General features: G+C 41.0%; 3 protein-coding genes, 2 long non-coding RNA genes, 1 other non-coding gene and 1 pseudogene across 13 annotated transcripts; 3 read left to right on the top strand and 4 right to left on the bottom strand.

Annotated features, from left to right (window-relative positions):
• Positions 1 to 26,626: 26,626 nt before the first annotated feature.
• LOC119244143 (ubiquitin-conjugating enzyme E2 C-like) lies at positions 26,627 to 40,456 on the bottom strand (annotated as a pseudogene).
• Positions 40,457 to 61,339: 20,883 nt separating this feature from the next.
• Positions 61,340 to 403,298, top strand: SLC35F3 (solute carrier family 35 member F3). Of its 2 annotated transcripts, XM_054694987.1 has the most exons (8): positions 61,340 to 61,527; positions 61,927 to 62,156; positions 313,379 to 313,703; positions 389,149 to 389,368; positions 395,695 to 395,820; positions 397,745 to 397,937; positions 398,772 to 398,861; positions 401,793 to 403,298. In XM_054694987.1, exons 1-8 carry the CDS (start codon positions 61,475 to 61,477, stop codon positions 402,026 to 402,028), a joined length of 1,473 nt encoding a protein of 490 aa, XP_054550962.1. In that variant the 5' UTR covers positions 61,340 to 61,474; the 3' UTR covers positions 402,029 to 403,298. The 2 variants fall into 2 exon arrangements, with proteins under 2 accessions (XP_054550962.1, XP_037366301.1); XM_037510404.1 differs by lacking the exons at positions 61,340 to 61,527; positions 61,927 to 62,156 and adding an exon at positions 300,465 to 300,818.
• Positions 274,752 to 291,797, top strand: LOC129145758 (uncharacterized). The gene is made up of 3 exons (XR_008551775.1): positions 274,752 to 274,862; positions 283,872 to 283,922; positions 291,738 to 291,797. It is a non-coding gene; the product is annotated as an uncharacterized LOC129145758 (long non-coding RNA).
• On the bottom strand, positions 363,085 to 363,187 carry LOC119245458 (U6 spliceosomal RNA). The gene has a single exon (XR_005125374.1). It is a non-coding gene; the product is annotated as a U6 spliceosomal RNA (small nuclear RNA).
• Positions 390,674 to 447,102, bottom strand: LOC119244595 (uncharacterized). 3 transcript variants are annotated; one of them, XR_008551774.1, is made up of 6 exons: positions 446,546 to 447,102; positions 430,015 to 430,111; positions 429,737 to 429,924; positions 397,627 to 398,030; positions 396,403 to 396,485; positions 390,674 to 391,437 (listed from the first exon to the last, which is right to left on the bottom strand). It is a non-coding gene; the product is annotated as an uncharacterized LOC119244595 (long non-coding RNA). The 3 variants fall into 3 exon arrangements; XR_008551773.1 differs by lacking the exon at positions 390,674 to 391,437 and adding an exon at positions 394,747 to 395,134; XR_005125086.1 differs by lacking the exon at positions 390,674 to 391,437 and adding an exon at positions 395,424 to 395,894.
• LOC119244594 (cytochrome c oxidase assembly factor 6 homolog) lies at positions 447,008 to 454,033 on the top strand. 4 transcript variants are annotated; one of them, XM_037510409.2, is made up of 3 exons: positions 447,008 to 447,146; positions 447,928 to 448,087; positions 453,673 to 454,033. In XM_037510409.2, exons 2-3 carry the CDS (start codon positions 447,944 to 447,946, stop codon positions 453,766 to 453,768), a joined length of 240 nt encoding a protein of 79 aa, XP_037366306.1. In that variant the 5' UTR covers positions 447,008 to 447,146; positions 447,928 to 447,943; the 3' UTR covers positions 453,769 to 454,033. The 4 variants fall into 4 exon arrangements, with proteins under 4 accessions (XP_037366306.1, XP_037366304.1, XP_037366303.1 ...); XM_037510407.2 differs by lacking the exon at positions 447,008 to 447,146 and adding an exon at positions 447,171 to 447,204; XM_037510406.2 differs by lacking the exon at positions 447,008 to 447,146 and adding an exon at positions 447,227 to 447,412.
• TARBP1 (TAR (HIV-1) RNA binding protein 1) lies at positions 453,995 to 520,986 on the bottom strand. 2 transcript variants are annotated; one of them, XM_037510403.2, is made up of 30 exons: positions 520,051 to 520,986; positions 517,780 to 517,877; positions 515,693 to 515,762; positions 513,430 to 513,578; positions 512,385 to 512,437; positions 510,671 to 510,768; positions 507,913 to 508,048; positions 507,243 to 507,339; positions 505,753 to 505,842; positions 501,522 to 501,663; positions 496,001 to 496,100; positions 494,881 to 495,053; positions 490,226 to 490,323; positions 486,100 to 486,261; positions 483,046 to 483,233; positions 482,342 to 482,603; positions 482,048 to 482,236; positions 481,556 to 481,746; positions 481,307 to 481,378; positions 479,866 to 479,986; positions 474,917 to 475,027; positions 474,101 to 474,250; positions 470,541 to 470,627; positions 466,689 to 466,885; positions 463,915 to 463,996; positions 461,798 to 461,969; positions 458,107 to 458,298; positions 457,798 to 457,922; positions 456,919 to 457,055; positions 453,995 to 456,570 (listed from the first exon to the last, which is right to left on the bottom strand). In XM_037510403.2, the coding sequence occupies exons 1-30, from the start codon at positions 520,979 to 520,981 to the stop codon at positions 456,402 to 456,404; spliced, it is 4,842 nt and encodes a 1,613-aa protein (XP_037366300.1). In that variant the 5' UTR covers positions 520,982 to 520,986; the 3' UTR covers positions 453,995 to 456,401. The 2 variants fall into 2 exon arrangements, 1 of the variants encoding a protein (XP_037366300.1); XR_005125085.1 differs by lacking the exons at positions 453,995 to 456,570; positions 456,919 to 457,055; positions 457,798 to 457,922; positions 458,107 to 458,298 and adding an exon at positions 463,571 to 463,668 and having other exon boundaries at positions 461,934 to 461,969.
• Positions 520,987 to 545,522: the final 24,536 nt, after the last annotated feature.

Raw genomic sequence — 545,522 nt, 5'->3', positions numbered from 1 at the left:
TTCTATGAAAATTTTCATAAGCTGAAATGAAATGGAATGAAGAAGACATTAACATTAATTTTTATGGAAAATTTTTTGAGTGTTGCCAGATCCCAAAAAATAACTATCAAATCATAGTGAATGGCAGAAAACCTAAAATAACACTAACATCTAGTAAAAGCAGAAATGACATAAATACAGACCCTGTATAAAGTAGTTCTGGGCCAAGGAACATGTCTGGACCTCTGGCTGCTCATGGTATCACCATGTCTAGAATGGCTGCTCAAAACAGACACTGAAAGCTGTGCTCACTTTTGCCTTTTGTCATAAAAGCAAAAATTCTCTTGGATTCCTTCCCATTTGCGAAAAAGGGTGCTCATTTAGGTATTTCATGAGAGCAAATTGGTGCAATTAGAAATTTCAGAAAGTAGAGGCCACCTGTGTTCATAATCACCTATAAGCAGTGTTTCATAAAGAAACTGGGCGATGGCTCTAGAGGAAGGCTTCTCCCCTTCTATGAAGTAGGAAGGTTCTATAGAATTGTGCCTGCCCAGAATCTTGGCCAATACTAATTTCCAGACTAAATTTGTGAAGCATTTTCTTCGTCTTTTCCAAAAAGAAAGTGATAGTCTCCATGCACTTTGGTTTGCCTTGATTCCCCTGTGATATATTCAGAGACTCATCACGCTTTCTCCAAAAAAACTGTAATTCTGAACTCAGTTTCCTCTACTCCTTTTCTACGTTGAGGGGGCTTCCAAGGACTAATAAGGATTGCACTTTTCACCCCACTGCGCTCACACCACCCAATTCCAGTGCCTTGGTAGCTGTGGTGAAATTATTAGTGGTGAAATTATTATCTTGTTGCAGTTCTAGGTTGGGATTTAAACAGAGGTATGCAGTATATCAGCCCATATTTTCAGCAAACAAACAGGTCCTTTTGCCTCTACTTTGAAGGGAGCCTCAGCACACCACAGATCCCCAAGAGACAAAATCCAACAACAGAAAAATATTACAAAACAAAATGTAGGACTTTTCTGGGAGTTTCTTAGGGATGTGTAGAAAACATGGAGGTAAAGTGGACGTTTACATCATAGCACACTTGGAGAAATTACAGAAAACCTACCTTAGATATCCCCTACCCCCAAAGCATCACCAGCTACCCCCACTCCTACTCCCTCCTGCTTACAGGGGCTACCAAGTCACTCCACTATTCTCACTTTCCTTTTAATTTGCTTAAACATTTTTCAATCTTTGAAAAATGGTATTCAAGTTGGTATTATTTGCTCTAGCAACCTGTTTATTATTTTTTAATTTTATTTTATATATTTCTTACATCATTTTTCATTTTTGTACAATGTATGCATTTTCATCTTATATTCCCCATACAATTTCACCCTCCCCTTATTTTGACCTCAATCCCTCCTCTCCCTGTCCCCGCCCCACACCCCAGTAGTGTGTCTCTGGTTTGTAGTTGCTTGTTGATTTTGATTTTTTCTTTTTTATAGTTATTCTTTTTCCTGGTCCCTTATTTAGGTTTTCTAGATTCCTGCTATGAGTGAGACCATCCGGTATTTTTCTTTTTCTTTCTGGCTTATTTCACTGAGCATGATCCCTTCCAGCTCCATTCATGTTGCTGCAAATTGCATGAGTTTATCTTTTTTGATTGCTGAGTGATATTCCATGGTGTATATGTACCACATCTTCTTGATCCAGTCATCTGTTTTTGGGCAGTTGGGTTGTTTCCAAAGCTTAGCTATTGTAAATAGTAACAACCTGTTTTTTAATTGAGATGTGATTGCAGACAACTTTGTATTAGTTTCTGACATTCAACATAGTGATTTGCTATTTGTGTATATCCAGGAATCTGTCTTGACGGATTGGGCAGGCCAACTCAGCATATCTTACTTTTTCCAAGCCCGTATCTCCACCTCTAATGCTAATCAGGGAGAACAAGTCCTAGTGGATGAGCAGGGCAAAGTGGAATCTCCTTCCCCTAGTTGAGGACTTATAAAAATGCACTCAAGTTTTTCTTTTCTATTCTCTCTTTCTCTGTCTAGTTGATGAAAAAAATAACATTTTTTTTTCTTCACTGATAAAAGAAAGCTGCCCAAGTGGTGGCCCTCTTAGCAGGTCTTTCTGTCTCACACATATCCTGCAGGTGAAGAATGTAATCAAAGTTTTGTAGTTGAGAGATGGACTCTCAAAACACCTTCATTTCTATTTTCCATGGGAATGTAAACAAATATGGTGGCTGCAGAAACTGTTTCTTGAGAAGTGGAATTGATAACAGCACAAGAGAGTTGAAAACAATGTTTACAATCATCAGGCCAGAGTTAGGGTAAGAAATTGTGAGGATGTGGAGGGTTGAATGTGTCAGGCTGAAGGCAGCCATGATGCTGGAGGGACCTCTTTAATGAGGGCTCCTTGGGGTTCATCAGGGACCTCTTCATGGAAGTGTGTTTGATCAGTATTTCAAAGAAAGCAACATTGTGTTTTTAAAGAAAGTGTAGAAAATAAGTTTCAGGGAGATGTCAGACCCTACAGAAAAACTTCAGAAGAATAAGAAAAACAATGCCTAGTGAATGAGAAGGGCAAAAATCTCCTCACCTCATAGAATGACTGACATGTAGCAGGTGCAGGGAGATGATCGTTAAGGGAAAGGGCTGATTGGAGATGACACTTGGTGCCTGAGGGTCCAAATCTGCTCTGGAAGCTGTGGAGTCATCTGAGGGAAAGAGAACCACCAGGGACAGATGAAGGGACAGGGACAGATGAAGAGGTGTTTGAGGAGGAACATTTGATGACTGTTACTGTGTCAAGGAAGCTTCTAACATAAACATATCACCTGTTTACTTCATCTCAGAAAGATACGGACACTTTCTTACTCTACTATGTAACCACTGAAGTCTTAATTTTCTAGACTTTGAGACACTAATTATTTTTATATTTTATTTTATATTTTTACATCATTTTTCCTTTTTGCACAATGTATGCATTTTCATCTTGGTTATAGTCCCCATACAATTCCCACCCCCCCTTTATTTTGTCCCTAATCTCTCCCCCCCCCCCGTGTGTCTCTGGTTTATAGTTGCTTGTTGATTTTGATTTTTTGATTTTTACTTTATTATAATTAGTCTTTTTCCTGGTCCCTTATTTAGGTTTTTTTAAATTCCTGCTATGAATGAGACAATCTGGTATTTTTTGGTTTTCTTTCTGGCTTATTTCGCTGAGCATGATCCCTTCCAGCTCTATCCATGTTGCTGCAAATTGCATGGGTTTATCATTTTTGATTGCTGGGTAATATTCCATTGTGAGACAACAATTTTTAAAAGGTATAATGCTTATGATATAAACAACAAAGATGGAAACGAGTGAAAAATTTCTGAGAGCTAGACTGGGGAGTGGAGTATGGTGGGAAGTTAGATGGGGAAGACCATATTGTCCATTTAGAAACTGGATACTCAACAAGCTGCTTATAGTTATCTCCTAGATTCCTCTAGAATTTCAGTGTTAGTGTCATATGAATACAACTACAAGCACCCTCTGCTTTTCAGAAGTTTCTGTTATGCCGCTTCACTTTTTATTTAAGACCAACATTAGTAGCTGTTTTCATTAAATGAAATAAATTCAAATAAGATTTTTACATTTGTGACGAAAGTGAAAATAATGCTCGTTTTGCAGCAACTTGTTCTGGATGCAGAGCATACTAATCAGTGAGAGAGGGACCACCAAACTCCTTCCCTGGGAACGACTTCATAAAGCTGTATATTTATTCTTGTTTTCACTATGCGCTAGTGTTGTTTTAGGTTTGATGTGTTATTTGGTATTATTTGGTAGGTGAATTTTGGAGTCTGAAAATGTTCAAAAATTTCCCCATAGAAATGAATAGCAATGGATTTTTTTGCTTTATGCCTTTTAGCTTCGGAAAGTTTTCATAGGAATGTTTTATTTTCAGAGAGCGGGGGAAGCCTATATTACTTTTAAAGGAGACATATATTGAGTCAGGTCACTATTGTCAGATTTTTTTTTTTATTATGATATCCAGAATGCTTCAAGTTCTGATAGGTAAATGATAATATTTCTGTTTCTTTGGCATATAATATTTTACATGACATTCTAAAGAATTATGGGATTGCCTATGACTAAGGAAGAAGAAAAGTAGAAGATGTATTGCTAAATGTTAAAATAGAATCTGTGTGTGTGTGTGTGTGTGTGTGTGTGTGTGTAGGAGTATTGTAAATGCACACACAAGTCTGATGGTTGATGTATGGTCAACTTTCAAGGAGAAATGTATTGCTATAGTTACACTTGGCAGTTACTGAGTTTCCTTTACTTTCTACTTTCTTATTCACTTATTGTCCAACAGGGATAATACTCTTTGCTCTCAATATGCTATCCACCCCACTTCATCCTTTATACCAAATATATACCTATATCTGTGCCTGTACCTATATCTACAACATACCTATACTTATACTATACCTATGCCCATAAATATACTATACCTCTACTCAGGCTTATACTATACCTATACTCACACCCATACCTATACTCTACCTATAGCAATACCTGTATCTGTACTATACCTACACTTATACCCATACATATTCAAAACCTGTAGCTAACCTATACTATACCTATACCATTCCCATACCTATAGCCATTCCTATACTATGTGCCACCTATACCATACCTGTATGGTATGCCTATATTTTACCTATACCTATACACTACTGATACATACACTAGACCTATACCAATCCTTGCAACTATCTTCACAATAAAAACTTCTCTTCAAAGAGAATGCTACTTTAGTCTTCTCACAGTTCTAAAAAATTTATCCAAAATCAATGATCTTGCCCTCCCCCATCCTCTTTAAACATATTTAGGTTTTTATTATTTATTCTTAAGAGCATGTCCAGAAAAGACTAAGAAGGCAAACTCTGGAGCAAAGGGTGGCTACAAGTTAAACTTGATGGATCGGAATGGCATTATGATAGTAAATGAAGATCCACCAAATGAAAAGAGAAAGGTTGTTATTCAGAGCTTTCTACAGCAAGCAGCCAGCCACCATCACTTATGTTTTGGTAGAGATGCGGACACAAGCAGAACAGTGAAAGCTTTGTAGTGGAAAAAATATATAGATGGCTCCAGGTGTGCCTTTAATTGAGTGTATTGGCTAGGGAAGGTAAGAGGCAGCTAACTAGAACTGGGAGATCCTGTGTGATTGATTAGAGGCGCATATTTGGTTTTAGCTGGTTGGAAGCAGGAGCAAAATTAAAGAATCTATCCATTATTAATTAAGTCCTGGGCATTGGAGACTGATTGTTACAAGGATTATTGTCTGGCTCCCTGGCTTTTCACTACAGACAGCAGTGCGACTTCTTACAGGTCTGACTTACAGCAGGCTGGCTTCCTGGGCGTTTATTATGTAGAGGGTTGGTCTTCTAGACTGTTTGCTACAGGTTATTGGTCAGAGTTTTCTTTTTTAAGCATAGTCTTGCCATTGTTCATTGCCCATTCAGTTTCCAGCAGTGTGGGGAGAAGTTGGAGGTTAGCTTAGCTCTAAAGCCCTCAGGAGGCAGAACTGAAATTTCTGAAGGCACAGAAACCCAGACTGAATTATTGCCCAATTGACGTCATTTCATCTTTCAACAACTGAAGTGGCTTTGAGGCTTGAGTGTTGGGATCAAGTCCTGCTGCTAACTCCCCTGTCCCAGGCAAATGCTAGTGGTGTTGGGGAGGAGAAGGGCTCTCTCTGAGCCCCCTCTTCCATCCTGTGATCCAAGTAGCTTCTGAGTCACTGTGGTGATCATCAAGTAGAAAGAACATTCCTTCCCTTGGGTCATAATCAGTCTGTAATTTATTTATGAAGAGGGAACTCTGTACTTACAATGGCAGGCAGAAGCATTTGGAAATATCTGCAGACCATGAACATGATGGACATGGCTCCCTTCCTTTCCATCTGGATGAGGCTGATCTGATAGTCTAAGTCCCTGAAAATGAGACAGCAAGTTGGGGAAGTGGTTTTGCTTTCTAATTTCTTAATATGATCTGGCTGCATCTTCTCTCTTCTATGTCAGATGCTGAGAGTTTAAGGTTTTGAATGATGAGGAAAAAAAAAGAAAAGATCCTCTTGGTACTGGACATTGAATATCTGATCAGATGACTAATTAAAAAGCAATTAGAAAGTGACTTATTTAAAGAGTTCTCTAATAAATGACTGAAAAAAAGTGAGTAAAAGATCAAGGTAAAAAACCCACCTTATATTTCACTGCCTCCAAAAAATTTGCCATACAACCTGGTCTACCTTTAGAATTGTTTTCCAACACTTTACTCTGAGCCTATGTTTGTCTTTGGAGCTTAGGTGCAGTTCCTGGAGACAGCAGAAAGTTGAATACTGTTTTCTAATCTAACCAGCAGTCTGTGCTATTTAATTGGTAAATTCAGCCATTCACATTTAGGGTGTTTATTGATATAGAAAGTCTGCTATGCCATTTTGTCTGGAATTTTGTGGTTCTATTTATTTCCTTGTTCATTTTTTTGTGGATTTTCTTCTCTTCAATTTGGATATGAGAATTTCTTTTGACATTTATTTTTATTTTATTTTATTTTATTTATTTATTCATAAAAGCACTGGGAACAGTCAGAAGCGCAGGAGGGTGAGAGAATTCACCAGAGCCAGAGCAGGGAACAGAACAGGCAGACTGATGAAATACACTGCTGAGGGGAACAGAGGGCGGCAGGAGAGGTCTGTGCGCCATGTGGGACCCTTGCCAGTGGCCAGAGTTCGAACCAGTGCTGCAGAGGTTGCGCCACCGGGGAGGCCCTCTTTTAACATTTCTTGGAAAGGGTGTCTAATATTTGCAAACTCCTTTAGCTTCTGTTTGTCTGGCAAGGCTTTTACTTCTCTCTTGCTTTCAGACCCATGTCTTTGCACTCTGGACGTGCCTTTTAGAGTAGCCCCACTGTACCTTCCTTATCCTCCCTGTCTTGTATCCATCTGCTCTGGGGAAATGGGGAAGGAATTGTGCCTTTTTGAGCTTTTCCTTATCACTGGGGGCCTTGTCTGCCTGCCAGCATTCTCCTCCCTGTCTCTTATGGCTAGATCCACAGTGGTCAGCTTGGCCCTCCCTGAATGTACTTATGAACCTTGGTTTTCACCCAGTGGTCACCTCTTTGATGCTTAAATTTTTTAGCGACTTGAACTTCATATTAAGGAGTTTGCTTTTTTCTAACAAGCAAATGAGTACACCTTAAATATTTTTAAAGCAGAAAGTAATAAAATTAGGCTTGATAATGTTGGGGGCCTTTATATTTCCCTGATGTTGTATATGTACTTTAATGTTGCCCACATTACATCTTAAATCACTTGGCAGCAGGAGGTGATTTACCCAGGACTTAGAGAGCAGTGTCAAGCACTAATGTGTGCTTTATTAATATTCTTTGATGATTACTTCTGGAACTGCTTGATTTTGAAAGTTCCTTCAGTTCTGAAATTCTCCAAGTCTAAGAGATCAACTGTTTCTACTCTATTAGTCAGGGCTCTCCAGGAAACAAACAAACATAGGTAGGTAGATAATCTATAGATTTACATCAATATCTATATCAAGACATTCATTTTAAGAAATTGGTTCATGGGATTAGAGAGGCTAGCATGTTCAAAATATGAAGGGTGGGAGGCAGTCTGGAGACTCAAAGAATTCCCGAAACTGGAATTCAAATCCGATGCCATCTGCTAGAAGAATTCCTTCTTACTTGGGGATGTTTACCTTTTCTTCAATTCAAACCTCCAACTGAATAGATGATGCTCACTAGCATTATGGAGAGAAATCTTGTTTTTGTTTTTTTCAGACTACTGATCTAAATATTAATCTCATCCAAAAATACTCTCACAGGTGTATTGGTGGTGGGATTTTCATGGGGACTATAACCAAGATGAGAAAGCCTACATTGTAAAAAAATGAACAATGATGTAAAAAAAATATAAAATTAAAAAAATTAAAAAACAAACAAACAAAAATACCCTCACAGAAACACTCTGTTTGACCAAATACCCAGGTACTGTGATGCAGCCAAGTTGACACATGAAACCAACTGAGATGATTTTCTTGCAAAGAACAGTAATACTATGTTGATTTCATTTTATGGCAAAATAAATATATTTTGAGATTTAACTTAAGATTTTGGTAGTAATTGTTCCTATCTATTTCGTATTGTAAAGAATGAGCTACATAGTTGAGGCTATTTTCAATGATACGGAATGTCGCTATGGAATAAAATCTTGTATTTCTTTTGTGTTGGCTTCTTCTGCCATGCAGTTCTTCCTGTGCTAATGTACCTAAAATCAGGGGTCTGAAGGGAGCAGGAGTCCAGGGAAAGGCAGTGGACTTAGTTCACAGCTGGGAAAACAGAGTTTTGTGGCTAAGTGCACAAAGAGCTGGAGGTGGGGGTTCCCAAAAGACTCCCTGTCTACCTCTACTTCCTCCCCCCTGCCCATTTCCTAAGGCACCATTGCTTGTTAGGCTGCTTGCCACACATGCAGTGAGAGGGAAACGCATCACAGTAGGTGAGGGTCCTCATGCCACACAAGAGTCCTGGCTCACATTCTGCCCCTCTGAAAACAGTGTGGATCTGTGACAGGTGAGGAAATTGCATCCTTTTACAAGGGAGAGGATAGCATATAGACAAACATCTCCTTCCAATTACTTTTTCCTATTGAAGAACCACTGGTTTACAATACTATAAGATTCAGGTATGCAAATGTATAAACCTCAGCACACCAACCACTAATTTTTTTTTTTTATGATTTATTTATTTATGCAAGAGCTGGGGTATAGGACAGAGGTGTGGGACGGTGAGAGGATTCACCAGAGACAAAGTGGGGAGCAGAACAGGCAGACAAACTGAAAGTATTGCTGAGGGGAGCAGCGGGTGAGACAGGGGAGGTCTGCCACACCATGTGGCATCTCCCTGGCTGACTGGGAATCGAACCCACGCTGCAGAGCCTATGGACAGCTTCACAGTGCTGTGCTCAATCCGCTGCGCCACCAGGGAGGCCTACCAACCACTAATTGTTAATTACCATCCACTACCATCTTATTGAATGCCATAACCCATTCTTCCCACTCCCCTAACCATTTCCTCTCTGGTAACCACCTTTGTCAGAATTTAATAGTTTCTTTGTTTCATTTTGTTTTGTTCTTTATACTCTGCGTTTTATACTTCATACTCCAATCTTATAGTATTTCTTTGTCTCTGTATGCCTTATTTCTCTTAGCATATCCACTCAAGTTCTATCCATGCTGTCATAAATAACATGCTTTCATCTTTTCATTTTTTATAACTGAGTAATATTCCATTGTGCATATATCCCACTTCCATGTTGTAGCTCTTGTGAATAGAGCTGCAATGAACAAAGGGGTACATGTATCTTTTCAAATTAGTGTTTTCATATTCTTTGAATAGATATCTAGAAATGGAATTAATGGATCATATGGTAATTCTGTTTTTAATTTTTTGAGGTTCCGCCATGCTGTTTTCCTTAGTGGCTGCACTAATTTACAATCCCACAAACAGTGAAAGAGGGCTCCTTTATTCTAAGCAAATCTTGAATAATCCCTGCAACCACTTAGAGAGCATTACAACTAAATTAAGGAACGAGACCAATGGCAGAGATGGAGTCAAGTCTGTATACAGTCCCAGTGGACATCTGTTGCATTTATAGGAGAGACCCAGAAGCACCATCACTTCATTAACAAGGCTTGATTTTGTACAAATGCACACATAGAGAGTCCCTGACTGGAAACCATGGTAAAGTCTGGCACTCAACAGCCTTAATGTGTTTGAAGCTCTAATGTCCATAAAAGTGGGTAATCCCAACTGGAAGTACCAGCCTGCCATAGAGAAATGAGGCATGGGGGAGGTGGATAAAGACCTAATAGAGGTCCAAGACTGTCTGCTATTCATAGGCCTTCACTGCTTGGAACCCTCTGAGGCTTACGATCTTTTTCCATGGTGACTGTCGTGTCCTCATGTTATCCAGCAACAAGATCACAGAACAAAGTGCTATTTAAACACTGGGAGAGATTTTCCCAGAAAATATTCAGGGCACTTGAAGGCACATGAACTCATCCCAGAAGGCTTTTTGTAATTGTCTATTTACCTGTAGCTACAGGCCCATGTGGGAATCAGAAAAGGCTCCTGCTGGAAGACCATGTAATGTCGTTGTAAAAATGATCAGATTTTGGAGTCCGTCTACCTAGGTTTGAATCTCAGTTCTGCTATTGATTAGTTGCGTGACCTTCATACATTACTTCATTTCCCTCTGCCCACTGATTTTCTTTTTTCTTCAGAAAGGGTATGATAATAATAATCATAGCTTCATAGAGTTCTTATAAGGACTGAGTGTTGACTCTATGTCTCTTCTTAAGAACACTCTGTGTTTAGGACTATGCCTGGCACATGTGAAAACAGCAAATGTTAGCTATCTTATTAAGGGTCTAAGTTGCTGTAAATATTTCAGAAATTAAAAGAAGGGGTTGAATTAGGCAGTGTACTAACTTTACAACATTCATACAAGATTATAGGGGTAAGAATCTGTGTATTGCCCACTCCTCCCTGGACCCTTAAAAATAGCTCTAGGTCATATACACTGTGGGTCCAGGAAACCCAAAATTGCAGTCTTGGCCGCAGCTATGCCTTGTGTCCTCATTGTACCCTTTCTGTCTGCTGAGTCCATCCTAGACTTGGCTTTGCAATCTACCTGCTAATACTCTCAATCTTTCTGGACATGCCTCTCTGAATTACTGGTCTTTTCTTCTTCTGAGTTGACTTATGGGCTTAAGTTGCCCCATACATTATGGTGTCAGGTAAGAGAAGCTTGGGCCCTGTGGAACAGAGTACAATCAGCCTCTCTCTAATAGGAAGGACTTAGTCAGATAGAGACATTTTTCACTTTTTGAAGAAACTAAAAGCCAACTTCCTATGGTCTTCCATTTTTAAGACATTGAAAAGCAACCAATAAATATTAATAATAGAGAGGATGTATTAAACATTTTTATAAAGATTACTCTAGGGAAGGTAGATGCAGTATTTAAAAACCTACAAGTTGGAAAGTATGCATGATTATTTCAAATCTTCCATTTTCTCATTCACATTTTGAACTAGCATGGTCAAAGACTACTAATGGTACTTTTTAAAAGCTTTCTTTAAACTTTTTACAAACTGGGACCAAACTACAATGCAAGCTTTTATACTGCTCAAAGGTAAGACTAACCCAGCACTCAGAACCTCCGAAGTATTTGAAATGTCATAAATCAAGCAAACTGAATGTCATATATGTTTTATGCTTCTAGATTGAAAAATGCATCTTTCTAATGACTTAAAAGGCCAAGTAGAACTCAAATAGAGCATCACACTGGAACATGGCCATATCGAAGTCTCTGTCCCCCGTTCCTTTCCAACTGTGACCCCATCCTGTACCATAAAGAACCCACAAGTACACAGGCCTATGGATACCCACTCCACATGTCTAAATGTCATTCACAACTCCCCAAAGCTGTTCCCTTTGGCCCCACCTCAGTCCTGAGGTGTACATGCTGAAAGATCGGGCTTATTCTCAGACTTGGGGAGAGGCCTATATAGATTCTGAAAATATGCGTCGAGTTAGTTGAACAGGGAGTTCCTAGACAACAAGTATCTAGAGTGGGTCTGCCCTGTGTTCCAGGTAGACTTGCTTCCTTGGTCTCGTCATCTCTTTACTCCAAAAGTGGGAAGGAGGACATGGGTGGTCCGGGAAGCAGAAAGCAAGGGCAGGTCTGCTTAGGGGAAGGTGCTGGGGCAAGAAGCCCTCTAGCACAGATCTAAAAGAGTACTAGTGTGGGATGTTAAAAATTCTACATGGTTCTCTTCCCAATTGGGCCTTGCTTTCTAAAAAAAAAAAAAGTTACTTTCCAGATGGTAGATAATTTGGATCAATGTCAATATCTTGGTGTGATAATGTGCTACAGTTCTGCAAGATGTTACCTTTAGGGGAAGCTGAATAAAGTATACGGGAAAGCTGTATATTATTTTTATAACTGCATGTGAATCTACAATTATTTCAAAATGAAAAGTTAAATTTAAAAAATGATCTGGTCCAACAAAACCTAGTCCAAATTTCATAGATCCTGAAAATTCACCTTAAAATAGTAGCATGAGTTTGGGAGGAGAGGAGAAAAAGATAATGATTTTGATGACTTTTTAAAGATGTTTAAATGTCAAATGCCTTAACCAATACAGATACCCTGGCCCAAGTTCTGTGTTAGATAACTATGCTTGAAAGTTTGAAATGAAAATGAACCCAACCATTCCTGAAAGACATTAAATGATCCTTAGGATGTGAATTTTTTAAATCTTCTATTCACCTTTCTATCACATTATGGTCATTTCTAAAGACCACCAGAGGCAATGTTCTCATCTAGCACATTGAACATTTTACTACCTACACTTGACCCTGTATTGACCCAAATGATTTGGTTCTTCTTTTCCTCCAGTTCAAGACCCTATTAAAATTGCTTATGCTTACCAAAAGCCCATAATGGCAGAGAAATTGTATCAAGAATCTAAACACTGGCCAAAAGTGATCTTTTCTACCAACCAAAATTCTGTATCTTCAGTTACAATGGCTGTTTTCAGATGTCTGTGTTATTATTTAGTGTTTACTTTGTGTTTATTAAACGCCATCATAAAGAGATTAATTAGTGCAACTCAGGAAGGAATGACATCTGGGTCTTATCTCTTTGTTACTTTTTAGAAAGCTACTGAAAAAAAAAACATTAAAGTACTGGAAAGTTATACATGTGGCAGAAAAGAATGTTTGTTCCCTAAGGTCATGAAGGTTTTTTTTGTAGGTGGTTTTTCAAGTTCTGCCTTAAACTCAGAACAAGAAAGACTCTGAAAAAACACATAGCATATCACCAACTTAATAAATACCAAAACACCCCTAGATCCATTCCTTTATCCTCATAGGTTTAATGCTCTTTTTTCATGATTGATAGATAAGGCTGTGATCATAAAGCAGAGGCAGTTTTAGAGCTAGTATTCTCTTTGTTTCAGTGATCAATTACAAATAAGGATATAGTAAATGTGTAATTGGCATCTCAGATATTTCAGAAGTTTCCCCAAATTTTTAGTGATCAATAGGACTTTGGACAGACATGTATGTGTCTACACACAAGTGTGTACTTGTGTAGTATTGAATGAAGCTTGCCATGTAATTCTGGTTCCCAAACACTCTCACTGAAAACTACTATGATTGAAGGTATAACCAAAGAAATTCGAATGTGTGACCTGGGAAGATACTTGAATATTAAATATCAGTGACATATGTTCTAAAGTCCCTCAGAAAATGGTTATTGACTAAATTTCCAAATAAAATGTAGCAACATAGAAAATAATTTTGATGTTTCTAAAACATCATTTTTTATAGGTCTTCCCACCAAGAGTTCCCATGATGTGCATCACAAAATTGACACGTTGGTAATTCTGTGACGGAAGGGACCAAGCCTCTTTATTTAACAATATACATTCAGAGCTGAGCCCTATGTCTGTCATATAGTGGGCACTTGGCAAACATTTGTAGGAAATTAATAAGGTGAGTGTCTAGGCACGATTCCCAGGTTTCTGGTTTGGGAGTCTAACTAGATGTTGATGACATTAATTAATGGAAATTACAGAGGAGGAACAGAAAGAGTGAGAAAAAGATAATGAATTTGAGACAGTTATGGGAATTTAAAGATGGGAGTCGTTCACATTGTTAAATGTTGCAGAGAGAGCAAATATAAAAGGGTTAAAACATCACTGGGGACCAGAAGATTGTTGGTTACCATGAAAAGAACAATTTCAGAGGACTGAGAGAGAAAAGAATCTAGTACCACATCTTCCCCCTAAATCCTGATACAGTGTATACAGCTTACCAAGATATATTTCGCCCTGTCACTTGCCATCTCCTAGAATGCTCTATGCCTTCTTATTTATTTTATGTACTTCTTAACCCACTATGGAGTCCAGTGGAAGTGTCTCTATAGCTAGCTGTATAAGCTAGTTCTGGGTTGCCTGGCAACCAGCCAGCTGGGACAGGAACTACTCATTCCCCCAGTTAGAAGGCCTGCAATTCCCCAGGGGACAAGTGGTCTTGAAGTGCAGAACAGCTGACATTTTCTAGGCTTCTTCTAAAGAGCTGATATTTAAACACAGACTGTGTGGTGCCTGAACTACAGATGTTTAATCTCCCATGCAAGGTTACTCTTATTTCTGGTTAATAAAAAGGAGCCCAACAAGAGCCAGGATATCTCTGCTGGAACATAGTTCCTTAGCTAATCATCTGTGCTAAAGATGGCAAATGAAGCTGCCTTTTGTCCTTCTGTTTGCCAGTTCCAGATGACACTATGTGATGGCTGTACTCACTGTATGACAGGGAGGATGCTGAGGTAGGGCAGAAGCCATTGTCACCCAAGAGCCTGGCAGAAAACATACAAGGCCATCTCAAGATGGAAGACATCATACTGGCTATGAGGGGAGGTCACTAGCAAGACCTGTTATTGGAGGGGGATCTTATTCTCCATGTCTATAGACTTTCCAGACTAAGCACAGTGGCTTGGTTTCCATGGGTCACTAGATCCTGGGGGTGAAGAGGTCACATAATGAACAGGATCCATGGTTACCTGACCTCAGAGGGCTGCTGATGAGGTAAAGCACCCACTCGGCCAAGGGCCACTGAAGCCCCAGAGTTAGGGAGCTGGTGACCAGGTTCATAGTCCACAGAAGTCCAAAAGCAGCTGGATTCCTCAGATGTGTCAGAGCAGCAGATTCTCCATGGAAAAGGAACTTGCACTAGTGAGAAGAATGAGCGATGATGAGATACAGATCCATCTAGCTTATTTTTGATTTGGGTGCTGGGGAATTTGAACTCACCATGAATAAGGGGAGACATTTGCACAATCATAACATAAGAGGTAAAGCCCCATAAGAAGCCCACATCCAGTTGATGCTCCTGGAGTTCCTTCTGGACATGTGGTAAGACACTCAATGAGAATGTCAGCTCCCTGACAGCAGTGTGGGCTTTGTCTTGGCTTCCTGCTATGTCTTCAGTGCCTACAACATCTCCTGGCACATGGTCATTGCTCAGAGAATATTTCTTGAGTGAAATGAATGAATGTGTTTTTGAGTTGAGAAACAAATGAAAATTAAAAGGGAGAAAATACAGACATGAAGTTCCTATACCAGAAGAGCAACACAATTTCTTTTGACCACAGTTCTATTCTTGGTTTCTTGAGTTGTAAGTCTCTACAGTGTGTGTTTATCATTCAACAATGTTACTTTGTGGCTCCATCTTAGACTTCACTTTCTCCTCCTTTCATTACCCTCCCTTGAAGAATTGGGTTGATTATTGCCCTTACTCATGCTAGTCCCTGCTTCCCTCTTTACACTTGTTCAGCTTTCATTCTCTCCCCTGCTCCGCTGTATTGCACACGTGTCCTCACCATGCACATTCTAGGTGTGTGTTGGTGTGGGTATCAGGCCTCACACGCAGGTGGCACACACAGGCACAGAGTCTCAGAAAGAGCGAATTCTGATGTGTTGCTGCCTGGACCACATCTGTTTAAACTATTTTAAATAATGCCCCTGTGTATAGTCTTGAAGAGTACATAATTTAAATGCATTTAAATGCATATTTAATTTACTACATGATAATAATATTGGAAAATATATATATTTGCTTCTCATTTTGTTCTCCCCCCACAAACCATTCATGTTGCTTTCATTTTTTCTGCCTGGTAAAAATGTTCCATTACATGCATACATTTTATAATTCACTCCTCTAAGTGCAGATACAAAAGTTATACCTGCTCTATGCTGGCACTGACACCACCAAAGTAATTAGGAATGTCCAACTCTATCTTTCTTTATGGAGTTTTGTGCTCATTTTCCTAAGGTATGTACTGAGATGGGAGTTTGTGGATAGAATGTCTAATTTCATTATGCACTAATAATTCTCCTCTACTAAGGCCATATCTATACTCTCCAGCAACATGTAAGTGTCCCTATGTCCTCTAATCATCTCTAGGACTTGGTACTATCTACCTTTTAAGAGTTGATGATGGTAGTAATGCCTTGTTGTTATAATTTCCACGTCTCTAATTTCTAGTGAACATGTGCCTGTCTTTAAATACTCATTAGTTATTCAGCCTTTCAGTTCTATGAATTGCTTATTCATTTCCTTTTCCAATACTCTACAGGGTTTCCTGATTTTTCCTATTTATTTTCATGAGTTTCTTAAATGTGCCAGACATGAATCCCTTGTAAGTTTTCAGAGACTGGAACATTTTTTTCCCCATCTGCTAATATTGCTTTCTCGATGTTTCTGCAAAATGGGATCAACTTTATGTCTTGGTATTTGTAAAAATGCATATCCAAGATCTACGCTGGTATCTGAAACCTCTACCATTCTGGGTCCCATCTAAGGGAACTCTAAGAGCACCAGTTCATTGAGCATTCAGCGTATACTAGATACCAGGGTTTCCACTTTTGATCAGCTAATAGTATAAGGGGAAAGATACAAAACAAAGAAAGAATCACCCAGACATATGAAAATGTATAGAAAATAACAAAAGCAAAGTAACATGACACACCTCCCTCCGCAACGGGTCTGGTAGGTCTCTGCCTCCAGCTGCATCATTCCCAGCAGCTTCCCTTCAAAAGTGCCTGCTGATATGCTGGTTTAGGAAGAATTCCTATGTGTTACATTGCTTTCCAGAGCAGCTCGGAGATGGGGTGCCCAACCAGGTCCTCAGGCTTTCAAATAGCAGGGTGAAAATCACCCCTTTAGGATCCTTAACCCTACCAAAACAAGGGCATTGTTTTCTGGAAACTAGTTCTACAGTGCTATGACTTGTTCCACACCATTCTCAGTTCTCATGAAAGGAAGCCCAAGGAAACTCAGGGCTATGTTGGTTCAGGCACTGCCTGCTCACACCCAAGCAGCTGCCTGGCTTGAAATTACCACCAATGACACTCAATTTGTTGTTTCTTTCATCAGGCTTGTTCTAAGCAGGTACTCACAGAGGTTTATCTTGCTTTAACTCCCAGCCTGACATGTAGTCAGAGTCCCCTAGGCTGAAATGAGGACTGAAACATTCTCACTTGCACATATTGTTGACATCCTGCCAATTCCTTTATACACATCCACACTTTCTATTAAGTATTTTAAGTGAAATTTGCGACTCAGATTTTCTGTTCCACCTCTGTATTTCCTTCTTAAACTGTCTTCTATTTTCTTTTCTCACTTGTCCTTCCTGTAGGCAGCAGTCAACTCTAATTTTTAGGGAAATAAACATGAAAGATGTGAGTTATCCACATCTCTTGCTTTATCACCCCTTCTATCTGCTGACTAGCCCACTGATGGGCATGAATACACCTGAGGATAAAGTGCAAGATGGAAAGAGTAAAAATGGGTTCACTTTATGACTGTTTTGTATCTTTGGTTTACAAACAAATGGAGGAAGGACTAGTTGAAGCTACTGATAAATAACATTTGAAGTTATGTGTGAATTACAAATAAGCATGGGCTCTACCATTTTATAAGTCAGATGGTTCATTTTTCACTCTCTTGTTTCTTCTTAGAGACGTATCTTTCTAGACCCTTTTAGTGGGCCTTTCCTGGGGATTCCATGCTGGAGCTGACTGAGAGAACAATGCATGAATGTAGGTGGACAAGTTACTCTGCCTGAGGCTACAACTAGCCAGAGCCCAAATGGATTTCTTTTTGAGCTTCTTAGCTCTTGACAAAGCTGAACTGTATCTGAATTCTTCATAATACTATCAAGACTCCAAAGACATTTTGAATTACCAACACTGCCAAACATAGGGGACTCATGTGCTTTCTTAGTCTAGTCATTGTCATGGCATGATGGATTAGCAAGAAAAATAAGAATCTTCAACAACCCAATTCACTTTAGGCTGACACACTCTTAGGAGAATCAGTCTTTGGTTGTGGAGTAAGAAGAATAGAATGAACCAAATCCTGTAGGGGAAAAATCACAAGTTATTTTTTAATTGAGATGACATTGATTAACAACACTGTATGTATTGCAGAGGTATAGGATCCCACCTTGTCAGATGTATATTACCATAAAACTTCTTATTAATCTGCTTACTAAAGAAAACAAAAGGGATATTGAAATGATTTTTGCCTTCACTCAGTTAATCAGAATATAGTAGAATTAGCATGTTCTCCGGATTTCTTCCAGCTAGGGTTATCAGATAAAATACAGAACACCCAGCTAAATCTGAAGTTTAAATACACCATGAATAACTTTTAAATACTGCAAAGGGACATACTTATACTAAAAAATATCTATTTTTTATTGCAAATTTAAATTTAACTGGGTATCTTTTTTTTATTTATTGCTTTTAGATACCCAACCCCAGCCCTTTGTTTGTAAGCTTCACACTACACCTAGTTCAATTTTCATTAAAAATTAAAGCTAGTTTATTCTAGTTGATGAAGTGCGAGTGCTCCCCTGAATGAGAAAGGCAGTCTGGTGAGGTAGAAGGCATAGGACTTGGAGGGTAGCTGGTCCTTCTCATCTGAGTCTTTCACTGGTTCTTGAACAGGACAAATCAACTCCCGCAGTCATATTTCCTCATCTACAGATTAGGGCATCACACTGTCTTCCATCTACTCTTTGGGGTCTTAGGTTTTCAAACATAGTCTCCAGAGCCCCTAGAGAGAGGAATGTGAGCAAGAGCTGAGTTCCAGAACCTTCCATTGCTTCATCCTGAGAAGCTACATATTGGGCTCCTAGGTCAGCGTTAGATGTACTTACATATAGTGTTCCAGGGCTTACATTTAAAAACAAAAGATCAGAAGTCATCAGTATAGATATTACCACGGATTCTCCTGGTTCTAAATATTACAAGAATCCTTAAGGGACACTATAGAGAAAAAAGAAAAATGAGACTCAGTGGTCTAAGAAATACTCAGAAAATGAAGCCTGTGTTGACTTTGAACATTAAATTCTGCCCCAAAATGCTGTTTGTTCTTTTTTCTCCCCCATGAACTTTATTTTCCTCTTGTGGGTATAATAGAATATGTTTCCTTCCCACACAGAGAAAAATTCTTCCAAATGAAAGTGCTCTGGGAATGCTAATGATGTTATGTGGATAGCAGCCTTGAGGGAGGGAGCTGGGCAGAGAGGAATTTACATGCATCCCAGGTTACAGCTTACCTAGAGACTGAGAAGTATTTCTAAATAGCATTTCTGTCTCCAGGTGACTAAAGACTTTGCTACCCCAAAATATGAATGATCACCATCAAAATTTTCTTTCTCCTTTTATTCGTTCAATCCGTTACCAGGACCACTGTTTCTCAACCCTGGGTCCACGTTACAATTTCTTGGAAACTTTTAAATAATACTGATGCCAAGTCCTCATTCTTAGGGATTGTGATTTGATTGGTATCAAGTGAGGTCCAGGCATTCGGCATTTTTTTAAGTTTCCATTTTCTCCTAATGTGCAGCCACAGCTGGGAACCCCTTAGCATGTGTGCAGAGCCAACCTGGGTGCTGAGCAGGAACCACCAGTCCATTGCATGTGCCTCATGTGTACCATAAACCCACCTTCCCTCTGATGAGGCTTCTGCTCAGCTCTGGGGCTCTGGTGGGCTCCATCCCTTCCCTATTTTGCTGTCAAGTTATCCCCTCCCTCTCTTAAATCATTATATTTCCTCTCCTGTCTGTTACTTAAGATACGTTGATAATGGACGCCAGCTTTCCAATAATCACTCTTGACCCCCATGTCTAGTGTCAACCACAGGGTCTATGTTGTCTCTTAGGTCAAAATTTCAAGAATTCTCTGCACTTGAAGTTCACATGTTTTCCCTTCCCTATCTCCATTCTCATTTCTGTCATGACATATTTTATACTGATAAAAGAACAGATACAACAGGTTGTAATTTATGAAGCCTTCTGATAAAACATAAGCTGTGACTCTGATATAAATTTAAGATGGTAATGATACTATTTCGTGGTTGTTTCCCATTCATTCTTTCTTATCTTTTAATAATTTTAAAAGGAGTTGAATAGATACAAAATATTGTATATAATGTTTGTGCCAGGCAAATGAACATGAAGAATAATAAGAAAGTGAACATTTCCATCTACTGTGTAAATAGTACAACACTCCCAGTGTGTTCATTCCACAATCTGACAAACTTCTCCCTACCCCAGACAAATACTGCACTGATTTTGTATTCAGAATTCCCTTGCTTTCCATAATAATCTTACGACAGGTGTGCCCTTCAGCAATCTTAAACTTGGCATGTTTTTGCAAGTTATCTAAGCTTTTCTATATCTTGTTCAAATCAGGCTTTTTTCTAATTACCAACCTGCCAAATCCAGAACTAGCCCTGGGGTCTCAAACTATCACCTTCCAAGCAATAGTGGGCACCCTGGATTTCATGCTCCCTGAAAACACAGGCTGTGAAATCTCATGGTCTCCCACCCACCTAACACATGCTCCTTCTCAGTTCTCTTTGTGGGGTGCTTCTTCTCTTCCTATATTTGACATATTGAAATATCTGGAACTCACTCCTCAGCTCTCTTCTCCAGCTAAACTCATTTCCTGGGTGACCTAGATCAGTCCAACCCTTTTAAGAGCCATCTACTTGCTGATTACCCTAAATGTACTCTCTTCTAAACCCCACTTTGCCAATCAGACAGCCTCCTTGACATCTCTACTTGAATATCTAATTAAACATCAGCATGTGAAAAATATCACACTTTGTTTTCCTTACCAAACCGTTTCCCTCCAAGTCTTTCCTGTCTCAGTAAATGACAAATGCTCTCAGCCAGTTACTTGGGCCAAAATTCTTGGAGTCATTCTCGAATCCTCTTTTTCTCTCAAATATCACATCTAGTCCATAACACATCCTGTGAGCTCTATCTTTGGAACCCATCCTGTTCCTCCCACTTCTCACTTCCTTTCCCACTATCATCTTAGTGAGAGTACCTTTTATGTCTTGCCTGGATCCTGCAAGAACAGCCGAGCTGGGCTCTTCTCTTCCACCTTGCTTGACCTCTGCCCACTTCCACTCCAGCTAAATTTCCAGATAAAATACTCAGTGAAGAGCTTAGTCAGATAATAGCCCTGTCCTTCCCCATGCCCTTCAGGGGCTTCCCATTACACTAAAATTCAAATGAAAGACCCTCCATGATGTGACACCTGCTCCCTCTCCAGCCCCACTCCTACCTTGCTTTCCCTTGTCCACTCCACCCAGCCACTGCAGTGTCTAGTCCTCAGATGCCAAACACATTCCCATTTCAGTCTTCGCCTTTATTATTAATTTTTCTGTAATATTAGTGTTTATTCCCTAACCTCTATCAGATTTCTGTTCAAATATCTCCTCAGAGAGAACTTCCCTTAACATCTTGTAGATCTTATCTCTACTAGCACTTCCTAATAAAAGCATTTTAGAAATTTTATTTACTAGTGGGTTCTAGGCTCCTACACCAGTATTTGGTACATAATAGGTGCTTAATAAATACTGGTGGAATGAATAAATGTCTGAAAGTGATATCTTCTCTGCTGTCAAGATCTTATAATGAACTTGGGGAGATGGGTCATGTACGCATTCTACTACTAGGGATTTTTTTTTTTCCCCTAAGAAGTCAGGTATGTTTGCCTGACCTTTTATTTTTATTTTATTTTTTATGTATATGCAGTACATTTAATATTTTCCCTCTGTACATTTCATTTCTTTTATTTTTTATATATATTTATTACATCATTCTTCATAGTTGTATAATGTGTGATTTCCCCCTGAAATTCCCACCACCATTTCACCTGGGCACCATCACTGCGGTCCCTTGTGCTCTTCCCACCCCACCCCGATCCTTTTTACTAGGGATTTATTTTCAGAGCAACACAAATTAGAGCCAGCTTACAGAGAAAATGGGACTTAATCACAGATGTTGGACTATATCCTTGAAGCTACTGGTAAAAATGTAAATGGGTCTCCCAGGGAGAGAGACTGAGTCTAGGAACTGGAGATCTATCTGCTCTCCATCTCTCATCTCTGGCTTCCTCTCAGACACTGCTGACTGATGCCTCCCATTCGTAGCTTCATGATAGGGGAATGTCGAGCCTATCATTTCCAAGCAAGTCCAATCACCTGCAGAGACACTGACTCCTCTATCAAAGTCTTTTTGGTTGAAACCCTCGGTTGGCCAGTTGGCGTTAGCTGCCCCACTGTGGTCAGGAAAACAGCACCATTTATATCAGAAAGCTGCCCTGGGATCCAGCACTGCCAGTGGGGAGACTATCAGTTTGCTGGGGGCTAGATATACTTGTTAAAATATGCCAGTGACTTATCATCCTATGGCTTGGGGCACATTTTCTTCTTTCCCCTGTGTTAGGCAGTCCAATGTTTGCTGTTTTTAGACTCTAGAATCAAGAACTCAACGTGTAAAGGAGATTTTCTCACTGCTCATGCTGGTAGTTACCTCTGTGAAATCTTTCCTTTCACTGGGGCTAAAGCAGAAAGCCTGAATTGTAAGAATGGTTGAGAAGCAGCCACTTTTCTTTCCTTTTCATAAAAATGCTTCACAACAGCACATTTTAAACAGCATCATGTTTTTAGAAATAATGCATTAGAGCAACTATTGAAGTGATCTGTCCTTTGAATGCTATTTGGTGGCTTTCTCTCTCGTCTTTAATCTTATTTTCAGCTCTTTCTGACTTGTTCCTTTTAATATAGTGAGCTTTGCTCACTTTTCCTGGGAGCTTATATGATGATAGAAGCCAGGAATTTGGTCAGAAGAGCTGAATGCTATCCCAGAGCGAGGGGAAGAGGAGCTACTAGAGCGAAGTAGGCAAAAAGGAAGGAGATGGAGTTGATCTTGTTGACCTGGACCAGAAATGGTAAGGTCTGACCTGAGAGAAATCTCAAAGCTGTGTTATTAAGGATAATTTTCTTTTGCCTTTCATATTTGTGGCAAGAATCGTTCTAATTTGTAGCAAACCTCTCAATATTGTTTGTGATGCTTCTTCAATGATTCCTAATATTTCTTGGGCACTTCCTCTATAATATGTGCTAGTAAAAGCACCTTCCATATGTCATATATTATATCTCATGTTTTAGCTTCCACAGGCTCCAGCATATGGGGAAATTATTTTTACTATCACACACAAGTGGTTAAGAAATATGCCTAGAATCACACAACAGACGGTAGAAACAGGATTCCAACAGAGGGAATTTGATTCTACTCCTTAATGCCACCTTCTGCTTTCCACTGTGGTGAATCTGTCTTGCTACACTCATGCTACCAACCAAAGAAAATTAGTCTGTATGGAAATTAATCACTATAGATGTGACAATTACTTTTTCTCTGACTTCACCTTTTAATTCGTGTCTGCAAATTCACCAAAAGAAATTTAAAACTCTTCTGGTCTAATCGGTCAATGTATCCCTTGAAAGCTTCAGATCCTTTTGTTCTGCTCTCATTACTGTATTGCACAATTAGCTAAGGCCTCTCCTGTTGGTTTCATATGCTGCCCTTTCTTGTTCTTCCTTAGCCCCATTTCCGTGTCTTTAGTTGCCAGAGTTTTTTTTTTTTTAAGGTTGATTTATTTATTTATACAAAAATGGGGTACAGGCCAGATGTGCGGGAGGGTGAGAGGATTCACCAGAGACAGAGTGAGGAACAGAACAGGCAGACTGACGAAATACACTGCTGAGGGGAGCAGCAGGCGAGACAGGAGAGGTCTGCCCCACCATGTGGGTATCTCCACCGCTGGCAGGGATCAAACCGGCACTGCAGATGCTGTGGACAGCTTCACAGTGCTGCGCTCAACCGCCTGTGCCACCAGGGGAGGCCCTAGTTGCCAGAGTTTTAGTCCATGAAGCCTTCGCTTACTCTCATTTCCCAACGAGGATTACGTTTCCTCTTTCTGGAAGTGAACCCTAGTTTACGTACCCTGTTCCCACACCCTCACCCTAATAGACTCCCCCCCGACTACACCCTTCTCTTCCATGTAACAACTGCCTGACTCTATGTGAGGTCTGACACTCTGTAGACTTAGGCTTTGTTTAGGGTAAGCTCCTTGCTTACCATCATTAATTCCATTGTGTTACTAGTCAATTTAAATTTTATGCTACTTCTAAATACAATTTTAAAAAGTCATTACACTTTATTCTAGGGCAATTTTAAGTTTATAGAAAAATTGAGTAGAATGTAAAGAAGGTTCCCATACACTTGTTCAGCTCTCTTCTCTTAGTTTCCTGGTTTTAACATCTTCGGTTCTGGGGTCAACATCGACACATTGTTAGCTACTGAAGCCCCTAGTTCACATTAAACTTCACTCCTAGTGTTTTACATTCTGTGCCTCTTGAAAAACGTGACATGTATCCACTATTACAGTATCATGCAGAATGATTTCACTGCCCCCCAAAATGTGCTCTGCCTACCTATTCAATCCCGCCTCTTCTCACCAAAAATCCTGGCAATCAATGACCTTTTTACCTGTCTCCACATTTTTACCTTGTCCATAATATTTGACAGATGGTTTGAATTTCAAATTGACTTTTTCAGTTTGCATTTAAGATCCTCCATCTCTTTTCATGACTTGATAATTAATTTCTTTTTTAGTACTGAATAATATTTCATTGTCTGGATGTCCGCTGCTTGTGTATCCTTCCACCAACTGAAAGACATCGTGGTTGTTACTACATTTTGGCGAATATGAACAAAATTGCTATAAACACACATTGGCATGTTTTTGTGAGGACCAGAGTTTCTGATTTTTTGAATACGAAGAGGGCATAATTGCTTGATCATATGGTAAGAGTATATTTAGTCTTTAAGAAACTGCAAAATTCTCTTCCAAAGTGACTGAACCCTTTGCATTCCCACCAGCAATGCTGAAAATCCTTGTTTCAATCTTCACCAGCATTTGGTGTTATTGCATGTTAAAATATAGTCATTTGGATAGGTGTATACAAGTGTCTCATTGTTCTTTCAATTTATAATGTCTTAATGACATATGAAGCATCTTCTCATATGCTTATTTGCCATCTGTGTATTTTCCTGGGTGAGGTTTCTGTTCAGATCTTTTGCCCACTTTTTAATATGTATATCTTTGTACATGTGTGTTTATCTCTAAGCTGATGGTTGTGGTATTAAGACGTGTTAATTGATAGTGCTGCAATATACATAGGAGATAGGTAAGATATGGAAACAACCCAAATGCCTAAAAATAGATGACTGGATAAAAAAGATATAGTGTATATACATATGGAATACTATTCAGCAATCAAAAAAGATAAACTCATGCCATTCGCAGCAACATGGATGAGCTAGAAGGAATTTTGCTCAGTGAAATAAGTCAGAAGGAAAAAGAAATTTATGGGATGGTCTCACTTATAGGAACCAAATAAGACATTGGGGAAAAAATAATAACAAAAACAAGCAAACAAGCAAACCCCCAAAATTAACAGGCAACTATAAATCAGAGACATTCTGCAGGGGAGGGATAGGGATCAAAACAGGGGAGGGAAGAGCACAAGGGACTATGGTGATGGGGCACGGGTGAATTAGTGGTGGGAATTTTACAGGGACTACACCTGAGAGTGGAAAGCATGCATTGTACCAAAATGAACAATAATGTAAAATATATATACATAAATAAATTATATTGAAAAGAAATAATTGCCTACATACATTTAAATTTGATACTCAAAAACTGTTTAACTAATGACTTTCTAAAGTAAATATATATTCTCTGATGAAGAAAAATTCAAATGACTACATCTTCATCCAATGCAATGTGTGGATACCTGAAGAAAAAAAAGTATTATTAATGATGTTTGTGCTAAAGAATTTCATTACATTTGTGAAATATAACCTGCATTTATAATTAAAGGGATTGTTATAATAAAAAGACTTGTTAATTGAAATATATCCTTACTTATAATTAGACTTTAGACTTTTATAATTAGACTTTAATCAGTATCTAATACAGGTATATTTTTAAACCCTGTTACAATTGTGAATTTGCTAATTTTCTTTGTATTCCTATTCATTGTACTGTTAAGTGATCAAAGATCATTACTGTCAAATCTTTTTCATTGAATAAAATATCTCTCAAATGAAGTTAGTTCTTAGTTCTTTTAATGCATTCTCTTTTAATTATGTTGTTTATCATTAACCATATTTTAAAAAAATAATTATCATGGCATAGCTTCTTTTCCCCATTCCTGTTTGAACAATTACATTCTAAAAGATTTTTTGATGTTTGTCTTGAAATAGTTCTTACAAATGAAATACACCTGGAATTTTTGTTTTATTTCTAACCCAATTTTTAAAATAAAGTGTAATTTCTTCATGTATATTTTATTGCTGATTTGCTTACTTATTCCTGTCATTTTTTTAACTTTCTTTTTTTTTTGGATTTATTTAATATATTTTTCACAAGGGCTCCATGAGAGACTTAATTTTAAAAACAAACAAAACAAAAATAACACTATAACTTGAGATAGAGAGTCCTGTACAGAAACAGATCACCTAAGAAGATGGAGACAACACTCTGAGAGGCTGACCAGCTCCCGTCAGAGCTCTTGACTAGAGGCTTGCTTTGAGTAGGTTTCTTCCAGGTACTTCTTAAAAACTGTGGGGTTTTTCTAGAGCTTGGCAGCAAGCGTGTTCAAAGGGCTGTTGATTGGGGTTCTCCCAGTAGGCACTGGATGGAAAGCAGGATGGCCCTGATGTTGTACAGGGCACACCACTTGTCCTGCAAATAGCATGAGTCCAGGTAGATGTCACTCTGGGTGTCCACTCTGGGGTGGGAACAGGCCTGAGAATCTTCACTGTGGCTGCATTTTGTGGGTAGCCACCGGGGGACTCCAGGGGGAGCTTACCCCACAGGTCTTGCTATACTGTGCCAGTTGCTTCATGAATGGCCCCCACCCATATGAAAGGTTGTCTAATTGAGGGCAGACAGACATTCTTTTGTCACCAGACATCATGAGGGTCCTGCTATAGCCTCTTTGCCAGGGGACCCCCAGAGCTGGGTTCCCAGTGGCTTGGCTCCTTTATGAGGCTGCCGTGATTCTGGTGACTGGGCTGTGGTTGGGTGACCCTTGCAGGGAGACAGAAACCAGGAGAACATGACTGCAACTGCCTATTTTTTAAATTTTTAAAATCTATTATCTTTGTTTTTAATAATAAATTTTATTTTTATATTCCCCATACGATTGCAATCCCCTTATTTGACCCCAATCCCTCCCCTCCCGCCCCCCACCCCCCATAGAGTGTCTCTGGTTCATAGTTTTTTGTTGATTTTGATTTTCACTTTCTTATAGTTATTCATTTTCCTGGTCCCTTATTTAAGTTTTCTAGATTCCTGCTATGAGTGAGACCATCCGGTATTTTCTTTTTCTTTCTGGCTTATTTTGCTGAGCATGATCCCTTCCAGCGCCATCCATGTTGCTGCAAATTGCATGTGTTTATCTTTTTTGAATGCTGAGTAATATTCCATGGTATATATGGACCACATCTTCTTGATCCAGTCATCTATTTTTGGGCATTTGGGTTATTTCCAAAGCTTAGCTATTGTAAACAGTGCTGCTATAAACATAGGGGTGCAGGTGCTCTTTGGAATTGATGTTTCTGTGTCCTTTGGGTAAATACCTAGGAGTGGAATTGCTGGATCATATGGAAGCTCTATGTTTAGTAGGTCCAGAAATCTCCACACAGCTCTTCATAGTGGTTGGACCAGTTTGCACTCCCACCAACAGTGAAGAAGAGTTCCTTTTTCTTCACACCCTCGCCAACATTTGTTGTTGCTAGTTTTTTTAATATGTGCCATTCTCACTGGTGTAAGATGGTATCTCATGGTAGTTTTGATTTGCATTTCCCTGATTACAAGTGATGTTGAACATTTTTTCATATGCTTGTTGTCCATTTGCATTTCCTCTTCAGAGAAGTTTCTTTTTAGCTCTTCTGCCATTTTTTTTTAAGTTTTTATTTTTTTATTTTTTTTATCTTAAAACCACTCACATATATAGAAATTTTAATTTTTATTTCTTGACATTTATTGTCAGGAAAAATGTGCACAGAAATTAAAAATCACCCATTCCCATTTTATTTTATGTATTTATTTTTTGCTTTTTTCTTTTTTTTTAATAATAAATTTTATTTTTATATTCCCCATACAATTTCATCCCCCACATTCTGACCCCAATCCCTCCCCTCCTGCCCCCCACTCCCCAAAAAGTGTCTCTGGTTCATAGTTTTTTGTTGATTTTGATTTTCACTTTCTTATAGTTATTCATTTTCCTGGTCCCTTATTTAAGTTTTCTAGATTCCTGCTATGAGTGAGACCATCCGGTATTTTTCTTTTTCTTTTTGGCTTATTTCACTGAGCATGATCCCTTCCAGCACCATCCATGTTGCTGCAAATTGCATGTGTTTATCTTTTTTGAATGCTGAGTAATATTCCATGGTATATATGGACCACATCTTCTTGATCCAGTCATCTATTTTTGGGCATTTGGGCTGTTTCCAAAGCTTAGCTATTGTGAATAGTGCTGCTATAAACATAGGGGTGCAGGTGTTCTTTGGAATTGATGTTTCTGTGTCCTTTGGGTAAATACCTAGGAGTGGAATTGCTGGATCATATGGAAGCTCTATGTTTAGTAGGTCCAGAAATCTCCACACAGCTCTCCATAGTGGTTGGACCAGTCTGCACTCCCACCAGCAGTGCAGAAGAGTTCCTTTTTCTCCACACCCTCGCCAACATTTGTTGTTGCTAGTTTTTCTAATATGTGCCATTCTCACTGGTGTAAGATGGTATCTCATGGTAGTTTTGATTTGCATTTCCCTGATTGCAAGTGATGTTGAACATTTTTTCATATGCCTGTTGGCCATTTGCATTTCCTCTTCAGAGAAGTTTCTTTTTAGCTCTTCTGCCCATTTTCTGACTGGGTTATTTTCTTTGTTGTTGTTGAGTCTCATCAGCTCTTTGCAGATTTTTGTGATAAGTCCTTTATCATTAGTGTTGTGTGCAAAAATGTTCTCCCAGTTGGTGGGGTTTCTCTTTGGTTTTGTTATTGTCTCTTTTGCTGTGCAGAAGCTCTTTAATTTGATGTAGTCCCAGCTGTTGATCTTTGCCTTCACTATCACTGCTTTGGGTGATGTGTCTGTAAAGATGTCTTTGATGTGCAAATCAAGTAGTGTTTCGCCTATATTTCCTTCTATGTATTTTATGGTTTCAGGTCTTATGTCTAGTTCTTTAATCCATTTAGAGTTGATTTTTTTTTCTTTTGTGATTTTAATTGATTCATTGGTATTCTCTTTTTTTTTTTAACTTTCTTGTAAGCATTTTGAGTTGATTTTTGTGTATGGTGTGAGGTAGTGGTCAAGCTTCATTCTTTTGCATGCAGCGACCCAGTTTTCCCAGCACCATTTATTGAACAAACTTTCTTTGCTCCAATGCATAGTCTTTGCTCCTTTGTCAAAGATTAGTTGTCCATAAATCTGTGGGTTTATTTCTGGATTTTCTATTCGATTCCATTGGTCTGTATGTCTGTTCTTGTTCCAATACCATGCAGTTTTGATGATTATGGCTTTGTAGTAGAGTTTGAAGTCTGGGAGTGTGATGCCTCCATTCCCTTCTTTTTTTTTCAGTAGAGCTTTGGCTATTCGGGGTTTTTGGTGATTCCATATGAATTTCATCAATAATTGTTCTATTTCTTTGAAGAATGACATTGAAATTTTGATTGGAATATCATTGAATCTGTATATTGCTTTTGGTAGGATGGCCATTTTAATAATGTTTATTCTCCCAATCCATGAGCAGGGGATGCTTTTCCATTTCTTTGTGTCTTTTTCTATTTCTTTTAACAGTGTTTTATAGTTTTCTTTGTATAGGTCCTTTACCTCTTTTGTTAGATTTATTACCTAATATTTGATTTTTTTTTGTTTCAGTAATAAAAGGGGTGTTTTTTTTTTTGATTTCTCCTTCTTCAGATTTATTGTTTGTGTATAGGAAGGCTACTGACTTTTGCGTGTTGATTTTGTATCCTGCCACTTTACTGAACTGAATGATGAGTTGAATTAGTTTTTCTGTGGAGTTTTTGGGGTTCTCTATGTATATTATCATATCATCTGCAAATAGTGATAGTTTGACTTCTTCTTTTCCTATTTGGATTCCTTGGATGTCTTTCTTTTGTCTTATTGCTCTGGCTAGGACTTCCAGTATTATATTGAAAAGCAGTGGTGAAAGTGGACATCCTTGTCTTGTTCCAGATCTTAATGGAATTGCTTTCAGCTTTTCACCATTGAGAATGATACTGGCTGTTGTCTTGTCATAGATGGCCTTTATGATGTTGAGGTATGTTCCTTGTATCCCAAGAATTTCAAGGGCTTTTATCATGAATGGGTGTTGCACTTTGTCGAAAGCTTTCTCAGCATCTATTGATATTATCATATGGTTTTTATATTTCTTTTTGTTGATGTGTTGGATAACATTGATTGATTTTCGGATGTCAAACCATCCTTGTGTCCCTGGAATGAATCCTACTTGGTCGTGGTGAATTATCTTATGGATACATTGTTGGATTCTAATAGCTAAAATTTTATTGAGGATTTTTGCATCAGTGTTCATTAGGGAGATTGGCCTGTAGTTTTCCTTTTTTGTGTTGTCCTTGTTTGGTTTTGGTATTAGTGTAATGTTTGGTATTAGTGTAATGCTTCATAGAACGTGTTTGGTATTATCCCTTCCTTCTCAATTTTTTGGAAGAGTTTGTGAAGGATAGGCACTAATTCATCTCTGAATGTTTGGTAGAATTCATTTGTAAATCCATCAGGTCCTGGGCTTTTGTTTTTGGGGAGGTTTTTGATTACCATTTCAATGTCACTGCATGTAATTGGTCTGTTTAGGTGTTCTATTTCTTCTTTATCTAGCTTTGGGTGATTGCAGAGTTGTAGGAATTTGTCCATCTCCTCTAGATTGTTGAACTTGTTTCCATATAACTGTTCATAGTAGTTACTGATTATACTTTTGATTTCTGCTGTGTCCGTTGTGATTTCTCCTCTTTCATTTGTGATCCTGTGTATTTGTGCTTTCTCCCTTTTTTCCTTTGTGAGCCTTGTTAGAGGTTTGTCTATTTTACTGATTTTTTTGAAGAACCAGCTCTTGGTTTCATTGATCTTTTGGATTGTTTTTTTAGTTTCAGTTTCATTTGTTTCTGCTTTGGTTTTTATTATTTCTTTTCTTCTACTGATTTGGGGTTTTTTGTTGTTCTTTTTCTAGATCTTTGAGCTTTGAGATTAGGTTGTTTCTTTGAGTTCTTTCTTGTTTCTTGATGTGAGCTTCTATTGCTATATATTTTCCTCTTATTACTGCTTTTGCTGCATCCCATACATTTAGGATATTGGTGTCCTCCTTGTCATTCAATTCAAATAATTTTTAATTTCTTCTTTGATCTCCTCATTAGTCCAGTGGTCTTCCAGTAGTGTGGTTTTTAATCTCCATGAGGTAGGATAGTTCCTTGCCTTCTTTTTGCGGTTTATTTCTAGTTTGATGCCTTCATGGTCAGAAAAGATGGTTGGTATGATTTCAATCTTGGTGTATCTGTTGATGTTTGTCTTGTGCCCCAGTATATGATCGATCCTGGAGAATGATCCATGTGCACTTGAGAAAAATGTGTACTCCGTTTTTTTTTTGGGTTTAGTGTTCTATAGATGTCTGTTAAGCCCAAATGCTCTAGGTCGTTATTTAGAGCTTTAGTTTGTTTACTTATTTTTTGTCTTGTTGATCTATCCATTGTTGATAGTGGTGTGTTGAAGTCTCCCACTACGTATGTGTTTTCTCTGATGTCTGTTATCAGAGATGACAACAGTTGTCTGATATATTTTGGTGCTTCTTCGTTTGGTGAGTATATGTTAATGAGTGTTATTTCTTCTTGAAGTATTGTCCCCTTGATCATAAAGTAGTGACCATTGGGGTCTCTTTTTATCTTTTTGAGTTTGAAATCTGTTTTATCTGAAATAAGTATAGCTGTTCCTGCTTTATTTTTTGGTCCATTTGCTTGTAGGATTGTTTTCCATCCTTTAACTTTGAGCCTATTTTTATCTTTTGTAGCTAAATGTGTTTCCTGGAGACAGCAAAAGGTTGGGTTTTGTTCCTTAATCCAGGCTGCAACTCTGTGTCTTTTTATTGAAGAGTTTAGTCCATTTACATTTAGAGTTAATATTGATATGTTAGCATCTGTATTTGCCATTGTGTTTGTGTTTCCTTTGATTTTATTTATTTATTCTTTTAATAACTTTTTTTTTGGCCTTCTTTCGTTGTTATTTGTCCCTCTGAGGTTCTGGCTTTAGTATTCCTTGTAGTATTTTTTTGAAGTGGGGTTTAGTCGTAATGAAATTCCAGAGTTTTTGTTTGTCTGGGAAGGTCCTTATTCTTTCTTCATAGAGGAAGGAGAGCTTTGCGGGATAGAGTATTCTTGGTTGGCATCTGTTTTCTTAGAGTCTGTTGACTATGTCCCTCCACACTCTCCTTGCCCGTAGTGTTTCTTCAGAGAAGTCTGATGTCAGCCTGATTGGTTTTCCTTTGAATGTTATCTGTTTCTTCCCTCTTGCCAGCTTCATTGTTTTTTCCTTGTTCTGGATTCTTGGGAGCTTTGCTATTATGTGTCTTGCTGTATTTTTCCTTTCGTCGTGGAAGTTTGGTGTTCTTCTTGCTTCTTGTATATCAATTTTCAGCTCCTTCTTCACATTTGGGAAGTTCTCTTCAATTATCTCTTTGAATATTTTCTCTGTTCCTACATCTCTCTCCTCTCCTTCTGGTATTCCTATAACTCTTATATTTCCTTTCCTCATGGAGTCAGATAGTTCCCAAAGTCTTTCTTCAGTCTTTTTCCTTTGTACTTCTCTTTTCTTTTCTGTTTTGGTTCTTTTTATTTCTGTGTCTTCAAGAGTACTTATTCATTCTTCTATTTCATCTATTCTGCTTTCATTGCTTTTCCCAGAGTTCTTTAGTTCTTCCATTAATTCTTTGATCTCCTGCGTTTCTTTTGCTTCCCCCTTTAGGGACTCAATTTCATTCTTCTGATCGTTGATTAATTTTCTCATATCATTGTTTTCCTTTATGAGTTCTGTCACTTTTTTAATCATGGCAATTTTAAATTCTCTTTCTGGAAGGCTCAGAAATTCTTCCAATTTACTGTCATTGCAATCTGGGGGGTTGTTTTCTTTTTGTGGTGTGCTTTTTTCCTGAGGAGTTGCTGGGTTGCATGTGGTTCTTCTACTCCCTACTGTCTGTTTTCTAATTTGTCATATGCATTGGTACACTGTGTTGCTGGGACTGGCCGGCATCTTGGGTGAAGTTCTCCACTCCCCTCTGGCTCCTCTGGGAGCCATCTGTCGGTTTCAAGCAGTCTTTACTAAGAAAGGTCCCTGTTCTAAAATGCCGATATGTGGACACACTCTCCTGTGTGCCTGGTCTGCCCCGGCGTTGGGTTCCCGCTCCCCCTCTGGGCTTGGACTGCAGGCCAGAAGGGGCCTGGCGTGGGCAAACTTCCCTGCTCACCTCTGGCTCCTGAGGGAGCTTTCTGCTGGTTTCAGGCAGTCTTTACTGAAGAAATGCCCCTGTTCTAAAACCGCGATGCGGGACACACTCCCTGCGCGTCCGGTCTCAGGCACACTCTTCTGCACGCCCGGTCTGCCCTGGCCGTGGGTGCCTGCTCCCCCTGTGGGCTCAGACTGCTGATCAGAAGGGGCCTGGCGTGGGCTAACTTCCCAGCTTGCCACTGGCTCCTCTGGGAGCCTTCTGCCGTTTTCAAGCAGTCTTTTTTGAAGAAAGGTCCCTGTTTTATGGGGTGTTAGTGACTTTTTTTCTGGTCACTAGGTGGCGCCAGAGATATCTCCTAATGTCCTTGGGGAGCTGTTTTTTTCACTCCGTGGGACAGGGAACAGAGCGGGAATGGTAGGGTAAACCTCAACAGCTTTGGGGTGCTGTGTCTGCCTTGTGCCCCACCATCGTGGAGAACCCACGCCTGGAATTTCGTGCCCCAGGTTTTAGTTCCAAAGCCCTCAGGTCCAGGAAGCAGGCTGTAGCCCAGTTCAATGACCGCAGAAATGGCGCCTTTTGCACCCTGCTCCCATGCCTGGGCACCTGGTTCCTGATTACTCAGTGAGGGACTTTCACCTCAGTGAGGGCCCCTGCACGTCTCCCTGCAAGCCTAGGTCGCAGGCGTGGGGACCTGGGCAGCCGCGATCCGCGTTTGCTTTTCAAGCGCGCAGCTTTTCCGCGCAAGCTTACTGGCTGGCCCGGGCTGTGTGTAGGTCTCCGGGAGTCTCTGTTGTTCTCTAATGGTGCCTGGAGCCATTCGCTCACCTCCGCGGCAAATCCTGCAGGGTTCTCCACAGCTCCAGTTCATGGGGTGTGGTGGCTGAAATAGTTCCTTTCCACTCACAGTCCCGCTTGATGCGTAGTTTGTTCTTGTTGGTCCTTTTAGTTTGTTTTTTTCCTCCTTTCTGTTAGTCGGAGAGTGCCGACTCTGTGGGTGGGGGAGGGTAGCAGGGTTCTGCGCTTTCCTCCCTTCTAGTCCTCTTTTATGGCAACTTTCTTCTTCGGGCAGTTTGCTGGAGTTGTCCATTTATCTTCCGTGTCCCAGTTCTCACTGGGACCTGCCACTTTTCCTCCCTATTAACTTTTTTTTTAATGGGAGATCTTACTCGCAGCGTCTCCTCGCCGCCATGTTGATCCGCCGGGCTCTCTATTATCTTTGTTTTAATTCCTTTCCTATCTTTATTTTTTCCATTTAATTGTTGTTTTATTGCTTTATTCCTTCTCCACCCTTGCCAAATAGTTTGGAATTCTAGTTTTCAATTTCCAATGTTACTTTTTAAGCACATACATTTAGGTGGAATTTTTTTCAATAGCTAAAGCAATCATTGTCATATCCTGCCCTGCCTATCCATATGAAAAGTATTGTAGCGTTATTTAACTTAACTCATCCCTCTTTTCTTTGCTACTTCTTCTTTAATATTTTCTGTGATTTTAATGTGGATTTTGGTTGATATTTTACCTAATGATTGATGCTTATGTTAACTCAATACTGGCTGTTCATTGCTATTTAAAATATTCATTTGACTAGTGTATGCTTTCCAATAACTTTTCAAAGAGAATAGGTGGTTGGAAGACCTTTTTCTTTCCACAAGCAATATATAATCTTTAGTTCAACCTTGTCTTTGTTTAATTATTTAACAGGTTATAGTCTTTTTCCTCATATTTCTGAATTGATCTCTACTGTTACACAGCAGTGCCAGTGAGGTCTGGCGCTCCTCTGATTATCATCCTTCTACAGACGTGATATACCCCATTAACTGACTATTCCATTCATTCTACTCTCCCTTCTTCACATTACCCAGATTTTCTCTTGTGTATCCACCTTTCTCCAGCATACTCTATGTACTTAGGAGAAAGCAGAATATCGCCCACCACCTCCCCCAGTCTTTTTTTATAAAATATTTATTTATTTATGCATATAAGAACTGGGGTACAGGCCAGAGGTGTGGGAAGTGAGAGGATTCACCAGAGTGGGGAACAGAACAGGCAGATTGACTGAGATACACTGTTGAGGGGAGCAGTAGGCAAGTCAGGAGAGGTCTGCTGCGCCATGTGGGTAGCTCCCTGGTGGGGGATCAAACTCGTGCTGCAGTGGCTGAGGATAGCTTCATAGGCTGCATCTTAACCCCTTGCACCACCAGGGAGGCCCACCTGCTCCCCTAGTCTTACCCACCACCACAGCTTGCGGGTCCTAAGTTGGCTTACACTAATGAGCATTCTTGTTTCATTTAGTACAAAAAAGCAATCATTTACTCTCCTATTATTATAGCTCCAACTGAGACCAGGAGTCAGTATATAAGGCAATCTTTAAAAAAAACCAAAAAACAACTAATTCTTTGTATATAGCAGAACAGAGATAGAGAGAGGAAATGGCCCCTTGGTGACATCATTGAGCTATGAAATCACCCAGTCCTTCAAAATTGTCCCAATACTGGACTTTTCTCATCGATGTGAATGCATCCCCTTTATTCCTTAAGCCTGTTTGAGTTGCGGTCTGTATTATTCTTCAGTAGATAAAATAAACAACATGTTCCAAGAAAGTAACTTGCTTTCTTCTCCTTGAAAGTTTTAGAAATATCTCTTTATCTTTAGTGTGATGAAATACCTTCACATAATGATTACATCCCTTTTTCCATCTAGCTAGAACCTTGTGAGACTTTTTATTTTCATGATTCATTCATTCCTTTAGTCATTAAACAAGTTTTATTTAACATTATGTGCCAGGTAGTTTTATAATGCACTAGGATTACAGCAGTTAATATGGAAAAGCTCCCATTCTCATGGAGAGACAATACACAAATAAGTACATAATACAGTATAATACTACTTGTATATATTTACACACATATATGTATATATACATACATGTGTATATGTGTGTATATATATATATATAATATATATATATATATATATATATATATATAAAACTTCAGGTGTTCAAGTGCTGTGAATCGAAATAAAGCAAGATAGGAAAATAGGAATGTGGTTGGAGATGGCATTTCTACTTGGGTGGTCAGAGAGAACCTCTCCTAAGAGGTGACATTTGAGCAAAGACCTGAATGACAAGAAAATGGGTACTTTCAGATGTCTGAAAAGAAAGGTCTTAGAAACTGGAATCAATTTTGCATGTTCAAGGTAGAAAAAGAGAGCTACTAGGATCAGAGCAAAGGGGTTGGGAGAATACAGTAGGAGTTTGGACAGGAGGTCCAAAACCTTAAGGTCCTATTCTTAAGAACTTAGAAGTTATAGTGAAGCATGTAGATTCTAACAGGAGCATAACTGAGTCATTGAGGACAGATGGGAGCAAGTAAATAGGCAAGTGATATATAATCTAATTATCTTAGAAGCCATGTAGTCATCTATTTGGAGAGCTGACTGTATTTGGTACTACTGAATGGTAAAGAGTAGAAGTGTGAAATAGGAGGCTACTGCAGGTGGGAAGTGATGATGGTTTGGATTTGCATGGCAATGGTGGAAACTAAAGTGAACAGAATCTGAATACATTTGAAGCAAGCTCTCAGGATTTGCTGTGGTTAATAAACTTTGTATGAGACTTGAATATAGGAAATATGAAAGGAAGATAGGGGACAGGATGACCTTAGGGCGTTGGGACTGAGTGAAGGGAAAGAAGCAATTCCTGCTTCCTGAGATGGGGGAGGTGTGAGTCAGAGGTGCTAGGAAGACAGATTTCGAGCTTGTTACATCTGAGATGACTGTTGGACCTCTGTGTGGATATATGAGCCTCACTTTCAGAGAGGTTCAGACTGGAGATATAATTTTGGGAGAGTCAGCATATAGGTGTTTTTTTTTTTTCATACTTTATTTTTTATTTTTATTTATATATATTTTACATCATTGTTCATTTTTTAATAGTGTTTGCTTTCTTTTTTTTTAGTTTTTTTTATTTTTATTTTATTTATACAAGCACTGGGTACAGTCAGAAGTGCGGGAGGATGAGAGAATTCACCAGAGCCAGAGCGGGGAGCAGAACAGGCAGACTGACGAAGTACACTGCTGAGGGGAGCAGTGGGCGCCATGTGGGACCCTCGCCAGTGGCCGGGAATCGAACTGGTGCTTTAGAGGCTGCGGGCAGCTTTGCAACCCAGCGCTCAACCTCTGCGCCACCGGGGAGGCCCAACAATGTTTGCTTTCTTTTCTCAGGTGTAGCCCCCATAGAATTTCCACCACCAATTCACCTGTGCACCATCACCATAGTCCCCTGTGCTCGTCCCTCCCTTCTTCTGATCCCTCTTCCTCTCCCTCCCTTGCACAATGTCTCCGGTTTAAAGTTGTCTGTTTATTTTTTGCTTTGTTTTGTTGTGGTTTTAATTGTCATTATTTTTTTCCCCAAAACTTGGAAACAACCCAAAAGCCCAAAAATAGACTATTGAATCAAGAAGATGTGTTATAGATACACAATGGAATATTATTCAGCAATCAAAAAAGATAAACTCATGCCATTCACAGCAACATGGATGGAGCTAGAAGGAATTATGCTTAGTGAAAAAAGTTAGAAGGGAAAAGAAAAATTATAGGAGGAGTATAGGGGAACTATATAGGTGGTGTTTAGAGACATGTGACTGAATAATATTATTGAAAGAGTAACTGAATCCAAAAAAGAAGAGCCAGAGCTGAAGCCGGGAGTCCTGCAACTGAAACTCAGGAAAGGAAACGAGCAAAATGCAAAGGTGAATGAGCAGAAGAAATGTGGGGGGATACCAGGTGGGTGTGGAGTTCTGTAAGCACACTGAACAACTTGTTTCCAGAGAGAGGAATAACCATCTGTGTCAAAGCTGCTGGAGTTCTGGTCAGGTGAGGGTGGACTACGGGCCTTGGGATTTGACAAGACTGGTGCTGATGGTGGGTCCGGTTGCTCTCAGGAGTTAACCTTACTCTGTGTGCACCCATTGCTACAGAACTTGGAAGAACATCTAGAGCCATTCTATACTGTTGACCTCAAACAGAAGTAATCAATTATTCTGAAATTAAACAGGATTTATTTGGAAACGAAACAATAGAAGAGAGTGCATTTCCAGGACTCCAAGACTAACAACTCCCCACATAACCTTTGGAGAACCTTTCCCTCAGTTTCCACAGGAGGGAAAATGTGGAGATGGTGGGTATGCTGGGTGCTATTGTTTGCTGAGTCGTGTGTGCGGGCACTTTCTGGTCTCCTGATGTCATTAGAGTTCTAAATATTAATGTTCACAACACAGCAGAAGTTTTTTTGTTTGGACTTCAGTTTCACTGGATATTTCTTCATCAGTCTTATCTGCCTTCTATCTCTCAAAATGTGCTCAATAGTTCTCTTTGTGCTTTTTTTTTTTTTAATCAAGCCTCTTAATGGTTCTGTTTTCTTTTTAAAAAATATCTCTTTTGTCATTTAAAAACAAAAGAAAAGAAGGAATTTACTAATCCTCATTTGAGGAGAGAGATCAAGCTGAAATCATTTCATTATCTTTCTTCCTCAGGCAGTCAGCAGTAAGATGTTTGCTTAATTACTATCTCAGAGTTAACATTACAAGAATGAGAGTTCCATCAGATGAATCACTGGAACGATAAATTTCCAGTAAATGTGTTTCAACTCAGTGAGGTGGTCTGATGCTATATATGTATGTAGTAAGTTTGGCTGGTTAGAAATCTATGTAGTAATGTTGATCTTTGTTTTGTCATTCAAACCTCATTTTATTTTTTAAAAATAATTTATTTATATATATTTTACATTATTCTTTTTTTTTTCTTTTACAATGTTTGCTTTCTTTTCTCAGGTGTAGTATTTCCACCACCAATTCACCCGTGCACTATCACCATAGTCCCTTGTGTTCTTTCCACCCTAGTTTTGATCCCTCCACATACTACTCCCCTTCCATTTATTTTTGTCTTGTTTTTTAGTGTGTTTTATTGTTATTATTTTTCCCTGATGCCTTATTTGGTTCCCCTGTATTTCTCCTTCAAGTGAAACCATCCCATATTTTTCTTTTTCCTTCTGACTTATTTCACTAAACATAATCCTTTCTAGCTCCATCCATGTTGCTGCAAATGGCATGAGTCAAACCTCATTATAAAGGCATGGAGGTTTGGACGTGGACAGCAGCATTCCCTCTGCTGGACCCATGTGCTCCTAAACCAAGCCCACAGCATGACTGCCCTGGGAGTCCCCCTGAGTGCCCACTCCACCCTGTGCCTCTGCTTACAGCAGGATATTTCTGCTCTCAAATGCTTTTCAATATACTATAAAATTAAAGAGATTTAACTCCACATCTGTGCACCAATCTTAAATGCAGTCATCACATATATAAAATGCTTGTGCTGTCCTGCTCACACTGCTGTTATTGTAGTGCTAGACAAAGGGACATGATAGTTTTCTCTTCCATAAATTGTCTGGCAGGATGTGCTCAATGGTCGATTGTGATGTTCGTGATGCTACCTTTTCGTCTGGGGTGATGAGGATGGGAGGAGTGAAAAGATATGTTCTGCTTTTTCATCTGAATGCAGCCTTGGAAAGGAGACACCAGTTTTTGTTTACTATTGTGTCAGAGAGGGACTAGATACACGAAGCATAGAGAAATCACGAAGAAGCATTTCTGCGGGTGCCTGAAGCCATATCAAGAAATTGTTTCCAACCAAATCCCTTTTTAATTACTTTTTCACTTAAATGCATAGGATGCCCGGCAGCGTTCACTCATGGCTGAGGCTTGACTTGAGATAAAGCAGACAAGATGCTGCAGGCCCAGGAGCAGCTCTGGGCATTAGAAGGACACCACAAATATTTATTAAGTGCTTACCTTGTGCTGGGCATGATGTGAAACATCAGGGATATATCACCGAACATGCAGCAAAAACCCCTGCTCTTATAGAACTTACATTACAGTAGCTAACAATGTGAATAAGAAGTCTTTGTAGCAGGAGGAAGCTGCAATTTTCAAAGAGCAGCAAAGATGCTGGTGTAACTTGGGATCAGTGAGCCGTGGCTAAATTATGAGATAGAATAAGTAAGGCATTTGGGACTGTTGTAGGGTCTCAGGTTTTTCACTCTGACTGAGGCAAAAAAAAAAAAAAAAAAAAAGAAAGAAAAGAAAAAGAAAGGAAAATTCTAAGCAGGGAAGAAACATCATCTGACTTGTATTATAACAGATAATTCTAAATGCTGGGTTGGGAATAGACTCTATGAAGGAGAGGGCAGGGTAAAATGAGGGAGAGTAATTAATAGATTATTGCAATAATCCAAAAAAGTGACGTGGCCTGCAGTGGTTTTGAGGGATGGTAATAAAAATTGTAGGACAGGAGAGCTAATATATCTTGTTGATGGTTTGGATGTGCAGTGTGAGGGAAAAGGGGGAGTTAAGAGTGATTTCAAGGATTTGGGCCTGAGCCATTGGATGGATGAAGTGGCTTTTAACTGAGAGGCAAAGATTCTAGGAAGCATAGTTTTATGGTGGGAGAGAAAGATTGGGAATTTGGGTTGGTAATTTTTTTTTTATGCCAAGTTTGAGATAGCCACTAGTCACTTGAATTGAGAAGGTCTTAGGAGAAGTTTGGGCAGAAGACACATACGTTGACATGTCAGATGGTTGGGAAAGTTACCTCTACTCCATGCCCACTCCTTTTAGAAGGGAAATTACAGTTTCCCTGTTCTTAAATTCTTACATTTATACTCCCCCCCTCCCCCCGCTGCCCAACGCTCCCTGCTCCCCTGTGGGTTGCACCCTGGTCTCAGATTCAGTTTTCCTTTGATTAAGAAGAATTAACATTTTTATATTATGATATGGTTTTTGTTCATCCTAAGTATGTGTGTTTTCTGTTTCTTGCACCCAGGATGATCATCCTGGTGTGTAACATGTATGGGTCCCTATAAAATTATTTTATTTGCATCAGCAATTAGTCCACACAAACAAATTTTGCTTTGTGACTTGAGAAGCAGAAAAGAAAGGACCTTAGTGAAGGATAATAGTGAGACATATGGCAACATTTGATTGTAAACTCTGCTGATGGAAACATTGACTTTGCAGCCTAGGAAATAATCCACTTCACAGTGACTTTATGAGAGCTGAATGAGACAATGTACAGGAGCGTGTCTTGTCAAATGGGAAGGTCACCATGCATTTAAGATTCAATACCTGCCAAAGGCTGGTAGGCTTCGGAATTCTCCCCTATTTGAGAGAGGATTAGTCATTTGTTCTACATAGGCCTTCAACTTATTGGGTGAAACCTACCCACATTATGGACGGCAATCCGTCCATAAATTCTTATTCTAAGAAATAAAAGGACTGGATCAAGGTCTCAAAATTATTTAGTTGCAGTGAAAGTCCAGAGTCAGCCTCTCCTGACGTTCAGTTAATGTTCCTTCTCCAACTTCAAATGGAAAATTTCAGCATGACAACAAGTACTTGTGCTTTCATTTAGGGTAAGCTTGAGTGCGTGTTGCTTCACGTCAGGGTACAAATGAGTAACTGTTAATCAGAACAAGAAATTCACATCAAATTTTGAATAAAGTGAAGTCAATTTGCCAAGTAGACAGCTGGCATATTATAATAAGTATATTAAGTAAAAAAAATGTCAAATGAATGTTTTTCATGCCACATGAGTTTTGAAGACATTTGGAAAGATGTTATGATGACATAGTGCTGCTTGAAGTAACCATGTATTCTCACTGTTACATTGAAACAAACATCAAAATGTTGATTGTTTCCTTGAATTTTAACAATGATTCCCAAAACAATAAAAATATATAAAGATATAGACCTGTTCTATAGGGAAACATTCATGATAATAGAAAGTACACTAGGATGCAGTTGTGAGAAGACTACTGTCACATTTGCTTCCAGAACTAGGTTCTCAGTTCAAAAACCTGAGTGACTTGCAGCTTCTCTAGTACCACCTACAAAATACTGAGTTGTAGAAGGTGATTCTATAACCTTGAATGGGAAACTATACCTGTAGAAATTGTGCTCCCACTTTGGGTAATGGTGAGCAAATGTAAAGACAGGATGCTATGATGGTTAATTTTATATGTCAACCGGACATGGGATGCTCAGATATTTTGTCAATCATTATTCTGGGTGGGTGTTTCTGTGTGGGTGTTTTGGGATGAGATTAACATTTACATCAGTAAAACGGATTGCCGTCCATAATGTAGGTAGGTTTCACCCAATAAGTTGAAGGCCTATGTAGAACAAAAGACTGATCCTCCCCCAAATAGGGGAGAATTCTGATGCCTACCAGCCTTTGAACTCAAACTGGGACCAACTCTGCAGATTTTGAAGTAACCAGCATCCATACTTACATGAGCCAATTCCTTATAATAAGTGTCTTTCATAAACTCTTGAAGAATTGCCCAGAGATAAAGCTGAAAAGTTTTGGTTTATTTTATGGTCTTGAGTATGTTCTGGAAGCTAAAATTAAATTATCAATAGAAAAACAACTGAGATTCCAGAAAATATATGTGCCAAAATTGTTAAATGACATAATGCAATGTTTATGCAGATTTTACCCTCTACCATAAAATAGTCTGGGGATCTTATTGTGTAAAAATTGAAGCATCTGAGAGGTACTGTGCAAAGGAAAAAGACTGTGCCAGCGTCTACTGATTTGCTTCTGTTTCTTGACAATTCTCCAAATGAATGAATATTTGAGACAAAAAACTTAAATTGATTTTATTCAGCTTAATCAACCACATTTTAGCCAGAGTTTGCTCCAAATGACTTTTGACTATTTTCCAAACCCAAAGCCAAACTCTATGAATAAATGATTGTCACCACAGAAGATATTGCAAAGTTTGTGCTGTAGATTCTAAAAGCTATTTTAAAAGCAGAGAGCTGAAAATCTTTTTGAGCAACAGAAGTTGAGTGAATTGAGGAAATAACTCCAGGCTGATACTGAGGAAAACAATAAACTGACTAAAATGTAGTTGATTAGGCTGAAATAAAATCAATTTAGATGGGTTTTATTTTTCACCAAATATTCACTTATTTGGAGAATTGTCAGGAAACAGAAGCAAATCAGATGCCTATGGCATGATCATATATAGATATAGATATATAGATATAGATATATGTGACATTTATGCTACAGTTTCCATACATGTTTATATATCGATGTTTATACATCAGTGTACATGAACATATTGCCGCTCTGTTCAGATAGCCTTAAGTCACATGTGCTTTCATTGTGAATGGCTGTTTTTTTAGTGAAATCAGATTTGAGACTCTTGATTTTGGGTAGAAGCAGTGGCAATGGGTTGTTTGCACGGCCTTTATGTTGTGAGCATAAAACAATAAAACCTCATAGTATGTAAAACTTAGTTTCAATGCCCCGGGTCCTTGTGATGAGACACTTATTCTTGTAACGAGAATGGAAATAACTTCAACATAATTGAGAAATGTTTTCAGGTGCCATCCATGTTATCTGCCCTTCTGTTTCCATTAGCTGCCATGGACTTACAGGTTGCTTCCTAGAGAGAGAAGGAAGAAAGCCATTTTGCAGCAAACTGGGCCAGATAATAGAAACAGAAATAGATGAGGATCAAGAAATACAATTAACAGCCAGAGTCTGAGTACTAGACAGTTTAAACTTGTTCTGTAATTAGTTTATGGGCAAGGATCCTTGAGTAACCAGATGGAGATGGGCTGGTGGGGATTAACATGAAGTCTGGACTGGAGTGGGGTCCAAAAAAGGATTCTGGAATCAGAGGACAAAGAGAAGGTGTGGGTGAGATCAGTCCCTTGGACACTCTTGGCTGAGGGTTTTATCATGACACGTGACACAGAGTTCTAGCTTAGTTTAATTTGTTGGACAGGTATACATATATATTGATGTATATTTATAGCCCTAAATTAACTGTTATGTTATGTTCTCAATTTGTCATCTTTTCCTTGACTTTCAAGGATCTAGAGTCAAGACCTCTTCTGCTGCTATTACATCCAGGTGGCCCAAGTGGCAATAGCTGGAGGACTGACTGAGCAGTGCCCCTTGTGGTGAAGTACCTAAGCGCAGGCAGAGGGCCACATGCTGCTCTTCAGGGGGCTCACAGTTCATCCAGCTGGGAACTCAGGGCTTCAGAGATAATATAGTTACTAGAGCCAGTGGGATCCAAATCTGAGGATCCAAATCAAACTCTTCTTTATTTATTCCTTTTTCAGATGTCAGAGTCAACAGTTACAGAGCTTCTGTGGCCTTGAATAAGGTGCTACCTATTTGGGGGATATTTCCAATTATGAAGCGACCTTATGAAAATTCTCTGGAATGTTCTCATTGTCAGTCCTTCTCAAGATTATCTTCCTTTTGAGCACCTGATTCTCTCTTCCCCTGTCCTTATTTGTACTCTAAGAATCTCATATGAAGAGCTTTCTCTACAACGGCTTGGCAGGACATATCTTTACATTGCCAGTTCTGTGTAATGCCAAGCAACTCAACCAATTTGACCTTTTATTAATTCTGAGAATGAGATCTTCTCACAGTGTTAGCTCTAGGCTGAAGAGTCACCCCCAAATCCATGGCGTTATTAGGGAAAGCTACTCTGATTAAGACCATGGAGCAGTGGTTCCACAGAGCTGAGGGGCTGCATGAGTGAAGGTAAAATCAAACCCAGCACTCAGCTTGCCTGTGTTTTGACAGGTGCCAATTCATCATTCACATCAGTGGATCTTTGATCCTCAGTCCTTCCATCCATAGTATGAACATAAACACCCATTATGTAAAATTAGCTAATGATTGTAAAGATATTTAATGAGATTAAAGATGAACTCAAAGTCTGTGAATTCTACCTCTACTTGTATGGTTGAGGTGTGATTTCCCCAGCCAAGTTTTTCAGTCTTTGAAATGAGTACTTTTCTCTGTAAGGATAATGGGTTGTTCTATTTATCAAATGATCTTAATTATTTAGAAGCTAATTATTCTGCCTCTACAATGTCTTGGTTATTCTTCCTCTTGGCTGTGGCAGTCTTTCTCTGATGTTTAGGAGAGTAGTTCACAAATTTTCCACTCTTGTCTCAGTTGTGGAAAGAAAACTGTCTTTTGTAATTATTTCCCCTCCTCCTCACCAGGTAGTGGAAAAACTTACCCTTGTCCATTAAGAATGTGTCTGTCTTGGGCCTCCCCTGGTGCCTCAGTGGTTGAGCACTGGGTGCGGGGCTGCCTGCAGCCTCTGCAGCGCCAGTTCGATCCCCGGCTGCCGGCGAGGGTCCCACATGGCGCGCAGACCTCTCTTGCTGCCCACTGCTCCCCTCAGCAATGTATTTCGTCACTCTGCCTGTTCTGTTCCCCGCACTGGCTCTGGTGAATTCTCTCACCCTCCCGTGCTTCTGACTGTGCCCAGTGCTTGTATAAATAAATAAAGAAATATTTAAAAAAAAAAAAAGAATGTGTCTGTCTTTTCCAGTTTAAATAGTCTCCTTTGTGTTGAAATAATTGCTTTCAGAGTTCTGTCCTTTCCCACTTCCTCTAAGGAAATGTCTTAGACAGCTGACAGCACCCCTGATGAAGGCAGGGTTTTCTCAATACCTTCTGGCCTCTGGGTGGGACTAGCATCTTCTGAGGAACAACTGACTCCCTCTAGCCTTTTGGAGTATGATGGCATTCACTGCCACTGCCAGTGAGCTTACCTTGCTCCTAGTCATTGAGAGTCCCATTTGCCGTGGCCTCACCTGCAGACCTCTGCCAGCTCTGTGGTCTTCTCAGCACTGGGCCTTGTGACCAGCATTGGGCAGGAAGAGCTAATCCTCTAATATTCTCTCCCTCTGTCTCTTTCTCTCTGTCTGTCTGTCTGTCTGTCTGTCTGTCTCCTTCTGGCACACATTCCTTTATCTACAGTTAGCTTCATCATAACTTCTCATCACTTACATTCACCTACTTTCATCACTACATTCTCATTGCCTGTCAGAAGTACCAAGGGATGTCATAACCTTTATTGGAAATCCACAGGCTTTCTCATGCCAGGGAAACATGCCATGAGCTCTGATGTTCTTGGTGTCCCCTATACATATCAGGAAATATCTATAGCACCTTGATGCCACCCTTGGTGACATAACCTCAAATCTGGAGAGAAATGGAAATTTGACCTTCAACTTCTTTGCTTTATTTTTGTCTTTCTCCCTAGCCTTCCAAAATCTGGACTGGACCATCTCTCTTCTTTCTATTTAGACAAAACTTCCCTGACACTATATTTCCCTCCTACCTTTGTCCCTCCCCCAGAGCTCTAGCAGAATGGCTGCCAGAGAATAGTCGTTTACAGAGGAGAAGAATGCAAAACACATTGGTTAAAATTATCAAAGGCTAAGCTTTGCTACATCAAAAATCTACTAGGTGGATATGGGAAGAGGAAAAGAGATAAAAGTCAATTCATTCAATTTGGTTATTTACCAGCAGTTCTGTTGAATGGCTGGATGAGATATTAATTTTGTGGAACACAGAGAGACAAAACAAAGGAACAGATAAAACTAAACCAAAACAAACTCTGGAAATCAGACTAGAATTTAGGCTACAATGGGGGAGGTTACAGGTGGAGGGAGACCAATGGGCTGGGTGGAAGATTATGAAAACTCTGGTGGTGGGTGTGGTGTGTGGTGCGGTGACATATATGAGGAGAAGTGTGATCCTACACCTCTGAATCATATACCGTGTTGTAAACCAACATCACCTCAAAACATAATAATTCAATAATAAATAAAATTTCATTTAAATAAAGTTTTAAATATTTGTAGAATCCTATTGTATATACATTATCTCTCTGCTCTCCTCTAGAAACCATTAGTAAAATAAATTCTTGGGGAACCTTCCTGATGGCTCAGGGGTTAACGTTTCAGTGCTATCAAGCTATTGCCAGCTACTGCAGCATGAGTTCAATTCCTGGCCAGGGAGCTGACCCACATGGCATAGCAGACGTCTCCTGTCTCACCCGCTGCTCCCTTCAGCAGTGTATATCTGTCAGTCTGCCTGTTCTTCTCCCCACTCTGTCTCTGGTGAGTCCTCTCACCCCCAGCACCTCTGGCCTACATTCCAGTTCTTGTATGCATAAGTAAATAAAATAAATCCTTGGGAGTCAGGTATTGAAGACAAATTATCAACAATGGCATCAGCGGGTGGAAGTAGGTTTGGAGAAAGAGCAGATCCATCCCTGGCTCAACATGCACTCAGCCCACTGAGAACAGGCTTCTGCGACAGGGAAACCCTGTCTTGACTACACTCATTTCTGTTACTTGCCCGGATACCCTCCTGCTTTTCTGTTGAAACCCAATGACATTTGAATCTCTGATTCAGACGGTGGTGCTGCATTCTCACGTCTGAAAACAGTTTCGGTTCCCTGCACCAGAAGCTCCGTTTTGACCCTCTACTCCCACACTCAGGCCATTTTCTCTCTGTTCTCCCACTCCTCTGCTCTCACACACCTAAAGCTGAAGGAGAGAGTCAGAGTCTCTTCCCCGTGTCGGATCAGCCTGCCTTGCCTTCTCATAATTCAGAGTGGAAAATATTGAAGAGTCAAGTGCCCATCCATCCCTGCAGTGATAGACTCTCTCCAGTAAAATGCACTTTGAACACGCTTTACAGATACCTAACTATCTCGAACTCTGGAATAAGCAAGTAGAAAACAAATACTAAATTCAAATAACTTTGCAGAGATTCATAAAAAGAAAGTCAGAATAGATCTTACAATTTCCTATCACAGCACTTTTTTTTGTTTATAAGGACACTGAGGCCTTGGAAGTTAATCACTACCTAAGAGTATATAGCTATTTGTCACCCACAGTTCCAAGCCTTCCATGTTTAAGTTGCATTAAGTTCATAATGTGTAGGGTGGCAAGGATGTGATGGTAAAGACTGAATGCAATAGAATTGCCATTGAGGGAGGTGGTCATTCTTTCATAGCAATTGCAACTGACTTTTGTCATTGTAACCCCCCTCATCTCACTAGTAGCACTTTTTTCCAATCACTACACATAAGAGATTGCTCTATATGTATCCCTTTCCCTCTGTCTGTGTGTCCTTGTGGGTCAGACCTGTGCTCCATTGATGTCTGACTGTGACTAATGCTGGGATTCACCAGAGTCAGTGTTCGATAAATTCTTGGTAATTTGAATTGAATGAAAGGAGTCAGTCATTTGTTCTGCTGTAAGGCTCAGACTCTTAACTTGAGGTTCACAGGATATTCTCAGAAGTCTGTGTATTTATTGCAATGATACACAAAACTACATGTGTGTCTGTGCACGTATACACATCTCCTCTTGCCCCTGAGCTAGATATTTCAGTTTGGGGTAGCAGAATCTCAGGAGGTTAAAAGACCAGTATAACAGGAAAAACTGCTGTGTGAGTGCATTTACCATCGATTCCCCTTGAAGTCTTGACCTCCCAGGTCTGGAGGGACTCGTAGGCTGCAGCCGATAGGAACTGGGAATGCTCCCAACAGAAGCTTTGGCATCACTGAAGAGAATGAAATGGTTCCGAGTGATCATGATGGAATGCATGTAACTCTCCAAGACATATTGGGTAAGAAATGAACATAAATCACCAACAAGCCCAAGAGAAGGAGATTCCAGGATTGGGGCCTTTTGCTTGAACAGAAGTGCTGTGCCAAGTAACTCAATAGCTGTAACTTCTCTGTTTGCTTTATTTTTTTTTTCCTGTGTAGTGATTTGTCTTACTACAACACCCCAGAGCATTCCTTCCTCAATAAATCAGTGAAGAATTACTAGAAAAAACAAAACAAGAAGAGTTGAATAGAGTTCAAGATAGAAGTTATTTGCTTAAATTGATCAAAGTAGAGCTAGATTTTGAGTTGTCCATTGACAGAAAAGTCTTTGGAAGGCATTAGATCCTGGATAGTTGGGGGTATTTAAGGAAAGACTAGATTTCTGTCTCTCAGAAATAGAAGGGGAGAGATTTCTCAGTGAAAAGACAGAGGAATGCCCAAATGTTCAAGAAAAATTGAATTTATTTCATTGTTAAGAACCTTATCTGTGGGGATACAAGGTCACAAAGTATATAATACTTACAGAACTTATATTTGTTTGTGTGCTTTGTTTTTGAAATCTGTTTTCTGCACCCACTGATGTCTGTTTTGGTTAGGACTGGAACTGGTTTAAAAACCGAAGACCATATACACTGATAGGTGTTGACAATTCTGGTATAGACTGGGTGGCAAACAGGATCAGCTTAGAATTTAATATCTTAGAGTGGATATTTCACAAAACAGATATCATACTTTCCCAGGGGAGATAATCTATTATGATTATTTATGGAGGGAGGGGCATATTCATATATTTTTTTAAATTAGGGCTGTGGATTTGTTTACATATGGGTTTGTTTATATTTGTTAACATGAGTTTGAATATAGGAAATAATTACTTCCTCCTCCAAATTTTTACAAAATTTTGTTTGTGTCTAACTTAAGAATCCTGTACTTTAGTCTTATCTTAAGTCCTTTGTGTTTTTGTCTTGACTCCTCCTGTTTTACAGTCCTTTGAAGGCACTGCTTTCAACTTTATATCATTTGGAGTGCTTGAAAATCTTGAAAATACACAAGTTAATAATAGCTCTCTGAAACTGACTTTTTCTTTCTTTTTTTTCCTCTTTCGTAGTTAAACAATGCCAGATGCAAAAATTCTATGGTTAAGAGGACATACAAAGTCAAGTAAAAGGTGAGAGACCAACCATCAAAAATGCATGCAAGAACACTGTTTTAGTCAAGGTAAGCAAATCAAGACAATGCTTTTATGCTGCAGTAACAAAAACACTGAAGTATCAGTGGTTTGTCTCACATAAAATCTTCATTTTTATTTTTAATATAATGAAAGTTTTGCTTTTTGCTCATGAAATGTCCTAAGGAGATGTTCCTAGTTGGGTGACTCTCCAAAGCAGCTCTCCTCCATGTGGAGACTCAGGGACACAGGATCCCTCTGCATAGTTGTATCATTATTCCCTAGCACCAAAGCAAATGGAGCACATGTGAAGTATTTCTTAAAAAGTTTTAGATGTCCAGCCTGGAAGAAGCACAAATAACTTCTCTGTTCATTGCATTCACAAGAATGCATCAGTTGGCTTCACTTTTAAGGGCAACTATGGTATGTGGTCTTTCTATAAACTCAGATTAGGGCATATAGTAGAGGTGAAATAGGTTTGGCAAACACAAAGCACTGCCTCTGCTCCAGTGATCAAATAGCCATTTTATCATTATATGAGCATATAGAACATGCTCACCCCTTCCCTTTAGAAAACTGCTGAAAGTCCCATCAAGCCATGGTGTCCAGCTCAAAGGACAGGACCTTCCAGTGATGTGTAAATTATTCAATTCTCCTCTTCCTAAATTCAAATCTGACTGCATAAACCAATCTCTGACAAAAGAGAAGTATTTTGGTTCCCTGTCCACACTCAATATATGATAGTAGAAAAGGGGCAGATGACAGCAACCCATAATTCTGGGAGAAAGGAAAAGCCTAAGTGTTATACAAGAGTCATTGGTCCAGAGCAATGATGAAATCCTATGAGGCAGGCCATGGGATAGCTCCTATAGGGGTAGGAAAATTCTTTGTGTAAATTCTATTCTTTAAAGGGAGATCATTGTCTTTTGTTTACATGGCCCTTGGCTTAACTCTTGGTGAGTTCTTTTTTTTTCAAAAATCCTCCTTGGCTACCATTGAAATCAGTGTTGAGGAGGATGTGCTCCCTGAGGTCTGTAAGCTTTTCCAGCTTGCTTCCTGTTCTGGTGTCTGGACCCAGAGTTTGTAAGAAGTATCTAAAAGTAAAAGGCATTTTAATTTGGGACTTAAGCTTTCCTTGAGTATGTGTTTTTCTTAACAATTACTCTGTTGGCACTTCACAGAATTATTAACTATGCCTGAAATTCTTTCCTAAACGTAGTCTTTTTTTAAAAAATATTTTAGTTTATGTAATTTTTACATCATTTTTCATTTTTGCACAATGTATGCATTTTCATTTTGGTTATATTCCCCATACAGTTGCACCCCCCTTATTTTGACCTTAATCCTTCTTTTCTCTGCCCCCACCCCATAGTGTGTCTTTGGTTTATAGTTGCTTGTTGATTTTGATTTTTTCTTTATTATAGTCAGTCTTTTTCCTGGTCCCTTATTTAAGTTTTTTAAATTCCTGCTATGAATGAGACCATGCGGTATTTTTCTTTTTCTTTCTGGTTTATTTTGCTGAGCATGAGCCCTTCCAGCTCCATCCCTAAATGTAGTCTTTATGTCACCCTTGCTTCTTTGCTTCCTCATCATATCCTGCTTTCTGTCAAAGTAAGAGCAACTGCCCTGAGACTATTAGGGTTGAGAATATCAATCTTAATATGAGAAGATTCTCTTGATATACCCTTTTCAGAGTGTTTAAAGTCCCTTTGTTTACTCTTTAGGATCTAGAAGCAGTTTGATTCCTCAATTCTGCAAAGCTCCAAATTTCTAGACTGTTTTCCTTTTACAAATCAACATTCTCTCCTCAGTTCATCTCCCTTTTACAGCGCCCTGCCAAACACAGATGGTCGTAGCTACCACAGCAAACTATATTGAATCATACAGCATTATCTTTGCTACAGTCAAGATGTCATAGTCCTGCTGAGGATATTGGTTTTACCTGACCTAATCAAATATCTACCTGCTCTAACCAGCTAAGACCTCCTTCACTACTGCATGTTATACAATGTTAGAAATCTGCTTCTCTCTCTTTCTGTTTTTGGTTAACCCAACAACAGCATTATCTTTAGTCAGTAGACACTAAAAGAGTTGAAAAGAAAGGAAGACATGGCTCCTAAATTAAAGGAGGTTACCATTTATTAGGGTAAGATAAAGCAAATGCATCAAGTGTGGGTATGTGTCTGTTTATTTATTTTTGTATCTATCTGTTCATCTATCTAACAATCAAAGTGACCCATACATTTTCTATAATAAAGGTAGAGGCATATATCATGGTGGCTAAACTTTCTGAGCTGAAAATTAGGGAAATAGGAACACATTTTTTGATAACAATCGGATAGGATATTTAAAAATCAAGACTCAGAAAATTCAGGACATATTATTGCTACACATACTATGTGGTTTGAGAAATAAGGATTATAGTAAGGCTGAAAGAGATAGGAATAGAAGAGAGAGATTAGGGAAATTAGTAGTAAAAATCACTCTCCTGGTAATCTTTTAATCTAGTCTTTACCCAGAAATGTGAACCTAGAGGAATAAAAAGTAAAAATAGATTTTGTAAGTTGAATACAATATATTCCTCATATTTCTTTCTTTCTTTTCTTTTTTTTTTTTTTAAAGATTGGATTTATTTTTTCATAGAAGAACCGGGGTGTATGCCAGAGGCACAGGGGTAGGGGGCTGAGAGGATTCACCAGAGACAGAGTGGGGAGCAGAACAGGTATATTTACTGAAATATACTGCTGAGGGGAGCAGTGAGTGAGACAGGAGAGGTCTGCTGTGCCAAATGTGGGTTGGCTCCTGGGCCAGGTATCAAACTTAGGCGATAGTGGTGAAAGTGCTGAGACTTAATCCCTAAGCCACCAGGGAAGCCCTCACATTTCCTACTGTCCAATTATAGCCTTGGTCCTTGGTTGTTTTCATTTTATCATTCAGTTAACAAATCCTTTTTGTTGTTGTTGATCCTACCCTGGTGTTATGTTGGATAAGAGACTCAATGACCACAAAATAATCTCTGCCTAATATGCTTTTTTTTTTTTTTTTAAGATTTATTTATTTATTTATTTGTTTATACATGCACTGGGTACAGTCAGAAGCACAGGAGGGTGAGAGAATTCACCAGAGCCAGAGCGGGGAGCAGAGCAGGCAGAAGGACCGAAGTACACTGCTGAGGGGAGCAGCGGGCGGCAGGAGAGGTCTGCGCCCCATGTGGGACCCTCCTCCAGCGACCGGGGAGCAGCCGGGGATTGAACCGGCCCTGCAGAGGCTGCGGGCAGCTTCGCAACCCAGCGCTCAACCGCTGCGCCACTGGGGAGGCCCCTAATATGCTTTTAACCTAGTGGATGAGACAGGTTTTAACCAAACAATCACATAAATTAATATGCACTAGAGCTCTGACAAGGGTTATTAAGGCAATTATAGTATTAGAGGGTTGTATAGGAAGAATCCAATGGGAAGAGTCAGAAAAGTCTTCTTGGAGGGAGAAGGTCTGAGCAGCCGATGTGTGGTGGTTGAAGGAATGAACAAGGTAATGAGATAGCAGGTGAATAAGGTCGTCTAGGCAGAGAGGGTGACTTGTATAATATCCTGGAGAGCAAGTAAAACACATTCCAGGAGCTCTAAGAGGCTGGTATGAATGAAGAACAGATACAGACTGCACGGCCAGGGACAAGGCACTAATTCAAAGGGAGGTTTGCTTTCCTGTGTTCACTGCATCCCTCTTTACAATAGCCGAGTTATGGAAACAGATAAGTACCCAAGGAAAGATGAGTGAATTAACAAGATACGGTACATGTACACAATGGAGTACTACTAAAAAGGATGAAAACTTGCATTTTCAACAACAGAACCGGAGAGGATGATGCTAAGTTTTTATAGTTCAGAAGAAGAAAGACAAATACTGGATGACTTCACTCATACGTGGAATGAAAAAGAAACAAGACAAAGAGAAAGACAAAACTAGACTAAAATAAACCCTAGAAATTTGGCTGTAAAACAGAGTGAAAAGTTAGGAAGTGGGGAGGCAAGTGGAGAGGGGACCCAATGGACTTTTGTGGAGGACTGTGGGTGCTTTCGTGATGATGGGCATGATATGGAAACATACATCTGAAGAGATGTGAACCCATATCCTTAAATCAAATACAGTGTTGTAAACCAATGTTACTGCAATAGAAAATACTACTATTAAAAAAAAAGAAGCGGGCCTCCCCGGTGGCGCAGTGGTTGAGCGCTGGGTTGCGAAGCTGCCCACAGCCTCTGCAGTGCCGGTTCGATCCCCGGCTGCTCCCCGGCCACCAGAGGAGGGTCCCACATGGCGCGCAGACCTTTCCTGCCGCCCCCTGCTCCCCTCAGCAGTGTACTTCGGTCCTTCTGCCTGCTCTGCTCCCCTCTCGGGTGAATACTCTCACCCTCCCGCGCTTCTGACTGTACCCGGTACTTGTATAAATAAATAAATAAATGAATGAATTAATGAATGAATAAATAAATCTAAAAAAAAAGCAATTCAGGTGGGGCAAAGCAAGTGAGATACTACTGAAAGTGTTTTACACAGGAGAGGAGCATGATCTACTCACCCTTTGAAAGGGTTACTCTGGCAGAGGAGATAGAAGGGAATGCATGTGGAGATTTCAACCAGGATGTTGCTTTGGTGTTTCAGGCTTTGATAGAAGTGGCTCTGTTGGCAAACCCTAACTGTCCACTATTACTTGTTAGCACTTCCCCATGTAGAAATATTTGCAGAAAATATCTGTCTTATTTGTATTAAAAGCCTTCATTACAGAACCTAGCACATGGTATACACTAAATATGTGTTTACTTACCTAATTGTACAATAGACATTCATATAAAATTTTTAAGGTACTTGTATCTTTTGTTATTATTGATATTATTCTCATGTTGAAAGGTATCAGAGTTTTCCCATGTTGTGAAGGTATCAGAGACGTGGCAGAAACAGTGACTAGATGAATTTTATCCCAGAGAAGCAGAATTGTTCTCAGGTGAGCTAATGATCATCAACTATTTTACCCCCTTTGGTGACAACTACACATCTGATCTCTTTCTTTGAGTTTATTTTAGATTTCACATATAAGTGAGACTACACAGTAGCTGTTTTTTATCTGTCTGACTGATTTCACTTAGTATAAAGCCCTCAAGTTCCATCCATGTTGTATAATTTTATTATGCAATTAATTACATGTAATTATATGTGGTATTACATATACCATATTTTCTTTATTCATTTGTTGATTGACACTTAAGTTGTTCCCATGTCTTGGCTTTTATAAATAATGCTGCAATGAATATGGGGTGCAGATGTATCTTCAACATAGTGATTTTGTTTCTCAGTATAAATACCCAGAATTGCTGGGTCACATGGTAATTCCATTTTTAATTTTTGAGAAAACTTCATCCATACTGTTTTCATAGTAGACTATGCCAACTTACATTCCTACCAACAGGGCACAAATATTCCTTTTTTCTCCATTACCTCACCAATATTTTTAAAGATAGTCATTCTAAGGTGTGTGAGGTGCTATCTTGTGGTTTTAGTTTGTATTTTCCTCAAGACTAGTGATATTGAACAACTTTTTAGGTATTTGTTGACTACTTGAATACCTTCTTTGGAAAACTGTCTACTCAAGTCTTTTGTCCATTTTAAAATTGGATTATTTGGATTTTTGTTGAGTTGCATGAATTCTTTATATGTCTTGATTATTAACTCTTTATCAGGTATATGACCTACAAATATTTTCTTCCCTTTCATATGTTGTCTTTTCATTTTTGTTGATGCTTATTTTTTTCTCTGCAGAGGATTTAGTATGATATAGTTGCACTTTTTTTTTCTTTTGTTGCTTATGCTTTAATGTGTTGTATGCAAAAAATTATTTGCCAAGACCCATGCTAAGATGGATTTCCTCTATGTTTCCTTCTAGGAGTTTTATAGTTTCAGATCTTATAGTTAAGTCTTTAATCCATTAATATCTGAAGGGGTTCTGAAGAATTATAAAGTTTAAGAACCACCAGTATAGAGGATTTTTAAACAGAAATATTTCTACTATTGCTTTTCTTGTGAATCTGTGTGTTCTGAAATATTCCAGACAAAACTTATATTAGGATCTCAAATATTTAGGGTTGTCAAGGTTTCTAAATACATGGCTTTGTAAATGATGTATTGCAAACTGATCTAAGCTAATATGTTCATACAGATTTTAGGTTGTTTGGGTGGATAGCATTAGCCAGCAAAAATTGTCAGATAAGTAAGTGGAAAAGTGGTAACCCATAACCTAACTATCAAGTTATAATAAAGGCAGCTTTTTTTTTTTTTTTTTTTTTTTATAGAGGCATGCTTTATTTATTTGTTTGCTGGTTTCTTTGTTTTGTTTATACATGCACTGGGTACAGTCAGAAGCGCGGGAGGGCGAGAGAATTCACCAGAGCCAGAGCGGGGAGCAGAGCAGGCAGAAGGACCGAAGTACACTGCTGAGGGGAGCAGCGGGCGGCAGGAGAGGTCTGCGCGCCATGTGGGACCCTCCTCCGGTGGCCGGGGAACAGCTGGGGATTGAACCGGCGCTGCAGAGGCCGCGCGCAGCTTCGCAACCCAGCGCTCAACCGCTGCGCCACCGGGGAGGCCCTATAATAAAGGCAGCTTTAATGTGATTTAGACAGCTGAACAAGATTTAAAGAGGTCAGAGTTGCTTGTACAGGTGAGAGTTGCAAACACTAGGTGAGGTGAAGTGAGGGCAGTGATTGCAATGAGTGACAATATCATCACCCAAAACCAATCTGAAAATTACAGCAATGTTTCCACCTGACAAAAGGAAACATAGGCATGACAAAAATTGTTATGGCTAATATTTATCAAGCACTGATCTCAAGCTCTGTGGCATGCTAAATTCTTAATATACTTGAATTTGTTTAATCTTTATAATAATAATTTGAGGTTGATGTCCAAAAATTAGACTTGGAGGAATTAACTTTCTCAAAGTTAACAAACTGGTGAGTAGATAAACCAGTATTTAAGTCTTTTTACGTGACTCCAAATCCCATGTGTTCATTAAAAGGAAGAGAGAGAAGAGAGTGATATGGCTTAGCAACTGCACATGTCAAAATTATGTAGGGATTTTGTGCAACATGAACCTAGGCATGAGTCAACAGATTGATACAGCTGTCCAAAAATTGAATTCAACCTAAAAATGATCTAATAATAGTAGCTCATGTCTATTAAGTATTGGCCCAAGCCATATGTGAGACTCTTTTCTAAGCACTTCACATGTATCAACTCCTTTTGTCTTCACGACAATCTTGCTAGGTCATTCCCTTTGTTTAGAAGAAAGAACTTAGACTCAGAAGGGTTAAAAACCCTGTCCAAGTTTAGAGCAGCCAGAATGTGGTGATTAAATGGGAGGAGGCTTCTCTGTCCTCTTCTGACTGTGCCTACGCCTTCCCTGGCTTCAGTAAATGTGTCTGTAGCAGTAGGTGGAGGATTCTGAGTTCATGCCTTTCTAGTCATTATCTACACGAGTGATTTTTTCATATAGTACAGGAAGTTTGCCTGGGGAATTGGTAAAATGGAGAGCTCCCATCCCCATACTTGGAGGTGATGATTCAGAATCAGCATTTTACACAATTGCCATCCTTTGAGGATGCTCTAGAAATACCAGTTTGAGTGTTCTTCATGGCAGTCCAAGAGTGGCCCAAGATGAGATATTTCAGGTACAGGGAAAAAGAATATGGAATTAAGAAGTTAAGAGGAGGCTTAAAATTCCATGACATTATGTAAGGAGGGGTATTAATTTTTATTTATACACCTTGATATTCATTGTTATTTTTTTACAATAGCTTTGTTGCTTTTATGATCATAACAGTCATAAAAATCATAAAACATCCAGTAAAAATAATAACTTTGTGAGTATATTGTGATGCTGGAAATCTGCACAGTAATTTTTTCAATTACATTTTTTCCCACATCATTATCACAACAAAGTCCATAGTTTATATTATGTTTCACTCTTGCTGTTGCATAATCCATGGATTTTAAAAATTGTATAATATCAACCATTGTATTAGCCCACTGACTAGTTTCACTGCCCTAAAAATCCACTGAGCTCACCCATTCATTCTGCCTTTCCTACCACTCATACCTCCCCCAACCATCTGGAACCCCTGACAACACTTTTACTGGCTCCATAGCTTTGCCTTTTCTGCTATGTCACCTAGTTGGATTAATACAATATGTAGTATATAGCCTTTCAGATAGACTTTTTTGGTAAAAGACTTTTACTATGTGTTGTTTTGTAACTTGATAGCTCATTACTTTATATCACTGAATAGCAGACAATTGTATATCTCTACTACAATTTGTTTATCATTCACCTATTGAAGGACATCTTGGGTGCTTCCATGTTTTGGCAATTATGGTAAAGGTGCTATACATATTTGTGTGCAGGGTTTTTTTTTTTTTTGTATAGGCATATTTTAAAATTCAATTTAGGTAAATACCAAGGTATGTTCGCTGAATCATTTATAAGAGTGTTTGGTTTCACTAAAATCTACAAAACTATCTTCCAAAGTGGCTGTACCATTTTGCATTTCTACCGACAATGAATGAGAATTCTTGTTGTTCCACATACTGGTCAGCATTTAGTGTTTTGGATTTTATTCATTCAAGTAGGTGTGTAATGGTATCTCACTCATTGTTTTGATTTGTAACTCCTTAGTCATGTGTGATGCTGGGCATAATTTCCTATGCTTATTGGCAATTTGCATATCATCTTTGGCGTCTTGTCTGTACAGCTATTTTACTAGTTTTAAAAATTGGGTTGTTCATTTTCTTCTGTTAAGTTTTAAGCGTTCTTATTTTAGAGAATAGTCCTTTACCAGATATATCTTTTGCACATTATTTTTTGTCAGTCTGTGGCTTGTCATCTCATTCCCTTGACAATGTCTTTTGCAGAGTAGAAGTTTTTAATTTTAATGAAGTCCAACTTGTTAATTTTTTTTCTTTCATGGATCATGCCTTTGGTGTTTTATCTAAAAATTCATCAACAAACCCAAGTTCTCTAGAATTTCTCCTGTGTTATTTTCTGAAGATTTTGAAGTTTGGCATTTTATATTTAAGACTGTGATCAGTTTTTGGCTTGTGGATGCTGAGATACTGCAGCATCATTTGTTGAAAATACTCTCCTCTGAATTGACTTTGCTCTTTGGGCAAAGATCTCTTGACTATACTTGTAGAGGGTCTTTTTCTGGGCTACTTTGTGCCATCAATCTACTTGTCTATTCTTTCTTCAATCCCACACTGCATTTTTCTAAGTCTTGAAGTTGATTAATGTTCGTCCTCCAACTTTGCTCTTCTTCAAGATTTTGTTGACTGTTCAAGATCTTTCTGCTGTGTGTAAAGTTTAAAATCAGTTTATTGATTACTTGCTGAGATTTTGACTGGGACTACATTGAATCTATATATCAAGTTGGAAAGAACTGACATCATAAAAATATTGAGTCTCCCTATTCATGAACATGGAATATCTCTCCATTTATTTAGTTCTTTGATATCTTTTATCAGAGTTTTGTAAATTTCTTTATATATGCCTTGTACATATTTTGTTGCATTTATACTTAAATATTTCATTTTTGTGCATGTAAGTGATATTATATTTTAAATTACAAATTTCAATCATTCATTGTCTATATATAGGACAACGGTTGGCTTTGGTACATTAATCTTGTATTCTGTAAATGTGCTACAATTTATATTTGTTCCAAGTTGAAAGCTGCTCAATTCTTTGAAGTTTTCTGGGTAGAGATTTTGTCATCTGTGAACAGAGACAGTTTATTCCTTCCTTCCCAATAGGTATACTTTCAATTTCCTTTTCTTAACTAATTACATTTGCTAGTACTTGCAGTACAGTACTGAAAAGGGGTGGTGAGGAGACATGCTTGTCTTGCTCTTTATCTTAGCAGGGGAATTTCTAGTATTTTACTATTTTGTGTGATGGAAGCTGTAGGTTTTTGTAGATATCCTTTATTAATTTGAAGACATTCCTCTTTATTTCTAGTTTGCCCATACATGATGGAATTTAAATATAAAAAGAACACAAAGTAGTGTGTATAATTTGATTCGGATTTTGGGAGCAACAACAACAAAAAGCTTTGCATTCAAAAAGTGGAAGAGAATACACTTAGACTTCAAAGTAGAAATTTTGGACTGGATAATGGGTGTTTCCTTCTTTACATCGTTCTGTATTTTCTAAATTTGCCCTATGAAAAATAACACTATGAAAAGTGATTAGGTGTTCTGGAGTGAAAGTCTTGTAAAGTGCCATTAGAGGCTGAATTAAATGGAGATGCAAGAGAGAACAGATTTAGTAATTGGGTCATCCAGGAGAATGTAAGCTCTCTGAGGACCAGACCTAACTAAACCATTCCCACAGCGTAGTAAATCAATTCACCTTGTGCCTCTGCTTTGTGTATGTAATGCCATTTATTTGCTTTGGCATTCTGGGCATGATTTATGTGGCTACGGAAACCAGGTTTCTGTCTTCCCAAGTAGTTTTACTTATTTTAGAACAGGCAGAGAGATTGACTAAGAGATTGAAACTGAATTGCACTACTGAACCAGGAGCAATACGACCTGGAAAGTCTTAAGAGAGGGGAGCAGGAGCGCGCCCAAGCCTCTAGGTTTGCCCGACCCAGCGCGGGTTTCCGGGCCAGCTCTGTTTGGAGAGCATCCCGGGCGGCGCAAAGAGGGCAGCAGCGCCCCCAGCTGGCTCCTGCGCTCCAGGCTGGGCCCATCCCGCTCGCCCAGGTGCCTCGAGAGCGCACCCCGCACGCAGTGTTCAGCCGGATTCCAGGATCCCGCGCCCGCGGAGTGTTGGGGACCGCGGCGGCGCGGACAGCGACCAGCAAGAGGCGCGGCGCCCGCACTGCCCCTGCCGCCCGCTCGCTGCAGCGAGCGCCACGGACCGGCTGGAGCCGGGCTCGGCTGCCGCGCCCGTGTTGCGCCGCTCGCCGCGGAGCCGCTCGGGGGCGACCCACGCGGGCGCGCACAGGCGGCACCGAGCGGCCGGTGCCTAGCGGACCCTCGGCGGGCTGCGCGCCCACCTTTCCCCGCGTCGCGACTGCAGGCTGCCCGGGCCCGTGGCCCCTCCGCCTCAAGTCTGGGAGCTCCCGGCCCCACTCTGCCGTTGCCTATGGGGATCCGAGAGTTTCCCGGCGGCGCACCCAGGGGCAAAAGCATCACCATGTGAGTAGCTCCCCGGGCGTGGGTGCGCAAGCGGGCTGGAGGGCGGAACGCCGGGGTGGCCCTTTGCAGCCGGACACCGGCAGACTGGGGCTCGGAAGGGACAGCGCGCGCGGTGGGCTGCTCTGGAAGTTTAATGCATCCTCTGCCTTGCCACTCGCTCCAACCTGCACTGCCCAAGGCACCCAGGATCGGGCGCCGGAGACGGGACCCGACGCCCGGGCTGCCAGGGGAGCTGCGTGGGTGGCGGGCGGCGGCAGGGAAGAAACACCGACCCCGCAGTAGCACCTGCCCTTGGAGAGTCTGGGCCGCGCCCCTGCTCGTCAGGGGATCTGCTGCTCACCAAATCCCTCCGTTCTCTGTCCTCGCTCCCCTTCCCCGGCCACTTGCCCGCGGACTTAGTGCCATGAGGAGGTCACCGGACGTCAGCCCCCGGAGACTATCAGACATCAGCCCCCAGCTCCGGCAGCTAAAGTACTTGGTGGTGGATGAGGCGATTAAGGAGGATCTGAAATGGTCACGCTCCGTGGAGGACCTCACCAGCGGGCCCGTGGGGCTCACGTCCATCGAGGAGCGGATCTTGCGCATCACGGGCTACTACGGCTACCAGCCCTGGGCAGCGAGCTACAAAAGTAAGACCCCTCATCTCATTTCCCTCCTCCACCAGTCAGCCTCCCTTGTGGTTGTCACAGCAACCTTGGGCCACGCACCCAGGGAAGCATGTATCCCCTTATTCTGCCCGCAGATACAGACCTGGGTACATGGGGAAGGAGGCCCTGTGACAGAGTTCTTCCGGACCTTTGGGAATTTCTGGTTCATTCCCTTACAGCCCCTGTCCCTCCCACACACCTCTCTGGGGTATCCCCTTGCTCCTGAGCTGTGTCACTATGTAAGAGACAGTCTGGAAAGTCAAGGGATCCTGCTGTGTTGCTTCCTTGCGGATCTGAAAGTGTTACTCGGCTCACATCAGGGCTCAGCTGGCTCAGTTAGAGACTGCAGACTTAGCCAGCATGGATTTTAACTCTTACTGTGTCTCCTAGGCCTGGATGGTGAAGGGCAATTCTTGGGGCCAGCATTTTTAGATCCCATTCTCCTTGCCCTAGGTCTTTATCTGTCCACAGGGTAGGGGCTTTCTTCAGTTCATTCTAGATATTGCCATTTGGTCCCTGAGAGATGGTTGGTGCCAGTTGGAGCAGCTGAAACTTTGCTTTGCCAGTAGGCCCCAGTTGATGGCTTTGGCAATGCTGTTATCAGGTATACACACATTACCTGTGTGGACACATCTATTTGGTGGACATGTCTTTCTCTCACTTTGGAAGGGAGAAGCTGGCCATGACACCCTGGATACCTATAATTGTAACTGTAATTAGGACGTTCCATCACTATCTTTTGACATGGGGAAGAGGTTGCCATTTACAACCTCAGCCAGTGTAAGAAATGGGTATTGCCTTTATTCCATTGTAATAAAGTCTAACAGTTTAATGGTTTTGAGATATGTGTTTACCTTTCATTGCTTGAAATTGGAACATGCTTTATTGGTCTTTAGGGGGAAAGTCAGGTTTTTGTAATTTAATCATATTGGGCTCTAAAAATATGTTTCTCTTTAGTTTTTTTCTAAAACCCTTGATACCAAGCGAAAGGTCAGTGGTATATTTGCAGTTAGCTGGTTACTTTGAGTTATTTGCAGGAAGAAACATAGGATTTTCATGTTTTGTTTTCATACCTTTACTTGTTTCTAAAGAACTGTGGTGATTGCATTTCACTCTCTGTAAACCCTTAAAAGGTTGTGTCTTCTCCAATCTTCTGCTTCTGCTGCTAAAATGTAGCTGATAAATAGTCTTTGGATCACAGACAAGGGACCAAGTTCTAGACTTTCCAGATGGAAAATACTAGTCATGGAATAACAAGAATGAAAACCTATTAGAAACCATTTCTCTTATGGATAAGGATAGGCCACTCCATATCTGCTTTCTGTTGAAATTTGCAATTTTTTTCTAATCCTCTGCTGTTGATAACTAAAGACAGTGGTACAAATTAGTCGTCACGGAGTACTCTGTTTAGCCCCTGAAGTCATCACAAAGTGTGTCTTTGGTCTTTGTATTTCTTTTTGTGATTGACCCTGTGTGCTTTGCAGAGATTATCACCAAGGTTTGTGACGTTAGAGCTGGTGGCATGCTTTAACAGAGTTGAGGGTGTTTGGTACAAGCATACTGTATCATTAAAGTGGGGGAACAGCCATATGGAAAATGAGTCCCTTTGCCACCAATGGTATTCTTAGAACCCTCTCTCTGGGGCTTCATTGAAGGAATAAATATTAACAGACAGGCAGCAGTGGCCATTGTGATGTGAATAAAATCAGCACATTCCACTGTCCTTATTGTTGATACTTTACTCCAGGATCCTACCATTTTTTACTAAAATGCTTTAGGAGATAACTGACATTTTGATGAATTAATTGGATTTTAAGTTCAAATTTAGAGAAGCTAATGTTTTATGAATAAAGTCAGAGACATTTTAGGGCAGTGATGTGATGGCTTGCCATTTCTATGGAAGTAGAAAAAATTAATAACGAGGCTTATTTGTTAAAGGTATCAGATATTTTATTTTTTGGTTAATAATCACACTCAACAAACTGGGAGAGATGAGAACAAAATATTCTCATCATCCCCAGGGCAAGTTATGGGATGCTCCAAGCTTCATCCTTGACATTATCAAGTCACATTTCAGTCACCTCCCAAGTAGCTTATCTATGTCCCCACTGAAGAAGTAGCCCATGAGAGTTTCTAAATGATTTGAGGGTAAAAGTTAGCTGCCTTTGTAGCAGCAGGACTTACTTGAATGACCAAGTATTCACTTTTACTCTCTTGGTTTTGGATCATTGATATGAAGGAGGTCACTGTGAACTTCTATGCTTCTACAGGGTAGAAGTGACCTTTGCTCAATATTCTCAATCCAATCATTGATATTAAAAAGTTTCACCCTAGACAAGAGATAAGCAATTGTTTTTAAAAAATCTAAAAGGCTCCTGGGTCTTGGAGGGATGCTTTATGTGAAACACCTAACTGAGTACTAAACTATAAACAAATAGGTAGAAACGTTGGTTCCTCTTTTCGGGGGCTGAAGTCCACCTAGCTCCACAGTCCATGTTTCTGGACTGCTGGGCAGTATTCCTGGAGATTTCTGGGATTCCTGGCTGGGAGTATATTTACAGAGCCCAGAAAGCATGTATCGATAGTAGTTGCTCAGTAAGTATTTGTTGAATGAGTAATTGGATGCAGCTTAAAACATTGACCTTTGGGAGGGAAAGAGAAAATTTAAGCATATGTTTCTGTAATGATTTGTACCATTTAATTCTATGCTGGCTTTCTGTTAGTTTGGAATTGCTTCACTTCTTCCTTGTTCTTTCATCATTAATGGCATCCTTGGCTTTGAGAATCATAGACGAGACCAGAATTCTTGATAGCAAGCTTTGGTTTGGTCCAGGGTTTCTCAACCTCAGCACTATTGACATTTTGTACTAAATAACTCTTTATTGTGGGGCAATGCTATGATTGTAGGATATTTAGCAGCACCCATAGCTTCTACTGCTATCTAACATGCCACCTCCTCACCCTGCCTCCTTTGGGTTGTGACATTCAAACATGTTTCCAGACAACGCCAAATGTCCCCAGGAAGTGTACCCCAGGATGAGAATCCTTCATTTACCCTAGTCCTAAATTTATGCTTCAAGTGAACTCTTTTCTGTAGCGCTAACCTATAGGACCTGCCTCCAGAATTCCTGACCATCTCCCTTTGTCTTTCCTGGAGTACTTTTTTTTTTTTAATAGAGGCATGTTTTATTTATTTATTTATTTGTTTGTTTGTTTGTTTGTTTTGTTTATACATGCACTGGGTACAGTCAGAAGCGCGGGAGGGTGAGAGAATTCACCAGAGCCAGAGCGGGGAGCAGAGCAGGCAGAAGGACCGAAGTACACTGCTGAGGGGAGCAACAGGCGGCAGGAGAGGTCTGTGCGCCATGGGGGACCCTCCTCCGGTGGCCAGGGAGCAGCCGGGGATCGAACCGGCGCTGCAGAGGCCGCGGGCAGCTTCACAACCCAGCGTCAACCGCTGCGCCACCGGGGAGGCCCCCTGGAGTACTTTTTACACTTTTATAACAATCTGGGTTAGAATAAACAGCCCTCTGAAAGAACCTGTTGCATATGTGACTAATATGATTCCCCACCCACTCACCATAAATTGATGCCTTGGAGAAAGTGCTTCAGAATTCAGAACAAATTGGATAGTTTCCCTTAATGACTTTCTTTTCCCTCCCACCTTTTACCACAGCAGAAGAGAAATGACCCACTGGAACCTCTTCTGCTTCTGCTTCCTCTTTTCTTTTTCATTTCTCTGGTGTAGACACCAGTTGGGGAGGAGCCGGCTGCAGAAGGGAAGAGAAGTGGTGAAGTACAGGAATGTGACATCCAGGGTTAGGCCCTGACCTGGGCATCATGTAAGGAGAGTATCTGGGAGATCCTAGACGGAGGCTGTTATGAGGGATGAAGGAGGATTTATAGATTTTCTTTATTTCCTTTGATTCATTTAGCAAAATATATTGGGGCATTTACTGTGCACCAGAATATAGAGCTAAGTGATAGCAGATGTGGCGCACTGTACAGCTGTGCCTTTATCAAGAAATAAAGTTCAGCAAATGCCTGCATCTAGGAAATGAAATGTGTTTACATTTAGCAAGGATGGTTCACTTTGCAAAGGTTTCCCTGAAGGGTGTTGTCAAATAGTGAGTGCTCAAACATATTTCTAAGTAAAGATACTTTTTAGCAATAGTGCTGGCTTGGGGGCCGGGGGAGGAAGCGCATTGCTTAAAATGAGGTACAACTGTCTTTTGAGTAGAATTATTACTACTTTGTGGTGCTGATACTGAACATATTCAGATAAAAATGATTTTTTAAAATGCTGATGAGTTTACTTTTAAAAGATTTGTAGAGTGGAGGGTGGGCTAGTTTAGTCCCCAAACAACTAGCCTTATCTAGCCCACTCCAGCCTGCCATTGGCAACTTGAACCTAGGCGAGGGTCAGGCAAAAATCAGTTTATCTGATGGAGGTTTTATAGTTCAAGCTGAGAAAACGTAGGGCACTCAATGACTGACTTGGTTACTAGGAAATCATATTTCAAGATCCTTCAGGTTTCAAATGTCAGAAAGGGGTTGCATGGAATGGTTGTCTGAAGGGAAGGGACCTAAGAGCTATCGTCCTACTCTCCTTGTGCTTTCAATTGGCAAAGAGTATAGGCTGCTGACGTCATCACCAGTGCTAACTGGAGCAGCGGCTCATAGTATAATTGAATTCATGGTGAGCCATTTTTGTTTGAACCTCCCAAAATAGTAAAGGTCAGGTCAGCAATTCAAAAATGACCCAGTTGTAATAGATTTATAATTTGGTTGTAAAAATGAATTTTGGAATGGAGCTTGGCATATGACATATTAGATTGAAAATATTTTTTTTTTTAAGTTAGACAGTGGCGAGGGGGGGGGGTGGCACAAACATCAAGTTTAACATTTCCTAGTTTCATATTCCTGAATAGGAATACATGCTAACAATCTAGCAAAAAGTTTTCTGAGAGTTGAAAGAATTGAAATGCAGAAGTATTCTATTTTAAGGCAACACAGTGCCTGCAATACACTCAGATCACAGAGGGATTATAAACTCTTTGCGTCTAGTTGTGAAGGGCACATGTTCTCACCTTCAGGGAAGCAGAATCTTCCAGGCTTTAAAGGAGACCACGACAAGGAGATTTCTCACTGTTCTTCAGAAGTCTGCCCTGGGTGTCTTTACAGAGTGCCTGGCCTATCACTAATTCAGTGAGCCTTTGTCCCTTCCTTTATAGCTGGACAAATTCAGGCTAGCTGCATTAAGAAACTAATTCCTATATGTATGAACTGTTGAACTCTGTAAGCATTTTTCAGAATGTTGGCAAGGTACCCTGAAGGAAGGAGGTGACAGCTTCCATTTCTACAATGTTGTCGAGAAGCAGAGAAAATGGAATTGGGGGGATTGCATTCACACCCCAATTTCATCCCTTCATAGCAATGTCACCACTGGCTAGGTACTCAACTCTGTTCTCTTATGTATAAAATGGAGCTAATTCAACTGCTTTTCAGGATTTTCATCAGGATTAAATGGAAGAATGTATGTGTATAGGCATCTGTCCCTTTGCCTGGCATCTGTAGATGCTCCTTTGTGATCATTTACTCATTTAGCAAACTTTTTGAGCCTTTACTGTGTGCCAGAATATAGAGCTACATGATGGAAGACACAGTCCTTGCCTTCAAATCTCATAAACTAGAGGGAGAGAAAGTGAAATTGTCTGAAGCTGTAATATAGTGTGATAAAGATGAACTTGGAGTGCTTCGAGAGCTTTTTCTCATCATGTGAGTTCAGTTCAGCAGCTAGATGAGTAATAAGCCACAGAAGGTGGGTAGAGGGGAGGTTTGTATTCCAGGCAAAGGAACAGAATATGCATGGACATGTGCGCAAGCCTTACTAGGAGGAACTCGACTGGAGCACAGTGACACAGGAAGATAAAAAATGAGTTGGACTGTGAGCAGAAACTAATTTCAGTATGTTAGGCTCTAGTCATCTGACTTGTCATTGGGAGGGCCACTGACACATGTCACCTTACTCATCCAGACCCCATGTTACCTTATTCACCCAGGCCTCAGTGTCACTTCTCCCTGACCATGTTACCTCTGGTGAAGTCATTGCCAGGGGCTCCTGTTGAGTTGTTACTTTTCTAACATATTGTCATACCTAGTTTAAGTGTGGGGCTGAGACTTTCTGATGGGAAAGCTGTGTAAAGGCAGGGTTCATTATTGTATCTCCAGCCTGCAGTGTGGCTCTTGGCACATAGAACTGTGATGATTTGACCCCCAGATTACAGAGTATCTCTGGCACTTAAGTCAGTAACATTTGTTAAATTTGATGAAAAGCCATTTACACACACACACACACACACACACACACAAATGGCTCTTATGCATTGACATTTCAGAATTATTCTGCATTTCTCAGTCTCCTGGGTGTTTCCAAAAACTCAGCTAAAAACACCCACAAGGAGTCACACTCCTGAAGTTTATGATATCAGTTTTTTGTCTCATTTTGATAATCTCACTTTAGATAGGAAAAAATGAACAGGGCCCAGGCAAGAAGAGAAAATGGATCAATAGGAATTGAAAACGTGCGCTACAGGCAAGAATAAACTTATTGGCGAACAAGCCTCAGACATGTCTGTGAGAACAGTGGGATCTGACACCTTTGGGACTGTCTTCCCAGGACTCCAGGATCCCTATTGTCCTGCACACATCCTCACTAAATTAACTCAACCAGTACCTCCCTCTTCAAATTTGAGATTAAATCCAGGAGTTTGTGGTCTAGTCTAGGGTGATCTTTTGAGTAGAGGGGTGAGGTGAAGGAGGTCTCCTGGTTTCTGTGTGGATAGAGAAGTAGAGAAAACTGGCCTCTAAAAAGAGAAGAATCAGGCAGGTGGGTAAAGCAACTCAGAGCCTTGGCAGTTACCCCAGGCTCCAGGAGACAGCGCTGCTACATAAGCAGATGCTGGGCTTTGTTCCTGCATTGCAGATTCTTGTTGGAATAAGATATCTGAGCCATTTCTACTCAGGCCCATGTAATACAAAACAAGGATGTATATACCAAAGAATTTTCCACAGGAAGTAAGAAATCACTTGCTGATAGCTAAGCTAAAGAAGGTCCTAGAACCTCCGTCTCCAGAGGACTTCTGAAAGAGGGGAACGCCCGATGGCCCCAGGTGAGTAAAGTGTTTACTTATCCCATGGCAGGGGCTGACTCACTTATTCCCACATGCTGTCTTTTGGTTCAATTCAATGGTGAGTGTGTGTGGATCAGCAGAGGAATAGACTGATTTGTTTCCTTATCTTATAGCAGATCCTAGGAAGGAAGTTGTATAATTAGGCACCTGGTAAATTCTTTTGGTTAACCATGGTGACAAGCCCTTGAGCAATTGCCTCGGACATAGGCACACATTTCTCTCATGTAGCTTGAGGCAGCCTTAATTTATGACAGTATTTGCGATTGTAGGGAATAAATTGCTCCTCTCATGTGACTCGCTGTATAGAAAGCCAGAGGCTGTTTTGGAATCCTGAGGCATAGAGAGAGTCAGTGTAACTTCTCAGAATAGTTTCTAGTTTTGACAAATGTTTTCTGTGACATTTAAATTTTCTCCTTGTCAATCTGCCATGGATCATCTACAGGACTTGACTAGATAAGAATCTATTAGAAGATTATTTTTATTCCTCTTCACCATCTACTTTGTGACAATGTAGTGTTAATAAAAATTTGGGCACGTCCCCAGAGCTTTATTCAAAGGGTTGGAAGAAAGTTATGTCTTAATGAATGTTGACTTTGCTTCCCTATTTTTCTTATTAGAAATTGAGTCTGCTCATTGTCAATAAATGTAAGTTAAAATGTTCTTTTCTTTTGAAAAATGAATATAATTATGACTGCAGGTATGACACAGTGGGGTTTCCTGCTGCCTCTTTCTCATGCCATTCATGTGTGGGAGTTTAAGAAACAGTTTTCAAATGTCAAATAAATAAATGAATAAAAGAAAAGAAAGGAAAAACAAAGCAGTTTTCATGGAGAAGCACATCATGCTGGTGTGTGATATCCTGGAAGAACTTGATGCCCCTACTCTTTACATTTTTAAAAAGAATTGGCCTTTGAAATAGTTTGAAGACCATTTAAATACGAAAACCTAGAACAATAGATTTCAAGGGTTTATCCAGACTTTTTTCTCTTTTTCTTTTTATCGAGGTAACAGTAGTTCACAACACCGTGTAGGTTTCAAGTGTAGTTTCTCACTTCAGCAACTGTATATATCATACCTAAACTTTTAAATATTAAGTCAGGTCCTCCCCAGTGGCGCAGTGGTTGAGCGCTGGGCTGCGAAGCTGCCTGTAGCCTCTGCAGTGCCAGTTTGATCCCCAGCTGCCAAGTGAGGGTCCCACATGGCGCGCAGACCTCTCCTGCCGCCCGCTGCTCCCCTCGGCAGTGTGCTTCGTCAGTCTGCCTGTTCTGTTCCCTGCTCTGGCTCTGGTGAATTCTCTCACCCTTCCGTGCTTCTGACTGTACCCAGTGCTTGTATAAACAAACAAATAAATAAATAAATCTTTTAAAAAAATATTAAGTCAGCATTTGGTTTTATTAAATATTCAGCATAAAAATCTTTCATAGGCTTATCATCTTTATGCAGTGCGTGTGTTTTCAGTTCATGTAAATAAAATTTATATACTTTGACTTTATCCTCAAACCCTAGGAAAACTTGGAACTTGTGTATATGTAATTGTGTTTTGCTATGTGTAACCTATATAGTATCTTGTGATTCTCTCAGAATACTCTGAGGAGTGTCAATATGGTAGCTGGAAGGGGGAGTAAGAACCCTTTCCATCTAGATCCCACTGCCACCATCTCCCACTTAAAAAGCACATGGGCCAGACAGGGCTTCAGAAAACCACTGCATGAAATTTCATACACTACTTACAAAGGGGTTCATTTGACAAATCAATAATGAGTCAAAGAACAGAATCTACTATGAAAGCTTATGCACATGTTCCTCCATATATCCATTAGTCTACTCATTCATTCATTCATTCATTCATTCAGATATCAAATGGCATTTACTTGTCCCCTGGCAGGGGGATGAAATAGGGCAGTAAATATCTTCATTTTCAAGAGACATGTATTTTCTATGGTATAATTACTCTTTCCTAGACTATTACCTAGTGGGGAGACAAGAAGATCCCTATCGATATTTGTCCTGGGGTCATCGCACAGGTATCCTCCATGTTTGGTTTTTTTTTTTTTTTTTTGTGCTTTCTTAACTAAATGTCTGTGAATATTTTAGATCAACATTGACCAGCCTTACACTAAACTCTACATGGTATTGGATAATATTTTAATCATAGGGCATCGTGAACAACCGATTAGCAGCAGGATAGAATATTAAGCCTCAGGGAACTTCTTTTTCTTCTCCTATGGAACCTTGAATGCTGCTGCTAAACTCAGTTCTAATTTGTTGATTTGATATATCTCGCTTTTCCTTCTTTCATGAAATGGTGTAACAACAAAGATTTTTAACTGGGTTGATGAGATTAAGCAACTAACCCAGCACATTTCTTCCCTGATGTTTTATGCTGCAGGCATTCTGCTTCTCTCTGCTCTAAAGAAAGCTGGCATGAGATGTTTTTCTTCCTTTAACTAAAGGCCTTGTGGAAATAGCAATGGGCTGGAACTCAGAGGAGTTGGGGCTTTCCTTCCAAGTCTACCTATTCTTTCCTACACTGCTGTACATTCTGTTTGTGAAATTTCTCCAATTCATTTAAGACACAATTCCCATGTCTGTAGAGATGCTCTTTTGAAGATGTTCTCTTGGCTGTTCATCTTCAGAGTCAGGGAACCTTCTAGTTCATATTGATGTGAAGAGAATGCTGCCTTAAGGGACATCTCTATCTTTTATTTATTAGTAAAAATCAAAATGTCCTCATTAATATGACCATTACTTTGCATAATGTTGAGAATGGTAAGAAATGGACTTCCATCCAGCCATTGCCTTCCATCGTTGTTCCTGGAGACACTTTGATGTGGATGCACCTAAGACTCAGGGATGAGGCTGAGCTAAAATATAGGATAGGATTGTGTTTGGGGGGACAATCTCACTCCTTTCTTCCTCTCTTGCTTGCCTCTTTCCTCAACCCCCACCTTTTCTTTGTGCTGTGCTTGAAAGTCTGGGCATCTTTGGATGGATGTTTCCCTAACAGTCAGCAAATGGCTTAGGGTCACTTAAATCAACCCCTAGGAGCCTGATTTCTCTGCTGTTCTCTGGTTGATTTGATTCCTTTAGGGAAGGAAGGTGGTTTAGGCCTCAGGCACCCTTGGCCACTTAATGCCTGCTTAGAAGCTAGGAAGTGATAACAGTTATCTTCTAGTGGCTTAGAGCTCCAGGTCCCAAGGCCTCATTTTCAGGGAAAGGTGTGAGAGAGGCACATAGTGTAAAGAAAAATTGCACCTTCCTTTCTTTTTTTAATGTTGCACACAATATTCTTTGTGTAGTATTTCACTGTTGACATGTGTAGGGGCTGAAAGAGTGGTGTTTTATTTCACATTAAACAATTCTGTGACACTGTCTATAACATTACACTTTGCCTCAATTCTGACATTCTCTACCTGGAGATTGCATCAGATCCGGTAGGCAAGGGCTTCATCCAATGAGCCCACCATCACTTCACACGCCAGTCCTAAGTCAGAAATCCAGGTGTCAGCTGTGCTTCTGCCCAAGTGGCTATAAATGGAAGATTCCTACAGTTTTCTTGGGCCTGATTAATTTGCTAAAGTGGCTCACAGAACTCAGGAAAATGGTTGATTACTAGATTATCAGTTTATTATAAAAGGACATAGCTTAAAAACAGTTCAATGGAAAAATGCATAGGACAAGTGATGCTGGAAGGCTTATGTAGCTTTCATACCCTCTCTGGGTACACCAGCCACCCCTTTCTCTGTGTGTCTCTTAAGCTGTCCCTCTCAGTAGGGGGTCCTCTTGGGTTTTATGGAGACTTCATTACATTGGCTTGCCTGATGTGTAAACCATTGGCCATTGGCTACTGATTGGACCTCTGCCCCTCCCAGGAGAGGGGCCTGGAACTGAAAGGTCTAACCCTTTTAATCACAGTTGGTTTCCTTGGCAACCACCCCATCCTTATGGTCTTTGCAAAAGTCTCCTCATTCACATAAACGCAAGTGCGGTTGAAAGAGGTTTCTCATGAATAACAAAAGATACCATTTTCCATTATTGCTCTTATTTATCACTTAGTAAATTCCACGCTTTTTAGAAACTATGCTAGAAATCGAGAAAGAAACAAAATTTGTATTTCTTATAATGAATCACAAAATCACACATGGGTGTAAAGACATTTTAGAGGCAATTGGAAAAATTTGAACTGCTGCTTATCATTTAATGGACCATTGTTATTTTTCTTGGGCCTGGTGATAGTATGATTATGTAGGAGAATATCTTTACTCTTAAGAGATACTGAATTATTTAGGGATAAAGTGTCAGGTCTGTAATATACTTTCAAATAGTTCAACAAAAATAAATACAGCTAATAGATAAAAAATGGGATGCAATTTTAATTTGGGGAATCTAAATGATAGATATATGTGTGTTTATTGAACTGTTTTCTCAATCTTTTTATAAAGTGGAATATTGTTTTATTGAGGTAATGTTGGTTTACATTGTTGTTTGTATTTTGGGAGAAGAGGGCCTCCTCCCCCCAAGTATTATCACCATAGTGCACCTACCACCCCAGCACCCATATTCCACCACCTTAGTGCATTGTGCTGCCTCCCACCTTGCTCTTCTTCCCCACCTTCTCCCTCCCCGCCTCTGCAGTCCTCATCTCTGTAGTCAATTTTCAAGAGTTAGTTCTTAAATTTGGCTTTATCTGTTCCTTTATTTAGTTTCTCTATATTCCACTTATAAGCGACACCATTGGCATTTGTCTTTCTCCTTCTAACTTACCTCATTTGTCATAATCCACATAAAGGGGAATATTTTCAAATAAAAATGTCTTTATTCCAGCCAATGACAAAACATAGCCCATATCTGAAAGGGAACTACTCTATATTTGGTTTAGGGTTATTTGTCAACCTAGATAGCTAAATCAAGACAACCATGAAGGGCCATAGATGGAGTTTGTTTGAAGGCAGAGGTGGAGCTGCATTCAGGAACCAGTGCTGTAGACACAGGAGGCTCCCTGAAGGCTTTGGGAAGGTTGTATTTATGGACAAAAAGTTCAAAGAGTTGAACTTTTCCGGCCAGTGTCCACACAGGACATTCATCAGTCAAGGATGGAGAGAGGTTCTTGGTGGGTGTTCCTTGCTCAGGAGATAAGGTTCTGTATTCTGTAAATCAGGTAAGTGCTGGAGATCAGTCTCTTGAGTTTGTCTTAGGAAGCAGGCATGAGATTATCTATTTTATATATCCTCTGGTTCTTTCTTTTTTTTTTTTAGATTTATTTATTTACTTATACAAGCACTGGGTACAGTCAGAAGCGCGGGAGGGTGAGAGAATTCACCAGAGTCAGAGCGGAGAGCAGAGCAGGCAGACTGACGAAGTACACTGCTGAGGGGAGCAGCGGGTGCGGCAGGAGAGGTCTGTGCGCCATGTGGGACCCTCGCCGGCCGCCGGGGTTCGAACCGGCGCTGCAGAGGCTGCGGGCAGCTTTGCAACCCAGAGCTCAACTGCTGCGCCACCGGGAAGGCCCTCTCTGGTTCTATTTTACATTGAAATCTTGCACACATGGCGTCAGAATTTAGTCAAAAAGTAGAGAGAACTGTGTGAACTCTGACAAGTGGCCTCAGGGAAAGTGGAGGCTCCTGTCTTAAAGGCAGCACTGATAACAGCTCCCGGGGCCCTTGAATTCTGCATTGTCTCCCAGGTAGGACATGCTAGTAGGGTATGATCTGGATGTTTCTGTCCCTTCCAAATTCATGTGTTGAAATTCTAAACCTCAATGTGATGGCCTAAGGGGTTCTTTGGGGCCTGAATGGGTCATGAGGTGGAGCTGTCATGAATGGGATTTGTGCCCTTGTAAAAGGAGGCTGGAGAGCTGGCTCACTTTTTATGCCAAATGAGGGCACAGGGAGAGCCTGACTGATCTCATCATCCTGCAGAGGGTTCTCACCAGAACCCAACCCTGCTGGCACCCTGATGCCAGACTCCCAGCCTCCAGAAGTAGAGAAATAACTGTCGTGCTCCGTGTATGTGCTCTGTTGAAGCAGTTCAGGCTGACTCAGACACAAAGGCAGTATCTGTTTCAGTTTCCCTTGGCCACCTCTGGCCATACCACATCCCTCCAACATGCTCAACACCTGTGCATTTTTTAGGACCTAGATTGTGATGAAAGTGTCATGGGTGTACACTTAACTTCTGAGCTCATCCAGCTGTGTACAGTAAACATGTACACCTTGCTGTTGCTGTATGTCGGTCGTCCTGCTGGGGTCCAACATCCATTTCTAAAATAAGTAAGTGCTGGGAATGTAATGTACAGCCTGGCGTTTACCATCTATAATGCTTTTTTTTTTTTGAGATTTGAAGGTTGCTGGAGAGTAGACCTTAAAATTCCCATCACAAGGAAAAAGTTGTGACTGTGGTGATGCACGTTAGCTAGACTGACGGGGATGATGGGTATACACAGAGGTCAAATCATTGTGCATATACCTGAAACTAACATGTTGATTATATTTCAATGCTAAGCAACCCATCGTCCATTATATTGTTTTACAATTTTTAAATAAAATTAATAAAGGAACTTGCTCTTTGCCCTGTGGGACTTGTCTCACGTTCCAGGATTCTTTTGATGAACGAAACCTAATTTTTTTAAAGAGATTTAGAGTTATAGCCTTCTTCTCTACCTCGTTTAACTTGGAACCCCATAAAATAAAACCTGCTTGAATTTGGAGACTACTCGCCTTCCCTGAGAAGTGAGAGGTAGCAGAGCATTAATCTCAGCCATGCTGCAGGTTGCGTTTCCAGGGCGGTGTCTCTGGAATGCTGCCTCTCATCTCCTGTTGTATTTTACATCTCTCCTCACTTTTCATTTATACTTGTGCACTCTGTCTTTCCTCCTGGCTCTCCAGGATCAGGCTGCGGCCATAGAGGGAAGAACCTCCCTTTTGAGGGCTGCTTCCAAAGAAACTGCTACCTGGAGAAGGTTGCTCTGCTGGCAAAGGAGGAAGAAGCAAAGTGAAGCCAAGTTTCCTTCCTTGCTCTGGGACTCAGGGACTAGGAAGAATCCTGTTTGCCTTTAGCAACTCAGAACATTCACGTGCCGATCCCAAGGAAGGCCTCATCATCGCTGTTTGTAACTGCAGGAACTCACAGAGTAATAAAGAGATTACGCAGGGATAATGGTACTTTTACCTCAAGGAGAATACTGAGAATTGGAGGCAACATTTTGTTATGGGTGTTCCCGTGTTAAACAGGGAAGAACTACTTTTTCAGAATAAGAAAAAGGGAGACACTGCTGTTGGGATCAGCCTTGGAATGTAGAAAGCAGAGTGCCGCAGTATATTAAAGAGCAAGTAGTCTTTGACGTGGGAGCAGGAAGAATTGATTGGTTTTGGAATAAACTATGCACAAGGTCAGAGACAGAGTACTGGGTGGAAGGCTAGAGTGGGGTTTGAATTTCAAGCACTCTTCAGGGGAAGCAGTGTGCACGAAGGTGCTAAAACCAAGGGAGGAGAGATAGCAGCTGCTTTGTAAATCTGCTGTGAGCATTCTTGCAGTTGTCGTAGATGAATATTAGCTCTCATTTCTCTTGGACATACATTCAGGAGTGGAATTTCAGGATTGTAGAGTTGTGGCTGCCTAATTCCAAGGTGATCTCCAGAAATCCCCATTTCTGATATTCAGCACTTGAATCAGCCACTCTCCTTGAGGGTGGGTGGGGCCTGTGAGTTGCTTCTGGCCAATAGAATGTACCAGAGATGGCCTGTCACTTCAGTGACGATGTGCTACATGTGATTCCATCATGCCAGCAAACTTGTTTTATATCCTCTCTCTCTTGCCAGCCTGGATGAAACAGTGTCTATGTTGGGGGACCTGCATAGCCTTTAATTGTTGAGGTGGCCTCGGCCAATAGCCTGCAAAAACCTGAAACTCTCAGTTCTACAACCATAGGGAACCGATTGTTGCTGATAGCCATGCAAGTAGAAAGGCAAACCCTTCCCTACTTGGACCTCTAGATGAGAGCAAGACCTGGCTGACGTCTTGATTTCAGCTTTGTGTCAAGAAAGGAGTGAAGAATAGGCTGATGATGCAATCCTCCGCAAGGGTAAGGAAACAGAATCAAGCATTCAGCTGCTCCCAAATTCTAGTCCTGGTTCTTCCACTTACTAAGTGGGTTTTATTGACTCTTAACCAGCCTGGCCATCCCTTATGTTCTATAGTCAGTGAAAGGATTTGATAAGATTATATCCTCAGTCCCTACCACCATAAGATTTTAATGGATGTAAGGTTTATCTAGAACATGAGGAAACATTGATTCTCTAAATGAAATAAAATTTAGAGGTAAAGCAAAGAAAACAAAAAGGCCAAGAAAACCTGCATGCTCTCTGGATGATGATCCCAATGTATGTGCCCTCAGCAGTTTACAGTGGGCGAAGCCCGTGACTTGACTTCTTGATACTAAGTCACTGGGAGGGAAAATCCTTGCTTTTTTCTTATTCTTTGTTGGTACATTGGCCAAAAAATATATTGACCAACTCTTCTTTTTTTTTTTTTTAAAGATTTATTTATTTTTATACAAGAATTGGGGTATAGGCCAGAGATGCATGGGAGGGTGAGAGGATTCACCAGAGACAGAGTAGGGAACAGAACAGGCAGATGGACCGAAGTACACTGCTGAGGGGAGCAGCGGGCGAGACAGGAGAGGTCTGTCCCGCCATGTGGGTTTCTCTCTGGCCAGCCGGGAATCGAACTTGTGCTGCAGTGGCTGCGTATTGCTTCATAGGTTGCGTCTTAACCCCTGTGCCACCAGGGAGGCCCGACCAACTCTTCTTTAATTATGTTAAAATGCCAAAACATGGTAGATTCAATATTTACATGTCAAAGCCTTGAAAATAACAATTTAAGGTTCTAACGCAACCCTTAAGGAAAATGAGGATCTCTATGAAGTCACAGGACATATGATCCTGGGGTTACACTTTTTAGGGGGCAGTAAGGACAATGGCAGACTTAATATTGATTTTCCCTGGATTATTTCTGTAAAGCAACTATAGGATTTTGAATACCATATGATTTTGCTCACAGGTGATTCATGAAGAACTAACACAAATGAATGGCCACAATAAAGCCAAAATAGCCAAAATAAACTTTCAGACTCTAAAACTAAATGAATGGTTACCATAAGGGAAAGGGAGAGGAGTGGCTAAGTTGGGTCAAAGGGTCACATGTGTGTGAAGGATTGGACTTTTGGAAGAATTAGACCTAGAGTGATAAACTTATGTTGATTTATAATGATGCAGCCCAGAAGCTTATCATGTTATAATGCAATGTTACATTAATAAAAAAATTTAGAAAGCTTCTTGAAAAAGAAATCACACCACTGTAGTGGCCACCAGGAAACTGAGTGGGTCTTTGTGGTGAGCAGCTCTATAGAGATGGTGCTGGCAGAAGCTCTTCTTGGAGATGAGAGAGATAATAGAAAACTTGAAAGGGCTGGAGGACAGAGTATGGGCATTGTCCCTTTGAGAACTATGGGTAAGGGAAGCCCCACCATGGCCCACCCCCAGACATAGAGCAATATGCTTTATCATTGGCGGATGCTTATAACCAGAGTTGTCCCTGAAGCAGCTTATCAAGGCAAGCAGCTTATCAGAGCGAGAAGCACTTGGTTGTTCTTGGTGTTCATTGCTGCAGGTGTTTCCTTTGATACCTTGTGGGGAAGATAGTTATGGTGTGCCCTTTGATTATCTCTCGCACTGCTGTGAGGTCTTATCATTTCCTACTTGGAAAACTGTGGCTGTTAATAGGCTGAGGTGAGGAGTATTGAATAATTCATTCATAGAGCCCTTGTATTTTTATGTGGTTCTCAGAGTCCTGTTGATGTTTGTAAACCTTGCAAAAAAGAGAATTACCCCCAATATACCATGTGACAGATATAGATATAGATATATGATTTCATCTATATCAATCTGAAAAACTGGCAACACTCATCTGATGACAATGTCAGAAAGTGGCTACACTTAGGTGCATGGACTGGGAAGGGCTTGAGGAAAATATTCTGTGTGGGTATCTAGGTAGCAGCATAGATGTATGTAAAAAAAAGGTATCTGTGCACATAAAAATCTGTCAAGTGTTTTACTATATGGGTTATACCTCAATTAAAAATTCTCTTTTAAAAAAGGAGGTCGTTGAAGGGAAGAGGACTCTCCTTATAGAGACATCACTCCCTGGATGGATCAGGTTTTTTTCTGAAGGAGAGTGGCCACCTAGGAGCTACTCAGAACAGAAAACGAGGACTCAGGTTCCTTTATTGCCATTGTCACTGTTGCTCCATTGAAGTGCTGAGCAGCAGGACAGCTCTCAAAAGTTGTCCCATTTGTTTTGGACATGTAAATGTTTGTAAAGAGGAGCACATCTCATTTCTGCTCTCCCTTTTTTTTTTCCTTTAAAGAAATGCTGCCTTTCTTCTGTTTTTGCAACTTAAACTTCAATTTAGGTACATGATTTAGTGCACATGGAGTTTTGAAGAAGTGTATGTTTAAAGAAAACCCCACGTTCTAGCCATTTACTTAATGACAAGACACAGAGACCAACATAAACATAACTGGGACTTAGTGTATTACCCTCTGTGTCATTCCTTGTCATCATGTCATTTGACTACTAGTCCTCCCCCAAAGTTGACAAAGGAAGCAGAAGAATGGTGAAGCACAAATTGGTTCCCTTGAACATTTTATCCATGGTAATTGTAAAATTTTATAAAAGAAAAAAATACAATTGATGCTTGCATGCTTCCCTTTATTTAAATTTCTATGCTTCAATTAATTCCAAATAGCCCAACTAACTTACTGTCAACAGTAATTTTGGATACTGTCCTCCGTGTGAATGGCCTTCAGAAAATTATAGGTGCAGAGTGGAAGCTCATTTGAAAAAAATATATTCTATCAGCCTATAATCTTAAAAAAAAATGAATGTAGGGCCTCCCTGGTGGCACAAAGGGCTAAACACAGCACTATGAAGCTATCTGTGGCCACTGCAACACGAGTTTGAGCCCTGGCCGGCCAGAGAGCTACCCACATGGCACAGCAGACCTCTCCTTTCTCACCCACTGCTGCCCTCAACAGTGTATTTCAGTAGATCTGCCTGTTCTGTTCCCCACTCTGTCTCTGATGAATCTTCTTACCCCCTGCACCTCTGACCTGTACCCCAGTTCTTATATACATTAATAAATAAATCTTAAAAAAATGAATGCAAAGTAAACAATATTAGAACCATATTTTTAATAGAATGGGTAGAAAAAAAGGATTTACTTTTTGATGCTACAGATTGTGAGAGTCTGATCTGAGGACTCCAGAAAGGGAGAAGGGGAGCCTATCAGGGGTTGGAGGACAGAATGAGGGACTGTGGAAGGTCAGGACCAGAATGAAGAGGATGGTATCCCAGGTCGGGTGGGGGGGTCTGACCTCATGTCCAAAACACATAGATCAGCTATGGTTCAGATACTAATAACTCCTTTTATTCCCCTCCTACTCTGTTAGCACCAATAGCCTCGAACTTAAGTATGAGGGGCTTTATTCCATTTGGAACACTGTTGTATAAATTGTAGGGATTGTATTGTTTACCATGCTTTACTAGCTGCTAAGCAGGGTGCACAGAGTGTCGATGATTCATGTGAGTTCAGAGCGTGTCTCTGCATGCGTGCATGTCCAGGCTATAAAATAGGTGCATAATTTATCCTGCACATTAAAAGTGATCTCCATCTCTGTGAACTCTGTGAACTTAAGTGAGGTTACAGCATGTCTTTATATCCACTCCTCGTGTTCCCAGACCCTGTTGCTGCTTGTGTTTCCATTACACTCGCTACCAGGTCTTTTATGTGCACTTGAATTCCTTATTCTTAAATGTTCACAAATCCACTGTGTAATCCAAATAATTTACCTGATAATGACTAGGCAGCTATTGAGTTGTATAACCCATATGGCTTTAACTATTTTTTTAAGTGAAATGAATTACCATTAGACCAAAAGACATTCTGGTTAGAAATATTTTAATGAGCTGTTTCAAAAAAAATTTCTCTGAAATAAAATGTCCATAATGAAATGAATATAAATTATACATGTACAGCTTGATGAAAGTTAAAAAAAAAGATATTTACCCTTGCAATATGAATATACTTAAAGATAAATTATTTTTACAATATTAACATGCTTAATCCACATCAAGAAACAGAACATTAGGGCATGTAAGCTATTTATTTTTGGTGCAGACATAAGAGCTCTCCCTGCTTCACTATGATGTGATAGTAGCTTCCTACAGATGGGGGATATTTCAGTGAAAATCTAGCTGGATCCCGACCTTTATAAGGAAGCTGTGTCTGGCACCGGTATGTTGCTGTAGTGATTAAGGTGTCTTTCATATGTTGTAATGCGGACATCATGTGAAAAATAGAATCTCATCATGTTTCTTGAATGCTTTAGGTTTATGTAATCATTTTAATATCCCTTTGATGGACTAGTGTTCCAGGCAGATCTCTATGCTGCATTTCCCGTCTGTTTATGCATGTTTGTCCACCCGCTTCACTAGATGCCTTAACATTTTAATCACAGCTTTTTTAAAGCTCCTGTCTGATAGAACCAACCTCTGGTAGTCTCTGTGTTGTATTGATTGCTTTATTTCTGGATTGATTTTTCCCTAGCTGTTTTGTTTATCTTATAATGTTTGATTGAATGCTGGATATTTTTTGTACAAGAATGGACGAGATTGGGTTATATGTTATTAGTGACCAGAAATGGACACAGACATCTTCTTGTGTCAGGCCATTGGAGTGGTGGATTGAGTCAGTCAGGTTGAGAATTGGGTTTGGGGATTTCTTTGTTTTTCATTTTAACCTTCTTGTAGCAGTAAATTCTTTGCCTATATTCTGGGAGTGGGGAATTTCCAGCTTCATCCCAGAGTGGGCTGATTTTTCTCCTTCCTTCCCCAGAAGCAGATTATTTTCCCCTTTGCATTAGAGTAAGAGAGTTTGCTGCCCAATGCCTTAGAGTTTTGCTTTGTATGAGAGCAGGGATGGATGCGTGGATAGGTGTCATGCCCGTCTCCCAGGAACCCTTGATCATCTCCTAGTAACTTGTGCTACTCTGAAAGTCTCCTTCTGTCTCTTGCCCTGGCCTAGTGCTTCTAGTGAGCTACTTGGTGGAAGCTCAGGAGAGAAAGCTTGTGCATACCCTCCTGTAGTCTCAGCTCCCCTGTTCTTCCAATTATATATATGCTAGTTTCCACCTGGCCTTTAAGAAATCATTCAAAATTTAACTGATTTCTTCTTACCCAGTGGTATGGAAGCCTCCTCTTTGTGCTAGGTTCTGCTAAAGATAAAAAATATTTGTGTTTCATCTCAACTTGGAGGCACTTGTCACTCTTTGAAGTTTCGTTTGCTTATTTCTTATGACTTCTGCTCTCTGTTGAGCTCAATAAATGTAATTTTATAGATTACCTTTGCTGTTTGAGTAATGTTCTCTTGGTTCTATGTCCCAAGGAGAAGTAGCAATTGGTTCTTAGTTTTAAAAATGAATATTAATTATGTAGTCTTTTTGGTCTTGGTGAATATTACCAATTCACCCAGAGGTAAGAGGTGGTAAGTATTATTTCTTAGTGAAATCCTTCTCTCTGAGTAGCTATGGCCTTGCTCCCCATCCAGGTTAGTCTCAGGAAGGCAGTGGCACCTGTCTTAGGAAATATTGACCTTATGATAATTTTTTGTCAAAGGGGAGCAGAAGTGACAATACAGTTCAGAGTAAATTTTCACAGGTTAAGTAAGTTTGTATAGGTTACTGTCCTGTCTGTGTCGTAATATCTTTGCAAAATGTCTTACAGTTCACATCTCCCTGTTAGAGTACCTTAGTCTCAGAACAAGATAGAAGTATTTTGGGAGTATTTGGCGCTTCCCTCCTCGAGTCCCATTTAGTGCTGCCATCTTCATATAGACAGGCATGATGTGATAACTGTACCTGCCACTTAGCGTCTAACAATCTCTACCGTTACTTCCATCTACTCCTAGGAATCCAGTAGTTCATGACAGCTGGCACCAAAATCCCTTCCCCACATCCAAATGAGACACTCCCCCAAGTTTCACAGGAAAGGGGAACAAGAAAGAACCCCACCTTAATGTAACAGGAAGCAGAAAAATGCCTTGGGGTAGATTAGAATGCCACTCCTGTGAGGACCTACCTTTAAAAGCTCAATGAAGGGCATTTAGAAAGTTATATCTTTGATAACAACTTTAGTCAGAATGCAAAAACCAAAGAATGAACCAAACCAAAAGAATAAAGAGGGTTTAGGACCTATACTTTGCTAAAACATCAAGAAGTGCAACTATAAGCCAGAGACACACTACAGGGGGGAGGGGGGAGGAGGAATTACGGTCAAAATAAGGAGGGTGGGAATTGTATGGGGAATATAACCAAGATGAAAAAGCATATATTGTGCAAAAGTAAAAAATGATGTAAAAAATATATAAAGTGTGTGTGTATATATATATATATATATATATATATAAATCAAGATATGATATAGACCTGCTTGATTAAAAAAAAAAAGGTAAAGAGAAAAATTGTCCAAGGCTGGATATTGGTAGATCCCTGTTCTGGCAGGTGGATAGTAAAGGTACTTTCAAACCATCTGATTAGTTGTCTATTCTAACCGCGCATTGTGAAAATTAAGACTTTTCCTATGAATTAGAAGACATCGATTATCTAAATTAGCACTAAAATTCTGTAGGAGCCGCTATTGTTTTGAAAGAGCAAGTTTGAGATTCTTTCATGAAGGCAAAGAAGCACATTAAAGTGTTTGGAAAGGAAAGAGATAGGATCACATTTTCATTTTGTAGCTTTTTTAAAAAATTTTTATTTATTTATTTATTTTAAAAGATTTATTTATTTATTTATACAAGCACTGGGTACAGTCAGAAGCGCGGGAGGGTGGGAGAATTCACCAGAGCCAGAGCGGGGAGCAGAGCAGGCAGAAGGACCGAAGTACACTGCTGAGGGGAGCAGCGGGCGGCAGGAGAGGTCTGCGCGCCATGTGGGACCCTCCTCCGGTGGCCGGGGAGCAGCCTGGGAGCAGCCCGGGAGCAGAGGGAGATAGAACCGGCTCTGCAGAGGCTGCCAGCAGCTTCACAACCCAGTGCTCAACTGCTGAGCCACCGGGGAGGCCCCACATTTTCATTTTGGAAAACCCACTTTGCAGCTGAATGGAGAATGAGCTGAACTATTTCCTGGTGAGGAAACTAAATGCTGTATCTTAGTTATCAGAAAATAAAGACTACAACTAAGGCGGGGTCACCGAGAATTCTAAAAGTGGGGTAAAACGGGTGAGGAGAGACATTTGAATTTCTGACTTGGATGTCTGGGAAGTAGTTTGCAGAATTCAGGAGAGAGGTTTGGGTTGACTACACTTCTCAAAACTATAGGTGAGAAGCGATAAATGGAGCCATGGATCAATACTCTTTCTCCTGTTGATTAGTTGAGGGTCTTGTTCAAGCAACAAATATCTCATCTGTTAACTATAAGCAAAAAAGTTGATTTCTAAAAGACCACTGAAGACTCACTCAAACTATGGAAGACCACATGGCCAGGTCTGAACAGTAGACATGATGCTGGCCTCCAGACACTAGGAAGCAGTGACCACAGCAAAATTCATCCCTCAGAAGACCTACAACTGGTAAAATCTGATCTCCGCTTGGATTTGATCTCACTCTGTCTTTGCTTCACTTGCTGGAGATTTGCTGGAGGTTTCTGATGGCTGGATCTGGGTTATGTGATTTTCTTGGACTCTACCAGGTATTGAGTCTTATGCCCGCAGCTTAGGTTGTTGGAAACTGCAGTAAGAAGCAAGCTCAGAATATCACCTTTGGTTTTGAAATGGATAGGGAATTTCCCCCCAAATGGATTTTTGGGATATTAATAATCAGAGGGGATAGAGGCTAGAAAACAATAAAAGGATTGTTACATCTAAGGAAGTTGTGGTCAGTGAAGGAAAAAAGGCTGAAAGATGAGTGGATGGACACACAGGCGGATGAGCATAGGAATGTACCAGAACTAGCAGTAGAGTCAGAAAGACAAAAGGAGAACAAAAAAGAAACAGGGTCACAGAAGCAAGGAGCCGAAAAAGTGCTAAGAATGCGGGACTAGTTAACATCAAGTTTAACACAGCAGTTATGGAAGATGAGGAATAAAAATCACCCATTTGGTTTATTTGTGGACTGTTGGACTGCAAGCACCCACTCTCCATTAGCCACTGTAGAATTTGCAATGGCAAACATGTCCATTCTTTCCAATCTTTTTCCTGATGCTTTAATTTCTTTCAAGGTACCAGGATCTAAGAGTGGTAGCTAGTAATTAGAACATCAAGCTAAATAAGTAAATGTTAATATTACTTCATGTCTAATTGGCTTATACACTGCTATAGTTAAGTGTTACTGGGAACTTTGTGAAATCCCTATTGCAGAGAAGAGGTAAAATCTCAGCTTGTGTTAAAAATGTCTTCTTAACATGGAATAAGGAAGAGTGTGTGACACAGAGGGGAGCAGAGCCGCTGCCACAGCTGAGAGATGTCAGAGTGACTTAATCACAGTCATTGCTCAGTTCCTGCTCCTGATACTTATGGGTTCACTTGAGGGAGAACCACTTACAGAAGTCAGCATGAATCCTATTTAGAAGAATGGTTCACTTAAGTTCTTTTGGTGCCTGAACATTTTCTGAAGCAAGGCAGAGCGTGATAAACTCAGAGAGAGAGTGGGGTGAGGGGAGAGAGTGAGCGAGAGAGAAAGGGGGAGAGAGAGAGAGAGAGAGAGAGAGAGAGAGAACACACAAGTGCACACAAGTAGAGAAACCATCAACAGCTCAGAGGTCAGACATCATGGTATCCTTTCCCCCTCTCTTTTAAAATATCATTTCCATTGTCAAAGTATTATATTAAATTTAAGCAATGCACACAAGGGATAACATAAAATAACTACCGCGGCCCAACTTTCTCTCCTGGCAAGAGATAACAAAATCTGTTTATGTATTGGCGTGAGATTAATTTTATTAGAGTCACCTTCACTCAGCTACATACAGTCACACTTGTATTTCTTGCTAGAGTAGGATAATTTGCATATTGTTCTGCACCTTGCTTGCTTTCACTTAGTCATGCGCACATATGTAGCATTGATGTATCTTTCAGTGCCAGTACCTATCAGTCATGCAGGGGAATAACAGTACATTAATACTGAACTTATTTCCATTGAACTGTTTGGATTTGAGAGAAGATACCAAAAAAGGCAGAGAGACACAGGGACACATATGCAGAGAACTGGTATCAAACCTAACTTGAGGTTCTGTTGAGCCTGCTTGCTGGCTACTCCATCCCCCCTGCACTTAGTAGGCCCAGTCCCAGAATAGGCCAGTGTGTGCTTTTGCCTCTTGGAGTGTGAATTTCCTGTATTCAAAGATGGATTTCTAAGCAGGATTCCTAAGCATATATCAGCCTCTTCCTCTGATACTCACTAGAGGAAACAGCCATCAAATATAATTTTGACTAAATCAGACCTGCTTGTTGCCATTTGTCACCTGTTTGCATTGCACTGGCTTTTATTCAAACCTCTCCCTGTTGAGGGAAAATTAATCCAGTTTTTAACTATTATTAATATTTCTGCAGTAATCATTCTTGCACCTTTATCTCGTGGATTTGTTTTTGTTTTTCTGTGAGACAGACACTTAAAAATACACATTAATATTTTTAAGATCCCATCCCTACAAAATGCCTTTCAATAAGTTATAGATTTCTAACACTCATACCAACTGCATAGGAGGATATCTAGTTCTTCATGTACTGGATAGGCCATAAACTTATTTTTCATTATTTTGCTCCTGTTGCCCCCACTGAGAATTCTTTGACTGGCTGCCGTATTGTGCTTGCATTCAGCGTAGGCAGTTGGAACAGTTAGAGAAACGAACTGTTCTCTTTCCACACACCTTATATGGTTGTAGCTAAGGTGCCGAGCCCCTGTGAGCATGCCTCTCTCTCATTTTGTAACTATGGTATTTCTGCCCCTCAGTGATTTGACTGATATTTCAGTTATTCTTGACAGCACATTAGGGCCTTTTTCGAGAAACTCATTTTACCTGAGTTGCTGTGATCTTACATCGTACAGATTTAAAATCTCATAACTAAATTTGCTGGGAAGAGATAAGAGATATGTTTTTAAAGCTATGATGTATCAACTGTGGCTGAGTATTTGTTTAATACAAATTCTTTCCATGAAATCAACCCCATTTGAGGAAAGAAGGGGTTATCATGCTGCATATTGCTGCACCCCAGCATCTGGAACACCATCTGACCCAGGGTCTGTGGTCACAATGTATGTGTGGAATCATTGTATCAATTAAAATTGTGTGGGTTTTCACAGGAAATTATCCCCTCAACTTGTCATTCAAATCCTCGTCATAGCTACAGAGTGGAGAGACCCATTCCTAATTACACCCGTGCTGCCATTGCTCAGACTCTCTTTACACCCCTCTAAGAGAATGTCCTTTATAAATGGCATCAAAAGAATACTTTCCTTTGATCATCCTCAGGGTGGCAAATCATTAACCTTTGAGACTAGAATTTTTTTGACAGTTTTATTGAACTGCCTATATTTCTGGTATTCAATTTGAGCACATAGGCATATGCCCATGAAACCCTCACCACAGTCAAAGCACTGGACATATCCATCACTCTGGAAGGTTCTCTCATGCATCCTGTCTGTGGTAAGAACACTGAACATGAGACCTACTCTCTTAGCAAACATTTAGGTGCCTAACATCTTATTGTTCACTAGAGCTTCATGTTAGACGGCAGGTCTCTAGAGCTTAGTCACTGTGTGTAATTGAAACTTTATACTCATCAAGCAACAATGCCTCATTTTTCTCTCCCACCTCCAGCTCCTGAAATCACCATTCTATGCTCTGCATCTATAGGTTAGATTAATTTTGATACCTCATTTAATAGAATGATGCAGTATTTGTCCTTCTGTGATTGGCTTACTTTATTTAGAAACAACGTCTTCTAGATTCATCCATGTTGTAAGGGTTTCCTATTATTCACAATAGCCAAGGTATGGAAAAAATTGAAATGTCCATTGATGGATAAATGGGGGCTAGATATTTTGTTTTTGAAAATAGCTAAATATTATTCTGAGGTAATTCTGGTGATGAAAATGGGAGGCCATGATAATGCTCTTGTGACATGGGAAACCAACCTTGCTTTTATAAAGCAAGACAACTGTTTATCTCATTTGGCTCCTCAGAAGCTGATTGAAAGAGTAGCCTTTGATCTCCATCAGTTATTAGTAACGAAAGGGAATCTGTTAGTTTTCTGAGGAAAAGTGGTTGGTGAAATAATGTTCATGGATTTTTTTTTCCAGGTTGTAAAGTAAGCTTCCATGATTTTCCCACACTCTCATTATATTATTATTTTGTTCTTTGAAGTTCAGTCAGCCAACATACAAATGACATTTATTAACAAAATGCAAGTAGATTGGGCTAATATTTTTGTCATTTTTCAGTAATTATTTCCACTGAGTTTGCATTTGTCATTGTTTCTATAGATATAGATCCCTCATATAAAAAAAAAGAATAAGGGCATATATATCTGTTAATATGATAATCTCGCACAAGAAAATGGAAGTGTTACAGGGCAACCCCGATGTGAAATGGGTTGCCTGACTGTGGGTCCTCATCCATGTGCTTAGAAGGGACTTAGAATAAGACTCAACTGCAGGCACACACAGAAAGGTTAATAAAGGGTTTATTTACAAAAGAAGGGGGAAATGAAGAAATGAATAACTCAGGGAGAAAGACAGGGAGATAAACTAGTGAATGCCTCCTACCAGTTCCACTGAGCTGGAAACCCAATGGCACACTGAAAGCCAGCGAATAACCAAGAGACCCCCAAGACCCACACATCTGGTTAGATATCAGATCTAACTGCTCAACTCCACCCTCAGTTCCCAGCAATCCTCCCTTCGGTGATGATGACATTATGAGATGTGTAGTCCTTGGTGTCTTGGGTCTCTTTGGTCTGGGGTGGGGGTGGGTCTATAAAACCTATTTGTTTAGGTTGTTCAGGACATCCTTTCTCTCCACACTAGGAAAAGTAGTAAAAGATGAATTTTAAAGAATAGCTAAATATTGTCCCTCTTGGTACAAGTATGTTGTGATAAATTTTACAAGTATTGAGATTTATTTTATTTTTTATTTTTTATTTTTTTTTTTTTTAAAGAGGCATGTATTTTTATTTATTTATTTATTTGTTTGTTTGTTTAGACATGCACTGGGTACAGTCAGAAGTGCAGGAGGGTGAGAGAATTCACCAGAGCCAGAGCAGGGAGCAGAGCAGGCAGAAGAACCGAAGTACACTGCTGAGGGGAGCAGCGGGCGGCAGGAGAGGTCTGCGCGCCATGTGGGACCCTCCTCTGGTGGCCGGGGAGCAGCCGGGGATCGAACAGGGGCCGCAGAGGCTGCGGGCAGCTTCGCAACCCAGCACTCAACCGCTGCACCACCGGGGAGGCCCATTGAGATTTATTTTAAATTCAACTTCAATTTTCACTTTTACCTTTATTATTTGGAAGGTTTCCTCCATAAGTTTTTTTTTTTTTTTTTTTTTTTAGAAAAAGATTTCTAATTACTCACTTCCTTTTTTTCTAACTATTCTGTGCTAAAGTGTGTACATAGGCTATATCAGTCTAATTCCCTTCCTTGTTTTGAAAGAAGGTGCTTATAGTGGTATTCAGTTCTAAACATTTCCAAATTTCCCTTGTGGTTTCCAGTTTTCCTTTACTTTCTGAGTCAAAGTCTCCTCATCTACTGGAGATGTGATCACTTGAGTTTATACCCCCAGAAGTGTAGCTTACTTAGGGCTTCCACTCCAGTCATGCTCATTTGCTTTCACCAATGATCTGGGACAGGAATCCAGAGTCTGTTGTTGCTCAATTTCAGACAAAGTGCATAGACTTCTGGTAAACCAACCATGTCCAGAGAAGCAATGGACAGATTTTCAAGGATGAGAGGATTGAATTTTGTTGCAGTGGCAGGGAAGAGACCACAGCTGTGGAAACATCATTTGTGCCCTTATCATTGCAAAACAGGTTCACATTGTACCATTGCTGGGAAGTGTGTGAAACCAGCTGCAAAGTTAATGATAAATTATGCTTTTATGATTATAGTGGGGACAGAAGGAACTATGGCAGAATTCCTTAGTTAAAGAACATTGTTGGAACTTGCATGTTATCAGTAGCCTATTATTAGAACAACCATAATCAGTTGTGCATCCTCAGGAGTATTTTGCTTTGACTGCAATGAAATCACCGATGTGCAGCATATAAATTAGTAAGTATACCCAAACATGTACACTCATGCCCCCTTATTCATGGGAGAAATGTTCAAAGATCCCCAGGTGGATGACTGAAATTACAGATAGTACCAAACCCTATACTTACATACTGACAAGAAAGCTTAATTTATAAATTAGGCCCAGTAAGTGATTAACAACAATAATAAAATTTTAAAAATTATACTGTTATAAAGATATGCAAATATGGTCTTTCTCTCCAAACATCTTACTGAACGAATAATTTCAGACCATGGTTGACTGTGAGTAGCTGAAACTGGAGAGCAACACCACAGATAAAATGGGGGATTGCCATATAGGTTTGGTACTGGGTTTATTATTCTGGGCATAATCGAAAATCCCTACATGTGGAAGAGTTTCCATTTGATTAATGACTATGTCGTAACCTCTGATGCAGACTAGAAAAGTTGATTCATCGCCAATAATGATGGATCACCAGGGGAATGTGCAATGTTAATTGACTAAAAGCCTCCCCCTCCCTAAGTACTCAGCCAGAGTGTATGCAGCCATGACCCATGTTCATAGAGCAGGATGTTGGTCCATGCTTTCCTACAACATGAAAGAAACAGCGAAAATTACTAATATAGTTGCATTGTAGATACTACACATACTTCTTCTCAGAGGATGTTTAAGAAGAAATAGGCATCAAATACAAAACATCCACAGTGATGTCTCTGGCTGAAAGATGTTTTGTTTCCTTTTTCATTTTTTGGCACAATTCTTAATCCCTTTGCCCAGCTTTATTGAGATGTAACTGACATGTAACATTGTATAGACTCAAGGTGTACAAGGTGATGGCTTGATACATGTACAATACAGATTGTGAAATGAATACCAAGTAGGGTAAGTTGGTACTTGGTACATCCATCATCTCATATAATTAAAACTTGTGTATGTGTTAAGAAGATTTAAGGTCTACTCTTAGCAACTTTCAAGCATGTAATACAGTATTATTGACTATAACGATCATCCTGAATATTAGCTCCCTAGAAATTATTCATGTTATAACTGGAAAGTTGTACTTTTAGCTAATGTCTCTCATCCCCCATCCATGAAGGCCCTAGCAACCCCTGCTCTACTCTTGTTTCTATGAATTTGGCTTTTGAAATGGGGATGAGGTAAAATGCTTCTTCAGGACACGAGAAATGCCTGAGAAAAAAGTTCCTATGATTTCAGGCAGATTGCTTGGGTGATGTATCTCCTGGGTATAGTCAACATTTTGAATAACCTGCATCTGGGGCCAACATTTGATAGTTTTTAATGTTGAAAATAGGTTTTCAAAGTTTCTTAAGGAGACCAAACTTTGATTGCTAAATGTTTGGCTCTTTTCTAGTGGTCACTGGTTTATTAGTTGCAGTAAGAAATTTATGACTATACAGAAAGAAAAAGAAAAATACCGGATGGTCTCGCTCATAGGAGGAATTTAGAAAACCTAAATAAGGGACCAGGAAAAAGACTAATTAATACAAAGTAAAAATCAAAATCAATGAAACAACTATAAACCAGAGACACACTATGGAGTAGGGGGTAGGGGCAGGGAGAGGAAGGACTGGGGTCAAAATAAAGGGGGGTGCAATTGTATGGGGACTATAACCAAAATGAAAATGCATACATTGTGCAAAAATGAAAAATGGTGTAAGAATTATATAAAATAAAATATTAATTAAATTGAAAATTAAAAAAAAATAAAAATCAGGATGTTAAAAAAATAAATTTATGACTATACACATAATGCACCAAAGAAACTACCCAGCAGAAGGACTTTGTTCCAGTGCAGCAAAGAATACACTAGGAGTCTGTGTACCACAGCTCCCAAATGCTGCTTGGCTCTGGAGGGACACTGCCCGCTTGTTGATGTAGTGTCTCCAAGCAAAGGTTTTTCAGTGAGACATCTTCCCATAAAATTCAAGATCCATCTTTTTCCTTCTAACTTATTTCACTTAGCATTATCCTCTTAAGTTCCATCCATGTTGTCCCAAATAGCAAGAGTTAATCATCTTTTTTTTTTTTTAAATTAGCTGAGTGTATTCCATCACATGTATATACCATATTTTTCCAAGCACTCCTCTGTCCTTAAGTTGTTTCCATAACTTGGATATGTAGAGTATAGAGAACCAAATAAATAACAAACACTTTAAATCTGTTTTCAGGATTCAGGATACCAGAGGGGTTTGTGAAGGGGGCCCAAAGGACTATGGTGGAAGACTATAGGCAACTTTGTAGTGTTGGGCATGGTGTGGTAACATGTATCTGAAGTGCTGCGATCCTGTATCTCTGAAACATGTGTAGTGATGTAAACCAGTGCTACTTAAAAAAAAATATATATCAACATCCATCTTCTGTTTGAATAGCCAGAACTATCTCACAAAGCCAGCCTCTTGTTGCTGACATTCACAATAGCCTATAATTTTGTTTGGACTTTCTAATAAAATACAAATAAAAATTAAGAAAAGATACCAAATAAATATGGTTCAAGCTGTCTGTCTTAGAGCCAGATATATATTTTTTTTAAGATTATTTATTTATACAAGTACTGGGTATAATCAGAAGCGCGGGAGGGCGAGAGAATTCACCAGAGCCAGAGCGGGGAACAGAATAGGCAGACTGACAAAATACACTACCGAGGGGAGCAGCGAATCGGCAGGAGAGGTCTGCGTGCTATGTGGGACCCTCGCCTGTGGCCGGGGATTGAACCGGCGCTGCAGAGGCTGCAGGCAGCTTAGCAGCCCAGCGCTCAACCCTTGTGCCACCAGGGGAGGCCCTAGAGCCAGATATGTTAATGAACTGTTGTAAATAGTATTTCTCTCATTAATGTGAAAGAGTTATTGTTGTTATTTAAAATAATTTCTTATATAAAATTTTTGAATCACTCAAAACTACCTCAGATCAGTGAAACATGCCAACACCTATTAGTGGCAAATGGACATCAAGAATTTGGAAAGCACTGTTCTGAGGCCCTTCATAGAGAAGATTGCTAAAAGTGTATTGGACAGTGGTAAGCACTGAACTGTGTGTGCCCAAAATGATAGCTAGACTGGGCAGTGCACTAGCAAGTGCAAGTGGAAATAGTGGAGATGATTGGTAAGCTAGAGCAATACTCGGTCCTGTGGCTTAGAATATGTCCCTATTTCCTCTAGGTTTAATTTTACCAGCCCTGAAATGGGTGAGTTGGATTATATTTTGGGCAGAATATTCAAATATAATTGAGAGAGACATGTAAAATAACTAAGTTGGATCACCTGTAAGAATAAGTTTCATTTCTATGAAGAATTACTTTTCTTCTTATTTTATTGAATCTGGTGTCTTTCTGTTCATTTTTGTTAGTTATTTTGATGTGTTCATGGATTCTATAAATCAAACTTTGCCCTTAACCCTCTAAGTAGATACTGATAAATAGACACTGATACACAGAAACTGAAATTTGGCCTGAGTTTTGCTAAGAGGACCACAGTAAGGCATGGTGGGGCTGGAGTAACCTGGAGAGTGCATGCCTGTCTAACAGGGCAACCACTACTTGCTTTTGTCATCAGTTACCATGATTAACCTTGGGATTTTTCAAGAGAAGCTTGAAATCAGGATTTCTTGGTAATGACTTTTAAATTTTAATAGTTAGACTTGAAGTTTTCAAAAAATACTTCTCAAAACCGTGATCCAAAAAGAACACTTCTGTGAGCTGGGTACTGCTTGAAATGTACCAGCTTCTGAGTTTTGATAAGTATTCTTAAAAGTCTACTACAACACAAACATATTGCATCTATGAAAAATTATGTTATTAGTCTCATGTGGGGCTGCAATGATCTGAATTTTAATAGCTATTCTACAGGGCAGAGTGCATACTCCTTGGAGTTGGTAAAATGATCAGAGTATAAACGTCTGCCACTTGAAAACAAGTGCAAATGGGGAGCACAACTGTTTATTCTCAGGACTGAGAGGTGAACAAAGAGAAATCTTGGTGGGTCATTATCCAGTCTGATCTTCCTCCCTTCAAAATCATCTTCAATTCTGTTTCCCTTCCTCCCCCACGCTAGGGCAGGACAGGGGAACGGGAGGCCACCATGTTCATGTCTGTATTTTGATGAGTTTCTTATGAAGTCACGCTCATATGAACATCGCAAAAGTAATTCATAAAGACTAGAAACTTAAGGCAAATTGTTGTAGGCGAGGCTAGGAAGGGGGACGCTGGCCGAGGTACTTCCATGATGGGCTCCCTGTGCGAATACAAATGCAGCCCCAGCCTAAGCATTTTCTAAAATGGGAAATTGTTCTCCCCTCGTGGGGGACTATAAGAAGCCACTGAAGAGGCCTGAGCACACAAGACTGGTGACAGAACCAGTGCCCTCAGCCTTCCACTACAGAGCCTCTTCCATTGGCTCTTAACACCAGTTCTTGTACCTGAGTTCTCCATTGCACATTCTGTCAGATGCACTGACTGCCAAGCTCATTTTCCCATTATCCCCTGTTCAGCATTTGGAGGGCAGATGTCTACCTTCCTTTAAATTCCTTACATTTTCCTTCAGGGCCTCATTTTCCTTGCCTTTTCTCACATTTGTATTTCTCCCTAGAGTTTCAGACTCCACATTCACCTTTATTATATTATATTCCTGATATAACTACATTATATGCCTGAGCACATGCAGCAACTGAGCAAAGAAGGCGGCACCAATTGCCATACTCCCTTGTCGGGAGCTTGTGGCTGATGATGTGGATGGCAGGTCATTTGAAATATTGATGTTCATTGGACAGCACTCTCTCAATGAAGGCATCAGGGGCGGAGCAAGACCAAAGAAGAATGCTGTGTTTGCTCAAGTTGCCAGGGCAGGGGGGTTGCAAATGTGAAGGAGACCCTAATTACTCAAAGACTGAGGATGTTTGGAGGAAAATGGTTCTGCTTTTGACTCTGCTATCACCTTGCCTGGTGGATCGATGAAGTGGCTGGTGAGAATTCCCCTGGACCAGGCTGCCTGCTGAGCACTTGAGAAGAGCACCTTAACATGAAATGGGTCAAACCTCAGGGATGAGGGATGACCTGATTGGTGAGTCCTCGCCTGTGTGCTTGAGAATGCAGGACATACATCATCTGAGGCAGAAGCAAAAACTGTTTAATGGAAAAGAGAGAAATGGGAAAAGAGCATAGGAAAAGAAAATTTATTGTCTGGCATGTGGCCAGATGCCATTTGTCCTACCCCAGATAGGGGCTGGGGTCCGGGCAGGAGAAGTGGAGAAGCAAGAGCTAGCAGAAAAAACCTGACTCAGCTTGCCTGAGTTCTGTCTTTTGAAGTCCACAAGTAAGGCCTGATCCACCCCTTGTCCCAGCAACCCCTCATTCAAAGGGTCAGGGGGTGGAACTGCAAGCCCCACTGCTCTCTGTCAGAGAGAAGCCAGCAGAGAAAATGTCCCCCAGAGCTCACTGGGGCTCCTCACATTGGGATCCTGGGGGTGGTTGAGACCAGTGTCACCAGCAGCCAGAGTGGGGCACTGAGAAGGATGTTGGAAGTTTACACCACCCGTTATGTCACTGAATTAGACGAGTTCTGAGAAGTGACATCAGGGAACCCCAGCTGCTCTTGTTGCTGCCCCAGAGCCCATGTTGGCAAGAAACCACTGGGAGAGACCCAAAGGGCACACAGCAATCCTGGGCAGAGATGCTCTGGGCCCTGGAGCTGGCAAAAATTTTCATAAGCAGCGTCTGGTCAGGCCTGGAGGGCAGCCATCTGTTAGTCCCCGTCTTTCTCACATGCCTCTGCACATGAGGTGAGAAAACCCATGAGCGGCAGCATTTGGGGTCACAGGGACATCCATCCATCCCATAACATCCGTCAGTTCTCAGAGGGATCACTCCTTGGAGGAAGAGAAGATGATGAAGTAGGAGGCAGGCATCAGTCAAGAAATGCTTCCCTGGGCCTCCCTGGTGGCGCAAGGGGTTAAGCACTGCACTATGAAGCAATCCATAGCATCTGCAGCATGAGTTTGATCCCCAGCTGGCCAGGGAGTTTGATCCCCACATGGCGCAGCAGACCTCTCCTGTCTCGCCTGCTGCTCCCCTCAGCAGTGTATTTCAGTCAGTCTGCCTGTTCTGCTCCCCACTCTGTCTCTGGTGAATCCTCTCACCCACCTCCCGCACAACTGGCCTGTACCCCAGTTCTTGTATGCATAAATAAACCTTAAAAAAAAAGAAAAAAAAAGAAATGCTTCCCTCTCCCCCTATCCATTCCTCTTCCCTCCTGTCTTTCCTTCCTCACCTTAATCCAAAACCAGCTGAGAAAACACAATGCCTTTCCTTGGGGATCTGCCCCTTTACCTTGAGTTTACTTTTCCTCACTATTTTTGTTTGTTTATCTGTCTTTCCTCACTTGACTGGAAGCTTTGGCTGGCTGGCTGCAGCATCTCTATCTCGACCTTAAGGGCGGACTGAACAAAGCTGACTTTGAGAGTAGCCAGCTCTGAGGACAGTAACCCAAAATAAGAATGTGCACTTCTAATCATCACAGTTCTCCCTGGATAGTTAGGGGTGGGGGGAGGAAGGGGGTGTTGGGGCAGAGTTCTCAGAGAGAAGCTTTTCATGAATATCTCTGTCTCCTGCAGCACGCCATAACATGTCTCCTAGGTCAAGTGTACCTAGCTCTAGTCAACCAGGGTTTGGAAGGATCACAGCTCGAAAGGACAATGCTCCTGTCAGTTTGAGGCATGAAGGGTAAAGTGCTTCAGGCTCAGGGGCCGGGTGTCCCAGCAGACACGACCCAGGGGCTTTCCAAGTACAGTTCTTCTCAGGAGAGGCTCTTTTGTGAAGACTCAAGCTTCCCAAACTCCATCCAAATAGTAAACTCTCAAGAGTATAGGAAAATAGGGCTTGTTAAGTTCATCATTTTCAGTTGAGTTGGTAATCAAAGAGGAAAAAAGCTGAATCACATCAGAAAAATTGGCCTTGCGTCAATCTTCTACCTCCCACAGTTTTCTTGGAAGAGAGGGCAATAGGACACTGTGAGAGTATGAGGTGATGAGGCGGGCAGGGGCTTGGACACTCCCCTGGGCTGGCTGTCAGGAGACCATTCGGGTCCTGCCTGTGCTGGTTCAGTGTCTCGCCTGGAGCCAGTCACCTGGCTTCACTGCCCCCCAGCCCTCTCTCTCTCTCGTGTACACAGTTCATTCGAGGTGTATCAGTTTCCTGTGGCTTCCCTAACAGATTACCACTGACTTGTCCTGTTCTCACACTTCTGGAGGCCAGAGCTCAATCTTCTTTGTTTCCTGGGGCTGGGATAGAAGAGGGCAGAGCTGCGTTCCCTCTGGAGGCTCCAGAAAGAAATTTGTTCCTTCCTTCTTCCAGCTTCCAATGGCTGCTGGCAAGCCTTGCATGAGGCTTCGTCACTCCCCATGCTGCCTCTGTGGGCTCACTGCTTTCTCCTCTGTCCACTATCTTTTCCCCTCTCTTATAAGTACACATGTGATGACATTTAGGGCCCACGCACATACTGGGAGAATGACTTTATCTCAAAATTCTTTTTTTTTTTTTAAGATTTATTTATTTATATAAGCACTGGGTACAGTCAGAAGTGCGGGAGGGTGAGAGAATTCGCCAGAGCCAAAGCGGGGACCAGAACAGGCAGACTGACTAAATACACTGCTGAGGGGAGCAGCGGGCGGCAGGAGAGGTCTGCGCGCCATGTGGGACCCTTGCCCTGTGGCTGGGGATCAAACCGGCACTGCAGAGGCTGTGGGCAGCTTCGCAGCCCAGTGCTCAACCACTGTGCCACCAGGGGAGGCCCCATCTCAAAATTCTTAAAGAAACCTGCCAAAAATTTATATGGGAAACAATTGCATGCTCTAGGGGTTAACACATGGTCTTTGGTTGGAGGTGACAGGTGGCAGCCTACCACTCTAGGATCACCCCAGTCTCAAACTAGCAGCTTTGGTGATGTTTGGCAACAGGCAAAGCACTGTGCTAGGCTCTGTGGAGAAACAAGGTTCTGGAGAAGTCCTACCTGCAAGGAAGTTACTGGCTTGTTGGGGGATCAAAGGCACATGTGAGTGAAGAAGTTATTAACAAGAAAGAGATATGGTACATATACATCATGGAATATTACTCAGCCTTCAAAAAAGATAAACACATGCAATTTGCAGCAACATGGATGGCCCTGGAAGGGATCATGCTCAGCGAAATAAGCCAGAAAGAAAAAGAAAAATACCGGATGGTCTCACTCATAGCAGGAATCTAGAAAACTTAAATAAGGGACCAGGAAAATGAATAACTATAAGATAGTGAAAATCAAAACAAACAACTATGAACCAGAGACACTCTACGAGGGGTGGGGGGGGCGGGGAGGGGAGGGATTGGGGTCAAAATAAGGGGGTTGCAATTGTATGGGGAATATAAAAATAAAATTTATAATAAAAAAATTTGCAAGAAAAAAATAATAGTGGTAAGTGTGAGGATCGAGAGAGATACTACTACTTTAAAGATTTATTTATTTATTTATTTATACAAGCACTGGGCACAGTCAGAAGGGCAGGAGGGTGAGAGAATTCACCAGAGACAGAGCAGGGAACAGAACAGGCAGACTGATGAAATACACTGCTGAGGGGAGCAGCGGGTGTGGCAGGAGAGGTCTGCACACCATGTGGGACCCTCGCCAGCAGCCAGGGATCAAGCAGGCACTGCAGAGGCTGTGGGCAGCTTTGCAGCCCAGCACTCAACCGCTGCACCACCAGGGGAGGCCCTCAAGGGTCATTTAGTTGCACTGGAAGGCTGAGTAAATTCAGGTACACAAAGATGAGGGAAGTTGAGGTCATCAGAGGATGCAAAGAAGCTTAGAGTTTGTATCACAGGTAAGTTAAGAGGATAGTGACGAGACCATTCTGATGAGAACAGGTATAGTATAAAGGAAAATTGAAGGAGATAATTATGGGCACATTCTTAAATAAGCACACACAGGAATTCACATTCACATATAAACATCCATATATGATTATCTCCTTGTTCATTTTTATAGCTGTAATACATTCTACTGCAAGGCACAACCTTATCTATTTAACCAACTCTCACTGTTGAGCAATTGTACTGATTCCATTTTTTTTACCATCACAAATAATATGGACAGAATAGCTAGCACATACTCTTTCCATGTTTGCAAGTATAAGATGTAGTCCTAGAAATGAAATTTCTGGTCATAGACTATCTATTGGTGATATTGACAGATATTGCCAAGTTGTCCTCAATAAAAATTTTATTATTGGCAAGCCCACAGACATGAACAAGAGCCCCTTTACCCCCATATTATTGCCACAATAGTGATAACTATCTGATCTTGACCAATTTAATTGGTGAAGGGTGGAAACTTTGGTGGATTTTTAATCTGCTTTTCTCCTTTATGAATGAGTTTAAGTAACTTTTCAGATATTTAAGAGCTATGTGAAGTTCCTTTTTTATGAACTCTTTCTTTGTATTCAGTTGATAACTTTTAAAAAATTGATTGACAAGCTGATTATATATATATATAATACATATATATGTATATGTTTGTATGTATATATGTATGTGTGTATATACATATGTGTAGTGTGGGATTGAATATGTGTAGCTGGAATTGAAAATACCCCCAAACTCTCTATACCTCTTCCCATCAAGATGTGGAGTCTGTTTCTTCTGGTCTTGGAATGGGGCTAATCTTGTGATTTGCTTTGACTAGTAGTAGTCTGGAGGAACTGGTAAGGTGTGACTTCCGAGCAAGGTCTCAGAAGGACTTATAGCTTTCTCTCTAACCCTCTTGCTGCCTTGAGTGTCCATGTAAAGAAATGAGGTCAGCCTCTTAATGACAAGATACCATCGCTATTGGACACATGCTTGAGGTCATCTTGGACTATCCAGTGGTTTCAGCCACCCGCTGAAATGGGGTGAGAGCTCCTGGAGAAGACCAGCAGAAGAACTGCTTAGCTGAGCCCAGCCTGCATTGCCAACACAAGAGACACAACCAATTAAATGGTTGTTGTTTAAATCCATCATTGGCGACACCCCCTGCTTCTGTCCTCCAAAACAGATAAGCAAAACAGAAAGGAAATTATTGGTTTGTAATAAAAATTCGGAATAACTTTCTCTCAGTCATTTGTATTTTGACTATATTTTGGTGCTTTGACCATGGAGAAGACTTTTTAGTAGTCAAATTTATCCATCTTTATATTTGTGTTTTGGCTTCTGGGTTTTGTGTCCTAATTAGAAAGACTCGTTCACTCAACGTTTAAAAAAACATGCACTTATGCTTTTTTTTTAGTTATTTACTTATTTTTTACCTTTAACTCTTCGCATGTTTTCTTCTTGTGTTGCACATGAGGTGTGGATTTAGCTTAATGTGCATATTCTACCTCATCATGGTCTATGACATTTGTAATCTTTCCATTTCGTGAACTCCCGTGTCTGTCTTAGTTGTACTCTTATGGTTAAATAAATTTGAGGTTTCCTGCAAGTCATCATGCCAGTTGTTTCATCATTCATTGTTCACAGTTTGTCCCTTAGAATTTGATGATGGGGACATAGGGAATATGGGCGCATAACCTAACAGTTCAGTTAGGGTGTCCTTTCTTTCTTTATGGATTGTATAGTTGTGGTTCCACTGTATTTCAGTGTTCAGTGTTGCTATGGAGAAGTCTGACACCAGCCTGAGTTTTGTTTCTTTGTGGTTGTAATTTTTTTACCTGATTGTACAAAATATTTCCCCTCTGTCTGAATACAGTATTTTCACTAGGATGTCCGAGTTGACTCATCTCTGTCACGTTCTCTTGGGACATACTGTAACCTTTCAGCATGTAGATTCAGCCTTCTTTTATATCAAACATACCTTTAAATATTTACTCTGCCCATTATTTTAATTTTTTAATCCTTAGGGATTTCAATTATCTCTTTATATTGCCTTTGCTTTGTCTATCTTTCACACTTACTGTTTCCTCTCTAATTCCACTCTTCCTGTATTTTCTTTCCATTGGCTTGATTTTTCATTCCTGACCTGTTATTTGTTCTTTCAGCAGTAGTTCCTCTTCCTGATGGTTTTTACCATTTTACACAGATTTCTGTGATGACTTTATTGCCTTCTTCTTTCCTAATCACAGATGTGATTTCTTCAGAGATGATCTTACCTCATTATGTCCTTTAAATGCATGGGAAAATAGCCACATTTTCCATCTACCACACAGAAATACTTTTCTGTAACTTTTCTTTATCTGCCACTTGCTTTTACTAAGCCTTTCCTCCTTTTTAATTATTTATCATTGAGGCTGGTAGCTTTCTCCTGTATGTGGGAAGCTGGGGGTGAGGTGGCTATGGGCTTGCCCCAGAAGAGCTGGAAGCCCTCATGACCAGTAATGGGGTTGAATTCACTTGTGTTTTATTCCCCTTCCCAGTGGGGCTCAGCTGTTTCTTTTTTCTTTTTTATTTTTAAAGATTTTTATTTTTTATTTATACAAGAGCCAGAGTATGGGCCAGATGTGCGGGAGGGTGAGAGGATTCACTAGAGACAGAGCGGAGAACAGAACAGGCAGACTGATGAAATACACTGCTGAGGGGAGCAGCGGGCATGACAGGAGAGGTCTGCTCGCCATGTGGGTTGCTCCGAGGCTGGTGGGGATCGAACCGGCACTGCAGAGGCTGCAGACAGCTTCACAGCACTGCGCTCAACCCCTTGCGCCACCAGGGAGGCCCTGTTTCTTTTTTTTTCCCATGGAAAAAAAATCCTCTCCTCCCCACCACTGTCATCTAAGTAGTCAGCTTCCTGCGAGCAGACTCCAATCTGTGTGGACTCCACTGGTCCTGCCTCCTTCTGGCCGTTACGCTCCGCCCAGGGCCTGTTGACCCCCCCACACACACCTCTGCCATGGCACACAGAACATGTGGGGTTTGCATCTCAGGAAATGCCTCTCAACTTTGAGGAATGTGCTGTCAGCAAGTTCTCAGCCTCCGAATCCTCTTTCCTGTTCCTCCCACATGGACCCCTGTCAAGTTGTCATTGATTTGAGGACACTTTGCACCAGTTTTTGAAATTGGTGATTTAAAATCTAAGTTTCACTAAATATGGAGTTTTATCTTCATTCTTTTGGAGGACTTCCAAGAAGATATGGTGAAAATATTGACTTTATGCTACCTTTAAAGAGTGAGCCTCTCAAATGAACGACTTTGACCTCTAGCCTGTGAGGGATAAAAAGCCATTACAGGGCCTCCCCGGTGGCGCAGCGGTTGAACACTGGGTTGCGAAGCTGCCCGTGGCCTCTGCGGCGCCGGTTCGATCCCCGGCTACTCCCCGGCCACAGGAGGAGGGTCCCACATGGCGCGCAGACCTCTCCTGCCGCCCGCTGCTCCCCTCAGCAGTGTACTTCGGTCCTTCTGCCTGCTCTGGCTCTGGTGAATTCTCTCACCTCCCGCGCTTCTGACTGTACCCAGTGCATGTATAAACAAAAACAAACAAATAAATTAAAAAAAAATGCCTCTATTAAAAAAAAAAGCCATTACAAAACTTGGAATAGTGAAACAAAATGAAGAAAATGTTTGAGGATTAATATTGTGGTTGTGTTGTGATGGATCCATTCAAAATAAGAAACCCCTAGAACCTGGCAGGTAAACCTAAAACCTAAGGTATCATTCCAGGGTGAAACGGGAGGCCTGAAGTGAGCTAATGATGACAGAATTGCAAGGGAGAGAAAGAGTACTAGCATATCAATAATATTTGAAGGTGTATTTGGTGGAAGACCAGGAGTTAAGAATGATTTAAAGTTTGAAGCTAAGTAGGGTTCTAAATCCTAAATGAGACACTAGTATTTTCCCAAGTCATAATACTTTCTGATAAAGGAGATAGACCTGCAATTACCCTCTGAGAGTGAACTTAAAAGTCAATAAAAATGTGATTGTAGTGGTGCTTTACTGTTGCCTTGAAGTGAGAAAGTGGAGAGATGCAGTGTAAGGTGTTGCAAATGTTCGTCAGCTCCCTTTCCAGAGGAGTGGAGCCTGGCTGACCTTCCATCTGAGCTCTGCAGGTACAGCCGCCCACTGTGGCAGTGGCAGATGCCTTGCACTGCATTGGCTGATAGTGTCTAGCAGGCAGGTGTCTCAGCAGGAATGAGATTTAGGAGAGGTGGCACCTGCACAAAAACAGGTGACAGGTGCCCCATAAAGTGTCACAGGCTAGAATGAGATTGAAAATCAGGGATGAAAGGTGAAGCTTGTAGAAGTAATGATATTATAGAATATCAGGAGGAAGAAGACCCAGATCAGAACCAAGTCAGAGGGGCAGGAACAATATTGAAAGTTGCCAACACCCAAGAGGAAAAACACATGCAAACTGTGTGAGCCCACAGGAAGACATGGATGCTGAGAAAAGCAGACCCAAGCTGTGTTACTGAAAATAGTACTTCCAGACAGTCGTGATGGGCCCATCATACTTCTTCAGTTTAGGGTCCATCAGAACCCAGCTTTAAAACTAGCACCTTTTTAAAAGAAAGAGGCTGAGATTTGAAGTGCCAGAAATGGCAGGGGCAGGGACCAGATGGTAAGCCATGCCTACATCATAGAGATGGTAGCCAGGAAAAGAGAGTACCCAGGAGCTTATAGGAACCTCAGCAAATTGAAGGGACTTTGTGACTGTCCTGCCTCCCTTCCCCCATATGGAGCCTTGTGGACAGAAACTCAGTCTCTTAGCAGCCTTTTCTGGTAGGGGTGGCCACACCCCATGTTGTGGGTATTGAAATATGTGTAAGAGTCCCTGAAAGGGAGTCTCTTACTGAGTAGAAAGGGGAAGCTTTTCTAAGAAAAAGTACTGCCTCCTTTGCTCTTTGCATATCCCTGTAGAGATTTGAACACCATGCAGTAGTCCCCTTAAACCATGAAGGATGGCAGAGTGGGAAGCTAGACACACAGTGTGGCAATTTGCTGACATCCATACCTGGGACCAGTTATCTCCAGGCTTCTTTTTTTTAATATTTTGTTTTATATAAATCTTACATCATTTTTCATTTTTGCACAATGTATGCATTTTCATTTTGGTTATATTCCCTATACAATTGCACCCCCCCTTATTTTGACCCTAATCCTTCCTCTCCCCTCCCCCCGTAGTGTGTCTCTGGTTTATAGTTGCTTATTGAAATGTCCAAAAATAGATGACTGGATCAAGAAGATGTGGTACATATACACAATGGAATGTTACTCAGCAATCAAAAAAGATAAACTCATGCAATTTGCAGCAATATGGATGGAGCTAGAAGGAATCATGCTCAGCAAAATAAGTCAAAAAGAAAAAGAAAAATACCGGATGGTCTCACTCATAGCAGGAATTTAGAAAACCTAAATAAGGGACCAAGAAAAAGACTATCTCCAGACTTCTTAACACATGAGAAAAACCAACTGTATTTGTTTCCAGCAGTGCTGCTTGGCTTCCTGTTATTTGCAGTTGAATTCATTTGTTTAAAAAGATTTATTTATTTATTTGTTTGTTTGTTTGTTTGTTCTATTTATTTATTTATTTATTTATTTATTTATTTATTTATTTATTTATACAAGCACTGGGTATAGTCAGAAGCGCGGGAGGTTGAGAGAATTCACCAGAGCCGGAGCAGGGAGCAGAATAGCCAGACTGACAAAATACACTGCTGAAGGAAGCAGCGGGCGCAGCAGGGGAGGTCTGCATGCCATGTGGGATCCTGCTGGCCGGCGATCAAACCAGCACTGCAGAGGTTGAGGGCAGCTTTGCAGCCCGGTGCTCAACTGCTACACCACTGGGGAGGCCCACAGTTGAATTCGTTTTTAACTGAGATAGCTATGCTGTGCTGAGCTTCAGGAAGAAGGATTTAAATCCAACCAAAAAGGCCCTCCTATTGATTGGAGTAGTTCAGCAATGGAATGGTCTTTTAGCTTTTTCTTCAAAACAGCTCTTCCTCCTGCATCTCCACCTTAGTCCCCCTTGATGAGTGTCCCCACCAGCTATTTATCAGGTCACCCAGACCAGTAACTAGTATCAAGCTTGATTCTTCCTCTACCACCTGCACCTCTAATTAATGCACAACTTAGCTGGGTCCCATCTTTTGTAAACATGTGGAGTTCTGATGAAAAACACACAAATGATGACGACAAATGTAAATGTGTGAGATTATTTTCATGTCACTCCTTCTTCCCTGGCACAGGCTCTTACCATCTCTTACATGTCTATGAAAGGGCATTTCTAACTCATCTCACTGCCTGCACGTTAGTATTCAGTAATGCCTCCAAAGTGCACTCGGTTCTTGCTACTTCTCTAGTTAAAAATCCATAAGTGCCTCTCCACCACCCAAATAATAGTTTGTTTAAGTTAAAAGTGGGATATGACTTTTCATGTTGGGAGCAGAGTCTATATAGTTTTTTAATTAATTAATTTTCTTACATCGTTCATTTTGTGCAGTATTTGGTTTCTCCTCTCAGGTGTAGTCCCATAGTTCTCCCACCACCAGAGCACCCATGACTCATCACCACTGTCCCTTGTGCTCTTTCCTCCACCTTCCCTGCTCTGTGCCTCAGATCTAAGGTCAGCTTGCAAGTTTTGTCTTTTTTTTTTAACCTTTTGTTCGGTTTCTCTACAATCCGCATATAAGTGAAACCATCTGAATTTAATATTTTTCTTTCATTCCTGTGGAGGCCTATTCCAGTGGGGATGTAAGGCCATTCATAAGGATTTTTGTAAAACACATCCCTGCAGGTTCAGCCAGGTGACATTTGAGTTCCTTTCTAACTCAAATGTTTTATGAATTTTGGTCAAGAGGAGGGAGAGTTTCATGGTTAAGAGTGAGATAATGTATGAAGTTTTTTTTTTAGAAGATTTATTTATGCATACAAGAAAGGGGTACAGGCCAGAGGTACGGGGTGTGAGAAGATTCACCAGAGACAGAGTGGGGAGCAGAACAGGTGGATCTACTGAAATACACTGCTGAGGGGAGCAGCGGGCAAGGCAGGAGAGGTCTACTGCGCCATGTGGGTAGCTCCCTGACCGACTGGGGATCGAACTCGTGCTGCAGAGGCTGCATCGGACAGCGTCACAGTGCTGTGCTTAACCCCTTGCACCACCAGGGAGGCCCCATGAAGTTTTTTTTTTATTTAACCATAAAATATAAAATAAAAATATCTTTAATCTGTCAATTTCAAAATATCAATTGAGAACTACACCAAAGGACTTAAATCCAAGGTTATTCCCAAAGTTTTGGATGGGAAAGGGTTAAAGATGAGTTCAGAATTTACAGAGTATAAAATAAGAAAAATGCAAGCAAGTTCTCTCAGTCTTGCTTAAGTTCTCTTTGACCTTTGAATACTAAACAAACATATGAGCTGCTGCCCTAAGCCTTACCCTTTTTCCATGGTAGAAAATAGAAAAACAGTCTAACAACTGTTTGTTTTGTTTTTGAACTCTGGGTATGATCAAATACCTCTGAAATGAACAAAAATAATGTAAAAAACCTCTTGCTTCCTGAGGGAGAACAGTTTACATTCCATTTGCCAGTCATCCCTAGAGGCTGTTATAAAAATAATACATGATTAAATAGCTGATGGAAGAGTTTCAATGACCTTCACGTGTGTCACTAATGCTGAAGTGTATTCTTATGTTCTCACCACCTCATTTGTTTCCAGATATAAAGTAGTATACAGTAGTCAGGCATGAATATTACTTATCACTGATAAGGTATTTTCTTAAAGAAGGCAGCTGAGTCTTATCTACAGTTCCAGCCCTGAGTAGTTTGACAGCCAGATATTTCAAAAATACGTCAAGACATTTTGCCCTTAACTGTAGCTGCTGCGAGCAAAGGAGGGGTTGGGAAGCAATAAGTAGACATAATGGAAATCTCTCCCCATCGGCCTTTTCATTTCCTGCGGGACCAGGGGAAAGCCTTTCACTAGGGAGCAGGAATAGGGAGGGTTAGCAACAAATAATATTAAAGGAGGGAAAAGATACCCTTTTTTCCCCCAGTAACAGGTCGTGCCAGGAAACTAATGGATTTGGGTGGTTTGATGCCTGTGAATAATGTGGACGTCAGTCACGTTTTAAGACTAAATGGGTGGAAATAACTACAAACTTTAAAGTTTTATAGAGCAATTGACTTTTATTGCTGGTAAAGACTTTAGAGATGGCTCTTGCTCATGTTCTAAATTTCTGTTGATTCCCGAGGTTGCGTGGTTTGATCAGAATTGCAGGGCTGATTCTAGATCCATGCTTTTTAACCTTGCCTGCAAAATTAAGTTGCCTGAGTATTTCAAAAATACTATGACTGGATCCAAATAAGGGATCAGGAAAAAAGTAATTATAATAAAGTAAAAATCAAAATCAACAGGCAACTATAAACCAGAGACATTCTGCAGGGGGGAGAGGAGGGAGTAGGATCAAAACAGGGGAGGGAAAAGTATAAGGGACTATGGGGATGGGACATGGGTGAGTTGGTGGTGGGAATTTCACGTGGACTATAAGCAAGATGAGAAAGCATACATTGTACAAAAATGAAGAATGATGTAAAATAAATGAATGAATGAATTAAAACATACTATGACTGGGTCTACCCCAGATACTCTGGTTTAATCGGTCAGGGGTGACTTAGACATGGAGGACCTGGTCCCAGGCATCACCTGTGCTGTGCAGTGTGGTGTTGGTGGCAGGATAGAGACATGCTTGGCGCAGTGTGTTTCCTTGCCTGTGCACACACGCTTTCATGTTCTGTGTTTCTTGCCATCTGCAAACTCATTTCTGAGCCTAGGGTCTGAATCATGTTGTTAGACTGTAAATCATAGCTGGTCATTCTGAGAGTGGTCCCATGCTCTTTGTATAGCCTGTCTGCCAGATATTTTAATGGCATGTGGAGATTTTCTATTAACATGCTCTCCGGTTCTCCTTCCTTAGCTTAAATGAAAATCTTACCTTCATCATTGCCTTCCTCCGTGAGCGAGTGACCTTGCTTCCTCTTCCTGTGACCTTGCTGGGAGATGACAAACTAAGACAGTTCCTTCTTGGCTTTCATATCAGGCAATGAAACACCTGTCTCTTTTTCTTTTGTCCTCCAATACAAGGCCCACTTTTCTCTCCAAACTCAGAATTTAGAGTTGGGAAGGATTTTAGAAATCACCTGACTCATGTCTCGCTGGGCAGAGATCCTCTCCTGCTTCTTTGGCAGATGGCTCTCCAGCTCGGACTTGAATACCTGCAGTGCAGGGAGTGGCTTCTTCCCACCCAGCCATTTGGTTGTCGGATGGTGCTAGTAATTAGCATTCCTTTTCAGGTTAGATCATTTCTCACCAGACCCTAGCAGATTGCCACGGCAATAAATTCCACCACTAGGTCCTAGTTCACTCTATGTTGCATCAGGAAAGACAGGTCTAGAAGAATGCCAGCTTGGGGCCCACTGCTAGCATCCCCTGGAAGGATGGAATATGGGGCATGTCTAAAATGGGCTGCTTGGCAAACTCTCAGTCTTTGAATCTTGACCTTTGAGTAGCTAATTTTCCCCTCTGCCTGGGAGCAACCAACTCTTGCTTCCTGTGCAGGTGCAGGGTTATTAGGGCGTTATTAGATTATCCGAGTGAGCTTGTGTGTCCCAGCAGCTCCAAACACCTGCACCTTCTCCCCACAGTCCTAGCCCAGACCAGAACCACCTATGCAAGTGTGCTTACTTCCCAAAGGACCCCAGGTCCTGCAGGTGGAACAGTTCCCAAGACTGCCTGCCAGTCCTTGAGTACCCCAGGAGCTGTCTGCAAGTGAAGGATGTTGGAAGTTTAATACTTGTGAATGTGGAGTATAAAAATTATGCTTAAATGCTTTTTATTTGAACCAGATTAGCTTGTGAAAATATTAAAATGGATCTAGAAAGATTACTTTTAATATTTTTTATCCCAATATGGAATCTTTCTTTTAAAAAGCAGCAGAATGACTACCTTAGTGTCTGTTTTTGCCTCACCGGTGTATAAAACTCCAGCGAGCCCTTTTGGGGTTATCTGTTAAATGCTGCGACAGGGGTGGATCTGAGAATGACTAAGTGAAATAGAATTTAACCTCAAAACCTTGTCTTTCCCTTTTTCTACCTGTGGCTGACACTATCATACTTCTTGCCCAATCATTCCAGGGAGGACATAACATGGGGTGTGTCTAAAATGGACTTCATGTCATACTGACGCCATGTGCAAGCTTCACTGAGCTCATTCTGTGCCCATTTGGGGTGGGTAGACTGGAAGCCTGGGCATCACCTGTGAGTGTGTTAGAAAGGCAGCATTTTGTGCCCTGTGCAGGCCTAACAAACTGCAACATCCTGAGTTAGGGTCCCCATCTCAGTATTTTTTTAGGCGTCTGCTTCTGTCTCTTAACAGCTCTCTTGCTTGTTATTCTAATGTGTTGCTTTCTGTGAAGACTAAATTCTAACTGGAATGGACTTAGTGTCTCAACCCAGAGTGATGATGCTAGCATTAGTGTGACAGGAGAGAGGGCAGCTTTGGGTATAGAACTTTTTGTCATGTTCCTGACAAAATGCATGCACATGAGGCCACAGAGGGAGATCATCCATGAAATACATGGTACCATTTTTTCACCCACTCATGGCACCCACCCATCCACCCATCATCCATCCATCCATCCATCCATCCATCCATCCATCCATCCGTCTGTCCATCCATCCATTCATCCACTGATCACAAGAGTAATCATGATCATTGTAAATACAGAAGTATACATGCTAGGAAATAAAAATCATCTATGACTGTACCACAGAGAACAAATCGTTGTTAACATTTTACTTTGGTGCATATCCTTACAGATATTTTTCTATGAAAAGCTGATAACATATAATATGGGTTTGTGTATCTAATTTTTACATATTATTCAGAGCAGTCTCTATGTGTCCTCAACTGTTTTCATCAAAAGTGTGATTTTAGAAGATTGCATTATGTACATATGTTGAAATAGCTTATCCACATACTTATTGCTGGAAACTTGGTGATTTTTCATTTCTAATTAATTGCCTGTGTAAGTAGCATTGTGTTAAACACTCATGTCCATTTGTCTTTGGTCATGCACATGACATTTATTGATTTTCTCATGAACCTAATGCTGCGAGTCAGTCAAAATTAAGCCAAATGGCATCTTGGTCTTCATCAGGTTCATAATCAGAGTTCACAGTAAAATGAATTGTCCTCTTTGATAGTTTCCATGGAAAGTTGCAGTTGGCATGTTTGTATTTTACGCTGTGTACTTCTCAGATACTTTCTACCTTGACATGTTGCTTCTTTTCACATTTCATAGGTGACATAGTTCTTGATTACTAATGTGGGCAACATTGATAATTCATTTTGGAGCACACAATGGCTGACATCTCAGACAGAATCTCAACATTGCATTTTCAGGATGTTATCAACTTCTACAGTGCATTCCTTTTCATACTCGAGCCTGTGACTAAGAAACGGTGGAATAGGAATATTGGATTTTTTGGCACAGCAGTGATGAATTAATCCCCCCACTCTGTGCACAGGCCTCATAACAAAGAAAGCTGTGACTTGCATAATAAAATGGCTTAGAGTTTTGGAAGTGCTACAGTGAATTATGTGCATAGCTGCACTCTCTTTCAACAGTGATGAGATGTCCTAAATCTCACCCCTGGAACCCTCCTAGAGCACAGAAGCAGATGACTAGCCAGATGGCTCTTTCTTGCATTCTGCAGCCTTCTCTACTCAGGCTCTTGCACACTTGTGAGGGTAGCATGGGACTTCTCTTTCTCCATTTTAAGTGATATGGTCACTCAGAATGGGGCATTCCCATTTCACATACCTGAATAATTGCATTGTCTCTGTCTCTCCTCATTGTGGAGAAAGCCTTTTGCCAGCCTCCAAGGCAAATTTAGTGTAGGTGAGCTCCTGTAAGGAGAGGTTGGCAGAATGAGGGCACAATTTCATAGGCTAACACAGGTGCCTACAAGCTATTTGACCTTGCAGATTTGGGAGGTGTGAAGGTCACATTTTGTATCATACTGGTGACTAATCTAGAACTGTGTCAGAGCATCTTACAGCAAAGCTGCTGGTCATTTACTGTAATTCAGTTACAAACTACAACTGCCCTTAACGTTTGCTCTCCAGGTCAGCTCAGTACACTCTGGGTTTGGAGACTTGTTTCTTCTGGTATCAGGTTGGCCAATACTCATGAGGACATCTGGACATCTGAGGGCTTTTCCCATTTTGAGCAGGTTGCAGGAATTTCTGCCTTTTTTAGAGAGTTTCACATAAGCCAAAGCATTTCTCTCTAAAAATAGGGCAGTTCAAACTCTTCTAAGTGCCTCTGGACATCTCTGTGAAGCTGAACATCCTCACATCTAATGCCCCTTCTTCATCCAAGTAAGCAGAGGCTCCAGCCCAGGGAGCTAATTTACCTTGGCCCACACTTGGACAACTCTGGATTCCTTCATGGTTGAAGGAATGGCTGAAAATCATGTTTCTAGTCTCCCCAAAGAGACCACTGGTCAGAAGGCTGATATGGGAGGTGACTTAACACAGGCATATCAACATTTAAAAGCTGCTGCCTGCAGTTCTTTCTGAGATTACTCAGAGCTGAGGGGAGGCTTTGGTCCGGTTATTCATCCCAAAATACTCACCTAGAGCTTCCTAAGTGCCAGACATGTTTATGGCATTGAAGACCAGACCACAGCTGAAGCAGATGTGTTCACAGAAGGAGGAGCCCAATGACAGACAACACAATAAATAAAGGGAGAATGTTGCTTTAAGGATCAAGATAATCACTGAGAAGGAAGCTAGTCAGGGTGATGAGACTTACTAGAAACACATGTGTGTGTCTAGGGACGCCAAGTCTAGACCTGCAAGACCAGAGAAGCCAACCCTGCAGAAGGATAGAGGATGAGTTCCAGACAGAGGAATGGATAAGTGGAAACAGCCACGCAGGAGAGAGTGTGGTGTTTAGCCCTGACGTAGCGCCCTGTGCTGTTCCGATGAGTTCCTCCCAGGGCTTCCCCATCCCAGGTAGCACTACTGCCTCCTTTGCCTTTTCTCTAACCACAGAGTAAACCACTCAAGGAAAGTGCAGTTGAGGTTTCAGAGGACCACACCAGCATTTGAGCAAAACAGAGTACACTTACCACTTACAGAGTGAAAGGAAATTGATCTTCCACCAATATTTTTATCAATAAAGCTACCCCCAAACCCCAACCTTCACTGGTATCATATGGTTGTCATTGCTATTGATGCTGAATGCCAGGGGCCTGAAGAAGTACAGTACTGGGATGGAAGTTGGTTTTAATAAAAAGTTTGTCTATATCCTGGTTTCTTTGTAACTCCTATTTCAGGCTCTGGACCTATGGTCCTTCTTAAACTATACAGCTAAAGCATTTCTCTGAGAATGGATAATTATAGAAGGACAGTAAATGGTTCTTTAGCAATTTGATTCAAAGAATGAAGACACCGGAGCGCACAAATATTCTTTAGTAGTGTTACCTGTACTTAGACTCTGTAGTAAAGTGTTTAAGTAGCTATCAAGACTCACAGCTTGAGGGCTGAGCTACTTATCCTTTTCTCCTGATGCTCATCCCTTTGCCAAGTCCCTTTCCTGTGAGTGTAAGTGAGAGCTGTGACTTGCTTCCAGCCAATGGAATGTGACAATCATGATGGACTCCATAGTGATAGGAGACTTCATTATATTATATGAGACTCTGTTTCATTAGCAGATACTAGAGAGATTCTACTTCCTAACTTGATGGAGTAGGTGACCATGTTAGGGAATCCCACTAAAGGTTACTAAAGGTGACTTCTAGGGGCCAGGGGAAATCCTCAGCCTGCAAGAAGCTAGGGACTTCATTCTTACAACCTCAAGGAAATTAATTCTGCCAATAACCTGAGTGAGCTTGGGAGTGGATTCTTCCCCATTCAGCCTCCACATGAGAACACAGCCCTGGAAAACACCTTGATTCCAGAAGAAGACTCTATTTTAGCTGCATCAAGGTTCCTGACCTCCAGAAACTACAATAGATATGCTGTGGTAAATTTGTGGAAAGTTGTTATACAACAGCAGGAAAAGACGAGAAAGTTTTCAATAAGAAGAAATGGATCTGGACTATGTCAGACCTAATCTAGACTACTCACATTCTTACTTCTTGGCCAGCTAAATGGCATCAAGAACGCCCAGTCCAAGAATTTCTAAGGATTCTTTAAATATATATAAAAAAGTAGGATACTATTTGTATTACTAGAAGAAAACTAGAATTCATCAATTTGAAAAACAACTTTAAAAGTTTCCTAAGTAATAGAAAGTCTTCCTTCTCTCACAAGTTAATTTTGCACAAGGTCAAATAGAAATTTCTGGGGTGGTTCTAGGAATTTGCTGTAAAAGCAAAGGAAATTGATGATTGTGCTTTAGCTTTTTTTTTTTTTTTTTTCCTGGAGAGAAAACATCAGTGCTGGCCCTGAATGAAGAAGTCATCTACATCTTTTATATTGTTAACTGTTATTTCCTTTACCTGAGTTAAAAGCTCCCTTGCACCAGTGAAACAGATTATGGTCTTGACTCAGCTTCCTAGCTACACATTTAGAGTAGGGTTGGTAGATTTAGGGAAAAACAGAAGAAAAAAAAACCAGGACATTCAGTTATATTTAAATTTCAGATCAACATTGAAAAATGCTTAGTACAATTATACCTATTCTAAGAAAAATACCTATTCTAAGAAAAATTCATTGTTGATCTAAAATTCAAATTTTATTGAGCATCCTATTTTTTTCTGGCAATCCTGCTGTAGAAACATTCCAGTTGATAAATAAGGCCTCTGCCCCAGACATGCATTTTAAGAACACTTTTTCTGACATGTTTTCATTTCAAGGACTTTTCAAAAGAAACTAGGACATTTGGTAAGGAATTCTATACCTCCATCTGTAATTTTAATAATTAGATAATAATTAATCTTTAGATGGATTATCTGACAAATGGAATATCATGAATGTAAATAGTTGTTGGTCTTATTATCCCTGTTCTTCAATCTGTGTGTTTACCTAGGAAGGAAATGTAAAATTTGAGTAGAACTTCAGTATGTGCATTGCCACTTTCTATTCAATATAGTATCTTTATTTTAATGATTAACTAAGCAGATAATATAGTGGCAGTTTGTGAATTGAGACCAATATGGAACCCGATCAGAAGACTCTTATGCCAAAAGTAGGAGGGGCATTGGGGCATTGGCTAGGGTGATTTGCTGGAGGGTGAGTGGAATGTGTGCACCTATGGTGAAGCAAAATTATTTCCCCATAATTTGTAATAGGAAATAATAAATTATTAAATAAATCTTAGGCCAGAAACTATGTGTAGGGTGACTTTTCATTTAAAGACTCTTTTAAAAGCAGATTTAATTTAGACTGAAATAACAGCAGCCTGTGCTTCAATAAATTTTCCACTCTGGAGTATTGAAAGGCATTTATTTATTCTGAAGCCCGAGATCAGTTTAATTGCTATTGAAAGAACCAAGTTCTTTAATGTTTTCATTTTAAATTGTGTTTTTTGAATTTAAATGGGGAAAAAATAGGAAACCTAGCCTCCAAACTGAAACTACAATTTTACCACTGAATGGAAAATTTTAGGAATATAGAGTATAATGTTTTCTTAAGACTGTGGTAACAAAGCACAACAAACCAGAGGGCTTAAATAAACAGAAATGTATTGTTTTATACATCTGGAAGCGAGTTGCTGAAACCAAGGTGTTGACAAGGTTGGTTGCTTTCAGTGGCTCTGAGGTTGAATCTAGATCTCTCTCCTAGTTTTCAGTGCTTGCCTGCCATTGTTGGTGTTCCTTGGCTTGTGGAGTGTGTCATCCCAGTTTTGTCTTCTTCTTCATGTGGCATTTTTCCTGCGTGTCTGTCTCCACGTGATTGTCTTCTTATAAGGACACCAGTCACATTGGACTAGGGACTCCGGCTACTCTAGTAGGACTTCATCCTAACCAATTCTATTGTCTATGACTATTTCAAAATAAGTTTATGTACCTAGGTAACAGGGGTTAGGACCTCATCATATATTTCTTGGGGATACAGTTCAACCCATAACATAAAGTGTACCTATTGCAGTCAAATAAAACTAACAAAATGTCCCATTTTCCCTCCTTTCTGCAATTCTCACCTTAGTTTTTTTTTTTTTTCAGTTTGTATTATATTTTTTTAAATTAAATTTTATTTTTATATTCCCCATACAAATACAACCCCCTTATTTTTACCCCAAGCCCTCCTTTCCCCGCCCCCCACCCCCCATAGAGTGTCTCTTGTTTATAGTTGTTGATTTTGATATTTTCTTTCTTATAGTTATTCTTTTTCCTGGTCCCTTATTTAAGTTTTCTAGATTCCTGCTATGAGTAAATGGCTGTGGCTGTGGCTTCCCCAGGCCTGGTTCAATAGATTTCTCTTTTTTTTTTTTAATTTTTTTTAAAAATTTATTTATACAAGAACCGGGGTACAGGCCAGATGCGTGGGAGGATTCACCAGAGACAGAGCGGGGAACAAAACAGGCAGACTGACTGAAATACACTGCTGAGGGGAGCAGCGGTTTAGACAGGAGAGGTCTGCCGCACCATGTGGGTATCTCCACAGCTGACTGGGATGGAACCCGAGCTGCAGAGGCTGCGCACAGCTTCACAGTGTGGCACTCAACCGCCTGTGCCACCAGGGAGGTCCTGGTTTGATTGATTTCTACTGAATGTTCACCCTTCTGTGAGCACTATTCAAGCCAGAGGCGCCATCAGGAGGGCTGGCGTTCAGCAGGCCACTCTCTCCTACTCTAGAGAAGGGAGCTCCATGTAGCAGCCACTTGTGTGTCAGTAACTGGCACTGTCCGTGCAAAGCTGATGTGCCCTCAGGAGGCATGGCTCGAGGGGCCCGCACACCTGGTGCCTCCTAACCTTTGCATTGCTCTCTGGCTTATCTTTCCTCCTTCCTTTTATTCTCCCTAGTGCCCTTCCTGCCTTTTTGTGGCCCCCTCCTGCCCTCTTTCCTGCTGGGGCCCACATCCCGTTTGACAGTTGGAGGAAGATTCACTGTGTGAGGTTTCTCTGTGCAGCTCCCCTGCCTCTTCAAAGTAAAATTGTCACATAAAAGTCACAATTAATTAAGTGCTGAGTGTAGACTGTGGCACAGGGCCTTGGGTCTAGTGTCACAAGACATGGCTCTCTTTAACAGCTCTGGTGACAGGCCTGAAACAGTCACTTAAGAAGGACAGGCATCTACTCTTCTCTCACTTAAAATGAGTTCCAGAAATGCGCTGCTCAGGGCTGCTAGGCTGGTGCCTTGATGCCATTAGAACCTCAGGCTTGTCCTGTCTTTCTGCTTCTCTGTCACTGCTGCTGCCACTGTTATACAAGCAGCAAATCCATACTCCAGGCAGAAGGGATGGACGCAGCAGGGTGAAGGGCACTGTCCTTGCTGAGGGAGACTCCCTCACAAAGCCCTCCTGGACTTCTTGCTTGGTTTCTGCCTCCATCTCATCAGACCACCCCCTGCCACACCCCCAGGAAGGTTTGGGAGACTTATTTTTAGTGGGACAGTTTGCTACCTCGCAACAGCACAAAGGTGTTGTTAGGAAGAGAGAAGAGCACTTGGTGGAGAGACACTGTCGTTCCAGCCTTGCAGTGATGTTGGGGACCGGCTGGTGGACCACAGAGTCTCTTTCTCCTCCTGTCTGCTGAGCAGACATGATAGTAGCACCAGCCATTCTCCAGGCATGCTGGGAAAAGAATAGTGGTGGTGGAGATACACAGTGATGGGGTTAGTCAATATGTTCCTTTGAAGAAGGTTCTCACTTCAGGGACTTGCCACCTAGGGAAAGATAAGACATCTGGCCTCAGAATGAACCTTACTTCCTGTCTCACCCATAACTGACTGAGTTGTGATTTGGATAAGATTTTGGCCTTAGAGTTGAGCTGCATTGGGCTAACACTTTGGAGGCTTCTGGGATAGGGTTGAATGTATTTTATATGAGAGAGAGAGACATCAATGTTTGGGAGAGGGGCCGCAGTATTATGTCCTGAGTAGTATTCATCGAGTTTCATGTGTTGAAGTCTTAACCCCAGTACCTTAGAATGTGACTGTATTTGGAAATGGGGATCTTTAAAGAGGTAATGAAGTTAAAATGCAGTCAAGAGGGTGGCTGCTAATACAATATGACTGGTGTCCTTATAAGAAAACGAGATTTGAACACAGAAGCATACAGAAAGACATGACCGTCTACCAGAAGGAACTGCCCCTGCTGAGACCTTGGTCTCAGACTTCCAGCCTCCAAAACTGTGAGAAAATAAATGTATGTTGTATAAGCCCCCATGGTGTTACATTATAGCAGCCTTCACAAACAAGTAACAGCTTTTGGCCTAGATTAGATTCTTAGACTTGTATGATGAGCTTTAACTGGACTTGTTCTGTCACAATATATAAGCAGAGTTCTTTTCTTATTATCTTTATGTATGTGACTCCCCTTCTTACTCATAACTTGATCTGGTTTGGAGGCAGAATATATAAATTCAGGGCATGTTTCAAGCTCAGCTTCTTGTTACCAGGCACTAGGTACTAATATATAGAATGTGACTGCCAAGAACACACAAATACCACTGATACCCATCGTACCTTCTCCTCCATTTACAGACTCCTCAGTCATGTGAAGGAGAGCTGAATACCCAGAGAGAAGAGTCATCTCTTTCCCATACCTACCATGTCACAGTTCTCTCTGTTTAAAATTGAACCTCCTTACAAAAGGAAAGAACCATCTCTGAATGCTGTTGGCAAGCAAAACCCTAATGTGACATCTGGTAGCAGCAATTTGATAGAGGAGGAAAAATCATTACTCAGGTCAAATCTTAATGATAGTAAGTACAGTTGTCAAAAGATATCCAGGACTCTTCTGCTGGATTCCTTATTGTAAACAAGGAGGTCACAATCATCTTGGAGCAGGCTCCATGAATTGGAGTACTCTCTGGTGAGATGACACCCAGGGACAACCTGGAAAGGACTGCTTGCACCTCGATATCCCAGGCCTGTCCTCCAGAGAACAGGGAACATATCCCACTGCTCCAGCAGCCTGGCTGGAGTCAGTGGACCACATGGTATCACCCCAGGTCAGTAACATGCCTACAGCAGTAACCCTGAGAGTGAGGGCACTCCAGCAGCTGACAGCTACTTTCCCAGGCCTGGCTCCCCTGACAACCGTATTTGAAGCAGAATAAAAAAGCTGTTTGACCATTAACAGCCAGCATGCTGCCTCCAGCTGTGTGCCTGAATGCTTGAATTAGAGGCCGTGAGTGGGGGACCCACGCCCATGAGCTTTGGCATGAGGCAGCGTCACAGCCTACCTCAGTTTCCCCAGGATTAAAAGGTAATATTAGGGCCTCCCTGGTGGTGCAACGGGTTGAGTGCCGTTCTGTGAAGCTGTCCACAGCCTCTGGAGCGTGGGTTTGATCCCAGCCAGCTGGCGAGAATCCCACATGGCGCAGCAGACCTCTCCTGTCTTGCCCGCAGCTCCCCTCCGCGGTGTATTTCAGTCAGTCTGCCTGTTCTGCTCCCCACTCTGTCTCTGGTGAATCCTCTCACCATCCCGTACATCTGCCCTGTACCCTGGTTCTTGTATAAAAATAAATAAATCTTTTTTAAAAAAGGTTATATCAACGTCAAGTGACTTTTCTGAGTATTAAACTGCCTATGTCAAAAGCATTTTATAGAATGCTTGACACATAAAAAATACCCAATGAGAGCTCTTTATTTTTTTATTTTTATTTTTTTAAATATTTTTTTTTATTTTTTTAAATAAATTTTATTTTTATATTCCCAATACAATTGCAACCCCCTTATTTTGACCCCAATCCCTCCCCTCCCCGCCCCCCACTCCCCATAGAGTGTCTCTGGTTCATAGTTATTTGTTGATTTTGATATTTTCTTTCTTATAGTTTTTCTTTTTCCTGGTCCCTTATTTAAGTTTTCTAGATTCCTGCTATGAGTGAGACCATCCAGTATTTTTCTTTCTCTTTCTGGCTTATTTCGCTGAGCATGATCCCTTCCAGCACCATCCATGTTGCTGCAAATTGCATGTGTTTATCTTTTTTGAATGCTGAGTAATATTCCATGGTGTATATGTGCCACATCTTCTTGATACAGTCATCTATTTTTGGGCATTTGGGCTGTTTCCAAAGCTTAGCTATGGTAAATAGTGCTGCTATAAACATAGGGGTGCAGGTGCTCTTTGGAATTGATGTTTCTGTGTCCTTTGGGTAAATACCTAGGAGTGGAATTGCTGGATCATATGGAAGCTCTATGTTTAGTAGGTCAAGAAATCTCCACACAGCTCTCCATAGTGGTTGGACCAAACTGCATGGTATTGGAACAAGAACAGACACACAGACTAATGGAATCGAATAGAAAATCCAGAAATAAACCCACAGATTTATGGTCAACTAATCTTTGACAAAGGAGCAAAGAATATGCATTGGAGCAAAGAAAGTTTGTTCAATAAATGGTGCTGGGAAAACTGGGTCACTACATGCAAAAGAATGAAGCTTGACCACTACCTCACACCATATTTTTTTTAAATGTCTGACTCTTTCTAAGGTGGATGTAAAGAGTAGAGTAGTGATTAAGGGCATGGTCAGGTGTGGCTTCTATCTTCGCCGCCTGTGGCTATGTGACCCTCTCTGCACATGTTTCCTCATGTTAACAAGGTGGGTAATGTTATTAGCTACATCATGTAGTTGTTTAGAGGAGTAAATGGACCAAGTATACACATCATGGCGAGCTCAGTCAATAGCACTCATCATCATCATCATTATCATCATCATCATCATCTTTGTCAACAATTAACAAAGAGGATAATGCAGTTTTTATGTGTCTCTGCTCAAATGCATTAATTGGATAGGCTAGATTATTGAACAAGTGAACTACTTTTAAGGTAGCATTTCTCAAAAGGCAGTTTATGGAACACATGTCAGAGGTCATAGAGGTGTTTGTTAAAGTGCACATTCATAATATCTGAGGAATGCAGATTGTAATATCTGAGGATAATTATCTCAATGACTCACATCTATGATGTAGTTTCTCACTAAACTCTTACGTTAGCGGTTGCTACCCTGTTTCAGAGATCAGAGATATAAGTCAGACAGTGAAGCCATTTAGTCTTGCCACAAAGTGGCAAAGCTGAAATCAACCACAGAGCCCCTGACCAGTGCTCCCTGTGCTGCCCCTGCCATCTCGGTCACCACCATGACTGAGAGCAAGCATGGGCTCATCAACCCACCATGCTTCGTGTCACTGGCAATGAATATGCCTTGGGGTCTAAAGACATTGTCGCCTTGGGTCAGGATGCAGTTATTTGACTCATGGGTTATCAGCTCATTGGTTATCACAGACATCTAACTCCCATGTTATCCATACAGCCTGGAATAATACATTTTGGTACTGAAGTTGATGGTCTGCCAGAGTTCCAGGTTGGAAGCAGAGGTATGGGACTAGAGGTCATATTATGGTTCCTCAGACTAAAGGAAGGTGCTGAAGAGAACCACAAAATAACCAGGAGAAGTGACAGATGCTCACAGTCTCCCTAGATGGGATGAGGGGAGGGGTTCTCACTTGTAAGTGGCCCAGTGGACTGTGTGCAGGTCTGTGAACGTGAGGCAGGTGACCAGTCTGGCCAACTTGGCCCCTGGGGGGTCAAGTCTGATGCTGCAGAACAGGGCCTGTCGGCGTTGACTGCAAAGACACAAACCTTTAGAATTACCCAGACGTTTCTAATTCCATTATATCGTAGGCTCTTGGGGAGAATTGAAGATGCAACACTGGGTAATGTGTGGTTCTTGTCAAGAAGCTTCAGAGTTAACAGGAACTCTGAAAACTAATGAGACGATTGTAATGTAGACAGGAAAGCTTAGAGGACTGAAGCATGGGTCTCTGTGTCCATGTGGATGGGGGACACAGGGTGGGTTCATGTAGGCACACTAGCCTGGTGGTAGAACTATGGAAGTTAAAAAAAAAAAAAAAACAGTGCAGACTGTCCTTTTTTAACATGTTGGGTGCAGAATTTTTCACAAGTCTGATTACAGACTTGGCTAGACAATTGACTCTGAAAAAACAATTTTAATCTCTCTGACACCTTCATACTGATTTAAAATTTTTTCCAAGTCTCTGGCTAAAGTTAAATCCTTGCTTATGACTCAGTGTGTTTGCTCATTATAGAAACTTTCTCTGATGGCAGTGCTCTCTGAAAAAGTTAGTTTTATAGGAAAAAGCTAAAAGCCCATTCTTGAGCAGGAGAGTATAACTTTGCAGAATATGGGACCACATTGTTTCTAATAAAATTGATTTGAGGAGAAATTCTGAATATCTTCCCCTACCCCAGATCAAGTTTCCTTTTTGTGTCCCAGTTTGCATTCTTTTCATTGTAATTTACCTCTACTTTCATAGGTACTCATTTCTCTCTAATCACCATGTATGCTTCTCAGCAGCAATTGCTATTTCTTATTTCTTTGCTTCTACTGATACATTTCCATAATTTTTGAGCAGTGACATTATGCTCTCCACAAACATATCAGTGACTTTAATCTACTGAACATGCAAAAGAATCATCTGAGTGTCCTCAGAAGTCATGGTTTAACTCATTCTGTGTCTGAAGTGAACTGGATAGCATGAATTTGGGTATTTACTATGCATGAGAGACTACACATCTTTTGGAGAGCGTAATATCTGAGGAGATAGGCCATATGAAGTAGTTTTATGGAAGTATATGTTATCAGGTCCTAATCTTTGTGCTACAACGTATAAACACTAGGGAATTCAGAGAGAAGAAATGCCCAGGTCTGGTGTAATTGTGCAGTGACCAGAGAGTAGTGGAAGGGAGACTGCAGAGCAGAGGTTTTGAACAAAGAAAGAACACCATGTATAGAGCCTCCCCGGTGGCACAGCAGTTGAGCGCTAGCTTGCGAAGCTGCCCGCAGCCTCTGTGGCGCCGGTTCGATCCCCGACTGCTCCCCGGCCACCGGAGGAGGGTCCCACATGGCGCGCAGACCTCTCCTGCTGCCTGCTGCTCCCTCAGCAGTGTACTTCGGTCCTTCTGCCTGCTCTGCTCCCCGCTCTGGCTCTGGTGAATTCTCACACGCTTCTGACTGTACCCTGTGCTTGTATAAATAAATAAATAAATCTTTAAAAAAAAAAAAAAAGAAAGAACACCATGTATAGAAGCCTGAAATGCTGACATCCAGGTGCTGTTCTCAGAGACTCAGAAAGTCAGGGCCAGAGCCTAGGAATGTGCATTTTTTTAATTAATAATAAATTTTATTTTTATATTCCCCATACAATTTCAACCCCCCCATTCTAACCCCAGTCCTTCCCCTCCTGCCCCCCACCCCCCAAAAAGTGTCTCTGGTTCATAGATTTTTGTTGATTTTGATTTTCACTTTCTTACAGTTATTCATTTTCCTGCTCCCTTGTTTAAGTTTTCTAGATTCCTGCTATAAGTGAGACCATCTGGTATTTTTATTTTTCTTTCTGGCTTATTTCGCTGAGCATGGTCCCTTCCAGCGCCATCCATGTTGCTGCAAATTGCATGTGTTTATCTTTTTGAATGCTGAGTAATATTCCATGGTATATATGTACCACATCTTCTTGATCCAGTCATTTATTTTTGGGCATTTGGGTTGTTTCCAAAGCTTAGCTATTGTAAACAGTGCTGCTATAAACATAGGGGTGCAGGTGCTCTTTGGAATTGATGTTTCTGTGTCCTTTGGGTAAATACCTAGGAGTGGAATTGCTGGATCATATGGAAGCTCTATGTTTAGTAGGTCCAGAAATCTCCACACAGCTCTCATAGTGGTTGGACCAGTTTGCACTCCCACCAACAGTTCAGGAGAGTTCCTTTTTCTCCACACCCTCACCAGCATTTGTTGTTGCTAGTTTTTTTAATATGTGCCATTCTCACTGGTGTGAGATGGTATCTCATGGTAGGTTTGATTTGCATTTCCCTGATGACAAGTGATGTTGAACATTTTTTCATATGCCTGTTGGCCATTTGCATTTCCTCTTCAGAGAAGTTTCTTTTTAGCTCTTCTGCCCATTTTTTTGACTGGATTATTTTCTTTGTTGTTGTTGAGTCTCATCAGCTCTTTGCAGATTTTTGTGATCAGTCCTTTATCATTAGTGTTGTGTGCAAAAATGTTCTCCCAGTTGGTGGGGTTTCTCTTTGTTTTTGTTATCATCTCTTTTGCTGTGCAGAAGCTCTTTAATTTGATGTAGTCCCAGCTGTTTATCTTTGCCTTCACTATCACTGCTTTGGGTGATGTGTCTGTAAAGATGTCTTTGATGTGCAAATCACGTAGTGTTTCGCCTATATTTTCTTCTATGTATTTTATGGTTTCAGGTCTTATGTCTAGTTCTTTAATCCATTTTGAGTTGATTTTTGTGTATGGTGTGAGGTAGTGGTCAAGCTTCATTCTTTTGCATGTAGCGACCCAGTTTTCCCAGCACCATTTATTGAACAAACTTTCTTTGCTCCAATGCATATTCTTTGCTCCTTTGTCAAAGATTAGTTGATCATAAATCTGTGGGTTTATTTCTGGATTTTCTATTTGATTCCATTGGTCTGTGTGTCTGTTCTTGTTCCAATACCACGCAGTTTTGATGATTATGGCTTTGTAGTAGAGTTTGAAGTCTGGGAGTGTGATTCCTCCATTTCCTTCTTTTTGTTTCAGGAGAGCTTTGGCTATTCGGGGTTTTTTGTGATTCCATATGAATTTCATCAATAATTGTTCTATTTCTTTGAAGAATGACATTGAATTTTTGATTGGAATAGCATTGAATCTGTATATTGCTTTTGGTAGGATGGCCATTTTAATAATGTTTATTCTTCCAATCCATGAGCAGGGGATGTCTTTCCATTTATTTGTGTCTTCTTCTATTTCTTTTAACAGTGTTTTATAGTTTTCTTTGTATAGGTCCTTTACCTCTTTTGTTAGATTTATGCCCAAATATTTGATTTTTTTTGTTTCGATAATAAAAGGGATTTTTTTTTTATTTCTTCTTCTTCAGATTTATGGTTTGTGTATAGGAAGGCTACTGACTTTTGCGTGTTGATTTTGTATCGTGCCACTTTACTGAACTGATTGATGAGTTGAATTAGTTTTTCTGTGGAGTTTTTGGGGTTCTCTATGTATATTATCATATCATCTGCAAATAGTGATAGTTTGACTTCTTCTTTTCCTATTTGGAATGTGCATTTTAACGAACACCTCTATGACCTCTGACATAGGTGCACCATAAACTGTCTTGAGAAGTGCTATCTTGAAGGTAGTTCAAGGGTTTCTGGCAATGAAGACAACAAAACAGCTATGTTAAAAGCAAAGCACTTGCTCAGTAATCGCAGTAATGGTGTCTCATAGTAGAAGGTGCTTGCTGATAGAATTCTCTAGGTCATGTAAGCTGGGATCTTGTCAAAATAGTTTTATTATGTAACATCTGTAGAATACCTCTTTCTAAGAAACTAAAATAACCTTTGCCAATCAGTCCCATGAGTCAGGAGGATTATGTGTTGAGAGTTAATGTAGGCAAATTGCTCCCTCATTGCCCCTTTGCCGGGTGACAAAATGGTTGCCAGAGGGGCCATCACTGCTGTCTGGTTTGCAAGAGGCATGCTATCTATCCATAGTGGGACTCAGAAAGAGTCTGTCAGAGAAGAACCCCTGGCATTTCCTCCTGAGCTGCTGTGGCCAGGTTGGTGGTTGAAAGTTCCCCTTGAAGCAACTAGTACTTAATAGAGGAAGCATAGTCACCTGTACTTAGGGACATCTGGATGACAATGGACCACACGTATGATGGTGGCCCCATAGGCTCTTCCATCTAGCCTAGGTGGCTCTTAGCTCTACCATCTGGGTTTGTGTGATTATACTCTGATTTTTGCTCAATTTCACTATGAAATTGCCCAATGATGCATTTTTTTTTAAAGATTTATTTACTTATGCATACAAGAGCTGGGGTACAGGCCAGAGATGAAGGGGGTGAGATGATCCACCAGAGACAGAGTGGGGAGCAAGAACAGGCAGACTGATTGAAATACACTGCTGAGGGGAGCAGCAGTCGAGACAGGAGAGGTTTGCCTCACCATGTGGGTTTCTCCCTGGCCAGCCAGGGATGGAACTCATGCTGCAGAGGCTGTGGATTGCTTCACAGTGTGGTGCTTAACCCTTGTGCCACCGGGGAGGCCTCCAGTGATGCATTTTTCATTGCAGGGCTATAGTCAGGTGCTGCTGCAGCTTCGGGTAACATGCAAACCCTAAACCAGAGCAGATACAGGAAGGGGTAGGAAGTTCTCACTGAGCTCCAGGTTCAATTTGGAGGGACAGGTTGCTATCGGGGAGGGGGGCTGTGGAAACTCCTTATACTTGGGTACGGCAGCTTCTTTCTTGTGCATGGTAGTCCCATCTCTTTCCCAAAAGGACTTGTGGTGTGCATGAGCACATGGCCTGGGTAAGTGTATGTATATTGTGAGTGCTTATATGTGTGTGAGATCAAGGTGTGAGATCAAAGCTCTGAGAAAGAGCACGAGAAAGGGATCCATAATCATGAGAACTAATATCATGACCCTAAGTGAGCCTGGGCAAAAGAGGAGATGTCTAGGGTTGTATAGTTTTTCTTACAAAAGGAAAGGAAAAGAAAAGAAAATTGAGAAGGCAGAGGTAGAGGGCGTAAGGAAGAAAAAGAAGAGGAAGAAGAAAATAAAGCAATTCTTCAAGAAGATCCAAATGTTTATGTGTATATTAAACACAGTGACCATTTTATTATATATTTTTTTCATTTTTTTCTTTTAAACTTATTTTGGAAAATTTCAGATTCCTACAGAAGTAAGGAGTAGAGAAGTGATTTCTTGTGACTCTGACATGAAGCAATTACCGGTGTTCTTCTGTGCTTTTCTGACTATGTGTAAGATATACTTCTTGTTTTCTCAGTGTCCCATTGGGAGTTTATTTTTACTTCCTTGTTATTGAAAATTATTTTTTAAACATAATAAGAAACATTGTGCTTTATTTCCTGGCATGGTTGTCCTTAAATGTTAGAGAAGTTTTCATCCTGATGTGATGCTCTTGAACATTTTGTCAGTTCTCCTGACTGGGTTGACAGCAATGCAGGAGCCAGCTTCCTGAGACCTTTCTTGGGGCGTCCTTGTTAATGGCAAAGGGATAACATTCAAGTGTTCATTTGTGAAAGGTGCCTGGCACATAACCTGTGGTGAGCCCAGGGAGACCCAGTTCACCTATCTGTAGGCCTTAGAACTGAGTTTCCACCCCCACCCCGTCCTCTGCTTCTCTTGGGTTATATATATATATATATATATATATATATATATATATATATATATATATATAAAATTTATTTATTTATTTGTACAAGCACTGGGTACAGTCAGAAGCGTGGGAGGGTGAGAGAATTCACCAGAGCCAGAGCGGGGAGCAGAGCAGGCTGACTGGCGAAGTACACTGCTGAGGGGAGCAGCAGGCTCGGCAGGAGAGGTCTGTGCGCCATGTGGGACCCTCACCTGCGGCCGGGTATTGAACTGGTGCTGCAGAGGCTGCGGGTAGCTTTGCAGCCCAGTGCTCAACCACTGCGCCACCGGGGAGGCCCTCTTGGGGTTCATATTTTGGAAGTAGGTGCCTTGCCAGGATTTTTCTTTTTCTTCCCCCAAGAGCTACTTCTTGCAAGTAATTTTATTGAAAGGTGGAGCAAATCATTCACATCCATAAACCTATGGGGATTCTAGAATGACAAGTTTGAGTCTTAGAGGAGGAAATTCTCTGTGAATGCTGACCTTTCTAGTCACAGCTCTCGGATGGAAGAAACGCCAGCTCCTTTGACTCTCTCACCTCTGACATACCAGAACACCTGCTTCTCCATCCCCTGGTGCGGGGAGGAGAGAGCCGCATTTTACAGTAGGATTCTGTGCTTCTGCTGTGGTAATGAAGTACCTCGATTCATAATATTTATTGAAGGCTGCCTATACTGTGATCTCAGGCACAGTTTCTATGAACTGATCATTGACACTTATAGCATCATTCATGAAGTGTTTGTGGCCTATTGCTTGTATGAATGACGGCACCAGCCTGTCCTGCACTTTGAGCCCTGAGTGACAATTTGCTTCATCAATTACTAAATACCCCCACATCACAGGCACTGTTCTAAGTTCTAAGAAGATACAAGTCTTATAAAACTAGGCAAAGCATTGAACGCTTTGTTTGATACTGACCATGAGAGAATTCCTTTGACCTCAGTGGGTGGCAAGTGGGAACAGGCTGCTTGTCTGCTGAGCTCAGGTTCAGAGACAGGAGGTGAGAGAAACCTTACATTCCCTTCTCAGCTGTCAATTAGGTGTTTCTCAGGATGTCTGTGCATCCATGAAGTGACTCTGTGGGTGGCTGGGGTGTCTCACGCGCTAGATGCCGGGAAGGTGAGCACAGTGTCCAGTGGCCAGCAGGTGGCTGCATCTCAACCAGACATACCTCAGAGGAAGATAAGAGGTGGAGAAGGAAGGAAGCCAGAACAGAGCAGAGAAAATGGGTGCATGGGGACTGGTGTGTCCAGCACATGTCCTTCCTAGTTGGCCACTTCCAATCCACATGACCCCTTTCACATTGAGGTCAGAGGTGGCTTATGCATTCATCAGTGCGGACACTGCAGCCTCCTTCTTTTGTCAAGCTTTCCTAAAAAACATATACTGATGGGGGCTTTAATGGTTCTCTTCCGGACAGGTTGTGTAGAGACTGCATTAGCCTTCCAAAGGACTGGGGTATTATCTAAAGCCACCCCTGAGTACACAGCAATGAAACGGGTCAGGACTGTGTAAACAGCTAGTCTTTGTAGACTAAACATCAATGACACTGCGACTCCAGCTGCACTGCAGTTCTAGTGGGGGATTAAGTGCTCCTAAAGGTGAGTTTGTGAGTGATTTTACATCACCAGCCATGCTCCACAGGGCTTGTTCTGTCCGTGACTCGCTGAGGCACCCATGGTATTATAGAATGTGACCTTGGTTTTTTCATCCAGGAAACAGGGGAAGCGGGCCAATCCATTTCATGTGGATATTCAGAAATAAATTAAATGAATGGGTGTCATTCAGGGCAAAGCCTGTGGCCTGGGTGGGGAGACTTCTGGTGCAAATCCTAACGCACCCTGCTCCACTCGTCATCACAGGAAGACAATGCATCCCTCAGCCTTGGGTCTCTCATCTGTGAAATGAAGGAAGTGATTCCACAGGGACTTTGCCTCCCTTCTACTCGGGGGATGTTTAACTCCCCCTAAATGATTAGAATAGTGATTTGACTATAAAAGCCCACAGGAAAAAGAAAAGCAAGCTGAATTATTCAGGCCACTCAGAACCCAAGCCTGTCAGGCAGCTGAAGGGACATTTTGTCCTGTTATCTGGCAGCTTCTCTTTTTTCTCTCCCTTCTCCAAATGACAGCAGCAGGTTCATTGGTCTTAGGGAGACATTCCCAGGGCGGACAGATGTTTACTAGCTTGTGCTCGGTTAGACACAGTGTCTTGTCATGGATAAGCCCTGGCAGGATGGTAACAGGCGCTGCTTGGCTCAGTGAGAGGACTGTGGTGATGATGACCCGGAGTAACTCCTGAGCTGCCTCAAGTGTGTGAGCTGTTGGTGGCTGCTGTCTGCTGGTGGGTTACTGTACCTGCAGCCCTGCCTGGAGATGGGCGCCATGCGTTCTGCAGTGGGCTGCGTCCTCTGTCATGGAAGACGAATGGGAAAACTGAAGGACTTTCATGGACAGCATCTTGTTCTGTGGTTTAGTGGATGAGGAAACTGGTGGCAGCCGTGTTGTCACCATCAACTTCACCATGAGAGTAAACTGGACAGTCCCCTCCCCACTGAGTCCCCACCAGTTCTACTCCTTGATGATATAGCTGGCCCTGCTGACAGAGAGGGGAGGGGAGTGCTTGAGCTCCTGCTCTGTGCCAGCTGTGCCCTGGCTTATGTTCCCGAGGTCCTCCCAGGCAGCCCCACCAGGAGTGAGTCACCCTGAGGGTGGGTAGGACTTGGCTCATGGGAAGGAGCATGGAATGTGGTGCAGAATCTCAGTCTGAAGAGCCTTGACTTTGCACTTACTGCACAGCAGACCCTTGTTAGGTGTAGGAGTTCAAGATTGATAGCCTGACCCTCAGCAGGCTGAGTGGACTGTGGTGATGATGACCCGGAGTAACTCTGAAGCTTCCTTAAGAGGCAGACCCAACCAGTGGCCAACTTCAACTTGGCCTTAACCTCTTTTCTCCACATCTTGCTGCAAGGTCTGTGGCTCCCACACCCACACCCCTAGCAGATGCTTTCTGACTGCTCTTTGTCCAGTGTGTTGAAGAACAGTGCTTTCTGGAAGCCTAACCTGTCAGAACTGGATCTCCTTGTGCCCCCCTCCAGCTCCTCATCAAGACAAGGGATATGACTAAAGTCTGAGATGAGGCAATGGGTTCTCAGTTTCTTTAGCTTAGAATTTCCAAATGGAGTGAAATTATATTTTCATCATTTTCCCATATTAAAATGAATTTTTTAAACATGGGAGTGCAGGTTTTCTTTCAAATTAGTGCCATGAATTTTTCAGGTAGATGCCTAGGGGTGGAGTTACTGATCATATGGCAGATCCATTTTTAATGTTTTGAGACACCTCCACACTGCTTCCCATAGGGCTGGACCACTCTGCAGTCCCACCATCTGTGAAGGAACACAGAGAAACCAAGCTAAGGGTCAGATAAAGACAACCTTAAAAACTAACCCTTGAAACCTGATTTTAGAACTGAAGCATCCAGAGGAGGAGCAGGGGTAGTAAGAACAAAGAGGGAAGGAATCGCAAGGATTGTGGTGGTGGACTATAGTTGATTTGGTGCACTATGTTGGTGATACCTGATGAGGGTAGCATAATATTACCTCAATTAAAATATATATTAATTAATAATAAATAAGAAACTGATTTTTTAAGTGGCTATCATTTTAGGAGATCTGCTGAAGCAAATGGGGACTTTGGACTCCATTCATATTGTATTATCAATGGTGATGATAACCACTGACATGCGGTGGGCACCTAGATTGTGCCAAGCGTTGTCTTAGCAATTTTTTTAATGCACAAATTTAATCTTCATGATAAATTTACTGGGTAATATTATTTCCCCCATTTTAAAAGTGAAGAAACCAAAGTGTTCTTTTTTTTCTTCCTTAACTTACATGCTGGAAAGCGGCAGAGAGATTTGAACACAGGCAGTCTGCCAGAAAAACCTATATGTTTAACCATTTGCTGTTCTCTCTCCTTTTAGATCTGCCTGAGGATAAATTTAAGAATTTATTTAACTCACTCTAATTATTTAAACTGACAAAAGTCAGTAAAGAAAAGTAGTAATGGGCAAAGGAATACTCTAAAATAGAAGTCTACTTGGTATGCACTTAAAATTTTAAAAAACATGTCTTTTGAAAAAATGTGAAATTGCTAAATTACCTTTTTGAAGAAGGGTTGATTTTGTCCTTTTGACATCTTTGGAGTTACTATATGTATATTTTCTTTGTGGATATGTAGTCATTATAGATAGTAGTGGGCTTTTTTGAAGACTTACTTGGGCAAAAGATGTGATGAAGAATGCATGTTGCTACCTAACATTTTGGGAGAAATTTGGTCTGGGAAACCCAAGCCATGGCCTCCAGCAGCAGGGCTAGGAGTGGTATACCAAAAAACTCAATAATCAAAATAAATAATGCCGTCCATTCTCATTATGCACAGTAGTAATGTTCTACATAGTCATTGTGAATACTGAATTAGTGAATATTGAACTGTTGCTTCCAGGTGAAATACAGGCCTAGGCTCCTGAGAGCGGCTGGCCACATTTTCATCAGTCCCTCAGTGTGTGTGTTTCTGTTTAAAGATGCCTTATTTAATATATATTGCTGATCCATTTACATTCACAGCCAACAGCTCCATAACTCATGACTGAACAAAGCTTATCAAACACCCATATTTTCATATCAGGCATATCATATAGCCTCTTGCACTTAGAAACACTAGATAGCATTTCAGCACTACACTTGTGTGCAATTTAAACAGAAAAATCACAAAAATGTGGCACTAAGTAGATCACTATGAAGACACTGGAAAGCTGAAAAGGGAGGACAGAACATTCCCTTGTTCACTCTCAGCTAGAACTTGAGTATAGGTTGTTCACGTGTTTTGTTTTGTTTAAGATTTATTTATTTATTTATACAAGCACTGGGTACAGTCAGAAGCATGGGAGGGTGAGGGAATTCACCGGAGCCAGAGTGGATACACTGCTGAGGGGAGTAGCGGGTGGCAGGAGAGGTCTGTCGTGCCATGTGGGAACCTCGCCAGTGGCCAGGGATCGAACCGGCGCTGCAGAGGCTGCAGGCAGCTTCGCAGCCCAGTGCTCAACCGCTGCACCACCAGGGGAGGCCCTGTTCACGTGTTTTTATAAGTGTGACATAACACTGGTTTACAACATTGTGTGGATTGGGGGTATACACCATTACAAGTCCTCATCTGTATATGCTTCATTATCCTCACCACCAAAAGTCTACTTTTCATTCTTCTCCATACAGTTGATCTTGTTTACTTGATTTACACACCTCCTGTGCCCTTCTCTCTGGTAACCACCATTTTGTTCTTATAATCTAAGAATTTGATTTTGTTTTGTCTTGTTTGCTCATAGTTTTATTTCTTTAGGTCCCACATGTGAGTGAAATCATACAGCATGATTTACTTCATTTAACATAACAGCTTCTAGATCCATCCATGTTGTTGCAAATGACAGAATTTTGTCTCTTTTTTCTATAGCTGAGTAGTATTCCACTGTGTGGACACACCACATCTTCTTTAGCCATTCATCTGTCAGTAGGAGCCTAGGTTGTTTCCAACTCTTGGCCACGTGGGTGCATCTCTTCAAATTGGTGTACATCAAATTTAATTTTTATGTAAGTGCTTGGAAGAAGGGTACCTGGATTGCATGAAATTTCTATTTTTAATTTTTTGAGGCCAATCTGTGTATGCCCACAAATGACTATGAAATTTGTAGCTGTTGATGTTGAGATGCCTTTACAGATACATAATCTGCGTATGAGGATTGACTATATTTAAATGTAATATTTTTAGAAGTCAAAATTAATGCCCCAAATCCATGATAAACAAAACAGAAAATTTTAAGTAGAGAAAGGGCTAGTATTACTGAGTTTTCCTCTTGCCCCAGACTCCAGTGTGTCTTGTGCAGGCTTCTGCTTGCTTTACCCTGACCATCTCTCCAAGCCCTGCCAGGGCCTGTTTCTGAGGGTGTTACCCTGCAGGTAGAAGGCTAACAAAGCAGATAGCATTATCAGGAAAACCAAAGCAACTAAAAGATTAGTTATAAATTCTGGCTCAAACTGGTTAAACCTTAGAGCAATGTGTTCCGACAGGATCTTGGTAACTTAAAGATACCTTAGGTTCATTAACATCCACTTGCCTAATAAAATCCCCTCCATATATATATTTATATATTTTTTCTTATGTTCACTACAACCCTATTTACCATAGCTAGGTCAAGGAAACAGCCTAAGTGCCCAAGGACAGAGGATGAATCATAAAAGTTAGGTGTACACATACACACACACAGACACACACACAATGGAATACTACTTGGTTATTAAAAAGATGGTGAACTGTTGCCATTTGTGACAACATGGATGGAACTGGAGAGAGTAATGCTAAGTGAAATAAGTCAGAAGGAGAAAGACAAATACCAGATGGTCTCATTTATATGTGGAATATAGAGAAATAAACCTAAACCAATAATTAAACCTTGTCATCTGACTGCAAAACAGAGGCAACCAGAGGGGAAGAGTGGCGAGATGGGAGAGGAGGGGTGGAGGGGACCCAGTGGCCCAAGGTAGAGGGTTCTTTGAGCACTGGTGGTGGGCGTGGTGTGAAAGGGGTTTGAACCTATAACCCTCAAAGCAGATACAATGAAACAACTTTACATCAATAACCATAATTGGAATTAAATATTCTATTAAAAAAGGGAATAAAATTCTCTCTGGGAGAATTTTCTGAACGTGTGATCCATGCAGAAGCATGATCTGGTCATGGAGCCACACTGTGCCTGCACAGCCAAGATTCTGAACAGTCTAGGTGGTCCCCACCCTGTCCAAATACCAAGGGTACTGTTAAAGCCCTAACTCCCTTTAGGAAGGAGAGACAAGATAACTTAGGGAGTGAACCCTCTATCTCTTCACTTGATTCAAGTCATAAAACTCTCTTTGCTATGAATTTCGACTAGGTTTATTCAATTGACACACTCCAAATGATGGACTTCTTGAGTTTGGTGACAGGGTCTTGATATGCCCCCACCATCATCCTGCTTTAAAGTTTATTTACACCCAGGAAACCATGATGATGTCACATTGAAGGACATCTATATAATATATCATGCTATTTAGGTGTGTTAGTGTGAAAGATCTTGCTAAAAATTATTACAGATGTTAGTTGATCTTCCCTGACATAAATGGAAATGCAAATGAGGTGTGAGGTCACCCTACCTACCCCTAAGCCCTTGGATTCCCTCCACTTCTGGTAACTGGTGCCAGTGCTGGTCTAATCCAAGCTCAGCTCAGCATTCCCTCAGGAACACAATTATTCTCATGATAAAGCCTGTATCTTCATCCCCACCCTTCACCTTGCCAATGGTTTGCTTGATCTCAGTTCTCCAAACCCTATTTTTGGGCACCCTTTCATGCAATTTCCAGCTGCTCACCAAATACTCTGCTTTCTCTCTGAGCCCCCAGCTTCTCTTCCCACCTTCATTATGCTTAGCAAAATTAAAATGACTTTTTATTTTCAAATAATTTGATATGCACAGGAAGATGCAGAGGTCTCCCAGAGAGAGCCTGGCATCCTATCCCAAATTCCTGATAATACCATGCCTGTCTATAGAACAGTATTAAAACCAGGAGATGAAGATGTGCCCAATCCATGGACCTTATTCAGATTTCACCATGTTTACATGCATTCTTGTGCGTGCCTGTAGACTGCTGTAACTACCATCACAATCAAGATACAGCACTGGTCTCCCACCACCAAGGTCTCCACTCATGCCATCGCTCCATCATTATAGTCACTCCTACCACCCTCTGCCTCTGTCCCCCGGCAGTCTCTGCTCTCTTCTCCATCTCTAATTTTCCCATACAAATTGGATCACATAGTACAGAACCCTTTGAGATCAGCTTCTTTCACTCAGTAGAATGCCCTGGAGACACGCCCAGGTTGTGGTGTTGTGTGTTGCCTGCTCATTTCTTTTTCTTCCTGCATAGGATGGCATGGTCTTGTTACAGGGCAGCCCTATATGAGATATGTTGCCTGACTGTGGGTCCTCACCCGTGTGCTTAACGGGACTTATAAGACTCAGCTGCAGGCACACACAAAAAGGTTAATAAGGGCTTATTTTCAAAAGAAGGGGAAATGAAGAAATGAGTAACTCAGGGAGACAGAGAGAGATAAATTGATGAATGCATCCTACCAGTTCCCCTGACCTGGAATCCCAATGGCATGCTGAGAGCCAGCGCAAAAGCCAAGAGTCAAGCCAAGAGCCAAGAGGCTAAGAGCCAAGTGACCAGGAGCACCCCAAGGCCCACGTGTCTGGTTTTATGCCAAAGCTGCTTAACTCCACCCTCAGGTCCCAGCAACCCTCCCTTTGGTGATGATGGGATTTGTAGTTCACAGTGTCTTAATGGCTTTGGTCTGGAGTGGGGGGGTGGGTGGAGTCCACAAAACCTGTGTGGAGTTTGTTCAGACTGCTAACAGTCTGGCTGTATAGCAGTCACTTGACTATTCACCCATTCCAGAACAAGAGTTCTTCCAGAGCTTTTTCAAGGCTTGCTTTCAAGGTGGGACTGTTCTGAATAAAACTGCTATGAACATTCATGTATAGAACCTTCTGTTCTGTGCAACAAAAGCTCAGAAATGCAGTTGCTGGGTTAGATGGCAAATGTATATTTAATTGTTGAAGAGACTGCCAGACTGTTTTCCAGACCAGTGGTATCACTTTACATTCCCAACACAACATGTGGGTGATCCAGTTTCTTGACATCATTGTCGGCATTTGGTATTGTCCCAATTTTTTAAAAAAAGATGTTCTGATAGATTTGTAGTAATATTTCATCTTGGTTTCACTTTGCATTTTCTTAATGGCAACATGATGATTGATCATCTTCCTATGCTTATTTTGATGGTCTTATGTCCTTGTTGATGAAGTGTGTGTACATTTCTTTTGTCCATTTTCTGACTGGATTGTTTGTTTTTGCTTTGTGTGTGTGTGTGTGTGTGTTTGCTATTCAATTTGGGAGTTCTTTATAAAGAAAGTATACTTTCTAGATATGAATCCTATTTATATCTTTATTATCTTATCTACATCTATATTCCTATTTTCTCTATTCTGTATCTTTATGTATTCTAGATGTGATACCCACATTAATTTTTACTGAGTACTATGTGCAAGGCTCTGACCAAGGATCTGGGCATTTTTCATTGTACCTGCCCATGCAAAACTAGTATTCTCATTGGAAGGGAGACATTGGTAACTGTTTATTTGGTTAGAGAAGTTTAACCGTGATCATGAGGTCCATGAAGGAGAGCCGTGCTCCAATGAGAACAGGTTGGTGACACAGACTTCACCTGACCTGAGAGCAGGGACTCACAGAATTGAACCAAGATCTGAAGAAGCAGGATGTGGTCAGCAGCTGGTGTGTGGGGAGATCGGGATGGGGGTTCCTGCAGTCCTCCAGAGGCTTCACTTCTTTCCCTGTTCCTGCTGGGTGCTGGTATTTAGTCCCCAATGGGAAATGCACAATGATCAATTATGAAACTATAGAAACCTGTATCATGTCACCTTTCAAATCAATCCCCACCCACTTCTCTAGCTCTCAACAATCAGAAAGTACATTTTAGACTTTTGCCAGCATGAAACTTGTTATAATAAAATTGAGAAATTGACAGAAGTATGATCAAGCAAAAAGAAGTACTGTTTATTCCTTTTATTACCTGATCCTTGATTGGACTTGGCAATGAGTGCCACATTAGAGGGGTGAGGTGATAATGTCATTTAAAACAGAATTGGATTCATAAATAATATCCCTCATACAAATTTAATGTTTAAAAGTGAAGTAATTAAAAAAAAAACAAGCTCTTTGTTCAATACTTCTATAGAAGTATGAAGTATATACTTCAAGACTATAAAATTTGAAAAACTCTGACTTCAATGTACTCTTTCTTCACTTTTTTAAAAAGATTTATTTATTTTATGCATACAAGAACTAGGGTACAGGCCAGAGGTGTGAGGGTAAGAGCATTCACCAGAGACAGAGTGGGGAGCAGAACAGGCAGATTGACTGAAATACACTGCTGAGGGGAACAGCGGGCAAGACAGGAGAGGTCTGGTGTGACATGTGGGTCACCTCCCTGGCTGGGGATAGAACTCATGCTGCAGTGGCTGCGGGTAGCTTCATAGTGCTGTGTCTCAACCCTTTACACCACCAGGGAGGCCCCTTTATTTCTTTACTTTTTTTTTTTTAATTAATAAATTTTATTTTTATATTCCCCATACAATTGCAATCCCCCCATTCTGACCCCAATCCCTCCCCTCCCGCCCCCCACCCCCAAAAAGTGTCTCTGGTTCATAGTTTTTGTTGATTTTGATTTTCACTTTCTTATAGTTATTCATTTTCCTGGTCCCTTATTTAAGTATTCTAGATTCCTGCTATGAGTGAGACCATCCGGTATTTTTCTTTTTTTTTGGCTTATTTCACTGAGCATGATCCCTTCCAGCGCCATCCATGTTGCTGCAAATTGCATGTGTTTATCTTTTTTGAATGCTGAGTAATATTCCATGGTATATATGTACCACATCTTCTTGATCCAGTCATCTATTTTTGGGCATTTGGGCTGTTTCCAAAGCTTAGCTATTGTAAATAGTGCTGCTATAAACATAGGGGTGCAGGTGTTCTTTGGAATTGATGTTTCTGTGTTCTTTGGGTAAATACCTAGGAGTGGAATTGCTGGATCCTGTGGAAGCTCTATGTTTAGTAGGTCCAGAAATCTCCACACAGCTCTCCATAGTGGTTGGACCAGTTTGCACTCCCACCAACAGTGCAGAAGAGTTCCTTTTTCTCCACAACCTCGCCAACATTTGTTGTTGCTAGTTTTTTTATGTGCCATTCTCACTGGTGTAAGATGGTACCAAAGCAGTGATAGTGAAGGCAAAGATCAACAGCTGGGACTACATCAAATTAAAGAGCTTCTGCACAGCAAAAGAGACAATAACAAAAACAAAGAGAAACCCCACCAACTGGGAGAAAATTTTTGCACACAACACTAATGATAAAGGACTGATCACAAAAATCTGCAAAGAGCTGATGAGACTCAACAACAACAAAGAAAATAATCCAGTCAAGAAATGGACAGAGGAGCTAAAAAGAAACTTCTCTGAAGAGGAAATGCTAATGGCCAACAGGCATATGAAAAATTGTTCAACATCACTTGCAATCAGGGAAATGCAAATCAAAACTACCATGAGATATTTCTTTACTTTTATCCCATATTTTATAGAGTTACTCCCCATATGCCCTCTCTTCTCTGCCTCTTAATTTCCACACAACATACAAGGCTGTTGACTTCATACTTCCCTTGCTAACCCCCATAACCAGCCACTCCTTTCAGAAACCACTTCTTCAACAGATTTTAAGAGAATCAGTATCCAATATATAGATTCAAATTAAAAAACTGCCCTGTTTCCTCACTGGAATGAGCAATACATAGGGCCCATTTCACTCAGTCAAAATTTATTAATTTATTTTTATTAATGTGTCATCATTTTACATACTGTACAGGATGTCCCCCCTCAGGTGTAGTCACCAGAGCGTGCCCACCAACCAGACACCCATAGGCCTGCACGATAGTCCATTATTTTCCCCCCTCCTCCTCTCTTGGATGCCTCAGATCTCTGGTCAGTTTTCAAGGGTTGGTTTTAAAGTTTGTTTTTGTCTAACTCTTTGTTTGGTTTCTCTCTATTCCACATATAAGTGAAGTGACACTTTCCACTATTTATCTTTCTGTTACTGTCTTATTTGCTTAAACTTATCCCTTCCAGTTCCATCTATGTTGCACAGATAACATGAGTTTATCTTTTTTAATCGCTGAGTAGTATTCCATTGTGTATATATACCACATCTTCTAGATCCATTCATCTGTTTTGGACACTAGGTTGATTACATCTCTTGGCTTTTGTAAATTATGCTGCTATGAACATAGGAGCGAAGGTTTCCTTTTAAATTAGTGTTTGTGAGTTTTTTGGGTAGATGCCTAGAAGTAGAATTGCTGGGTCATGTAGCAAATTCATGTTTTTAGAAGCAAATGAAAAAGTCCCTGATGAGGTGGCTTATCTTAGCATGCATGGGTTTCCTTTAGGTTTGGAAATGCTGCTGCCTAAACTGAAGTGAGATCATGTGATCTGACCCAGGATGCAATAGAATCATGTCTATGACAGAAAGTTCAGAAAGTAGGGTGGTGAAGGCATTGACTTGCTCCTGTTGCTGACTTGGTGCTCCCGCATTGTCCCTCTGCCTTTGCTTGGGCTGTTTACCCCTCTCTGTTGTCACAAGAGGAAGATCAGCCTCAGGTCTGAAGGTACTGGGGCAGGGATATGCTGTTCCTTTCCCTGAACTACACAACTCTTCTCTCTTCTGCTCCTGAGCGTAATACACGGTGGACATTCCTGTCTGTGTCACTGCCACCTCTCTGTAGATTTGGGTCAAATACCCAGGAAGAGCAACATTTATTTTGAAAAGTGTAAAATGACATATGAAAGACTGTTAATGATGCCAGTGTCCCTGGTGTGAGGTCCTTTCAATGGCACATTAAACACAAGAGAAATTCACTGTGAATGCATCTAAGTTTCTTTCCTAGGAAATCAATAAGACCCCTCAATGACATATGACATCATGTCTCCTGATTCCAGATGAGCTTCCTCCTTTCAGAAATAATAGCATTTACCGAATAGCACACCCTATGGTTTACAGAGAAAAATCGACCAGAGAGGACTTTGCATGCAGTTTCTGTTTCTGTTCCTTGGGGATTCTTTTTTTTGTAATATGAGTTAAATATTGCATGAATCATGTAATCATTTTCCCTTTTATCTGGTCTGCCTATAATGATTGAATCCATATTGGAAAATTCCATCAAGCTGCTTCCAAACTTAAAAGTATGGAAGATTGATTTAAGTGTTTATTTTCTTAATATTTCATGTAGATATGCGGTAATTTTGTGACCATAAATTTTAAAATTCTACTTTGACTTTTGGACCCTATTGAGACCCAGTTGGTTTTCCCTCCTCCTAGTTCTTATTATGATGAATGATATAGTGTGTCCGATAGTGATGGTACATTTTCAGCCAACCCTGTAGCAATCTACCTTTATTTTCTGACATCACAGGAATGCTAGATAACTGGATCAAGAAGAGGTGGTGCATATACCCAATGGAATATTACTCAGCAATCAAAAAAGATAAACTCATGCAATTTACAGCAACATGGATGGCGCCGGAAGGGATCATGCTCAGCAAAATAAGCCAGAAAGAAAAAGAAAAATACCGGATGGTCTCATTCATAACAAAAATTTATTGAGACTCTTAAATAACCATGTTGCTTAATTCTCTAAGCAAAATCATACATAAACATATGTATAGGGCAGAGCATATGGAAGGACAGTTGCCCCATGATCTGTGTGTAGACACAGACCTAGAATTTTTGTCTGAGAAAACTCTTCATACTGCCTGGAAACTCACTGCAGAAATGGGTAGACTTTTCATCAGATAAATGTTCTTGGTATACCTTTGAAACATCTTCCTTTTCAGTTTAGCAGAGTGGTTAAGCATGCAGGTTCTGCAGCCAAACTGTGTAGGTGAAAATTTTGTTTGTCCTGCTTCCTAACTGTGCACCCTTGGGTAAGTTACCTCAGCTTGCGAAGTCCCCAATATCACAGTAAAAGATGGGTAGCAGAATAAAAGTGCTTCTCTCAAAGGGTTGTTGGTGATAGAAAGTGAGTTAATATGTGTAGTGTTGAACACAATAGGCATGCAGTGTGTATTAGCTATTATTCTTTCATCCAGCCCTTCAAATATTCATTTTAATTTTTATTTCAATCAAAAGAATATATATACCTTTAAAAAAATTCCAGTAGTTCTCTGAGCTTATTTTTTACCCAGTCTCTCTCTTCCCGTTTCCCACTTAGGAAAGGCTTCTACTTTCAACTCCCTTTTTTTTTTTTTTTTTTTTTTGGTTAATTACTCCTTTCAGAATACTTTCCCCAGTTTATAAATCACCATTTAGATTCTATAGATACAAAATAAGAATTTAGCCCCTATACCTTCCACATCTGCTAGATATTAAGTCAAATGTAGACTTTTATATTCTCTTGGTTACATATGTATGTATCTCCAAGCCATCTTGTGTTCTATGGGTGTATTTCCCTTTTCCCCTTCAAGTTTATAATTGTAGAATGTTAACATTTGCTTATTTTTTTATTTACATATTTACTGACTGAGCCCACACTCTCCAGGAGACTTAAAACTCTCCCCTTGCTGGGTTTGACCACCTCGCTCATTGATGTTTCACTTTCCCTCTTGGAGTTGTCCCTGGAACCATCTTCTCTGCTGGAATCTGGACCTATTATTCTCTGTGGGATCTTCCTTTTCATCATCATCATCCCGAGAATCCCCTGCACCTCCCCTCTCTGTTGGATGCCCTGTTTCCTAGTCTTATTTTATTCCTTCTTCATTCTTCCTTATTATGTAAAACAACATCCTTCAGTAGCTTCTTGAGACATGTAAGGTTGATCCCATTTTTGTGAATATTTACCTTTGAAAATGCCTCCCTATGAACACTTTCTTTTTTTAATGATTTATTTATGCATACAAGAACTGGGGTACAGGCCAGAGGTGTAGGGGGTGAGAGGATTCACCAGAGACAGAGTGGGGAACAGAACAGGTAGACCGACGAAATACACTACTGAGGGGAGCAGCGGGCAAGACAGGAGAGGTCTGCTGCGCCATGTGGGTATCTCCCTGGTCGGAGATCGAACTCATGCTGCAGTGGCTGCGGATAGCTTCATAGTGCTGACGCTTAACCCCTTGTGCTATCAGGGAGGCCCCTACGACCCCTTTCTTGAAGAAAAGATTAGCTAAGTACACAATTGTAAGTGGGAAACCATTTTCTTCCAAAATTTTCCAGGCACTTCTCCATTATATTCTAGTTGGATTAATGTTGCTATTTACTTTTTAGGATGTTAGTTTTGTCTCTGCTATTTTGGTAATTTACAGTTATATGATTTGGTTGTGGAACTTTTAAAGTTATTTCTGCTGGCTACTTGCTGGAATCTTTCAATCATAATCTTTCACATTTGGGAAATATCTTAATAGTATTTCTTGAATAATTTCTTTCTCCTCAATTTTCCCTCTTTATTCTCTTTTGGCCACTTATTACTCAGATTTTGGACTTCCTAGATTAATCTCATAATCTTTTATCTCTTGCTAACCAAATGCTTATCTTTTAGGGAAATTGCTCCAAATTTATCTTTAACTCTTCTATTAAGTTCTTTCCTTTGATGTCATATTTTAATATTAAAAAACCTCTTATATCATTGTACTTTCTTCTCTCTTTTCAAGTCTTGAAGGTTATTAACTATACAACTAGTGTTTAGGTTTTCTCCTACTTCCTGCCTTGATCCCGTTTCTTCCAAAATCCTTTCTTTGATTTGGTTTCTTATGTTAGAATTTTTCTTCTAACCTCTGGTGATTTTCTTTTTGATGTCCATTCATATATAAGACAGGCATCAAAAGGACATGCACAAGCTCCAACTATTTATCCAGGTGAATTTGGCTTTAGGGTCACTGGCTAGGGATCTGGTGGCTTCATCGAAGAATTCCAGATTGTGAGTGACTGGATATCTTTTCTTGCGTTTGAGCCAGTTTCTCCATAAAGCAATCATTTAGTCTTTGCCTCAAAAATATGGATCTGGTTGCTACTTTTTAAGAAAATGGGAGGGGAAGGAGACTGAGCAGGGCCTTACCATTGGGCCTTATGTGGACTTGAACTTAATTCCTTACATATAGTTGAGCAGCTTGTACTTGGTATTCCAGGGATCTTGCACCCTCGCCTTCAGAATTACCCAGTGGCATGAATGTCTGATTTCTTCAGGGTCCCTGTCACTCAGATGAATTTGCTTCCTTACTTGCCTCCCTACACACTCTTTTTCCTCTCTCCAGCATGGAGTTTAGCTTTTTTTGGTTGCCTACATCATTGCCATTTATCGGACTGCTTTTCTGTTTCTAAAATTATATGATCATCTCTTGACCGGTAAGGGTTTCTTTCCTATTTTCCCTGTTCTCATAGGATTTTACCTTTGTTATCCTTTACTCTGGCTGAAGTGAGATTTCCAGGGAAATTGAAGTAGAACATAGGTTTGCTTTGCCATTCCTACCAGAGTTTCACCTTAATTATCAAGCAAGAAGTTCAGTTCTGCTCTTTGCCTGCTTGATCATCAAAGCAGGGCAGTAGAGGGCCTCCCTGGTGGTGCAAGGGGCTAAGCACTGCATTATGAAGCACCACAGCCTCTGCAGCATGAATTCGATCCCTGGACGGCCAGGGAGAAACCCACATGGCGCAGCAGACCTCTCCTGACTCGCCTGCTGCTCCCCTCAGCAGTGTATTTCAGTCACTTTCATGTGCTGGGAATTTCAAGAACATTGTGGAAAGCTTGGGTATCTGGAGTAGAGTTGGGAGCCAGGGAGAGAAACAGGAGGGAATGTGCTTTGTCCCTGTAGAAACACCTGAGCCCAACTTCCCACAAATACTTGCCCTAGGTACTATAGAAGCTCTCACTGATCATTGTCATTCAAATGCACTTGACATCACTGTGTCTTGTCTAATGTCATTTGCTTTTCACAAGGGAAGTTCTTAGCTCATCAAAGCCCTCCAACTGACTTCAAATGAAAGAGCATTCAGTGGTTACAACTAATCATATCACCCAACTCGCCAAATGTGTATATGTAACTGGACCAGTGGGCCTTTTCATCCTTGGAAAAAGAACTAAATGTGTTGAACTGGAAAATTTTCCTTCTTAAACTTTACTAGAAACTTGCTTTGAAGCCCCTACCACTAGCTAAAAGTCAGGAGGTTGTTTATAATAGATTGAAAATCTCTTAAATCTGAAAGGTCTCTTATAACGAATTTTCTCCATGTCATTAGTCATTCTTACCTAATCATTGGAGACTTAGGGCTGTCCTTTGAGAGGTTCTCTATTTTAATACATGGGAGGAAATGAACAGCCAACCTATCAGATAACTTGACCAAGATATTATGGCTGGTTGGGGACCGAACTGAGGCTGGAGTGAATCTTTTGAAGTCTAGTCTAGTGTTTATTCTCAACAGCACCCCATCTCCTGCAAAGCTCTACTCCTGGGCCCCTGAGTCATCGTGGAATTCATTTGTACTGGGGATTCTATGTCTGTTCTCAGCTTAGCCTAATACCTGGGGCATGATTAGTGGTTCTGCAGAAAACTGTGGTCCTAATTGTACCTCTCAGGAAGTACAGATGACTCAGCTACCCAACCTGCTGCCTGCTGAAATGAATCAGAGTGAAGCATTTGGAGCATTTTCATTGTGTGAAAAGACTGTCAGTTGCTTGGTTACCAGAGTGACAGATATAAAGTATTACGCTTCTATATAGCCACGAGGAAAGGGTATTTAATTGTCACCCTGAAGTCTGAGAAGTGGAGTCAAAGGCCACATCCCTGACAGATGTGAAACACTTGTTACTTTCAGTGGGTTTGTCTTGCCACCCTTTCAGCACTGTCTACAGAACTAGGCAGAGACTGGCCAGCAGAGAATGAGTGGTCATGAAACGTTCACTTGTGTGGCCCTTATTGTGAACCACGCAGGCTAAGTTCAGGATCTATGAAATGTTTTTTAAAAACATCTTGAGCAATGACTTGTATTAGCCCCATTCTATTGATGAGAAAACTAAGGATGAAGAGCAAGGCTTCCCAAAGTGGCAGAACTTGTGTGAGGCAGAGTGGGCATTTCCATTCAGGTTGATTACCTCGAGAGTACCTTGTGGTCAGGTTAGTTCCCAACCACAGGGCTACCCAGCCTCTCTGAATCCAGCAGAATGTGGCATGTACAGTGACTACTGCAGGAGTCCATTTTCTGAAACCACTGGATACTGGTGAAGTTGTGAGCAGGATGGAAGCAATCTGCCTCACTCCTTGAGTTTCCTTTGAAGATCCTCTTCAGCCAAGGGGAATTCAGCAGGCCTCTTTATCCTTCTTTCTCCTCATCCCTATGATGCAATGAAGTTTTATGTCTGCAGAAGCTTCTGGCATCAATTAAATAGTACTTTATGGGAGGTAAGGGATTAGGTGGAAGCCCTGTCTCAACCACCAACCCCCATGTGACTCTGCAAAAGGGAGTCCCCCAACTCTCCATTCCCTTATCTCTAACATGGGACATTTTCTAAAGCTGATTTCTAAGTTTCTTCTAGCTCTTAAAAGAATATGAGAGAGCTGGAGATAGCTCACTCTGGTGTGTGTCACCCACCTTCACTTTGTGTGTTCTTGTGCAACCTCCTTAATCTCCACAGACCACAGAGGTAATTAACCTTTGTAAAAGCAGACAGGGCTATCCCGTGGAGTCATTTCCATACAAACTAGTTTGTGTCAAGTGCCAGCCACAGGCAACAAACGCTGCTGCCACCACCATCAACATTAATGGGTGACATGATGTAGGGTAGGTAAAAGGTATCAGGCTTTTCTGCCCTCCCGCCATTAGGATAGATGAGGGAACCCTGTGGTCCTGAATGCATGCCTGATGGCGGGCACCTGAAGTGGGTGCACCTGGGCTGAGAGACTGGCCTTTTAAGGGCGGCATCACGGGGATGCCAGCAGCAGCAGAAACTGAGAGAGATAGAGAGAAGGCCGGAGAGCCCAGATAGAGTGAGGATTTGCTGGGAGCTGGGAGGCCTGCCAGCCTCCCGGCCCCTCAGTACCCCTGCCTGCTGTGTACCTGGTAAACCCCAATAAAAGCCTGCAAAAAGCCACCAAGGGCTCTGACTCCTCCTTTACCCTGGATCATAGAAAACCTGCATTGTGGCCATTCCTTCCCCTACACTTGGGGTAAAAGATACTACTGAGAATATATCTACAACATAGAAATATACACAGCTTCCCCCACCCCAGGGCAGAGACAGGTGTAGCGATGTAAAGATCCACAGAGTAAGCATTTGCAGCCAGTGTTTCTCAGTGGCAATAATTTGGTGAGAAGATGGAGGGCAAGTCAGATGGCGAGTGACATGTGGTGGAAAGTTGTGGAAACAGGATGGGAACTTCGGGGAGCGGGCTAAGCCTGCTCCTGGTGAGCATCAGCCTGTACCTCATGGGTGTTCCATTTATTTTAAATCAAGTGCCTGCCGTCCCTGGACACTCTCCTTGTGCCGAGACTGACTGCTGATCTTTGGTGAAGAAACTGCATTGATGAAGTCAGCCAGGCAGTGAGTGCATGTTTTAAAATACTTTCTGATGCCCTGAGAATGGAGGCTTTTCTTTGACAAAGACAACAGAAGAGAAGGGGAACATGAGAGTTCCCAGCTTATCCCCAGTATATAGCACATGTCTGATGCCCAGCAGCTGGCATCCCTTGCTCTGAAGTCCATGAGCCACAGGTCCATAGCGGTGGGCAGGTCGATGTCTGCAATGGCTGAGGCGGGGCTGGCTTGAGGTGGAGGCTGTGGCCTGGGCAGATGGGGCCAGCGCCTCTGTTAATTCCAACATCTGCTGCCTCCTCATAACTGCCCCCCCACCTCCACTGTTGCACATTATTCTAGTATTTCTTTCTGGGCGCTTTAGGAATAGCAGAGCCTTAGAGAAGGCAGCAAATGAGGTTTTCCTTCTCTGTACTCGATTTAAGGCATAGCATTTTCACCTGACTTATATTGAATTGTCTTCACCTGTGGGCATTTCATTGTCATCTTTGAGCAGATGGAGCATTTTATCAACACACACATGTTCCTGTATGCAGTCTATCAAGTGTGAATTTGCAAATATAATCAATTCAGCCGAGAAAAGGTGAACTAGCAAAGATCTTCAGGGGGAAGATGAGGCAAATTTGTGGGCTCCCTGGCACACTCCCACCACTTGTCAAGATGTATCCTTTCTGGAATGTAGCACCAGAAGGCATTGATTTGCCCTTGAATTGCCTTCACCCACACCTAGGGCTTGTCTGAGGCCCTACCACTCTGCTGTGATTGCTAAGGACTCACTGCCCTTGGCGGTTAATGAGGTTCCTGCTCTGCCCTGCTGGCACTTATTTGCCTTCTCTCATGGTAATCTCATCCCATTTTAATCAGGTGAGGAAACTGAGCTCAATTCGGTTAAGAAAGTCAAATATCAGATAGCGGGGAACTGGCAGCCTGGCCAACTGCGGTGGGGACCCTGAGCCTGGGCTCATATGTCAAAGCTGTGCTGTCCTCAGGGCTGGTGGGTTCCTGGTCCTGTTCCTTATGGTCATGATTGTTCCCTAAACTTTTGGGCCTTCAGAGCTTCTATTTTATTTCTAGGAAAACTAAAAGCTGTATGTAGTGCCAGCAAGGCACGGGGCAGGTTTCTCTATGAATCTGGGCAGACGGGTAAAGGAGGGTTCTGGAGCCCTCCGTGGGTTTTTCAGGCTTTTAATGATCTTTCTACACCATTTGTAGTGAGGCAACCAAGTGCAGGGCAGGCAGGGAGGCCTGGGGGCCGGGAGGCTGGCAGGCCTCCTAGACTCCTGTGAATTTTTATTCTTCCTGAGCTCTCTGGGGTTCTCCTGTGCTCTCTTCTCTGGTCTCTACTGCTCTCTGCCACACAGTCCTCTGCCACTTCCCTGTCCTCTGCTCCCCTGCCCTTATATGCTGTAAAGACAGGAAGGCCACTGTGCAGGTTTTCTGATCCAGCAGACCAGGTGAAGGAGTTAGTGTCCTGGAGCGCTCAGTGGCTTTTGCAGGCTTTTATTGGGGTTTACCAGGTACACAGCAGGTAGGGGGGCTGGGAGGCTGGCAGCAAGTCTTTACTCTATCTGGGCTCATCCGGCATTACTCTGCTTCTCTCTCGGCTTCTGCTGCTTCTTTCTCGGCTTCTCTTTCGGCTTCTACTGGCGTCCCCATGACACTGCCCTTAAAAAAAAAAAAAGCACAGTATCAGCCCAGGTGAATCCCATCTACCTATGCCCACACCCTACTCCAGGTGCCCGCCATCAGGCATGCATTCAGGACCGCAAGGATCCGTCATCTATCCTGATGGCGGGAGGGCAGAAAAGCCTGACATTTTTCCTTACCCTACAGTCCACCCCCTCAGGGTTTTCTGCCATACAATCTACATATATACAATTTTCTTAGCAAACAAACAATGCAGCCATGGCCCACAAAAGCAATACATCACAATATAACAACAAAATACAACAGAACACAAGTAAGTCCAGGCAGGGCCCCAACCTAGTGGCAAAAGGCAATTATTGGTACCAGCAGATGAGCCACCAAATCTGCTGCTGAAGCCACTGCTCAAACGAGGGAGGGAAATCTCTCACGGCATCTACTGTCACACACCAGGAGCCGTCAGGCTTCCTGGCCTTCTCTGGCTGTAGTCTTGGCTACAAGCCACACACCGCATCCACCCCCAGGATGCACTAGCTCTGGGATTGGCGATTCTATTCTGTTGGGGGTAATCACCAACCCTCAGGGTTTCTGTCTGCAGTCGCTCCACACTCGGCCTTCATAGCCACCAATGCGACTCGCAGACCCCTGCACTCAGGCCAACCCACTGCACAAGCACATGGGTCGGGGATCCAAACTTTACATTCGGCTTGGGCTCCACCCCAAGTCACGTTCCCCACCCATCCCCCAAGGACGGGTTCCTCAGCTCCTCACCCTCACTCAAGAATGAGCAGGGCATCACCCACAGGTGATTTTACGAGACTCACTGGCCTTCCTCAGCTTACTTAGTGCTTAGCAGCCACTCAGGGCTTCCCCAACTTAGCATCAGTACCAGCTTTTGCCTTCTCGGTTGGCTTTTTTCCTCCACCTGGCTGCTGGGCATACACAGGCTGCTTTGGCCACTGAGACCCACTGACCACCCGTGGATTCCCATCTCCTGGGGTGTACAAACAATAGCATTCTCCCCCAGGGTCCCAAAAACTTAACTTGCCAAAGTTCCTCCACCTTCTGGCGGGAATGTCAGTCCAAGTCCATCAGTCCAAGTCCGTTGGTCTCTCCATGCATCAGCACTGGTGAGCTCCAAATCTTGGTCCTCTTTTCCCTGACGATTCTTGCTGCCTCAGGGGTCATTGGCTGGTGCTCTCAGGCGTCTCCTCCATGCGAGGTCTCGTCCTGCAGCTCCCGGACCTTGTCCATCTCCTGTGCTGCCATGACGCCTCCAGCGTCGTCACAGGCAAACAGTCCACCACTTCTCAGTCCCTCCAGGTCTTCGGAGGGCTCCATACCCATCTGCATGGATCATCTTGCCGACTTACGCCATTTGTCAGGTCAGGAACAGACACTGAGCAGGTTTTCTGATCCAGCAGACTGGGTAAAGGAGGAGTCAGAGTCCTGGAGCCCTCAGTGGCTTTTTGCAGGCTTTTATTGGGATTTACCCAGTACACAGCAGGCAGGGGTACTGGGGGACCGGGAGACTGGCAGGCCTCCCAGCCCCCAGCAAGTCTTCACTCTATCTGGGCTCTCCAGCCTTCTCTGCTTCTCTCTTGGCTTCTGCTGCTTCTTTCTTGGCTTCTCTTTCGGCTTCTCCTGGCATCCCTGTGACGCCACCCTTAAAAGCCCGGTCTTAGCCCTGGTGAATCCCATCTACCTCTGCCCACACCCTACTCCAGGTGCCCGCCATCAGGCATGCATTCAGGACCGCAAGGATCCATCATCTATCCTGATGGCAGGAGGACAGAAAAGCCTGACATTTTTCCTTACCCTACATATGCCCAGTGCTCTGATATGCCCACTCACACATGTCCATACCACACTCCAGGTGCCGCATCAGGCAGGCATGTAAGACCACAGGTGTGGATCATTGATGCTAATGGTGGGAGGGTGGAAAAAACCTGATCGCTTCCATTTACCCTATACTGTACTTTTAAACATGTCAACCTACAAAACACTGTATGAATAGTAGCATCCTCAGATTAAGACCAACACTGAGGTTCAATTGCTTTGCTTCTCAGAGACTTTGCATTCCTCAGGAAGTCCAGGGGTTTATAGGAAGAGCCAGGTTATGGTATTTATAATTCTGTGGTAACTACTGAGGAAGGACATGATTCCATTCTATATAAAACATTCTGTTTACAACAACGCCCTGTTAACCATTTGCTATGAACAGGGTGCCGAATGCAGCACACTGCCTCTGAAGTTGAATAAGATACCAGCAGAACAGGATAAATTGCTCCCAGGGTAAATGAGTGTGTGGGTGTTGTCTCTTCTGACTGCTGCACAGGGATGAATTTTGCCAAGAATAAATGTCCTTGCAATGCCTCCTTTGACTGGCATCTGGTACCCACGTCCCCTCTTCCCCTGGAATAAGAGATGGCACTGCCCTCAAGAAACTCAGTTAATGGGAAGACAGAGGCCACCAAATTGGCAACTGTATAAAAAGTATTGTTTAAAAGCTACGATATCAGTCTGGTCCAATCGGGGTACAGAAGTCACACAGTGATTTAAACAGGGAGCTTCAATATAAATAATTATTAAGCTATTGTAAAGGCAGGACTGGCCACAGTACAGGTTCTCTGATCCCATGCAGACCGGGTAAAGGAGGAGTCAGAGTCCTCAGTGATTTTGCAGGTTTTTATTGGGGTTCAGCGGGTACGTGGCAGGCAGGGGTGCTGGCTGGGGGGCTGGGAGGCTGGCAGCAAGTCTTCACTCTATCTGAGCTCTCTGGAGTTCGTTCTGCTACTGCTTCGGGCTTCTTCTCTTTCGGCTTCTACTTCGGCTTCTACTGCTACTACTGGCGTCCCCGTGACGCCGCCCTTAAACAACACAGTCTTAGCTCAGCTGAATCCCATCTACCTATGCTCACACCCTATTCCAGGTGCCCACCATCAGGCATGCATTCAGGACAAGGATCCATCATCTATCCTGATGGCGGAAGGGCAGAAAAGCCTGACATTTTCTTTACCCTACAGCTATGATGAAAGAGTGTTACTACAAGATGTAAAAGAACACCACAGGGTCTCCTCAGGCCAAGGAAGAGTCCCAAGGAAGGACAAACTTGGATGGAGGTCAAACATGATGGAGACCCTTACACAGGGCTCCAGGACGTATCTCATTGGAAACGGTTTGTCTGCAGGCCCCTGGGTGCAGAGAAGTTTGCTAGTTTGATCAGATTAGACGTGGTCTGCAGTCTGTGGGCAAGCAGAAAGCAGCTTTCCAGGGCACAGGCCAGCTGGAGTTTGCACGGATGCACAGAGAAGTGAGGTCAAGGGTAGGTAGGAGACTTGGGGCACCTACTGTCTGTGCTAGGAGGACCACAGATGTCCTCCTAGATGGGGACAGGTGCATACAGAGAATCAAGGGGCTGGTTCAGGTGGGACCCACTTGGTCTCCAGAGATTGCTAGGCTGGGTCACAGCCACAAGACTGTAGAGGGACCCAGTGGCCTGGGTACACCTGGGACAGACAGGCACCTCATCCCTCCACGTCCTAACAGCTACACTGCCCTCTCATAGCCTAAAATACATCACTAGTTCCCCATTGACCATTAACCAGATGTTTAGGGAAGCACTTAAGGTAACTGGTGATCTAGAAGCTGATCCCCTCAGTGCTTTTTCCACACCTACCTCTCTGCTCTGCTTCTGGCCAGATGGAATTGCTTTGATATCCTAAACACCAGGCTGCTTCCTGCTTCTAATATTTGTTCTTGGTGCTTGTTCCCGCCTGGCTTGTGTCTCCTGATTCATCTCTGGTGTCACTACCACTTTTAGCCTTTCTCTATCTTCTACCTAACATTGAATCTCCCTCCCTTCCGTGTGGGCGCCATTCCTTCCTCCACCGTAGGGTGGATTTTTTTTTTTTTTCCTTTTTTCCTATGTGCCTTCATGTCCTCTTTCATTTTGAGAAATATATCCATCTGAGTTGGGATTAACTGTTAACACGTGCGTGTTTGTTTCTAATTTGCTTCCAGTTGTTCTCAATTTAAAAGTAAAACATGATGGCTGGATGCATGCATTCATAACAACCATTTATCATTGTTCATTGTCTTTAAGTTTTAATGTATCACAGTATAAACATTGTTTTGTAATTTAATTTTTCCCTCAATATTTTGATTTTGCGGGCCTCCCCTGGTGGCACAGCGGTTGAGCGCTGGGCTGCGAGGTTGCCCGCAGCCTCTGCAGTGCTGGTTCATTCCCCAGCTGCCGGTGAGGGGCCCACAAAAAAAATATATTTTGATTTTGCAATTGATCATATTGATATAGGATCAGCCGCTTAAATAGCTCCTATAGTAGTTTCTGTGAATCGTAACTACTAATGGTCATTCTACTTCCCATGCCTCCCATATTGTGGATATCTATGTTTTGTCATGTGTTGCAAATATGACAGCATCTAATTATAATTGATTAATTTCTGATTCCTCCTCAAGGTGCAAAGTCCTTCAGGGAAAAATTCATGTTTGACTTTGTATCATGTCCCTCACAAATAACGAGTATTGCACCTGCTATAGAAAAAACAGGAAACCATCTTTTGTTGAACTAATGTGATATAACCAGGGTTGAATATGGAGGGATCTTCAAAGGAGAGGGTACGCTGACTGTGGTGGTGACTTTCAATATAGAAAAGTATTTCTGCAGGAAATCACACAAGGTTATAAATGATGCTGTGATAGAGAACTTTCTGCAGTAACAAAAATGTTCTCTTTTTGCAGTGTCCAACTTGGCAGCCACATGTGAGTGCTTAAATGTGGGAAAAGTTATTGGGAACTGAATTTTAAATTTTAATTAATTGTAATTAATGTAAATATAAATAGCCACATATGGCCAGTGGCTACTGTATCAAACAGTTTTACAAGCAGGATTTAAAGAAATGTCTAACCACACTAAGCCAGGCACTATATGACGTCACTTACATGTGGAATCTAAAAAAGTTGAACTCATAATAGCAAAGTAGGATGGTTGTTGCCAGGGGGTGAGGGTGAGGGAAATGAGGGCATGTTGGTCAAAGGGTAGAACATTTCAATTATGCAGGAGAAATAAGTTCTAGAAATCTGATGTACACAGCATAGTAACTGCAGTTAATAATACTGGATTGTATACTTGTTCTCACCACACACACACGCACACACATACTCACTAATTATATGAAGTGATAAAACTGTTAATTAACTTGGTTGTAGTAATTATTTCACAAAATATGCATTTAGGAAAACATCACATTCTACATCTTAAATATGTATCATTTTTATTTGTTGATATCTCTCAATAAGGCTGGGGAAAATCAAGTTAAGAAAATTGAACATCTATTGTCTATTGATAGCAGAAAAATACAGTTTTTGTTGTTGTGTCCTTAAATGACCATTTGTGTTACTCAAGAATGATGAGTAATTTAGCACATATTTAGCAAGCATAGCCTACTGGCTGCCAGTTTCTTCATCTATGGGATGGGGCCTGTGATACTAGATTTGTAAAACTGTTGATAGAGTTAAATAAGATAATCATGCAAAGTCTATTAGCTTAATGTTCATTAAAGATGGCAGCTGTTAGTTTTCTAGTGATTTCTTTAGTATTGCACTGCATTAGACATCTGGGTATGACTTATACTCCTAGCCTCAAGTTTGAAGAGAGAAGACAGGACAGGTGCAGTCCATGGCATCCCACTGATGAGCTGTACTCCTAGACAGGTTGGAGTAATCCTACTGTTTTCATTGAGTCCCATTTACCACTGACTTAGAATATGAACCCCAGAATATCTTAGCACCAATCCTGAGTGCTCACTCATGTCAGAGATTCTGAACACTCTACTCTTCCTGCCCTTCTTTTTCAAGGATTTCAGGATTTGTTGCCCTGTGTCCATCTCTTACCAACTGTGTCCATCCACTCAGCATATTTCATAGCAGTTTTCTCAGAACAGCTGTGATCATGTCCCTTGACCACTCTGTGCCTTCCAGAAGCTCCTTAATTCTTAGAGGTGGCAGAACCTACATTCCTTATGTTGGCTCCTGGTATCATGCCAGGCATGTCTCTGCTACTACGTATGTGGAGTTTGCTCTCTAGCTAAGCTGGTCTGTTAACTGTCGTTGCGGCATGCCAACAGCATTCCTATAGCCTGTTTCTGCTTGTTCAACCTTTTTTTTTAAATTTATTTATTTAAGGATTTATTTATTTATGCCTGGGGTACAGGCCAGAGGTGCAGGGGGGGTGAGAGGATTCACCAGAGAGAGAGTGGGGGCAGAACAGGCAGATCTATTGAAATACACTGCTGAGAGGAGCAGTGGGCGAGACAGGAGAGGTCTGCTATACCATGTGGGTAGCTTCCTGGCTGAGGATCAAACTTGTGCTGTGGTGGCTGCAGATAGCTTCATAGTGCTATTGACTTAACCCCTTGCACCACCAGAGATGTCCCCTGCTTGTTCAACTTTTTGTGTCCAATGCCTGTCTTACTCTGGCTGTTTCATCTGCCTTGACTGCCTACTGAGACTGTGTCTCCCAGTTCCCAGCTGAGAGGCAGCTTCTGCCCTGCAGGATAGAATCCATCTCTGCTTCTGCAGTCCTTGTCCATTCCCCAGCTTGTGTGTGCGCACTGCGAAATGGCATTTTTATCTGCATGAATTTCCTTTTTAGATTTTAAAATGCATGGACAGGATAGTGTCCTTGTCTCTCTGTGTCCCATGCAGCTTCATTGTATCAAACATGGCAAGTGTTAAAGATTAGTTCACATATGTGAATAAATTCATGGAGATATTTCAACATTTAGGGTTGCATACCCTTTTCAAGTAGAGTCCTTTTACATTCACTCCCCATGTGACCATTTTCCTAGCAAATCCCTTTGTTTATAATAAAATCACTAAATACATCCTTTCAATCATAAAAATTCTAATCTCTCCACAGCAAATCTACTTAAAGATTTTTTAAGTGCTTATGGTGAATGACAAAGGTTCTAAGTAACGAATTCAAGGATACAAATAGCAGAAAACATGGGCTGCTTTTCATTTGTTGGTGAAAAACAGTTTCCTATTCCTGGTTTAATGTGAGGATATGTAGTTAATTAGGATTGCAGTCCAACTCTGAAGCCAAGGTGGAATTTAAGCCTTTGCCTTTCACTTTGATTTTGTTGCAGATTAAGTTTGGTATTGTCATTAATATGAAAAGACTCCATCCTTTCTCCCAGTTTTAGACAATGGTAGGGAACTTAATGTTGATTAGCAAGACTGCCTGAAATTGGAAATGTATTTATTGACATCTTGATGTGCTTGACCCCAGGACTAGATGCCACAGAGAATTATTAAGGAAGACTGGGAACCCCTACTATGTCAAACAGAAGATGGTTTTACAAGCCATTGCTATGTGTAAGGAATGCTATTGATTTCTGGATTAGTCTACAAAAGCAACTGTTGAGTGCCCCTCTGTGACCAAAAATGGTAATGGAACAGAAGCTAAGAAAGGTTTGAATTCTTTACAAATGGAAATTTTAAAATCCAGCTGTTTCTGATTTTTATAGTGGAAAAGTGAATTAGCACATTATCGAGCTTAAAAATGAAGCTTTGCAGTGAGACCTTTGTCAGAGCCTGTGGGGGACAAGCTGGAATGGGTGAGGAGTTGTTGGGGAAGCTAATTTCTTTATTCACGGTGAGCTGGGCTTCCTCGAGCTGTGGTTGCTGTAATTGGCTTCAAGGGAGGATTGGTGTTGACAATGATGTTCCCCTCCAGGGCTAATACTTTTATTTAGGATGAGACAAAGAGAAGGAATAGGTGTTAAACTAGGAGGCTGGAGTACAGAGAACCTGATCCTTGCTGAGGAAGCTTCTTGAAATTAAAGTCCAGACTGGGAACTTGGGCCCATGTAACAGAGCCCTGGGATTAAACCATTTGCTTTTGTAGGGGATGTGTGTTTTGGTTGGCCTCTGGACCAAAATGAGCAGTAAGGCAGAAATCTGCTAGCCTCAAAGTATTTGTACATTCAGGACTTGATTTTTTTAATTATTTTTTAATGAAGTATCATTGTTTTACATTGACACTGACAGCATAAGATTTCTCCTCTCAGATATTGTCACCTTAGCTTTCCCATCACCAAAATACCCATAAACTACCATTGTCCATTGTGTTTCCTCCCTACCCCCACCCCAAAATTCTTGCCTTTCCTCTGTCACTCCCTTCCTGGATGCCTCAGATCTAGCATCAATTTTCAAGAATTGGTTTTAAAGTTTATCTTTGATTCTTTGTTTGGTTTCTGTATTCCACATATACATGACACCATCCATTATTTATCGTTCTCCTGGCTTATTTTGCTTAGCATAATCCCTTTTTAGCCCCATCCATGTTGCTGCAAATGGCATGAATATCCTTTTTGATGGTTAAGTAATATTCCATTATATATATATATATATATATATATATATATATATATATATATATATATATATACCACATCTTCTTGAACCATTCATCTGTTCGGGGGCGTTAGGTTGTTGCCATGTCTTTGCTCCTGTAAATAGTGCTGCAATAAGCATAGGAGTGCAGATTTCCTTTTGAATTAGTGTTTTTGGGTTCTTTGGGTTGATTCCTAGAAGTGGAATTATTGGGTTATATGGCAGATCCACTTTTAGTCTTTTGAGGAGGCTCCACACTTCATTTGGTAGGGAATGGACCAATACATTCTTATCAACAGTATACGAGAGTTCCTTTTTCTCACAACCTTGCTAGCACAAGTTCAGGATTTAATCACACATTGTGCTACATTAAGTCCCTTAATTAGCTTGTGAACATAATAATCCTATATTTCTGAAAATTTGGTAAGAGCAGTAGAAGGGTGGAAAACAGTTTAATGAAGAGTGTTTATTCCAAGCACTGGGAATCACACATGGACTCATCCTGTGGGAGGACCAGCTGCTGCCCCGCACAGGTCAAGTTCCTGATGGTAGGTTTGCAACATGTCTGTCAGTGATGTAACTGCATATAGAGAGAGTCTCGCATCTCTCCATTTTTCTTAAGTGGGATTTTTATTTCAGAATACTTTTAAATTTATGGAAAATTTATAAAAATGCTATAGAGAGGGCCCATAATACCCACATTCAGTTCCCTTGTTATTAATGTCATACATTAGTGCATTAGTCATAGTTGATGAAACAACATAGGCTTTATTATTACTTTAAGTCCATGCTTTATTCATGTTTCCTTAGTTCTTAGTTCTTCCCTAAGGTCTTTTTTCTGTTCCATACAATCCAGGAGACATTGCTTTCAATCTTCATGTCTCCTTAGACTCCTCTTGGCTATGACAGTTGCTCAGACTTTTCTTGTTTTGGATGACCTGGCATTTTGAGATCAGGTATTTTGTAGGCTTCCCACAATTTTGGATCTGTCTGATGTTTTTCTCATGATTATAATGGGGTAATGGGATTTGGAGAGGAAGACCTGAGAGGCCATTGTCATCGCCACATGTCAGGAGGACATGCTGCCAACATGGCATATCACTGTCGGCCGTTGGCCTTGATCACCTGGTTAAAATAGTGTTTGTCAGGTGACTCCTCTGTTTCCACACTGTCCTCTTTGGAAGGACATCTCCATGCACAGTCCACATTTAAGGAGCAGGAAGTTCTTCCACTTCCTTGCAGGGGGAGTACGTAAATGAATCATTTGGATTTCTTCTAAAGGAGAGAAATGTCATTTGTGTGTTTATTCAGTCATTTGTTTATGTCCATATAGATTCATTTTAATTTTAGGCTTTGGCTTATAATCCAGTATTATTTGATCAAATTGTTCTGACCTTGTTCATTGAGAGTTCTTTCAGTTAGTGTTACTGTGACTTACCTCCGTCATTGTGTGTAGGATTTTTGTTGTTATTGTTTGTTTTGAGCCTTTCTTACTTCCTGGCACTATGGGTGATTTACAGTGAGATTTATTTTTCAAGAAGAAAAGTGACTGCCATGTTAATGGTAAAAGTAAAACAATTTTGAAAGGAAAGAAAACATTTTATGAAATTAATTTTCTATCTGAACAGTTTGTAAGTTTCCTTCCTTATAACCTGTCATTTCTCCCAGGAGCCCTAGTTCCTTTTATTGGAAAATAGTATTAGAAATCAAGGTGTGTCTCCAATTTAACAATATAATATCTATGGGGAATGAAAAGTAAAGCCTATGACGTATTATCACATTTGCCTTCATAATCTGTTTAAGCTTTGAGGGATCATAGAGAATGTTTAATCCAGTCCAATTGCTCACATTAGAACCCGAAGCCAGGAAGGGTTACAGTATATATGATTGATGGCTTCTACAACAGTTGGCTAAGAACAGATGATTCAATAAATGGATTTTTCCAATGGATGAGCGTAGGAAATATAATAAAATTAGAGTTCATCCACAATCAATGTACATATTCCATTTAAAGAACCAGACTTAACAAAAGAATCTTTAAATTTATCAGACAAAAATGTGGAAGAATCTCTGCCACAACCTTGAATTAGGAAGAGCCTCTTAAGCAAAATAGACAGGGTCAAAATTCATAAAGGGCAAATATTGCTAACTGTAGCTATATCAGCATTTGAAACTTTTTATCACACAGCACATAATAGAAGACTGTATTAAAGAATGTCAGCCCACGAATAACAAAAAGATAAACCAAGAAATGGAAAAAGGAGAAATGTAAGTGTTCACTTCACAAAAGGAGAAACTTGGACTAGTCAATAAATGAAAAGACGGTTAGCCTTACTCACAAGAAGTGGTATGCAAATTAAAACACTAATAAAGTATGATTTCATATCCATCACATCTACAAAGTATTTAGCAGTGTGAGAATATGAAGAGCTGGTGAGGTTAGGGAAAGCAATTCTCCTGCACTACAAGAACAAATGGATTTAGCTATTGAGGAGGGTGATTTGATAGATCTTAATAAGATCTAGAAATTTGGCTTCTATGTATCCTAGAGAAATGCAAACATAGCCACATCAATATGTAGAATCAGAATTTCTCTAATTATCATACCAGCAAAACTTAGAAACAACCTAATATCCATTAGTAAAAGGATGAATAAATAAATGTAGATGTTTATAATGAGAAACCCAACAGTGTTCAAAGGAATGACTATTTTCTATCTGCATTTCAAAATGGATATGTCTCAAATATTTCTCATTTGAAAAACCAAGTTGCAGGATGAAATACAATGGTAACAACAAATGTAATAAGACTCACAGAAAAATGCTGTGTAATTTCAACGTGCATGTTCCTGAAAGCATTTTTAAGAGGTGGTAATAACACTCAAAAATATTATCTTTGTTATCTCAGGGGATGATGAGGGGAGGTGGAATTGGGGATATGAACAAAATATATAGTGAGATTTAATTTTCAACAAGGAAAATGGATGGCCATGTTAATGGTAAGATTAAAACAATTTTAAAAGGAAAGAAAAACATTTAAGAAAAAAATCATATTTTAATTCTAAACTTTGCCAAATTTCCCATTTATTTCTGCAATTATTGCCAAAGAAAAATAGAGCTTTCTTGGTTAGGAGGCAGGTAATTTTCTGATAAATGCCTCTGTTTGTATATGAGTCACATTCACTTTTGTTTCTCCCTTATCTCTCTCTCTCTTTTTTCTTTCTTTCATTCTTTTTTTTTTTTTTTACAAATTTCTCTCTTTCAGAGAAATATTTCAGGTTTCAGAGTGCTAAGAGCATAGGCAATGTGGGCTCTGTGGTCACTTTTTTTAAAAAAGATTTTTATTTTATTTTATTTATACAAGAACTGGGGTACAGGCCAGAGGTGCAGGAAGGTGAGAGGATTCACCAGCGACAGAGTGGGGAACAGAACAGGCAGACTGACTGAAACACACTGCTGAGGGGAGCAGCGGGCGAGACAGGAGAGGTCTGCTGCACCATATGGACATCTCCCAGCTGAGATTGAGCCCGCACTGCAGAGGCTGCAGACAGTTTCACAGCGCTGCGCTCAACCTGCTGTGCCACTGGGGAGGAACCTGTGGTCACTTTTGAACTGGAAAACATTCAGTACTTGGTGCCTGGGGATGTCCTTTCTTATTTTCTTCCTTGTCCTTTCTCACTCACCTACTCAGTTACCCCCAAAAGGCAGGTTTCAATCTCCAGGGCACTATCCTGGTGGTTGTTCAGCAAATGCCTGTAGGAAACAGTGTGATTCCAAGTGTTCAAGTCCCATCCAGATGTGCGAGGAGTGAGGAACCCAATGCTCTGAAGCCAAGATACTGTTTCAAACTCATGTTCATCATGTACCCCCAGTTGCGTTTCCCCTGAAGACAGTCCCCTGTTTTTGGACAGTATGCTTGGAGAAGCGGAGCTGCACCTTCTCTGGCCCGGGATGTGAATCAAGTCTCCTTTTCTCTGGGCTTACCTTTCCTAGCTCTGTGTGGAAGTGCTTTCCTCATTTCTGCTATTGTCTTCCAGTGCTGGCCTTACTGACACTTCTACCTTACTCTTAATTAAATGGAGACGTTTGCTTAGGAAGACTTTCTGAGCACAGCGTGCCCTGGAGCAGTAGCTGGCAGCACCACCCTTTCACTCTGGCTTTTGTTGGCTGCGATGCACTGGCTTCTGAACCGCTGCTGGCTGCCACCCCATGCCCTGGAAGTCCCCTGTCACTTCCGTTGTCAGGCGTCCTCAAACCCAGGACTTCTAGAATGCTTCTTGTTGGAGCTCTCCTCAGTACAGACAGACAGGGAGGGATGAGATGGTAGCAAAACCTTCTCCTAGTTCTTACACTGATTTCTATTGATCTCTTTTCCCATTTTATGGAGGTAAAGTTCATTTTTTAAAAATATCGTATCACTTGCCTACACAGCTGACCTAAATTAAATATTCTAAAAAGTATTTTGTTTTCACTTCATTATTATTATTATTGTTTTTGGTGTCAAAAATCACTGAAACATGAATCTGTTTCTATATTACCTCCCAAATTCCTGAACAATAGCAGGCCCGAACTATTCAATTTATTTTTTAAGGAAAGAGAGGCATTTGAGTAGGAAATGGAGACCAGCTCTCTCCCCTCTACATTTTAGCTGTGTTTTGAAAAACTCTCTAGTCTTCCATGCCACGGGCAACTCTGTGTTTACAGACTAGTGGAATTTAATTTTCCTGCCTCCTTGTTATCAATTTCTTTCTTTCATGTTCAAGTTGATTCAAGGGCAGTGCTTATAATTCTATTACCTTTGTAACTGTTCTCACATTGGCTGGAAGGATGACATGCAATGATCCTTAGCCTCCTTTAGACCAGAATTTTATTTAAATTTGCCTATCCCAGCCTATAGACCTGCAGGCAGGTATTTTTTCCTGCCTTTTTGATGAATAGATAAGGACGAATAGATCAACTCTTACTGCCTGGTCCTGCCTTGGGGGGATTTAATGTACATCCCAACTACCTTCTTCAACTTTGCTGCAAAATTGAATCCAACTGAACACCACTTTCGTAGTTTACTGTATAGTCTTCCCATTTAGAAGTTCAGATACTCAAAAAGCTCTTGTTCCTCTGTGAAATTTATACCAATTTTTGTAGCAGTACACAGAAACAGCTGTCCTTGCAAAAATGTCGATCTTCATTGTGAGATGCTGATAAGAACATGGAGTAACCACAGTGAGCTGAGACCATTGTGGAGACAGTTATTTGTTAAAGGGTTTGTTTGCAGAAATTGTCAACCCTGGGAATTATATGTATCTTCAACGGTGGTTTCTCACACCCCAGCCTGGAAAGAAGGACTTAGCAACCTTTGGACTCTTCCTACTGTACAACTGGTGCTATTCCAGAAATCCATCTGAGATCATAATGTTAACGATGCAAAAAATCCCAACTTGCTCACACCTGAATCTGTTCTATTTTTTCATACCCCATGGTTTGAGTTAAGTGCCAGAGGACTGAAAATGTGCTAGATTATGGATTCCATACCCTGATGGACTAGTTAAAATTAAAAAAAAAAAAAAGATTTCTAAGCCATGAAACCTCTTTCTCTCTCTCTCTCTCTTTCTCTCTCCTCTCTCTCTCTCTCTCTCTCTCTCTCTCTCTCACACACACACACACACTGCCCCTAAGTCAGCTTCCTCATTCAGGCTGGTATAAGGATCCTTAACCCTGACAATTATGGATGGAGAAAGAATTCACAGGAAAGGGGACATGCATGGGGAAGCAAGAAATGGAGGACAGTGTCTATGCTGCCAACTTGTAACTGAAATTCGGCATTTCTTTATTTTGGATGTTTGCAAATACTATAGCGTTATGCTCAGAAACTGTGACTTTATCACTGTAAAAATAACATTTTCACATCTCATTACAGCAGTTAAAGATACTGTTTACCATAATCAAGTTTCAAAATTACCATATTTATTAGGATCTCTGCAAGCTCTTATTATTGAATGCATTAGTAAGTAAGTACATATATTGTGCCGTAGACGCTTTGGTCATTTGCTGTTTTTTTTTTTCTTTTAATACAATTGATTTGTTTAGTTTCCTAGGTGCTTTATTTTGAGATTAAAAACATTCTAGGAGGGAGTTCATGTACTTTTCAAGTCTGCCAGAGGAGTCTGTGGCACAGAGTTGAGAAGCCCCAGACTAGTGTCCACAGCTCCTCACCAGACTTTGTCCCCCACTCCATGTCCCCCATAACCCACCCAGAGAGGCACAGAAGGTGGGCACTAAGTGGTCTAGCCCCGAGGGCACACAGGTAGGCTCTGGAGTCAGACTGCCTAGGTTTGAATCATGGTCCCAATAATACCCTTGGAGAAAAGTCACTAACCCCACTAAAAATCATTAGCTTAGCTCACAGTCTTGGTAATGAAAGTCCATACCTTATAAGTTATCAATGGGGGTGAGGTAAGATGATAAGCATAAAGCACAGGCAGTTCTCACTACTTGCTGAAGTTATGCCCCATGGTCCCTATGGACAGAACTGGTGAACACTGAATGTTACCCTGTTGGCCTCCAGCACCAGAGCCAGGATTGGCAAAAACAAATAAACAAAACCTCAGTAATCTAAAAAACATAACAATCCACTCAGTTCTCTTTGTTTTAATATTTTTGCTCTATGAAGTCACTGTATACACTGACTTAGGGAACATGAAAGCAGCACACCTAAGGGAAACACACAGTGAGATTCGGGTCAGCTATTATATTTTCATCAACTGATCAATAAATAACCTAGCTTTATGTATCTGTTTACAGACACCTTTTAAAATTCATAGTTTCATATTTTATCTTTAACAATACCCAGAAACCCAGTGAACTTCACCACAGGCTATTTTCAAAGTCTCCATTTAAAAAGGCAATGCCATGTGGATAAAAGCAAGACCTCTATTTTTTATTTTTTATTTTCTTACACTGTTGTTCATTTTTGCACAATGTTTAATTTCTCCCCTCAGGTATTGTCGCCATAATTTTCCTACCTCCACAGCACCCATGACCATCACTGTAGTCCCTTGTGCTCTTCCCTCCTCTGTTTTTGTTTTTTCAGATAATTGATTTTTGTAATATTTTATTTTATGTAATTCTTACATCATTTTTCATCTTTGCACAATGTGTGCATTTTCATTATGGTTATATTCCCCATACAATTGCACCCCCCCTTATCTTGACTCTAGTCCTTCTTCTTCCTGCCCCTTCCTCCCCCCCACAGTGTGTCTGTGGTTTATAGTTGCTTGTTGATTTTTATTTTTACTTTGCATTGATTAGTCTTTTCCCTGGTCTCTTATTTAGGTATTCTAGATTCCTGCTATGAGTGAGACCATCCGGTATTTTTCTTTTTCTTTCCATGGTGTATATGTACCACATCTTCTTGATCCAGTCATCTATTTTTGGGCATTTGGGTTGTTTCCATAGCTTAGCTATTGTAAACAGTGCTGCTATAAACATAGGCATGCAGGTGCCCTTTGGAATTAATGTTGCTGTGTCATTTGGGTAAATACCTAGGAGTGGAATATGAAAAATGTTTAACATCACTTGTCATCAGGGAAATGCAAATCAAAACTACCATGTGATACCATCTTACACCAGTGAGAATGGCACATATTAAAAAAACTAGCAACAACAAATGTTGGCGAGGATGAGGATGTGGAGAAAAAGGAACTCTCCTGCACTGTTGGTGGGAGTGCAAACTAGTCCAACCACTATGGAGATCTCTGTGGAGATTTCTTGACCTACTAAACACAGAGCTTCCATATGATCCAGCAATTCCCTCCACTGTTTTAACCCCTCTTTCTCCCTCTTCTCTCCTGTAAGCCTCAGATCTATGGTTTGCCTGCAAGTTTTGCCTTTTTTCCTGACCCTTTGTTCAGTTTCTCTATATTGCACCTATAAGTGAAACCACCTGATGTTTTTCTTTTTCATTCTGACTTATTTCACCCAGCAAAATCTCTTCCAGTTCCATCCATGTTGCTGCAAATGGCACAAGTTTATCTTTTTTGATCACTGAGTAGTATTTCATTATGAATATGTAACCCATCTTGGATCTACTCATCAGTTTTGGGGCATTTAGGTTGTTTCTACATCTTAGCTATTGTAAATAGTGCTTCAATAAACATAGGGGTGCAGGTTTCTTTTCAAATTAGTGTGTTTGTACCCTTTGGGTAGATTCCCAGGAGTGGAATCGCTGTATTATATGGTAGGTTCATTTTTAGTGATTTAAGGATCCTCCTTACAGCTTTCCATAGTGGCTGGACAAGCTTGTAGTCCCATCAGCAGTGTAAGAAGGTTCCTTTCTCTCCACATCCTTGCCAACATTTGTTGTTGCCATTTTTTAAAAAAACTATGGACCATTCTCACTAGTGTGAGGTGCAAATCCTCTACCTTTAATTCATGGGAGAGGATACTACCCGAAGAATAACATTTTTTTCAATCAACTGTAGTTCTATTCTGTCAGCCTAAAGAGAAACATATCCCCAGCCAATACTTGTTTTATAAAAAAAGGTTTACTTCGGCAAACGGGAAAAATTCTGTATGTAAATATTTTGTCAAATGATTTATGTAAATATTTTGTCAAGTGATTCACCAACACTAAGCCCGTAGCTAACAACAGTGTAACTCGTTCCTATTCGGAGCTTTTTGAATGCTTGTGTTTGCTCCATAAGGCACATCACAGCGTTCTTGCACTGAGGAACACTTAAACTGCATTTGGTGCTATCCTTGGGAGTCTTTTTTTTATTTTACATTTTTGGCTCTTTCATTCATAAAAACATTACTTAATGTTTTTTTTTAACATGAGGTGGGTGTTGAATTTTGAAGAACTGGGGTGTAAGCCAGAGTTACATTGGGTGAGAAGATTCACCAAAGATGGAGTGGAGAGTTGAACAGGTGGATTTGCTGAAATACACTGCTAAGGGGAGCAGCTGGAAAGACAGCGAGGTCTGCTGCACCATATGTGGGTTGGTTCCCTGGTGGGGATTGAACTCAAGCTGTTGAGGTGATAGTGCTGAGACTTAACTCCTAAGCCACCAGGGGAGGCCCTGAAAATAAATTTTAGCAAGTAGGTAAACTTGCAAATGTGGAATTTATGAATAATGAGATTTGATTGTATCTGATAAAATACTTTCTAGAAAATGTTTACTGTTATCATCACTCTCATTATCTTAAATGGCCGGAGAAAGACAGTGAAGAGCCAGGGCATAACCCTGCCCACCTCTCCATTCAGCTGCCTGAGGAATGTGTAGTAGTCAGATATACAGGAGAACATCCTCAGATTTCTCTTTGCTGACTGCACCCCATCTCTCTACCCATAGATTCGCCCTCTTCTCCTTTCTTCTTTCTTTCCATCCACACTTCTTGCTGTGTGCAGAGGTCAACTTAGGATAATAGTGAAGGCAAAGACAAATATTTATTTTGCTTGCTTGTTTAATGGATATAATATTGCATTATTACAGTATATAAATCCAGGTGTACTTCATTAGAAATCAACAGTTGTATATAGTATTTTAAGTTCATCATGAAAAACCCAGTTCTATTTTCACCACACAGTTTTATCCAACTTACTACCTCCCTTCCCTCTTCCTTTCTGGTAACCACTAAATTGGTCTTCTAGTGTAAAAGTTCATTTTTGCTTTATTTAGCTCATTTGTTTGGTCAATCCCTGTATAGACCACATATGACTAAAATCATATGTTGTTTGTATTTCTCCATCTGACTTATTTTACTAAGCATAATGCCCTCTAGGTTTATTTATGTTGTTGCATATGGCAGGATTTCACTTTTTATAACTGAGTAGTATTCCACCAGGTATATGTCATATCTTCTTTATCCACTCAGCTCTCAGTGGACACTGAGATTGTTTCCAGTTCTTCACTCTTGTAAATAATGCTGCAGTGACCCCCACCCCAGGGTGCTTATATCTCTTCAAATTGTTGTTTTGGAAGGTTTTTTTTTTTTTTTTGTAAATACCCAGAAGTAGGATAACTGGGTTATATGGATTTCCTTTTTTAAATATTTTTGAGGTATCTCCATCCTGCTTTCCAATATGTCTACACCAACTTACATTCCCACCAAGAGTGTACAAGGGATCCCTTCTCTCTACATCCTCTCCTACCTTTTTTTGTTTCTTGTCTTTTTTTATTATAACCCTTTTCACAGATGTGAAGTGATACCTGATTGTTTGGATTTGCGTTTTTCCCTAATAATAAGAGATGATAAACATCTTTCCACATGCTTATAGTTCATCTGTATATCTTCTTTAGACAAGTTAGACCAAAATTTATAAAATTCCAGGAGCCAAAAAGTAGTCAGAGACCTCTAGATACATCCTACTAACCTGCCATTCTGTGCTTGTTAATAGGTCAGTCATAAGAAACAGTGACTCAAGCATTTCTGCCAAAATTTATTTCGAATTATATTTTTTGACACAGACTTTATCTTGGCAATATGGTTCAGTGTGTCATTTGGAAAATTCTTTATTTTCCTATAAATTTCTCTGGGCTTCTGTTATCCTACACTGTAATATAATTTCCTTATTGGCTGCACCGATTACATGCTGTCGTTCTGGAAAGGAATCAGTTGCATCACTTGCACTGAATATTCATGTAATAGCAGCTAAAAAAATGTAGATGAAAGAAAATCAAAATCAACTTCCATTTGGCACATGTTCCAACCTGACCAGATAGAAGTGGGCTTCAGTTTGGCCTGGAGTTTCTGCCTTGCATATGTCTGTCAGAAACAGGATTGAGGCCAAAATGACAGAGGCATGCATTTCAGGTAAGTTTAGAGGGAAACTTACTGAAGCTCCTGCTGTCTTTGCAAGGTGATGGCATCGTCTTGACAAAGGTCAAGATGGTGACATTAAGTGACCAGTCTCCTAGACTGTTTAGTAACAGTGTTGAAGGGGTGAGATCTGGAGTCACATTTTGTGTAAATTAGGGTTCTCCAAAAAAAAAAACAAACAGGAAATGTATTATGAGGATGGATAGGTGGATGGACAGATGGACAGGCAGACAGACAGATTGAGTGATTTTAAGGTATTGACTCATGAGATTGTGGGGGAACTAGCAAGTCTGAATTCTGCAGGGTGGATGACTGGTCAAAAGGCAGGTTGCTGCTGGCAGAATTTCCTGTTTAGTGAGGTCAGTTCTTTTTTTTTTTTTTTTCCTATTAAAGTCTTCAACTGATTGTTGAGATATTATAGAGGACATTCTGATTTACTCAAAATCTACAGATTTAAATGTGAATCACATATTTTTTTAAAAAAAACATTTATTTATTTATTTATACAAGCACTGGGTACAGTCAGAAGCACTGGAGGGTGAGAGAATTCACCAGAGCCAGAGCGGGGAGCAGAGCAGGCAGAAGGACCGAAGTACACTGCTGAGGGGAGAAACGGGCGGCTGGAGAGGTCTGCGCGCCATGTGGGACCCTCCTCCAGTGGCCGGGGAGCAGCCGGGATCGAACCAGCGCTGCAGAGGCTGCGGGGCAGCCTCGCAACCCAGCGCTCAACCGCTGCGCTACCGGGGAGGCCCACGAGTCACATCTTAAAAACACTTTACAGCAACATCTAGTCTGGTGTTTCACTAAGCAACTGGCCTTCATACCTCCATACACTAATCAAGTGGATACATAACCATCATACTTCATCCCTCACTGGGTGTCTTCAAACCCAACAGTCATAGTTCAGCATATGTGATTAAAATTGAAGCCTCAGAGGGGAAAACAAAAACCCAACATTTCTATTGTTTCCTGCTGGGTTGACTGGTTAAAACTACAAATGTGAAATCTGTAAATTCCAAAGGTGAGAGGGTTAATCAGTTGACACTTCGGTCCATTCAATGCCAAGTTTAGTTGCAATGTGGCTTGCTAACTATTGCTTCCAGAAACTCATGAACAAGAATTTACATGTTTAGCATTGTGACATGACTTAGGTAGCAGAGTTGAGAATGAGATTCAGTGTTGCTGGGGCAACACTGAGGTCATGTGGGTAAGTTCTTGCACGCCATTCCATCTCATGCAAAAAAAAAAAAACATTGAAATCCCAATTTTGAGAGTATTTGCTTTGTTGTCATCTTGGGGATTCATTGTGTTGCAGGTTTAGTCATTCTGACCTAATTTTTGATGTTTTAGTTCCTATTCATTATTTATTGTCTTTTAAAGATTTCATGTTCCTCTGTAGTTATTTATTTACCCTTGGATGAATTCTCGAGTATGATATATTTCCATTTCCATCACAACAATGTTCTCTTTGTACTTAGAACTCAAGATAAAAGCATGGGAAGAGGCAGACTAATAAAAAATCTTTGTGTTTCCTAAAGTTAAAAATCCAAAATTTAAGCAATAAATTATCTTTTTATTTCCTCCCTCCCACCATTAACTCTTCCCTCTCCACTTTCCTTAACTTCAGCCTTCTTTCCTCTTCCCTTTTAGAAATTTTGCTATTCTTGTTTTCTAAACTGGTAGTAAGAAGATTTTTTTCTTTTTTTTAATATTTTATTTTTATAATTCTTACATCATTTTCATCTTTGCACAATGTATGCATTTTCATTTTGGTTATATTCCCCATACAATTGCACCACCCCCCTTATTTTGACTCTAGTCCTTCCTCCTCCTACCCCTCCATCCCCCCTTGAAGATTTTCTTGCTAAAATTTATTTGAATTCTGACTACCTTTAAAAGTTCATTCCTCTTTTCCTGAAACTTCTAGGAACATTAGGCTTTAGAAGATTCTAATTAGCAGCAATTCTTTCAATGTTACAAGATTTTTTTTTATCATGAATCATTTTTTTTTTTCCTTCTGAATAGAATAAAAGCCCAAGATTGTAGGTTGGGAAATAGCTTCAAAAGTTGAGTGCAGGTATCCAATATCTACTCCTCCTCCAATGCTGAAAGCTCACTATACTGTTCCTAGGTTTGCCCTTATGCTGAAAAAAGGGATTTCATAGTTCACTCTTTAATGGTACCATTTTGCAAATAGCCCTGGAGCATCCAGTTGCTGCTGCAGGATTCTGTATATGCAAGATTGATACAGTAAATGGCAATCAAAAATGCTCATAAAGGTATAACTGTGGACATTTAGTTTGGAAAGAATTTCTGTCCAGCCTTTCCTTTTGTGGTGAGGAAGTTGAAACTCAGAGAGAACCCAGGATGTATCAGGTCACCTGGTCTGTAAAACAGACTAGGTCTTGTACATAGGTCAATCACAGTGCCTTTGAACATTAATGTCACCACTGACGCTAGAAAAATGAGACGCTGTGAGACGCTGGAAAGATGTGCTCTTGGTACTGGGCAGTCATGGAAGAAAGAAGGCATCAGGGGCAAAGAATTTTACTGTTGGTTCTAGAATAGACTTGTCATCCTCTGGACATGTTAACACACCATCAATAATACTTACCTCCTAAGCCCACATATCATCCCTTCTTTGAAATGAGAGAAAACCTGGAACATCACCAAGGGCACTACACTGAAATGTGTGTTTTTTCTTTTTCTTTTTTGTTGTTATTTATTTACTTATTTAATTTTATTTTTATATTCCCCATACAATTGCACCCCCCTTATTTTGACTCCAATCCCTCCTTTCCCCACCCCCCACTCCCCATAGAGTGTCTCTGGTTCATAGTTGTTTGTTGATTTTGATATTTTCTTTCTTATAGTTATTCTTTTCCTGGTCCCTTATATAAGTTTTCTAAATTCCTGCTATGAGTGAGACCATCCAGTATTTTTCTTGTTCTTTCTGGCTTATTTCACTGAGCATGATCCCTTCCATCTCCATCCATGTTGCTGCAAATTGCATGTGTTTATCTTTTTTGATTGCTGAGTAATATTCCATGGTGTATATGTACCACATCTTCTTGATCCAGTCATCTATTTTGGGGCATTTGGGTTGTTTCCAAAGCTTAGCTATTGTAAATAGCTGCACTGAAATGTTTTATTCACCAATTGAGTTTATTCAGTTTTGTCTCATTGTTCATTCATCAAAGTAACACATAACTGTGTATGAATATTAACCTGTATGATAACTAGATCCACCACCCACAGTCATATAACCCAGCTAGACACAGACACTCAGTGTCATAATTAGGCTAGAATATCTCTCAGACTATTGATACTATGGGAGAGAACTTATGAATCTGATGCTGTCTTTGGGAATCTGTTTTCTGGAAACTCTCACCACCACTGTCTTTTCCCTTCACACACACTGTTCTGGTGTTTATTCTTTGTTAAGTTTCTCCCATCTTCAGGCCATTTGTAATGTTCATTTTCTCAACCTTCTTTCTACCAAAAAGTCAATTCGAATGGTGTTACTAATAATATATAATGAGACTAGCCTTAAATTTATACTGACCAAAGAGTGTATTTTATGCCCAACTTCCCACCCATAAGACAGCATCTCAGTAGATACAGGCCTTGATCTATATATTGAATATATCTATCATGCCTTGCCCAAAGGTGGTCCAGTAGAGGAGTCAAACTTGAACACTTTCATACAATACAGTGCAATAAAGGGCTGTGAGACCACCGAGCAGGCCTGAATACTTGGCCTTAGAAGGAAGTCAAAGAACATTTCCTGGAAAAGGAGAGCCTATACTGGGTTTTGAAGACAATGAGAACTTTTTGGGCAAAGAAGAGGCATGCAGGAAGAAAGGGAGATTTGAAAGAGCTAGTCCATGGAGGAAGCACAGAAGTAAAAGATCTCAAACACAGCTGGCACCCAAGTCTTTTTCTACCATCCTTCTCCAATAAGAGGAACCAGAGCTCCTGGCAGACAGGCTCCCTTTAGGGTTAGGGCAGAAATATGCAGATGAGCCTGAAATGGGTTGGCATGCCAGAAAGTTAGGAAAAACTCCAAAAAAAAAAAATTTGATGGGGATATATCATAGAAACACAATAGCTTAAAGCCCTCCAGTGGACAAAGTTGGAACAATTTGAACAACAAAATAAAGTAGTATTTGATTTTATCACAGTGGATAATGTCAATATGCTTCAGTCCAGACTGATATAAATAAATAATTGAATACATTAATAAATGGGGGAGAAGAGACAAATTTTCCTTGCAGGAAAATTGTAAATAGTTTGTGTAGATATCTGCACTAGAGGATCTGGAATATAGCTCCCTCTCCTTAGTAAGATGTGACAGCATTCTGAAGAATTGAGTTTAGAAGGGAGAGAAGACTGGAATAGGAACTGTATGGTAGAGAAACCTAACAAACACTGTTGGCCACGTGGTCAGTGTTAACATCACAGCAAGCAGTCACCTCAGTACCATGTACCCTGAATACTATGTGTTGAGAAGGACACTTTAACTCCATGGTCTTCCTCCAAAACCTATACCCACAGCAGACTCATGGGAAAATCATCAGACAGCTCCCAACTGAGTGACATCCTACAAAATACCTGAACGAAACTTTTTTTTTTAATTTTATTTATTATTATTTTTTAATTTTATATATTTTTTCATCATTTTTCATTTTTGCACAATGTATGCATTTTCATCTTGGTTACAGTCCCCATATAATTCCCACCCCCCACCCTTGTTTTGATCCTACTCCCTTCTCCCCTCCCCCCCCCATAGTGTGTCTCTGGTTTATAGTTGCTTGTTGATTTTGATTTTTACTTTATTATAATTAGTCTTTTTCCTGGTCCCTTATGTAGGTTTTCTAAATTCCTGCTATGAGTGAGACTATCCGGTATTTTTCTTTTTCTTTCTGGCTTATTTCACTGAGCACGATCCCTTCCAGCTCCATCCATGTTGCTGCAAATTGCATGAATTTATCTTTTTTGATTACTGAGTAATATTCCATGGTGTATATGTACCACATCTTCTTGATCCAGTCATCTATTTTTGGGTTGTTTCCATAACTTAGCTATTGTAAATAGTGCTGCTATAAACATAGGGTGCAGGTGCCCTTTTGAATTAATGATTCTGTGTCCTTTAGGTAAATATCTAGGAGTGGAATTGCTGGATCATATGGCCTGACCAAAATATGAGAAAACATCACAGCCAAGAGAAGTCTAACATGAACTAACTAAATGTTATGTGATATCCTCAATAAGATCCTGGAATAGAAAAAGGATATTATGTGGCACTAAAGAAATTTGAATAATGTATGGATGTTAGTTAATAATAACAGTATCTCACCTCTACTTCATAAATTACATCAAAGTAATGTAAAATACTAACAACTGGGAAAAACTAGATGAAGGATATATGGGAACCCTCTGTACCATATTTTCAACTTTTCTGAAAATTCTATAACTAAAACAACACTAAAAGTAAAAATATATATATTAAAAAAAAAGCTAGAGCATTAGGGGAACTTCTGGTAGTTTTATAAGCCAAGGAGAAATAGGTGGGAAATGACAAAGGAGGATGTTGGGGGACAAGAGTGCAGGGGACCTGTGCGCAGGTCACAGGGGACTTTATGTTCCAAGATCAGACTTCACCAAGGACAGACAATGGGTAGCCCTGAGAGGTTCTCAGCAGGGCAGTGACATGATTACTTCCATGTTCAGTCCATCTGAGAGTGATATGAAGAATGAAGGACATTAGACTCGCACTAGGTAGACAAGAAGTCTGTTTTCTAGCAAGAACAAAATGAGAATCTCAATGAAAATGGTCACATGTGATAGAAAAGAATAGATGTGGTAGATATTAAAGAAATAAAATGGTTAAATCTTGGTGACCTGTTGTTTGGAGAAATAGAAGAAAATTTGTTTATTCACTTATTTAACAAAAATTCACTGGAAACCTACTGTGTTTTAGCAAGGGTATTTAGCAATAAAGAAAAATAGTATTGTCCCCACACTCAGAGCTTGCATTCTAATAAGGGAAGACATGTAATAAATAATAAGCTAATATTTCCTAGAGGGGAAGGGAATGTTGGGGTATGAACAAAGGAGGGAGGGGGTGCGTGCTCTGGAGCAAGGGTGCTTGGAGGGTGGGAGTGGGGTGGTGACACACCCCACTGAGGAGGTGTGACCCTATTCCCCTAAATCATGTACAATGTTGTAGACTGATGTTACCTCAATAAAGGGTAGCATCTCGTAGAAAACAAACAAACAAAAAAGAATAAGCCAATATAAAAACAAGGTAATTTCAAATGGCAATAGCAAGTGTGTTGGTAAGCAGTATTGATCAAAGGGTAAATTCACAAAGTGAACAAGTCATGTAGAAGTAGAGGAAAGTATCAACATTTGGCTGGAAGGAAGAATTAAGTCAAAAAAATCAGAAAACTGTACAGGCAAACTAGTTCTTATGGAAGAAGACATGAGGGGAGAAGGCAGGCAGAGCTGTGGCCTGGAGTGCATGCTGCTGAACATGGAAAGTGAGGACGAGGAAGAACATGGTAGGGATGAAGTGGCCGTGAGGTGGGGGGAGGGGCAAAGGAGGGAGGTCTCAGTCAGGACTCCAGTGCCATCCTGCACCTCTGCTTGCTTGCACTGGCCATGGCCCTCCCTCAACCCCAAGGAGTGACAGAGGGAGTGCAGGTTTTCCCCGCTATCTGAAAGTGTGCCTGACAGGGGCAATTGAGTGGAACCTTTGTAGCAAAGACACATGTGTCTCTGCCCTGACACATGGGGCATCTGACTTCTAGGCTTTTCTTTGTGGCTTTAGCAGTGGCAAATCCACCTGTCCTGGGTGGGACTGTGAACCTGATAACAGCAGTTCTGGCTCCATCCTACCACAGGGTAGGATGTCATCCTTCTGTTTTCTGCTGCTTCCTGGGGTTGGGGTAGAAGGTTGTTGGTGACTAGGAGGATCTGAGGAGGCTCAGACACCTAGGAAGATTCTAGGAAATGAATTCTGTTCTGGGATCCATCCGATAAAAGATTTGAGTGAAGTAGTGTCTGGGCCTGTGATGCAGGCAGTCAGAAGTTATGAATTCAAACAGACTTGGCAACTGTGAGCAGACAAGTACTGCTATTGATTGTTTGGAGTGTGCCCCAGGAGAGTTGACTGAACGTAAGAACTTTGAAGGTATGAATAACCTTTAATAGGCAGAAACATAGGAGCTTAGCTAATAGATATATATCGATCTTTAACTTTCATCTTAGCAGCTCAGTAAGACAGACTCTCCCTCTTTGCCCATGACCTCATCAACATCATTAGCTGAGCAGTGAGTCTTCCATACTTTATAAATGGGGTGTGGGATAAGTACCTGTATTACTGTACTAAATAAATAAATGCACTGCCAACTTTAAGTTATTTTAGGCTGAATAATCAATGGCTTAATATAGTAAATGTTTGTTTTTTACTCCCATTCCTGTCTGATGTCAGTTCAATGGCTCTATTGGGTCTTACTAGTATATGATTCTGAGGGATCCATGTTTCCTCCCTCTTGAATTGTAGTCACTTTGGGCATGTGCTGCTGTCATCTACCTGGATGGGAAGGAGGAGGGATTTTCCTCTAAGCCTGAAAGTGCTATGCAGCACTTTCTCCCAGCTCCACTGGCCAAAGTCCAGTTACATGTTCCCAGCCTTACCGCAGAGGATATCAAAGTGTGCAATGAAACCTTGTTTGTCCAGGAAAAGAAAATGCAATTTGAGAATGTGTCCCGCTATCCATCTTGTTTGTCACCTATCTACCTGTCACACACACACGCGCGCGCGCACACACACACACACCCCCAACATACTCCACAGTTCTAAATGACAATAGCAAAACTGTAGCATGTTTTGTTATTATAAATGCTCTTCTGGCCCCTTCCCCATTGTATAACAGAAGTTCTGTTTGCAAGGCAAAGCAGCATCACAGCTTATTTGAAGGTGAATGAGATAACAGTATATTCTATTACATGTACTGATTCTTGTGAAGTCTCAGTTTCCATTTTATTTTTTTAAGAAGGTCCCACTTTTTTTTTTTTTTTTTTTTTTTTTGCACAGAAGAGGTAGGCCAGATGTGCAGGTGGTGGGAGGATTATTAGAGACAGAGTGGGGAGCGGAACAGGAAGATCTACTGAAATACACCGCTAAGGGGAGAAGCAGGAGAGACAGGAGAGGTCTGCTGTGCCATGTGTGGGTTAGCTCTCTGGCCAGGGATCAAACTCAGGAGCACAGGGGACTGTAATGATAGTGCATGGGTGAATTGGTGGAGGAAATTCTATGGGGACTACATCTGAGGAAAAAATTTAAAAAGGCAAATGTTGTTTAAACAATTGCTTAAAAATGAAGAATGATATAATATATATATGTATATAGATAAATACATTTTAAAAAATAAAGAATATGTACAATTAAAAAAAACTCAGGCTGTAGTGGTGAAAGCACTGAGACTTAACATCTCGGCCACCTGGGAGGCCCTCAGTTTCCATTTGAAATGCATTGTACCCAGCACAGTGCAAGAATATATAGTTGTTTAATAATCACATTGATAAATAAATCCTTGGATGGCTGGATGAGGGATGGACAAAACACATCAGAAATTATTTTTCTTGTTTTGGAAGAAGAATCTGATTTCCGCTGTGGGCAGTGCTATTAATATGAAGTTCTCTTCAATGGTCCATCTCTAATCAGTTTCCCTTTATTCGCAGCAGGAACTAGATGGAGTGAGCATGAGCTTTTAATGTAGCACATCCTCAGGTAATGTCATTTAATTCAGCATCATTTTGTTATAATGTTGATGAGCAGAAAATAATCCCTTTCAACATTGAATAAATGACATTATTTGAGGACCTGAATTCATTATAAGCCATTTCATCTGAAGTGACAATTTCCAAGTACCTATTAATGATGTTAAGTAAGGACTCACTGTATTTCGTTTTACTGTCTAGGGTGGATTGAATAGTGTATCCCTAGGGGATCCATGTCCACCTGGAATCTCAGAATGTGACCTTGTTTGGAAGACGATCCTTGCAGACATAGTTCATTGAGGATGTCAAGATGACATCATTCTGGGTTTAGGGTAGATGGAGTATCCAGTAACTAGTGGCCTCGTGAGAGGAGGACAAAACCAGAGAATGTAGTCATATGAGGAAGGAGGCAGAGATCGAAATGGTGAAGCTGCAAGCCAAGGAACCCCAAGGGTCACCAGCAACAGCAGCAGCTAAGGAGAGGTGTGTGGAATAGAATGTCCCTCAGAGCCTCAGAAAGAACCAACCCTGCTGACACCTCACCTCCTGCGCTATGAGAGAATACATTTCTGTTGTGTTAAGCTGCCTGGTTTATGATCATTTGGCTTTTTATTTTTGTTTTTTAATATATATATATATATATATATAAATAAAACATCATTGTCCATATTTGTACAATGTTTGCTTTCTCCTCTTTGATGTAGTCCCTGTAAAATTCCCATCACCAATTCACCCTTGCACCATCACCACAGTCCCTTGTTCTCTTACCTCCCCTATTCTTATCCTTTTCCCCCCACCCCCGCAGAATATCTCTGATTTATAGTTGCCTGCTATTTTTTTAAAAAAAGATTTATTTATGCATACAAGAATTGGGGTACAGGCCAGAGGTGCGGGGGGCTGAGGGGATTCACCAGAGACGGAGTGGGGAACAGAACAGGCAGACTGACTGAAATACACTGCTGAGAGGAGCAGCAGGCGAGTCAGGAGAGGTCTGCTGTGCCATGTGGGTAGCTCCCTGGCTGGGGATCGAACTCGTGCTGCAGTGGCTGCAGTGGCTGCAGATAGCTCCATAGTGCTGTGTCTTAACCACTTGTACCACCAGGGAGGCCCCAACTGCTAATTTTGTTTTAATTTGTTGTTATTATTATTTTTTCCTGATCCCTTATTTGGTTCCCCTATATTCTTCCTATAAGTGAAATCCTCTGATAGTTTTCTTTTTCCTTCTGGCTTATTTCACTGAGCATAATCCCTTCCAGCTCCATCCATGTTGCTGTGAATGGCTTATCTTTTTTTGATTGTTGAATAGTATTCCATGGTGAGTATACAGCACAATGAGATACCACCTTACACCAGTGAGAATGGTCCATATTTTTAAAACAGGCAACAACAAATGTTGGTGAGGATGAGGAGAAAAAGGAACTCTTCTGCACTGCTGGTAGGAATGCAAACTAGGCCAACCACCATGGAAAGCTGTCTGGAGGCTCCTCTGTCTACTAAAAATGGAGCTACCATATGACCTGGCTATTCCACTCCTAGTGATCTTCCCAAAGAACACAAAAACATTAAATGAAAAGGATACCTGCACCCCTATGTTTATTATGGCATTATTTACAATAGGTAAGATATAGAAACAACCCAAATGCCCAAAAATAGACAGAAGATGTGGTCATTGTTTTGACAATCATAGTAAACCAATGTACCTCATGATCACCCACTGAAATGTTCCTTTTTTTCCTTGAAAATTCTTTACTTCTGATTCCATATGTGGAAATTATTATTATTTTTTTCAATCTAACCTGGCCACCACTAGGGAGTATTGCCTAAATAAAACCTTCATGTTCACTTCCATAAAACTTCCTTCCCTCTGTTTATATTGTACCAGGTATTTGTTCTTTAGATGCTCTACATTACAAACAGCAAAATAGAAATCTTCTGGACCTTTCCTTGGTCTCTATGCTTTTATGACATAGGGCAGGGGTCCTGGTCAGTGCCTTCTGCATGCTGTCATCTTTATTCACATGTGCATCTACTTTTACTGATTTGGTTAGATCCAAGAAGATAGAGCTTGGCCAGCTGTGCAGTAAACCCCTTTCTTCTTACTGACCCTAGGGATTCTGCTTTCATCCCATAACAGCTGTCACTGACAGAGTCAGAGGAAATGCTGTATAATTAAGGGTCCAATAAATGGTCCACTGAGACCTCTACTGTGGATCATTATCCAGTCCTTTATATCAAAATTAATATAACAATGTTGTAAGAGAACACTGAAAGACATGGTGGCATGATTATCATGCTCTGATGATATGGTGCCAATTTTGCATTATTCCATGAAGTTAATTGTATCTCTAAAGAGAGACTACTATGATTACAAGATTAAAAAAAGGAATCTATCCATGATCATAGTTTTTAAGGTATGAAAGGTTGGCAACTATTGATGTAAAAAGAATCAAAAGAATACAAAGAATCCAAATGACAGCTACAATCAGTTTCTTTCCCTGTAGAAACAAAAATCATTATATGTCTTTTTTGATATATTACTAATTTTAAAAGTAATCATATATTGTATAAGGAACACAACTGCATTACAGAAAAAAATGGCAATGAAAGAGAACATCCATAATCCCAACATATTATTACAATTCTTATTTAATTTTGCTTCATTTCCATCCAGATTTTATTCTCATCTGTGTGTTTTGCATAGTTCACCCATTCTTTTTCCTTTTTTATTTGCTTTTTTTGAAGTTCTGTTTTTAGGACAATGTAGTGGGTGTACATAGTGAAAATTAAATGGTACAAAGAACTTGCTATGAAGTGTAGTCATCTTCAACCCCCACTCACCCACCCCTAGTCTCACACCAGATGGAAACTTTACTGTTTTGATCATTAGTATTTCTGGCAATTACTTCTATCAGTCTAAATAATGTGGTTTGGGCATGATTTGTTTTTATTGTGAACTATTCAATACTCCAAAAGGTATAAAAATAGAACCACCATTCAGCTTTCTTGAAGTCTATTTTGCTGCAACTGACTTTAGCTTTTTAAGACAAAAAAAAAATGTGCTTACATGTGAATCCCTACTGTCCTTGCCCCAGATCCCACCCTTTTTTCTCTCCCTCCCCTCCCTCAAACTTGATTTTCCTCTTCCTCACCTGTGCTCTTGTATTAGCTGTTCTCAGACCTGTCAAGCTCAAGATTCTTCTGAGTTCTTAAAATATACTGAGGACCCCAAAATAATTTTATTATATGGATTATAGCTATTAATATTTACAATGCTTAAAGCAAAAACTGAGAAATTTTAGAAATATTTATTAATTTGTTTAAAATTATAATAGACTCATACATTGATATAATGACATAATTTTTAAGAAAAGTAACCATTATTTCCAAAGCAAAAGAAGAGTTGCATTGTTTGCTATTTTGTAATTTTTTAAAAATATCCGGCTTAATGAAAGGCACTGGATTCTCATAGCTGCTTCTACAATTAATTATTCTGCTGTCACATGATATGTGTCCATGAAAACTCTGTTGTATAGTCATGATGGAATAAGAGTGAACTTTTGCAGTTTTTGAACCTATACACCTCTCACTCTCCCATAACCCTGAGATTTCCACTTGAAGCAGCTTGGGCCATGCTTGTGGATGATGAGAAATCTCATATAGAAAATGACCTTGCCAATAGCCAGTGATGACTGTCACACATGTGACATCCAGCCCCACTGAGATGTCAGGTGAATGCAGCTACCTGCATCACCCCAGGTAAAGCCATTCAAAGGGCTAATTTGCATAGTCATCATGAGCAAACATGGTTGTAGTTTTAAGATGCCATATTTGTGTGTTGTTTTTTCATGCAGAAATAGTTAACTGATACAGGTAACCTCTGCCATTTACCTGCAAATAAAGTAGCTGGGTTTTAGTCTACCACCTTGGAAATACCAGTTTGACTGCCAGAGGTCAAGTCATGAGCTTTAACTAAGTGACGTTTACTCACATCATTAAAACCTCAAGGCTGTTCTAGGAATGTATGAGCATTTTAAAGATAATTAACCACTCATCATGAGGTTGGAAGGGAGAGACATGAGCTTATTAAAAGGTTAGGAGTCTTTCCCAACTGAAATTCAATCAGAAATGAAAATTTGAAGCATCTCTAACTATGGAAAGGAAGCCAATGAAGCATGGGATATAATGTGGAAAATTTTGTGCACACTACACTCTCTGAAACAGTGAATGTTTGCCCCCCTGCCACCCCCCACAAACTTGTGTATTATGAAAACTGTAATTGCTGAGGGTCAGATGCAGCCAGAGGTGCAGTGAAGATGCCAGGTGAGAAATTTAGTCCTGTCCCTGTAAGGAAAGACTTGCCTGTTAACAACTAAAGCTGCTATTAGCTATAATAGAAGCCATAATAGTGCTTCCAGAAATAGAAGTAGGCACAAATAGGAACTGGAATAGGAATAGGAACAGAGAGTCTGAGAAACATGGAAGACCCAGCTTCCCTAGAAAAGTCAATGAAATGTTCCAGGTCCTCATTTTCTGCCTTCTTCCCTGGCATCCTCAGTAACACAGCCAGTCTTGATCAATTGCAGTTTTCCTCATAGCCAATCAGCCTCACAATGCTGGTTGGAGACTTGATCCTTGAAGGTCCAAGACCTGTAGAGGATCATACACTATCAAACTCCTGGCTGCAAAATAGACTAACTTTAGAGATTCCCCCCGCCCCCACTGCCCATCACCAAAATGATGGATGTGTCATTTCAAAATCTACCTGGTGACAAGGGTCTATGTAACTCCCCAGGGGTCTAGTGAGCCAAGACAACATTTAGTAGTTCTACTCCTATGTATGTGTCAATGAGCAACTTTCAGTCCCCCCAAGACTAGTGTTAAATACAATTTACAGAGAAAATTCTTGGCTCAGGGTCCCATCTGTATTGCCATTGTGTCTCACCACCCCAGCCTCCACCCAGCACCTACTTGACCAACTTATAGAACCTGTTGGAGCTTGATAGCAAATTAAGTTTGATGAACAATCTCCTAGAATCCTTCTAGAAGAACCCTTTAGGCTAAAGGTCCTTTAATGCCTGATTTATATGATTCTGTTTCTTTTCTTCTCCTGTGGTTCACCATGCTTCCAGATGCTTTTTAAAGATTTATTTATTTATTTATACAAGCACTGGGTACAGTCAGAAGCGCGGGAGGGTGAGAGAACTCACCAAAGCCAAAGCAGGGAGCAGAACAGGCAGACCGATGAAGTACACTGCTGAGGGAAGCAGCAGGCATGGCAGGAGAGGTCTGCGCGCCATGTGGGACCCTCGCTGGCCGCCGGGGATCGAACCAGCGTTGCAGAGGCTGCGGGCAGCTTCGCAACCCAGCACTCAACTGCTGCGCCACCAGGGAGGCCCCCCAGATGCTTTTTAGCCCAAGATTGAAGATTAGAAAATTATTCCCTATTAAAAGCTCTCAATCCGATGGAATTGTCATTTTGTTTTGGTCATTAGCAAGGGGCTAGAAGTCCACCAGCTTTCTTTCCTAGAATCTTAATAAACATTAATTAAATAGCTCATGATTTTTAAACTAATTTTATATCAAGCATAATCAAAATTGATTGTCTCTCCAATAGTAAATGTTGGTGATACCCATTTCGTCAATTTAAAAAACAGTCTCTATGATGATCTGAATTCATTCACTTTCCTGGAAAAACTTTCATTCATTCACAAGTATATTTGAGCTCATGAATGTAAGACATGCTGGGCATTGATCTACATGTCAGAGAGAGATCAGCAAATGAAATGGACCAAAATGCATGTCTGCCAGATTAATGATTAGTGGTGGGCTGGAGGGAAGACAGGCACAATAGGACAGGGATCCTGAATTCAGAGCATGCCTCCTGCATTCGAGGCTTACTGTGGAGGTCACTGTGGTTGGAGCAGGTGGAAGATAGGGGAACACAATAGGAGTCAGAAGTGTGAATGCCCATGCACCCATGCCATGCCTGTGTGTGCTGGGAGGGCTGAGAGTGTATGTGGGCACACTTTGACGTATGTGGGCACACTTTGACGTATGAAATGGAGAAGCACTGAGGTATCTTTCAAGCAGAGGAATGACAGGACCTGATGTGCATGTCTTTTCACGGCTATGCCACATTCTGCATTCTTCTAAAATTTCCCCCAAATTTTACTTTAAAAAAAATTTCTTCCTTTTCTCTACGTATATCTTTTTATCCAATTGAGGCAATACTGGTTTACAACATTTTGTATAATTTAGGGGATAAATTCACACCTCCTCAGATGTATGTCAACACACACACCCACCACCAAAGCATCCATAGGTCTTTACCCTACACCATTCACTGAGCATAATCCCCTTCAGTTCCATCCACATTGTCACAAATGGCAAGAGTTCTTCTTCTTTTGTCTTATTGAGTGGTATCCTACTGTGTATATATACCACATCTTCTTTCTTTTTCTTTTTTTTTTTAAAAGATATATTTATTTATTTATACAAGCACTGGGTACAGTCAGAAGAGTGGGAGGGTGGGAGAATTCACCAGAGCCAGAGCGGGGAGCAGAGCAGGCAGAAGGACCGAAGTACACTGCTGAGGGGAGCAGCGGGCGGCAGGAGAGGTCTGCACGCCATGTGGGACCCTCCTCTGGTGGCCAGGGAGTAGCTGGGGATCGAACCAGCGCTGCAGAGGCTGTGGGCAACTTCGCAACCTAGCGCTTAACTGCTTCGCCACCGGGGAGGCCCAACCACATCTTCTTTCTTAATCTGCTTCTCTCTCATTTGACACTTAGGTTGTTTCCCTAACTTGGCTATTGTAAATAGCACTGCAATGAAAACTAGGAGTGGATCTAAATCTTTGAATTTGTGTTTTTGCATTCTTTAGGTAGGTATTCAGGACAGGAATTGCTGAGTCACATGTATATCTATTGTTAATATTCTCAGGAACCTCCATACTGTTTTCTATAGAGATTGAACTAATCTACATTTCTACCAAAAGTGATTGTTTTTTCTCTACACCTTTCTTATTCATCCCTCTGTTTGTTCTGGCTTTAGGACTCCTTGTAGTATTTTTTGGAGTGGGGGTTTAGTCGCAATGAAATTCCGGAGTTTCTGTTTGTCTGGGAAGGTCCTTATTCTTTCTTCATAGAGGAAGGAAAGCTTTGCGGGATAGAGGATTCTTGGTTGGCATTTGTTGTCTTGGAGTCTGCTGACTATGTCCCTCCATTCTCTCCTTGTGGGTAGTATTTCTTCGGAGAAGTCTGATGTCAGCCTGATTGGTTTTCCTTTGAATGTTATCTGTTTCTTCCCTCTTGTCAGCTTCATTATTTTTTCCTTGTCTTGGATTCTTGGGAGCTTCACTATTATGTGTCTCGCTGTATTTTTCCTTTCATCATGGAAGTTTGGTGTTCTTCTTGCTTCCTGTATATCTATTTTCAGCTCCTTCTTCGTGTTTGGGAAGTTCTCTTCAATTATCTCCTGGAATATTTTCTCTGTTCCTACATCTCTCTCCTCTCCTTCTGGGATTCCTATAACTCTTATATTTGCTTTCCTCATGGAGTCAGATAGTTCTGAAGCCTTTCTTCAGTCTTTTTCATTTGTACTTCTCTTCCCTTTTTTGTTTTGGTTCTTTTTATTTCTGTGTCTTCGAGAGTACTTATTTGTTCTTCCATTTCATCTATTCTATCACTGCTTTTCCCAGAGTTCTTTAGCTCCTCCGTTAATCCTTTGATCTCCTGCATTCCTTTCACTTCCCTCTTTAGGTACTCAATTTCATTCTTCTGATCGTTAATTATTTTTCCCATATCGTTTTCAATTTCTTTCAGTTTTTTAATCATGGCAATTTTAAATTCTCTTTCTGAAAGGCTCAGAAGTTCTTCCAAGTCACTGTTGTTGCACTCTGGTGGGTGATTTTCTCTTTGTGGTGAGTCTTTTCCCTGAGGACTTGCTTGGTTGCTTATAGTTTTTCTTTGCCCTGCTGCTTGTTTTCTAATTTGTTCTCTGCGTTGGGACACTGTGCCACTGGTAGTGGCCAGCATCTTTTTGGTGTGCTCTTTCTGGAATATCAGAAACTGGTGGTGCAATCGAGTCAAAAACTGTTATGCCAGAATTCCAGTAGGGCAGTGGTACTATGAATATGTTAGTGGTCACTGTCACAGAGAATCTCCTCTTTCTGTATTTGTTTAATTCCGAGATGAGTCTTGTGGTCCCACAGACTGCCCTGCAGTGGCAGGTTCACCCACTTGGCTCCAAATCGCTGGATCCCCCTCTGGGCTCTGACTGGTGGCCAGATGGGGCCTGGCTTGTGGGGGCTTTTCAGCTCACATCTGGCTGTGGGGGCAGCCCTTTCTCAGCTCGACGCAGTCTAGGTGGGTTCCTCTGGACACAATATGTCCCTGATCTAAAATGGCAAGTCGGGAGGGCGCTCTTTTCTCTACACCTTTGCCAGCATTTCATGTTTCTCCTGTTTTTTGTTTGTTTGTTTGTTTGTGCTTGTTTTTGTTATAGATTATTCTCACAGCAGTGAGCAGGATCTCATTATGGTTTTATTTGCATTTCTCTGATGAAAAGTGATGTTGAACATTTTTTCATATGCCTGGTTGTTATCTGTATGTCTTCTTTGGAGCTCTTTTGCCCAATTTTTGATTTGGTTATTTGTTTTCTTTTTTTTTTTTTTTTTTTGAGTTGTGTGAGTTATTGGTAGATGTTGAATATTAGCCCTTTATCAGATGTCTGATGTTAAAATCTCCCACTTAATGGTAGTTTCTTTCACCGTAGCGCAGTCAGAGCACATGAACTGATTTCTGGTTTAGAAAATATGGTCAGCATAACCATATTATTGCTGTCTTCCATGAACAAATATAACAGAATGTTGGGTGTGTCCCCAGTTTCTTTTTAATTAACATTATAAATCATTTCCATGTGTATTTTTTCCTAATTATGTCCATAGGATTAGTCTCATGATTCAAGTTAGTTAACATCTTTTGGTGTTTTTCCATATGTAAAGAACTTGTTTGTTTTCTGAAGTTCCTTTTTGCAAATGTTCTTATTGACATCTTTTTTATGTTATTGCATGACTAGTCAGTTCATTGTAGTAATTTCACGTGATGGCCTCTTAAAAAGAAGCACTAATGTTCCTTTCAACCTTCTAGAATTGCACGTAGAGCTCCTGTTGGAGGATGCTGTGCTGGGGAGGAAGTGAGAGCTTACATTAGGTCTGTTTTGGAAAATGGAGACAGAGATGCAGAGAGCTTACCTGTCTCACCTCATGTTCTGCTGACCATTCCTGACTCTTTCAGAGAGTATTTTTTTCCCTTTTTAATTTTTATTTTAATTTTTTGTAAGTTACATTTTTTCTTTTCCATATGTACACATGTTCCACTTACCCTCCACCAAACCACTTATGCCAATACCCCATCTGCCTCTCTTCCCCATCACCCTATCCTTCCCCGATGTTTCCTCTGGTAACCATTATATTCTTTCACTGAGTTCAAGACTTATTTCTACTGTATTTTGCCTGTGGGGTTTTTTTTTTGTTTTTGTTGTTGTTGTTATTTATATTCCACAGATGAGTGAAACCACCCCATATCTGTCTTTCAATTTTTGACTTATTTCACTCAACAAAATCACCCCAAGTTCCGTCCATTTTGTCCCAAATGTCACTATTTCTTTTTTCACAGCTTTGCAATATTCATTTGAGTGTATAATCCATAATTTATTTATCAGTTTGTCTATTGAAGGGCACTTAGGTTGTTTCCATGACTTGGTAATTGTGGACAGTGCTGCTATGTATATAGGCATATATAATTTTTTTATATTAGAGTTTTCATATTATTTGGATAAATACCTAATAGAAGTATTGATGGATCATAGGCAATTTCCATTTTTATTTTCTTAATATCCATACCGTTTCCACAGAGGCTATACCAGGTTGCATTCCTACCAACAGTGGATGAGAGTTACTTTTTCATTGAAACCTCACCAGCATTTGTTGATTCTGCTGTTTTTTATATGAGCCAGTCATACATGGGGAGGTGATACTTCAGTGTGCTTTTGTTTGAATTTCCCTTATAATAAGTGATGTTGAACAGTTTTTCATGTCTGTAGACCATCTGAATGTCTTCTTTAGAAAAGTGTCTAGGTCTTTTGCACATTTTTTGATTGGGTTGTTTGTTTCTTTATTGTTGGATTGTACTTCATGAATTTTGGAGATTAACCCTTTGTCAGATATGTGATGTGCAAATATTTCCCCTATTCTGTAGGTTGCCTTTTTGTGGATGTGATAGTTTCTTTTCAGGTGCAATTTTTTTTTTTAAGTTTGATATATTCCACTTGTTTATTTTTGCTTTTGATTCCCTTGACATTGTCGTTTAGTCCCTGAGTACATCTTTGTAGTAGACTTCCTGTAGTGTGTCCCCTATGTTTTCTTTCAACTACCTTATGATTTCTGTTCTTATGTCCAGGTCTTTAATCCATTTTGAATTAATTTTTGTGTATGGAGCTGTGGTTCTTGTTTCACTTTTATTTTTTGCAAGTGGCTATCCATGTTTCTCAACATCATTTATTAAAGATGTTATCTTTTCCCCATGTGTGGCCTTAGCTCCTTTGTCAAATATTAACTGTCCATATTTTTGTGGGTTTATTTCTGGACTTTCTATTCTAATCCATTGATCTGAGTGACTGTTTTTGTTCAAATTCCATGCTGTTTTGTTACTGTTGCTCTATTATGTAGTTTGAAGCCAGAAAGTGTCATACTTCCATTTTTCTCTCAGAATTGTTTTAACTATTTGAGGGCTTTTGTGGTTCCACATAAATTTTATATTTATTAATTCTATTTCCTTGAAAGAGGGCATGGTATTTTGAAAGGTATGATTTGAATCTATAAATTGCTTTTGGTAATAAGGCCATTTTAATGATATTAATTCTTCTAACCCATGGTGTCAAGATATGTTTCCATTTCTTTTTTCTTACTTCCTTTAGCAGAGTTTTATAATTTTCGATATATAGGTCCTTTACCTCCTTTGTTAAATTTACTTCTTTTGCTTCTGCAGGGCTGCAATATGTGCAGATCATTTGTTTACTTTCCAAGGGATTCATTAGTTATCCCAGTTTTATAATTTTCGATATATAGGTCCTTTACCTCCTTTGTTAAATTTACTTCTTTTGCTTCTGCAGGGCTGCAATATGTGCAGATCATTTGTTTACTTTCCAAGGGATTCATTAGTTATCCCACAAGTCCTTCTATCTGCTATTGAGATTTTTATTGAGTCTGATCTGACTTAGCCTGGCTTCTCTGATCTCTTCCAGGAGAGAGAAGGGGAAATAGCTTTCAGTGCTCACATGGACAATGGAGTTCCCAGTGGCTGGGTCTCCGACGTCTGCGCCAAGTTGCCACTGCCCTGTGTTGGGTCAACATGTGCTCATGTGTCAGCAGAGTTCCTCCAAGGAATTTCAAAATACTGAATGTCCTGGATTCCTTCCATCATGGATTGGGTGGACAACTGCTGCTGACTGGGGTATCTGTTCACCTACTCTCACTCCCCTTCTGCTTCTTCCCCTCTGTGGCCACCAACCTTAGTTACAGATCTCCATGGAAAAGTCCTGGCATTATCAACAGATGGAGCAGCTAGATCTTCCTATAGCAAATATTATTTTTTTATAGTTGCTTTTAATGGAGAGTATGATTCCCAACCTCTCTATTCCACCATGTTGTGATAAAGTGTGTCTTGCTTTACACATACATAGTAAATGTACTTTGGGACTTCCTTTGAAAGAGGCTGCCCTGCCTCTGCCCTGTGTGGGGGTCACCAGAGAGTAACAGCAGGGCAGGTTGGGTATTTGTCCAGAGAGCAGCCACAGATGAGCACTCCCCAAGTGCCAGTGCTCTTCAAATGCTCTCTACTCATTCAACATGTAGTTACTGAGAACCCATGTGTCAGGCACAGTTAAAGGTGCTTGGGACTGTGAAACAAAACTACTGTTTTAGGATTATTTACACAAAGGTTGTCCCCATCAGAGCTTCAGAAGTGCAGAGAGCGCCTCATCTTATTCTCTGCAGCATGCTTCATGCTTGCCAGAGTGTCTGTGAGTGAACCAATTTGGTGAAATTGGTTTAACTAACTGGAGGAATTCATTTAGTAAAATTGTCAAATTCCCATGTTTCCAAACCTTTGCCATTTCTCCTCTAGTAAGAACAGAGAGTGAATAGGACAAATGGAAATGATCAGTGTAATAGATCTGCATCCACGACTCTTCCTTTAATGGCTGTAATAAAATGACATTTTGGAGAAATATTTAATAAACTGCATATTATGCAGAATCATGAGTGTGCCATATTTCCTTGACTAGGGAAAGCTTTGAGAGAGAAAAAGCTGCATGCTTCAAAAGGTTTACAGTTTCTGAGTCAAGTATGTTAGTAAAAACAAAAGAAATTCTGAACCTGGTTTCCTCCCAAATTCTTTATCTCCTACTAATAATTTTCATGAAAATATAATTAATAGCATTGACCACTCTTTCTACTATTAAAATTATAGTCTTATTGGGTCAATTGTGGAAATTTAAAGATTCTGCTATTTCTAGTCAAGGAAGTTTCATTATATTCTGAGGGCAAAATGTATGTATGGCCCTGGACAGAAAAATGAATCAAGAAAATAAGAAGAGGACAGATGCTCACCTTTTGAATGGGACAACTTATGACAGTGTGCCTGAGTGGAAATAATTGTCCTTAGAGTCAGATTTATGTAAGGTACCCTACTGAAATTCATACCACCACAGTGGATGTCAGAGGCAGCTTGGTTGTTACATGTGCTATTGTTAACTCTGGGGACTTTTGGACTAATAAGACAATCTTAATAGTACTAGTTTATTTTGTATTTGTTTCCTGTCTTGTCTTATGGCTGGGCTCTGAGTTTGCATTTATTTATCTCTAGTGAAGGAGACACTTAATAAAAGGAGCTGGCTGGGACCATATGTTTCCTTCTGTCTTTTTTTTTTTTTTTCAGATACAAAGAATTTCAGTTAGTGACAATTGCCTATGCCAGTCATGTGGGCCCTTAATTCATTCAACAGATATTTTCTGAGTCACCCATCAGACAATTACTGCAGGGAGAGAACTTACACTAATATATCACTAAATATATAATGTTAGGTGGATTCAATATGATGGAGAAAAATTGTTAAGTCAAGAGGCATAGGACGATTGAGGAATTGGGAGGCGAACTTATCATTTTTTATCAGGAGGTTAGGGAAATACACTTGATAGGTTGATAACTGAGCAGAAATCTGGAGAAAGGGCTGTGGGGCTGTAAACATTGGGAAGAAAAGTTTTCTAGACAGAGGGGAAAGCCAGTGCACCCCAGATGAGGCTGTGCTTGAAGTGTCTGAGGAACAGGAGGAAGCCAGGATGGCTGAGGTGCATCAATCAGTAATAGTGGCAGGACTCACCAGATGTGAGGGAGCAAGGGGCAGAAGATAAGTGAGGCCTTGGAGGGCACTTTAAGGACCTTGCACTTGGTAGGGAGAGATGGGAAGAGCCTGACATGCTCTAGGTAGAAGAGTGACATGAACTGAAATTTAGAAGTATCACTTTGGTTGTGATATAGAAAAACAGGTGGACAAGAGTGGGCATGGGCACCTGGCGGGTCTGCTGTGATAACCCAGGAGAGGCCATGTTGGTGGCACTGAAGATACGAAATGCCTCCGTTTACTTACCTGTTTCTTTTGCCTGTGTTTATACTTTTCCCTTCAGAATTAAAATGCCAGAAGGACGGGTGTTCTTCTATTTCTGAGTCCTTCCCCGAAGTCCCTGGCATAGATGGATAATAAAATGAACACAACTGCCATGATGGAAGGGGAGGTGCTCAGAGCTGCTTGAGGCTGAACAAACCACCTAGGGCATGATACCTTCACCTAACTCCTGCTTCCTTTAAAAAAAAAAACAATGGAATATTACTCAGCAATCAAAAAAGATAAACTCATGCAATTTGCAGCAACATGGATGGAGCTGGAAGGGATCATGCTCAGCAAAATAAGCCAGAAAGAAAAAGAAAAATACCGGATGGTCTCACTCATAGCAGGAGTTTAGAAAACTTAAATAAGGGACCAGGAAAAAGAATAACTATAATAAAGAAAAAAATCAAAATCAATAAGCAACTATAAACCAAAGAAACACTATGGAGGGGGAGGGCAGAGAGGAGGGTTTGGGGTCAAAATAAAGGGAGTGCAATTGTATGGGGAATATAACCAAGATGAAAATGCATACATTGTGCAAAAATGAGAAATGATGTAAGAAATATATTAAAAATAATAAATAAATAAATAAATAAAAATACTGGGAACTTACTCTGAATTCTCTGAACTAGATCAATTTAAACCACTTCTTTTCAACTGATAAATCTACATTACACACTACTTTTATTTCAGGTGGTGAAAGTAAGGACAACGAAAATCTAGGAAACTGAAAAATCAATGGTCTTACTTTGTTCTTTCCCTTCTGCTCCATGCGTGGCTCAGAAAACAATTTCATCTATGACTTTTCTTGCTGTAGTTTCTTTTTTTAAAAAAGCATTATGTTTAATAATGGTAAAATACACACAACATGAAATTGGTCACATTAACCATTTTTTTAGTGTGTGGTTCAGTAGTGTTAAGTGTGGTCACAGTGTTGTGCAAACTTTAGCTTCACTTTCTGTTAAATCTAGTAGACCTGGAAGCCCTACTGAGTTCTTGGTTAGCGAAACTCTCCATCTAGCCTTCTTCTGTCTCCCATTTAATATGCCTGGTGCTGTTTTAAGAGACTCCCTTCTCAGCAACATCGGCTCTGGATACCTCTCTCCATTCTCTCCGTTCTAAAGTGGTCTCTTCCACTGCCTCTTGCCTTTCACCAAATAATCCAGCACCTCACCGCTAAATTTATTTTTCTACATTTTTCCCCAAAATTCTTAAACCCTACATGAACCCATGCCTCTCCCAAAATATTCCAGGCTGTGGCCAATTTACAAATAGTGTGCTGGCCTGTCTTCCCACATGGACTTCAGGACACATTTCAACCAGAGAAACCATGTTACTGGTAGAAAGGTTAAATTCCCAGGCATCTCCTGGAAGCATTTTAATCATCAGATAACTGAAAGTTAGTTCTAATAGTACTAGAAAAGGAAAGCATCAAAAAATGGTGTTTTCATCAAAACATGAACTCATGGTCCTAAGTTTTCCACCCACCTCCAAGCTGTTGGTTCCCATGTGGAGTCAGGACTTGAGAGAGAGGTGGGGAGGCAAAGGATTGAGTTGGCTGCAGGGAGCCTCGGTGGATGGAGTGAATATCCTTCCATTATAACCACAGAGCCCCTCTATCTCTGGCCCATCTACCTACTTTTAAGTCTTTCCTTTGCTGTACACTGTCAGTTCTTGATGCTTTGAACCCACGTTTCTCGGTGTGCTCTGCTTCCCTATAAAACAGGGAACAACAACAAATCTACACCATCAAGATCTGGATCCCTTGGGCAGGCTGGTGGCTCGGCGCCCCTTCAAAGCAGTGCTTTTTCTGTTTGTTCTATGATGCCAGGGAGGATCTGAGTTTTATATTAATGTACAAAACATTCACATAATAGTCATGTCTGCGAACAGATCTGTCCTTATAAAATTTGTAAATTGTAGCTCATTTTTCTGTAATTATTTTTCTCTCCTTAGCTTTGTCTTCCTTATATGAACAAGACAACTTCTCAAGAAGTACATTGAATTTTTATATATATAAATAATAAGAATCCTTGTCAATGCCATGATTTTATGTATTTTTTTTTTTTTTTTGGATTCTAGGATTTCACTGCCTAGAGCTGAAACTAAGTGCCTGTGCCACAAAAGAACTCAACCAAGATGATGAGTGTTTGCTTGTGGTGTGGCTTTGCCTTTGTTTGTTTCATTCCCAATTGAAAACCAAAAAATGTATTTTTGTTGTGTCACTTCTGTAAGGGTTGTATGTGGAAACCTGAGGTGACTGGCATCCTGTTGGTAAAATTTCTTCCCCTGATATTTGAAGACTATCATTGGAGCTGCCATGGGCCCCTCTGAACCCTCATCTGTCGTGGACCCCAAATAATCTGTCTTTTAGCGCTTACCTAAAGGACCTTTTTTAATCCAAAATATCTTTGGGTGGGAAGAGGAGAAGAGAGGTTTTTTTCTCTCTGGTTCCTCATTTTGCTGCCTTAATTTTACAGGAAAAGAATGTTAATGATAACATTGGCCTAGACGGAAGTCAGCTTTCTGGTCAGCACCTAAATTGGCAGCTATTTGGATTTGAAGGTTAAGTAAAATACGAATGCTGGTTCCCAGGACAATTCTTGATAAAGTGTATTCCGGTGAAGGGTCTTGATTTGGCTGTTTCTTGCTTAGGTTCTTACATTCTAGTTTTCTATCACCTGTTCTACTTAGTAGTTCTTTTGTATATTTTCTCTTTTTTATTTTGTATTGCTATATTGTCCATTGGTTTTCTTCCTGGCCTGCTTTCTATTGGCCCATCCCACTTTCCTGCATCCACCTACATCCTGCCCAGTCTCTGATGTAGAATTATATACCCAGGGCCTCAGGAGTGACTGAGTCTCTACTTTCTCTCCAAGAGACTTCTGTAACCTCGTTGTCTTCATTCCAGTGGGCTTGTAAGTCAGGACTGCATCAGATTTCCTTCATTTCTTATAAAGGGCTGATTAAGCTTTGAACTTCTTCCTGGAAATTTCTCCTTCATGTTAAGTCTTTGTTCTAGAAGCACTTATCATGAGAATAACTGCCTACTTGGAGCTTGCTCTGGATTTACATTTTGAGTGGGAAAAGCATTGTAAGGCAGGAGGTGAATTATCTTTCTAATACAGGCACTTTTGAATATGTGACTATCATTCTAATGCATCATTTTCTCCAATTGTTGGTCACAATTATTGTTGAAGCATAGCAAAAAAAGGAAGTGTGGGTGGAGAGAAGAGCAGGTTGCTCACAAATAGGTTTTTTTATTGTAGATTTTACATGTACCTGTGTGATCAACCCTACTACTGGATCTCATTCAACTCTGTGAAGAATTCCAAGTAAGTATGAGGTACAGAATCTTAAGCTGAATAGACCATCCAAAAGTGAAACAGTGCTATTTTTCCAGCCCTCGAACCAACTAACTTTGCAGCCTGAGGTGTATATATATATATTTTTAAAGATATGTATTTTTTAAATATGTATATATGTATATTTTAAGATTTGTATTTTTAAAAGAAACCAACTTAAAGAAATCATGTATTATGGAAAGTTTCCAGACAGCATCTCAGTTTTGTTTTGTTTTTTATGGCAAACTGGGGCACAGAGAGAACCCCCTGATGTCTGAATAGAAACCCTGACTCCAGGCTTCATCACAGAGCTCTCGACTGCTAATGTCCAAATGTTCTGTTCTATTGGAGTACAAAAGGGATTATCACATTTCTAGAATCTCAAAGATGTTAGGTGGAGAATGGACTTAAGAAAGAACATTCTGCCTACCTAGGACTGGTAGACCTTGATGCTGGTTGGACATAGTATAGTGTCTTCAGATTGGAGAACTCCCTGGGCTTGTGCAGAATTTCACCTTATAAGAACCAGGAGGCCATATTAGAAGCATAAATCTGGAATTCTATAGATGATCCTAAGGGTACAGTATAGAACACCAGTGTCTCTGGGCTCCTGATTATGTCTTTTTTTCTCTTTTTTTAATATTTTGTTATTGTGACAAAGAGCTTCTCTCTCTCTCTCTCTCTCTCTCTGTCTCTCTCTCTCTCTCTCTCTTTTAAAGATTTATTTATTTATACAAGCACTGGGGTACAGGCCAGAGGTGCGAGAGGGTGAGAGAATTCACCAGAGACAGAGCAGGGAGCAGAACAGGCAGATAGACCAAAGACACTGCTGAGTGGAGCAGTGGGCGAGACAGGAGAGGTCTGCCGTGCCATTTGGGAATCCGCGCCACCAGGAAGTCCCTCCTGATTATGTCTTGCAGAAGAATCCCAATTCTGTGCTCATCATGAAGCTTTGCCCAAGCTTGATCCACGATATTATTGGCTTCCCCTCTAAGCCTTTGGCATTTCTAAAACTAGTGTTTCTGTGACCACATACTATATCTCTCTGGAAAAGTAGAAAGCAGCTACGGAATTTTCCCCAACTATTGATGATCATTAGAAATTACCTGTACCCAGGGCCTCCCCGGTGGCGCAGCGGTTGAGCGCTGGGTTGCGAAACTGCGCGCGGCCTCTGCGGCGCCGGTTCGATCCCCGGCTGCTCCCCGGCCACCGGAGGAGGGTCCCACATGGCCGCAGACCTCTCCTGCCGCCCGCTGCTCCCCTCAGCGGTGTGCTTCGGTCCTTCTGCCTGCTCTGCTCCCTGCTCTGGCTCTGGTGAATTCTCTCACCCTCCCGCACTTCTGACTGTACCCAGTGCATGTATAAACAAAACAAACAAACAAACCAGCAAACAAATAAATAAAGCATGCCTCTATAAAAAAAAAAAAAGAAATTACCTGTACCCATATTTTTATGATCGACTTGGGCCATCAATCATTGGTTTTTACGTTTCAACTCTGTTTGAGATTTTTGACTGTTGAGATTGGGCGATGATTATTCCTTTAACAATCCTTGTGCTCTGTCCCCTGTTCCCTCTGGTTTTATTGGAATGGGATCTTATCGCTTGCCTACTATGTCAACCAGTTTTGAGATATAATTGTAATTCAGAATTCAGTGTCTCCATACTTTATACATTTGAAGGTTGCATAGGCCCTAAACTCCTATCAATGACTTTCCCTTGAATATAGGTCCCCTTCCCCCATACCTTGAGAAAGTCAATGATTTTGTTACTGATAAACCTCATTCCCATTTTTATATGATGTCTGGGGGAGATCATGCATAATGTAGGGCCTGTGTAACTCATTTTGATTCTGACTTGCTCTTTGGTGAGTTTCAGGTGCTGAATGATTCTAAGTAGGTACAATTCCTGGTCCTTAGTTAAGAAATTGCTTGGGTGTAATTGCTGTTTAGCATAACTATTAGGTTGAGCCATTTGAGAACACATGTTTTCTAGGTCAAAAACTGTCAAATATCAGCAGTTTTGTATTTATTTTAGCAGAAAAGGGCACAATCTCCTTGAGATTAGGATGTACCTTGTTCATTTTTGTTCATAACCTTCCATCATAGCATCATAAACTGGTGCATGATAAAAGAAGAGAAATAAAAGAATGGATGACTGGATGAATTTGCTTCCCATTCAGTTGGGTTCTCTCTGAATTGCTCAGGATCTGGAGGTAGCTCTATATGCTACTTCCATCTATTTACAATCAGTCCTTTTTGATACCTGGACTGTGTTCTGGAAATGGCAAGCTGTCCTGTTGAGTTCAGGCATACAGTATGTGATGATGAATGGGAAGAAATGAATCAGGAGCTCAGTGTGTTGGTATGAGGTGATGAAGGGCTTTGAGAGCCTTTTGCAGGAGCTGAATCTTATTCCATAACCAACTGGGAGTTAGCATTGGGTTTTGAAGCAGACAAGTTATCTGAACATATCTGTATTTAAAAAAAAAACAATGCTCTTAACTTGATGCATAGAATACTAATATTGAAAAGAAAGATATATTTACCACTGGGAAAGGGATAATTTATGTGCATTCAATTCCAAAATATATTTTGCATAACACAGTATGAGCTTGATTATGCATGATTAATAATTGCAGATTACCTGCGTGTTTTTTTAACTGCAATGTATTTGTAGATAATAAAAAGATTTATCCTGATTGCACATACCTATCTCAGCTGAAGGGCAGTCGGCTATTGTTAAATGTCATGACAATTAAGATGGATGGTGATATTTCAGGAGCATCCACTAGAATTTCTGGACAATGGAAACGCTATGTGGACAACATTTACAGGTTTATACTGTGGCTCTGCCCCTGCCCACTCAGTCGCTTTCTCCTGCTCAGCAGTACTGTCTGACATGTTGTCATAGCATCATTAAATGTGAGGTAGACTCCTGGCAGAATTATCAATTGCATTTCTCTGAGTCCAATAAATTGCTCCTTCCTCTGACTATTTAATTTCATATGCTAAATGCTCTTTTTTTAAAAAAGATTTATTTATTTATTTTATTTATACAAGCACTGGGTACATTCAGAAGTGCAGGTGGGTGAGAGGATTCACCAGAGCCAGAGTGGGGAACAAAACAGGCAGACTGATGAAATACACTGCTGAGGGGAGCAGTGGGTACAACAGGAGAGGTCTGCATGCCATGTGGGACCCTCGCCAGCGGCCAGGGATCGAACCGGCGCTGCATATGCTAAATTATTTGGGAGCTTTTTCACATTGACCTGTGAACTTGACATAACCTGGGGATTGAGAGAAGGCAGAGTTCATTGTGAAGTTGGTGTTTAGGGAAAACTTGGGGGGAAGAAGGAGAAGTAAGTGAGTGCTGATGGGTGACAGCCTGTGCCAAACTCAGGGGGTAGGAATGACCATACTGAATAACCAGGCAGTCAGATTGTGGGTGTTGAGTGCAAGCGGGAGAGAAAAAGAATGTCCTAATTTGTCATCACTCCAATCACATAGTGTTTGGGGAGGGCATTGAGCTGATGCAAAAGAGAAAAAACAGCATTTCAGAAAGTTCTTCTCTACCTGCAGGGAGGTCACTGTGGCAGGAATGAGCAAGTCTTGGTATGGGCAGAGCTGTCTGGCATTTTTCACCTGGGGGGAGACAGAAGGTGAAAGTATGTTCAGGTACAATGGGTAGCAGAAGAAGCCTTTTGCCACTGAAGAGGGTCTCTTGGGCCTCTGGCCTGCAAGGACCAGCATCCCACCACCATTGTCACCATGTGGCAGCGGGTGAAAAGTGTGGTGTGAAGTATGGAAACATAGAGAAACACAGGTTATTGCTGATTTACTAGATTTGAAATCACAAAAGATAAAAGGTGTGCAAAAGTGACACATGTGCAGGTCTTAGAAACTGGGAGAATTCCTTTGAAAGAATGCCTTTCTTTGTAGGTCATATGTGTTTTGAAGTATCTGGAAAGGTAGAGTGCTCTAAAATCATGTTTGAAGAATGTAGACATGAACAGCTGCTAAATTATAAATGGGACTCTGAGTTTGGCAATGTGCTGTCAATCATGGAAAGCCTTTTGAGGGTGCCTCTTTGCTCCCAGTGCTCTTTGACCAGCCAAGGTCAGCATTGCTGGGCTCTGGGTACTGTGTACTTGGTGTTGGAGGTCAACGTAGGAGTGGGGCTTGTGCCCCATCCACAGTGCTCTCCTGACTCAGCAAAGATGCAGGCAGGTAGACCAGCCATCACCACAGTGGGTAAAAAAGATGCACACAGCAGAGGAAAGAAGAGATTTTCTTCTAGGGATTCCTAGTGCACCCCAGAGTTGAGCAGGCACCTGAAATTTCAATGTATAGTAATGACTTCACTATAACTCTTTTTTTTTTTAAAGATTTATTTATACAAGCACTGGGTAAAGTCAGAAGCGCAGGAGGGTGAGAGAATTCACCAGAGCCAGAGCGGGGAGCAGAGCAGGCAGAAGGACCGAAGTACACTGCTGAGGGGAGCAGCGGGCGGCAGGAGAGGTCTGCGCGCCATGTGGGACCCTCCTCCGGTGGCCGGGGAACAGCTGGGGATTGAACCGGCGCTGCAGAGGCTGCAGGCAGCTTCGCAACCCAGCGCTCAACCGCTGCGCCACCGGGAAGGCCCTTCACTATAACTCTTGTGGGTTTGTTTTGCTTTTCCATTACACAAGTAATATATGAAATGTTTGCATCATTAAAGGGACACTCAGTACAAAAATATATGGAGTAAAAAGTAGAAGATACTTTCATCCATTCTCACTAACCAGCAGCCCTCTACTCCTTCTAAGACAATAACCATGTAGTTAATTTAATTTGTGATCTCCTTGATCTTTTCTACACCTTTATATCACTTATGTAAGTCCAGAAATATGTGTAGGCCTTGGGAGCAGGGTGGTTCTGTTTTCATGGAATTTTTCCTTATGTATTATTCGACATCTTGCTTCTTTTTTGATTGCTCTGTGTGCCAGGTCTCTCGTGTTGCCTTAGCATTCTCTGGAATATCTAGGCCATATTTAATGGACTCATTCATCCGGGGCATTGATTTCCTGGGCAGCATTAGTGCCCCACTAGCCCCCTAGGCCGCATGGAGTGAGCTTTACCGGACTTCCTTTGATTGTGAGACATCAGGCTCCTGTCCCATTTATGCCGAGTGTGAGCTGCTGAGTGGCACTGATTTTTAAATTTTTAAAATTCCACTTCCACAATCCAAAAGTCGCCAAGCTGAATGAAAAGCGAGATCACTGCCTCCCTTTGAGCAGATGGAGCTCACCCAGAGGGAAGTGCCTCCTTGAGATTTAATTTCTAAGGCTATTCTCATAAGTTATGGGATGTCCTTCCTGTCAGTTCTCTCTGTCTCTGAAATTTCCTGTGCAAAAGAATGAGTAAATTTCATAGAAGCAGTGACGTATGCTATGGAGAAAGTGAGGTGAATGTTATGTTAAGGTCCTCCTTCCCCCTGGAGCTCTCTTGGACCAGATATCATAAAGTTGAGGAAACCTCTCCTCCCTCCACTAATCTCTTGCCATTTCTGAATAACTGAGAGGATGGTGTTGTCACAGAACATGATGCTGGGGCCAGCATGGCATTGTGAAAAGACCTTTGGAAATTTTTTATATTATTATTTTTTTAATTTTTTACATCATTGTTCATTTTTAAACAATATTTGTTTCCCCTACCCCTCTCAGGTGTAGTCCCCATAGAGTTTCCTTCACCAATGCACCTGTGCACCATCACCTCAGTCCCCTATGCTCCTCCCTCCCTCCCTCTCATCCCTCTCCTGCCTCCTCCCCTGCAGGATGTCTCTGTTTTATAATTGCCTGTTTTTCTTTTGAACTTTAAGTGCTGCAAATTAAAAGAATGTCCATCACTGAAGAGGCATCTGTGCTCCCCAGGTGGCAATCTGTCCACCAGTCCTCACCTTCAGTGGACCTGTGTCCATCCATTTGTGTTTCCGGGCTGGTCCTGAGGTCGCTTTCCTATGGACCCAGTGAAGACACTGACTTGGCTGTGCCATTTACTGTGTTGAATATTGGGAAGCTCCCTAGTGTCTTCGAGCCATAGTTTCCTAATTCGTGAAACATTTCTTGGAATTTTATGTGATGTTAGCATGAGGGAATGTTTCCATCAACATGAAATGAGGGAGAATAGCCTGTGTGAACATTAGGGGCAATTGTGACCCTTCGCCTTGTGCCTCCTGACACCATCCCTTTGCCAGAACATAGATTTGAGAGCAAAAGCCTTTGTCTGATCCACCTTTGAGCTTATCTACTCCAAGGTAGCTCCATGGCTTATTGTCAGCCACCCTGACACAATAACATGTGCACAGAAGCACTTGGCAAATGGAAAAGTGCTCAAAAGGTCAGCAGTGAGCTCCAGGCCTGTTCTCATTCATCTTCCACTATTTCTCGGGCATGACTGATACACTTTCAGGTGATCTTCAGTGTTTCTCTGCTTGTTGTAGTTATTTCATGAACAAAGACCAAGTCTTCCCTTTCTGTACTTTCCCCCCACCCCCAACACTTCGTGAAGTCCCAGCAGACTTGCAGTGAACACTCTGGATTATCAACTCCTTCATGGGCTGTGACCTGCAACGGTGGGGGGCAGGAGAAGGTGTCAAGCTGCTCATCTCTCTGAAACAAGAGTAGGAAGCCTATTCTCCCATTTCCAGCCTCAGGCCCTGCCAACACACCTCCCACCTGGCACAAAAGGGCAGAAGTCCAGCTGAGGAAGAAAAAAAAACAAAACAAAACAATGCCCCAGCACAAAAGGGCAGAAGCAAAGACAGCTTAACCTACATGTGGCCATTCCCCTTTGCACATGGTGACAAGATGATCAAAATGGGCTGGAGAAGGGCAAGAAAAGCTGGAATGCTGAGAAGGGGAGTCTGCAGCTGCGGGATGTTTTTGCCAGATGCAAACATGTTGGCCAAGGCCGGCAATTACTCTTCACAAGTGCTGTCCGAGTGGCGGACCACCCAGGCACCGGCAGCCAGGCCCCTGTGCTCAAGCCCTGTAGGTGCTGCGTGCTCAGGTGTCAGGTCGGGCCTCCAGGGGGACTGGTCACCCTAGGGTCACCTGTGTCTAATTTCCTGCAGTGAGAACTTGTCTTCGCCTCTGGAGGATGAATCATTGCCCAAACATTGGTTGTTTCCACCAGCAACTTCAATTTAGAGATTTATTTTATTTTATTTTGAAGACAGATGAAGGAATCTATGCTAGTTCCTCATCTCTTCCATTTTTGGAGGGAGGCCAACTAAATGATATGCAGCTTCAGAATCCAACTGGAACTGGTAGAAAATTGACTTGCTTTTTAAATCCTCTAACTTCATGCTTCATCAGTGAATTATTGGAAACTGGGCTTCAGATAACAAGGGCATGATGTGGCCGTGGCAGTTTCTTAAGCCAGCTCTGCCACAGCGGTGGGATGCACTTTTATCAGAGGCCATCTTGGATGCTACAGGCAATCCCCAGTTGTTGTCCGAGTCTGTTACTTAGCAGTTTCCATAGAAACAGCAAGCAATTGGTGATTCATTTTCCAGGACAGCACTACCTAACCCACAAAGCACTATATGCTGACACTGAGCCCCAGGTGTGAAAGTCTTTTATTTCCAAACCTTTCTCTATCTCACCAGTTTTTGCTTTTCATGGCAGCAAAGGGAGTGGGGGGGTGATGAAGGCTTGGGGATGAAGGACCCCCAAGTCACAATTTTTGAAGTAGATCTTCATCTAAAGTTTCATGAATGGCAAATGATGGCTTAAAATGGTAAGAGACATCAATGGTCTTTTTCTCTCTCTTCCCACAGGCATGCACACAGGCATGCACATACTACCTGTCTATCCATACGCATGGCAGGTAGGGAAGAAAACTTGCCTCTTTACCTGCTACAGTCCTCATGTTTGTATTTGCTATTGTTACAACTTCTGTCTCTTACCACACATCACCTTTTACCTTTACCCTCAGCCAATTACTTGGCTGGTTGGGGTGCTTTATTTGATGGGGTGCCTCAAATCTTCATTCCTGAAAGGTTTGAATCTTCAACTATCCTGTGCTTATTAAGATTTAGTATTGGGACTGAAATTACCCCTGAAGAAGAAGGGAGAAAATCATGGGGGCCTCAGAAACGATGGTAAGGCTGCTGAGTTCCAAGTCCCCATGTAATGAGGATAGTCACCAGCATCCCAGGCAAAGTGGTAGAGGGAGCAAAGGCATTGATTTTATAGTAAACTGGGCTGTTTGGGGTGCTTTTTGTCATTCTGTATTGCTGAAGCTTTACAAACAGATGTAGCAAGAAGGGCTGGAGAAGTAAGCTGGAGACAGCTTCATGGCCAACCTTGAAGGCAATGCTTCAGACATGGGCGGCTAAGGCAAAGGTCATCAGCTTGCTTATCAACAAGGATAAGCAAAAGCCAGAAAGATGGCTGCATGGGGTGAGTTGGATTTGAGGCCAGCAGGAGGAGGATGAGAGGGCAGAGGGGGTGAGGGCAGTGGGTGTATCCAGGAACACATGTATAATGATGAGCCACATGATCGGAGCTAGAAAAGGAGGAAAGAACCAGCATGAATGTGGACAGGTCGGGAAACGGAGGGGCTCGACTTCAGGAGAAGTGATGGGACAGGAATTTGGAAACTCTGTGGACTTCTTAGAAAGGCAAATTTTATTTAAATAAGAGACGATTTGATTCGTGAGAACATGGGACTCTGTATAGGTTCGGTTACCTTGGTCAGCTGTGGTCTGAAAACATTATGGACAGTTAAGATATTTTGAGAGATATTTCAAAGTCACATTCATATGACTTTGTTACACTATTTTGTTACGAATGTTCTATTTTGTTAATATTTATTGTCATTAATCTTTTAATTCAATAAAGATCAATTACAAATGAAACTTTACCATAGGTATGTGTATATAGGAAAAAAAATACATAAGTTTTGTTACTCTCTGTAGTTTCAGGCATTTGCTGGAATTCTTGGGATGTATCCCCTGCAGATAAGGGGGCGCTACTTTCTCATGAAGGGCAGCAGATTGTTGTAGTTGATAATGGCGTCCGGGGCCCAGATAACCTGGGCCAAGTCATAGTTCTGGCATTTACTGGGCAAACTCTGGCAGATTCTTGGATCTCTCTGGACTTCAGTTTTTTTCACCTGTGAAATGGGAATAGTAGTATCTAATAATAGTAGCATAGGGGCATGGCGAGGATGAAGGAGATAATATGTATAAAGCACTTTGAATGTGCTTGGCACAACATAAGAAGTATTAGCTCTCATTCTTGTAATCAGTGGATGTGTTTATAGACTGTAACAGGGTAATCCCCAAGGGAAGGGGAGGTTCCAGTTCCCTGCCCCACCCTAAGGAAGGGTGGAGCTGAGCAGTGAGGAGAAGCTGGAGAAGACTGAGAAAACCTGGCCAAGGAGAAGTGGAGAGAGATAGAGAAGACCTGCAGGAGGCATGTGGAGCGGAGAGGTGCAGAAGCCTTGCTGGCATGTTGGCCTTGGACTTGTACCAGAGACTTGGGGGACACGGAAGGAGACACTTGAAGCAGATGTGGGTGAGAGACCCATATGGAGGCTGACAATGGCAGCGTTTATCTTGATTTTGATTTTGCTCTTTTCCTTCCAGACTTGCCTGGCCCCTTCTGCCCCTTTCCTATGGGTCCCCACCAGAAGGTACCTTAGATTTTTGGCAAACTTTTGGGCCTCAGTGGTCCTGCTTTGGGTTAACCCTGTTGGGCTGGGCAGTTCCCCATGAGGCGATAGGTAATTTGCAGTGCTTGATTTGGAAACTATATTCTTTCTCTTTCTCTTCTCTCTAACACACAGTGCTTGTATTAAAGTTCCTTCCATTGAATGACTTATGCACTAGAATATGTTTTATCTTTTTTTTTTAAAGATTTATTTATTTATTTATACAAGCACTGGCTATAGTCAGAAGCGTGGGAGGGTGAGAGAATTCACCAGAGTGGGGAACAGAACAGGCAGACTGACGAAATACACTGCTGAGGGGAGCAGCGGGTGTGGCAGGAGAGGTCTGCACGCCATGTGCGACTCTTGCCAGCGGCCGGGGATTGAACCAATGCTGCAGAGGCTGTGGGCAGCTTCACAACCCAGGGCTCAACTGCTGCGCCACCAGGGAGGCCCTAGAGTATGTTTTATCTTAATGTGGTAGATGGCAGAACCATTTAGGGCAGGCAGGTTTGGGGTTCCTGGGGTGCCCTTCATTCTGTCCTGCAACACTACTATGTTATGGGAGTAGATTTTGTCCTAATTCCACCCTGAAATAGATCTGAGATTCTGCTTCAATTTTTTTTCCTTTGTTCTATGTTTGTGTGTACCAAAACAAGAAAATAGTTTCTAGCCCAAACCAGGCTTGCTGTAAGCACAGAAGCAGCTTGTTTTCATGAAAGTCAATCTTCACCTTTTTTTTTATTTTCTAACATTGTGTTTGACACTCTGTGTTTGTGTAAATATTTCCTCTCCCCTTCTCCATGTTCCTTCCAGGATTCTCAGTGTATAAAGGTTTTTCCTGAAATCGTTTGTCTTTTAAGGAATCAGAAAGCACTGGTGAAATTCTTGCTTCTCTTCTGCAGCGCTGTCTTGCCTCCTCCACCGGGCCTCCAGGGGAAGCTGCCACTTCTTACCCAGGTTTTTCTACAGGAAGAACCAGTGATAAAGCACCCTCCTGGAGTAGGACCCCATGGAGAGCTTGGGTTCCCTGGTAGCTCTGGTCCTATTGTGGTGGGTGCCTCATCTCTGTTCATTTCACTGTTGGTCTTTACTCAGCCAGCTCTTCATCACAGGGGAATGCAAAGGCTCCCTGGCTGTTTTGATAGGCTTATACTGCTCCATGGCCAGAACATGAATGTCTTTTCTTGGCAGAACATTTGTGGAGCCACACATGCTCTGTGAGGCTGGATCAAAAGACCCTGGTGACAGAGATGGAAAGTAAGACTGGAAAGGTCCATGGAGCTTATGATTGAAGCATTTTCTGCTGAGATGTAAAATGGCTTGGTTCTACGCTTCAAAAAGGGCATTCTCGCAGGCTATGGTAGATGGAGTTGGGGTGGTAAGCTTCAGTGGGGGCCCGATTACAAAGTTACTTCAGTTGTCTAATATTGATGATAGAAAAGACTGCTGGCATATATTGAGCACCTACCTTGTACTAAGTGTTTAATATATGATTCCCTTTCCAATCCCAAGAGCCACAGATATTACTGTCCCACTTTGCAGAGGAAGCACATGGGCTCGGAAAAGTTAAGAGGCATCATGCCTGCAGAACTGAGACTGGAGCTGAAGCCCCTCACTGCATACTATGTACTGTGAAGGGTCTCTCAAGCCTGGGCAATAAGTTATTCAACGTGAACTAATCAATGTCTGTGGAAACTGAGCAGAAGAGACAGAATCGACAGGAATTACTGGTTGGATTTGCTGTAGAGGAAGTGCAGGTAAAGAAGGAACCCAGAATGACAAGCAGGGTTTGGGTTTGCCTGGCCAGTGAATAGTGATGCAATAATGCAAGTTTAGTAGAAATGATCATTTTGTATCCATAAATAAGATGAAGAGACTTGTCCATGCCTACATGTTCAAAGCACTCACCTTCATAGGGGGGTGGTTTTGGAAGTGATGTTACAGCTTAGTGAAGGAGGTGGCAGTGGTGATGGTAGGGAGGTGATAATTGTGGTGAAGGTGATGCTGGCAGTGATAGTGATGGTGGTAGCCTCTATAGAAGAGCGATAGAGTGGAAACCAATTACTGTCATCATCATAATCCATTCATGCTTTCCAACTTTTCTGATCAAAAGGAAGATACTGTTGCCAGAGAAAGCAGAAATGATCTCATACACACAATGATTGAGATCTGAGTCTCTTATCGGCAAGCTAACACTGTGTCCACCATAGGCTACTTAGCAGTGGTTTCCAGGAAGCAACAAAGAGCAGATCCAATCATATTTGGCATGATTGAGCTTGGTGCTTTTTATTTTTTTAAGATTTATTTTATTTATACAAGAACCAGGGTACAGGCAAGAGGTATGGGAGGGTGAGAGGATTCACCAGACACAGAGTGGGGAGCACAACAGGCAGACTGACTGAAATACACTGCTGAGGAGAGCAGCAGGCGAGACAGGAGAGGTCTGTTCACCATGTGGGTTGCTCCGAGGCCAGCGGGGATCAGACCTGTACTGCAGAGCCTGCAGACAGCTTCACAGTGCTGTGCTCAACTGCCTGCGCCACCAGGGAGGCCCCGGTCTTGGTGCTTCTTGAGACAAACTTACAGACACCTAAAAAATACCAATTCTGCCTGGATGCGGGATTTTCCAGGATGCATGCATAACACCTTGATTCACAGAGCCGTACAATGGGAGCATAGGGTGGAGATTGTCTCCAGTACCCTTAGGTCCCCACAAGTAGTGTCTCTCCTCCAGGTAGGAGGCACTGGCAGTGTGTGGACAGAAGCTGGTGTTCAGTTCCATTGGTGCCTGAAGGAGCTCATGTGGAAGAATTTAAAAAAAAAATGGCAGAATGTAAGTGAGAACCTTCTGCACCTTTGAGTTGATATGCCTGATTAAGAAATATTTGTTAAGTTCCCAACACAGCACATCCATACTTCTATTAATGGTCAAAGGAAGTGCTGTCAGTACCAATGAGCTTTAAACAACAGTTGCTTTCTATAATACATGGCTGTAACAGGACATAAACGAAGCTTATTCTGAGTGATTAGGTGTGTGAATCTTAATCTTTAATAAAGTAAATATAAATTGGCTTCTGTGGTGCTCATAAGACATGACAGCTAATAGCACTCTAAAGAAGAGAAAGACACAAGAATGAAAACAAGCAAATACGATTATCACCGGTGCACCCATGCCTCCCCTAAACAGTAACTACCTTTGGGTCAAGATACTGAATAAAACCTGTGTGGTAAGAACCAGACCTTCTCAGGTGCTTGAATTCTCTCCCCAGCACCCCAAGAACAGCCCCTCGGCCTCTGCTGCAGTATCTCCAGTAGCAGTTATAAGGGATGGGTATTATTTTGTATATGCACACATGTCAGCCTCTCAATATCTGTATGTTTTTCCTCAAGTGATATTTTTGTCAAAACCCACTCTATAAAGTAGAAATGTGTTCAGCAAGCTTGTAGATAGAAAATCAAAGAAGGTTAGTGAGTATTCTCCTTTAGAAACCTTGAAAGATTTCGTTCAATTCCTCTGTGTGTTTTCCAAGGAAATGTGTACAATTCTCTAAATCTGTTTGTTGTTATAATGAATCTAAATAGTCCTGGAACAACTTGGCCATCCAATTTGGAATTAAATAGATTTACATTGTGGACACACATATGCACCTTTCTCCTCTGTGGGAAGAAGATGAAACGTGCGAGAGAGGAGGCCTCTTTTATCTAAGCCAATGAACTCAAACATGGTCTCCATGTGGAGCCAAAATTTGCTGCCTTATGCTGGCTTTGGGCTGTGCATGTGTTTCTTTCTATGAACATGTTCCTTCTGCCAGAGAGGACTATGCCAGGCTGGGGCAGCGACCCATCCGAGCTACGCCACCATGTTTTTCTTGTTTTTTGTCACATGCCCTCAGCGTGTTCTCGGGAGCTGCTCTTTGGCGGTTCCCTACCTCATCAGCCCCCACTCCCATCCCTCTTCATCTCAGCAGCTACACTACAACCACTGGCTCATCTGCCAGTCCCTGGAACACAAACTCTTCCCTCCAGATGCTCTCCACCCATGTCTTCCCCTCTGCTGGGAATGCTTTTCCGTCTAACCTCCTGACCCCAAATTAGCTAACCCCTCAACCTGCACATTTCATAAGAGGCATCTCTGAGCCACCAAGGAAGGTCAGGAACCCCATGGGGTGGTCTCAGCCTCTGCTCCCAGCACTCACTGCAGTGGTTACTCATGGAATTTGTGTGCCTGAGTTTAGGGGCCCTGAGCTCCTGTGGGCAGAGAGACACCCTTTCTCACTCAGCATATATTCTTATTCAATAGCTACTGTCAATTGCACTTATAAGAAAAACAGCAGCCCATGTTCTTGGCCAGGAATGCTAGAATAAGGTAGAGAACCGTTACCTGGCTGATGCCACTGCCATGCCACTGTCCTGCCGCGATATCTGTAGTAGGGTTTACTCTAAGTTAAACTTAATTTGGGAAACTAGCAAACATCTTCTCTTCTTAGCAGAGTTACTCTGGGTATATATGGGTTGTTGTGTGGGTTAAATAGGAAATGACTGGCTTAGAGTGGTTCTTGGCACATAGTAAATGTTGTTATTTCCCTGAGCCCAGAAAGGTCTCTGTAGCGAGCCTTCACATCTCTTTGTCCTTATGAATTCTCAGACATGATAGTTGGGGGTGAAAGCACCATGTTTAAAATTTGGTGACTATGTCATGCAGATTCTGTTTTCACTCAGTACTGCAGAAAATGTATCAGAAGGCCTGTAGGTCAAATCATGTTTAGGTTAGTTAAAGCGGACATTCTTCATCCTTAAGACTCAATTAGCAATGGGCAAAGCATTTGGGTTTTGTTGTACGCTATCTGGATAAGTGTAAAATTGGCCAAATGCATTTTCTGCCTCACATGCAAGAAGCCTAAAGCATAGACCAGAGAAGATGGTTCTGTTCAACAGAGGAGAATGTCGCTGAGCCCTCGCCACTTTACCAGGAGGGGCACAGGCTGCTGTGCTCTACATATGGGTATGGAAGTTTTTGGATCAACTTACAGAGCCTTCCAGAACAGATCCATACCAATGGTGACACAGCAAGAATTCACTCTCCCCGGCATGTGGGAGAAAGGAGGGACCTCATATTTTCCTTTTCTTGGGACTTCTTCAGAAAACGGATACATGTTTTTGTCTGCTAAAATATTGAATTTTAAACTAGATCTGCCATTGTACTCTTGACCACTTGAGAACAGGATTTCAGGTCAGATTCAGCTGGGCCACATTTGTTTAGGAGTATATTTCATTGTCGCTGTAATCTTTTTCTTCCTGATTCTTTACTTTGCAGGAAGCAGAAGAGTAAGGGAATGTATTGTGAACTACCCGAGCAAGGAAAATGGTAGAAGTCCTTTTCCAGAAAGGCCTAGCCTTGTGCAAAAGCCAAGCTTTCAGCATTGGGCACCATTAGTCTATAAATCATGAACATTTCCCATCCTTCCCTATAGTGGATAAAAAATAAATGAACAAGGGTCAGAGCTGTGACATGTTTCATTGTGCGGGAGGTAAGAATCAAATGGGCTGAAAGAATTGGAAGCCCCAAAGGTCATCCATGCCATGACTGCCGCGTGTGACAGGACAACCTCAGCTCTCTCCATCTCCACCTTTCATCCTCTGCAGTGGCATGGACCACTGAACAAGCACAGTCAAGCTGCCCAAGCAGCTGTCTGTCGGCTTTCCACGCGAAGATTCCAAACCACAGCAGCTGACGTCTGAACTTCTGAAAAAGTAGTTGGCAGGAAAAACACACAGATGGCCAAACAAGATCATTTATCTACTTATAACTGAAATAGAAGTCAAACAAATGAGATATGTAAAAGTGAACAGGCCAGAGCAAGGGAAAATTCACTGACATCATTATTATCAACATAGCAGGTTGACATAATGCAAGATTTTATGTCACTCTATACAGACGTTCACATGCTTTGGGAAAAAAACCACAAAATATAATTGTAAGATTAGGCTATAAATAGATGGGAGTTGGTGGAGAAGGCAAAAGAGATGAATGTAGCTTTGTGAGTAAAATTTGGAGTACAATCTTCAGGTCAATATGTAAGAGGGAGAGCAGTGAGTTAAGGGTCAGCCTTCCTAAGATTCAATTAAGGTTCAATCTATAGAAAGGTGAATAATACAAGGATGTGCATTTGCCTCGATTATTTCCTCCCCCCACCCTTTCCCAATGCTTCCCTGATGTTGCCTTGGCAATTCTGTTTCATTATTATTTATAAGAGAAATGTACTGCAGCCGAGCATCTGACTCCAATCACAGCTACATCTGGCCTTCAAGGCCACCCTCAGAGGCCAAGAGTCCTAGAGTGGGTGGGTGAGGGTGAGGTGTCCTGAGCTTCAGGGATGTGCATAAGCCAAGGAATGATGGGTCTCTCACTGAATGATAGGGCAGTGACACATAAATCCCACTGTCATGACAACAGGTATGTAGGTACAACATGGTATGTCCAGTACCACTGTACAGACCTCATGCTTTGAGAGGAGCTAGTAAAACCTCTTATCATTATTTAAATTCAAGCTGAAATACTGAGTTCAGTTCCCTATTGAGACAATATCCTCCTCTCTGGGCAGATTCTACTTGCCATATCCAGTGGCTGTGCTCTCTTCTTTGTTGACAGAAACAGCCTGCATTAGGCTGCATGATTGTTTCCAAATATGCATTGTCTCTCCTTGGGAAAGGATTACACTCCCCCACACATTGACGTCAGCTTGGCCGTGGACTTTTTCCAACCAATGAAATATTAGTGGAAGTGATGTGTGCCACTTCTGAGCAGACACATTGAAAGCCCACTTGTGGTCTGCAGAGTTCTCCTATCCCTGAGCCAACAGGTTAACAGCATTCTAGAAACATTCCATTAGCCTCGGTCCCAGAGCAAAGTCAACATGGGGTAAAGTCACAGCTGACCCACCCACAATCATTGAATGTTTTTGTTAGCCACTAACTTTAGGCAGAAAACTTGCCTATCACCATAATTGGTGCTGGACATACGAAACATTAATTTCAGTTCTAGGAAGTGGAAAAAGAGGGAATTTCTTTACTAGAAAGCTAAAGTGGTGAAAGATTAGGTGAAACTGTCACCTGAAATAACTTAGAAGGCAGACAATACCTCCCATGTGTCTTATAGTTTTAGGCAAAAATGTGGCAAAATGGAATGTTGGTGATAAGCTTTGACCACTTTTGTAATTAGAAAGAACGAAAAAAGAATCTATAAGAAAGAACTACTCTGTTTGCAAACAGGATTGAAAGGGAATAGAAAAATGTCCAGAAGTTTAGGGACTTGCACAATTAATGAAGCAAAATAAAAGGTCAAGCTGAGCACACCTTTCACATGATGAGAGCCAATTAAAAGTCAGCCTTGTGCTAAGGTTCCACATCATTGATGTGGTCACACTACTGTTGTTTAAAACGTCAAAATAGGGCCTCCCCAGTGGCCCAGCGGTTGAGCGCTGTGTTGTGAAGCTGCCTGCAGCCTCCGCAGTGCAGGTTCGATCCCCGGCCACCGGCGAGGGTCCCACATGGCGCAACCAACCGCTCCTGCCGCACCCGCTGCTCCCCCCAGCAGTGTACTACATCAGTCTGCCTGTTCTGCTCTCTGCTCTGGCTCTGGTGAATTCTCTCACCCTCCCATGCTTCTGACTGTACCCAGTGCTTGTATAAATAAATAAATAAATAAATCTTTAAAAAAAATAAAAATAAAACATCTAAATACATTAAGATGACCCAAGTAAATATTTTCCTTTGGTCAAAATGGTCCAAGGAAAAGAGACTAAAGATTTAGTTGTCCCAAGAGTAGGTCTAGGTACTTTCAGTTAAGTCTAGAGAGAGAAGTGAATCTCAAACAAATGTAAATATGGGTATTGAACTTGAGGACATGAATCAAATGGTTACAAATAAATGATGAAATTTGAAAATTTTCAGAGAGTGATCCTGTCAAAAAAACCACCAATTTGGATTTAAGGAGATTGTGTCATTGATAATTTAAAGCAACCCTTTGGATAGGATGTGACTGATGGTGGCATCAGATATCCTTGTTTTGTCTCCTTCCTTTAACAACAAAAATTTGGCACCCATCCAGGAACAGAAGTGTTTCCTTGGGAATTGTGGAGCCCAGTGTCATATATCAAGGGACCTGGGAGAAGCTTTGCTCACTGGTGTATCAGATAATGGGCAGATGGACTTTGGTACTGGCTGTGGAATCTATAGGTGACATGACCTGCTCTGGCACATCTTGGGTGCAGTCCTGGAGGGCAATAGAGTAGGCTGGGACTGTCACCTATGGATGAGATAGATTTAATGGAAGTCCAGTCTCCAGAGGAGAAGAACCAGCATCCCATTGGAGAAAGGGGAAAAAGGAATCTGGATGTAATAGAGTGTGTAAAAGGAACATCTTGACTTTGTCAGCATCACCTCTTTCCCAAAGGAGTAAAGCTTAGGGCTAACTGAAACAGCCTGAGATTTTTCCTGTGGAAGAAAAGGAAAGCCAGTGAGTGAATGCCCAGTTTCCCCAACTATGTAGGTCACTGCTAGATGGATTTATTTATATCTCTTACGGTATCCAAACTAATAAATGACTGGGGTGAGGGAGAAGATTGAGAGAGAAACATATAAAATTTCCTAAGAGAACTAAAGGAATACAGTTCCTACTAATGACATTCTGGACACTATTAGGAACCTGCCCATAAGAGGTGAGGAAAATCTTAACCGTGGATACTACCTCCCCACCCACCCCACCACTTGGCCCATGGGCATCCTAGTGCACATGTGCCAAACCCATACTTCTCCCCACTCTGAGACTGTGTGCTTCTGAGAGTGGTGTCAAGAGTGAGCTCTGGCAGACCTGGAGCACATGCAGAGGGCAGGCCCTTGTCTTCAGGCAAGAGAGAAACCACACATGAGATGTAGTGCCACCTTCAGGAAAATAAAATAGAGTCGTCAGCCTGTTGCGGTGCAGGATTGAAAGAAGACATATAAGCTTAGGAATTTTATAGGGACTATACCTGAAAGGAGAAAACATACATTGTACAAAAATGAACAATGATGTAAAATATAAATAAATAAATAAATAAATAAATAAATAAACCCTGTCCTAAGAGGGAACAAGTGGCATGGAGCAGGGGCGAATATCCTTACAATGTCTAAGACAGTCTCAGAATCTATAGCAGGCTAATTAAAGGTATTTCTACCCCAATGGCAATTAGTAAAAATTAATAGAGGTGGCTTGTTCTGCATATATGAAAACATCAACTTAAAATATGAAGGAACATGAGAAATCCAGAACTGAGACATTAGCAAAAGATCACAATAATCTTCCAATAATTGAACCCAAAGACGTGGAGATCTAAAATTTACTCAACAAATAGTTCAAAGTACCTTTAAGGAATAATTTTAAGACAGTACAGTGAGCTATAATAAAACACAGAATGACAGTTCGGTGAAACCAGGAAAAACAATGCATGCTCAGATTTAATAAAAACATAGAAAGTATAAGAGAGTACCAAACATAAACTCTGGAGCTGAAGAAATCAATGAATGAGCTAAAAAATTGCAATAGAGAGCATCAATATCAGAATAGGCCAAATAAAAGAATTAGTAATATAGAGAATAGGAACTTTGAGGTAGTTCAATTTAAAGAGAGAGAAAGGAAAAAGCATGAATAAAGCACATGTGATCCATGGAACAGTCTCTAAAACAATATTCAGATCATTGGAGTTTTAAAAAGAGAGGGAAAAAGGGACAGAAAGTTTACTTAAAGCAATCATGCCTGAAAACTTCCTAAATCTGCAGCGATTCATGTATCCTAGTTCATGAAGCTAATAGATTACTTCACTGCTTTGATCTAAAATGATCTTCTCCAATATATGTTATTATAAAACTGTCAATAATCAAATACAAAGAGAGACACCTACAAGCAGGAAGAGATAAGAAGATTGTAACATACAATGGAGCCCCCACTAGGCTATCAGTAGATTTCTCAGCAGAAACCTTACAGATTAGGAGACTGTGAGATGATATAGTCAAAGTACTGGAAGAAAAAAAATGCCAACAGAATACTTTTCTTTGGCAAAGTTATCTACCAGAAATGAAGAAGAAATAAACTTCCCTAGACAACCCAAAACTGAGGGAATTCATCACTCCTATAGCTGCCTTACAAGACATGCTGAAAAAAGTACTTTAAAATGAAATGGAAAGACACTAACTAGTAACATGAAAACATATAAAAATATATAATGCAGGGCCTCCCCTGGTGGCGCAGCGGTTGAGCACTGGGCTGTGAAGCTGCCCGCAGCCTCTGCAGCACCGGTTTGATCCCCGGCCACCGGGGAGGGTCCCACATGGCGCATAGTCTTCTCCTGCCGCCTGCTGCTCCCCTCAGCAGTGTACTTCGTCAGTCTGCCTGTTCTGTTCCCCGCTCTGGCTCTGGTGAATCCTCTCACCCTCCTACGCTTCTGACTGTACCCAGTGCTTGTATAAATAAATAAATAAATAAATCTTAAAAAAATTTAGTTTTTTTTTTAAAATATATATATATATAATGCATTAGTAAAGACAAATATATGGGGGCCTCCCCGGTGGCGCAGCGGTTGAGCGCTGGGTTGCGAATCTGCCTGCAGCCCCTGCAGTGCCGGTTCGATCCCCGGCTGCTCCCCGGCCACAGGAGGAGGGTCCCCACATGGCGCGCAGACCTCTCCTGCCGCCCGCTGCTCCCCTTAGCAGTGTACTTCGGTCCTTCTGCCTGCTCTGCTCCCCGCTCTGGCTCTGGTGAATTCTCTCACCCTCCCGCGCTTCTGACTGTACCCAGTGCTTGTATAAATAAAATAAATAAATATTTTAAAAAAAGACAGATATATGGTCACATCCAAAAAAACTAATACTGTAATAAGGTGGTCTATTAGCTACATTACTGTAATACAAGTTAAAGAAAGATTATCAAAAATAACCATAGCTACTATGATTTACAAAAGGAGGAAAATTATGACAATAGAAATATAAAAGTGGGGAGTAAAATAGTAGGGGATTTTGACACCACACTTTCAGCAATGGATAAGTCATCCAATAGAAAATTAACAAAGAAATGTTGGACCTGAACTATACTTTAAACCAATGACCCTATATAGGCTAATCCATCCCACAGCCATACATTTTTTTCTCTATGTGGGTATGAATAACCTCCAGGATAAATAGTATGATAAACCATAAAACAAGCTTTAGCAAATTTAGGTTTTTGATTTTTTCACATATTTCTGATAAATTTATAGTGAAGCCATTTTAGAAAGACCAGAATTTAGAGATGGCAGAGCTTTGTCAAAGATTATACCAAAGTGAAAAAGAACTGGGGTTGCAGGATCCAGAGGTGCAAAGCTCTGTTTCCCTGGGGAGCTCCAGGGCGTGCAGGTTGGCAGATCTGTACTGAGCCTAGCTATACCTGTTTCAATGTGGAAGTCTTGGGACTTACCCCTGTATTTTTGGGTTTTTTTTAAAGATTTATTTATTTATGCATACAAGAGCTGGGGTACAGGACAGAGGTGCGGGGGGTGAGAGGATTCACCAGAGACAGAGTGGGGAACAGAACAGGCAGATTGACCAAAGTACACTGCTGAGGGGAGCAGCTGGTGAGACAGGAGAAGTCTGCTGCGCCATGTGGGTTGCTCCCTGGCTGGTCGGGAATCGAACTCGTGCTGCAGTTGGCTGCAGATAGCTTCATAGGTTGTGTCTTAACCCTTGCACCAGCAGGGAGGCCCACCTCTGTATGGTTTAGATGCCCCTGAGCTCCACTTTCCTGTCATATTCCTGAATCAGGGCCTCCCTAGGCATGCTCTCCTGTCTAAGCAAGTCAGTGGCCAAATCCAAACATTTTAATGGGTTAGAAAAGTATATTCCACCCACAGTAGAGAGGGCCCTGAAAAATTGCAGGATAAGAAGTAGGGAATGAAGAATTGGGACTAAGCCTAATCTCTACATCAAGCACTATGTTACCTACAGCAGAAAGCATCTTCATTGCTTCACTATCATGCGTATGGCTGTGAAACTAAGCACTGTAGAGGAGAAAGAGCACACATTTTCTATTTACGAGGACCAGGGTCCCAGCCCATCTCCAAGCATTTCTAAAAATATATGGCATCAATTTATTTCATTCTCTGAACATCAGAAATAATTCTTTGAGTGATGTCGTTCTCTGAGCCTCCTTCACTCTCAAACTAGTTATATAAATTAAATGAGAAAGCATAAGAAGGCAGCTTGTGTAGGCCCTGGCACATTGTCAGAGAACAATAAAATTATTTCTCTTCCATACTTTTATTTATGGATGCAGTCAGAATACAAATTATTAATAAATATGGCTAGACTAAGACACTTCCTTTACCTTCCCTGTATATAGTATTTGGGAAATTTGACTTGCTTAGTTGGACACTCACTGGCAGAACGATTTGCAACCAGCAGTGTCTGTAATACGCTTTCTTTTCTTCCAGTTGTGAATAATGGGTATGATAAGCACCAGCTCCCGAAGAAAAAGGACTGTTTCAATGCTATTTTTACTGAAATAAGCTATTGTAAAGTTTGTTCCTCCTAATCTTTAATTAAAAGTATTGATCACTTCTAATACAGCCTCACATGTTCATGTCTTGCAAAGTTAATTGCTTTTTTTTTTTCTTAAATGAATTGGGGGCACGGGATCCATGAGGTTCCTGCTGGTTCTTTGTAATGGTGCTTTTTTCTTTTTTGATTTCTCTAAATCTCCCCCATTGTCCAGGTATCAGTCTCCCACAAGTGATTGCTGTAGCCGTTACTAACTATATGGACACAGTTATTCTAATCATATATGGACTTGATTTCTGGTAGCAGGGGATCTGAACCAGCCTCTTACTCAAGAAGGCTTTGAAGTGCTTGTCAGAAATCTCAGGGGAAGAATCTTCCACTTGTGAAATCCTCCTGCTCTGACTGCACAGCCTTCAGCCCCACACACCAAGTGTTCTTCTTTATGAAAGGGGAATGCTGTGAGCGGTCTGCTTTGTGGGAGCAGTACTTGCAGTGGGGGTGAGTCAAGGATGACTTGAGGCCAGGATGAAGAGGTTCTCGCATTGCCCAGGGGCTTGTGAAGGAAAGAAACACTCCCTGCCAAAGATTTCTTTCTGCAGTCTTGGGGCAGGAAGAAATGTGAGAGAAGGACTGAGTATAGAGACTATAGATATCTTTTCTGGAAGTTTCGCATTAGGGTTTATAAATCCCCCTATATCTGGAGAGTCTAGTCTCAAAGGAGCAGCAGTACATGGGAACAGATGTATCTTAAAGTGATAAAGCCCAAGGGTAGGAATTAAGCCTGACCTCTGGGTCCCCTGGGGACCCAGAATATTGAATATTGCTGGGGTCTCCCTTTCTTTTTTAAAAAAAGATTTATTTATGCATACAAGAACTGGGGTATAGGCCAGAGGTGCGGAGGGTGAGGGGATTCTCGAGATGCAGAGTGGGGAGCAGAATAAGCACACTGACTGAATTACACTGCTGAGGGGAGCTGCAGGCGAGACAGGAGAGGTCTACTGCACCATGTGGGTTAGCTTCCTGGTCAGGAATCGAACTTGTGTTTCAGTGGCTGCCGACAGCTTCATAGTGCTGAGCCTTAACCCCTTGAGCCACCAGGGACGGGGTCTCCCTTTCTATCTCTCCTTGCTTTCTTCTCCACAATTGTATTCTCTCTTTTTTTAAAGATTGATTGATTGATTGATTGATTGATTTATACAAGAATGGGGTACAGGCCAGATGTGCGGGAGGGTGAGAGGATTCACCAGAGACAGAGCAGGGAACAGAACAGGCAGACTGACGAAATACACTGCTGAGAGGAGCAGTGGGCATGACGGGAGTGGTCTGCCGCACCATGTGGGACCCTGGCCACCTAGCCGGGATCAAACCGGTGCTGCAGAGGCTACTGACAGCTTCACAGCACAGTGCTCAACCGCCTGCCCCACCATGGGAGGCCCAACACAACTGTGTTCTTTTTCATCATTGTAGACTGACAACCCCACAAGACTGTTGGTACCTTTTTAAATCTATGTTTCTTCATTTATTCTTCATTCTAATAAATACTTATGGAGGGACAGCAGTCTGCCACTGATGGAGTTCAGTGCAGGCGTTCTGGGTCCCTCTGAGCTGTCACCATTCATCAGCATATGGCAAGTTTATTAAGGAAAAGTGAACAAGGAAAGAGAAACTTCTGCATAGATACAGGTGGGCAGTCTTAAAGAACAAGAATTGCATTTTGCCAGAGCTAGGGGTATTCTTTTATAATGTTCTTGGATGGAATTATTGTGTAAATTATTATTTTTGGGGTCAGGTTGCATTGGTCTTCTGAGATCATTAATCCTCTCTGTCCCATCTCTGGTTGATAATCTTTTCAGACCCCACCTTCAATGCTTGGAAGCTTTCATAGCCAGATTTAGCCTAAGATCCATTAATCATCCCTGCTTCCACCTCTGGTGTTTGTCCTTATGAGACCTTTCAACCTGCATTTTTCTACTCTAAGGTCCCATCGTCAGCACAGTTCTAGGTGACAGGATACACAACTGTTGGCCTTTCAGTGGTGACACTGAGAGAAGGTAGACGCAAAGGACAGAGTCCTGAGCAGGAGGGGACGCTGTGCTCCGGGCTCTCGGGATATAGCACGGTGGACACTACCTTGCTCTGAAGCCAGGTATCTGCCCACAAGACAAGGCTCACCTCCTAGTGTACGTGTTTGAGCGGGGCTTTCGAGAGGGGTATGGACTTGGTGGGCAAAGCTGTGGCAAGATGGCATGTCCAGAGGCCTCCTCCACTGGAAATACTCTTCACCTATTCAGAGAAGAGTAACTAAGGTTGGCAGGCATCTGGCATAACAAGGAAAAATAATAGAAATAAGACTGGAAAGGTAAGAAGTTTCCAGAAGCTTGAAGGTCTTGTTGCTCAGGTTAAGACATCTGAGGAGAAGGTGGAAAACCGGGGTCGATTTTGGAATAAAGATAAAATATTCCAGGGCTTCCCTGGTGGCGCAGCGGTTGAGCGCTGGGTTGCAAAGCTGCCCGCAGCCTCTGCAGCGCTGGTTCGATCCCTGGCTGCTCCCCGGCCACTGGAGGAGGGTCTCACATGGTACGCAGGCCTCTCCTGTCGCCCGCTGCTCCCTCAGCAGTGTACTTCGGTCCTTCTGCCTGCTCTGCTCCCCGCTCTGGCTCTGGTGAATTCTCTCACCCTCCCGTGCTTCTGACTGTACCCAGTGCTTGTATAAATAAATAAAAATAAATCTTTAAAAAAAAAGATAAAATATTCTAGCATAAAGCTATAGGTTAGACAAATGTCACTTTACAAGATCATAGTTATTATTATCTTACATGGTTATATAATATTAGTTTTGTAATATTATTATTATATAATAGTGGTTATTGATCCTTACAAGAGTTCTTGGGTACCTGCATAAGAATTGGTAGCCTTGGGAATGGAAACAAGGAGGATGACTTTTAGAGACATTTCCACAGTGAATTTCATAAAATGTGACAGTGGATTAAAAGAGGTTATGACAACCACGCAGAATTTTCAAGTCACCAATAAGAGACACTAACAGGAATGGTGGAGCCAGAAGAGGTACAGCCTCAGGAGCAGTAGCTGTTGAGATTTTGGTTTCAGATAATGGGTTAGGTTTTTGCACAATGTCTTATAAATCGTTGGTGCTCAATAAACATTTGCTAGGTGAATTAATTTGTATTTGACAATATAATCAATGCATAAAGAAAAAAATACAATAAATTCAATCTTTCTAGTAATCAAAAAATGCAAAATGCAGTAGCCATATACAAGTTTTTGTCAAATAACACAACTATTAATATACTAAAAATGCTTCTAGCATGCTATTGGAGTCCACTTTGTTCATAACTGATGGAATGTAAATTGGAAGAGTTTTTAGCCATATAGATCTTACATCCTTCAATGTAATGATCTGCTTCTGACAGCTCTTCTGAGGAACAGGTCCTATATACAGAAAAAATATTGTTATTTTAAATTTTAGTATTTAGCCTTTAAATTTAAGTAACATTTTAACATCATAAATAAGGCATGATCAAGTTCATTAAGTTATAGTCTTGTAATAAATTGTGTAGCCTCTTAAACCAAAGCTTGAAAAGATGGGCATACTCATATTTTTATAATTGTGTAGATAATTTAGTTAACGCTCACTTAAATTAATAGTAGTTTTCTGTAGACAGTGTGCTTTCAGAACATTATTATAGAAAACTTGGGAAACAGCAAGTTTCTGTGTAGAAAATAAGTCACATATTTTACAATCAGAGGAAAGAAAACTTTTTAAAATAGAAAGTGAATTTGACTTTTGGAATTCAGCCTCTGCTGAATGTTAATATAGGTTTTTTGAATTTGTTGGTGAAAAGCCCTCTGCATTTTCTGATGCCGCTTCCTGATAAGCCTTAGCCACAGCGCGGCCACTCTGAAGTCTGGGCTCCCTCTGCTGGCTCCAGAGGGCATGTAAGACCAGATCCCTCACCTGCCCGGACTGGCTCTCACAGCAACCTGACAGGAAGTTTTCCCAGGCCGAGGCCTCAGAGCTGAGAAATGGCCACAGTTGAGATTTAGCCCAAGAACAGAAAAGAAGACTTTTTTTAAAATAGCAGAAACAAGAGTTGAGATTCGGAGGCTATAGTGTGACATTTAGGGGGAGGCGGACCTTGTCTGTCCATGTCCCATGGATTCCCCATCAGGGCTCTGGTGGGGGTAGCTCATCTGTGTATTGAGATGAGCAAGTGAAAGCAGACAAGCCCCTCCACAGCATCGTGGCCGCCCCCCATGGTCTGGTTAAATCTCTGCCTGGACACATCACAGCGTATTCCTATCATTAAAACTGGACAAGGAACACCCTTGCTCCCCTTTTCTCTTTCTAAAATCATATGAGAGAATTTAGCTTCTACTCTCATTTCCAAAAAATTTTCCAATCCCTATTGTATTACATTTGGGAAGGCTACCCCATGTTTCAGAGACGTTCCTAACTGGCCTTCTTAATGGCTACTACCAGGAGTAACAGTATCTGCCCTGCTTAAAGCTTCTGAGGAAGCAAAAATGCTTTATGAGCCTCTGGTGATTCCCACATGGATCAAATTAAATTGCCATAGTCATCAAAATAAGCACTTGGCCTTAGACCCAGGACCCAAATGAATTAGGGTGGAGCCAAGAAAATGTGGCAGTCCTTCAGGAGAGCCCTTAAATATTTGCTTTTTGTTTGCCTTTCTAGGAAATTTGCTTTAGGCAGCCGGGGTAAAGGCAGAATAAAGGGGGCAGGAGGAACCTCTGAATATACTTGGTATAGATTCATATTTTTGGTCTCTTCATTTATGAGAATTTTAAGAGAACACAAGAGAAGAGAAAGGAACTGCTCTGTGTAGATAGAGTGTGGAGGGTAGGCAGTGTCAGGATGAAAGACACAGCAGTTTCTAGGATACTCTAAAACAAAGTCGTTCTCTTTCTTATGCCTTTAGTTTGTGGCACGCGATGACATATAAGGTACTCGGCACCAAAGTGTGAAGACCAACACAGATGCCCTAATTCCCCCCTTATGCGGTGGGGTGCTGCTAAAATGCTTCACAGTTGTCTCTCTGAAAGGGCCCTGTTTTGTAAAATTTGCCAATTTTCATAGTGTAAATGTTCCCCCCATAGTTGATTTCAGACTCCCACACCCCTGCACACGATCAATCAACTCCAGCTGTTATTTGGAAGGTAGATTACATGTACTAATGGCTGATAGAAATATATTGCGTTTGTGCTCAAGTTTGGAAAGGAAAATGCTTTTGAAAACGTGCATTTGAATTTCTGTGAAAGGTTTAAATTCCTTCTTTGATGGCTTATTTGTTCCATTCTATGTGCAAGAAAGGAAGTGACAAAAATTACATAGTCCATATGACTGATTTATCTTGACGTATACACTGACATAAGTATAATAGGGCCTGTTGTAATGGAGGCCTATTAATTTGAGAGGAGATTTGCAACATACTGTGTCATAGTGAAATATTTTTGAATTGTGACTGATTTGGTTTTATTTTTCTGCTTTGAACAGAACCATAAATCTGTTCTTAGGTTCATGTACATTTGGCCTTGAAAATTTACCACTTGGTCTGTGGTGCTGAGAATACAGATCTGACTCTAACAGTGTGTTTAAAACACACACACACACACACACACACACACGTTAGCTTCAGCTTCAGCTTCAGAACAAGAACATTTAAAACCAAGCACATTTTTAGGTTGGAATGAGAAGGGATGTCCTTTCTTGGACATTCATGGGAGAATTGACAAGAGGATTTTTTTTATCATGTAATGTGTAGACACAAGGTGGTGCTAGAGGAGTATCTTTTAAATATTGTTCTTTTGTTTCAAAACTGCCTAGAAATGAGTATCATTTTAAGGTGAGCATTTTGCCTCATGCTGACATATTTGGTTTTAAAGGATCTTTGAAGGGGAACTAAGTACTGAGTAATATGAAAACATCTGTGAAGAGGTCACAGGCTCTGCTTCCATTGCCCTAACTTTCCGGTCCTCCTAAGAAACACATTCATCTTGTTTGCTTTTGCTGTGGCTGCCTAAGTGCTCCAGCTGGTTTCTCTTCCAGTAAGAAGAGTGTTAAGAATCTCCTGGGAACAGAAAACCTTGACCTGCAAGTCTTCTCTCTACCTTTTGGGGACTTCAAAGTTCAGTTTCTGAACTACCTCTCTCACCTTTTACTTGTTCATACATTTGCCCCTTTTACTCACTGATGCCTTGATCCGGGTGCTTTTGGAATTTGCAGTAATAATTTGTATATATCTTTGTTCTCTCATCCCTGAATACACTTCAATAATGAGTTGCTTAGGGGACCAAGTTGCTTAGGGGCTGTCTTTGATGGCCAACCTGAAGCATTTACCTGGGGCTGTTCCACTCCTGTGTTTACCTCAACTTCTCTTCCGGTCTTGTCTCAAGGCTCTGGACCCCAATTTGTTACCCTGAATTACCACCCACTTCTGAAGTTCAAATAATGGAGAGTAAGGTAAATCAAAGATCTAATCACCATCCCCCATTTACATGTCAAGTTATTTTGAAATAATTTGAAACTTAGAAAAAAGTTAGCAAAATAGCCAAAGAATTTCCATATATGCTTGTATCCCCCACATTATGGTTAACCACTCTTGCCTTGTTACTCTCTCTCTTTTCTGAACCATTTGAGAATAAGTTATTGCCATAATGCTACTTTTCCTTTCTCTCTACAGTGTATTTCCTAAAACATGGACATTCTATAACATAACCATAATACTTTTAGTGCATCGGTACTGTTTCCCCTCCAATTGTCAAGTACAGCCACACATTCAAGTTCAAGGTCACACAAGCTGTTCTGGGCAAAAGCCACTGAGTTCCCCTGCACATCTACAGCCACAATTACCCAGAAGGGCAAAAGACAACGCGTGGGCTGGTGGGTGTTATTGGCTTCACTGTGCAGAGGACAAACATAAAGGTCAGGTCAGTCTGCAGGCTCCTTGCCCACAACCAGTGAGCAGCAGTCAGGAGGTTGCCAGGGCTTCTGGGAATCCCCCCATGTTCACTGCTGAAACGCTCGGAAAAGGGATCAAAACAGGGGAGAGAAGAGCAGAGGAGACCATAGTGAAGGTTCACGGGTGAATTGGTGGTGGGAATTTTATGGGGATTACACAATGATGTAAAAGATATAAATAAAAAATATATATTTAATAAAAAAATAAAGTCTTTATAAAATCAGGCCAAAAAAAAACAAAAACCCCACGCTCTTCCATCTACATTCCTCTACTTACAATTCCCATCACCTTTGTTCATTATCTAGGAGCCTTTAAACATTTACCAACCTTAGCATTGACTAGCTGTAATAAATTCTGCCAAAATAAATGCCCTATATTGTTTTATTTTTATGCATCTTAGGGCAATTTTCAAGCAATAGTCCTGGACTTTGTCTGTTGGGTTCTTTTTTTGGTTCCTGTAGTTTGTCTTTTGGGGATGGTATACTAAGAAAAACTTGGAAACTAAAACTTTTGAGAATTAATATTTGTTTATAACTCTTCAGTAGGAAAAAAAAAGCAGTAGGTCTCAACAGTGGACTTAAAAATCAAAATCAACAGCATCTATAGACCAGAGACACACTACAGTGGGGGGGTAGGGGGAGGAGAAGAGGGATTAGGGTCAGAAAAAGGGGGTGGGAATTGTATGGGGAATATAACCAAAATGATAATGCATACATTATGCAAAAATGAAAAATGATGTAAGAATTATATAAAATAAAATAATTTATTAAGAAAATAGTCAGTAAACCACATTGTAACTGATTTGCTATTCTATAGGCTTTGTGTGGGTACATCTTAGGGACCCTAAGATTTCGTTCTGAAGAACGAGCACTGGCCTCAAAATCACCAGCTGCTTTAGCCCATGAGGAGCGCATCAGGCTTTTACTGCTCCTCTCTAGCTATGAAAGTTCCAGATGGTGTCTTTTTCCACTATAAGGCTGTTACATCTATACTGAAAATCTATACTTTCATGTAGCCAACTTCATCAGTGGTCTTAATTAGAACTCTTAGAAAATTTGCTGCATTTTCTGCATCAGCACTTGCTGTTTTCACCTTGTACATTGATATTACAAAGATGGTTCTTTACTTACACCTCATGTGCCAACATATATTGGCCTTAAATTTTTCTTCTGCAGCTTCCTCACCTTTCTTACAGTAATATGATTGAAGAGACTTAGGGCTTTGCTCTGGATTAGGCTTTGGATTAAGGGAATGTCATAGCTGATTGGATTTTTTATTTAGAGCACTAAAACTTTCTCCTTATTAGTAATAAAATTGCATTACTGTTTTTTTAAAAATTAATTTATTAATGCATACAAGAGCTGGGGTACAGGCCAGAGATGTGGGGGACAGGGGTGAGGATTCGCCAGAGACAGAGCGGGGAGTAGATTGAGTAGATGAACCATAAATTTTTATTTTATTTTTTAAAGATTTATTTGTTTATACAAGAACTAGGGTACAGTCAGAGGCATGGGAGGGTGAAAGGATTCACCAGAGACAGAGCAGGGAGCAGAATAGGCAGACTGATGAAGTACACTGCTGAGGGGAGCAGCGGGAGAGACAGAAGAGGTCTGCCGCGCCATGTGGGTTGCTCCCTGACAGGCCGGGAATCGAATCCATGGCTGCAGAGGCTGCAGACAGCTTCACAGTGCAGCGCTCAACCCGCTGTTCCACTGCAGAAGCCCTAAACCAGAAATTTTTAACCCACTTATCCATCATTGGACATTTAGGTTGCCTCCATAACTTGGCTGTTGTAAATTGTGCTGCAATGCACCTAAGAGTACACATATCCCTTGCAATTCCAGAGATGGAATTAGGATTAAAAGTTATGACCTTCTTCTTTTTCCAATTTGATTAACTATTTAGCTCAAGACACTTAGCTTTCACCCAATCTTGGCTTTCAATGCAGCTTCCATACTAAGATTAATTATTTCTAGCTTTTGATTTAATAAACTCTTAGGGTTATTAACTGGTTAATTGCAATATTTTTGTATCTCAGGGGAGAAGGGGGCCTAAGGGAGTGGGAGAGAGACAGAATGGCCAGTCAGTGGAACAGTCAAAACACACACAACATTTATCAATAAAGTTCACTGTCTTATATGGTCCAATTCATGGTGCCCCAACAATTACAACAGCAATATTAAAAATTCCTGATCACAGATTTTCATATCCGATATAATAATTAAATGTGTGAAATAATTACACAATACAAAAATACGTAATTACAAAAATATGACACAGAGACAGTAAGTGAGTACATGATGTTGGAAAAAAGACTTACTGAACACAGTGTTGCTACCAACCTTCAAACCAAAATCATTATCTGCAAGCTCAATAAAACAAACTACAATAAAATGAGGTATGCCTGTAAATTGTGGCATATCCATTTATTGGAATGAGCAAGAAAATGAAAAAATGCTGGCAAATGGAACATAGGGGAAATTCTCTCATATAAAAATGTTGCGCAATTTTATGTATTCTTGGCTCAAAAAAGACAAAATAAAGTTATGGTGTTAGAAGTCAGAATATTGGTTAACTTTGGAATGAAGGAAGGAATAGAGATAAGAAGAGCATGAAGGGAGTTTTTGGGGTCCTGCTGATCTTTTTCTTCATGTAAGCACTTATCATTTGATCATTTGTCATTTTTCTTCATGCATGTTATCCTTAAATATAAAACTGATTAAAATATTATTATCTTCTTAAGAAATATTAAGATTTTAGAAAATAATTAAATGAATATTTGCCTGCCAATGTTCCTGTTTTTCACATCTATGATCTGGGTGAGAGGTGGCTTTACACTGAGCTGTAAGTCAAAAGTCACAGGAAGGGGCTTCCCAGGTGGCACAGGGGTTAAAGACAGTACTATCAAGCTACTGCCAGCCACTGCAGCATGAGTTTGATCCCCAGCCAGGGAGCAACCCACATGGTGCAGCAGACCTCCCCTGTCTCGCCTGCTGCTCCCCTCAACAGCACATTTCAGGGGATCTTCCTGTTCTGTTCCCCATTCTCTCTGGTGAATCCTCTCACCGCCCCCCCCACCTCTGGCCTACACCCCTGCTCTTGTATACATAAATAAATAAATCTTTAAAAAGAAGTCACAGGAAGGCTGCTTGCTGGTTGCTGGTCCCCTCACATAGCAGGTTCCAAGCACATGAGTCTCCCCCACTGGCTTCCCTCCTCCCTACTCCTGTCTCAATAGCAGCTATAGCAGCTATACTCCTCATAGAGTATTTATGTACATTGCGTGACTGAATAACATACACCAAAGTGAAAAGTAAAACATGTAATTAGGATTAAAAACTGTGACCTGGGCGTCCCCTGGTGACACAGGCAGTTGAGCACCATGCTGTGAAGCTGTTTGCAGCCTCTGCAGTGCTGTTTCGATCCCGCCAGGCGGCAAGGGTCCCACATGGTGCAGCAGACCTCTCCTGTCACACCCGCTGCTCCCCTCAGCAGTGTATTTCTTCAGTCTACCTGTTCTGTTCCCCGCTCTGTCTCTGGTGAATCCTCTCACGCTCCCACGCATTTGGCCTGTACCCCGGTTCTTGTATAAATAAATAAATAAATAAATAAATAAATAAATAAATAAATAAATAAACAAACAAACAAACAAATAAATAAATAAATCTTAAGAAAATAAATAAATAAAAACTGTGACCTTTAGGCATCAGGTCAGACTAACCTACTGTTATAGAGAGAAGGGATCCAACATTCATCAGCATCGATGTTGGGGGGAATATTATCTACATGACTCTGTAGCAAATTCAACACTGCCATCCACCTGGTGTCTTTCTTCAGATTGGAGAGAGGAGTCTGGAGAGGAATAGCTTTTAATACACCCAAAACTAGAAAGCATTTGGCAGGTGGCTGTGTTCCCAGGAGCCAGGCATTTATTAGTTAGCCTAATTTAGAACAGATCACTCGTCTCTTTGTATAAAGGACTGTTGATGCTCAGTAAATAATCAGTAATAATAATAAGGTTCTCTTGTGAAAACAAAGTTTTTGTTTATTCTAGACTATGTATAAACTGGGGGGAGTGGGGCGGAGGAGAAGTCATGCAGTTCTTTTCCCTAGAAGCAGCTGAGATGAGGGACGTGACAAACACACACAAAGGTCAGCAGGGAAATCTTAAGAGGGGAGTTGCAGCATTGAGAGAAGGAAATTATCCTGTCTAACATGGTGGGAGTTAGAGAGGACTGCTCTGGCTATCAGATTCTCCTGCTGCCTTTCAGTGTCTGTCTGTTGATCTGTTTCTCTCTAAGTGTGTGTGGGTGTTATGAGTTTTTGCTTATTACAAAACTAATTCATGCCCGACAGAGAAAATTTAACTAAGATAAAAATAAAGAAGGCACCTACCATCTCATTGCTTACATAGCCCTCTTCATTTCTCTGGTATGTCTTTCTGTTTACATAAGTTTTCTTTAAAAAAAAACCCAAAAAAAAAAACCAAAAAAAAAAAAAAAACAGTCCTATGGGGACTACAGAGATGTAAGAAAAAATATTGAAAATAAATAAAAAATAAAGTTCCCCCTATAATTCTTTCAATTGCTTTCATTGTGAAAAATGTTTTGAACATTTTCTTCCATGATAGAATAGGCTGCTTCAAAGCCAGTAGTAACTGCTGTCTAACACGTTGCTAATTTAAATTTTGTTATATATTTAAAATATTTCATTGCTCTAAGGAGTGTGGCGATGAACATTGGTATATATCCATAATTATTTTCCTAAGATAATTTCTGGAAGTCTATTTGCTGAATCTAAGAATATGCAGAATTCGAGTTTTTTGGTATAGGTAGCCAAGTCAGCATCTGAAATTTCTGTTCCTCCTGGTATGTGAATGTCTTCATTTCCTTATGCTCTTTTATGAACATTTCATCTACTCTTTGCAACTTGACTTAATGGAGGAAACATTTTGATTTAAATATTTGTCTTTGAAACTTTTTATGATTTTGACCTTTTTTTAACTTTTCAAATCTTTGGCACTTTTTGAAAAGATTTATTTATTTATGCATACAAGAACTGGGGTGCGGGAGGGTGAGAGGTATGGGAGGATGAGAGGATTCCCAGAGAGCAGAACAGGCAGATTTACTGAAAAACAATGCTGAGGGGGGTAGCAGACAAGACAAGAGAGGTCTGCTGTGCCATATGTGGGTTGCTCCCTGGCAGGGGATAGAACTTGTGCTGCAGTGGCTGGTGATAGCTTTATAGTGCTGAGACTTAACCCCTTGCACCACCAGGGAGGCCCCTCTTTGGCACTTTTTTATAGTGGTAGTAATGTGTTTATCGTTGAAATGTTGGCACTCCTTACATATTAAGAAACTTATCCCGTGTTGCACATTTTTTTGCCTTTTTTTTACATTTGCGAATTTTATTTATGGTGGTTTATGATTTAAATCTGTGGTATCATGCCAAGAAAGGGCGTTCCCACTCTAATATTGTATTAATATTCCACATGTATTAGCTTTAGAACAATAAATTCTTAGTGATAGCTAGAAATTTGTAGTGAGAGCTAATAGTCATTGAGTGCTGATTTATGGCTAGCACTGTTTGAAGTGCTTTATGTGTACAAAATAATTTAATCCTCATAACTCTCTGTGAAGTTGGCTACTATTATGCCAGTGTTATAGATGAGGAAATGTTAGCAAAGAGTGGTTAAGTCATATGTCCAGGGTCCAAAGCTGGTAAGTAATGAAACTGGAGCTATAAAATGATGAGTTTAAGTCTGTCCATAATATTATCTCTCCCCCCAAAAAAAAAATTTGGAAGGGGCATATCTTTTCAAGGAATATGGCAACTGCCTTTATTCATTTACTTAAAGTTCACCCCCAAAATATTTATTTTTTAAAGATTTATTTATCCATGCATATAAGAACCCGGGTATAGGCCAGATGTGTGGGAGGAGGAGAGGATTCACCAGAGATAGAGCAGGGAACAGAACAGGCATCTGACCAAAATACACTCTGAGGGGAGCAGCGGGCGAGACAGGAGAGGCCATGTGGGTATCTCGCTGGCCGGCCAGGATCAAACCTGGGCTGCAAAGGCTGTGGACAGCTTCATAGTGTGGCGCTCAACAGCCTGCGCCACCAGGGGAGGCCCCCCAAAATATTTAGAATAATTTTAAATAAGATTGTTGTTTTCCCAAAGAATGTAAAAAAAAAGCCCAAATCCATTCTTTAATAAGAAAAACAATATAAATTTTTAAGAGAGTTCACAGAAGTGAAATGCACTTAAGTTCCTAAGGGAGCTGTACTTTGATGTGTGTCAAAAGTGAGTTAGACTTAGCCAAAAGGCAAGAATTTTCCACACTTTGGAGGACTGCGCTATAATTAAAGAAACATCTTCCACCCCAGGGAAGCCTGAGGGTACCCAGCTCTTCATAGCCAAGAGCAGTTCTTCATAACCACAGCAGATGAACAACAGATTAATTTGACATGGAATTTGTGCTGGAATTACCACTTTGGCAGTGCAATTATTTTCATTTTGGTAGTGTAAATTTTTTCACTTAGATGACATATAATTTTCTCATTTTCTACACCAGGTTCCCAACACTGGTTCAGCTGATCAAGAGTTGAATGTAAGAAAAAATAAAGCCGGCATTGGACAGTGATGTCAGGGATTTTAGATACTGGCAATTTTAATCAAGGAACTAAGTTAGAATAAGAGCAAGGCTGTGATCTTCTAGTGAACTAGTCTTTCCTTCTAATAAGACCTATTAATACAAGCAGCTTAATTATCCTTGCTCTGAAATGTGATCGATTCTATGGGTCCAGAATATGCTCTGTGCAATTCACAGGCTGAACACCTGCATCAAGCAAGACACTATAGCCAGTGAACTGTGGTACAGACTTGGGGTCTCCCATTTCATCGTGGAAGTGCATGGATGTGTGCTCTACAGAGGTTGGGATGAGTATGAAAAATGTGGTATAGCCAAAATAGTGCCTAAGGCATGGGATATATACAAGAATGCATATATGAGAATACTTTTCAGTGAGTAAAATAGGGTAATGAGCTAGGTCTTCTACTCAGGAATACTGCAGATTATAGTGAAATGGCTCTATACTCCCACCAGTCGGATTTCCTGATCCTTTCTAGATTTTAGGCATTAGTAAATCACTCAGAAGTTCAGAAACAATAGATGAACACTCAGTAAGATGTTCACAATAAAAACTCAGCAATGGAAACCATCTGATGCGTTGGCTTACTCGGTCCTCCTTTGTGATTCTCTCCTTCAGGTTCAGGGAAGGTTACTGAGCCTCCTTGCTTTGTCTGAAAGGTAAGAAAGTAAGGTTGACCCTCTCTATCTTACACACCTACACTTTGACTCAAAGGCAATTTGATTAAGCCTCAAGTTGCCAAGTTGCCCCCATGCACCTGGGCTGACAAAATTATTTAATGCATAGTTACCTCTTCAGAATCGTTGGTGGGGGGACTTGAAACTTCAAAGGGAGAAGAATGGCAAGGGTTATGGCAGTCATTAATTAGACTAAAGTTATCACTGTGCATTTTGCGCATAATGGCAATTAAAGTGAGGGTTTACCATAGTGATGTGACAAAGGCCATTTTTCAGGGTAGTGACTGAGGGTAAGCCTGGCAAAATGTAAACCAGTCAGCATTCTTGTTTGGTATACTGATGGTATCCTCTCTGGAGTTTTTTATTGGATGCTGTCAACATACATAAACAGAAGAAAGCCTGTATAAATGATAAAGTGCAACTTGAAATAATTACAAACTTTTTTAAGTTGATGAGTTATACCCTTCCTACAGCCTTTCAGATATTTAATATGGCTCTTTCTCCGTGTGGTATAGGCACAGAGCCTGGCCCTGCACTCAGCGCTGGCCTGCACTAGTCCTGCATGATGAGCAGCTCATCTCCCCCTTACTGTGTCCTTCAGTGGCTCCACATTGTCTTTCAGATAAATTCCAAACTAGCTCACAAGGGTCTTCATGACCTGACTCAGCTCCACTCCAACTCGTCTGAAGAAACCCCTCTTTGTATCTCAGTCCCACCCATTGAACTACTTGTAAATCCTCTATAATTTCCAAGCTATTGCTCATGGCAAGCCTTTTGCTGAAATACCCCTCTCTACCTCCTCCTTTATGCCCTCAACCTCTACTCTCCTGCTTCAATAGCACCGACTTACCTCTTAGACATATGCTCAATATCATTTCCCTCATGCTAGTCTTCCTCATCCTCTTGGGAGCTTCCAAAATTTCTTCAGCTCTCAATTATATTACTTGTTTCACTATATTGTAGTTATCTTTTGATGCCATTAAATGTGTTGGTGCAAAAGAAATAGCGAAACTGTGATATAATCAGAAAAGCATTCATTCAAGAATAAGAATAGTGATTTGGCTGTACCCAGGGGCGGTCCCAAAGTGTGCAGCACCTGGATGTATATGCATCATCAGGGGAAGTGGTCTGAGTTGAATTAATTTGCTATGAACTCTTTGGATTGGTTCTTATATTCCTTTGCCTGTCCTTAATTGGTGAGCAGAAAGTCTCCAGACACAAGGCGGGAGCTCTACTGTCAGATCAGATGCCTCCTTTGCCTTTAGTCACTGAATTTCTGAGTCAGCTTGTTTCATTTTCACCTAAAAGTCTCAACAGTTCAGCTTAAAGACTTGAGTTTGTTTGATTCAAAGTACATTCCACAAATGTGAACCCAGCATATCAAAAAGCACATCTGTCTTCTTCATCATGTACCCCTGACTGCCGGCCACAGAGCCTGGAACATAGTAGTCCCTCAGTCAATATTTATTGACTGAAAGAGCGTAGATCATCAGAAGAATAAGCTCATGCTGCTAGAAGGAAGAGTAAAGAAATTATTACAATCACAACCACCAGTACCCCAATAATCCTCCACCATGTTCCATTGGATTCCCTCCTCCTCCCATTCCTATCCCAGCTCTCTTCCTTTCTGGTTCCCCCAGTTCTGCAATTTGTTGTCAAGAGTTCATTGTTGGTTTACTTTTGACTGGTCCTTTGTTATGTTTCTCTATACATTTGTAGAGATTTAAGCCCTTAACCCTCAAGGCAGATGCAACTATATAAAACCTAAAAAAAACATAATTTAAAAAAAAGAGAGGGGCCTCCCTGGTGGCGCAAGGGGTTAAGATGCAACCTATGAAGCTATCCACAGCCACTGCAGCACGAATTCGATCCCCAGCTAGGGAGCAACCCGCATGGCACAGCAGACCTCTCCTGCCTTGCCCACTGCTCCCCTCAGCAGTGTATTTCAGTGTAGATCCGCCTGTTCTGCTCCCCACTCTGTCTCTGGTGAATCCTCTCACCACCCCACCTCTGGCCTGCACCCCAGTTCTTGTATGCATAAATAAATAAATCTTTAAGTAAACAAGCAAACAAATAAATAAATAAAAGAGAGAGAAAAAAATGATTGCAAGCTATTACAAGGTTCTGATGACCTAAAAGTAGCTTGAGGGACATCAGAATTGACCAGTTCTCTTCTTTCAGGCTTCCCTTAGGGCATGACGCCTTTGTGGAAGAGAACACAAACAGAACTTAAAAAAAGGAGCTTGTGTTTAGGTAGGGAACTCATTAGCAGAATTGCAGAATCTTGTCTCTGCACAGAAGCTTTCCTCCTGGTTCCCAGAAGCCCAGAGGCTCCATGAGCTGGTGTTCTGGGTCAGGGCAGGATCTCACCCACAGGACTGAGCAGCCCGGGGCCATAGGAATAGGCAGAAGTGTTGTTGTCTCTCTCAGGACTGTGGATGGCTACTGCTGTAGTGAACACCCAAAAGGAAGGTTTCTGGGTGCAGAGGCAGACTGCTGGAATCAGACATGGTGCTTGCTCCCTGTATGATTAAATAAAAATCCATTTTTAATCAGTGAGAATATGTTTTGTCCAAGGGCATATGGTGAGGAACAGTCTGGTCTTGGAAAGTGAACCCAGCCTCCTGTTCCTCTGATACAATTTTGATACCAGCCTCAAAGAGAAACTACGATGTCCCTGGTATGTGGGGCGCTATAGTTAGAAGTCTTACCATTGTGGTGTGCTTCAGCATGTCAAACGTGGCTCCCTTTACCACCAAACTGGTCATCATGGAATGACCATGTTTTGGATTCCAGGTATGCTTATGGCATCAATTTTTTTTTTTTTTAAGATTTATTTATTTGTTCATACAAGAGTTGGGGTACAGGCCAGAGATGCAGGGGGTGAAAGGATTCACCGGAGACATAGTGGGGAACAGAACAGGCAGGTTGACCAAAGTACACTGCTGAGGGGAGCAGCGGGCAAGACAGGAGAGGTCTGCTGTGCCATGTGGGTAACTCCCTGGCAGGCCAGGGATCAAACTTGTGCTGCAGAGGCTGCGGGTGGCTTCACAGTATGGTGCTTAACCCCTTGAGCCACCAGGGAGGCCCCAATTATGGTATCAAAGTTAAGTCTCTTGAAAAGGTCAGTGTTCCATCCAATATGGAGGGATCTCATTTACAGGCTCATGCACGATGTGAATTTGTCCCCCAAGGCTGGGGGGCGGGGGGTGGTTCAGCAGCTCAGTCTAAGGCTGCCAAGAGGCCCCCAAGAGAAAAGATGTTCCCACTCCCTTCTCCTAGGCAGTGAAGGATGGACCTCGGTGCCCCAGAAGAGAGATTCTGAAGGGTCACCACAGATGACAGGGAGGATGGCCCAGGACAATCTGAAGCACATTCCTATTCTTTTTTTGTGTGTGTGTGTGTGTCTTCAAGAATAACTTTAATCAGTTTCCCAGATAATTTCTTTTTTTTTATAATAAATTTTATTTTTATATTGCCCATACAATTGCAACCCCCCATTCTGACCCAATCCCTCCCCTCCCGCCCCCCACCCCCAAAAAGTGTCTCTGGTTCATAGTTTTTTGTTGATTTTGATTTTCACTTTCTTATAGTTATTCATTTTGCTGGTCCCTTATTTAAGTTTTCTAGATTCCTGCTATGAGTGAGACCATCCGGTATTTTTCTTTTTCTTTTTGGCTTATTTCACTGAGCATGATCCCTTCCAGCGCCATCCATGTTGCTGCAAATTGCATGTGTTTATCTTTTTTGAATGCTGAGTAATATTCCATGGTATATATGTACCACATCTTCTTGATCCAGTCATCTATTTTTGGGCATTTGGGCTGTTTCCAAAGCTTAGCTATTGACAGGGAGGATGGCCCAGGACAATCTGAAGCACATTCCTATTCTTGAGTGAGGTGATAGCTTCATGACTACAAAATAACACTTGTAATATTTGCCCCTCCCTCCCAGGCCCTCCCTCCCAGCTCCCACCCAGGAGACACGGAAGTGCCTCATAGTTCTGCCTTGAGTGTAGAGTGAAGAAATGACCACGGGGTTCCTTTGATGTCCAAAGGTGGGAGCAGGATGTCGTTGTCGATGTAAGGGCTTCCCGCACGTCTCCAGAGCCTCTCTGAAACAGCTCCTGGGGAGAAAATGGCCCGATGCCTTCCCACAATAGATTGGTGGCTCCAGCTCTGATACTTTGCAGTTTATTATCTCTCCTCTGAGCGGTGGCTTTGTCACTGGAACCTACGGCTTGTTTGTGTTTGTTCTGAGTATTTTTGATCTCTTGATTATTCAGGCATATTTTTTCCTTAGGAGTGAAGGTTATCATCAACTAGATAACTATTTCCCATCTTGTAATGATTATAGCAGTTACATGCAGAATTCTCCCTCCTTTAATTAGCTTCTGATTCACCTAATAAATATTTACTAAGAATCTTCGCTAGAGTCTAGGAGTTGAGATGAATAAAGCAGAACCCCCTTTCTCTTGGAGTTTAGAGTCAACTGGAGGCAACAAATGTAAAAACAAGTAAGTACATTATAGTGCAGCAACTATAATTACAGGGAGGTTTCGAATAGACTTTCTAATGAAGTAGCACAGAGAACAGAGGGACAGTCTTCCAAAAGGGCAAGGAACATATGGTGTTGAGGATGAGAAGGGAGCATGCCAGGGGCAGGAAATAGCATTTGGAAGGTGGTCATACTTTATTTTATATTGATCATCTTCTCAGACATATTGATCTTTCTGTATGACACTTATTGTGCTTTTTTTTTTTTAAAGATTTATTTATTTATACAAGAACCGAGTACAGGCCAAATGTGCAGGAGGGTGAGAGGATTCACCAGAGACAGAGTGGGGAACAGAACAGGCAACTGATGAAATACACTGCTGAGGGGAGCAGCGGGCATGGCAGGAGAGGTCTGCTGAGCCATGTGGGATTCTCGCTGGCCATCCAGGATGGAACCGGCGCTGCAAAGGCTGCGGACAGATTCACAGTGAGGTGCTCAACCGCCTGCGCCACCAGAAAGGCCCCATTGTGCTTTTATAAAATAAAACTTCCATCCAAACACAGTATTTTCCAAGTTACCAAAAAATTATTAAACAGCACCAGACTGGGGATCAGCTTCCATCACAGCAGCCCTGGATTTTCACTCACTCCTGAGTAATTACATTGGAACTTCACGACTCCACAGTGTTGATGTCCCTGCCCCGTGTTGGTGTTGAGTGGTCCAGTGTCCAACAGGGCTCTTCCAGTGCTTCCAGGAACAGAATACACATTGGATGACATCCCAGATAGTCCCATTTTGAAGTGAGTTTGGAACCTAAGTGAGTCATACTGTTGGGAAGCTTTGGAGTATTTTGAATTAGTCATCCACCGCAGACGAGCTTCAGATCTTCAATACCACTGCTTATTTTTGTCTGCTTGATCAGGTTCAGAGAGGACTGTTTTATGTCCACCTTAAATTATTAATCATTTTCTCCTTGTGGTTAAGTCTTTTGCTGTTTTTTTTTTTTTTTCTATTTGGACGGTGAACTGTTAGAGGAAATATGATTACAATGGTTATGGCATCTTCCTCTTTTTTCCTTTACCATTTTCCTTTGAATTGTATGGTAATTTGGGTCAACAGGTGTATGATAATCTGGGTCATCAGTTAATTATGATAATTTGGGTCATCAGTTAAGATTGTAGCCCAGCCTCCTTTCTAATTGTATTTGCATGGAGTCTTTTTTTCCAACTTTTAACTGTCATTTGTTTGTGTCCTTTTAAGCAAACCTCTTAGAAACATGTAGTTAACTAATGACGAGAGACATAGTTTTAAGACAGGTTTCTGCAATTTAATTTCATATTTTCCCATTTAATGCACTTTCTCCTTTCCTGAAGTCTATTGCACAAATCAAGTCTCCTTCAGTTTCTTCTGAAGAAATAATAGGTTCATATCATCATTGAGAACTTTCATTGACTCTTTAAAACTTATCATTTCTATATCTTACAAAAACAAGACAAGTATTTTATCATATTATAAATGCCTTCATTCTCTCCCATCTCTCTTCATACCATGATGTTACTATTGTCTAGATTTTTAGTTCCTAAATATTAAGGATATTTAGTTCCTAAATATTAAGACAAATATACTTTGTCTTTTGTCTTTTTTTCAATCCTGCCTTTTTTTTTCTTGAAGCTGAAATAAAGATTACCAAAATACTTTTTCCTTTTCCTGCTCTATTTTTTTTAAAGCATCAATCTGTTTTTTTTTCTCTTCTTATTTAAGAATTTTTCCCTAATTGTTTTTGGTGTGGATCTTAGTGTGGCAAGACATCTGACATCTTGTATGTTGGAAGAGAGTTTTGTCTCAAATTTAAATGATAGTTTGGGTAGCTAAAAATTCTAGGATCCATGACCATTGAAAATATCACTGTGATACCAGAATAGTCTTGGGTTCTTGGTGCTGCCTGTCATTACAGAAAGCCAATGAGCAGAGACAGTAATTGAATCTACAAGTGTTTTATTTTTCAAATCACTGGTCAGTGATCTGAGAGAATGGTGGGCATAGCACCCTGACAAAACCATCCTGACATCTCACCTTGAGCTCACCTTTTTAAAATGTGTTAGACAAGACACTCATAAGCAAACATCCCAGCAGAACAGCACAGCACAGTTGATGTTCCTGGTATTAATCACATTCAGCCTCTGATTATCTTGAACCTGGTACGTTAGTGTCTGGCACTCTTTTAGGCATCATTGAGGCAGGAATTTCAGTTTAAAACAAGTTTTAGGGCCTCCCTAGTGGCACAAGGGTTTAAGTCTCAGCACTACGAAGCTATCCGCAATCCCTGTAGCACAAGTTCAATCCCCAGCCAGGGAGCTACACACATGGTGCAGCAGACCTCTCCTGACTTGCCTGCTGCTCCCCTCAGCAGTGTATTTCAGTCAGTCTGCCTGTTGTGCTCCCCACTCTGTGTCTGATGACTCCTCTCAACACCGGCCCCTGCATCTCTGGCCTACACCCCACCTCTTGTACACATACATAAAATAAATCTTTAATTAAAAAAAAGAATTTTAGTTTAAAGAAAACAGATCCTTAGTCATATAGTGTGTCCAGCGTAGGCTCTATGTGCAGATTCCTATACCAGGTAGGGTGCCCCTCCCCTCCTCCTTAACCCCCTCCCAACTCCATCATCTTACATCTAACATCTACCACTACTACTATAGGTTCTGACATTTATTCTACTTCATTTATAGGTTATGTGCTTTTTTTCTAAAGAGAACAGAATTTTCTCCTGGATTTAATGTTAAGTTTTACTCTGTTTAGGAATGGATCTATCCTTATCTCTCTTGTTTGAAACTTTTTTTAATTCTGAGAAATTATAAGTTTTGCCCTTCTGTTTTCTTTTTCTGTCCTTCTGAAATTTCTATTATCAAATATACCTCTATTCTCCATATTGTTTGGCTTTTCTTTTATATTTTCTGCATCCAGCTTGCTTTTTGTTACATATTGTATATACACAATCAATAGCTTATACTTTTACTTAGTCCTTGTGACTGTTTCATTCTGTTGCCTTGTATTTATCTTAATAAGTAGAGCTGGCTTACTTATTTTAAATGTTTTAGATGTCAGTTTCAGTACCTCTACTTTGGATGGTATATTTTATTCAGTATTTTGTCTCTATTAATGGTGTTTGTACTCCCCAGTGATGGAATTGCTATCACTGTAAGGGAGCTTATATTTCCTTGGGAGAATTACTCTGGGAATTATTTTGATAAAGGACCAAAAGTCAGCTTAGTCCAGGAGAATTTAAGGATAGAATCGGGGAGTAAACCCTGAGGCCAGTAGAACCTGAGGCATCAGTCATTCAATCGCCCCCATCCCACCACGCTCCTGCTCAGGGTTTCACTTATAAACTCTTAGGGTGGATTTCAGATGTCAGTGTTCAACAAAGTCACCTGGAGAGCTTATTATATCGCAGGTTGGGGGGCGCTACCCGAGAGGCTCTTGCATGGTGTAGCCATCTGTATTTCCAGCAAGTCCCCATGTGATGCAGATGCTGCCACTCCAGGGACTGCTTGGACAAGTGCTGTCTTAGGAAGGCATGGCAGCGGGAATAGGCGGCCTCTCGAAATTGTTAGCCCCTAGTCACGAGAGCAGGGAGAGGAGAGGAAGTGTGAGTAATCGTCCAAGGGTCACTGACCGCTCCCCCATCTTCATGGATGTTACAGTCCAGGGCGTTTTACTGCCAGGTTACTAACTCATAACACCCTTATGTCCTGGGCCTGCTGCAGACATCGGGGGCACCAAGGGGTGGTTATCTACCTTCGTGAGGGAGGGAGAAGAGTGCAAGGAAAGTGTTCCTCTGTCCCTCACCTGTTTCCAGCTGCCTTCTCAGTGTCCCCACACCGGGCATCAGACGGACTCCAGTCTCTTCCAGGATTTCTCACAGGTTTGTTTTTATTTTTGGTTGTGAATTCTTCACATTCATTCTTTCAAGTCTTTTTGACAGAGTGAGCAGCACCCTGTGCAGCTCGCCAGTTTAAGCTCTGATGCCATCTTCATTCAGAATTCAACGTTTTCTTCTTGAGGTTTAACTAGAGACAGAAAAGGCACACGTTAGAGGAAGCAGGAGAATAATGACATATCCATCCTGAGAGAGCCACTCATGAATAAAATGTCTGCAGGACAGGAAGGTTTATGCCCAGTGTGTTAGAAAGTCTTGACATTTTATTCAGGAAATATCATCTGATTTACATTTTAAGAAGATTATAGGCAATCTTGTAAAGATGGTGGTTTGATGAAATTTAAAGCAGGGAGACCAGCTAAAAGGCTAACGTGTTAACCTAAAAGATTTAATTGTGGTTTGGACTATGGTGGGCAATGAAGATAGAGAAGAATGAATTAAAAACATATTCTGGTGAATGCATAAATAAATGATGGTACGTTCAGATAATGGAATGCTATGTAGAACTGAAAAGAAACATATTATCAAGCCATGAAAAGACATGGAGATAACTTAATTGAAACTAAGTGAAAGAAGCCAGTCTGAAAAGGCTATATTGTGTGTGATTCCAACTAAATGACATCTGGAAAAGGCAAAACTATGGAGACAGTAAAACAATCAGTGGTTACTAGAGGTCAGAGGAAAGGGAAAGATGAGTAGCTGGAGCCCAGGGGATTTTTAGGAGAGTGAAACTATTATAGGATACTGTAATGTTGGATACGTATCAGTGTACATTTGTCCAAATCCATAGACTGTGCAACACCAGGAGTGAGCCCTGTTGTAAACTACAGACTTTGAGTAACAAAGGATGCATCAATGTTGATTCATCACTGGTAATGAATGGACCACTCTGGTGGGGTGTGTTGTAAGCAGGAAAGGCTATGCATGAGGGGGGCCAGGGAGCACTGTTGACCCTTAAATGCAGGAGTCACGGGCACCCACCCCCAAGAAATAAAAAATCCATGTATAATTTTTGACTTTCCAAAAGATTAATTGTTTGTTGTTGACTAGAGAAGCCTTACCTATAACCTAACTAGTTGATCAGTACATATTCTGAATGTTATATATATTACATGCTATATTCTTATAACATTAGCTAGGAAAAGAAAGTTATAAGAGAAAACACATTTGCAGTACAGAACTGTATTATACTGTAAATCTACATGATCTGTCTCCAGGAAAATTCTTGTATAAGTGGACCAGTGTCATTCAAACCCCAGTCAGCTGTGATTGGGAAATCTCTATAGCTTCTGTTTGCTATTGCTGTAAGCCCAAAACTGCTCTAGAAAAATGAAGTTTCTTTTATATGAAAGCATATACCAATGGACTGGATATAGGAATGAGGGGAAAAAAGGTGAATTTGGGCTTTTATCTTAAGCAATATGACAAACTGGCTCCATTTATTGAGATGGGCAATCTGGGAGAATCAAACAGGGACATGGGGTAAAGGTAGGGATTGGATGGGTGCAGAGAATCAGTGGTCCTATTTAGTACATGTTAAGTAAGATGCTTAGTCATCCAGTGGAGATGTCAAATAGGCAGTTGTCTGCACACAGCAGAGTCCAGTTGCAGATACACAGTAGGAGGCACCAGCTCAGAGATGGAGGAAATCATCCAAGGAATTTGTGAAGATAGACAAAGTGACTTTCCAGTTGTTTCAAGCTTCTCAGAGTCTGTTTTCCCCAAAGTCCAATCTGGATTATTTAATCTTCCTCCACAGCATTGACATTTTCAGTTGGTATGTGTCATTAAAGACTTAGTAATGGTTTCAGAGCATGGTGCTATACCCACCAGCTGTTAAGATTTATTCCCAGTGACAGTGACACTGGAGCTGTGACATTACATAAAGGTCTTCAACACAGAAATCTAACCCCAAGGGTTCCTAGGCAGTTGTTCTCCCATCCTTCAGCTTGTCCCTGATGATTTACTCCTATAACCCCAAGAGATAATCCTGAACCCGTAAATTCCTGCCTATCTGTTTCATATGCTCTTTTTTCCCTCCCCTTGAAAAACACCCTGGTCTCATAACTGACATTTGAAAGGAATGTGAGTGGCTTCACTTCACTGGCCAAGTCCAACAGAATCAATAGCAGCTCTCTTTGTTTGAAGATAGAGATTGTGTTGAATTTTCCTTTCAAAGACAGTCCAATAAAGACACACTTAAAATGTAAATTACAAAATACTTTCTATTGTGTCCTCAAAATGTCTGATGACTGTCCAGAACAGTGCAGTCTCAAGCAGACTGGGTGGTACCTAGAAACCAAATGCTTTCCTCGGGATTATGGCAAACACGTGCAGCAGGTGGCATGTTGTGCCTTTCTCCAGTATTCATTTCTCCTCTACTTCCCATCAACCATGGATTTTCTGCCATGAGAGCTTCCAGGGCTGCTGCTGTGGATCCAGTACAGCCTGATCCTCTGGTGTTGCCCCCAGCCCACCAGCCCATTTAAACCAAAGTGCAACTGGCCTCTTAAGTATTTACCTAAACCTAACACTCAAGCTTGACAAGGACTAGGGAACTAGATCTGTTCTCTAAATGTTCAGTGAATTGTCTGCATTTACATTTTGGTCAAATGTCAGAGCTGGCTATCTGCATTTCCTGAGGTAGGATATTTGTGAATATAATTTTGTTGCAGGACAGGGGGAGGGGAACCCCAGGTCCCCCCCCAAAAAATTTGTCTGATCTAGATAGGCTCTACCACCTGCCCCATCAAGACAAAACATAATCTAGTGCATAAGACCTTTAATGGAGAGGAACTTTAGTACCATTAGTGTGTGATAGAGAGAAGAGAAGGGAAAAATTAAATAGTTTTCACATGAAACACTGGAAGTTACCCAATCCCTCATGGGTAAATGCATAACCAAACAGGGTTGACCCTTAGGGCCACTGAGGCCTGAAATCTTCCCACAAGTCTAAGGCACCTTCTGATGGGGACCCATAGGAAAGGGGCAGAAGGGGCCAGGCAAGTCTGGAAGGAAGAGAACAAAATCAACATCAACATAAAGGCTGCCTGGTGCAGGGGTTAAAGTCTCAGCTCTATCAATCTATCACCAGCCATTGTGAAATTGCAACAGGGTGGTCCCCAGGAAAGGGGGAGGTTCCCTGCCCCACCCAAGGGAGGGTGGAGCTGAGCAGCAAGAGAAGAAGCTGCAAGAAGAGACTGAGGAAGGAAGGAAGCAGGATGGAGCCAGGAGACCTGGAGGAGGCACATGGAGCCTAGAGACACGTGAAGAAACTGCGCTTGTCTTTTGGTCGTGGACTAGGTGACACAGATGTGGGTGAGACCCGTGGGGAGGTGACAATGGCAGCTTTTATCTTGATGTTGATTTTGCTCTTTTCCTTCCGGGCTTGTCCAGTTGTTTGTGACCCTTTTCTGTGGGTCCCCACTGGAAGATGCTTTAGACTTGTGGCAGGCTTTGGGGCCTTGTTCTGGGCCAATCCCATTTGGATGGACTTTTACCCACGAGGGGACGGGTAACTTTGGGTGCTTCATTTAGAAACTAGATTCTTTGCCTCACCTGTATTGTTTCCTAGTTTTTTATTAAAGATCCTTCCCATTAAAGTGTCCTATGTTTTGTGTTGATGCGGCGGATGGCAGAACCCATTTAGAATAGGCAGGTTTGCGGGGTTTGGGCTGCCCCTCTCCCTGTCCTATAACAAAATGAGTTCAATCCCTGGCCAGGGAGCTGACCCACATGGCATGGCAGACCTCTCCTGACTTGCCCGCTGCTCCCCTCAGCAGTGTATTTCAGTCAGTCTGCCTGTTCTGCTCCCCACTCTGTCTCTGGTGAATCCTCTCACCCCCCTGCACCTCAGGCCTACACCCCATTTCTTGTATGCATAAATAAATAAAATGAATCTATATAAAAAAATAAAGGTTGCCATTGTTAACCTCCCCACAGGTCTCTCACCTACATCTGTTTCAAGTGTCTCCTTCCATATCCCCCTAGGTTGAGGGGTAGAAAGGCCTGGTGACTTTGTAGTCAGTGCTGTATCATTATCTCATACATTTACATCAGGGTCAAGTGTCTATATTTTGTCTAATTCTGTGGTGGCCAAGTATATGTAAATGAGCTCTATGTGATCCCAAGATCTTTTTTTTTTTTTTTTTTAAGATTTATTTTTATTTATTTATTTATACAAGCACTGGGTACAGTCAGAAGCGTAGGAGGGTGAGAGAATTCACCAGAGCCAGAGCGGGGAGCAGAGCAGGCAGAAGGACCGAAGTACACTGCTGAGGGGAGCAGCAGGCGGCAGGAGAGGTCTGCGCGCCATGTGGGGCCCTCACCCGGTGGCCGGGGAGCAGCCGGGGATCGAACTGGCACTGCAGAGGCTGCAGGCAGCTTTGCAACCCAGCGCTCAACCGCTGCGCCACCAGGGAGGCCCGATCCCAAGATCTTTTTGAAATACTTGCTCACTTCATTTCTCCTTTACTTCCCATATTTTCCTTCACCGAATAAGCTCATCAGAATATACCTCATGTCTACAACACTGAAGTCTGCCACTGATTAAAGGTATCTAGGCCTGGAGAACATTCCAGGAACATGGAATGTTCGGTGTAGTTTTTTAAAGTCTGTCTTTACCCCTTCATTAAAATTTGAAAACAAGATAGCAAAGACAAAAGACTGTGGACATGTGTAAAAAAAACAAATCAATCAAACAAACAAACAAATGAATGAAAAGATCCCCAGGACGTAGGCTAATAGGCAGATAGTCTATTCTCTAAAGGACAGGCCATTTTAAGAACTGCACAAAAACTAGATGGCCTTTTTCTCAATTCAACATCAGGTTAGTGCAAGGGACATAGGTAAGAAGAAATGAAGGAGCTGGAGTTATGGAGTCCCTAGAAATGCTTGTAAATGGACCACCAGGACCCCCTCTTAGGATAGGACTCTCACAGGAACTGCTGCTGGGGAAGAGTCAGAATTAGCATGGGGACAAATGGCAAGGAAGAAAAAGAGAAATTCCAGAGCCCAGCTGCAGAGGGGTGCAGAGCCAGGAAACCCCAGAAAGCAAGCTGCCATTTATGTAAACTATAAAAAAAACAACAGAAGGAAGTTCTATATAGAGCAAGAGAGATTTTTCTGAATCTCATCTCATTCTAAAAGTTCCTGAGAATTAATTTTACATTAAAATCAGCAACAGAGAGATACTGAAGTCAAATCCCCTACAAAGTTATTGAAAGACAAAAGAAACTAAGAAGCAGAATAAAAACCCTACGCAATAAAAGAGAAATGGAAAGAAATGCCCACAAACAGAACAGAACTCTAACCTAGCATTTCCAAATGGTAGAAAATTATGTGAGATAAGTCAGAACATAATCAGAATTAGCAAAACTCAGAAATGAAAAGAACAAATTCACAGAATTACCTATAACAGAAAGTCTTTTTTAGAAATTAATATTAATCGAGGAGAAACATAAGAACAAAGCTAGCATAATGTCTTCTGAAAAATAGAATGTAAAAATAAGAGAAAAAAATGTTAAAAGTGAAAAATAAATGAAAAAGATAAAATTTTGAGAGACAATGGCAATTATTGATCATCGACACAAAAGATCAAAATATCCCTAATAGAAGTTCTTAAGAAAAAACCCAAAGTGATTGGAACAGAATACCCAAAACTAAAATTCAAGACTTTCCTGAAATAAAGGAACCGTAAAAGTACATGTGAAAGGAGAATACTTATATCTTGAAAGCAATGATTCCAGAATAGCCAACACCGATGTCGTTTCTTGTAAAATGACTGGATGTTAGAAAAGAAGAAAATGAATCATTTGAGTTTAGGATCTCTTGCTGACATGTCAGACACCATGACAAGGCTGGAGGGAGATTGTGGGGAGCAACATGTACCCACAAAGTGCACTTTAATAGCACCAGCTGTCCTCATTTTTGTGTTCAAGTCCTCCTTACGACATCCTTCCTGAACCTACTGCTTCCTGTTTGAGGTAGTTTGTCTCCTGAAATGAATGTAATGGCTCCTGCACTATGTTATTGTTCTTCCCATCCCCACTGAAAAAAACGCCCAGTTCTTCACTTTCTAGGAAATTCTTATAAAATGGCTCAGAAATTTTCTCCACCTCAAAGCTTCATTTGAGTGACTCTTCCCCAGTTCCACTCACTTTTGACTGGTTTGAGAAGAGTCACATTAGGTTGAAAAAAAAAAAGAAAGAAAGAAAATGAATCATTTGAGCATTTACAAAGGAAAAATACTACATAATTTAGAAGGGAATGAAAAATAAGCTGTCATCAACTTTTTGACAACAATGCCCGAGGAAAATTGAGTATGTAGTTATCTACTCAAGTAAAAAAAGTTACCTACTCAAGTAAGTAAAGAGCCAAGGATTTTGTTTCAACTATAAAGGACACGAACTCTTACCAACATGCATGAGAACTCAGGGAATATGCTCCCATGAATACTTCCTGAGGAATCCTCTAGAAAAGTATCTTTAAGCAACCAAACAACCAGAGAAACGCTGAGATAAGGACTGGTGTTAATCATTAAACTAAGTTGGGAGTAAACTCAGAGCATATAGTATATATTCTAACAAGGTAGAAATAGTCCAACTATAAAAATGAGGAGAATGGGGGAGAACACACCTCACAATGTGTCACTGTTTTCAGTAATCACATAGGAGCTACTAATATTGTTCAGTAACTTGTATGTATGTAATATAAAATAAAACAAGTGAATAATTATGATATGTTACATTTTAATTCTATCATCCGCTGTAATCTTTGAAAAGCCGCATTCTTAGTTAGCAAGAAAAGACATCAGATATAACAGAAACCAAAACAAAAGCCCTCAAACCTTGGATTTGAAGTCTCAGTATGAACTTGAGATATTTTAGGTATGTGTCCACCTATCTAATTACATACAAATAATTTAATATGCAAGAAATATACAAGATAAACCTGGGATCTTTTCTAATCTTAAATAGTGAGAGAGCTACCAGACTATGTGGGTCCATGTGAATAAATTCAATGCTTGATTTCCTCCTCCAAGAAAATCTAGCCATCATAACTTAAATATTTTTTTAAAAAATCACATCTTTATCGAATTTCCTTGTACTTTCTTTCATCTCAACAATTTTTATTTTAATACATGGGACGGAGTGCCACCATAATCTTTTTCGTGATTCTATTTCTTTTCTTTAATTTTTTTTTTTTACTTTCCCACCTGCCACCCCAAGTCCATGATTATATTTCTAAAGGTTTTAATCCAGCTGCTTCCAGCCTATCCAAGAGCCCTGATGCAGCAATTAGAGGGGCCCCCGCATGCTGTAATGACAAAAGAAACCCACCTAGGTCGAAATGAGCCAGTATAGGTACAATTCATTTCCCTGTTATTTTAAAGACAACTTTATTTCAGGGAGAAACATTATTTTGAGACAAACAGTCCAATAGAGGTTTCTTCTGGAACTAGTTCCCTGCACCCCCCCCTTTTAAAAAAAGAGTCTTAATAAACTTCCCTGTCCTTCTAAGCAAAAACTGTTATCTAGTTGATTATTTTGTATGTTTAATCAGATAGTTCATTGACTTCTATGCTTTTTCAATTGTTATCAAAACAAGGTAAGTGATTAGAATTTAAATTGGAGTCATTTGCCAGTACTATCACTGGTAATAACAGATTTTGAAAAATTGTTTTTCTCTCATTCCTAATTTGAGCCAATTCTTATACAGTTTTAAAGACTGTCCTTTCTTTATACTAATATTTCCACCAATGCCTAGCTCATATTCTCATGACCAATACTTCCAGAGGCCAGATATCCATTTTCACATAGTTAATTAACCATCTCTTAGGTGCTAGTATTTTGGCCAAGTGAAATATCTTGGATTCATTTATAAACCCAAAAGACCCTAACACATAAGTTTATGTGATTCTTTGAATTAGGTTGTCTAATGAGTTTTACCCTTTAACATAGGCTTTCTCCTACTCTGGGGACCAGTGGTGACCTGCAGCGTAAAGGGAGCGTTGGTCCTGCCCACTACCTGCAGCCTGCTTTGTTCTGAGCACCAGGGGATTAAGAGTACACCCCCCCACCACCACCTGATATTCTCATTTAATCTCTCTAGAGTAAGCTCTAAAATGACATGTTTTTAGAAGTTTTCCCAGCAGGTTTTCCCAGTTCATCTGAGACCCAGCAGGTTTACTGGTTCCACGACTGGACTGGAGGATCCACAAACCTCTTACAGGTGTCTGCTGAACTGCTGGCAGGTGTCCATGCACTTGTCTAGCTTTTTAGGCAGCAGAGGCCATAGTTCTCATGAGACTCTCAAACGAGTCTGCAGCCCATAAAGGGGCATGAACTCCTGATGTATCAAGAGCGTCTCCTCCATGGGCAAGTCCCTTGTCATGTCCCCACTCCTGCGCTGGGCTGCTCTCTGCAGTGCTGACCAAGCACTTCTGCCTTCTGTTGGACTCTACCAATTCAGGTCTCAATGGCTCACAGATCTACTAAGTGGACACCTGCTTCTAATTAATAACAGGCAGCTTGATTACAATGCTAACAACAACAAAACAAACACTTGATTACAAAGAAGAGGGCAGTGTGGAGAGGATTGCAAGCAAGCCTCTTTCAGTTACCTGCTCTGTAGCATCCTCTCTGTGAAGCTTGCCTGACTCCAGAAAATGCACGGAGAAAATATAAAAACTTCTCATGTCTGTGTTTTATATTTGTTCAGCTGAGTAGCACATATTCTTGGAGCAGATGACAGAGACTTGTTTGGTAACCAATCCATAAATATAAACAAAGAACCTAGCTGATACAGAGTTTGGAAATGATTATGATCGGGTCACTAACTGCCAAAAAGATGATAATGATGATGATAATTCAGGAGTGGCCAAGGCAGTCTAGAATCCCAACTTTAAACAAGTTAATTTCTCTGGGGCTACACAAGATCTGGCAAATCTAAATCATGGAACATGCCCCCGAAGGATGATGAATTGTAATAAGTATCATTTATTGCCCTCCAAATGCCAGGTCTGTATGCCAAGGATTCCTCTCTTTGGAATGCAGGGTTAGAATGAACCAGGAAAGTGGAAAAATTACCAAAGCCACACCAGTGCCCCCCAAAGGGTCCTAATCACCCCCTTGATGTTTTTTGATAAAGCAGACTGCAGAGTGGCATGCAAGGAAGACAACCAAGGCCACCACCAAGTCCCGGCAGGACTAGGAGGAGGGGGAATACTTAAAATTGTTAAAAAGAAAGTTATAGACATTCTAAATAAAAGATTAGTAAGTCAAACCCAGCTGTATAATAAGTCCTCATTTATCTGTTGATAATCTCAGAAACTATAACTTCAAGTGAAACAAATGATGTAAATTGGAACCAATTTACAATAGGCTAATTGTAATAAACAAAAGTTAAGTTCTTGTACATATAGTTGGTCACAACAATATTATCAAGCTTCTAAACAAAGTTCCCAAACACTTTCAATGTTAAGCAATGATTTGCATTCATTCATTCATTCATTCATTCATTTTCCCGCTCACTTTTTCTAGTTCAGGATCACAGTAAACTGGGGGCTCTCCTGGCAGCTCAGGACTCAAGGTGGGAGCCAGCCCCAAATAAGACACACACATATTCACACCCACTCAGACTGGAACCACTTAAACAGGCCAGTTAGACTCCTGTGCGCGTTTCTGGGATGTGGACAGAAAGCAGAGCACCCAGAGAAAAGCCACACAGACATGGGTTGAGCAGCCAAACTCCACACAGACAATGGCCCCAGCCAGGAACTAGTTTTTTTTTTTTCTTATCAGATGTTGAACAAATGCACGTTTCTGACAATTTCACTTGTAAATTTCAGGATCTCAGGCACTGTTTTATGTTAAGATGATAGTAATCCAAAACAATGAAAATGATTTAATAATACATAAGAAAGAAGAGACAAAATTTCCTTACAGAAAAATTTGACATGATTTGAGGATCTGCAGTATATTTAAAAAGATAACATTAATATGAATGCATAGGGCTAATCCAAAAATGTAAGTATCATTTGATATATTAATCTGTCAATAGTGAAAATGCATGATTCCCTTGTTAGATGCTTCAAAAGCATTTAATAAGATAACTGTCCCCAGTTTTATCAAAAACCAAAATTAAAATGCATACATTATGCAAAAATGAAAAATGATATAAGAATATATAAAACAAAATAATTAATTAAAAAGATTTTAAAAATTCTCAATAAACGCAAAATTAAAAAATATGTCTTCTATACAATGAAAAATGTATGTGATCTCAAACCCAGAGAGCACTGGACCTTATGAGAAACAGTAGAGGTATCCCTGCCCTTCCTGAAGTAGAAAGCACCAAGGATGCCCCCTATGATTATCCTTAGTTAATGTTGGCCTGAAAGTTCTGGCCAGTACGGAAAGGCGAAAAAGAGGTATTCACAGGAAGGGAAGCGGAAACATTACCAGTTGCAGGTGATGTGATTCTGTATCTGGAAAACCCAAAGGAACCAACTAAAATCTGTCAGTGTAACAGATTAGTAACATGCTGATAACATAGGAAGTGTGGGGAAAAAAACTATTATCTATTAAAAGTAACCAATTAAAAAATACATTAATTTTAAGTCTACTCAAAATAGCCACCAAATATAAAATGTTTAACTTTTATATAAACTGAACAAGTGGAATGGAGGACCTGTGACAATAAAATAACAGAGCAACGACAACCACAAAAGAAAATATGAATATAAAGTCTTCTCATCTTCTCCCGTTTATAGAGATGGCTGTGCTTACTTGAGTTTGTCTGATTTAAGTTGTGTTGAAGTTATGTATTGATAGTTAATCATGGATTTTATGAAGCAGAACCCGAAAAAAATCATTGGACAGCAAGAACAGGAAAAGATTTTCAGGAAACTTTGGAAAGAGAATACTAAAGGAGATGTTTACCTTGACAAATTTTAAAATAATTTTTATAAAATACTAACTACATATTGCTTAATGAAAAAGAATAAAAAGTGAAGAAAGGGATTTAAGAACATTTAAAAGTCAAATAAATGCTAACAGTTTCCTTAAAAAATTGATTGGAGAAGAATGGAATATTCAAAGATGAAAAAAATTGAACTGTAGTTCATTAGCTACACACACACACACACACACACACACACACACACTACCCCTCCCCACAAAAGAATTGGTGTGTGGTAGGGAGCAGCTAATTTTTAAATGTGAAAGTGAGAACATAAAATTACTATAATTTTTTTTTATTTCTATGTTCTTGTGGGCAGTAAAACTTTTCTAAACATATCAAATGTCCAAATGATAAATACTATGATGATGACTATATCTAAAATTTTGAACTTCTGTTTGGTGAAGAATATCATAAGGAGAATTAAGAGATAAACAACAAATTGGAAACATTATCTGTAACTTATATTATAAAAACATTGTCCTTAATATATAGAATTTTTTTTAAAAAAATAGGATAAATAGTACCCAAATGAATGCATTAAAATATACTTTACATTAACAATAATGAATAAAACAGATGGCATTTTCTTCATCTTTGAATGGAAAGGATTGCAAAAATTAGTAATGATTGTTGGTGAGAATATGATGAAATTGTAAATTATAGATGATGTGCAGGCACAAGTTGGTATAAATTCTCTGCAAGGCAATTTTGCAATATGTACCTGAAGCCTTTCAGAAGTGTACTCTAACCCATAAGAACCACTTCTAGGGGCCTCCCCTGGTGGTGCAGTGGTTGAGTGCTGGCCTATGAAGCTGCCCACAGCCTCTGCAGCGTGGGTTAGATCCCCGCCACCAGCAAGGGTCCCACATGGCACAACAGACCTCTTCTATCTCGCTCGCTGCTCTCCTCAGCAGTGTATTTCGTCAGTCTGCCTGTTCTGTTCCCCGCTCTGGCTCTGGTGAATTCTCTCATCCTCATACTCTTCTGACTGTACCCAGTGCTTGTATAAATAAATAAATAAATCTTAAAAAAAAAAAAAGAACCACTTCTAGAAATGTGATCTGCTGATCACCCAGGGTGCAATAGGGGGGTGCAAAAATGTTCAAGATTAAAAGACATATGATGTTAGGAAGGATGTGGAGAGGTTTTACCCCCATGCAATGTTAGTGGGGATGTATAATGGGACAGCCACTTTAGGAAGCAGCCTGCCAGATCAACAAAGACTAAGCATGGAGTAACCACATGATCCAGCGATTAGACTTCTAGTTGTATCTCCAAGACAAATGAACAGCCACACGGCAATCTTGTACAGCGAAGTTCATAACAGTATTCATAATAGATTTGGGTGGAAATCACCCAAATCTCCACTAGCTAATGAAGGGACACAGAAAATGGGGTATGTCTATACCATGGTAATAAAAATAAGTGAAGGGCTGATAACACGCTGCAACATGGGTAACCTTGGAAACATGAAAAGTGAGGAAGTCTGCCACTAAAAAGCCACATATTGTATGGTGCCATTTATATGAAATGTCTGGAATAGGCAAATCCATGTAGACACAAGGCGATTAGTGGCTGTCTGGGCTGGGGATTTTGGTGAGAAGTAGAGTGACTCTAAAGAGTGTAAGGATTTGGGCTGGGGGATGCATTATGAAAATGTTCTGTGTTTATGGTGACAGTCGCACAACTCTATAAATATGCTAAACAGCATTGAAATGTACATTTCAGGTGGGTGAATTCTGTGATATGTGACTTATATTTCAATGTAACGGTTAGCAAAGAAAAAAAGTTCATAATGATTCTGCTTATCATAGGGGGAAATGTACATGTTTTATTTCCTCCCAAGCCATCATTATCTCAAGTCCAGATTACTGCAGCGGACTTCAAACTGGTTTTCCTTTTCATATTTTTGTCTCCAACAATCTATTTTCCATAAATTATGAAAATGCATATTAAGTGCATGATGCATTTAAACCTAATTCACCATTTTGGACAGATTAGCCCCAGTGACCTGGCTATTACCTCTCTGACATCACCTCCTATTTTTGTATAGTTTGACTTTTCTTCATAATTTAAAAAGAAAAAGGAAAAGACCTAGTTCCGTTGTATGCATTTATGTCAGGAGTCCCTGATTCCGAAGCCATGGTGCTTGCAAGGATGGTGGTTTGCTCGTGAAAGAATCTTGATTAGTTTTTAGCACCCATGTCCTCACACAGCGCCTGACCAGAGGGTCCTGTTTCCTCTGCCCATGGTTGTGTTTTCCATGTAATTTGGGTCTCAGAATCAGCAACCTCATCAGCTGGGACCTATATATATGCAGATCAGCTGCTGGCTCCCCTCCATTCCCTTTATGAAACAGTGTTTTTAATTTTTTTTTTAACATTCAGACCCGATCGTTCTGTTTCCTCACCATAAATAACTGCCGTTGAAGACAAGAAAAACGAGAAATTATTTCAGGAAACACATTTGTTGACATATTTTTGGTTTGTGCCTCCATAATTTATTTTCTGTCCCTCACAGTAAAACGGCCTCTTTAACCTTGCTTGTTACCAGAGCCTGTTTCCCAGTCATTTATGAGTCGACTTGGTCAGCACCTCCTCCTGTTCCCTAAATCACAGCTGTGTCTTCTTTGGTCTCTGTTGTCTCTTGAGTTGAAACAACAGTCTAGATTTCAAGCAAGATTCTTACATTTGGAAAAATCTAGAGTAATGTGGGTAAGGGAACATCTATATTTTCTCAACTCTGCTTAACCATTTTGGTCTTTCCTAGCATCTTATTTCTTTTAACTAGGGTAGGTGCTTATTTCTTTCCACTAAGAAAATTACCTAAAAATAGCTTTCATGATTTCCCTTGTTATAAAATGAATATTCACTCACTGTGAAAATTTTAGAAACTATGAATACGCAAGTTTACTCATAACTCCAACAATTTGTCTACTCTTTCTATCCCCCCTTTTCTTATCTTTTTTTTTTCCTTTCTTATCTTTTATTTAAAATACATATTTTACTTAGGGACATTTTTAAATTTACAGAAAAGTGGCAGGGATAGATACTAAAGAGAATACCATTTTCCCTTCATACAATTTCTCCAGGTGTTAAGAGTTTCTATAACCATGGTGTATTTGTCAAAACTAAGAGATAAACATTTACACAACACTGTGAACTAAATGCCAAATTTTATTTGGCTCTCACCGATTTTCCACTAAAATCTTTCTGTCCCAGCATCCCATCGAGAGTACTTCATTGTACTTAGTTATTATATGACCTTAGTCTCCTCAGGTCTATGCTGGATGGGGGAGTATGGACATATATCACCTCAATTTTTTCTGTAAGGAAATTTTGTCTCTTCTTCCTTATGTATTATTAAATCATTTTCATTGTTTTGGATTACCATCATCTTAACACAAAACAGTACCTGAGACCCTGAAATTTACAAGTGAAATTGTCAGAAACATGTATTCTGGCAGTTCTCAAGGTTCCTACCAGGAAATTTGAGAAGTTCAGAAAAATCCACGCTCCACTAGGGGTGTCCCCTCTGAATCATAGGTCTTGACACTTGTAAATGAAAGACGAACACACAAGTGACTGATAAAGATCAATAGCTTTGTCTGACCTGAAATTTTTTAGAGTTTACTAAAAATCTTTCATGTTAAGAATAAGTGTGAGATTCAAAGTTGATTCATGAACTTTTCAAAGGTGACTCTTAAACCATTCCCTTAAAATATACCTTTAACAACTCAGTGCCTTTGCAATGTAGTGTAAGAACCTGGAAGGGGGTGGGGGGAGAGGGAGGGACACCCTGCCTTATTAAAATCAGAAGCCTAGAGGGAAGAATCTCTAGGCAGCTGGAGATTGTTTTCGCCTCAGAAATCATGAACCAATTGGAAAGCTGAAGATGCATCTTGGCATTCTCATTGGCTCACACCCAAGAATGAGGCGGGGCTTTGAGTATAAAAAGAGGATGCTAGTCTCAGTTTCTTGATTGCTCTGGGGTTGGGCTCGGGTGTTGGGACTTCTACAGTCTTAGTGGAGGGGTCCAGCGTTTTGGGAAGATAATCCAAAGTTTTATAGGCATGCTACCTGTTGAGAGTTTCTCTTATAGCTAGAGGGGGGTGAGTGGAAAGATACCAATTGTAGTATAAACTCTTGAGAAGAAATATATAGGTTTCAAGCTTCTATGCAAAAGCGAACTCAGTAATCTTAGCTAACTTGCTCGTGAAAAGTTTCTAAATGGTCTTCTATCCTCACCTGAAATCCTAAAATCTCTATTGGGAAGAAACTATCTACAGTAAAGGCAGAAATGAGGGAAAAACTAGTTCCTCTGCTCCCCGCTAATTTAGAAGCTAAAGGCTGGATCAGCTTGGGTGATAACTTTAGCAGGAAAACACGGGTTGTTTCTTCGACTACTCTGAAGGAAAGGCAAGGGAATCTAAGCAAGTAAATTAAGGACCTCAAGGGAGGGAAGCCAGTTGTCCTTTGCGATGTGCAAGTGAAGAAAAGCAAACTTTTTGAAAGTATGAGAAATTTTGACTAGCTTTCTTTAGAAGTGAAAGGTGAAGTGGGGGAAAGGGAAAGAATCTTACAACGGAGATTGAGGAACTTGAAAAACCAGTTCTGTGACAGACCAAAAATACTTCTGAAGGCATTTTATCAGCCAGCTCTTCTCTTCCTTCACATACAGATAAAGAAATTTCTCTAATTACTGGGGTTTCTAAAGTTTAGTTCTTAAAGACGCTTAAGATTAAATCTTGAAGTTTGAGATTGCTGCTGTCCTATTCAAATCCTTTCTGAGCAGTAGACTCTTTGACTTGTTTAGTCTCTAGCATAAAAGCAACTCTGCAAAACCACTTCCAGCTAACTTACTGTAGTATAAACTTTTCAGAAGAAATATATAGGTTTCAAGCTTCTATGTTTAAAGCAAACTCAGTAATCTTGGCTAACTTTTGCTTCATAAAGTTTCTAAATGGCCTTTTATCCTCACCTGGAATCTTAAAAATCTCTATTGGAAAGAAACTACAGTAAAGGCAGAAACGAGGGAAACACTAGCTCCTTTGCTCCCTGCTAATTTAGAAGCTAAAGGCTGAATCAGCTTGGGTGATAACTTTAACAGGAAAACATGGGTTGTTTGACTACTCTGAAGGAAAGGCAAGGGAATCTAAGCAAGTAAATTAAGGAACTCAAGTGACAGAAGCCAGTTGTCCTTTGTGATGTGTAAGTGAAGGAAAGCAAGAATGGACTTCAACATCACAGTTATTTTTTAAACTTCAGGGAGTTAGTCCTACCCACGCCTTTCTTTTGAAAGCATTTGTCTGTTATGAAGTAAACAAAACCTGTGGGCTGAACCTTGATTTCTACCTCCTCACCTCTGGTTCTTAAAGCAGATTTGTGCACCTGAAAGCACTTTTGTAATAACTGATGGTCAGAAGCATCTCCAGATGGGATAATGAGGAAATGACCTTTGGTTAGGTTGGTTTCCTGGAGCATTGAATATTGAGGCTTCCCTGAGCTTGAGCCAAGAGTGCTTCATAGGGAAAGGGAATGATGTGGAATCTTTGGCCTTATCAGGAGCAGACTTGACCGCCATCTTGACTACAGATTTCACAGGTGTGCAGTTCTTGTATGTGAACCATATAAATCTGTCTTTAAATTTGCACTAATTAATCACTGAATAACATGGGTTTAGAGATGTTGACCACTTTGCCAGTGGAAAATCCATGCTTGACTTGGCTTTCTATAAAAGGTTCTGGGCCTCCCTGGTGGCATTAGGGGTTAAAGACAGCACTATCGAGCAATTGGCAGCCACTGCAGCACATGTTTGATCCCTGGCCAGCCAGGGAGCAACCCACATGGTGCAGAAGACCTCCCATCTCACCCACTGCTCCCCTCAGCAGTGGATTTCAGTACATCTGCCTATTCTGCTCCCCACTCTGAATCCTCTCACTGCCCCCACACCTGTGGCCTGTACCCCTGTTCTTTCATGCATAAAAAATTTATAAAACAGGTTCTACATCCTAGGTTTCTACCAACTGACCTTTAGATGCCAAAAATGGAGACTTTGGATAGAAAAACTGCATACGAGTAAACTTATGCACACTAAGTTCAAGCCTGTGCTTTTCTGGGGTCGAGTATACCCAAACACCCAGGTGAGCCAGCTTTAAGAAAAACGTGGAAAATGGAGGAAAAGGACAAGTCAGGGCATGCTCTTTTTGTCTATACTCATCCCAGTCCATAGGGTGTTAACTTTTTCTTGTACCTACAGAAGCAGGGCTCAAGGACAAGAGCGAAGTGCTTGCCTTCGCTTGTGACCCTGCCCAAGAGCTGTGTAGCTTGGGGCTGGCAACCCGCTTGACTAGAACTACTTACAGCTGAGGTCTGGGATAGTGAGCCTCTCCTCATTCCAAGCAATGCTGCTCGTTAGTGCTCACAACTGAAGCTGAATAAAGGAAACCTGACTCAAAGTGAAGCAAGAAAACCAGGAAGGGAGATCTTGTGCACCTGGCCCTGCAGCTTACAGGACGCCTCCTTGGCAGTGGCAGTGCCCACATAGCCAATGAGAAACTAACCTTCCCACTCAGTGAATGGCTAAAAACAGCCTTTCCCACTTCCTTGTAAATGCTAATACAAGCCAATCTTTCTTTTGCCTCAAAACTTGCCTGTAGTTCCCTGTGGCTTGTCCTGGACTGTATTCCCTGTGCCATCAGCTCTACTTCTGCACAGGCTTTGGAGACCAGGAGTCTATCCTTTCTGGATCTGCCACTAACTCTGGGCACTGAGATGCCCCTCCTTTTCCTGCATGCTTATTGGCTGAAATACCATACCTGACTCTCCATCCCAGTCAGTATCTGTGCAGGGGTACCCAGAAATTGGGGGGTGGCTTTGCTCTGTCCTGGCTTCTGTCTTTGTCCCTAACAATCAAGGGCTCATAGCTGCCTCTTGGCTATCTTCCCCTGTAGGCAAGGTTCACCTTGGGGTGGGGGAAACCTGGAGAACCTCACTTAGTGACAACCAGGAGCATGTCCCTCTGAAGAGCTGTGGAGCCAGCCCCAACTGGGGGTGTGGGCTCAGATGCAGCACTGAGCAGACTCCGCGGTGAGGGCGCATGTCCGAGCTGGCTACATCTTCCCTCATGGGAGCTCAGTGTCTTTTTCCCACCATCCTCCCTCCCCACTCCAATTCCGTACCCCCAGGAGAGGGGGGCTCCATGGATTCCAGAAATGCAGCTTGGATCTCTGGACCAAGAAGGAATCCTCAGCAGGAAGAGATGGCAAGGGAGTTGTGTCAAAAGCCTCTTGGCCTTTGCCCTTCAAGGAAGACTCTGCTGTGACACTGTCACTGGCCAGGGCTGGGTCCATCTTCTTGCCTCTTCACCTGGCACACCTCTCTTCTCCCGACCCACCCCGAGGGCCTCTGGAGATGAGATGGGCCTAAGCAGGTGAGGTTACTTCTGTCTTAGATTTTACAGGAAAAGATTCTCATCTGGCTTCTCTTCCTCTCAAGTCACCAGAGCCTTAATACCGCAAGGTCTTAGGGAAAAAAAGACCAGGTGTATCCGTAAGAGTCAGAGAAATTATTTAAAAACTCATGGCTTGCTGGGGCCAAGCCCTGGAGCACAGCCTGCGGGCAGCACAAGCTGCAGCGGGTGGTGGGCACTTTACCACCCACCACCAGTGGCCTCACTGGGACTCAGGCTGCAGGCAAAGGCCAGCAGCTTTGACTCCACAATGCCACCCAGGGCATGCAGCTCCTGGAGTCATCAGGGCTGCAAGGAGGAGCTCAGGGCCCAACGGGGGTGGGGAGGGGACAGCACTAGTGCTGTGGCTCCTCCAGCTGCAGGCAGTAGAGGGCCGTGGATTTGGTGCCTAAATTGTGGAATGGTCCAATCAGCCATAGGATTGAAAACAGTCCAATAAGACTGAAGGTGGGGGATCCTGAAAGAGGAATAAGTCAGAGCAGGAGCCAACCTGGGACTCACTCTGGGCTTGAAGGACTTTGGTGGTCAGTAACTGAGTTTCAAAAGAGAAAGAAGCAATCAGAAGTCAACCTCAGAAAAGTCAAAAAGCTTTGCAGAGAAGACAAAACATGGAGGCCAGGCCAGCCGCACCTGCTTCTGGCCTACCTCTCATGCCGCCTTCAAGGAGCACCCAGGGCCTGTTGTCTCAAAGGCTGGTGGTGGGGGGCGCCTACAACTCTCAAAGAGCTGTAACACTAGAGACTGGATAACAGGCACTCTGTCTGGGTCACTGTTGAGAGCTGTTAATCATCCAGCACCGCCTTCTGGTGCCACTGCCTGTTGCCACCTGGCCCAGAGTCCAGTGCTATTCAGACTGTGGCTGTGGGCTGCTGCGGCATTGTTTCGTGGCCCCACCCAATGAGCACCTCCAGCTGTGGTAGGTTGGATCCTGGCCTGCTGCTTGCCGCCTGCCATCAAGCGCCAGGCCCTCGTTAATGGTACAACACTACCTGTTTAGGGCTCCTGGACACTGGACACTATCTGGAGTGAGATTGCCAGTGGCCTGTGACTTGGATGCTTTATTTCCCTCTGCTCCCTCAGGGAACAACAGTGGGGTTGGAGCCTGAGTAGTCTTGCTAGTTGTGTGCCAGTGAATAAACCTACAGTGACCTCTATTGAGCACTATCCTTTTGAACCAGCTAAAGGCCCCCAAAGGCTCTGTTTCAGGAAGACAACAGATAAGGTGCCAAAGTTCTATGTAACACGCATGTCTGATGTCTGGGGTTCTCACTACATAGTCCCCTTGAGCATCCAAGGTTGAGGCAGTAGCTAGCTCTGGCTGTGCTCCTAGTGAGGAGGTACCCACATGCTGCATCGAGAATGTCCACAACAAAGCAAAAAGACTACTAAATCAGACTTCCTGCAGGGGAGGAGGTAGGAGAGGGATCAGAGAGTGGGAGAAGCACAGGGGACTGAGGTCATGGTGCACGGGTGCATTAGTGAAGGAGATTCTATGGGGACTGCACCTGAGGGAGCAGAGGGAAGCAAATATTTAAAAGTGAACAATGATATAGGGCCTCTCTGGTGGTGCAGGCAGTTGAGCACCACGCTGTGAAGCTGTCCACCACGCTGTGAAGCTGTCCACCACGCTGTGAAGCTGTCCACAGCCTCTGCAGTGCGGCTTTGATCCCAGCCAGCTGGTGAGAATCCCACATGGTGCAGCAGACCTCTCCTGTCTTGCCCACTACTCCCCTCAGCAGTGTTATTTCATCATTCTGCCTGTTCTGCTCCCCGCTCTCTGGGAATCCATCTGGCCTGTACCCCAGTTCTTGTATAAATCTTTCTAAAGTGAACAATGATGTAAATAAAAAATTTAAGTTTGCAGTGCTGGGCACCATGACACTGCCCAGTGTGGGCTCTAGGCTGTGGTGAGCAAGGACAAGGACTTAGGTCCCGGAGTGCACATCTATAAATCATGGTTCCTTCATCCCAGCTGTTGCACAGACAGCTTTACTCCTTAGGGAACATGCGCCTTGCAGGTTGCTCAAGGCTTTTGCTCCAATGTCTATGGGAAAGATAAATGCTGGATGATGTCACTTATATGTGGAATAAGGAAAAAAGGGTCAGACAAAGACACTCTAAAACCAAACCTTAAACTGACCACAGATCTTTGGTTTGGAAGTTTTGGAAGTTTGGAAGAGGGGGTGAAACGGGTTTGGGGAGAACACTAGACTTATGGTGGAGGACTGTGGGTTCTGCATTAGTAGGTGGCTATGGAGACCACACCTGGGGGGAATGTTTTACTGTAAAACACTAGCAAGTATGTAAAATGGTATTTCATGAACAAAATTTTAAAATGCTAGTATATCAGAAATGTCACTTTTGTACTTTTCATTATGAAACATTAATGCAGTATAATAGTGTCGTGATTAAAAATGCAGATTCAGTCCAGGGTTTCCAGGGAATAAGTTCTAATTCCTCACTTCCTAGTTCTGGATACATTTCTTAAACATTTTGTCTTGATTTCCACATCCCTGAAATCCCAATAATGGACCCTACATCCTGGGCTCTAAATATTTAAAAAAGTTAATGTGTAAAGACCTTGTAAGACTAAGGTTAACATTGTGAATTAGCAGTTTTTCTTGCAGTATTTGGTATTTCTAGCACGAATGGTCCATGTAATAAGATACTAGGATCATTCTCATAAATACTATTAACTTACTAGATAACAGGATGTCGGGGAAAACTGGGAGAGGTGTGTGTGCTGGCTGGCATGCAGGATTGGCAGGAGTAATAGGCAGGATGTGGAGAAAGGAAAGTTTAGGTCAAAACAAGGTATCCAGGGACTGATCACAAAGATATACAAAGAACTCACACGACTCAACAAAAACAAAGTAAACAGTACAGTCAAGAAATGGCAGAACTTAAAAGACACTTCTCCAAAGAAGAAATGCAAATGGCCAACAGGCATATGAAAAAAATGTTCAACATCCCTTACAATCGGGGAAATGCAAATCAAAACTACACTGAGATACCACCTTACACCACCAGTAAGAATGGCACATATTAAAAAAAAAAAAAAAAAGCAACAGGGCCTCCCTAGTGGCGCAGGCAGTTGAGCTCAGTGCTGTGAAGCTGTCCACAGCCTCTGCAGCACAGGTTCGATCCCTGGCCGGCCGGGGAGATACCCACATGGCCCAGCAGACCTCTCCTGTCTCTCCCACTGCTCCCTTCAGCAGTGTATTTCAGTCAGTCTTTTCTGTTCCCCGCTCTCTGGTGAATCCTCATCCCCCTGCACATCTGGCCTGTACCCCAGTTAATAAATCTTAAAAAAAAAAAAATGAGCAGCAACAAATATTGGCGTGGATGTGGTGAAAAAGGAACTCCCCTACATTGCTGGTGGGAGTGCAAACTGGTCCAGCCACTATGGAAAGCTGTCTGGAGGTTCCTCAGTCTACTAAAAATGGAGCTACCATATGACCCGGCAATTCCACTCCTAGGGATATATCCAAAGGACACAAAAACATTCTTTCAAAAGAACACCTGTACCCCTGTTTACTACAGAACTATCTGCAATAGGTGGAAGCTGGAAACAACCAAAATACCCAAAAATAAATGATTGGATTAAGATGTGGTGTATATATACACAATGGAATACTATTGAGCAATCCAAAAAGATAAACTCGGGCCTCCCCGGTGGCGCAGCGGTTGAGCGCCGGTTTGCGAAGCTGCCCGCAGCCTCTGCAGCGCGGGTTCGATCCCCGGCTGCTCCCCGGCCACTGGAGGAGGGTCCTGCATGGCGCGCAGACCTCTCCTGCCGCCCGCTGCTCCCCTCAGCAGTGTACTTCGGTCCCTCTGCCTGCTCTGCTCCCCGCTCTGGCTCTGGTGAATTCTCTCACCCTCCCGCGCTTCTGACTGTACCCAGTGCTTGTGTAAATAAATAAATAATAAAAAAAAAACACAGAACTTATAAAAAAAAAACAAAGATAAACTCAATGCCATTCACAGCAACGTGGATGGAACTAGAAGGAATTATGCTCAGTGAAATCAGGAATCTAGAAAACTTAAGGGGCCAGGAAAAATAACTAAGAAAGAAATCAAAATCAACAAACAACTATGAACCAGAGACACTCTATGGGGGGTGGGGGGTGGGGAAAGGAGGGCTTGGGGTCAAAATAAGGGGGTTGTAATTGTATGGGGAATATAAAAAAATTTAAATAAAAATGTAAAAAAAAAATAATAAATTTTAGGGTAATGCCCTGTCCTTAATTCTGAGATGTGTACAACTTCACCTTGCATGTTTTAATGTTCTGAATTTAGAATGTATCCTATAAAAGTCAGTCAAAAAGACAATTTACAACCAAAAAAAAAACCAGAAGGAAAAAGAAAAATATCATATGGTTTCACTTATAGCAGGAGTACAGGGGACCCAAATAAGACATCAGTGTAAAAAAATAATACAAAACACAATAAAACAATTATAAATCAGAAGAGGAGAGGAGCACAGGGGACTGAGGTGATGGTGCACGGGGGCTTTGGTAAAGGAAATGCTGTGGGGACTACACCTGAGGGGGGTGGAGGAAGCAAATATTTTAAAAATGAACAATGATGTAAAAAATAAAAAAACAGGGGGCCTCCCTGGTGGCACAGGGGTTAAAGTCTCAGCACTAGTAAGCTATCACCAGCCACAGGCATGAGTTTGATCCCTGCCAGGGAGCTAACCCACATGGTGCAGCGGACCTCTCCTGTCTCGCCCGCTGCTCCCCTCAGCAGTGTACTTCAGTCAGTCTGCCTGTTCTGCTCCCCACTCTGTCTCTGGTGAATTATCTCACCCTACACCTCTGGCCTGTACCCCAGTTCTTGTATACATAAAGATAAACCTTTAATGCATCCACTGAGGCAGAGAAAGCCAATGGGGAGAACACGTGAAGAGGTGGCCACTACCCCGGCTGACAGAAGGTACAGAAACATCCAGTGCGAGGGACGTGCCTGCCATACCTGGAGAAGCAGCCATCTGGAACAGCTGCCTGTTTGAAGAAAACTTTCATCTGATGGATTTCCAAGGAAATCCTCTCTATAGGATAGAAGACTGGAGCCAGACGTTTCAGTGCCCTATTGACCAAATTGGGCAAGACTCTCTCCCCAGTGAATTCAACTTCTCTTCGAGCTGTGAGACTTCCCTAAGAAGGTGCCTCTCTTGCTGTACCTCTCCCTGCATCACATACCTTCTTTCCTTTGCTCATGCCCAGGAGGTAGAGCTTATTCAGGATAAGTTAGCTTTCTCCTTGCAATTTCAAATATCCTCTAAAAGTGGGGGGGGAGGTTATCGCTCCTAAAGGAAAAACTAGAATACAGGAGAGACTGATGGAAGGACTCTGGATTTCAGAACTTCCTCACTCTCCCAATTCCCCTTGGCGCTCCTTACACCTCCCCACCCCCAGGCTTGTGAGTTGCAGCTGAGCCACTTGCCTCATCACCCCGGGGCACAGTATCAGTAGACGCCTGGCTACTGATGATACTTAAGATCTCGATGCCAAGGCTTTTTCGGTTGTTTTCCCAGATCTTCAAAACCTGCGATGACTGAGGGTGCTCCTCCCAGCATGCACATGATCTTGACCTCCAGATCCCTGCTGCTGGCACATCACCCCATACGATTCAGCCAGGCTGAAGTTGCCTCTCTAACCTCCAGAACCCTTTGTTCTCTTACTGCTTTGGAGATGCAGAGGGCAGCCGACCATCCTGTTACCATGCTGCCCACGCAGCAGCAAGCGGCTCTGAATGGCCCTTCCAAGCGGACAGGGCAGCTTGCCAGAGGGCTGCCGTCCTTCTCAGCACTGGCTGTTAATGGCTCCTGGGTGTGCAGCAGTGTCTGAGGTCTGACTGCCTACCAGGAAATGCAGGGGGAGAGTTCAGGGCTGTGATGTGCTACTCCCAGCGGGATGAGACTGCAGGGGAGCCTCTGGCCTGAGAAATGGCTTTGGGGCCTCTGGCCCCAACCCTGTAGGAGGAAGTCACCTCATTCTGCTCCCTTCCCCCTCACCCTCCCCCATCACACTCAGGCCAGAGCTGAGCTCTCCCATGTCTGCCTGCTGGGAGCTCAGGGATTCATAGTCAAAGGAGGGGCTCATCACCAACCCGCCTGCCTCCTACAAGGCAGCGAAAAGGGTGTGGCACAGCACCCTCCCAGCATCAGGACCAGCAGCTGGGTTCTAGCTGCCTTTAAGGGTAAAGGAAATTCTGTGAGAACCTGAGGTATATTTCAGACTCTGGAACTTCTCGGGCAGCGGGTCTAGGAGAGGACCCGGCAGTGACATGTGGCATGGCACGCTGCCTGCAGTGTGGCCCCGAGAGCCCCAGTCTCTATTTGTCCTGTGCTCTAGTTCCCAGGAGAGGGAGTGTGGTGTCATTAGTTGGCTCCTCAGATATGCTGTAGCCATGGACCAGAAGCTGGACAGGAGACCTGAGCCCTCACCTTGACTCTAACCAGCTAGTGACATGACCTTGGACATGCCCTTCCCCTGTTTCCCCAGAGTCCTCTGGCTAACATCCAGTGGTTCTGTAGCAGTGGGGAGCTGAAGGGCACTGGCTCTGCTGGAAGCTTCCCTGGGTCTAAATGTTTTGACTGACTTCGGAGATGAATGCTCTGGACAAGGCACTCCATCCTGCTCACAATGCCGTGTTAATTACAGAGCCCTCAGTCTCACAGCAGGTGATGAATCGGGGGCTTTCTGGCTCTTTGGGGAAAGAATTGTGTTAAGGCCAGAGTTACAGAAAAGCAAGAGATTTACTGATAAGGTCAGGAAAGCTCTCTGAGCAGAGGGGTTCCGAGTAGTGGGGTAGCCACTGAGGGGGCAAGATGTAGGTGTTCATAGGTATAGTAGGCAAGGATTGGGGGTTTGGCCATTGGATGTCAGCTAAATGCTGTGGGATGTCAGCTAAAATCCCCTGTGGGATCGCCTAGGTTACTGAGGCCCACTGAGCCTTTCCATGTTACCTGGCCTGCCTTCCAGAACAAGCTTTGCTTTAGCATTGTGCTATTGTCTTGGTGTTCTGAACATTCCATCTTTGAGTTGGGGGCACCTTTCTAATCCCATGATTATTCTCCAGTCACTGATGAATGGGCCTGGGGCACACACCCTTCTGGTTCCCACTGACTGTTCACATTGATAAATGGGCCTGGAGCATCCTGTTCCTAAATGACTACCTGTACCCTTTTCCTGACTTCCTCCTTCTGTAGCAGCTGCTCCACAGGATGGCCACTTGGCTTAGGTGTAATACCCAGTTAACTAGTCAAACAGTGGTTTAGATTTTTTTTGTGAAAGTTAACTCTGGATGAAGTGAACATTTCGGTCAAACTTGGAACAGGTCAGATCACCCTCCATAACGTGGCTGAGCCCCATCTCCACATTCAAAGACCTTACAGGAAACTGATCTCCCCCAAGAAAGGGGATTCTGCCAACAGACTGCCCTTAAACATGAATTGCATCAAATTTTTTCTGGGTCTCCAGTCTGTTGGTCTGCCCTGTAGATTTTGGATTTGCCAGCCTCCATGATCATAGGACGGAGTTTCTTAAAATGCAGATAGCTAAGTAGCAGACAAGTTTTATTTTTCTGGAGACTGTGAATCTTACCATCCTGGGACAGGTCAAAAGAACAGAATCCTTATTGATTTTGATTTTCACTTTGTATTAGTCTTTTTCCTGGTCCCTTATTTAGGTTTTCGAAATCAAGCACCTATAAAGCAGAGACACACTATGGGGGGAGGGGTGGGAAGAGGAAGGATTAGGGTCAAAATAAAGGGAGGTGCAATTGTATGGGGACTATAACCAAAATGAAAATACATACATTGTGAAAAAATGAAAAATGATGTAAGAAGTATATAAAATATTTTTTAAAAATCCTAAGAGACAAGCCTGTGGGCCAGGCACTGTGTTACACTTTTGGCACGTGTTCCTGTCTCATTTGAGCCTCAGCCTTAGGAGGCAGTTGGCTCCTTACTGGGTATCCAAGTGGGTACAAAATTTGACCATCATAGAAGCCTAGAGAGGACCGAAAATGCATAAAGGCTTACTATGTCCACTTGGAGAATGTAGGGCACCACCTTTGTTACCGGGCATCTGGGAGCCAGCAGCCTCTGACTTGGATAACTGATGAATGCGCCAACAGATACCCAGAGTGCAAGATGGCGCAGTGGGAAGCCCACAACCTGGTAGCTAGAAGGCTGTGGATTCTAATCCAGCTCCATCAAATTTCTAGTCTCTATTTCCATTAGTGCTGAACACTGAGGCTGAGGGGTTAAATCACCAGTAAAGGAGTGATGACAAGGGAAGTTGCTCAGGCTTAACGCTAGTCCTGCTGACACCAGAAATGAAGCCATTCTACCACACCAGCTCTGCAGGAGCTGAAGTCAAACGGCCAGCACAACGGTGAGAATGCAGCCACTGTACCACACGTGTGTCCAGTGTGCCTAGGGGCTCTGTGGTAGTTAGGCCACTGACTGGTAGACAGCCAGGTACAGCATGCCCCTTCCAACCCAAGACCAGCCCCAGGTGACCCAGGGGGCCCCTTCCCAGGCATGGATTCACTTAGCAAATGGCCAACAGGTACATGAAAAAATGTTTAACATCACTTATCAGGGAACTGGCAAATCCACACCATAATAAGATACCACCTCACACCTGTGAGAATGGCGCATATTAAAAAGCTAAAAGCATGTTGGTGAAGATTTGGTAAAGAACCCTCTAACACCGCTGGTGGGAATGCAAACTGGTCCAGCCACTCTGGAAGCTGTGTGGAGGACCCTCAATACTAAAAATGTATGTAAAATCTTTTGAAATAAGTCAGAAGAAAAAATGGATAGTTTAACTGAGTTTGGTTTCCTCATGTTCCTCCTGTAAGTCAGACCTTCAGTGGGGAATGGAGAGGGAATAAAACAGGGTAGGGAAGAGCACAAGAAATGATGGTGACAGTTCATGGATGACCTGGTTGCTGCAAATTTTATGGGAATTACACCTGAGAGGAAAAAAATCTTGTATAAAAATGAATGATATAAAAAAACATGCAAACAAATAATGAACTATAAAATGTATCTGCCATAAAATCCAGCAATTCCACTCCTAGGAATCTACCCAAGGGACATAAACTTCAATTTAAAAGGAAACCGCACTATGTTTTGTAGCATTGTGTACAATAGACAAGATAATGGAAACAACCTAAGTGCCCCCAAACTGATGAATGGTTTAGAATATGCACACACAGGAATACTACTCGGTGTTCAAAGTCATGCCATTTGCAGCAACAAGATGGAGCTAGGGATTATGCTAAGTGAAAACAAGTCAGGAGAAAAGAAATCAGGTTTCACTTATATTCAGAATATAGAGAACACAAAGTGTCAGGGTGGGTGGGAGATAAAACTTGCAAACTGACCATAGATGCGAGGCATACAATAGGGGAGGAAGGATTAAGACCGGAAGAGGGGCCTCCCGGTAGTGCAGCGGGTTGAGCGCAGCACTGTGAAGCTGTCCACAGCGTCTGCAGCACAGGTTCAATTTCCGGCCAGCCAGGGAGATTCCCACATGGCGCAGCAGACCTCTCCTGTCTTGTCCACTGCTCCCCTCAGCAGTGCTTTTGGTCCATCTGCCTGTTCTCCCCACTGAGTCCTTTCACCCTCCCGCACTTCCTGCCTGTACCCCAACTATTGTATAAATAAAAAAAAAATCTTAAAAACGGAAGCACACAAGGGACTGTGGTGAGAGATCACAGGTACTATGATGGTGTGATAACTACAGGAGCCACACCAGAGGGGAGAAATCAAATACTATCCAAAAATTAACAAAGATGTAAGAAAATAAACATTAAACCTAAAATGGTGAAAATGTACTTTGTCTTGCAAGTACTTAAATAGTTGCACTAACACATTTCCTTCCTAAGTCACTTTGACATGACCCTGCCAAAGGAAACAGTCACCCTTTCAGAAATTTGGCAAGCCCAGCCCTAATCCTCATTGGGTGAAGCCAAGAATACAATTAGGAAATTTAATTTACACAATAAAGAAGCTAAGCATGAGATTTGTATATGGAAACTTATAGAAATAGGTTAAGTAGCCACAGCCTGGGACTTTTCCCGAAGTCTGTGGTTCTCAAAATGGTCTTCACATAGGCAACATCAGCATCAACCAAGGCTTGTTAGACATGCCCCTTCCAGACCTCCTGCGTCAAACCCCAGTGTGGATCCCAGAAAATCTGGGTTGTGGCCAGCCCTTCAGAGGACTCTGCCTCCCAAACTTGGCTGTCCAGTGGAATCATGTAGGGAGCTCTGAAGAATTCTGGCTATATGTACAGGGGCAGCCAGGGCAGTCTCCTTGAAGCCTTTCCCTGGTGGTTGACATATAGGTGCCATATACATTTCAGCTTTGAGTTTTGGACAGTGGGCACCATCAGTATGTTGAAATGTAAATTCCTGTAGTGTCTTTTAAACCACAGCAGCTACACAGGGCCTGACACCATATTAGCTGTACTATGACTAAGAGATCAAATTAGTGCTTGGGTAATGACCCAAACTACCTAAAGTACCACAGTTAGTGTGAGGGGCCTGGGCAGGTCTTCCATTCAGGAATATAGTTGTGTTCCTCAAAGAAATAGGAGGCCACCTCCTCCTTGCCTCATCCCCATTTGACGGGGTGATCCAGTGCAGGCAGATGGTGTTATCAGGAACCTGTGTTTATATATCTTGGGACTGAGGTGGAACAGGGGATGCAACCTGAAAATCTGGGCTGCCAAGAATTTGGATAACTGAAGAATGCTCTAGTAGATGCCTTTAGTGGGAGATAGGACAGTGGGAAGCCCACAGCCTGGTAACTGGCAGGCTGTGGGTTCAAATCCAGCTCCATCCAGCTTCCAGCTGTGTGATGTTAGGCAACTTCCAGACTGTCTTCATCTAAAACATAAGGATTCTAGACTCTGCTAGATAACAATATTTTGTGATGAGCTAATGACTTTGTCTACAAAAGATCCTGGAGTGAGTGCTTAGCAGTGTGATGACTTCAAACACTGGCTCCCTTTGGTCCTAATTATGTGTATTCATTCACTGAGTTAGAACTCAATCCATCCGAGCTAGTTGAACCTAAGTAAATTTGCCCTATTCCTATTACCCCAAAGGAAAATTAACAAGCTTGAATTTTAGAAGTTGAAATTGAGGTAAAAAAATCTATAGCAACAGTCTTTGCTTAGTGATGTACTTTCCAGGTAAATTTTTACACATGATGCATGTCTGTCCACAACTGGACAGATTCTGATTCTGGGCAGCAGACACATTTTTGAGGTGCTGAGGTTTGCCTTCATCTTTTTTTTGTGATGCTTTAAAGCAGTTTAATGGAAGCAAATAAAATGACAAAATAATAGAAAATAAAGATAAATGTATGAAGGCAAACATGGTTTTTTGAAAAAATAAAACACAACTCAAAGCAGACACCAGAATATAATTATATTTCACTATACAACTTTGGTACAACAAAAAAAAACACAATGAGGGGCACAACCCCCAACAATGAGGGAAGTCTAAGTGCTCAAATAGGGGAAATAACAGGAGGGGGGAATGAAGGTGGTGGAGCCCAGTCAGATGCTGATTCTGGGCAGCAAAACTGGGTCTGAGGGACCTGCATTCTGGATATGTTATCCAGAAGACTTTCAGATGGTCTGCCAATCTCAATCTGAGATTTCAGACCCAGATGCCTCTGCCCACTCCTACGCATAGAATATAGAACAAGGAATACGTGTTTCCTATGGCTGCTGTAACAAATATCACTAACTCAGTGACTTAAATTTATTGCCTCAGTTCTGGAGGCCAGAAGTCAAGGTGTCAGTGGGCTCATACTCTCTCCAGAGGCCCTTGGGGAGGATAAATCTTGCCTCTCCTCGGTGTCTAGGTCTTGGCATGTTCCTGGACTAGCTGCACTGAAACTCCATCTGTCTTCACTTAGCCACCTTCCTTCTGTGTCTGTCTTCTCATAGTAAAAGACTCCAACATAACATAAATTAAAAAGAAAAATGCCACTCGTGGAGTTAGGGAGCTACTGTCTCCAGGTGTGATCTTAATTAAATGTGTAAACCACATCTCCAAATCAAGAGCCATCTTTGAGGTGCTGAGGTTTGCCTTCATCTTTTAGGGGACACAACCCCGAACAATGGGTTAGGCTTAAGGGAATTCCAAATACTCAAATGGAAGACAGCAGGAGGTGAAGATGGGGGAGCCCAAAGTCCCCACTAAGTAAGGAATTCACTGCTTTTCAGGGGCAAGGAAATGGTAGCAGGCACTGGCCTTGGGGGGTGCTGGACTCTCCAATTCAGGCTCTTTCCAACCCCATCTGCTCTGTGAAATCTTACACTTAATGCCTGTCTTCAGAGCAGACAGCCGTGTTGAGCTAAAGGGACAAAATGGCACAGCCCTTTGGACCAGTATGGTTTAATTAAACCCAGACTGAGACATGTTCTCACTTCATGATGTTAGCCACAAAGGCACAGCCATTCCATGCAGAGCGGGAACCACCACCTCCTCTGGCTTTTGAATAATGTCTCATCGTCCCCTCCCTATAATGGTGGGCCATTTATAAGGCAAAGCTTGGCTCTGTGCCAGCAGGGAAGCACCCAGAAAAAAATAAAAGGAAAAATGCCAGCCTTCATCTTGCATCTTGCTCTACTAGGGCCAAGTCTTCTTCAAATGGCCTGAAAACTTGGACTAAAGACAGGTTTTATTTTCTCTTGGTAAACCGTTGTAAGGCCCACTTGGGCAAATGTCAGATTCTTGCTGCCATGTTCCCTGTAGCTGACTGTTCGAGGTGTGTCCTAGTTAATAGCACGGAGACCACCACACTAAGACAATTATCACAGTAAAGTCAATTGCTGAAGCTCTTGTCTTCTCAGTGCATATAAAGGTTCTGTTCATACTAAACTGCAGTCTATTAAGTATGCAATAAATCTAAACAAATGCATATGACTTAATTTTTTTTAAAATGCTAGCTATCTGAACCTTCAGTTCTTTTGCTGGAAGTTCTTGCCTCGATGTTGACTGCTGCTGACTAACCAGGGTGACCATTGCTGAAGATTGGGGTGTCAGTGGCAGTTTCCTCAGACGATGACATTTGCTGATCAATAGGCACTTTTAGGAAAGAATTCTCTGTAGCATTCGGTGCTATCTGATAGCATCATACAGAACTTTTCAAAATTGGAATTGGCCCACTCAAACCTGCAATGCTTGATCAGTTGTCTGTAATATTAGAAATGCTTTGTCATATCCATTCACAGCACCTTCACCAGGAGTAGTTGGCATTTCAAACCACTTTTCTTTGCTCATCCATGAGAAGCAACTCCTTATCCTCTCAAGTATTTATCATGAGAGTGCAGCATTTCAGTTGCTGGGTAAAAGTGTCAGATCCAGGGAGGATTAACTATTACAACACAAAAGCAGTCATAAGAATTAGAATGCAAAATCCTTGAACATTTAGAATAAAATGTGGGATTTTAATATATTGTGTCTTGACCACAGGTCATGCTGATCATGGGCCCCCAGGCCATTGGGACCCTGGGTGGGAGGTGGGGGAGGTCAGCCTGAAGTCAGATTCTGTAGGTGGCTTATTTCTCCCCAATAAATCCATTAGATCTAAGAGTGAGAAGGACTGATGCCCCACGAGTGCTGAAGGCTTAGCTCTGTTCTCAAGCTGCTGCTAGCAGCTAGCAAAGCAGCCAAGGGCCTTTTTGGTAGTTACAATGGGAGCTCTCTTCCAGACCTGTGCCAGGGGTTGGCTTGGCTGGCAGAGCCTGGGTGAGGCATTGAGCCCACTCATCCTCACTGTGGTGTACCCCACGCACAACATGGGCACCTCTACATGGATAGCCTGGGTTTGTTGACTGAGTGCCACAGGAGAACCTGGTCCCTGAACAGGCAGCCTGTGTGGCCACTGACTATGCCATCTTGCAGCATGTCCAGCAAAGGTGTGAGAACAATAAGGGGAGGGGGTGATCACTCCCTGCCCATGCCATAGGCAAGCATACAGTCCCTAATGAGGTTGCAAGGCTATGGAGTCCAAGTCCATAGCCTTCCCTGTCTCCACCCCGTTCCCTGTTCTTCTGTTCATTTATTACAACTTGCTTGTATCCGTGGATTGAAATCCTGGCCAGTCTTGCCCATTCTAGATGCCTAGTGATTATAATTGCTGCTACTTAGCACCTGCAGTGCTATTGGGTGTAGCACACACCATCTTATCGAATGACCCCAATCTGAAAGGGGATTAGAACCCCCATGTTGCACTGTCAGCAACCCAAGACTCAGAAGTCGGTGACCTGCATGAGGGCACAAACCTCCAGATGCTGAAACCAATTCCTGTCCACCACACATGTGGGAGCACCCACGTATGTCCAGCCAGACATCTCCGCTGGAGAAAACCTGAAATACACATGAGTAGGAAGCTGTTGAGTTCCCCCCATGAATGGGTGACCTTGGCAAATGTTTGTATGTATGAAATGTCATCAGTGAGATGCCCGATGGTGCCAGTAAAGCCAGTTGCTGAAGCTCTTAGTTCCTCAGTGCATATAAAGTTTCTGTTTATACCAAACTGCAGTCTATTACGTAGACCTGATTCAGAGTAGCCCCAACACTCGCCCCTCGCCCCCAAGAACAAACACTCGCCTAACCCCGACAGAAAAGCTTTGACTGACAGGGAATGCTGACCAGATAAGGGGAAGAGAGGACCGAGACCCTCATCCCACAAAGATTTCGGTCTTAATGGAGACAGAAGGGAGATGGAGGCATCTTATCTGAGACACTGTAGTCTAGGTGAATTTTGCTGCTTTTCCCATCTAGTATTTGGTTGAGAGCTGTGAATTTCCAAGTTCTCAAGCTCAAAAACAATTTGTCTTGAGGGGAGATGTCACCATAGTTACCCTGTCCAATAAGCTTTCTCATTTAAATGCCTCAACTTCGTGTATGTTATCCAAATCTCTCATAAAGCTGTTAGTATCTGCCCTGAGAAAATTTCCTTTTTGATCAAAAACTGTCCTTCTGAACATGATGAGAAGCAGTTCTTTTTCGTAAATACCACATTGTTTCTGTACAGCAGGCAAGAAGGACCAGGTCTTTCCTCCTTGGTTTAAAAAAAAAGTTAGAGCTGCAAGCCCAGTGTCTTCCTCTGACGTGGAAGAGAGTGACTTGACACCAACTGGCTAGACTAGGAGTCTGGATAAGCCAGTGGGTCTGAAAGGCTGTCTCTGGACCACAAAAGCTCATGGCCAAGAACTGAATCTTATGCAGAGGACAGAGGGGAGCTGGGTGGCTAAGCAGGGAGTGGGTCTCAGAGCCTAGAGATGCCAGCACAGCCAGGGTGGGTGCAGAAGGACCGTCAGCTCAATCTGAAGGATCAGGGCCAGGTTGGGAGTCCAGGCACGCAGGATGGGACCTAGTATTCAGACACACACATCTCTCCACTTCCAGTGCAGCGCCAAGCGTTTTCTGCCAGAGAGGTTGCAGGGGATCGGAAAGCAGAGCATGCTCCTTTCTGGAACATCAATGTGTTTCCTTCCTGAGCCATATGCTGGAGCTCTGTGTGAAACACATTTCTGCCAAGAGGCTCTGAAGACTGTATCCACACTTCTGCTTCATACTGCAGGTGGTTCTGCAATCTTTGCCGGGGCGGGGAAACCTCAGCAGTTGTTGATTGCTAGAGATCACAAGTGTGGAGGTAGCTAATCTTTAAGATCAGGAAACCGGCCCACCTTTTCATGTGACTGGATTCTACTGTTCTATATGGAAAACAATTTCCAAGAAGGGATAAATTTTGTAAAACTGAGCACCCCTCATCCCTCTCAGCCCTAAATGCAGAGTAAGCTGATCCTTCAGGCCCTCCCAGATTCTACCATCTAAGAAAACACAAGCATCTGCATTCAAACCTCCTGGACACACTTCCGCCCCCAGTGCACTCTGGCAGCTCCCGAGGAGAGCACCCCACCTGGAAGGGAGCCCGGGAGGCTGCCTTCTGACACGAACCACCCTGGCTTGATCTGAGTGAAAAATCCAAATCCCTGGGCCTCCCCACAGACATACTAAACTGGAACACTTGCAAACAGAGACCTGGAACCTGCTTTAAAAGTTTCTCCTGGTTCTAAGGTTCTCTAAACTCTGACCACCCCAGGGGTACCAAATTAGATTTTTTCCCCACATCTCAGTGGCTATATACTGGAATTTTGTCTCTGGAGAATTCTTAGAATGTTGACTTCAGTTTGTTGCCTGTTTTGAGTTAAAGCGAACACTAAAGTAACACTGCCAGCCCAGGTCGTAGTAACAGATGACATTCAAGAGTGTGTGTGACGTCAGTTTGGTAGTTTTCTATTCAAGTCATAAGGTCATGCAGGTTATGGTTTCTCAAACTTCTTACAACCAGGCAAGAAAACTACCTCCGGTTGCCTTATAGGTCACCTCATTGGGGGCACCCATAGTCTCCAAACTTCTAACCCTTTCTAGGAATCGTATACCTAGAAAGTAATAATACTGGGGCTTATTCCAAAAAGAAATTTCCCAAAATAGGGGCCTCCCTAGTAGCGCAGAGGGTTGAATGCAGAGCTGTGAAGCTGTCCGCAGCCTCTGCAGCACGGGTTCGATTCGTGGCCGGCCAGGGAGATTCCCACATGGCGCAGCAGACCTCTCCTGTCTTGCCCACTGCTCCCCTCAGCAGTGCTTTCAGTCCATCTGCCTGTTCTCCCCACTCTGTCTTCTGGTGAATCCTCTCACCCTCCCACGCCTCTGGCCTATACCCCAGCTCTTGTATAAATCTTTAAAAAAAAAAAATTAAAAAACCCAAAAATGTTAGAGTATTGATACTTCAAGAGCACTACTCCCCAAGTGTGGCCTCTGAAGGCAGTTGTCACTGGATTGCACCTTTGTCCAGTGGTGATTCCCACTGCGCTGGGATACGCTGCTTCTCCCAAAGGACTGAGGCTTAGGTAGAAGGGCCAGCACCCAAGTCTCTACCTCTGGCACTGCCAGCCAATGGCAGGTAATCATATTACACCGCACAGCATCACACATGCTTGGCAATTTTCAACCAGTGTCATGTCATTGAATGTCACAGAAATCCTGTGAAAGCAACTTCTATTGTTTTCTTGAGAGCAGGTCTCTGTAGCTTCAGATGCACAGCCCCTCTCCTGCACAACCTCCCCCACTATCAAGATCCTCACTAGGTTTAGTACGTTGGTTACAACTGAATCAACATTGACATCATAATCACCCAGAGTCTTGGAATGTTGATTTTTGAGTCTTCATCTCCTAAAGCTTTAGATTAAAACAGATACTACAGGGTGGCACTTTCAGCCCAGCTCCTGATCAGCCAGAGTCTGTAGTTAGCATTAGGATCCTCTTAATGACATGAGTTCCTCCCCTTATGGTATCGGACCAACCATCGTTTTTACTTCCCTAAAAATGCTGTGCTCCACCTATTCCTCCCTCTAGCCCATGGCAACCACTGATTTTTTTCTCCATAAACTTAGAACTTATCACAGTCGGGCCGCCATGTCCTAATGCCCAGAGATGTGTGCGGTGGCTCACTGGTGAGAACTTGTATCCCCAGATTTCTGGCCCCACGCCCCTTGGCTGGACCACTGCCTGTGAACTGCCTCACCTGTGGCTGCAGACCTGAGTTGGGCAGGATAAGAGCAATGGTTTCAGTGAATAGAAGAGTTCTTGGCAAATGTTTTGTCAAGCAGAAGGATCATAACCTTGATTCCCACTCAGTGAACTCAGTGAAACTGCCAGATGATACGTGAAAGCATTTTAAAACTAAGGCATAGAAAGACATTGTCTTAAAAATCAAACCTTCACTCTTGGGACAAGCAGGCTTAACTTAAATGTTCAGAAAATCCCTTCACTAAATTCCAGGCTGGCTTTTCATCACTGAGTTGAAGCACATCCAAGTTTTTACGAGCCCAAGGGCATGACATTAACTCTCAAATAGTCACCAATTATTAAAAATAACTTCATAACTCAATTGAAGAAGAGAATAAAGGAAGTAGAGGGGCATGGAGCAGAATGAAGCATGCCAGATAGCTGAGATGATTGCACAAGCTTCCTTGATGGCTGCAGTAGAACTCGGGATACTTCATAGAATGAATAGTGAAAGATTCTTTCCCTGACTCTTAAGTTCTGTGACCTTGAATTGTCATTTCAATTCACTGCAGGAGGATTTCAGTGATTCATCAGGGGTACACAGATGGCTCTATCCTAGAAATGTTCATGCTTGATTTCCATGAGATGCTCTTAAGCCCCTGTCAGCCTCTAGAAAGTGAGTAGTGAGGGGGTGGTGGAGAAAGGAGTCTGAGGTCTACTTGGTGTAGACCTGGCCTTTGGGGACCACAGTGAGTCCTCTTCTGACTTCCCTCCTTTATAAAAGGAGGCAGCTATTTCTGCACTCAAGAGCTGCAGGACGCCTGTGGGATCTAGGAGTCAGTGCATCCAGTGCTGTTTCCTTGGGCACGAATCTAGAGTTGAATGAAACAGAAGGATGGCTGCCTAGATCTCCACTTTTGCATAGTGTAGCTGAGGGCACTGATCAGGGACCTCGTTAGCCACTCAAGGAAGAGGCATGTCCCACCAGGACTTCAGAACGCGTCTGCGCACACGTTCATCTGCACACATGTGACACAACCCTTGTTACTCCGACACCTGATTAGAACTCATGGGTGTCATTTGGAGTTATCAGATTGCTGTCTATTCAAAGTCCTAGTCCTCGGGATTTTATTCACCTCTTTAGTCCATCTACCACCTTCTGCAAATGTAAGTTTCAGACTTTCGGAGTAAAATGAACCACATGCAGCAAGTAAAGTAATGGTGCATCTAAATAGACTGGAGAGAAATAACAGCAAAGTAAAGCCTGACTCAGGTGTAATTCCTTGACAGATAAGTTCAGAGTAAGTTCTTTAGGCCAAAGTGGTCAGGAAGGGCATTCTGAGGGGGTTTAAGTTGGTTCTAGAGATTAGAATAGAATTTGATCCAGAAATCACATACCCAAGCAAAGGAGGGCAGTATCAGACTATCAATTTAAAAAATGTTTACATTTTATTATGGAAAATGGAACACTTACAAAGAGGAAAAAACTGAATATGCTACCATGTATTCATTATCAGCTTCAATTAACTCATAACCAATCTTGTTTCATCTCTAGTCCACTCTTTCTCCTTCAGATTGCTTTAAAGAAAATTCCAGATATTTCTTTTGATCTATTTATAAATATGTATATTTATAAAAATAAGCCTTTTTCAAAAACCTTATCATACTAGAAATTATCTAGTATTCACATTCCCCAAATTATCTCATGAGTCCTTTTTTTTTTCTGTTTGAATCAGAATCTAAAATAAGATCCATAGGCTGCAATTAGTTATGACTTCAGTGTCTTCATCTGGGTGTCCCTCCATTTTAAAGTATTTTTAATTTTTTGCCCCTTGGCAATTGATGAAAGTGTCTTGAGCGTTCCACAGTCTGGTTTCTGCTGATTGCATCTATGGAGTCATTTGACCTATTACCTCATCCTGTTTCCTATAAATTGATAAGTAGATGTAGTAATATAAATTCTAGGTCGGATTCTTGTCTGAGTTTTTCTTCCCGCCCTCCAGAATAATTCATCACAAGCTACATATTTTTTTTTTATAAATTTTATTGTTATATTCCCCATACAATTGCAGCCCCCCCATTCTGACCCCAATCCCTCCCCTCCTGCCCCTGCCCCCCTAAAAGTGTCTCTGGTTCATAGTTTTTTGTTGATTTTGATTTTTCACTTATAGTTATTCATTTTCCTGGTCCCTTATTTAAGTTTTCTAGATTCCTGCTATGAGTGAGACCATCCGGTATTTTTCTTTTTCTTTTTGGCTTATTTTGCTGAGCATGATCCCTTCCAGCGCCATCCATGTTGCTGCAAATTGCATGTGTTTATCTTTTTTGAATGCTGAGTAATATTCCATGGTGTATATGTACCACATCTTCTTGATCCAGTCATCTATTTTTGGGCATTTGGGTTGTTTCCAAAGCTTAGCTATTGTAAACAGTGCTGCTATAAACATAGGGGTGCAGGTGCTCTCTGGAATTGATGTTTGTGTCCTTTGGGTAAATACTTAGGAGTGGAATTGCTGCATATTTGTTAGCATCCTTTAATGAACTGGCTAAATTAATTCATCAGATGCAAGACTATTTTACTCACTGGAAAATTGAAGTCCCTTTTATCAATCTTAGAAGCAAATTGACTTTCTCCAAAGGTAACCAGTAACTCTTTCCCCAAGTATCTTATAAAACGCATGGATTCAAACATCTTTGTGATAGTATTCATTATAGTATCTTCCAAGTGCCCTGTCTTTGGCTAGCAGGATCTTTTGACCTGACCCCTTGATGGCTCTAGTTTGACAACATGTTCTGGAATCATCTTGCACATTTACTGCTCCAGACTCAATTGACTGCTTTTTTCAGGAGCCCACTTTTTGTGTGAGAAACCACTCAGATCCTGTCCATGCACTAGGAGTGCTCATTGCTTTCTCCAGCTGCTTGGGACTTGCATGATTGTGTCCTGGCTTGATCTTTGTCCCCTACTAGTAAACACTGTTCTTTCCAGTTTTTACCACCATAAAAAGGTGCTATCAGTAATGTGCACAAATATCTTGATATATCATTTGGGATTGATTTGCTGGAAGTTGGATTATTGGAGCAAAGATAAATGTATCTGTCATCTTGCAGATAATACCAAATTCCCCTTTGTAGGGACTGCGTATCAGTTTATAGCCTCACCAGCAGTGACTGGTGTCTATTTCCCTACAGTTTTGTAATATATTGTCACTTCTGGATTTTTTTTATAAATTTGATAAAGGAGAAAGAGTACAGCTTTATATTTCTTTTGAAGTTGAGCTTATGGTTAAAAATCAATGCACTTCTGGAGTTTTATTGATATATATATTTATCAGTCATTTTATTGAAGTTTACATGTATGTAACATTGCAATTTGCTGCATGTATACTGAATGATTACCACAGTGAGTTCAGTGTCCTCCCCTCCGTTTTCTCTTGTGATGAGAACTTAATCAACTTTCACAGTGATGCTAACTAGTTGCCATGCTCTGTGCATTTCTTTATAAACTACTTAAACCCTTTTTCTATAAGATTCTTGGTCCTTGTTTCTGTATTTACAACCTTTTATATTAGTGATTTTAACCCTTTGAATTTCCAAATTGTTCCCAATTTCTTTTTTTTTAAAAGCAATGCAAATGTCTTTATAATCAATCTGATTATGTCTTTGACACTGCAACATGAGTTCCATCCCAGGCCAGGGAGCTAACCCTCATAGCACAGCAGACCTCTCCTGACTACTCGCCCAGCTGCTCCAACAGTGTATTTCAGTAGATCAGCCTGTTTTGCTCCCCTCTCTGGTGAATCCTTTTGCCCCTGCACCTGTGCCCTGTACCCCAGTTCTAGTATACGTAAATCTTAAAGCCTTTGTATTTTTAAAACAATTCTCTTAGAAAATAGTACTGAAATGTTCACATGTATATTCCAAATATTCTAATTTTTTAAATAGGACTCATTTTCCATTGTACCATATGGGTTTCCAGGACTTGACGTGGCATGAGTCTTCAATGTGAGCACATTCATGAACGCATGGCCAGTCAGACTTACACGCTCAGGAAGAACAGTTAGTCTTGCTGACCTCTTTGGCTGGATCACTGGCAGCTCTGTCAGCAATGCCTGTATCCAAAGTTGACCCTCTAGTCACATGAGGACTAGCCACACAGTGTGGGTCTATTATGAGTGTGACCATATGAACTTCTTTCTCTTATATTGCAAGATCTCATTGTGAGGGACTCACAAAGTCACGAGAATGCGCTACTCATGCCTTCGCCCACTGATCATTTACTTAACAGCACTCCTTTACCCGCCGCGTGCTGGACACAGGCAAAATGGTCTGCACTTTTAAATTTTTCAATCTACATTCATTGACTACAGTAGAGATCAGCTACAACAAGGACACTTGTTTAAATCTACATTAATTTCTAGCCTGTTAGATGTTATAGAAAGCTAATGTTTAAAAGCTATTTTTGCTCATTTTCTGCTATCATGGGACAGTATTTAAAATTAAATGCACGTGTCGTTTCTTAGTTGGATCATTTGTGAACCACGGTTGTTCCTTATTGCAATCACTCAAATTATAATCTTTTCATGGGAAACAGGATCTTACGGTGGTTTTACGTATTCAAGCTATTTTGCATGCTTTATAAAGTCTACAATACACTGTGGCTTCTTTAATAGAGCATATACTGAGCTTATGCAGGCTCAGTCCCAGAACCTTAATTTTTAGCACTGATGGAGAAAATAAAATGATGAAGCTCCCGTGGGCAGGGTGTGTTACTCTTCTAAGTCTCAGGCCCAGCACTTAGTCCTTTCATCAGAGCATCCATAGTGTTCAATGCAGTTTGGCATCTAGAGGGAACTCATTGCAGGTAAAAGGCCAGGATGACCCTCAGGCTAGTTCATGACTACTGGGGGCTCTGCACTTGTTCCTCAGAGGACTGAGGGACAAAGAATAAGGACAATAGTATCTGTTTAAAGTGACCATATGCAAGACACTGCTCTAAATACCATAGTCCCTGTTGCTCTAGATATGATAGTCGGTGCTATTCAACATATGGGCCTCACGCAGCTTTATTGCCTGGAAGCTTGTTAGAGCCATATCACAGGAACCAGCCCAGACAAACCTACTGCATTACAAGAGATTTTGGGGGGTATGTTTTACAGTCTGAGAAGCATCTAGAAAACTAAAATGGGCGTGGCACAACTCCTGCCTCACAGCCACAAGAGCAGCCCTGCGGCAGGAAGCAAGTGACGACCACATCACCGAAATCTAAAAAACCTGCTTTTCCTCTCAATCTTTACTCTCCCCCATCCAGAGCCCCTTTGGTGACACAGGTCTCACCCCAAGCTCTAAGCTCAGCTAAGCTAGTGCCCCCATAGTCAGTCCTGCCTCTGTGATAATCTATTGGAATGTCACCAGCTATGTTTTCCAACACTTAAAAGACTCAGGGAATGTGGACAGGTGATGCTTGGAGGTCAAAGCGAATATGGTCAGTAGACATTGGTGATGTGTGGGACTAAAATACGTTCAACTATAACTTTAAATCACATTCTGAAACTTCTAATTCAACCAGTAGCTTACATTACACCTGAGCCATTATTACTTCCTGAAGTGGAAGGAACCTGCCCCCAACTTGGCAGAATGTAGAAGCCTGTGGGGATCCCCACTCGAGGGGCACTGGGGTGGCTTCTGTCTTAAAGCTGAGCACCCCGTGTTGGGGGCCACTGCTTTGTAGAATAGCCAGGGAGCATGGTGCTCAGAAGGAAATATTCCTAAGACATGAGGAATTTTCAAATCTCCACAGAAGGGGGTTGATTCTAAAGCTATCCAATGCTTTGTCACCATCAATGGCATCAGCATTTGAATACCTGCTGAATTTTAGGTTTGTGCTTATAGGACAATGGTTTTACTATATTTGCTACCCATTTTAAATCTATTGCTGATGCTTTTCTCCCTTCCTTGGTGTTTGAGCAAATCAGGACATCCTACTGGTTTTAATGTTCTGTCTGGGAAAATAAGACTTTGAGCAAAGTCTGCTATTTTGCACTTACTAACATAGGGTGTTGTGTGGGCACTTTGAAGGCAGCACTGTGCAGGAGATCTCCACTGACAGACGGAGGCACCAGGGGAGGTGGGGGTCGGTGGTCTACTCTGCTGCAGTGGATGCTGGCAGCCTAACACTCACCTGCAGGGGTTAGTGTGTGATTCACCAGCATGGTGCACATTCCGAGCAGGCGCATTGCAATCAGATTCCTGACTTGATGCCAAAGCATCACTGGAGCGTGACAGCCCCTTTCCTGAGTCATCACTTGATGGTGTTGTCCAAATTGCACTCAACATGGCCAACAAGCAGCATCCATGCAGGGACTAATGCCAGCTCTCAGCAGATGCTCGGCAAAGGCTGACTTGGCCCCTCAGCTCTGATAAAACGAGCAGTGCACTCTCTTAGCCCTGCTTTCTCATCCTGGTTTTCCTGGATTCTCTTCAGGGCCCAACCTAGCCACCTGTGTGAGCACCAACATGGGAGACATAGCATTTTCATAAAATCTATGCTGCAAGGAAGTGACTTGCCTATTTCTTCCAGCATATGCTGGTCCTAGAATGTTCTTATTTTGGTGATTTTTTTTTTAAGATTTTTGCATACAAGAACTGGGGTACAGGCCAGATGTGTGGGAGGGTGAGAGGATTCACCTGAGACAGAGTGGGGAACAGAACAGGCAGACTGACAAAACACTGCTGAGGGGAGCAGCAGGTGAGACAGGAGAGGTCTGCTGCACCACGTAGGTATCTTGCCGGCCAGGATTGAACCCGTGCTGCAAAGGCTGTGGACAGCTTCACAGTGCTATGCTCAACCTGCTGCACCAACAAGGAGAAAAAAATACTTGTGTCAGCACTGTGCCCAGTTCTCCAGACAAGGGGCTATAAAGATAGAAGCAAGTTTTTGTATGTTAGAAAGAGCTGGTAGCCATTCCTGAAATATGCTGGGAGTTATTCTTCACCCCCAAACATTCCACATCCATCCTGCCTACCTTCCAGTCACTCTCTGACACCTCCTGCAAGGAAGGCACAATGATGTCTCTGCATCCCTTGCCTCCTAGAACTGCCCGCAGCTCTGAGGACGTGGAAGACCAATCAAACCTTGCAAGCAATTGAGCATGTGGGTAGGAGGAACAGAAGGACATGTGGTCACAACCCCCAGCCGGCTTCCTTTGCCCCACCACCCTAAAATTGCCCTAAACCAGCCACGGCCATGTCTTTCTAAGAGCAGTAGCCATAACCGGCTTTGTCAAAGAATTCAACCTTCTCAGTCTCTGCCTTGCCTCCAACCTCTCCCAGCCACAAATGATCCTGAGGAACAGATTTGTAGTAATCTCTTGCTTTATTTCTACCTAATTCTTGGTTCAAACTTTCTTATTCCACCCAGTTTCTTGCTTTTGCTCCCCAGCATGACCCTGGCAAGGGGCAGTAGAAATAAAGGAAAACTTCAAATTCAGATGTACCAAGGCTATAAGGCCATATGGGGTATGTTCCTACCCACTCTGCTCCCTCCATTCTTGTGACTCCATCCTTCCTTGTGTACCCTCTGGCCGAAGTGCCCTCGGCTTTAAAAGCCTGGCTTGTTCATGGTCTTGTGAAGATTGGGCTGAAACATCTCAAAGATGGCCCTGCACACCTTGGCTCATCACCTCACTTACTTGCATTGTCTCCCAATGAAATGTAAATCCCACAGGGTAGAAGCTTTCTTCAAAGAAACAGAGGAACATCAGTGGCAAAACTGGTTTTGATTCAGTGACAGCGGGGGAAGGAGCTGAGCTCTCTAATGCAGAGGAAACCAGGCCTTTAAAGAACAAGGGCCGGGTGAGGGAATGGTCCAGGCGCCAAAAAGTTGGAGAACATCACAAAGCAGGAAGGTGGGTTGGTTCACTGAACGCATCTGGGTTTGTTAGCTGGCAAAACTACTCTCCGACACGGGGAGACTGGGATCTGATCTTCAGGTATCAGCTGGAACAGGATATTTCTCTGGCAGCCTGAGTCTTTCTAGGCAGCACTTGAGGAGTGGGGAGCTAGGGTCATCCCAAGGAGGAGATGTTAGTGAAACAGTGTTTATCTTTGCAGGCTAAGATTGAGGCCTTTGTTGAAAAGAGGTCTTAGGGGAGCCTGACTAGAGTTTGGAGAAGGGGAAAATCTTGGTGAATTCCACCCTCCAGCACAGTGCCTGGGACATAGAAAGAGCTCAATAAATACCAATTGAATCCATGAGCAAGTACATGAGTGTATGAATAACAGGAAGGGGAGACCCCCCTCTGTGGGTAGGAGAGTGGGTGCAGGGAATTCTCTCACCCACGGAGAACCTGAGGGTAGAGGATGACAGCTCACACGTTTGAGCTGTGAAATCAGACCACATGTCTGCTTTCTTCCCCCAGAAACTGCAGTCCTTGAACACTGCATTTTGCAGAGTTGCGTCACACACTTCAGTGACCTTGACTCATAATCCTTTTTCCGAGGGAAAAGAAATTTCAAAAAAAAATCAGGATTGGGTTGTCATGTGAGCGTGTTTGCAGCAATAACACATCTGTTGTAGGCAAAGCCTGATCAGAAAAACACAGGCAGCTGAGTAACAGCCACACTTTCTAACAAGATCAAATAGACTTACTCCTGATAAGCTACACAAACTGTGGTCATCATGAGCCTCTAGCTTTTAGGAAACCCTGCCAGTTCCTCCCCTCACCTGTGCGATGTTATACATACAAACACAGGAAGATGTGTCAGTGCTGGACTACACGGGTACTCGAGTTTTCTAAGAGATTGTTGTCCTAGTGAGTTTCCACTCTGGCTCCTGAGTGATTTCCACAAGACAGGAAAGGAAGTGTCTAGAATAGCCATCCCTAGGTCTTGTGATACATTGACTAGCGCCTTTTCATTCAAGTAAGAAATTAAGTTCCTGTGATAGCATCCTGCTCATTTTCACCATTCACAGAATGGTACAGTTCCTGAGCAACTTATGGATGGAGACTAAAACACCAGTGATAGCTGCAGGGGCAAGCAGGAATTATGTTCCAGCACCTGCATGGCCAGAGTTGGTCCTTGTAGGAAGAGCAGAAATTCAGTATCCCTTGTTTGAATGAATATTTTGAACTCCAATGGACTGTTTTAGTGAAAAATCACAAGGGGGACCAGAGTAAGCATTCGGTGACTTGTTCAAGACATACATGCTCAGGGCCTCCCTGGTGGTGCAGGCAATTGAACGCAGCACTGTGAAGCTGTCCACAGCCTCTGCAGTGCCAGTTCAATCCCTGCCAGCTGTGGAGATACCCTCATGGCGCGACAGACCTCTCCTGTCTCGCCCTCTGCTCCCCTCAGCAGTGTTTCGTCAGTCTGCCTGTTCTGTTCCCTTCTTTGTCTCTGGTGGATCCTCTCACCCTCCCACACATCTGGCCTGTACCCCAGTTCTTGTATAAATCTTAAAAAAAAAAAAAAAACTTATGTTACAAACTTGCCATATAGGTGACCCCGTCCTCCAAGTTCACAAACTAGTACAGGTTAGAGATAATTTAAATCGCAGCACCTCCTGGGGGTGTATTCATAAATGTTGGGTTTGGGAAGAATGGGTTTGGTATCGAATAAAAGTAAGGCAATGGGTTAAATTAATCTCAGCAGGTTCTTGTTTTGTCTTTTGTTTTCACTGCAGGTCTTCTCAGAGCCTTTAATAAGCTAATGTACATTGTGGATCTCCAGGGGGGTATGTATTGTGTAGCATTTCCCATTTCCTGTAGCCATTACCCTAGGAGCTAGTGTTCCAAGGAACACACTTGGGGAGCTGCACACCTGCATGCGCAGTGCTGGGGAATCCTGAGGGCAGCTCTACTTTGGGGAATTGGGAGTCTTTGTCTCAAAGGAGGGTGCATCTGATCTGTGTCCTCAAGTGAGGTGTTGTCCATCCAAAGAGGTGATGGAGGGAGGACACCCATCTATAGCATCTTGCAGCTGGTTCTAGAAGGCAGGGAAGTTGAGGAGTGGATGTGGAAAGGTCAAAGACTTAATGGGGAAGACTGCTGTGCCTTGCTCAGGTGTGGGTTTATCTGTCTTCACTGCAGCAGGATCCCTAGCATGCTCTAGAAATAGTGGTCCAGGCACACATCATTCCCCTCAGATTAGTCAGAGTTGGGGCCTCAGCATCTACAACTTCAAATGATCCAATGAGCAGCCAAAGTGAAACACCTGCCATAGCTGATGTGGAGCTCTCAGGGGAGCGGGGTTTAAGTGAACAAGTTAGAGTCCTCCTTTTCCATCTTCCTCAGTGCCTTCTATCAGTCCTCTTGCCCACTTTCGAGTAGCCCTCTACATGCCGGGCACCAAGCAATCAGCAGAGAACAGGCTGGAAAGCAGAATTGGGTCCTCCTGCTCTGAGTAAGCTCCAGCTGGACCTGAATTCAGATGACTGGTGCATCCCTTCCAGGATAGGGAGGGCAGATGAGAGGTACAGGAAGGAGCCAAGGTTGACCATTGAGTGTGCGAGCCACCCACCTCCTCTGACTGAGGCCCAGAGCAGGACTTTTAAAATATTGATGCAGAGATTCGAAGGAGGAAAGGTAACAGACAGGTTGAAAGGAAAACATGTTCAAGGTAGAGACAAAGGTGCCAGAGCAGATGAGTACCTGCAGGAGAGGCAGTGGGTGGTGAGCAGGCACGGATCACTGGGGCGCTGACAGTTTTAGAAAGACCCCTCGTGGGGCCTCCCCGGTGGTGCAGCGGTTGAACGCTGGGTTGCGAAGCTGCCCAAAGCCTCTGCAGCACCTGTTCAATCCCCGGCCACCGGGCCAGGGTCCCACATGGCCCACAGACCTCTCCTGCCACGCCCGCGGCTCCCCTCAGCAGTGTACTTCGTCAGTCTGCCTGTTCTGTTCCCCGCTCTGGCTCTAGTGAATTCTCTCACCCTTCTGTGCTTCTCACTTTACCCAGTGCATGAATGAATGAATGAATAACCCCTCGTGGCATTGAGTAGGGAAGCGGCTGGGATTCAATGCTGAGTGGCCAGAGTGTGAGCAGAGCAGTGTGCTTCCAACATGGCAGGGGGTGTTGGAAAAGAGTTACAGCAGAGACAGGAAAAGATAAGGTTTCAAGACATGTTGAGAGTCAGAATGTATTAAAAAGCCACATAGAAAGGGAGTCTTGCACTCTACTAGTTGGATTTTCAAGTGAGAACAAGGTTTTGCCAATCAGCTCCTTGGTTCTCTGATAGGCCCAGGGTGATGAACACCTGGGAAACAGACTAGGGATGAGAGTCCTGAGGACCACAGTCAGCAGCTAAGATTAAGGTGTTTTGCTGGCTCACCAACTACTCCTAATGTAGTCGTTCGGCATTGTAACTGCTGAACTGGGTGATATAAAACTTTAGCACACTGCTAGGGGTGTGTAATAAAGCTGGCACCTGTAAGCTCATGAGCACTTGTTATGTCCCAATTTCAAGTTCAGTGACATATCGATAACTTGAAGTGAGTCATAGTTTGCATTTAAACCACAGCAACTGGAAAATAGTGCAAATCAGGGCATGTGTTTGGAAAGCTACCTTCTATCTCTAGAAAGTTGTCATTCTGGACACTATAAATGGGAGCATACCAGATGTATTCTTCTGTATCTGTGGACCTGTACTCAGGATAAATCATCCTGATTAAACCGGTCAGTGACTTAGAAAAATGTATATAATACTCATCTTAAGGTGTTAAGCTTGATCATTATAACCTTGTCCCAGGTGGCTTTGATAAAACTGTTCTTGAGACTCTTCCTACATGAGGATAGAAGTTGGCAGCAGGCATGAGTCCTGCTGAGGTTGTTTTCCACCTCTAGGTATCTTTGGGAAGAGGTAGATATGCTAACTTTTAAAAGAAAAAGAAGCAATTATACTGCAGAAAGTCACTCACCATAGGATAAGAATGGCGCCCTGTTTTTGCAGCTTTTCCCTATTTGGGCATTTAAAGGAAGTAGACATAGAAAAGGGGAAAGACATTCTTGGAGAAGAGCTGAGGACTCCTGCTGGAATCTGTAACCACTTTTCACAGCATTCCTAGGCTAGACTTGTTTTGGCTGTTGTAGCACAGGAAGAACCATGGTGTAGATAGCTTGTACTTGGCTGAGGGGCAGAACTGATAGAACCATGTGAGCAGGCTTGCCCATGCATGAGTGAGCCAAGCAGGTGGTCCCAGGCCACATGACAATACCACTATGGAGTTGTCATGCAAACTCCCGCTTACTCTCCCCGACACTGGGCCTCCGGAGGCATGAGCTGGAATATTTAGATCTAGATCAGTCACCATTTATTATAATTTAATGGGCTTTGTAGACAAATACTGTAAGAATGTCAAAGGGCTAAGACATACATGGCAGTCAGTAGATGAACTGAACATCTGGTCTGAAAGACTAGTCATCTTAAAAACCTGGTTGATTTTTTTTTTTCTTCTGCCACTCCTTTTGTTTAGTTTCTTGACATAAATGAAAAATATTTTTGAAGAAACTTGCCATAAATGTCAAGATAATTTAAAATAGATACTCAAATATAATTTTTCTAGTTAGTGTAAGTTAATGGCAGACTGTCAAAATTCATTTAATGATAATTCAACATCAATTGCCTAAATTTGAGATACTTGTGTATTTTCTTCACTATCTGTGTAAATACCTTTCATCACCTTATGCTAGTAAAGCCTATCTGGATTCAAATGAGAAACTTACTTTAAAAACACATACGATGTAAATAAAATCTTGAATTAGATTTTAATAGGAAACATCTTTAACATAAAATTATTATACAAAATATTTTTATTGCTGTGAACTATTTAGGACATGTATTAAAAATAAAACTAAAATAATTAACTTTCAAATCGGTCTACTCATAATAGATCTGTGCATCAAATGGAAGGAAGACATTATGAAAGTAAACCTGGATTTGTCTAGTTATTTGGTATATGAAATAACTTTTGAAAGACTTGTTAAATTCTGCAAAAATCTCAATCTAGTTTACTTTTTATGCCAACTTTGGTACTTTACTTCATAAAAACCAGTCAAAAAATGAAAAACTTGTCACCTGTGATGCCACACACAGTAAACTATTTTTCTAAGAAACATCACTATTTCATAAGATACCAATGATATGTGATCATAGTTCAGAATAAACTTAGATTGTAAAAAGCATGAATATTAAGAGTATGAGAACTCACAAACCACACAATTCACCTATTATACTCATAGTCCTCAAACCAATCTTAGAAGACTTTTTATGATCCCTAAAAGAAACTTCATACCCATGAGATAGTCACCCCTCACACCCCAGTTCTTCCTTACTTTTATCCCTAGGAACCATTATTCTACTTCAACTCTATATTTCTATCTAGACATCCCATAAATGGGACATATAAGTCTTTTGTGTATGGCTTTTTACTTGGCATCATTTCAAGGTTCAAGTCTCAAGGTTCATCAAGGCTCATAAATGCTATAACATGTACCAACACTTCATTCCTGATGGCTGAATAATCGACTCCACAGATACTGTTTCTGTATTCATCAGTTGATTTGGAATTTCTATTTGGGGCTATTAATGCCATTATAAACATCCATGTAGAAGTTTTTCATTTCATTATGCAAGTACAATGTTTTCACTTTGGGGTACATACCTAGAAATAGAATTGCTGGGTCATATAATAACTGCTTAACCTTTAGAAGAATGGCCAAACTGTTTTCCAAGGTGACTATACATTTTACAGTTTTACCAGCAGAGTGAGGTTTTCTTAATTTTTCCACATACTCACCAACGCTTAATATTCTATTGATTTGATAGTGGGTGTGAAGTGGTATCTCATAGTGGTTTTAATTTGCATTCCCTAATAATCTCTTGATGTTCATCTTTTCATGAGATTGATGGCTATTTGTATATTTTCTTTGAAGAAATGTCTGCTCAGATTTTTTGCCCATTTTTGAAAACTATTAGGGCATTGGGGGTTAGAAATTAAGAGATTTCCCTTATAACCCTGGCCCCAACACAGGCAGAGCCTCTACCATTATCAACATCATTCAATAGAATGACACGCTTTCAAGGATGAAACTATATTTATACATCAAAATTATTCAAAGCCTGTAGTTCAGCTTAGGGCTCACTTTTTAAGATTATTTATGCATGCAAAAGCTAGGGTGCAGGCCAGAGGTGCAGGGGATGAGGATTCACCAGAGACAGAGTGGGGAACAGAACAGGCAGATTGACCGAAATACACTGCTGAGGGGAGCAGCAGGTGAGACAGATCTGCTGCGCCATGTGGGTTACTTTCTGGCTGGCCGGGGATCGAACTTGTGCTGCAGTGGCTGCGGATATCTTCATAGATTGCGTCTTAACCCTCTTGCACCACCAGGGAGACCCCCAGGGTTCACTCTTGGTGTTGTACATTCTATGGTATTGGGCAAATACATGATGTAATTATATAGCATGTTCAATGCCCGAATAATCCTCTATACTTTCTATTCATGTCCTTTTCCCCTCCCCACCCTCACATCTGGTAACCATGGATCTTTTACTGCTTCCTTCTGCCTACTCCAGAATATCAGAGTTGGAATCAATAGTGTTAGCCTTTTCATATTGGTTTCTTTCACTTACTAATATGTATTTTAGATTCTTTTGTGTTCTTTCATGGACTGCCAGCTCGTTTTTTAGCACTGAATATTACTGCATTGTCCAGATGGGCCATAGTTCATTTCTCCACTGATTGAAGGACATCTTGATTGACATTCCAATTTTTGACAATTACAAATAGAACTGCTAATAAACATCTACTGCAGGTTTTTATAAAGACCTAAGTAATCACCTCCTTTAGATAAACACCAAGAAGTACAATTCCTGGATCACCTGGTAAGAATAGGTTGGATCAAGAAACATCCAAGCTATCATTCAAATTGGATATACCATTTTGCATTTCCACAAGCAATAGTTTCTACTAAGCATCCTCAGCATTTGGTGTTAACAGTGGTCTAGATTTTGGACATTCTGATGTTATATGGCCGTATTTCACTGTTTTAGTTTGCATTTCTCAGATATATGATGTAAAGCATCTTTTCATATGCTTATTTGTCACCTGTATGAAGTTTATGTGTATCTCCTTTGGTGAGGTGTCCATAAAGTCTTTGGCTCATTCTTTTTTTTTTTTTAAGATTTATTTATGCATACAAGAACTGGGGTACAGGCCAGAAGTGGGGGGAGTGAGAGGATTCACAGAGTGGGGAACAGAACAGGCAGATTGACTGAAATACATTGCTGAGGGGAGTAGCAGGAGAGTCAAGTCTGCTGCACCATGTGGGTATCTTCCTGGCTGGGGATAGAACTCGTGCTGCAGTGTCTTTGATAGCTATAGATTGCGTCTTAAACCCTTGCACCACCAGGGAGGCCCTCTTTGGCTCATTCTTTTAATTGTCTTTATTTTTCAGTTGGATTGAGTTGTCAAGGATTTTAGATAAAAGACCTCATCACATAAATGACCTACAAATATATTTCTATTCCTTCATTCTACTTACTGTCTTCATTAGACGTTGAAGCATATGTATTTGCTATTTTGTCTGTGCCTATGTGACAGCTATGTCAGAGCCTCACCAGAGTCCTTCATTCACTCTCCACCTCCCACTTGGATTTAGGGAGCAACTCACATTGTCTATCAATAGGATTTAAATGGCAGTGCTTATTTTTCCTAGAGGCACAACTTCCTTTCCAAAAAAGTCACCTTAAGGGCACTATAAGTCTCCTGAACCTTGTCCAGAATTAAAAATTGAAGTCTAAGATGGAGTGGCCTCTATTTTACCTCTAGAAGTCTCTGAAATGTAAGCAGATCCCATTGATCTGAAAGTCTCAGCTTCGCTGCAGCTGCAACACAGGCCTGCTCATTTTTTGGCCCTTGTGCATTTCTGGAGGTATATTTAGGTTGCTTCTATTTAGTGTTCCCAGAATAGGCATAGTTTTTTTTGTTTTATTCATTCCCTATCCAAACTGAGGGTGATGTACTAGATGACTTAAATCCTTTCCACTTCAAAGTTTATGGTCTTCATGTGTGACCCCCTCTGCATGGGCACAGGGAGTTCTCTGTAAGCCATACCCATGTCCACTACAAGCAGGATGGAGCTGCTACCAAAAATGCAGAGAAGTTCGCATGACTGTAAACTGAATCAGGATCATCCGCTCCAAATTCAAGTATGATCTGATCACTATTATTCAAATTCATAGCAGTTTTCTATGAATTAATAAACCTGTGTGAAGACAAACTTGTTTATCTACAACCCTACCCAGAAATGATATAGGTAAATACTAAGCATAAATTGAAACACTAAGTCACTTTCATTGCAAACACCTTGAGTTTACGTGTTTGTCTTCAGTTAGCTCCAGGGACACTTGACTTGAACCCTTTATGGCGTATTCCTCCCAGCGCATCAATGACCCATGCAGCTTCAAGGCTGTGGGGGAGGTGTGCTTCACATTCTGAGAATGCCACTGCCGGAGGGCGTCAAGCCTCAGTCATCCCTCATGGCTTAGACGTTTTAGGCTGCTACTAATCCCAAATTAGAATTCTGCTATCAATAGAACATTTGATGCCAGCTCACTTTAAATAAACAGTCAAGGTTAAAACAAAAATCGATGAGCTGCTCTGGTGTACTTCCCATAAGTTAGGCGCCACACACAGCCGCCACCAGGTTTGGGCCTCGCCCCAGCCCTTGGGGAACTGAAGACTTGAATGTGTAGGTAACCTGGAGGTTTCCTTTGGTGTTTGTCCTGCTCTCCTCTCTTCAGACTTGCAAAGAGGGGTCTTAAGAGGGTATGATAAAGTCTAGGTGGAGAGGGGATATGTTTTAGATGGTAGGAGAAATAGATTGAGAGCCGTGGGTAAGACTGAATTGTCAGCATGCCCATGTGTGCTCCCAGGGAGTAGAGAAAAACATCAGACTAAACCTTTGCTGAGAAGTATATGAAGAAAGAGCATGTGAGGGGTGTGCACAAGCCCACTTCTAACCTATGTCCTGAAGCTGAGGATTGTGGTGGCTATGCCCAAAGCTATGCAATATGGGGCTATTTTGCTACGTTTCCCCAGCACACACCTCCCTGATCCCCATCACACCAAGCTCGGGCATCTTTCTCTGCTGAACCCTCTGCATCTCAAGGTGTTGAGGTGGGGGTTGTAGGGAGTGGGGGCACCACTGAGCTCTAGATGCATGGAGATGGCAGCACTCTTGTCTAAAAACAAGCTGACACAGTATGACTCCTGTGTTCCGGAGGAAAAAATATCTAGAACTACATTTAAGAAGGGGTATAGAAATGAGGGAGAGGCTTAAGAAAATCTTCTGAGATGGGCGCAAAGACAAGTATCCTAAAGGCAGGGAACTGGAAGGACAGAGGTCTGTACTGAACTTCCAGACTCCGCCCAGACTGGGGAGAAGCTGTGGAGAGCTCTGGAATAGTTTCTTCACTGGTGAGGAAGAAGCAACTCGGTTATTAAAATCCCCTTTCTCCTCCTTCCTTCTGTTTCTTTACTAACATGCTCAGAAAACTTATACAGCAGGCTTCTAGGAGAAGACAAGATATGGAAAATAGAACTGTGGACTGATGAGGTAACAGACCCCTCTAAAGAGAGGAAAAATCACTTTCAAAGCATGGACCTAAGTTTTTTATAAAAATAAAGTATCTAAATACTCTAAAAGAAGTTGCACCATTTTTCATGTGCTCTTGTCCGTGAAGACTTTCCATTGCAGCATTTATATCTAATTACAAGACACACATTTTTAGACCCTTTAAACTTAAGCCTCAAGATAGGTCTTTCAACCCCATCCTCTTTAGCTAGAACTGAACTAAAAGTAGACAAGCTTCTCTGTTAGAGACATCTCAAGGAGAAAGTGAATGAATCACTATTTTTATTTGTGGTAGTTAGAAAAAAAATGAAAAATGGTAGACTATGGGGATGTATATACAGGAAAAAAAGCTATAAATAGGCTAAAAATGGATGGTATGGTCTAAAGAGAATGGGAAATTAATACATGTAAAGATCATATTCACTATTAAGTAGATACTTTATTTTTCTCCTTTGCTTTTTCCCTGTTAATTAACTTGGCCTGTTGGTTAGCTGCATTGTCTGTTGTATAAATGCACCATGCTTTATTTCCCATGTTTTTGTTTAACATTTAGTTTTCCAGTTTTTCACTTACTAGTAATAAAAGTTGAATGGATGTTTGTGTCATAAGTTTAAATTAGGTTATTCTGGAGGGAAATTTCCTACAAATGGAACTGGAGGGTAACAGGCCATATCTTCTCTTAGGAATTTTACTATATATTGCCAGCTTTCAAGAGGGCACATAAATTTCTACTCAGCAATACATGGAATTTTCAAGGATAATCTTAAAATCAAAATATAAATTTTGACTAATTTCAAAGAAGTTTCTGTTAAACTAGAAAGCTGTGCTGATGTGCAACCGAAAACGCAAATCAAGCCTGGTCTCCCCTAGTAAGTTCTCTAGACAGCCTTGAGCACTGACAAGCCCACTGTTGTCAAAGTGTGACAAGGAATTCTTCGAAGGTAGTTTTAGAATCCAGGCATAGGGATACCAGAAAGATAATTCGAGGACAAACCAGGCCTACACTTAATCCTCCAAGCCCCACTAGGAGCTTCAGGGAATTCTTGGGGACCCCTTGCCTTGCCCTACACTACTGGGGGGCAAGGCATGACTGGCTCCGTCAGAGCAGGGTATACCTCCAGACCGCAGACCTCCCCTTGCTTTTGTCCAATATTTGTAAGGCTTTTCTTGTAGTCTCAAAGCAATGAAAGTCTTTGCTTTAAGCCGGATTTGGATTTTATTTACATTTGCAAAAAAATGAGGTGTGTTGCTCATCACTGATTAAATCGTGGAACATCTTCTGCCTTTGTCCTGGGCCCACTCCTCTAGCAACGGCTGCAGTTGCTTAGGACTAAACTTGCCTCCGCCTGCCCAGCCTGGGCTGCAGCTTGTGAAAAGGCAAAGAGGAAATAGCAATTCTCTGTGCTGATTGGTGGGAAGACACAATTGCTTTGGAGTACTTTATATTTTGGGGTCATTGGGGCCCTTTGGTAACCTCTGACATGAACTTTACTGTTGCCCAGTGAGCTGGGAGCTACAGTGGACTTGGGGCAGCTGTGTTGAGGTAATGGTCTCAGTGACTGGTCCTGCGTGAGGGGATTGCTCAGAACTCGCCTCTGTTGTCACTGAGCAGGAAGCATAGCCCTTAGCCTTTTAGCAAGGGGATCACTAAAAGCAAATGCCAGAGATCTGTGGGCCCCAGGGATGTTAGTCACCCTCGGGTGCCTCCCAATCCAGGAATCTGGCTTCCATTGCCCCCCCTTCCTTTGAAGTAAGCCTGGGGCAGAGCCTGAGGATTCCTAGTGAGAGCAGCTTGGCTAGGAGGCCAACACACGGCTGTGAGTGAGCTGGGCTGCTGTGTGAGGAGCACCCACAGTGACAGGAAGTTCCTCATTAGGGGCAAAACATGCCCAGGCCAACCAAGACTTCAGGGAAGTAAGGTTAGCAGGAAGGAAGACTTTAGTCATTGTAGTTCTAGGGGGCACCCCCTTCCTGGGTAGGTCACCAGAGGATACTTCAAGAGGTTCTGCTTAGTGAGGACATGTCTGCATGTGAGCCCTGTGGATGGAGGGGAGAAGGTCAGGGTACCATGTTGGTGAGGGGACAGTAGGAGCTGCTGGAACTAGGAAACTATAGGGAGGTGGAGGCATGTTAACTAGTTTTTAGGTACCTCCCAAAATTTCCCTGCACAATACACACAAGAAAACTCATGAGTCCCCATGATCCTTAGAGGCTTCTGGTGATTCTCGGATGTATGGAGGGACAGCTTTGGGCCAAGGCATCAGAAGACCCAGCACTTTCTTAGATCCACCAGTCTAAGCGGAGGATCAGGATGGTGAGCCAATGTCTCAGGAGGCCAATTGGACCCAGACACTGAAGGGCAGGGTGCCCAAGACCCCCTGTACAAAGGGGGTTTGTGCTCCAGGAGCTACTCTGACAAGTAGGCAGGAATTCCTGAAGGGCTGTTCTAGAGGCTGGTGGAAGAAGCTGATCCTGACTGCAGCTGCCCCAGCAGACCTGCTGAAATCGGCCTTTGGACTCAACTATTTGTACATCTAAACCGCTAGCAAGTTTCTGCTTCTTTCTGCCTTAGTGACTTTGCACGTGTTCAGCAATGCTTAGTGAGGTTCTATTTGTGGGCAGGACACCGCCACCCATCCTTGACAACCCAGCAGGAAGCTGAAGCAAGAGTAGTTGATCCTTGGATTACATGGGGGTAGCAAGGAGGGGTTAACCCTCAATGCAACAGAAAATCATGGGTAATGCATGACTCCTCCAAAACTTAGTAGCCTACTTGTTGACCAGAGCCCTAGCATAGTAGTCAATGTGTTAGCACACAACCAAGGGGGACCTCAGAACCCCCAAACTTGCAAACTCCTAAGGATCTGCCAATTTGTATGCTTAAGACAAAGCAACACTTAGTATAGAGAACTCTATTAAATTATGGTGTAGAGAGAGAGAAGAAAGGATAATAGTTTCCCAGTAAAATGCCCAAAGTTACCCAACCCCTCTTGGGTAAATCCACAGTCCAACAGGGTTGGCTCGAAGCAGGGCCATTGAGGCCTGAAAGCCTGCCACAAGTCTAAGGCGCCTCTGGCAGTGAACAATGGGAAGGGAGCAAATGGGGCCAGACAAGTCTGGGACAAGAGGAGCAGAATCAAAGCACAAATAAACAGCTGCCATTGTCAGCCTCCCACACATCCCTCACCCACATCTTTTCCCAAGTGTCTCTACATGTCTCTCCTCCTGGTCCCCCAAGTCCCTGGTGCAAGTCCAAAACTGCCAAGAAGCAAGCGTGCCCTTGTGCCCTGAGCCACCTGCCTCCCAGGTTATATAACTTCTGGCTGCTCGGCTCCTCCCCTATTTAAGTGGGGTGGGGAATGTAGTACCTTGCCCTTTTATGGAAATGTCTGTTACAAATGAGCACTTACTGTGTACGTTACATGCATTATACAGTGTCTTCACGTAAAGTAAGCTAGAAAAAATAGTACAGCGCTGTGCTTGATACTGTCAGTTTGCATATTTACAAGAAAATCCACATTTGTGGATTTTTTTGAAGGGCAAGCTGTACAAGTAGCCCCAGGGCAAGGCCCAGGGAGACTCCTGCCTTCTGAGAAATGCATCGGGCTGCATCTAGAGGAAGCTCTGATCTCAGATCATCTCAGATCAGGACTTCTGAAAGCATCTGCTCAACTTCCAGCCTCCTTTGTCCTCATGAGACATACTTCCTGCCTGTGGGACTTTGCCTGCCCTGTACCCAGAAACAAACGTAGAGCAGGCTCCTTCCCAAACACATCCATGTTTTTCTAGCCAAGTCTGATGACCAATCAATCCTCTTGATTCACCTTTGGAAACACACCAGCCGAGGGAAATCTGCCCATGGTGGTGACAAGGATCCAAAGTAGGTCAGTATTCTGGTCCCGACGCTGCCAAGTCATCAGACAGGAGTCCAGCTGTGGTCCATGAATCACCCAGAACACCAGCAAGAGACTATTCCTGAATGAGATGGCCTCGGATCTCTCTACTTGCCTTGTGTCCTGAGTCCTAGCCTCAAAAACACTTCCTTGGAAGGCTTTGTCATTCTTAATCTTGCAGGCAGAAAGGGGTAGTCTGGAAGGGAGATTAAAGAATTCTAGAAAACTAGTTCTGGGCCTATGAGTATCTCCTGCCTATCTGCTTTGAGCACGTAAAACATAAGCTATACATTAGGCACCAGAGATGGCCTGCTCCATTAGAGAAGCAAGTGGAATAGATTTAAAATGGATGGTCTAAGCACTTGTCAGTTACCAGTTACTATAATAAACACTTTACATGTATTTCATTAACCTTTACAACACTATAGGGTAGCTATTATCTCCACTTTAAAAATGAACATGGAGAGATTAAACTGCTTGCCAAATGAAACTGTAGATGTATTCAGTATGGAAGGAGAATTTCAGTGGAACCTTGCTTGTCCATGTCAAGGTGGAAGAGAATGGTTCACAGCAGATACTCAAGGAATGACAAGACACTAGTTTTTTTTTTTTTTTTTTTTCTCCATTCATTGTTAATGCCTAGCTAGGGCTCTGAAGGTCCAAGAGGGAGGCCCTGCCTAGCTCAGCTGTCCATCCAGAAGCTGCCTCCAGACCATGCTGCTCTCCCAGGGCATTTCCCAGGGCAGCTTCCCCTGCTCAGCTCCCACTATACCTGTGGCATAGCCCTTGGTGTGACTTGGTGACATACACCCGAAGGCTGTGATCCTATACTTCTACAGCGCATGCAGTGTTATAAACCAGTGTTACCATGATAAAAAATAAAGCAAATGAATAACAAAAAAGTACTCATTTGTGGTAAGGGTAGTATTTTATTACATATTCATTTATGTCCCAAAAAATCACTTAAGCAAGCATCTACTTAACTGGAGATATTCATGAAGGATAAGATTTCTTTAATTTCTTTGGTATCGATAATTGTCTTGTCTGTAAGATATCATATACTTCAAATTTACAGTTAAACAGAACCTTGGAGATTATCCAGTCAATGGCTTTCAAAACCAGTCAAGCTAACATGGAATCTCAACAGATCAAAGAGGCATTGCTTTACACAGACCAGGAAACACCATTTGAATACAGAGGCCAGAGCAGGCTGGGCGAACATTCGAGGTTGGCCAGTCTTACTGGCAGAACTGGAGCTCAAATGGAAGCTGTTGGCCATGTATTTTTAGGCATTTTCCATGTTGATGTGTCCTCAAGACATTTAACACCTATCAAAGAGTCTGAATGCCTTCTTGAAATGATGCAGTGGGACTGCAGCAATTCACCTGTCGGTATAGAGGGCATAGGCCAGTGTCCACAATGGGTGACAGAAGTATGAGTCAGTCCAGGGAGGCCAGACAGGTTGTTTGGACAACACAAGTTAGAGGATGGAGCTTGAATCTATGACCAGAACTGGAACTCAGTACCATCAAGAAAGGTGGTGAGACTTCAGAATGGAGGAAAGAGCCAGGTCCTATGTACTCACTTCTGATGATTCATCCTAAGCATGTCTGCCTTTCTCTAAAAGGTCATGGCTGGGGCCCTATCTGAGGGGTGCAATTTAAAGATAGCCAGTTTTTCCTACTACCAAATGGCTATTTCATATTTTCTGGACTCTTTCATTTTCTTCTCATGGTTGTGAGTGGGAAGTAGACAGTAGGCAGAGAGGCCGTTGGGGGAGACCAAGGAGTGTAATACTCAGCCTGTGGTGGAAGCTCTGTATCATAGTCTGCTGGTTCTGGATCCATTCATGAACTCACTTCAGTGGTGACAAACAAACCCACCTACTGGATTGCCACAAATTGCCATTAAATATCCTATCCACCTCCCCAACCATATCCCTGAAAAGAGGAAAAACAAGAGTGGGGTTAGTGACAAAGAACAGGCTTCTATCAGAACAGATGCCATCTCATGTAGAGCTGAGGAAATGTTTGGCTTTGAGCAAACCATTAATACCACACATTTTTAGAAGATGACAGGGAAGAGCTAATGAATATGACCTAAAAAAAGTTTCCCCAGTTCCCCTTTTTGATTAATTCCTGTAAAAGTAAATTTAAGACAGGTAGATATGCGATGACATCCTTCAGTTATTAGCTCATGTTCATACCTTCCAAAGAGGAACAGGGATCAGAGGTCAAATAACTAGTGTGCTAGCCTGGATCTTTATAGTGTTTCCATCAATACTTCGTGTCTTTGAAATTAGCACTTGTTTTTCCTTGCAATTTGAGATTTGGGATTTTTAGTGGGGAACTTACATAATCTTCTGGGTCTTCTTGACTTGGGTCATTATAAGCCTAACTCCAGTCTAGAGTTTTAAAAATGTTGAAATACTAGTGTGCCCATATCAGTACACTGAGTTTTCGAGGATAATTTTTATTTATAAATATGCATCTCCATCACACCCACTCCCAGAAAGGGTGTGGGTGGCTTTTGTTTTTGTGAGTTTGGGTTTGTTTTGTCTTTGCTAGGGAAAGGAAAGTGAGATTTTCTTGGTTTAAACATGAGAGAATGCACAAGGCTGAAGACAATAGCATATAGCAAGAAATTAAGTGGAGAAAGTTGGGATGATAATTGGTACCTCCTCTATGACAAGCAGAATTTGACACAGGAGGTGAGGACTGCTCAGATACCAAAAGGTCCTTGGATATGCTGAGGGGGCACAGGAGAAAGGTTTGGCTAACAACTATTTAATGAGTGAAGTGACAGGAATATTTCATATTTGTTATCTGTCTTGTATGCAGCATTGAAATAAGCAGAAAGTAGATCTCTAAACATTTTTTGAGCAGTTTTTGTGTTCCAGTAGAATGAGTATGGACAAGCCAATTGGAAGTGCCAAGGGAGACATATAGACCAGCACAGTCAGGACCTCCAGGAAGTGGTCACTATCTCTCAATCATCCGTGCCACATTCAAATGAGAGAGCAGATTGTGGATTACTTGACCTGTACCTCCCACCTGAATTGGATTAGTTCTATCAAATTCTTGCATTTTTACATTTAAAAAAGAATATCACTGCAGAAATTTAATTTGTTCAGGCTTAAATTTAAATCCCTCCTCAGCTAGTTACTCTCTAGACTTGGAACATTTTATTAAACCTCTCAACCTCAGTTTCTCCGTGCATAAAATGAGGTGATCTTACAGAACTTTGAGTTAATGGAATGATTTCTGCAAAATACTTGACAAGCTACTTGCTATATATAGAAAGTGCTCAAAAGCGGGTGCTCTTATGTGATTTGTGTATCTATTGTGTTGATTGAACTTGATGAAATAATATATAGGAATTTGAATTGTAATAAAGGTCCTTAATACATGAGCTTCTCTTGCTTGGAGCTTATTTGTGTTTAACGTCTACAAAAAATGACTTAGTGACTTACTGTGTCATCGAGGGGTCTTGGGACAAGTAACTTTGTAGAAGCATATAATATGGAGGCTTCCACTAGAGGGCTCTGCAGAGACCATAAAACCATTCCTGGGATTACAGTGATGAGGAACCAACCCTGAAACGGCCTGGCTGTCTGGAGACCAAGGATATTTCTGCTCATCAGGGCTACTCAAGGAATAGTACCAACTTGATAAGCAACTTCTAGGAACTCTGCCAAAGACCTAGGAGTATGCACGTAGATGTCACCAGAAACAGCTGGTAGATGCCAAGCTAGGGAAGGTCTGTAGCTCTAAAGTCTGCCTCTAGCACTCCACTGAGAGGCCCACATGGCAGAGTACTAAATAACAAAACCCCCTTGAATCACCACCAAACCTTCAGCTTCCCAGTGGAAGCTAGGACCAAAACTGATGGCTGAACACATAAGACTCCCCTAGAGTTCCTGGAGTTCTAGGGCTGCATCAGCCCTGTACACCCTCGCTTCAGGGCTGAGGGCAGAGCATTTTTAATGCACTGTCATGGGATCAATGCCCCTGGGGACTCAGTGGGCACTCAGGGTTGTCCCAGCCAGTGGTACAATCGGTATGTCATTGCTTTTTACTAAGCATCATTACCCAGTAGCTTACAGCCTGGCCTGAGTAGGAGTAGTGAGACCAGCGCCTGCAGAGACAAATATGAGACCTGCTGCTGCAGCAACAACTTGGAAGCCGGACAGAAACGAAGCTTTCCCCGCTTCCCTGGGGACTTGGCCACCGTGGACTGGGGCACTGGGGCAGGAGCAGAAATGCTTTTCTTTACTGGTGGCTGCTTTGCTTTTTCTTGTGTCTGCTTCACTTCTGTAGACTTTATATTCCCCCCCCCAAAAAAAAAAAAATATCCACCGGGGGCAGAAAAAATGTGCCCCTAGACTCTAAAAGAAGTTCATGCAAGCTTTGGGAAGCTCGGGCTTTTTTGACTGCCTAAAAACCGACAGTTCAGGATATTCCAGGGAGATGTCCACTCTCCAAAGTCAAAACCTTCCTTTCTAAACCTGTGAAAACACCGAGGCTAAGTTCGCAGGCTCTTCCCTCCCATTCGCGGCGTAGTACTCAAAAGCGGCTGGGGAGCTGCTGGCCAACCCCGCCACCCTGCCCGGAGGAGCTGCCAGCCTGCAGCTCCGAAGGGCTCCGAGGGAGGGACCAGGCTGCACGGGGCTGGGCGTCCCAGGGCGGGGGGCGGAGCAGGTGAGCCCGTGGGGTGGGAGTGGGGAGGGGAGCGCACTTGTACGTGACGTTGGAGTTTGCAGCAAGCTCCAGGCAGGAGGCTGTGCGCGCGTGTGTGGAGTAGCTGGCTGCGTGGCCAGGGAAGATGAGCTCCGGGGGGCGGCCGCCGCAGTGAGCCTCGCGGGGACAGGGGCGCCGCCGGCACTCTGGGGCCGCAGGGCCTGAGCTGAGCGGCGGCGAGCCCTTAGCGCTCCTCCACCGAGGAGGCTCCCGGGACCGAGCCGTGTGCTTCAGCCGGCCCCAGGATGTAGGCGAGCCGTGGCGGAGCTCCTGCAGGCGGACGGCTCATCATGAAGAAGCACTCGGCCCGGGTGGCCCCACTCAGCGCCTGCAACAGTCCGGTCCTTACCCTCACCAAAGTGGAAGGTAATGGCCTGGGGGAGGGGGGGGCTGCCTGACTCAGATCCTAGCACCCAAGCGGGGGCTGACACTCTGCTGCTACCCTGGGGCTGCCTGGCTGTGGGTGCTGCGGTGCTCCCCAGGAGCTTGCCTGCAGTGCAGCGCCACTCTGCCTGTGAGGGGGTGGCAGCTGGGCAGCTGTTTAGCTGCCCTGAGCTGCTGTGGGGTCGCAAAGCTGCCCGGGGTCCTGGTGCTGTGCTGCCCTGGCACATCTGGCAACAGCAGCAGCAACCTCAGCTCTCCCCTGCCCATCCTGAGGCGCTTGCCAGTTGGTAGACCCTAACCAGTGCCCCCCAATACATACACACTTGGTCCCCTGGATTTGAAGAATCACTTCCCCATGCACCCCTGCCCCCACCCCCAGTCAGACCAGAGGTGTTGCTCTGCTGGTAAAGGCAGAAGAGGGCAGCTACAGGCTATGTCTCTCCTATGCAGCCCACCGGGGAAGTGACTGCCCAGCTCTGTGGCAACTGGCAGGGCCAGCAGGTGAAAAGCCACCACCAATGCCAGCCTGTAAACATGTCCTTCCACCCCCTACCACCCCCACTCAGAGTATGTGAGGCAGAGACCAAAAGGAGCCCACCAATATCCCTGGAGAACTATGCCTTACTCAGACACAGCTGTCATTCCAATGTGGGTGTGGGGGGAGCAGAGAGCCCAGTCTCGTCCTTAACTCCTCCCAGGAGGCAGAGGTAGAATGACTAAGTCTCCCTGGAGCTGGCCAAGTTGGTCAGGTGAGGGCCAGGGAGGGGAAGCGGACCCCTTCCATTCTAGGCCCTCACTTTGCTTGTACTGGGATCCCTCAATTCGGGGAATGTGAGGACAGCTGGGAGCTCAGAGTCCAGCTTCTGTGCACCAGGGACTGCAGCCTGGAGCCAGGTCCTCCATATGATGGCTTCCAAGGACCCTGTCTCCCCCTGGGAGTTGGTGTTTGTTACAGCGAAACTGAGAGCCAATGAGAGCAAGGCACAGGCGAGCAGAGCACTTGTGTGTTCCAAACTCAGCCCATCTAGAAGCCTGCCAGTGGTCAGCCCAGTGCCATCACCCCCTTCTACAGATGAGGACTATGAGGCCCAAAAAGGCGGATCAACTTGTCCAAGACCCGCCGTTTATGACTGGTGACAAAGGAATAGAATTCTGGGCTGTGTGAGCCTAAACACGGGCATTTCTAAAAAAAGAAAAAAAAAAGTCATGCTTTTCAGAACACCATTTTGAGGGCAATTCGTCAATATCTATCAAAAATGCTAGCTGTGTATACTTAGATTCAACAATTATAAACCTAGGAAATTTCCCTGTAGGCATGTCTCACACTCCCGTGCATGGATGTGTGTGCAAGGGTAGTCACTGCAGTGTTTGTAGTAGAAAAAGATTGAGGGGAATCTCTATTCATTATTTGGGGATAGATCAATAAAGGCATAAACTCCTCCAACCATGCCTCTATTTAAAAGAGTAAGATAAATGCATTTGTACAGACATGGAGAGCTGTCCAAATGCACTGAATTAAATAACACAGTAGAGGACAAAAATCATTTTCTGCTAACCTGCATCTTACCTTTCTCGTTTTCAAGAGGTTGTTTTGTGTAGCTTTCTCCTTAAGTCCTCATTCCAGTCTTAGACTTAGTCTCTCAACCATGCCTGAACTCTGTTCTGTGAGTTGGAGAGGGAAGGATTGGATATTTGTCCCAGGCAAGCTAGACACTGTTCCCTTTTGGGGTTCTCATGGAAATTTACCTTGTTCCCCACCCCTCAACCTTCTGAGTAAGGCAGGGTGGTATGCTCTCCAGCAGCAGGGTGTTCCCCCAGCAGCCCCCAGCCCACCCAGACGGGACATGCTCCACCTGCACTGGAGATCAGTGCAGGACCTTCCTGGTGAGACCATCCAGCTGGTGGCTGTGACCTCAGAAGTGTAGCTGGAGGCAGTGACATGTCACACTCTCCCCCAGCCAGGCCTGGAATTGCCTTCAGGAAATGAAAATTGGGATACCCCCTCCCCATTCCATTACGGCTAGTGGCAGGCAAACTCTAGCTCTCCTGCTCCCACAGATAAGTTTGGCAAACCCTGGGCTTGGGTTGTTTAACCAACCTTGCGTATAAATGCTTGTGAGCAATGAGAGTGTATTAAACTGAGGATTGGACAGATCGGGAGTCAAGACTCTTCCCCCTGCACAACTTGATGTGGAGGAAACTACATTTATGATTTATCAACTGTAGATGGAAGTAACCACCTACCTCGGCTGACTTGGGGAATGCAGTGGGGTGTAGGGTAGGTGGCAATACCTAGTGCATGTCTAGCTCACAGTAGATGCTTAACAAATGTCTGGCGGTCCTCCAGTCAGACTGTCTTGCACCTTCAGCAAACCTTGCTGCTCTCAGAATACATGTGTGGGGACATCTAGAAGCATCTGTAGAGTTCAGTGATAACTAGAAAGTTTCCAGTTCCCCTTTCCTGAATGATAGCTACATATCAAGAGTCTGCAGTTCAGAAAAACCTGCCCTTGGGATGTCTGGGCTTACATATAGCTCTCCCGTCTTTTTTTCCTTGGTATTTTTGTTCAGTTTGGCTTCCGGTCTATTTTTTGAAACCATTTGCATCTTGTGTTCTTGTTTTGGAAGTGTTGACTCATTTTGTTTTGCCTTGGATGCATGGGGCAAGGTAGTCCCTATACTGTGGCTGTTTCTGTGTGGATGGCAGACAGACCGCAGGGACAAAATGCAGCCAGCAATGAATATTTATTAGTCTGTGGAAGGTGTCTTCTAAGGAGAAGAAAGGAGTCAGCATATGGCACATATAAAACCACAACAGAAAATGCAGTGCTTGGTTGAACGCAGACACAGATGGACAAGATGACTTTATTTCTCACCAAATATTTCACGCATCCCTACTGTGCCTTTTTGTCTACTGAGGAAGACCCTGGAAATGAAAGATTCATTTCTTGGGGCTATTGACTTCTGGGTTGGAGGCTATACAACTGAAGTGAGAGAACTGATGAGGCACAGAAGGGAGAGAGGCTGTTTCAGGCAGTGGGAATGGCATGTGTGCAGGGTTGGCTAAGAAGCATGAGAGCGTGCAGCTGGGCCATGGATAGAAGTTGAGGCTTGAAAAGAGGTTTTCAGCCAAGTTGATGGTGTTTGTCCTATCCGACAGCATATATTGTTTCATATTCTTTTCCTGGCTTTCTGAACAGACACACACTGAACATTAATCAGTCATGTCTTTAGCAGAATACTAGGACCATCAATATTCACAATCAGCTAAGTCATGTTCTGCAGAATAACATTCAGTAGGGATTAGTAGTTGAGCAATTCCTGCAAGAAGCCCATGGCATTAGAATTGTGAAGAGGAAGGCTGTGGAGATAAACTGAGTCAGGGGCCACCTCTCAAGCTAAATGAACTAGCTTTAGCTCATGATTAAAACTCCCTGGGAAAGAGCTTTCTCACTTGGAAATACACTCCTGAGTATAACAGCTTTTGCTAATGAATCCAGTACATTACAAGCACTTTGCTTGGAGATTGCTCCATCTCTATTCTCAAATGAAAGGTAAATGTTACCACAGTTTACAGATGGGAAAACTGAGGCTTAAAGAAATTCACCTAAGATCAAGCAGTTAGGAAGCAAGGGTGCCAGCCCTCAATCTGACTCCAAAATTCTGGAAGTCTTTGCACAACTGTTTCATGTGAGTAGCAGTGAGAATTAGTTCCACTTACGGTGGATGTGTAAGTGCTGAGTAAACATTTGTACTCTCCAACTCCCACCACAAGGTCACTGAGGTCTGGACCCCCACCAGGGCTCACGGGGCCTCTGCTGTTGATAATCTCCTTGAAGCCTCTGCTCCAGGACAGTCAGCCTGTCTCAGCTGCCCCAAGTGGGTCTGGATACTTTGCTTCTATATGTGGGATGAGACTCATCTGTGGTGCTCGGTTGTGTGTATGGAGGTCAGCCCTATTGTCCCAATCTGAGAGAAATCCTGATACACACCAGCAAAGGGTTTCCACACCCCAAAATCCTGCCCAGGTTTGAAACCTCAATGACAAGAGACTCATGTATTGATCAAAAATGTTACCTAATAGGTGTACAAGAATGAACAGATGTTACTGAGGATGCTAAGAGGAGTGAAATGGAATCCTAAACCCAATATCTAATTCTACACTGAACAAAGCTTTCAAGCAATGAAAAATCTAACACAAATAACAATAGCACATTGAAAGGTCATTCTTAAACTCTAGGAAAGGAGTAGAAAATGAATGGTGTTTAGCAGAGTTAGGCAGAGGGTCAGCCCACTTCTGGCCGGGACACAGATGGACCCTAGGCAGCCATTTTTGCCACCATTATCCTTATTTTGCCAAAAATGACACAAATAAGACACTTCTTCCTTCTGAGCTTGGATGTGATCTCAGAATTCTCATCACCAAACTCCAAATGAGCACACATTCATAAGCATTGACCTTCTGGAAGCACAACCTTGGTGTCTGGTAGAGGAGGGCCTCTGTCCTCTGTAGTCACAGGTAGGAGGTAGGAACAGAGGCAGCCCTGCAGACAAGGGTGCAGAGTTAGGAGAGACCCATGAGTAGTCAGCTAGGGGCTAGAACTGAGGTTATCTAAGCAAGTGGGGAAGGGAAGGGCTAAGATGGGCTTTCTGCTGACAAACTCTCAGCCTTCCTGCATGCTGGGCTCAGGAGAAGGAGTTGAAACAGACAGGAGGGTGGAGACACTGGAGAGAATGGCACCATCGAAGTCTGAGAAAATAGTCTCGTAGGTGTTAAAAATAGGTCACGAATCCATTTTATCAAATGTCTTTTTAATAAAGGAATTAGAATAGAATCCCAAATACCAACATGTAGCACAAACCATAAGAAATGGGCTCGACCTGTGACATCTCCATCAGGCATGGATGTGTGTGTGTGTGTGTGTGTGTGTGTGTGTGTGTGTGTATGCACACAGGCTTCCGCACGCAAGTGCTCTGAAGGTCACAGTGAAGTTTGAAGGACACTCCTGGAAAGTATCCAGTGGAGAGAGCAGCCTCAGCTAGTGGCAATAACTGATAGGATTTGCTCCCTGCTCCCATAAGTCCTTGACCTGATTGCCTCGTTTGTCCTCAGACATCCCCGCGAGGTGACAAAGCAGCGCAGGTTAAATAATACATGGGCCAGTGGCCCTGTGGTATCCGCATATCCCCAGCACTATGCCATCCACACGGGACAAGACAGGTCAGATGAGGAGTGCACAGGTCATGGTGACAGAGTTGCAAGTAAAGGGCGCCATCAAAGGTGATTCAGAGCTCAGGGACATATCAGGTGAGAGATGGCCCCGTGGGAATGAGACATGCCAGAGGCTCTGGTGGGTGCACATCGTGGATATAGGGAGCACAGAAGAGAAAGCTGGCTGGACCAGAGAACACAGGTTGTTAGATGGCATCACAGAAATCACAGGAGGAAAACTAAGGCGTGTGGTATGGCATTAAATACAGCCAGATGGGGTGGTTTTGTTAAAAAATAAATAAGTGCTTACTGGTTTGCAAGCCATATTACAAGGGCTAAGAGTGTTGGAGGAAGGACAGTTGCAGGACACTTGGTGAGGCGTTTGACAGTGAGAGCTGAGAGACGCCATCCTCAGGGTGGAAACAGATTTCTCTAAGCTGGAGGAAGGAGACTGGTTCCAGGACAGACCTGAGGTTGCTTCAAGAGAAAGATGACAGGCAGCAGCGGCCTGGCCGAGGCAGAAAGCACAAGGCAAGAGAAAGGCATCATTAACCTTGAAAAGGATACAGGACAATCAGGATGGGCGAGGACAGAAATGGGGAGGTGGGGGGGAAGGAGCCGAGGACTCGTGCTGGTGGTAACTTTGATAACGAAGGAGTGGAATCCTCTGCCAAAAAAGATGGATGGGGGCTGAAGGCCTGCAGAGGTGGGAAAGGGTTCAGAAGAGCTTGTTGGGGGAGCTGAGAAGAGATGTAATTCTTAAAAGCCTTTTTGGCGAGTGATACATTTTCACTGGTTAAGACATCATGCAACCGGGGGGAAGTGTGTACCGGGAGGAACACTGGTGAGGGTGAGTACACTCCATTTCCTGCCCCTCCTCTAGCTAATTAATATATCAGACATGTCACCTCACTTCTTGGAGCCTGGATGGTGTTCCTGAAAAGAAAATGAAATAGTCGTTCCATCTGCTCTTTCAGCAGAAACCTTCAGCAGAGGCCTTCTGAATCTACCAGATAACTCATCCATTAGCAGCTATGATTAAAATGGGATTAGAAGCCTTCACTAGCTCGAGTTGGCAGCTCTAAGGGATTGGCACCCAGGACGGATGAGAAAGATATCCTGGGGTATATGTCGTGTCCATATACCCCATAGGTCCATAAAGGCACCTAACTTCAGACATGGCATTTGGTATTTAAGCTGGGGGAGGAAAGACCACCTATGTGAGTACAACCTGCTCCATGGGGCTTCAGCAGCAGGAAACCATTAGACTTGAGATAGGACTGGTTCAAAATAAGCTATAGAAATACCTCCGAGGGGCCTCTCTAGTGGCACAAGGGGTTAAGATACAACCTGTGAAGCTGTCTGCAGCCTCTGCAGCATGAATTCGATCCCCAGCCAGCCAGGGAGCTACCCACATGGCGCAGCAGATCTCTCCTGATTCACCTGCTGCTCCCCTCAGCAGTGTGTCTCAGTCCATCCACCTGTTCTGTTCCCCACTCTGTCTCTGGTGAATCCTCTCACCCCCCACACCTGGCCTATACCCCAGTTCTTGTTTGCATAAATAAATCTTCAAAAAAAAAATACCTCTGAGAAGCTGTGCAACTCCCAGCTATGGCCTGGGACTGAACCACCTTTTTCCATAGGGAAGGTTCACTGCCTAGGATTAGCTCAGCTACCTCACCCTCAACTGATGCAGAAGGCTTGTCCTAGGGTGGAAGAGGAAGTCTAGGAAGCAGTCAACACCCTAAGGCTGACCCCACTCTGGTCCCTGACCCATCAAGTTGAGTCCTGCCTTATATTTAAGATACTTTTATCTGCTGAAAACTGACAGTATAGTTTAGAAAACAGTCTTCAAGATGAACTGTGTAATAGCCAGCAGCATGAGTTAAAATATTGCCCTGCTCTCCTCCTGGGGAGGAGGTTCCAGCACTGGGCTTCCATCCAACAGAGCCCAGACCACCAGTCTTCACTGCAGTCTGTCCTCTGGAGAAACCTTAATTCTTCCTGTGAGCTGAAGTGCCAACCACACAGGGGTTGAAGCACCTGTGCAAGGAGAAAACATCAGAAACAAGCTGTGCGCACACAGTCATCCACACCAAAACCTCTCTCCGTCTGCAAATGGGAAGCAGCTGCTATGTCGGGACATGTGTGCTCAGGCCATGAAAATGATGTTTTTGGCTTTTGAGGGGTTCATTTATTGACTGTGGCATGTGAAAGAATTCAAAGCCATGTCGTAGAAAATAGTGGGATTCCAGGAGGCTGTGCAGGCCATGACTTTTAGGGGCAGTTGGGTTAAAACTGATTCCCTCCCGCTCAAACTTCTTGAAAGAAGGTCCTTGCTCCCCTCCCAAAGCAGACATCCATTTCTTCCTTCCCCCAAGGCACAAACAGCATTAGTTAAGGCTTACCCATTTCAAATCATTTGCTCACAAGTCATGTTTGCCTTAGGCTGTGTACATTCCAGGATTGTCTTAATACCACTGCATCAGATGGTGGTATTTGAGGTTCGGGAACAATTCAGGACCTCAGAAGAAACAGGAAGTAGGGTAGAAATGACAACATGGATGTTTTGCTCAGTTTACTGAAATGGGGGTGAGAGTAGGGAATTGAGCCAGATTTAGGCCTGCTTCAGACCAATTTTCAGACTGCTTTAGGGGGATCGAGGAGGAGCCTACACGAGCCTACTCTACCTGCAAAAGGACAGTCATGGTTCACCTCCCAATTCTGTGTCCATACCAGGAAAATCATTTTGGTTTTTAAAAAAGACTTACCTACCATGATTTCTTTTTTCTACAAACTGCCTCTGGGAATCACTTTCCAACAAAGACTTAAGCAATTCACCGGGGTAAACAAATAGGAGATAGTATCTAATTTCTAACCTAGTGATCCAATGCAGTTATTTCTTCTAAGAGGTTATCAAAATACTGTTACCAGCTTATTACCACATACTGACTTTGTGTTCACACCTTCCCTAGCAAAGCATACTCTCCCTTAGGGTCCATTTATTAAGAGACACCCCCCAAAAAATTCACTGAAAAGGTTGGAAGTGCCATTTTATGGAGAATTTTAAGTTAAATGAATGATTTTTCCAATCTTTTTTGCTTTTTACAGAAATGACTTTCACTACATAAACATAAACAGCACCCAATTCATTTTCGTAGAGAGCAATGGACGCCTCATGAGATGAAAAACTCTCTTTGGCCTCAGAATGAGTTGGCAGCCAAGCAGACCTCCAATGTATCCTTCTGTTGAGCAGGCATGGCCTCTGGGTACTGCTTTTCTTCACAGAACAGTGGGACTATCTTACAAACCCCTGGCAGGAGACAAGCATCCAGTGTAATTTTGCAGGTGATAGAACTGACCATGGTGGCAGTAAATTGCCTGACACTGGAGAACTCAGGATGGAAGTGGACTCAACAGGTGTGGTTACATCTCACCAGGCCATAGCTTGTGTGTAAGGGACACTCCTTCACACATGCAGTTTCCCCAAATGCCCAAGGGAAGCAATTCCTGCAACACAACTGGCAAGAACACAGCTGTCTCCCAGCACTTCTGAATATTCATGGCATGAACAGAGCATTTGGAGGTGACACTGGCAAAGGAAGATGCTTGACCCCACAGTTAGTGTCTGTCAGCACAACCATTGGGTCAGACTGTGTAATCTACCTTGTTTTGCCCCCAAAACTAACATGCAAGGTTAGACTGAAGATACAAGAGCATAATACATCAAGGGGTTATTAGCAGGGAGGTGTTATTAGAGAATGAGGGTGACATAGTATTTCCAGTCATGCAGTAATCGTAAAGGGAGCTGGAACAGGCTAATTCAGCACTGATTTTCCTCTTGGGTCACCTGTTCTGCCTCTTTCTGTAGTAAAATGACATCAAAGGAATCTCAACTTGCAATTTAGGAGGGCAGGGAAAGTAAATAAGTTACCTGTGTTTGAAGATTTGAGAAGTGTTTCAAGAGGATACTGCCCCTTAAATCCTCTTAAACCTGAGCCTAAATTGGATAGTTTATAACCCTAAGGAGGGTGTGTAGGATGGAGTATACTTGTTGCATTTCAAATAGTGGAGAAAAAAATGTGTCTGCTAACCCTATTATCCCATCACTGCATTTTTTCTTTCATTTTTATGCTGGACTTGGGACAAGTACTTGCTAATTAAAGTGGGGTCAGCATCTGAATTTGATCTGTTCCCTTCCCCCTGCCTAGATGAACATCTTGCATGCTGCATGTCTGACTGAGACAAGCTTGGGCATTGCTGTGGGGCAAGGGAGTAGTAACTCGCAGATCTCACCATTTTCTTGCATGGTCCCTTAGCAGGCCGTATGTATTCTCCTGACTCTGAACTTGGCTCCTTTTTCCCCTCAGAGCCTTTCTACTCTTCAAGGGCCAAGGAAAACTACTACCTTCTGATTCTTTTCACTATCACAGCCCACACTGGTCATATTCTCTTCAGAGTTCCCTTTATTGTCAAAATCTCTTCATTTTGCACGTGACTGCTTTTGTAATTCTTTCATGGATTCGATTTGTAACTCCCAGATCGACTATGTTCCTGAACAGTAATTTGTTTTATACTTATTGACCGCCCAAAGTTCTTGGCTCAGGATAGAGGCTTCGTGGCGATTTTCTAGTTGATTAAAAAGCTCCTAGGGTAGGTCATACCGTATAAGTCTGTGAGGTTTGTAAGTCCATGCTGTTCTGAATTAAGTTAAATGCTGGATGAACTACAATATGATCCTGGTTTTCCTGTGTGTGTGGTGCAAAGACAAAGGCTGGGGAGAATGCAGCCACATGTCCGCAGCAATCTGTGTACTAAGATAAGCATAAATTGCTTTTAATTGATGACACTCAGAACTTATGTAAAGTGCTTATAAAGATTATATTTAGTTTACAGGAATAGGGCTGGTTTAACAGAAATCCTGGGAATGATTGAGGTGATGAAACTGGTAAGATTATAAATGTCTCAATACAGTGAAATGGGAAGTTGACAGTGACTTACATTTGGGTGTCTATGGTTCTTCCTGGGTCAATCCCAATGTTTGCCAAAGTGTATTCCAAGGAACACCTAGCCTACCACAGGTGTTGCATTTAAATAATATGGAAAGCATGCACGCTATCAATGCCTTTTGGAAATTCACACTGTCCATTAGAAATTTATAATGAATATTCCTACAGCAAAGGAATCTGTCTCTGATCTACCTAGATTTATAAACTTTTATGAACATACAATCCTTTTTTTCCTGTCAGAATATTTTCCATAGTATAATGCCTAATTTATCTCTAAATAATAGATTGTTTTGAATATCTTTGTTTTGCTTTTGTATTAATATTCCCTTGGTTAAATGATCCAGAGAGGTAACAAGTTAGAGAATAACTCCTTTTATCCAAACCTATAGAAATATTTTACCAATATAATATGATTTGGTTGACTTTCCTTGATTGTAACAGCCACCAGTATCCATCATCGCTTAATTCTTTGTTTTAAAACTTTGACATAATGGAAAAGCAAATGAAAAAACACTTTGTGAGCCCAAATTTATCCAACCTGCTCTGGAGACCATTCTTAAGTGGAAAGTTAGCATGTGAAACTGTCTTTAATTCTGCATGGGTTTTTTTTAATCTCCACAAGTTTTGTGATTTTTTTTTTTAACAGTGATGCTGATAGTCGAGATCGCCCTAAAGCACATTTCCTCTCCCCCAAACATTGTTTTAAAACTGTCCCAATAATGAAAGGTTGCAGAGGCTGACCTAAAATGTCAGTAATCTGTGTATAAATTGAGATGTGCATGCTTATATCTGAAACTGAATTTGCATTACACCGTCCGCATTCATTGTGAAAGAAGTCATAGTGGCCTGGTGGGAGGGCAGAACTCAAAAGGCTGGCAATCTGCTGTGCCTTTACTTCTGCTTCTCCCTGCCCTACAGACCAGGCCAAAAACAGATAACTTGTTGAAAGAAAAAAGGGTGGGCAAGCATTTGTTTTTTCAAGAATGTTTCACCTAGAATCTATACACATGTGAAAATTTTAAGAGGGAGATTAAATATTAATAAAGCAGATATGAAGCACAATATAGATGGTTTCAAGCAGGATTTGGGCCAGTAAAGGCATTCTCTCTCCTTGAATAGCCATGTAAGATGTGGGATTACCTTCAGCTAAAATTGATACAGCCAGGATTGGTAATTAATGATAGGATTAGCTGACTTCTGTATAATTGGCTACCCGAATCAAGATTTTGCCTCAATTGTTTTAGAAAGTATGACATACAAAACTTGGTTCAATGTTAATAAAGCTATCTAAATCTCTCTTCAGCTAAAAATATAGTATGCTTCACCCCAGTATCTTCTTTATTCATTTCCTATATACAGCTTTCCTATAGTAGAGATGATCTCTTAGCACTGTGTACCTACATTTGGCTAAGTGCCAGCTGCACATGTAAAAGGCAATTATGCTCTCTGCTAGAAATTTACATTGACCCATGGTTACACCCAATACAAGTTTCAGCTGTTTAAATTTCCAGGTGACTGACACACACAATCATAAATGAAAACCAAACAGTGAAAATAACACTGATTGTACCTTCCCATGCTGTGAGAACAACACTGCACAGATCCAAGCTTTGGGCTCTAGCCTGGTGTGCAGAAGTCACTGAGCTCTAGAATGGCCTGTCTGAGACCATTCAGAACACCAGCTGCAGAGACTGATTTTGAAATAACACCTGCATGTGGGACTGAAGGTCATGCCCATCATCAGGAAGCCAATAGATCAAATAAAGAAAAAGAAGGAAACGTCTAGTTTTGCTGTACATTCAAGATGAGAATCTTGTTATCCCTGTCTTTAAGTACTAGGCAGTGGGGGGAGCTTCTAGCAACTGGGAGCTTTTAGAGGTCAGGTCCTATGACCTCATGTAGAAATCCCCAGCAACCAGTACTATCTAGTGTTATGAGCTGACACAAACTAGAGAAAATATTTCAGCTGCTGTGTGTCCTGGAGAAGTTGCCCAAGCTTTGGTGTACATACAGATCACTTGTTGAATACAGATTCTGGTTCTGGCGTGGGGCCTGAGATTCTGAATTTCCACCAAGCTGGTGGGAGAGGGTTTGCATGCTGATGCTGCCATCCCATGGAGCACACTTTGAGGGTCAACATTCTGAAGGATAAGAAAACTGGGGGAAACACCTACTTAAGTTAGGAAGCTGCCTCCATGCCCCTAGATTCCCATCCTCACTCCCCAGGGAGGGTAGCCATGACAACAGCCTTAGGGCTGGTGCCTCCTGTAGGGCAGTGAGGTCTGGAGGCCCTGATTAAACATGCCCTTCTCTTCCCCCAGGGGAGGAACGCCCCCGGGAGTCCCCAGGCCCAGCGGAGGCCCAGGCACCGGCTGGGGTGGAGGCCGGTGGGAGGACGAGCCACCACTGCTGGAGATGCTCGCAGGCGCAGCTCAAGAAGATTTTCTGGGGCGTGGCCGTGGTGCTGTGCGTGTGCTCCTCCTGGGCAGGCTCCACGCAGCTGGCCAAGTTGACCTTCAGGAAGTTCGATGCTCCCTTCACCCTGACATGGTTTGCCACCAACTGGAACTTTCTATTCTTCCCGTTATACTACGCGGGGCACGTGTGCAAGTCTGCAGAGAAGCAGTCTGTGAAGCAAAGATACAGGTAGGTAGGCGCCTCCGATTGGCTGCCTCCTGCCTTGGGGCTGTTCTCCTTGGTGTTGCTGCTGATACATGGCCCTGGCGGTGGGCGCAGGGACTGGCTGGTGGGAAGGGTTGTGAGAAGTCAGTGTCTCCTGCTGTCTTAGTGGGGCTAGAATGGGAGTTCTCTCTCCCCTCAGTGGTAAACACCTGTTCCCACCCCACCCTCGTCCGCTCTGCAGACCTAGGGACTCCTTTAATATGAAACCGAGAAAGACCATGGTGGGTCCCTAGAGCTGTAGAAGTGGGAGAAGTCTAGCTCTGTACCCTTCCTCAGGCAGGGGTGAGGAACGTGATTCCATGGAGTCAGGCGACATGGCTGACCTTCCTGGGTGGAGACATTCACTGAAAAAACTTGATGCCTCATTCCCTTTTAACCCCCAGATGTTTCTTCCGTTAGTCATGTGATTACGTGGGACTGGCTGTGGGACTGGCTATGTGGCAACTTAGCTATCAGAATCAGTCTGAGCTCTGTTGGCTATAGGTTCTCACATGGAATCCAGTGGAATGATGTCTCTTTCCAAAAAAAGGCCAAAAGCCCTGGCCCCAAACCTCGGCCTCAGTATACAGCAGGGCTACCCCTCAAACTCAGGGCTCAGAATATCAGTCTTGTCTCTGGGTCCTCATGTTAATCACTGGACCTCAAGGTTGCCAAAGTGGAGACCTCAGTGGGCTGTGTCAAGGACATGCTGCCAACCCCAGTCAGATCTACTCAAGATAGAATGTTCAAGGTGACCAAGTAGTGGACCTTTTGTCCAGGAGGTAGGGAAAAAACCTGAAAGTTGAAGACTCTTCACGCCTTCATCAATGGTTTGGAGGTGTGAGGCACCAAACTTAAGTGTTCAGAGAGAATATGACTCCTTTAAAAGACAAGTTGTATATCAAAGCACTAATTCTAGAGGAAGGGGCTCTGACTGAGCTTGGATTGAGACAAGGTCCCTTAGTGAAAAGGATTCAGAGCAAACTGGGAGACAGGGCATGTGGAAGCAGAGACCCCAGGCTGGGGCGTTCTCAGTATGGGCTTAAACCAATGACTTATGGACTAGCCAGAGATTTCTAAAGAAGCATTTAATGCACCTCCCTGGAATAGCAATCTAGAGCAGATAAAAACAAATAGGCTCAGAAACTTCAATAAGGTCCGAGATGTTCCCAGAGGCACGAGAAAAATAATGGCCTGCTTCAAAGCCCAGGCGGGAAAAAACATACTCAGTAAATGATGTATTTAATAGTAAAGTAGCCCTATGTCTATTTAATTTGTAATCAGGAGTTAACCATCCTTTAGACTGACTAGAATATTACACTGCTGCCTCTACCCAGGGGGGAAAAGTGAGCTTTTGTGCTGTTTCTTGACAGAATATAAGATGACATGTTCTCTTCCTATTTCCTGCAACCACATGACCTCACGAGCTCTAAAAAAGGGCCTCCCCTAGGACCTCCCCTGGTGGCACAGCGATTGAGAGCTGGGCTGCGAGGCTGCCCGCAACCTCTGCAGCGCCAGTTCGTTCCCCAGCCACCAGCGAGGGTCCCACAAAAAAAGGACCTCCCCTAAAAGGCAGTGCCAGCTGCTACACTAAACATGTATTCTAGACCTGACCACCACATGTATTAGAACAGGACTGGCCTTGTGGGCCAGTTGTGTTGAAAACAACACAGAAGAAACCAAGTGGTTAAAGGTTCCAGGTAGGAAGAGGAAATGAAAGTTCATTAGAGAGAATTAAACATGAACGACATCAGGACCTTGATTTCAACTTATTGTCTTCCTATGAAAAGTATCTGGGTAGAATCATGTGGTGATTCCTTCGTCAACTGGAGGAAAATGGCAGGCAGGGATGATCACTTGATTAGTGAGGTCCATTCAAACCTTGCTCAATGGCTTATAATAAAGCTTAGCTCTGCCTCTTTAAAAAAAAAAAAAAAAAAAAAAACAGAAAGCCATGTACAGTTGCAAGCTGTGTTAACAACCTTAGGTAGAGCTGCTAATTTCCCAGTAGCTGGATATGTACGTTAAGCCAGGCACAACGTTGGAAGGATGAGAAGATTCTTTCTCAAAAAAGGGAGACGTTTCGACATTCCAAACTTTACCCAGTCCTAAATTCACAACTGTCACAATTCAAATTGGGAGTTCTTTAAATAGATGGTAGGAAATCAAGGAAAAATGAAGTCGTGTCTTTTTTTTTATTTTTAAACTTCTAATTCCCCAAATTATATTCTAAGTTCACAGAAATAAAACACACAAATCAGTGGAACACAGCGGGGAGCCCGGCAAACCCACCCCAGGGGTGATCAGAGCAGCAGGGAGGCACTGGGAGCAAACATGGGGCACGTGCTTTCTGTCAGGGGCGCTGGCCACCCACGGGGTCACACTCAGGAACGACCTGACCCCCACGTTCCTCCAGGACACAAAATGACCCGTGCAGAGCTCTCCACCCCCAGCCCACCCCGCCCTGGGTGCCCCCTTTTTTGTTTTTGGCCAACATTTGCATTGTTTTTAATTCAATATTAGTTTGCTTGATAGCACGAAAAAACGATTTACCGAGAATTGGGAACAAAAACAGGAGAACCAGCACTATAAGCAAGGAAATGCCAAAGTTAATGAAGGGGGGGAACCAAGCGGTTTTTGTGGTGTACTGCTATAAGGAGGCCAGCAAGGAATCGGCAACCTCGGCAGGAGTGGAGGAAGAAACATAAGCTAAACTAATTGCCTTAATAATATCATCCTGAAGATTAGCAAGATCCAGGGAAACATTCGTATTATCCCAAACTCCTAGCAAATGATTTTCAACATTATTCCAAGAAATAGAAGATGAGTTATAAACATGTGGAGTAACACAAATTCATTTACAATCAGAGTGACATTTAATGGTCAAGTGAGTTTTGATATACTGAATTTGATTACCAATATACAAGTGTTTCCTCAAGAACATTTAAACTAGCCTTAAATTTTTTTATCTAAGAGCATAAATACCAAAATTATCATACCAATATTTCTCTAGATCTACAGGCAGTATAACATAAGGAGATTGATAAACAATTACAAAGATAATCTGTCTACATTATTTTAGGCATTATTTAAATCAACAAGCAAGGTTTTACACAAGGGAACAGAGGGAGGCGGATTGCTGCGCAGAGTGGCAGAAGTTGGTGGCAAAGTAGGACTGGTCTGTGACTCCTCAAGTCTCAGTCGGTGAAGAGGAGGAACCAAGGTGTCGGATTAGTCTATCAGGGATTCAGATGGGTGAATTAGCATCCTGAAAGGGCTTCTCATGTAACTCACTGGACGGGTGCTCAGTTTTTTGACAAACAGATGTTCTTGATGAGCCTCTCCTTCAGGCTCTCCTCTTCAGCCATCCTGGTATCCAGGAGGTCCTTGATGTGCTACTTTACAACCTCCGCTCTCTGCAGCCGCTGGTATTCGGGGATCCCATTTAGTTCCCCTATTTCCCGCAGGTGCGTCAGGGCTTTCTGGAGGCACACTATGAACTCCTCCGCCAGCGCCTCACTCCTGCTCATGGCAGACGCTGGGCGGTGGCATCAAGGCCCGAACTGCTTGCCATGTGGCTCCCAGCTGCCCTGCGAGCCTTTGGCCCCCGCGGAACTTTTCCTGAAGTCGTTTCTTTTTTATGCATTTATCAAAGTTAGTGCCAGAGAGAAGACATAGAGCCAGCTGAGATGTGTTGCTGTCTGAAAGTATTTCGGCAGGGTGCTGAGGAGACAGAGAAACCTTGTTTGGAGAGGGAAGCTGGACAGATAAACCTGTTTTTCTTGGTTGCTCCAAGTTCCACCCAGCCAGGCTACATCCCCTGCCTGAAGCTGGACAAGTAAGCCACAGCAGAGAGGAAAGCATGTGTCACCTAGCACAGGGCTCCTCAGTCTTGTTGAACAGCAGATGCTGATTCAATAGGACTGGGGGGATCTGAGATTCTGCTTTACTGACCTACTCCTGTAGGATGTTGGTATCACGGGCCCATGGGCTGCATTTTGGCTGTAAAGGCCCTATTATTTAGTCCTGCTACAGGTTTTGTTAAACATTGCTGATCTGACCCAAATGTAGGAACCAGGACTCACCAAATGACCTCCTACTGACCACCTAAGTGACTCCCTGGAGACTCCTGGTCCTTTGCTACTTGCAAGGTGGTGGTCGGAGGGACTCCACGGGCAAGTGATTTAAGCTCTGGAAGCCTTGGATGCTCATATGTAAATGCAGGTGGTGACACATGCACCAGTTTGCACAAAGCATTTTTGTGTGATCAAATGAGACAGCATCCATGTTGGTGTCTAGAAACTCTGAAATGCCATAAAAATGCAGTGCATTTCTGAAATGCATAGAAATTGCCCTGTGATATCTTGTGTGGGTTTTGTGGAAAGAAGTAGCCTTGCAGTGGCCTATTTGAACGACAAGAGTGGGCCTTAAAGTGATGCTGACTTCTTCGATGTCATGTCAACTTGGGGCCCTACTGGCTGCACAAGGCATCGTAGATCTGACCAGGGCTGCTTCTAATCAGGCACCATTGTGTAAAATTAGTGAGAATGTGAAAACCTCCCATCCCAAGTGTCCTGGGTTTTCAGCATCATGCATGTGGCCTCCCCCATGAGCACCCCTAAAACATTCTGGAGTAAAGTGAGCACCTCACTTCCCCCACCTTTTCTTGCTGACAGCTAGCCTCAGGGATGCCCCAAGGAAGCAGCAGTGTCCAGACCCAAGGTGGGTTCTGGACAGAGCTCGTGGGTGTGTGCAGACTGCAGGCATGACCTGAATGGGGCTCAGCTCCCAGGAGCTTCCTGCACACCTGGGCACCATGGAGGTACTGGGAGGAGGCCATGTCAAGTGTGTGGACCTGGAGAGATGGTGGAGGATCACCTTCCAGCCCCTCTGACCCTGGGACAGGAAGACAGCTTCCTGCCACACCCTCTGCACCTGGCTGAAGCAGATCTGGAGCACTTAGAGCTCGGTCAGAAGACCTTCCAGGAATTTCTGTCAGCAGTGACCTTTTCATAAGCAAATATTAGAACCTTGTGCTTTTAGGAGGTTCCCCCCCAAAAAAGTGAACGATCCAGTGGGGACAGATGTTTTCCTCTGTCCTGTATCATTTCCGGCTTCTGTAAACTAGCCAGTGGGCTCCATTGCACAAATACAGAGAAATGTTCTCAGCCAAGAAAGGGAAAAGGGCAGTCAGTTTTGATGTCTTTCATCTACAAGGGCCCAATGCGTGTGCAGAGCTGCACAGACTAAAGCGGGGTGCATCAGGGGTCTGGCAGCTGTAAGTTCCAATTCTAAAGAGCAGAGTGGAGCAGCTGCCACCTGGGGGTGTTCTGGGGGAAGATGTCAGTGGCACATTCTCTGCTAAGGCACTGGGGATACAGGGGTAGATGGTTCTTACCCTCAAGAAGTCTACAGTTGAGTAAGAGCCAAATAGCCCAACCAGATGGGGATATCAACCGGGGGCTCTGGGGGAGAGGAGCAGGTGCACTGCTGAAGCACAGGGTACAGAGCTTTCTTAGAAGACCCAAGAATAGTCTCTTGAAAGGATCAAACATTCCTGTGGCAGCAGAAGCAAGTGAAGAACAAGAGGCTGGTCAGTCTGAGGGTACATGACATGGTGTGGGAGGGGAGTGAGGCACCAGAGAAGACAGGGCATTGACAGCAGACCCCATGAGCCTCCCACATCCTACAGAGATATGTGAATCTGGTGTGACTGCTGGAGGTGGGGGCACAGAAGGGCTCCTGGCAGAGAAGTGCTCAGACTGGATCTTGAAAAACCCTGGGGGTCGCCGGGTGGGGGGTGGGGTTTCCATAGAGCATGGAGAGGAGGGCAAGGCTGGAGGCCAGTGAACAGCCCTGCCCCTTGCTCTGCCCGTGTTGAGGGCGAGCGGGTGGGGTGGAAGGCAGTGTTTCTGCCTGGAGGAATTCCCAGTCGAGCAGGAGAGGCCCCCATGAGTCAGCAGGAGCTATAAGGAGGTGCTGGGTGAGCTGGGCAGTAAGGACGGGGCAGAACAGATATTATAAAGTCAGGGCTTTGGGTGCCACACCAAGGGGCTGGGCTTTGTTCTGTAGGCAGAAGGCACCTCAGGAAGCGCTGAGGAAGGACTGAGTCCTGCTTCTCAGAGCAGCTTGGATGCTGAGCGCTAATTACAGAGCTAGTTGCGGAGCAAGTTCCCTTACCCCTACATATCCCAGGGGGACTATGTGTGGGGTTTTATTTTGGGAGGAGAGGCACCTATTTCCTGAGCCAGAACAAGAATGTTGAGTGTACCTCTTAAAGTATTACAAGGTCCTTGTTTTGAAACTGTTTCTTCTTTAGCCTCCAAAGCAAACATTTATGTTGATGAAAACTTTTCCTGGGGTCATTTTCTCACCAAATTTGGGCATTCTGAAAATCTTCTTTCCAGGAAACACTGGTACATGATCTTTAGGGAATGTGAATGCACTGAGGCAGCCCAAATTAGTGACACCCCTGCAGGCCTCTGCCTTCCTGGCTCAGTCAGGAATCTTCCTAAATGCAAGGGGACAGGTTTCTTACACTGGGCCCTGGACATGTTCTGACCTGCTGCTCCTGTCAACAGTTCTTTGTAGGATGAGGGAACTTCATCCTACAAGGAAATATTCCTTGATTTGCTCCACAATCTGTTAAGGGTTTCTTTTTTGCCAAGTACTGTTATTGTGGCTAGGAATACAGAAATGACCAAAGTAAGCGAAAACCTTGCCTTTGTGGAGAGTCTCTCTGAGTGGGGACACAATATGCCAGCTATGGCTGAGGGTTACGGAGAAAGACGGTGATAGGTGGGGAGGTTCTGATGGCAGGCTGGGGATCGGTCTGTCTGAAGGGGCCTGTGGTTAACTGAGCATCTCCCCCTTTCCAGGCCCTAAACCCTGGCTTAGCCGTGGTGAATCACTGGCTTGCTTATTTCTTCTCTTCCTGTACCTATTCCATGAATCCTATACCTAGGCTAAGGATATTACTACTCACCCTTGGGCCCCAGGACAGTTTGGTGGCAAGGAGGCCTGCCCCACTTGCCCTCCAGTGGGATCCAAGAGCTCTATTCTTGCCATCAGCCCGGGGAGCTCAAGCAGTGGGGGGAGGGGCAACAGGGCCTTCCCTGAGCATACCCCTTCTGATTTGCAGCAGTCTTGGCTTGTCTTAGCTCCAAGAATCAACCACTCAGCAACAAGCTACACCCAGAGCTCTTGCAGTTGTGTTACTGCTGCAGTTGTTTTTACAACTGGTTTAGAAAAAATGGACAAAATATTTGGGAACTGTAATTTTAAATTTGGCACCTGTCCTCTGTGCATAATCTCTGCTGTCAACCACCAAGCAAATATCTTTGTGGCAGAAGATTTCAGTCAGGCTTGCTGCTGAGACAATGCACTTCCCTCCCTGCCTGTCCCCTCATCTACCTCTTCCTCTCTCCCATGCACACAGCTATCTGATCTGCAAACATAAGGCACCATCACAGGACAGCCTGCAGTCAGTGCTCTGAGTCCAAGTGGCAAGTCAAAATGGCTCCTGGTGTCAGCAAAGGAAGAACTGAGGGGGTGGGTGGCTGATAAGTTTATGTAGACTTTAAAATATTCAAGGACATTGAATCCTTGAGACTGTTCTTGTGCCCCAGATGTGACAATGCCCAAGACATGTGCACCAGGCCCCACCACTCTGCAAGGTCTTCCCCTCTGTCCCATCTTCACAGTAAGGATGAGCTCATTTGTTTCCCTTTGGAAAGCACCCAACCCCACCACCACCTCTCAGCTAAACAGCTGCTGACTTCATCCCTGGTGAAATTCAGTGACAGCCACACACCCCCATGGAGGAGTCCAGAATATTCCACAAGTGATCTTTCAGTTTTCACTGAGGCAAGTAGTTAATACTTGTTCTCATGTACCTCAGTCATCTGTTGGTCCCCCTGTTAGGAGGTCTGTTAATCTTCAAATGACACCAGGATTTCTCTTTGAAGTTTAGCATTTGAAGGATTTTATACAATTCAACCTTAAAATTGCAGCACTTGTCTAATTCAGTGGCAGCCGTGATAAATTTCCCCATGCAGTTTCATTGAAATTTTGCAAAACGTCAGTTCCCAGGTTGTTTGTGGGTTTGAAGAATGGCAGCCAATGTTAATATACCCCCACACTGGACTTAGCAATGTAAGATATAATAACAATTTTAATATTAGGCACCAAGGTCCTTTGAAAACATATGCAGGCTCAGTGCCACAGAAGCATGGAGAAGGCAGGACAGCTTCCCTGAAGGGCATCTTCTACCTAGTGGGCCTCGAGGAGCTAACATTTGTACAAGTCAGATGATGACTAGCTCCAGGCATGGCAGTTAGGAAGGCGTCAGAGGCAAGGGCAGGTGTGTGAGGTGCAGAAGAGGGCATGTTGCTGATGTGATCAGGAGGAACAGGCCTACTCAGCCAGTTTTGAGGCATTTCTTTCCACATAATTTTGAGCTGTAGAAGTATCTCTCAAGCACACTGACTATTTTAAACCTCATCACATTAAGGAAATGATCATTTGCATAGAGATCTCAAAAGATCTGAAAGTGACTGAGTTGGATGAGAGTATCCCCATAATCAAAGAGGCCATGGAGGCATAGAGAAAAGGGGTATGAGGTTTCTATTCTCATCAGTCTCCAAATATGCTACCAGGAAAGTAATGGGTCAGTGCTTTTCCTCATAGGGAGGAGCATGGAGGCAGTGCTTGAGCAGAGTGGAGTGATGGGGTAAGAATGCCATGAGTCTATGATGGCAGCACTGTGAGAAAATTATGTACAGAAGCAGACTTGCCATCCTAGCACTCAGCTTTGCCTTTACTTGACTATATAATTGTAGACTAGTCACTCTAAAACTCGAAGCCTCATTTCTTATCTGTAAAATGGAGTCCCTGAAACAGTTGGGATTGCCCTTCTGGATGCTCATAGCTCCTATGTAGGTCTTGTTTTTGAAATGAACCAGAATTAAATGTGATTTTCTATAAAACCCCAAACTGCTTGGTCCTGACATTTTCCTCCTCATCTTGACTCCAAATGTGAATCCCAAAACACAACGGTGGCTTCTGCTTTCTATACCTCCTAAGATAACGATGGTGGTGATGCTGAACAACCCACCACAGGTAACTGAGTCTTTCTTGTGATGATTCATATAAGCCCATGTAGCTGGTAAGAAGCCCACAACTGGGAGGACAGCATGCCCTGTCATTATGTAGGGCTGTTGGGGAGGGCACACCTCCTTAGCAGAGGTGAGCTGTGAGATAAGTTATGCCAGGAAAAGGGCAGAAAACTCTGTGGCACATGGCCATTGCCATGTCATTCTAGAACATGAGCTGAAAGCCAGACATGCAAGGTGATTCATCTGTCTAGAAATCAATATCTATCCAGTTCTTGATGCTCTTAGGTTTTATGAAAGCTAAAAATGAAAGGAGGTGGGAGGAGTGCTTGAAGCAGATGCATCCTCGTAGCACCATTTTCTTCCCCTGGCAGCACCTTAGTCTTTATTGTATACAGCTCAGAGCTAAGTTAGAACAGCTACCCTGTCCACAGGAGCAGACACTGGAAGGGCTTTCCAAGCTCACTATCCCATTCAGCACTTGGACATCGGGCTATTGTACCCACATCAGGCCCCAGGGATACAGAGAGGAACAGGGTCATATGGCAGAGGAAAGAAACTCCAGGCATTGAAGTGAGGCTGATCAGGTGCTCAGATCCACCACTGAAAATCTGTGTGACCCTAACTCAGTTACTTATAGGTGCACCTTTCATTTCAGTGTCCTTATATTTAAGATTGGGGCCAATATGTCTGGTTTTCCCAACTTTACAGGCCAGCTGCTTGAGCAGTGACTCCTGGGGCAGTGTGAACTGGAATTCTGTGCCTTTACTGCACATGTATTTCTTTGAGCTATTTCATTTCTGTTTGAACCACAGAATAAGGGGACTTGGGGCACTTATGTGGAATGTAATATAATGAAATAATGTAGACTTAAATCTTCCTTAGCTAAGAAATTGGGAACCTGTGGGAAAAGCCATCCCTGGAAATTGTTATGCCTGGTTATTAAAGCAAAATCAAGCCAAAGCCCTTTACAGAGTTGGTGTCTGAGATCAGTGCTTCAAACTCTGCACCCCCTTCATCAAAACACATTTAAGTTAAGCTGGAGCCAGAACAGACCAGACTAGGAACCTAACCCAGGCCCTCTTGAACCAATTCTCTTCCCTCATTACCCAAACCCTTTCAAGTCTGCTGTCTCCAGTGGAGGATGCATGGCAAAGTTCAGAGGTGTGTTCTGGCCTGGGTCGTCCTGTTTTAAGAGGTCCTGACCATCAGTGACTCAGAGAAGGTAAACAAGGCCCTGCAAAGCTCCTTGCTATCGTGAGTGCCTATGGGCCTAATCATCATGTTCTACACCATCTAGATGAGTCTTTCACCCAACAAGACAGAACTGGCCAGAATCAGCTGCCTTTTCTGATGTTCGTGCAAATTCTATTCTGGTGCTTCCTGGACCTTTTAAAATAGAATTATAGTAATCACATTCACCTCCTCGGCTGTTTTCAAAGTAGAGAGAAAACAAAATGATTTATGTACTTAATGTAACATTTAAGAGTACATCAGGATCCTTTCACGCTTTTCTTATCTAAGTGCCTTACTTTATGACACTTACGTTTAATGTGTTACTCTCAATCATAAATTATTTATAACAAAATAAATTAAAAGCACTGGAAACTAAAGCTCCCTTGTTGCAGGAACACATCAGTTAGAACCATTATATGGCATTATTTTGCTACATGTTTCTCTTGGGGGGAGGGGGTGATTGGAAGAATTTTTTTCAAAGAAAGGCTTTTAAGTCTCTAACAGAATGGGAACAGGCTTGTTAATATTGTATTATGAATTAGTGTTTGGGGTGACTGCATCTTTAAAATACTTACTAGTTGTTTAAGTGCGTGGTTTGATAAAAGTTGATGTGTTTAAGCCCAGCTCAGAGTAACTTTGCTTGAAAAGATATTTTCACTCACAGGGTGTGGAGGGAATTGACAAGGTGGACTAAGAGACATACATACATGGGCTTTTTGCCGAATCCTTTCTGGATACTTGAGGCTAAAAAGACCTTTCCCGCAGAGGGGGCATGGGACAAACCACCAGCTCCCAAGAGTCCTAGCAGGCTGTTGGTGTTCAATTGTGCCCTGGAGCATGGTGGGCCTTGAAACCTTTCTGCCGCAGAGATGGGGAACTCCAGAACAAAGATCCCTGCCTCCTCTGATCCTGTGTAAGGTGGCTGCAAGGAAGAGCTGTCCAGCCAGGGACAACATCTAAGTGATTTCTCTCTAGAATGACAGCTAGGGAGCCAATGCAGATAAAAGGAGCAAGATTTTTTTCCAATCTCCTCTTCCCTGTTCCTCTGAAGGCATATACAGAACTCCTAGGATTCAAGGGATGGCAGAGCCACATACAGAAAGAGAAGCCCCAAGTGGTAAAATGCCACCTGTCCTCCCATGACATGAATCAGAACTAAACTTTAGTTGTGCCAAGCCTCTGGATGTGGGGTTTGACACCCAGCAGCTTGCCTGGTGCTGATTAGTAGTGCTCATCTTCCCACCCCAGCCCAGAGTTCAAGTCAATCTGCAGCCTCCATCCTCAAACATATGCACTTGGACATCCTAACTACCCAAGAGCCTCCAGGTGACTTTATTTTTATTCTGAATATAGTAGGACCTTGAATACCATCATCTCCTTCAATATCATTCCTCATCAATGTTACAACAATGTTATTTAAGGATCTTGTTTCTTTATATGTAGTTTCACTTAATGTCACTGATAAAGTAACATTTCCAAGAACTTAAGTGAGGATACTACTTAATAAAAATGTGTTTCTAAAAACAGCAGCCTCTAACTACAAGGACAGGGATCTGTCTACCTTGCTCACCAGTTTATCCCCAGCACCAGGCTCAGTGCCCAGCATGGAATATACAATTAATAGGCACTTGAAGAAAGGAGGCAAAGAGGGAAAATGAAGAGTCCATTGCCTGGACAATGTCAATATTGTCATCCTCATAGTCACAGAATGAACTTGCTGAGCTTGGCTTCCAGCAGGTACTTCCCCAGGCACAGCCCTGAGAGAGACTCTCTATCCTTACAAGAGGTGGTTCCCCAACACCAATTCTGAAAGACTTCTTCAGTTATAAATTTATTTTTAGGAAAAAGAGTTGATTACTGGACATTCTTTGGAGACGACTTAGGTCGGAAATGAGCAGACGTGAGCTCAGGGGGTGCCCCTGAGTTCCTTTATCTGAAATGAGTAAAATCTCATCCTCATGAAGATTCAATCTGTTATACTGGCTAGAATTTTATTCTCTTAAAACTATACCCACACTGTATCCCAGAGGGAGAAACTTAAGAGGATTTGTGCAGTTAGCTTCTTAAATGTCTGGTGGTTGATGCTGACTGTCACCTGTCACCTTCTACCTCAAATGGCACTGTCAAACTGGGCACACAGCCTCTTCGGGAGCCTGAGCTTCCTCATAGCATGACGGCCAGGTGACTCTGACTGCTTTCATGATGCTTCAGAGCCCCAGTGGTGAGGACCACAGTGGACGAGTGGTCTCATTCCTTTTAGGGCCTGGCCTCAGAAGTCACCAATGACATTCCAACCATGCTCTGTCAAGGCAGTGACAAACCTTCCCAATTACAACCCCTCAACTGAAGGGTGGAAAGATTCCCTGGAGGAGGAGGACATAGCATGAGAGGTATTGTTGCCACCACCTTTGGAAAACACAATCTGTTCCAAAACTAGACTAAAAAACATTGTTTGAAGAAGAATGTTAGATTTGCCTGCTAGTGGTGTTGCTGGGCTCTCCAAAGCAGCCAGTGCTAGAGATTTGGGGTTTAGGAGGTAGAGAAACTCTGGAGAAGGATTCTACCTGAGAAGCAGCAGGTCCTCATGGAGCCTCTTTCTGTCCTCACCTAGGGGAGAGGTGGCAGTGGGCGTAGCTGGCCTTCAAGCCCATCTACTTACAGAGGTCCCCAAGTCAGATGTGTACTTCAGGTCCCCCCAGACTTCAGCTTCTGGCTCAGTCACCTTCTTTCTCTGGGAAGCAGGGCCTTTATCAGTAAAGCAGAAAATAACATCAACCTGACTAAAGAAGGCCAATGAAAATGAATGGGAAACAACTCTGGCATTACCAGATTATAAGAACTGCTGTCCAGGTCATCTCCTTTGTTACCTTTGCCATACTGACTTTTCCCCCTTTTAAATGTGTGTATTATTTTTATGTAAACAGTGCTCAAGGACTGCAGTATTACAGGCCACTGACAACACCATAATTTATAACCCAAGTCATGTCCTTTTATGCACTGAACTGCCAGAAGCCCTAGCATTAACAAAAACCACACATAAGACAAATATAGCCATTTGATGAGTTAAGGCATGAATAGGAAATTGCTCCCAGAAGCAGCAAGGACACAGAGCAAAGTGTTAGTGCGGCTCCGTGGGTTGAGTGCTCTGGAAACTGGGAGACCTTGTCGACTGCTATGTGTATGCCAGTCAGGTGGTACAGGGGAGGGGAAGCCAGGCCATGGCACTGTCCTCAGCCAGGGCAGGACCCAGGAGAGGCAGCAGATACAGCAAGATGTGATGGTCTCCAAGGAGAAAAACCACACTGAGCCCAAGATCTGGCAGTAGCCCATGTGGCTGGAAACCAAAATGTGGAACTAAATGGGATAGAATGCAGACACCAGCAATGACTTCTAAGCAGTTCAAGGCTAAATGCATGGGCACTAGTGCTGATAGTCTGAAATGGGAAAGAGAGAAAACAGGTAGCAATGGGTTTTTTGTTTGGTCGATTGGTTAGTTGGTTGATTGTTTTGGTTGACTAGTTAGTTTTTGGTTTGGGTGTTTGGTAGAGAAATACTTTCTTCTAATAAAGCTCACACAGGGAAATGCTGTACAGAGAAACAAATTCAAAAAGACCTGCTCTGGCTGTCTTTGAAAGTCACCGATCTTTCCCCCAACCCTGTTTCTGTTCTTCTTGTTCAGATGCTAAAGCTAATTGCAATTACTGTTCTTGCCAGAAGACCCACATCACAGCCCAAACATCCAACTCTGTTCTTTAGTGTCACTTAGATGAAACACATGCCTTCCCCCTCCCCTATCCTTTCAGAGCCGTGGAGACCCTCCCCCCACCCCAGAGTAAACACCAGGTACAAGCATCACCAGTGCGGCTGAGCAGACTTTGATACAGATGAGGTGTTCTGGGTTTCATCGGATAGTCACTTGTGTGTACCTGGGACAAGAGGGGCGGGTTGCTAGTGCTCTGCGTGAGTCGCAAGGAACCTTCCTACAGGCAATGGCTCCCTCCCGAGACAAGTCACAAACTCCAAAATACATGCAGGGAGTTGCTTACAGCCACTGTGCAATCCTCCTGGGAGTGACAGGAGACCCATTCCAAGAGGGGATGGGCACCGTATCCCCATCAGGAGACTGGAGTCTCCTGAAACTCTGGTTGCTGCTCCTTCTAAAAGGGTCAGCTCCACACAAGAGTCATCCTTAGCAGCTCCAGGCATGAAGACTCAGATTCTTCCACTCAGTTCCCTCTCCCTCCTTTTATACATTTCTAGCTTCTTTCCTATATCCCATGCAGAAACTCTCATCCCCTCATGTCCTCCAGCAGGAAGGCCAACCTACATGTGTGCCTCATATCACTTGGGACCACTCATCTTATTTTACTGGAAATAAAAGTAGACCCTGCAAGTTATGTAGACATCCTGAGGGTAATAGGCACTTTTGAATTTAAATACTCTATCCCGGTTCACAGTTCATAGGTGGACTTGACACTTCAGGCCAGGTAGTTCACTGATATCACAGGTGTCCCTAGCAGAATGATACAGACAGACCGTGGTGCTTACTATCCTGAGGGGCTGTAGCCCCCCAAATTGAGTGTTCTACAGAATACAAGTAGTACAGTATATTAAGCTTCTGTGGTTGAAGAAATTTGTGAAATGTGTTTTTTTTTGTACTGCACAACTTCAGTTGAAACACTTCTTTCAAGTGTTTATATGCACTTATAAGGTCCCAGTGCACACTAACGTGGAGTATGTCCTAAACTATTAAATCCTTAGTCTCTTTACACTGAACAACACATGTAATTCCATTAAGCACATTTTTGAAGATAGTTAATTTCAAAGAAATGAAATGTATGAACCCTAAATGAAAGAGATGTTGTATGTGGTACCTGGTGAGCCTGGTGGTATGAGAGGTGCAGCATTTAGTCAGGACAGAAGCAAAAGTAGAGAGAAGGCTATATGGGGCTGGTCCCCCAGAAGGAGGAGGCTAAAGAGGAACCCTGCTTAGTACCAGTGATGCCAGCAAACTCCAGAAGGAAACACAAGCACAATGGTGTAGTTCAGTGTCCCAACCGTTGTCAGATGTCCTGTTAAGCTAAACTTTCATCCTCTCCTAAATCTGACCTCTAGAATAAATTCATTGCTCAAGAGATCAAGGAAATAACTAGGAGTGGGGCTGTTTGACCAATGGGGAAGAACAACTGAATGAGTGACGGTTACAGGGACACAAGAGAAAGTGACACTGTCGTCCTGGTGTTGGTGAAGGGAAGTACATGTTGGAGGGCCTGGAAAGTTTTTATATCAAGAGGTCATTTGATGGCTAATAATGGAAATAGCAACCAGATAGAAACCATGCAGAAGAGTCCCTTTAGAAACACAACCTAAGCAATTTTAAATCCCTAGTAATAAACATAACAAATTCATAGGATCACTTTGAAAACTTTAAAACTCTCCTAAGATGTAACAACATAAAAATGCCAATCCTCCCTATGTTCACTCATAAATTTAATGTTGGCCCAATAAAAACCCAAGAAGGTTTGTTTGGGAGAAGCACACAAGAAAACCCTGGAAAAAGAACAGTGTGGGAACCAACTGTTCCAGAGGTTAGTATATACTAGGAAGTCCCAGTAGTTACAGCAATGTGGTATTGGCACATAGACAGATGGCCAAACATAATAGATCATTCAGAAGTAGATCTAGATAAATAATGAACTTAGGTACATGATAAATGTGAATCTCACCCAGGTAAAGAAAAGATGCACTATTTACAAAGTGATGTTGGGACAACTGGGAAGTCATCTAGGAAAAAATTAATTTGACTCATACCTCCTATTACAAGCCAAGATAAATTCCTAATTGTAGTGTAAAACCTGAAGTTCTATGGGCACTATATAAAAACATGGGGCAGTCCTTTTATTACCTTTTCACATTGTGATTATCTATAAATCATTTTCTTTAAATGTAGTTTAGTAAATACGTTTTGGCAAAAAAAAATACTTAAAAAAGCAGACAAAATGAGAAAAATATTTGCAGCTCATATAATAAACAAAAAGTTAAATTGTCTAATAGAGTTCTTACAAATCAATATAAAAAGATCCAGCTCAATAGAAATATAAATATATGATGGGTAATTCAAGGGAAAGGAAATATAAATGACTAACAAATGTATGGGGGGAAATGCTCAGTCTCACTCATGGTAAAATAAATGAATTAAAACTGATTTTTTTTTATCTTCGGATTGATTTAAAAAAAGATTTGATAATATGCTGTGTTGGGAAAGCTGTGAGGAAGCAAGTACTTAAATACATTGCCAGTGGAGTGTAAATTAGGAAATCTTACGTAGGGCAATGTGTATAGTAGAACCTATCAAAATCAGGCATTTCAATGTGGCAAAATACTTCAAGGAATTTATATTAGAGATTTACAAGTAAGCATAGCTCAAGAGCTATCATTGCAGAATGACTTATAATTAGCTAAAGATTAGAAAGCACCTAAATTATTCATCAATGGGGGAGTGGCTATAAGTAGAATGTTGTTCAACTATATATAAAGAGCAGGTGCTTACAGCCCATACCAGCAAATGCCACTTCCCCATTCCCTTGGATCTATCTCCCTCTTCTCTGACCTTGGTTCCACTTACTCTTTTTTTTTTTTAAATAAATTTTATTTTTATATTCCCCATACAATTGCAGCCCCCTTATTTTGACCCCAATCCCTCCCCTCCCCCCCCATTCCATTTACTCTTAACATTCAGTAAAATACCATCAGCGATGCTGAATGAACTTGACATTTATTTTTAAGTGTTCACAGATATTAAGCCTTGTAAGGGGCAGGACTGGACACGGTGCAGGTTTCCTGATCCCATGCAGACCGGGTAAAGGAGGAGTCAGAGTCCTCAGCGGTTTTTTGCAGGTCTTTTATTGGGGTTCACCAGACATATGGCAGGCTGGGGTGCTGGGGGTCCAGGAGGCTGGCAGGCCTCCCAGCCCCCAGCAAGTCTTCACTCTATCTGGGCTCTCTGGCCTTCTCTGCTTCTCTCTTGGCTTCTGCTGGCGTCCCTGTGAAGCCGCCCTTAAAAGCAGTCTTAGCCCAGGTGAATCCCATCTACCTATGCCCACACCCTACTCCAGGTGCCCGCCATCAGGCATGCATTCAGGAACTCAAGGATCCATCATCTATCCTGATGGCGGAAGGGCAGAAAAGCCTGACATTTTTCCTTACCCTACAGTCCACCCCCTCAGGGTTTTCTGCCATATAGTCTTCATATATACAATTTTGTCTCTTAGCAAACACAAACAATGCAGTCATGGCCCACAAAAGCAAATACATCGCAATGTAACAAAATACAACAGAACATAATTAAATCCAGGCAGGGCACCAACCTAGTGCAAAAGACAATTATTGGTACCAGCAGATGAGCCACCAAATCTGCTGCCAAAGGCACTGCTCATACGAGGGGGGGGAATCACTCACGGCATCTACTATAACACACCAGGAGCCGTCAGGCTTCCTGGCCTTCTCTGGCTGTAGTCTCGGCTACAAGCCACACACAGCATCCACCCCCAGGATGCACTCACTCTGGGATTGGCGATTCTATTCTGTTGGGGGTAATCGCCAACCCTCAGGGTTTCTGTCTGCAGTCGCTCCAACACTCAGCTTTCATAGCCACCAATGAAACTCACAGACCCCTGCATTCAGGCCAACCCACTGCACAAGCACATGGGTCGGGGATCCAAACTACATTTGGCTTGGGCTCCACCCCAAGCCATGTTCCCCACCCATCCCCTAAGGACGGGTTCCTCAGCTCCTCACCCTCACTCAAGAATGAGCAGGGCATCACCCACAGGTGATTTTACGAGACTCACAGGTCTTCAGCATACTCAGGCTGCTTAACAGCCACTCAGGGCTTCTCAACTTAGCATCAACACCAGCTTTTGCCTTCTCAGTTGGCTTTTCTCCTCCACCTGGCTGCTGGGCATGCACAGGCTGCTTTTGGCCATCAAGGCCCACTGGCCACCCCCAGATTCCCATCTCCTGGGGTTTACAAACAAAACTGTTCCACTCCCAGGATCCCAAAACATATCAACCTGCAAGGTCCTCCACCTTCTGGTGGGATTGTCAGTCCAAGTTCAATTGTCAGTCCATCAGTCCAAGTCTCTTGGCCTCTCCCTGAATCAGCACTGGTGAGCTCCAAATTTTGGTCCTGTCTTTGCCAATGATTCTTGCTGCCTCAGGGGTCTTTGGATGGCCCTTTCGGGTGTCTCCTCCTCCAGCTGAGGTCTCGTCTCGCAGCTCCCGGACAGTGTCCACCTTCTGTGCCACCATGGCGCTTCCAGCGTTGTCACAGGCAAACACTGTTACTCCTTAGTCCCTCCAGGTCTTCGGAGGGCTCCAATACCCGTCTGCATGGATCATCCTGCCGACTACGCCAATTGTAAGGGGCGGGACTGGACACAGTGCAGATTTCCTGATCCCATGCAGACCGGGTAAAGGAGGAGTCAGAGTCCTCAGCGGTTTTTTGCAGGTCTTTTATTGGGGTTCACCAGACATATGGCAGGCAGGGATGCTGGGGGTCCAGGAGGCTGGCAGGCCTCCCAGCCCCCAGCAAGTCTTCACTCTATCTGGGCTCTCTGGCCTTCTCTGCTTCTCTCTCAGCTTCTGCTGGCATCCCCGTGACACCGCCCTTAAAAGCAGTCTTAGCCCAGGTGAATCCCATCTACCTATGCCCACTCCCTACTCCAGGTGCCCGCCATCAGGCATGCATTCAGGTACTCAAGGATCCATCATCTATCCTGATGGCGGGAGGGCAGAAAAGCCTGACATTTTTCCTTACCCTACAACCCTACTTTTGTCTTCCAACATGTAAGAGCAGCTATGATTCTTACACTGCAAAGATCAAACAGTTTGGTACCCAGGGTAACTCTCTGCTGTGGTGGAAGGATAAATTGGTATAATTTTGGAGGACAACTTGACAATGTTTATTAAAGTTTTAAATGCCCATTAGTCAATCAATTCTGCTTCTAGAAATGTATCCTGATGACACCCACATGTATGGATGCTCATATAGCTTGGCTGCCCAGCTTTTGAGTCAATGTTAAATGGTAATAAGTCCATTCTAATACCTACTGTCAGGGGGCTGCTCTTTTTACCCTAAATGCAAGCTAGTCTGTGTAGCTACTACTAACAATGGGTGGCTGATTTCACAGCTATATAAGAAATACCAGCTGCTAATCAGGTGGTAAAAAAGGACATCTGACTAGAAACTAAAGCTTATTACCTTAAATTTAATGTTTTCTGTCTTTCTAACTAGAACATTGATCATGAAATGAACAGTTGAGGCATCACCTAAATATCACTGAGAGACCATAGCTAGAGGATTCATCACAAGTATATTGTTTGACCTAATGAACTGAAGACATTTACTCAAGAAAAATTAACTGAAGAAATTAGTGTTTCTTTAAGAAAAAGGAAGTAACAAGTAAAAGACTATTAAAGCAGGTAGTCTGGAGTATATGGTTATTTTAAAATATAACCCGAAATTTATCATTTCCAGAGGTGGAGCTTAATACCCTCCTGTTTAGTATGGGTTGGACCTTGTCACTCTCTTCTAGTGAACAGACTCTGATGGTGCAGTCATCTACTGTCACTTCCACCAGAGACATTCTGAATCTTCCTTGTTATCTCTTTTGTCTTTTGCTATGGCAGAGTCCTGCTGCCCCTTTGTGTGAGCACTCAAGCATCCTAAAGGCTCCACTGTACCCAGAAACATCATTTCTATGGTAGAGGTTGGATATTAGCTCACAGTGTATTACTTGGTATATTAGCATAATTGCATAATCTGAAGAAATTTTAAGTTTCAGAAATTGAAGCTTTTCAGATAATATTTGATTACCTTTTTACTTTCAATTTTTGTCTCCTATCTTTCATCACCAAAAAGATGTGATACTTGACATTTTGCATACAATTTCCTAGTGAAACTTCAATTTAAAAATTCAAAATTCTGAATATAGTGATCTTTCCTTATTGCATGTGCATCTACTAAGAAATATCCAGTGAAGAAAGCAAAGTGTATTCCTATTTGCATTTTTTAATAAAAATGAAAATATATGCTTGTAAAATATGACTTTTAATATCTGAAAGATAAACAAGAATCTAAAAATAGTGGATACCTGTTATTGGGATTGGAACAGAACAGTTGGGGGAAATAGTTTAAGCAAAATGATTGAGGGACACCAAGAACATCATTATGACTGTCCATGGTGCTCTTTGAGCTCAGGGGCTTTCAAAGGCATGTACAGATGAAAGAAGGTACAGAGCTGCTAAATAAGGGCAAAAATAACTCTAGGAGGAGCTACTCCTTGTGAAGGATGCCAGACACAACTTTTTTCCATTTTTCTGAGTGGGAACATAACAAATAAGATGCTGCCACTGCTGGGGGAAGACAACAGGATGCAAATTGGTGGCAGACAGAAAATAGAACTGTTTCTGTTCAATTATGACCCTACTGTTTCCTACATGTGAAACCTTAAGCCCTGCTTACATGAGCCTATGAACTTCTCTAATTTCCAGAGCCAGGCAGAGGTACCCCATGCATTGGAGCAATACTACCAAGTTCAGTAGGCACTTCTTATCTCCCTTGTGGCTATTTGGGTTAACTGACTTATAGGAAAATTGAATGACTTTTACTGTTTTAGTTCATAGTAATGGTGTTTTGGTTTTTAATTTTTAATTTAAAGGTAACCCCAATTTTTTTTAAAAAAAAATGGAGTTATACACTCCCAGAATCCAAGCTATGGTAATATGGTAATCAAAACTGGAATAAAATTAGACACACAGAACAATGGAATAGAATTGAGAGGCCAAAAACAAACCCACTCTTAGAGAGACAACCTAGAATAAAGAATCCAAGAGTGCAAATTGGGAGTAAAGGAAAATCTCTTCAATAAATGCTGCTGGAAAAACTGGACAGCTACATGCAAAATAATGAAACTAGCCCACTATATCACATAATACACCAAAAATAACTCAAATGGATTAAGGACTTGGATATAAGAAATATATAAAACCATAAAATGCATAGAAGAAAACAAAGTACTCCGTGACATTGGCTTCTATGATGTCTTTGGGGACTCAAGCCAACAATAAGGGAAACAAAAGCAAAATAAACCCACTGAAAAGCTTCTACACAGCTAAAGAAACTATCATTAAAATGAAGAGACCCTAGTGAATGGGAAAAAATGTTTGCACATCATACATCCAGTAAGGGACTAATATCTAAAATCTACAAACAACTCATACAATTAAATGAAACAATCAAAATGGGCAGAAGAACTAAGTAGACACTTCTCCAAAAAAGATGTGCCAACAGGGACATGAAAAATGCTCATCATCACTTACCATCAGGCAAATGCAAATCAAAACCACAGTGAGATACCATCTTATACCTTTAAGAATGGCCCATATCAAAAAGACTGGAAACAAGTGTTGGCAAGGGTGTGGAGAAAAAAGGAAGGAACTCTTGTACACTATTGGCAGAATTGTGTATCAGTCCAGATTCTATGCAAAACCATATGGAGGTTTCTCAGTCTATCAAAAAGATTTATCATATGATTCAGCAATTCCATTCTGAAGAATGCAAAAAGATAAACTCTTATTTGGGACAACATGTCTGGAACCGGAGATTATACTAAGTGAAAGAAGTAAGGAGATGGTTTCATTCACATGTGAAATACAGAGGAACAAATCTAAAAGAAAACAAACCCTAGAAATCTGACTGTAGAATTGAGGCTACCAGAGAGGGAGGGTGGGGAACAAAGGTAGAAAGGGGGCTCACTGGTCTATGGTGGGTGACAGGTGCTGTGGGGGTAGGGATAATGTGATCACATATATGAAGAGGTGTGAACTTCTACCTCTGAATCATATACAGTGTTATAAACCAATGTTACCTAAAATTAAATATATATATATATATGTTATTAGAAGACTGCTTCTCAGTTTCCCAAATGGTAGGAAAAGATTCACCCCCAAATAGGCATAACATTGACTCATAGTAAAACTCATGAGTGAACATTAAATGGCTTGTGAGCACTTAATAAAGTCATAACTAGAAGGAACAATGGTTTGTTTATAGAAATAATGCCAAATTAGCTGTGAAACCTTTGCCAACATGTTTTAGTTGATTCTTATCAACTAGGAGGGCAATATCCATTGTTCAGTATCTTTGAACTATCTTGTTCAATACTTTTGTCGTAACCAAGATGTACAAGTAACAAGTCTTTGCTACCTCATGATAATTTTTTACATAATTCATTTTTAAATGTCATAATTTAAAACTTCTGAAGACACTCTTCAAAAAAAAATTGAAAAGACAAGCCAGCCACAGATTGGGAGAAAATATCTGATTTGCAAAACATGATTAAAGAATAGGACCACCATTGTAGAAAAAACAGAACCATCTTATACTCCTTAGTTTGACCAATATCAATAATGTTAGTGAGAATGTGGAGAAATGGAACTCTGGAAACTCTTGTGCACTGATGCTAGGAAAGTGAAATGATACAGCTGCTGTATAAACAGTGTGTCAGTAACTTAAAAGTAGGATTACTACATGGCCCAGGAATTCCGTGTCTGGGTATACACCCAAAAGAATTAACAGTAGGGTCTCAACTATTTGTATACCATGTTCATAGCATTGTTCACTATAATAGCCAAGGTGTGAAAGCAACCCAGCTGTCCCTGGAGAGATGAAAGGGATCAGTGATGTGTGGTTTATCCATACAATGGACTATTATCTAGCTTTTAATGGCATATACTATGACATGAATGAACCTACAGGACATTATGCTAAATGAAAGAAAGCAAACACAAAAAGACAAATACTTTGAGTCTATGTATATTAGAATAGAGTAGCCATCATCACAGAGACGAAAGTAGAATGGTGGCTACTAGGGACTGGGAATAGGTAGGGAATGGGTAGCTATTATGTAATGAAAGAGCTAGAGATGGATGGTGGTGATTGCATAATAGGACAAATATATTTAAAACACTTAATAAAATTTAGCATGTTAATTATTTTATGTATATTTTACCAAAATAAAAAGCAAATTGAAAAAAATCCAATTTAAAAGTGGGCCAAAGTTATGAACAAGTAATTCCCCAAAGAAAATATAGGGAAAGCAAATTCATTAAAAGATATTCAACATCATGTAAAATCAGGGAATAGCAAATTAAGACAATAAGATACCACCACATGCTAGAATTGCTAAAATCAAAAGACATTAATCAAAGCACAGCAAGTGCTGACAAGGATGTGGAAGAATAGGAACTCTCATGGCTGGTGACAATGCAAAACAGTATAGCCACTTCGGCAGTTTTTTTTTTTTTTTTAAGATTTATTTATTTTATACAAGCACTGGGTACAGTCAGAAACGCGGGAGGGTGAGAGAATTCACCAGAGCGGGGAACAGAACACACAGACTGACGAAATACACTGCTGAGGGAAGCAGCGGGTGTGGCAGGAGAGGTCTGCGCGCCATGTGGGACTTTTGTCAGGGGCCAAGGATCGAACTGGCGCTGCAGAGGCTGCAGGCAGCTTTGCAGCCCAATGCTCAACCACTGCACCACCAGGGAAGGCCCCACTTTGGCAGTTTTTATAAATCCAAACATAACCCAACAATTGTGTTACTGATCCTTAAGAGTCTTTGTCTAGCTTCCATCAGTTAATCCCATACAAATTTTGAAAGAGCCAACAACTTGTTTCGAGTAACTTTTATTGTGGATCATCCAGTTGGGGAGGGGTGGCAACTGACCAGAACTACTCTCTGGGGTCAGGAGCAGTAGGGCCCTGGTTTTTATGGGTTGGTCTCCAGGTTGGGGAAGCAGGGTATTGTATTGACTGACCAGGGTTTTCAACAACAGGTAGGTAATGAAAAAGGACAAAGTTCCAGGACCCCTATAATACCTGCATTCTTTTTATATTTATCCCTACGATGGAAACTTATGTCCACATAACCATCTTCCAGGATGTTTATAGCAGCTTTATTCATAATTGCCACAAAGGGGAACTAAGATGTCCTTGGAGGACGTGAAGAAACCTTAACTTGTACAGTGGAGTGAAAGATGCCAATCTGAAAAGGCTATATGCTGCAACTGTGTGATATTCTGGAAAAGACAAAACTATAGACACAGTAAACAGACTAGTGATGGGAGATGAAAGTGACGGAAAAGTGGTGAAATGCCAGGGGAGTTTTAGGGCAATGAAACTATTTTGCACATCATTGCAATTATAGATACGTGGCATGGATTTGGAAAACCCCCCCAAAAAATTCTTTACTACAGTAAACCCTAATTTAAACTACAGACTTTAGTTAAGGGAGTACAGATATGAGAACTCTATACTATGAGAATAGTTTTAGGTTAAAAGTCTATTCTTTTTTAAATGTTCAGAAAAGGTCCCAAGTATTTTTCTACTTTTAATTTTGACATTTTAAATTATGAAAATGAGCCTTTTTAAAATTTAATTTATAAATGCAACAATGCAGTCTTAGAATAAAAAGTGAATCAAATTAACTTTGGGGGGAATGGAAATGTTCTCTAGCTTGATCATGGTAATAATATCAGTTGTATAAATTTATACAAAACTCATGGACATTTATAACTTAGATACAATGCAATCAATTCATTTTAAGTTAATCCTTCATAAAGTTAATTTTTTTTAAGTGAGGTAAGTGATCGGGCATCATTTTTATGACAAGATTATACAAAAGCACTATCTACCATCCTTTTACTTTGTATTTGGCTTTTACTACATGATCCTAAAAATAATTACTTTTTACAAGTCCTTTATCAGTTTTCCTCAGGTCTCCTCTAAGTATTATTTAGACCATTCTCTTTGAAGTCAATATCTTTGTTAATTGTCTGTTCTGCAATTGCTAACTCTTCTAAACCTTATCGGTCAGTGGTTTTGTGTAAGACTTGATCTGTTCTCCAACATCATTACCATGGATTACTGAGGCTTTGGGGGTAGCAGGGAAGGAAGCAATTGTTGACAAGAGTTACCATTCACTTTACAACTGTCATGTATTTGCTCTTGGCAAAAAGATGGACAAGGATGTTCAATCAAAGGATATAGACACTAGTGTTGAATAGGGAATAACATCTGAGTAGAAATACTTTTATATTATATATAATTTAATATTACATATATAATTTATATATAATATAATTATATAATTTATATTATATATTTTATGTAATAAAATAAAAATATTTTTATTATATATAAAAATATTATATATTTTATAAGTATATAAATACTTTTATATACTTTTAGAGTGGATTCACTGGTGAATAATTTCACATTAGGATGGTTTTTCTTTCCTATACAACTTTGTAACTGCAGACTGTAATAATAAAGGTGTAAGAATGCCTTGGGAAAACTGGAGGCTTTTTTTTTTAATGTAGATTTAAACCAAGCGAATTAATGGCTAAAACAAAGCATGGCCCTATTGGGATTTAAAAAAAAAATTGACAATGGGCCTCCCCTGGTGGTGCAGCGGTTGAGCGCTGGGCTGCCAGGCTGCCCACAGCCTCTGCAGCGCCAGTTTGTTCCTCGGCCACCTGCGAGGGTACCACAAAAAAAAAAATTAATTGACAAGACAAATATAATCAGCCTAAATCTTCAGAGGGAGATTTAACAAATGGGAATGCATTATAGGTAACGTCTACGTTTAAAATGCTCATTTCAAATGTCTAGTGTAGAGTGCACCTGTGCTTACGGCAAAGTCTTGGTTTTGGTGTCCAGAAACTAAGGCAAGCCAACAGCCTCAGACAGCTAATAGCATTCTTGTCTGGGTAAAAGTACACCATGTTGCCAGGTGGAAATAAGTCATGCTGTGCTCTGTACTTCTGGGACCATGTAGGATAATGGGTCCTATTCTAAGCACCACATTGTGAGAGGGGTTTGGATAAGTTATTGTATCCAGAGGAAGGTGTATGGGACAATTGAGAAGGGACACTAAAATCCATTTCATATGACGAATGGTTGACAGAACTGAGATACTTATCCTGAACAAAGTGAGCTTCTTAGCAAAGCCTGATAGCTACCTTCAAACTGAAAAAAAGGACAAGATAACCTCTAAGAGTCCTTTCCCCTGGAAGATTCTGATTCCTACTCTGATGCTAAATCTTCACTTTCAAAGACCTCATACATTCTAATTCTTCCCCCCAATATACTACATAAGCCTTTAACAAAAGCATATCCCTGCAGTTTAATAGCAAGCTAATCACTTCCCACCTCCTATTAGCTAATTGAAACCAACCATAATAAGAGAATGAAAGAGGGTTTTTATTCAATCCAAGCTGCCGCACACATAACTGAGCTGCTAAGTGCCGTTTCAGAATGCCGTCTCCAGATGCAGGCCAGGATACTCAGCTCCTCTGGGGCAGGGTTACCTCGGCATAAAGAAGCCATCTCCAGATTCATGCTGACACCTTAGTCTAGGCAGGGTCAGACTATTTTTATCCACTGGAGGTTGCATCTCTATTAGTCAGATTGCTAAATTCAGTAATATCTTTGTTTTGATGTTAATGTCTTTACCCATGAAATCACAGCTTCAATCCAACCTGTTTGTTGAGTTTATCGCACTAGCTTGCGGTGTTTTGTGCTACACCTAAAGAAAAAGAGCACTCAGGAAATACATGGCAATGGAAAGTGGTGACGAGCAGTGTTTAAGTCTATGAGGAAAAAAAATGAACAGGCTTTTGCATTTTTTCAAAATGCAAAATGATAGTTGAATATTCTCTCTGCAGTATACCAGGCTCCTTAGTCCTGGTTACTGTGTGTCAACATTTCTCACATTATTGAGTCAAAGAGTCATGGAAGGAACTAGTTAAATGTCAGTTCCCAGGTTCCATGTCTAGACATTCTGATTCCTTCTGCCTGGAGTGGACCAAAGGTTCTGAATGTATAATGAGCACCCCAGATGATTCCACACTTCATGAAAGGCTGCTGTATGAACTCAGCAGAGAAAAACCCACCCTTCTATTCTTAATGTTTCATGTAAGAAAAAAAAATTGACCAGTTTAGACCAAAAGAGAGGTTTTTCCTTTAAAATTCAGTTATAGCGACCTGGAATCAACTGAAATAAGTAACCCAGGAAGTTTGGAATCCTGAGCAGTTTGCATAAAGCAAACCTCTGAGAACACCCTGGATAGAGGTTTGGGTCTTTGATTCTGGGATTGTCTTTTTTTGGGAGTCTTGAATGAATGGAGAAGACTGGCTTGAAGAATAAAATTCTGGTTTAGGGAGCTTGGGATATGGAATCTAAATATCAGAGGACTATGGACAACTTGCTGAACCTTTTGAAGCTTCGTCGTCTTCACCAATTGACATGGGACAACATAATCTTAATGTAGTGAGGCTAATACAAGGATTAAGTGAGATGAGTCATTTCACGAGTGAGCCCAGGGGCTATGGTGGCAGCTTTTAGGGTCTGCCTCTCTTGCAGGAGAAGGAAACAGCTCCACTTTCTTCCCGGTGAGCCAGCCTCATTTTTCCCCTTCCTGGTCCTTAGGAGGTCCTCTGGCATTTGATTTTGGCAAAATTGGGAATTGAATGTTCCAAATAAAGCCTCTTTCATGCCCACCTCATCAACCCATTTCCTGCAGGTAAGCTTTGACAACACAACAGCATCAGAACAAGGTTCTAGTTGGGACCACAGGGCAGGTGGTAAGACCATCAACAGAACCAAGGCACAGATTCTGGTCCCCACCTTCCACTTCACACTGTCCCCATTCTAACCCCAAGTGGGGGTTACTGGACCTCAGTCTGCTTAAGGGAACAGGACTACTCTGTTCTAATAGTTAGCCAGCTTCAACTGAGTTTTTATTAGGCAAACAGCTACTTAACTAATGGGTTTGGTTTTAGAACAAAAGCAGGCTGCTTATATTTCCAGTTTGTCACTGGGATAGAGTTAGCGTCTGGAGCAGGTGTGCCCGTGGTTTTGAGGCTTTGCGTTTGGTTACCTTGCTGATGGGATCAAACACACAAGACTGCTGGTGAAAGCAGAGTTGCTATGTACAATAACACAAATGATTGATCCTGTTAATCCTGCTCCCTGCACAGGATGCTGCCTGCAGGGCAAACCTGGATAAGCTCCATTGGAGAAGTCTAAAGAGGCACAGAGGGGAAATGTGGGATCTGGGAACTAGGTGTGAAGCAAGATTTTGGTTCAGTTGATGAGTGAGGAGCAGAAATGCTTGAGAAGAATTTCAACAGAAGAATGTTCGAGCACTGGGAGAATTTTAAAGGAGAATAGAAATTTTAATGAGAATTTTAATTCTTGGGATGATTGTTTAGTATGCAAAAGAGACCCTCTGTTCCACCTCCTTTGTAAAAACTTATGTAAAATTTATCTTAATTCATTCTGAGTGTGGTTCTGGGAACAAAGCAGCTGCAGCCCTAGGGAATTGGTTAGAAATGCACATTCTCAGGTGCAAAGATACAAACTGTTTTAACAGCCTTTGGGTGATTATACTGCAGGTTATAGTTTGAGATGCACTGGTGTGAGGTGGGAGTGACTCAGAAACCAATGCCTGAGATTTGCCAGTAGTGCTCATAGAAGACAAGGACAGTTGTGTTCAACCCTGGCTGACCTTAGAATCACCAAGAAAGCATTTACCAGTCCATCTGCCCCACCTAGACCAGTAAAACCAGAATCTCTAGGTGTAGGACCAGGCAGCTTTCCAGGTGATTTCCATCTGTGACCTGAAGTAGAGTGCACTTGCATAGGAGATTGTATCTTTACCTGGTGCTGAGGAAAACTGAGGCTCCAGATCAGGTTAGAAATGTGAACCCCAAGAAAGGGATGGATCTCAAGGAGTCTTGACATACTGTTGACTGTGCAACCACAGCAGTTTATATAGAACAGCCCACTACATAGTGCTGGACACTCTAAAATAGACTGTGTGACCTTTTGACTTTTTTTTTTTCAAACTTTACGTGATGAGTTTTAAAAGCCTGCTTTCACCTCAAATGATATGAGAATAAAGGGGGAAAATCAATCATAATTTAAACAGTCATCATCACTTTGTGTTTCATCAAATTTATGTCATATGTTAATAGAGCTGAGATGATAAATACAAGAAATCTTTTTTCTTGATTTTCTTTATTGGGAAAAATTTTTGGGAGTGGTGCAACAGTTAAATGATCATTTTAGCAAGTGCAGGATATGATTTGGGACCATATACCTATGATTTGCAAGTCAGCTTTTTTGGCTTTGAGCAAAAAATACCTAATGGAGGCACATTTAGTGAGTCCAGTTATGGTGGAGTTTCAGGGTCCTGCATGGGGCCCTCCCCTGCCTTTGAGAGATGTCCCACATGCTCAATCATGGCAAGGAAGGTTTTCCCAGGAGTGTCTTTAACATTTCCCAGCTTTCAGCACCTGAGCTCCCTTAATGTATTTATATAATTTATACATAACAGTAAGTCCCAACCCTCCTGATGCCCGAGACCCAAATCCAGGTATTTTGGTATATAGGAAACTTTTACTTTTCTGTTTGATAGGGTCCATAATCAAGAGTCCAGTGAACCTCTAAATAATGGCCAATTATCTCATTCATGTCCTTACCCTTACTTGATCCTATTTTTTAAAATAAATACAACATATTATATCATGTTATACATAAATATTTCAGTATGTATTTCCAAAAGATAAGGACTCTTTATTTTTAAAATAACCACAATTGCCATGGTCATACCTAAAATAATTCATCACTTTTTATAGTCTCTTAAATGTGTCACTTTCTAATAGTCTGTCATTTAATCTGCACTCTCCATCTCTATTTTTTCAGTAAGTAATCTGTAAAGCATTCATTTTTTTTTCTATAACCTGACCATGTCAATGTCTACCGTCACTGTTTTTGAGATCTTTTTCTAATAAATGTGTGATATCACAAATCATTTACCTGTACTGCATTACTCATCCCCTTCTATTCTTTGTCCCTTGTTTTTGCCTTGATCTACAGAGCCACATCCTTCACATCTTAATTTCTTACAATGACCTGGACTTCTTCCTGCAATTCTTTTTCTTTATTGTATTAATTTGTATTGAGGTGAAACTGGTTGCAACAGTGTATATGAATTAGAGGTACAGGTGCACACCTCTTGATCACATCTTCATTCTTGAGCTATAAGTAGGATCATATGCATAATTTTCTGGGCTCATTATCCCAAAAAGTAATAAGCAAGAGAAGAACCGCAAAACATTACACAGTGTGAGGCGCTCCTGAGCATGAGGCCCTGTATGACATGCCCATGAAACCAGCCTTTTCTACACCCCATCTCTGACCCTTGCCCTGTCTCCATCCACCCTCTCTATATATCGACTATGAAGTAAAGCTCAGGAATTAGGTGAGGCTTGGCAGATTTTCTAGCTCCCCACCTTTAGGCTGTCCCCCAGACTAACAAACCAGGATATGGCATAGATGTATATCACCTGCCCAGGTGATAGGTTTAAAAAAAAAAAAAGACACCCACAAAAGATTGGAACCCATGCTTGCTCTACATTCCATTGAGAAATCGAAGTTAAAATGTACAGTGCAGAAAGCCCAAAATAATAAAAGTGAAAAGGTCCAGAACCATAAATACCACAGAGCCTTGGTAAAAAGCAAATACAAAATTTCCCTTGAGGAGCTCCTACAGCACAGAACTCTCTCCCACAGCAGACGAGATCCATGATGATGAGTTCACTTTGAGAAAAAAGCACCAGATGGGAGCAGCTCTTTTCCATGAGCTGCAGGTAAATGAGCAATGAAAAGAGCCACCTCAACATAAGTTGTTGAAAATAGCAAAGAGATATAAGAGGAAATATCCACACAACAAGAACAACAGATGTGGCAGGCAGAGTAACAACATGCCATGTCCTGAACCCTAGAACCTGTGTATGGTATGTGTCATGGCAAAAGGAGCTTTGCAGATGTGGTAGCATTAATAACATTAAGATATGGATAATTCAGGATGTTCTTCTCATCATGGATGCGGAGCCAGTGTAATCACAAGGGTTCTCAAACGAAGAAGTAGAAGAGGGAGGTGAGGAGTTGAAAATGAGGATAGGAGAGATTGCAAGTATGACAGGGAATTGGTCTACCTTTGATTTTGATGGAGGCACCGGCCACACCCAAGGAATGGGGGGGTGGCTTCTAGAAGCTGGAACAGGCCCTAATGATCAGTCATCAGGAAAATGGGAACTTCAGTCCCACAAACGCCAGAAACTGAACACTGCCAACAACTTGAATGAACAAGGAAATGGATTTTTCTTAAGAGCTTCCAGGAAGGAACACAGCCCTGTGGACATGTAACTTTTTGCCAGTAAGGCTTGTATCAGACTTACAGCCAAAAGCAACAGTTCTTGCAACAGTTGGGTAGCTTAATTTCTGATCATGTATTATAGAAGCAATAGAAGGCTAATACAACATTTTTTAAAGATAGGTTTTACTTGTTGCTTTTCCAAGCCTATTTTTAAAAATGTAAAATTGAAAAGTAGATTACACGTGGCTGTATGAGGAAACTCATAAATTCAAGGGAAGTGAAGAATTTATTAAAAATGCAGCACAGAGTGATGGGATGAAAGAAATCGTGATGAGCAAAGAAATGTAGTGATTACTGGCTGCAGAAAAAAAAATTGAGGAAGGATAAAAATGAGGTAGGACTACAGTATCAAATTATAATTTGTAAGATATAAGTAGAAATCTCCAAGGGACATTAGATATTCTAAAGTCTTTATTCAAGAGAAAGCTTAGAATAACTAATACTAAGCTTTTAAGAAAAAGCTTAACTTTGGATGTTAACTGCTTGTTAAAAATATATAAAAATATATACATGAAATGTGTACAGAAAATCCATCAAAACAGGAAAAGAGAAACAAAAACAAGCAAACCTGAAACATGAGATCTAGAAGACAAGAGGTAGATAGCAGTCCAGACATACCCGTAATTACAAGAAATGGCAACTTAAATAGATTGGTTTTTGAAGTTTAGCTGTTTTCAAATTCAAACTTTAGACAAAAGAGGTGAAATAAAGTATTTGGTTTATGCAGAATTCTGTAGAGTTCCTCAGGACTGGCCATCTGTGCATAAGAGAATGGATTTCAACCCCCAAAAAATGGCCTGCAGGAAGGAAGGGTCTTTGTGGGCCAGGTGGCTGTTCAACTTGCCAGTCACCCATGTGGCTCCATTGTGTGCTGGGCATCCTTCAAAGACTTGTCTATAGCCCAGCTCAGCAGGCAGATGACTGCTATGGTCCCTTCCAAAATCTCTTCCATGATCCCCTGGAGCGAGGTAACTGTTCACAAATTGGTTTGGGAAAATTTTTCTCTCTCCAGCTTCTTTTTGGGAAACATAAGCCATGACTTCTGTTCTGGCAGTAGAGTGCTGATATCCTGAAAAACCTTCCAACTGAAAATGATGCTGGGTAAAACTTTTTAATTCATTTAAATGAAGAAGACAAAACTGTAGTGGAGCTGTCCGTTAGCTTTTGACCCAGTCTCAGAGACTTGAGCTCCACCCATCGACTTGAACTTCCATTGTGAGAGCCTGGGGGACTGGGGGACCAAGCTGAGAGTGCTCAGTGGGCAGTGCAGGTCATATGGTGAAAATTGGCCAACTTGACTATATCAAAATTAAAAATACCTGTCATTAAGAGGCACTATAAATTGGGAGAAAATATTAGCAACACAAAAATCCTGGATCTCAATCCTTTGTCAGGTATCATTTGTCTATGCTTCTGAGGGCCACCTTCCAGCTCTGTGCTAAGGACCTTCCATTGTCTCCTCAAGGACTTCACTCCAGCACTTTTTCTCCCTCCTGCTAATCAACTCTTACCTCTTGGTGGAGCATTCCCATCAGCCAACTCTAATATGATAGCTCTATAAATTAATAAAGTAGCACCTAGTCAAAGCATTTTTAATCTCTCTGAATACAGCAAAAATTCCCTGAATAGTAGTCTATACACTGTCTCCCTTTCTTTCTTGAGTCCTTTTACCATGCCTAAACTCTTAACAGAATCATATGTTGCCAAATCCATGGTCATTCTTAGTTTTGGTCTTTTTTTTCAAAGATTTATTTATTCATTTATACAAGAGCTGGGGTAGAGGCCAGATGTGCAGGTGGGTGAGAGGATTCACCAGAGACAGAGTGGGGAACAGAACAGGCAGACTGATGAAATACACTGCTGAGGGGAGCAGTGGGTGTGACAGGAGAGGTCTGCCGTGCCATGTGGGACCCTCGCTGGCCGGCCAGGATTGAACCGGCGCTGCAGAGGCTGTAGACACCTTCATAGCCCGGCGTTCAACCACTTGAGCCACCAGGGGAGGCCCCTTAGTTTTGGTCTTATTCACCCTTTCACTTCTCCCCTTCCAGAAACATTTCCTCCATCTGGCCACTGGGATACCACATTCTGTCACCCCCTCTCCAACCTGGTTATTCTTACTAAGCCTGCTATCCTGGTTCCTCCTGTCTTCCTGACCTCTGAAGGTCATCCTCATCCCTGTCCTCTAATATCTGCACTCATTCACTGGGGGAGCTCTCTCAAGATGAAAACTCACAAATGTATGTCCCCAGCTGGGGCCTCTTTTGTGAATTCCCCATGCATTGTGAATTTTGTGAATCCCCCAGCTGCCTACTCAGTAGCTCAAATGTAGTAATGTCAAACATCAGTCCCCTTAATCACCTCCCCTATCTGCTCTTCCCACAGTCTCTCCCATCTTACATTATAGTGACTATTCATCTACTCAGTCTGAATATCTCAGCATTCTGATTGATGGCTGCTTTCTGTCATACCCCCATTCAATCCACCAGGGAATCCTGTTGACTGTACTTCTACAATGTACCTCAAAACTCACCATTTCTCACCATCCTAACCACATCTTCCCCAGATGAACATATCCTCCTCTCTCCCCTGAGTTACTGAATTATGCTCCAAACCATGCTCTGTTCTTTCCTTGCCTACCTAAGCGAGTCCTCCTCTGTCTCTCCTCCACTCCACCCTTGCAGTAATGCCCCTCATCACTCAGAATCAAGCCTGCAGTCTGTATGATCCAGGCTTTGATCCTTCCTCTCCTCACCCACTGGCGCTCTCTCCAGGACTTACTTTGTTCCTCCTTTACTTCAGCCTTTCTGATTCTTGAACTTGTTGAGGATTTGCCTGCCTCTGGGTCACTGCTTGTGTTTTCCCTCTTCTTATGTCTCTCCCCTGGCAACTGTGCAGCTCACTCTATTTTGCATCTCTGCTCAAATGTCTCCCCTTCAGTAAGGCATTTTCTGACCTACAGCTCAGCACTCCCTACCTCTCTCCCTGCTCTATTTTTCTCTATAGTAGGAGCAGCTGGCACACTCTATATTTACTTGTGAGCTTGCCTACTCGCTCTACTAGGATGTATAAGGGGAGGGATTTTTGTTGTTGTTGTTCACTGCCATATCCAAGGAACCTAGAATATGTCTGGCAGAGAATAGGCATTCCATCTTTTTTATAATTGTGGTAAGCTATATCTAACATGTTTACCATCTTAACCATTTTAATTGTGCAGGCACTAAGTACCTCACACTATTGTGCAACCATCACTCTCATCCATCTCCAGAAGTTTCTCATCTTCCCCAACTGGAAAGCTGTACCTATTAAGCAACAACTTCCCATTTCTGTTCTCCCCCAGCCCCTGACACCACCAGTCTACTTTCTTACTTCCTCAAGTAAGTGGAATCGGTCTTTCTGTGACTGACTTACTTCACTCAGCATTGTCTCTCAGGTAATTTACTCTGCCACTTAGAACTGTGCATAATATATCCTCAAGATATTCATCTCTATCATATATATATATATATATATATCAGCATTACCTTCCTTTTTAAGACCAAATAATAATCCATTTTGTGTATATACCATATTTGTTTTCCATTTACTCATCAAGGGACTCGAGGGTGGTTTCCACCTCTTGCATTGTGAATAATGCAAATATGTGCAAACACACAGGTATGCACATACCTCTGAGATCTTGCTTTCAATTCTCTTGTATATATGTGTAATTGCTGGATCATATGGTAGTTCTATTTTTAGGTTGTTGAGGAACCCCCATACAGTTTTCCACAGCAGATGCACCATTTTACATTCCACCAACAGGGGTTCCAATTTCTCCACATCCTCACCAACATTTGTTATTTTCTGAGTGTTTTATATATTTATATGTAAATATTAATAGATATTTATATGTTTTTGTATTTATATATATATATATTTACATATATATAGTCAGTGGCCTTCCTAACAGGCATGAGGTTTTATCTCATTGTGTTTTTTATTTGAATTTCCCTAATGATTTGTGATGTTGAACATCTTTTAGTTGCTTATTGACCATCTGTATATCATCTTTGGAGAAATGTCTATTCAAAACCTTTCCCTCAAATAACATGATTTAAAAAATGGCTGTAGAATTGTTTTTTTTTTTAAAGATTTATTTATTTATACAAACACTGGGTACAGTCAGAAGCGCGGGAGAGTGAGAGAATTCACCAGAGCGGGGAACAGAACAGGCAGACTGATGAAATACACTGCTGAGGGGAGCAGCGGGCGCGGCAGGATAGGTCTGTCACACCATGTGGGACCCTCGCCAATGGCCGGGAATTGAACCGGCGCGGCAGAGGCTGCGGGCAGCTTGGCAGCCCAGCAACTCAACCACTGCACCACCAGGGGAAGCCCTAGAATTGTTTTATTTTTAATTTATTTGGATATTAATCCAATGTGATATGAGTTGTAAATATTTTCTCCTAAAGGTTGCCTTTTCACTCTGTTGATTGTATTCTTTGCACAGTGGTTTTAATTTTGATGTGGTCTAATTTATCTATTTTTGCTTTTGGTGTCATATCCAAGAAAACATAGCCAAATCTGATGTCATTAGGCATTTTCTCTCTGCTTCCTTCTAAAGTTGTATTGTTTTAACATATATTAAGGTCTTTGATCCATTTTGAACTCAGGGTCTTTAAGGTTTAAGTCTCTGATCCTTAACCTTCCCTTCCAAGGTAAGGATCCAAATTAATGCATTTACATGTGGTTTCCTAACACCTGTTTACTTAAAGCGATTGTCATTTCCCCCCACTGAATGGCTTTGGCACCCTTATTGAAAATCACCTGACTATAGATACAAGGATTTTATTTCTGGGCTCTCTTCTACCCCATTGTACTATATTCTGTCTTTACAAAGCTACAGTAATCACAACAATGTGCTACTAGTGTAGCCAGTTTTGAAATTAGCAAATGTAAGAACTTCATTTTTGTTTTTCTTTGTCAAGATTATCTTGGCTTTTGAGCATCCCTTAGAGATTCTAGATTGATTTTTTTCCCTATCTCTATTCAAAGTAGTTTTTAAATCAAATTTTAAAGTATTTACATATCTTTAATATTATCAGGAATATAATAAAAATGGCAAAGAATTAACCTACGTGATTGTAGAGAAAACACACTGGCCAACAAACATATAAAATACTCAGCCTTATTTAGCAATCTAGGAACCTCATATGAAAATTACTGGGCAGCACATTTTGTGCCCACTAAATTGGCAAAAATTAAAACCAGACAATATCAGGTAAAGGGAGGACATGCACATTCAGAATTCCCATTATTGGTTAAAGGATAACTTGATACTATTCCTTTTAAAAACATTTTGATATCTACATATTATGACCTGGAAATTCCATTCCTAGACATATCCTTGCACTATTGCACTTGAGTTAAAAAAACAAACGCAAAAAACCACTCATAGCAGCTGCCATTTTTGTCATAACAAAATGTAGAAAGCACCCAAATATCCCCAGTGGAAGCAAGGAAGTAATCTGTGATATGAACACACAATGGAATAGTATGTAATAGTGAAAACTTAACAGTAGACATTTCCAGGATGAGTCTCTGAAACATGTTGGCAAAAAAAAAAAGCAAGACACAAAAAAACACTGTCAATGTAATTCTACAGATACAGAATTTAAACACATGTGTTTAAGGCCAGTAAAACTAACTAAACAATATATTGATTAGAGATATCTACAGTATATGTAAGAAATACATAGTGATAAGCCCAGGATAATGGTAACCTATTGGGGGAAAAAGGGCACATGGTTGCTTCTGAGTTGCTGTAAATGTTCTAGCTCTTCAGCGGATTGTCATTGTATTATTTTACATTTGTCTGTCGTAAGCTCACTTCTACAAATCTAATATTTAATATTTTAAAGAATGAGAATCCTGTTATAAAAATTTAGAGCAATTTGACAGAAAGAGAACTGTTTCCTGGTATAGAACTGTTAATAGGAATAATAAGACGCTCTCACCCTTCCTATGACTGGGTAAACTCTCAGAACAGATACTCGAAACCACTATTATGGAGAACTCGCAGTTGGAGAGTCTCCAACACAGGCAAAGTAGGAAGAAACCAGACTAGATCCACCAGTTGGCACATTGTCTAGTTGACCTCCATGATTAAGTGCAAGGGTGGCCCTTGCTGAGTAGAAAAATGTATCCAATTGGCCACTTTCCATCATTTTCCAGTCCACTTGTGTCCCAAACCCCACCCATCTGTCCGGGCTGCCATGCTGCCCTTTTATATTCCTGTGGCAAAATACAGTAACAACTGGTGAATTACAGAACAAACTTCATTTTCTAGCCTTCCCTTCTTCATTAAAATGCATAAACCTCTCCTGATTTTCACTTGTTCTCTAGGGTACACTGAATTATAAAAGTTCTGATTTTTTTAAATCCCCATTAATGTATGAGACATCTCAATTAATACTTTGTTCTTGCATGTGGATTTATTCTGTTCATTTTGGTCAAGTGGACTTTTTGGCACCCATCAGCTCACCTTGCAAAGAAAACATGTCACAGTTCTTATATCTCTGCAGGTAAGTCAGATAATTACCCAGACCTCAGAGAGAACAGCAGCCAGCCCAGAGAGATAGGGTCCATCTTATATGTTTTAAAAGATCTCAGGCATCTCAGCTTTTCAGGTAAAAATAAGTAAATCTCCTGGTCCCTTATTTAGGTTTTCTAAATTCCTGCTATGAGTGAGACCATCCGGTATTTTTCTTTTTCTCTCTGGCTTATTTCACTGGGCATGATCTCTTCCAGCTCCATCAATGTTGCTGCAAATTGCATGAGTTTATCTTTTTTGATTGCTGATTAATATTCCATTGTATATATGTACATCTTCTTGATCCAGTCATCTATTTTTGGGCATTTGGGTTATTTCCATAGCTTAGCTATTGTAAATAGTGCTGCTATAAACATAGGGGTGCAGGTGCCCTTTGGAATTAATGTTTCTCTGTCATTTGGGTAAATACCTAGGAGTGGAATTGCTATAATAAAGAAAAAATCAAAATCAACAAGTAACTATAAACCAGAGACACACTGAGGGCCAGGGGTGGGGAGAGGAAGGATTAGGGTCAAAATAAGGGGGGTGCAATTGTATGGGTAATATAACCAAAATGAAAATGCATACATTGTACAAAAATGAAAAATGATGTAAGAATTATAAAATAAAATACTAAAAAAATAAGTAAATCTATCAAATTGTTTAAATATAGAGGGGGTTGCCAGAGTTTAATGGCGAGATATGGTCCTTGATACAAGTAATTTGAGATTTACTGACTCATTTCACTGTGGGAATCTGTGGAAGCTTGAAACTTTTGAACTATAATGTCTACTGCTCACTTGACATTCCCTGAATCCTGGCCTTCAAGAGCCCTTGGAGAAGTTGGCAGTTGCCCACAAAGCACACTGTACATTCTAGAGACCTAAACTGGCCTTGCTAATTGTGATGAATGGCCATTCCAAGTTGAGGCCAGAGAAAAGCCTCTCAACTGATTGTTTCAGGTTTCATTCAGTCTTGAAGGAGGTTCTTTATAACTAGCAAGGCCAAATGGGAAAATTACCTGCCCCGTGCAGGGACTTATGGAGGTGAGAGGCCGGTGTCATGACAGCCCAGGAGAGGGAGGACAGATACTTTACTCAAGAACTGTACTGCTCATGCTATGGGAGGTTTGGATTAAATAAGGCCAGTTCATGCTGCTTAGGAAATGGACAGCTGTAACTTCTTCCTAGGGAAGAAAAATCTCTCCATAACACAGCTCTGATAGTAGGGTACTTAGTTATAGCAATAGCCTAAAGTGTTCACCTCTTGGGTTCTTTATACGATTGCCAGTGGAATTCTTTTTTAATATTTTATTTTATATAATTCTTACATCATTTTTCATTTTGCACAATGTATGCATTTTCATTTTGGTTATATTCCCCATACAATTGCACCCCCCCCTTATTTTGACCCTAATCCTTCCTCTCCCCACCCTCCTCTCCCCCATATTGTGTCTCTGGTTTATAGTTGCTTGTTAATTTTGATTTTTACTTTGTATTAATTAGTCTTTTTCCTGGTCCCTTATTTAGGTTTTCTAGATTCCTGCTATGAGTGAGATCATCCGGCATTTATCTTTTTCTTTCTGACTTATTTCGCTGAGCATGATCCTTTCTAGCTCCATCCATGTTGCTGCAAACTGCATGTGTTTATCTTTTTTGATTGCTGAGTAATATTCCATTGTGTATATCTACCACATCTTCTTGATCCAGTCATCTATTTTTTGGGCATTTGGGTTATTTCCATAGCTTAGCTATTGTAAATAGTGCTGCTATAAACATAGGGGTGCAGGTGCCCTTTGGAATTAATGTTTCTGTGTCATTTGAGAATTGCTGGATCATATGGCCAATGGAATTTTATTGCAAAATTTAAAATTGCAAAAAGTTCAAATCCTAGGCTTCCTAAAATATTAGATTAGCTGTAAATTTAAAGATGTGGGGACATGTAAGTCAATTTAATCCACTGAGTAGCCCAAGATCTTACCACTGCGATAGATCTCTTATCAAGGCTTATTTTTACTGCTGTGCTGTCTTGGGCAGCACAAAGACTGAGGAAAGGAACTATTATTTTGTGTCTTGTACAGAGCACCAACGGTATGGTGAGTCATTCTTTGTTCTTTTCAGATAGTGAAAAATAAGTTCTTGAAATACTTGTCACTGAAATCTTGTGAAGTTGGCAGTATAGAAACTGAAAATATCTACAGTCTGGTCTTGTTAACTAATGGATTTGTTCCTGGGATTATTAGTAAATGTCTTACCCTCTTAGCTCAGTGCTTCTTCCTTCTGCAAAATAATATGAATGCTTCTTCCTTTTATCTTTTATTTTATAGGTATTTGTGAGGTCCTTTGAGACCAATTAGGGGGAATGGAAAAGATTCTATAAAAATGTAGTGTTATTATGGATAGTATTTAAAATAAAATCTGTCCTAAAGCAAAAATCTCATTTATCAGAGATTTGCATCTCAAGCTCCATTATAGTATTCATAAAATTTGCCAGCAAAGAAAAACTAAAATATTGCTAGTAAGTCAATCAGATGCCATCATCGTAATAAATAATGGCAATACCTTGACCTTCAATTAATTCAGTGATTGAACTGTACTTAAAAATGGGAGGGTCACAAGCAGCAAGTGATAAAATCCATTGGTATTTAAGACTCATTCTAGAACTGCATAGGCTTTCCAAAGCATGGAAAATAGGATAATACAAGATCAGTGGGTTGCTGCCAATGAAATGTTTTGAAATAGGAAACAGGAATCAGACTCCAACATGTGAAAAACAGCTTTAGCACTACTTTGACATATAATCTATTAGAGCACTGTTAACCTGTGATCTTTATTTGTGGTCCTTCCTTGCATTTGAAACTGTCAGAGTAGATGGAGAGTGCAGTGAGGATATGGTACAAAAATAGGATCTAGCTCTTGACATCCTACACAGCCATCTGACAATGGTTCCAGGAGCCTAAGGGCACAGAGGCCAACCCACACTTGTCTCTCCTAACCCCAACATTCATGTCCCATGAGTATATCAGAGAAGCTTTATTGTTCTTTCTGAAGATATGTAAAAGCAGCAGTAGATGTTTTAATATCCCATGTGTTTTCCCACTTTCCTGTCCATAATGGTGACCATTCCTACCTAGATTAGCTTTCTCAATGAAACATTGCCTGTTCCTTATGCCAGCTTGGTGGGGTCTAGTTTCCTGCCCCTATCTGTTATTTCTCCAACCCCTCTGCTAGTCTCTCTGCTGACTTGGACAGCAGAATTTTCAAATGGACTCTGAAGTCCTCAGAAGATGGTTGCAGCTCCTGGGATGTATTAACAAGGAATGGCTGAGTCCAGACCATAGGACATCAACTGACGATCTGGTCAGCCCTTAGCAGGACTTACTTGCTTTTCCTTCAGCCTCTTTCTTCTGGTCCCCAATCCATTATTTAATCAGGTGACCACTATATAATTTGAAACCACCCACATTCCAGAATTTACTCACCCTAGCTGTCCTTGCCTATTCTTCTATAGATGAACCTGTCTCCTTCAAAGCATTGATTTTCATTTGACTCACCATTTCCAAAGCCAGACATCTGACTTCCTGCTGTGTCTTTACTTATTTTTACTACCCTTTGAGTAGGTTGTTGCTGTGAAGCTTCAGAGTTTCTGCTCTGGATTCTTTTGACTTGCCTTTTATCAGTGACCCCTGGAAGGGCCGGAACAGGTGTGAGTGAGTCATACATTATGTGACACAGGTTATAAATAGTATAGGATTTAAGGGTAGGTCACAGAGAAGACTGGGAAAAATTCAGAAGGATCGTTGCAATAATCCACGCATGAAGTGTGGGGTCTGGCATAAGGTGGGAATGGGTAGAGGAGAAATGTGAAGGAGCACACGGAGCCTTGGAGAATAATAGCAAGTTCACGAAATGATTACTAGAGCAGGTGGCGATATGGGGGAATATAGAACAGCCAGGAAAGTCCCCCAGCTCAAAAGTGCTATGACTCCTCTTTGGAGGCATCCACATTAGAAAAAGTTAAGATTGAGCAGTAAGAGTGATTGTTGAACCTCTTACTCATACCACTTATGAACATTCTGCACAAAACAGGCCATATTTTGGTTTAAAAATGTATTCATGTACATTCAGTTCTGTTTAGAAAAGGAAAAAACAGATGAGCTATATCATAGGTTACTTATTTTGATTGTTAAAATTGCTAGTAAATTTTTGATAGTCCTCAGGGGAATTGGCTCAAGTCAAAGGCAGTAAGTTTCTGAGTAGCTGGAGAGAAAATGTAAAAGCCTTAATAGGTGTGAGCCATGACACCACGGTGAGGCCGTTAGGAAAGATGGGAATGGAAATAAAGGACATGGCGTGTATCCTAGGGGACAGTGTGATCCCTTTAGCAAAACAGCCACACAGATATGTAAAATGTTCAAAGAAGTCCAGGAAATGTCACTGCAGACAGCACATAATTCATTGGCAAGTGAGATAAGCACTTGCTTCAGGAGAGGGCAATCTCTGAATTAGCATGGACAGCAGGGCGGTGAAATCTCAGCCTACCCTGCTGCAGTGGGGTCATGTGCTGCTCTGCTTATCCCCAAACCCAAGAGGGAAAGCCCCAAGTGAGGAGAGTGGGATAGTGCAGACATTTGCTGAGGAAGAGCACCCTGGAAGGTCCTTTGCCCCAGTCATGGTCTATCTTGTCCTCACAAGTGTTGATCTCCAGGGCTGTGGACATCAGACAGAAGTGTGCACTTTAAGGACTTCATAGCTCAGTTGAGTAGGGTTCCTGTAGACACCAACTGAATTCCCTTCAATTCCTTTTATGTTATCCCTAGTTAAGGAGACACAGCTTCTGTGTGTACAGTATTGAGAAGAGTTTTCAAATTTCTATGTAAGTTAATTAGCTAGACACATAGATATAGGTGATGGTAGAACATGATTTATACACACATATGTATTTATCACATACATACATGAATGTACCACACACACAAACATACACACTTGTTGCCTGAGAACTAGATTTGAGTAGTTGATTTAACTATGGTATGTTCTCTAACCAGGTCAACTATGATGAATTAAACATCCTTAATAAATACTGCAAAAAAATAGATAATCAGAGCTAATACTTATTGAGTTTCTTGTATATTCCAGGCACTATTCTTAGCATTGTGCATGTATTAAATAATGTAAAATTTTTTAAAAGATTTATTTATACATACAAGAACTGGGGTACAGGCCAGAGGTGCAGGGGATGAGAGGACTCACCAGAAACAGAGTGGGGAACAGAATAGGCAGCCTGACTGAAATACATTGCTGAGGGGAGCAGCGGGCAAGACAGGAGAAGGCTGCTGTATCATGTGGGTCACCTCCCTGGCCAGGGATCGAACTTGTGCTACAGTGCAGCAGATAGCTTCATAGTGCTGAGCCTTAACCCTTTGCACCACCAGGAAGGCCCTAAATAATGTAAATTGTAAATTTTAAAGGAACCCTATGAGACAATAAGGCTGAGGTGCCAGCGGCTTTCATCACTTGCCCAGGCTTTCATCACTTCTACATCTATGAAATGTACAAGTCAGAAGCTAAGTTCGGGTAGTCTAAGCCCAGAGCCCACAATTGTACTCATTAATACATGAGGCCACACTGCGGGAGATGATTACTGTGAGTCCTAGCAATGGCCATTGATTTATCATTTTATTAACATCTTCTAAGTCTCTTCTACGTCAGAAATGCTGAAACAGTATATATTTCAGGTCCTCCTGCATGAGGTGACCTTGGACCAGAGATAAGCCCTCCATGCCTATCCTTTCTCATTCACAGTGAGACTTACCCATCAGAACCTGTGACTGCTCAGAGTTGAGTGATGTGGGGATCAAAGTGATGGTATATTAGAGGGGCAGTACTGGGAGTTCCCACCCAGTATCTCTGAGACTCTTTGTCTCACATGAGGTACATGATATGTTCTACCTGACATTACAGAGACAGCTTACTGCATGACTCAGTGGAAGCTCCATTAAGCCAGGACCCAAGTTTTGTTGCAATCTATGTATCATTAGAGACGCACCTAGTGCCTTAGACAGAGTCAAAAGTGAACAAGGGAAGGCCACACTCAGAACGAATGGGCAGAATGAAGCTCAGGTCAAATCATCACAGTGCTCCTTCCAGCAGATTCATTCTCAAAGCAAGATACTTTCTGTGCCTTAGTTTCTATTTTTTTTAAAGATTTATTTATTTATACAAGCACTGGGTACAGTCAGAAGCGCGGGAGGGTGAGAGAATTCACCAGAGACAGAGCAGGGAACAGAACAGGCAGAAGGACCGAGGTGCACTGCTGAGGGGAGCAGCGGGCGGCAGGAGAGGTCTGTGCGCCCTGTGGGACCCTCGCCCAGCGGCCGGGGATCAAACCGGCACTGCAGAGGCTGTGGGCAGCTTCACAACCCAGCACTCAACTGCTGCGCCACCGGGGAGACCCCTTAGTTTCTATTTTATAAATGACTTATAGGCCTGGGGGAAGCCAAAGGAGAAGAAAAAATGTCATGCAGAAAGATAGGTAGGGATTTTATTTGAATTAAATGAAAAATGAGGTTGAATCTTGCTGCAGGCGTTAGTGAATTTCACTGAGGGTCTTGTTACAAATCTTTTATACCAACAAAACCCAACATCTGGCCCCTGACCACCAGCATTAACAGTGGGAGAGGCCAAAGGGGCCCATGCAGAACTGCCAGGGGTGGTTTTAGAGTCTTTCTCTCCCCAAGTGATGGCTCTGAATACTGGTAACTTCAAATAGTAATTTCTCAATAGTTTAAGAGGAAAAGGAGACAGAGCAGAGAATTCTTATAAGGACAAGGCCTTTTCTCTGACATGCATGAGTGGGAGTGGGAGGAGCCTCTCTGCCCATCAAGGATGTCGCCCTCTGCATTCTCACAGTCCAATGAGAGGAACCATATCCAGATACCAGGACTATGTGACTGGCAGGGTCAGTGGAAAGGGGAGTGACCACAACACTCAGAGCACATGTGAATGCTCACGGTCCCATCTTTATCTGCTGGGGGAGGTGGATGAGTCAGCATAAACTTGAAAGTGATCTCTCTTCATTAATTCCCATGGTCAGAGCAGTAATGTGTTGCACACAGTGTGGCTTAAAAAGCTCCTGCCCCACTTTCAGGTGGAGCCCTGCTCAATACAATTTAAGAGTAAAGAATAGCAGAGGGGTGGGCCTCCCTGGTGGCGCAAGGGGTTAAGACGCAACCTATGAAGCTATCCGCAGCCTCTGCAGCATGAGTTCGATCCCCGGGCAGGGAGCTACCCACATGGCATAGCAGACCTCTCCTGACTCTCGCCTGCTGCCCCCCTCAGTGGGGCATTTCAGTCAATCTGCCTGTTCTGTTCCCCATTCTGTCTCTGGTGAATCCTCTCACCCCCCACACCTCTGGCCTATACCCAGTTCTTGTATGCATAAATAAATTAAAAAAAAAAATAGCAGAGGGAACTGGCTTGGGATTGTTCTTTCCCCTGACCTTTGCAGGCTTCTCTGTGATCTTGAGCACATACCTCATTCCCAGTTTTATTGAGGTATCATTGACATCTAACATTTGTTCTTTCTAATTTACTGGTTCTTTCAACAAACAGTTATTTTGAGTACCTAAGATGAACCAAGTCTCTGGTGCAGATAGTGGACACACACATCAACATTCACACGTATACACACAGGCACATATTACATAGATAAATATGTAATTACTACAGGCATTTATGCCATTTCACATGATGTGATTAAAAGCAAAGCAAATGCTTATAAAGACTCTGGGGCTATAAGCTTGAAAGTTAGAACAGCAAAGCAATGCAGCATGACTGAGCATAGGGAGTGGGGGTGAGGGAAATAGGAGGCCTTTGAAGGCTGTGGGAAGAGGCTTGGGTTTTATTCCAGCTGCTGTAGTGGGAAGCCGTCGTGATATAGGAAGAGGAGGACTTACAAAGCTCTGCATGTACGAATTTATCAGACTTTCAAAAGATTAGTTTAGAAAGAATTTGTCTAAACCCAATGGTGAGGTAAAAAAACCCAAGTAAGCTAAGTGATCATCCTCTGCCACACAACCATAATTGGGACCGAATCCATAGACTTTTCTATCCAGAATTCTTTGGGCTTCAATTTATTCTGTCCCTTTGGGAACTGCTTATTTTTCCCCACCTCCACCTCATGCTGCTAAAGTAACCAACCAATATTCTCTCTTCTGGCTTGGTTCCCTCACCACTATGGCCAGCAGCTTCCCCAACTCTGGAGTCCCATACTGCAGCTGTGCAGACCTATTCACACAGTGTGGCCCTAGTCCATCTTCTGCTGGGGGTAAAGCAAAGCACCAGCTAAGACACCAAGGCAGGTGTTAAGTGACAAGTAATTCTCTGGCACTGTCCTCCAGCAGCTACAGTACCTTCCTTCCGACTTCCCCAGGAGACAGGTCCTGGAATCCTCCCCAACAGAATCTCTAGGTACTGATAAAGTCACTGAGTTCCAGAAGTGATAGAGGTTATAAAGAAGGAACTGGAAATCCTGCTTTCATTAGCAAGAGAAAGACCCCTTCAGGCACACAGTTCTGGGAAGTCCAAAGGAGCCTCTGTTTCTCAGGGAAAACTATGAGGGAGCTTGTCTTTTAAAGAGATGAGCATTTCTCAAAATAGGACAGGTGTGCCACCTTCATCTAAATCAAGTCAGTAGCTTATTCAAGTGCAGGATCCTATGTCCCAACAAGACATGCTAAATAAGAATTTCTGGGAGTCACTCTTTTTGAAAATGGGTTGGTTGGTCAGAGAACAATTTCAAATTAAAGTCCTTGGTTTTTCAGCTGTTAAATGTTCCATTCTGACTGAGTCATCGTAGTTAATCCAGTGAAAATGTTAGAAATTGTTACTTGGGGAAAAAATTCTGGGCTGTGAGAATTCTGGTAAGAATTATATGCCAAATAGGCCCTGCTGGCTGCAGACATGCATCTTTGGCTGAAGGGTAACCACTGTCCTTGCAAAGATGGCCACTGTCTCCCTCCCACTCGCTCCCTGTATAGTTTATTGGTCTAATGCAGCAATCAGAGCTCTTTGGACCTAAGATATGTTGGCAGACTTTTACTGAAAAGAGCCTGATGCTTACATTTTGGTATTTGTTGCAACTATTGAAATCTGTCACTGTAGAGTGTATGTAGCCATGAAGAATCCATAAACAAAAGGGTGTGACTGTGGGTCAAACTTCACTAAGAAAACAGACAATGGATGATCAATGACTCATACTTTTAGAACCCCTGGATCATAGGTATTACACCCTGGAACTGAGATCAAGTTCAATATTTGAGAACAAAAGTATGTGATCCCGAAGCACTTGACCAAGAGGATAGGTTCATTGTACTTAGTGTGTCCACATGTGGCCACTGTTGTAAGTCAGAGAGGTGGGCCAGTTTGTGTGGAGTGGACAGTAATGTGTCCAGAACAAGAGTGCTAACATCCACTGAAAATTCTGTTCTGGGGAGCTAGGATCTAGGTTGGGGGTCTGTTTATCATCATTTGAGATTATGAGTACATACAAAAATATGGCCAGTTTGTGGTCCAACCACTATGGAAAGCTGTGTGGAATTTCTTCAAACTACTAAAAATGGAGCTACCATATGACCTGTAATTCCACTCCTAGGGATCTGCCCAAAGGACACAAAAACATTAATTCAAAAGGATACCTGCACCCCTATGTTTATTGCAGCATTATTTACAATAGGTAAGATATGGAAACCACCCAAATGCCCAAAAATAGATGACTGGATCAAGAAGATGTGGTATATGTACACAATGGAATACTATTCAGTAATCAAAAAAGATAAACCCATGCCATTCACAGCAACATGGTTGGAGCTGGAAGGGATTATGCTCAGTAAATAAGCCAGAAGGAAAAAGAAAAATATCAGATGGTTTCACTTATAGGAGGAATGTAGGGGAACCAAATAAGAGACGAGAAAAAAAATAATTATAACAAATTAAAAAGCAAAATTAACAGGCAACTATTAATCAGAGACACTCTACAGGTAAGGGAGAGGGGGAGGAATAAAAACAGGGGAGGGAATGTGTTGTTACACAGGGACTATGGTGATGGTACACAGGTGAATTGGTGGTGGGAATTTTATAGCGAATACACCTGAGAGGAGAAAGCATACATTGTACAAAAAGGAAGAATAATGTAAATATATATATAGCCTCCCCTGGTGGCGCAGTGGTTGAGCACTGGGCTGCGAAGCTACCCGCAGCCTCTGCTGCGCCGTTCAATCCCCGGCTGCCTGCGAGGGTCCCACATGGCGCACAGATCTCTCCTGCGGCCTGCTGCTCCCCTCAGCAGTGTACTTTGGTCCTTCTGCCTGCTCTGCTCCCTGCTCTGGCTCTGGTGAATTCTCTCACCCTCCGCTTCTGACTGTACCCAGTGCTTGTATAAATAAATAAATAAATCTTTAAAAAAAATATATATATATATAATTTGCTTTAAAAGGTAAAATTGCAGGTCTCTGAAAAGACTGGACATTACCTGTCATGGTTATGAGTTTAATTTCTTGGATTCAAGTCCTACTCCACCCCTTCATATACTTCTGGCCCGTATAAACATCAGTGATTATCAATACTACATTGTTGTTACACAAAGACACCATAAAGAAATATCATGGTCTTAGAACTGTACAATGGTGGAGTGGCCTTCATCTCCAAGTGATGGCTTCTCCTTCCTGGAGAGGTCTCTGAGGTTATGGAACACTGGCCAGTGCTGCTTGAGGTTGAGGTCAGGAGATGAGACAGGGTACCCTCTATGCAACCCAAAACACTAGAAAGCTAGACCAAAGATTCAAAGAAAAAGCCACCTGCTTTCTCCAGGATCAAGAGATCTTACCTTCTACCAAGGACAGAACATAAAAGATAAACCAACAAAAGGAACAGAACCTCTTTAAGACCTGGTCCCGGGAGGAGTAGAGACAAAATCCCTTTCAAGCACCTGTAGTTTTCAGCCAAGCTGATTTCACCTACATGCCATGTAATCCAAATCTGTCCACTTTGTAGACAATTCAAAGTCACAGTAGTTTCAATTGCATTTTCTTTAAATAAAAAAGGAACACTTCACAAATTTGTATGTCATCCTTACACAGGGGACATGTTAATCTTGTCTGTATCCTCCCAATTTTAGTATATATGCTGCCCAAGCGAGAGGAGCGGGTAAGGTAGGAGAGTATGGTAGACAACAGAAACAAAGACCCACTATCCTAAGAATTTGGCCTCTGAAGAAGTCCTTCCTGTCCCTGTGCATAGTGGCCATGGAGCTGTGCCCTGGGCAGTGACATTAGGTTGGTGTAGAGAGGACTTCTGACTGGTTGGAGGCTGCTTGAATTGCATTTAATAGGTATTGTTTTATGATTAGGGAGCTTTAGAGTCAAAACATGGTTGTTTGGTAAGCTACCCTTGTTTTGCTGTGATTTTCTAAGAGGGATGAGGAGGAGAAAATACTAGATGAGATATCGAACATGGAGGCAGGCACACCATTGTATAACCAGGTCTGTAGGCAAAGAAAGGGTCCCTTATGCTCGTGCCATCTCAGCTTTGAAGCAAATATGACTCTGACCAGTCCTGTGTAGGTGGGAAAGGAGTGTCCACGTTTATGGCCCTTTAATACTCTTCTAAATTAGCAGCCGCTAATTTACAGAAGTGGATTTGTGAAATGCAAACCTCACTTGGGTGCCCCCATTTTATCCCGCCTTATATCAGCTTCTAGATAAATTTCTCTTGTTTTTTAATCATAACCAAGTGAATATGGCATGCCTAAACAACAGACACCATAAATTGAGAGTAGAAATTAGGACAAACAAGATTTATGGTTTTATATTGATTTTCTGGAAGGCAAATGGCACTGGCAGATGAATGAGGGAATGGCTAAGAAACTTATTAACTGTAAAAGGAGGGCACAGTGAATCTTTGGGGGAGAGAAAGACGCATGATGGAATGTTTGTCATTTGGGTGTCTTTCTCCTATGACAGATTTTGTGGGGCTTGGTTGGACTCCAGTGATTTTTAAAATCTGGAGTTGGAAAGACAAAAGGGAGAAGAATGAATGTGTGGCTTACAGCTTATGACCCCTGCTGGGCCGAGGCCTCCTGGACCTGTGCCCACGACAAGGGTCTGATAGATGGTGCGCTGGCGAGGTCAGTCGTGAGAAGAGGGTTCACCAAAATGCCCAGCGATGTGAAACAGAGAACAGAAGGTAGAAAACAACTGGCACTAGCAGAGAAAGGGCAAGAGCCTTGCAACAAGTGTAATGATAAGGTGGCAGGGGCATGTCCAGGCTGCCTGTGGAGTGGGCCTAGGTCTGGAGCAGGAAAATAAAAAATTATGGCCAAAAACTGCCTCACAGTTGAATGCAAATCTGTGAACTGGTCCCATTTACAGTTGTTATCAGAACTTGGCTTTGCTCCATTATGTAAATAAGCGATGTGTTTTTATTTCACAGCACATTAGTTAGACTTGCCTGGATGAGCTGGCCTGTCAGGCACCATTACCCAATTTATCCTTGCTCATTTAACAAATGATCATGCTTGGCATGGCTCACAAATGACATGAGTTGGCTCACCGTTGTTCTAGTAGCTGGGAGGGTGGCCCCTCTGTGACCTTTGATCCCCACACAGAAGCTAGGAAGAGCCCACCTTGATCCCCACGCAAGAGCCACTTCCCTTGAGAACATCACATAGTGGCATTTCCATGGCAAAGATTCCTCATTTGCTTCCATCCAGTGTACCATTTATGGAGACACTCCTGCTTTGTGTTCAGCTCATGGTTTCACCCAAAATGAGGACACCACTAAATCACTTTCGGTAACAAATGGACTTCCTTCTAAACAGCATGCACTTTATCTTCTCCTTGTTCCCGTTTGCCACCTACTTTCAGATGCCTAAGCACATTTGCAATACAGAGAAGGGGCTATAATTAGAGTAACTAGTGGCTGTGTTTTAACCTCTCCACTAATTTGTCTTTGAAAGCCTGTTCCAATGACAGGGTAGGTCTGTTGGCAGCCAAATCGAGACCAGAATAACGAGGAATAGCCTCACACCCAGGAAGTCATGGCACAGGATTACGTGAACCCAAGAGGGACAGTGGAGCAGGACAAGAAAATGACTGAGTAGCACTGAATTAAGGATGGAAAGCAGAGTGACCCCTGGGACAACCTGGGATAATTCTCCCAATGCCATAGGGACAGTCCCCTTACTTTGCATGTGATTTTGAATGACGCTATTTCTGAGCACTCACCAGGAGCTGGTACAACACTGAGCACATCTACATTCTTCATCTCCTCTCAAAGACACAGAAACTGAGGTGCAGAGAGATTAAATAACATGTCAGTTATCACAGGCAGGATTTGACCCAAAGGTAATTCCAGGCACTTGCTGCATTGCTTACCTACTTACTACTCTCATCCTAACTAGTTGCTTAAGTTCCATCTGTTGCTTAAGTTCTACTGGGGCCCAAATATGAAGTGTCTGCAGATCCTGCATAGCAACTTGGGGTTAGTGCCAAATGTTCTCCTAAAGGCAGAAGTCAGCAGAGGTCACAGTGGGCACAGTAGAGTGCCTTCCTAGGCTACTGTGTCCTTGTGCATGCTAGGGGCTAAATTTTGTCCCCTGAAATTCATATAGTTGAAGTCCTAACCTTCAGTGCCTCAGAATGTGACTGTATTTGGAGACAGTGTCTTTAAAGAAGTAATTTAGCTTAAATGAGTCAGTAGGGTGGGCCCTAATCCAGTATGACTGGACACAGTGAGGGGAGACCATGCTAGGGCACAGGAAGTAGGGGGCATTTACCAGCTAATGAGAGACACCTCAGAAGAAACCAACACTGCCAACCCCTTGATCTGAGACTCCCAGCCTCCAAAAATGGGGAGAAATAGATTCCTGTTGTCTGAGGCCCCTGGCCCTGGTACTTTGTCATGGCAGCCTGAGCAAACCAATGGACATGTCCTGAGGCTTTTGTTTCCTTTTTGTCTCCAGTGGAAAGAGAGGAGAATGGACATAAAGTCAATCTAGATCAATATGATATGCCACTGGAAACAAAGTATATATACTCTGTTTCTTGAACTGAAAAAATGTCTACAAGTGGTAACATAACCCAATGCCTCCAAGGTGACCTTCAATATAGTCACTGGGAAATAGCAGCCTTATGTTGTCAGAGCTTGTGAATCCAGCAAAGCAAGTTGGTGTAAAGACTTCTATGTATTTTGTGTCAGGATTACAGTGAATTGTGTGGGCCCAGCTAACCACTTGCTCATCTATTATGCATCATGTCACATATCTGTCAGAACTGCAACCCTAGTGGAGGAATGAGACACAGGCTGTGGCTGCCAGACTGAGGCTGAGCTTAAGCTCTCTGTTCTTTTCTGAAGCACACATTTCCCCTGCTACATAGTTTAGAGGAGGATCTTGGCCTCGTAACCTGTGCAGTGAGCTGTCTGAAAGAATCAAGTCCCCTCCCAGTACCTTTGTGACATTATTGTGCTCAGATGCACACAAGGCCCTGCTACACACTCTCTATGGGAGAGAACTAGCCCTGAATCCTTCACCAGTTCTAAATGGATATTTGTACATTCAGAGGATCCACCAAACTGACACACATCCCCTGTGACTAGTCACTACTACAGCCTCCAGTGCCCAGCCAGTCTGCAAGTCTGACAACAGCCTACAGGTCTTTGCTGGAGCTTTGGCTTGGTTAGCAGTCAGGGATGGGAGAAGACCACCAGGTCCAGGCCCACCTGGATATGACCATCATCCAAGCCTTGATTTTGCAAGCCGACCTGATGATTTATTCAAGGTACTGGAAAACCCTACTATTGGGGTGATTACTACAAATCCTCCCTCCAAAAAAATCAATCCAGGTTTTCCTAATAATGGTGAGATTAAATGGGTTTCATAATGTAGGCCACTGCTGAAAGCCAATTCTGGAATGCTGGAATGGGCAGAGATCTTAGAAGGGAGAAGAATATAATGGAGAACATGACCCTAAAGGAACAATAAGTATATTCTTCAACAGCAGTGCATGAAGGGGTTCTGCAGTAGCAATGCTGATTGGTGGTGAACAAGTGTGGCATCACCAAGCATTATGAGAATGATCATGCTCACTACTTAGAATTTTTAAGGACACAGTATTATGATACCACTTTTGGAGCACTTAATACATGTCAGGAAGCTTCAAATGCAATATCTATTGAAATATTGATCATAACTTTTTATGACGGGTATTGATCCCCATTTTAAAGATGACATATTTGAGGCTTAGAGAAGACCATTAACTTTCCCCCAAGATCACATAGCTACAAAGTGATAAGGGTAGAATTCATATGCGGTTATGTCTGACTTCTAAGTGTTCAAATAATGTTCAGGATCAGAGCGAGGAGTGAATGACTTTTGCTGTTCATGTTCCACATTGATGTTTACTCTGAGCTCTCGATCCTCCTGTGTGAGTTGTTACAGGAACCATGGTTTCTATTTCAAATCCAACAAATGTTAATCAAGCTAATTCTGCATGCCTGGCTCTATTCTAGTGACTTAAAGTATATGGAAGCTGTTGACAAATCAGAGCCTTTGTCTTTTCTATAGAAAAGAATTAAAGAATCTGTGTTAAAGAATTCAAGAATCAGGAAAAGACCATGGGGGTCATAGAGGGAGGAGGAGCAGGTGAGAGAGCCCCAGGCTCTTCTGAAGGCAGGTGTCCAGATTACTTTGTCCAAATGACAATATTCCAAAATATTAATAGAACCACTGACACACAGCTAGTGGTCTTTGAAGAGCTCTGGGGGAAAGCAGGGTGGGGGTGGGGTGGGGAGGGGTTGACAGTGTGCGCAGAAAATTAAAGATGTCCTACGAAAGAAGAAAGATACTACAGATTCCCACTTGTATGCAAAATTTGATTTCAGGCCAAATGCTAGGCTGGATTACTAAAGGGATGGGTTGTGAGTCTTCAGCACAAGTGGTGTTGCTCTTTGAGGAGACCACTGTGATCACAGGATGCTTTGCCTGCATCTGGGCCTCTGCTCCAAGGATAGCCTTAACTTCACATTGATAGATTACTGACTTTAAAAGAATCTTAGTCACCTGAAGTGAAACAGAATTTCAAAGATCTAGGTCTAGAGACATACAGGTAATTAATTTTTAGCTTTAAGACTCTGAAGGCTTATTATAAGGTTCCCAAAATGGACATCTGAGTAAGATCTTGCTTCCTTATACCTCTGCCCTGGGAGACGGGGTTCACATTGAAAACCTCCACTTCCTAGAAAACAAAGCAGACAGCTCTGGTTGTGAGAGGGGTAGCCTAACTGGGTGTTTGCAGACTCTGGGTAAACACAAAGTAACCATAAATAGGAATTATGGCAAGATGTAAAATAAGGAGACTACTCGGGAACCCCCTGGAATAAATAGGAGTTCCAAGAACGAAAGCTCTCTGGGTGCAGACCTGAGTCCAGGATGAGAGGAAATGAGAGAAGGAACGCAGGTGGACCCTAGATTTTTCTCTGAGTTACAGAAACACCCCAAAGCAATGACTTTCTCGGGCATTTTTGAATCCTCAAATTTCAGGGACTCACCAGTGACTTTTCAAAGGTAAACAATGCATACTTTTAGTCCACAGCATAGGGACAAACGATAAGTATGTATCTAGATAACTCCTAAGGTCCAATCTAATTTATTTTTAAAGGAGCTATTGCTATATGTCATGGAAATTCATCCAACACTAAAGTCTGTGCTGTGCACTAGGGTGGAGGCAGGTATGGCTGACACAGAGGCACAGACACAAAATCAGTGCATGCACATCCACACAACAGTTTTGAAAGCTTTACAATTAATATAAATCAGTTCTCTCCCAAATGGCACACTACGGAATTGAGCCTAGCAGTAAACATTTCTGTCCTGAGACACAACAAAATTTCATTTCAACTTTGATAAAATTGTTCTCCTTAGTAACAGCTGAGTTTTCAACCCAGCCCAGGTTGAGTCTGTGGCATCTTTGTTTTACTCCAGACTGGAGATCAGGAAAACACAGTCTGTTCATCTGCCGCTGAATTACACAGTTCTTTACATTGCTTCAATTTGAAGGAAGCTTTCCTTACAAAGCAGAGGTCTGTTGATAAAGTCAGATCTTTTAAGATAATGTCCCTGAATTTTTCTTTCTAAAGATAAATTTGTGCCCATGGTTTTAAATAGTTTTGACACAGCTCCTGAAAATAGCAAAGAGCATTGCCCACACATCTGCATAATGAGTTGCAGGGAATATACCCTCAATCCACATGCCCATTCCTGCAAAATCCAGGGAAACAGATTCCTTACTCTCACACATGCCCCCTCAATAATCACCAAGCCTGCAGGGACCAAGGAAACACTACAACACACTCTGGACAGTTCCTCACCTGGCACATCAGCCAGCAGTAAGGTTTCACTAAATGCAAATTTTCCAGTTTCATTTGGGGAAATGATTCAAGAACCCCACCTTCTAGACTCAGCCCTGCTACTAACTAGCTGCTTAACACTAGGCAGAAATTTTCACCTCTGTGCCTCAAATTCCCTACATCCTACATCTAGAGATTTTGAGTCTCTAAGTCCCTTGATAGTGCACAGTTTGATGATATCCATTTGCTAAACTTTCTAGCAATACAAATGCACTGATGTTTGCAAAATATACCTACATATTTAAATATTGCTTATTTAATTCACCAATATTTAAGTACCACTTTTGCATCAGGTACTGTCCCAGGTCCTGAAGGTTACCAAGGTGACTGACACAGCTATTCTTTCCTCCAGAAAGAGATGGTCTATTGGAAAGACATTAATGCAAACAGTAACTGTAACACTCTGCCTCTATAATACTCAGTGGAGATGGGAGGAAGGAGTACCTGGGGATGGCAATGGAGGGGTAACTCTGAACTTCTAGAGCCCATGGGAAAATAACTGTAGGCAGACGGAGTTCAGGCCAGGACAGCAAAATGCTTTGCTTTCTCACAAGGCAGAATCTCATCTCTGTGCTCAACTATGCTAGCTGGGCCTGTGACAGGAGCTCGAGATTTAGCAGCTTTAGCAGACAGATACTTAGGACAAGATATTGCTCATGCTCCTCTGAGAAAGGCTAAGGATGACAGATGACATTAACATGAGTGACAAAAAGACAGAAGTTGGACTAAAGGCTTTTTAGAATCCTCATAGCATAATTTAACTGTCCCATTATATCATTCTTGGATATTTGTGTAGTGGATCTATAAGACAGCTATATGAAATAGCTCATTGTACATTACATGACTCCCTTGCAAAGTCTGGGCTTGAAGATTGCTATGGCCAGTGACCTAGACCAAAATACCAGTGCCTTTCAATGTTACAAATGCACACCACTCATGAATCCAGGCCTCAGTCTTAAGCGTTGGACTTCCATTGCAAAGATAGGCTATGGACTGGGACAAAGAGGGAGGGCCAATCACCAAGGGTCTTTAGAATATTCAATCAGAATTTTGGTATTTCTGCCAGTCATCTTTCTACACTGATAGGAGCCCAGGTCCCTGAAAGATGTGGTAGGAGAACAGTGTTGGAGCCCCAAGTTTTTATCTGGTTGAACAATTTTTAGGAAGTTTTTCCACACAGCTAACTATGCTCCTTCCTATATTCCCAAGCCCAATCAAATAACCACCCACTCAGAAGAAGCAAGGCCATGAGGCAGGAGAGTTGCTTTCAGAAAGGCCCAGAATCTACCATGCCTTCTCCACCCTGCTGGCTCATGTGTGGCAAACAAGTATTCCTCAGGGTTGGTGGGGAGGAGTTCTTATACCTCTAAAATACAGATAATGATGTATTTTAAACTAATATTAATTTAATTTTTCGAAAGTATTCCTGGTTCTACTCCTAATCATTAGATGAAACTCAAAAGTAGCCATCACTAAAGTAGTAGTAGTACAAAAGCCAACAAAATAAAAGAGCCCAAAGGCTGTCAAGAAGGGAGGACCCGTTGAACAATGCTCAGTGCCTGTGAAAGGGGAAGGTGGGCTCCACCCTGGGACACAGGTTCTATTTCATCAGTAACCACTCTCCTAAGATTCCACCTCCCACCTGAGCATCTCTCCCTTGGACAAGCAGGAAATCCCACCTGGCAACAGATGATGGTCCTGTGATGTCTTTCTGCTACAAAAACCTTGTGTCCAATCTCGTAGGGGTTAGTGGACTATCATGAGTAAAGGCCCTCTGAACAAGCAGAGCGGTTTCTGATAGGGAGGGCTATTTCAGATTAGGAAGAAATGCACAGAAATTCTGAGTGCCCATCCTTCCCATGTGACCAAACTACTTTCCTCGACACTTTAGGCATTCATCTGTAAATGGAAGTGGGTGGTCATCCCTGTCTGTGCAGCTTCCATCTTCCCCTTGGCATAGAACTCAGAATTGCTTCACTGTAATGAGCATGCTAGTCAGGAACCCCATGGAAAAGAGGGTGCTGAGGGAGCAGCATTCCCTCTCCACTTCTCACATAATTCTGTTTGTGCATGCAACATAATCAGCTGAGCCCCAAATAAAGAACAGATTCCTGTGGAGGAGGCTGTGAAATTCCTAGTTAGTGGGACATGTATGCAATCTGTGCTTCTTAAATGTTGCCTCTGTAAGAGAGAGCTATGGGTAGACTATTCCCCAGGGGATCTGAGGGAACAAAATTGTGTGCTGCAGATGACCTCCATTACTCTTGGACCCCTTTCCACTAACATCCTGGGAAATCTTTCTTTTCCTGCCTTTAAGTGTCTGCGGCAAGTGTTGTCAGAACTGACTGATAACAGACTGACTGATAGATGTATAGAGTGTTTCTGCTCGTGTGTAAAAGTTAAATTATTGAACCATTTTATTAGCTTGATTTCCTGCACTATAGATTCTCTAATTAACTAGTAGAGGATTTATAGACTCACTGCTAAGAAAACAATATTTTTGATTGTTTAAGCTTGATCTAATATACAAGGATACTTTGACTAGCCCCGGTTCGCTATAAAAGGGAAGAGGTACAACATTGAAACTTTCCTCTGGGAAGTGCAGACACATTTTTCCTTACTATGAGCTATAGTGGCTTATATAGGAAAACCATTTTACTTAAAACTTCCTAAAAGATATCTTAAAATTCTCAACCCCCACACCTCTGGCCTGTACCCCAGTTCTTGTATTGATAAATAAATAAATCTTTTAAAAAATTTCAAAATAAACAAAAACCTAAGTCAGGTCTTTAGTAACTTGTTTCTTCTGCCTCTGTTAGCTTAAAACTTTAGATATCTGCCCAACAGTTCAATGCTTATAAAATAAAATCTATTATGGCTAGATGCAACTGACTTTTGTCTAATGTCTGAATCTCAAAGTTGAAAAACATTCACTCTAGTACTAGCAAGAAGATTGGATTCTCTGAACTTGAATATCTTTTACAACCACCTTACAAACTGCTTATCACTCTGAATGAAGAGATCAAGAGCATGGGAAGGTGTACATGTGCTGTGCTTCTAGGCCATTCTGCCATTAGTCTTCAGTAAAATACTTCAGTATGTGCTGAGGTCTGGGGAACTATTCCTTGGATGCAAAATGAGCATCCATGTATACACCTCAGGGTAAGGATGCTACGCCCTACTTCTTTCCATGATATCTGTTTTCTTTACAATACAATTAATTACAGATGTGCCCTAATCATGAGTTGGTAGTGACATTTACAAGTACTGGGATCATCTAAAACCCCCAACATTCTATTATGAATGCATTTATTCTTTAGGATAAATTCTAAACTTTGTGGAAAGCTTTAAGTATGAAAATATTTGTTATGCTTTTAATATAATAGGACTAATTGGGAGGAACAGAGTATCTAATAATAAGGTAATAGCTGAGACTATTGTGATAGGTACACCAGCCTCAATTCAATACAAACCATCACTAGAAAATCTGCACAGGGATGTTTGCAGATTGTCAGCAGTCACACATTTACATAGACCAAAAAAATAAAATCCAGTAAGTAGAAAACCATGCAATCCAAGGGAACATTCTTTGAAATATCAGTTAAAAAGCAAATTACCTCTACAATGATTACACCTGTGTAAACACACCTGTGTGGGGGCAGATCTAAAGGGAGCATGATAAAATCACAATTGTGTTGAAATGCTTTCATCGTGAGTAAAAGTTCTTTTCTCTTTTCAATTTTTTTAATTGCTTTAAGAAAGCACATAAAATGTTCTACAAAATTAGTATTTTTAAAAGCCATTGTAGGGAAGAATCATACAACTGGATAATTTCCTGCAATGAAAGCTCAGGCTACCCATGGCCCTGAACTTGGTTTTCTTGTAGTTGAATATTTTCCTGTATCTTCCCCTCGTCTTCCAGATAGGAAGAAGGCATGATCCTGTCTCAGTGATATACTGAGGAGAACTAGGGGTTGGGAGTGGGAAACAGTTCATTTTCAGGAGCTGTCTGTAATCTGGGTATGTTTTACCATAAGCATCTAGTTGTAAAAGGAGGGAGTTATGGAACAATAACTCCAATTACATAGCTCTACCTTGATCTGACCACAGTTCCAGTAACAAGACAGCCAGCTGGTGTCTCTAGTCTCCTGGGGTGAGTTCAGTATTTCATCCCAGGTTATCTACTCTCCCCTTTCTGATTGTTCTCAGGACACTCTAGCCTCTCTCTGAATCTCTCAATGAGATATTCTTTTGTCCCAAGGACATGGCTACCCCTGCTGCAAATTCTATTTTTCCATTTCTAAAATCTTGCCCCATGTCAACATGTAAATAGGCCCCAAGCAGTATACATGTTATCTCTCAGACCAACCACAATGTGAGTATTCATTAAAATTCTTCTTAATTCTTATAAGCTGACCCAACCCATTTGATGTTTTCCATGGTGCCTCTGTTCAAGTATGAAATCTCGCAGGGGGTCTTTTTATTCATCTGCTGAGGGCAAGCTGTGCAGCAGCTTCCATGTGATGGGAAAGCTGGCGCTGTCCACAGGGGTCTGTGCCCATTTCTATCTCCCAAGTGAGGGACTGTGGAGTGTCCCAAACACAAGTCTCAGGGAGGCTGTCACCATGAGGTCAATACTCAGTGAACCTATTACCATTTCTTCTAATTTTCCTCATTTTTAATTCTTTTACTTCCATTTCTTCATTTTTAATTCTTCTGAGTAGAACCCATACATATATGAATATCCAAATAGTTGAATATCCAAATATATTTAAATGACATTTTTTCTCAACTAAGTATACATCTTAAAACCTATCAAAGGAAGGAGATCAAAGGGTCTATCAGTGAATGTAGTTCCAATTTTCTGTTACTATTTCCAAGACTTAGAAATTACATTTATTGAAAATAAAACTATTTATGATCAGAGGGAAGCCCAAATTAGTCATTTAGTTTTATTATATTTTTTTTTATTTCACGCATCATTCAGTCTCCTCTTCTATCTTCCTAAATCTATCTTCTCCTCTTCCTCTATCTTCCTAAATAGATAGCTAGATTTAATCTACTGCTGTGTATGTGTATATTCCTTAAATTGGATAATATATGCTATCACTGTAATGTATACTAATATTAATGTAAACTTATTTCAGAATTAATATTAATGAGTCTGACAGAAAGAACTTGGAGATTTGAGCCACAGGTACAAAAGCAGAGCCATTTTTCACAGAGGCAGGAAGAGAATCAGTGGTCTTCCCTCCTGATGGTCCAGACTAAATTTGCTCCCTAGGGATCAAAGCTTGGCCTGAGTTCCCTGCCCTGTGCTAAGTCATGTCTTCCTGGTACCAGGTCATGCTCAGTGGACAATTGATCAGGCTCAGGGGACCTCTGACTGATGTCAGGTGGGCATGTTCTGCATACTCTGCCAGACATCAGGCCACCATGGGCTTAACAGGGGAAACTTCAAAAATCAACATTATTTTGTTCATGACCCAAAAGTCCCACAAAATACATGGATCTGTGTGCCCTCACCAACTTCCCATGTGTCCAAGGACCACTATGCTATTTGTGCCGAATTGCTTGGGTTGATCCAGCCCCCTACCACATAAAAGTAGCCCAGGTGTTTTCCCCACATTTTTGGTTGTTGTTTTCAAGAAGGTAGACTCTTGGTCATGTGTTACTTGGCAAGCACTATCTTAATGGCTTGTATTTGAGGAGAATTCTCACACATGAACAGTTAAGAGTCTGGTTTCCCCTTCAGAGAAGTTTCTTTTCAGCTCTTCTGCCCATTTTTTGACTGGATTATTTTCTTTGTTTTTGTTGAGTCTCATCAGCTCTTTGTAGATTTTTGTGATCAGTCCTTTATCATTAGCGTTGTGTGCAAAAATGTTCTCCCAGTTGGTGGGGTTTCTCTTTGTTTTTGTTATTGTCTCTTTTGCTGTGCAGAAGCTTTTTAATTTGATGTAGTCCCAGCTGTTTATCTTTGCCTTCACTATCACTGCTTTGGTTGATGTGTCTATAAAGATGTCTTTGATGTGCATGTCATGTAGTATTTTGCTTATATTTCCTTCTATGTATTTTATGGTTTCAGGTCTTATGTCTAGTTCTTTAATCCATTTTGAGTTGGTTTTTGTGCATGGTGTTAGGTAGTAGTCAAGCTTCATTCTTTTGCATTTAGCGACCCAGATTTCCCAGCACCATTTATTGAACAGACTTTCTTTGCTCCAGTGCATATTCTTTGCTCCTTTGTCAAAGATTAGTTGACCATAAATCTGTGGGTTTATTTCTGGATTTTCTATTGGATTCCATTGGTCTGTCTGTCTGTTCTTGTTCCAAAAGCATGCAGTTTTGATGATTATGGCTTTGTAGTACAGTTTGAAGTCTGGGAGTGTAATGCCTCCATTCCCTTCTTTTTCTTTCAGGAGAGCTTTGGCTATTTGGGGTTTTTGGTGATTCCATATGAATTTCATCAATAATTGTTCTATTTCTTTGAAGAATGTCATTAAAATTTTTATTGGAATAGCATTGAATCTATTGCTTTTGGTAGGATGGCCATTTTAATAATGTTTATTCTTCCAATCCATGAGCAGGGGATGTCTTTCCATTTCTTTGTGTTGTCTTCTATTTCTTTTAACAGTGTTTTATAGTTTTCTTTGTATAGGTCCTTTACCTCTTTTGTTAGATTTATTCCCAAGTATTTGATTTTTTTTGTTTCGATAATAAAAGGGATTTTTTTTTATTTCTTCTTCTTCAGATTTATTGTTTGTGTATAGGAAGGCTACTGGTTTTTGTGTGTTGATTTTGTGTCCTGCCACTTTACTAAACTGATTGATTAGTTGAATTAGTTTTTCTGTGGAGTTTTTGGGTTTCTCTATGCATATTATCATATCATCTGCAAATAGTGATAGTTTGACTTCTTCTTTTCCTATTTGGAGTCCTTGTATGTCTTTCTCTTTTTCCTATTTGGAGTCCTTGTATGTCTTTCTCTTGTCTTGTTGCTCTGGCTAGGACTTCCAGTATTATATTGAAAAGCAGTGGTGAGAGCGGACATCCTTGTCTTATTCCAGATCTTAATGGAAATGCTTTCAGTTTTCGCCATTGAGAATTATACTGGCTGTTGGCTTGTCATATATGGCCTTTATGATGTTGAGATATGTTCCTTGTATCCCAAGAATTTCAAGGGCTTTTATCATGAATGGGTGTTGCACTTTGTTGAAAGCTCTCTCAGCATCTACTGATATTATCATATGGTTTTTATATTTCTTTTTGTTGATGTGTTGGATAACGTTGATTGATTTTCAGATGTTGAACCATCCTTGTGTCCCTGGAATGAATCCTACTTGGTCGTGGTGAATTATCTTATGGATACATTGTTGGATTCTGATAACTAAAATTTTATTGAGGATTTTTGCATCAGTGTTCATTAGAGAGATTGGCCTGTAGTTTTCTTTTTCTGTGTTGTGCAAATGGCCAACAGGCATATGAAATAATGTTCAACATCACTTGTAATCAGGGAAATGCAAATCAAAACTACCATGAGATACCACCTTATACCAGTGAGAATGGCACATATTAAACTAGCAACAACAAATGTTGGCGAGGATGTGGAGAAAAAGGAACTCTCCTGCACTGCCGGTGGGAGTGCAAACTGGTCCAACCACTATAGAGAGCTGTGTGGAGATTTCTTGACCTACTAAACATAGAGCTTCCATATGATCCAGCAATTCCACTCCCAGGTATTTACCCAAAGGACACATAAACATCAATCCCAAAGAGCACCTGCACCCCTATGTTTATAGCAGCACTATTTACAATAGCTAAGCTATGGAAACAACCCAAATGCCCAAAAATAGATGACTGGATCAAGAAGATGTGGTACATATACACAATGGAATATTACTCAGCAATCAAAAAAGATAAACATGTGCAGTTTGCAGCAACATGGATGGAGCTAGAAGGGATCATGCTCCGCGAAATAAGTCAGAAAGAAAAAGAAAAATACCGGATGGTCTCACTCATAGCAGGAATTTAGAAAACCTAAATAAGAGACCAGGAAAAAAGACTACGCAATACAAAGTAATAATCAAAATCAACAAGCAACTATAAACCAGAGACATACTACGGGGGAGGGGGGGGGCGGGGAAGAGGAAGAACTAGAGTCAAGATAAGGGGGGGTGCAATTGTATGGGGAATATAACCAAAATGAAAATGCATACATTGTGCAAAGATGAAAAATGATGTAAGAATTATATAAAATAAAAAAAATTAAATTTTTAAAATTTAAAAATTTAAAAAATAAAAAAAAAAAAGAAAATTAGATCTTAAAAAAAAAAGTCTGGTTTCCCACCTAGGAATTTTTGTCTGGGGTGCCTTGGTATCATTGCAGAAGTGATATTCCCTGTACAGCTCAACCTCCACTGCACCTACCCTCTTCAGGAATCACATTTGGACATAATCAATGAAAATGTGTATTCCCATTTTCACCTTCATGAATGGCAATAGGAGTCTGCTGCTTCAGATATTAGTCACTATAGATTGTTTTCTTAAACCAAATGGCATGACAATACAACAATCTGTCCAATATCTTCAAGTAGTACAAATAACTAAGTTCTGGAAGTGACAAAATATTAAATGATCTGGATTCTAAGTTAGTGTGCTGTCTTTGTTCATTGTCATGTACCTTTAAAAAGGGGGGGAGGGCCTCCCCTAGTGGCACAGGCAGTTGAGCGTCAGGCTGTGAAGCTATCTGCAGTCGTCTCTTCAGCGCTGGTTTGAACCCAGCCAGCCAGCGAGGGTCCCACATGGTGCAGCGAATTGCTCCTGTCTCGCCCGCTGCTCCCCTCAGGAGTGTATTTCATCAGTCTGCCTGTTCTGTTCCCTGCTCTGTCTCTGGTTAATTCTCTCACCCTCCTGCGCATCTGGCCTGTACTCCGTTTCTTGTATAAATAAATAAATCTTTAAAAAAGATGGGGTGGCATTAAGTATATCATATTCAAGCCATGGCTGTTTCCTATAATGTTTTCCTTCAGGAAAGTATCCAATACACATATGTCAAGAAAGTAACACATACACAAATACATACCCACAGAGCTCAGATAATTAATGTACAGAAGTGTAAAAGAAATTCAGTTCCAAGTGTTACTAATGTTCCTAGCCTTGTCAGGAATAGAGTATCTAAGGATGGATGAGAGTTATAAGCTTGATTGGTAAAAGATTTCAGATGGAAACCAGATTTTTAGAAATTAAATATTCCAATGTAATTTGAGTAAATAAATATAATTTGAGGTATCCCATAAAATGTATCTTCTTGGCCCCACACCTCCAGGTTCTAATTCAGCAATTTTCTGTGGAAATATGAAGTTACTTTATCAACAAATATTTATAGTTTCTACAATGCATCATGCATTGTTTTAGGCATGGGGATATAGCAGTGAATTAAACAAAATCCTTACTTTTATTGGGCTCATATTTTGGTGGAAGGACACATACAATAAAAAAGTAAACATATGCCATGTTAGTGAGTAAGTGCAAGTGCTAAAGAAACCTTCCAGATACAATCTATAAAATAGTAATCACTACCTCACCACCCTTCTTTTCTCTGACATTTGAGCAGAATCCTGAATGAGCAGAGAGAACCATGTACAGGTCTTCCTGCTAATTTACATTTTCTACCCTGAATAAAATGGGACTACATTGGAAGTTTCTGAGCCAAGAACAGACTGGTCTGACTTAGGGTTTTAAAAGAGGGAGAAAGAAAGTTAGCAATGAGGATAGTAATATGGCTGAGAAGTGATGGTAGTAATACAGGTCTTCCTTGGAGGTGCTTTTTTTAAACCATAATCATAGCCTCTTTTGTTTTTATAGAGGTATAACTGCAATATAACATTGTATTAGTTTCAGGTATACAACGTAATGATTTTATATTTATATATATTGTGAAATGAACATCCATCAGAGGTTATAAAGTTTCTTTTCTTGTGATGAGAACTTTTAAAGCAATTTAAACTTTTAAAGCTATTTTCTTAGCAATTTTCAAATATGCAATACAGTAGTATTAACAATAGACATTATACTGCACATAATTCCCTGAGTTATTTATTTTATAACTGAAATTTTGTACCTTTTGACCACCTACTCTCTGTTCCCAACCTCTGATAACCATTGTGTCCACGAACTCAGTTTGTTTCTAGAATTCACATAAAAGTGACATTACATCAGTGGGACTATAGTTTATCGTCCTGTATAACTTGTTTCACTAAGTATAATGCCCTCAACATCCATCCATGTTGCAAATGTAAAGATTTCATTTTTTATGAGCTGAATTATATATTCTATTGTGTGTATCACTTTTTCTTTGACATACTTTGAGAGAGTTATCTAGAGAACTGTCTCCCAAACCTGAACATGCATCAGAATCGCCTGTGTATCTTTTTAAAAACATAAATTTTTGTGCTTCATTCCAAATCTACTAAAAAAAAATCTCTGGAGTGAGGCCCAGGGATTATCAACTCGCTAATATTATAGCTTATTTAATCATCACATACCTAGATCCATTTCAGAACTTGCTTAGAGCCTCTAAATTTTAGCTGCTTGAACAAGGGAGACAGATCTGTGACAAAGTAAATCAAATTAACCATCCCTCTATGAAAAATTATAAAACTTGTAGGGAGGGCTACCTTCAAAAAAGTTGTTTGAAGGTATCAGAGAGGTATCAATACAGCTAGGACTTGAAGCACAAAGATCTGAGCAAAGAAAAACACATGAAGCAATCTTGTATTAGCTGGCTTTCCTCTTGCAGAATTGTCAGTTTACAGAATGAGTTATAGAAGCCAAATGAAAATCAGCATAGAGCACTAATTGGTATATGAAGACAAAACTATGAATTCAAGGCTGGCAACGCAGCCACACATTGAGACTGATTCAAGATCCCAGAGAAAAATAATTGAACAGAAGTTAACCTGATTTCCATGTACAGTTACCCCTGAAGACACTGTTTGGGGCCAGATACAGAGAAACCAAGCAGAAAGACATTTGGGTATTGACAGTGGTAAAGACTTCAGTTGACTAATGGTTCTAGAGTGAAATATTGGGTTTCAAATCCATCAAGCAGGAGAGACTTCTAGCCTTCAAAAGAGCTGTAACCTGAGAGAATAAGGGGGGAGGGGGACAGAAATTGGCTAACATCAACTAATCAAGGTAAAATTTATGCCAGAAGAAATTAAGTCTACACTAGAAGATTATATCATCCACAGCCCTATAATATTTCAAAATATTTCATCAATTAAGAAAAAAATACTTGTCAGGAAACAGGACCAGATGACCACACACACACACACACACACAAACACACACACACACATACACGTGTACACACACAGTGTACACACACACACACACAATAAGATAGGGATTAAACAGATCCAGACGTGTTATAAATTTTGGAGTAATCAGATGTGCACTATAAAATATTGATTATATAGTCATTTTTTTTCTTGACCATATTAAAGAATTTTACCACAGAACTACTATCTATGAAGAATAATCAAATAGGGCTCCCCTGGTGGCACAGGTCAAAGATAGTACTATCAAGCTATCTCCAGCCACTGCAGCACAAACAAGTTTGATCCCTGGCAGGCCAGGGAGCGGCACACATGGTGCAGCAGACCTCTCCTGCCTCGCCCACTGCTCCCCTCAGCAGTGTGTTTCAGTAGATCTGCCTGCTCTGCTCCCCACTCTGTTCTCTGGTGAATCCTCTCACCCCCCAGCTTCTCTGGCTTATACCTCAGTTCTTGTATGCATAAATAAATAAATCTTTAACAAAATAATCAAATAGAAAAAAATAGAAATTAAGAATCTGTTGGATTTAATTACTGTTTAGACACAACAAAGACAAGATTTGTAAAATGGGAAATACACCAGTAGCAAACATGTAGATTGAATCACAGATTGAAAAGAGAGGTGAAAATTAAAAAGAAGTATAAGATACTTACAGTGAACAGTGAATAGGTCTGACACATACTGAAGTCCCAACACAGAGGAGAAAGAGTACATTGTCCAAGAATTTCCCCAAAAGTAAGGGATGGAATTAAACCACAGATTTAAGATTTGTAAATCCCAAATAGCCAAAAATAAAACAAACAAACCTACGAATTGCATAGCAAATCTGCTAAAATGTGGAAGATACAAAATATTAAAAGAAGTTAGAAAAACTGAGTTCTAAATAGAAAAACTAAAAGCCAGAAGACAATGGAATGATGTCTTAAAGGGTAGAAAGAATGACTGTCAATCTAGAATTCTAAACCCACTAAAAATTCTAAACAGGATCCAGCAATTCCACTCCTAGGTATTTACCCAAAGGACACAGAAACATCAATTCCAAAGAACATCTGCACCCCTATGTTTATAGCAGCACTATTTACAATAGCTAAGCTTTGGAAACAGCCCAAATGCCCAAAAATAGATGACTGGATCAAGAAGATGTGGTACATATACACCATGGAATATTACTCAGCATTCAAAAAAGATAAACACATGCAATTTGCAGCAACATGGATGGCGCTGGAAGGGATCATGCTCAGTGAAATAAGCCAAAAAGAAAAAGAAAAATACCGCATGGTCTCACTCATAGCAGGAATCTAGAAAACTTAAATAAGGGACCAGGAAAATGAATAACTATAAGAAAGTGAAAATCAAAATCAACAAAAACTATGTACCAGAGACACTTTTTGGGGGGTGGGGGGTGGGAGGGGAGGGATTGGGGTCAGAATGGGGGGATTGCAATTGTATGGGGAATATAAAAATAAAATTTATTAATTAAAAAAAAATTCTAAACCCAGTTTAAATGGTGAAACAAAATAAAGATATTTTCATGCAAATAGCCAACACTGGAAGAAATGCTAAAGGGACTCTTGAGGCAAATGTAATGATCCCATATGGAAGCACAAAACAGTAAAGAATGATGAACTTCAGAAAGAGAAAATATATGGCAAAATATAAATGAAAACTAAATGTCTAAAATAGTAGTGTGTTAGAGGGTTTAAAAATATGTGGAATAGATATTTATGACAATAATAATCCAAAACACGGTAAAGAAATGTGTTAAAGAGTTACAAGGCTTTTGTACAAGAAATGATAACATTATCAATTAAAATATTCAAATCAAGATTACAGGTTGTAATATTTATTGCTGGAAGTCTGAAAGAATGTATTTCTAATAAGCTAATGGAGTCATTTTTAATTTAAAAATGCATAAAAAGGCAAAAGAGACAAATACAAAGAATAAGAAAACATGGGGCAAATAAAATAATAAGATAACAGAGTTAAACTCTAATAAAGCAGTGATTGTGAAATGTAAATGAACTAAAGTTTACATTTCCTGATTCTTTTCTTTCTCTTTTTTTTTTTGGTGAGACCCTCACTGGTGCCCAGGGATCGAACTGGCACTTGCAGAGGCTGCGGGCAGCCTTACAACCCAGCACTCAACCTCTGACCACCAGGGGAGGCCCTACATTTCCTGATTCTTAATATGAACAGCTACAGTAATCTAAGCTGTTGTGAAGTATGGTACTGGCATAAAAACATATATAATGGCATAGAATAGAGGATCCATAAATAAAACCTCACATCTCAGCAACTCAACTGATGTTCAACAAGGTGCCAGTACCATTCTATGGGGAATGGACAGCTTTTTCAATGATTAGTACCTGAAAACTAGATACCCTCATGCAAAAGAATAAAATAAGATCCTGACACACAACCTATAAAATATATAAGAATTAAAATCAATACAGAGCAAAGATCTAAAATAAAGACTAACAATATAAAACTTTTTAAAGAAAATATAGGGGGGAGCATTAGGGCATTGTATTTGGCCATAATTTCTTGAATTAACATCAAAAGCATAGGCAACAAAAGTAAATATAAATTAGATTACATCAAAAGACAATCAACAGATTGATTTGCAAATATTTTCTTCCACTATTTTAGATGACTTTATATCTCTGAAAAGGGGTTAGTAGCCAGAATATAGCAAGAACTCCCACGACTCAACAACAAACAGTTGAAAAAAGAGGAAAAGAAGTTAAATAGACTATTACCTCAAATGACATGCAAATGCCAACCAGCAAGGAAAGATGCTCAGTATCACTTTTCTCGATGGAGAGGCAACCCAAGGCAGTATCACCTACATCCATGGCAAACAGAAGATAACAGGGTCGATGGGAATTCTTTCAAAGAATTGAAATGAGAGTCTCAAAGAGGTATTTGCACACCAGGTTCACAGCACCATTACTCACAACAGCCAAGAGGTGGAAGTAGCCCAAGTGTCCATACACAGACGAATGGATATGCGAAATGTGCTGTGTGTACACTATAGAATATTAGAGAGGGAATTCTGACACATGATAGGACATGCATGAATCTTGAAAACATTATTCTGAGTGAAATAAATCCTTCACAGAAAGGAAAAACTCCTCCCAGCTACAGGAGGAGTCTAATTCATAGAGACAGAAGAGCGGCGGCTGCCAGCAACTGTAGGGAGGGAAGAATGGGAATTGTTCAATGAGAACTGAGTTTCAGTTCTGCAAGACAAAGAGAGTTCTGGAATTGGATTACAAAACAATCTGAAGGCACTTAACAGTACCAAACCATATACTTAAAAATGATTAAGATGGTAAATTTTATGTTATTTTAGAAGTTATTTTTTAAAGCCGGGAGACAGCATGAACTTTTTGGAGCCAAACTTAGCTGCACATGAGAATCATTTGCAAAAAATTTAAATACAGTGCAGTCGCATTTTAATGCAAATTTACAGTAACAAAATATAAGTATGACTAATGTTTCATTTATGCATAAATTTTCAAATAATGTGACTCCCTCAAGATTTTAAAAGTTAAACAAGAATCACAATATCAACTCTGGGAAGCTGAACGATAAATGCCAGGTGGCAATGTTAACATCAGCTGGCAAACAAAAGCACAGAGCAGCTGTAAGAAAATTAATCAGATTTGTAAGTTTTGAATTATGAAGAGTTGTCAAGAATGTACCCCTCATATAGACTGTATCATTCTTTATAGAATCCTAAGCTCCTCACTGGACAGTATGATTAATTATATCTAGGTTGAATCCAGGCAATCCATATTTTTAAAAGCTCCTTGGGGTTTGTTTCTAAGACTGATGATGGTCTGTGCATCGTTTGAAAACCATTGGTCCCCCATAAGGGAAAAAGCACATTCATTCTATGAAAGAATTATTAACGTATTACATGCTGGATTCTGAGGACATAATATGAAGCAACAGTATCCATGTGGTGTTTACATTTTACTGTATCTGATTATTTACTAACTTCTTCAGGAGAATAATTACAGTAGAGGGTCCTACAAGTATAATAAGAAATACAGGGCATCTGGGGACACATATGGGAGGGAGGAAGACTATTTCAAGAAAAGGACATACAGAAGCCAGTGAGACCTAAAGCAGAGAAAGAGTGGAATTCAAGAAACTGGGATGAATTCAAGGAGTTGTTTTGTTTTTTTTTTAAGATTTATTTATTTATACAAGAACCAGGGTACAGGCCAGATGCGCGGGAGGGTGAGAGGATTCACCAGAGACAGAGTAGGGAACAGAACAGACACACTGACGAAATACACTGCTGAAGGGAGCCGGGGATGAGACAGGAGAGGTCTGCTGCGCCATGTGGGCATCTCCATGGCCGGCTGGGATAGAACCAGCACTGCAGAGGCTGCAGCCAGCCTCACAGCTCTGCGCTCAACCTCCTGTGCCACCAGGGAGGCCTGAGTTCGAGGAGCTTTAAAGTCCACGTAGGGGCGCATAAGTATTGATGGATAAAACTAAAGGACAGACAAGGTCGGGAAGACTGATGATGGTCTGTGCATCATTGTTTGAAAACCTTAGGATACTTGACATTTTCCTAAGGGAAAAGGAGAGGAGTATCTCTTTATAACATGGAATAAGGAATGAATTGAATTGTAAAGGAGAGAGCTTCTCTCTCCACTGCAGTCTAAGTTTCCAATGGCAGTAGTTCAAGAAAGAGGGGGACAGAGGTGTGGGCCAGAGTAGTAGCCTTGGGAATAGGTATTTAGGAGAATGAATCAATAGGTCTTGATAATGAATTACATGTGAAGAGGAAAGGGAAAAGTTAAGAATGTTTGCCAAATATCTAACCTGGGGAGAAATATGTCATGCTACCATAGCTTCCATTTATTTGTTGAGATATCTGACCCCACTATAATTTCCTATCCCGTGACTGATTGCATTTTCTTTTTCTTGAGAGCTTTTACATCTTTCTCCATGTCCAGTTATGTGCCTTATGGTTATTTCTTGCTACATTTTGCATGGTATATGGTAGGACCTTTTGCTATGAAGACTCAAGTCTTATACATCTAAAAGAAAAAACTCTTGATTCTCTCTCTCTCTCTCTCTCTCTCTCTCTCACACACACACACACACACACACACACAAGAAACCATCCTGACTTTATAGTTCAACTCTTTAAATATAAGATAGCAAAATTTTAAAAATTATTTTCCACAATTATTTCCCTTTTGGAGTCATTTGTTCCTGTTTCATGGATCCAGTTTCTTCTATCTCTAAGAATATTCTCTCCCCCTCCATCCCAATTGTATAAATACAACACATCCTTCAAGTTTTGATTCAAATCAGTCCAACTATCTCCACCAGACAGGAATTCTATTCCATAATTATGTTTCACACATCTAATATGTGATATTAAAAATTGCATGGGTTCCTATTGAGGAATCGGTCTTATTTCCCCAATTATACCATAAACTTCTCAACAGCATTGTTCATTTACCATTTACTTGTTCTCTATCAGTCACAGTGCCTTGTTTAGAATTATGAATAGTATAAATGAAAAACAAGTGGTTGTTGATTTGACTTAAATAACAAGCCATCCTAATACCACCAAGCCAGGCTATCATTTTCAGGGTGCTTTAAAAAGTCACAAGAACATAGGTATTTGTCAAATAATGTGAGTGTATAAGTTACAGATTTTCATAGATTTTCCTATCTTTCACCATACTTCTACTCACGCCTAATTCAATAGCAGTATTCTTTTCTTGACTCTTCCTTATAGCTCTCAACTTAAAATTTTCCTTTTCTCACTCATATTTCATTAGTTTGGGATGTATTTAATTCAAAGTTTTGATAAACATATGCCTCCATTGACAGGAACTGAAGGGCTCAGGTCTTCCAGAGAGGAACTTGTTGTTGAGCTTTTAAATCCTGCCAAGGAATGAAGGATATTAGACTATCTTGCCAGTGAAGTGGAAAGCAGGCAAGAAAACATCTGTCACACCCTGTTCTTTGTATCTGAAGAAAGGTCTTTGGCAGAAATGGATTTATGCTCTTCATCTCTCTTGGGTCCACTTGAAATCAAGAAAAGCCCACCGACATGGTCAGTGCACAATCTTTGATCTTAAAATAGAACATAAGCTGAAGCCCCACCATTTCAGCCTCATTAGAACCCCCTTCACTGAATTTCCCTGGCCATGAGTCCTCCATGGGCCAACAGATCTCTACTACACCCAGAAATCTTGCCAATTCTATCTGTAAGATGAATTCCTGCTTCCCTCCCCACTTCCAGTCAACAACTGGGGCTACCAATATCCAGCCATGGCCTTGCCCCATCTCTTCCCCATCACTCCTATAATCATCACACTTTGGAGGAATCTAAGATATGTTCTTGGAGAAGGTGTCATTGTCCCATTGACTTGGTATGACTCACTCCTGCCACAACATGAGTCTTCTTATAATAGTAGAGTCTGGGGAAATTTGAAAATCCTACTTGAAGGGTAACCTCTAAGTTGAGTTAACATTAGTAACAGGAAAGAATACTTGTATTTCTGGGTGATCATCCTCCAGGGACCAGCATCATGTTACAGCCACCATAATCACAAACATGAAGGAAAACTTCACTGGTCACTGTCAAAGGGGGAATGAGGACTTTCTGTGACTAGGGCTTGAGAAAGTGCCATAGGAAATGCAGCTGAAATGCTCTATGAAAACTACAAGGCAAACCAAAATCTCAACCTGTCAGCTAGATGCAGGTTGCATCTGTATATATAAAGTCGAAATGAATCAATTCATTTGAATTGACTTCATGGTAAATTTAATGATTCGAATGTTTTGCCTGATATTGGTTTGTTTCAGATCAACATAGAAGTCTGAATTTTTTGTTTCTTCTGTGGATATCCCCTAGTTGAGTACTGAATAAAGGCAAATCTCAGTCTAGACTGATGGTAAGAATAAACAAAGCTGTACCAAATCCCTTTTATTTGCAATTTTCCCCCCTTTACTGATTGATTTTAACATTGAGTAACCTAGGTCACAGCCCGCCTGAATATATTTGTCTAACTCCCGCCCTCATTCCTAGTTTATTAGACGTGCTAGGTACCATCAGTCAGCCTGGATGGAGAGGACTGATTCCTCCTTGTTTTAGGAAATGCTGTCAATTTTTTGGAGACAACGGCTTGACCTTGAAGGTGCTTTTTACCAAGCAGGGTGTCCTCATTCATATGTCTCCTTAGCTAGCTCTTCGGGACTAACAGGACCACAATCTTCATTCTCCAACAGTCAAGTCAGCAGGCAGCACTGTGGACCAAGCCCTCTCAGGCCTCTCTCCTCGCTCTTACCCATGTCCTTCTCTCCTATCTTCTTCTGTGTGTGGCTGTATTTTCCTCAAGTAGGTTTTTATATACCATTGGTCCTACCATTTAGAATCTAGAATGGCATTGAAAAACTTTCTTCTATAGGTGTTTCCTTGTCTCCCTCTCTCTTAAGAAGCTGAACTTCAGAGTAGCTCAAGAGGAATGAGCAGATCCATTAGTGGCATGGAGACGAGAATGTCCAGGTGATAGTTTAAGGAACTCGTTCCAAAGAGAGCCTTATGGAGATCAATTATCAAAAATTAATAGTACAGTTGACCCCTGAACAATGTGAACCCACCCCTCAATTGAAAAATCCCCTTATAATTTATAATTTGGATACAGTTGGCTCCTGTATCCATGGTGTCCATATTTGTGGTTTCAACCAACCACACATGTCAGTTTGTTGAATCTGCAAATATGGGACCTGTAGATTGAAAAAATATCCATGCATAAGTGGACCCACACAGTTTAAAAATGTGTTATTCAAGGGTTGACTGTGTTTTATGCCAAAATGCACTAGATGCACCCAGAAAATGACTGCCCAGGCTTGATCACAAAGACGATTCCAGTTTGGGGAAAGATTTCAATATGTCTCAATGAGTTCTCTCTAAATATCCACCCTCCCCTCAAGAAAAAAATAAAACACAACAGTGACTTCCTACTCTTTCTAAGCAAGTGACAGAATTTATAGTCAACCACCATGGAACTGGGCCTTCTTCACATCAAATAATCCCAATGCTATCCTCTGCCTAGACCTGCCATTTCCAAACCTCACATGAACAGTAGTAATAATCCCTGATGTCAGATAATTTGTGCAACATTTCCTTCAATAGACTAAAGCAATAGGTTGACAAGCTTTCATAGAAAGATGTTTATTTAAAAAATGACAAATGAAAAGGCCCCACCCCTTCCAATATTTGCAGAAAACAGAGAAAAGCTGGGTATAAGAAAAAAAAAAAATGGTCTGTCTCAACCCAAGAATATAATAACACTGCCTCTCTTTCCTTGTTTTAGGGAATGCTGTCGATTTTTTGGAGACAATGGCTTGACTTTGAAGGTGTTTTTTACCAAGGCAGCCCCCTTTGGTGTTCTTTGGACACTCACAAACTACCTGTACTTACATGCAATAAAGAAAATAAACACTACGGATGTCTCCGTGTTGTTCTGCTGCAACAAAGCTTTTGTGTTCTTGCTCTCATGGATCGTTCTCAGGGACAGGTTCATGGGAGTGAGGGTAAGTTCCTTATTATCTGTCTTCCTCCCTCACTCAGTCATGTCAACCTAAACCTGCCCATTGGCTTGCTTGACTCCATGTGCTGGACCATAAGCATAAGCTGCTGACCACTTTCCTTCTGATTTGCAGCAGAAAAGGAGCCCAGCAGAGGGCCCAGTTCTTGGTGTGCCTTGCAAACCTTCTTGCTTGCAAACCATACAAGACAACATTCATTTAAAGCACCTTTCATTTCAAGCGTTTCAACAAGCATTCCCTAAAGTATGTGCCAGTTGGGGACCCGACCAGGGAATGGCCATGTGCTCCCCCCTCTGTGTGCTCACCCCTGTCTCATGGGCAGCAGTGCCCTGAAGCCTGGAGCTCTCTGCTAACACTGTCACTTTCTCCTTAGGATGTATGTGAAAGTCAGAGGATCCCGCATCCACATGTATATGCAGTCTTGGTAGGCTCTTTGGCTTCGTACACATGGTCCAGACAAAGTAAGCCAGACACACGTCTGCTAAATCCAAATTCTGGAGTGTCATTTTCCTACATTTTCATTTCCTTCTCAACCCAAATGAAGGGGGAGGGAAATAATACGCCTTGAATTACCTCTTGTTACAACAGAGACTTTGTAAATCACATTAAAACCTAGTCAAAATTTTAGCCAGTCAAACTTCATAACAACTGTATGAAATTGGGTGGATGTACTATCAAATATCAGCTAAATTATTGAGGGACTTGCCCTGAATAAAAGAACAGGTGACTTTTAGCGTTGACAGAATCCTAGTGGCTTTGGTTTGCCTCCCTCTGGTGGCCAATGGCTGCTACTGCTCCCCCCATCACCTTGCCGCAAACAGGGTTTACAAAGCAGTGATTGAGCCAAACAGCTGGTTCTCTTGTAGCCAGAGTGCATCACTCACTCCTTCCTGCACCCTCAGACCAGGTAGGCTGGCCATCACACTAAGAGCCATTTTATGGACAGTCCCAAAAGAGCGAAACATGCTGGCAACCAGCAAGAGGCAGACTCAAGACCCCCTACTTGTCATTGTCCTGGGAACAGTGATATCACCCTAATGGTGGAGTCACGCCCACCTAGTTATTCAAACAGCAGTGGGGACATGAGTCAACTGCTGAGTCGTATTTTTAGCTTTCAGTAAGGGGAAAATTTGTTTTGAGGCTTAGTGTTAATTTTGGAATAAAAACTCACTCACTGTGCTACCACCCAGAAAAGCTTTCAGCAAATAAATGATACAATACTTCTCCACAAAAAATGTAGATACTCCCAGCAGTCACCTTTCCAACAGCCTCCCTGAGGAGACACTGGCCTTGGATGATCTGGGGCCTGCTGTGACTTTATTTTGACACAAAGAGCCAAAGGAATTCATGGGATTTTTGGCACGATTCTGATGTCCAAAGCAGATTCCAAATGAGACTTTGCTACAGAGAAGAGATGCTTCAAGGTTATTTCTGCATTGAAGCAGAAGAAAACAAATGTTTGCAGGTTAAGAGAAGGAGATACGAAAATACCTGAAGTCCTTCTAGGTCTGTAGGGAACAGTGTGGATCATAAAGATTTTTTTTATTGCTACACATGGATAAGACTTTTCTTCCTAACAGGTCTGAGCTGTGATGTGGTCTCGCCATCCTAACCTCCTATCTGTTGGTTCAGGTACAGCAGTCAGCACAGACCAGAATTTTGTTAGAAGTCCTCAGCACTAGGCCAGCCTTGAAACCAAAGACCAGTGAGCTGGTGTTAGTGGTGGAATTGTGTCATCTGTGCAGCTGTGGGTCTCTTTAATACCCATCACTCTTCTCAGAAGTATGTGACCTGTTATCTAGGAGCTTCCCAGTCCAGATTATGGTGAATTTCCCTCCTCTCATCTGCAAGAGTTCAAAGAGCATGGGAAATCTGAGTCCCAGCAGCTTTCAGTCCCTGAAAGATTCTGCTTGATAAACATACATCTTGAACTTAAAGCCCCATCAAACTGATGCAAAGCTAGTCTTAGTCTTCTCCCAGCTTGTTGCCGGGTAGTTTCCAAAGATTGAAGGGAAGTGATATGGTTCCCCTTTCTGGAGGGCTGAGGGTTCAAGCTGGAGAGTAAAACACATAAAAAACACCACAAGTCTCAGCATTATGTTTGGAGAACAGATTGTACAGCGAACCTATTAAGATAATTACTCAAATCACAAGGCCTGGGGTTCCTGGTTCAGGTCAGGCAGGCAAAGCAGAAAGTAAATGTATCTTTTGATACTGGGGAGATATCAGTCATCCCATGTGGCATCGGAGGTAACTGAAAGGAGCCTAAGCTTCTCCTGTGTCACCTTTGGCTCTGCTAAGAATCCTGAGCCTGGAGAGACAGAGGCACATCTGTGCACCAGCCAGCATGCAGTGAGGGCACCATGTTCTAGTCAAAAGGCACGTGACTAGGATTTAGACTTGCACCCACTCTTACAAGCTATTGGGACTGCCTATGAGTTAGGCCTATGAGTTACCTCATTTTAAAATAGAGTATTAGTACTCATCTTACAGAACAGTGTGAGAATAAAATAAGATGATGCAAGCTTGGCACATAAAACACAAAAAATGTTAACTCTTAGCCAGAGGGGCTTGATGGACCAACCCAGGTCAGTGTGGCTGACAGTGTCAGAAACTGACAAACATTTAGAGAGGCCATTTTGTGTCACACAGCAGCAGCAGAATAAGAGCAAGTAGAACTCTGGGAGGATGAAGTAGGGTCCCTCCTAAAACGCAAGCCCACCCAGCGGTGACCAGCAGGTGGATGAAGGAAGGGTTGATCGGGCGATGCCATGCCCAGCCCATGCCCAAATGTAAGGTGAGATTTGCTGATTATTCAGCCACTCTCCACAACCAGTTAGGGCTTTCTAACTGGGAGGGACTGACCATGGAGCAAGAAGGCAAATGATCATCCCAGAGGGCCCTCGAGCCCCAGCAGCACATTCCCCTGGGGACCCATGCTTTTTCCAAAACCAGTTCCGATGGAAGTCTGGTTGATACTTCCAATCATTACAGTGCTCTCAGTGTTCCCCAGGCCCCCTCCTCCCTGAGTTACTCCACCTCTGATCCTGCTTCCTTAGTGAGTGAGAAGCTGTCCCATCACCCAAGCACAGTGCAGGGAAGAACGCAGAACACACAGCATGGGGGAGCACAGCTGGAGTTTACAGCCCAGATCCCTTTCCCATCCCTCATATATGAGCTTCAAAGAGAAGATCTCCAAACCCTAATATCTGAGTCAACAAAACAGTACCAGAGTCCAAGGGAAAGTGTTGGGAGAAGTATACTTGAAAATTACTCTGTTCTTGACCTGTTTTGAAAAGCCCCAAACTATACAGATGTAAAATGCACCACAAACAGTGTTCTAGCAAAGGGTGCGTGGTTCATGCTTGTTGACGAGAACAGGGTTCAGTGCCAGGATTGCACTGGGATGCTGCCCCTCTCCTCCTCCTTCATGCTCCACCCGACTTGATTGGGAATGATGTGGTCTTGTAAGGGGGTGGGAGGAGACCCAAAATTGGAGTGGGTTTCTAGAGCTCTGAATCCAGAGGCCCAGGGACCTGAGAAGTTATAACAGTGAGTGAGGCCACCATTGAGGCGAGCAGGCTACTGTTGAACCTCTCAGTGTCTCCCACATCTGTGTTTCTTCCTCATCTCCAGTCAAAGTAAAAACAGTCCTCTCTACCATCAGCTGCTTGGCCTCAAGGTCGCTGTGACCCACCCGTCTGGATCCCCAAATCCTTGTCTTAGGGTTAGAAGAGTGGGACATATGGAGATGAGGCATTAGGAAAACATAAGAGAAGAAAGGCCTGGGGAAATTCACCTGCCTATTTCATACTCAGACTATCCCCCTGGAATGTGAAGACCTGGAAGGTGAGGGACATGTGAAATCTTAGAGTATATGCCTTCTGTCGAGTTCTTCACACAGGAATTAAGCAGGGAAGCACTTCTAAATGTAAGCCAAGAAACCCAGAGATGTTCTGGAGTCAAATGTAAAATATGCACCTTTTTTTAATAGAACTGTTATCTCCAAAGGAACGTCAGGTTTGAGAAGGTCTCTCAGACTCTGCTCATCCTCACACACACACCCCTTAAGGGCTGCTTTACTCTGCTGCTAGAGGTGATGAGGATGAGGCAGAGCTCCCAGCTGATGCGCTAGTACTTTGATCTAGCCTCAGACTCGGCTATGGTCTCAGGGCAGCTGCAGTCCAGACAGTGATGACCCCCAGTCAATTATTCCTGTAATATCTAGCTGGGACCCCCAAGAGGAGACTGGAGGTTTTAGCGAGGGCATCACTATTCCCTGAAGCCACCTGTCACAATGAACTCATGGGACAGGGCTCCTCAAATGCTCACTAGCAAACTGTTTCTTATGCCTCCAGTCCCTTCCCTTGGTGCCTCAGCACAGCTCATCTCAGGAAGAACACATGAGCTGTTATATTATTTAATCAATAGAGAAGAGAGAGAAGATATCAGAAATCTACATTGTAAGTCTTCAGGACAAAATAATCCTTTGTTCTGCTTTTCTTCCCCAAAATTCAGCCCTAAGTTTGAAAAAAGCCAAGCACCTTCAGAGATGCCCCAAATCACCTGAACTTGAACTACTCTTCCCCTTCCTCTCTCCCTCCTTCTTTTTCTCCCTCCCTTATTTTTCTAGTTATTTTTCTGTTGGCCTAATGCCTTGCCAGGTTGAACTGTTCCAAGCAGCATCTTTGCATTATGTGAGTCTTCTGGAGCAGAAACCAGCCCTTTCCCCTGCTTGCTTTTCTTGTCCTCTTGGAGGAAAAATAATTCACTTATTGTCCTGCTATCTCTGTTTCTTCTCTTAATGAACTTTTGTGCAGAGTACATGGAGTATTTGAATATAAAGTATATGCAAAATGTGATGCAGAATGATGCAGCAGACTGAAAGTGAATTACTAAACCAGAAAAAACAAGTAAATAGATGAAGGCCTGGCTCTTTTCCAGTCAATGGTGTTCGCCTGCTCTCTCAAGAGCCTCTGTGTTACAGGCGATCTATTGTTATAAGAAAATATTGCATGAAGAATTCACTAGAAGCATGTAACTCAAACTGTGTGAACTCAACCACATTACCTTTCACTAACCTAAAATTTTGCATTTAAACCATGAAGGAAATCTCAATTCAAATCTTAGAGTTGGCAATGCTTATATGAGTCATACTTTCCTGCATATATATACAACACTAGCTTTGCAATCCTAGAGACCTGAAAAATGTGTCCCTATTCTGCCACACACCAGCTCTGTGACTTTGGGAAAGTTTCTTACCTTCTCTGAGCCTATGTTTTCATGTCTGTTAAAATGAAATGAATGATATCTACCTATTTTGAGCAATAAATGAGAAAACACATAGGAAACACTTAGCCCATGACAGCTCAGAAAATATTAGCCACTTGATATTGTTATTGATAGCCAAGGTTGATTTGGAATGATCCATAAAAAGGGGTAAAATTTTATGGAAAGCCAGCCATTGAAACATGTATAGCACCCATATGTCCTGACTTCCCACATTCTACCTACCTCATCCCCTCCCCCATTCCTACCCAGAGACATTATTGTAACTCCATGACCACCTCAGATTATAACTTGTACTTATTCTCTGTACTAATTTAGTTGTCTTTTGGGAATTGTTATCCTGAGTTCTTTATCTCCTGCATACTCTTGAAAATTTTACTTTGCACTGTAGACTCCATACCTCGCCCTGGAGCTTCCATTGCACCTGGACAATAACTGGATCAAGGGGGGCATGGTGGGGACCTGCAACAGCCAAGAAAAGAAAAGGAGCTAGGACACTATGACCCTGAATGGCTGTTGACACAGACTCTGTCAGAAGTGACACACATTCTGTCCCAACTGCTGGGATGTAACATGGGACCAAGATCTGCAGTCCTTACTGCACCTCTCTGTTGAGATACAAAATACATAGAAGCAAGATCACATGAGGTACTTTCAGAATGCTGAGAAAGAGCTAAGAGAGAATTTCTAGGTACTGTTCAGGTATTTTCTATCAGTCATTGTTTTGACTAAATAACCCATCCTTGGGAGTATCCAGGAATCATGGCATGACTCCCTTCCTGGCCACGATTTCAGGTTATTCCCTTGTGTTAAGCTTTGCCAGGAATCCCCTTGTAAGCACCAACAAAAATTTAGACAAGGGAGCAACGTTTCCTTTTCAGTCTTCCTTTGGAAAACAAATAGTAGACACCTCTCTGCTCACATTGTTGAACTCTCAAGATCACTTCTACCTCATTAGCACTTAGGTGGCCCATCCAATTCCCCGCCACTATCCTGACCACCATTTTCTTCCTTCAATCCAGATCGTGGCCGCCATCCTCGCCATTGCTGGGATCGTGATGATGACCTATGCGGATGGCTTCCACAGCCACTCAGTCATCGGAATAGCACTGGTGGTGGGCTCTGCATCCATGTCTGCCCTTTACAAGGTAGGCACATGGGGAGCAAGCTCTCTGAGCTTCCATTTATAGTAGCGTGACTGGCCCATTACTTTTGTTGGTGCCTGTGGTTTAAGACAAATATTATTTTCAATGTGCACTACACAAACTGAGACTGGCAATGCTAAGACAAGCAACCACCCTTCACTTTTTAGACCTTTCCATCAAAGGCCATGCATCTGCATCATTTAAGATAAAAATGGGAGAAACAAAGGATAGATGGAGTCAGGTTTGTGACTGTTTGGCAGGGCTTGGAGAAGAATGGCTCAGTGTTTAGTCAGCTACATTTGAATATCTGGTATAACTTTGCCATTTAAATCTTTTACCAGATGGTTTTTGCAGCCACCAGTACTCAACACGAATCCATATGCATTGCCCATAGACTGAATAAACAAAAGCACAACTACTATAATATGGAACTTTTTAAATATTTTTGACAAAATGTTGGGAACCATTAGAAAGCATGTCCCAACTGCAGGTCTAAATAAAACAAGTCTTTACCCCTATACTCTAACCCTTTGCTCTGTCTGCTCCCCTATTGCATCATGCCTCCTGCCTGCTCTCTCCCCTTACCTGCTCTCCTTTTTGCTCTACTTATCTTTAGGTCCACAATAGAGAATGTAAATATTTTCTGATATCCAAGCTGGAAAAGTGACCTGGAAGATCCAATGAGAAATAAGATTTTAGCTTTGAGACTTATTGACCCTTACACGGTTCAGAGAGAAAATTAAGTACTATAGAAAGTGCTAAGAGAAGACATTTTTTCCAGCTGCTGAGCAGCACATTTTATGGTTTTAGACAGTGAAATATGTATCTACTACATCAGCTCACTGTCCAACTGCCCACAGAGAAACACACACACATTGTTTTCTTTCTCTGAAACACATCTCACCACATGGGTGAGCACCATTTTGAGATTTCAAAGCCACTATCCAAATACAAAATATATCAAAAATCCACACCCTGGTATATTCGGTTAGCTGTGTGCTAATGGGAAGCAAAGAGCATATAGAAACACAAGCCACATTAACACAAATTTTCTGATTGGGATTTCCTTTTCCATCCCTTCGACCACCTGATCTTTATCCAGAGCTGTTAGTAGATGGAAGGCTGAAAGCAATTCATTTCCCTTTCCATGTGTCCTCTACATATGTCCAGAAATACCTGAAAGGGTGGTGGAATGGTTGAAAAGGAAAAAGGAGGGACAAAAATGCAGAGATTCAAATTGGACCGCAGCTGTTGACAGTCCACTATCTATGGGCGCCTGCTGCCTCTGTCAATTCAGTGTGCCAGCTGCACCAGTCACACTATCTTGCAGGTCTTTCACATGCCTGAAATACCTACAGACAAGGACAGGTGCAAGAAACGAAAGCTGGGTGCACTGTGCCGAAACCCACAACATTTCTAGAATAGAGGTGGTGGGATGGAGCAGAGATGAACTATGAATATGATAATCCCTCTACCTTTGGTTAATAGGAAATATTTCTACAGCCCAAACCTTTTTGCATGGGGGCCAACTATGTGGTACAAAATCAGAGATCAACGCAAGGGATCCCTGAAAGGAATGGTAATGTTGGCAGATATTTCTAAGATTCAGGATACCACATCCTAGCTTCAGGCATCTGGAGGAGGGGGGACCAAATAAACAACATAGACAAATCAAACATAGTGTGAAAACTCTTAAGAACCTTTTTGCAGCTAGAGAGTCACCGCATGGTGATGCAATGGAGATGTGAACAGGTATGGTGAGCATAGGTCAAAATCCAGTAACCACAGGCCTAGTAAGATAGAACTGACCTGTCACGTGGCTGTCAGTCTGGTGGTCCAGCCTCTGCTTGATGATGTGCACTTGGTCCCTTCTGGCTTGTTGGAATCCCTCACGAGCCTTCATGCCTCCCCTCTGCTTTCTTGACAGGTTCTGTTCAAGCTCCTCCTGGGCAGTGCTAAGTTTGGAGAGGCCGCCTTGTTTTTGTCCATTTTGGGTGTGTTTAACATCCTTTTCATCACCTGTATTCCTGTCATCCTCTACTTTACCAAAGTGGAATATTGGAGTTCTTTCGATGACATTCCATGGGGAAACCTTTGTGGATTTTCAGTCCTTTTATTGAGTAAGTGATGATCACCCGTCAGAAGTCCCAGAAAGCAATAGCCAAAGACCAGGATTCCTGTGGCTCAAAGGGAATCTTTGAAAACCCAGTGCCCTGAAAGATAAAAAGTCTATTGTTATCCTTAAATTCCCATTACTGTTCAAGGTTGTTGTATTAAGCAAAGTAAAGTTTTTGTAACGACACTGGATTCTAATCCCAGAACCAAAGGCCAAGCAGTAGTAGCCATGGACATCGCTCTCTGTATAGTGAACTATGTGTTACCAACTACAACTAGCAATAATAATAGCATATTTCTGATATGGTTCATAAATGGTTGGTAAATTAACACAGGTGGTGTCCTTAAAACACTGCCTTACATGTGTCAATAAATATTATCAGTTATCATTATTAATGTTGTTATCATCACCATTACTTGGTATCAGACTGGCCCTAGTCACACAAGCTCCTAGTCAGCCTAGGAGGCACCTCACCCAGTTTCTGTCGGAAAATCACATTTCCTAACACTCCTGTTCATACAGTCATCCCAGAATCACTGCCAACAATTCAGAAAAGCAATGTAGGAGGATGAAGATTATGGCCCCAGGCCTCTTTTCTTCTCATTAGTTACATTTTCCAAATTTCTTTTCCTTCTTCATTGCTCAGGAAAAGGAAAAGTAATCAAGATGTCTGTCTCTAATTGCCAAGGCCTAGAACCCTTGCAGGAACCCTAAGCTCACTTACAGCAAAGAGTAGAGGTAACTTGTGTGACTTCAGGTTAAATGGAGAAGCTGGGGTCAGACAGACCAGGGAGGACATAAAGGTCATGAATAACACCCTTTTTCCCCACTCTTTCAGCATTCAATATTGTATTAAATTTTGGAATTGCTGTTACATATCCTACTCTGATGTCTCTTGGAATCGTCCTCAGTGTACCTGTGAATGCAGGTAAACCTCTATGGCTTTCTGCTTGTAAACACAAACATGCATGCATGTACAGACATGTATATTCTTGCTATGCCTGGTACAGAATGCATGTTTGACCTTCTGTCTAGAAAGAAAGCACTTGGGTAAAATGTTTGTTATATATGCAATATTTTCACCATGATGGGTTTATTTTTCACTTACCACACCAAGATATAGAAAATCTAAAACCATCCCATTTGTAACTGGTGTGAAATCAGAGATGAATATCATTAAGGTTAGTAATAAATGTAGAAAAATATATCGCAGGGGAAAAATTTAAGGTTTATAGTCTCTTTATAGGGGTGAGCTACACTGTTTCATGCTGTAAACACATTTACATCATAGCCTGAGCAAAACCTCATTCTCCACCTCCCAGAAGAGAGAGCCTTCTGTTTCCCAATGAGAACTCCCCTGCACATTCAGTTGACAGCTCTTTCAGAGCTTGTTGCCTGCCCCTCACCTTCCTTTTCCTGGCTCATTCTAGTATGCATTTTGGATTCCTCCCTCCCAGTCACCCTATCCCATCCCTGCCCTTCTAGTAAAACCTGTTCTCAGCCAGAGGAGGGTTTGTGAATCACTGCTTTGCATAGCAATCACTCCCTTAAACCTCCCCCCAAAGCCCTCTCCCAAGCCCTTCCCTTTCCAGGCTATTAGAGGACCAGTCTCCCAGGGAATGGCAAACCTTATCCATCCATTCAGTATGGTGTTAATGCTCCTGGAAGCAAAGGCACAGGGCACTCAACAACTTAAATCCTTTGCCATGATTTGGTGTCTCATCCCAGCACCACATCTGCCCACCTGGAGCACAGTTGGACCTGATTCATCACCTCTCTGGGCTTTGGTTTGTCTCCCCTAAAAGTGAAGGTGGTGCCAACTGTCTTTACCATGGTTGATATGAGAACCAAATAAAATAATCTCTGAGACAGCACTTCACAGTGCAGAAAGCTTCTGAGCTCCTGGAGAGCTGGTAAAAAAGGGTCTAGCCTCTCTGTCTTCAGACCCCACAGAGTTCTAGAAAATAACCTATAAACCTACTCTGCCTCTGTCTTATTATGTTTTTACAGTAACACAACATTCTTATTGTCAGACAGCATATTTCCAGTGTCTATTATATGGAAATTTACATTGACCATATCCCCTAACCAGGTGTTTGGGAAACTAATCGAAATCATTTCTTATTACTTACTGCAACATAAGAGGTTGAATAATGTGCCAAAGGAATCTCATTCAATTCTTGGAGAAATAAGAGCCTGGTGTTATCTGATGTGTCACAGGGGAACTATTGCTGGAATTTTAGTCTCTCTGCCTCTGTCTCTCTCTCTCCTCATGTGACTTGCTAATTGACTAACCCCATCTGTTGAATAACATGTTCTGCCAATATTAAAAAATCAAAGTATTTCTGAATTATAGTGGGATAAATGAGGCACTTTACTTCCCAAAAGGACAACTAACAAACTATTTTTCAGGTCTGAATTTTACCCCTCTTACTCCTTCTCTGTCAGCCCTCTAGATGAGGTGAAAGTAGGGGTGCAGGAAGGGGGGGAGACAGGAGGAAAGAATGACAGAGCCAAGCCACAGGCTGGGCAGCAGGACAACCCCATTTCAGGGAGAGGGGCATAGATGTCCAGCAAGTCAGTGTTCCAAAGCTGCACACACCCAAGTCAGCACATCCTGTTTCAGAAAAGATAAGCAATCCGGTTCTCTCTTCTATAGAAGCAGGCTCCAAATCTGCTGTGGTCAGTTTAGTTAAGAAAAGAGACAGTCAAGGAGAAGAGAAAACAAAGCATCCACAAGACTTTGGATCTTTTACTCTGATTTTTGTTAACTAACATGAACCCTGCTTCTCCTTGTTTTCCCTCACCTGCTGTGAGTCGTTTACCCCATGGGCCTTTCACTGTCAGAGATGATGAGATTTTAGAGCCTTGCACTAGGAATGCCCTGCAGCATAACAACAAATTTCTATTTATTATTTTTCTAAAAAGCAGCTCAAGCTTGGTGTTCAAAAGCTATACAAGATACAGCTCAAAGACAGAGCAGGCTCAATTCCAGAACTCTGCAACAAAGTCACAGGAATTTTTTGGTTTCCCAGTACATAGAAAAGTTAATTTTATTCTATACTGTAGCATATTAAATGAACCAAAGCTTATCTAAAAAAACTATATATGGGCCTTAATTCAATATAACAGTGAGACATGAAGTGAGACAGGCTATTGGGAAAATGGCACCAATTGACTTGTTTCATGCAGGGATGCCATGAACCTTCAATTTGCAAAAATTGCAGTGTCTGAAATGCAATAAAATGAGGTATGCATGTACTAGGAAACAATGTTTTTAAATCATAAAAATAAATTATATCATTGTGGAAAATGCAGACTCTACAAAATATATGAAGAAAGTAATATTTTCATGCTTCTGCTACCCAGAGGTAGCCACAATTAAACTCTGTGTGTGTGTGTGTGTGTGTGTGTGTGTGTGTGTGTGTGTGTAGACATAGATGAAGGGCAGTTGGAGATTTTATATGGGAGGGATGTATATATATATATGTGTGTGTGTGTGTGTGTGTACATGTATACACACATGTGTGGTATGTATATAGATGGATATATACATATATGTGTGTATATAAAACTGCCCCTCATGTTTTATCTTTCATGCAAATCAAAGAAAGTGAATGCAATTGCAAGGCCTCATACCAGAGAGATTTTATAAAATTCAGGGTGATTTACTCAAGACAATCTCTGCCTATCTGGAACAAAACAAAACTGAGGGGGATCCTGTGGTTGAGGGAAGCCAGGCTCCTGCCAGACAGAAAGGGATGCTCACAGCTTTGCTCCTAAGAAGGATGCACACCTTTTGCCCTTTGCCCAGGGCATGACTTGCCCCTTAGTAACCCAAGCTCTCTGTCCTGTGCAGTGGTGGATCACTACACCAGTAAGATTGTCTTCAACGGAGTCCGAGTCATTGCCATTATCATCATCGGCTTGGGCTTCCTCCTCCTCCTCCTTCCTGAGGAATGGGACGTCTGGCTGATTAAGCTGCTCACCCGCCTCAAAGTAAGGAAGAAGGAGGAGGCAGCTGAGGGTGGTGCGGATCTGGGTTCAGGACCTCAGAACAAGAACAGAAGAGCTCGCCCTTCCTTTGCCCGCTGATGTCCGCTCTCTAGAACTCTGCGGTGAATGCTCATGTTAAAGATTTGGAGGTCTATTCCTGACAGGGGAACCTCAGTTTGATAAGGTGTACATACCTGTACAGTAGGTAATCTGCGGTAAGTTATATGGTATTTATTGGCATGTCCAATTTGCTTGCACTTTTTTCACATCAGACCTTTCACTTAAGGGTACCAATTCAAGAGGAAAGAGAAAAGAAGAATCTCTCAGCTCTTTTTAAATGAATGTAAAGCAGGTTAAAATTATCCTTGCATAGATTGTTTTGGATGACAGACATTCTTGACAAAGCAGGGCAAATGTTTTGAATCTTAGCAACTGAAAATTACATTGCACACTGTGATTATTTTTCAGCTATGGTAGGTCATATTTTGTTTTATACCAGAGCTGTACTCTTAATTTTAAGGAATTTCACTGAACCAAAAGATAACTGTAAGTTAATTTGGGTGGGTGGGTGGATGGATGGATGGGTGGATGGATGGATGGATGGGATGTGAAGAGGTGAAACTGAAAAGAATAATGGACATCTAAAACCATCTGCTATGACAAATCTGGGGGTGGCAATTGGGGGACAGGCCTGAGCCAGGTAACAGAGGGGGGAAGATTAAGTCCAAGCCCCAAATGGCTTGCTCTTACGTATGTCTCTGTAAGATCATGCAAGAGAAATTACAGTGCCTTCTACAGAATTTTTGTCTTTACTTATGTGAAGCGAGGTGACATTATAAGTCACTGGCGCCGTCTTATAATTTAGATGTAGAAATCTTTAGAAAAAAATAAAATTATATATGTGTGTGTGTGTATGAACAAAAACGACAAAGTGATGACCAGCGTAACAGAACACGGCTGGCAGTGTGCAGCACGCATATGAGGTAGACTATGCAGAAGGTGAACTGCTGGTTGCTTTTACTTCATGACCAAGACTGAACATTATTTACTGAATCTGTAAAACTTTTTATGAAACTTTTAAAGCACCAGGCTGTTTACTTACACAATTTAGGTCTGCCAGAAAATTCTATCTGTGATAGATCTGTAAAGAGGGGGAAGGGGGTTAGAGTTTACTATTTTTGAAGTTTACATTGTTACATATGAAATGGAAACATTATTTTGAAATGTTGTCATAACCCAATGGTGCACTCTGTAACCATGGAGTCTTTTGTTTCATAGGGGAAAGGGGCATTCATGACCTGAACTTTTTAGCAAATTATTATTCTCAGTTTCCATTACCTGTTTGGCCAAACAGATTAATAAACTATTTCAAAAAGAATCATTCAGTGCTGTCTTGGTGACACTTTACTTTCCCACCACACTAGTTCTGGGTTCATAGAGATCTCCGTCTTCTCCTTCCCACCTTATACTTTACTTCCAGAAAGCCCCACCTTCCTGCAACTTCAAGACAGGTAAACCCATCCAGCCCCCTGGAGGAAAGAAAATTCTTATTGCAGCTATAGAGTTGACTTTCACAAAACAGAAATGCAAACAATCATCCTGGACTCTCCCCTATCCCCCAGGTGTCTGTCCTTTGCTCAGCTCTGGGTATTGTTTCCCTTTCTTGTTCTTACTGGTTCCTTACCTCAGCTTACACTAGTTTCTCATAACTGCCTCAAAGTGGCAGCCCAGGTTACTACATGGATAGGATCTTCCAGCTCAAGTCCCACATCTGACTTCTGTCTTGGTTGTGCTAACCTTATACTAGCTCTCTAGAACATTTGATCTCCCCAGCTTCAGTGTCTACATCACTGTTCATAACCCCTGGTCACAGCAGCCTGGAAGTCCAACGTCTCTCATTCTGTTGCTACAAAGAGCCAGGGTCTCTGAGATGGGATGTGAGCAGAGAGAAGATAAAGAGCCACTTTGACACTTTGTTCTGTCACCCACACCTAGAGCATCTATAAACCAGGCAATGCTTGGGGGTCAGATCTTGAGCATCTAGCTGTTGGTCACAAAGAACTCCATAACCAATGAATTCAGTATATAATGTGAGCCCAACTCAGCCCCTGTTGTAGAGCATGGGGCAACAGGACCGTGAACCAGTCACCTCCACTAGTCTGAGCTCCAAACCTCTCTAGGGTTACCCCCAGCAAGCCAAACTATCAGCCATAATGTGAAAATGTTGGACAACCCCCCACACAACAGTTTCCTTATTCTCCCAGTGAATATAAAAGACTATGAAGATCCAAGAGAATTTAAAGCAGCAGTATTCCCAGTAGCCAAGGGGTGGAAACAAGCAAGTGTCCATCAATGGACAAATGGATATACAAAATGGGGGTCTACACATACAGAATAATGGAATATTATTCTGCCTTAAAAGTAAGGAAATTCTGACACATGCTACAATATGGATGGACCTTGAAGACATTATGGTATGTGATATAAGCTAGTCACAAAGTACAAATATTTTATGATTTCACTTATGTGAGACAACTGGATGAATCAATTTCATAGAGACAGAAAGTAGAGTAATGGTCAAGAGGGGCATGGAATGAGGAATTATTTTTGAATGGGTACAGAGTTTCGATTTCATAGCATGAAGTTGTTGTGATAGATGGTAGTGATGGTTGCAAAACATTGAATATACGTAATGTCACTGAAATGTGCACTTAAAATGATTAAAATGGTAAAGTTTATGTTGTATCATTTCACCACAATTAAAAAAAGATTAAAAAGAGTAAGGTATATGAAATAAAAAGATTAAAACTCTCAGGAAAGATTAATGCTTCATTTAGGACATTATAAACATGAGTGTGAAGAGGGTTGTCGGGGGTGGGGGGGATTTAAGAAAGTTCTTTCCAGAAAGCATACAAATCACTCCCAAGATGATGTCAAAGACTGAGACAAGCTATGGCAAAGCTGGCCGGGATCCATGAACAGAAAATCCCAGCGAGGAGTTCCTCCTGGTGCAACCACTGGGTTGCTTGGGGTCCCTGCTCTGTCTAGGGAATTGTCTGCCCTCTAGAGGCCCGTCTAAAATAGCAAAGGATTTCACTTTTAGATATGAAAGGAAAGCCTAAGGTAAAAGACTGGCCTCTGCTGTCACTGAAAAAGTTTAAAGGCTCTCAGCAGTCTCCAATCCTTCCCCTTTTTCAGAACGTGGTCATGTGGAGCCAGACGGCAGGAAGTAACCAGCTGCTCCCTTGTCCCCACGTGAGAGCTGTCTCTAAGAACCCACACCTGCTGTGCAAAGACAGCTCTTGCTTTTCCTAGGCCTTCAAGGAGAGAGGAAATCGTGATCAGAAACCTACCAAAATCGTGATCAGACACCTACCACCCTATAGAACAGGTGTGTTTCCAATCTAGCCAAGGATGCACAACAGAGTTCTTTATTGTCAATTTTGAAAATAAATGATTCTAAAATTAGAATGTGGTCACTGCAATTCTGTGAATATGCTAAAATTCAATGAATTGTCCACCTAACATGGATGAATTTATGTTGTTTGAGTTATATCTCAGTAAAGCATTTTGATAAAGAAATAGATAGTGGCCACCCAAAATGATTTAAAATTCCTTCCCCAGGGCCTCCCCGGTGGCGCAGCGGTTGAGTGCTGGGTTGCGAAGCTGCCCGCAGCCTCTGCAGCGCTGGTTCGATCCCTGGCTGCTCCCCAGCCACCGGAGGAGGGTCCCACATGGCGCACAGACCTCTCCTGGCGCCCGCTGCTCCCCTCAGCAGTGTACTTCGGTCCTTCTGCCTGCTCTGCTCCCCGCTCTGGCTCTGGTGAATTCTCTCACCCTCCCGCACTTATGACTGTACCCAGTGCTTGTATAAATATAAATAAATAAACAAATAAAAAATATTAAAAAAAATAAAATAAAATTCCTTCCCCAAAATCTCACAATCAGAGAGGACACTTGTTGGGTAGCTGGCTTGGTTTTGACAGGGCAGCATCTGGTCCCCATTTGAAATAGCACCTTACTATTGTGGCAGAAGCTGAAGAGAACAGATTCTCCTTCCTAGACCCACCACAGTTGGGAGAAGAGAGGAGGGTGTGGCCTGCACTGGGCCAGTGGGCTGCAGTCTCCAAGACTTTGGCTCTGCAGGATCAAAATAAGGGTAGTGGGAATTTTACAGGGATTATAACCAAGATGAAAATGGATACATTGTACAAAAATGAAAAATTATGTAAAAATATATTAAAAAAATAAATAATAACAATTATTTTGGGGCATATCTCCCCCACTAGGCTTGAAATTCTCTTAGTTGTCACATCGTACTCACCAACAAACATATACTGAAGATATGTACAATGAATAAAGAAATGTATTAACATTTGAAAAAAAAAAAAAGACTTTGGGCCTCCCTTGTGGCGTAGGGGTTAAGACGCAACCTATGAAGCTTCTGCAGCCTCTGCAGCACGATTTCCATCCCGGGCCAGCCAGGGAGCAACCCACATGGTTCAGCAGACCTCTCCTGACTCTCCTGCTGCTCCCCTCAGCAGTGTATTTCAGTGCATCTGCCTGTTCTGTTCCCCACTCTGTCTCTGGTGAATCCTCTCACCCCCCACACCTCTGGCCTGTACCCCAGCTCCTGTATGCATAAATAAATCTTAAAAAAAAAAAAAAGACTTTGGCTTTGAAGCCCGGTTGCCCAACCACACAGAGCTTCCCAGGAAGGGCTGCTGATCAGCCAGTTCCTGAGGCCCCTTCCTTGGATCCCTCGGCCTCCCATCTGGGAGGTTCATGTTCAGATCCAAACAGATCTTCCAACTCCCATGATGCAAGTAACCTTCCCGTCAACATTCTTTTGAATGGAGACAAAATGCCAGTTCTATTGCTCGAACCCAAGAACACTGAATAATATATGGGTGAAAACTGGAATGTTCAAAGAAGGGTGAATTTATGCTCGTTGGGGGTGTGATAGATTGTTATTACTTTCTTTGACTTCTGCTTCCTGCATTCACTGTTGCCTCACTTGCACTAAAGACAAAGAACAATTGATAAATACATCAAATCATCTATTTGATAGATAATAAGGAGCATTTCAAGGTTTTTCACAGGGCTTAAAAATACGTTCAAAGAAATTTAAAAAAAAAAACATTACTTGTACATATTTTTTTTCATGGAATTCAATGTTGTCAAATTCTTGAATTAAAATTGTGGTAAACTTGAGCTCAGGTAAAATTTCACTAAATTATTCCCCAAAATGGAGTTAACTGAATCATAGGAAATGAGATTTTATGTAATGGGACTGCATGAATTGCAGCTCATAAAAGAACATTATGAGTATTTTCTTACTGAAGAAACAATAATCCATTTTCTACAGAAAATTTAAAAGTGCCCATAAAGCCGCAGCCCAGAAATAACTGCAACTGCACTCATAGCATCAGCAGCAAAGGCCTGTGTGAGATGTGAGGACACTCGGCAGGAACCCCATGCCTGGGCATCTCACTGAGAACTTGAGGGAGCTCTCAGGCACTTGCTCCTTGAGGGTGACATGAGGCTAGAAGAAGCTACAAATATCTGCTTAGCTTTTGATCTGTTTTTATATCTCTATGAAAGAGACCCTGAAAAGAGGCTTTATGTTATGAGAAAAAAAAAATGAGAAGGGATTTAAAACCCTCTGAATGAAATTTAAGGAAAACAGAAGAACAGCTGGCCACCTAATCAGTTCAATTTGGAATCTATTCTGTACTCATAATGTGGGGGGCCTCAGAGGCTAGAGAGCAACAATAGTGTGGCATCATTGTCCACTAGGACCCGGTTTATGCCCACCTACAGCAGTGTGTGTGAGGGCAGAAGTGGCACTGTAGAGCATTAGCTGCCATCACAAACACACCTGTTGAATGATCCAAGCTTTTTTGCATTAAAAACAGATGACCCTAAGGCCTCCCTGGTGGCCTAGGGGTTAAGTCTCAGCACCATCACTGCTATGGCCTGAGTTCAATCCCTGGCCAGGGAACTACACCACACACGGCACAGCAGACCTCTCCGGTTGCACCCGCTGCTCCCCTCAGCAGTGTATTTCAGTAAATCTACACTCTGTCTCTGGTGAATCCTCTCACCCCACACACACACCTCTGGCCTACACCCCAGTTCTTCTATGCAAAAAAAGAGGGAGGAAAGGAGGGAGGAAGGACAATCAACCTGATCAACCTGAAGCTCTCTCCAGAGCAGTGAATCTGTGACTCAGACCCCTTGCACGTGGCTCTTCCTCATCTAAGTGTAGCTCATCATTGACAGGTATCAGGAAACTGGCCCTTTCCATGAGCCCCCAGGACAGTTTCCGTCTTCCAAGCAGGAATTTGGGTATAAACTAAGAAAAGCTATTGCTCTATCACTAGTGTTCTTTTTTTACCTCACACCTATTTATCTGAGATTAGAGTTTGATATCTTTATGGCCTTTACCACACTCTTCTGGCACCTTCACTTGTAGGAACTGCAAACTCAACTACATCAACTAGATGTATGTAAATATTCTTATTCTCCCTGTTCTGATTTCATCCCTGTGGTGAGGAAATTGCATTTATGGCATACTTTCCTTTATAGTCTGGAATGTGTAGAGCAGACAGCCTGTGGGGATGCTGTCTAGCACTTGTCAAGAATTTTGCAAATATCTGTTTTGTAGATGGCCCTGCTGAATGATATTGTACCAGATGTTGGATTTCCTCTACAACCCAGTGTGTGTGTGTGTGTGTGTGTGTGTGTGCATGCGCACACACATTCACACCAGAACAATGGACTTTTAATTAACATGTCTTTCCAACTAATTAGCTATTTCTATTTTCAAATTTTGTTTAAATAAATTATCCATGCAAACTAATCACCACATAATAATCACTACCTTTTAAAAATCATGTTTTGAGTTATATATATATATATATAGTTATATATAGTTATATATATAGTTATATATATAGTGATATATATATGTGTGTGTGTGATATATATATATATATATATATATATATACACTCATCCAGCTACAACAAGGCAACTTTCTTCAACCCTTTACTGCAAGCAGTTACCATTTAGGGTGGCTCTAGTCTTTTTCCCAAAATCTCAAATTTTTCAAAATCAGTTTGTACCATTAGTGCCAATTTTCAGTCCAAGACATTTAGACATTTAGCCACCTTCAGATTGGGCTCATCTGAGGGCATTCTTACATCACAGTTTTTACATATTATTTTTTAATCTAAGATTTTCATATAACATCCTATGTATATTTTTATCTGAGAGAAGGTGCCAAGCTATAGTTAGCAATCACAGCTACCTTTTCAAATTCTGTCAGATCCTTTGTTCTTCCTTGCTAATGAACATTTAGTAAAATGAAATTCTAGTGAATTCTAGGTGTTATCTATTTAGAGAAAAAAAATTAAAGATTTATTTATTCGTTTTACACAAGAACCAGGGTACAGGCCAGATTGCGGGAGGGTGCGAGGATTCACCAGAGACAGAGCGGGGAGCAGAACAGGCAGACTGACAAGATACACTGCTGAGGGGAGCGGGGGATGGCAGGAGAGGTCTGCTCGCCATGTGGGACCTCACTGGCGACCGGGGATCGAACCGGCGCTGCAGAGGCTGCAGACAGCTTCACAGCATGGCTCTCAACCGCATGCACCACCAGGGGAGGCCCTCTAGGTGTTATCTATTACAGAGTATTTTGTTTAATGTTTTCTAAGAACTTAAGAAAGCTACCCATGTTCTGCCATCCTTTTCCCTATAGGACAAATGCTATGAGAATTTTAGATGCCATGAGATCACTTAAAGAAATATTTGACAAGGATTCTGAGCACAAGACGAATGAAAAGATTTTAGCAGGAGGGCCTCCCCGGTGGTGCAGTGGGTTGAGCGCAGTGCTATGAAGCTGTCCGCAGCCTCTGTGGTGCAGGTTCAATTCCTGGCTGGCTAGGGAGATACCAACATGGCAGGGCAGACCTCTCCTGTCTTGCCCACTGCTCCCCTCAGCAGTGCTTTCAGTCCATCTACCTGTTTTGCTCTCCACTCTGTCTCTGGTGAATCCTCTCACCCTCCCGCGCCTCTCACCTGTACCCCAGTTCTTGTATAAATAAAAATAAATCTTAAAAAAAAGAAAAAGAAAAGATTTGAGGGTAGACACAGTACAAGGGGCATTTACTTCTTAAAGGTCAATTGCTATAATAAATCAAAATACATAGACTGCAGTGAAATCCGCCCCCATCCCCGCAGGCCCCTGTAGGTTAATGAGGATCTGTGTATGAAAGCGACTTACAATATGCAGAATGTCCTGTGGCTCTGTTGAGTAATAATTAAGGGGCATGCCCAGGGCCACGTGGCTGGGAGAAGCAGAGAAGACTGCTGTATGTCCATGTCCCTGTTGTTTGTGGGAGACTTTACAAAGGAAAAGTTTCTGAGGACAAGCTCTTCTGCTTAGTGATTTTTGTTTAGGGCCTTCTCGAAGCATGGCAAAATAGAAATGTCTCCTGGAACTTTGAAAGATGTCTGTTAGCATAAAGCCTGTTAGCATAAAGCCTTTAGTATGAATGCCACTATGCCCTTGCATTCCTTTCTAGTGTTATTTTCTAACTGAAGCGGATGGTAGATTTTTTTGCTACCCCAGCAAAATTATAGGGCTACCACTCTGTGACCTCTTTTGTCAGACACTTCTCTACTGTCTTTCACTGGTTCTGTTGGTCCTTCTCGGTCCCTTCAAATCTCTATCCTTTCCTTTACTGACTCTTCTGCTTCTGCTCCCTTGAACTATAATAGCTCCCTTTGAATGCAACTAACACCACAGCCACCATGTGAAATGTTAACAAGAATCAATATTTATGTACCAATTTACAATTTACCAAGCATTTTTCTTGAGGGCATATACCTCACCAGGAAGAGTCCCCACTGCTCCCCAGGACCTCACTGACTGACCACTTACTGTCTATGGGATATGCCCACTTGTTCATATTGTTGAATTTTGAGTTGACAAATAATATACTCAATCTACCTTTCACTCGAACACTCAGAAATAAAGGTTTGATGATCCTTTCATTATCCCTGTATTGCCTATGAATGAAGGGTTCATACTTTTTTTGTTTAGAAGACTGAATTTGCAGCACGAAAAATGTATTATTTAGTTTTATACCACAATGGATTTAGCACACACTGATACCTGCTTAACCATTCATCCAACCAGTCATTTGACTCTCTTTCCCTTGTCTCATAGTATTTGTCTTTAAGTTCCTAAAAGCAGAAATCTCTCAAGATTCAGGTGCAAAGGTACAGCAGAATAGAGTAGTGGTTAATAACACTGGAATTTTGGAGGCAGATAGAACTGGATTCAAATCCTGGTTCTACCATCTATAGTTTTGTGACCTTAAGCAAGTCACTTGCCATGACTAAATCTGTTTTCTCACCTGTAAAATGAGACTAAAATTATTGTCTACTTACAAGATAGTCAAGGTAAAACAAAATAACACATATAAAAGTTTAGTGCTATCTCTGGACATAAATAGATAGTAAAGGATAGCATTAGTGTCATCATCATTAAGAGCATGGCAGGTCTTCCAAGCTTGAGCAATCACTCATCCCTCTCCATCCAAGGTCACCTCTTCTCTCACTTTCATTCAGTTTTGTGTCTGTAATTTTCACCTTCTTGAAAATCATTTTATTGTATGTGTGTGCACATCAAATATATACCTCATCTTATCCGGTCATCCATTAATGGACACTTAGATTGTCTCCATATCTTGGCTATAATAAATAATGCTGCAATAAGCATGGGGTTGCTTATCTCTTCAAGGCAGTTATTTCTTTTCCTTTAGATATATATCCAGAAGTGGAATTGCTGGATCAATTGTAGTTATAGTTTTAATTTTTTAAGACAGCTCCAAAATATTTTCCATGGTGACTGCACAATTTATATCCCCAGATTTACTGCATTTTAATGGCATTTAAAGCAACATTTTTAAATTTGAAGATTTCATATAACAATATGGATTTCTGATTTTTCTTGAATGACTTTTCTCTCAAGAGGAGTTTTCAGCAGAAGTAGGCCTGCATTTCACAGCAAAAATTAGCTATATCCAGTTATGGCCATACCATTCAGCCAGATCATTCATAAGTATCTGCATGTGTATTTGCACTAGCCTTTACTCATGTGTGATACCTGCCTAGGTTCTGTGGACCTTTAAGATTACCATTCATGCTGTATTGAATTTTAGGACACAAGTTTGTAAGACAGATAGACCAGTAGATACAAATGGATGTATATACTGACACATATATACACACTAAATAAATACCTATGAAAGAAGTTAAGACTGAAGAGATATGTAGAGACCCATCTTTTTCTGACTGATACATAACTATGTCCAATTTGAGTTTATGCTAAACACTCAGTAGAGGAGTGTCCCTTCTCACAGAGTACCATGATGGAACTCTAGAAGGAAGCAGGCAACAGACATCTGCCTAAATATTTCACAAAGAGCAGATTTGGGGTGATTACTAACAGCAAACAATCAATGATGACATTTTAGTTCCCTGACCAATGTCTGGCAGGAAGAATTCAGTGTGAATTTCTGATGAAAAGGCAGCAAGCAGGAAACTCAAAACCAAAAATAGAAACTCTTCTAACTTTTATGGTAACTCAGAAGTATATATCATATAGATGATTTCATTATTATTATAATCAATAATGAATGTTTTCAGGAAACTGTGTGTTTCCAAACAACTCAAACATAGGGAATCCTAACACTCTTTTAGGCTGTTGCTAGGTTATTTTATTCTTCATTTATGATAATCAATTCTAAAACTTCTGTGTATATAAATGAACATGTTAAGGACTCAAGATATTTACTCTTTCATCTATACTAATCTGCCACTCTCATATATGAATCTGGGAATTGTTTTAAATATCTAAGATTAAAAACTAGAAACTAAAGTGAACAAATTTTTAATTAAAAAATAAAATAGGGCCTCCCTGGTGGCACAAGGGGTTAAGTCTCAGTGCTATTAAGCTATCACCAGCTACTGCAGCACCAGTTCAATCCCCAGCCAAGGAACTGACCCACATGGCACAGCAGGCCTCTCCTTTCTCATCCACTACTCCCTTCAGCAGTGTATTTCAGTAGATCCACCTGTTCTGCTCCCCACTCTGTCCCTGGTGAATACTCTCACCCCTCCCCCCCACCGCAACTATGGCCTAAACCCTATATCTTGTATGTGTAAAATAGATCTTTATTAAAAAAAAATACAGTGATCTCATCATCATTTATGATGTATTGCTGAATGCATTACTTTTGACAATCTTCTAATTAAATTCAACATTCAATACAGGTTCAGCTTTACAGCAACAAGAAATTGCAGCCATTGATTCATGTGGCTAGCCTTTTCAGCCCAGTCTATACCAGATCTCTAAGCACCACTCTGAGTGGGGGAGTAGAAAAGATTCTTTACATCTGCTTTGTGTATATTTCTATATTCATTAGCTTACCACCACCTTGGTCATTGGAAAACCCTGATTAAGTCATTCTTTTGAGGATAGTACATCATCTTCAAAAGGCCCTTTTTTTTGAGATTCAAGATCAGTATCTATAAAGAGTCATCTATTGAATTCATATCACTCATTAATTTATTTAACCAGAATTAATAGTAAATACTAGTCAGTAAGCCACCTAACATCCCTGAGAGAACGGGACATAGAGCAGCTAGACTTTTTACTTAGCTATTGCTAAAATAATGCTGGATAAAAAAATCACCTTGCATTCAATGGCTTGTACAAGCAAGTGTTTCTTCATGTTTACTGGCCAATGGTCATAGTCAGAGGTCACTGCAGTTTGCTTGACTTAGACTTGACTCAGTTGAGCAGCTCTGCTACAGAGGAGAATTTTTCTGAGAGTGGGGTTCAGGTCTGTTCCACATATGATTTTTCTATAGCCCAGGCTGAAAAAGCAACAATTATAGGAGATGCTTTTTCTTATGATGGGTCACTGAACACAAGATCATTTGAAGCCTTCCTGCACATTATAGCCAGTCAGATGCTATTGATCAATACAAGTCATGTGATTAATCTGAAAATCAGTGACCCAAGTGGATGGGATAGTGAGTGAATATTTGCTGACCAAAACACTTCTATATAACAGTTTCAAGTTAGGAAAGGAGAAAGAAAAGTACTGAAGATGGATCCTGGACTCATGATGCATGGGAGGTTAGCCCCAGAAGAATTCTGAGTAGCTGAGGGGTAGCAGAAATAAATTCATCCAAAGTTCAGTATTAAATAGTGATACAACTACTACAAAAACCAAGCTCTTTTTTGGTGTTATTAATTACTCCATCCACAAATTTGGCTTTAAAGACCATTGATAGTCAAGAGTCCAAGGTTTGTAGTTCTATCTCTGACATCACTTGTAAATTTCAAAATTAAGTACCTAAAAGCCTCATAACTATCACAAGATAAGTGTCTCATACTAATATATCCAAAACCAAACTTTTGATCTCTCCCTAATTCTATTATTCCCATATCTTCCCCATTTTAGAAAATGCAACTCTATCGATCTAGTTTCTCAGTCCAAAAATCTTAACAGTAACAACAGTGGGTTTTTTTTTTTTTATTTTTAGTGTCCTAATATTTAAGCACCTCAAGGAGTTTTTTTTAAAGACTAGGGAGAAAAGTCCTCTTTTAATTGAAACTTCTTTGAAAATAGGAGAAGAAGAGGTGAAGAAAAGGGATGGGAAAACAGAATACTATCTTGCACATGGTAGAGGCAGGAAACTAGAGATCTTCAACATGTCGCTCCAACTTATGATAGCCTTTGATGCCATGATATGAAATGTTTATTTGTAAAGAAAATGCTTTATTTAGATACAAGTCTATGCAAATACTGTCTCAATAGGCTACTCTTTGATTCCTTCTGGAAGACATCCCTGTTTGAGAAGATAAAACAAAATATAAGTTTCTTTCTCATTAGAAAATTAAAATAATAGAACTTTAGTACTTCTGGGAATTAAATTCTGTGAAGACCTACCAGTTTGCCTTAGATTTTATTATCTAAATGATCATATGACATACATCTTGGAGTCAATTTTCTTTTCCATGCAATAGAATAAATGAGAATATTTTTTAAATGGAGTCAGTTAGTGAACAGTTCTTATACCATGATGGATATATTTCTTAATTTAAACATTTTTCTATTTTGATATATTTATATGACACATAGCAGGTAAACTTAACTTTCATTAAGCTCTATGAATATTTTGTAGGGTGTTATATTTACAGAAGACTTTTCATATTCATTACTACATTTAATGTGCACAACAATCCTGTGAGGTGCTAATTTTACTCTGACTTGAAAGATGAGGTTCCAGAGATATTAAATAATTTGCTCAAGGTACAAAGCTGGCACAAAACACAGCCAAGATGCAAACCCAAGATGAGAAGTTCTTCAGACTCTATTTCTCCCTCCCATGCTGACTTTTAACATTGCCCATATAAATAGAGGTTAACCTGTGGTCACACAGGTCGCCTTAAAGGAAAATTCCAAGGTTACACTCTTTACTACACTTGATCTTAGCCAAAAGGCCAAGAAGCGATCCAAGGTTACACTCTTTAATCAAAAGAAAAAAAAACCAAAAAAAAAAAAAAAAAAAAAGGAGGGAGGAGGGGAAGATGGAATCAGAGGAAGCACCTTGCTTCACTCCAGGAAAAATAATCTAAAGTAGTCTAGAGGAGCACTAGAGTCAAAGGATCCCACAGTTTAAAGTGAAACTAGAGCACCACTGAAGACCAATACTGATGACACAGGACAGAAGAGACACCAAGGAAATTCATCTCTAAACAACAAAACATGGGTGGCAAGAGATGCCTGCTGGAATGAAAATCACAGTTCAAACCCATGCTTCCATGATCTGGTGGTCCCAAGGAGGGAAGAGCTGCTTAGTGTGAGTTTAACATTAGGGAGATATATGCAAAAGTACTGGAGTAAACCAGGTGGACACAGAGGCCCCAGTGAATAAAACAAAGCATAGAAAGGTCTGACACCCTCACCCACCTCCCTCAGGGTTTGAGCTGATAAAGTGAAACTGCAGTTGAAAGGCTTCTGAGAACCTTGCCCACAAACTACAAAGACACAGGTCTAAAACCTAGAGAGGATGGTTAGCAGGTACAACCTACACAAGGTAGCACCCAACACATACCATATTCACTGATGTCAGACCCCACCAGGTCCCTCCACCACCCCCAGAAAAGGCAGCTACAGATTAGTTCTTCTTGACATACAGTGCCATCTACTGGAATGATGGAAACTCCGCACCATTAAGATATGAACACATAAGAACTTAAAAAATATAATATGGGGAGATGGTAAAATGTAACAAATGGTAATTTGAGTCCTCAATGTTATATTTCACCATAGAGATAGAAAAATATCTCCAAATGGTAATTTGAGTCCTCAATGTCATACTTCACCATAGAGAAAGAGCAAGCAACCACAAAGACAAAGATCTTTCATGTTATCAGATATAAAGTTCAAAATTGCCATGATAAATAACTTCAAAGAAATGGAAGAAAACATAGAAAATCAGATCATTGTTATAAAAAAACTCTCAAAAACAAATAAAAGTCCTGATAAATAAAATTAATGAACAGAAGATTGAAATTGAAGCTTTAAATAAGAAAATAACAGAGATATCAGATGTAAAAAAAAAAAGCAGAGATAAAAGTTCAGAAGAAAGCTATGGAAGTAGAACAAATGGAAGATAAAATCAGTGATCTCAAGATGACAATGCACAAAGAATCTAGGTGAAAAGGAGAAATATGAAGGAGAAAAAAATGAAGAAACACTTCAAGAATTATGTCTCCACCAGGACAGGCAATATAGGATAATGAATATCCCAAAAGGGGAGGAGAAAGAAGGAAATAAAGAACTTATTTAAAGAAATAATTGGAAAACTTCCCAAGACTGGAGAAGGAACTAAATATTCAAGCCCATGACACTAAAACATACATAGTAACCTATGTGTAATGAGACAAACACCAAGACACATAGTAGTAAAACGTCCAAAAGTTCAAGACAAAGAAAAACTATTAAAGTTGACTAGGGGAATGAAGCAGATAACCTATAGATGAACCCTGAGCAGACTTACATTTAACTTCTCTGAGGAAACACTATAGGTATGGAGAGAATGGAATGAAGTGATCAAAATATTTAATGATTAAAAACTACAAGCACAGGATACTCTAAGGTTCTTTTTCAGATATGAGGAGAAAATGAAGATATTCTCAGACAAGCAGAAGATAAAGGACTTTGCAAACATGAGAACTTCCAAGAATTGGTGAACTACTGCATAGTTCTACATTCAATCAGACTTGAACTAAATGATACCACAGTGACTATAAAGGCAAAGAAACAGAACTTCAGTTAGCTCAGTTTTGTCATGGTTCTATGTAATGGGTCTGTGTAATCATTTGAACTTCTTTTTTTAAAAAAGATTTATTTATGCATACAAGAGCTGGGGTACCGGCTAGAAATGTGGGGGGTGAGAGGATTCACCAAACAGCCAGTGGGGAACAGAACAGGCAGACTGAGTGAAATACACTGTTGAGGAAAGCAGTGGGCGAGACAGGAGAGGTCTGCTGCACCATGTGGGTTGCTCCCTGGCTGGCCTGTGATTGAACTTGCGCTGCAGAGGCTTCAGATTGCTTCATAATGCGGTGCTTAACCCCTTACACCACCAGGGAGGCCCCTCATTTGAACTTATGTTTAAACAAAGAAATTTTTAAGGTACAATAGTTTTATTTGGATAAATACAAATTTTAGTTTGCATATAAAATTTTAGTTCACATAAAGTCTTTTATTGATTAGGGATATAATACATATAAGAACATTATAAGTAATTACATGCCAATAATTTTTACAATTTAAATGAAATGGACAAATTCCTTGAAGGACACAAAGAATAAAGCTCACCTAAGAAGAAATAAGTGACCTAAGTAATACTTCATCTATGAAAGAAATTAAATTTGTAGCTAAAATCCTGCCCACAGAGAAAATTCCAGATGATCTCACTAGTAAACTTTACCAAATATTTAAGAAAGAATACCTACTCTAAACAAACTCTTCTAGAAATGTGAAAAGCAGGAATAATTCCCAGCTTATAATGAGGCTACCATTATCCCAATACCAACCTAGACAAAGACATTACAACAGAAGAAACCACAAAACAATAACCCTCATGAAAATAGATGCAAAAGATTCTTCTTTATCAAACTGGATCCAACGTTATTTTCTTAAAGATGACATGGCCTGATTAATGGGATTTATCTCAGGAATGCAATGTTGATTTAACATTGGAAAAAGTCAAAGTAATTTACCCTCTTTAAATGGCCAGATTTACAGGGAAATGCAAATCAAAACTACAATGAGATACCATCTCACCCCAGTGAGAATGACTCATATTAAAAAAACTAACAACAACAAATATTGGCGAGGATGTGGAGAAAAAGGAACTCTCCTGCACTGCTGGTGGGAGTGCAAACTGGTCCAACCACTATAGAGAGCTGTGTGGAGATTCCTCAACCTACTAAAGATAGAGCTTCCATATGATCCAGCAATTCCACTCCTAGGTATTTACCCAAAGGACACAGAAACATTAATTCTAAAGGGCACCTGTACCCCTATGTTTATAGCAGCACTATTTACAATAGCTAAGCTATGGAAGCAACCCAAATGCCCAAAAATAGATGACTGGATCAAGAAGATGTGGTAATATACACAATGGAATATTACTCAGCAATCAAAAAAAGATAAACACATGCAGTTTGCAGCAACATGGATGGAGCTGGAAGGGATCATGCTCAGCGAAATAAGCCAGAAAGAAAAAGAAAAATACCGGATGGTCTCACTCATAGCAGGAATCTAGAAAACCTAAATAAGGGACCAGGAAAAAGAATAACTATAAGAAAGAAAAAATCAAAATCAACAAACAACTATGAACCAGAGACACACTGAGGCGGGGGGGAGGTGGGGAATGGAGGGATTGGGGTCAAAATAAGGGGGCTGCAATTATATGGGGAAATATAAAAATAAAATTAAATAAATAAATAAATTGCCAGATTTAAAGAGAAATCATGTGATCACTTCAATAGACACAGAAAAAAATTTGATAAAAATCAATATCTCTTTCTAATAAAATCTCCCAGAAGTAGAACTATAAGGACAAACCTGAAAAAGGCATCTATAAGAAGTACAATAACATCTACAAAAAATCTACAAAACCCATTTAAAAACCTGTAGTTATGAAGACTGAATACTTTCCAACAAAGATCAAGAACAATGAAAGGATAACTTAATGTCTGTCATAGGAGGTTTTTAGCTAGTGCAATAAGCCAGGAAAAGAAATAAAAAGCATGAAAACTGAAAAAAAAAGTAAAAATGTCTATTTTCAGATGACTTGATTATGTAGAAAATATGATGAAATCAATAAGAAACAGCAATTCCTATATAAAGTCTTACCATCTTCCAAACAATCCTATTTAAAATATTTTTGCTAAATGCCTAGTCATCCAAAGTAAAGGCTACATTTTAGATACGGCTATATGACTAATATTTGACCTGTGAGTAAAAGTATTCTTTTGTTGGGCCTCCCTGGTGGCACAAGGGGTTAGGCACAGCACTGTGAAGCTATCCGCAGTCTCTGCAACACGAGTTCAAATCCCTGGCCAGGGAGCTATCCACACGGCACAGCATACCTCTCTTGTCTCGCCAGCTGCTCCCCTCAGCAGTGTATTTCAGTCAGTCTGCCTGTTCTGTTCCCCACTCTGTCTCTGGTGAATCCTCTCACCCCTCTGGCCTGTACCCCAGTTCTTGTATGTATAAATAAATCTTTAAAAATATTATTTTTATTATTTTTAAAAAGTATTCTTTTTTTTTTACTTATAAGAACTTTCCTTAAAAAATGACTGGTATGCACCATAAGACAATCACTGGGACAAAGGGGTCTGATAAGCTCCTTTCATGGAGCAGAGCCTCTACACCAACAATGGACAGCCTACCTCCAGACTTCTGCAAAAAAGATTTAAATACCTACCTTGCTGAAGGAGTAACTTTAGGTCTTTTTTAGGCACAGCTGAAAAAAAATTGAAAAGAATCAATCAACTCTTCCTGAAAGAAACAAAATAAGAAGAGAAAGAATATAAGAAAAAGAAAGAAAATTAGTGGTTGCCTCCAGTAAATCCAACATTCACTAACAGAAAAGAGGAGAGGAAATTTCACAGAACCAAAGGACATGAGACTATAAATTGAAAAGATTCAACAAGTTTTTTTAGCAAAAGGCTTGAAAGAGATTCACCCAAAGCATGTTACTATAAAAATTCAGAGAAGAGCCTTTAAAACTTCCAAAGAGCAAATATAGACAACTTACCTAAATTTTTAGCAATAAGATTTGCTTTGTATTTCTCAATAGTGGTATAAGAAACCAGGAGATGATGAATCAAATGCCTTTAAATTTCTGAGAGACAATTCTTTTTCACTTAAAATTCTAGAGCTAATTAAACTATCAATCAAATGTGAGGGCAGAATAAAGACATTTTCAGATATGCAATGAAAATGCATATCTCTATATACTCTTCCTTCAGAAGACACAGAGAATACTTTACCTCAAATAAATAAGCAATTAACAAGAAAGATGACACAGGAGAGAGGATCTCTAAAAGAAACAGAAGTCTCACCATAAAATTTGAGCAGAGAATAACCAATACATACAGAAGAAAGAAATAGTTACAAGGAAATAAACCAAAACAACTGTTAATATGCATATGGCAGAAACTTTGGAACTTTAAGGAAAAAGTAACAATAGACACACAGAAATTTAGACCCTCAAAAAAAAAGCTATTATCTAAGCTTTGGAAACAATCCAAATGCCCAAAAATAGATGACTGGATCAAGAAGATGTGGTAATATACACAATGGAATATTACTCAGCAATCAAAAAAGATAAACACATGCAGTTTGCAGCAACATGGATGAAGCTGGAAGGGATCATGCTCAGCGAAATAAGCCAGAAAGAAAAAGAAAAATACCGGATGGTCTCACTCATAGCAGGAATCCAGAAAACCTAAATAAGGGACCAGGAAAAAGGACAACTATAAGAAAGAAAAATCAAAATCAACAAACAACTATGAACCAGAGACACACTATGGGGGGGGGGGCAGGGAAAGGAGGGATTGGGGTCAAAATAAGGGGGCTGCAATTGTATGGGTAATATAAAAATAAAATTTAAAAAAATAAAATAAACTACCACTTAAAAAAAAAGTTATTATCAATTCCCAATAAAAAGGAAGGAGAATAAAAGAAAATAAATAGAGGGGACCTCCCAGGTGGCATAGGGGTTAAGTCTCTGCGCTATGACTTTTATCATGTTATCACTGCTGAAGCCTGAGTTCAGCCTGAATTTGGCCTGAGCTCTATCCCCGGTCAGGGAGCTAGCCCACATATGTTGCAACAGACCTCTCCTGTCTATCACTGCTTCCCTTAGCAGTGTATTTCAGTAGATCTACCTGTTCTGTTCCCCACTCTGTCTCTGGTGAATCCTGTTATCCTCCACATCTCTGGACTACACCCCACTTCTTCTATGCATAAATAAATAAATCTTTAAAAAAAAGAAAATATGGGAATAGTATATTTCTTGACTCAGCAGCTAACAAGGGTGGTATATAAATAGAAATGTAAATGCTATTAATCTAACAAAAATTATAATAAAATTAAGTTACGGGGATGAAGGGAAATTAAATTGGAATGGTAAGGAAGAGGGAATTATAGAGGCTAAAAGAATGTCTGTATGAGCTTTCTAGCCAAGTTGCCTTACTTCAAATCCAGCTCACTTCTCACTCATGTATGATCTTAGGTAATACTAATTTTTTTTTTACATGAGTTTATTGATCTTTAAAATAAAGATAATTCTACTCAGCTATTATAAGGATAACATAAAAGAGTGAACATGTAATGTTCTGATAAAAATGTTCAATACAAATTGAATACTCAATAAATTTTTATTATGTTAACATACTGTTGTTAATATGGTGGGAAGTCAATATATATTCTGTAAATTTGACAAGTTACAATGCCAGTATAAAGTGCAATTTAAAAATGTGGAGATAAATGGATAGAAGACCTAAAAAAGACACTTTTTTAAAGAAGACATACAGATGGTCAACGGGCACATGAAGAAGTTCTCATCTTGACTTACTATCAAAGAAAGGCAAATAAAAACCACAAAGTGATACCGTCTCACACCTGTAAAAATATCCCATATTAAAAAGACCAGAAACAAATGTTGATAAGGATATAGAGAATAAGGAACACTTGTACACTACTGGTGAAATTGTACACTACAGGTGAAAATGTAGACTGGGCCCACCCTATGGAAAACAGTATGGAGGGCTCTCAAAATATTAAAGACGGATCTACTATATGACCCAGCAATTTTGCTCCCAGATATCCATCCAAAAAATACAGAAACACTAATTTGAAAGGATATATATGCTCCTATTTCATTACAGCACTACTTATAACTTTAAGTAATAATAGCCAAGTTATGGAAAAAACCTAAGTGTGCAATGACAGATGAGTGGATTAAGGAGATATGGGATATACATAATGAAATACTACTCAGATAATTAAAACAACCATGAAATCTTGCCACAAGGGATAACATGGACAGAACTGGAAGGGGTTATGCTAAATAAGGTCAGAGGGAGGAAGACAAATACTAAAAGATTTTGCTCATGCAGAACAGGAAAATAAGCAAAGAAACAGACAAACCAAAACAGATCATTGGAATCTGACTGCAGAAGTGAGGCTACCAGAGAGGCCTGTGTAAGAGCAAAGGGGAGAGGGTTATTGTGCTTTGGTGGTGGATGTGGTATGATAACATACATTGGGAGAGATATAAACCTAAACCGCTGAACATACAGTGTTGTAAAGCAACATTACCTCAATAAGAAAAAAGTTTTTAAAAAAGTAATGTACCTAATTCTAAATAATGAAAGTTTTATCCTATTTTATTTATGGTTTTAAAATTTAGATTTAGGGCCTCCCTGGTGGCGCAGGCGGTTGAGCACCACACTGTGAAGTTGTCCCCAGCCTCTGCAGCACTGGTTCGATCCCGGCCAGCCGGTGAGAATCCCACATGGTGTGGCAGACCTCTCCTGTCTCTCCTGCTGCTCCCCTCAGCAGTGTATTTCAGTCAGTCTGCCTGTTCTGTTGCCTGCTCTGTCTCTGGTGAATCCTCTCACCTTCCTGCGCATCTGGTCTGTACCCCTGTTCTTGTATAAATAAATCTTTAAAAAAAAATAAAATAAAATTTAGATTTAGAGGACCTCTCTGATGGCCTAGGGGTTACGTCTCAACACAATCACCTAGGGCCTGAGTTCAATCCCTGGGTAGGGAGCTAACCCACATATGGCACAGCAGACCTCTCCTGTCTCACCCACTGCTCCCCTTACCAGTGTATTTCAGTAAATCTGCCTGCTCTGCTTCCCACTCTGTGTCTGGTGAACCCTTTCACCACCCACACCTCTGGCTTATACCTCAGTTCTTCTACACAAAAATAAATAAAATCTCTAAAAAAAATAAAGTTTACATTTAGAATTATCCATTTGAGTTAATTTTCATAAAAGTATGAAGTTTAACTTGAGCTTTTTCTTTTATTTTCAACCTATGGAGACCCAATTCTTAAAAACAAATATCCCTCCTTCCTTGAATTGCTTTTGTACCTTTGTGGAAAGTCATTTGGTCATACTTGTTTGGGTCTATTCTGGACTCCATTCTGTTCTATTTATTTATGTGTCTTTCCATGCAGATATACGGCCAAAGTGACACTATCTTGATTATATGATCAATCTTAAAACCAGGCAATATGATTCCACCAACCTTACTCTTCCTTTTCAAAATTGTTTTATTTATTTCATGTTCCCAGTTTTTTCATATAAAATTTTAAAAAATAGTGTATTGGCTAAATCAGATGAAAGGTGTAAATTGCATAGTGAAGGATAGAGTTGAACTTTCACTCATGAACTTAATAAAGTATACACAAATGCTGACTTACACTGACGTACACCTGAAACTTATATAAAGCTATAATGCAATGTTACTTCAACAAAAGGAAAGATTTGATTTCAATAGAAACTATTTACTGGTAATCAAATGGTATGTACAGATATTGAATTATAATGCATTATAATTCATTATAATGAATTTAAATTATAATGCTGTATACCTGAAACTTATGTCATAAACCAATGTTACCTCAATACAAATTTATTTTTTAAATTATTTTAAAATACAAATATGGAAGATGTGGGGGTGAGGGGTAAAGCAGGACTGTAGGCTTTCGTTTGAACAGTTTGAATCTCTTTGATTTACAGGAAAAAAATAAAACTTTATGTTCAGACAACTATGATAAAAGTAAAAACTTAATACCAAACAAGGAAAAATGCACCTGTCTGCTGAAAGGTAGTTGAATTGAGCCTTAAACAGTTCTTCCTACTGTCTTCACACAATGATAGTCTCTCTACAACCCTAGTTCACTTCTCCACCATTAAGCCTAATCATCTTTGCTTACTCTAAGGCTTGTTGCTTACACATAGTTTACATAGCCACACACAAAAGATAACTACCAAGTTAACATGCCTTCTTCACAAGGACTCACACAAGCTAGTGTTTCCCATTTTCTATAATATATTTGAGGGGTTCAAATCCTGGATCCACCACTTACTATCTACACAACTCTGGGCAAATAGTTTACCTCCCTTTGCTAATTTGCTGTGAATTGTACCAAGTCTGCAAGGAAGTCTAGAGGTGATGACTCTTGTGAATTAGCTTCTAAGAAATACTCATCAATGAAATGGTCAAAAGTTTTAGTGCACAGTAATTCTCTGAATACCCTCTGAACAGGGAGCACTCTGTTCTGAGAACTCTTTTATAAAACAGAAAGCATATTCTGAAACAGAGTCTTCCCACCCAGTCCTTTATTACACTCTAGCTCATGTGCTTAGAAAATCACAGTTGATAGTCATGGTATGGATCTATTATGATTCTCATGGGCAATTGGTAAGAAAAATTTCATAACTCATCACACTTAATGCAAACATGTGACATAATTAGGAAACAAATCTTTCTTTATAAGAAAATACATCTGGGCATGGAAACTGGCATCTGAAGGAAAGGATACAGCATATTAGCTTTTACAAGGATTTGCATATCTAAAGGTGGTTTTCTGGCAAATGTAATCACACTATTAGCAGATACGAACATAAAAGGCTAGTCATGACCAGCAAGAAACTTTCAGTTAGCAATAACTATTTGGTATTCCTTAGATGATGCTCTTTCATACCATTAAAATTCAAGGCATTTCTCTGATACAGACCCACAGGTTTCCATGGAAACCTTCTCTATTACCTAGGCGACTAAGGGCTCATGCTGGCATTGTTAGATTGTTTTAAATTTTTCAGAAAATTCAGGTCTACTTAGATTAAAAAAATCATCCTTCTTGGCTTAGTTAAAACCCTATTTCACTATATTCCTGTGTCATAAAATTTTTTTATTTAATCTCAATAAATACAAACACAAGTGAAAGTTCTAATTAATCATATGAATGCTACAACTCTTTATATTAACCAGATAGATATTAATGGGTTTATAGTTATCTGAAGGATCTACTTGAGAAAATTCATACTTTCCCTGGTTTTTGATCAACTCCAGGATTGGAACTGACATTCGAGTGTCTGGGACAGAAAAGCTGTTGCAGCTTAAAGGAATGCAAAGTAAGTGGCAATAGCCTCATCTCACAGGGTCAGTAAAAGATTTAAATAAGTAAATAAATTTAAGTCATGTGTATTGATAGAAGCAATCAATTCTATCTGCTATTACAGTTGAGAACTATGGACTCGATGCTATAACACCCAGGTATTATGTGGTTGGACAAGCATAACTCAATTTGAGTGATCATCAGCCTGGAAGAAGGTCATGTTTCAGGGTTTTGACTAAGGCTTTGACTTTTGCAGCTTTGACATTTTTGTAACCAAATTAGAGAAGCATATTCAAGAATGCCGATCAAACCTGCAGGGAGTCTGCTTATAGTTTTAATGATAGACTCAAGAGCAAAAGGATTTCAACAGACTAGGATTATGGACTGAAATAAAACAAGGTACTATCCATGCTTCTTTCCTGCTTAATCACCTTTAGTGGGTAAAGAAAATGTCAGGCTTTTCTGCCCTTCCCCATCAGGATAGATGATGGATCACTTGTCCTGAATGCATGCCTGATGGCGGGCACCTTCCCTAGGGTGTAGGCATAGGTAGATGGGATTCAGCTGAGCTAAGACTGTGCTTTTAAGGGCGGCGTCACTGGGGGGACGCTAGCAGCCCCAGCCAGCAGCAGCAGAACCTGAAGGAGAAGCCGAAGCAGAAGCAAGAACGCCAGAGAGCCCAGATAGAGTGAAGACTTGCTGGGGGCTGGGAGGCCTGCCAGCCTCCCAGTCCCCAGCCAGCACCCCTGCCTGCCATATGCCTGGTGAACCCCAAATAAAAGACCTGCAAAACAAGCATGCAGGACTCTGACTGCTCCTTTACCCGGTCTGCATGGGATCAGAAACCTGCACTGTGTCCAGTTCCTGCCCCTTACAATTGGCGTAAGTCGGCAAGATCCATGCAGACGGGTATTGGAGCCCTCCGAAGACCTGGAGGGACTAAGGAGAACAGACTTTGCCTGTGACGACGCTGGAGGCACCATGGCGGTATAGAAGATGGATACGTCCACGAGCTACAGGATGAGACCTGGCGTGAAGGAGACGCCCGAAAGACCAGCCAACGACACCGGAAAGGACAGCCAACGACACCGGATAGGACCAGCCAACGACACCGGAAAGGACCAGCCAATGACCCCTGAGGCAGCAGGCCATTGCTGAAGCAGGGAGAGGCCAATGGACTGATAGACTGATGAACTGATGATTTTGGACTGACAATCCTGCCAGAAGGCGGAGGACCTTAGCAGGTTATGTTTATTTTTTGAGAATCTGGGGTGGCCAGTGGGCCTAGATGGCCAAAAGCAGCCTGTGTATGCCCAGTGGCCAGGTGGAGGAGAAAAGCCAACTGAGAAAGCAAAAGCTGGTACTGATGATAAGTTGAGAAGCCCTGAGCGGCTGTTAAGCAGCCTGGGTATGCTGAAGAACTGTGAGTCTCGTAAAATCACCTGTGGGTGATGCCCTGCTCATTCTTGAGCGAGGGTGAGGAGCTGAGGAACCTGTCCTGGGGATGGGTGGGGAATGTGGCTTGGGGTGGAGCCCAAGCCGAATGCAGAGTTTGGATCCCCGACCCATGTGCTTGTGCAGTGGGTTGGCTTGAGTGCAGGGGTCTGTGAGTCGCATGGGTGGCCATGAAGGCCGAGTGTTGGAGCGACTGCAGACAGAAACCCTGAGGGTTGGCGATTACCCCAACAGAATAAAATTGCCAATCCCAGAGCTAGTGCATCCTGGGGGTGGATGCTGTGTGTGCCTTGTAGCCGAGACTACAGCCAGAGAAGGCCAGGAAGCCTGACGGCTCCTGGTGTGTTATAGCAGATGCCGTGTGTGATTTCCCCTCCCTCGTATGAGCAGTGCCTTCGCAGCAGATTTGTGGCTCATCTGCTGGTACCAATAATTGTCTTTTGCACTTGGTTGGTGCCCTGCCTGGACTATTTGTGTTCTGTTGTATTTTGTTATGTGTATTTTGTTATTTGATGTATTTGCTTTTGTGGGCCATGGCTGCATTGTTTGTTTGCTTAGAAATTGTGTTATATGTATAGACTATATGGCAGAAAACCCTGAGGGGGTGGACTGTAGGGTAAAGAAAATGTCAGGCTTTTCTGCCCTTCCGCCATCAGGATAGATGATGGATCCTTGTCCTGAATGCATGCCTGATGGCGGGCACCTGGAATAGGGTGTGGGCATAGGTAGATGGGATTCAGCTGAGCTAAGACTGTGCTTTTAAGGGCGGCGTCACGGGGGGACGCTAGCAGCCCCAGCCAGCAGCAGCAGAACCTGAAGGAGAAGCCGAAGCAGAAGCAGAGAACGCCAGAGAGCCCAGATAGAGTGAAGACTTGCTGGGGGCTGGGAGGCCTGCCAGCCTCCCAGTCCCCCAGCCAGCACCCCTGCCTGCCATATGCCTGGTGAACCCCAAATAAAAGACCTGCAAAACTACTGAGGACTCTGACTGCTCCTTTACCTGGTCTGCATGGGATCAGAAAACCTGCACTGTGTCCAGTTCCTGCCCCTTACAATCACCTTTAGTGGCTTTCTGTTGCTGTCCAGTAAATGCCCTGAAGTCTCATCATGGCACTATAGATCCTCACACTGGAACTGAACCTGCAATCTGCTTTTCTCTTTTATCACTTCCCTACAGATGTCCATCAATTTATTTGAGTTATTTACACTCCCCAGATTTTGTTCCTAACATTCTGCCTCTTTTCTTGTCTTCCCATCTGAACTGCCCATCATCTGTTTCTGAAGTCTATTCATCCTACTAGATACAGTTAAAAAAAAGTGATTTCCTTCATGAAATATTCCCTACTTGCCCCAGATCAAAACAATACAAAATATGCTCCTGGGAGTTGACTGTTTCATACTGTCCTACATTCAAGGTCTTAGTCACCTTGATCAGTTCCCTTATTAATTTCTAAGTTTCTTAAAAACAGGAACTATTTCAAGCATGCAGATTCCATTTTCTAAACAAATGAAATTTATTTTTATGGAACAAAGAAATAAATAAGTGTGAAATCCTGTTTGTATACCAAATAACATCAGTAGAATAGGATAGAATGAATACCTAACTAGATGACTATAAAAGAATAAGGCAACTATGTGGGTAGTAAAAACTAATGAGAACCTGAAGACACTATTCAGATGAGAGAATTCTGAGTTACCAGATGTGGGTAATTATCATGCTCTGTAAGCTCTGATTATCGAATGCTTAAAGAATTGCCATTTGGTATGCCTTATACACTTTTTCTTGATAGCAGGACATGATGTACCAAATAAAAGGTACTTTTGTATATAATAGGGGACACACTTCTATATACTGCCATATGTAAAAGTGAGCTTTTGGTGGGAAAGAGCTTCATCTGCAGGGTAGTGAATTCTTACTTACCTTGCAATCCACAGCATATTCTTCACCCTGGAACCCGATTAAATTTGTACACACTCTCAGACCTACAGGAACTAAGAAGCTTGAATTTTATGTCTCTGGCTATGGCTGAAAGGTGACAGAATAGTGAAAAAGGAATAGGTTTATCTTATGGTGGGAAATCAAAATGTTGGTGACTATGAAGAACAGCTGAGAACCATGAATCCTGAAGGGAGCAAAGGAGAGATGATCACCACAGGGAATATGCTGAAAACCTGTGGGTCAGGCCAAGCATCAAGAGAGAAGTGATCAATGGACAAAGGGAAGAGGCATCACAGCCCCGTCACTGAAGGATCAGAGGGTCAAGTGGGAGATGCATCTATGTTTGTGTCGTGTGTGTTTTCTGTAATCATTTGTTTTGTTCCACCTTCTTGAGATTTTTTTTTTTTTTAAGTAAGAAAAGCCCTTCCAATTCCCTGCCCTGCATGTACAGAGCCTAGAAGTGGCCACTCCATCCTAAGTGAAAACCTAAAAAGACTGCAAATCCATAGTCCTTCTGTGATCTGTGAGTGAGGTAAAGGCACAGAGCAAACCACAGCCCAAAGACTGGAGACAGACAAACCAATACAGAGAAAACTTACCAGAGTGGAGACAAACAAATGGAAACCGCCAGGGGCCCAGTGTGGAGCAGGAAAACAGGAGCTGTGACTGACAGATTGCTGGAGGCTCAGTGTGGGTACTTCTGAGAGTTAAAAAAAACTCCAGAGGACATAATCATGGCCAGGTCTCCACGATGTTGTGAAATTTACCTCTACGATCTCAACCAGGTCTGGCAGATAGGAGAGAAGAAACTTTTGAGCACTCTGTTTTTAATGAGGACTGCCCTCAGGAGAACCTAATTAACCATAACTTAACTGACCTGGGAGAGGATAATCTCTAAATCCAATCAGCTCCAGCCTTCCATGTGGGAAAAGGGAAATACCCAACTCCAATCCATGCTTGTCATCTTCACCAATCTATGAGGAAAGGAAAAAAACTAAGATTCATTTTGGAAGTTTACAATATAGAGGCAATGCTCACTGAAAGAAACCTGCTCATAGGACTATGGATTGCTCTCCCGCCCCCTCATACCACATCACAACATTAGTAAAGGCCTATACAGAGCAGTACCTTTTATTTGGAATATTATGCTATAAGGAAAAATTTCATAAGGCATATCAAAAGCCAAAAAAATGTAACTTGAAGAGACAGAATAAACCTTGGAACCAGGCCTGGCAGGGTTGTTGGAATTATCAAATTGGGAACTTATAATAATTGATTAATATGATAAAATCGCAAATGGATAAAGCAGACAACATGGCAGAAAACATAGGCAATGCAAGCAGAGAGATGAAAATCCTAAGAAAAAACCAAAATAAATGTTAGAGATAAAAATACTAAAACAGAAATGAAGAAGACCTTTGGTGGACTTATTAGTAGACTAGACACAGCTGCGGAAAGAATCTTTGAGCAGGCAAATATAGTAATAGAAACCTCCAAAATTGAAAATCAAATAGAAGACTGAAGGAAAATGAGCAAAATAGCAAAAGATGGCAGGATATTTATAAAAGGTGTAACATATTGAAGGGTAAGGTAAAAGTATTAGGCTTTTCTGCCCTCCCGCCATTGGGATAGAAGACGGAATCCTGCGGTCCTGAATGCATGCCTGATGGTGGGCACCTGGAATAGGGTATGGGCATATGTAGATGGGATTCACCTGGGCTAAGACTGTGTTTTTAAGGGTGGTGTCACAGGGACGCCAGGAGAAGAAGAGAAGCAGAGAAGCAGAACCACGAGAGCAGCAGAGACCACCAGAGAGCCCAGATAGAGTAAAGACTTGCTGGGGACTGGGAGGTTGGCGGGCCTCCCAGCCCCCCAACCCCCCAGCCTGCCCTATGCCTGGTAAATCCCAATAAAAGCTTGCAAAAGCCACTGAGGGCTCCAGGACTCTGACTCCTCCCTTACCTTTGTCTGCCGGGATCATAGAAAACCTGCACTGTGGCCCATTCCAGCTCCATACACACACACACACACACACACACACACACACACACACACACATATACATACATACATATATACACATATATATACATATATATACACATATATACATATATATACACATATATACATATATATAAGGAATACAAAGGGAGAAGAAAGGAAAAGAAGACACATTTGAAATAATTACTGAGAATTTCCCCCAAATTGATGTCAGAGGCCAAACCAAAGCCCAGAGAACACAAAACAGAATAAATACCAACAAGCATAAATTTAAAAAAAAAAAAAGGCACCTAGGCATATAATTTTATTTTTTCTTTTTTTTTAAAAAAAGATTTATTTATACAAGCACTGGGTACAGTCAGAAGCACGAGAGGGTGAAAGAATTCACCAGAGTCAGAAACAGAACAGGCAGACTGACGAAATACACTGCTGAGGGGAGCAGCGGGCTCAGCAGGAAAGGTCTGTCGCGCCATGTGGGACCCTCGTCAGTGGTCTGGGATCGAACCAGCGCTGCAGAGGCTGCAGGCAGCTTCGCAGCCCAGTGTTCAACCACTGCGCCACCCGGGGAGGCCCTAGGCATATAATTTTCAAAAGACATTACAGAAAATCAAAGATAAAGGAAAAAAAAAGCCTAGAGAAAAAAAAAAAATAAACACCTTACATTCAACTCAGAAACTATGAAGACAAGAGAGGAAGGGAAATATTAACAGTGTTAAGAGAGGGAAAAAAAAAAAAAACACCAATTTAAAACTGCTCCACAAAATTTTCTTTCAAAAATGAAGAAACAGGGCCTCCCCGGTGACGCAACGTTTGAGCGCTGGGTTTCAAAGCTGCCCGCGGCCTCAGCAACGCCGGTTCGATCCCCGGCTGCTCCCTGGCCACACTGGAGGAGGGTCCCACATGGCGCACAGACCTCTCCTGCCGCCCACTGCTCCCCTCAGCAGTGTACTTAGTCAGTCTGCCTGTTCTGCTTTCCACTCTGGCTCTGGTGAATTCTCTCACCCTCCCACACTTCTGACTGTACCCAGTGCATGTATAAACAAAACAAACAAACAAACAAACAAATAAATAAGTAAAACATGCCTCTATTTAAAAAAAAAATGAAGAAACAAGCAAAAAAAAAAAAAATTGAGGTAATTTTTGCCAGTAGCTCCACCTGGCAAGAAATGTTAAAGGAAGAACTTTAGAGAGAAGGAAAATAAGTCAGACACTTGGATCTACATAAAAGAAGGACATCAAAAAAGAAATAAGTAAAGGTAGAATAAAACTTATTTTTTTTTATTCTTAATTGATATAAGTTTGTTTCAAATAATACCAACAACAATGTACTTGATTATGTATGCTTTCATATATATATATATATATATCTTATATATGTTTATGTATAAATGAAATGCGTGACAAAAGTGATACAAGGAATGGGGGAATGTAGGGTAAATGAAAATTATCAGGATTTTCTGCTCGCCCATGTTAGTATTAATGATAGGCACCTGTGGGCTGGCACGTGTGTCTGATGTCGGACACCCAGAATAGGGTGTGGGCATGTGTAAGTGGGTGCGCCTGGGCTGAGAGACTGTGCTTCTAAGTGTGGCGCCACAGATGCCACGAGAGCAAGAGAGGGAGAAAGAGCAACAAAAGAGAAGCAGAGACCACAAGAGAATGCCAAAGACTCCAGCAAGAGTGAGGATTGGGGTGGGGGGTGCCTGCTGTGTATCTAGTTGTCGCACTACAAATGATATAAAAGCCTGAAAAGCCACTGAGGGCTCCAGGACTCTCCTTTACCCATCTGCCACAGATATCCTGCTCTGCATCTTGCTGGCATTACAGGGGAGAATTACAATAATTTTATTAGTAAGGTACTCACACTACATATGAGGTTATATAGTAGTATTTGTAGATGGTTGGAGAGTTGTAAACGTATTGCAAACTCTAGAACAATACCTAAAAAACAAACAAACAAACAAAAAAAAGAATAATATGCTTAGAAGAGAAAAATAATTAAAAAATATTCATTAAAACCACAAAAGGCAAAAATGAAAAAGCCAAAAGTAGGGACAAAGACCAAGGGCAACAAATAGAAAATAGCAACAAATACAGTAGAAATTAATCCAATTATTTCAATAAACACTTTGAATGACTGGTCTAAATGCACCAATAGAAAGTCAGAGATTGTCAGAGTAGTTGAAAAAACATGATCTAACTGTTCTCTATAAGAAACACACTTTAAATATAAAGGCATGTATAGATTAAAACACATGATAAATAGATAAAGATACCATGTTAGCAGTAGTTAAAAGAAAGCAATAGTAGCTATACTAATTCAGACAGAGCAGACTTAAAGGAAAGTTATCAGGGATAAGGGAGGATATTACATAATGATAAAAGGATCAATTCTTCCAGAAGATATAACAGTCCTTAATGTGTATGCACCTAATAATAGCATCAAATTTCAGAGGCAAAAACTGATAGAACTGCAAGAAGGAATAAATGAGTATACTATTACAATTGAAGAATTTAATATTCCTGCTCACAGAAATAGACAGATCTAGCAGGCAGAAAATCATTAAGGACATAATTGAATTCAACAATATCATCAATCAACTTGATATTTCTGACATCTATAGACTACTACATCCAACAATACCAGAACACACATTCTTTTCAAGATCATATGAAATTAATATTCACCACGGTATACCACATTCTGGATTATAAAACATCTTTAATAAATTTAATAATAAATAAATTGTAAACAATAAATAGTATAATATCTGCTCTTGTAACACGGTGGAGTAAAACTAGAAATCAATACCAGGAAAATCACAAAATACATAAAAGTTAAACAATACACTTCAAAATAATACATGGATTAAGTAAGAAATTGTAAGAAAAGTTACAAGTATTTTTTAGCTAACTGAAAATATAACTAACCAAAATTTATAGGATGCAGCAAAAGTGCTTAGAGGGGAAATATCATAATTGAATACATATATCAGAAAAGGAAGATCTAAAAATCAATGACCTGTTTTGAACTTCAGAAGCTAAAAAAGAACAAATTAAATCCGAAGTAAGCAGAAGAAAATAAAAAATAAGATGTAGAGCAGACATCAGTGAAGTTGAAAGCAGGAAACCAATAGAGAATATCAACAAAAAGCAAAAGCTGAGTATTTTTAAAGATCAATGAAATCAATAAGCCTCTAATTAAACAAACAAAAAAGAAAACAGAGAACACACAATTACCAATAACAGAAGTAAGATAAGGGTCATTGCTACAGATCTCATGAAATTAAAAGAACAACAAAAGAATACCTTGAACAATTCTATGCCCACAAATTTGGCAACCTAGATGAAATAGAACAATTACTTCAAAGACAATTCATCAAAACTCACACAAGAAGAAATAGGAAATCTGAATCCTATGCCTATTAAAGAAATTGAATCAATAATTAATAACCTTCCAAAACAGAAAACACAAGGCCCAGATGGGTTCACTAGTGAATTCTACCAAACATTTATCAAAGAAATGCTACCAATTTCTATCATCTCTTTTGGAAAGATACTCAGAAATTGCCTAAAATGAAAAATCACATGATCTATCAGTAAATGCAGAAAAAGCATTTGACAAAATCTAACACCCATTTTTGTTTTTTGTTTTCTTTTTTATTTTTTTAAGATTTATGCATTTATGCATATAAGAACTGGGTACGGGCCAGAGGGTGGGGGGGGGGGTGAGAGGATTCATCAGAGACAGTGGGGAACAGAACAGGCAGACTGATGAAATACATTGCTGAGGGCAGCAGCAGGTGAGACAGGAGGGGTCTGTTGTGCCATGTGGGTAGCTCACTGGCGGGCTTGGGGTTTGAACTCCTGCAGCAGTGGCTGCAGATTGCCTCATAGGTCTGTGTCTTAACCCCTTGAGCCACCAGGGAGGCTCCTAATACCCATTTTTGATAAAAATTCTCAGTAAACTAAATAGTTGAACTTTCTCAACTGATAAAACAACCAAAAAACATACAACTAATATAATACTTAAATGCTAAAGAAACTTAAATATTTGCCACCAAGATCAGGTACAAAGCAAAAATGTCACCTCTAATCACTTCTTTTCAACGTTGTAATGGAAGTCCTTGCTACAGAAATAAGCTAGAAAAGGAAATAAAAGTTAAACAGATTTGATGGAAGACATAAAATCCATCTTTGTTTACATATGATAATCTAACAGAAATTTTTTAAAAAATTAACCAAGAAATCCTCATGAAACTAATGAGAATAGCAAGGTTGAAGAATCCATGGTTAATTTATGAAAGTTAGTTGCTTTGTTATTGTGGAAAGTTAGTTCCACAATAAGCAAGTGGAATTTGAAGTTAAAAACACGATTTACATTGGTGTTATTTACAATGGTGCTATTTACATTAGCACCATTCCCACCAAGCAAAATAGTTAGATGTAAATGTAATGAAATATGGATAAGATCTCTATGAGGAAAACTATAAAACTCAGATACATGAAATGAAAGAACTAAATAAATGGAGATATTGTTGATATTTATGGATAGTAAGATTCAATAGTGTCAAGATGACAATTTTTCCCAACTTGATCTATAGATACAATCCAATTACAATAAAAATCCTTTAACCTTTACAAAGTATATTATCTGGTAAAACTTGAATAAATAGGAGTTGGAGAATATCCTAATAGGAATATTGTGTTTTATAGTTGATATGTGGGAGCAATTCATGTGCCACCTTTTAGAATCTTGACTGTCAGCAAAAGTGGAGTTAACAGAAACAAGTGAGCAGATATGATGCCTAGTGCAAGATGGGAAGGGAAGAGTCCCCCAACTCTGGTAGCTGAGCTGCCCTTTTGGTAGGAAAGTATGTGCCAGCTTCATGGAAGAGATAGCTGACCTTAAGATTAGCTCCCATTGCTTGTATTCCATACTGTCTGAGTAACTTGATAATAACCTAGTTTTCCTTGTACTGCCTCTAGGAAAAAATGAGCTGTTTCTGCTGACAGAGGTCATTCAGTATACATGGTGAAAGTTAAAAATATTCCTAAAAAATATAAAAAGCTGCTGGTTTATATTGTGAAAAATCCCAGCAATTTGCATTATGTATATTTAAAAACTGATTTTAAAGTGTACATGGAGAGTAAAAAGACCCAGAATACCAACAAAATTTTAGAGAACAAAATTGGAGAGCTGACATTACCCAACTTCAAGACTTGTAAGAGACTGTGGTAACAATGAAAAAATAGAAAAATAGATCAATAGAAAGCCCTCAAATAGATTTATTTATAGAAATAATTAAACTGATCTTTCACAAAGGAGCAAAGACAATACAATGGAACAAACATAATCTCTTCAACAAATTGTACAGAAACAACTGGACATCTATATGCAAAAACATGAATGTAGACATAGACCTTATACCAATCATAAAAAACTTAAAATGGATCATAGATAAAAATATAAAACACAAAAAGTATAAAACTTATGGGGCGGGGCAGGAATACTGAGTCTAGATAACAGATGAAGTTTAATTTATAGAAAGAAACTAGGCAAATAAAAGCTGCAATTTAAAACATACACAGGGGAAGGTCTTATCAAGAATAGGAGCCATTTCCCTCTAAATAGCTGCAGAGAAATCCTGAGCTATAATTAAAACATGAAGGGGGCAGTGCTGGGCATTACTTAGGCATACAGCTAGATCAGGAGAAGACAGGCAGCTGAAGCATATAATCCTGGGGTTAAATCCTAGAATGCTTGATTACCACAAGGATTATCCTGCCTGGGAAGGTTTGTTTGAATATTTGAGCATGTTTTTGAGATGGTAAGCAGAACCCAGCTAAGATGAGAGAACTCTGGGCTCCCTAGACCCATAAAGGAATTGATGCAAGTGATTCTTGTGTATAGTGATTTTCTCTGAAGAGAAAGTCCTGAGATAAGACTCCTACCTAGTCGGTCTGGGAAAGACCCCAAAATAAGGAAGGCAATCACCCACACATCCCACACAGTTATAAATCCTTTCTTTCCCCTCACTTAAAAGAAATAGGTCACCAACTAAAACATAATGGAACAATGAAAAATACGAACAGATAAACTATAAGATTCACCAAGAATATAAGTAAAATCAACTCTGTGAATGAAGATATGAAATACCAAATCAAAAGTGTTACAGACTCACTTCCATGAAGGGGAGGTGTCCATTTTCCTCACCCCCCCTCCCCCCACTTAAACGCAGCTGCCTTGGACAACAGGTCCCAGTGTGCCATGAACTAGATCTTCTGAGTGGGGATGCTATTGGGAACCAGGGATGGAGTTGAGTGGCCAGGTGAAATTATATAACCTGTAAGGCAGGTGGGATTGGGGGCTTTTGTTTTCTGACTTTCACTTGTACCCAAGGACTTAGAGAAGATATGGAAGGAGACACAGAGAGGAAAGGCACATTGTGATACTAGGAAAAACCATGTGGTTAAGAGACACATGGAGAGGATCCTCCTAGTCCTTGGCAGAGACAATGGCAGCCATTATCTTGATTTGCACTTGATTTTTACATTTTCTTTTTCTCCTTTTGTTCCAGCTTTCGGGGACCTGTCTCACCCCTAAGGTACCAGAAGATACCTTAGATTTGTGGCAAGCTTTTAGGTCTCAGTGGCCCTACTTCAGGCCAACCCTGTTTGTGGATTTGTCCATGAGGGGATGGGCAATTTGTGGGGAAGAGGTTTATTGGGAAACTATTATTAGGAATATCCTCTCTTCTCTTCCCTCTTTATGCACACTGTAGAGATCTTTAACACTAAGTCTGCTTCCTTTGCCTTTATACAGTGGATGGCTAAACCCCTTAAATGTGGGATTCCTGGATGCCCCTCGTTCATTGTCTAACAAAAGTACTGTCATCTAAGGGAAAAGAATAAGTTGAATGAAATAAGAAGACTTTAAAATAAGGTATGATTAATATTTTCAGAGGATTGCATAAAATAAGAACAGGTTGTTGAATCATATGGGATCCAGCTCTAAGCTCTGGGACTCTAAATGTCAGCTCTCGTGTTTGGGTCTAGACCTGTGAAACAGATGATGACTGTATCCAAATACCATGAAAGTTTTGTGTTGTATCCATGGTAGAAGTGCTTACTTAGCAAGAGAAAAAATTAACCTGTGAAATCCTTCTCAGGTACCATGAATCCATCCTCGTATTACAAAATACCTTTTACCAGGAGTGGCAAGCATCCATTTGTGTTCCCATTCTTGGTTCTGAAGGGACAGGTTTCCTTGCTATTTGAAAGTACATATGAAGGCAAGAAAAATGTATTTTGTAGAGTGTATTTACTTTTGTTAAATTACTTTTTTAATCAAATAATGCTTATCCATTGATAAGGTCTGATTATTCTTGTCCCCCCAAAATGTAAATGCTAAAATCATAGGTGATGGCATCCTCTGGAGTGAAATCCTTAAAGAGGTGGGGTCTTTGAAAGATGAGGAGGTCATGAGTTGAGCCTTTAGAGTGGGATTAGTGCCCTTATATTAGAGCCATTAGTCCCACATGGCTCACTAGCCCCTTCTGCCACGCGATGATACAAGGAATATGTGATCAGAAAAGAAATTTCACCAACCATGCTGGCCCCCAATGTTGAACTTCTAGCTTACAAAGTGGTGACTCCCAAACATATGCTTAACTTAATTCAGTTATCTTTGACATTTTGATGATTTTTAGTCACCTAAAAATCCATACCTATAAGCATGTTTTAAATGTTTGCCATAATGAAGGTATACTGTCAAGGTAAAGAACAAAATATATTTTTCTTTTAACTTGATTCATAAGTTTTAAACGTTGAGCATATGGTTCATGGGCTTCTATTTGCCCCAAAGTACTAAAAGCTGTCCTGGACAGGCAGCAATATTGCTTAATTTATAGCACCCAACTAGCTAATAAAGGAAAACAGGCTAGTTATTATAGCAGAATTTTTTTTACTCTAACACATCCATTTTGTTTCCACATTATACCCTACAGTTGATGGTGCTAACAGTTGTCACTGCCCAGATTCTACTCAAATAAGGTCATCCTGCCTGAGTGTACATACATTCTCAAAGCTCTAGCGTCCCAGTTTGCAGGTGTCAGTGGCCCAGAAGAAAATCTGGAGATCAAAAGGGATCAAAACATTAAGGGACGTGCAAGGGAGAGGGGCAGCACCAGAGTTTTCAGTAACATTCCCATAATAGGAGTGAAAAGTAGGCTCCTTATACCTATTTACAAAGTTAGCTGATTTGCTCAGCAGTAATAGTTTTTAGCACTTCTGTGGACCTGAGAAGAAAAGCCAAGAGGAGGGGAGTGGAGAAGAGAAGACCTTTTGAAGTGCTTAGTGGCATAGACTATATTGTACAATGGGTGGAAAAACAGTCATTGGTGACTGAGTCAAAGTGTTTCTAGTCAAAGGACTAGAAATCTAAATGTAAAGAAGTTTTAGGTCTTGATCAACTTGTTTTATTTCCCTTGTTATGTCTAGGTGATATGATTTTAAAAATTCATTCCAAAATATGTCTATTTGAGTTTTAATACATTGAAGATGAGACTTCTAGGTAATGAAAAAGCATTGCTATCTTTTAATTGGCAGTGCTTTTTCCTTTCTTAATGGTACAAAAGACATGGTACAAATTATAATCAATACATCCTATACTTGAGGAAACATAGTAATTAATATTCTCTGTAAAGGACTTTTCTCCTTTAAGGCCAAGATCAAGTAACTGTTAACATACAGTGATATTAATAATGAAAATTTACCTTTTCCTTTTTCCTATAATACTTATCTAATATACTATATATAAGATTTTTTAATGTTTATTGTTTTTCTCCCCGCCAGGATGCACATTCACTAGGACAGGAATTTTCATTTATATTGTTCTCTAATGTCTCCCTGTTACAGACATATCTCTGTGAAAAGGGGAGGAGGCCTCCCCTGGTGATGCAGGAGGTTGAACACAGCGCCATGAAGCTGTCCACAGCCTCTGCAGTGCGGGTTCCATCCCCACCAGCCTCGGAGCAACCCACATGGTGAGCAGACCTCTCCTGCCGTGCCTGCTGCTCCCCTCAGCAGTGCGTTTCGTCAGTCTGCCTGTTCTGTTCCCTGCTCTGTCTCTGGTGAATCTTCTCACCCTTTTGTGCATCTGGCCTGTACCCTGGTTCTTGTATAAATAAATAAATCAATCTTAAAAAAAAAAAAAGAAAAGGGAAGGAGCACTGAAAGGTTGCCATTTTCCCTGCTCCATCTTACACGCAGCCACTTAAATTACAAGTCCCAGCATAACATGAATCAGACTTCCTGAGTGGGGCCAGCTGGGAAGGAGCAAGGTAGATGTATGAAGGGAGAAGACAGGGAAGGAGAACATGGAGGAGAGACATGTAGAGAAGAGATATCTGGGAGAGATATGTGGGTGAGAGACATGTGAGAAGGTTGCTTCTGACCCTTGGCAGCCACAGGAGCCAGGCTCATGATGTGGTCTATTTTTATTTTTTTTAAAAGAAAAGATTTATTTATACAAGCACTGGGTACAGTCAGAAGCGCTGGAGGGTGAGAGAATTCACCAGAGCCAGAGCGGGGAGCAGAGCAGGCAGACTGAAGTACACTGCTGAGGGGAGCAGCAGGCGACAGGGGAGATCTGCACACCATGTGGGACCCTTGCCAGGAGGCTGGGGATGGAACCGGCGCTGCAGAGGCAGACAGCTTCGCAACCCAGCACTCAACCGCTGCGCTACCAGGGAGGCCCTATTTTGAATTTTGAGTCTCTCCTTTTAGGTAAGTATGGAACTTACCTAACCCCTTTCTTGTGAGTTCCTGTCAACAAATACCTTAGACTTCTAGAAAGTTTTCAGATCTCAGTGGCCCTGCTTCAGGTCAAGCCTGTTTGGCTGGGCATTTGTCCATGAGAAGATGGGTCATTGGGGAGTTTTATGGAGAAACTGTTATTTGAAATCCTTTCTCTCTCTCTGCACACAAATTTTATTAAAAGTCATCCACACTAAGAGTCTGCTTCCTTAGCCTTTGTACATATGGATGGCCAGTCCCCTTTTAGAGCATGCACCCCTTAACAATTTAGGATCCCTGAGTACCCCTCAGTCATATGCTAACATCACAAGTCCCTAGAATAGTGTCTGGCACATAGTAAGTTCTGGAAAAATATTTGTTGAATGAATGAAAGAAATCTTTTTATATGCTACTCACTGTTCCAAGTCCTTTGCATGGATTATTTTATTTAACTGTCACAACACACCTAAGGTAGATCTTCATATCATTCACATTCTCAGCTGGGCAAGCTGATGTTCAGTAACCTGCCTTAGGTCACAAAGCTGAACATCAGGAGAGGTAGGATTCAAGACCAGTCTGGATTCAGAACTTAAACACATCCATTGTATTCTGCTACTTCTAATACTGCTTTTGTTTCTCTTCTTTATTTTCCTTGTCAAACTCCTGTTGTGGGCTCCCACCATATTGGATGCATGCCTCTCTCAGAGTTCTTATCATTTATTTGAGAATAATATGGTCAGTGTTCTCAACTGGACCGAGCTTCTCAAGGATAGGGACCTGCTCTTATTCATCTTTATGTCTCCAAGCCCTAGCTCAGTGCTTGGCACTGTGCAGATGCTTAATGTCTGTGAAAAGAGTTGGCCATGTAAATATAGAGTAGAAAACATAAAAGGATTCAAAGGTTCCTAACTGGCAGGCAAAACTTGAAGAACAAATGAAAAGGCGCAGCTTTGAAGCTGTTGCTGAGAGAGAAAATTCTGAGCCCAGCTTTGAACTTATTGGATTGATGAGCTGACAAAAAGTGGAGATGTCCATTAGGGAGCTGGAAAGGAATGCTAGGACAAAGGTTCTTTCAGGACTAAGACACAGACTTGCAAATCTTTCTGGTAGAAGTGCTAACTGAAGTGATGAGAGCTCACCAAGGAAAACAGAATGCAGAGAAAAGAAAAAAGAAAGAAAAGACAGCTTCTTGGAAGATATCTATAGTTAATGGGAGGAAAAAGAAATTCAGAAGGATCTCTGCAGCAACACTGAAGTCAAAGGAACCTCTCCTGTTTGTGTCCTTGAGTAGGTGTCTGTGATAACTGCTTTGTAACACAGCACAGATTATAAATAAAAGTCTGTGGGCAGCAATAGAAAAACAACACATACGTTTTCAGTGCTACTGGGTCTGTCTGGCCCTGCCCACCAGTGGTTTTGGGATCTTCTTAGTTCAGACTAAAGAACACCCACATGAAATTTCCTCTGGATGGCAACAGCCAGCACAACATGTCTTCCACCTCTTCACACTGACTGCTCTTCGCCTCCTCTCTCCTCCAAACATAGGCTGGGAGATTACACCCCCTTTGTGTCAAAACAGTACATGTGAAATCAGCTTATGGCACCCACATTCTTTTATTTGCCCATAGTCTTCAAGATTCTGTAAGGTGAATTTGGTTTTTGCAATTCTTACCCTGTATTATTATTGTTTGCTTATCAACACCTCAAAATTTCTCTTCTAGTTGTTTTTGTTTTGTTGGATAAACCAGTGTTTCTCAATTAGTGAACCACAGACTTCCTTGGAGGTAAAAGTAGGGGACCATTCTTGAAATTCATTGAACCTCTTTGGTGATTCTTTCCTAGTCTAAGCCTTAGGCCCACAACACTAGCCTATAGGAATTGGTTAGCTGCATAAAGTAGCAGAGAGCACTAGATTACTGGCTTTTGATATAGAAGAATATAAAAGATATTCCTGTGCCTCTGAATCACATACAATGTTATAAGCCAATGTTACTGCAATGGCATTTTTACTTTAGTAATCATACCATTAACGTTCTGTATGACCATTATTTTTACCTTTCTGTGAATAAAACATACTAATGATGATCTTCCTCAAACTATTACTCTATTTGTTTAAAAAATGAACATAGCATTCATACATAACTATGAAAAGACATACTTACATAGATTATTTAAAGAATCATTATAATACAAATTCCCAGGTCCAAAAATAGAACATGATCAGTATGCTCTACCTACCCTTTCTAATAATATCCTATTTCTCTTTTCTTAATAATTTTATTATTCATGTATGTAGCCTAAACAGATCAGCTGAATTTTGCAAGATTTTGAATATAAATGGAAATGCATGGTATCTATTCTTTTACTCAATATTGAAAATCAGCATGTTATTGTAATGTATAGTGGCTACACTTAGCTCCTTTTTATTGCTGTATCATACTTCACAGTACGCCAATACATAATTTACACATTCTATTTTGATATGTTTCAATTGTATGCTGTTTTAGCTGTTACAAAAATGTACAAGAATCTGTAGAATAGAATTGCTGAGTCAAGGTGAATGTGTATCTTCAACTTTACTGGAAATGCAACACTATATCCAAAGCAATCATACTATCAGTATAAGGATTCTCCTTACTTCATCTGTGTTACTATCAGACTTTTTAGTAATTCTTTGGACTGATGGGTGTCTAAAGTATTGCACTGAGCTTTTCATATTTCTGTGTTTACTAAAAAGGATATGCATATTTTCTTATATTGGTCACATGTATTTCCTCTTTGGTGCATGTCTATCTTCAAAACTAGATTGTCTATTTCTTATGGATGGGTAAGTGTTCTTTCTATATTCTGAGTAACAATTCTTTGTTACCTGTTTCAAAAATTTCTTTCCCCACATTGTGATTTTATCTTTTCCACTCATGCTAGGGGGTAAAGAGGTAAAGAAAAATCCTGGTTTTATTGTAGTTGAATTTATTGGTCTTTCCCCCTATGACTAAAAAAGATTCTTCTCAACTCCAAAGCCATAAAAATATTTTTCCATACAGATCCATATAATTAGCTGAAATCTTTGGATTTAGATGTGCTTTGGAACACGCACATTTTTTGAATATCAGAAAAGCACTATGGAACATATATTATGTACTACTGTAAGAACTGGGATAGCACCAGTAATCACACACTGATATTTCTAGAGAAAAACAATCACCTAAGTGATCTACAAAGGATTATTGTGTCACTAAGTCACTTTTTCACCAAATGAGTTCTAAGGAGCTTGATATTTCAGAGATTTAAGGATTTTTCAATTAGTGCAAAAGTTATGGCTTCATACAATAAAAATGGGATTATTTCAAAGCTTGGATAAACTTGTTGGTGGAAGAAATAGGCTGGAATATGCGTGTGACGATTCTTTACTATGCATTCAAAATAATGGTTTAGGCTTATTCGTATTTTCTACTGTTGACTCAGCTAATTGTGATTTTCTCACAATGTGTATATTCATCAAAATTGTATTTGCGGGGCCTCCCCTGGTGGCGCAGCAGTTGAGCACTGGGCTGCGAAGCTGCCCTCAGCCTCTGCAGTGCCAGTTGGATCCCCGGCCACCGGCGAGGGTCCCACTTGGCTCTACAGACCTCTCCTGCCACGCCCACTGCTCCCCTCAGCAGTGTATTTCATCAGTCTGCCTGTTCTGCTCCCTGCTCTGGCTCTGGTGAATTCTCTCACCCTCCCGCACTTCTGACTGTATCCAGTGCTTATATAAATAAATAATCTTTTAAAAAAATTGTATTTGCATTAAATTGTTTTGTTTAACAGATGTTTTAACCTTTTTGATGTCTATAGTGTTCATTAGTAAATGTTTATTAACATCTCTGCTTTTTTGCTCAATACTATCAGATACTCATCAATTTTATTGATGAGTCTTTTCCGCAAAAGTTAACTTTTGGATATTAGGAATCTAATAAATGCAATGTTATATCACTGAATTGGCTCGAACACTAGCTTGTTTCCAGATTTCCATAGTGGATTGCTTTCACTGTGGACAATTATGAGCTACTAATTTGATGTTACTGACCATGAAGCTAGGAAGAGGTGAATATAACTGGTTCTCTTAAAATGGTTCTCAAACTAGTTCTCTTAAACTAGTTTGTTTCTCTTTGATTCATTTCAGTCCTTAACATTATTCCCCTCTTTTTACATTAATTTTCTTTTCTTTCTTGATTTATTGCAAAGGGGTATCTAGCTAAAGCCCCTTAAGACTCTTTTTCTAACATACTTAAGTAAGGTTATAAATTTCCCTCTAGGTACTGCATTAGATCAAGTCCACAAGGGTTGCTATTACATTGGCTCTGCTCAAAATATTTTCTCATCATGACTTTTTTAAAGATTTATTATTTTTATTTATTTATGCATACAAGAACTGGGGTGTAGGCCGGAGGTACAGCAGGTGATTCACCAGAGACAGAGTGGGGAGCAGCACAGCCAGATCATCATGATTTTTTCTTTGGCCACAAGTTATATGGACTAGTTTTGATAGTTATTTAATGATTTTTAGTTAGTTGTATTGTAGTTTAAAAAATGTGAATGATGTCAGTCTTTAAAATCTGTTGAGAGCTGCTTTATAGCTATATGCTGAATTTTGGTAATATATTTGATCTCATAGAAATGTACATTATGATTTTGGTTGTGTTGTTCTACATATGTTGAGTCAAATTTGTAAATCACATTACTCAAATTTTTTACATCCTTTTTAACTTTTCTTTTGCTTCTCTTAATCACTGCTGAAACTTTGTTAAAATCATCCAACATGACCATTTTTTTGATAAGTCAATTTTCACTTTGTATTATATATATATTTGTATCTTACATATATTTACCATTAAGTAAACAAAAATATATTTACCATTAAGTAAATATATGTAACTACCATTAAGTACATGTAAACTTAAGTTAAAAATATACTTAAGTATATTTCTTTTTTCAACTCAGATGTCATCTAAGACTCTTGACTATACTTAAAAGATAATATTTTTAAAAAGATATAAACTTCCCTTGACATATATAGATACAAAGAAATGGGTGACTCTGGTAAAACTAAAGTAACCCACTATAAGTAATTCTTACCGAAATACTTCCCATATTGTAGAACATATGTTTGGTGGTACTGAGTTTCACATAACCACCCTGAGAATGTGTATATTAAAATTGGAAAGGATCAAACACTAGCTGAATACAGAACTGTGAATTGCTTATGAGTTTTATAAGCACTTAGAACTTCAAAAGAACTTGATGATGGAGCAGATGGAATCTGTTAAGAGAACCAGATGCCACAAGACTAATTGACCTTTATTAGAAACGTGCTTTTAAATAAAAATTCTGAGATAGAACTCATTTGTATATTAAAATTTGAATTCTTTCAAAGTACACGGAGCAGCTCTTTTTCGTCCCTTTTAAAAATACCTTGGTGTTTGGGCAGTAAAAAAGCACAAATAAGATTAAATCAATAATGCAAATATTAATTTTCCTCACTCTCCTACCAATTCATACTAGGTCCTGCAAATTTCAGCTCCAAGACCACAGATTCTAGCTGTAAACTCTATAATGAGGCTCACCTTTTCATTCCACAAACAATGACATCGCAGCAGAACGAAACTGAGTTCAAATACTCTTTGACTAGGTGTCTCCAAAATCCAACTAAAAAGATCTTTTCCATCCAAAAAGAAAAGCTCTAGCGATCAAGGTGAGGTGATGGTGCAAAAAGTACCAAGATTAAGGCTCAAGGAGGGGCCTGGGAGATGGGCCTCTTGGGTTCTCATTGAGTCATTCATTTGTCCTGTCACCCGCCTCTCTTTGGGGCGTTTCATTCATTCTTTTTTTCTTTTCCCTATTAATTTCGGAAGCGAGGAGTTAAGCCCACAAGGCTCTCTGAAGCTTCGTCCAACTATCATGCCACAGGTGGGAAACTGCAACACAAAGCCGCTTTGTCGGCAAATAACCTTTCTGGAAAGATCGCTGGGCAACAGCTACCTATGGAAACCTAGATTCACGTAAGGGGCACAGCTCGTCAGAATTGTGAACAACAGCGGGAAGAGAGGTACGAAGCCACTCAGGAGACCAATTGCGCTCTGAGAACCGGCCAGAAACCACTCACGCCCCACGTGACTGCCACAGGCCCCGCCCCCTCGCGGCACAGACCCGGAAGTCACCCCACAGGTAGGCGAGCGGGACCGGAAGTCCCGCCCCCTCGCGCTGCAAACGGTAACTCGCAAGGGTCAGTCCAAAGCCGGCGAATTCTCCGCGAGAATTGTTTCCGGGGGGGTCCTGGGGTTTGCGCCGCAAGGCCGCGAGCGAGCAGGCGACCCTGCGGCGCCAGTGTCAGCCCGGCGTCCTGCCTTCCTAATTTAGGGCTGCTTGACCTTTTCCTTCCGTCGGTCCCTGGGGGAACCCGGCTCTGGGCTGGCGGCGAGTTGGGCTTGCTGGTGGGTCCAAAGGGGCGCGCGTGGAGTATGGACGCGGGAGGTCGCTGACTCCTTTAGCCCCGCGTTTCTCTTCTGCAAAACTGGGTTTCATTCCTTGCTCTGCTAGGTAATTTTACACCCCCGCCCCCCTCCATGCAGTTGTTTGTACAGTATGATGGGTCCAACAGCAACCCCTGGGAATAGGGCAGTATGCCCCAACCTCCTTACCCGCGGGGAAAGCGCAGAGAATAAATGAAATTCTCCAGGGGACAGGCTGTGTGAGAGAGCCGGGAGTCTAACTCGGGCGCTCTGTGACCAGATTGCTAATCCAGGGTTGAATTAAGGTACATGAGATACACTTCAAAAGCTAGTGTTCTTGTGAATTTAGAATTGATTACTTTAAGCTCAAATTAAAATCTCGAGGCTAAAGTTTAAGAAGAGGAATGTTAGGAAGAAGAACAGTGTTTTTTGCCTTGCCTTGCCGTCTCTCAGATTACAGGTTCCTTGTTAATGTCAAATGTCACCTTGGCCCACAGATTGAGCCCACTAGCCATGGCAGCCCCATCTATGAAAGAAAGGGAGGTTTGCTGGGGAGCCCGGGATGAGTACTGGAAGTGTTTAGATGAGAACAGAGAGGACTCTTCTCAATGCAAGAAGTTAAGAAGCTCGTTTGAGTCAAGTTGTCCTCAGCAGTGGGTAAGTCACATTTGGATGTGTTTCTGTTCACTGTTAAAATACGGAGCGCTTACAGCCTGAGTAAATAAAGCTAGGAAATAAAGCACCGCTTGAGGCATGTCAAATCAAGTTTCTGTGAGCAACAAAGAAAACCTTGCCTGTTGCTTGTTTTATGTACTTGTATCCAGAGTTCAGAAATATTTGCTCTGTATTGGTCGGGAAAGGGCAGAACAATTCTAAGTCAGGTCCTGCTGGGCTGGTTGGTGTGAGACTGGAACCTGGATTTATCTGCGCTTTATCATGTATCAGGCTGCTCTTAGTATGGCAAGTAGTTTGAGAACAGATACTTTTACAAATGAAGTGGGCTGGGCTTTCATCTTCATCACTCATGCTCCCACTCCCATAGCCCCATAACTACTCATAACTACTACTCCTACTTCTACTCATAACTCTTACACCTCAGATTTCTAAATCTGAGGCTTACATGAAACCACAATAAGGATGTGATAGAGGGTGGGGCTCCTGTTAGAGGGGGTAATGAGCTGGAAACGAATGCTGGGAATAGAAATACCTTTAGATTTTGAACTCCTCTTTTGGAAAACCAGCCACCCACCTATCTCCTATCTCAGCCATAAAGGTCTAATGTCTGACTTCACATATAATTTGAAAACTGATAAATGTGGGATCTTATGATTGGATTAATGATTTAAGCAAAAACATTTATACATCTTTCCCATTAGATAGATGCATTGAAAGTAACTCTTAGTTTAAGAAGTAGGTGGAAAATGTGGGAGATTGTGCTGACATCAAACATAATTCCTTTAAGATCGTGATACCACTACTGCTGTGTTGCCTGTGTTTTCCCCTCCTTGACCTTCTAATTCTGCTCTCTGGCGCCTTGGTCAGTGAGAGCAGTGTGGGACTAAGAGCAGGGAAGAGCTTGGGGCTATGTGAGTGATGAAGATGAAAGGCCAGCCTTTGAGGTTAGATATGACCAGTGTCTTGGCAGTTTCCAGCCCCCTCCTACCAACCCCCTCCCACCAGCCCCCTCCCACCAACCCCACACACATTTTTTTTTTTCAAGGAGAATCTTGTCACTATTAGACCTGTCTTTTGACAACCTAACCATGATTTTCCACCTGGACTGCAAGTCAGAATCCTGTGATTTTTTTTTTTTTTTTTTAATAGCTATGTCCCAGACCGCACCTCAGATCTATTAATTTTCTGGAAATAGAACCCAAGCTTCTTTTGAAAGGGCTGTGGCTCTACAGGTGATTCTGGTGTGTAACCATGGTTAGGGATTACTGTCTTAACCCCTCTGGTAAGTCACACTTAGTTCTCTTTCTATCCTCTCGCAACTCTCTAAAACCGCTGCTTTTTCTCCAACCAGCAGCTAATACACTGGTCCCACTCCCCTACTTTCAGGGTAACTTCCATTCTCTGCATCATAAAATGGTGTTTTACAGCTAGTCAGTTGCTTCTTTCTTCTATGTCTCTTCTATTCATCCACAGGCTGAGTGCCATGTCACAGGTCTACCCTTGCCAGGTCATTGTGTCTCAGTCACAGCTACCAGGTATATGCTCTAAGCACTCCAAAGGTGTCATCTCTCTCATTCTCACAATAACTCTAAATACCCAATTTTACAGATGAGGACACAGATACATTAAGATGAAGTCACTTTTAAGTGCAGAACCTGGATTTGAGCTGGGTAGTCTGAGTGCAGACCCCATGCCCTTCCCTACTCCACACACTTCTTCCTGTGCCTGTCATGCAAGAGAAGGATACATGATAATACCTTGTACAAGTCTCATGTTGTTCTAGAAACTTAGTCATAATTCAAGTGTATATAAATACAAAAACCTTTTCTCATTTGGGCTTTTACAATCCACTTTCCCATTACATTCCTTTTTCCCCTTCATTTCTAGCAGCCACTGCTGCTTGGAGTGCTTTCCTATGTGTTAAATGCCAGTACTCTGTAGAGTCCCCTTTGCTGCTACAAACTCTCCCAGTGCAGTCTTGTCTACAGCCATGGTTTCAAGCACTACTTATGTGCTAATGCGCAAACTGTCACTTTCAGCCTGGCCCTTTTCTCCAACCTCAGAAGAAGTGCCTGTTGAACTTTCTGTAGCTTTTAGTCTGAGTGATAAGAGGAAGCCATTGGAGTGCTTTGAGTTTGGTACTAAGGAGACAACTGAGGATGTAAGAGGGATGACTGTCAATTGAAAGGAAGTGACATCAGTGAGTTGTTGACACCAATGCAGGGCCCTAGAGGGACAGTGAACAGGTTGTGGGTAGAGGATGGGATGCTTGGACTTGGGGTTATGGTACAGCTGTGGTTGTTCGCCAGGGAAAAGTCTAGTCTTTGATCCTCAGAGTAAGGTAAATTGAAGGGCAAGATCATTCAAAGGTCAAAGAACTGAGGGGCCAGAGTATTAGGATAGTGAAATCACCCAGGAATTAGGTAATCATGAATACTGTTGAAGAAAATGACAGTGACCTGTAAAGTTATGGATGATTCCAACAAAGGAAAGTGAGTACTGCACTGTCATATCCTAATTGGCATCTGCCACATTTGACAAGGATAATTGCTTTCCCATTTAAAACTGTTTTCTTCTATAGCACTACACTTTCTTCTTCCATAACCGAATTTTCTCAGTCCACTCCCTCAGTCCTTTGCTCCTTTTTTTCCTGTGTGTTCTACTCAAGTATTACCTTGTTGTTGTCTTATCCAGTAATCATAGAATAAAAACAGAAAATTTTTTCCAGAAAAATGTGTGAGAGGTAAGTGGGAGGGGAAAGAAATGGGAGGAAATTTGAGTGCATTCTGTGTAAGACTTTTGTTCTCATTAACTTTCATTTTCATTCAGTCTTGTGAAACCATTATATCTGTTTTATACAATAGGAACTAAATCTCAGGAAGGTGAAGTACATTGTTCAAGAACATCTAACCAGTGAAGTAGTAGAGGGGGATTCAAATGTAGGCCTCTATGATTTCAAAGTTAGTCTTTTTTACTCAGCTGAAACCACAGCCAAAGAATAAAGATAAAAATAAAACCACCAAATAGAGGGCTATAATACAAATAGAGAGCTAAAAATACAAATTCGTTGCATAGTAAATATGCCACTCATCAGTCTAACCTGGATAAAGATCCTATTTCAAGTTTCCTATTCCTTCATCACTTAAGCAGCAGCAGGGTCTATCATCTAGCATCATTAAGCAGCAGCAGGTCTATCATTCTAGCATCATCCCAGTCTTTCCCAAGTAGAACAGCCATAAATCTGAGATAAGATACTAATATCAGTTTCAGATACTGTGTTTTCCTTATGCATCTTTGAAATGTCTTAAAAATTCCAATATTTTGACATTCACCCTATCACTCTTTGTCTCATTTAATAGTTTAGGGGATACCTGAATCATATATACAGTGTTTCTCAATATATGCTTGATCCATTAGCCTTTTAGCGAAAGTGCCACGTATTGGGGGTCTTTAACTGTTAATTGAATGAGGAGGTGAATATTGGAGAGGAGAGCTTTTCAGGCAAAGTGTGGTGTATGTGCAAAGGCAATGGAAGCAAGATGCACAAGGAATCAGCACACTCAGGAAATTAGGACCTTTGCATGGCTAACATTTCAGGAACAAGTAGTAAATTCAGAGAGGATGAACAGAGAGGCAGAGATAAAGTGAAAGCCCTTGTTTGTCTTACTGAGAAGTTTGAATGTTGGCCTTGAAGCCAACAGGAGTATGGTGAAGGATCTTTAAATAAGTAGGTGACATCACATTTAGGTTTTAAAAAGATTATATTTGGCAGTAGTGACACATGATTTAAGGAAGGTAGAGAAATCAGTTTAAGGGTCATTAAAACAATCCCAATGAGAAATGGTTAGGTCTGCACTGTGTGACCAAGATGGGGGAGCAGATCACACATCTGAATGAATAATGATGCAGTCGTTGAATAGGTACTGAAAGAAGAGAAACACCTTTGGAGAGGCGCAAAGTCCCACACAGACTAGGGATGAAATGTCAGCAGGACCACTAAATGGAACTGCACATTAGGCAGTTCCAGACATGACTGGACATAAAGAAGTCTTAATTTGCCACAGAAATGTTAAGGATATTATCCACTTCCTCATGTGGCATACTTTTTATATTATACCTGTCCTGGCACAGTCGTCCCAAGGGCGCCAGAGCTAAATCTGACCTCCAGATTTAAAAGCTGTAACAGAGACCAACCACCAGAACTATGGGCATCTCACCAACCAAAGGAAAAGAATTATCAGAGGATTTGTGGGCAAGAGTAGAATTTAGGTAAAACTGAAATGAAGCAGTGCTTTGATATGCTCAAAAAAAAAGCAGCATTGTGTATAAATAGGTCATCAGCTCTGGACTAAGGAGTGGACAAAGAGTCCTATTTTCTTTATAGATAAATGCTGAGTATCATGTTCAGAAATCTCTTATTTGAAGTCTGCACCTGGGATGGAAATCAAGGGTGCTCTCTGTAAGACTTTCTCAGATTCTCCAGGCAGACATGGGGTGTTTCATTTTTACCTGTGGAACTTCAAAGATGTTTCTGGTGGCCTATGATTTTAGAGCACTTGGTGTTTTGGTAAATAAGAAAGCAGTCGTCACTCAAGGGGTGGATTAGAATATTCCATGGCTGTAGGGCAGTGTCCTCCCACTAAATGTTCACTTGGGGGCTGACTCTCTCATCCACAACTAGAAAGGGGGCAGGGTAGAGTTCTACATTTTCATTTCAGAGTCTAAACTAATTTACATTTACTCAGGCTCCACTGAAATATTTAAGAATTAAATCCCTAAGAAAAACTTTTAACTAAATGCCCAGTGTTTTCTAACATGGTATTCTGCCTTTGCCTTGTCTGCAGGGCAGCTCAGATGTAGACATGAGGACAGTTTTGTGGTCAGCCTTGCTTTTCTCCTTCTGTGACTTTACAGTTTCAGGATATGGGGCTTTAGGATATTTCAAATCACCTATGGCAAGAGAAGGATATAAAAATTAAAATGAAGTCCCTTATTGAATTTTAAATTTAATTTTTAAATTTAATTTTAAATAAATTAAAATTTATTGAATTTTACCATCAGTGTATACTTTTTTGCTATGTGTTTATTGCCTTAAATGTATGTTTCTGGATGAGATAAAGTTGATATAAAAATTATGGCTTATGAGTGAGCAAAATTTATTGAACTTATAGTTGATAACAAAAACTTATATCTTTAAACCATGAAGTCAGATGACCTGAGATCTCTGTCATCTCTGAACTAACTGAACTAACAACTCTCTGAACTAACACAACACGTTTCATATGTCCAAATACATGTATATTTCTTGAGGACAAGGTTTGTGGGTTATTCAGATTCTCAATAGGGTCTGAAATCCAAAACAGGTTAGCACTCAGTGGTTTACATCCTTGAGAGAGTTCTGTACATCTAGTGAACTGATTCAAAATGCTTCTAGAATACAATTGATATTCTCATACTTAATGCCACTTACATAATTTATATTGAATAATCTGCTATATTTGAATCTGTGCTTTTGTTTGTCTAAGCTATATAACTTACTCTTATTTCAAAACCCTTTTTCTCAACAGATAAAATACTTTGATAAAAGAAGAGACTACTTAAAATTCAAAGAAAAATTTGAAGCAGGACAATTCCAACCTTCAAAAACAACTGCAAAATCCTAGGATATTCCTGTTTTTCAGAAAAGTTGAAGCTATTATTTCTGGACATTCAAAAATCTCCACTGACTTCAGGACAAGAGTACTGATGGTAAACATCAGTACTTTTTCCATATAAACAACACTTAAATAAAAATGATGAAGTAACAAAAAAGTCCATCATTCAAACTATGAAGAATTAAAATAAAGTAATATGAAATACTTAGTTGTAATTTAGTAAGAAGTCTGTATTTTAAGAAAATTAAAGCCCATTATTAAAAAAACACAAGCACTCCCTTTTTTTTGGTTTGGAAGGATGGGTAGTAGGCAGATATTATACATACAGATATTGAAAAGGTAAATCACCTCAGAGATAGTATTTTTAATGCAGATACAAAAAAAATAAGGACTGGAACAGGATTAATCTTAAAATATACAGGTAAAATAACAAAGATCACCTACAAAAAAATCTACATCATACTTAATGATGAGACGATAGGTGCTTTTTCCCCATAATCAGTAACAAGGTAAGGATATCCTGTAACTTTTCCTATTGAACATTGTTCTGGATTCCTAGCTACTTCAATAAGACAAAAAAGAATTAATAATCATACAAATTGGGAAGGAAGAACCAAAACTGGTTCTGTTCAATGATGCGATTATCTCTATAAAATCACAAAGTATTACAGAGAACCCCTAAACTAGTAAGTGACTCTTAGAAAGATGAAAGTAAGGTCTGCATACAAAAGATCACATTCCTGAATACCAGCAATGAATAACTGGAATTTAAAAACTACACCATTTACAATAGCACTGGAGAAAAAAAAGGAAGACTTCGATGTAAATCTAACAATATATGCAGTACTATACACTGAAAACTCCAAAACACTTTATATCAGAGAAGATCTAATTAACTGGAAAGAGAAATTAGGGTTAGAAGATATAAAAATTTTAAGATATTCTTAAGTTCTCCCTAATTTTTTCTGTAGGTTGAACATGATTCCAATCAAAATCCCAACAAGCTTTTTTGAGTAGATATAGACAAGCTGATTCTAAATTTGTATGTAAAGGCAAAGAACCTAAGATAGACAAAATAATTCTGAAAAACAACTACAAAGTTGGTGGGGTTGCAGTTTCTATTAGTGAATGGTACTAGATCTTTGGTGGTGGGTGCAGTGTGATTCATACATTTATCAAAAAGTGAAGCTACATCCCCTCAAACTTAAATATTTTTGCAAATCAATTAAAAAATAAAAATTAGTGGTTAAAATGTTTAAGAGGAACATTTCATTAGTATAGCCTCTGAATAGCTCCAAAAAATATTTTCTAACTACTGTGGTAGCTGCCTCCAAATTCTGTGCCACTCTTCTCTCCATGAGGTGAAACTTATATTCCCTACTTTTGTAGGCTAGGTTTAGTGACTTGCTTCTAGCAAACAGACTGTGGAAAAAGAAAATAGCGTGACAAACGTTGCCTTAAATGACCGAGGGTAGTAAGTCATGCTGAGATGAAATGGGCACTGTGTCACTGCAGTATATTTTCCTTAAACCCATACCTTCCATTTATTTGATCATGAGAAAATACCAGACAAACCCAAATTATGAAACATGAAAAATATCTGGTGAGTACTCTTCAATATTATCGTCATGAAAGACAAGGAAAGAAAGACTCTGTCACAGATTGGAAGAGACCAAGGAGGCATGATTAAATGCAACTGAGTGTCCTGTACTGGCTCCTGGAACATAAAAAGAATATTAGTGGGAAAACTGGAAAGCTGAATACAGCTCAGATTTGTAGGCTCTAGTATAATGAATGGCACCATCTTCAGTATTTCTTGGTTTTGATTAATGTCCATGGTGATGTAAGACCTGTCAGAGGCATCTGTGTGGAGGGAGTATGGAAACTACAGTTAAAGTTCATTGCTGGATGGTGATAGTTACCATCAACTAAAGTAACCCAAATATTAAACAAAACAAAAAGAACAGAGACAGCAAATCAATCCTCCTGGGTTCCACCCTTACTTTTGAGACTGATGTGCAAATCCTCCTTTGGGTCTATGTTGACAGTTAATAGACTGTTTCTAAGCACTATTTGAATTCCCTGAGCAAAGGTGATAATAAGAAAAATTTCCTAAAAACATCATATCACCTAGTTCATGGATTTAAGAATAAAGCCATGTAAATATTATTTAAGCATTAGGAACTTTATAGGAAAACTAGGTTAGCATCTTGTCAAGCATGTTCTTTCCCTGGGAATAAGTAGATCCAAAGTAACAAGACTTTCACTTCCACCTCTCATGCTTTCTCATTTATGAATAAGGGTCTGGGATTCATAGGTAACAGCTGTCTTAATTCTACCTCATTCTTACCATTATTCACATTTCTGACAATACTAATTTTTATGAAATTATCTACAATTAATACATTGCTATATTTCCAACACTGCTTAAAATATTTTATTAAAGAAGCAATACATTTAGCTAAAATTTTTTATTAAAGAGGATAACGTTAGTAATAACTTTAAGGCACATGAAAAATTTTTGGCATTTCAAGAAAAAAATACAAATTATCCCAGTAAATTTCAGAATCTATTTCATTAGTCCAGAGTTTTAAAAATAGGTTTCAAAGCACCAATATCTCCTCTCAGATAAGGCACAAACTTCATGACTCGGTGTCCCCATTCTTAAGCAACTGTTGTCTGGTGTACTCCCAAATGAGCAGAGCTCCACTCACATGGACGTTTAGTGACCGAATGATGCCTTGTTGAGGGATCTCCACACAAACATCCAATTGCTGGATCAGATTTGCTGGAATCCCTTCACGTTCATTTCTGATGAAGAAAAACCAGAGAACAAAGGTCAGTTTTCTTGTAACAAATACATTTTTTTTTTACCAGATATTCTGAATGTTACTGGAAGAAATAGACTAAAGAAATGATGTAAATCTGTGGTCTCAAAAAAGTAAGATTGTAACAAAAAGATTTATGGGTCAATTCTGTGTTCACCTGACTGTCCCAAACAGGTACAATTAAATGAAAACAAAGGGGCTTTCCATACACTTTACAAGTTAAAAGTCAAGTGCACATGTAATATAGCAAGAGCGAAGGTAAACTGTAAAATATCTGAAACATTTTCTAGACTGACACTCAGAATATACATTAGAAAAAGACTTTTCTTACCCCAACAGGAGTAGAGATTTCCCAGGAAAGCGGTACTGGTTCAGAGCTAAACTTTTGGCAGTTTGTTCCACACCAATGATGGTATAACCTTCTCCTCTTTTCTGTTGTAGATAATCAACTAGATGGGATGCTTTTACCTTGATATTAGTTTAAAAAGAATATTCAATATTCAGTCATTCAGTTACAGCTCGGCTTGGGGTAAAATCAGAGTTTCTAAACAACTTTTATTAAATCAAGCTTGTTAAATCTTTAAAAGGAAAAGGATAGAATTACATACTATAAGAAAAAACTCTCCCAACCATATACATTCATAGAATTTATTCCTAAATCAATAGTGAATTGCTGCTACAGGGTACATTTTATGAAAAGAATTCTGTGTTATTGACAAATTTCTAAAACCACAATGATGTGAAAGACAAAAGACAATGAGAGAAGAGACAAGGAGATTTCAGCTGTACTTTATGTATCATTTAAAAACTATTGAGAGCCTCCCCTGGTGGCACAGACAGTTGAACGCAGCGCTGTAAAGCTGTCTGCAGCCTCTGCAGCGCCGGTTCAATCCCAGCCGGCCAGCAAGGGTCCCACATGGCACAGCAGACCTCTCCTGTCTCGCCTGCTGCTCCCCTCAGCAGTGTATTTCGTCAGTCTGCCTGTTCTATTCCCCACTCTGTCTCTGGTGAATCCTCTCACCCTCCCGCGAATCTGGCCTGTACCCCGGTTCTTGTATAAATAAATAAATAAATCTTTAAAAAAATTAAAAAAAAAAAACTATTGAAAGATCACCATGTATTACTGCAATAGGACTGATAGATAAAGATAGATAGAATACTACAAAAGATCTTAGCAAATAAAAAATTCAGTAAGTTACATTCCACCTACCTCCACTAAAGGAAGCCATTGCTCAGCTGAAACACTGAGGTGCTGAAACTGCTTGTCTTTGATACACTGCAGATTGCCAACAACAAGCACGGAGGCTCCAAACACCTCACAGGTGCGGCACAGTCCTACACAGAACAAGCTGGAATTAATGTATATAGTAAACACTAAGCTCAATATGTCCATACAATCCTTTAAAACTCCCCAAAAAGGGTAAGCATAGAAAAGACAGCCAAATATGGTGGTGGGTTGATTAAAAACTTTCAGGAAAAAAAGATTTTGAGCAACCTCCCTGATGTACTATAAATTTACCTCCTAAGTTGGTTGGTTTATCAATGAGTGAGGCCACTACAATAAGTCCACTAACTGACTTTCCAAGTTTGGCAGCACGATCCTGAAATATTAACTCCACATCTAAATCTGGAACATTGTGTTTCCATGGTATAATCTTCTTCTGAACATCAGTCCACTCTGATTGGTTATCCGCTTCTCCTGAATTAGAGCCTGAGAAGGAAAAATATTCCTATATAAATTTCTCTCACTCCATGGATTTATTTATTTACACATACAATTATATTTTAATAGTTTAGAATGTGATTCATTAACTAAAGAACCTCACTTGGATTTAGACATAATTATCAAATTTCAGTAGTAATTTTAAGTTTTCAAATTCAATTTTAACCAGTAACATTTAATGAAAATTTAAGACACTTTTAATATTTTAGCTTATACAAAATTAGGAAGCATCTCAGAATTCACAGATATGGTACCATAATGTGGTAGCAATTTTTCTTAGAAGCACATAAAATAATGGTATATTGTTAAAAACAATTTTTGTAGAAATACTCCTGGAAAAAAACACAGTTCTTAAATTGTAAGTAACATGAGGAAACTTTCTAAAGTGAAAGAAATTCTCTGAAGCAATGATCTCCTAACTAATCCAATGAGCACACAGAATGTTCTTAGTCTGTCCAGCTGCAGTGTTTTGATCTCTAATACAGGACTAAGATTATCCTTTTAGGCTCTTCTTCCATTCTGTCCAAACTAACGGAGCAATCAAGGGGCACTTAGATCACTGAGGATGGAAGAGACATGCAGAAAGCTATGACGCGACACGCTATGTAGTGAGATATACTCACACACAAAGGAGTTACTGGTATTTGGGGATAGGAGGGGTAAGAAGTAAGGTTCAAGGGGAGCACAGTGCAGGACATGGAAAGATTTCAGACAGCACCTGTACTCTGGTGTAACTCAGCCTTATAATGGGTGGAGGAAGATGGCTCCGACTAAGTCATAAGAACTTTATATATAATAATAAAGCATTCATTCTGCAGATAGTTGCCATATAGGGTTTTATTTAAGAAGGGGGATTCACTGCAGGGTATTCCTGACTTACGATGATTTGACTTAATGATTTTTGATTGAAGATGGTGAAAAACTGATAGGATTTCAGTAGAAACTACAAAATAATACTTTGTTGTAATGTTGGGCAGTCGCAGCTGGAAGCTGAACTCTCAGTTGCTGGGAGTTGAAGCTCCCAGCCTGCATTTCGATTTAAGGTATTTTCAACTAAAGATGGGTTTATCACATTACCCCATTAAAAATTGAGGAAAATCTGTACTGGTTTTGTGTTTTAGAAAAATCCCACTTAAAAGTGATGTGGAACGTAAGTTGGGATTGGAAAGCCATTAGTCCAGTCAAAGACAGTCTAAATTAAGTCAGAGCAAGTAAGTTGAGAGGAGCTGAAACCAAATTGGGAAGCAGAATAACCAAGATTTGGTAATAGATGCATGTGCCAGGAGAGAAAACTGTGAAAGAATGACATCTGTGATGATCAAGTGATGCTATTAATAGGAAGGGACTACAGAATGTTCTTGGGCAGAAATTCTATTTGTCTACATTGAGTTGAAAGAGTCTGGGATATCTCAAATATCCAGAAGATTCATGAAAAAGACTGAACAAAGATGAGGATTTGAAAGTTACAATTGCATAGGCGGTGGTTTCAAGTTGTGGAAATTTAATAAAAATATTCATAGGGAACATTCGAAATAAGAAAAACAAAAGGCCAATGGAAACATTCAGGGGCACTAACATTTAAGTCTCAGCATAAAAACCATACTGCAACATCCCTCTACCAAAATAAACAAAAACAAATGGACCTCGTTAGCCTTCTCCCCATCCAAGTAACACCTCTTTTCTCTGCTCCACTCTCTCAAACTCAAATCATTGTGCACAAATGTCATCCTTTTTCTCTTTCCTCCCAGTCTCTGCTCTGCCCACCCCAGTCAGGTTGTCCCCCCTACACTAATGAAGTGACTCTTGTACCATCTTTTGCTCCCAAATCTTTATATTTTGCCATTTTCTATTTTGGGAACATTCTCCCCAGAATCGTTACTTGACTTGCACTTATTTTATGTAGGTCACTGTTCGATGTCAACTCCTTAGAAAGGTTTTTTTTAATTATCTGTCACTATCTTTTTACCCTGCTTTATGTTCTTCATTGTACTTTTTCCTATCTGACATTATCCTTAAATATTTGTTTAGGTTTGTCTCCCTGTGGAGCAATGTAAGCCCCACAATGCCAGAGATTTATGTTTCATGTCAAGACATGGGAACATAGAAGGTAATCAATAAATCTTTGTTGGATGAATAAATTTTAAGGTGATGGCTTATAATGCATTAGTGAAATAACCAGTGTTTGATTAAAAAAACAAAAATGCACTTTCCCAGAACTCTCATCCAGACATATTGAATTAAATATAAGGGTGGGACACAAAAATCTGCACTTTTAATAAGTTGCCCAAGGTATTCTTGACAAAATTTTTGGAGAACTACTACAAAACTACTACCACAAATATAAGGTTCATGTGGGGGAACTCATAAAGGAGGGTGAGAAGGGTGAGATTAAGAAGGAAAATCAGGAGAGCAAAAAATTAGCAAATAAATGCTACATGAAGGTCAAGTATGATAAGGGAAGGACACCTATTTAGATTCTGTAAAGGAGGAGACAAAGAAAAATTCTGATTTTCTGAAAAAGTGTTTTAGTTATGGTTATGGGCTAAGAAGAGCCAGAATGAGGACAAAATGTAAGTAACAGAAATGGTAAGAATCTAGACTACTACTACACACCTACGAAGATTAGCTCTGATTTTAAATATGGGGAGAAGGGTTACTTAATCTTGTATTTTTTAGGGTACTTCACTGTGAAGAGGAGAGCAATCAAGGGCAATGGAGGTCCTAGCAAAAACTGAAGGGAAGGAGTCAGTATAAAAGGAGCTAGAGAGGGCCTCCCCTAGTGGCGCAGCAGTTGAGCGCTGGGCTGTGAAGCTGCCTGCAGCATCTGCAGCACCGGTTCGATCCCCGGCCACCGGCGAGGGTCCCACATGGCGCACAGACCTCTCCTGCCGCCCAGTGCTCCCCTCAGCAGTATACTTCGTCAGTCTGCCTGTTCTGTTCCCCGCTCTGGCCCTGGTGAATTCTCTCACCCTCCCGCACTTCTGACTGTACCCAGTGCTTGTATAAATAAATAAAATAAATCTTTAAAAAAAAAAAAAAAGGAGCTAGAAATACAGAAGAAAGAAGAGATAGCAAATGAGGGATGTTCAACCAGACAGAGAAGGGACTAGAATCAAGAGTCCTGCTTTATTCCTATAGGAAACAAGAAAGGAAATTTCATAATTTGGCCCTTTTTAAAATCTGTAATTTTATAGAAACATAGTGGAAGAGCTAATAAATATTAATATTTAATATTTCAAAGAAAAGAACAGCCACTAATTTTATCTAATAAAGCAGATCAGACTGTGGTTTTTTATAGCAAGGCCAACCACAAATAAAGGTACTAGTTACAGATCTATCACATTCTTTTCACTGTCTTTTCTCTGTGTGGAGTAGCAGAGATATCACCCTATCAGTGAAAAAGGAATATCAACTATCTGTTCTAAGGAATTTAATCGTAAACCTAACCAAATCAACATGGGGAAAAACAAGCAGAGATTCTTTTTACCTATGTCCTGCTGAGACCAATCGCCTGGTTTTAGTTCAGAAAGACCAGTTGAAGATTGGTACCACTGAAATCCCGCATCTAAAGGAATGTCAGTGAAGCTGGTAAATTTATCAATAGCAATCCACTCATCTTCAACAAGGCTGGAAAGACGTGGAAGGATGTAAAATATAGTCTGAAAAGAAAATTATAAAATCTAAATATTTTTCCTTAAAAATAGCAAAGAAATACATGATAACATGTTTAAAGCACTGTTTATTACTACTGATTTTTCTTCCAAACTATGATAGCTAGTTACATTTGCACATTCTCCTTTATATCTATGGCAATGTATTGCTCATCTTTTCTAAGAAATTAGGGAATTTATTTAGAAAATCCTTGAGACAAGGCAAGTCTTCTACTCTGATATTTCTGATTGTACATAATAAACCACTGTGCTCTTAATAAAGGCAAAAAATCTTTTGGAATTAATCATCATCAATGATTAATTTGGATAAATGCTATTTATTGGTAACCAGATACCTCCATAAGCAATCAAGTTCAAGTCCTTCTGATGCTAAATTTTTTTCTTGCTACCAGCAGACAAATTAAGAATCTAAATTAAATTTTGCTTAACTATGTATAACCTGTGTGGTGTTAGACAAGCCAGTTAACCTGTCTTGGTTTCAAGTTCCTCATTTGTAAAATGAGGATAAAATCAGGTTAATACAGCACGTGAAAGTATTTTGTAAACACAGTGTGATACCACTGTAAATAGTATTAATTCATCATTAAGAAAAGAATCCTCCTTCCCTTCCCTTCCCTTCACCTACTCAGAAAAATCTGAGAACCAGAAAATCATCCAAGGTGAAATGACACATAAGAAGCACAAGTACAAGTAATAAGCCATTTAAAAATGAGGTAATAAGCTCAAAACTGTGCAAAGACAAAAGTCTTTAGGACAAGTTTTTCTTCATGCAAGCAGTATTTGCACACATTTAAATAGGCATGATGGCAACTTTATGTTTATTGAGTAAGTACTAGGTATAGCTCCAAACATACAGAGACGATTTTTGTGAGCCACTATTTTACTTACACAGAGTTATGATTTGTATCATTAATGGAGACTGAAATGTATGAGAGTGAGGCAGTGAAAGGCAGGGATGAAGGAAAGAGGGAAATAGGGGACTTACTCCTGCTGGAGAACTGAATAGAAAAGGTTGACTTAACACTAGAGAGTTATTAAGAGTCCTTCAGAAAGATGTCAAACAAAGCATTCTGGGTGCTAAAGAACACAGAACAGAGCATATTAATATTTGAAGAATCTTAAATAATTTTTGCAATGAAGCAGCAGTCAGTACATGTTAATATTCGATAATGAATATCTCACAATATATAGATTGATATATTTTATATCAATTTTATTAGTAATATACCCCCAAAAATTGCTAATGCACATTAATTAAAGTTGCTGATACTTCCAGGTTCTTTAGAGGAAAAGTCCTAGGTCACATGTTTTAAATTCAAAGCAAAATATTATAATTATAGCTAAAAGAGGGAGAAATACAACTTATACAAAGCTTAATAATTTATATATGAAGTTAGTTAATCCACATGCTATTTATAATAATATGTTCATGGCTCTTAAAATTACATAAGCACATTCTGTTATAATCAATAACGTGGCGTATAATTTGCTATACAGCTTTTGTCTCCAAGACCCTAAAAAACACAATTCACAGAGAAGATCTCTTTGCTCTTTCATTAACAGTGGTCTTCATTACAACAAAATCTCACCTGCACAAATGTTCTCACTCATTTCCTTTTAATGTCAGAACAGATTTCTGTTTAGAGTTAAATATTCCCCCTTCCAGTGTTTACAAGCCAGACACTGCCTGAGAAATAGAAAGTGAAAATGACTAGCCAATTTTCACTGCTTACGAGTGAAATGCAAGCAAGTCATCTGCATAAAGTGACAAAATTAAACTTAGAACTTTACAATGTTAAGGTGATGTTTGCAAGCAAGGCAAAGTTAACCTAATCATAATCTTTCAACAATAATGGCAGCAAGTATGAGGATTAAAGATACAGAGAATTTACACAGAATATTGGAGAATTTAAAAAAGATAATCTCTGCTTACCTCCAAACAGTAATCTTTAAGTGGGTGAAATGTTGCAAAAAAGAAATGTTCTTGAATGCGTTGCCAATTCTTCTTGGCATTCCTAATGATTAAAAATATGGTATGATGAATGGGCAAGTGAAACAATTCTGGTAAAGGAGAAATATCAATTAGATATCTTAAAAAGGTACTGCAGAATTTAGAACAAATGGAAACTTTTATGAATTTTATACTAAAACTTACACACCAGTATCTTCAAGATTAACATACTCTGAAAACTGACACAACTGGATGCTGTCATTAATATGTGGAATATAGAAAAACCAAACTAAAGGTGAGATAAAAAGACAAGCTTAGAAACTAACCCTTGAAAACTGAACTGGAAGCATCCAGAGTGGGGAGGGGTAAGAAGAGGGAAGGAATCACAGTGGATTATGATGGTGGGCTCTAGGTGATTTGGCAGTAGGTAAACCTACTTCAATTAAAATAATTTTTAAACAATAATTTTGATATTTTGAAATATAACTCAAAGTCAGACATAGAAACTACTCTCAAAGTCATGCAACATGCAATGATTCAGTAAGAATGAAACCCAATTTTCTGGAGTTAAAGTAATCAATATAGAATAATGTGCAGAGGCCTGTGCTCCACGAAATGTGATGAGAAGTAACGGTGGTTGTCAGAGGACAAAGACAGTACCAGCCTGCCAGGTACACAACTTATAGGTTTAGGGATAAAAGAATTCTACAAGGGAATGATACAAGAAATCTGGGTTGAAATCCTTAAGTCTCTCTTTGGCAGCAAGTGCTTTTTTTTTTTTTTTTCCAGAATACAAAACTATTATGTAGGTCACTTTTTCTATTCTGAAGATTCACAACATATAACTAAAGGATACACCAGCTTTCATAAACCAAATTTAATATAAGCAGGTTTTAAATTTTGAACACATTTGTTAAGGCTTAAAAGGGGAGAGGTAGGGATAAAAAATTATACAGGGCCAGTAGGCTTCAACTTAATTCATGATGAACACTCAAAGGCTATAGCAATTCCAAGACATTTACCTGTCAAGATTCTCTTGCTGTGGCCAATCTTCACCTCTCTCCAAAGTTCAGAGACCCTCTACTCACCCTCACCACCATAGCAGGTAGCTATGCTCATGTATCATTGGGGTGACAAGCTCAGATGAGAGTCCTTTCATCTCCCCTCATTCTCTGTGCACCGGTCCTCTTCTCCTTCACTCTCAAGAGTCTCTGCCAAAGGGCAGGACCCCAATTTGTGCTCTGATCCTATCCCTTTGGATTTTGCTCCATCTTCCTATTCTGAATAATCTCCACTCTTCTATGCTAGTCTTTCAAATGGGCTTTATGAATCTTAAAAAACTAAATAAAACTCTTATTTAAGTGTCCATCAGAAGGGGACTGTGCAAAAACCTCGGTGTGGCCACACAACGAACAGCAGGTATCTGCTTCAAGCCTTCTCCTCCCACACCTCAAGAAGAAATGAGACTTTCAAGACCATGTAAAAAAGACAAAGAATTGTAGGTGCCAGGGATACATCCAGAATCATAGTTAATGCTATAATAAATTACTAATTTTAATGACTAGACTGTGCTGGGACCAGTATCTGAGGCAGTTTTCCAGCACCTGAATCATGCATGACTCACCAGAGGTGTTTACCCCCTTCCTTTGCCCTATGTCCTTCATCTATAACACCGTATCTCTCTACCCAATTCTTTTCTCCCTGTTCTAGCACATATAAATCTACCTTGGTGTTGATATTTGTTGAACTGAATATTTTTCTCAGAGCCCCCAAATATTCCTTCCCCGCTTATTACCAAAATGCCTCTTTTCAACAAATGTGTCAAATGTTAAAGCAGGTAGAAGAGTTATAATGTAAATTTGTGGCATGGAAATACCTCAGCTCTGGAACCACCAGAAGCTTTATGACTCATAGTCTCATTTGCCTAACTTCAAAGTCAAGGCAAACTTCCTATATGCCATGTGTTTTCCAAACACTATTTTAGATGCCTCCTAAGCTGCTTCCAACTATTATCATTTTGCTTATATAAATTAGTGGATATTTCTGAATTACTAAAGAAATGCCTTTTATGCTGACTGATATTGTCTTTAAATTTATAAAAATCCCAGCATCACTGGATGGTGATAATCAATAATAATAAAAAATAAAGTAGAACATTAGTACTACCTTAGGGATGAGAAGTAAGTTCATATATCAAGAAACACTTAGGATATGTTAGCCTGCTTTTGTCTTGTGACCTTCAACCTCAAATGGGTGTGGGAGAAAGAGGGCTTTACAAAATAATGGGTTACATATTCCTCCCCCATGCCAGCCACAGTAGCAGTATTTTATTTAATATTGAGCTTCTATAATAGGTTGGATTTTGTTTGGGAAACAGAAGAGCTCTCTTGGAAACAAAAAGGAAAAAAGTATCCAGCTTTAGTACTAAGGACAGGTTAAGAATACATCTTCAAAGTCAGATCGTGCTGCTTCTCTTCAGTTCTTTTACAGCAGGGGCTAATAATATTTGGCTATATGTGGGAAATTATTTATAAATAAAGGATCGAGAATTAAAAAAGTAATAAAAGGTCAAGACATAGCTATGACAATTAGAATTGTCATTCCAGACCTCAAAGAGTATCCTGCTTAGCTTTGCCTTCTCCCAGCTCTAAGTGCTCCAACACAATGGAATAATGAGCTCCCTCAGGAAGAGCACCTCCCACATCCCCTCCCATGTGCTCAACTAGAAGCAAAAGGAAGGGACAAGGCTTACTTACCCTGCTCCATGCATGTTTTCCACTTGACTAAGACTGGATTCAATAACAGAAGTCAATGCATCAAATTCTTCAACATGCAGCAATTTGCACATGCTCCAAATTTTCTTAAGAGCAACCAATGCATACAGTCGAGTACTAAAATTGTGATTGAAACACCACTGCAGTACAATAATAAGTGCTTGTTTCAGAATCATTTTCTGAAAAGAAAATGTAAACATGGACCATTTTACCCTGACTGTGTAATTAAAAACAAGGCATGCAAATTATAAAAATGTTACCTCATCAATCTTCTTTCACTGGTTTGGCAATTTTTTTACCACCCTTCTATAACCATCTCAATCCTGGCTTTGCTCTAATTTCCTTAGTTTCCACTAATGTCCTTTTTCCTTTTCCAGGATTCCACATTACATTTGGCCATGTGTTCCCCTGGCTGTCTCTTGGTTGTCAGTTTTTCAAACTGCCCTTGTTTTTGCTTATTTGGTCAGTTTTGAGGAGCAGTAGTGAGGTATTTTGCAGACTGTCCCTCGCTTGAGGTTTGGGTGACATTTCTCTCATGATTAGACTGGGGCTATGGAGTTTTGGGAGGAAACTACAGAGCTAAAGGGTCATGTTCATCACATCATATCCAGGATACACAGAATCAGTGTGACGATAGAGTTACTCTGTTTCCCTATTTGGAAGGATGTCACATCGCCAGTACAGCCCACACTTAAGGGCAGAATTTCATATAAGTTATGTGGACCTTTAAATGCACAGATTTGTTGTCTCTACCATTCATCCATTCATTCTGTCATTCATTTATATCAGTGTGAACTTACAGGTATTTTATAATGTGGGTTGTAATCCAATACTACTTACTTCTGTTGCTCAGATTGTTTCAGTTCTTGCTCTTTGGAACTCTTTCATTTGGTCCTGGGTCTCATATGACCAATGCGCACGCGCGCACGCGTGTGTGTGTGTGTGTGTGTGTGTGTGTGTGTGTGTGTGTGTGTGTACCTTTTCCTTACAAACTTCTCCAGTGGTGTGTGTGTGTAAAGCATTCCCTTACTTGATATTTGTTACAAACTTCTCCAGTATGTGTGTGTGTGTAAAGCATTTCCTTACTTGATATTGCTACAAACTTCTCCAGACTTATCTTGTACAGTTTCTGCCCTATTCTATAAATAGCCATTTCTTCAATGATCCTTGGTTCCTTTTACTAATGAATGATATTGGAAAACCAATATCTGGGAGCTGGGGTGGGAAGGGTAATACTTTTATGTGGGGGTGGGAGGGGAAATACACCATCAATCTCACCAGGGAATACCATCTTCCTATGAATCCTACACTCATATATATAATGGCATTGCTTGGCCATAACAGGGAGACAGTACTTCTCATACCAATGTAAGAAGTTTTGATGCTGAAGACAAGGAAAACTATATTTCCTTTTGTTTGCTGACAAGGGTTGTCTACACTAACCAAGCTGGCAGAACAATACACAACCATGAGCAGAACTTTTTTTATTTCCTTTCTATTACTTCTGAGAACACATTTAGTGTCTTACCTCTGTCCTGTGAGACAATAGTTTTGAATCTTATATGACTACTGAGGGTAGATCCTGTACACATTAAGTAACATACTTTAAAGAAACTGGAAAGTCTTAAATGACTGCTTTCAAGAAGTCTTTAAACAAAAATATATTTGTCAAGTAACAATGGACTTTACAAATTATAAATCAAACTAATAAAGTAAACTGGTTTGGCCTTCACTTAGTTATCTCAGTTTAGATTTTTTTTTTCAGATGTTGAAATTGAGATTCTCTTCTATTAATCAACCATTCTTTTAAGGATTATTTTAAAAATAAAAAATAAACTTAGAATATGTAACATACAGTAAAAAAGGACCTAATGATAAAAATAACACCCTTTTTATCCCACATCTAATACACCCATCTTCCAAGATAAATTTCAGAACTTGTCAAGACTATTCTTGAACTAATTTATCCACCCTACCATAGGAGTTTATTGTCTACCTTCACTCTCTCATTAGATAGTAAACAAATCTCTTTCCTGTATATATATTTTTTTTAAAAGTAACATTTGATGTTATCTGATACTACAGCTTCCTCGATCTTAACAGTAAGTATTTACACAAGTTTTCACATAACTGTAACTAATACACTGCTATCTGGCTTACAAACACTGCATGATATCATTACTTTAAAGACATCATTATTTTATTTTTTTTTATTTTTTTATTTTTTTTTTTTAATAGAGGCATGTTTTATTTATTTATTTATTTTATTTGTTTGTTTGTTTTGTTTATACATGCACTGGGTACAGTCAGAAGCGCGGGAGGGTGAGAGAATTCACCAGAGCCAGAGTGGGGAGCAGAGCAGGCAGAAGGACCGAAGTACACTGCTGAGGGGAGCAGCGGGCGGCAGGAGAGGTCTGCGCACCATGTGGGATCCTCCTCCGGTGGCCGGGGAGCAGCCGGGGATCGAACCGGCGCCTCAGAGGCCGTGGGCAGCTTCGCAACCCAGCGCTCAACCGCTGCGCCACCAGGGAGGCCCAAAGACATCATTATTTTAGAGGTTGAAATGCGGTGGGAAGAAAAATATGTTAAGATTTCTGTAATAAGTTAATGACTAAATTTGGTTATTACCAATGTTTTAAAGACAAAAACACTTTGAAAAATTCCAGGAAATATTTTTACCCTCTGTATTTTTATTTCTCTTTCAACATGAAATGACATTTCTTATTTCACGTTGTTTTCGCCATTTTTAACCTATCAATACATTTTTCTCTTCAGATTTAATAATACAGACTCTTCCTTTTTTTTTTCTTATTTTTTTATTGTGACCCTAATAATATCTTGACCCTAATATATCTTTTATTTTTTTATTTTTTTAATTCCTTTTTTTTTTAATATTTTAACTTTGGCTTTCATTTATTTATTTTTGAGGTAATGCTGGTTTACAGTGTTGTCTTTTGGAAGTCTGGGACTCCTCTCTTTCTGTGCTGTTACCATAGTGCTCCCACCACCAAAGCACCCAGAGTCCACGCCATAGTCCAACGTTCCCTCTCCAATTTGTGCTTTACCCCTTCCATTTATCCTCCCCCCTCTGAATGTCTCAGTTCTATTATCTTCTTTCAAGGACTAGTTTTTTAGTTTGACTTTGTCTAACCTTTGTATGGTTTCTCTATATACCACATACAAGCAAAATCATCTGGGAATAATACAGAATCTTGCTCTAAGTCATACTGGAGATTTTCCTAAATTCTTTACAGTTGCCATAGTGATTAACCAAAATTAAAATTAGCTACAATCTCTACTTATCTATGTAGTGAGCCACTAGGAAAATTCTCTAAACTGAGAAAGATGAAAAAACTGGACTTCAAACTCCAGATGACAGTCATTGTATATCAACTTCCAATTACCCACTAACTTTTAATATTCTGACCATAAGTTTCTTTGCATCAGCATTTCTTAAATAAACTATGCCAGTCAAGGAAGAATTAAAGTTCATTAAGCAAATCTTACATAAATTCTTATACAAAATTATCATGTCATGAAAAATTGTTCATTAATTTGTCTGTGGATTCACTAGGTACAACGCATAGCAGAGAGAGAGAGAGAGAGAGAGAGAGAGAGAGAGAGAAAGTATTTGTGCAGACAGGTGGGTAATATCTAATTCTGAATTTGTGTCCAAGTACGAGGATACATTTGGGGTAAGGGGAGCAAAAAGGAAGGGGAGAAATTGCAAAAAACACAAGGAATGCTCTATATTTTAAAAAAGTTAGTACAGATATATAAAATTCTATGTTGAAAGCTAAGTTTAAACTCTTCTTATAGACAATTTAAACTCACCTTGTCTGGAATATTTTGAATGATGATGTCCAAATGTGACAAAACAGATAAAAATGTACAAATGCTTGTTTTAAGGTTTTCTTCACCCTGAAAAACAAATCAGATGAACAAAATGATACAAGACTTGCTGTGGTCTGTGAGCACTCTGCTGGGCAGGTAGGGGCCTGGAATAAGTTGCAGCCTCTTCCCAGACACAGGCAATCAAAGAAAAGAAAGTTACTTTACTTCTAGATGATTTATAAACATTTGAGGATAATGTATAGCACAGGGTCTGCAGATTTTTTCTGTAAAGGACCAAAAAGTAAGTAAAAATATGGTTTTATAAGCCACCCAGTCTCTGTAGCTACTACACAGCTCATCATTTAAGAGCAGCTGCAGCCATAGACAGTATGAAAATGAACAGGCATGGCTGTGTTCCAATGCAGACTGAATTTGGCTATAGTTTGCCAACCCCTAATTTAGCACTTAAGGGAAGATGTCTGGAATAGAAATATAAATTAGCAAGTAATTCACATCAAATAATGAATCTATGACTTAAGATAAAACTGACTGTAAAATAAGGAGAAATTAAGGAGAGAAGATGAGGTCTTGAGAAGCACTAACATTTATTAGCTGAACAGGGAAAGAAAATCCTGGTGAGAAAAAAAAAAAAAAAAAAAAAACAGAGAAAAGAAGGGGTAGAAGGGCAGGAAGAGGCAGGAAAGTGTGTTACTGGACCAAGAACAAAGAAGTTGTCAACCTGAGGATGGGGCTGAGAGTAGAGAAGACTGACCAGCTGACTCAAAATAGTGTCTTCCAAGAAGTTATTTAGCTGAGAACCGGTCTATTGGACTAAAGAATAGGTGGGGAAGATGTGGGAAAAATTTATCTACAAACAATGAATGAGATATGAGCATGTTTAAAAGCCAGTGGAAACCAGTGGGTTAAGGAGAGACTGAGTACAGAAGAAAGCTGGACAGCAAAAAGGAAGACAGAAAGAAAGGGGAGTCAAAGATCAAGAAAAAGAATATTTTGAACAAAAGATTCAGGTCCTTATGGTAAAAGAGGGATGTATGACTGCCACTGAAATATAAAGGTATTCCTATGTGATGATTTTTATTTTCTCTAAAAAAATAAAAGTTAAAGTGATCTGCTTCAAATAAAGGAAGAAGAAGATATTTTGGACATTCACCTTTTTGAGGGGTATCTATGCTGAATCCCCTTCCCAAGTTTAGGGAATTCTCCTACCTTATAGCTCTTGTGGAAAAGCTGGAAATGCCAGATACTCATTTTCCTAGCCTCTTTGCAGTTAAAAAGAAAGCACTTGACCTGGGTCCAGACACATCTACCCCAAATTTTGAATTGAGAATGTGTACTCTAGAGAGGTAGAGCTCACAGAGAAGCCACCCCATGCAGGTGGCAGAGGCAGGGGGTATACAACAGGCTGAAGCTGCAGCACTCTGTGACAGCACAGTGTGTCCAGTTGGGGGAAAGGAATGTGCCCAGTGCATCAGCCCTGTGGCATGCCTATCGCTGCAGTTCCAGAAGCTTTGTAGGCATTCTGTAATCTCATGCCTCCTATTCAATCATTTGCTTTAACCCTGTTCTTGATTCAATCAACAAAAGTTGTTTCATTTGCTTACAATGAAAAACCATGACTGATGTCCACAGAAAAAGATGTGAAGAGAATATACAAGGTCTGAAAGCTTGTTCTGAAAAATGAGAGACTGAGCTAAGTAGAAAAACTTAATAGTAACTGCCAGTATTATTGGGGATACATGAGAGTCGGGATGTCTTAGATATGCACCAGAGCCAACCTGTCTTTTGTGAGAATTTCTGAGCCAATGGCTGCTCACTTGAGAGTACATAAAATAAGCTAGATTAATAAAACAGACCCAAAAAGCAACTAGCAAGGAAAAGACACAAAGTTTTTCTTAATTACGAAGAGAAGGAAGAACCTGAATTAGGAACTTTGAAGTAATGAAAAAGAAAGCAGCTTTTAAATTAGACATCTGAATTAAAGTTTTATCATTTCTCAAGGTAAGCCAAATTAACTTGATCACTCTGAGCTTTATTTTTTCATTAAGTAAAATGTAAAAACTCCAACCAATCTTGTAGGATTACCATGAAGTGTTGCTACTGCTGATTGTGACACCCAGGTTCAAGCTAGGAATGGAATAAAAAAGATGACAGAAAAATGAGCCAATTTTAGGGGGAAAGCTGTCAATCTGGCTGATGAAGTCTGAAGTGATAATGTGTAATGTCTAGAATGTGGCTGGGGATGCAGTGAACCAGCAGAGGTCGGAGCTTACAAAGCAAAAGAGTGCAGAGAGAAAAGCAAAAGGGATTAAAAATGATTCTTAAGATAAAATCCTGAGTAAGGGCTGGGAGAAAGAAAAGAAACACAGAAGTGACCAGCATAACAGGAAGGGAACTATGAAGTCCACACAGCACACACTCAGCTGTAGAAAAAGTACCTGCTGGTGTGAAAGGCTGCCCTGAGGGGAAGCAAGAAAACAAAAAGAAAAAGAAAGAAAAGCTGCATGTGAAGTCCTCAATGTCTGTCTGGTTTCCAAAAATGCTGTGACCCGCAGAGATTTAAGTGATGCAAGGTAAAGGTAAAGACCATTCATTCTCGAAGTTCATTCAAAAGAAAAGAGGATACTAGCATGATGGGGCCAGAAGGAAACAAAGTCAACAGGTTAAGAGTGAAGAATTCAAAAAAAAAAAAAGTGAAGAATTCAAAGGAAATTCCCAAAAGAGACGAGAAATAAGGACATAGGGACAGATGTGAAAAAGTGAACAATTTGTTCCACCAAAATAGAAAGAAGAAACAGAAAAAGTTATTTTTAGTAAGCCCTCTCCATTTCCACAAAAAGTAAAAGGCAAATCATTTATGAAGAAAAGGAAGGGTGAATTCAGAAACTAACAGAAAACATTCAAGACAAGTATTTAGAATCAAGGTTTAGAGTTTGTTATATGCCTAGAAATCTGCTACATTTGTAAACTCTATCATTAATCTTAGTATCAAGGCCTTTTTAAAAATAGCTATCAAGATTTAGGAAATGTTAGAATGCTAGAAATGGGGAATTAGGGGTGTGACTGAGGCTAAGATGAAGAAAGAATGAAAATAAATTGATATTTGGTTCTATTTAGGTGATAGGTGTTCCCATTTAGTCTTTCTATTCTGGTTATGCTGAAATTTCCATACTGAAAAATTACTTAAAATGTATACAATTTAATTCCTCATCATTCTTATTTCTAAGATCAAAGAAAGACAATGCTTAGTAAATAAGAACATAGAAGACACTTGTTTCCCTTACTTCTTAATAACAAAAGTCTTTTCCATCCTTATTTTGTTGGAATAGAATAGCTGCCAATAAAAACTATGATCCACTCAAGATAAACAGCAGAGGTTTTTGTTTCCTAAAATTAAAATCTAGCAAAATAGAATGTCAATACACTAGGGATAGGTAACTGAGAGTAAAAAAAAAACAGCTATTAAAGTGAAATAAATCTCTCCCAGCATAACTCAAATCTTATAATAACAAAAAAAAATAGGAAAAATCTCCTTTACTTACATATGAAAAGCAATCCCAGAACTTCGGAAGAAATTGAGGGAATTTACGAAGAATCAATATAATAATCCATTCTATAAAATATTTTATGGATGCTTGATTATTAGTGAAACCAGCCTGGAAAATCTTGTCAATAATTCTATTCAAGAAATTCTGAGAAAATAAAGTTCACAAATTAAACTGCTGTTATGGCTATTAAAAATTACTTTTATTGAGATATAGTTGACACATAACGTTGTATAAGTTTGATTTGATATACAATGTGTTGATTTGATTTATTTAAATTTGCAATATATCATCACCATAGATAACACTTCCATCACATCTCATAATCACATAATCACCTGTTCCTTGCCGCCCCAGGAAAGAAAAAAGGTAATTTTGGATAGAGACTCTTTGCTTAGCTGGTTTATGTTATACATGAAACTAAGGACAGGAAAATTAACCATGAGAAATGATGACCTCCTCCTAAATAATGCAGTTTTCCTGGTTTCTCGAGTACACAGATAACCCAAAACAATAGCACTGCAAATTAACTTAGGGGTAGGAAATCAGGAGTTAATACATTTATATTTTGTAATGAAACGGCTTATCTGAAAATAAACAGTTAAAATCTTAAATGGGACCATGTAAAACAGTTTCCAACTTATTTCAACAATACCTAACTGCCTTAGTAGGCTTCCTAACATTAATTTTAAGAACTATGTAAAATGTTAATTTTAAGAAAATCAGTTTCTTAATTTTTATCATAGCACATGAAAGTTTCTACTAAGTGTTCATATGAAAATGTTATGCTTGAGGTACAAATATAATAAATACCTGATCAAATCTGGGAAAAAGTACAAGCAGAGTCTGCCATATTCGGTTTTTCACTCTATGTTGTTGAGAATTCACATAGTATCGAGTCCTAGACTTGGACACCAATTCATCCTTGGGACCAGGGAGAGAATCAGCATTACCTACTGAATTTGTGATTATGAAAATAACATCAACAACTTCAAATTTAAGAAGTTTTAATAGAAGTCAATTATCCTCCAAAAGGCAGAAAGGAGGACACTTTGGGCCTCCCTGGCGGTGCAGGGAGTTGAGCGCTGCACTGTGAAGCTGTCCTGCAGCCTCGGCAGCGTGGGCTTTATCCTGGGCGGCCAGAGAGAAACCCACATGGTGCAGCAGACTTCTCTTATCTTGCCCGCTGCTCCCGTCAGCAGTGTATTTTGTCAGTCTGCCTGTTCTGTTCCCCACTCTGTTTCTGGTGAATCCGCTCACCCTCCCGCACATCTGGCCTGTACCCCGGTACTTGCATAAATAAATCTTCAAAAAAATTAATTAAAAAAAAGACACTTTCCTATGACACTTTTTTTTGTATCCCTTGGAAAACTTAGTTGCATTTGTTTAACTTACCTGCCTTAAAAATTAGAAGGGACTGTAAAACTGTATTCAGTACCAAAAGTATTTGGCACTATACTGCCACTTTTTTACAGCCACACAAGGTCATGGGGGTGGAAAAAGACTGAGGCATTTGACATTTATTACAATGCACCAATGTAGTACTTCTCATTTTATGCCCCCTTTGTCTTGGTTAACTTGGAATATAGTATCTACAATTTGATAAACACCACTGAGACAGGAATACCACAGAGATGGACAGTGCAATGCCATCACCAGACACAGGAAAACAGCAGCACAGAGCCTTTCTCCATCAGCAGATCTTCCCCCTGGATAGAATGGTGTGTGTGGTCCAAATTCAGTCAACTGCCAGGTGTACCTTTGTATCTGCTGGTGCCTCCTAAATTCTCATTCTGTACATCTTTGTAGGGTTTGGTCAATATTCATGGTTTCAACCATCCCTGGCATGATGGAGTATATTTCTTTATAAATATCATACTCTTAACTGCCTATTACTAGGTAATTTCACATAGTACCCAAAAGAAACTCAAATTTAATACATCTAAAACTAAAATATGTTCTCAAATTTTCTCTTTTACCTGGCCAAAATTGGGATAATTTATGCATCGATAATAACAACTAGAATGGATTGAAACACACTAAATATACTTAAAAAACAAAAACATTCACTGATCAAATATTTTAGAAGATACCATGAAACCAGTTCATGATTTTGAAAACTAAAATATAACAGGAAAATGAAATGTAAGCATTTATCTAGTTTGTCCTATAGGAAATATAATTCTGGGTAACTAAATAGTTTATGTTTGGATTTAGAAGTATTTTGCTAAAAATGACAAAGGAATAATAGGATTAAAGTATGACCATTTTATCACCCCTAAAGAATTAATGGTGTTAGGCAATTCACCAATGATTAACATCACAAGGAGAAATAACCAAATATGAGTATATACTGCCTGGTAAATGTATACTATTCTCCCGCTACTACTGATACCCCTGGTCCTCCCCATGAGAAAAAAAAAAAAAAAATCAAACTTAAATCTGATTAAGGCTCCAGTTCTAAATACTATCTTACAGCAAGTAAGCAGTCAAAGGAACATAATGAAAACACCATAGAACCTATTAAGGGGTACCATGCAAATTCCAACAGTGAAATTTAGAAGAAAAAATAATCTGCTTTCCTCAAAAAATATATTTCAACTTAAAATAAGAGAATTTGTTGATTAAGAGACATTCAGACCCTTCAACTAAGTGAAGTGTACAGACTATTTGGATCACATTTTCAAATAAAAAAAACTATGGGGAAAAAAAAGGTAAAACAATCAGGTGAATTTAAAGATTGACTATATTTGATAATACTAAAGAATTATGAATTTATGTATAGAAATGATATTGTCATCGCTAAAAAGGAATTATCTTTTTATTATACATTCTGATATATTTACGGATTAAAGTAGTTATGTAGGATTTACTTCAGCATTTTGTGTTGGTGGAAATATCTAAACAAGATTGTCCAAAAATTGACAGCTGTTGAGGCTTATAACTCTTAAAGCTGCTTAAAAAACAATGCCTAAAAGTTTTCAAGAAAAAATAAACAAGGAGGGCCTCCCCTGGTGGTGCAGCGGTTGAGCACTGGGCTGTGAAGCTGCCTGCAGCCTCTGCAGTGCCGGTTCGATCCCCGCTGCCAGTGAGGGTCTCACATGGTGCACAGACCTCTCCTGCCGCCCACTGCTCCCCTCAGCAGTGTACTTCGGTCCTTCTGCCTGTTCTTCTCCCCTTCTGCCTGTTCTTCTCCCCACTCTGGCTCTGGTGAATTCTCTCGCCCTCCCGCGCTTCTGACTGTACCCAGTGCTTGTATAAATAAATAAATAAATCTTAAAAAACTAAAAATAAAAAAAAATAAACAAGGAACTACTTCAATAAAGCCTGAAGACTGGAAGAAGAATGCAAAGAAGAAAACAAAGGTCACATAGCTCAGGTAGCTGCTCACCCACCAGACCAAAATACTGAAAGGTATTTACAGCATTTTAATTCTAACAGATCTAATTGTTAGAACTTCTTTCACTTCCTATTTCAAACCCCAACTGCATTTCTGCCCCTTCACTCTCTAGAAATGATCCTTTCATGTTCAGAAAAAAAATACAGTACCTCAGTAAGAACTCCTGGCATGCCTTTCTTTATACAGTCATTCTGCCAACCCTCCTTTTCTCTATGGCAAAGGATGAAATGCCAGTCCTACCATTCTGCTCTGGATTTGAGCCTCTTTAGGATTGCTTTCATTTTTATTTTATATTTTTTTTAAAGATTTATTTATTTATTTATACAAGAACTGGGTACAGGCCAGATGCGCAGGAGGGTGGGAGGATTCACCAGAGACAGAGTGGGGAACAGAACAGGCAGACTGACGAAATACACTGCTGAGGGGAGTAGCAGGTGAGAGAGGAGAGGTATGCTGCGCCAGGTGGGACCCTCGCCAGCTGGCAGGGATCGAACCGGCGCTGCAGAGGCTGCGGACAGCTTCACAGTGCAGCACTCAACCACCTGCGCCACCGGGGGAGGCCTGTCATTTTTCTTTATTTTCAAATTACCCTTTACATTTACAACTTGACTTGTTCAAATTTTCATCTTCAGAAAACAAAGCTTTGGCCTGAACAAGCTTATACTATATAACAAGTTTCTAATACATACTTTTCTGTCTTTGCTTTTCATCTCCTTAAGTTTATCCTTCCCCTAGACATTCGAGTCAATCTAGCCTATACAAGGATTTTTTTAAACTGCAATTCACATACCATAAAATTCAAAGTGTATATTCCACTGGGTTTTACAATATTCACAGAGTTGCAAAACCATCATTACCACCTCATTCTAGAACATTTTCATCAAAAATAAATCCTGTGTCCATGAGCAATCATTTCCCAGCCTCTCCTACTCCCAACCCACAGCAGCCATGAATCCATATTCTGACTACAGGTTTGCCTATTCTGGACATTTCATACAAACAGAGTCATAAAATACAAGGTCCTTATGACTCAGTCCTTTCACTGAGTTAGATGGTTTCAAGGTTCACCAACACTGGCTATTTTCCGTTAGTTTTCTCCTCAGTATCCATCCACTGGGTGTAAAGGGACTAGTCAATGATTGACTATTGCTGGTCTCTCCATACTTACCACTGTCTCTTTTTTGGATCATTTCTTTCAAACAAACTCTAGTTAAAATATCCCACCTCTGAAAGCCTCCAACCCAGTGTCCCCCTCTGGGCACCGGGTTTAGTATTCTTTTTCAGCGCAAACTCCTCAGTAGTGCCTACACTCACTGTCTCCATTTGCTCAACACGTTTTCTTCTTGATGCCTCTTATTTATGTTCTCACTTATCATTCCACTAAAAGGTCATCTGCAGAGGTAACTATGATAGCCAAGCAGCAGGCTCTTTTTCCTCCACACCTCCAGATAGCACTTTCCTCAGGTGCCCCTGGACACCACCCTCTCCCAGGGTCCCACCTCAGTGACAATTCATGCAGAGTTGAACCCAGCTGTCACCTACTAGAGGCCCTCTCGGATCCACTATCTAAACCAATACCCCTCCTCCTTATTCTGATTTTTCTCAAAATACTGTTCTAGTTTATATTACACTCAAATATACATCACAAAAAAATGTGTTCTATCTGATAGAGTACCCTGCCTTTAAGAAACCAATAAAACACTATTTTCTCTGGGATATCTCCCCTGAATCCAAGAGTGCAAAGAAGGGAATTTTTGCACCAAAATATTTTCCAGGTTTCATATAATAAAGTTGATTTGTTACCTTCAGAAAACAAATGTGTGAAGAACACTGCTATTTCTGTGCAGGTGACAAGGGGGTCCTATGATCACTGGTTACATTACAGTGTCCAAACTAAGCATGCCAAGAAATCCTGCCTATCCCAGCTTCAAATTCAGAAGTAAGCATTATACTTTACCCCCTTCTATCTTAACCCCAGATTTACCAAACCCATTCTTCAAATAATCACAAATAATTCTGCAGGCTCAAAAAAAAAATCACTACTTTGCATTATGCCACTCCCTAAATTTTTACTTTATTATTTCATTTCTTATATAAAGCAATATATGGATATATCTCTCTAAACATTGGTTTTGATTGGGACTAGACAAATAGAGTGAAGTTTAGACAGCATAGGGAAACCTCATTGTTCTCTAAAACCAAAGGTGAAGGGGATGACTGCTAGTCAAGATTTAACTAAAAATATGAAACATAAGCCTTATGTATTTTCTTGATACTTATACACTAAAGAGCAAGTGTTGAATTCTGATATGTGAACTATATAAAAACAAAGCTATGTTAAAGTAAAATAAAGCACATTTACTTTATCTAGTAGCTTGATTGCAAGTTCTTCCATAAACAACTTATGAGACATATTTGAGCCATCTAATAAACACAGGAACTTGACAGCACAGATTCTCACATAATGGTCCTCTCTTTTAGTACTAAAAAACATAAAATAAGCGTGTTAAAAAAAATTTACATTTACATAAAAAATACATTGTATTTATTTCAAAATATCATAACAAATATCAAAACCTTCCAAAACTTTGCAAAATTAAGTAGGTCCAACTTAAAATCAATCTTTTCTTAATTCAGGATAACAGGAAAAGATAACAAATGTGCATAGCAGAAGGAGTGCCTGCACAGAAAGCCAGAATGAGCACAATTGCACCCAGTCTTCTGGAAAAACAATTCACACTACTGATCCTGGTCAGTAATACCTGTGGACAAAATAGATCATTGCTTATGAAACTATTACTAAAAGTGGGCCAAGATACATCTGTTCACTCTGGGGAAAGAATATGCATAAACTACCTCAATGGCTTGTCTTTACTGATACTTAAATGTTTGCTCTAAGTAAAAGGTACACTCAGGAAGCACTGTTCTAAGCCTGCTCACATTTTCAGTATCCAGATGTAGGAAGGGCAATTAAGTGAAATTGTTAAGAAGTATTTCTGAAGTTTATTTAACTATTATATTATGACTGTCATTTTAAGAACAAAACATTTGTCTAGTACAAATCAAAGAATTTTGGAACTATTCAAATTTGGAAATTTCACTTTTATTGTGACACTAAACCAGCCAAAACAAAAACTCAATTGAAATGATTAACAATAAATATATATATATATATATATATATATATAAAAAATGGCAAATGATTTAAAACTTAACTATGACTCTCAGAATAGACCCTTTGTGATAACTGTAACTGATTATCATTTGCTATCCTAAACTCTAAAATCAAAGCAAATATATCATTTATGAGCTTCTTTACAAACACCTACAAACACAAATTTTTCTTAATTTCTTAATTTGTAAAACATTTTATATAAATATGAAAACTTTTAGAAAGAGCTGACAAGTTCCAAACAAACTAGAGGTTATAGATAAGGATATTCTTATCCCAGAAATCAAAACTTTATAGGGTCTGTTCCAAGAGAGATTTTATTTTTCTGTCTACCATACTGACACTAAATGGTAAATTTTAGCCAAAAATTGAATATATGTTGCTGATAATCACTCCTCCACCCCAAAACATAGGGGTTTTATATTCCTTATAGTCATATCCTTTTTTATTACAGACTTACTAGCAGGAGACTATAATCTCTAAGATACTTTTGAAGACTCATTCAATATCTTGAAATAGATTATCACTAGTAAACATTTATTAAATTTAACAAATGCACAATTTCTCTCACGTGATGCTAAATTCAAAATATACCATTTACATCAAGACATGGAATATCTACCATACTTACTTTTCAATAACAACATTTGCTGCACAATCATGTCCAAGATTTTCTACGAAGGTCTGAACATCCTGAATAAGTCTTTCCATAAGAACATCAGACAAAGAAAAATAAGTTTTAGACAGGAAAAAAAAAAAGCAAAGCCCCAAATTTAAAGCTAATGCTTTGTATTCTTCTAATTGAAAGTCTCAAAGACATACTTCTACACAAGTAGTATTTAACGTAAGTTTTGACAGGTGAAATAATGACATCTTTTACCTCTGATCACGCCTAAACACAGTTCCAAATATACAAGCCTCAAGGACAAGTTCACTATAATTTTTAGCACTTGATAATGATCCTTGGGACACATTTGAAGCAGAAACTATCCAAGATTGGCAGCAATAATTTATCAGGGTATTGAAGACTCCAGTTTTTATAGCAGACATTTCAATTATCTTGAACATAATCTAGAATGAAATACAAAGGTCATTTACCCTTTGACCAATTTAGTTTCCCCCCCCCCCAAAATTAGTATTGCTAAAAGCTATCACTTGAGTGAACTGAAATGGGGTGGCTGCTTAATGTCTACAAAGTCATAGTTCTCCAAGAAAAGAAAGTACTGGAGATCTGTTACAGCAATGTAAAATACTTACACATTACTGGATGGTACACTTGAAAATGGTTAGGATGGTAAATTTCATGTTCTGAGTCTTATACTCCAATTTTAAAAAGTTACTCCAATTTTAAAAAGTTCAAAATAAAAGTTACCTCTTTTATTTTGAAATATGCCTGGCCCTGGATTTTTGCAGCAATGGTAAGAACTTTGGTGTCAAAAACAAACTGAACAAAAGCTTTCAAATTAGACCAGAATATCAACTGAGTGTTGCTTAAAGAAGATATAATTTTCCAAGCCATGTCAAAAGATTCTATGCAGAGTGACTCAGAGGTGGTCAGAAGCTGGTAGGAAAGAAAAAAAAAAAAAAAGAGTAGAAAATTATCACTTAAGTTCAGAAACTGATTTTCTAGTTTTTCTTCAAAAATTTCATGCTCACTATAGCTTACCTTGGGAACCAAAATTTTCATGCAATGGAACACAGGTAAAACTTGATCAGAAGGAAGAATTGTGAGGGCTTCTAGTGCAAACTGTAAAGTCCTTATGGGCATTTGAACAGCAGGTAAAACAGGTTCCACAATTTTACCCTCTAAGGTTGGTATAAGGGTGTGATATTTTTTCAACAGGAAAGAGAGGCAGACCCACTGATCATGAATATACTGTGCAACTATTTTCCCCCATCCTTGGGAAGATGATGATTCTTCAAAAAAACTGGAAAACAAACAAAAAACCAAACTGAGACAAAAAAATAAAGTCACTACCCTGTCTTCTTTAAGTTTGTCTCAATTCCTTTGCATATAGTATACACGATCCTCATACGGGGAGAGATTAAAGCCGTATTAAATATCCTATCTATCAAAGTAACAGAGAATCCACATATAGCTCAATTTTCTAACCACTGAAAAGTTGATATTTTACTCACTTTAAATGATTCACTGAAAACTAAATACAGAAGTTAATGGGTTTCCAGTAAAAGAAAAAAATAATGTAAAAACATTACCATCCTGAATTCAATCTCATCTACAAATTTCCTTAGTCCTGTAAGTAATACTGGGCAACCACTATCTGAATGACTGAAAAGAAAATGGGATTTTTAAACATTAGCAATAAAAATGCCATTCACAAATATGCTAGATTCAGATGGTGAACACACCTGCTTTGCTCCTCTGTGTGGGGCTTTTGCAGCGTCTGATTGAGTTGAAGAGAGGAGAGGAACCTTTCTGTAGGTCCAGCATCCAGTGAGTCCAGCTGTAGTTCTGACTTCTGGTCAATGGCTTCACACACCATGGCCAGTGAGGCCATACTAACAACCCTCTGAATCTGTCTACCAAGAGTTGGCTCCTGAGGAGGAGACAGACAGTCTTTCATATAATAGAAACAAGTCAGACAGTAAGGAAGTGAGCTGCCAATCTATGGAAATCCCATGCCCTCTTGTCCCTCCTCCTGCTTGATAATGATCATAAAAGGAAATTAATACATGCCATCAGGTTTAACTACTTTTCTACAGACTAATGGAAAATTTAAAGTAGCAATAAAACTTGAAACAGTTCAGACTAAGAAGACAAAATTTGATGTCTTCATTTGCCTGATGTGTTCCTAGCAGTAGTACATGATAGAACAGCTATACACAGAACCACAAACTATATGAATCAATATTTGTGAAGTTTTTCCTACTTGCAAACACATTCAGAGGCAATATTTCTCTAAGTGAGTCTTATTTTAACTGTAGGAGAGAGGAAGAGAGGGAAGGAGGGAAAAGAGGAAGAAGGGAGAGGGGGTAAAGAAGACAGCCTGCCTCCTGGTATATATATAATTAACATCTGCAACCAGCTGTATGCTGCTTTTGAAGAAGTAATACAGCATAGCAGCTAAGAGTTGGACTCATGAGCCACGTGGTCGAGGAGTATATCTTGGCTCCGTACTTACTGCCTGCTTGCCTGTGGACATACTGTGCCTTAGCTTTCTTACCTGTAAAGTGGGAACATAATAGAATCTACTTCACAGGATTACTGAGAAAATTAAACAAATGGGTTATTTCATGGACAGTACCCAGATATCTACATGGAGGAGCAAGAAGGAAGGAAACCAAGATAGCCTAGCTTAATATTTAGAGAAAAATCAACCATCTCTGATCAAGAAGCCAGGAGCTACACTAAGAGACCAAAGCAATTCACTCAAATATCGCCAACCAGGAGGAAACTCACCAGAAAGGAATTTTCTACTATTTGTTCCATACCTTGCCCTTGTCCTCCCAAAATAAATCAAGCATTTCTACACTAAATTTTAAAACAGTGTTACTTTTGAGTCAATGTGGTGAGACAATTAAGGTCAATCTTAATGTATTTCAGTGACTTACTTAAGAAAGCAAGTCAATCTTTAAAGAATCACCATGGTAGGGTTCATGATTTTGGTCTCCATTCAAAATTCAGTGTCCTTTCAAAACAATAGTATACCCATACATCCTAGACAGGATGCCGAAATATAAATCAATCTTCTTTATCATTTTATTTTAAGTCGGTTCTTGAAAACTACTTTAAAAATTATTAAAGCAACCAAGTAGCTCCTTTGTTTTAATGAACATCCTAGACTAGACTAAGATTCACCTCCACTAACCATGTGTTAAATGGAAGCAGGTAACAATTATTGAAGACTTTCTATGTACCAGGCACTGCTAAAGTTTTAACATGTGGAAGTTTGTTTTCATTCTCACATCAACTATTTAACCCTCATTTTGCAGGTGCAGTGATTTCTCCAAGGTCATAGTAAAGATAAAGCCAGGATTCACACCAAGGAAGTCTAACTCCAAAGTTTCTGTTCTTAAACACTATGCTCTACTCTGTCATGTAAAAGAAATGCCTTTATATGCTAAAATCACTCCAAAAATGGTGACATAAGGAGCAACAGGAAAATCAAAGAAAGAATGAGCCACCGAGCAAAGGCAGCCTCTAAGAGAAAATGTGATTTGAATTGGGTCACACAGAACAGACCAGACACTGACAAGTGTGTATTAGAAGGGAGGGCATTTTGGAGAGGGAAGACTAATCTCCATGGCAGCCTTGAGTAACTGTGACACAAAGGGCACTGTAAGAAGAGGAAAAGCAGTGGGTGACTAAGCTAAAAAAATAAAATAGCTTTTTTAATATGTGCCATTCTCACTGGTGTGAGATGGTATCTCATTGTGGTTTCGATCGGCATTTCCCTAATTATGACGGATGTTGAACATTTTTTCATATGTCTGTTGGCCATTTACATTTCACTATCGGATGAGGAGGAATATAGGGGAACCAAATAAGGGATCAGGGACAAAAATAATAACAATAAAAACAGAGCAAAACAAAAATAAACAGTCAACTATAAATCAGAGACATTCTGCAGAGGAGGGGGAGAGAGAGGGGTCAAAACAAGGGAGGGAGAGCACAAAGCACTATGGTGATGATGCACTGGTGATTTGGTAGTGGATATTCTATGGGGACTACACCTGAGAAAAGAAAGCAAAACATTACGGAAAAAATGAACAATGATGTAAAATATATATAAATAAATAATTAAAAATAAATAAATAGGGCCTCCCTGGTGGCGCAGCGGTTGAGCGCTGGGTTGCGAAGCTGCCCGTAGCCTCTGCTGCGCCGGTTCGATCCCCGGCTGCTCCCCGGCCACCGGAGGAGAGTCCCACATGGCGCGCAGACCTCTCCTGCCGCCCGCTGCTCCCCTCAGCAGTGTACTTTGGTCCTTCTGCCTGCTCTGCTCCCCGCTCTGGCTCTGGTGAATTCTCTCACCCTCCCGCGCTTCTGACTGTACCCAGTGCTTGTATAAATAAATAAATCTTAAAAAAAAAAAAAAAAAATACTGAGGGAAAGAGACTTTTAAAAAAAAAAAATAAATAAATAAATAAAATAAAATAGAAGTCAGGTATGAAGGGCTCTGGATGCCAGTCTATGAATTTGAACACAAGGGCAAAACACCCAGTGCAAATCCACTCTCTGCATCTAAGTGATTTTAAGATTGAAGTCACCACACCTTTATTATATACCTCATATTACAATGGGAGTCTCACTCTTCATCAAATATTATGAACACAGGATACTATTTTAGACATTAAATTTCAGTAGATGCTTTTTTGCTATCTAAATGGTATATAACAATCAAATATGTATTCCATGTATGTCTTTTTTAACATAACTACAAGACTTCGATCAAAGAGGATTACCTGTCCACTATTCATCTCTTGAAGATGCTGAATAGATGCATTTTTCAAAGGAGAAATAACTCTCCAAATGGGGTTACCTCTTTTCCACCCAATCTTCAAATGGAGATTTATAAGCTCAGTTAATACCATCAGGTATAAATGGCAACGATCCAGATCTGAAACCTAAGAAAAATAATAAAATACTTAACAAGCATGATCCATGATGTTCACAACAGAGTTTAGAAAGGAAATTATTTCGTTTATTAAAGAGCACTAAAACATGACATTGATGAGGGAAAAAAGGTCCTTCCTTCAAGAAGTCTTCCATACATACAAGAAGCCTTCTCCCCATGCAGAGCTAAGGATGTCCTTCTCTGTGCTGATATAGTGACTCTGCTTGCACCGCAATTATAGCAAGGTCACAATCAACTCATCTGGTCCCCACCTTGATTGTGAGACACTGGAAGGCAGAAACTACATTCTCCCAATCCATGCACCCTAGTGCTAGCACATCATTAACAGTAACAACTATAGTAGTTACCACTTCTTTGTGTCATACATTCTATACTTCATTCTCATAAGAAAGATCACTGTGCCTTTTCCTAAGATGACTAAGTTTCAGAAGAGGCCAAACAACTTACCCAGTATCTCAGAGCTAGTAAGCAAGAAGGGCAGAATTAATACAGGTCTTTCTGAACCAAGATTTAGTGGAACTGGGTTCAATTCACTTCTATTAATTCACTCACCAGCTTTGTGAAAGACAGTAATTAACAACCCTCTTTAGGGTTCAGATTCTTTACCCACAAAACAGGGTAATAACTATCCATCACAGGGTTTTTGGAAAGAAGTGAGAGAAAAGTATACTACCTGACGGACTGGCACAGAGCAGTGACCTTAATTATTATTACTATACCAGTGACTGTACTCTCGGAGGCCTTCTCTGGCACACAAACGTACCATTCATTAACCAGATTTCACTGAGCAACTATGCCAAGTACTAGGATACAACGCACACAGAAGGTACCAAACGCAGATGTCTGACTTGTTAATTCCTGATTTGCAGCAGTTGACAGTTCAGCTATCGTAAATATTTCCACCATGGCCAATTTTTGAGCTACTAGGGTGATGTTTTTGATTGCAGAGCTGGGGAGAGATGTGTAACCTTGTTCTTTTCCCCCTCACCCCTGTTAGCCTCAGATATCCATTAGTGTTTGAAAGTATTTTACATTAGCAAATCACCTGCTATGTAAATGTCTAGTATGTTTTTATCATTCTGACTTACTTTCCCCATTATATGGTCAAAGCTACTTTATCATAGATTAGTTACAGATATGCTTTCCGCAATGTTTACGCCAGTTTAGATTTCCACCAAACAATATAATAAGGTTCTCTTTTTCCACATCCTCTCCAGCTTTTGTTGTTGCAGGTCTTTTTAACATATGCCTCTCCCAGGGATGTGAGATGGTAGGTACCTCACTGTGATTTTAACCTGCATTTCTTATTGGAAGTGATGATGTAAACTTTTTCAAGTGCCTAGTGGCCTTCTGGATATCCTCTTTGGTGAACTGTCCATATCTGCTGCCCAAATGGTTTGTTTTTTGGTTTGTTTTTCATTGTTGAATTTTTTTTTAATATATATATTTATCAATTACATATTGTGTGAATATTATCTACCACAAGGTTTCCTTTTAATGTTATATTTTGTTTTAATTATATCAACTTTTTAATTTGAGATAATCCCAATTGTTTATTTCTGTTTTCATTTTCCTTATCTTAGGGGTCAAGTCAGCAAAAATATCTTTGTTGATGTCATGGGATATATAGCCCATGTCTTCTTCCATGTATTTTACTGTTGAAGGTCTTATATCTAAATGTTTAATTCATTTGGAGTTTATTATTCATTCTTCTATGAGTGCCTTTCCAATTTTCCTAGTACCATTTATTAAAGAGACTGTCCTTTCCCCATTATATGGTCAAAGCTACTTTATCACAGATTAGTTACAGATATGTATAAGGACTGATATCTGGCTTCTGACTCCATTTCATTGATCCATATACCCATCTTTTTGTGCTAAAATATACAATTTATAGTACTGTTGTTTTACATTAATAGTGAAGTTTGAAGTCAGGTAGTATAATACCTCCATTGAGAGAAGGTCCTTAAGATAGGGACTCAAAGCTGTTTCAATGTTCATTGAAAGAATCCAAGAGAAAAGGAGAGGTTGAAAATATTAAAGGATAATCAATAGTATACAGTCCTTGAGAAAATGGAAGAGGATGAAGTCCAGACTGCATTATTCCACTATAATAGAAAAGACAGGGAGGACAATCAGGTGCAGATAAGCATAGAGACATCTGACAGTTGGAAACTGAGGTGAGTATGATGGTTACTAGTTGCTCTGTGAGGTAAAGATATGGCAGCACAGTGCTGGAACCAGCTTGAACAGCAAAAACTACAGTTTGTTCCTCTCTCTGATCAATGGCTTCATGTCGGCCAAGTTGAAATGAGGGCAGGAAACTGATGAACACTACAAATCAGGGCTGCACCCAACCCCACGGCCAGCTGTTAAACTCTGACCATCTGGGCCTCCTCAGTGGCGCAGCGGTTGAGCGCTGGGTTGAGAAGCTGCCCGCAGCCACTGCTGCGCCAGTTTGATCCCCGGCTGCTCCCCGGCCACCAGAGGAGGGTCCCACATGGCGCGCAGACCTCTCCTGCCGCCCGCTGCCCCCCTCAGCAGTGTACTTCGGTCCTTCTGCCTGCTCTGCTCCCCGCTCTGGCTCTGGTGAATTCTCTCACCCTCCCGCGCTTCTGACTTTACCCAGTGCTTGTATAAATAAATAAAAATAAATCTTAAAAAAAAAAAAAAAAACTCTGACCATCATCACACTACTGAGATGAGGGAAAATGTGGGAAAAGATTTTCATTAAACTATAAGCTATTAAAGAAATGTACTTAACCAGGAATTCTAAGGTGCAATTTATTAAAGAATGAATTTTTCAAAATAATTTTAAGTTACATATGTTGAATTTACTTTTTAAAATATTTGCATCTAAAAGATAAAATAACAATAAACTTGCCCTTCTTAAGCTATTTTAGCTGCAGATTCCAAACAAGCAAAAACATTTCTGTTACTTAGTAGGCACATAGAGATTCATTACACTTTTGTGAATGTCTGAAAATTTCCATATTTAAAAGGTAAAAATAATACTGATGATCCTGGAGCAAAATAAACCATAAAAGTTTCCTAAGAGTTTCTTTGTTAAATACCTTCTTGGAAATTCAGGTGTTGCAGGACTGCTACTAACAATTGCTTAATAAGAAGCAAGCCAAACACTCCCTGTTCCATAGGGCTTTTTCTTACCTTCCTATCATAATATCACAAGTCTTTGAGTATAAAACTTGTCTTTTTATATTTTAATACCTACTTACCAGCTAGCAAACAAATGTACTTTATTTGGTATTCTAATAATATTTTAAAAAGTATATTTTCTCACTTTATCAATGATCCATTGACTCTAATTGCTTCATTATATCCCACTAGAGATTTCAACTTGAAAAAAAATTAAAATAGGCATTTCTGTAGAAATTAGTATTTTCAAAATATTCTTAAAGAGGGAAACTTTTATTATTTTTTTCCAGCTATCTTAGAAAGAATAAATAATGTAAAGAATAAAGAAAGAGAACATAGCTACATTTACAAAGCATCCTCTTTTCCTCAGACCTACTGTTTCCAATCCTAATTGCATTTTGGAATCACTCAGAGAGCTTTAAAAATACACTGTACTGATACTTGGTCCTACCCTAAATCTGCCAAGTCAGAATCTGGGACCAAATAAGCTAAGTATTTAAAATATGGTATATTATTTGAAACTCTCTAGATACTAGGAAGTAGGTGAATTATCTCAATTTTGCAGGTAAGGAAACTGAGGTTTATAAAAGCTACACAACTTTTCCAAGGTCACAGTTATTACAGAGATGAACTACTACTAAGAAAGTCTTAAGTTTTTATTTTTTCTGCTTCCTAAGACCAAAAATTAAACCATAACATTAAGGTAATTTTCTTTTTAATTTAACACAGTGTCTACCATCACTCAAATATTGATGAAATATCAATATTGATGAAATATCACTCAGATGAATACTTACACTACTTAGCTCATTCATAGTAAGTCTTCTGAGAATAAATTCAGAAATGCTCTCTGTGGTAGACATGGCAAAGTTCTGAAGAAGTGTAAATACCTCATCTGTATGGAGAAAAAAGTACGCAACTGAAATTACAGAAATAAATTATTTGGTGCAAAATAAAACAGATGTCTAGTAAAAATACAACTGTTAAACACATGGCAAATCACTTATCAAAAACAAATTCTAATGATGTAATTAACAGTCAATAGCATAGGGAAATCTATAATTAATCTGAAAATTCTTTTAGGAATTCTGGTGCTGGGTAAGATGGAACAAAGACACAGCACCCTCTCTCACTGAATGCAGCTATAAACCCGGGACAGAATATTTGATGCAGCTATTTGAAGACTCTAAAAGGTAAAAGATAGCAGGCAGCTTTAGAAAGGCGGTACACTGAGTTTATTCTGGTCCTCCTGCAGACTGGAATCAGATCAGGAACAGTCAATAAAGCAGGCAGCAGAATGGACCCTAACTTTCTGGTCAGAGAATGAAAAAGAAGAATCCCAGGGAAGAGGACAATGAGTATTTTGGAGATTCCAGAGAGGGAAGAGTTCAGAAAAATGCTCCTGAGCTTACTCCTTAGCTATTGCGTAATGAATCTGCTACCAATTAGCATACCAATGACTTTGAGAAGTGAACAGTGACAACTGCCCTGGACCCAGACTGGCCACAGGATGTAACCCATGTGCCATAGGTAAAGATGGCACTGCAAAGTACTTGAAAACAATATTGACAGTGGAACCAACCCCCACAAAAGCAATAGATTTATCATCTAGTCTTATGGCTTTAAATACCATCTATATGCTAACAATTCTCAAATCTCTATTTCTAATCCACATTTCCCCTGAATTCCAGACTCATAAAGTCAAATGCCAACTTAATAACCTCACTGGGTCACCTAAAAGGTGTCTTACACTTAAACTATCCAAAACAGATCTTCTCATCTTCACTCCAAAATCTTCTCTAACTCTAGTCTTTCTAATCCCAGTTAAAAGCAACTCCATTCTCTCCAGCATTCCCCAAAACTAAGTAACCTTTGAGTTCACTCTTTTTCTCACTGTCCATATGCAACCTGCCAGCAAATCCTGTAGGCTGAACCATCAAAAGACTTCCGAAATCTTACAATTCACAATTCACGAAATCCATGGCTCGTACCCAGTACAGCCAGCTTGTCTTCTGGCCTTGGCCTTTACCTCTCTTAGTAGATTTTTCTCAATACTAGTGACTGAGAGTCAAAGTGAGCTTTTAAAAACTTAAGTCAGATCTTATTACTCTCAGTTCAAAATCTTCTAGTAAAAGCCAGAACCTTAAAATGGTCCACCAAGTTCTATACAAGAGTAGCCTTTACCCTCGCCCCTTTTTTTTAAAATTGATCTTTTATTGCTCTCTACTTCACTCCCTCCTCAAACAGATACTCTCACTCTGGGGCCTTTTCCCCTTGCCATTCCTTCTTCCTGGAAGATCTCCCTATGTAAGTGTACTGTTCCCTCCCTCAGATCTCTCAAGTCTTTGTTTAAATATTAACTTCACAGTGAGGCCTCCCCCAACCAACCTAGCTAAATTAATGATGCTCAACCTCTACTCACCAACATCCTGTCCTAATTTCTCCATAGCACCTGACAAAATCACATATCTTATATAGTGATTGTTTATTATATCTCTCCCGCCCCAACCCCACTCCAGTCCCCTAAAACAGAATGTAATCTCAAAAAGGGCAGGGACTTTTTGTCTTCTTTTTTATGGCTACATCCTCATGCTCAGAACAATGTTTGGCATGTAGCAGATAATCAATACATTTCTGATGAATAAATTTTCTAATATCAGATCAAAAGGTCTTCTCTAATCTCCCTCTACTAAGACTTAAACTTTTTTAAGACTCAAGAATCAGCTTAGTAATTGTCACAAGTTAAAGGAAGTGGATGGGGGAAGCATCTAACCATATACTTTCCACACTCACTTCCCTCACCTTGCTTCTTTTCTCCCCATGTATCTCCCAAGCTTTAGTATTTTTTTCTATTAAAAAAAGGGAAAAAGGGCAGGACAGCGGAAAAACACAATAGTTTGTATTCTCTCAAAAAGACACAAGAATGACAGCATGTTGAAGTGATGGTTACATGAAGATTTACTAGAGTCTCTATTTCTTTTTGTATATTTAAAGCTTTCCCTAATAAAACACTGAAAATTAAATTTAAAAAATTTTTAACATTAAGCTTAAGTTGCCCCAAGCAACAGCATACTACTAGACCACAATTTCACCCACTGAGTAAGTACATCCAGATATTTCTGACTTCACCATTATTTGTTCATTGACCCTACCACCAGTAATTAGTTCCCAGATATTCACTCATTTATAAAAAGGAAATAACAATTTTCCTCTTCCCTCATCAAAGAAATTCTTTCAGGATTAAGATCTATTTAAAGTTAATTAAACCTGATATGGTTTACCAGTTACATGGAAGTCAACTGCTATGAAAATTAAATGGCACTTCTTTGACTCTTGGTAATATAAAAAGATATGCATGAGGAGCACTGAGAACTCTTACATTTGTAAGTAAGAACATAAAACGTGTACATAACTACTTAGAAAAACAATTTTGCATTATCTTATAAAGCTGAATACACACATATCCTAAGATCCAGTAACTTTAGTGGTGGGAGGTAGATAGCCTGGAGAAACACACACTGACCCAAAAGAAATGTAAACAAGTAATCATGGCACACCATACAGAATAATAAACGAAATGTAATCCAACATCCAGCAACAGAAAAAGCATAGATTGTGGTGTTGTCATACCATGAAAGATTACACAATAGGTAAAATAATGAGGTATAAGAAAGGACATGGATGAACCTTAGAAACATGCTGCATGAAAAAAAGTTACAGAAGACATCTTACAGTATAGTAACATTTTTATAAAGTGCAGAATCAGGGACTTATACAATATATTGTTGAGAAGTACCTAAATATGTGGTAAAGCCATTTTTTTAAGTACATGGAAATGATAAAGATAAAAATAAAAATAAGCAAACAAAAAAGGGATTAAGAAATAACTAGTACATTTGCTTTTAGGTTAGTGGTGAATTTCACAAGTGTTTAATTATTTTGCAGCAAAACTGACATCCAGCCATCACACATGCTTATGTGTATCAAACAGCACAAATTTTCAAAAAGCATTCCTGACCCAGTCCTACACTTCAAAGCACTAAGTCTCCTGAAAACAGTTAAGACAATGTCAAATATCTTACACCCATAAGGGGTTGAAAACCTTATGAAAAGATACTGTTATGTGCATAGATTAATTCTGCTACCATTATCAAAACTATCAGAAACTAGTGTTAATATTGCATAAGCTTATTATTAAAATCTAACCAAGTCAGTTTAACCTAATACCAGTACCTCTCTAAAATTTTTAAATTTAAATTTTTTAAAGTTCAAAATATAACTGGCTAGAAAGGACAGGGGAATCAACACTTACCCATCAATATTTTCATCATCTCTAATGTCCTCTGGGTTTTCACCTACTATTTTACATATAAGAACAAACTCAGTATTTCTATTACCGGTAAACTTTTTTTATTTTTTAAGATTTATTTTTATTTATTTATACAAGCACTGGGTAGTCAGAAGCGTGGGAGGGTGAGAGAATTCACCAGAGCCAGAGCAGGGAGCAGAGCAGGCAGAAGGACCGAAGCATACTGCTGAGGGGAGCAGCGGGTGGCAGGAGAGGTCTGTGCACCATGTGGGACCCTCCTCCGATGGCCGGGGAGCAGCCAGGGATTGAACTGGCGCTGCAAAGGCTGCGGGCAGCTTTGCAACCCAGCGCTCAACCGCTGCGCCACCGAGGAGGCCCTTCCGCTAAACTTTCTATATGAAGTATTTTCTACCAATAAAGCACTCAGAGATTAGCATTTAAAAATAATCAAATTAGGGCCTCCCCGGTGGCACAGCGGTTGAGCGCTGGGTTGTGAAGCTGCCCGCAGACTCTGCAGTGCCGGTTCGATCCCCAGCTGCTCACCGGCCACCGGAGGAGGGTCCCACATGGCGCACAGACTTCTCCTGCCGCCCGCTGCTCCCCTCAGCAGTGTACTTCGGTCTTTCTGCCTGCTCTGCTCCCCGCTCTGGCTCTGGTGAGTTCTCTCACCCTCCCGTGCTTCTGACTGTACCCAGTGCTTGTATAAATAAATAAATAAATAAATGAATGAATGAATGAATAAATAAATAATTAATTATTTTAAAAAATAATAATAATCAAATAAAAATAATCAAATTAGTACCATTCTCATAGTTCTTTCTTACACATGAAACCGTGATCATTTCTGATGGTCTGGGAATCAATGAGTGAGTATAAACAAAAAAATATAAAGCAAATGAAAACACATTCAAAAAATCAACAATAACCAATGAATATAAACACTAGACTGGCAGGTTTATGAGGGCAGGGGTTTGAGCCTTCACTGCTGTATCCCCAGTAACACCAGGTGATACTCAATAAGTACTTGAATGAATGATGAATGCATGAAATAGCCTTTTTATTTGTAAAGGTCAGGAGTTTCCTCTTATTCTAAATATCAATGATATACCAAGCAAGATACCAACAAAAACTATTTATCCTCACCATCTTGGGTACTGGAACCTTTCAACAAGCAAGTGTGCAATAACTTCAACAGCAATTGGAGGCATCTGTCAGTTTTCAGCAAGGGCATGTAGGCATTTGTACCAAACTTCATAAGGGCATCCAGAAGAGGATCTAAGAATATCCTCAATACATTCTGTGTTCTCCGCTTTTCACTAGATATTAAAAGACATGCCCAAATCAAGCATTTCAAAAGCATGAAGAAAGTACTTTCCATGTACAATTTGTGGAACTGGTTAGCTAATGGATTCAATTATCAATAGAAAGACTGAAAGACCTATCACTTGTTAGGACTGATCTTTCCCACCAATCTTCTTACTGACCTTTCAGTTTGTGCTTTCTCAGTGAGTTTATCAATTCACTAGAGAGAGGAAAGCACAGAGAAAGACATTCTGGACTCAACTCTAGACACAAGTATGAAGGAAATCCTATATGAAATTTACCTGCAAATAAAAATGCTAAGACCCTGCTTCCATAATTCAAAAGAAAAAACACATACACAAGTCAAGAACATGAGACATTAACTAAAAAATATGAAAAAATTAAAGATTTATGAAAAATTTTGAAAACCAACTTCAGTACTAAAACTGTCTAGAGATTTGATGTTAATCAAATTAACTGCATATTATGCAAATACAGTACCTAATGAAGCTGCTTTTTTGCTACAATTATAATCTAATGAGAACTAATATATTCACATTCTCTAAATATGAGATTATTTTATTTTGATTACCTGATTTTTAGTAACACATTTTGGAAAGGGGTCAAACCCAGCAAATTTCTCTACTTAATCTAATGGGATAGTCTCTTACAACCCATTCCTCTAATATTTTTATATAAAACCAATGATTAGTATGTAGTTTTTTTAACCTTCTCTAGCTTAACAATTTAACTTATGTAAAAGAACTAATAAGCCTTTAACTCTATGGATTTATTGTCAATTTTAAACATTTCTTTAGTATATTGCATATAGTTAGCACCCTTCTTTAATACACTGTTATCAATTCCACACCAGTCACTGAAAAGTCTGCATATGTACCATATATCTGAATAGACTTTTTTTTTTTTTAAAGAGCTTTCTTTTCAAGCTAGAAACACTTACCTATATTGATTCTTCATTGCTTCCACATCAACAGCCAGTAAGACCATCATAGCAACAAGCTTGGCTTCAAACCAATCAGGCATAAAGCAGTTTTCTCCTGCTTAAATAACAGATAAGGTTTGCAAGAGATTAACATAACCCTGCAAAGATGATGTCTCAAGCTGAAGAGCTAAATGATTATCTTTACCAATATTAAGTTATTAGAGAAATACAGCTGAGGTGGAACCCAATGGAACTGGGCTGAGTCTGAGGCTGAGAAAAACGGAGAAAGGTGAAGGAAGAGCATGGCTAAGGTTTTCTGGTTCTTCTGGCAGGAAAGAGCATGTCATGTTCCAGGAAAGGGAAGAATGCTCCTATGGCTGGGGTACACAAGTGGGAGCACCAAAAATGAGGTTACACAAAAAGGTAGAGGAGAGATGGGCATTTGTAGGCTAGGTAAAAAATTTCTACCTTTATCCTAAAGGCAAGAGGAAGCCACTGAGGGTGAATATGAATGTATACATAGAAGGGGAAGAGAAATTTTAAGATCAAAATTTATATTTTAAAAAGATTTCTCTAGGTAACATGTGGAAAAGACAGGGGAAGCAAGAGCAGATGCAAGGTGACTATTAAGGGGCAACACTAATGTTTCAGCTGACAGATGTGTGCTCCCTCAAATGTGAAACATAAATGAAAGGGAATGATACCGATATGGATATAAGTAAGGCTTTGGCGTCTCACACCTGCATTTTTACCACAGTCTTACTGTTTGTTTACTGTGGGACTCTGGACAGCCATAGCATCTCAGAAAGTTTAGGTCATCTTCTATGAAATCAAATCAATAAACCTATGACTTGCCTTGGATATATTATACAAGTTAAAAAATATATTCAAAGTTCCCAGTACAAGTTTTGGAAGCGAGAGCTTGGCTCACAAATAAAATTAATATTTTCCTGTCTCTGAAAGCCAATTAAATTAAATCATGGATAGATTTCTTTATCATTTGTGGTAAATTACTAGAGTAAGATTAAACTCTTCACATCAACTTCCAAGAAAAATTTAGGTAAGAGATTTAGTTTTCTGGTCCAGTGGTTCAAATACTAAAAACATTTAAAAAAAAGAACTTAATATATTTTGGGGATAATTTAATCTATTTTGATACAAATTTATTGAAACAGTACAAATGACAGGCAACACGAAAGATACTTGTATACAAGATAATTCATGTTAAAAATATGAAGATAAACTTTATTATATATTATTTTTAAAAGTACTATGCATTTAGTTATCAATTAGATATATGCTTGTATTTTCTAAAAAAAAATCCACATGTTGGCTTTATCAGAAAAAATTAGTAGGTTAAATTTATAAGTGTTATAAAGGGAAACTATTGAAACTTGTGCTTGAAACATTTTTACTCACACTAATGCTTTATATTCCATACTTACATTAAAAACTCATTCATAAATGAAAACTAAAATGGTATCAAATGCCAATAGACTTGATTTCCCTATATTTTCATCAGCAATCACATAGTCAGGTGCCGTCTATTATCAGGTGACTACTTCATGGAAGAAGGGTGCGGATGGTAGGGGTACTGAGTATGTAATGCTTCCAATGGCAGTAGTACTTTAGCATTGTCTCCACCTTACAGCAAATTGGCTGTTAAGTCCTTGGCTGTAAATACTACACACCTTAATATAGATTACACACATGCTTAGGGGGCCTTCAAAGTGCTTAACCAGATATATCTCACTTGCCTCCAGCAAAGCACCAAAAGCAGGGTTCTAGAAGCACAGATCTTTTGAAGTCCTAAGCAAATTTTCACCTTGGATATGGAAAAGGTTGCCAATAAAAAAGGTTAGTAGATTTTTAACAATTTCTGATTTCAAGGGGTGCCACAGTACCAAACCAATGACAAGAGAGGGCCTATTCTTCCAGTAGAGAACACACTTGTGCAAGAAGTTTTGGTTGTAGGTTGCTTCCCAAGTATTTTACCACCATATAAGTAAATCCATGCTACAGAGGAGAGGGTCTCAATCCCCAACACATGTTAAGAGTCACCTGCAGGGCTTGTTAAAACACAGGAGATGAGGCCCACACTCAGAGTTTCTGACAATAGGTTAGAGACAGAGCTCAAGAATTTTGATTTCTAGGGGCCACCCTGGTGGTGCAAGGGATTAAGAACCTCACTATGAAGCAATCTGAAGCCTCTGCAGCACGAGTTCAATCCCCAGCCAGCCAGGGAGCTACCCACACAGTGGGGCAGACCTCTCCTGGCTGGCCCGCTGCTCCTCTCAGCAGTGTTTCAGTCAGTCTGTCTGTTCTGTTTCCCACTCTGTCTCTGGTGAATCCTCTCACCCCACCGCAACTCTGGCCTGTACCCCAGCTCTTGTATGCATAAATAAATGAATCTTTAAAAAAAAAGTTAAAAAAAAAAAGAATTTGTCTTCTGAAGCTTCCAGATGATGCTGGAATGCTGCTGGCCTGACAACTACTGTCTGTGAACTCACTGGCAGAGAATTCCTTACTTATGCTCCCTTTTCTCTCACTGAAGTAAGAAAAGTGCAGGTAATGTTGGTTTTGAAGAGACAAAACGCTATCATTAATCATCTTAATGCAATTTTAACCCGAAGGCACTAAATTTTGCTACCACGAATTCTGAAAACTGAGTGAAATTTTAGAAAACGCAAACTACAGTGCCAGAAATCATATCATGTTTTACATTCAGATGGAGAAGGAAGACAGAGATTATAAAAAAGGTATGAAAACATTTTGCAGGGTGACAGATATATGTCCATTATTTTATGTTGATGGTTCCATAAGCAACATAGCCCAAATACCCATTCCATAGTACAGTTTAAATATGTGCAATATAGCATGTCAATTATGCCTCAATAATGCTGTTTTTAAGATTTGCTATACAGCTGCAATATACTACACTTTGAGGTTATTCCATATCTTCAGATGTCTTGGTTACATTTTTAGAAGGCACATTTAACCATAAGATTTCTATACAAAATATCTTTTGTCAGGTACTGTCTCAAGTATAAATTTCTTCTAATATATTTCACAGTTGGTTAGTCTTAGTAATTCCAAACTCTCACAAGTCATTACTGCAGTTTCCACCTTCTCTAATTCAGAAATCCTGCTCTGAAAGCTCTTTAACACTTTCATGGTTTTTGCTGTTGTTGTTGCTTTGTTGTTTTATATGTATGATATGGAATACATGCATACCCCTCATATCCACCTTTATCTCTTACCATTGCAACATAGGCTCCACGCCATATACAGACAGATGGATGCCTACCTACTTTCAGTTCCTGGGTGGGAATACATCCCAGCCTGCGGGATACTCTTTTGCACTTTTCACCTTATTTTCTACTCATTTATCAGGTGTCACTCCACCTGGTGATTTCCCAGTCCCACACAGGTCTGCCTGTTCTAGATAGGTACAGCTCACACAGGTTCTCCTCCCCACCCCAGTACTTAGGTCTTTCAAGGTAGAACACTAGGATTATCTGCCTACTGATTAATTTCTTTGCTTGATTGATTATGTTCTCTGTAGGGGAAGGTAATATTTTTTTTTTTATCTCTGCAACTCCAATATCTGGCACCTAGAAGACATTTTTGCTGAGTAATAGTGCAAAACATACATATCAAAACTCAAAGAAAAAGCTATTTTGGATGTAGACTTTTTATTTTTTATTTTTGTGTAGAACTGAGGTATAGGCCAGAGGTGTGGGGGTAAGAGGATTCACCAAAGACAGAGTGGGAAGCACAACAGGCAGATTTACTTAAATACACTGCTAAGGGGAGCAGCAAGTTAGACAAGAGAGATCTGCTGCACCATGTGTGGGTAGCTCCCTGGCTGGGGATTGAACTCGGGCCACAGCGGTGACAGCACTGACACTTTACCCCTAGGCCACCAGGGAGGCCCAGATGTAGACTCTGACTGACAACTGTGTTTTGGCTGAGGAGTATATAGAAACAAATGTGACTACTGTATGTATTTTGTGCTTAAAAACTCAAGCTAAATAACGTCTGTTTTCAAATTTATTAATTTGTTCTATAAATGGCCCAGTAATTGACTAAATTAAAATTTTACAAAGGCATTTTTAATGCCATTGGCATTAAGTCAAACAAAAATATTAAAAATGCACACATAGATATCTCCTTTGCACTGAATTTTTAAAAACTTAAAATAATAGCATATTTAAAATAGTATATTTTTAAGTCCTAGAGGTGTTAAAGAAACTCTAAAAATCTTGTTTCATCCAATTTTAAATATTTAATCATATTTCATGCTGTTATATATTCTAAATTATAAAGACAAGTTCTACATATTTTTAAGAAATTTAATCGTTTACTCTGCAAGGACTAAAACATATTTACTTTTTATAGGGCTAACGACGCTTCAAAGTAACATCGCAGAAAATTTACTGAACAATAGAGAGTAAAAACACAGAGAAGTGCTCTCAGTAGGATGAACAAACTCATGTATTTTGGATGGATAATTATCTAATCATTTAAGACCTATTCCATGATCAGATTAGAGAAATCAGTAGATGAAAATTACTTGGTCTGAGACAAAGCTAGGAAATTTAAGACAAGTTAAATTCAAAGATGCAATTTACCCACATTATCACTAATGACTTTAATGAAGAAGCATTAGAAATGTAAAAAGAATCCTAATTAATGAATCTGCTAATAGTTCTTCCCTCATGCAGTCTTACACATTTTCCCAAAGAAGTTGCACAACCAATGTTTGCAAAGTATCAGATGAAAAGAAAAAAACTAGCAAAACCACACTTTCAAACATAATTTTTCTCTAAAATTATTTTTTCATAAACAGATCACACCAAATGTAATGCTTGAAAACAAACAGAACATAGACAGACTTATCTATAAAAATTTCCTAGAATTTCCAAAAGCACTTATGAATTATATAGCCCACCAAAATTTTCTGGAATGTTGAAAAAAATTAATACATTTATTTGTGTCCAAATTCTTTTGCTGGCAATTTATTAGTTTTTTAAAACACACAAAATAGTTTAAAATCTCAAATCGGGCCTCCCTGGTGGCACAAGGGGTTAAGCACTGCACTATGAAGCAATCCGCAGCCTCTGGGGCATGAGTTCGATCCCCAGCCAGCCAGGGAGATTCCCACATGGCAAGGCAGACCTCTCCTGCATTGCCCGCTGCTCCCCTCAGCAGTGTACTGCGGACAGTCTGCCTGTTCTGTTCCCCTCTCTGTCTCTGGTGAATCCTCTCACCCCCTGCACCTCTGGCCTGTACCCCAGCTTATATGCATAAATAAATAAATCTTTAAATAAAATCTCAAGTCCTAGAACAGATAAAGTACAAATTAAGAAACAGTATTTTTCTGAAATTCACATATTTGGCTGAAATACTAATTAACCATCAATAAATTGGCATATATTTGAATATGCATATACCTAGATTAAAAAACAGTTCTTCAAAAAAAAAGTTCTTCAAAAATATTTTGTTTATATCAATCCATTAAAATGATATGACTTACTTTCCCAAGCAGGTGACTTAATATATTCTTGAACTAAGTTCTTTACATAAGCATTTAAAGAAGATGTCTCATGAAGTCCAATGGAGCTACAAGTTGAGGATCGTATAAAACAGTTTTCATTAACACGTAACCAATCACAGAGCTAGAAAAGAAAATAGTTATTACTTTATTTTAAAAGCCTAACTGAAAAAGGATTTCTAATTTCCCAAAGCCAATTTTCTTTCTTCTACAATTGAATTTAAATGACTTTTCAGTTATTTATTGTCATGTTAAGTTCCACAGACAGTACAGACAAAACACATATGTGTATATATAATACACATACACCTACACATGTATGTGTTTTGTAATCTCCCTCAAAGAATTTAAAAACTTCATTAAGAAGCAAGAATTTTTAAAGGTTCTAAGATAAAATGCATTTTTGATAAGGTATTCTAAATAACATTTCTGTAAAAAATAATACATTATGCAACTCTTAAAACAATTTTAAACTTCATTTTAGCCTCACATACTAAAATAAGGATGTTTATTCTTAAGAGAATGTAGATCTAAAATACAAGTTATAATTAAAGTTCTTACATACCACACAAGTCTATTTCTCTCATAATATGTGTATTTTGAAACATCATTTAAAAGAGAAATACTGTCCGAATTCTTCTCCATTGTATCTTTAAAAAGATTTGTGAAACTAAGTCACAGAATTTCACAGAATCTTTGATCACGTAATTATGAATTGTTTGGAAATTTAATTATGTTCTCAATTTTTTTAATCTCTTAATGTGCAAATTCAATATATGAATTTAAATATAATTACAAAATGAGTCTAAGAAGCAACAATTAAAAATGCATGTTTTGCATCCCTTATGGTCATCCAAAATTAAGTATAAAATAGTAAGATATCACACATGATGAGAGACAAAAATGATGATTAAATGAATCAGTCAATATGAAAACTGACATCCCATAGGTATCTATAAATAACAGTTAAATAATAAAGGAAATTATTCCATGTAGATCTTTATCAAGCAAGATAATCTTAAAATACAATCTGAATGTAAGGTTATTAGCAAGTATTTATCTTTCAACAATATATGCTTTTTCTTTATATACCACTCAAAATGGTCAGGCTAAGTTTCCCAGTTTTGCTAGAAAATGTGAGGTTTTCCAAATCTTGTATTTCCATAAGCATAATCCTATTATAACAAAATTATAAATTCATATTTGATTTTTCTATCAAATCTGTTATAAAAAATTCAGAATATTTTTCTTCCCAAGGGTTTTCTTGTCAACCTTATGGTTTAAACTAGCACCTAATGAGCAGTCTCTGGGAAACCGATTCTCTTGATTTTCCATTAAAACACACCTCAAGAGTCTATTTGGAGACAAACAAAAGAATGAGAAGCCACAGATGGAGAAAATATTTGTACAACACACAACAGATAAGGGACTGATATCCAAAATATACAAATAACTCTTAATATAACAATAAGAAAACAAATCACCCAATTAAAGGGGTTAAAAACTCTACCTCACCAGAGAAGGTAAACAGATAGCAAATAGCATATGAAAGATGTCCCACATCTTATGTTACTAGAAAACTGCAAACTGAAAAATGAGACAGCACTACATACCACCAAAGGCTGAAGATTCTGTGGGGCTCAGAAACTCTCATTCACTGCTGGTGGGAATGAAAAATGATACACAGACTCGGGAATACAATTTGGCAGTTTTTTACTCTTACTACACAATCCAGCAATTGTGCTCAGTGTTATTTAGTCAAATGAGCTGAAAACTGTATCAACACAAAAACCTGTATATGAATGTTTATAGCAGCTTTATTCATAATTGCCAGACTTAAAAGCAACCAAAATGTACTTCAGTAATTGAATGCATAAACAAATGGTGGCACACCAAGGTAATGGAATAGTATTCAGTGATAAAAAGAAATGAGCTATCAAGCCATGAAAAGATAATTATTATTTAGTGAAAGAAGCAAACTTGAAAAGGCTTCATGATACATGATTGTAACTAAATAACATTCTGGAAAAGGCAAAACTATGAAGACAATAAAAAGATCAGTGGTTTGCCTTTTCTGGTTCATTAAACCAAAGGGAAAAGACTGCTAACAAACCAAGTAATAGTAGGTACTTACATCTGATTTGGTCTAAGCATAATTTGAGACATTTGTACATGCATTTTCTCACTTAAACCTCACACACCATACCATATGCTATATAGTAAAATAAAATCCAGATGGATTAACCAATTTATAAACTCTACATATCCAATGAAATGAATAGGCTTTATATAGATACTTAGACAAAGTTGAATATCTGAATATACAAAGTGCAAACAACAAGCAAAAATAATGTTTATTACACAACTGAAGAAATTTTAACACTGGTTATTTGAAATCAAGAAATTTAATATTTCTAGGTGTAATGAGGACCAATTTTTAGATTCTTAAAAGTCCACATCTTACAGCAGTACATGCTGAAATACTTCTAGATAAAAATACCCAGAACAAAAATCCAGTAAAATGAATTGATTTAATAAATCCTAAAATATTTAATTAACTGAATTTTTAAATATCACATATTGAAGAATTGCTCAGCAACATGCTAAAATATATGTGAAGATAAAATTCAAAATAGTATAATCATTATTTTGTTCAGAAATGTGTTAATAGATCATTTTAAATATATAAATATAGCAGGAATGAGGATACATATATTCAAAAAATTGAGAACTAAATCAAAATATATGGGATTTAGTTTGATTGTAGACATCACAGTAGATTTCTTGATATAGCTACATGTTTTTCAGATGCTACATAGATGCACTATGAAAAAATAAAACAAAATTCTAATTTTTAAAGGCCTCAATTTGCCCCTTCCTCATTCCCTCTGCCATTAATATACTCTAAGCCCTCATTTATTTTATGCCTGAATTATTTTAAGGCAGTCCAAGCTGCTTCCTCTTGCTTCTCTCTCTCCGTGTGTGTGTGTGTGTGTGTGTGTGTGTGCCAGAATGTCTTTTAAAAGAAATAATCACATCCCTAGCCTCAGTGATGTTCATAGGCACTGGAGAAACACACACACACACACTCTCTCTCTGTCTCTCTCTCTCTCTCTCTCTTCCTGTCCTCAAAAAAACTATATAACAGAGGACACAGATAAGAATTCAGTCAAGTATATAAGGATAAAAGCTAAAATTAGAGCATGAGTTAAGTTCAATGGTTTAAAACAAAACAAAAAGGAAGAAGCAGCAAACTACAAATGTCCCACAGAGAAGAGAGGCACCATCAGACCATAATCGAACTTGAAGGCCCTGACATGTAGGTGGGACAGTGCAGCAAGACCAGACACTGGTCTGACACAGGAAAGAAGGCATCATAGGAGAAGCACTAACAGAGGATTTCTACTAGACCAATGGCTGGAAAAAAAAGACAGACATTTGGGATTGATAAATGAGAAGCATAAAGTTGGAAGAAATACAAATTGCCAAAATGTCAGGTTTGGGCAACTGGGTAAATGACAGTTTCATTAACTGACAGAAAAGAGAGAAAGAAGAGGTTTCTGTTACTTACTCTCTTCGAGACTTTCATCTAGAACTGAAATCTGTTTATATTGCAAATATTTTCCAACCTCCAACTACTCCACAAGAATCTTAGTAGTTGGATAAAGAAATTGTGGAATATATACTCAACGGACTATGCTCAGCTATTAGAAAAAGGTGACACAGTGCCTTTTAGGATAAAATAGATTTATCTTGAGATGAGTGTGCTACATGAAATAAGTCAGGAAGGAAAGATGGGTACTAGTTATTTGTGGAATATAAATAACCAAAAAGGCATACTGCTAAGCACAGCAAAAATAATTCTTAGACTTAGTGAAAAATATACTGTTTTTCAGAGGGCATGGAGGAAGGGACGTGGGGGAGGGGATAGGTCATATGCATGGGAGTATTGATGGAGGATAAGGGAAGCATGTGTACATGTACCCCAAGTTATACAGATGTATAAACAACTGAAAAAATAATAAAAAATTTTTTTAAAGATTCTTAATAGCACTTCACATTATGTTGACTCAGTAAATATATAATAAAAATATATATTCAAAAATATCTGTTGATAACAATCACTACATAAATGGCTTGTAATGAATTAAGATAGAAACAATTTGTCATAAAGTTTTCAAACATCTTTTCATTACATTAACTTCATTCTTACCTCTGTCCACAATGAAGTTCCACGTGCTAAAGACTCCTCTTGTCTCAGAGACATGAGAAAAGTTGAGACATCAGAAAATGACACTTTTTCCTGAGGATAGGATAGTTTTTTGAATTTATTTTTAAGTTTTAAATTGAATGAGATGACTGTAAAAGCAATCTAGTATACTATTTGAAGTAGAATATTATTGGCTAAAGTAAAAGAAAGCTATTTTTAAGAAGCAAATCTTCAACTTTTAAAATGAAGCTACTGATTACATATAAACAAAAACATTATATAAGGTGAAAGATTATTTTATAAATCTATTTTCCTTAAAATCAAAGTTGCCATCTTAGAGATAAGATGGTCATATCTAAAAAGAGACAAAATGATTCTATAAAAAATTAATTCTTAAAGTAATTCTTACTTTTCAAAGCCATAAAAATGAGCTTCTGCCTCAGGAAAACCACCTATATTTTTCCATTCCCTTAAGGTTGTATTTCTTAAATTAAGATGCCTTATTTTAGGCCAGGAGTCAGCAAAACTACTCACAACCTGTTTTCTAAAGTTTGAATACAACCAAGCCCATTTATTTATAAACTGTCCAAGGCTGCTTGTTAGTGATTGTGAAAGATCATTTGAATCACAGATCCTAAAATATATAGTAATATGACCCATCACAGGAAAAGTTTGCTGACCTCTATCTACAGCAGTATTATCACTGGGGTTCTATTAAAAAACAAATAAAGATATACCTTGAATGGCAATTTACTGACAGATATGCCAGAATAGTACAGAGGAAACCTAACAAAAATTTCCAAGTCCCAGGGCAATCCCAGGGCAGTCACCTAGATGTGCTTCATTCCCCTAGCAAGACGCTATGACAACACATGTGGAATATTGAGAAGCAGAGAAACTCACTAAAGACTCAGTGACCAGTTAAGCTGGTCACACAAACACCCTCTGCATAGCAAGACCCAAATTTCCAGAATCTCAAAAGGAAAATAGGTGCTCATGCTAAACCACATTTTCTTTAAAAAACTTCAGGCACAGCTAGCCACTCTCACCACTTAGGAGAATGGGAACATTTCCAAAATCTAAGTTTCCAAACCAAGGCCTAAACTTACAAAAAGGGCTTGTTCCTAATGATAGCATCACTACCTGCTATGTTAACTAAGACAGACTTGTCATTTGTATCAATCATCTCTTTGTGGCGCAAGGGATTAAGTTTCAACACCATGAAGCTATCTGCAACCACTGCAGCATGAGTTGGATCCCCAGCCAGGAAGGTGACCCACATGGCACAGCAGACCTCCGTCTCGCCCGCTGCTCCCCTCAGCAGTGTATTTCAGTAGTTCTGCCTGTTCTGCTCTCCACTCTGTCTCTGGTGAATCCTCTCACCCACCCCACCCCCTGTAACTCTGGCCTGCATCCCAGCTCTCGTATGCATAAATAAATAAATCTTTAAAAAAAATAAATAAAAGTATCATGAGAAAAAAAGATAAACTTACCACATCTACCAAATTCATAGCTGTCTGAAGCAGGTAGCACTGAGCTGCCCCTCGCAGTAGAATCTGATGTGTAGTCATAGTGCATTGAAGAACATCCCTGCATCAAAAAACAAAATGCTCACTTCCATGTCCCAGAGACAATTCTCACAACCTGTTGATATTGGTAAGTGGACGTACATGATCTATCATTTCTAATGTGGAAAGTCACTGTCAGAATTTCAAAGTTAGTATTTTCCATTAAGGCCTCTAATACTATTAGGCTCAATTTTAATATGAAACAAATCTCAAAAATAAAGACTATGAATGAACATAATTTTAAAGTAAAAATTTTACTTTCTGAAATATTTTTTATTAAATGTTACTGTTTGGTATCTATAGTTTCCTACATATTAATGTAAAAAAGAAAGCTTAGTGGCCTTATTTTAAAGTGGTCACAATATAACAGTATTTCTTGTGGCACAAATTTAAACAAAAAATTCATAAAGGAGTACAAGTTGAACTATATGAATAATACATTTTTTAATTCACTTTTTCTTATATAAAATTAAGAGCTCAAAAACACCAATGCTAATACTAACATTCACTGTAGAGTAAAGCAGAGGAGAAAACAAAATTTACTGATGGAGAGTGATAACAAATAACTGCATGTGAATATCACATAATAAATTACCTGAGAGCAAGAAGTCCTTCTAGACTCAGGGCTTTACATCTTGGGACATTTGCCAAAGCCTTAGATATAAACAAAATGGGAATAGCACACCAATGTCTACTTGTCATCTTTTGAATAAACTTTAATAGGAAACTACCTGAAAGAAAAAAAAAATTAAAGATCATTGAGGCCAATACACACATAAAAAGCTAATCAACATGATTAGCCATTAAAGAGGGAAATACAAATCAAAAACCATAATGAGATATAACCCCATACCCACCAGAATGGCTATAGTCAAAAGGACAGACAATAATAAGCATCAGCAAGGGTATCAAGAAATCAGAGTTCTGCCCTTTGCTGATAGAAATGTAAAATGATGCAGCCAGTGTGGGAAACAGCTTGAAAGCTCAACTAAAAGTTAAACATAAACCCCACAATTCCACGCCTAGGTTCAAGAGAACTGGAAGCATATGTTCACACAAAAACTTGTATATTCATACTCAAAATAGCATTATTCATAACAGCCAAAACTGAAAACAAATTAAATGTCTACCAACTGATGATTATGAAATACAGTGGAAAATTATGCAGTCAAGAAAAATGAAATACTGATACATGTTAAAACCTAGATGAATCTTAAAAACATGCCAAGTGAAACAAGCCAGATATAAAAGGACACATAACATATGGTTTCATTTATATGTCTAGAACAGGCAAATGTAGAGAGACAGAAATAGTAGTGATTGATAGGAGTTACGGGGAAGAGAGAATAAGTAGTGGTCGTTAGTGTGCATGAAGTTTTATCTTAGAGGTAATTAAAAATATTCTGGAATTTATGGTGATGGTATAGGGTATATGGTGTGAATATACTAAAAACTATTGAACACTTTAAAAGGGTGAATTTTATGATGGGAATTATTTCTCAATAAAGCTGTTTAAAAAAGTAAATGCTGTTGGGCCTCCCCTGGTGGCACAGCGGTTGAGCACTGGGCTGTGAAGCTGACCGCAGCCTCTGCAGCACCGGTTAGATCCCCAGCCACCAGCAAGGGTCCCACGTGGTGCGACAGACCTCTCCTGCCATGCCCGCTGCTCCCTTCAGCAGTGTATTTCATCAGTCTGCCTGTTCTGTTCCCCACTCTGGCTCTGGTGAATTCTCTCCCCCTCCCTTGCTTCTAACTGTACCCAGTGCTTGTATAAATAAATCTTAAAAAAAAAAAAAAAAGTAAATGCTGTTTCAATTTCATTCCTACTTAGTAAGTATTCTACTATACTATAAAAGTCTGATAACCATGTACTATATATTTTTTTAAAAAAGTTAAGGTACATGTAAGTTTTTAACTGTTAGAAGCCATACTTGTGTTGGAGATGTTAACATTAGCTCCTTCTTACCTCATCTGGTTCTAACCATAATATTTTTCTATTTGAGATACAAAGGAATGGTGTTCTATTCTGCCTTCTCTGCTAAAGGGATTTCTTAAGGGTCCCCCACCCCAAGGCATTCAGTTAGTGAAAATGTCTGCTGGGTTCTCAGTTCATCGCTGTAGGATGACCTTTAAGAAATTCTTGGATGCACCTGAAAGGATAATACATATACTTTATATCTTCAAAAACACCTAGCACAAAGACACTTAAGATATTCACTGGAAATTGACTGAAATACTGAAAAGAACTACCAACAAGGAAACTGTGAGTAAACATTTTACAAGCGTCTTTTCTGTTGGACTAATTAAGCTCCCTGTCTTTTCCCAAACACCTCACTCATAACACAAGAAGGATGGCAACAGCCAAGTTCTGTTTCACATTCACTCAACACAATTTCAAGTGTCTACTAATCCCCTGGCCCTGAACCACAAACACCAGGCACTCGGACTCTAGGGGGCGCAAACCACTTATCCTCTCACTCGCAGAGTACTAATGAGGGACAGGCCAACATGGACAGCAATCCCATACTGCTTAAATTCTAAATTCTAGCAAACTAAAGAATTGTTCTAACAGTTCAGTTATCTTCCCCATTAGCTAATTTTTAAAGTAATCCAAAAAATTTTCTATAAATATAAAGCTGTGATACAGACCATCTTTTCCTTTTCTTTCCTGACTTTAACATAGGTAAGTGGCCATCGGTTATTGTCTTACCCTACCTACAGATTAAAGACAAAAGAAAAAACGTTTACTTCAAACCCACAGTCATTTTATAAGAGACAAAGTCAGAAATGAAAACGTCAGAAAGAAGAGTAACTCCTCCTGCCGCTCAGAAAACAAAATAGTACTGGTTTTGTGCTTTGCTAATCGAATTATCAGAAATAAACAATAAATCAGCAATCAGATACAAAGTGTTTCTAGGACAAAAAGTGTTATATAAAGCAAGCATATTTTTCTTTCTTCTCTTTCTACGTCACTATGTGTGAAGGGACAACTTTGCTATGATGGATAGTGTTTTCAACTTTTCCCTAAACCCAATTTATCTGTCTCTTGAGCCTATTTTACTATTTTTAAAATTGAGTAGAGGTTAGAAAATACAGCAAACTGCAGCACACTTTCTAAACTTACTTCCATGTTATTCCTGCCAATACTGGTAACATTACATATACAAAGCAAAGGTGAGTAGTCAAATACAATTGACAGCTGTGTCATTCTGACAAAATATGAATATTATGGAAAAGAGAAATTAATTTGATAATACTAACTATAATAATATTCACAGAATGGTTCTTACAATCAACATACTAAAAAAAAAATTTTACGAGTAAATTTTTTAAGCCTCTCTATTGATACGTACTCTTTATTTCTTCTGGAAGAAGAGCAATATAAGTGACTAAAAACTTCTGTAATTTTGATCCCAATGGAGAACCACTTCCTATCAGCTGACCTGGGAACCTGTAGACAAAGAGGGGGGAAAAAAAACAACATTTAAAATTTATTAACAATATGTGCACTCAAACATAGTGGACTGTGATTTAAAAAAAAAAATATTTCAACAATAAAACAATCAGACTATCTTCTTTTTCTGAACCTGCATTTTATTTTTCAAGATAAAATAAAATAAATTTTGAGGATTCTACCAACTACAAAAACATCAGGATCTCCTAGGAAAACAGAGATGAGTTAGTAATATACTATACTCAGCGGGCATGGATTTCCTTTTTATACTTCCCCTGACACTTATATAGATAAGTCTTGTAAATACTATCAACTTTTTTTTAAATCTAAAATGATGATCTCTAAATTACATTGTTTCCAACATATAACTTCATCTTTAAGTATTAAATAAAGGGATTAACATTCATAGAAAGACATATATTAGTAAAAAATTACTTCTGCAAGAGCATTCACTTATTAATAACTACTAAAGTCATTTATTTTTCTGCTACATGCTTCCACCAGGATCATTATCTGTCAATTGAACACATCAAAGTACAAGAAAACTGAAGGTATTCCATAAAAATGTGTCAGCTATTTAGAAAGCACCAAGTAGGTTTTACTGCTCTCTGGCTGTCTAATCACTTCAGAAAACTATTCAATAGTAATGAGTTATAAAACTAAAAATAAATGACAAATCAAGCAATGCTATGTTCTTTTATATTTATTAGTTAGAACTAAGTATTAATATTTCTTAGTACAGATTAAGTCAAAAAATAAAGTTTAATTGGTGATGGGAGGTTGCTTTTCAGTTTAGAGGTATGCCAAACAAAAGGTCTGCAAGTGTGATTTGCAGAGAACAATTTTTGAAGATATAATTCAAGAGTGAGGCTAAGGCACAAAATTGACATATTCTCAGCTGTCAACCTTTTCATGGGGTAAAGGTGACAAATAAGTTATATATTCTGGACAATGGCAGACACTGTGATATCAGATTGGAAATGGATGTATTGTATGAATTCATGGTTTTTAATATGAATAAACGGATGGAGGACATACACTGAAAAGGATGAGTAAGTCAGCTCAGTAGACAGAGGTGAGAAATAGATGTATACGCAGACATGGAAGTCTGTCTCTTCAGACAATGAAGAAGCAAATGTGGAGAATGTGAATAAAAGTTAATGGAAATTCTTTGTATTATTCTTACAACTATCAGTAAAAATTAAACATTTAAAGTGTTGGTTAGCAAAGTCACTATAATTTTCAAGAGGGCAGAGACATCAGGAATAAAAGAAAGTAAGCTATATAAAATAGATAGATAGATGTACATATAGGTATATATCTATATAAATACACTTTCCAGAAACCCAAGAATGAAAGGCCTCAAGATAAGAAAGAAAACAAGGGAAAAAAAGAGAAAGAAGGATCAGCCGATAGAATGAATAGAAAAAAAGGCAAGAAGAATAACAATATACATAAGAAACGACAAGATAAGAAAAGCTGATTGTCTACTAAGCAACATATATTACACACCAAATACATTAAACAATTTGGTCACATTTCATAGATATATTAAATACCTATATCAAATACATATAACTACATTGCTACTAAATAGCATAATACTTGTTTACCTGCTATATAGAGAGCTTTCTGAAAGTGCATCCATTAATGGTCCAATAATAAACTAAAAAAAATAAAACAAAAATAATGTAATTGACGTTAAGTTGTATCTGCAATTTTGGAAAATCAACACGCTCCAATTGAACATCCAACACAGGACTGCAGAAGAGCTGTTGTAAGTAAAGCTGATCTCTTATACTGAAGGTTAATTTAGAGATAACATAGAACCACCAGAATTTTCCCACCTGAAAAAAACTTAAGGGATACTAGAAGAGAGTTCATATAGGTTGAAAAAAAAGGAATCCAAAAGGAACACATGGTCAAAAATGGCAATTACAAAAGAAAAAAGATAGTTAAGAGAAAATTTCAGGCTCTGTGCCTGGAAAATAAGTGGGAGAGGAATTATATCTTCAAAAGTATTACCAGCTTTAGTCAAAAAAGCAAATTACAGGAAGGATAGGAGACTGTAGTAAAAATTATGCATAACAAAACACTACAGTGTAGTGTCAGACAATAAAGTTTACTTAGGTTACCCCTACAGGAGAGGAAAATGACTATTTTACTTAAGTAAATGGTCATGTGACTCATTTGGTACTATTACATAAAACTTGAAATCAGTTATAATTCTCAGTGATTTCTGAAAAATCAAAGTAGACGCTAATAAATACAGCTCAAAAAGCAATCTTTACTTAATAGAGTAAATAACAATAATTCATTACTATACAGAGTGATTCAAACTCAGTAATTTAAAACAGTGGAAACAGCTTCATTAGCAAGTTTCCATAACCACAGTTTCATACTCTTGACTATATTGCTTAGAATACTGATACCAAATGGCATTATCATGTAGGCAACTTGTTGGCATACCAGATTACAGTAAGCTTTTCCAGACATGACACATAGATTTAGAGAAAGAGGAATTGTGTGCAAATCTATAATATTATTTGGTATTCCAAGTCCTAGTTTATCTTTTTGAAAGTGATGTATACAACAAATGCCTTTACAGCTCATCTTTTGAGAAAGGGAGCAAGGGAAAGGAGACCTCCTTAACCTTACCTCAGAAAACTCTGATGAAAATGGAAGAACCTTTACTTCATACAGCTCCAAAAAATGGATTACACCTTCTTTGGTCAGGATTTTATTTTCACTTTCAAACATTCTTTTATAAATACACATATGCCAGGATGGGTGAAACAGCCAACATCCTGTGGAAATAAACATTTAATGTTGGTATGTGAGTCTCACATTATGTTGTTCCATGTAGACTAACTGCACACCTATATAAACTAAACACTTACACAAAAAAAACATTAATCACATACGAGGGTATCTAATTACTGAATAACAAGAATCACTCTGATATTCCATATTCAGAGAGCTTCATTTAGCCAATGCCATAGCTGCTATAGTGTACAAAATTAAATATTTACTCCATGCACATGGTCTGGAACTTTATATTTGGCGATGATTTCAACAATTCTTCTCTCACTCTATTTCACTTCATTTTTTACAGAGAAATCTGAAACTGTCACTCCTCTGCTTAAAACTCTAGAGTGGGTTCTCATAGCTCTTAAAAAATATCTGAAGAAGGTATGAATTGGCTCTGACAACTCCTCCAACCCCGCCTCATGCCCCACACCCACGGCACAGCACCGCATTGTTCTCTGGTCCTCTATTCACCGAGTCTCCCCATTACAGACTTTTACACACAGTATAAAAGCTGTCTCCTCAGCCCTGAGCTTCGATGTCATTCCTAAGGCAGGCCTTCCCTGACTACCCTCGAAGGTACCATCCCACCTACGCACACTCCATTCCACCCCTTTGTTCCCTTCGTAAAACTTACAAACAAAACAACTTTTTCATAAAAAAACACACAAATATCAAGTGAAAAATAATATTTATCCACTGTGTTTAACATGTATTGGATACTAAGTAAATACCAATTAAGTAAATATATCAGTGAGAAAACCCAAAAAAAGGGAAAAATATGTACCTACGAGAGTTTTTAACTCTTTTGAATTATCCTTTAATTTTATCAGAAAAAAAAAAAACAGCATTTTTATTTGCATGGCATTCTATAAATAAATTGGTCCATTATTTGTAATTTATGCCAACATGCTTATTCAAATCTTCAGCAATGGTAATTTTTCAAAATCTGTCACTGTTATTTTCATTTGGTTTGCCAAGAGCTGTGGGCAAAAGTGGTGATAAGAGAATCATTTTAATAGCAAAAGCATGAGTGAAGTCACAACAGGATTCAATTACATTCTTGCCCCAGGTGGGACTATAGATTCTCATGGTCTGTGAAAAATCCCAGTGTATTAGAAAACAACTACAGCAATCAGCTGAATAAAGCTCTACTCCTAAGGGGTCAAACTATTAAAGTTGTAATTATCTAGAGTAGGCACTAAAACCCATTTACCTAGGTTAATTCTCATGTGTAAACATGAAAATGTAGCATTTTATCATTTTTATGAATACAAAACACTGTTAGCCTATGGCTAGTGTGTGTTCACTTATCAAAACTTAATTTCATAATGTTAGAAAGGTCCAGTTTCATTTTATTTCTCCTAAAAAGTTCTCAGACCACAGAACTGATGAAGGGCTTAAAAATCTATATTTAAAATTTTCTTGGAATTTTCTCTTCCTGCAAAGTCTAAGACACAGAACAATAATGAAAGCTTCCCAACGTAACAAACAACAAAACAGATATAGAGAAGAACAGAAAGCAGTTAAAATACTTATTCACATCAAAGTTATTATTTAAAATGTTAAATATCGAATATACCATCATTAAAGACAACCAAAGAGCCCTTACCTTTCAAGAATATATACAAAAATAATTATAGGTGAAATGCTGTCTGTCTAGGGAATTGCTACAAAATCACTACATAATCAAAAGCAGTGAGGATGAGGCCGCAATATATAAAAGGAATAGGCTGGCCACGAGCTGATTGAGCACTGCTGAGGTTGTATGATGTGGTCAAACTCTCTCCTACAAATGTTTAAAATTCTCCATAATCAGAAAATTAGAAAATTAACCATACCTCCTACAGAAAACTTTGCAGTCATTTGAAAGTATGTCCTCAAAGACTACTTAAGGTTACACAAGTAAATGCATTTGGATAGATGAGAAAACATATGAACAATCAATCCAGGAGTGCAGTATCTGGAATATTAATAGCTGCTCACTTGGTGGCAGCATATCCCTATTTTCTTCTTTATATCTTAATAGTTTTTCCAATTTCTCTACGATAAACAAGTTAGCTGTAAATTGGGGGAACTATAAATGACATAAAAAGACAAAAGTAATCATTACCATTTTCCTCTGACACTGCATATTCAAATAGATTGTTTAGCTTTGGTAAAACTGGCTTTATAACATGTATCTGAAAACAAGAGCAGAAAACCAAATGAAATGAATTCACTTTTAGACATGTAAGAAAATTTTCATCAATTTATGTAATAATAGCCATTCTGATTTTTCGCCCATGTAAAAATTGTGGAGAAGGTGACTGATTCTTTATTTTAATCATACAAATCCACATATGTAAGACTGAGTTTGTCAAAGCAAATTAATATAACCTAGAATACTCACAGTAATGTTATATAGTGACTATGACAAATTATGTCATGCAAGCCTCAACTCTCCTGGGAAATAGGCAGGGCTAATAATACCAACGAATACATTTCAAAGAGGGAAAAAATACTGAAATACTTTCTCTAATGACTCAAGTTGTTCAAGGCTATACATTCAGAAGTAAAGCCAGTTCAGAATTCAATGTTCTTCATACTACCTAGATTATACTGGAGATATTTCTGCAACAGAATCTAATTTATATATCCTTCAAAGTAAAGCTAAATCAGTTTCTGAATAAATAGTAGGGGTCTTATGGATCTGGTTAAGAAAAACCACGAAAGTTTATTTCAATTTAATAATGCTTTCTCTTTATTCCTCATTTAAATCTATATATGCTTAGTATATATGAGAAATTATTTCAGTCCACAAACATTGCTTGGTGCATATTTGAACTGACACCTCATAAAGACTCCACTCATAAAACCTTCTCAAGATGGCCAGCACATGGGTACTCTACAGCTTAAGACTAGGAGCCCCTATACCAGGGACTCTCCAAGTGTGGTCCCCAGAACGGCAGAATAAGCATCACCTGGGGACTTGTAAAATATTCAAATTTTCAGGCCCCATCCCAGGTCTACTAAATTCAGAAACTCTGGGGACTTGACCCAGCAATATATACTTTAAATAAGTGCTCTGAGTGATTCTAAGAAACATTAAAGTTTGAGAATTACTGCACTAGATTAAGTAATCTTAGGAGAGTCCTGTCAACTTAAACATTCCAAGACTCCATGAAAACTAATTCCAAGTGAACTGAAAATGGTATTTCAAGTTTCTATTCTCAGAACCATGTCTGCACAGATGTAAATGAAAAAAAGAAAGCCTACAAAATTAAAGGGCAATTATTTACTTAACCACATCCTCAGAATTTCTTTCAGTAAAATTTTCCAAGGGGTGTATTTATTCAAAACAAGGCTACACTTTTAGAAGTACATTATTTAAAACATGAAGAAACTAAAAACTAATACTTTGGAAGTAAATGTCAAGGAAATAAGTCTAAATTATTTTAATGATAGTTAAAGTCAAATGGAAGTTGAATTTAAAGCTGGAATTTTAATGATTAATGCAAAGCACTCCTTACTTCCAAAAGTGTAACTGGAATGAGAGTTTCTGGAAGTAAGAGGGGTGGAGAGTGAGAGGGTGACTTGCAGGCAGAGACATAACAACTTGCTTTCATCAATGGTAAGATTTCAAGAGCATGCCACTTTAACAAAAGTTTAATTGAGCACCTAGTTTCCAGCCCTGAGGAAACTGTCCCAAATGTTACAGGAACTCCAAGGAAATAAAAGCAATGTCCATCTTCAAAACATTTAAGAAATCTGAGGTGACCTAGTGTCACGACCATTAGAGATGGGAATAGAGGTTCAGCGGACACCAGAAATCAGATCTCAAATTCGTGGTGTGGTTTCCTTCCCCTTTTTCTGGACAGAGTTTTTTACATTCAGTCTTAAATTGCATTTAATCCAGAAAACAAAGTATCCTTGAACAGCATGGTTTTCAACTCCCCAGGTCCACTTACATGTGGACTTTTTTTCTAACTGGAGGTTTGCATTGAGATTCAACCAACTTCAATGTTCGTGACTCTGCTATATGGAACCATAATAACAAGTTCCAATTTTCGACCCAGTCGGAATGGGTTGAATGTCATGGATGGGTTGAATGTTATCATACTATACTCAAGTTGGCCATTTTGAATTGCTTTTACAGAATGTTTGGAAAAAATGAGGACTGCATCTATGCAGGATTGGTTAAACTATGAAAAAACTTACCTGATTTCCTTCTAGAGTTTCCATAATTAAAATATAATTTTCCCAAAACTTTAGCAGCTCATCTTTTTTCTTCTCAGACCACCAAAACAGACTTGGGCCTGAAATGATTTTAAAAAGACAATTAGTTCCTCCTTTTGAAATGTCTTAAGTTTCTCTAGGTATAAATGTTTACCCTGGTCTTTACTGAAAAAGAGTAACCCCACTGCTAACAGACAAAACAGAAAACAAAATCAAAATTAGAGACGGTCCAGGTAAAAGACCATGTACACACCAATGAGTAGTATATTAAAGGATCTAGTGGAAAAGGTAAACAACTTGCATGAAGAGAAGGGGATTTTTGGGAAATGGAAACTATTAAAAAAAATTTAAGCAGAGAAGGATAGAAATAAAAACATACCAAACATAAAGGATCCTTTGATGGAATTATCAGACACAAAAGGTCATAATTTTTTTTAACCTCAGTAAACTATTGGTAAATGAACTACAAAGTGAGTAAACCAAAAAAGAAGACAAAAACTCCAGGAAAGGGTTCCAACACAGTACTCAGGCAAAGGGAATCCCTAGGATAATGGTTAAGGCACAGCCAAGATATGTCAGCAGTGCACCAAGCTAAGCATTTGGGAGGTCTCTAGAAGAGACTGCAAGAAATTGTAAGGTATCTTATGATCTGATTTTGTACAGGAAAGATTTAAACAACTGGCTAGAAATTTGAGATTGAATTAGTGAAAAGTAAAGAGAACTGAGTAACTGTTAAAATAATTCTAGGAAAATTTGCAGGAAGGAAAAAAATCATATTTACTACACTGTCACCAGTAAATAGTTCTCACTCATAATTTTATAAACACTGAATTCACATTTAACCAAAGTTATAACATGGATTTCATGATGCAACTAAAGTATTTTAAGACATAGGGATAAGTTATCCAATGATCAGTTAAGAAGTAAAAGTGGTTGCTTTTGGAAATGGGAGGAAATGAGAAAAAGGGTCAAGCAGGGAAAACTTGCTTATCTTTAAAAGTGCAGAATGACTGACTCTAAAATAAGTGTTTAACTGTATTAATTTTTTTTGGATGTTTTCCAATGAAAAGTCTCATTGGATGATGACCCATTAGTGGACTGTTAAAATATGTACTATCTAAAAGTTTAAATTTAGGGCCTTCCTGGTGGCGCAAGTGGTTAAGCACCACACTATGAAGCAATCCGCAGCCTCTGCAGCACCAGTTCAATCCCCACCCAGCCAGGGAGCAACCCACAGGGTGAAGCAGACCTCTCCTGTCTCACCTGCTGCTCCCCTCAGCAGTGTATTTCAGTCTGCCTGTTCTGCTCCCCACTCTGTCTTTCGTGAATCCTCCACATCTCTAGCCTGCACCCCAGCTCTTGTATGCATAAATAAATCTTTTAAAAAATAATAAAAAATAAAAGTTTAAATTTAAATGAAAATCTAACCAACTCACAACTTCAGCTAACCAAAAATACTTTACTAATAATAAATGAACAGGCAGCCACAGTTAAAAAGTTCTCTATCTCTTGTCACAATTTTGAATGAATCTATTTTGGACTTTGATAACTCAAAAACGAATTTAAGATGACTTAAGTATACTTTCACACATTTCAGTGAACAAACCCATCAATAACAACATACCAAATTGAAGTGAATTCTTATTTCACTTCCCCTTGTTCTGTAATAAAGCCTACTTTATGCAGTCAGAATATAAAATAAAGGTAAGGAATTTAGAATCTGACTTATTTCCACCAATGCAAAAATACCTTCAAAATGTCGACTTAAGGACCATACGTTTAACAAGTATTAACTCCCAGTGCTGGGAGGACCCCCCAAGGGAAAATTCAAAAGCATGTGAAGGTTTCTACGACAGAATTCGAGTAACCAAGACTCAGCTGATGGCTCACCACTCAATATTTTTTTCTTTCAATTTGAAGAAAGCTAACCCTTCTTTACTACTAAGACAGAGCTACCACTATGCATTGCCCATCTGTTAACTGCATGAGCCCAGGCATGTTCTAGATGAATTTACACCCTGCTGTGGGTCAGAAAGGTTGGGGTCTGCAGTGCTCTCCACTGTAGTGATTTGTGTCACTAACACCTCCAGATGAGTTTCCCAAAGTGATCGGGTTTTAACAGGGTCCGTGGGAATAACCAAATTCCGCATAGAGGTCAGAGCAGACCTCCAAGGGCTGGTGTTTGGAAGCTGGCGAGGCCTCCCTCCCAGAAAGTCAAGTCGAGTTGGGGCTGGGGAGCAAAGACGCTCGTACCGTTTCCTTCCAGGGGGCCGCAGGTGCAGTCGGCCCCCAGCTCGGCGGACACCTCCACGGCCCTCTGCAGCAGGTAGCGCGCGCGCTTCCGCGTCAGCGCGTCCTGGGCCTGGGCCAGCCCCGCCTGCACGGTCCTCCAGAACCTCCAGCAGCGCCGCGCGTCGGGGCCCGCCTCGCGCGCGCCGGGGGCGCAGTCCACGCCGGGCTCGGGCAGCAGCATCTCGGCCAGCGTGCTCAGGACCTGCAGCTTCGGGCCGACGCGGCCCGGCCCCGCGGCCGGCTCGGGCGCCACCAGCCCGCCCCACACGGCCCGCAGCGCCGCCCCGCTGCACTGGCCCAGCGCGGGCAGCAGGCGCCCGGCCACCAGCGCGGCCGCCTCCTCGGCGGGCCCGGCCTCAGGTCCGCCCAGTGCCAGGGCGAGGGCGACCTGCGCCACCCGCTCCAGCAGCGGCCCGTCCTCGCGGGGCCGCAGGCAGGGTCCGACGGCCGCCAGCACCTCCACGGCCGCCTCGGCGCCCGCCGCCCGCGTGGGGGCCCCGTCGAGGCCCGGGGCCGGCCACCCGGCGAGCAGGTCGCGCAGCGCCTCCTCCGCGAGGGCGGCCGCCAGCGGCGGGCCCCCGGCGAGGCGGGCGCACGAGCGCAGGGCGGCGCCCGCGGCCCTCAGCACGCGCCGGCCGGAGTCCACAGCGCCCGCCGGGCGGCCCCGCAGGCCCCGCAGCAGCGGCACCAGGTACCCGGCAGCGACCTCGCGCGCCGCCTCCGAGAGCGCGCCCGCGCCACCGCCGCGCGCCGCCTCGTCTTCGAGCCGCTGCAGAAGGAAGCGCAGGGTCTCCACGCGCTCCACCGACGCCTCCCCGCGGCACAGCGTCCCAAGCAGGAGCCTGGGGTCCCGGAGCTGCGAGAGCAGCGCTTCGGCGAGCACCCACTCCATTTGCGCGCGCGCGCCGCCGGCACCGGGCGCGCAGGGAAGCGCCGGCCGGGGCGTGTGCGTGCGCGTGCCCGGCTGGGTGGGCGCGCGCCCGCACGGAGGGGTCGAGGAGCCGGAGCCGTGCTCTGCCCAGCTCAGAGAGCCTCTGTTTGGCTGCCTCAGCGCTGCCTGGGTGCTGACCCCTCTTGCCCCTGTCCTTATGTTGTAGAGCAACCCCGATACAAAACGGGGTGCCCGACTGTGGGTCCTCACCCGCGCGCTTAAAAGGACTTATCAATGCTCTACTGCAGGCACACACGAAAGGTTAATAAAAGGTTTATTTACAAGGGAAGGGGAAATGAGGAAATGTACAGCTCTGGGAGAAAAGTGGGAGACAAAGTTTTAAATGAGTCCTACCCGATCCGCTGATCAGGAATCCCAAAATGGCACTCTGAGAGCTGGCTGCGAGCCAGGAGCCGTGAAGCAGGGAGGTGAGCGATAGTGAGCCCCCCCAAGGCCCATGTGTTTGGTTTTTATATCCAACCTGGCTGCCCAACTCAACCCTCAGGTCCCAGCCACCCTCCCTTTGGTGGTGACGGGATTTGTTTTTCCCAATGTCTTGATGGCTTTAGTCTGGAGTGGGGGTGGGGTCCACAAAGCCTGTATGGGATTAGCTCAAGACATCATTTCCCCCTAACACTTACTGTTCTCCAGAGGAAGCTTCAAACGTTCATGTAGCATGCACACTCACTGCGTCGATGGCTACTTGCAGATTGGATGCCCAAGTAGGGAAGTCCCCTACTCTGCCCTCTGTCCCAGCTACAGGGGACTATATGTTCCCACAACATGTCTGCACTAGTGGTTTTTGTCTCCCTGGATATTTTCTGCAACCACCACTTTCCTGGCTCACCAAGGTGGGCAGTGTTCTCCCAACTGCAAAGGTGTCCTTTTTTTGTCCTTATTAACTGGTGAGCATTGGATCCAGGGACACAGGGGAGGTTTACATCACAATTACCCAGAAAAGGTACAGGCTGGCACCACCCATAAAGAAAATGACACAGTGGATCTAAGATGGATTTTGCACACCTATATCAAAAGTAAATAACGAAAACCTAAGGGATTTAAAGGCCCTGAAAAGTACTATTGCTCTTTGGTAGGCATAGAGCTGGAAAGATACCTACCCTTCTGCGCCTCACCTTCCCACACCGACGCTGTACTCTGGCATACCATGTTAGTGCCCCCACAAGCATCTCAAAAGTAGCCCACGTGACTGTATTTTCTGTATTTCTGACAGCACTGCTTCTAAAGACAGAAACAAATCTTCACGAGAGCCATCACTTTATTGGTTGCTTCCTGCCTCAGTCCCAGGCAAAATGGAGTAAGTGATGTGGGTTTTCTTTGCCATCTAACAGAGAAGATCTCTCCCTCCATGAACAGGGAGAACATGGTCCTACCTGTGATAATCATGAATAAGGTATAATTTAAAGTTATTTAAGGTTATTTATAAAACCCATTTAATTTTTATATTTTGGGGTTTATAGAATTTAAAGTTTTGCAGCATCATATATACAAGATTTTCCCGCATATTTCAGTCATTCATTTTTCCATGGACAGAATACATAATTAGTAAATATCATTTCCCCTCACCAAATGATGTCTTAGTCAATATTAGTATCCCTCATATATTAACAAAAATGGCAGAGACAATTGAAGATATGTAAATTTCAGCATCTGAAAGGTGTTCACTATCATTAGTGATTAGATACCACTTCACACCTATTAGAATGGCTAAAATTAAAAAGATTGAAAACACCAAATAGCAAGGACCAAGGATGTGGAACAGTTGAAACACCCATACATTATTGATGAGTGTATAATGGTACAATCACTGTGGAAAACTCTTTCTAATAAAGTTAAAATATATCAATTCTATGCCTGGACATTTTCCTAAATCAAAGGAAGACTTCCAACAAAAATGCTTGTTTAAGAATGTTTTTGGCAACATGAGTCATTGTAGGGTAAGGTAAAAAGGATCAGGCTTTTCTGCCCTCCTGCCGTTAGGATAGATGAGGGAACCCTGTGGTCCTGAATGCATGCCTGATGGCGGCACCTGAAGTGGGTACACCTGGGCTGAGAGACTGAGTTTTATAAGGGTGGCGTCCCGCGGATACCAGCAGAAGGCGAGAACGAACGGAAGCAGAAGAAGAGAAGCAGAGAGAACGCCAGAGAGCCCAGATAGAGTGAAGAAATGCTGGAGGTTGGGAGGACTGCCAGCCTCCCGGCCCCCCAGCACCCCTGCTTGCCATATGCCTGGTAAATCTAAATAAAAGACCTGTAAAAACCACTGAGGACACTTGATTCCTCCTTTACCCAGTCTACTGGATCAGATAAACCTTCTCAGTGTCCTTCCTGCCCATACACCTACTCTGCTCTGTGTCCCAGCTACAGGGGACTCTGTTCCCACAACATGTCTGCACTAGTGATTTTTCTCTGCCTGGATGTTTTCTACAACCACCACTTTCCTGGCACACCCAGGTGGGCAGTGTTCTCCCAACTGCAAAGGTGTCCTTCTTTTGTCCTTATTAACTTGTCTCTATTGAGGCTCTCATCTTCTTGAAATACCATTTTCCTCTTTTTTTATCATGTAGCTTCTAACTCTTTTCTTTTTCCTTACTTCCCCAGCTGCTGCTTCTCCATCTCTTTTTCACTTCTTCCTGATCTGTTCATATCAATGACTTCAGAGTTATGGCTCTAGATCTCAGTTCTTCTAGCATTATAAATGTCCCCTGAATAACTTTAAGAAGCTATAGATTTGACTGTAATTTACATGTTAGTGATGGGAAAAAATCTGTATCCTGTCCATATCTCTTTTCTGAGCTCCAGATCTATCTATCCAGTCACCTACTAGAAGTATCCATTTGAATATCACATTACTGGATCATTCTGTCTCTACTTTTATAACTCTAACCTCATGATCTTCATGTCCCCATCTCTTCCCCCATCATCGTTACTCCCCATCAATGAAACTTCTTCCCAGGTATTTCCTACATAGAAGAATGGCCCAATTGAAGCATCTGAGAGCCAATAGACTCTCCACTCTCTTCTTTGATACAATCACTCTTCAAGTCTACACATGAAACTTTCCAAATCTCTTAGCATGCCCTCTTCTCTGCCCCTCACCAAAAAACTTAGTTTTAGCCCCTCCTTATTTCTTACTAAAAGAACCTCAGTCACCTCCAACCTGATTCACACTCCAATATATACTCCATATTTCTGCCAGGATGATCTTCCTAAAGTTAAACCATAGCCCTCAGAATAATGTTTGAAATTCTTAGCATGACCTCCAAAATTCCTCATGAGGTGGCCCTTGTTGTACTTCTCCAGCTTTCTCCTCCTCATGCTCTAAATACACCTCAATTTTGAAATCCCTAAAACCTGCCATGTGTTTTTACTTTGTCTTTTTAAAAGCCCTTTCTTCTGGGAAACCCTTACCCTCTACTCCACCTGACTATTGTAAGACACAGTTCAAATTGCTCTCCAAATAGGGCCTCCCTGGTGGCGCAGCGGTTGAGCGCTGGGTTGCGAAGCTGCCCGCAGCCTCTGCGGTGCCGGTTCTATCCCCAGCTGCTCCACGGCCACTGGAGGAGGGTCCCGCATGGTGCACAGACCTCCCCTGCTGCCCGCTGCTCCACCTCAGCAGTGTACTTCGGTCCTTCTGCCTGCTCTGCTCCCCGCTCTGGCTCTGGTGAATTCTCTCACCCTCCCATACCCAGTGCATAAATAAACAAATAAACAAATAAATAAAACATGCCTCTATTAAAAAAAAAAAAAAAAGCTCTCCAAATAGTTATTCCCAGCACCAACACCTGTCCCACCTAAGTTAGGGGACTGTAAGGGGCAGGACAGGGCACAAGGCAGGTTTTCTGATCCCATGCAGATCGGGTAAAGGAGGAGTCAGAGTCCTCAGTAGTTTTGCAGGTTTTTTATTTGGGGTTCACCAGGCATATGGCAGGCAGGGGTGCTGGCTGGGGGGCTGGGAGGCTGGCAGGCCTCCCAGCCCCCAGCAAGTCTTTACTCTATCTGGGCTCTCTGGTATTCTCTGCTTCTGCGTCGGCTTCTCCTTCAGGTTCTGCTGCTGCTGGCTGGGGCTGCTAGTGCTGCTGCTGGCGCTGCTGGCGTCCCCCCGTGATGCCGCCCTTAAAAGCACAGTCTTAGCTCAGCTGAATCCCATCTACCTATGCCCACACCCTATTCCAGGTGCCCACCATCAGGCATGCATTCAGGACAAGGATCCATCATCTATCCTGATGGCGGAAGGGCAGAAAAGCCTGATATTTTCTTTACCCTACAGGGACTGTATTCCAAATTCCCAGAACATTCTAGCATATCGATAACAAGAATGTATGTTGTAGGGTAAAGAAAATGTCAGGCTTTTCTGCCCTTCCACCATCAGGATAGATGATGGATCCTTGTCCTGAATGCATGCCTGATGGCGGGCACCTGGAATAGGGTGTAGGCATAGGTAGATGGGATTCAGCTGAGCTAAGACTGTGCTTTTTAAGGGCGGCGTCACGGGGGGACTCCAGAAGCAGCAGCAACAGCACCAGCTCAGCAGCTGAAGGAGAAGCCGAAGCAGAAGCAGAGAACACCAGAGAGCCCAGATAGAGTGAGGATTTGCTGGGGGCTGGGAGGCCTGCCAGCCTCCCGGCCCCCCAGCACCCCTGCCTGCCATATGCCTGGTGAACCCCAAATAAAAAACCCGCAAAACTACTGAGGACTCTGACTCCTCCTTTACCCGGTCTGCATGGGATCAGAAAACCTGCACTGTGCCCCGTGTCCGTTCCTGCCCTTACAATTGGCGTAAGTCGGCAGGATCCATGTAGATGGGTATTGGAGCCCTCCGAAGACCAGAAGGGACTAAGGAGAACAGACTGTTTGCCTGTGATGACGCTGGAGGTGCCATGGCGGCACAGAAGTTGGATACGGTCCGGAGCTGTGGGACGAGACCTCACATGGAGGAGACGCCCAAGAGGACCAGCCAACGACACCGGAGAGGACCAGCCAATGACACCGGAAAGGACCAGCCAATGACCCCTGAGGCAGCAGGCCGCTGCTGACGCAGGGAGAGGCCAATGGACATGGACTGATAAACTTGGACTGACAATCCCGCCAGAAGGCGGAGGACCTTGCAGGTTGATATGTTTTGGGACCCTGGGGGTGGAACAGTTTTGTTTGTAAACCCCAGGAGATGGGAATCTGGGGGTGGCCAGTGGGCCTTGATGGCCAAAAGCATCCTGTTATGCCCAGCAGCCAGGTGGAGGAGAAAAGCCAACTAAGAAGACAAAAGCTGGTACTGATGCTAAGTTGAGAAGCCCTGAGTGGCTGTTAAGCAGCCTGAGTATGCTGAAGACCTGTGAGTCTCGTAAAATCACCTGTGGGTGATGCCCTGCTCATTCTTGAGTGAGGGTGAGGAGCTGAGGAACCCGTCCTTGGGGGATGGGTGGGGAACGTGGCTTGAGGTGGAGCCCAAGCCGAATGCAGAGTTTGGATCCCCGACCCATGTGATCGTGCAGTGGGTTGGCTTGAGTGCAGGGGTCTGTGAGTCGCATGGGTGGCTGTGAAGGCCTAGTGTTGGAGCGACTGCAGACAGAAACCCTGAGGGTTGGCGATTACCCCCAACAGAATAAAATTGCCAATCCCAGAGCTAGTGCATCCTGGGGGCAGATGCTGTGTGTGCCTTGTAGCCTAGACTACAGCCAGAGAAGGCCAGGAAGCCTGACGGCTCCTGGTATGTTATAGCAGATGCCGTGTGTGATTTCCCCTCCCTCGTATGAGCAGTGCCTTCGGCAGCAGATTTGGTGGCTCATCTGCTGGTACCAATAATTGTCTTTTGAGCTAGGTTGGGGCCCTGCCTGGACTTATTTGTGTTCTGTTGTATTTGTGTTCCATTGTATTTTGTTATATTGTGATGTATTTCATTTGCTTTTGTGGGCCATGGCTGCAGTGTTCATATTGCCAAGAGACATGTGTTTATAATTTGTACATAGAGACTGATAAAGACTGTATGGCAGAAAACCCTGAGGGGGTGGACTGTAGGGTAAAGAAAATGTCAGGCTTTTCTGCCCTTCCGCCATCAGGATAGATGATGGATCCTTGTCCTGAATGCATGCCTGATGGCGGGCACCTGGAATAGGGTGTGGGCATAGGTAGATGGGATTCAGCTGAGCTAAGACTGTGCTTTTAAGGGCGGCGTCACGGGGGGACTCCAGAAGCAGCAGCAACAGCACCAGCTCAGCAGCTGAAGGAGAAGCCGAAGCAGAAGCAGAGAACACCAGAGAGCCCAGATAGAGTGAGGATTTGCTGGGGGCTGGGAGGCCTGCCAGCCTCCTGGCCCCCCAGCACCCCTGCCTGCCATATGCCTGGTGAACCCCAAATAAAAAACCCGCAAAACTACTGAGGACTCTGACTCCTCCTTTACCCGGTCTGCATGGGATCAGGAAAACCTGCACTGTGCCCAGGTCCTACCCTTACATATGTGTTTCAATGGCAACTTTACTTTTCTGTCCCATCCCCACGATGAGCAATTTGAGAGCTGAGGAGGGTTTATGGAGTTAGGTTTTTTCTAATCACACTAAACTCAGTAGTCACGTCTCTCATTCTATCACACTCAAGAAATGTATATTGAATGAATAGCCATCTTCCATATCTCAGTGAAGACCTGTAGGGTAAGGAAGAAATGTTAGGCTTTTCTGCCCTCCCGCCACTAGGATAGATGACAGAACCCTGAGGTCCTGAATGCATGCCTGATGGCCGGCACCTGGAGTAGGGTGTGGGCATATGTAGATGGGATTCACCTGGGCTAAGACTGGGCTTTTAAGGGAGCGTCATGATGCCAGTAGAAGCCGAAAGAGAAGCCAAGGAAGAAGCAGAGAGGCCAAGAACGAACTGAAGCAGGAGAGCAGAGAAGCAGAGAGAACACGAGAGAAGGCTGGAGAGCCCAGATAGAGTGAAGACTTGCTGGGGGGCTGGGAGGCCTCCCAGCCCCTCAGCATCCCTGCCTGCCATATGCCTGGTGAACACCAATACAAGACCTGCAAAAGCCACTGAGGACTCTGACTCCTCCTTTACCCGGTCTGCTGGATCATAGAAAACCTGCTCAGTGTCCGTTCCTGTCCTTACAATTGGTGTAAGTCAGCAAGATGATCCATGCAGACGGGTATGGAGCCCTCCAAAGACCTGGAGGGACTAAGGAGTAACAGACTGTTTTGCCTGTGACAATGCTGGAGGCGTCATGGAGGCACAGGAGGTGGACAAGATCCGGGAGCTGCGGGACGAGACCTCGCATGAAGGACACGGCCTGAGAGGACCAGCCAACGATCCCCAAGGCAGCAAGAATCGATAGGGAAGGGAGGACCAAATTTCAGAGTTCACTAGTGCTGATGCAGGGAGAGGCCTATTGGACTTGGACTGATAATCCCGCCAGAAGGCAGAGGAACTTTGGCAATTTAATGTTTTGGGACCCTGGGGGAGGATTGTTTGTAAACCCCTGGAGATGGGAATCTGGGGGTGGCCAGTGGGGCTTGATGGCCAAAAGCAGCCTGTGCATGTCCAGCAGCTAGGCGGAGGAGAAAAGCCAACTGAGAAGGCAAAAGCTGGTAATGATGCTGAGTTTGGGAAGCCCTGAGTGGCTGTTAAACACTAAGCTGAGGAAGGCCAGTAAGTCTGGTAAAATCACCTGTGGGTGATGCCCTGCTCGTTGTCGAGTGAGGGTGAGGAGCTGAGGAACCCGTCCCTGGGGGACAGATGGGGAACGTAGCTTGGGGTGGAGCCCAAGCCGAAGAGGGGACCAAGAGAGGCTGCATGTAGAGTTTGGATCCCCGACCCATGTGCTTGTGCAGTGGGTTGGCCTGAGTGCCGGGGTCTGTGTGTCGCATTGGTGGCTATGAAAGCCGAGGGTTGGAGCTACAGCAGACAGAAACCCTGAGGGTTGGCAATTACCCACTCTGGGAATCGCCAATCCCAGAGTGAGTGCATCCTGGGGGTGGATGCGGTGTGTGGCTTGTAGCCGAGTCTACAGCCAGAGAAGGCCAGGAAGCCTGACGGCTCCTGGTGTGTGACAGTAGATGCCGTGAGTGATTCCCCTCCCTCGCATGAGCGGTGCCTTCAGCAGCAGATTTGGCAGCTCATCTACTGGTGCCAACAACTATCTTTTGCCACTAGGTTGGTGCCCTGCCTGAACTTATTTGTGTTCTGTTGTATTTTGTTACATTGTGATGTATTTCATTTGCTTTTGGGCCATGGCTACCTTGTTCATATTGCCAAGAGACACGTGTTTATGACTTTGTAGGGTAAAGAAAATATCAGGCTTTTCTGCCCTTCCGCCATCAGGATAGATGATGGATCCTTGTCCTGAATGCATGCCTGATGGCGGGCACCTGGAATAGGGTGTGGGCATAGGTAGATGGGATTCAGCTGAGCTAAGACTGTGCTTTTTTTTATGGGCGGCGTCACGGGGACGCCAGCAGCAGCAGTAGAAGCCGAAGCCGAGAAGCAGAACGAACTCCAGAGAGCTCAGATAGAGTGAAGACTCTTCACTGGGGGGCCTCCCAGCCCCCCAGCCAGCACCCCTGCCTGCCATATGCCTGGTGAACCCCAATAAAAAACCTGCAAAACCACTGAGGACTCTGACTCCTCCTTTACCAGGTCTGCATGGGATCAGAAAACCTGCACCGTGGCCTGTTCCTGCCCCTTACAGACTTGTAAACAGAAACTGATAAAGACTCTCTGGCAGGGCCTCCCCTGGTGGCACAGCGGTTGAGCGCTGGGCTGCAAGGCTGCCCGCAGCCTCTGCAGTGCCAGTTGGTTCCCCCGCCGCCGGCAAGGGTCCCCCAAAAAAAGACTATATGGCAGAAAACCCTGAGGGGGTGGACTGTAGGGTAAGGGAAAAAATGTCAGGCTTTTTCTGGCCTCCTGCCATCAGGATAGATGACAGAACCCTGCGATCCTGAATGCATGCCTGATGGCGGGCACCTGGAGTAGGGTGTGGGCATATGTAGATAGGATTCACCTGGGCTAAGACTGGGCTTTAAAGGGCAGCGTCATGAAGACGCCAGTAGAAGCTGAAAGAGAAGCTGAGAAAGAAGCAGAGAAGCCAAGAACGAACTGAAGCAGGAGAGCAGAGAAGCAGAGAGAACACGAGAGAAGGCTGGAGAACCCAGATAGAGTGAAGACTTACTGGGGGTTGGGAGGCCTGAGAGCCTCCAGGCCCCCCAGCACCCCTACCTGCCATATGCCTGGTGAGCCCCTATAAAAGACCTGCAAAAGCCACTGAGGACTCTGACTCCTCCTTTACCTGGTCTGCTGGATCAGAAAACCTGCACTGTGTCCATTCCTGACCTTACAAGACCCAAATCACAAAGTTTCTCTAAGTAATCATTCCCAATACACCAGTCATAGGTGCTTCTACTTCTATATTTCCCAAACTTTAGTTGTAGTAATAAATAATGGCTAACAATTATTTAGTATACTTACTGCATGGTATTGTCTTTATAGGCATTGTTGCATTTAATTATCAAAACAAATCTTAAAGTGCCGTTATTTTACAAATGAAATAGCCAAGAATGATAGAGTTCAAATAACTTGCCCCAATGTCACACACAGAAAAACATCAGAGCTGCCTTACTCAAAGCAAGACACTCTGCTGCCTTATCTCCAAAACATCAAGAAAGTACACAGTTATATGTCTATGCCCACAAAACCTCTGCACTCCCTGTGTCCAGCACCTAGCGAGCACTCAATAAATTATATTAGAATCAGTGAATAAGTGAATGAATGAATGAGGGACTTTATGTTCCTGTCACAGCTTATGGGATTCTTAATAATTCAGATTTGTTTTTGTTCATTTTGTATCCTACACTCCAAACATAGTTGGTATGCAATAAGTACTTAAAACTAAAGAGTAGGAATTCAGTATTTTACTCTGATAATCTCAATTGTTTGTAAGTCAAAAAACTCCAATGACATCACTACTCTGGAAACATGAACATTTGAAAGTGGAAATCCTGTCGTTTGGTTCAACATGTGATAGCACATTGCAGAACAGAGGTCCAGTGTGAGATCAACCAGCCACCCCTCCTCATCCTCACAAAGATGAATGGTTGCACTGGGATATGTGAACAGAGTTTAGAATAGTTTGCCTTCCCTACTCTTGGCAGTTTTCCTGCTTCACCCATAAATGAATTAGGATAATAACTAGCTGTTATTTTTTTAAGATTTATTTATGCATACAAGAACTGGGGTACAGGCCAGAGGTGCAGGGGATGAGAGGATTTACCAGAGACAGAACAGGGAACAGAACAGGCAGACTGACTGAATTACACTGCTGAGGGGAGCAGTGGATGTTACAGGAAAGGTCTGCTGAACCCTGTGTGTAGCTCCTTGGCCGACCTGGGATCGAACTCAAGCTGCAGAGGCTGTGGATAGCTTCACAGTGCTGTGCTTAACCCCTTGAGCGACCAGGGAGGCCGTAGCTGTTATTTTAATGTCAGAAACAGATGCCTATATGGACAAACGATAGAGCTTTCCTACTGTCCACTTGCCTAATTAACTTCAGCTCATGTGTTCACGTATTGAATGTCCTCTCTTGTACCCCTTATACCCTAACCTGCCATGTTCTACTCCCTCAGTGCTTGGTTTTGTGCAGGTGAGTGTCCAGCGGTGGCCTCTCAGGGCATTTCTGCTCCCTCCTCCACCTCTGGCTGTCACAGCTAAGTATGATCATCTTGCTTGGGCTCTCAGGACACTGATTCCAACATGTAGTAATTGAGAGTTATAGATCTAAGCTGTCTATACCACATATTTTAAATCTTGCCCTAAGATCTTCTAAAGATGGAAATCCTGCACTTGTGATTTGAAGCCTTGCCCCTATAACTAGGATTGCTTAGGAGCACCTTTAAATTTTAATCCTGACTTATATTACCAACTTAAAATGAAGATGACTCCCCTCTTCAGAAGGGTAATGGTAATAGAGAGAAGAGCAGGAGTGCATGGGAAAGAGGAAATGTGAGTTAGGGACAATGATCTAGGTAAAGTCTGTCTCCTTCCTATAGGAGTGAACTCACTGTTGGCTCCTGTTGAGGCATTACATGCAGGTACTTGGTTTGGACTTTCAAGATGCCGCCAGCAAAGCGGTAGGTAGGAGCACCACAAATTGAGAGTGCTCAAAGACTAATAGACACCCACGGAAAATGACAAACAATGAGCACACTGACCTGAGATAGGTAAGTGGGGCTCAAATCCCATTGAAAAATTTCTTGCACGCATCATATGTGCATTCATGATCAAGAATGAATGGGCAGGTTTGTATCCAATAACTGATTTGGTTAGCAGCTGACATTTCTCTAGACAGAAGGTGGTGCTATTTTCAATGCAGTGTGCTTTTTCCTTCGTTTCAACTTTACCTTTGTAGATACAAAGTGGAAGACATGTATAGCATGAAAGGAAATAGCAATTACATAGTAAGATTTCAGCTGGTATATTTAGGCTTGCCTCTGATGGTCTAAGAATGGGAGGGAGCTGCTTGATAAGCTCCATCTGAGACTTTGCCTTGCCACTTCTCCCATTAAAGTGCCCTGAGAGCCTTCACAGAGGAAATTGCTATAGCGCTATCAGTAACAGGTTTATGTTAAGGGCACCATCTAGAAAATTCAAATTCCCTCTGGGGGATCTGTGGCCAGCACCATTACTTATTAACGCAACATCTCTCCTCCCTTCTCCCTTGCTCGCTAAACCTGATTTTGTTCAGGAGGCGAAATGCTAACCCCTGGGGCAATGGCTCATACTGAGACAGTGTAAAGTCAGGAATGGACACAGTGCAGGTTTTCTGATCCCATGCAGACCGGGTAAGGAGGAGTCAGAGTCCTTACTAGCTTTTTGCAGGTCTTTTATTGGGATTTACCCGGTACACAGCAGGTAAGGGTGCTGGGGGGCCGGGAGGCTCTCAGGCCTCCCAGCCCCCAGCAAGTCTTCATTCTATCTGGGCTCTCCAGCCTTCTCTCAGCTTCTGCTTCTCTTGCTTCTCTCCCGGCTTCTCTTTTGGCTTCTCCTCAGCTTCTACTGGCATCCCCATGACGCCGCCCTTAAAAGCATAGTCTCAGCCCAGGTGAATCTCATCTACCTATGCCCACACCCTACTCCAGGTACCCGCCATCAGGCATGCATTCAGGACCGCAAGGATCCATCATCTATCCTGAAGGCGGGAGGGCAGAAAAGCCTGACATTTTTCCTTACCCTACAGACAGTCAACAGAACAATCAGATTCTCTGCTCTCCTGAACTTGTCATTAGGGAATGGAGTGGACTCATGTCCCAGTTCTGCACAATGAAGCCGATGTGAAAGTCTGTTAAGGATAGGTCTGGGGAAGCTTTTGCTTTTCTGATTACAAAGGAGAGACCATCACTGCCACAGCCCTCTTCCCTTCCTGCTGAACAAGTGTGCTCGTGTGACCTGCCACCATCTCAACCCCTAGAGAAAACAAGCATGAGATGACAAACTGTGCATTAAAGGTGACAGGGAAGAAGACAGAAAGAACCCGAGTTCTTTGGACTTACTCAACCAATAACAATTTGCTGTTCTATGAGAAAGTAATAAGCTCCTATCTGTTTAAGCTTCTCTATGCATCAGTTATTGGATATGCAAATCAGTTATTGGATACAAACCTGCCCATTCATTCTTGATCATGAATGCACATATGATGCGTGAGTTTTCTGTACTTGCAACTGAGTTCCTATATTTGCAGGTAAGTATTCCTTCCGAGCTATAGAACTCCAGATTGCTTATATATTATTGAGTATTTTCACTCAATTAGTTTTTTTAATATTTATTTAGTTTATACAAGAACAGGGGTACAGGTCAGAAGTGTGGGAGGGTGAGAAAATTCACCAGAGCCAGAGAGGGGAGCAGAACAGGCAGATGGATGGAAGACACTGCTGAGGGGAGCAGCGGGCATGGCAGGAGAGGTCTGCTGTGCCATGTGAGGTTCTCCCTGGCCAGCAGGGATTCAAACCAGTGCTGCAGAGGCTGTGGTCAACTTTGCAGCATGGTGCTCAACCGCTGCACCACTGGGGAGGCCCCATTCACTCAATTAGTTTTGAGTATCTCTCCTTTTCCAAGCTTAGGACCCTTTTTTTTTTTTTTAACCAATCACCACCATCATTTCTGTCTGGAAACTCACATTCACGTGGTGGTTCTCAACTTGACACTGAGCAGAGACGTCCCTGGGAGCAGTGTGTTCATACAGAATGCTTGGGTCTCCTCCCAGACTGACTAAACCAGAAACTCTGAGTACAGAGCACAAACATCTGTGTGTGTTTTTTTTTTTTTTTAATCTCTATCAATTTGTTGAAAAGAGCTGTCTTTACTCATGCATTCCCCACCCTCGGGATGGATATTCACAGTAAATTAGGAGAATGTGGGGATAAACCTTCCTCACTGTACTCAGCCAATCACCCTGCTATAGATATGTTCTCACCTCCACTTGGAAAGGCCCTGTTCATCTGAAGATGCACAGAAAGAGAATCCTGGATTCTCTTGCTGAGAGATTCACTGCCCTAATGAAGGGGAAGGAGAAGGATGGGGCCACGCCCACGAAAGTCCCCAAGGGGGAGCACGCCCACCCAGCACTGAGCACACGGTAAACCATGTGAGAGTCTCTCCTGAGATCCCAATAAAAAGCTACCAAATCTCCCACCAGTTTATTTCTAAAACACTAGCTAGCAGCTTTTTAAAAGAAAAAGAATCACCCTATGTGTGCATGACTGTTCCACTAAGTGCAGAAAGATCCACTGAGGAAGATGCCCTTGGGTGTAGCTTTTATGGTCAGGTGCCTGAGAACTTGGCAGGTAGGGTTAAACCTGCTCATCCAGGATGTTTCTAAGGCAAAATCAGAATTCTCAGGCTGTCTATCGCTGTCAGAATCTCTCACTCTGCTGCTTCTGGCCCAGGAAGGAGATGGCAATCTATTCTGTCACCCAAGGATTCCTGTTAAATGATGAATTGTGATTCCTAAGCAGGCAGCACATTGCTGCAAGAAGAGGTCAAAGCCCAGGGGGTTCTACCCAGTGTGAGAGGCTGGAGGGGCTTTTAACTGCATTTGCAATAAAGAGGAAGGTGAAATCCATTACCGGCTGTCTTTATCTTGCTAGCCCATTGATAAGCAAGTGAACTCTCTAGAAAGCTCTTCCAATCCTGCTTCACCTGCTTCCTCTAGCCAGACTTGGACAAGCCAGGCCAATCAAATTCTTACCAATAACAATTGCTACCCAAGTAGCTTTTCCTGCAGTGCTGGGAATTTCCTTTCCCTGCTGGGTAAGTGGGTGTCTTTAAAGCAGCAGGTTTGGCAAAGGGATTTAAGTTTTTGTACCTAGGCTCTGATGCCACCCCATCATCATTAGTAGGTATTGCTGATTCCTCATTGGGGTCTCTTAAGGTGAACTGTTGAGACAGTTTTCAAGATTTTGTGGAGAGATATTGTGTGGCTTTTTTTTTTTTTTTTTTTGCCTGCTTAGAATGAAAGCAATTTACACCTGACAAAGCAGATGGGGTTAGCATCCCTCACTTCTGCAAGGCATTTCTTAGGCTTGTTCCTAGTTCCTTCACAGTGTGACACCTATATTTTCCCCCTTGTATAAATGTGTTCTTGACTGGGCCCTCTTTCCTTTGATTGTGTACATTTGAAATGAACGTGTCAACTTGGAGGGTATTTTTGATTGAGATTAATATTAGGTGAACTTCAAGTAAAGCAGATTGCCCTTCATAATGTGGGTGGGCCTCATCCAATCAGTTGATGGCCTGAATTAAAAAAACAAAGAAACAAACCTTGTCCTCCCTAAGCAAGAGGGACCATTGTAACAGATGATCTAAACACTTAATCTGTACCATTGGCTCTCTTAGATGTCCAACCTCCAGACTTTATCAGCCTCAAAATTGCATGAGCCAATTCCTTACAATAAATCACACACACACACACACACACACACAATTATTTCTGTTTCTCTGCAGAACCCTGACTAATAGATAAGAGTTCCCAAACACTTAAGTACTTCTGAAAACATTGTTTCCTAAATGCAATGTTAAGTCAAGTAAAAAAGGAAGAAAAACTTGCTAAATATTTTGAAGATTGCTGTGTTTTTCGGTTGGTAATGTCTCCTGTCTTTCTAGTGATGGCTAGTTTTTTGTTTGTTTTTTTTTTTTTTTGTAAGTTCAGTGTTACTCTCATTGACTAATAAAGACTACAACATCTTTGAGTCTGCAAAATAATAGATGCTATTTAACTTTTCTCAATCAAATAATCAATCAAGATTATTTATTCAGCATCCCTTCCCTATATATTTCTATACAGTTTATAAAACTTGGTGTGACAGGGCAGGTTTATCTGTTTCTCCCATTCCCTGTGCCAGCATGTTAAGGTTAAAGAAGGAAACATTTGTGATGTAAGGCATGGTTAGAAGGAGTCAGAGAATCACTTAGCAAAAGAACATGCAGGAGATAAGGGAGCTAAAGTTTGATCTTTTCAGTGTGGAAGCTTAAAATTTTCTTAAATGTTTAAAGACTTTTATTAAAGCAACATTATTTATAGTATTACATCGGTTTCTGATACATCATTATAAATACATATGTATATACTGCATTAAGTTCACCACTAAAAGTCTAATTCTATACTACACCATATAATTGACCACTTTTACTCAAGTTACTCACCTAGTTTCCTCCTTATTTGATCTTATAGTCTAAAAGTTTATTTTTTTGTCTTATTTAGTTCATTGGTTTGTTTTGTTCCTTTACTACATAAGAGTGAAATCATATGGTGCTGTCTTTTCAATCTGAGTTAATTCACTAAGCATAATACCATCTAGGTTAATCCATATTGTTGCAAATGGCAACATTTCATCTTTTTAACAGCCAAGTAGTAGTCCATTGTGTATATATCACACATCTTTATCTAACCATCTGTCAAAAGGCACTTATGTTGTTTCTTGACAATAGTACTGGCTATTGACAACAGTACTGTGATAAACATGGGGGAGCATCTATTCTCTGATTTAGTGTTTTCACATTCTTCAGGTAAATACCCAGTCATATAGAAATTCCTGTTCTTAAGTTTTTGTTTTATTTTGGTTTTTTAAAATATTTTATTTATTGATTGATTGATTATAGAAGAACTGGGGTGTGGCCAGAGGTGCAGGGTATGAGAGGATTCACCAGAGACAGAGTGGGGAGCAGAACAGGCCAATCTACTGAAATACACTGTTAAGGAGAGCAATGGGTGAGACAGGAGAGGTCTATTATGCCATGTGAGTTAGCTCTGTGGCTGAGATCAAACTCAGGCCATCATGGTGGTAATGCTGAAACTTAACCACTAGGCCACCAGAAAGGCCCCTATTCTTAAATTTTTACAGACTCTCCATATTGTTTTCCATAGTAACCATGCCAGTTGACATTCCCACTGGGGTTCCCTTCTCTCCACATCCTCGCCAATACTTGTCTCTTGGCTTTTTGAAAAGAGTCATTGAGTTGTGTTTTAAATACTACACTCAGAAAATAGACTTTGGAGAAGACCTCTTTCTGCTCCCTCTGCATCCTCAAAATTGAAGTCCACCCACCTTCTTTCTCGCTATGCTATGCTATGCTATGCTATGCTATCCTAAGCTATTCCTTATCCAGCAGCAAATTTACAGGGAATATGACATAAATTTATCTCTCCAATTTTTTATTTTGAATTTCAGAAGCCCTAATCTAAGAGGAAGACGTTGGGGCAGGTGGAGGGTTGGGGAGTGGAGAGTATGAACAAAAGTGTTAAAAAGGACAAGGAAACTGGGAGAAATTGACCACAGTATGTTGTTGCAAAACATGCCACCCCATCACCACTACCCACACTTTTACAATGAGGAACAAAGTGCTGGGGTGCTTATAGAAGAGATGAAAGAAATTGTCCTTGATGGTCCCATTCATTTTGAAAATCTAGATATGCCCAAATAGGAATAAGTCTAGTATTTGAGCAATTTGTTTTTCTACCTGGAGCCAACATCATGGAAATCACTAAGGTCTGTATGAATAAGTAGAGTCATGAGATCAGCACCTCACCACAGTTCTCTGTAAATACTGATACCAGGGATTATGAACTAGGGTGGAGCCTGGTACTGCTCACAGCTCTGCCCCTTTTTTTTATTAGAGGATGATCAATGGCCATATGCAAAATGATTTCCTTTGCACAGGGTCCTGGTACTTGTTATACCGCTGAAGATGGGACTGGCAGATGGAGCCCACTTCAGTAAAGAAAACATGAAATCAGACTTACTAATCAGGGAGATATTTGAGTGACTGCAAGGTACCGGGCACTATGTTGGGGGTAATGAATGTTCCTGTCCTCATGGCACTTGCATTCCAAATCATGCTGTGATTAATTAAATACTGTGATGATATTTACTTTGCAAGAGAAGCAAACAGTACACTGAGCACCTACAACCAGAGGCTTCAACCTGATCTGGGTGGTTGGACTGGCTTCCCTGATAAATGGTATGTTTAGCAGGAAACTAAAGAAAGAGGGAGGGCCTCCCTGCTGGCACAAGGGGTTAAGATGCAACCTATGAAGCAATCAGCAGCCTCTGCAGCACGAGTTTGATTCCCTGGCAGCCAGGAAGAAACCCATAGGGCACAGCAGGCCTCTCCTGACTTGCCGGCTGCTCCCCTCAGCAGTGTACTTCGGTCAATCTGCCTGTTCTATTTCCCACTCTGTCTCTGGTGAATCCTCCCCCACCCCCTGCATCTCTGGCCTGTACCCCAGCTCTTGTATGCATAAATAAATAAATCTTAAAAAAAAAGTTAACCACATTTAAAAAAAAAAAAAGAAAGAGTGAATTAACTAGATAAGAATGTCAGTGAAACCTTCCCTCAGGGAAACTACATGGAAAGTCTGAACAGGAAGGAGCAGGAGGAAGGCTAGAATGGAAGGCCAAAAATTAGTGGGGGGGGGGGGTGAGAGAGAGAGAGAGAGAGAGAGAGAGAGAGGGAGTGAGGGAGAAAGAGAGAGAGAAAGGGAGAAGGCAGACCAAGTAGTCTGGTATTTTGTTACAATTTCAGACTTGATTCAAGGTGGGAAGCCATTGCAGGGTTTTTGGAGGAAGGAGTGTCATATGATGTGATTTGCATGTTTTTAAGTGTAACTATTATGCTGAAAGAGCAAGACTGTAAAGGTACAGCAGAAAATTACCCATGAATTCTTGATTTAACATGTAGCATTCAAAGGAGATTTCTTTTTTTAAATTACAGCAAAATATACATAACATAAAATACCATCTCAACTATTTCTAAATATATAATCTAGTGGCATCAAATACATTCAGATGGTCATACACCCAGCTTGCATAGTGAAACAGTCCCCATTAAACAACTTCCCATTCCTCCTACTCCCCAGCCCCCTGGCAACCCCATTCTACTCTCTGTTCCCATGAATTTGACTCCTCTAGGTGTCTCATCTAAGTAGAGTGATAAAATATTGGCAATTGGCTTATTGCACTTAACACAGTGTCTTCAAGGTTTATCCATATTAAAGCATATATCAGACTTTCCTACTTTGTAAGGCATTTTGGGTATCCATTCATCCATTAATGGACACTTGGGTTACTTCCAGCCCTTGGTTACAGTGAATAATGCTGCTATGAACATGCATGCACAAATATCTTTTTGAGTCTGCTTTTGATTCTTTTGCATATATATCTTCAAAAGCTGCTGTTTTACTCCTTTTTCCAGGAGTGACAGTATACTAAATACTATGGGGATTTAGTAAAATGAGCATGACCAGTCTCTGGCAGCCCCAGATAGTTAGGAAAATACCTCTTCTCTCTCTGTAGTAGATGATGGAGTAGAGAAATGAAAAGTGACTGATACAAAGTTCTGGATTGGTTAACAGGACTGGTAAATGGGCTTGGTCTAATTCAATAAAAGGTGGAGAACTACTAACAGATATTTGGAGCTACTAACAGATATTTTTACCTGCTCAGTTAGTGGGTTGTTTGATTTGTTAAAAGCCAAATTAAATTAAAAACAAAACTATCTGATCTGGACAGGGCTACAGAAAAATAATTTTAAAAGTACACAAATAGGATAAATTAGACGAGGCAAAACTGGAGGTAGAGGACCCAGATCGGAGCCTACAACAATAGCCCAGAAAAGAAAAATGCCAGGGTGTTATACAGTGTGATATCAGTGGAGAAGGAAAGAAAGGCATTGATCTTTGAGCCATGGCCCAAACCCACTTGCTCTTGGCTGATTTGGGGATGGTCCGTCACTGAGTTCCTTTGAAACCATGGGCCTCTGCTGGAGGTAGAAAGTCTCTTCTTCCAGGGTCTCCTTCACTTAAGTAGCCTCTCCACCCACTGCAGCCCCTGCTTCCTTGTGTCCAGATGAAAGACAGCCAACGAGGCGCAGTCCACACCAACTCTCAGGGCAGGTGGGAGCAGCTGCTTTGAAGGACAGATTCTCTGAGCAAGAACTCCCACGGGGCAACTGAAGAAGCCTCTGGGCAGCTGAATCCCTTTAGCTATTTTTAGTGTGTCTTTTAGATTTAGAAACAGCAGCATTCTGTAGAAACTCATTTTTCCTGCTTCCCTCAGGCAGGAAATTTCAATCCCAAGCCTTCACACTAAATGACACAGTGGTTGCGAATTTAGTTCACTTTCTTCCCTCATTGTTACTTTGCCTTTCATACCTGTAAGGATGCTAAAAGTGCCAAATCTTACAGTCCCAACTTGAACAGCAGACGAAATGCAATGAATGGGGTCTCTGACTGTATGAGGACCCTGATGTCAGGTGGGGGCCAGGGGAGGCCATGCAGCAACTGTGTAGTCAGGAAGAGGCACCAACTTCAACACCCACCCCAAAAAGTAGTACCCAAGCTTGAACATTCTGTAGGATGCTTAGACCCTGGGTTCATCTTAAAAGTTTTCTTTCTTTTAAAAGTCTCCTTTGCAAATATAAGGAATCAAGTTTTTTGTTTGTTAGTTTTAAATCATAGCTTAACCTCTTTTTACTTAATACTATAAAGCAAATCAAGCCACGTGATAATGGAGACATCAGTGTTTCATTTGCTCATTGTTATTTGTGGTTCCCACTGTGACAACTGTCTATAGCTGGCAGTTCTTAAGAAACATCCAGAAGTACAGGACATAAGCAGGCTACATGATTTACCGGGGATATGACATAAATTTATCTCTTGAATTTTTTATTTTGAAAATGATCAAACTTACAGAAAATTTGAATGAATAGTATACCATTCAAGAACACCACATGCTTTTTACCTAGATGACCTGAATTAACTAGTTGTTAATGTTTTATCATATATGCTTTCTCTCTCTTCATATTTGTATATATGAGAATATAATACATATGTGTGTAAATATGTCCACACACATGCACACACACATATTCATATATGCTGAATGACTTGAAAGTAAATTGTAGGCATGGTGATATTCCACACTAAATTTGTCAATATGTAGCTTATAAGAACAAGAATTATCCCAATGTTTTTATCACTAAGAATGATAAAATTTATATGTTAAAGGAAATTTTCAAAAAGCTAAAAATTGTGACTCTCATCCTAAAATGAGAACTCTCATATAAAATGAACACATTAAAGAGTCTATTAAACGCATAACTAATGAGGGAACTGTAAGATGTCACAACCAGTTCAGGAGACAACCGAAGGAACAATCACATTTGTAAATGAGGAATATTGACAGGAATGAGCAAATGGAGGTAAAACTGGTTTACTCATGTCTATAGGCAAGGACCATTTTGCATTGCTGTCCATTATCTACAACTTACTGAGTTGTAAAATATCTCAAAAGCAATGAGAGGTATAGTGTACCTACAGAATTAAAATGAGATGACTCTGAAGAGCTGCCTACACCAGTGGTTGGCAGTCTCTCTCTATAAAAAGGGTATATAGTTTAGATTTTGTAAACCATAGGATATTTGTTATAACTATTCAACTCTGCTGTTGAACATGAAAGTCATGAGTGTATCTTTGTGTTGATAAAACTTTATAAACACATGGCCTCTCCAGTGGGGCAGCGGTTGAATGCTGGGCTGCAAAGCTGCCCACAGCCTCTGCAGCGCTGGCGAGGGTCCCACATGGCATGCAGACCTCTCCTGCCGCCAGGCGAGGGTCCCACATGGCATGCAGACCTCTCCTGCCCCTTCCACTGCTCCCCTCAGCAGTGTATTTCGTCAGTCTGCCTGTTCTGTTCCCCGCTCTGGCTCTAGTGAATTCTCTCACCCTCCCACGCTTCTGACTGTACTCAGTGCTTGTATAAATAAAATAAAATAAAATAAAATAAAAACTTTATAAACACAGGTGGCAGGCCATAACTGGCCCACTGGTTGTCGTTTTCTCACTCAGCTCTAAAATAATGAATAGTTTTCCATTGAAGCACAAGTTTTCTCCAACATGTACAAAAATTCTACTATGAATTGAATGGTGTCCCCATAAAAATTCACATGCTGAAGTCCTAACTGCTGGTATCTCCATGTGACTATCTTTGGAGACAGGGTCTTTAAAGAGGTAATTAAATTCAGATGAGGTGGTTACAGTGGGCCCTAATCCAACACAACTGGTGTCCTTATAAGAAGATGAGATTAAGATGCAGACATATACAGAGGAAGACCATATGAGCAATTAAGGAGAAGAGAAACATCTAAAATAAGGAGAGAGTCATCAGAAAGAACCAACCCTATTAACAATTTGATCTGGGACTGCTAGCCTCAAAACTTTGAGAAGATAAATTTCTGTTGCTTAAGTTGTCCTGCCTGTATAACGTTATGGCAGCCAGAGCTGACCAGCCAGCAGGTCTCCATGTTTAAAAAGATGGTCATCTAATGATGGGCCCATTAAGTACAATAGGCCAATTTCACCCTAATGGTTTGTTTGTTTGTTGTTGTTGTTGTTCATCCAATACAATGTCTTCAGGAAGCACTTCAAAGGTGGAGGTAGGAAAAAGGTTTGGATGTCAGATAAGTTTAGAAACTATAGCAAACCATAGTTTCTTCTTAAATATCCATTATGATTTCTGTATTAGCGGTATCCTGCAATCATATCCATTTTTAATTTGCTGTAACCAGTTTTCCAAACTTGGAATGCCTTTTTAAAATAAAATAAAATTCTGTATAATAAAACCCATATCCCCAGAACATGCTTTGGAACTGCTATTATAAACAACGAAGGAGGTGGCCACTCCGAGAATATAACGATGCTTTTGACCCAGTGTTGGGAAATGTAGGGTACAGAACGCTGGAGGAGAGAACATGTGTGTTTCCAGCAGCAGCAGGAGAAGGACTCCTGTGCCAAGACTTACGAGATCTGGCCTCTAGAAAAAGGCTTACGGGACCAAGTGCTCAGGATGCTGTATTAGATGAAGGGTCATTATTCCTATTTCAAGAAGAAGCTGAGGGCACTAATATACAGTAATAAAATAAGGAATGGAATTCAAAACACCTTACTCTCGGTGTCTTCCTTTGGGGCCCCAGTGATCACCCATCATCAGGACTTACAAGCCTACTACACGCTCCTTGTCTGAATCATTTATCAATGAAGTAAAAGCCCGGATGGTGTGCGCAATACCACTATTCAGCCACCAGATGGCGCGCGGAATCCACCGTGCACGTGCGCCGACTTCAGGTTTGTCCCAGAGCTGGCCCATGGCCTGCAGGAAATGTGTTACTGTGTCTCCTCTTACAGGGTGCCCAGCAACATTTTTACACTCTAGAAAGCTCATCTATAGAGAAGCATGTGAAACACCACACTGCACAGCTGTGCTCTTCCTGTCCTTTTCCTCCTGGGGGGACACGTCAGCAGCATTTCCCCGTGTCTGAAGAATTTCAGAGCTCAGTCCCTTCTTGCATAATTTATTCTCACTGGAGCTAGTGAGGAGTACTGGGCACTTAGCTTCCATTTTGAAATCCACAATCCTGATGAAATATAATAGTTAGGGAGAAAAATTGTCAAGGATTGTTTATTGGGGCAGCCACATTTCTGGCATGAAAACAAACCTAGCAAGCACTTTGTTACTCTAGTATTTGCCGGCTAACACAGTGGAATGTAAGAATTTTACGTAATCCCAAACCTCAGTCCTGAAGACTTAATGATGTTACTCATGCCACTGAGGCATGAAAGAAAGACTTGCATTTTTGGGTGGTTATTGCTTGCCCAGAGCGGTGGAAGGAGCCATGAGGCTGAAGGCCAAAGAACTCGGGCCACCCATGCAGTGAAATAATCCCCCAGAAATGCACTGCCTGGAGTGGAAATAAAAGTAAAGTGAACAGTCATTCCAGGGCATTTACTAAATATTACTGACAGACATTCAGTCTGAAGTTTACTCGACTCCCAACACTGCAAAACTCTGATTTGGGATCTATTATATAGAGACCAGGAAACGATCAAAATCAAGCAATTGGAACACTATTTTTGTCAAACTCTGGGTTAGAAGCAGTGAGCTCTGTTCTTATTTTCAGTTCTAATAGCAATGAATAATTAATAACCTAGTTTTTGAATGGAAAGTGCATTTCAATGATGGCTGATGTTTTCAGACGCCTCTGTGAATTATTGTTTATTTCCTTTTTTCTTTCTCTTTCTGAAGTAGGACCTGGAAGTGAAGATAAAAGCAATATTCAAAAATATTATGGCCTATATTTTTGGCTCATCGGAGACTTATGTGACTAAAGAACAGAATCTAATATTCACCCTGGCACTTGCTACTTGCCAGGCACTGTGTTTCCTGCTTTAGAAGTACTCTCTTGTTTAGTCTTCGTGGCAAGGATTTGGTAGTTACCATGGGCCCAGTTTTTCGGATAAGGAATTTGGACTCAGAGAAGTTAAGAAACAAGTCTAAAGTCACACAGCTAGTAAATGTGAGAGCTGAGAGTTGGAATCTGTTATGTTTGACTTCAAACCTGGGTTTGTTCTCCTTCACCACAGTATTTCAGAGACTCAAAGAACCTCTAAGTTGGAAAGGACCTGGGAGGTCATATAGACAACCCCTTTACATAATGCAGGAACCACTTTTCCAGCATTTTCCATAAGCTGAAGTTCAAATAAGTGTCAGTGTGCATGAAACCTAAAGCTGAAGCCTGAAAAAAATAATAATAATAAAGGCAGACAGAAGGCCTTATATCATAAATGTAATAGATTTTATTTCTCAGAATAGCTCCTCCCCAGACTCAGGTGCCAGAAAGACAAGTCCTAGTAAAAAGCACCTTCTTAATAGTGGAGAAAGTTAACTAAGGGGAGTAAGGGTAGATGACCGGCCCCAGGCCACACAAGTTGGTGGTGGAGCTAGAAATAGAACTTCAGGCTGTGTGTCTCATTGCACCTCAGCGCTGCTTGTTCTTGCTACCTCACACGCCTCTTGTCATGACTGGTTCTGTGTTAATTTGGTAAGGAAACCCAAAACCAGGTTTCAGTTTTCATTACATACCGGAAACTTGGCCTCCGATCACTAAAAAGTTCACTGTG

This window comes from Talpa occidentalis, unplaced genomic scaffold (genome assembly GCF_014898055.3).
Source record: "Talpa occidentalis isolate TD23 unplaced genomic scaffold, MPIMG_talOcc4v2.1 talOcc4.14, whole genome shotgun sequence".
NCBI classification, from domain to species: Eukaryota; Metazoa; Chordata; class Mammalia; order Eulipotyphla; family Talpidae; genus Talpa; species Talpa occidentalis.
This window is presented reverse-complemented; position numbering and strand designations above follow the sequence as displayed.

Excerpts from the sequence above, each read along its gene's own strand:
- LOC119244594 (XM_037510409.2), top strand. The coding sequence starts at position 447,944 with ATGGCAGCCCCATCTATGAAAGAAAGGGAGGTTTGCTGGGGAGCCCGG. Across the intron at positions 448,088-453,672 it reads CAAGTTGTCCTCAGCAGTGG|ATAAAATACTTTGATAAAAG; the intron begins GTAAGTCACATT and ends TTTTCTCAACAG.
- SLC35F3 (XM_054694987.1), top strand. The coding sequence starts at position 61,475 with ATGGGGATCCGAGAGTTTCCCGGCGGCGCACCCAGGGGCAAAAGCATC. Across the intron at positions 61,528-61,926 it reads AGGGGCAAAAGCATCACCAT|TGCCATGAGGAGGTCACCGG; the intron begins GTGAGTAGCTCC and ends CCGCGGACTTAG. Across the intron at positions 395,821-397,744 it reads CCATGTCTGCCCTTTACAAG|GTTCTGTTCAAGCTCCTCCT; the intron begins GTAGGCACATGG and ends CTTTCTTGACAG.
- TARBP1 (XM_037510403.2), bottom strand. The coding sequence starts at position 520,981 with ATGGAGTGGGTGCTCGCCGAAGCGCTGCTCTCGCAGCTCCGGGACCCC. Across the intron at positions 474,251-474,916 it reads TTTTTCCCAGATTTGATCAG|AATTTCTTGAATAGAATTAT; the intron begins GTATTTATTATA and ends TTATTTTCTCAG. Across the intron at positions 457,923-458,106 it reads TAAACCAACCAACTTAGGAG|GACTGTGCCGCACCTGTGAG; the intron begins GTAAATTTATAG and ends TGTTCTGTGTAG.